The sequence below is a fragment of the Ostrinia nubilalis genome, chromosome 13 (assembly GCF_963855985.1).
Source record: "Ostrinia nubilalis chromosome 13, ilOstNubi1.1, whole genome shotgun sequence".
Taxonomy (NCBI): Eukaryota; Metazoa; Arthropoda; class Insecta; order Lepidoptera; family Crambidae; genus Ostrinia; species Ostrinia nubilalis.
In genome coordinates, this window is record NC_087100.1 from 2,491,558 (window position 1) to 3,068,273 (window position 576,716).

A 576,716-nucleotide genomic window follows, 5' to 3' on the forward strand; every position below is an offset into this window, starting at 1 on the left:
TCTATCGTGTAGGTTGTACTTAACAACTAACTAAGGGCAAAACCTTTAGGTAGGCTTCTAAAGAACGGCTGTACTGAATCATATTTATTTTTACATGATGAAGTTGTTTTATGCCTGCTTGTCCTTCATTAATTTAGCTAATAAAATTTTCACCAAAAGTTCTTTCAACTCATTGGAATCTAAATATAAAAATCTCAAAGGTGACTGAATGACTGACTGACTGACAGTGATCTATCAATGCCCAGCCCAAACCACTGGACGGATCGAGCTGAAATTTGGCATGCAGGTAGATGTTATGATGACGTAGGCATCCGCTAAGAAAGGATTTTACGAAACTCTACCCCTAAGGGGGTAAAACGGGATCCACGCGTACGAAGTCGTGGGCGGTCGCTAGTATTTCCTATAGGCTTATTTGGAGCAGCTGAATGTAGATACGGGATGGCGTATCAAGCTAAAACTGTGGCACCTTACACAGTCGTAATTAGTGCGGTTTTACAACAAAACTGTACCGTCTAACGCTGTTGTACATGAATGACACGCCCAGGATTCGCGGCTGATAACGCCGAATGTTTGGCAAGGTCAGTGGGCCAATGTTGCGAGCCAAGGGCCAAAGGCCGCCAGTACTGATAAATAGAATGTTGGCCAAACGTTTGGACGGTACGCGAATCTCAGTGAAGGGCCAAAGGCCGCCCCTGAGATAATTGAATGACCAAACGTTGGACGGTAGGAACGTGAATCTTAATGAAGCAAATATATTAAAATTTGTTACTTTTTGTGATAAACTAACAACGTCTTCGTGAGAATATGAAGCTTTATTTTACTGAGTGAGACTGCTATTTTCTGAGAGAGAGGCATTTCGTTTTCGCCCCAGTCAGTCCCCATCATGCCATTATCAGTCCACTGCTGAACATAGACTTTCCGTTCCCCAATACGCACCCTTTTACCCTGGTTTCATAATAAAGCTTCTACCAAGGGTTCGCTCGCGTGGATTTTGAGATGTCAAAGCGTTCCTTGGTATTTTTTCAAAGGGATTTTGATACTCTACTCAATATTTATATCTATGTTTTTTTTAATACATATTTACCTATGACGAGCGACCACGAGCTGGAAGACGTAGCGTGGGCAGGCCTCTCACTAGGTGGACCGACGATCTGGTGAAGGTCGCGGGAAGTACCTGGATGCAAGCGGCGCAGGACCGGTCTTTGTGGAAATCCTTGGGGGAGGCCTTTGTCCAGCAGTGGACGTCTTTCGGCTGAAACGACGACCTATGACGATAACAATAATTACCACGTTGTCAAGATACTTTTTACTTCATCTATCATTTTTTGTGACGTTTCAAATATTATACGGTCCTTACTCTATTTACATGACGCCTAAAGGCGACTTCTAAATAGTTCTAAAATCTACAAAAGTTTCGTTTAGCAAAGCTCGCAGGTGCGACCGAAATCCGACACAACGTGATCGACGTACAAAAGGACTCGCTTACATCTGTAATATTACTCGTAGATACTGCATTACAATGAATTGTTGCATTCGTGGGAAAATCTGCAAGGTGTACTCGTATATGGTTAATATAATTGGAAAGTAACAAGGATTTGGGATTATAGAGTAATAAGTAGCTTCCCACGCGCGGGGTGTTCTGTGTGGGCGATCGACGAGAGACTTGGTGCGAATCGGTTAGCGAATGCGGGTTCCAATCCCGGTGGAGTCAAAGTGACATATTATTATGATAATATATTATACATAATGTTAAAAGTAGATATACAATTGTTTAGTTGCCGTAGTATGTACCTAAAAGGTGAAAATACTTACCACTCTTGCTCGTTTGTTGTAAAAATAAATACCAGGTGACCTGTGGTTTTACCCAAACACAACATTTGTGAACCTTAAAAAAACATAGTGAACAATGAAGTAACTACAAGAAGGATTGTACATAATTACAATTATTTTACAACGCCTCAAAAAAATAAAAATAAATCCGAAGTAGGTACCTACAAGGCAAGGATAATCGTAAATGAGCAGCAAGATTCATTTAGGGAATATCTTTTGTCTTATTTTGTTCCAAATTCCAAGAATCAATATTTCGAATGCGACCAAAACACCAATAAGTATAAATGGAAACTCCACTGATGTCAAAGACAAAGCATCCTCTATTCTTTTCGTTTCTAGGATTCATTGTTGTAGGGTAGGGAAGAAATGTTCCGACATTGTCATCCTATTGTTTAATTTTTTGCGTCAACAAAAAAACAATGTACGACAGCACGACTGAGGATAGATTCTTAACAGCCAGTTTTCGGTTTGGATTTTTATTGTGTAGTAAAACCTCTTTATTTAAAATAACTAGGGTTTGAAGAGTTCGCAATTTGAAATTATATTTTTAATCAAAAGAAGAACGCCTAAAAAGTACCACATCGTATACCTAGCTAATGGAATAGAGAAATCATGATCACTGACAGACAGTCTGTCATGGTAACTTTTTTTAAGTAAGGACTCACGGATTTTTATGGAAAGCAATACAAATAGGTCTTTAAAATATTGAAGAAATTGTGACATCCATTCCCCACACGTCATATTCAACTTTTTTTAAATAGGTGACGTCAAGATCAACTCGCAGTCTTGAAGTGTATCGTGGAAAAGGTCAGTTAATAAAATTCCGTAACCTTCCTGATGAATAGGGCTCCGCCCTGCCTGTCGTCCCGTCTATTAGCCCGATCAAAATTTTGACAAAACGCCGTGCGGTTACGTCATTATGACGCGTTCGCGTTTTACAAACATTTTTAAAGCTTAAACAGAATAAAAGAGGGATTAACGACACTTTCTAACGCATAATGAAGATAATCTCTCTTCCTGTTGTGACAAATTGACAGTTGCCGCGGTGCCACCCTGTATTAATTATTATTTATTAGGGTCGAGTTACTGTTGACTTTCATTATTATTTTAGCCGCCATTTTAAGTGTTGCTGTGAAAATTTGCGTCTTGAATTTGGTTTTCTATTACCAATATTAACTTTAATTCGGTTAATGTTATGTTTGCTTAAAAGCATCCATTTATTGTTGTGGCAAAATATTTGAAAAGGTAGGTACCTACTCAAGTAATTATTATGTCATTTAAAAAGTACCTATATTTAAGTGGTACCTGCTTATTAATTTTAGTGATAAGACAATTCAAAATATGCGAATTCCTATTCCGTGGCGATTATCGCGATGACCGCAAATGCTCGAAAATAAATGACTTAATAAATTATCAAGCGTTGCATCATCGATGCACTTATAAAGTCATCATTCACGGAAGTGATTACTACTACATTCAAATGATTATAATATCGCCTATAAAAATATCAAGACGTGTGCGCTATTGTGTGCATAATTTACGACCGCGATATCTGTCAAACTTAATGGCGATGCAACTTGTCCGTCGCGATCGTCAAGCGTCTCACTTGTCAAAATAATAAAAGTGACATGTCGTAAAAAAGTGACGGCCGCCGGCCCTAGACAAATATGCCGGGATTGGATTATAAATAGGTAGTGTGTAGTCAGGCCTGGCTCACTCCGCGCGGTACATCCGATAATTACCTACAGCGAAGCGCCCCGCCGGCGGGTATTATATCAGTCGAGTGTCACGCGCGCGCCCGTCAGGACGCTGGCGTGCGTTGTAGTATGATTATAATAATAATTCTATGATCGAAGTATTATTTAAAATTTTTATGTGTGCAATAAAGATTTTAAATAAATAAATAAATAAAAATGGACATAAAGAGAAAGAAATATTGTGCGGCGTTCGGGTGTTTAAATTCGAAAAGAAATCTACCGGATTTATCTTTTTTTTTCGTTTCCCAAAGATGCTGAAAGGTATGTTGGCCATGTAGGTAATCAATAATTCTTAGGATAGTATAGGAACCTAACCTACTATGACTACTGCTCAGAAATCAGAATGCGTTCGTTCGTTTCAGCCAAATGACGTCCACTGCTGGACAAAGGCCTCTCCCAAGGTTTTCCATAATGAATGCATACTTACCTACATACGTACCTCATTACAAATAAGTAGATTAATTATTTTTTCACTAGACAGCAACCCTAACAGCGTAAGAAGAGTTCAGAGGCACGCGATAGAAAGAGACAAAACTTGTAGGTGAATAAAATTGTAGGTAGGTACGTAGTGCTGTGCGAGCTGAATTCCACTGTATCGCGTCGTAGCAAGACTCGCATTTATTTAAATCGTCTTGTGGAGTAATCCTTCTGTACCTGTACTATTACTTATTCTGTGGTGTAGTTACCCGATTTTAATTGTTCCCTATGCAAGCGGAATACAGGGTGACATGGTGAAAGATTGCAATTTATTAAAATAGGAATAGCTTTATTAACATTCATGGTTCAATTTTAGTTACGTGGTTTGACAATAAATGAGTGTGTTATGCGAGGAGGTTAATGAAATTGTGTTTTCTATCATTTCACAGCAAGGATTACTACAGAGTTTCAAGTAAGTAGGTATCCATATTTTTTTAACAAAAAAAGTTATTTAACTAACACTTAAATGACACGAGGTAGCTCATTTTTTATTTATTTATAACCTACATTTCACTTAGATACAAAGATTTATTAGCGTCAAAAAATTTAAATGTTTTCAACTTATTCAAACAGCTTTCTAAGTCACCCTATATTATGAATAGTTGAGATTATACATCGCAGTTGGGTTAACAACGAAATTGTAGGTTTCGCATGCATTGTCCCGGAGCTAGTCGCTTCTACTTCCTGCTATCATTGGAAGGGTTGGATGAATGTGAAATTAATTGAAGGGTTAGACGTAAGGGTAGTTACGTTGTTAGGGCGCGTGTGATCTAATTTTTTCACGGTTTTCATAACAATGCACGAGGGTGCAGGAAGCGGAGACTTACCGTTACAATAAATGTAACTGATTAAAATTAAATAAATAGAAAAATGAATGAGGGATTTGTCAGTTTGAATAACTTTCTTTTGCGTTATTCAGGGTTACTTTATGTAAAAGTGTCTCAGCTTGTCTGCTAAGATTTTTTTTAAGTTAGCGCCCGTTTATTGCGATTTGTTTTGACTTGACTTATGAATATCTAGTTCCTAGTGGCATATTATACTTACAGGTTTTAGTGGTTGCCAAAAATGTAAAGCTACTGATTTTCAGTGAATAGCAATAGATCAAGTATTTTTTTCTCCTTCTTAACCTTCGTTCCTAGTGGACCTACAAACAAATGAAGAGTATGGTTTTTTACTATCATTAATACCGCGAATGATTCTGTCAGTGTCAAGTGTTCTTCTTCTTCTTTGGCTTATGGCGATGAACTTGCGTTTTTTCGTCACTGAGGGCACACTGTTTCGCCAATGTTACGTGCGCAGCTTTTACACAGTGCTTGTTGTTGTTGTTAGTGTTCAAGAAGAGTAATGCTTTGTTGAAGGACTTTTTATATTACCTAGTGTTAGTCGGACAGTACTATTGAGTACCTGACAGCCTACCTACGCGATCGAAAAGTAAGTAATTTTAGTAAAAATAATTTGCAAGAAAATTTACAAAAGTAGGTATCATTGATGACTTTGGAATTTTGGATCTTGACAGTAATTTTGTGAACAGACAACAAAAAAACTAGGCTTAGTGGTGGTAGGTGTTAGACTTACTGAGGTAGGTCAGTTTTTGTGAGGCAAGCCTGTATTGTATTGACGTCAAGTAATAAAAAAAACTAGGCAATTTCAAAGTTTCAAAGTTAGTTAGGTGACATCTGGCTGCGATATTTTTGGAGAAAATGCTTATTTTCTGAAAATTATCATTGTCAAACGTTACGCGATTCAAGGGGATAAATAATTTTGCAATGATGACATGATTTAAAAGCGTCTTGTAGTCCTGAAAAAGTCTTAGGTATGACTCTCAAGAGGCAGCACGCATGACGCAAATGATTTGGCATTGGCAAAAAAATAACTTAAACATTGCCGACCGTGTCTATCTATCTACTATACAGCCTTTGGGGTTCGTCTTCGAACATAGGCCTCCTCTTCAACCTTCCACTGCCTTCTGTCCCTGGCCACTTGCATCCAGTGTGTCAACTTGTTCGCGTGGATTGTCATGGCATTGGTCGCGCGACCTGTCATTGGGCTGTGATCGCGCCGGCAATGCGATCTGCACGCGTTGGTGTTTGAAGCATTAGGCAGTCTTCCTCTGCCACGGGTGTTATTGCCGGGTCTTCACTCCAAGGTCTTTCTAGCCCAGCGATCGTGGTTCATTCGTGCAATGTGTCCTGCCCATCTCTTTACGACCGACAGCATATCAAATTCTAATTCAAAATAGGTATTATTGTGAACCACAAGTAGGTAAAATAGGTTATCCCAACTAATATTATAAATGCGAAAGTAACTCTGTCTGTCTGTCTGTCTGTCTGTCTGTCTGTCTGTCTGTCTGTTACGCTTTCCCGCTTAAACCTCGCAACCGATTTTGATGAAATTTGGCATAGAGATAGTTTGAGTCCCGGGAAAGAACATAGGATAGTTTTTATCCCGGTTTTTGAAACAGGGACGCGCGCGATAAAGTTTTTCTGTGACAGACAAAATTCCACGCGGGCGAAGCCGCGGGCGGAAAGCTAGTTAAATTATAAATGGGTGTAGATCGGCTGGGTTCCGCCTTGAACGCATACCAATAGTTAGTGCTTAATTCTAGGGTTAAAGTTTAGGCTGAAGGTTAATTTTATTATTAATTTATTCATAATTTTTTAAGTAATTAATAAAAATATCAGTTTATTTTGTGTTGCAAAATTGCACTTATTACGTAGGTAACAGCTATTTAATATGTGTGGACTTTACATTGGTGTGTGGTCGTCTTTCTTTACCCATTAGGTAGTTAAGTGGTGATCACTCATCAATAAGTTGATACACAACACTACTATCTTCTAAACAAATAAAAACAATAACAACGCGATAACAACCTTTTTCACTTTATAAATATTGCATAGTTTAGTGCGCAAGGGTCAATGCCCCCGCTCAGTGCAAGAGAAGTCCGCGCGATAAAAGGGCCATTCTTAAATTTGTGCCAATTTTTTTTTAAAAATTAAAGATTTTTTTTTTAAACTTTTTGCGATGTGTATCGAAAGTATAAACCAAAAGCATACTTTTGATGTATATGGACAACCTTAAAGCCCTCGGAAAGGAAACAAAATAGCCTACGTAACCACGGCTGTGACACTGCATGACACGGATGTGACAGTTTTACATTTTTACTGTAAATAATAATATTTATGTTGTTAAATTTATATCATAATAGTTTAAATTGATTAACAATAAAATACACTAAATTCGTTTCATCAACAAAGGTGTTATTTGGTAATATGTACTTTTTTCTGAACATCCAAAAATTTAATTAAAATTGAGATCAAAAATACCGTCAGGTAGTTAAAATATCTACTAGATAATAAAAAAATAGACTTTTTATTATTGGCACTATCTGATCATGCTTCCGATATGCTATCTACATGGTTTCGATATGATAATATGCTTAACAAATTAGTAAATCTTAAACACAGTAGGTACCTAATTGAGTATCAAATGAGATTTCTGTAGGATTCACATAACAGTTGGTTTTGACAACTTAAACATGTTTCATAGTCACCGTACCACTAAAAATATGGTTAATAGCAATTCCTTTTAAAACAACTCCGACCACCTCTGCAGGGCCTTTACCAGGAGCTGTCTCAGTAAAATTTGATATTACTGCAGAAATGAGAAAGTGCAATAATTTTTCCTTCGTAGCATCTAGAAAATCATACTAGCGAAAAATAAGTACACTTACTAAAAGGCTACTCCTAAAAATTGCACAATACACAAAATCATTTAGCAGAACAACAAAAACTATTAAAATAATAAAAATAGAATGTCACAACCACGCGTTGTAATGTCACGACCATGTACTTAAATAGTTTGCGGTAGTGACACATTTTTAATACCATGGCCGTGACAATTTGGAACGTGTCCGATATATCCAAAAAACTATCTGTGAATTAGCAGATCTTGTGCAATTATCTGAAACTATACTGCATGAGGTACATAATTATGTTTTATACAATAGCGTGACATTGATACCTACCTTTAAAAACCGTACACGGGATGGACGTGTTATGGTTGTCCCTTTTTTCAAATAAATAGGAAATAATTTTTTGCGGCTCACCCACTACGTTCAGCCATTTGCAAATCTAATAAGATGACAATGTTACTGTTCTAAAAAAACTTAGCAAGGGATGTCAATATCAAAGATAGTTTTTTACCGAGTTACGCATATTTAAAGTGGCGCACGTGGTTGTGACACAAAAACTGCTCACACAATGTTTGGTGTTCAAAAACAAAAATGGTAATTATTATTGATATAAATTTTTAACAGTCTTATATAACATGTATTAATCTTGCATAATTACTGTAATATTTATCAAAATAACATAAAATCTCTTCAGAAAAAAATATTGTATGTCCAAATCCGGGAATCTCACACTACACGGTCCGTGACATTTTGGACTTGTAACTTTTTTTTAATATTCTTCTAATAGTTTTATGATAAAAATGATATTGGGCCTAGTTAATAGAGGTATTTTACTAAGTAAATTAATATACAGTGCACTGATTTTCTTTAAAAACATATGCTATTCTTACATCTCACACAAAAATGCGTAAGAATAAGAATGGCCCAAAAACGGACCTCCCGCCAAAATCGAAAATGTCTCATTAAAAATAAAACGAACGCCCACGTGATGTGTTTATGTTTTTGTAAGTGCGATAATTAATTGGATAAGGTTTTGATTTGATTTTTGTCAATGAATAGATCTTTTAAGTCCAAGTGTAATCCATGTTTTTATATTTATTTACCTACTAAATAAACCTACTTCAGATTCCCCTTTGCAGGTTGACAATGGTCCAGAAAAATTGTTATTATATGGCCATTAAAGTTTTTAACTCATTGCCCGCGGAATTAAGAGGGCTTAGCGGATCTCAGTTTCAAACCAAACTGCATGCATGGCTTGTGGAGAGGTCGTTCTACTCATTAAATGAATATTTTAATTGTAATGTTAAGTGACATACAATAAGTACATTATTATCCTGAGGTGACATTTTCAATATGATATGACAATAATTATTAAATATGACATTCTGTATTAGTTTATAATTTAATTAATGATAATTTATTAGTTTTCTGTTTTTAATCAATTAATGTAATATGACATGTTAGTATTATTTTCGATATAAAGTCTACTACTCTTTTTAATATTTGCACGCTTCCTAGTTTGAGCAAATTTCAGTGAAACCTACCAAATCTATGTAAGACCACTTATGTACCTGGAATTACGCAAATAAAGAAATTTGATTTGATTTGATTTGATTTGATAATTAAATGGGAAAGTAGGTAAGTGTAACTATTAAATTCATTCATAATAGGTAGGTATGAGTAAACCGTTTACGTAAATCACGTTCTCGCCAAACCACAAAACCTTTTTTTATAAGTTTTGAAATGGAGTTGTTGTGCAGACACTAAAGCTGTATAGGTAGCCTAATGTCTTTGTAGATGATAGGGGTAGGATTTAGATCCGAGCTTCCGAGTCAAACAAAGTCCGTTGTAGTAAAATTCGTGGTAAAGTTACAATTTTGAACTTTTGATTGAGGTGATTCCTACCTAAATACCTACTACCGTATATTAAGATCTTCCGATGTTATATATTTATCCGTATACGTAATAGTAGTTCATTAGTTCTTTATAATTCGTTAGGTAAATAAAGCCAACAATATATTTTATAAGTTCCTAGGAATATAATGAAGACGATAATAAACGACCTTATTTATTATTGTCGATGTATGTTTATTAAAGAAAGAAAACCTGTCGGTAATCTATCTAAATCCAATTACCTATGTAGAACTTTTAAAAATATTGATTTAGGAAAAGAATACATCGTAAAAACGTCTGTGTAGTAAACGCCGTTCCTACGCTGCATCGGCTAATTGTTTGCAGCGTAGACGCTCAATAAATAAAACGGGTAATTCATCAGAATCGCTCAGGCATTCGTGCTTCGCGCCATAAGCTGCCACCGCAGGAATGTCGACCGGCCGGCTTCGCGGCCAAGCGGCCGAGGCAGCCACCGGCCGCGCGCGGGCTCCCCGCTCAAACGCCGGCCGGCGACTGTAAAATTATAAAGCTAGCTAGCTATGCCGCGCTGCGCCTCCTCGATTTTCCTCCCACAAAACCGCGCCTTTACCCACACAGCCATCCGCACCCACACCATCGACCATCGCAAGTACTCCACGAATGCCGCTGCGCTGATTTCCTTCCATGAAACCCCGCGCCGCCCGGCGAGACGCCGAACGCTTCCCGATTTCTACACAAAATTCGAACGATACAAACTTAAACTACTGGGCTGGATGATATTCTAGCATAATATAGCTTGTCAACGCGAATTATCATTACGACATGGCGTATTTTCAGAGAAATTCGTGAATGGCATCGAACGCCGCGCGGGGCGAGGAGCGAGGGGTACGCGTGGCTACGCGCTCGCGGCCTCCGCGCGCGGCCGCGACAGTCGGCGAGTCGCTCCAGTCGTGTCCACGGCGCCACAAGAGACGCACGCGCGGCAAAACTTCGAACCGGCCGGCTCCCGAATAATGTTTCAGTGTTTGACAAACTCAATCGGAGGTCTCGGAAGAAGCGTATTTAATAATTTACACTGTATAACCGACCGCATATTCTCAGTGAGTGTTACGCAGTGTGTACGGAAAAAACTTTGTCGAAGATTCTGAAGAATCTTGTGTAAAATTGTGTAATTCGTCGGCTTCGGTCGGATTGCGTTTTGCACAAACTTTTTTTGGTGAGTGATTTGTACTTTACTGGTTGATAGGGCTTGTTGTAGGAATGCTGTTACGATTGTAAATATTTTATAGTGTGGGTATTCGAATAATTGTACTATGGTACCGGCGCGGGGCGTTGCCGGCAATACGTAGTGTAATGGAGTTTTCTTCGAATTGGCGGCGCCCAAATTCCTTTTCGTAATGTTGAAACGCCGAGAATATTTAACGCAAATCCACCTTATCATTTACAATTCGCCATAAGTCCTAAGATTGTTTCATTCAAATGTCACTATTTGACGTACTCATAAAATGTCGCTAATGACGGTGACTTGATCTTCATTTTGTTTACACTAGTGTTGTAAGACTAACAATAATAATATGTATTTTGTGTATCGGTAATTTTTGAATTCTTTTTTAATAATTTTCTGTCAAATGTTGGCTTACACAATTTTTAAAATTCACTAAGGAGTAAATAATCATTTTATAAATTGCAACTTTAGTAACATAATCCACACAAAATTTATTTTAACTATCTACGTGAGGCTCATTTTGGCGCCACAGAGTTGGGACGAAAAAAGTTCTTTCGTATTTCAGTCTATCTAGCAAACTTTTAACTTTAAAAAAATATAAATATGAGAAGGTGTATTTTATTCTATTAAAAATAATATCTAAAAAAGTAATATAAAATTTCGATCAACTTTGTAATTCGTACTACACGAAATATATCATACCTACCTACTAATTGCTACAAGTTTAGTTTTCTAAAAAATAAAATAACGAATAATACAAATTGTAATAATCGGTTTGTGATTGTGACATAATTTTCGTAGTTTCTGTAAATATTGCACAATGTTACAATTAATGTTACAATGCATTCTTCCTTGGTAAAAATAATCGGAAAAATTTCATGTTATTTTTAAAGATTAATAATAAAAATAAGTCCGAATTTTAATATTTTTTATTTAGTGGGTACATATTATTTCTCGCCCTTTTTTCATATTTCGATAAAATGCTAACTTAAATTCAACTCAAAAAATAACAATGTAGCAAAGCATAAATTTATTAAGTCCATAATAACCATTAGTCGTCTTGTATAAGTGCGAGTAACAGGAAAATTACTCGTGCCATTAGATTTATTAGTAAACACTCATTTCGCGCCATTATGTGCATGTAAACAAAACAACACTTTTTGCGGAAATCTTACCTGTCTCGCAGGCCAGGGAAATTCGCCGAACCCGGCATATGGCCCCAGCCTCCGCCGCAGGTAGAGAAATCGGAAAAAAATCGACGAGGGTTGGCGGCAGGACAATAACTAATTGTTATTAGACAAAAGTGGGATAGGACCCAAGGCCAATGTACTCTTTAAAACTGTATGTGTTCGCATCCAGACTTCAGTCTACTTTCGGGCTTCGCAGTGGGCACTTCCTCTCCAGTGCCACAGGAGTCCGCGATCTCGATTTGTTTGTAAATACAAGGGGGTCAACACCCCTTGTGTTTGAAACTTTTCAGTTTAAATTTAAAATTATTTGACAGTTTTCTGTCACCGTCACTTGTGTTGTGCCACTCAATCGGGACAGTTCATTCATTGATGGTCATCGGACTTAGTGACTTGTGATTACTTTTTAAAAATATTGTGAAGGTACAATCAACTTTAACTTCAATTATTTCAATCATCGGCATTTAAATAAAAACGTTTAATTTTTTTTTTCAAATTTTAAAACTTTTCATAAAACTTGCGCGAGAAAATATTTTGGCTAATATTTAATTTTCTGTTGTTGCAGACGGTGTGCGTTGACACCTTCGCGCGCATCGTCCCTGTGATAAGGGGGCCTGTGATATCGACGAGTTCGTCTTAGCTTTAAAACTTAGTTAGATTAGATATAAATACAAAATGTCGCCCGAAATTGACGCTCAGATACTCAACTTCGACGTATGGGAGACCCTGGACGAGGAGTCCATGGAGTTGACGCAGACTTCAGAGTTCTGGGCCCAAGTGCAGTACGAGGCGGAGCGGTTGGACTTAGTTCCACCAGACAATTTCCAGGACTTGGTACCGGAGAATGAATCCGACTGGAGTATAATGGAGACACAAGAGGAACAGAGAGAAAACAAAGAAAACATCGTGCACCATGATTGTATGTGGGCTGGCTCCTGCGCTGATTCGGTGCACCCTGGAAATACTTTTGTGCCCACTGACTTCACACCGGCTACGCCTGGACAGAGCCTGCTCCGGCGGGACAACATGTCTCCACCCAGACCTGAGACGCCGCCATCCCTGGACGGGGACGAGCCGCCACAGTTCCGCCACACAGTGGACGTCGCGGGCACAGCTCTCCGTCTGCTCAGAGACTCAGCCGCAGTCGCTGCCGACCATTCGTACACTTTGGCCCGGCAACAGTTCGACAACCTCGGAGTGCAGACACCATCCGACTCTTGCGAATCAGGTTAGTTATCTATTTTTAATTAATCCTATTATGCAACCCTATAATTTTTATTATTGTTTTTCAATAAAATTATATACGACTCGCAATTTGAAATTCAAATCGCCGCTACGAGAGATGCCAGCTTATTGAAAATCTTCAGATAGAACAAAACGACTCCGATTGCCTCAATATCGATATCGTTTATTTTTATTAAGCCGTTTGCTCGTCCTTTTATACTTTTCTTATAAATTAAACTCCATGTTATTCGATGTCATCTCATCAATAAAAATTGTAGTTATTGATTTTGAGCATAATTGACTTAATTTCGCCGTAATCGAATTTCATTGTGAAATATTTTTGATGTTCATGTAATTAATGCAATCGATTCCCGAAGTGGTTGTTAGGGGTTTCTTAAAGTAGGCGGGTAAGTTTTAACCGGGAATTCGCGAGGACGCAGGCGTCGTGCCGCGAGCGCGGGAAACTGCGCGTATCGACCGCCATCCCGCGCCCCCTCCGCGTCTAGACGCACCCGCGGCACCGCTCTTCCGGAACCTTCGCCCAATGCGACCTTGAACGCCCCAACCTTCCTTAATGTCAGATTGCGCAACCTTCTCGCCCGGTTCATCCCGCGGGACTGACGCGCTTAATTACGATCAGGATTAATCCACACTTGCATGTACTTGAGGTCCCGAGCGGGGGGCGGCTAGGACGCTCAGGTCGGCCGTGCGTCGACCGAGACGTACGTCCCGACCTTGGCGCATCCTCTTTATGAGTTAACGCTTCCCGCTGACTGCAGGGTTAATATCCTTTGCATCAACGAACCATTCAACTGCTCAATCGCGCTAATCTGGTTTTTTGTGCCGCGTTGACTCGGATTTCACTTAAGATAATGTTGGATATACATTTTCGATAAGCCCCTTCGGAAATAACAATTCAGATATCATCTTACTCAAATTAAGGCAAATATTTATTTAAATGAGAATATTAACTACACGTCAATGCAGTTGTTGTTTATTATCTTAATGCGGAAACAAATGCAAACAATGTTATATTATTTGTAATCACAATTACCTACTCGTCTATTTATAGTGGAACATGTGTATTCATAAACTGTGGTAGTCTTATTTGTTTACATTCAACTACTTAGAGACTATCTATTCAAATAAACATGTCATTTCACATTAAACTAATTGATAATAATCGACAATGTAGCATTGCCGGCCAATTAAAAATAAAACAAACTTAGTTTACAGTTGCTCCGACAATCTTGGCCTGTCTTGTCCGTTATTCGTATAAGAATGCAACGGAATGAAATGGAATCTCATTGAAGTGAAGCTTGCTTGCTCGCCAGACCGGTTTAGAGCTCGGTACTCCCATGTCTAGAATCGCCGGACGACAATTTGATAGACAGCATCTCCATTAATCGTTAAGTTGTTCGGAATAAGTCGCAAGATAACTTGTACAGTTTACGGAATATTTTACTTACTAGCTTTCCGCCCGCGGCTTCGCCCGCGTGGAATTTTGTCTGTCACAGAAAAACTTTATCGCGCGCGTCCCTGTTTCAAAAACCGGGATAAAAACTATCCTATGTTCTTTCCCGGGACTCAAACTATCTCTATGCCAAATTTCATCAAAATCGGTTGCGAGGTTTAAGCGGGAAAGCGTAACAGACAGACAGACAGACAGACAGAGTTACTTTCGCATTTATAATATTAGTTGGGATGGAACGCTCAAAATTAGTTAAAAATATAATATTCACTTGCATACATGATGACATTAAATTGATTATTGAATATCGAATGCGATTAAAAGATTCGCAACGCCCGCACTACAACACTAGGCAAGCGCGGCAAGAATTTACTACGCATGCGCGGGCTTATCGTACGCGCCACAAATCCGCCAACCATACACGGGCAAAGCTGTCACCTTTTCGCGCCAATTTTCTTACAACTTCTACGCGACAATGACGACTATCAGCGATGAGTATGAGTTTTATTTTACAGTGTACTATTTCGTACCGCGCGCGTATGCCGCGTTCAACATAGTAAATCATGTTTATTATCATACGATGTTTTACGCGCATCTTATTCTTTCCAGACACATTTTATGTTTCTACTTTAATGTAGCAGTAAAAGGTTTCGCAAACGCCCTATTTATGTTTTACAATTTACGTACGATTATATGACTAGCAGGGTATTTCAGTTTAGCTCACATGCTATCGCAATGATTAAATATTAGCTTGTAACTATGTGCCTCAAAAGTAGGCCAATGGTTTGAATTGTAAGTTCCTATAAGGGCAATTTGGGGCAGTTAGATCCGGTTTGGCCGGTCGCCCTAAACACATTGGTATCAATCAGTAAGCCAAGGCTGCGGCGTTTCTAAACCGAGTGGTCGACAGGCGAAATTTTAGTACTTGCTAAGCATAGTATTAGAGCTCTAGAATGATAATTAGGCAGTCGACATTTTCCCGGTCTATCTCGGTCAATTACACTCATTATTTTAGGGATGTCAAAACTCGATACGTGGCAATTTAATGATATCGATAATTATTTGAATTTTGCTGTAAAAACGTTATGAAATCCGAACTGCCAGATGTTATAAAAACCAGAAGTTTTAGTTAAAAATTGATTGTGTTAGGCGTTTTATCGTTTGTGCGTGTTGAGTAATGACAACACTAAACATTTATTTATGGTTTAGAGTTTAAAAAGCTAGCTCAAAGTCTATGGTCACTCTCTGTGGAAAAATGGCCGACTGAAAAGTTTTGTTTTGATGTGCTCCGTTGTAATTTATATTTTGCATGTGTAAGATTGCAATAAACAAGCAAGTTGAAATAAATAATCATGGCGCTTTATTAATTAAACCCCATAACAACAATAGTTATGGGCCCAGAAGAATTTGTCACAAGAAATTAAGTTCAATCGCATCCACGAGTGGAGGACATTGTTGGAAAGGTTTATGGTACCGAAAATTACATCTACGAATATCATCGTCATCATGTCGTGTTCGAAAGACAACAGATATAACATTGCACAATTCAATGGGGAAGGATTTTCGAATTGGGCTTTTAGAATGAAAAGTATGCTAAATGAGGCAAATTGCCTGGGCGCTGTGATTGACGAAAATTTCTCCAAGAAAGCCGAAAATAAGAGCCTCGAAGCAAGGGCACAGGCTCTAATAATTAGCGCAGTGGCTGATAGTCATCTTCAATATGTACGCCAAGAAAGTGCATTTAAAATGTACAAAAACTTAGAGGAAAACTTCAAAGAAAAAAGTACAAGAGGAAAATTGTTTTTGAGAAGACAGCTGAACGAAATAAAGTATCTAGAGAGCAAACCACTGAAAGAACATTTTACCAAAATTCAAGAAATCTGCACTCAGTTGGAGGAGGCAGAATCAGTTTTGTCAGACGAGGAAAAAATTAACTACATACTTTTATCTATGCCAAAAAGCTACGAGGGCGTAGTCACCGCATTAGAGACAATGGGAGACCTGAAACTGAGCACAGTCATGGAAAGACTTCTCGCAGAGGAAGAAAAGAAGAAAAAGTTTAATGAAAACAACAAAGAGACGAGCTCGAGTGCCTTCAATTGTTACAACTGTGGGAAGCCAGGCCATAAGAAATACCAGTGCAGAGGTCGAGGACAAGGAAACAATTATTCTACAGGGCGAAATTATACTACTGGATCGGGACAAACATATAGAGGAGGAAATAACAATTCAGGAAGAGGATTCTACAATACAGGACGAGGATACTATACTGGACAAGGATACAATACAGGACGAGGACAAGGATACAACAATACAGGACGAGGACAAGGATGGAGCCATGGCCGAGGGAGAAACTACCAGAGTCAAGAACGGAGAGAGGAGAGTAATTATACGGAAAATAATCCTAGTGCATTTGTGAGTGAAAATAATCAGTGTGAAGAAAGTGTGCAAAAATATAAGTGTGCAGAAAAGTATTGCGAACTACAATTTTGTGTGGACTCAGGGTGTTCAGATCATTTAGTTAACACAAGAGAACATTTTGTGGACTATATACAATTAACAAAACCACGTCTCATTGCTGCTGCCAAAAATGGTATTAATTTACAAGCAATAGGAATTGGCAACATAGAGGTAATTAGTAAGGTAGGCAACAGGCAATATAAATGCATAATTAAAAATGTTTACTATGTCCCTGACTTAAGAAAAAATTTATTGTCTGTATCAAAAATGGAAAATGCTGGTTTGACTGTCAGTTTTTCTCAAGGTAAAGTAAGAGTTTTTGAAAAAGATTACATACTAATGATTGGTAATAATTCTGGAACTTTGTACACAGTGAATGTTTTAGTAACTTCAGTAAAATCTTGTTATTTAATTAATAAACCTGATGTAAATCTTTATGAATTGTGGCACCGACGTTTTGGTCATTTGGGTTCAAGTAATTTAAATTTATTGGCGAAAAATTGCATGGTAAAAGGTTTATCGGACTTAAAAAATAAAACGACACAGAGTGATTTATGTGAATCTTGTTTATTGGGTAAAAGTACTAGACAGCCATTCAATCATAAAGGCTATAGAGCCAAGAAACCTTTAGAGTTAGTTCATACTGATGTATGTGGTCCAATTTCACCAACCACTTGGGATGACAAAAATTATTTTGTCACTTTTATTGATGACTTTACACATTTCACTATGGTATTTTTGATAAAACATAAATCTGAAGTTTTCAAAAAGTTTTTATATTATTATAACATGGTAACTAAACATTTTAATAGTAACATTTTAAAATTGAGAATGGATAATGGGCGCGAATACTTGTCTAATGAGTTTAGGGATTTTTGTAACAGAAATGGAATAGTCATGCAGCATACAGTACCTTATAATCCGGAGATGAATGGTGTGGCGGAGAGAATGAACAGAACCCTCATGGATAAAGCGAGAACAATATTGATAGATGCAGGAATGAAAAAAGAATTTTGGGGAGAAGCAGTATTATATTCTACGTACGTTACAAACAGGAGTCCAGTTGCAGGAAGAGATACTACACCTAGTGAATTATGGGAAGGAAGAAAACCTGATGTTTCGAATTTGAGAGTATTTGGATCCATTGCTTACAATCACGTTCCTAAAGAATTGAGGAAGAAATTGGATGACAAAGGCAAGAAAATGATAATGATTGGATATAATGTAGGAGGATACAAATTATTTGATGAAGAAAATAACATGGCAGTGACGGCAAGAAATGTGATATTTGATGAAAACCTAAAGAAACCGGAAAAGACAATTTTTATCCCTGACTATACAGAGTGTGAAAATGAAGAACAGAAACCAGACAGAACAGGAGGAGAAACTAGTATAGAGAATGAAGAAGAAAAGAACCAAACTTCTGAAAACAATGAAAATGAGCAAGAAAGTGAAGAACTGGAAAAGGAAGAACAAGAAAGACAAAAAAGGAAAAGACAGAAACCATTATGGCAGAAGGACTATGTTGCGGATTTTGACGAAGAAAGTGATGAAGCTCTATTTGCATTATTAAGCAGTCAACATGAAGATACACCGGTAAGATATGAGGACATTGAAGAGAGAGAGGACAAAAATGATTGGTTAAAAGCTGTAAAAGAGGAACTTATAGTTTTAGAAGAAACGGAGACATTTGAAATCGTACCAGAACCGAAAGATAAGAAGATATTAGATGGAAAATGGGTATTTACAAAGAAAGAGACAGAAAGAGGTAAATTATGTAAAGCTAGATTAGTCATTAGAGGTTTCCAACAGGAAGAGAAATTTGAAGACATCTATTCACCGGTATTGAAACTACAAACGTTAAGGACATTGTTATCAGTAGCTGCTAAGAGGGATTATACTATACACCAAATGGACGTGAAAGGAGCCTTTTTGTATGGGAGGATTGACGAAGATGTATACCTAAAACCACCAAAAGGAATGAATGTTAAAGAAAATTGTGTACTCAAACTCAAGAGATCGTTATATGGACTGAAGAAATCACCTAAATATTGGTATGAAAAATTCAATGAGACTATTACATCTTATGGTTTTAAACGCTCGGATAATGACTATTGTTTATATATTAAAGGGGAAACATACTTACTTTTATACGTAGACGATCTATTAATTCTTGGACAAAATATTAAAGATATCAATTCAGTAAAAGACTTTTTGAAAGCTCAATTTAAAATGAAAGATTTAGGGGATAATAATTTAACTTACTTGGGTATTTCTATAAGAAAGAGTTCTGAAGGAATTTTTATTGATCAGTCAAAGTATCTTAAAAGAATTTTAAAACTGTTTAATATGTCAGATTGTAAAGGCTGTAACACACCTATGGATCATAACTTTAAATTTGATGAAAACTTGGAAATTGACTTGTCTTATGAAAAACAATGTAGATCTCTCATAGGTTCTCTCATGTATGCAACTGTAGGATCAAGACCAGATTTAGCTACATCTGTCTATTATTTAAGTAGATTTCAATCAAAACCTAATGCCGAACTTTGGCGTGCTTTAAAGAGATTATTGAGATATGTTAAAAAGACAATTAACTTTGTATTACTTTATACTAAAAATGACTTAAGTGAACCACTTGTTGGATATGCAGATGCTGATTTTGCTAGAGATAATGATCGAAAGTCAACATCTGGATATTTATTTAAAGTTTATAACAATACTGTTGTATGGAAATCTAAAAAGCAAAGTAGTGTTGCACTTAGTACAACTGAAGCTGAGTATGTTAGTTTGTGTGAATCTGTAATGGAAGCTTGTTTCATGATTAAATTACTAAATGACCTAAATGTAGATGTTCCAACTGTAACTATTTTTGAAGACAACCAGAGTACAATTAAATCGTTGAAAGGTTGTGATATAAAGCGATTAAAGCATATTGATGTAAAATTTAATTTTGTTAAACAAAAGGTTGAAGAAAATTTGATAAATATTGTTTATGTTAATTCTAAAAATCAGTTAGCTGATATCTTAACTAAGCCTTTAAGTAAAAATGTATTCTATAGTTTAATTGAAGGTTTGGGACTGTATGAATATGTAAATAAATGTTTATGTTGAGGAAGAGTGTTGAGTAATGACAACACTAAACATTTATTTATGGTTTAGAGTTTAAAAAGCTAGCTCAAAGTCTATGGTCACTCTCTGTGGAAAAATGGCCGACTGAAAAGTTTTGTTTTGATGTGCTCCGTTGTAATTTATATTTTGCATGTGTAAGATTGCAATAAACAAGCAAGTTGAAATAAATAATCATGGCGCTTTATTAATTAAACCCCATAACAACAATAGTGCGTAATAAAGGTTGGTGTGCGTAGTTAAAGCAATTTGCTCGGTTCTCACTCGCTTGTTACCTACCAAGTTGCGACCTAAATGTTACGGGCCCAACCTGGCCAGTCGCTAACTAACTACGCTGCCCTACTTTTGTATCTTAAAAGATACTTACTGGCTTACCTTATGACTTTGTATGTTGTATGATAACATTGGGCGTGCCTAAATTTCTGCGTAAAATTAAAAAAATATCTTTCAATTTCAAAATAATTATGTAAAACGTGGCGCCATATGAAACGTGTCTAATTTTTTTATCACGACCACTGATAATCCTAAATGTAGACACTGGCCCATGCGTATGAAGTAAGAACGGCCTTGGTGTTATCATCGCAGAAATATGCATTTAGATATTTAAACAATCAGTACTAACTCTATTCGCGATGTGTGTGTGACTTCTTAGCCCGCGGCCTTGGCAGTTATCACGCCGATAACAATAATACAATGTGACACCGTAACATAAATTTGTTTTGTCTTATCGTTTAAAAAACCAGCTACGCGCAGTGACACACGATAAAATGGCATCGCAACAAGATAAATTCGACATTAACTCCTTGATCTCCTAATCATATGGGTCGAATTTGCTTCTGTATAATAATTGAATGATAATTTCTAGTTATTTTCCGTTGCGTAACATAATTTTTAAAGTTCACGCGGAGACAAAACCGAAACTAGTTTTTTTTATTGCGTAGTAATGAGCGTAGTATAATATGCAATCTTACAACTTGATATCGATACAACCGATTTATTACTACGGAAATGTCAACGAAAATCGCAAAGATTTCAAGGAGATCGTCCTATTCTTTTAGTGCACAATTACTTAAAAGTCAAGGATGGGAAAATTATAAATGTAAAGTAGTTATCAATATTAATGTCCCAGTTCATGTGAAACAATCGACAATTATATTGATTATCAATTTATTGAGTTCTTTAAAGTCTCGTGCTTCTAATAACATTTGAATGGTTATCTCACATGAATTTTAACTGAACAATTATATCGCTTTGTACATAAATATCAAAATCACAAATTTTTGGGCCCAAGTTAAGTTGGCCGTGTAGGCATGTGACTGCTCCTTCCGCTTATTAATGGGCAATAAAAAAATGTTGCGTCACGTCTTTTCGCGTTTGCCGCGTCCGTGAACTTCCTAGCGAACTCATCCAAGGTCGCTCGATGGTGCGAACGCTCAATCGATCTATGAGACATACAAGTCGTAAATTACCAGCTTCTATTTTAACAGGCCAGCCAATCTCGAGAGCACGGCAGAGGCCAGATGACCGACTTTGCCCGGTTGCATAACGTAACTGAAATAACGCTCCCATATGGAGTGAGGTAGAAGTTTAATTAACGAATGCGAAGGCTCAGCGATTTCCGTTTAAAGTTCCGTGGGATAATGAGAAAGTTTACTATCAAAGTTATAAGCGACGAGTTAAGAACTGGCACGTTGCATCCGACTAAGTACTTAGCATCGCCCACATTCATTCGAGGCGTTCACCTATACAGGCTGATAAAAAACAATAACTTATTATATTATTTAACTAGCCTATTTGTTTCATCGATACATTTTGTAATCCTTGCATCACTATTGTTTGACAGATGTCAAAAGTATCAAAATATAGGTTATCTATGTGTTTCTAACACAGATGAAACGTAGTACTAGAATCGGTTAGATTAGATGGATTATCGTTATCAAATCGATTTATCGGATAAAGAAGTACTACAGTAGGTATTGTACGTGAGCTGTATGAAACACTAAAACCGATAACGTTATATAACCATGGTTTCCAAGAAAGTGAGGTTTTTGCCTCTCATCTGAGTTTAACGGCCCATAAAGTACGGGGAATATATTTTATTGTGGTCGTTTATTATGCCGCCATTAGAGCACACTGTAGAGGATGGCGTGCGGCTTGCTCGCGTCACGATAATTTTTAATTATCGCACTCAAATGCCAGTGAACTTGGCTCCTCTCGCAGCCAGCGGAGCGTGCTAGCCCTCGCCTTACCGGGTCACAGCGACACCGTTCTTGTACGGACGACGGCACAGCAAGCTAAACACTGGGACCTTCAGTACTTCTGAATAGGAGCGATTTTGAAGTAATCACTTTCTCTAGAAAAACACCTGTATCTTAACAAAAAACTAAAAATACCGATTTCTATATTCTATTAGAAAACACCCAGGTCGCAATTAAATCTAAGAAGTCGTAAGACATAATTATAGCTGGCCGCGGCGACTGCGATTGCAACGTCTCAATAAGTTTAGCTAACGTTTATGAGTCATTGTTTGAATACGTCAGGTTTGGAGAATTAGAAGCTGCATAATACAACCTTTGCATCTGCATCGAGGATTCGATGATTGGTAAAACCCATAGCATTTCCTTATACCCAAAATTCGCAAGCTCACCGCTAGTAGCTAACTACCTAAATGTTATGTGAACAAAATAAGGAACCAGTATTTTGCTATGGTTGGTTTTAAACACCAAATTCTTGGGAGGAAGATCCGCGTTATGGTACCGGCATAGGTATGCTCAGCCCGCAATAAGACGGTGAGAGCTGGCATTTTTTCATGATACCAGTCGCTTCAACAGACAATAAAAAGCGGATAATCTCTGGTATCGTTTAAAATTGGAACGGTGAGATGGCGATATAATAGATATGCACTAGACCGAACCGGCGGCGCACCGCGACAATACGGCCCGTATCGCTTACAGAGAGCTTGAAACAAATACTAGGCGAGTGTTAATCGCGTTGGCGCCAGGAGGAAATCGTCGCGTGTAAATTGACTCCAGCACACTCGCCCTGCCAGCCAGGGCTGTCACATCAACTTTCATGCATTCTAAGGTTTCCTTTCAAAGCTACTCTCTACTCTATGCGTCCAAGAAGATCAAGCAGTAGCTAGCGACAGACAGAAGTCGAGGTAGTCAGTTTAAAGTCAATGCAGAAAGCGACAACTCCGCCCATGCCTACATTTAGACTCATGAGACGCGTTTGACGACAGGCGCCGATCCTCAAATTAGATCGAGTCGAACCACGATAACCGACCGCGTAACTATGCGGAAACCGAGCAAAAAGATCGCGTTGGTGTATAAAATCGTTGCTAAGGTAGATAATGTGTCTGAATTCTGGTCTGTTGCGTAGTTTTTTCTCTTCGATCTGCGTAGTTGCAAAACCTATTTCCCGAGCGTCCCTGACTCGCATACCGTTTTGTATCGAACAGCTGCCCACGTAACAAGTTTCTATTTCAAGCGCGGCCCGTTGAGATGTTATAGGAAATTCTCGTCCTTGCGGGCTACGTAAATAGCGTGCATTCACTGCAGGCGAGACGGTAACCTATCACAATGAACCGCTGACATAATTATTTGTTGGTGTAACCGGATAGTGCGGTTCGAGCTGCTAATTCCGCGAAACATGCACTACGGCGTAAACACGAGCGGCCGTCCACATCCGCAGTCCGATACGTGCAATGCGATCTCCAACTCGACTCCTGCCCGCTGCCGAGTCATTCATAGAAACGACCCTATCACTCCTACTGCATTGCATCATCCCATACTTACCAGAATTGCAAAATCCCCCTAATTTTGCTATCCTTAAAACAACCTGTTCATTTGGGAGCCCTACGCCCTGTGGCTTTGGTTCTAGAAAAAACAGGAATATTATATCAGTGAAACGCCCGTGTTGAGGCAGTTACTCTTGACGCCATGCAACTCCGTACGTTTCTCACATTTATAAAAAAGCTTATCTCCCGAAAATATTGCAATCTGGTAAGTAGGTATTGCCCATCAATGTCATCCGTAAATGCGTGTGCATTGTATTAGTAGTAGGATTCTCCTATCGTGCAATCGTCGCGTGACAGTTAATTTCAAATCGAGCGCAGTTAAATGGCAGGAGCGAAGGCCGGAAAGCGTGTCCACCGGTTGATAATCCGAAGTCCATTGAGAGTGGACGCTGCCGCAGCGAACCGCGCACGCGCTGTCGTTTTGGCGCGAATGCCGCGCCGTGACGTCAGGCGTCTGGATCGATGACGGCAGACGCTGCGGTAGTACGATGGGGTCGACGCCCTCCCCCCTTCCGTGTTCCTCCCACCCCTTCCCGCGCACCTGACTACTGCAGTCGCATCTCGCCTCCCTGCCTAGATCTAATCCCGTAGTTGTGTATAGATGCGGCATGACAATCGACGCCCGCCTTTTATGGTGATGCGAGCGTAATGAATGAACGAACTGCGAGAAACGGAACGGTGCGGCTTTGAATCGCGTTTCGAATGCATTTTGGAGTCGGGAGCTCGAATTTTGAACGTGTTCTCGTTTGTTGCAGAGGAGGAGATCGATGTGGTGTCCGTGGGCACGTCGCAGCAGACGCTGGTCAGCCCGCACGTGCGCACCGACTCGCTGCCTCGCGCGCCGTCGGCGCAGGAGCGGCAGCACATCCAGCGCACCGTCGCCTCCGCTATGTCGCCCCGCTCGCCGCGCCCCGCGGCCAGGAAGCGCCTCATTCCTCCCACTGGTATCGCCACTTCCTCCACCACCACGCAGCGCCGCCGCACCCGTGGGCCCGGTCGTCGCGGCCGCCGCTCCAACACCGATACTGACTCCGAAGGCGAGTCCCCAGAGATTGAGCGTCGTTCGATACACAACGACATGGAGCGCCTTCGCCGTATCGGTCTCAAAAATCTCTTCGATGAGCTGAAGAAACAGATTCCGGCGACCAGAGACAAGGAGCGTGCGCCGAAAGTGGTCATTTTGCGCGAGGCCGCCGCCTTGTGTCGCAAGTTGCGCGAGGAGGACTTACAGCGAGAGATCCTCAAGAAGCAACAGAACAAGCTGATCACGAAGTTGAAAAAGCTTAGGACGACGCTTTCGGCGCGCTACCGAACATACTGAACGCCGTCTGATGAAGAGATGGTCATTATTCGTTCCAGAGTGGAACCGCTAGAGTACTCTACGTGACACTAAAGGACTGTTAATATTGATGTAAGTTGCTTCTGGACGTACTAACGGACGTTCGGTTTTCTATTGTTGATACGGTTGAAACCCCATATTGTTTTGTGCCCGGGGCCGTGTTGACGGCGAAATAGTACGTGTAGAGTGGAGTCCTATAATATTGTTGGAATTTGTTATTTCGAATGAAAAGTCAGCTTTTTACGGCTTACTCTGCTTCTGTGGGAACGTACCGTAATGGTGTGCAGTTGAAAAGCAATAACTGCGGTTAGTTTTGCTCAAACGATATTTTGCAGTGCCAAAGTGAGCCATAAAGCTGTTGTTAACATAAATCCTAGGTCTTCAGTAAAATATCTCGATAGTTACAGACTGCTTCAGAAACTTAGTAGACTGGTTTTACCTCTAAAACGTTTTTTGAATTATCATAAAAGTATACATAGTTGACATAGCGCATTACAGATTTACTCCGTGTTGACTAATCAAAAAGATATGACATTTTGTGATGAATTGTTTCGTATTGAAAGATTTTTACTGGACCTCCCTAGTTAGTGATGTGTCACGTTTAGTTTCGATTCGGGAGCACGTTGGCGATTTAGTCGTGCGGTTCTGCTGCCGATAAGTTGTCGATAACTGCTACGTAGAGACCGAATCAGAAGAGTTGGACCAAGCGACCAAATCGCTATAGTGTTGTGTGGGGCGGAGAGCCCGAGTCAGTCAGAGCGGGAGAAGTGTGAGAGGTCAGCACCGGCAGAGGTGGACGCCGGCGCGCGTGGTTGGCGATGTTTGGCCACTTATATGTTTCGGCCCGATTCGTAGGATTATTTTCGACCGAGAACGAGGTTGATATTAAAATGGAAAGCTATATTTTAGGTTTAGCACGCTTACGGTTTTTTTGTAGTGTTTTGTTACTCGTATCTAGTGAATTTTAACAATTTTAATGTTTTTACATTTTAGTCACGCGATTAACTCCGAAGCGATATTTAATTAATAACAACGTTGGAATTGTTGCAATTGGACCATTTTTTGAAGCTATTAATTAATAATATACATACAATGCACCAGCTGCTTTTGATGATGAAATAATGTCTCATTTAACTTAACGATTATTATGTGTAATTTATCTGTAAATGAGCCGTTCACACGGTGTGCGCGCGCGACTGTCGTCTGTCTATATACCTAAGTACCTACTTTATGAATTAGAAAGATTGGGCGAAAGATCTAGTATATAATAATAACATGTAATCGCGGTCGCACGCTAGATGTTTGCACTTTTATATTTGTATGGTGATGAATATTACATACGTCATAATTACGTCGCTTAGTGGTCATTCATAATTAGTTTTTTATTATTATTCGACGATTCGGTAAATGCACGCAATCATGAAAATTACCATTGACACAAAATTGTTAAATATAGTCCAGTTGACGTACATTCAGTGAAAATAAACATTAATATGTATAATCTCAGTGACAAATGCGTCTGATTAAGAATAGACTGTGTATTTTGATAACAACATCAAAATCTATAGATTCAGTTAAGAGTCCGAAAAGGATTATAATATTATAAAATATAACCAAGACATAGTTCCTCATAGTACCTACTAATAGTAAATTGTGCATTTTCTTTATGATATTTTTATTGCGGTAAGTTTAGTGATGTACTCGCGATAGTTATTGAGTATCGATAAAAATATTAAACCTGGCCAGATAGATAAAATTATCGACTTGCACTGTACAATTTTACAATGCATTTTTTATACATATTATGATGATACGATGACGGATTTTTTTATTTTACTGTTCAGGTTTGCAATAGAAGTTGATGTTTTATCAAGCACATGGTCAGCGATTTTGTACGTTCAAAGGCTTTAATTGTGTGCGGAATGTGCCTTGCTATGTATATATAAATATATATATTAGGTTTATACTCGAATTAGTTTCGAAAAATATTTTTCTGTGAGATATACTATAAAATATGTAGTAATATAGTGTTGTTCTAAGTAGTGGTTACACGAAGTCTAATAGTTATCGTGTTAAAGATTCGCAGTTTATTCTTCCACTAGGCGTAAAGTGTATATACTAGGGTAATAGGTCATAGATATTGTCATCATTTTTTGTAAACGAGTTTTTTTTCTCTAGTAATTGTTTAGTTTTCTTAACTAGAGAGTTACGAATTCTCGAATGTTGTACCTGCATTTAATTTTTTTTTGTTATTCTTAGCTTGACATAAATAATAAAGATAATAATGTTTTAGTTATCCGAAAAAGAATTATCTTACTTCGGTGATATGATGACATTGTAAGAATGTAGAATTACATTAGGAAAAAGTCAGTAGTTAAAGATTTAATTATGGTAAGCGAATCAGCTTTATAATCGGTAGACAGATCATGATATCGATATCGACGAAGAAAATACTGCACTATTATGACAAGGCACATTTCCACCACTGCCAAATAAGAAAAAAATAGGAGCGTGAAAATTTTTACTAAGCGTTTGATTTGTAAATTTTATAAATAAGGTTGGTAAATAAGTCATGTTATAGTTGTTAATTTTTACTTTTCTTTGGGTAGTATCGTTTACGTAAGTAACACCTAGCCACCGCGGGGAGGGACCACGGGCGCGGGGCGCGGTGGCTCGGGCGCCCCTACAGAGAGTGCACGGTGCAAAAGATCCGCCTATTATTAACGTTGCACGATGCCATCTCTGAAGCGGCGCTCGGTAGCTGTCGATATGTAATGTGTACCTATTGTACTTATACTTTAACTGTACGATAACTATAATTGATTTTTGTCTGATTTATAATGTATGGAGAGAAACTTTTTTTTTGGTTTTTTGTTCCTTAATTATCTGTACCGAAAGTTAAGATAATCATTAAATATGGAAATAAATACTAGGGCCGGGTTCTGGCAGAGCTACGAAACGTTTGGCTAATGATTGTAATTTTTATACTATGTCGATGTAATTCGGGTTTGATTTATAAAATGTTTATACTCTGTGATTATGTATGTACCTTTGTGGTATTTAAGGTGAAGTTTTACTAGCTCTGTCGGGTTCGGTCAATAAAAAAAGATTCTGATTTTTATTTTTTGCTATAACTTATCCTTTTCCTTTTCCTGAAACCCTTAATGAATTATTAGTTAAGATAGAAATAAATAATAATAGGACACACCACACATTAGTAAAAGTCACATCACACTTGAATACACTTTAATAGACTACACACGATTAAAATGTCAAATATCTAGGTAATATTAAAATACATAATCGCGTCATGATGAGATTCGACTCGTGACGCTCGTAGCCAGGTGTCCAAGCCAATTAATTAGATCCAGTTATAAATTAGTCAAACAACGCCAATTTGTTAAGTTAGTAGGTATGCAAACGACTAGATCCTTATTAAATTAGTAAAAAAGTTATTCATATTTGTCGCCATCCCATGGGAACTTTGTTAGAATGTGATATAGGTACCTACTATAGCAGCTGCAGAACTATGACATTTAGCGAAATTAGCATTACTACTTTATTACCATTAGCAGGTACCTACACCTAAATGTTTTTAGTATGAGACCTGATAACATAGAGGAATTGGTTAGATTCTCTAAGCCAGATATGTAATTATAAAAGTAAGGAGCCTCAAAAATAATTTGTATGTGACTGGGACTAAGGAGGGCATTCTCAGGAAAATACCTACCTTGCTTTCGAAAACCATAATAATTCAAATAAAAGCAAACCTGCAGACAGAGATCTCTTTCTTATAAACAAATATTCTCATCGAAATAATAATTACCTTTAAAAGCTTAGTACAAAAAGTTACTAATAACTTCTGTTAAAAAATGAGGAAAGCGTAGCAGAACATGACTCAATAACAGTTTAAAAAAATATTTTATCTTTTTCGAATCAATTTTTAATGTATGTTTCAAGAAACACGAAATTTCGTAGAACGGAACGCAACACATGAGTGAAGTACTAATGTCAAAATTCAAAACATCAGTGAAGTTCGCGCGTGTGTGGGAACGATGGCCCTCCGATCTGTGATATTATCGTCGCGAATCCCTATGGTTATAATATTAGGTGCAACAGGAACTGGAAAAACTAAGTTGAGTGTTGAATTAGCGAAAAAGTTTTGGACGGAGATCATCAGCGCTGATTCTATGCAGGTAAGTGACTTGTTTTCAAAACATAACCTCAAAATGTAACATTGTTATTTACCGTGTGATTCTTTCAAATTTTTCTTGTTTCTGCTATACCGTTTAAACTGTGTCAGATAATAGTATACATTTTAATCGCAATTTTTTATATCTACTCGGCAATCACCACTTATTTGTATCATAACAGCTGATACAATTCTAACCTACAATAATAATTAGACTTGTATTAATGGATAATGTTTATAATTTACAGCAAAGAAAAATCACGATACAAGTATTAATAACATTCGAAATGAAGAAAAAGTAGTATTTAATTTCGCTAGTTAAGTGTGCAATAAAATATAAATAATCAGGTTGATTGTCAAATTTTTTCTGAATTATTTGTCTGAATTATAAACATAATATTTACAAATCTGTTTAAATTTAATTCTGTAATATTTCCAATCAAACCATGTCCGTCTTATTGGATTTACCTTTCTTGTAGGAGAAGCAACGGATATTCATATAAAGGCTTACAAATATAATATTGTCCAAATAATTAATTATTAATCTGGTTTTGGAAAAGGTAAATAATGTTACTTTTTAAATATTTTGGTCAATGTATTTATAAAAGCCTATACAGATAAGATAACTTGTCAATTTATTTATCAATTAAATATTATCATAATTAAATAATCTGATAATCAATGATCAATTTAATTGATTTGCATCTACATAGTATTTATTTCCTGTTATTATTCTTCTTAAAAATCATAAATATTATAGGACGCTATTTAAAATGTTATTATTCTATTATGAAATTTAATGTTACCAACCAAATGAACTAATGAGGATCAGTACTGTTGTAGAAAATTCAATAAAACTAGTATCTACGTTAATCTTTAAGACATAAGAAAGATATATCTTTTTGAATTATCCAAATCGGACCATTACTTACGAAGATATTAAGTAATAAACATAGGCCGTTTTTGCCGCTAAAAGTCAACGTACGCAGGGCCGCGTGACGTCATTATATCCGAATCGAGCGCAGCCGGCGTACTATTGGGATGGAAAATATTTTTTTCCAGCTAAACCATCAGTTTTAGAAAAAAACTTTTAATAACATTTATTCATCAAAATATAGTAACCTATCGACCAGTAATTTAAGAAAATAAAAATTGAGAAAATTAAGTATCGCTATGTCCAAAAACCACATTTTCATAGGATTCGATGCAATGCGGAGACGCGGTTGGGGTGAGTGTAACTTAAAGATTGTTTGTATTGAACATAATAACACATAATATGATGCTAATACCCAGTTTCTGGCCTGGGGGGGGGGGATAAGTCATACCCACCTTATAGCCTGGGGGGAGGGGCAAGCCTTACCCAGCTTCTGGCCTTGGTGGGAGGGGGGGAGAGGCAAGTCATGCCCAGTTTCTGGCCTGAGGGGGGGTAAGTCATACCCAGCTTCTGGCCGAGGGGGAGTCATACCTAGCTTATGCTTATGGACTGGGGGAAGGGGCTAGCTTTACCCAGCTTCTGGCCTGGGGGAGGGGGGGGGGGTGTCAAGTCATAACCAGTTTCTATGGGCTGGGGGGAGGGGCTAGCCTTACCCAGTTTCTAGCCTGGGGGGAGGGGGGGGGGGGGGGGGGGGTCAAGTCATAACCAGTTTCTATGGGCTGGGGGGAGGGGCTAGCCTTACCCAGTTTCTGGCCTGGGGGGGCGGGTATGTAATACCCAGCTTCTGGCCTGGGGGAGGGGGGGGGGGGGGTCAAGTCATAACCAGTTTCTATGGGCTGGGGGGGGGGGGGGGGTATGTAATACCCAGCTTCTGGCCGAGGGGGAACCCAGCTTATGCTTATGGGCTGGGGGAGGGGCTAGCCTTACCCAGCTTCTGGCCTGGGGGGAGGGGGGGGGGGTGTCATACCCAGCTTCTGCTTATGGCCTGGGGGGAGGGGCAAGCCTTACCCAGCTTCTGGCCTGGGGGGAGAGGGAGGGGTCAAGTCATACCCAGTTTCGGGCCTGAGGGGGGGGGGGGGTAAATCATACCCAACTTCTGGCCGAGGGGGAAGTCATGCCCAGCTTATGACCTGGGGAGAGGAGGGGGGCGGGGAGTCATACCCAGCTTCTAGGCTAAGATTAAATAGGAGGGAGCAGCTGTCCTTTCCTGCAGCAGCTGGTCCGCCCATGGGAACGGCGAAAAGATAGGTAGGTACGTAGGTTTAACTCGGAAAAACTAAATAACAGGTAGGTATTGCGTGTACATCGAAATGATCTGCATAGAAATGTCTTGTAGCCTAGGCAGAGTGTATCTGCCTCAGCTATACCTTATTGTAAGAAGTAAATAAATTAACACTTATACATTTTTATATTTTACTTGGAAGAAGATATGACTCTAACAACACTTATGAACACTTTATTTGAATAAATCGCCAAATATACCACCGCGGAGACCCCAATCGCGTCTCTGCGTTCCATTGAATCGTATGAGCGTATGGATTTTTTGCGTTATTTTTCACAATTTCTATTTTTAAAATTACCTATCGATAGCTTACTTTATTCTGATGAATATATGTCATTACAAGTTTTTCTCTCAAACTGATAGTTTGGCTAGAAAAAAATATTTTCTATCCACGCAGTACGCCGGCAGCGTTCGGATCGGATACAATGACGTCAACGGTCCCGCGCCGGGCGGTCAGTGAACTTTTTTAGTAATTTGGCCATAACTTCGTCAATTTTTGTCGTAGAACAAAAATTTTTGGACTGTGTATTAAGGATTTCTTAGCCCTATAAATCTGCATTCACAGCTAAAAATCGAAATGATCCTCATTGGAACTAAGAGACGCTTAATGCAAGTAAGTTGAAGAAAATGTTTAACACACACATTTTTATAACACAACTCTCTTAAAAGATTGCTGTTGAAACAAATAAAGATTGTGAACAAATTGAATTTCTATATTATAAGTGTAGTATATCGGATCTAGTTCGTACCGTGTGTGATATTTTCAACCGACTTCAAAAAAGGAGGAGGTTCTCAATTCGACCCGTATGTTTTTTTTTTTTTTTTTTTTTTTTTTTTTTTTTTTTCTATGTTTGTTACGCGATAACTCCGCCAATTATGAACCGATTTGAACAAATCTTTTTTCGGCGTATAGGTAATACCTCAAGGGTGGTCCCATTTAAATTGAATAATAAAAAAACAACCCCCAAGGGTGGATAATTGGGGATGAACTTTTTTATACGCAATATCTCCGCCGATTATAAACCAATTTGAACGATTATTTTTTTGTTGAATAGGTATTATCAAAAGGGTGGTTTCATGCGAATGTGAAGAAAATATTTCATCCCCAAGGGTGGAAAATTGGGGATGAACTTTTTTATACGCAATATCTCCGCCGATTATGAACCAATTTTTTTTGGTCTCAGTGTACTGCCTACCTTCAGTGGTAACATCAAGGTAATAATTAGTTAACTAAAAAGCAAGAAATAAGTAAAATTTTATAAAAAAAAATAAAACCGACTCCAAAAAACCTACACTAAAACGTAGAAAAATAATTACTAATTACCTACTTATTTATTAGGACGAATTATTAATATTTATGTAGGTATACCATGATTGATACTTTTGGAGTCGGTGCAGGCAAACTTTACATGTTTCATAATCTTGGCACCGACTCCAGAAGTATCAATCATGGTATACCTACATAAATATTAATAATTCGTCCTAATAAATAAGTAGGTAATTAGTAATTATTTTTCTACGTTTTAGTGTAGGTTTTTTGGAGTCGGTTTTATTTTTTTAACAATATTATGATTAATTTGAAATATGAAACAGTTAGGGGTAATGTACATAATTAAATAATTAATTAAGCAATGCCTACATAGAGTTAAATTGCTGAAAATTAGCCACTGACATTTATTCATATACTTAAAATTAATTTTTAAAAATAAGTATTTCCCAATTGTATTTCATGTCTTAAAATAATAAGCTAACAAAATTACCTTTTTGGAATAACAATATTGTACCTAATTATTATATTATTACCAAATAAATAAATTTTGAATTTTAATAAGTTTTATGATATAAACGTAACTTACTGAAGTCACACAATATGTAACTTGATTGAGTCATAATATTATTATGTAAAATTATGCAAGTTTAGTTCAGTACTTTATTAAAGGGAAATTTTCTCCTTGAAAAATACAATTTACTTGTAATATCATTAAACCGTAGAATATTGTGATTTTCCATAAACCATAGAATCCAACTGCAGTGGAAGTGCATTAATGTTTTGGGTGCAAATGATAACGGACACAACTCGAGCATTTCCTATTGCGCTCAGCGTAAGTCGATCAAAACAATTTTTTACTCCAATAGGCTGGTAGTTGTTGTAGTAATAAATCTCTAAACCAAATTAATGATGAGCAACTTTTTGCTGCAAGATCAATGGACCATTAATAAAGATAAAAATAGAATCGCCCACTCAATTTATTGGTAGGTACATTCATATGTATTCTTTCAAGTTATTAATTTTATTATAGTACGGTCTCAATAAAAAAGTTTGTAATTGGATTTTTTCTTTTTTTTTTTTTTCAGTGACTATACTGAGACTAATAAATGTTATTCTGGTGTTAAAATGTTAACAGTTATTGAAGGTTTTTCGTATTAAATTAAAATAAATATCCTATTATTAAGGTTGAAAAAGTTAAGGAATATCATTTACTACTAGTATTAATTACTTAATATGACAGATTAAAGTCAATGTTTTTTAACTAATCCACATTTATTTAGTTATTTTAGGCTTTTTCCATGGTTCTGCCTGGATGGTTTCTGTTATCTATAGAAAGTCTTTTTAATGCTCTTGTACTTACTTATAGCTTTTATTTCTGTAAAAACAAAATAAATAATACCTACTAATTTTGCTTTGTCTTATTGGAAAATCAGATAAAGTCAAAATCAAAAGTTTTGGTTACCCCACCTAAAAATCGAAGCCTGGACCAGTCTAGAAAGATGCAGCATTAATAAACTGTCTGTATTAGATAGCGTATAGAAATAGCCATACATCTTAATCATAAATCAGCCAGAAATACTCATATTCGCGAAAAAATATCCGGTCACGTCATATCTAAGACTGTGGTACAGACGGCGGCCAGTCAAGGTGAACATTGTACCCCTTATGTAGTTGTGTTAAGAGTTATTTAGCAACCAATAATGTATGTCTGATGTGTACCTACATGCAACATTCGACATACGTCACGACTCACGAGTCGAATTTGATGCGAGTGCAACGACCCGGGACCTTGAGTACGAGACACCTGTACAGCCAAAATCCAAGGTCCTTCCATGCGCAATGATCATGAACATAGTTTCAGCTTTATTCGCACTTCAGTTGAATTTAAAACTATATTCAACTAAGTAGGTATTAAGAGCCATTTCACAAAAATATTCCGCGCGAATTTAGGTAAAAGCTGTCAACGCAACGTCAAAAGAGTAAAAAGAACGCTGAAATGGACAAAAAAATCTTGAGCCGTGACCGTATTAAGACTTGATTTAAGTTATTAATTTTAAGGTAGAATGAGGTATTCAAACTTGATAAATTAATTTAAATTTTTAATAGAGTTTAATAAGTCTTTTATATTTCGATTCATAATGAAACACGAATAGGTATAATATGTAAAATATATATTAAGTACAAAATAAAGACAGTCACATAGTGAAAAAAAAAATCTGCCCCCTTACAGCTCCATCATCGGGCCCTGGATACGAAATATTCGTCAAGGCGAATCACACAAGCCCAAACTCCATAGGGTTCTATTGTTTTGTTACGGAGGTGGCCATTGCATCTCCTCCAGATCCATTATCAGACAGAGCTAAGAAATAAATAAATAAATATTATTATAAGTAAACAAATAACTAAAATAATTCATCTTATTATCTTACTTCTTACTAGTCTTACTGATATTATAAATACGAAAGTTTGTGTGGATGTCTGGATGTTTGTAACACTTTCACGCAAAAACTACTGAACAGATTTTGATGAAACTTTACAGTACAGTACAGCAGTAGATACTAGGCAGTTTGTGTTCAACTATCACTCGGGTCGGAAGTTCCTATCGCAAGACCTTTGGTTCACTCAGTTCCGATACGACTCTAGTGCTGTGAGTAATTATTTTCATGAATACACTGAGTTTATTAATTTCTACGAGTGGATTTCATTTTGCCTGAGACCTACGCCATGAACCCTGAACCAAAAGACCCTGTCGCCAGCGACAGCGACGCTCATCTATCCCTGGCATCGACCAGAATAACAATGTATAGGCTACAATTTATGACGATCTGTGACAAACTAAATTTCAAGCGGGTGAAGCCGCGGGCAATACTACATATTTCATACTAGCTTTTTGCCCGCGACTTCTTCTGCGATGAAGTGGAAAATGGTTCTAACAGAATTAAAATATTTTAAGAAAATTAATTTTGTTAAAATAAATGATTATATTTTTTTATATAAAATCTACAAATTATTATGTTTAAATATTTGAATACTTACAAAATTATGAGATCTTTCTAAAACAAAACTAAAACACTACACCTGCCGCAGATTTCTTTGTAAACAATCTTCAGGTGCTAAAATCACCAGGTTATTGTGTGCGCATACTCTGGAGTATTCCACATACAACTGGTCGTCGGAGAAGCATAGATTTCCATTAAGTCTACTCCCGCTACCATATGGAACTCCGCTAAAACTCGTGAGGGCGCCAACACTTGCTTTTTATCGAAAATTAGTATGAGCAGCTGCCCGCGGTTGCCCGTTGCAGGCTCTATGCAACCACACTATTTTAAACCGTGGCCGCGTGGTCCCTAAGCATGAGATGGGAAACTGCACTCTCTTGAATTCTCTTGAATTTGATGGTGTTAGGGGAATCCTAGGAATGAATACAGACTTTCCAATGGAATCTCCTCATCAATATTGCGAAATTGCGAGTTGCAATGCAATGTTACGTTTTCACTTGTAATTTTTTTTTGTAATCTGACCTTGATTTTTCAAACACGTGACAAAATAAAAAAAAAATTAAATCAAAAGTACTAAGGAATATTTCATTGATATCAACTTAGAAACAAGCACAGCACACAGAAAATAAAGGGAAATGTGACAAGGGACAAATTGGAACATATTGCTTGTGAAAGCAATGATGACAGTAGCCGTCTGTCGGCCGTTTGGTGTAGTGGTTCAGAACGGACTACTATGCCGAGAGGTCCCGGGTTCGATTCCCGGCCGGGCAGAAATTGAAATGATGAATTTTAATTTCTGTGACGGGTCTGGGTGTTACTATGTATAATATGTATGTATTTAAAAAAAAAGTATATAAGTAGTATATCCGTTCAGCTAGCACCCATACCATAACACAAGCATATGAATTGCTTACTTTGGGGCTAGATGGCGCTGTGTGAGATTGTCCAAAGATATTTATTTATTTATTTAGTAGCGACGTCATAATGTAAACAGTTTATAATGCTTGCATAGTACCTACTAAAGATTATTCGAACGTTGAATACTGACACCGCAGTGGATAATGAGCACATAATTTGATTTCTTTGTGTGTGTGAATTTCTAATACGACACTGAGTTTCGAACTCAGCGCATTACTTAGCATCTCTCTATATTTCTATGGAACCAAGTTATCTCCAAAATAACATTCCACACCTTTTTAACATAGTCAGTCAGGTAATAATTTTAATAAAATACGAAGCACGTCATCTATCAATAGGATATATGTATATTTTAGAAGTTAATAAATTATGCATAAAATATAAACACTAGAAGTTTAGTTAAATCGTAGAATTTCTGAAAAACAAGTACTAAAATCGTACTGAAAAAAAATTATTAATATGTTATCTAATTTATTTATTAAACGTGGAATTTTATCAAAGATTTTGTACTAAAGTTTTTGAAAATATTTTATAGCCTACATAGAAAAAAATTAGGATTCTAAATCGTGAAAGAATTATTTTTCGGAGCCTATTGCCTCCAAACAAACAAACAAACAATTAAATCTTTCCTCTTTTATTAGTATAGATTTAACAACAAAACTTCCCCCTCGAAACAAAACGCTTCTTTTTCTTCTTCACGAAATAAAACTCAAAGCGGATAAATAAATAAACAAATCTTTGAACAATTTCACAGCGCCATCTAGTCCAAAAGTAGGCAACCAATATGCTTATGTTAAGGGTGCTAGCATAATGGATATACTTTTTTATAATTTATTTATTAAATTAAATACATGGTACCTACATATTATACATAGTTACACCCAGATCCGTCAAAGAAATTAAAATTCATCATTTCAATTTCTGCTCGGCCGGCCGACTCGAAACAGCCTCTCGGCATAGTATCAAATGTATTTGGTCGCCGTACAAATCACCGCTTTACGACACGAACGCACGTAAACGTCACGGCGGGAAAAATGACACAGGTCCTGCCTTGACGGGCGCTCGCGCCATACTAATCGATGTCGGCTTGCGCATTGTAATTTATACTGATATTCACATCAATATTTTGACAAAGTTGTTACTAATATTTAAACAATAACTGTAGAAATCAATTCTACAATGAATATTCTTTATTTTGGGATACTTTTGTTCCAGTTATTGCTGTGTTTTTAAACCAAAAACCACGATCAAAATGTGACGTTAATCTTCAAATTTGGCAAATTATTTTTAGATTTTACTCAATAATGGTAATGAAATTCAAGAATCTATTTCATTAATGGACTACAAGAATATATGTCCGATGATTACTATATATTTTTAAGCTTATTATATGAGCATAAATAATAGATACAGGACTTTGAAAATGAGTCTGCGGCAATTTTTCCGTAAAATGGTTGTGGGAGATGGGGCACTGTGAATTAAGCAAAAGAGTTTTAGTAAATCCGTTTCATTAATGGTCAACACTAAGGATTGACCTATCTTTCGCAGTTATTAAATAATCTCTGGGTGTTGCTTAAGATAGTAATTCATGCTTCCAAAATCTTAGAAATTCGCACGAAAATGTAAAATGGCTCTTAAGAAAGGACAATGGGCAAAATGGTACCCGGCTCCAATAGATATGTGTCTAGTATCGTTTGAAAGGTCTTACCAAGATGAACAACTTTTACTATGACCACCAGCCTCAGATCTGGTTGTGTACGAAGATATACATACTTTTTTGCAGAATGGTACCCGGCTCCAATAGTTATGTTTGTAGTGTCATTTGAAAGGTCTTACCAAGACGAACAACATTTACTATGGCCACCAGCCTCAGATCTGGTTGCGTTCGAAGATAAAGATACTTTTTGTGTAACCTAAGTATCATACAGTTAGGGTTGCCAACATTTCATCAGCGAAATATAGTATTTTCCAAAATAAGGTGTAAAAAAATATAGTACATTTAAAAAAAATATAGTATTTTATGGGAAAAACAAAAAAAAAATAGACAAATATACAGGGTGTTTGGCGGAAGGTTACACAAACTTCGTAGGTGTATAGGTAAGGTCATTTTAAGAACACAAGTTCGCCCATTTGACTCTAAGTGAGCTACTTTTTTTTTAATTGATATTTTGGTTTTTGTTAATTTTTTTCCGAAATTTGACCTGAAAACTGCTTAAATTTTTTTTCTCGCGTGTTTTCAGCCGCTTTTATTATTTGACATTAATATTGAATATGTCTTTAGTCAAATAATATAAATTTCAAAACCAGATAATTATTGGATAGCTAGTTACGAGCCGCCAAAGTTTGACAAAAGTACAAACCACGATAAAAAAATCAGCTTGGAATTCGATTTAAAAAAAAATTCATGGTGATAGTGGATTGCCAATGATCTTAAAAACATCTCTAGCTTCTCTTCTTTCTAATGATATATCACATGTAGTAATTAGATATTGAAATTCGTCAAATATTCAAAGTTTAGGGAAGAAAATGGAACAATAATACAAAAGTTATCCATACAAAGTAGATTTTGAATTTTTTTAAACTTTTTTTTTCATGATGTGATTATTATTTTTAAATTGATTTTGAAATAAAACATACAAAAAAAGTAATGAAAATCAGTATAGCAGAAAATATAACAATGTTGGAAGAAGCTTTGTATGGATAACTTTTGTATTATTGTTCCATCCCAACTAATATTATAAATGCGAAAGTAACTCTGTCTGTCTGTCTGTCTGTTACGCTTTCCCGCTTAAACCTCGCAACCGATTTTGATGAAATTTGGCATAGAGATAGTTTGAGTCCCGGGAAAGAACATAGGATAGTTTTTATCCCGGTTTTTGAAACAGGGACGCGCGCGATAAAGTTTTTCTGTGACAGACAAAATTCCACGCGGGCGAAGCCGCGGGCGGAAAGCTAGTTTTCTTCCATAAACTTCGAATTTTTGACGAATTTCAATATCTAATAACTACATGTGACATATCATTGGAAAGAAGAGAAGCTAGAGATGTTTTTGAGATCATTGGCAATCCACTATCACCATTAATTTTTTTTTTAATCTAATCCTAAGTTGAATTTTTTATCGTAGTTTCTACTTTTGTTAAACTTTAGCGGCTCGTAACTATCTATCCTATCATTATCTGGATCTGAAATTTATTTTATTTGACTAAAGACATATTCGATATTAATATTAAATAATAAAAGCGGTTTGAAACACGCGAGAAAAAAAAAATAAGCAGTTTTTAGGTTAAATTTCGGAAAAAATTAAATGAAAACAAAAATATCAATTAAAAAAAAAGTAGCCCACTTAGGGTCAAATGGGCGAACTTGTATTCTTAAAATGACCTTACCTATACACCCACGAAGTTTGTCTAACCTTCCGCCAAACACCCTGTATATTTGTTATCTATTTATTTTTATAAAAACTATATTTTTTTGCACTTCTTGCGCAGTGTAACAGTTTTTTGTTTAAAATAAAAGTGTCATAATTATGCTTTGTCACATTCAATTTTTAAATTAATATAAATCAAAAGCTCATTTTTTATTAATGACTACTTCTGTTTCTTTCTTTTCGCCACTTCGAATTCATAACCGAAAATATCCTTACTGTGAATGCCGAAGTGGCGGGAATAGAGAGCAGGAATGAAATTACTTTAAATAAATTTGGTAAGTCATTTTTAGTATTTTTAAAAATATGCTGACATTTTTGGCCTGTAGTTTTGTCAGTAAAGTCACTACAGTCTTACTTTAGCAAATATTTCATTCAATATCGTTATTTCAGAGTATAGGTCGTCCATTTTGATACTCAATTTTTCTTGTAAACTAATTGAAAACGATTCTGCCGATAACTAAAGCAGACCAAAATATCGTTTGACGACGTTAAAATTAACGTTGTCAATTTGACATTGACAAGTTCGTTACGCAAGCGTTCGGATACACGCTATCGCCTATCGGGTATGTTCACGGACCTCATCAAAGGAAATGGTACGTGCTCAATAGGTTATATGACTTAGCCATCTTAACAGTTAAAAGTTACTTTAAAGGCGCGTTCTTATTTTTTTTAATGAAGGATTTGTTTGTTAGATTTGTCGGTGTTGAAAATATAGTATTTTTGCGTACTATATATTTTTTCAACAGTATATAGTACGCAGACCCGAAATATAGTACAATACTATATATTATAGTACGGTTGGCAACCCTACATACAGTATGAAGGGGGACGCGCTCGGGGCAGGGCACCGACGAGATGGTCGGACGCGGTGAGGAAGACAGTGGGCGGGAGTTTGCACCGTGCGGTCCACACAGCTTATGACCGCAGTCTGTGGAGGAACACTATCTGTGGTCGCGATCCTCATCAGTGAGGGACCGAGGAAGAAGAAGAAGAAGTATCATACGTGTCCATCGTATGTTACTTAGGTTATGCGAGGCAGGAAGGGTTTACTGCTCCAGCATCCTTCCTTAACTCTATAATTAATTATTGATGGGGATAATTGTGAAATAAATATTTTTATTTAAAAAAGTACAACCCCCTTATTAATAAAAAGTTACACCTAGGAAGAACCATGGATTAAAATGACATTTCCATACCAAATGACAATTTAAGCCAGAGTTCAACTAGGGTGTAACTTTTATTAATAAAGGGGTTAAAGTTTTATTACTTCTTAAGGGTTTTATTATGGGTTGCTAAAGCGAATAAACCCACAAGACCCAATAAGTCCACCCACAAGATGGACCGACGACCTCATAAAGGTAGCGGGAAGGCGCTGGATGCAGGCCGCCATCAACCGGCCATTGTGGAAATCATTGGGGGAGGCCTATGTTCAACTGGACGTCCTATGGCTAAAATGATCATGATGATGATGATGAAAGCGAATAAAGGGCTAATAGCTTGGGTAGTACATCGTAGGTATAATCCTTTCCTTTTCAATGCTTCTTTTAGTTACATTAATAGATTGTAGTCATAATACATACTCGTATACATGGATGATTGTGTTATACTTTCATTATAATACTTAGTGGAATTACTGCTTTCAAAACGTGAATTAGAACTGGCCCCATAGCAGACATTTTCCTACATCTAAAGGCCTTTTAAAATATATATTGGTTATGGCTATTGGAGCGGGTACCACTTTCCATACATTTGTGCCCATCATCCTTTGTGTTAATAAAGAAATTAAAAGAATGGGTAGGTAAGGTACCTACTAAACCCATAGTTCTCAGACTCGATCGGACTTTGTCATCAATATCCATTTTTCCGTGAAAATCCGCCTAAGTTAAAAAATGGTGGCTGTGGATCTAGTTTGAAAGTAAAAATATTTACTATTCTTATTATTACTTTTCGTGTCTTAGGTATATGACATTCATGGTCCCTAATTCACTAAAACATTTTGTTGTTATCCATCTATCTAAACACCTCGTTCCCCACTGCTGGGTTTTGATCACCTCTCACTCGCCACCGCCACATCTAACGGTCGTCTGTCAATCTTTTCCAGACCAGCCATTCGCAACTAATCGTACTTTCATAGGTATCATGCTTATTCGATCTCTACTTTTATATCTTTAGCTTATCTAGCAGAAGGGAGAAATTCTCTAATTTTTAAGTGACCCTTATGAAAACAAAATTCCTGTTGTAGTAGGTACCATAGGTAACTTAAAAATTCACAAGTAGAAATCCACATTTCACTCCCTTTTCTCAGTTTTTTTTTACAACGATTCTGTAAGGGACTACTGTGTCTGTGTATTTCTATTTTAATTTTGGCGAAAAGACAGATAGTCAATTATTAATACGGATCTTGGAAATTATTAGCTAGGAACCATCACAAACTTTGAAGCCTACAATCAATCAAATAAACCTACCGTAACCAACCATACATGTAGAATGAAACCCACTAAAAATACCGGTATACCATGGTTGTCAGATCTTATCAATCGCCATAAAGGCCCGCCTCATATGGCTCACGTAACTACGAGATACCACCACAGGCACTTACCAGGATATTTGCATACACAGACAAAAAACTATAATCTGTAGCCCCTGGCGGTTCTGCGATTTCACATCAGCTATGAAATTAAGTCACCAAAAAAACTATGATGCCAATAAGAATGGCAGTTCAAATTTCAAATTTCTGATTCAAATAAGAATCATCTCACAAATGCTGGCAGAAAATCAAAAAGTTTTCGAAAAAGAGCTCCGGCAAAGTAAGCGATGTGAAACTTTTACATCAGTTATTTAAGTATGATAAGTCCCCAAAAGGACCAAAATGATTCCAATAAGAATTTTGGAGAATACCGTTCAAATATCAAAGTCCTGATTCGAATAAGAAACGCAGCTACATCAGAATCGCTAGTGCTGGTTGTAAATAAAAAAAAGTTTCACAAAAATAGTTCCGACAACGCAATTTGAAATTAGAAAGAAAGATAAACTGAAGGTCAATGTCAATACCCTGGCGGTGTGGCGAGAACAATCGCAAGCGTAAGAATTTCGCCACCCGCGTTATGATGTCCGAGTTTGTCTACGTTATATAACGCGGCCGCGAGATGCCGGCCAACCTTCGCACAGGTCGCTGCCGTCGCAGTATATGTGTGGTGAGCAGATCAAACGAATTGCTCTTAGCGTATAATGCGATAATGCGCCTAACGATAATGCTGGCTTCTTAATAGATCGTTTCATCCACGAAGAAGCGCCCCACCAATTTTTGGTCGAGGCAAGCGCGGGGTGCGGGGAGTTTGATCCGAGCAATCCGAGCGTCATTATTGTAGTGTGCGTGTGCACTCATGGATAATTTAGCGTGTACCGATAACACTCGAACATTAGCAGAAGAATGGTGAGCCGCGTCTTCGCGGATGAAACTATCTATGCTATAGACATGGTTTATGAAGAAAGTTATTGTTTGCAAAGTTTGTGATTGCTATCAGAATCTCTTTTAGATCTTTGCACAGGGATCTGCCATCACAATATTATGTGTATGGTGAGGAGATCAAACTTATTGCACTTAGTGGTAATGCAGACTTCTTAACTACTAGACGTGTTGCCCTGAACTATACTAGTGGTAAAGATTTTTAAACTTATGTATTCCATTTCAACTAAAATAGACTACCTTAACTAGAATAGTGGTATAGACTAGACTAGACTAACTATAGTACTATAGACTTATAAGTATCATTAGAAGCGATGTTTTGAACTGGAATTTTGCTCACAAAGTTTGTGATTGCTATCAGAATCTCATTCAGTCGATTGCGAACTACCAGGAGAAGCAGATGTGCTGTGCAGTCAATTTGACATTATTTTACGTGCACATTTTGAGCATCTACTGTGTATTCTACGATATTATTGCTTATTTCAAATAATTTATTCCAATAAGACTGCTAATTCTAATCAGAAACCTAGTTCTTTTCATAACCTAGCAAAACTAAAACAAAAATCAAGCAAGACCTTTTTTGAACGACTTCGTTTAGTTTTAAAGAGTTATTGTTGTGGTAATTTATTTATCCTCAGATTGGTTATTTTATAGAAATACCTATCCATATTCCTTAATTGTATTCCAAAAACTAAATCATTATTGGAAACGAAGACGTTTTGGTGTAGAGGTGCTACATCCGACTCCACGGTCGATGATCAATCATTGCTAGAATTTTTATACGTTATAAATTATTAATGTTTACATTCAGTGCAGATATCTAAAATTAACGTTCCTCTTAAAGAATTGTTTGTTCATGCAAGTTAATTTGGCGCCGTTTTTATAATTGTTTTGTTCTGCGATTCTAATTACATCATGGATTTCTGATGTTGAATCTGAACGCAGATCGGGGCTCACGTCTCTGATTAGTACATTTTGTTTGGAATTCTGAGGACATTACATTTAGTGCTATATCGTAAATGTATTGCGTGTCCAATAATTTGACTGCGTGTGATTTATCACATTAGCATAAACATGCTATTTTTCTGTATCTATGCGTGCTTGTATGGGCATAAATTTTGTGTTAGTGATAATGTTTATTAACGTACGGACTTGTGTGATTTGATATTTCTGAAATAACGCGAAGCTTATTTTTGTGATTGTGCTTTCTAATTAATTAAACCTATGTCTAGAATTCTTATTGAATCTTTTTGAGACGTTTTATCTACAAACGTTTTTGTGTATTCTGACTTTAAATGATGTTGACTGCATTCACTATTTTACTTACAAAGGACTTCATTTATAATTTCTTAATTTATTTAGTGAAATTATACTCTCTTGTTGGAATCATACTGATACTATGTCAAGTGTCATCATTAGAAATTCGAAAGATATTCATAAAATAAAAGATGCACAGAATAATGTACAGGAATATCAATTTATATAATCAAGCTAAACACAATGAAATCTTATTTATTGTTACTAAATGATATTTCCGGCCCGCATCCAAAGCCTTCCCGTTACCTTTATGAGGTCTTCGGTCCACCTTGTGGGTGGACGTCCTTCGCTGCGCTTTCCGGTGATTCCCGGCCATTGTAGAAATCATTGGGGGAGGCCTATGTTCAGCATTGGACGTCCTATGCCTATGGCTGAAAATAATGATGATAATGATGAAATGATATTTTGCGACAAATATTAGTTAGTCTGATGTGCGGTCGACTACTAATGATATCAATCAATCGAGTTTAACATGTTTTACCTTATCATCGGCTTTGTTACCTTCGCCGACACCTGATTATTGAACAGTTTCATAGTAGCCTTGGAATATGGTAAATTTGACCAATAATGTGTCGTTATGTTAATACATCTGGATTTCATAAAGACCTTTGGAACATCTTACAATTTGTTATATTTAACCAAATAGGTATTAGTTTGTGGTGACCCAGAATGTATCTATTATTATTCATATGTATCACCATATTTGCGAATGAAAGTGACAGTTTGAATATCTTCGTTAATTTATTGTTTTTACAGCTCGTTGTGTATTTAACTCCAACATTCTTTCATTTTGTAATAGTACGTGGTACTTGATAGGTGTAATTAATTAATGCAAAGTTTTTTTTTATAATAATGGGACACTCAAGGACTACTTTGATGGTCTACTTGCAAGGAAGCAAGAGCAGGAAAGCAAGATACATAGATCCTTATTACCGTATCGAATGATATGATATCGGTAATCAAATTTGTCGCACGGAGATGTCAAAAAATACCATAAGACAAGTCATAGTTAACTTTAACACAAAGCAGTCCGCCAAGGTTATTCCGGATTCGTCTAAGCCATTATTTCAATGTCGTCACGTTTCCTTAAAGTTTTGCGTAATGTGGAAATTTTTATACCAAATTTTAATGCGACAATAGTGTCTGTCAAATATTTAGTTGAACAGATGTTTATGAAATTGTTATTTTGGGTCTGTCTACATTGAAAACTGGTCAAATGCAGTTACTACAGAATTCGTTTAGGTAAATAAAACTCATTCCACCTTGAAATTATTTAACTTTGAACACTATTTAACTTAATCGCAGGTGGTGCCTTTGACGTCATAACTAAATATTTGCATATACTTTATGTATTTTTTTCCTCAATAGTAACAGTCAATACATAATTTTAATTTAAGGAAAGTGAAAACGTTAATTACTTGGCGCCTTTTTAAATGTAAATTTATTTTACCACACACACTAGTATCGGTTTAAGAGATTTCTTGTATTGTGGATTAGAAGTTTTCCAATATTTAAATAATACAGGTAATTGAGTGAATTTTTATTAGGCTAAACCTTTGGCGTTTTAGAAAATGAATGGATATCAATTTCTCTAATTTTGAGTGAGTTGAAAAAAAAAAAAAGAAATTAAATACATGACTTATACCAGGCCTGGCTCACTCCGCGCGGTACATCCGATAATTACCTACAGCGAAGCGCCCCGCCGGCGGGTATTATATCAGTCGAGTGTCACGCGCGCGCCCGTCAGGACGCTGGCGTGCGTTGTAGTATGATTATAATTTTATGATCGAAGTATTATTTAAAAATGGACATAAAGAGAAAGAAATATTGTGCGGCGTTGGGTTGTTTAAATTTGAAAAGAAATCTACCGGATTTATCTTTTTTTTTCGCTTCCCAAAGATGCTGAAAGGTATGTTGGCCATGTAGGTAATCAATATTAGAATAGTATAGGAACCTAACCTACTATGACTACTGCTCAGAATGCGTTCGTTCGTTTCAGCCAAATGACGTCCACTGCTGGACAAAGGCCTCTCCCAAGGTTTTCCATAATGAATGCATACTTACCTACATACGTACCTCATTACAAATAAGTAGATTAATTATTTTTTCACTAGACAGCAACCCTAATAGCGTAAGAAGAGTTCAGAGGCACGCGATAGAAAGAGACAAAACTTGTAGGTGAATAAAATTGTAGGTACGTAGTGCTGTGCGAGCTGAATTCCACTGTATCGCGTCGCAGCAAGACTCGCATTTATTTAAATCGTCTTGCGGAGTAATCCTTCTGTACCTGTACTATTATTACTTATTCTGTGCTTATACAGGATTCTTTATACCTACTATCAGTCAAAATCGACAGTACTATTAATAAATTCATAGACCATTATGCCCAAAAGTAATAAAACAATAAAAGTCCAAAACTTAAGCGCGCAATACGCAGCGTCTGCGCACCGCGCGTATACGTCGCAAATTCGGCAACCGGCAGGTTCTGTTTGCATTCCGGCGAGTTCGACGTCTCGCCCAAGGCTGCGCGCACCCGCCGGTGCCTCGCGCGGCGCAGGCGCCCTTGTACTTGACATGTGTGCCGTTTTGGTGATATTGCGAGAATTTTGAAACTATTAATGAGTAATGCCGTGTGGTGACGGCAGAGTAGAATACATTTGTCACCAACCCCTACTCTTCCCACGGGTGTGTCGTAAGAGGCGACTTAGGGACTACACATCAAACAGAGAACGGGCAGCAGCGCTCTCTGAAAAACATCAATCTTTTAAACTGCGATCTCCAACTCGCCTGCCAAACGTGGAGATTATGGCAAAACCCTCCACTATAGTGGAGGAGGCTCATAGTCCAGCAGTGGACTGTAAAGGGCTTTTGATGATAATGAGTAAGGAATAAGGAAATTAAAGAATAACGCCGTATATGGGCATTATACCTTACTTACCTAAGTCTGTCGCCATAACAAAAATGTTAACAGCATTGTTGTGTTCCTGCAGTTAGAGGTAAGATAGCCAGTTCCTCCGTGATTGAGGATTCCGGGTGAAGCTCGCTTCCACATTCGGCCTGATCGTCACTTACCATCAGGTGAGATACAGGCCAAGAGCTTCCTCGTTGTGGATAAAAAAAAATATATGTCCCATTAGGTGGACTGACGATCTGGTGAAGGTCGCGGGTGGTTCCTGGATGCGGGCGGCGCAGGACCGGTCTTTGTGGAAATCCTTGGGGAAGGCTTTTCTTCAGCAGTGGACGTCATTCGGCTGAAGCGAACGATGGGCATTATATTCTGAGTTTATAAGTTTCATTTCCATACGTATCATGTCTGCTTCATCAACCCTTCTGTAATTCGTAGACTCTAAATTTTAGTTTCAAAATCGCACTGTTATTAGAACCTACTTAAGATTCGCATCATGTTTAGATTGTGTGTCGTCTGTCTGTACCACAGAAACGATACTATTATCATCAGTGTACTGTGTACACACAATTTTGACCACTGGTAGGACAGCGACGGTCTTCAAATCACCAGCTATTTAAAGATGTCTGAAGGTCCATAAGAAAAATTTCCTGACAGTCTTGTTTTTCCAAAATATTTTCGCTTCGATTTTCAAAGAACAAATACATTTATTTTGGTTTCATGATGACGACAATAGACAAAAGTGACGCTAATGTAAATTTAGTCATATTTTTCGCGCAAAAGTTAAAAATGTTATTAATGAATATCTTAAATCTTGATAGCTTTATGATCCAGTCAGGCTTGACCCTTAAACGCATTTGTTTTCACTGTGCATAAGAAAATATACAAAACGGATTGTTTTCAGGCCAAATGAGACAATTTCCGAAGTCCGTAACCCTATCATCTTCCATTACAAAAAATGGCGGGGATTATCTCAAGATTCAAGAGCTTTTTTAAGAAATACCGAGACTACTATGACATAGCTATGTCCATAATTTGTAGAAATCGGCTGTTAGTGTCCAATAATTTGGAGAGCGAAATGTTTTTTTGTCGCTACAAGCTCCCTTTTGCTAATAGTCATTTAGAAAAATCTTTAGGTTTTGGGTTGAGTTAAGCCCAGTGTGATGAGTGTAGGCCAAACCCTCCCTTTTGCCTTTGGTAATTAAGTAGAGGGTGGTCCTGCTGTTCGTTCGTTCGTTTCAGCCAAAAGACGTCCACTGCTGGACAAAGGCCTCCCCCGAGGATTTCTAGAGGTCCTGCTGTAGTGGGGACAATTTACGTCGAACTCGGTAGTTCTCTTTACCACTACCAAGCATCCTCGGCAAGTCCAAGTTTTTTTGACATCGACACCATTGGGCTATTGTTGATGTTAAAGATGACGATTCTCACAATAAGCCTAGGCGCAGACCATCGATTTTTCGTCGGCCGATAGTTTAGTCGGGCAGTTGATCAGTATGGGCATGTATGGAAGTGCGCACATTACGCCGATTCGATTTGGCCGATTCTTCATACAATTTAAAATCGGGCACAACTATCGGCCAACTAAAAATCGATGGTCTGCGCCTAGTCTAACGCGTTACATCTACGCAGACTGATGTTTGAGGGTAAGCAAACGTGCGATCCGGGTGCACAACGTGGTATCTACCTCAGACAAATGATTAATTATCTTAACTATAATTAGCTTGTTAGTCTAGTATTTTGGTAAGTCTATAAACAAACACTGTATCTGTTTCATATCTGACTCATTATTCGTCTCATGTAGACACGCCCCTACAGCTGATTCATACGTACGAGATGAAACGTTCTATAGCAAAATGATGAATAGTTTTTTCCCCTAGTAGATGGATTGATTGATACACTTTATATCACAGTATTAATGACATGGTTTTTCAAAACATAAAAAAATTAGTTGTGCATCTTTGACTGACTCTACAAGTAGAGGATGGGATAGATGGCTCACTTTAATGTGAACGTAGTGTAGTGTTTTCTTGTGGCGATAATAGTCTAAAGGTGACGGCATCGGACTGCTGCTGCTTCGAGGTTGGTTAGTTTGATTTCTGCAGCGTTCCTGAGTTATTTACCTTAGCTGGATCGGGTTTATCAGGAATCGCCATATTTTCTATTCTTTAATTTTTTTTTATTCCAGCTAAATATTATCCGCAAGGCTAGTAATGTACAGTACAGTCGACAACAAATATATATTTTTATTGCAAAATGGCACTTAACCCATCTTCATACGATGCAATTGTTTCGCTTTATGTGCGGTTATACGCTAATGTGTCAGTCACACAACATTACGTGTGAATAGGCTCCTAACTGGAATCATATCCTTGAACCAACTGTTGGATGTTTGGTAACTTTGAACTCAATTTCATCATAAACTAACCATAAAACTTCTATGAGGCCCTTTTATGTGATTAGTGAAACACGTTTTAATTATGTAAACTACTCGTTTTGTTAACATAATCATGTTTATTTAGAGTATAGTCACGTGCAGATATAATAGGCCATTTTTATTAAAATTTAAGCCTGATTATAAGCGGAATAAATAACGGAGAGTATAAATTTTTATGCTCGTGACTGTACCTTTCCGTCAACTGGCAATTTTTGACTTGAAGACAAGTGTATTCTTAAGTTATTTTTATTGGACGTGTTACTTAATATGGTATCTATAATAATGTGATTTTAATTAATGATGAAAGATCAGGTATCGCTAACTACTCAGCTGTGAATAAATGTTACGCCCCTATTTTCAACGTTTGTTGACCGATTTTTTGTTAACCCACTACTAACTAACTAATACACGTTCTAATTGGACTTTTAGATATCTTATATTTAGGGCTTAGGGTTCCATACTCAAAGGTTCCATACTTAAGGAGGTTCATGAGGCTTGCTTTTCGGAAGGTACGGAACACCTCCTGTGCGAGCCAAACTAGCTTTTGACTGGTTTTTACATTCCTTTCTTATTGCTATAATTTTATTTAACAGTTAACAGTATTTTCCTGCAACTGTAATCTCTGAAAACGTTTCTGCTCGCCGTTTCTTTTTACACAAAATTGAGTCCGATACAAATTGTATTTAAATGTTTGTAATAAGGTTTTAGATTCGCAAAGCAACTAATTCTTCAGCATTCCAGTCCGTCGAGACGTAGACTGATAAAAAAGGTGCATTTAGAGCCAAAGAAATGAGGTAATATTAGAAATGTTAAATCTTAGGAGACATATTCGTTTCTTATTCTTATCAAAAGAGACTTTTAATTCAAGGAATATCGAATTTTATTGAATGAAGTGAACCTCGTTTGTACCATTTGAGAATCAAGACAAAAACCTAGTTGTCAAACCTATGATCTGCCATACATCCGCCGCCTGATGTGGCTCAAGCTTAACGTGCCTCTAAAGAAGGGAGTTTAATTCGTTTTCGAACTATCAGCGTGCAAAATAAATATGTAGTTGCAACATATTTATCAAAAATCCATTCTAATAATTAAGTGGTGTTTTTTTTCACCACTTCGTGTGTCTTCGCACCTTCAGTATCGGTGGATTAGAAAGAAAGAAAGAAAAAAAAGTTCAAAGTATTTTTACAAGTTTGAACCAAAATGGATGGATTAGCCAGCATGAGAAGCATCTTCGACCACTTATTTGAGCTTTGAGCTCTTAACTGATGTTGCTACATTATAAATAAATAATCGGTAAAGTCGGTATCTACTGGCCGAATCGAGATCCGAGGAACGCCGCCACAGAACTATTGTGGTGATTCCACTTGGAATACAAGCATATTATACAATTTAGCTTACCTACCACTAATAACGGACTTCGAACTCCTCCTATGTTCTTCTGATTAATTTCGTTGCGGGTCCAATGACAGTTTAACTTTCCCCCCCGGGACAAACTTGACCTTCATTGGTTGGGTTTTTGTGGCGGTCAAGCTGTATATCCTGGCTACACAGGAGTTGCAGTGGTGGGAACGAGAGGTGGGAATAGTTCCGTGTATTATTACCACTAATAACGCGACAAAAAAAAGTTACTCTGAAACTTACCTATAACTCACATAAATTAGATTTTAGCTTTTACTATCTAGATTAATTAGCATGGAAGAAAGTACTAACTGCAATGGCGTAATTGAGGATTCCTATCTAGTGACACATGGAGCTGGTGACATCACCTATTCCGCCCATCGCGCTTAACTGGCTCTGTCTACCGTGAATCATGGACAATTTAGGTATAGTTGGACGGGAACAGCTGGTATATTATTGTTGTAGAGTTGTAGTATCAAATTAGGAGTATGCCATTATTTTGTTGGTTTTCCGATTCCGTAGCGTCAATGAGTCCTGTAGCTTATTTTTGTACAGTGATGTTTTTGTGGTTTAGGAAAACTTTCCAATTGTGGCTGTGGTATGTATACTAGCTTTTGCCCGCGGCCTTCACCCGCGTGAAATTTCGTTTGTCACAGATCGTCATAAATTATAGCCTATATGTTATTCTGGGTTATAAACAATAATACTGCAAAGTTTCATCAAAATCCGTTCAGTAGTTTTTGCGTGAAAGAGTAACAAACATCCAGACATCCAAACTTTCGCATTTATAATATTAGTAGAATTAGTAGGAAGTAGGATAGTAGGATCTTCAATTTTGAAAAAGACATTCCCTTAAAATACCAGATATAACAAAATATCATTAAAGGTTGATCTGGATCTTGATGTCCTTTCAAAATGTGGTCGTATGTGTGAATTTTAAGGGTTGACCTGACGTTCATGTCCTAAAGTGAAATCTTGAGTTGAAATTCATTCCTACAATGTCAGTTTTTGGGATGTATGTCAGTTCAACTGATCCGTCTAACTGACCTTGAATGTTTGGATTTAGACAAAATACACAAATAATGACTTTTATTTTTAGTTCTGTTAGCTCTTTATGACTAAAGTTTCTTCTATCATTATCGTCATATAAGCTTCCCTAACGACAAGTGTAGCATAATGTTGTGATACAAGAGTTGAAAGTGCCTCGGCCTTTCCAAGGTGATCTGACCGATCTAAAATAAAGCATCTCACAGACGGTGTGAACAACCTGTCTCCTCGTGACGGTATAATTAGCGCCGGTGGTCTACCTTTCACAGATTACAAATTTAGCTGTTGACATGCCTTGTTTAGATGCCAGTATTGGGGCACGTTCATATGCGGAACTCGGTGCGGAGCTTGGAATAAATAGAAACGGAGAGTTAGCTTTTTGTGCTCGTACGCTGTGGTTCAGCCGTTGTTATACTCCTTATCAGTTTGTGGACAAGTTCACGCATGCGCGGAGCTTGCTTAGTTAAACTTCAAGTACCCGCGAAATTTAAGTCCTACGTGGGTCACGGAATCAGCGCATTCACTTTCATGAAGATCTACTCCATCAGGAATGTGATGTTAGGTAGATCCACTCCAGACACACATTTACTTGTACTATTGTCATTCGTTTGATTAGACCCATTTACGCCCAGCTTCATGGCCTGCTGAAAGCTCCGCATTTGAGGGTTGACTCAAACTCCATGGATCTGGATTAGCACTTGGCAACTAAAGGAAAAGTTAATTTAAATGAACCAAATCGCAATGTCTGATTGAGAGAAAGTGATTTATCCGAATCAATTTTACACTTTTTTTGATTCCGAACAATTATTCAGTGGATGAAGATATTGAAAGTAAATTAAATCGTTGAAGTCTAGTGCTTAGAAAGTTAAAGCTTGGTACTTAGGATGTCGAGTTCCATTCCCAATGGGGTCAGTTTTGAGTTGAGTTGAAGAGCCGCTACTGTGTTTACCTTCCATTTTCCATTGTCGTCATCCAGTAATAAACCACTACATTAGATAAAAGTTTGACGTACTCAGGTCATTGTATCAGTATGAATGCCAAGTGTCATAATGGAGAACTATGAATCATTACAGTCTTTAAATGGCTTGTCATCGCGAATTAGCAAACGGAACAGCTAATCCGCCTATACGCAGCACAATTTAAAATTTAGTACCTACTGTGTGAGTTTCTTCCGCCACTTCTTCTCAGGACGAGCAGATATGTTGTCCCGAAGTGGTGGTAGGGCAAGCTATATTTGGAGCGTGTATAAGTGCCCTGAAAAGGACCTACATACTAATAAAGAATTTGAATTTAATAGTACCTTGTAAAACTGTTATGTCCCACTGGGAAATTCAACAGTGACAAGTAATCCATTCTATCCATTCTGAATGGTTCAGGTTGACAATTTGTGGGACCTGACCGGTCATTACCACCATCTTCGGAAGGAAAAGTCATAATAATTAAATTATGCTCTTATTTTGGCGCTAACATTATTAAAAGACGCCAATTCCTGGAATAGGTAGAATAGCATGACTTTTCCTCATCCGTTAAATGTGGAGAGACTTTAAGCGACTCTAATAAAATGATGACTCCCAGCTTTTAGTCCCCACATCACAGTTCATCATACTAAATTCCTTGATCACGTGATTGTTAGTCACCCACACGTGACTTACACGTACACGTGTATATTCACTCTTTTAACCGAAACTCTCAAGTTATGCAGACGGTAAAACACTTTAATTGCCGTTAAATTGCGTTAAAAATACAAATTTCACTATTTCGATTTAAATGTTAACAATTGGTTCTCATCAAATACCTAGTTGCGTAATTAAATGATTTTATTGGTCTGCTCACCTTGAATTTGGTCACAGTGGAAGTGGTTATGGTATGTTTTAATTATTAGTGGTTTTATTAAACTAGTCTCTGCTTTTGACTTTGTTCGTATTAAGCTCAGTTGGTCATAACAATACTGCAGCTTATCTTAAAAACCCATCCACATTCCGTTCTGTTCTTAATGATCCTGATTTCGGAATTACAACTGTCACTTTTGTCTCTTTGTCTAGGGCGCAGCTGTATACAATTAGTCGTACTTACAACCCGATCGTAAACTGCGTACCTCGCTGGAATGCGCTTCTTCCTCACACTTCTCCGCGTTCGCCCCGTCCGTACCAGGGCGTCGATGTGACGTCACGGCTGCCAGGTGCGCAGTTAACTTGACCTGGTTGTAAGTATAGTAAAGTTTGAGCAGGGGTGGCCAACTTGATTAGACATAAGATCTACTGTTTACTAACGAAACCCTGGGTGATCTACCACTTACATACTTCTTGAAATCTTAAATGAAACAGCATAGTTAGTACACAATCATGTCGCGATCGACCGGTTGGCCACCCCTGTTATAGTAGAGTGAACATTCTGTATTAAATTCCATTATATCGCCGGCCTCGTTTTGGGCAAACAGTTGGATTCGTTTCAATAAACACATTACAGTCCTTTGTATAATGACTTCAGACTCATTAACATTGTAATCGATTCCTTATCCTTCAATTCGGCAATTGGGGGACAATGTTCTAGAAGTATTGAATATGTATAATGTCTAGTATAAGAATTTTAGGGGTCATCATTTGGAAAATTATAATGCGAACAGCTAGGGACTGGAATTCGTTGCCTGCTGCTGTCTTTCTTTCCCGAAAACTATAATTCGGGCCTTTTCAATGCGAGAGTGAATAGACACTTACAGGGCAGATATGTACCATCCTAGACCGCATCCCACTTAACATCAGGTGCGATTGTGGTCAAATACCTGCCTTGTTATGCATAAAAAAAAAAAAAAATCTTCGAAACGTGAAACGGTGTGTAGATTGACGCCCGTATTCACAAACGATTCTTGCTTAAGTGAAACAGCAAATCGAACGCATAGCGTTGAATAGAACTCTGTGATTGGTTCGTGTGTCACCCTGTGCGTCTACGCGCACTGTGAGACCTCATAGTAATGTTTGTGAATACGGCCGTAAGTAGCTAAGCACGCTCTTTTCACCTTTTGCACACAAATTGCGCCAACATTGGCGCCAACTCATTGAGCCACGTGTGTTGACTCTACTCAAAATGTATATATTATATTGGTACATTTTTTGAGCTACCTACGTTACTTTTAAGGCGATTAGAGTCCTCAATCCGCGTCAAATGGGCATTTTGTAAAGCCTACTCCTCTTTTACTGCTGGACAGAAGTAGATGAAAAAAATATATGTTATACAACAGTTCAAGGACTACATTTGTGACGTTTGAATTTTCGCTACGTCTCTTTGTTTTGGATTAAAAAAATAAATACGGGACATCGATTTTTTACTTAAATTCCCTACTCCTCCCAAACGGCTATGTTAATTTAAAAGATTTTTGCACGAATAGATTAGGAATTCTTTAATCTTTAAATGACACGTTGCGTTTTTCAATCGAACATTACTTTCATTCATAAATTTTACTTTTGATAAATTCCGAACGTTTTGCTGTTGAGGGGGCCTTCGCGGGGTGCGGGCGGCAGTCGGCCGCTGGCCTTCAGACGGGGAGGTTGTGTCACTCGCTGCAAACTGACATTAGCGATCAAAATGAATTTTTTCTTTGGCTGAGTTGCACCACCTGACGTGACCTAACTTTGACCGTAGCTTTGGCGATAACCGGTGATTTTTTGTATGGAGTTTGACAGATTTTTGACTTTTGTCAAATTTAAAATAAGATGGTGCAACCCAGCTTTTGTTCGACAATAGATTATATGTCAGAGTTGTTCATAGAGTACGTGCAGCCAGACGATACGATTGAATTATGACGAGCTTAAACGCTATTATCTACCTTAATAGAATCTATTAGTGTAATAAAACTAAAATCGACTCCAAAACTGCACTAGATAAGTAAAAGTAGAAAAATTTACTAGGCCTTTGCAATCAGTATCCAAATTAGGAGCGAGTCAGAATCAGTAACTTAATCGATTTACGTGAAGAAAACAATTAATATTTTTCATACTTGGGCTCGGCGCAAATGGGCCATTTAGAATTAGATTTTCAATATGTTCATTCGCGAAAATACCACAATTAAAAATAATTAATATAAAGTGTTATTGATATTTTTCTATAGAGCTTATTAAAAAATTTGGATACTGATTACAAAATTAGCCCCTATATCATGATTGATATTTTCGGAGTCGGTGGCAGCCTACGTTTTGGTGATTCGTTTTGGAGTTGGTTTTAATTTTTTGTGAAAATTAATCTATTTCATGCCTTTAGTAGACTATAGGTAGGTACTCACTAGACCTTGTTGTTGCCACTGAAGGTGCATAGGTACCAGTGTTGCCAGACGTCCCGATTTTAGCGGGACGTCCCGATTTTTAGATCAAATTTAAATGTCCCGCGCGGGACAGGCTCGGTCCCGCTTTTCGGAGAGAGACACTCACTTCACCAGACTATTGTTTGAAACGCCATATTATTATAAATATTATTATGAATAAAACTTTTTAATTTTTTTTCTTTTTTTATTCTAAAGACAAATTTAACGATACAGTAAATCTGATTTTAAATATTATTTTTTTGTTGAAATACCTACATTTTCTATGGCTACTTTTGCTATCTATTGTCACGTAAACGTAATTTTAAGTCAAATAAAAAGAGAAATATTTGAAAACCTTTGATTATATACGTTTTTTTACTATGTCCCGCTTCTGACGGAAGAATCCCGCTATTTTCACTCAAAAAGTACCAAAGTCCCAACTTGGCGAAAAAAAAAAACTGGCAACGCTGATAGGTACATAGTACATTGATACCATATTTTTCATGTTAAGTGCAAATAAACTTCCCTAAATTACCTAACCATGAAATGTACCTATACAGTGTGTTCGGGCATGTAGTGATCAAACTTTAAGGGCATGATCTATAGACAATTTTATCGATGAAAATACTTCAAATTTGGGGCTTGACCCATTTCTCGCAAAGGACAATGGGCAAAATGGTACCCGGCTCCAATAGATATGTGTCTAGTATCGTTTGAAAGGTCTTACCAAGATGAACAACTTTTACTATGACCACCAGCCTCAGATCTGGTTGTGTACGAAGATATACATACTTTTTTGCAGAATGGTACCCGGCTCCAATAGTTATGTTTGTAGTGTCATTTGAAAGGTCTTACCAAGAAGAACAACATTTACTATGGCCACCAGCCTCAGATCTGGTTGCGTTCGAAGATAAAGATACTTTTTGTGTAACCTAAGTATCATACAGTATGAAGGGGGACGCGCTAGGGGCAGGGCACCGACGAGATGGTCGGACGCGGTGAGGAAGGCGGTGGGCGGGAGTTTGCATCGTGCGGTCCACACAGCTTATGACCGCAGTCTGTGGAGGAACACTATCTGTGGTCGCGATCCTCATCAGTGAGGGACCGAGGAAGAAGAAGAAGAAGTATCATACGTGTCCATCGTATGGTACTTAGGTTATGCGAGGCAGGAAGGGTTTACTGCTCCAGCATCCTTCCTTAACTCTATAATTATTGATGGGGACAATTGTGAAATAAATATTTTTATTTAAAGAAGTTACCCCCTTGTTAATAAAAAGTTACACCTAGGAAGAACCTTGGATTAAAATGACATTTCCATACCAAATGACAATTTAAGCCAGAGTTCAACTAGGGTGTAACTTTTATTAATAAAGGGGTTAAAGTTTTATTTCTTCTTAAGGGTTTTATTATGGGTTGCTAAAGCGAATAAACCCACAAGACCCAATAAGTCCACCTACAAGATGGACCGACGACCTCATATAGGTAGCGGGAAGGCGCTGGATACAGGCCGCCACCAACCGGCCATTGTGGAAATCATTGGGGGAGGCCTATGTTCAACTGGACGTCCTATGGCTAAAATGATCATGATGATGATGATGAAAGCGAATAAAGGGCTAATAGCTAGGGTAGTTCATCGTAGGTATAATCCTTTCCTTTTCAATGCTTCTTTTAGTTATATTAATAGATTGTAGTCATAATACATACTCGTATACATGGATGATTGTGTTATACTTTCATTATAATACTTAGTGGAATTACTGCTTTCAAAACGTGAATTAGAACTGGCCCCATAGCAGACATTTTTCTACATCTAAAGGCCTTTTAAAATATATATTGGTTATGGCTATTGGAGCGGGTACCACTTTCCATACATTTTTGCCCATCATCCTTTACAAGGATTTAAGTTTTTAATTTTTAGTTTTCATATCTTCCTTCAAAAACAAGTGAAAGTGTGGGAAACTTAACACTAATAAGCAAATATTTTATATCATGCAATAGTCAATAAAATTATTTATTAGTAGAAGTAGAAAACAGACACAAGTTTTGAATACATTTTGAGGGAGTAAGAATAGATTTAATTAGAAAGAAACATGACTTTTTTCACTTCTTTTTCAGTTTTCTTCCAACACAAGTAAAACCAGGTCGTTAAAGTATGTTTTCTTTGCATTGTATTATGTATTAGTATTAGAGCTATTCTACAAAACAAATGTAAATTCATTATTCTACGTTCATTAGGGCAGCTAGTCATGTGTAGTCGGAATAGGTTGTGTGATTCTTTCAGGCAGTGCATTTTCGCATGTTAATAGCGCTATGGAACCGCTGGGAACACAACAACTGTAGGTTGTCGTCAGGAATGTAATTAATTCAGCTTGCAAGATTCCACCCGAACAAACATTTAAGTAGATACCTACATAAATCATTAATTGCAAGCTTAATAAGAGTTTATAATAAAGTCGGGTTTGTTCAAAATTCGAGAACGGCTGAACCGACAAAAATATTAGAAAATTTACAAAAAAAAATAAATATAATAAAAAAAATATCCCGTACAAAATGTTCATGGATTTTGTTAATTTTATTAAATACCTTCACGCCTGATTTAAATGAAACCGACATCAAGGTTCATCAATTCAAGTTTAAAATAATAGGCAGTAATGTATGAAGAAAGAGCTTCTATTCTGTATCTACTTATGCCCGTGTATTTTTTATCGGTGTCAAATCGGAGTTTTCGTGCGGGGTACGCGTGGTACGCGGGTGTTGCGCGTGGCGTGAAGGTCAAACGCCCAAGGTCATTGAGGACTCTAATCGCCTTAACTCATTTATACTGTTGCGGCGCGTCTTCTCAGCACTTGCCAAATGTTTGTCTCGAAGCGCTGGTAGGGCAAAAAAAGAATGAGACATGTATAGGCTCCTTAAGAGCATTTGACGATTTGTAAGTACTAATTTAATTAGTCTAAACAAATAAAGATAATTTTGATTTTGATTTTTGATTTTGTCACTAGAGCGGCTGAGCAGACGAGCAACATTGAGCTGCGGCTGCGCAAGAGTTGCTGGTTTGAGCAAAATTTTCAAAAAGTAAAAATATTTTTCTTTCTGACTTTGTCAGCAACCCTAAAATTACCTACTTTGTGGGAATTTTCATACTATTGTCACGTAGAGACCCTACACCTAATTGCATTAATAGTCTTGTTGTTACTAAATTAGGTTTCTATAAATAACTCGCAGCCGAAAATAAACGTTCAAATGCAGGCTAATTAGGTTTCAATTACTATGTAATTGTAACAAGTGCAGTCAGGAAAACTAATTTAATTTACATGCCAATTGCTTGAGGATGGGTCTGATTCTGTGACATTTCTTCACCACCGTTTTGTGAGAAGAAATCAAATGACAATCTTAGTAATGACAGAGATAATAAATCGACGAACGCTGTTAGACCGCTTTCTCTGCTAACAGAACAATAAGTAGATGAAAATAATAATAATTTGTTCTACGAGTAAGCTACATATTAATATAATAATAATTGTATAGACAAACTATGTAGAGCTAGTACATTTGACTGACTATCAATTTTTGTTGCGAAACCAAAAATTATCTGACTTGTTCCACTTGGTGACACTGTCACTATCACAGTCCATAGTTGTAATACAAAATACGTAGTCCTCCATCTATGAGAATCATTCAGATTGAAGACGAAAATAAAGAATGAGATAAGTAAAGGGACTATTCCCAGTTTCCCACTCTCTCCTGTGTAGCCAGGATCTACAGCTTGACCGCCAATAAAAACCCAACCAGTGAAGGTCGAGTTTGTCCCGGGGGAAAGCTAAACTGTCATTGGACCCATAACGAAATTAATCAGAAGAACAGGAGTAGATATAGGCAAAGTGAAGACGTTATTGAGTATTAACGAATTGGCGCCGAATGACAATGGAAGAACACTTGCATTTTTAATGTGAGTAAACACCTACCGTCTGGTTTGTGTTGTGAGCTAACAAATTAATTATGCGAGTCAGTATTACCACAGTATTACGAAGTGTCTCGAAGCTAAAGAATGGGGCCTTTACCCTTTTCGTTGCTATCGGGAATTTCAATTTGTACTTACCGATTTGTGTATAGTTAGCGACGTATTTTTATTGTTAAAGATTCACGTTATAGTAACATAATTGGCATTTTGATCACAGAGTGAAATTCCGTTACATATGTTATACAGGATTTGGCACCTTCAAATAAATAATGTAACCAGGACTATTAGGGACTTAGCTCGTATGCGGTTCTAATGGTTGCTATTTTGCTACAAAAATGTTTCTGATGTCCTGTCTATGTTTATTACACACACATTGTTCTTTCACCTCAGTCTACTTCGATAGTAATCTTCATAAATACAAACATTTGGAATTTGTATCTATTAAATTAAACAAAACGAAGTTATAAACTCTTTAGTAACTCTTACATAGATTTAAGTTTCTGATTTGTAAAATGTCATATTTGAGTCTCATCACAGACATGAGTCCCTATATTTTGAGTGAAGATTCAAACTTGAGCGACGTCTCAGGTCTATGTCCAAACTTGTCTTGCCTTTTACACGTCCGAGTGTACTCGACCGTGTAAATTCTCAAATATTCCACATACGAGCAAAAAGTTGACGTGTGCTCAACGATTGTGTGAGAAGAGACAATAACTTGGAATCGATTGGTGCGAGGTTAGCCGGTTGGTGTCAATCGTGATCCGCCATTTTGGGTCTATTAATTGGTTTTATTAGTCCCTTCGTTATGGTTTTGTTTTTGTTTTACGAATCGTGCTCGAAATTGATTGTGCCAGGATTTCTTCCGTACCACTTACGTTATAGGTATTAGGTACGAGTACCTTCAGGCTATCTTCTGGTCAAGGCAGCAGATCATAGATCGCATCAGTGTGATTGTGATCTTCTGGATCATTATTAATATTATCAAATACGTAATAGACAGGCACAACGGGTTGGGGAGGACTAGTGTTCATGAGAACGACATAAAAGGCGACTAAGGGAGAAGAATATAAATTTCTCCCTTAGTCGCCTTTAATGCCGTCCACGTGAAGAATGGAGAGGTCGTAATCATCATCATCATCATCATCATCATCATCATCTCAGCCACTGCTGAACATAGGCCTCCCCCAATGCTTTCCATGTTACCCGGTTGGTAGCGGCCTGCGTCCAGCGCTTTCCTGCTACCTTTATGATGTCGTCGGTCCACCTTGTGGGTGGACGTCCCACGCTGCGTTTTCCGGTACGAGGTCGTAATAGTATGTTTATTTATGCTATTGGTTGATTTTACTATACCATTGCTACGTATAATAAATTCAGCTACCCCTTTAGTATTCATAAGGCGCCAGTTATCAATGTAATTAACACTGTTATAAACAATGGGCCTAATTATGTACAGTGATCCAGTAATAATCGACGGCCTATTGGACGTTAGATTAACATAAGTAATCGTTGCCAAACGTGTTGCATGAAAATCATGTTATGAATTTTAATATAACTAATTAAAGAAATGCTTGAAGCTGGTTATTTAATTGTGAGAATTATTGTATTATTGATTCTTCATTGTTTGTTGGATTGCAGAAAATGAGAAACTTCGTAAATTAAGAATTAAGCTTCGTGATGATTTAAAAAAGTTAGCCCAAGTTTTATAGATATCTGAAGATAAAAGGGATATCCATTAGACAAAGACTGTTTACTGTACGTCAATCGGCTGAAATGATGAAGATGACGTTAATCGAAATTAAACATACTTTTAGGCTCCACAACGTATGAATATGAAGTAATAAATAATAATAAACATAATAATAAATAAGCAGCATTTCGTGAATCTTTGTTTCTCCAACCCATCTGGCCAGCGTGGGGGGAGTGTAGTTCAAATCCTCCATTTGCCTCCTGTAAATTAGAGGAGGTTTTTAGGGAACTTATCCTATGTCCCATTAGGGAACCTATTCATAGTCATAATGTTTTATTGTGTCATGTTGGTACATACAATTAGGTCTTAAATACAATACAGTCCCGAAAACATGAGCTCTAATAAGTAGTACTCATTTTCGGATGTCGGGTAACAGCAAAAGAATTTCACATAATAAATTAGATGCTCTGGGAAACAAGAAAAAGTCGTTTCTTTATATCACAAGTTTGCTTTCACAAAAAATATGAAATACCGAACTCTTTACTTTTGATTGAGGCCTTGAGTTGTAGCCAAATTATAAACGGTCTAGTCTGCTGATCTTTCATACAACAAAGACTGTTTTAAAATGTGCTCCGTCTGTGTCATTGTTGGAAAAGTGTTAAATACATCAGAAAGACCGATTCACACCGAATGTAAAATAGTAAAAGATAGAATAGAAATAGAAAAAGAAAAAAACTTTACAATAGTTAATACTTAATAAACAACAAAAACATAACTAAAATAAAAAAGAAAAACAAAAAACAATTACTGAGCCCCTGCGCCAATAGGCTCCCCCCGCTCAGCATTTTTCTTGACATCTCGTAAGGGCATGTCAAGCAAGAAGCTGGTCTTTCGCGGACGCACTAAGATAAAACATACTTCTATTTATATTTTGCAACCTTAAGAATCATGCTTATGTTTTCATTTTGCAAATATTAAAGAGTCCTTATGGTGGAAAGTATGTACCAAAAAGCTTTTCAAATCGGTCCATTTTTCACTCTGTTAAATTGTAGCTTATAGCTATACTTATTTCCCATAAATTTTTTTGGCATACAAAATATTTTTTGGTGTTCCCTGTTATTTCTTTTCATAATTTTTTTTTTAATGTGGTTTAAAATAAAAGGTTTATAAAAAGGCAATTCAACGAAATCCTGAAATGATGAAAATGACGGCTGCTTAAAATAAACAATCCTGTGTTTGATTTTTAAAACAGATAACATAAATACAGTCACATTTAATTGCTTGTATTACAACGGATTACGAATGTTTTGATTGTATATTTTTCACGAAAACATAGTTCATGAAATGAAAACTTGTGAAATGTTTGTGTATCAATAATTTTAGAAATTGTTTGGCAAATCATTAGTTTGAGGCCCGGTAATTGGTGTTATAATTGGAACTATTTATTTAAAAAATAATTTCAGCAATTATTTATTTTGAGTGTACTGTCCATTGTAAAAAGCCTTGTTAGTTTGTAATAAGAACTAAATAGAGAAAGGCTACTTAGCCTTAAATACTTATTTAAGGGATAAGTTCACTTCCTTGTAGTACGTTCTATGTAAACCGCGCTTAAAGTTACGCTTGTGTGCGTCTATGTAACACATTGCACAACAGAATATGGTGTCGCAGAAGTCCCATTTCGAACTGGTGTCTTAGATCTTTAGGATTTATTATTTTTCGTCTCGCAAAACTTTTGACGGAGAGCTATCGTCTGAAGCTCGCGACAAAATTAAAGCTTCCGTTCCGTATACTTAGGTCGTACTACTACTATGTAGGTCTTCAAAGACAAATACATTCTACTATTTATTTTTACCAAAGATTATTTAGTTAAACTGCCTTGCTCCAGGACATACCTAATCTTGTAAAATTAATAAAAAAGAGGCGGATAGTATTACAAAATGTTACGTTGGGACGTGTTAAAGACAAAACTCTTTAAAAGCCAGCTTACTTACTCGGAATGATTTTTTCATTCTTTTTGTGAAGGTCTCAAAGAAAATATTCCTTAATTACACAATTTTAGTACATTTGTTTGGCGGCCAATACGGGCCGGAAAACGTAGTGTGGACAGGCCCGCCACTAGATGAATGCGGGCAGCGCCGGCCTGGTCTTTATGAAAATCCTTGGCAGAGGCCTTTGTCCAGCAGTAGACGTCATTTGGCTGAAACGAACGAACCCAAACCTAGTGAACAATGGGCCATCTGAACGTTTATACACTGTGTCGCTTGTAACCGGGCGGAATTTTTCGTGCTAGTGTTAGTGACATCATGTGCCACTGACCCACCGAGGCCACGGAATCTATTAGATTAAACTTCTAAATACTGCGTCTGATTTTGAAGACATTGATCTTTGTACGTAGCGAGTACTTAGCGACAGATATGCGAGGTAGTGTTGCTTATCAATCGACTCTATCGATCAATAGTAAAGGCAAAAATAAGTATCGAGAGTATCGATATTGTCGACATTAGTTCGTTCGTTTCAGCCAAATGACGTCCACTGCTGGACAAAGGCCTCCCCTAAGGTTTTCCACAATGAACGGTCCAGCGCTGCCCGCATCCAGGCTCTTGCCGCGACCTTTACCAGATCGTCGGTTCACCTAGTATCGATCAGTAGCGATAGGGAATTTTTGTGATTTATAATAGCATTGACCAAAAACAAATGATATACCTTCGAAGAGATCCCCATATTAACATCGCGTAATTCCCGTTGACATCGGGAAAAAAGTTTGTCAAATGATACAACTTTTTCTCTATTTCCACTAGTGGAGGACAACAGGAATACATTCGTATCGATACTATTACACATGACGATACTGTCATCACCACTATCGATATCTTGAATATTTGTCGAAGTCTACTCTCGATAGTAAACCCTATCGATGGTTCCGCCGCCACACTAGACGGCGTTTCAAAAATATTGCGACGATTTTATGGGCGTGGTGGAATTCGCACGTTTACCTGAAGGTCAACGTTATGGCTTTATCAATGGGTATTGAATATTTGTATTTTGAATGGTGTATTCTTTATCGACTGATTGTATAAAGGTGACTGGCGCCCGTATTCACAAACATTACTATGAGGTCTCACAGTGCGCGTGGACACAAGGTGACACACGAACCCATCACAGAGCTTTATTCAAAGCTCGATTTGCTGCTTCATTTAAGAGCGTTTACGCCGTTTGGCGCAAAAACAGTACTTTTTCAACTCGTTACAATCATTAACCAGTAATACTACATATATGTTATAGGCATAAATAGTTAGGCAATTTCGTCGTCTAAATAGTTAATTGAGAAAATATTGCAATTAGTTTAGTATTATTCTATCAAGATAAGTCCACACAGGTTTTGTAAATTTCCACTTTAGCGTCAGTTTACAAGCTGAAATTTTTATAAAAATACTGTGAAAACGATTTAACAAACATTTATATCCTATAGCATAGATCCTTGGGCAAATAGTTATCTGAGAAAATTTTTAGATTTAAGCATTTTACAATAAGAAATCACAAATTAAAAGAACGTGAAATACCCAAAAATCAAAGTGATTTTTTTCACCAATATTCTTCCTTTGTTCAACATAAAAATAGCTTAATATAATAAAACAACATCTTCTTTATAATATTTACTTTGAAACGATATTTCATTCATTGTTATTGTTTTGCTATAAACATTTGAAAACTATTAAAAAACGCCGCGCGCGAATCATTTCCAATGATGCCCCTTGAAACGCCGCGCTTCGCGTAAACGCTCTTAAGCAAGCATCGTTTGTGAATACAGGCGTGAGTTTTCTTCCGCAACTTCTAACTAACATAATGTTGTCCCGAAGTGGTAGCAGGACAAGCTATATTTGGGACGTGTATAAGTGCCCACAAGGTATACCGACGACATCATATAGGACGCAGGCCGCTACTAACCGGGTAACATGGAAAGCATTGGGGGAGGCCTATGTTCAGCAGTGGACGTCCTATGGCTGAGATGATGATGATGATGATGATGATGATGATGATGATGATGATGATGATGATAAGTGCCCTGGAAAGGGCCTAAGTACTGAATAAAAGATTTGATTTGATTTGTATCCCCTAAGCCTGTTTACACTTTGTTTGGTTATCGTAATTTTTTGGGCGGGGGGATTTACCTGTTGATTAGTATTGTGGTAATGACAGGATGTTAAATTCGTTAAGACAATAAAATTCGTTTTATGCTGTAGATAAGTCATAATCTCTCTAGTAGAAAGAAGGTGTTCTTGAGTTAGTTTCTTACTAACAAATTAAAGTAAAATCGAATCTTAAAATGGACTTAAAATGTTGATTTAAGATCTATCCAAATAGTTATTCTTGAAAACACAATTTTAATTGCTTCCAAAATAAAAGAAAAGTATAAGTAAGTAAGCACTCGTAATTCACAAATGAAAATTAATGGTTGATGTATGAATCTGGGACGTCACCCGTGTAATACAAATACCACTTCCTGTGCTGAAATGTGAAAGTTATTGGTATAATTTCACTTTCAAAATGGAGGGAGAGTTGACAGAACGATTCTGTGCGCAATTTGAGTACCTATTTCCTATTTAACTTTTAGTTACAAAACCTTTAAAATCATGTAAAAAAATTACTTATTCTAACTATAGAATTAGCTATTGAACTAATGATTGAATTATGGCATTAAGACAGAATCTTGTACCCTGTCCTGTTTGCAAATAAAATCAATAAATAAATGTTACTCGTGAATATTTATAAAAATCGACAATATTTATAGATATTTCATTGATAAAGGTCTTATGAAGGTCTTTATACAGTCTTGCATTACATTATTCTGATAAAAAACCGGTGATTTTGCGTATTTCTCAAGGATCTACATTCGTTCTCGCATATTCTATTCTAATGTGTACTCAAGCTTAACCATTCAGCTAGTTTTCCTCAAGTCAACGAATCGCCTACTATAAATAAATAAGAAGGTCAAATGGTATAGGATTTTAATTATAATTTTTATTGGTTTACTAATTTGTTGAAATAGACTCAATGTCTATCATTTTGCGACTCGCGAAACAGGTTTGTTGTATGATGAATTAAATAATATGCCCATCTGGTCGCGGTCATAGTTGAACTATCATTTTCTGATAAATAATAGATTTGATATTTGAACGTAACGTAAAAATGCACACGGGAACTAGCTTGACGCTAATCTCTATAGTACCAAACTACTGTTAATTGTGAAAAATCAAAAACTTTAAAATAACGGTATCGTTATAGCCAATGAGCTGTTGTCATAGTGACATTGACGTCAGTGGCGTAGCGTGGGTGGGGCGGAGGGGGCGGCCCGCCCCGGGCGGCCAGCCCGCGGGGGCGGCAAAATATCTCAGCTTCGTATCTATCTCCAGAAACCCAGAATGAATTTATAAACTTACTGGGACAGCAAGTTCGATCCACCATCATCCATCGTATTCAAAAAGCTAAATATTATTGCGTAATCTTCGACAGTACACCAGACATCTCCCACAATGACCAAATGAGCCAAGTTCTGCGATACGTACATATCGAAGGAGAAAAAGTCGCCGTGGTAGAATCTTTCATTGACTTCTTCGAACCAAAAGGAAAAAATGCAAAAGATCTCAGCAATGATATAATCGCGAAGATAACATCAGACGGACTGGACATACAGAATCTGAGAGGACTGGCTTATGACAATGCTGCCACAATGTCAGGGATTCACAATGGAGTTCAAGCCAGGATTAAAACACTGAATCCGAAAGCTCTATTCGTTGCATGCACAAACCACTCGCTAAACTTGGCTGGGGTACACGCTGCTTCTGAATCAGTGGATTCCGTGACGTTTTTTGGAACTCTGGAGAAGCTATTTGCCTTCTTTTCTGCATCAACTGTTCGATGGAACGCTTTGATTGCCGTCACAGGCCAAGCAGTGAAACGAGTCACTGAAACGCGCTGGAGCGCTAGACATGTAGCTGTCAAGATGCTTAAAAATAAGTTTGAGGTAGTTCTTGAGGTACTGGAACAATTAACAGATTCATGTCAAACTTCCGAAACAAGATCGGGAGCCAGTCTTCTCCTGACAGCCATGCAGTCATTTAACTTTCTAACTTTTCTTGGCTTTTGGGCTGCAGTGCTACCTGAAGTAGATGACGCACAGATTTACCTGCAGCAACGAGGACTAAGTGTGGATAAGTGTGCTCAGAAACTCTACGCTTTGAAAACCCTCTTAGTGAAAAGTAGAGACCGTTTCGTGCAAGAAGCAATTGACTTTGCTAAGACTCTCTGCGAAAAACTCGGAATCGAACTCAAAACGAGAAGAATTCGCAGAAAAAAACGCATGCATGGCGATGAATCTTCTGAAGATGCAGCTTTGTCTCACGAGCAGGAAATCCGTCGGAGGTGTTCGCATCATTCGACAAGATCATTCAAGAAATGACGACTCGATTCCAGCAAATTCAAGAAATATCGGACAAGTTCGGATTTTTGATGCCAGCGAAACTTTTGGACAGCAAGTTCGAGTGTGATCTTTCCCATGTATTAGAAGACATCGACAAGGACAAGTTTCAGATGGAGCGGAAGCGTCTCCAGCAGTTTGTTGCCTGTTCTGAATCAGAGGAAGATATAAGTGGTAAAGGACCATTGGAGCTCCTCCAGTTCATTCAAAAACTAAATCTCGGAATTTCGGTTCCAAATATTTATAGTCATCTTGATTCGTATATAAGGTGTTATTTTTTATACTGATCATACTTTACCAACGCATCTAATAAAATCATACAAATACAACCCAAGTGTTTTTAAAAAAAAATTCAGGCTAGTTTTTGTTTTTACTTTTCCTAACAAAAAAAAGATATTATTTTTACAACCATCCTGTCTTCACTCACTGCCTCTCTCTCTTTCTTTAATCATTTCATTCATACGAGTACGAACAATGGCCGCGCGCGTTCATTCAACGTTCACACACATAAAGGTTAGATTACACTAAACCTACGTTACCAAAAATTATCACTCGTGAGTATGTACGATGTTACGTCATGTTAATAGGTAATACGCTCTGGGAGAAACAAAATCTAGCCACATAAGTAGGTAAATAAGTGTATTTTCATTAGTGTAATAGCGGGGGACTTTTCCAACGAACCGAGGCGAATCATCCGCGTTAAACTAGAAATTTAAAAAAGGATAGAAATTGGAATTCAATATCTACGGTTTCGTAATGCCTACGCAATTTATTTAGAGACGTAATAAAAAATTGATAGGTACATACCTATTACTACTTCGCTTCGCTTCAGTGGAAATGCACCCTAATATTGAATATGAATAGGTGTTGTAAATAAAACTTACTGATCAATTTTCCTGGTTTTAATTCCTAAATTATGATTTGCCATCACACTTTAGATTCATTGATTTTACTTATTCACACATTTACCTATTTTGAATGTTGTTATTTAAAGTTTCTAGGTTATTATTACACTAATCACAATACATTTTGAACGTCAAGCCTTTGTTGAATGTTCACGTAAACACTGTCTTGCACTGTCTAATCTAGCCACGATCGAATTGAGTTAATGCTTCCGGGCTGCACACTTGCTTGCTGTTCACTAGGTCGGATGTTGTATTCACAATTCGCGCACTAACTTTTCTACGGAAAAAGTCCCTTTCGCGTAAACAAGCACTCATCTGTCCAAATCACACTGTAGGTATGTACCTAGGTAGACTTCCGCAATATCCATCGATAGAACTCGGTCGCGGTCGTGGCCCTCTGGCAACAACTCCTTGATAAGGCATTCCGTATTTTTACGCAAAAGCCGCCGTCTGCTGCGCTCTCATCTTGGTACCGCCAGCACTGTGCCGGTGATTGAAATTGAAATCCAGAACTTCGTCCTCGAAGCGCACGGGATCTCGTCAAGTCAGGATACGGCTGCGCTCCCTGAAGCGCTGCGCGGCTCCAAACAAGCAAGGTGTGAAGGTTTTCGACTCGTCAATGTTTCTCGTCGGCCAGTTAGTGTGCCCGAAACATAATTTCACCTGCGTTTTATTATTTATCAAGCGCGGCATTGTAATAACTCGCACATACACTGCAATACGTTTGGGCCTCATTGGACGGACTGGGACGATTATTTATGTTGTGGCGCTCCCGCATGCCGATCGGCGGCTCGGCGCGGGCTGTGGGCGCGGAGCGACTGGCAGCGATATCAATATGGCCGACTCACGCGGCGCGGCACGTGGCAGCGGTCTTTGCCCTCGGCCGGCTACTACGATAGTGCGTAAACAAATAATCACCGCGCTCAAAGGATGATTTATTTTTTATTTTTTTCGAAACATTCTTTGTCGTTTTACTCGAAAACTAGCCTGAATTTTTTTGAAAAAACACGTGGGTCTTATTTGTATGATTTTATTAGATGTGTTGGTTAAGTTTGATCAGTATAAAAAATAACACCTTATATATTTGACTTTGGCGATTAGTGTTGCAAGTTGTGAGAGAAGTTTTTCGAAGTTGAAGCTAATAAAAAATTACCTCAGATCTACTATGAGCTCCGCTAGACTGTCAAACTTGGCTATATTGTAAACTTTTACCGGACTGAGGGTAGAATAAAACGTATAAATACGAAAAACATTAGAGATTTATTCGACAATTAATAATTATTTACAGGTAACAAAAGAATCACTTAAAATAAAACTAAAACCGTTATCTTGCTTATAATTCGAACTAGACACAAAAATAGGCACTACGCGATTCTGTTCCGTCCGTCCCGTTCGGTGGCTCGAGCAAAAAGAGTTCAGCGCCGCGCGCGCCGCTCTGAGCCCCGCCACAAAACGTGACGTCACTCAGTGTTGCCAACAATATTATCGATTGAACAAGAATTGGCTGCTAATATTGATTTTGACAAAGTTATTTCTGACATCGCTGCTCATAAGGCCCGTAGAATCCGCTTGTAAAACCGCTCATCCTATTTTACCTTCAATAAATAAAAGATACCTCATTGCCTGCGAAATTTAATTATGGGGGCGGCAAAGTGGGTCTCCCGCCCCAGGCGCCGAGATAGCACGCTACGCCACTGATTGACGTAATGTCATTGTCACACTAGAATCCAACGTGAGAATAGAGGGACGCGCCACGTTTTTGTGCTGTGTGATGAATTGTATTAAAAATAAGGCAATATTGTTCATGAGAATAGATCTACCGGCCTCTAATTCTAGCAAATAGCAAAAGGCACATCTGCAATGGACAATCCAGTTTTAGCTCCTATATCTTGGGTATCTCAACGGTCCATTTGATCTCTATTTTCCTCGTTGATGCCAGAGTCCGAAAGGATCAAGAACAAGTCGCTTTATGAGACTATCCATCATAGATGCAGGCTAAGAACATCCTTTTTGTGGGTAAAAGAAAAGAGACAGAAATAAGAAAAGTTAATAAAGAATGGTGATTTGCAGCTCATGTTGTTTTTGTAGCTCGCTCGCTCTACCGGATTGATCCTACTAATATGCTAGGATTTATGTCTTCGTTGAGCCCTCAGTTTAGTGTGATTTTCCTTGTGTGTTTTGTATTTGGTCACAGTTATCTCATAGTCTGGCATTGTTTGTGAATGTTTTATTTTGTAATTGTACGCCACTAGCTTTTACGTGTTTTAATCGTGTAAGTCCCCCCCTTTTTCGGGGAATTCTTATATCATAAATGCCGGAAGAAGATTAATACACTTTTTATTGAAGTGGTAAAGAAAAGACTGAAACACTGAATCCGAAAGCACGACTTATCAAGTAAACTTGCTCTGCGACCTGCGGATTATTTTCAAGAAATTCACGAAAAAGCAAAACAATGGGAACTGTTATAGAGTATAATTTTAATAATCAGGTTTTAATGTAATCTCTACATTTTTTTCTTTTTCCTCATGGCAATTTATGTTTCCAACTGGATCATCATGAAAAATCCGATTGTCACCGGTCCCATTGAACGCGTGCAAACAAATCAAATATTCGGTTACGGTGCCGTAGATATCCGTTGTCGAAAGCGAAATCGTCTGACCCGGTCGTAACGGTCGCGGGTCAGCCGAAACGTAAACAAACGTATGCGCACGTGACGTCACGGCGTAGGGTGAGCTGGGTCGTTTTGAATCAAGCAATACCATGCAATAGACGCACAATTGTGAAGCAAATTGGCGGTGCGAGTAGGGCTGGTTACTTGAAAAACAAAATCATATACCTACCTAAATGAAATGCACACCTAAATGATGAGCGCACGTGACGATGACGTCACAGCTTAGGGTGAGCTGGGTCATTTTGAATCAAACAATACAATAGGTAAATTAGACGAGCAGTTGTGAGCATAATTACGTCACGTCTTGCGTTGGTTGCCTAAAAACAAATAATGAATAATGAGTATCACTATCACACTTTTAGCAGCCTTCAATTGATATGGATTTAAGCGCTGATAGAAAAAATGACTTACAGAAATCAGATCTCAATTAAAGTTATTGATACCTTACAAAATATCATTCTTTTTGGTAATTACATGCGTGCATCAAACACATGCGTGCTAAAAATAATAAATGCTTAAAATAATGAACTGCCTTGCCTTAAAATAATATTATGTGGTCATTAACCAAATGAAATCACGTCAACCGCATAAGTTGTTATTATCTTAATCGCATTAAATTATATCTTTTACTGACATTTTAAAATTTCTCGAGACCAGTAAATATTTTAAATAAGTAATTCAATAGCCATTATCTTTTCGAAAATATTTTATGTAATGGTATTTAATTAAGGCATTAAAAATTTACAGTTTTTACAGTGAAAGTTCTAAGTTTTATGTCTTTTAAATTTTTGAGTCGGTAATGTAAAATTGACAATTACTGATTCCGATTAAAATTATCTTATTTTAATGCTAATAAGACATTCAGGACCATAGCAAATTCAAATACATATTTTATTCAGTACATAGGCCTTTTCCAGGGCACTAATACACGTCCCAAATATAGCTTGCCCTACCACCACTTCGGGACAACATATGGGCTGGTGCTGAGAAGAAGTGGCGGAAGAAGCGCTTGATTTTATGCGATATAATATTATTGTAGAGATCCTAGCTAAAGTCAAATTACCCTTACGCGAGTTGAAGAATAAGAATAAGAAAAACTTTGTTTGACACAAAAAGAAAATAAAAAACAGTACAAAGGGACTTAAAACTATACACGCATATTTTTGTGCCAAAAAGGCGCCCGCTCAGCATTAATCGAGCCACGCGTGCATGCATAGTTTTCGGGTGAATAAAATGTGAGCTTTAAGAACCTATAAATATATATTAGTTTAAAATTAAGTTGACAGTTTACTTTTGCAATAATTACATAAACCACCAATGGTGGGCCGCACCCCGCGCTCCCCTTTCCGTAAAGGTCGAAAACGATCGCGTAACGTAAACATTTACGGGCACAACATAACGTATCCGACCACGTATTACGTTATGGCTTTCCGTTCACCCTTCAGGAAAATGTATGCGATAGAAGCGACATATTTTTTACCTAGTCAATGACACTTTCCTCTGGAGATGGCATGACATCCATTTGACACTAGAGTTGTACTGTGTTCTTATTATTTCTTAGTTAATCTACTCTGCCTATCTGATAAAAGTATGTTACATAAAATAAGTTATTTTCAAATGATAAAATACATTCATTCACTCAGCGTGCAAAATTGAAATCGCATTGTTACTTTAATTTATACCTATTGCATAAAGAGTTGTTATGTTTGTCATAAGGAGTCTTGTGTTTGCGTAAAGGAGCATTCTAACTCGATATTTTTAAAAATTATGACCTCATCCAATGGAGTTTACATTACGAGGTTGTAACTGCTGTCAAAAATTGAAAATTTGAATACAAGCATTGCATTTTTTATGGCTTGCCTAGATTTAGTGGCCAGTGTCACGACAAACCGTGCCTTAATTTTAAATGAAGAATCGGCACCCTCAATTAAGCCCGGTTTCTACCAAAGCGGAGTAGAGCAGAGCAGAGTCTAGAAAAGTGTAGGGCGGACTAATCTACTATATAAAAATAAGTCGGGTTTTCCTCCCTGACGCTATAACTCCAGAACGCACGGACCGATTTCCACGGTTTTGCATTCGTTGGAAAGGTCTCGGGCTCCGTGAGGTTTATAGTAAAGAAAATTCAGGAAAAATTTAAAGGGGATAAAACGGGTACCACGCGTACGAAGTCGCGGGCGGCCGCTAGTTTTTATATAGAATTTGACAGTGGCGGCGGCGTAGTGCCAAGAAGAAATTTGCGGAGCGGAGAGAAGTGGAAACAATGAAATCTGATAGGTTATTCAAAACATTCCTCTCCGCTCCGCTCTGCTCCGCGTTGGTGGAAATCGGGCCTCGCTGGGTCTATGCGATCGCCTTGTCTACGCCGCGTTGACATTTCGAACCAGTCCGATTAGGAAGCGGCATTTTAATCGTTACGGTGATTGGCGTGAGGATTTCGTCTATGTTTAGCTAAGCTACTGCGAAGTAGATTATTGTTACTTGAAGGCTTTTGCGTTGTAAAAATGACCGGTTAGGGAAATCTATTATGAAAATGAGCGAATTTTTCCTGTCCCATTTTATTCATATCGCCTTTAGTCTCGTTTGTTTAATTAAGTGGTTATTGGGTGTCTAGACTAGATATATGCTTACGTAATTTTCTTCTATTTTGTGTGCAATAACAACTCTGCATCTGGTTTTTGAAATTTCAAACTCTTGTAATATGACTTTATGCATTCATTGACCTATATCTATCTAACCGTTTGAAAATCGGACCCTCGAATAAAGTGAAGTCGAGAGAGTATACAGAGTGTAATTTTTATACTTGTGCATTGATCATAGGATTCTATTAGTCAATTTGAACAGGAACATAGGTAGATTATGAAAAGAACAAGTAACAAAATCTTATACCATGAAGTCTTACCAAGAGTCTCTGACCTATGGATTTTTTCTCATATTTCAAACCCCGTGTGTAGGTGTCCTAACGTTGTTTTCCCCTACACTATCCCTGTGAAAGACACGTTTCAATTGTTTGTTAACAAAGTGCGTTGTTAACTGTTCGAGTTACGTGGTAATGACGTCTTTAGGAAGTACGTTGTGCTATTAGCCTGTACCTAAGCAACCTTAGTCTATTCATGGAGGTTTTAGTTTGTTAAATATTGTGTGGGAATTCTTTTACTTAAGAAGTACAATACTGGTTTGACATGGCTTAAGAGTTAATAAAATAGCCCAGTCTATTAGTGGCTTCGATCTGTATTTAGATTCAGACCCTAAGTAATTACTATTATTAGAAACTTCGACTTCGAAAAGAGTCGAAATTTTTTGGTTTCTAAGCAAACAGGTTTAAAGTCTTAGTTTCGCTTAATTACTCGGATTCGATCTATAAATACAACTTAAAACATTTTCAGGTTACTGGTAGGAAAAAATGTTTGTTACTTCTTTTTATTTGTATTCTAGCCTCCACAGATACCAAGTTGAAAACATTTATACAAAGACTATTGGCCGCCCGCGACTTCGTACGCGTGTATCCCGTTTTACCTCCTTAGGGGTGTAGTTTCGTAAAATCCTTTCTTAGCGGATGCCTACGTCATAACATCTACCTGCATGCCCAATTTCAGCCCGATCCGTAGAGTGGTTTGGAATTTGCGTTGATAGATCACTATGTCAGTCAGTCAGTTACCTTTGAATGAACATTTTGAAAATCCCCTTTGTAAATCCCATCTGGGAATCGAACCCAGGAACAACCAAAATTGTCCAACCTAAACCGCGAATCGTCTCTACAATACGCGTTGACATTTTACCATCAGGTGACTCGTGTACACTTGGACTATTAAAAAAAACGTGACTAAAAACTGGCGATACTTTATTCCGATCGGTTCTCACGTCTCGTTCGGAATGCTAAAGTGAAATCGCTTCCACAAATTCGTTTGTCTCATCTAATTATCGAGTATTCGAATGCCATTTAGCATTTCGGAGACGCACCTAGCGATCTGACGTCAAATCCTAGCCTGGGCAACGACCTAACAAGGCCAAAACCGCGGAACGCCGATGAGCGAGGTTTACACGTAACGATTCTAATCTTAGACCAGACGAAAAACCCCAGTTTGAAGTAGCTTAGATTTTTTTACTCGTAGTTAAAATGCTTTGGAGAGCGACAAGTTTTTAAGGAGAGAGTGAATAAGTGATTTATTTACTGGGCGGTATACCATCCTAGACTGCATCTACACTTAGTTCAGGTGTGAATGCAGTCAAAAACCCACATTTTGCTTATAATAAAATATGTATAAAAAAAGGATCAGTTATAGTAGCTGCCACTTGCCAAACCTAGGTAGGTAGATAAACGTGGTAGGTACCAACATCAATTTTAGTGACGTCGCAAAGAAAACAGTAGAACTACTTAGGTGGTAAAGTTTTATTCGGCATTGTAGAGTATATTTACACAGAAGTTGAAATGTTGGAAACGTGAGATGGGAATAATCCCTTTAATTATTGTAGCTTTTCTTCGCTGTACATAAAACATCTTTTTCTGACAACAATGACAACTAATAGTGTGGTAAACGATGTGAGCTGTTTAGTTGACATGATGTAACCAAACGCATAACAGCAATTAAAATGACGTAAAAAGCTTTATCGACTTATTTACTCTTCGACGCGGAGCTAATTGAGATTTTTTAGTTCTTTTGCGCCAATTTATATGCTCATGTTAAAATAAAAACTATTGTAAACTGTCATCATGTGACATCTATATCTCTTGTGAAAACTTTTGTGTTATTTCTCGCACGTTTTTCTAACGTAGTCTTATTCAGGTGTAGCCAGAATCGTAGCATGTAAATCGGCTTTTAACAAGTTCTATACAGTCGGTATGACTCGCCCCTTTTTTCGGATTTGAAGGTTAAGTAAGTTGCTCGCCGTAGACGTACTATAGACGTTTGCAGAAGGCACATTTCGTTCAAGTTTTCAAATTCATTGGCATAGAACTGTGGAACAGAATTTCATTTTTTTTCCAGATAGCGTAACTATTTATTCATGTATCAACTATCCATCATAAGCCTTGTATCATTATGACACGTTATGTTCATAAATAAGACTGTTGATTTTGAAATATTTTGACGGAGCTTAGTAGATTTTACCGTGTATCTTAGTCGTCATCGTCAAGATGGCGAATTAGACTCTTCATCATCATCATCATCTCAGCCATAGGACGTCCACTGCTGAACATAGGCCTCCCCCAATGCTTTCCATGTTGGTAGCGGCCTGCGTCCTGTAGTGCTTTCCTGCTACCTTTATGATGTCGTCTGTCCACCTTGTGAGTGGACGTCCCACGCTGCGTTTTCCGGTACGCGGCCTCCACTCCAGAACCTTGCTGCCCCATCGGCCGTCAGTTCTGCGTACTATGTGCCCTGTCCATTGCCACTTAGAATAAGAATAAGAATAAGAATAAGAAAAACTTTATTTGACACAAAAAAGGAAAAAAAAATAAAAAACAGAACAAAGGGACTTAAAACTATACACGCATATTTTTGTGCCAAAAAGGCGCCCGCTCAGCATTAATCGAGCCACGCGTGCATGCACGCGTGCCCCGACGCTGGTTTTCAGCGGGAGCCTCTCCAACCAACATTATAAATAAAAGTAAAAAAATAACATTAAACAAAACAAAACAAAAACAGAACATTGACAAAGACAAAACATTGACAAAGAGGGCGCCACTAGTACTATTTAGCACAATGGAATGACGATCATTACTTTGATAAAAGCACAATAAATATATTATTTGTAAATCAATAAGAAAATCAATAATATAGAATGACGTTTACCGCTACAAAATTATATCGATCCACATTCCGACTGGCTATAAATTTATCAAAATATCAGTTTTATCGGAATTAATTAATTATCGAATCGAGTCACACGACATCTCTCGATTACTTTGCGATTGCAGTACGATGATACGATTATTTTTACGTTGCGGCAATCACTAAAATTCGCTAAAATGACACTAATGACGTTTAAAAGTGGCACGCTCGTCTTCATACAAATCACATGCTGCATCTATCAATATCTGTGACAATAAGCTATTTTTAAAAGTAAAATAAAAAAAAAAAAAAGAACAAAAGGAAAAAGGTTGATGATTGACATCACAATTGACATTGAATGAAGGAATGAGGTTTCCGACTAATTAATATAGTTATCTGTGAATGACGACCACATGCATTGAAGACCGCGTGCTGCCACGCAATAAAAACGTGATTTCATCTTTGGAGTTGGATTTCACCATTTTGATTCCTGATTTTGATTGAAGAAAGTGATTTATAGCCACACACCACAAAGGTCAAGCCAGAGAACAATAAAGTAAAGTAAAGCAGGCCCAAGACGACGCTAAACGGAGTGCTTGGCGTTTTGATTCCCATCCATTGCCTTGGTTTTTCGGCATGAATTGCAAGTAACTTGGTGAGAAAGTTATCCATTTACTGTTTAGTTCGATACATTTCTTCCTTCAGCTTGCTAATCCGTCGGGCTATGTCAGCGACTTTAGTTCGTTTACGGATCTCCTCATTGCTGATTAGATTGCACTTTGCTAAATGTATAGCATACTCCGTGAAAAATCTTTTTGTAGTACAGGTACTACGTATTATTTTAAGTGGTAAAACATCTACAGACATAGTATAGGTAGGTACAGCGTCTTTCCGTTCTATACATGGCCAGAACGCACCCATAGGAAACTGCTCGTGTATATTTTGTAGTGCCTGTTTGTAAATCGGTCACTACAAACTATACACGAATTTTGCGTACTGATCGTGTATAGTTTGGAGGAGCTTAGTAAAAAAAGTCATTTCCAAACTATACTCGATTAGTTTCTACTACACCACTTACACTGGACTAGAGTGGGTTTAGTTGATATTGATTTAGTAAAATATGGAACTATATTTAAAATTACATTAATTTGATATTATTACATAAAATATTATTATTTAAATGAATCTATAATAAATCTAGATTTTTAACACTATTGTAAGTGGTTTTTTAAATTAAATTGATTAGGTAGATTTCAAATTAAATAACAATTTAATTAAAATGAGAGAGAGTGAGAGACGAAAGTTCAACGTGCATTAAATACAATATTATGCGAGACTTTAAATGCTAGGTTTGCATTGTCGGCGCAGCGCAGTGTAAAATGTCGAAGGATATTCATTTATTATTTATTTTATTTATTAACTTTTATCTCAAGAACAAAATCATTTTGACATATTTCCATCCATACCTACGAGAATTGGAGAAATATCAGCCCCAAAACAAATATCTTTTCTATGGCAGAATAAGAAATACCAAAAAATCTTTTATCAAAACAATGACACGTGTCGAAAGATGATTCAATGTTTAAAGTAGACACGCAGATATGAATTAATATGTAATAGAAAGAAAGGTCAATAAGTCAAAATGACTAGCATGTAACTACTCGCGTATAAATTGTAATCACGCACTTATTACAATACATACATGATTAGTCCGTATGCGTACTGGCGATGTATATTTTGGAGTAAGATAATTGACCTAAGTCACTACAAAGTATACGCGAGCAGTACGCAACATATGCGTACTGGTCGTGTATAGTTTGGAGGAGCTTAGTAAATAAAGTCATTTCCAAACTATACTCGATTAGTTTCACACCCTTGCGTTCTGGCTATGTATAGAACGGAAAGACGCGTAGGTACACACTTATGTAGAAGTCTACTGTGACCATTTCTCTTGTGGCAGACGACTGGTTTAGTGTGGCTAACGTTCTTTGTTTTGGCAAAGTGCTGTTGAACCTGCGGATTGTTGCTGTTTGTATATAAAAAGTTTGTTGTCTAGGAAGTGGGCAGGCACTACTTTGTGCGTAGTACTTACACCTAGTGACGTAGCTAAGTGTAGGTTTGTCTGTAAAAAAACGAAAGCTTGAAACTTGTGGCGGAATGGATTAGGGATATTTTTCTGCTTTCGTTCGTTCGTTTCAGCTGAATGACGTCCACTGCTGGACAAAGACTTCCCTTAAGGATATCCACAAAGACCGATTGTGCGCCGCCCTCATCCAGGTACCTCTCGCGACTTTCACCAGATCGTCGGTCCACCTAGTGAGGCCTATATTTTTTTTCTGCGTTGTCTGTATAGAATTATGTAATTCGAGCTGATTAAGTTCGACTGTGTTTCACCTGAGTTTGAGTTTCACTAAGAATCTAACGGCGCGCGCGCACTTTACTTTTGTCACCGTGACAGTATGTCTCTCTTTTTCTGTAAGGTGTAAAAGAAACACATACGTATACTATCACGGATAATACTGTACTTCGACAAAAAAGTCACCCGTGCGCGCACGCTCTTAGAAATTATCGCAAGACGGGGAACGATATTTTATACATTTTGTACTAAGGGCTGCTTTTTTAATCGTCGGATAACTTTTAACTGAAGAATAAGTTTGGCACATTGACAGTTTCAGTATGGCAAATATGTCAAAATGACAAGTTTATTCTGCAGTAAGATAATTGACTATTGAAAAATCAGCCCTAAGAGAAAAAAACTTGAAGTAGTTTTTTATAGCAGGTTAGATACTTTAGTTAGTTGATAGTTCGTGTATTTCACAAAGTTAGCTACAAATGCTGTTTCGAATCCCGCGGGGGACAAATAAATTAGTGTAATAAGTACGAATATTTTGCTGCAAGCGTCTTTCGCAAATATTCAAAGAACTTTTTCCAGTTTATTCTCAAAATAATAAGAAACTACAATTATTAATAATAGTCATCTAACAACATAAACTCGATGCTCCAGTGGTTTCAGTGCCGGTTATGAGATCCGAGGTCTCTGTTCAATTCCGGGGTTAAATAATGCATAAAATCTTAGGTTACGCTATTTAATTGTTCCTCACCTAGATTTGGCATTTATTTTAGTAGATTACGTGCGATTCAATAATGTAACTCTTTGTTTAGTTTTTATGTAAGTACCTATTAGTAAAGTTGTATGAATGTTATATTTTTGCTGTATTTGGACATGCAAAGTGGACATAAAAGTTTTTCTATACTTACATACTCAGATTACATTTATTTTTTTGGTGTAAAACGAGAAGAACCAAGTACCAGGTTAATACATACTTTACCATCATCATCGTCATCGTCGTCAGGTTCGTCTCTAATGCAGGAGTACAACCCTCTCTAATGTATCAGAGGTATACCTATGAAGGATGCCTACACTCTTAAGCTGACGGTCCTGACCCTGGCTCTACACAGGAGATGCAGCGGTGGGAACGAGAGGTGGGAATAGTCCCGTTGACGGGTTGGGGAGGCCTGGTATTCAGATAATTCGTTGCAAAGGGGCGAACATGATACAAACGGTCAAAAATTTAGTTGTATACAAAAATGCTCCATTCTTCAGGCACTATGTCGTTTTTTGCTCTTCTGTACAATTTTATGCGGTCCACGCTTTTATGACCGCAGTCTGTGGAGAAACACGATCCTCATCAGTGAGGAACCAAGGAGGAAGAAGAAGTATAATTTTATAAAAAAGTTCGCCCCTTTGCGACGTCGGCGACGAATTTGTCCCTTGATCGCCTTTCATTCACGCCGTGTGGTTCTGGCAGAATAGAATTGAACCTCTCTCACTCTCCACGTGGATGTCGTAATTACTGGTTCACACTTATTTCTATTGTCGGTTAAAGTATTCAGTTAATTCAACGCGTGTGAGTGTAACACATTTTAACTGGTGACCTACTTGTTACATTTCAAATCCTTTGACTACAGACAGAAATAATGCTGTAACGATTAGTACAGTAATGAATGGTGTTAATCGATGTTAGATTATCTCATGGGGTGTAATCCTGTTAATTTATGGCATAGTTATGTGCGTAAGTGCGTATTGGCACCACGTGCAGAGTTCTTTTAGCGGTTGCCAAGCGGGTTCATATAGTAAGAGATGGTGTTAGGTTTCTTTATGCTCAAGATATACAAATGATGATGATTTCTACTCATAAAATACTAACCAACTTAATTTAGTGTGCGGACAAAGTAAGATTGGGTATTTAGTGTTTTTGTATTGACCTAGCTAGAAGATGGATAGTTATTTATATTTGCTTTATGTTCTTAGGATTATGTTTCCTAGTATTATATGGCGTATTATAACATGGGAAACAAAGTATAATTTCACTAAGTATGTAACGACAAATGTTTATTGTGCTTTGATAAAAGTAGTGTGTTACTTAAAATTGTTTCATTATTTGACTTTTTTTACTGCATAAGAACATGGAGTATAGCTTATAAAGCTGTTTCTTAAAGAGTTTCATTTATTTCTGGGTATCAATAATTTATAACATAAAAAGCAAATATTTTAAAAATCTTAAGTGACCGCGAACCGGTTGTTACTTTCTTCGCTGCCATGTCTATTTTTAGGCAACCTTTTAGCATTTAGTGTGTAGATTATTAACAGTTTTTAGTAAAATGCTAATCTGGTTTTAGTAAGATTCTTTAAAAGAAATTGTTAGACTAAAGTGAGTTTGAAACTTTGAAGTGAGTTGTTCATAAAAAATAGTTGCTGGAGCATTGAGTTAGTGAATACAAGATCTGATGATCGCAATAAGCAATGGAAAATTTTACCTTTTTAGCTCTGGTTTAGTGAGTTTAATATGTTTTTCCGATTCGACCAAACTTTTATCCGAGAATAGCTCCTGGTATACTGGCACATTGACAGTTTCAGTATGGGGAATATGTCAAAACTGACGATTTATTCTGAGATTAATATTTACTCTTGTTTAGTCGAATCCACCCTAAGTTAAACATTTATTAAGACTGACACTGAACTGCCAAAGCCACGATGACCCAAACTTCATGATGCACCAACGTTCTTACCTATGCTCCCAAGCATGATATGGTCCACTTAGAGCACTCGCTCAAATAGCACCCGCACGAATAGCACCTGGCCTAGTCGATATAGAGCGCCTATCGATATGGCTACTTATTCGTCGATCCAAATTATTTTTTTCATTTTTTTCCATGAGAGAGAGAATAAAATATCGATAGGTGCTTTATGGTGACTAGGCAAGGTGCTATTCGTGCGGTTGCTATAAGTGGACTACGAACAGGAGCATGCACTGACAAACTTTGAACGTAGGTCTGGCGTTCATTGGCTCTTAGTCTATTTATCTATACCTATTACCTACTATAGTAAATGAAAATAATTTGTACCTACTGACGTGTCTTTTTACTGACTGACGACAATGTCCAAAGAATGTACATAGTGAACTACATTCATGACGCATTTTTAAGTTTATAACCATACATTTTTGTTTTAATTGTTATACTAAAGAATTTCTTTAAATATTTAGGTTTGTTCCGTATTATTCGCATATTTTTCTTTGAAACATAGAAAGGGTCAGGTGGGGATTCTTGGAAAAATCAAAAGTATCTAATAAAATATCACCTACTCTACTACACACTTATCGGCGCATACCAAAAGAAATCAATTACAACGTAGGACCGTGCGTGCCACGTGATTCTGCGCGTGCGCCGACGCGCCGGTAGCGTTGCGTCAAGTCGATTGCGACTATCGAGATGGCATCGATATCGAAACGATAAGGTCAAGTGCAAGTGCATATTGACCTTCACCTAGAATGAATCACGTCGAATTTTAAAGATTGTTTTAGAAGAAAAAAGTGTAGGAACAATATCGGATCTATTTCACATTGTTGGATTTATAAAATAGCTTCTATGTTTTAATTTACATATTTTTATTTTAGGAAATAATCAAATAATTCTCCGTCTTTTAATTTGATATTTACGTAACTTTATTGTATGCTCTACATATTATTATGATTATTTGTTGTTAAAACCATATCCTTATTTTTGATAACTTTACAACAGATTTTATGCTTTTTATAGGCCAACATCAAAATCTTAAGAATAATAATTCTTCTTTTAGTAGTAGCCGCCTGTAAGCAATTTAATGAAAAAGCTCTGGGCATATAATTTAATTTATCCGACCAAGGTTCACTTAAAATAGGATTACAAGCCATCTAGGGGGTTAAATTAAATAAAAATCTCAATAAAATTCAACAACAAAGTTTTTTTTATTAACTTTATGAACGCGCGGTAGTAACTCTATTTGCCTGTGATTAATGCGTTTTCTCTCTTAAACTGCTGAACCGATTTCATTATACTCGTTCGTTATTTGGTGAAACTTACAAGTACCATTATTCCACATGGCAGAGAGAGACATTCATATTTTGTAATTATGAAAACCGCATTAAAATCTGTTGCATATTTTATTAGATCTAAGCATACACGTACAGAGTGACTTTATTATAATACGTAAAGATAAATAATAAGTAGTGCTTCAATGTAGTTTAGATTTTACGACTGTATTTTTCATCACAAGACGCGAAAGCAATTCTATGAAAGAACAGAATTTACGCGAGCGAAACTGATGGCTGAAGCTAGTATTCACTATCAGCATTCACCATAATATCGATAGAAAAGTAAGTCACGTCTCGCGTACAAGCAATTTTTTATTATTGTGTAACCGTGCAAATGAGTTGGACTCGCTATGTCGGGCAATCGTGGCGAGTGCATCGCGTAGTACCTATATGTATGAAATCAGATCCGATGCAATATTTCACTTTAATTGCAATATTGTAATGGAAACAGTATTTGCATTATCAACTCAACATATACCCAGTCCCATACGTAGGTATAGGTTTATAGTACCTAGTACGTACCCACCTATTGTGTAAAGTTGCAAAATCTGTCATTTTTATGTCGGTTAAAAGTCGACAAAACAAAACATTTATTGTCTTGACATATCAAATATCTTTCTACTCAACTTCTGATGTTATGATCCAGTTTTTACTAGAGCAAAAATAGTTGATGAAAATGTTCTTAAGAGCCATTTTACATTTTCGTGCGAATTTCTAAGATTTCGGAAGCATGAATTACTATCTTAAGCAACACCCAAAGATTATTTATTAACTGCGAAATATAGGTCAATCCTTGTTGTTGACCAATAATGTAACGGATTTACTAAAACTCTTTTGCTTAATTCACAGTGCCCCATCTCCCACAACCATTTTACGGAAAAATTGCCGCAGACTCATTTTCAAAGTCCTGTATCTATTATTAATGCTCGTATAATAAACTTAAAAATATATAGTAATCATCGGACATATATTCTTGTAGTCCAATAATCAAACGGATTCTTGAATTTCATTACCATTATTGAGTAAAATCTAAAAATAATTTAGCAAATTTTTAAGATTTACGTCACATTTTGATCGTAATTTTTGGTTTAAATACACAGCAATATCAGCAATAAAAGTATCCCAGAATAAAGAATATTCATTGGAAAATTGATTTCTACAGTTATTGTTTAAATATTGGTAACCACTTTGTCATAATATTGATGTGAATAACAGTATAAATTACAATGCTCAAGCCGACATCGATTAGTATGGCGCGAGCGCCCGTCAAGGCAGGACCTGTGTCATTTTTCCCGCCATGACGTTTACGTGCGTTCGTGTCGTGAAGCGGTGATTTATACGGCGACCAAATATGTTTGATGCTATGTCGAGAGGTCCCTGTTTCGAGTCGGCCGTTTGGTGTAGTGGTTCGAAACGGACTAATATGCCGAGAGGTCCCGGGTTCGATTCCCGGCTGAGCAGAAATTGAAATGATGAATTATAATTTCTTTGACGGGTCTAGGTATTTAATAAATAAATTATAAAAAGTATGTAAGTAGTATATCCAATAAGCTGGCTAGCACCCTTAACACAAGCATATTAGTTGCTTACTTTGGGACTAGATGGCGCTGTAAAATTGTCCAAAGATTTGTTTATTTATTTATCCGCTTTGAGTTTTGTTTCGTGAAGAAGAAAAAGAAGCGTTGTATCGAGAGAGTTTTGTTGTTAAATCTATACTCATAAAAGAGGAAAGATTTGATTATTTGTTTGTTTGAAGGCAATAGGCTACGAAAAAAAAATCTTTCACGATTAGAATCCTAAATGTTTTCTATGTAGGTTATAAAATATTTAAATCTTTAGTCAAAATCTTCGATAATTTGACGTTTTAATAAATATTTTATTGTTTTCAATACGATTTCTTTACTAGTTTTTAGAAATTCTACGATTTAACTAGTGTTTATATTTTATGTATAATTTATTAACTTCTAAAATATATTCTCTATAGATAGATGACGCTTCGTATTTTATTAAAATTATTACCTGACGAGGTTAAAAAGGTGTAGAATGTTATTTTGGATTTAACTTGCTTCCATAGAGATATAGAGAGATGCTAAGTAATGCGCTGAGTTCGAAACTCAGTGTCGCATTATAAATTCACACACACAAAGATATCAAAATATCTACTCATTATCCACTGCGATATCAGTATTCAATGTTCGAATAACCTTTAGTAGTATGCTAGCAATGTAAACTGTTTACATTATGCCGACGCTCCTGTCATCATTGCTTTCACAAGCAATATGTTCTGTTTTTGGGCATATTGTTGCGACACCGGCTCCGCCCCTTTGTCACTACAACAATAACTCATTACCCAGAATTTTTTTTTGGGTGATAAAACTGTAGTGGTGTATATTGTTATTCTGGTCGACGCCAGGGATGGATGAGCGTCCGCTGTCGCTGGCGACAGGGTCTTCTGGTTTAGGTCTCAGGAAAAATGAAATCCACTCGTAGAAATTAATAAACTCAGTGTATTCCCGAGAATAATTACACACAGCACTAGTGCTCAGTTGAGAGAGACTCTAGAGACGTATTGGAACTGAGTGAACCAACAACGATCTTGCGATAGGAACATCCGACCCGAGTGATAGTTGAACACAGACTGACTGGCCTACCAGGCCTCTGTCACTCGCCTATGCCGGCCGAGATAATTACCTACAGCGCGCGACAACTCTAAGTTGCAAATCAGTCAGGGCCGCCACGCGCCTGTGTACACACGCGTACATAAACACGCTCGGTAGATCATCGTCGCAATCAAGGTTTATTGTTCCAACAGCACTGTTTTTCCTCTTTACAATGGAAAATCGTAATATTTAGAAATAATAATTAACTGTAGTAATTTAATTAATTAAAAATAACAGGAATTACAAACAAATGTGTTACAGAAAATAACTTATCTACTAGACATGTATTATTTATGTGGTAACACATCCCATGTGGATTACGTAGCACATATTGATATATGAAACCATGTAATATAGAGCGAGGCAATTATAATTTTAGCTAATAAAAACATTAACTTTACTTCACCGTGTCTTGTTTCCGTCATTACACCTTTTAAAACGTTTGTCCAATTTCGAATTATCGCAACACTGAAGTTTATTAATAGGTACTTTGGAGATGGTACGATATACAAACACCACTAGATTAACGTTTACCAATCGTAAATACAATAAATGCTTCTTAAAATTAAGTTTTTATTTATTTTACTTTGCTTATATACAACCCTGACGCTTGAGCTGCGAGGTAGATACATTCTGATCACAAAAAAATTGCGCTCTTATGAGCGTAGTATTACGGTGCGATTTCGAATGCACCAGGTTCGTTGGAAATTTTGCATTATTATTATTACCGTTAAAATGTCGGCATCTGATCAATTGCGATTTCTGTTGCTACTATTATGTATTCTGTGCTAATACTGCTGTACTGTACTGTAAAGTTTCATTAAAATCTGTTCAGTAGTGTTTGCGTGAAAGAGTAACATACATCCTGACATCCACACAAACTTTCGTATTTATAATATTAGTAAGACTAGTAAGAAGTAACATAGTAAGATGAATTATTTTAGTTATTTGTTTAATAATAATAATATTTATTTATTTATTTATTTCTTAGTTCTGTCTGATAATGGATCTTGAGGAGTTGCAATGGCCACCTCCATTGCAACTCCGTAACAAAACAATAGAACCCTGTGGAGTTTGGGCTTGTGTAATTCGCCTTGACGAATATTTCGTCCCTAAATGATATCCAGAGTCCGATGATGGAGCTGTAAGGGGGCAGATTTTTTTTCACTATGTTGACTGTCTTTATTTTGTACTTAATATAATATTTTACATATTATACCTATTCGTGTTTCATTATTAATCGAATTATAAAAATCTTTAAAAGACTAAATAAACTCTATTAAAATTTTAAATTCATTTATCAAGTTTATTAACCGTATTCTACCTTAAAATTAATTACTTATATCAAGTCTTAATACGGTCACGGTTCAAGATTTTTTTGTCCATTTCGGCGTTCTTTTTACTCTTTTGTTCGTTGCGTTGACAGTTTTCAGCTAAATTCGCGCGGAATATTTTTGTGAAATGGCTCTTAATTTTCTTCTACTTTGTCTTTACGTATATGAATTGTAGGTGATATCCATATAAACGATAATAACGTTAAAGTTAAACAAAATTAATATTCAAGCTTACGAGTATAATTACATTAATTATTTTATGTTCATTGATGAATACATTCATGTTTTCAATGAATTTTGTCGTATTGTACGAGTAATCTTGATAAGAAAATCAGAGGCGTAAGGCGTGCAATTCCGAATACATTTTGTTATGCTTTCACTAATTTCTATTTTTTATTGTTTTAGGTACGCATTTACATCTGATAAAGTCCTAAGACGACAGGACCGAGTGGCGAACAAACGAACATCATCATCATCATCATCATTTCAGCCACAGGACGTCCACTGCTGAACGTAGGCCTCCCCCAATGACTTCCACATCGCACGGTTGGTAGCAGCCTACATCCAGCGCCTTCCTGCTACCTTTATCAGGTCGTGTCGGAACGAACGAACGCTAATCGAAAACTCTTCTAAGGAGGATCAAGGTTAAGAAACAGGGTATACAGGGTGAAATTAAATCGTTGGCATCCGTTTAAACTAAGACTCTACTCATCATACATAGAACGTTCCCCAAATATGAGTCAAATCCATTGAATTCAAAAGAATAAATTGATTACAAATATTATACCTACGTTTACCATTTGGGAAATAAACTCTCTAATTCGTAAGTGCAACTACTCCTCTGTTCTTAGTAACCTCTGGGATCTTATGGATCAGTAAATTCAAATCTTGTGGCATGTCTTGATACTCTTGATCATCTATAAATAGAGTAACATACATAACTAGCTAAAAGTGCCCACAGTTTGTTATGAATCAGTAAAAAAAAACATTACTACACTATGACAGACAACGCAATAGATCACAAAAGGACAGCTGATCATGATCAATCCTTTCCAAATCGATTCTAAGAATCGGAATCGGCGATTAAGTAATCGTCACGCGTCGGTCCAGGCTGTTATAATCTGGCTAGATCCATCGAGATACGCAGGTGAACGATCTATTCGAGTTGAAGGCCATGATCAACTCGAAGTTTTTTACAATATAATATCAGTACTTACTTACATAGTGCACGTATGTTGTCGACTTGTCGGGTATCGACCCGCCAAATATTCTCAAAGATTCGCACTACGCGCTCGGAATCTTAACTGGTCAGGAAACTTATGTGAACGTAAAGTGTACTTTTTAGTGCCTAATTTGCAAATTCGATTTTTAAGGACAACATTCCTAAGTGGCGGCACTCGGGTTGATAATTAAGGTCCTTCGGGGTTTATCGTAAGATTAGTGCGTTAAAGATATCCGAATCGTTTTTAATGGATGATTTCGTTAGCGAATGTATAAATACACTTGAGTAATCAGGTCGCCTGGGGTTGTTATGTCAACATTTTGTTATTTTTAAATAATATGTATCCTAACTCTTACTTAATATCTACTTGGGGACTTTCTGTCCCAGTCGACCATTTTAAAAGGATAATAAATGGATCACTTGAGCAAACTAAATATTTAATGTCAATGTATAGCGATGCTGACTGAGAGCTAATAAAATAATATTATATACTTTGATATTGAATTAATTGGAGTCAATAAAATAAATAGATAAGACACATTAATGTTGTACAAAAACATCTACTCTAACTTGAAAAGGATTCAAAGCACTTTCTGTTGTAAGGATATTTTTTTCTCACCCATAGACGCTACCTGTTATTTTTCACGCACATTATGCCTTGAAAATGTCTAGTCATTGTGTTTGTATGGGAACCTCTTTCGGGACTTGTTTTTATTCTTCTATAGAGATTTCAAAACGAGCGCTCTTTTAGTATAAAAACTTTGTATAATTACCTGTGTAAAGAATAGGTAAGTATAATGAATATAATAGTAATAAAGATTTGACCAGCTAATGAGTTAAGGTACTAAAGGTATGTAAATAATGTTTACGCAAAATCTTTCTGACGTAATCATACTTATTTACTTATATTTGACACCTCTACTTTTAAAGGACAATGACCAAAAGTGGTCCAAATGTCCACCACTAATGAGACCTATATTGGCTTATAGTCCATTAAATAGAGATTAACTTTCAGTATGGGACGAAAAAAAAATATGCTGTCAGTAAAAAGTTATGACTGTATGGAAAATTGTAGTAGCTTACGCGCTAATCTCAGGAACTACTGGTCCGATTTGAAAAATTATTTTTGTTATGGATAGCCCATTTATCAAGGATGGTTTTAGGTTATATAACATCACCCTACAACCAATAGAGGCGGAGCAGTAAAGACAAATGTTGTAAAAATGGGAAATATTATTCATACTATTTTCACGCATACAAAGTCGTAGGCACAGCTACTTCTTTTAGCGAGAACCTAACACGGCACACTAAGCGACATGATATAACATGCATAGATGAGTCCAAAATGTGCAATGGATAGAATGATATCAAGAACATTTTTCGGATGAAAAGGTGAAAAACATGACTTTTCATTCAGTCATTACTTTTAACTGACAGCATAATTTTGATTGCGGTTTGGTGATAATGAATCAGTATTTAGTAGACTATTTTACTACATAGGTCTCGTTAGTGGTGGACATTTGGACCACACTCCATACATTTTTGGTCATTGTCCTTTAACGTTTTTGCCTAGTAGCTCGTACTTCAAAGAATTCGTTCGTTCGTTCGTTTCAGCCAAATGACGTCCACTGCTGGACAGATGCCTCCCCCAAGGATTCCCATAAAGAACGGTCCTGCGCTGCCCGCATCCAGCTACTTCCCGTGACCTCGAGAAATATGAACTAATAAAAAATCTATCAAAATATAAATTCCTAACTGATTTCCGTATCCGAACGTAACTTGATTAAGTGACAGACGGATTGTCCGATGAATCAACGTATTTAGCTGCGCCGGCGCATATGGGCAGATCCTTAACCAGAGAGTGTTTGATCACGATTGAAAAAAATACCTAGTATTATTATGGGATATGTCACGATTTAGGTTGCTACTCTGCAAACCTATGTATTTCGTTCCATCTCTCTCAGGCATGCTGTAGTGCGCGTATGTGTGACAGAGAATAGTGTGTAGAGTTGTATCGAAATCGCATTACTATGTAGACCCGCTAATTACGAGTATACGAGTATTTGATAACAGGTTTGTAACTTTGTAGATGTGATTTATAAAGATGACAGCTCGTTCTAATCTCTGCGACCAAAAGGGAAGAGGTATATTTTTTATCAATGAGTATGTACCAACATAGTTAAATTGGCTATATCATATTATGTAAAGCGGGTTCGGTATCGACGGCTGAAGAGGTAAATAAGAAGCCGATAGCTCTTGCATTTTTAAAGAAGTACCTCAATTTTATTCTAATGGTGCGTCCACACTGGGCGAATATGCTCGCGCGGAAAACTCGACATCCTGCTCACCCTGCTCTTGAGTGAGCAAGATGTCGAGTTTGCCGCGCGAGCATATTCGCCCAGTGTGGACGCACCATAAGAAAGTTTCCTTCCATTTACCAGTTAATCTCAATACCTTCTGTACCCTCAAGACAAGACGGTCTTGGTAAAGTCTTCTGTGCTCGAATGACAGACACCACACAGTCTTTACTGCTTCTACCTAGAGATCCTCGTGATACTTTGAATATGTCGTGTATTTTAATCAGGGATGTTATGGATATCCGTAAGCGTAACCGAAACTTTCGGATATCAGAAATAAAAAAATATCCGAAACCGTAACCGTAACCGATTCAAAAGTTTCGGATAGTTTCGGATGTAGCCAGTTTAAATTGTTTTTTGTATAGCATAGCATTATAATACGTAAATGCATAACAGCCTGATTTACCTTTATAATGTCATCTAGTTGGAAAACTATTGCAAATTGCATTCTACAGCACAGATATCCGTAACCGTAACCGAAACCGGTATAATATTATTCCTATATCCGTAACCGTATCCATAACCGAAACTAGGTACAGTCGCAGAATGAAAAGGTTCGTCACCTTAGTGTCGGTTTTCGCTTGCACTAGGTACTGTAAGAGTCAAATCTGCCAACATAACAGTGCAAGAAACAGTGCTGCTAACATTTAAATAAAAATGACGTTTGCTAACGAATAAGGTTTTGCTTGTTTATTTTTCTATCCCATCTGCATCAGTGCAATGTTACAAAATGTGGTTTTTTTTTAATAGAAATAATAATGGCAGGTTGAACCAACAAGAAGGTTTTAGTTTATCAATCATAATAATCTTTTTGACAAGATAAATCGTCAAACAACTTTGATCTGAATAATTTTGAACTTTACTGACGAACAGTTAAAGATTATTTTCTCTAACTCGAGATTATTCTGTAACATAGTTTCAAAAGGTAATATGTGCTCGCGATTCGTTGAAGGAATCAATTTGAAAACTGACGAACCTTTTCATTCCGTGACTGTACATATCCATAACATCCCTCATTTTAATACATGACCTTAGGTCTCTTAACTTATCAGGTCATAATGATAATTTACTGAACCACTAGGAGGACCGATGATCTGGTGAAGGTCTTGTGCTCCCAGCATTTGGGGGATATCTATGTCTAGCAGTGGATTTCATTCGGCTGAAATTAGACAATACAAGAATAAACCAATAAGAGGGATAACTCTACATAATGTGAACTACACCACAGTGGTGTCAGTGTTAACTCTATGTCGTCTGAAACTTAACACTTTTACTAGTCTCAAATCAAATTAAAAGGGTGGGTGAGGAATACGGTAGCGACGAGTGTGAACGGTGTAATATGAAACTATACTCTGACAGTGAGCAGATAAAAGTGTCTTATAATTTTAGGGGTGCTCTGGTGTGACTACAGTGCTGTTGGAATGCATAACGCTAATATTTATCATCTATACCTACTAGTCTATGCTATCTATACTAATATTATAAATGCGAAAGTAACTCTGTATGTCCGTCTGTCTGTCTTGCTTTCACGCCTAAACCACTGAACCGATTTTGATGAAATTTGGCATAGAGATAGTTTGAGTCCCGGGAAAGGACATTAGGTAGTTTTATCCCGGATTTTGAAACAGGGACGCGTGCGATAAAGTTTTTCTGTGACAGACAAAATTCCACGCGGGCGAAGCCGCGAGCGGAATGCTAGTATAGTTATATTTGAACAAATTTTCTATGACTTATAGTCATTTATTTTGTGCAAATAAGGCTTTAAAAGACCGCTTCTACACGTCCCAGTATTAATTTAACTCTTCTACTGCTTTGTGACAATAAATGGGCCAGTGCTGAGAAGAAGTACCGCTAGAAACTCAGTCGCCATTACAAAATTGGTAATTAATTTAGTGTTTTACCCGACTTCAAAAAAGGAGGAGGTTATTGTTACAATTTTACATTTACCGAATTACTGCCGAGCATTTATAGTAGATATATTTTAAAGTAGATATATTTTTCAATGTAGGCTTTAATTTTTATAATGCTATTTATTCTTATTAATATTACATAAAAAATAAATGAATTATTCTTACACGCATAAGTCTTGGTTATTACAAGCTATTAATTAATTACATTTCATCATGCATGTCTTAATTATTGCAAATAAAAACGATTACGAACTATTTAAGTATTTAACAGTGATTGATTAAATTAAATTGAATATATTGAAACTTATTAACTCTTAATAAGGCCTAAGTTAGTGCTATAGCAATTAGGTACCTAACTAATCATAAAACAGAAATCATGCCTTTAAATACAATTAAGTACATACTTAAATCGAGATCAACACACTCGTTTTCCTCGGCCCAGATTCGAACCCGCTACCACTACACTCATATCACCAAAATAATTTTCTCTCATTAGATCTGCAGAAAAAATATATCAAACTTAGGCTGGGTTGCACCATCTTACTTTGACTAACGTCAAAAATCTGTCAAACTCCATACAAAACACGTCGGTTATCGTTATAGTTACAGTGAAAGTTAGGTGGTGCAACTCAGCCTTAGACTTTATTTAAGTTTATTTCTTTCTTGCTTTGTCACGTCACGGTTAAGTTGATTTTGGCTATACAAGAGTTGTGGGGGTGGAAACGAAAGAAAATTCCAATACCAACTTCTACCTATAGCTGTTGTAATAATTACGGTTAGATTTTAATACGACTGACGGATTAGCTAGGTGAAGTGACAAAGGGCAGGCCACATAGTACGCAGAACTGACGGCCGATGGGGCAGCAAGGTTCTGGAGTGGAGGCCACGTACCGGAAAGCGCAGCGTAGGACGTCCACCAACAACTTATGGGGTGACGACCTCTTAAAGGTAGCAGGAAGGCGCTGGATGCAGGCCGATACCAACCGGTCAATATTTAAATCATTGAGGGAGGCCTATGTTCAGCAATGAACGTCCTATGGCTGAAATGATGATGGTGATGATAACGTGCTACAATATTAGGGTTTCCTACTAAATGCAACATTCGAGTTATGACAAAAAACGTACGATTCTTATAGAAAAGAAACGGCGTATCAGACTATTCTATAGTTGCGCATGCAAGTGTTGTAAACTCGAAATGTTGAATTGTGATGATCTTGAAACGTTCTCATGGATGTCAGATACATTTTTTTCTATCAAGTCATCATAAATTGAACCCTGCTTAGTTCGATTGTCTTGGTTATATTTTCATTTTCATTACTCCACCTTGACAAATGCGCGCGCCGGCCGGCGGCCGCTCGAGAGAATGGATTTTTTATTGATTCTTCTCACATGCATGTCGAATGGTCGAAATATCTAATCATTGTAAGATGACTAGACATAAAGCTTAGAAATAGGTTCTCTTCAGCAAATGGCTATTCATTCATAAGTTCAAAGAATTATGATTCATTCGAGTTCAGGACAGTCTAGAATCTAGATCTCGTGGATTACACGTGTTGTTCAGTTTTTTATAGAATAAATAAAGAATATGTGGAGCCCCTTCTTGATTTGGAAGAAAACCAAAGAAGGTAGTCTTTAGTGAGGTCCTTTGGAGCCTCAAGAACTTTGGATTGATACACTATCATAATTAACTTACACTGTCATGATTTAATTTTGAAGATTTAAAATTTTCTTATGCTGTCAGACTTTTTGCTGTTCATAAATTCATAATTAACCCCCGAGGGTAGATAACACTTTTTAGAACGTACTAACTTATCTCCGGATAATAATTATTTGACGCTTGTGAAAGACAGAATGGTTTTCAATGGACAATATTTTTACTGATACTCAACGACTTCCTTTATACGTAAAAAATCAATCGTTTATTTCCGCCGCAGAACAATTGCTACACTAAAATGCAGTTCACACGTCACAGCAAGACCTATTTCAACCAATTTCATGTTATAACTGCTATTTAGTATTGTGTATTTCGTTTAACAACAAAACTGTTTCGAAACGGAATATTTTCAGCAAAATGTCGCATATTTTAATCGCGTTCGTCCTTGGCTAGGTGTTGGTCAAACACGAATCAATCAATAGACTATTGAACAACACAATTAACATTTAGTGTTTGACAAGGAAACATTAGGTGCGATAATCGATGTTGGTTTTTGATGTCTTCTTGGAAATATAGTTTTTGGTCGCTTGGCCTGGCGATTCACGTCCTAGACAACGGTTGCGGGTTCAAGACCGTTTCACTTTGATTTGACTTAAGGTCCTATGTCCCCTACTTACTTGACATAAGGTCCTATGTCCCCCAGATGGGGCAGAGGGCGTCCACAACAGTCCTCCATCGCGTTCTGTCTTGAGCTTCGCGTTTGATCTCGCTCCAAGTCTTGCCAATCTTCTGCGCCTCGTCTGCCACAGTGCGCCGCCAAGTTTTCTTGGGGCGACCACGTTTCACTTTGATTTGACTTGACCAAATTATTGAAAAGTCAAATAATATTGATTTGTAAAAAATAAGCATAAACAATCTTTTCCCTAGTCCTTTTTCCCATTATTTGGGGTCAGATCTCCTTGTTCCGAAGAGTAAAAATAAGCATATACATAATAAGAGAAAAAAATTGTGCCCTTGAAGTCAAGATTTTACTTGTAAATTAATTTGCAGACGTAGTAATTTTTCAGTAATTTTCGCAGTAATTTCGTGCACACATAAGTAGGTACTTGTATAGTATCAACATCGCCACACCTACCAAACTGTTTGCACAACGAGGCGGATTTGAAGCTGTAATCGGTCAGACGTAAGCTCGGAATGACATTGAACTCGATATTCGCATCGATTCGCGAATTAATGAATCGAATAAATTCTGACTGACACCAATTTGTACGAGTATTCACGTTTGACAGTCGACACAGGGTTAGAAATAGATTCGGTACTATTTTTGTAAAGCTTAAAAGTTTTTTATCTGCCATTTTTTTATCCATTCTTCACTGATTGGGTTTTTATATTCGAGTTGTAGCAATAGACGTGATTATAATTTTTATGACTGTATATTGAAATGTAACTGAAAGTTTCTCCTAATAAGAAACCACAGTCGTGTATTTCCGTCAGAGCAGAATAAGAACAGGCCATTCTTGGGGTGGATGTCGTGGACGTAGAGACAACTAAAAAAAAACTCCTGGTTTCTTGACTAATTAAATCTGATTGATTATTCAAAATACTTCTCCGCTTTGCTCCGCCTTGGTACCGGGCCTAAATCAGGCATCCCCAAACTGTCTGGCCAACGTGGAGATTGTAGGACAAATCCTTCATTTGCGTCTTCTTTTGTCACCTGTCATCCGCTTTGCGATGGAGGGAAGTCGAACCTTAACTTCGAGCTCCTCCTATGTTCTTCTGATTAATTTCGTTGCGGGTCCAATGACAGTTTAACTTTCCCCGGGACAAACTTGACCTTCACTGGTTGCGTTTTTATTGGCGGTCAAGCTGTAGATCCTGGCTACACAGGAGTTGCAGCGGTGGGAATGTCCCTGAAAAAAAGTAGTAGACTAGAATATATTACATAACTAGCTTTTGCCCGCGGCTTCACCTGCGTGAAATTTAGTGTCACAGATGGACATAAATTATAGCCTATATGTTAATCTGGGTTACAAACTGTAAAGTTTCAACAAAATCCGTTCAGTAGTTTTTGCGTGAAAGAGTAACAAACATCCAGACATCCTGACATCCAAACTTTCGCATTTATAATATTATAGTAGGATCTTAGACAATTTAACTTTGAATGACCTATTCTTGGCCTGTGAAATACGCACAAGGCCAGTTATTCAATCATTTGACACCAAACTAATGTCAAGTTCAAGCATTGCATTATACATTCTTAATGAAGCAACGCTTATAAAGTATTTAATTAATTACTGTGACGACATTGGAGTCTATTTACGGAGTTGTGAATTGATTTGTAATAGTCACATTTGCATTAATTGGTTGTATAGAGATGACATAAAATTTCACTTAGTATTATGGCTTTCATCGTCATTATTTTTCTTTTCATTCGCTGTTACTTTGTCTCTTACCTTTTTTACGCTTAAGGCACTGATACAATAAGTAAAGGGTTTCTAAGGCTGAGTTGCACCATCTACTTTAACTTTGACAAACGTCAAAAATCTGTCAAACTCCATACAAAAACACCGGTTATCGTTATAGTTACGGTCAAAGATAGGTGGTGCAACTCAGCCTAAAGGGGGACGCGCTCACTGTATAGACTTTCTAGGATAACCTTAAATCCAAACGAGTAGAGTCGCAGGCAAATGCTAGTGTCATCAGAAATAGGTACCCTTGAAGAAAAGAAGATGTCGTGAGTGTATACGTTGCCGAGGCCATTTTGAACAAAATTTGTAATAATTAATAAACGATCAAAATAATTATTTTCGTCTTTAAATTCAAGAAATCCACATTGAAAAACGATTGGGAAAAAGTTTTTACATTGCATAAGATAAATAATTTTTACCTGTAGGTGTTAAACGTGCTATTCACACATAAAGGGGCTATAAACACAAATTTCGCAAATCAGTCCGAGTAGAGTCAATGCACTAATTTAAGTAATTTGTGAAGTTGTTGTTATTATTTAAACAAGATTAGTATACCGTTTGAATGAGGATAGACTAGAGAAGTTTTGATAAAATCCGAAGATCGCTATCTCTTTTAAAAAAGAAAATTATACCCATGTAAACTTAAATGTTCAGTCCATTTTTAACTTTTCTGAAAACTTCAAAGCTGAATTTTAAAAAAACTAGATGATATTTGCCAGTAAATTTAGATTTGATGCAACCCTACATTAATGCACGTCAAAACAAAATATTTACTTTAGGGCTGCGACTAGTAGTTATTTTTTTAATCGAAATTAAATGATGCGATTTGGGTATTTTGGTGAAATTACTAAAAAAATTAATTTAAAAGTAGCCGCCTGGCATGGAACGTGTTATGGGGGCTGAAAATATAGGAAATGACCCATTCTATCCGCCAAATCATTTTGGCACACGATGCGCCAAACACCCTGTATAACATGAATAATTGTTGTTTATCACAGCATCTTAAATAAAGAGGATAAAATACCAGAAATAAGGCACACTGATGGACTGTGAGATGATATACCACGACCAGTTTAAACCTGAAGGGAAACATGTCCCGTAATTCTTTATTTTCCATTAAAACCTTGAAAATAAATCCAATATTGGCGTTATTGGATTCCAACAGTTTCTCCCGTTTGGCCGTTTAACCGTGTAAAATAAACCTTGTTTTTGTGCCGGCATGCACCCAGACCGTCACGCGGCGGAAGCTGTTGTATTAACATAACGTTTTGGGCTCGAAAACAAGAGTGGTCTACACGACCTTCCCTGAAGATTCCTAAAGATATAAATACTTACAAAGTCGATTCGACAATAATAGTTGATTGCCAAAATACTAAGGCTGAGTTGCACCACTTTATTTTAACCGTAACAATAACAATAACCGGTGCTTTTTGTATGGAGTTTGACAGATTTTTGACGTTTGTCAAAGTTAAAGTAAGATGGTGCAACTCAGCCTAAGTACGGAGGGTAGGAGGTTCCTAAACCACCCACGGGTGGGCTATTCTCGAAGTTTCCCTGCGTGATCGAATCAGAAATGAGGTGATTCGCAGAAAAACCAAAGTGACCGTCAAAGTGCACAGAATTGCTAAAATTAAGTGGCAGTGGGCAGGGCACATAGCTCGTCGAAATAATGGCCGTTAGGGCAGAAAAGTTATCGAGTGGCGACCACGAGCCGGAAGACGTAGTGTGGGCAGGCCCCACTCTAGGTGGATCGACGATCTGGTGAAGGTCGCGGGAAGAGCCTGGATGCGGGCAGTGCAGGACCGGTCATTGTGGCAATCCTTGGGGAGGCCTTTGTCCAGCTGTGGACGTCTTTTGGCTGAAACGAACGAACGAACGAATTTCGTAAACATTCACAATCAATTGTGTCAGTCCGATTATGCCAGGCTAGACGCCTACCGTGGTGAACTGGTGATTAAGTCTTGACACCATTATAATAAGACGTAAGCCCAAGGAACGTCAAAGGAAATGTTCTTTTAATCCAGAAATTGTCAGCAATTGTCGATTTCTCTAGGAGTTCATTTATCTTACTTTTATTTACACAGTCTCCAACTTTCATCAATTCTGTGATGAATAAGACCGGTGCACTGCCACTTAGCACATTTTTGGACAGAATTCAACCATTATGTCCATCATTTTACGTTATTAGTTGATATTGAGTACACCTGAAAAAGATGATAGCATCTTTCTACCATTTGATATATTGTTCTGATTCCATCAATTAGGTGATAATTAGTTCGCATGTCTTTTAGTGTTATAGAAGAAACAATCATTAACTGCTTTCAACGCTTCTCAGTTTCGTAATTAAACCAATTTTCTTTTAACACGTTTTCGTCAAAACTAAGACAAATTGCTAACTGATTAGTTGATGATGTGGTACGAGAGAAGTTGTTTACTGAACGGAATATCGTGTAAATAATAGAAATTAATGATTTTTTGAAGCATTAAGAAGCCACTGGGCGATTTGAAGGAAGAATGGCCATACGCTTTAGACATTGCTTGCTGTCATAGTGTTGGGTAAAACAAATATTTTAGGCTAATTCCTATCAGGTTATCACAGGTTATTACAGGTTATTACAGTTTAATATTTTATCAACACAACCACACATAATCTTCCTAACTAAGCATAGCATCTTTAGGTATAAATGCTCGCTGGATTACTCTATTATTTGTTCTCAATGGGATTTGAACTTGCAGCCTCAGCTGGCGACATATTCCAGTACACTAAACACCAGACCAGGTAGCACCCTTGCCAAAAAGCTGATCTTGTCTGAATTCTAAACGCTTCAGAGTTCAAATACAATTCAAAATGCAGTTGTCCACAATCGGTGGCCACTAAAATTGTATTGCCTAATCTAAATATCACTTTTCATACTAAAATGGTCTGCACAGCAATAAAAAGGTTTAATTTCCGCTAAAAGAATTTTGGTTAGGAGCACCATAACCATTATGTTCCCATACTGCCCCCCTGTTTGCACTTTTGCCTTTCCTGGAACGTCGTTTTATTGGCAAAGGGTGGAACCCTTCCACAATCGTGCAAAATTCAATTCAAAGGCTCGAATCAAACGTACAAATATAGTTTTACTGTATTAATTATTTATGATTCGTGGTGTTAGTAGGTAACAGTCAGGACATGTGTTCGATTCCCAGTTCCAACTGTTCCTAATCCTAAGTTTCGAAAATTATAAACGAATCAATTGCAATCTAAAAAGTATGTGGGATATGATGCTCAACCACAATAAGGAAGCTAGATGTTAGTGCTTCCTTCCGAGTGGGTGTTGTGCTCGGGGACCAAGGTCCAATTTACACCATCTTGGTTTGCCTATATTTACTTGGCAGGATATAAAACTCCGTCACCGCGATGCAGGTTTGTATGAGCGGCGGAATGTGCCATAGTGAAGTAGTAACAGCGCCATCTGTTGGTCACTAGTTTGTAGTGGCGTCGCCACACCACTCCCCCCGGAAGAACCGGAGGTGGATGACGTCAGGATGAGCTCAGCAGTCTGTGCGTGATGAGCTTACAAGTGCCAGTGTGCTCAAGTCTGTGGTGAGTCGAGACGAGCAGGTTGCGGTGCTCTATCCACGGTGAGTCGGGATAGTGAGCGGAGGCGTCTTCGATGGTCGGGCGTGGAGCTGGGCCAGAGCTGTACCCGTGACCAGTGAGAAGTGACGGTTGCTTGCTGCCGAGGAACCAGGAAGGTCGGTTGCGATCTGCGATGGTCCCTGAAGGCTGGATGCTGGCTTGTTGAAGACTGGAGCTGATGACAGAGTGGCGGAGATGGTGAGGATGGCGGAGGCTGATGCCGAAGATGGTGGTGATGGAAGGTCACGTTCCAATCACGTCGGGGTCACCACTGTCGGCGCTCTATACTCGGGTAGCAGGGTTCGTAGGTTTTTATAAATAAAAGTTCATATAGACTGGTAAGACGGTAACTGTATTGTGTAAGCGCGAGGATGGGCCTTCAAGGCGTCCGACCGGTACCGAGGATGCGTACTGACTGACTAAACTAAACATTGGTTTTTCTCTCGACGGTCGGCGGCCTTTTCAGGTAACCATCGTAAAACAAAGTGAAAATACCACGAAGATACAAACAAAACAATTAGCATGAAACACATGGCAAAGGTTGGCTCAAACATAATACAAAGTAAACAACAAACAATAGAAATACATTACAAAGGTTGGTGTTGCTTGATACACAGACACCTGCAATAATTGCATAGATCAACAATGGACCACATGTTACATCGGCGAAACACTAAAAAGATTTGAGTTAAACATTCCGACAATAAAATCCTAAAATTGCAGGTGCGTGAGAAACTAAAATTACCATGCTCTAAAATTAACACGCTATAACTAACAAAGCATTTACATCTTAAGTTTGTACAAGAAGTATTACAATTAAGTATATTTTAATTAATTGGTATGAGGCGTAAGTGGGACGTAGTCGCCACAAGTATAAGAAGTGAAATAAGCTCTCTGTTATCATTTCGTAAAATGGCTTAAACATTTTCGTTTCCTCGCTCATTATTTTAAAGAAATACTCCTGTGAATTCAAAGTAAGATTGAAACAAATAATATCATTCTTGTTTAGACTCTTTTAGTTACTTCTAAACCATCTATCCTGAAAAGAAAAATGTTGCATACATGAATCATTTTGTTAAGCATTAGCACAATACGCTGCAAGTCCTACTGATAGAAGCTTTGCGACAAGCTTGACTAAGCTAATACATATTCGGCTATTCGAGCCACTTCACTTCAAGCACTATTCACTCTGAAACAGAATCGTTAATTCTACTTTCCGTTTATCGCTACTTCATCGTTTCGTTTGTCAGCGTAATCGAAAGTTGTCCCTAACGTCACAATAGTCTTGCTGACAAAACTGTCCCACGATGTTTTAGTTATTTTTAAAAAGGCAGACATGTTTTCTAGCGAGGGAAAGTCAACAAGGAAAGTAGCTAATACCGAAATATTTAAACTTATTTGTTCTTAACTGAAACCACTTTCGACTTCGACCCCATAGTGTATTATGGTAATGTTATTGCTATTTCCGTGTAGCGGACTAAGGGTTCCGATTCGAATCCAAAACATGTCACTGTTTGTGAGTTGTGCCGGGCAATCTTGCGGTTAAGTGGGACGCTTGAACTTGTTTGTTTTAACTTTAATCGAACTGTTTATCTGTAACCAAAAGTATTAGGCAGATTTCAGCAGTTTTGAATGCAGTTCTCTTTCTTTTTAAAAAATAAAGGAATGTTTTCGTTGAGCAAATTTTCTATTTACAGTATTAAGAGTACTTTCCCTCCAGGCGGTAATACAAAATTCCACCCTGTTTACTCCTGTAGCCTCAGTTATGTGGAAAATAAACTGAAAATAAGCAGTTGAAGCGAAAAAGACAGAATTGTATCGGTTTCGCAAAAAGATACTATCACATAAACCAAGCTGTAAAATTTGTAAAAGGGGTGTCCTTAGAGCGCCACATTATGGTCTCGGTATAAATAATTGATCCGAGTCGATGTCCCGATATCTGGGGGCACGGCAGTGCCCCCACCAAGTCGAGCAAAAAAGCGGCACGGCCGTACCATCCTTTTCTCGAAGCAATTCAGGCCATTTTCGACCGCCTGTAACTTCGTTGTGGATAAAACTAGAAGGCTGAATTTTCATTAGTTATGCAGGCATTGTAAAGACACGGTATATTTAAAATTTCATTCAATTTGAACCAGTAGTTTAAGAATTATAACGGGTCAAAGTTACTTAATTTTGTCACTCACTGACTGACTCACTGACTGACTCACCGATCATCAAAATTCTAAGGCACTTCTAGCAGACCTAGAAGCTTCAAATTTTTAATATAAGTAGTGTTTGGTGTATGAATCAAGGAAAAACTAAAATATTTGGAGGCACGGTAGTGCAACCGCCAAGTCAAGTAAATTTTTTCAATTTCGGTCCAGTTTTCTAGATACATAACTGCTGTCTACAAAATACAAAAAGAAATGAGATTTGGGGGCACGGTAGTGCAACCGCCAAGTCGAGTAAATTTTTTCAATTTCGGTCCAGTTTTCTAGATAGGTACATAACTGCTGTCTACAAAATACAAAAAGAAATGAGATCCCATCAAAAACAATACTTGTCAAAAAAACCAAGTCTCGCAACTCAGTTGTTCTACGGTAAAAAGTTGTGAGATCCATGTAATACCAAGTCCAGGCCAGGAAATCTTTAACGTTTTTCATAAATATATTGACTTGGCCATCGCATGAAAACACGTGTAAATTAAATTATTTAGTGCGATGGCCAAGTCAATAATTTATGTAAAACGTTAAAGATTTCCTGGCCTGGACTTGGTATTACATGGATCTCACAACTTTTTACCGTAGAACAACTGAGTTGCGAGACTTGGTTTTTTTGACAAGTATTGTTTTTGATGGGATAAATTTTACTGGCGACACTAGCGCCGCGGCTGTCTAATCGTAAAACTGTAATGTCAGGCGTGAACGAGATTAGGGCAATATTGAATATCAATGTTGGATGTAATTGATTTTATCGTGCGTTTTGTCGATGGAAACAAGGGCGGTTGTGCTTTACGGTTTTGGAATGGAGAAAAGTCCATCGATGTGGAATTGTAGAGTGTATTTGGAATAAGGCCAAGGTGCATTAGTGGACAGAATTGTGCAATGTGTTAATCAAATTAAGTACCACGTCAAATAAAGTGACCATCACCACTTTTTCAGACACTTGAGTGACCAAGGTGATAAAATTAATAATATTTGAACGTCTCTACTTTCTACGTCTTATTTTTATTACTAATTTTAAACCAAATAGCTTTTAGCTTTAAAATTATTTAATCACAATCAAACCTACCACTTTTCAACTTTGTAATCAGTATCGATAGGCTCGTGCATATTTTTCTTATTCAGTAAACCTTAAAAAGAAATGGCAATGACGACTACCTACATTTTTCTTGAAGTTGTGCAGTTTCTAATATTTAAATCAAAGATTTATTACTTTATTCAAATCATTGTTACTATTAGTCGTATAGAAGTGTCTCCGTAGGCCGCACCGCAGTCGCTATGCGCATCGCAGTGCGGCAGGACTCACTTGGCATGTTTCCACGCAACTTTCGCCTGCCCGTTAATATTGTATTGCACCTAGCCTGGATTTCTTCCTGTACATTTTTTGATATTCAAAATTACTTCTTTTGGCCTAATATTAAACGAAGGAAGGTTTCAAAAATAGGGTCAGAATACGTCCAAAATATACCTATAGCGGTGAATATAAATGCAATGTCTACTTGTAAAATAGGTTTTATTAATGAAAATCATCGGATTCAATGTTTGTCCTATTGATTACATAGAAATTAAACAAATAAGCCACTGACTTTACAAAGCCACTGCGTGGCGACTGTCTCTGCGTATGGTGACTGCGTTAAAACAATTCTATCCACAACTAAGAGAGCCGCAGCGCGCATTACAAACATGCACTCTTCACTCGTGAACGCGTCCCCTCATTTGTTGTGCGGGTAATGTGATCAGTCCATTGCCTTCGGTTTGCTTATCCTCAAGGATCTAATCTAGCGTTGCAGATTTTAAGGCTATATCGTTGAACGTATACCCATTGTTACGTGGCGTGCGAAATATCGATTAAAGTCTCGTAGCTTAGTGATGTGCACAATAAATTTATATGAAAACACTGAGAAGCTAGATATTATTATACACTATACATTGACGAGCCCGACAATAAATGTCACACATAGAATTTTCATCCGACGTACTTTACACTACTTACGACGTACTTGAATGTCTCTCGGTCATCGTCCTAGCGCATTAGGTCATACGTGTCATACTGGCTTTATTTGGATTTCGTCTCGTACTTATCTTAAAAGTTTATGAAGTATAAACCTCTTTTTATTTGGACTAGTTAAAAGAGGGTGGGTTCTTAAAGATACAAGAACAAGTCTATCCTCCACTTTTGCTACTCTGCGATTTAAGTCTGAGGCGTGCCAACGGGGCAATGTGCTTGTGATCTGAAAATATACATACATACATATAGACAAAGCAAAATTGTAACTCAAGAAAAAGTACCAATTAGTGTCCACACAAACACAAGCTAACGCTAATACTTCATTTGGTTGAATTGAGTTTTGAGTTGATTCATAATACGAGTCTCAGTGTTACAACGGACCGGCACATTCCCGCCATATGTGTATGTTAACGATCGGTGGTCGATAAGACATTGTACACAAAGTTTTTTCATTTTTGCAGGGCATATAAACAAACTTGGGTGCCACAATGAACGCGTAATAAAGGAACTTTTACACCGAGACTTTTTGCAACGATAGAGTTTCCATTTAACTTAGGCTATGATGTTTTGATATTTTCTCTCTTAGTGCCATCATTATGCTGCAAAGAGATATAAAACACACTAAAGTATAACTAAAGAGTAAAACTAAAAACATACTAGAGTATAAAACTACTTCTGGCACGTACTACTAACTACGTACACCACACTGATCCATCTTTCCAAATAACCACACAATCACATATTTACCGTCTTTGATAAAACATGTTTACACACAATTCGGCAATTTAAAAAGGCAAGTATGTCCATAAGCCGGGCCCGCGGTATGCGCACACGATTGCATAATAAACAGCGAGGCAGTGCTTGCGCAGCCATGATGACTGATTAAGACGGATTAACGGTAGGGGGTCCAGGGATTAAGTTTTTGGCAGACAGTCCTGATAAAAAAATTACGTTTGAATAAATTACAAAAAATTCAAAAAAGATTCTAGTCATTGAAAAGGCATTTGTTGTGAAATAACTTAGATGGGTTATTATGACAATTTGACATTATTATGAAAATATTTTGGTCAAATTCTATCCTATTAACTCTACATAGGGGCCGTCCATATATTACGTCATTCTAAATTAGGGGGGGGGGGGGTTGGTCTGCGGATGACGGTAAATGATAGATGGGGGGGGGGGTGTTTCGAAATTGACGTCATTCTTATTTATTTATTTATAGTTTATTGTTCACGTACAAAAAGATTATTTCTAAAAAGAAATTTCTTCCAGCACAACTAGTAAGTGAGACTGCAAATGTGAGAGGCGGCCAAGGCGCGTACAATACTAAAATAACTCATAATAAGCATACATAATGCAACATAGATGTACACAAATACAGTAATAACTACAGATAAAATACTCTAACAATAATATTACATATAATACTAGCTGCCCGCCCCGGCTTCGCCCGTGGTACTTACATGTATTATACATACAGTGTGAGTCACGTAAAAGTGGGTGAAACTAGACCTATTTTTATCGACAAAAAAGAGGTCAAATTTTTTTTGAGATTTTTTTTTAATTTTTTATAGAATTTTTTTTCTTCCAATTATTTATTGTAAAGAAATCGTAATAACTTTAAAACTAAGAGGTATATCCTGATCAAATAAAAACAGTAATAATGCTAAATAATAGGCGATACTAAAAAAATACATAAAATACTCAGAAAATGCCAATAAATAATAAAAAATTATACTTTTTGAAAAAAATCTGCTTTTAAATACGTGTTTTTTTGGTTATTTGATAAATTTCTCCAAAAAATGCCCCTATAACAGGTGGTTTTTGTTACTTTGTATTATTCTCTATCGCATTATCTTTGTAAAACCAAAAATCGCATGTCTCTATCGATATCATAACGTTTGCAATGATCGTTTGAACTAAGCCTCTCCGGGCGCGCCATTCAACGCTTCGTAAAAAACGAAACTGAAAATGGGTCTAGATTTGTAATTTTAATAAATACGAGTTAGATTTCAAATAAAAACAAAACATTTCGAAGTAAAATAAAAATAAAAAACAAAACATTTAGTTAAAATTAAAATTGTCCCTACCTGTAGCGGAGAATAATGTTGTTGCAGGCCTTTGTTCAAACGATCATAGCAAATGTTGTGATAGGGATAGAGACATGCGATTTTTGGCTTTACAAAGGTAATACGATAGAAAATAATACAAAGTAATAAAAACTACCTGTTATAGGGGCATTTTTTGGAGAAATTTATCAAATAACCAAAAAACCACAAATTTAAAAGCAGATTTTTTTCAAAAAGTTTCGTTTTTTATTATTTGTTGGCATTTTCAGGGTATTTTATGTATTTTTTTAGTATCGTTTGTTATTTAGCATTATTACTGTATTTTTTATCAGGATATACCTCTTAGTTTAAAAGTTATTACGTTTTCTTTACAATAAGTAATTGGAAGAAAAAAAAATCTATAAATTAAAAAAAAAAAAAAAAAAAATTTTGACCTCTTTTTTGTCGATAAAAATAGGTCTAGTTTCACCTAATTTCATATGTACACTTTAACGTGACTCACACTGTATAAACCTTCCTTAAGAATCACTCTATCTATTAAAATAAAATAGGTGATTCTATAACCGTTTTAATTTTATTTTGTAATGACGTCAATTTTGGGAGAAGGGGGGGGGGGGTCATTAAGAAATGACGATAGGATGATTGTAGGGGGGGGGGGGGTCTAAAATCTGAAAAAATCGATGACGTAATTTATGGACGGCCCCATATACAAAAAAAAGTGTGACGGTAGTGATAAAACTACTTTTTCAGAATACTAAAACTACAAATCGCAACTATTCCAATACTATCACAGGAGACAATTCAGCCAATAAACATTTACATACAAAAATAAACACTAACAGAACACGAATTGAACCCAATAAACGAAGTCACGAATGTACAATTGGGCTGCCAAAACGGGAATTTACATACCGTTAGCCATTCATGGCTTTCACGTGTTTATCCCCTTGCAATTGAAATTTGGTCACGTGATTTGCAAACCGCTTCATACTGGATTGTGTCCAGTTTGGTCTGGATTATCCGTTGTTAGCATTTATTAATAGCCTTGATAAAGTATAGGTACACTAGTTCGAATCTGCAGTGCAGATATTTACGAGTATGCCTCGTGTCGGGTATGAACAAAATTTTCATTGAACGGAGATTTATACGTAAATCGTTTTTCATTACCCTGTCGACAATCCTGTTAAGTTTTGAATTCATAACATTCATCAACTTTTTCAGTTAGCTCTTATCCTACAGCGCCAGTTTTTCAATCCTATAGGTTGACCATAATATCATCAAAAATTTGTCTACCAATTTGTCTAAAATGTGTTGTTACCCATTTCCGCACTATAACATTATATTGACGTTTATATTCTGACTTCTGAGTTATATTGAGTAAGTTCATCTACACTGATATAATAAAGAGGAAAGATTTGATTATTTGTATTGTAAGGCTCCGAAAGTACTGGATAAATTATTTCACCAATAAAATTCCCGAAAACTATAATCCGGGCCTTTTCAAGGCGAGAGTGAATAGGCACTTACAGGGCAGATATGTACCATCCTAGACCGCATCCCACTTAACATCAGGTGCGATTGTGGTCAAATACCTGCCTTGTTATGCATAAAAAAAAAAAAAAAAAAAAAAAAAAAATAGCATCTTACATTATTTTTCATGAACATAGGTAAGACGTTTGCCAGGTCAGTTTAGTACATCACAACTACATATTAAAAACTGTCCTTATGGATGCTTAGATCTTCAAAACTACGCAAAGGATTTTCATGCGGTTTTTTTATAGATAGAGTGATTCAAGAGGAAGGTTTTGTACCAGTGCTAAGCATGCAGTGCGATTCGCTAGTTATAAATAAGTCGTAAATCTCAGATATTCTTCTGGTTTTACCTGGAAGTGTGGTGAACCTACAGTCCGAGATTCCGGCCGCGGTCAACGGCTCGAGCCTTGGCATTGGCAGTCTGCTGACGTCACCACCTGTCGGCGAAATTAGCCGATTATAATTATTATATGGGAAATGTGTACAGACTGAGTCTCACGAATATTTGGTCACCTACTATTAGTTTGTTTGTTTGGGTTCGAGACAATAGATGTGGATGTAGTAGATTCACCCTGTGATTCTTATAGGTACCTGGGTTATTTATTTTCCCAGGGCTAATCAAAAGGGGGCATCCTCAAGTATGAGGTTAGCCAAGGCTACTGGTTTCAGTTTAATGCCGAGTGTCATAAAGCTGTGTCATAGCATCTAATTAGTTATTTTCTTCTTCTTCTGTATCTTCTTCGATAGTGTGGGCGATTGCTTCCAAAATCTTTAATTAGCCTGTTTATGAGGCGTACTCTGATTAAGCTATAAGGGAGCTATTTAAACTATTTATGAACTATTTATGATTACAAACGAAAATGATAAAATCGTTAAGCCACTAAAAAAAATAGACCAAGTGACAATTAAATATTTGTAGTAAAACTTAGGCTAATGAAAACCTTAAGGACAACCTCCTTGATATAAACGAGGTTTAAATACCTACTTGAGTGAGATTTAATAACATAGTCATGCACGCTTGTTAAGAATAACAAAACACCGAATCGTGAGATATTATTTAGATTTTCCAAGATTTTAAATGCTACGAGTGTGTGGTCGTTGCTCTATGAATATTAAAATCAAGTTTTTCAATCGCCTACTTTTGGTTGTGTCCAGTAAAAAAAGAACTAGATATGGCCACTGTGGAGATACATACAGTAAGTACACTGTAAAGTATGAGATAAAAGTTGTTATAAAAAGGAGGATATCGCAAGAGGCGACTAAGGGACAATAAGCGAACATCAGGCCTCCAACCCGTTTGGTGAGCGTGTGTAGTGTCGGCAAAATCCTCCATTTGCCTTATCAAAGGATTCATCATCATCATCTCATCATCATCATCTCAGTCATAGGACGTCCACTGCTGAACATAGGCCTCCCCCAATGCTTTCCATGTTGCCCGGTTGGTAGCGGCCTGCGTCCAGCGCCTTCCTACTACCTTTATGATGTCGTCGGTGGGTCCTTGTGGGTGGAGAGGATCAAAGGATTGGAGAGGGTCATATTCCTGCAGTAGAGATGATCAATGACCTTAATGTTATGATGATGATGATGGAAAAAAGTCTCGTTAATGTGCATTTACGAATTAAACGTTGAAACGAATTTCTAAATTGAGTCTAGTAACCCATGAGCCTACTGCACCCATCAATGTGTTTTATTTTGAATTCCAAAAAGTTTCTAGTCCATAATAATTAATCAATCGGTCGTTAAACTGTTTTTTCTAGTGTCCAAACTATATTTAAATATATCGGTATGTCCGTGCATATGTGATTGGTAACAGATGCTATCGAACTGTGGTGAAAAAATCGCAACATTCCGATGTGGTGGTAAAAACTCTTTTGTAATTGTCAATTGATACTTGACAAAAAACCTTTTGTAGTTGTCAATTGATCTGGTGAAGGGGCCAGTGGTAAAAAAGGTATTTTAGACTAGCTTTTTCTGCGACTTCTCCCCTGTGGTGGTCAAATAAAAACTGGGCTTATTTTTGATAACATTCTAATGTCTTTGTGCTATATTTAGGTTTTATTGACGATCAATCTGTAGATTTCCAGCGTGGGATGTCCACCTACAAGGTGGACCGACGATATCGTAAAGGTAGCAGGGAAGCGCTGGCCGCTACCAATCGATCAACATGGAAAGCATTGGGGGAGTCTTATGTTCAGCAGTGGACGTCCTATGGCTGAAATGATGATGATGAATCTGTAAATCCTGTGAAACCAAGATATTAAAGCTTGAACGATCAGCAGTGATGGGAACAAGAAGTGAATCCAGAGCCCAACGCACCCTCTGATTTGATTCTTGAAAAATTTCCTCGTAATAAAATTTAAAGAATGTTGATTTTATTCAACAATTTTTTTCGAAAAGGTGCCTATAAATATCATCCTCCTAGATCCAGTGTTTCAGACCTAAAAATACTCAGTACTTTATTGCTTTACCACAATAAGTTTATTCACATCAGGTCTTACAATTAAGCAGTTATACAATATGGACCCAGTTAGGGCACAGCCACTTTTAGAAGAAGGCAAAACGATCTTATCAGTATTTCAGTAACGTATTAGGTATTCGTTATTAGGTCTGACAAACGAATAGAGTGACTTACTTTTCCTCTCGACAATATTTGCTGTACCTAAAGCTTACTTTTAGAAATAGTTAGCTGATACACGCGTAAATTAATTTAATTTATACTTACAAAGTTTTAAGTTCCACTTCATGCGAAACTAATTTCGGCACAATAAGATGTACGACAGCGGTTATCAATCACAGTTAACTCTATGTTATACTTAGAAGTTATTCTGCTTTAACACATAATTGATAGTTCTAAATCCAAACATACATTTACTGATGTTGAAAGTCGATTAAAATTCACTTTGTAATTCAATCCGCATCCTGACCATATAATTTAAATCTACATTTATATAATTAATCGTAAGCTATAAAGCTCTGATTATACTGGTTTTCTATAAAGAAGCCGGCCGTCTCATTTTTCACAGATGTAACAGAAATATAAAATTAAAATTTATTTGTAAATTACATGTAAATTCTGGGTTACCTATTGCTGAATACGAACGAAATAGAGACGTTTTTTAATGAGAGGTTCCTTACGAAAATGGCATTTTTATTTAGTTGAAATCTGTGATTGATTGGCTGAATTCAATTTTGAACCTCGTTTCATAATACGTATAATTCAAATTCACCATTGTTTTAAATTAGGAACCAGACCCAGAAACCCTCCCACGATATAGAGTGATTTTAACAAACAATCCATTTAAATTGTGATCTTGAACTTTTTCAAAATTACAAAGCTCAATGTAAAATTACATAAGTATGGTTTTTTGAAATAATCGGTGGATTCCAAAAAATTACATTCGTTAGGGAAAAAATAGCGCACGAGCGGATTTTGGATTGTGGTAACATAATATGCCACGCACGTGCACGCAGAAATTGCCCTTTTGCAGGAAATTGACGATATTCGGACATTAAACAAACATAATAGAAATCTAATCTACGTAAGTTTGTATTAAACTCTCGATACATACGAAGACCCCGGGTTCGGTTACAAATTGGAACACGCAAATTAAAAAAAAATGGTTTCTTAGGAAATTTTAGATTAGAATCATAAAAATTGAGAGACGACAGATAGGTAGGTAGGTACTTATTCATGGATGCTGAAAAGAAATAAAATATCTTTTCATACATAGTACAAGCTTTGCTTAGTTTGGGACTAGAAGCGCAGTGTAAAATGTCCAAGGATATTTATTTATTTATTATTATTACATAATTTTCAGCCGTCAATTGAGCCATGTAAGACGTCTAATGAAGACTCATAAAATTTGATACCAGAGATGTAACTTAGTAAGAAAATGACTTACACCTACACACAGTATAGTAGTAGGTGGACCGACGATCTGGTCTAGGAAGAGCCTGGATGCGGGCAGCGGAGGACCGGTCGTTATGAAAATCCTTGGGGGAGGCCTTTGTCCAGCAGTGGACGTCATTTGGCTGAAACGAACGAACAGTATAGTAGTACAAATAGATAAGAAACAATACACTGCGTATAAAAGCTTTTCACTAAGAATAAAAGGAGATGACTATCTCCAGTCCGTTGATTGGTTGCAACAGATTTACCAGCGATATAAATTCAGTCTTATCTATACTATCTATACTAATATTATTATTAATGCGAAAGTAACTTTGTCTGTCTGTCTCGCTTTCACGCCTAAACCACTGAACCGATCTTGATAAAATTTGGCATAGAGATAGTTTGAGTCTCGGGAAAGGATATAGGATAGTTTTTATCCCGGTTTTTGAAACAGGGACGCGCGCGGTTCGTTTTTCTGTGATAGACAACATTCCACGCGGGCGAAGCCGCGGGCGGAAAGCTAGTAGGTAATTAATTATTTTGAAAGAAGACTTCCGTCAATTCCGTACATAATTAAAGCCTAATATTGTTACTGTCAGTAGTTAATATAAGGCTAGTTTTTTTACTAGCTTTTTATCTAAAATTAGTACACAGATTCCGTTGTGCCGTTTGATCATACGTAATTACTTTTTTGCTGGTAGTAAAAAGTCTCGAGTTAGGTTTTGTAATTTCCTAAGCTATTGTCATCTTAAATGCATAGTAAAGAGCTAGGAAGATGTCTAGAAGTATTAATATACAGGGCGTTTGTTTTCAATGTGCGTGGTTGGGCCTGGTGGGAGACATCCGAATAACTAGCGAGTAATTTTAAATGTCTTTTAACTCTGCAATAATTTGATTTCTTAAGCCAAATTCCGATAATTCAAAAAAACAGTCAATATTATCATATTTTTAATTTGGGTATCACGGTTTTTTCTTCGTCATTAATAAATCTATCATACTTATTTACAAGCTTTATATTGACTTCACTTGTTAGTATGTGTGGAGAGAAAAGAAGAAGTACCCAAAATGGAATAGAACCCATTGAATTGAAAGAGTACAACTGTCTGACCACTGGACTATGGAGGTGTTAACTAGACCACAAATGCGTTAATGATTTCTGAAAAGCGTTATTAAGTATTTGAGCCCCAGTGTAGTAATCATCGGTAAATTGATACGTTAATGGATATTGTAGCGGGTTTTCTAGTAATTCAATATACAAGTATTATTTATTATTAGTAATCGCTCAGAACACCGTCCATAAATATGGTTTTTAAAGTCTGATTCATCCGTGCGAACATAATATACTTAGTATTGCTAACTGCTAGTATATTGCGAATGTATCTATCTGAAATAGAAAAAAAACTATAATTAGAGTGAATCGCACTATTCGTAAGACACTCAACCCCTTATCAATAAAAGTTACTCCCTAGTTGAATTCTGGCTTAAATTGTCATTTAGTATGGAAATGTTCCTAGGTGTAACTTTTTATTAATAAGGGGGTCAGAATAATGTTGAATAATAATGAACAGTACCTACCTCTTAAAAGTCTAAGAGTGCAACAGGAGAATTATTTTAAGCTGTACAGAGCTTTTTACAGACTACGCTTCTATTTCAGTACACATTGATACTTCAAGTATTTCTTTCAGTCATAAAACGAACATTAAAAGGGATCAAAATTTTTTCAACAAATTCAAAAGGTTGTATGTCATGGACACTACTCAATGCTGCAAAAATAAGTGTTTATTAAGTGTCCATATCTTTACGTATTTCATGACGAATTTTAATTAATTTGTAGGTACATAAAGTTATCCGAATATACGCCTGATTTGACTCTACTAAGTCACGTTATAAGTGTATAGGCGTTTATTATAGTTTGTTCGAGTTGTGTTTTCTGACTGGGTTCTGTAGAATAATACTCACAATAGCACTTTCTTCTATTTTCATTCTGTCACTTTTGTATTTATTCATCATCATAATTATTTCAACCACAGGACGTCCACAGCTGAACATAGGCCTCCCCCAATGCTTTCCATGTTGCCCGGTTGGTAGCGACCTGCGTCTAACTTCCTGCTACCTTTACGATGTCGTCGATCCACCTTGTATTTATTTTTGATGTAATAACCCAAGTCTTAATAACCGTCTTCATTATTTGATTAACCATAACCTACTCCTCTACGCATAACCTTGTCTATGATGATAACATAATAACAAGTCGATTACATGACATAATGGCTTAATAGATATGTGTTTGTTATCATTGTTTTGGTAGGACTTTGGAATCAGCTTTTTTGACATTGATAAGGTGTATCAAGTTTTACGCAGTTTGATTTCATCAAATTGGTTTATGACTATCAGCCTAGACCTAGATGGTTTTTGAAACTTCATGAAGTAGCTCATATTCTCGTACATACAGTGTGAGTCACGTTAAAGTGTACATATGAAAATAGATGAAACTAGACCTATTTTTATCGACAAAAAAAGAGGTCAAAAAATTTTTGAGATTTTTTTAAAATTTTTTATAGACTTTTTTTTCTTCCAAGTACTTATTGTAAAGAAAACGTAATAACTTTTAAACTAAGCGGTAAATCCTGATAAAATAAAAACAGTAATAATGCTAAATAACAGGCGATACTAAAAAAATACATAAAATACACAAAAAAGCCAACAAATAATAAAAAATGATGCTTTTTGAAAAAAATCTGCTTTTAAATTCGTGTTTTTTTTGGTTATTTGATAAATTTCTCCAAAAAATGCCCCTATAACAGGTAGTTTTTATTACTTTGTATTACTCTCTATCGTATTATCTTTGTAAAACCAAAAATCGCATGTCTCTATCCCTATCACAACATTTTCTATGATCGTTTGAACAAAGGCCTGCCACAACATTATTCTCCGCTACAGGTAGAGAAAATTTAAATTTTAACTAAAATGCTTATTTTACTTCGAAATCTTTTGTTTTTATTTGAAATCTAACTTGTCTTTATCAAAATTACAAATCTAGAGCCATTTTCAGTCTGGTTGTTAACGAAGCGTTGAATGGCGCGCCCGGAGAGGCTTAGTTCAAACGATCATTGCAAACGTTGTGATAGAGATAGAGACATGCAATTTTTGGTTTTACGAAGGTAATACGATAGAGAATAATACAAAGTAATAAAAACCACCGGTTATAGGGGCATTTTTTGGAGAAATTTATCAAATAACCAAAAAACACGAATTTAAAAGCAGACTTTTTTCAAAAAGTATCATTTTTTATTATTTGTTGGCCTTTTTTGTGTATTTTATGTATTTTTTTAGTATCGCCTGTTATTTAGCATTATTACTGTTTTTATTTTATCAGGATATACCGCTTAGTTTAAAAGTTATTACATTTTCTTTACAATAAGTAATTGGAAGAAAAAAAAATCTATAAAAAATTTAAAAAAAAATCTCAAAAAATTTTTGACCTCTTTTTTATCGATAAAAATAGGTCTAGTTTCATCTATTTTCATATATACACTTTAACGTGACTCACACTGTATAATACGAGTATCTTTCCAACTGCTGTAGACCTATTCAGTGATGTGATATGCCTATAGTAATTTTACGGAATCACGAAATAGACAAAGCAATGGGAAGATTGAAAGGCCAGTATTATGAAATGACCAGGGGTTTAGTGTGAGTTTATAACTTATTCGATATCGAGTGCGTCAATAAATCTATGAAGATTTTAGTTCTTGAAAGTATCCACTAGAACAGCTGTACAATCCGTCATACATTTTTAATGTGATTTTTTACGCACTAGATATCGAATACGTTTCATGTAAACTCACACTAAGCCCCCAGATGACCACACACCGTCAAGTATATTTCTATACTAAATGGTGCTAGAATGTATTCTTAAGTATAGTTTCGGAATTTAATGGCTTTTGATAAGGGCCTAAGTTGGCATGTATGGAAAAATAAAAAACCGCAAGCTTCCTCAGTTACTCCGTGACTATGGCGCTTGCAGCAGTGCTGAAATGTCGGAAACTCAAAAATAAGGTACATGGTAGCAATCCCGTCAGTAATAATAATTAAAATAAAAAACAGTAATTTTTCGGTGAAGTCTATTTTAATTTATGTATCTCCATCGACAGTAGATCCATCTTGACCGATTTCTCCCGACATCCGGACCTGCAAATAAAAAGCAATCAGTGTTCGCATACCAGTCTAATTTTTTCTAGACCCCTACACGTGTAACTTACTTTAAGATCTTGGAATAAAGCGTAGAAGAATAAAATGTACCATTCTAGACTGCATCAGACCTAGATTGTGGTCAAATACCTGCCTTGTTATGCATAAAAAAGTAGATATCATTTATCTGCACATACACATATCCTTTTTTCTAGCATAGTAACTGTAGAGCTTTATTAGAATCTATAAGTTTTAACTAATAAGTTTTTGCTCGAAAATGTCCGAAATAACCCACTCACACAAATACCTATTACCTACTGCTTATTTCGCTCTTTGTATGAGCTGCCAATAAAATCAAGTACTTTTAACCCCTTTGTGTATTACAACAGAAAGTTATAAGGTCAATCGTTTGCTAATTCAACCGAGAGATAATTTATTAATTTCAAACGCACCAAAAAACTTGAAGAGGATTTCTTTAGAACTTGAGGTTTTTGGGCTAAATTGAAGTGCTTGTGGAAAGCTTTTGCTTTGAAATGATTTGTGTCATGTCTACTACCGAAGAACAGTTCTTTAGTGAGTCAACGACACAGTCGGAGAGGTTCTTCTACGTTTTATCCGTGGGCCAGTTCAGGTGTCTACAGTTCAAAAGATAACGAATTGACTTCCAAATAGTGTTTGACGGGTGGTCCGCCGATAGCCTAGAACACTAACGGCAGACAAGTGGGCCGAATTGGTGGGAGCTCGAGCGTACACGTGTAGGGTTGCCCCGTGGACAGAGCCAGTTTGGCCAGACTTTTGGGTGAAAAGGCCGGACACCCTACATTATTGAGGATTTTGTGTCATTTTCTGATATGAGTCGAGAAAGCCCTGATTTGGGCCACTTTTAACTTGGTCCTCGGGCCAAGTCGCTGGATTGAATTCCTAAAAATTTTTTTTTCTGGCAACTGGGCCCACTCAAAGATTTTTGTTGATTTGATGTTTAATTTATAAATAAAACATTGGAAGGTGGACCCATATGCCGGAAGAAATTCAAACCGGCGACTTCGCCTGGGGACCAAGCTAAAAGTGGGCACAGCCGCTGGAAGACTCAGCCGGACACCGTTTATTTTGGCCGGACACGCAATCAAAAAGCAACTATGTCCGGCATTATCCGGACGCCTGGCATCGCTATACACGCTTATGATGGGAGACGGTGTTATGACGAAGCATTTTCGTAATGAACAATTTGTTAATGGGATATCTCTAGCTATTCAGGGCATTCAGACAGGTTGTACGTATAAAAACCGACAAAAATTATATTGCCGAAAATGTTAACAAATGATTATGTATTAAGTAGCTGTTATGGGTAATGGAATAATTTACTCTTGTCGGGTGTAGATTAAGTCTAAAGCTAACTATGTAGTATTTGTAGACAGTTTATCCGTAATCATGGCAAGTGTAACTGTATCTGCTGAAATATCGGAGACAGACGAAAGAGTGACGAGAGCACTTCAGATCATTTAAGATTGCTGAATATTCGCACTCATTCCAACCAGATAAGATTTTTTATGGATAACAAGGCAGGTTTTTGACCGCAATCGCACCTGTTGTCAAGTGAGATGCAGTCTAGGATGGTACTCGTACTTATCTGCCCTGTAAGTGCCTATTCATCATCATCATCATCATCATCATTTCAGCCATAGGACGTCCACTGCTGAACATAGGCCTCCCCCAATGCTTTCCATGTTGATCGATTGGTAACCCACTAGCCTATTCACTCTCACCTTAAAAAGGCTCGGATCATAGTGTTCAGGAAAGACGGCAGCAGGCGGCGAATTCCAGTCCCTAGCTGTTCGCATTATAAAAGAGTTATCGAAACGTTTAGTGCGAGCTGGTGGAATGTCGACAATGTAGGGATGGTACGCTAACCTGCGTCTGGTTTCCCTGTGATGGAAAGGGGCTGGTGGAATTAGGTCATGTAATTCCTTCGCACATTCTCCGAAGAGTAGCCTGTACAAAATTATTTATTTGACACAGAAGATGACACAGTAGGTACCTTAGTTTGAGCACGTACGGTATAATTAATTCAGATGCTACAGCGACCATTAAAATTATAACAAAACTTAACCAAGTGGGTTTTTGAAATGTGGCTTTACAGTTTATAATTTCATCTTTTTTCTGGTGGCTGCTGAACGAATAATAATTGGAGTTATGGTACTTTCACCAGGAGTGCTTAAACGCTTTTTTCTGTAAATTTCGTAGAGTAATGGAAAGTTGATCATTTTTCAATTTTTGTTCTACATAAAATATTTTCTGACCAATATAGTAAAGTAAGATAGATAATATTATAAGCTGTACACACAATAGACTTTATTCCAGTTTTTTTTAATAATTCCCCAATACTGGACACAAGCCTCATCCGAGTATATGCCACTCCCTCGGTCTTTCAAATCCTCACGTCATCGTTTTCTAGGTCTTCCCATGCGTCCGCTGTCTGTACTGCCGTCTATAAGCTAAAAGGCCGCTAAATGACATTTGGTCATTTTTCACTTTTTTAATGTAACGGTAATAAAAAAAAATTCTCTATCGATCTGTCTAGGAACGGTTATTCTATCTTTTACCGTTCTCAAGATATTTTTTTTCAAAAGGCAGCTAAATACAAAAAACAAAAACCTTACATCGCTTAAAGGTCGTTAAACGGCACAACTAGATTAGAAGGCAGCTATACTACTTTAACGTTTGGATCGATTGAACATTTTTACTATCAATGCTTAGCTATAAAACAGTTATTATTCAACAGTTAACTAAAAGGTAGCAAAAGTATTTTTGCGGCTTTTTAGCTTGGTTACGTCGGAGTATAATACCTGGCATATACTTAACTAAAAGGCGGTTATACGCTCTTACCGAACTAAAAAGCAGTTAAAATAATTTTGCGGCCTTTAAGCGTTGTAGTGTTACTACTTTTACAATTAATATACTATTATAGAAAGCCTTATTAGACCGTACGTAAAGTAAAATAAATATTTTCCTCTGTGTCTTGCATAACAAAAAAGCCGTTAAATAACAAAACATCGCTAAAAAGCCGCAAACTACCCATCTCGCTTGTAAGTATAGTTCACTTTGTGATACCGGACTATTATGTAGAGATGAAACGGATAGTGGTTTGGCCGGATACCGGATACCGGATATCCGGCGAGCTGCTAGGCCGGATAGCCGGATATCCGGCGGCCGGATAGTTGGCCCATTGTCTCGTTGTATGTCATGACGAGTTTAGCGCCGCCAGGTGCTTCGAACGCGATCAGTGGGTCTAGTAGACAAGTCACACTTTTCGAAAATCGAATCCGTATCCGTCCGAATAGAATGTCAGATTTTGCCACTTGTCTAGGGGGCAGATCAATTTGAGCGATTTCGGTTGCCATCGTGAGTGTGTGGTTGAATAGGGAAAAATTAAATTAGTAGAACTGCATCATGTCATCAGACCATCAGTGAAAAAAAGATCGCCTAATTTAATTGACTATATTTCGACATTAACAGATATTTATTTATTAAGTACTAGCTTTCCGCCCGCGGTTTCGCCCGCGTAGAATTTTGTCTGTCACAGAAAAACTTTATCGCGCATGTCCCTGTTTCAAAAACCGGGAAAATTAACTATCCTATCTCCTTTCCCGGGACTCAAACTATCTCTATGACGAATTTCATCGAAGTCGGTTCAGTGGTTTAGGTGTGAAAGCAAGACAGACAGACAGACAGACAGAATTACTTTCGCATTTTTATAATATTAAGTATAGAAGTATAGATTCGTCATTAGAGTGAATAGCCCTGAAAAAGAAAAGTTTTTTGAAAGGCCTTAATATGGCTTTTCAACCGACTTCAAAAAAGGAGGAGGTTCTCAATTCGACCCGTATGTTTTTTTTTTTTTTTTTTTTTCTATGTTTGTTACGCGATAACTCCGCCAATTATGAACCGATTTGAACAAATCTTTTTTCTGCGTATAGGTAATACCTCAAGGGTGGTCCCATTTAAATTTAATAATAGAAAAAACAACCCCCAAGGGTGAAAAATTGGGGATGAACTTTTTTATACGCAATATCTCCGCCGATTATAAATCAATTTGAACGATTATTTTTTTGTTGAATAGGTATTATCAAAAGGGTGGTTTCATGCGAATTTGAAGAAAATATTTCACCCCCAAGGGTGGAAAATTGGGGATGAACTATTTTATACGCAATATTTTCAATTTTTAGTTTTTTTTTGTGTTCACGCATTTGAAGTCGGTTTTATTTTTTTAAAAAGTTAATTATCTTTTTTTGTATCTTTTTGGACTTTAATAAGAAGCCGTTATTATTATAAGCCTTTTTATTGATATTTACCTCAAAGATGAATGTATTTCATTTTCAACCGACTTCAAAAAAGGAGGAGGTTCTCAATTCGCTACGTATGTTTTTTTTTTTTTTTTCTATGTTTGTTACGCGATAACTCCGCCAATTATGAACCGATTTGAACAAATCTTTTTTCAGCGTATAGGTAATACCTCAAGGGTGGTCCCATTTAAATTTAATAATAAAAAAACAACCCCCAAGGGTGGAAAATTGGGGATGAACTTTTTTATACGCAATATCTCCGCCGATTATGAACCAATTTGAACGATTATTTTTTTTGTTGAATAGGTATTATCAAAAGGGTGGTTTCATGCGAATTTGAAGAAAAACTGGTCATGGTAGGTACAACTCCTTAATGCTTAGGAGTTGTAGGATAATTCTTTAAATATTATAAGTACAAATAGACCAACAGTTGTATTCTTTCATGTTTTTAAGGTGGGCTGACGGTTTAAGGTCTTTTTAGGTTTCCTATATGGTAACCTGTATTTTGTAGGGAATATTATTTTACACTAGACATTAAGAATATGGTCTCAATGTACTGCCTACCTTCAGTGGTAACATTAAGGTAATAAATAGTTAACTAAAAAGCAAGAAATAAGTAAAATTTTATAAAAAAAAATAAAACCGACTCCAAAAAACCTACACTAAAAGTAGAAAAATAATTACTAATTATAGCCTGACCAGGAACATAAAAACCCTCGCCATGTTGCGGAAAACTAATGGTACTAATTTCTTTTAATGGCAACAGTAACTAAAAACTTCATTGACATGTCACCTTGCATGTCAGTCTATTGTTGTCAAAGTGTAAACAAACTTTATTTTAAATGTGTGTAATTGATTTTGTGATTTAAATTGCTAAAATATTTTTATAGTCGTGAAAGAAAAGTGGTTCACAATGTGTTAACGTATTTGTCGAAGAGAAATACTAAGGGTTCGGACAATATTTTCATTGAATAATGTTTCCGACAAAGGTTGTCAAATTGACTGACATGTTTATCGTATAGTACAGTCCACTATGAAAATTAGCTGTAGTCTGTTTCAACTACCTATTTTAAAGTTTTTTGTCACTTTCTAAGTTTTGAATTTTATGGAATTGGGAAAGAAGTGCCGAGTTTGAAGCGTTAATGAGCAGACATTGCAGTTGAATATTCAAGTTCTGAATTTGATTATTGATGAATAATAAAATAAATTCTACTAGCTAGATTGATGGTTTCATTTAATTTATTTAAACCAGGTTACCTTTAATAATATTTTTTCGTTAATTTATGAAAACATCAGATTAGCCCGTAATCCTGAATCCTGATACATAAATTTAGCCTATTAATTTAACACATGTACGACTGTACTCAGTGTTGCACTATCAAATGCGATTGACGCGCCTCTATGCCAGGGTTTTTATGTTCCTGGTCAGGCTATACCTACTTATTTATTAGGACGAATTATTAATATTTATGTAGGTATACCATGATTGATACTTTTGGAGTCGGTGCAGGCAAACTTTACATGTTTCATAATCTTGGCACCGACTCCAGAAGTATCAATCATGGTATACCTACATAAATATTAATAATTCGTCCTAATAAATAAGTAGGTAATTAGTAATTATTTTTCTACTTTTAGTGTAGGTTTTTTGGAGTCGGTTTTTTTTTTTTTATAAAATTTTATTATAAGAAATTGTCGTAGTTTTTTAATATCCGGTATCCGGCCGGATAGTGAGTTACTATCCGGTATCCGGCCGGATAGTAAATTTAGGCCGGATATCCGGCCTACCGGATAGTTACCGGATATCCGTTTCATCTCTACTATTATGTATTCTGTGATACCGGACCAAATTTTAGTATGTTCTTAAGTATGTCTGTCGGAGCCCATCTGTAAAACGTCTGGTCCCGGAGAAAAGACATCGTCAAAACAGCAGCTGCAACATTTTGATAAATGCAAAGGATTCTGATTCTATGAATCTTACATGCATGTGGGGGGTGTCAAATGATACCTTAACTGTTTTATAAAGGTATGATACGCAATATCAACTAAATAGTACAATAATGAAAATATTTCAAATTAAATGAAAATTACAGCTATAAAAACCAAATATTTTTAAATATAGCATCGAAACTATACAAGATAGACAAAAAATACATGTGGCAGACATAACAAGCTACTCATTAGCTATCCAAAGAATAAAACTGTGACTCGATCAAATTGAAAATGTCTTAGTTACATCGTTGTTAGTAAGGCGCTCCCTCTACTTCATGCGCGTGTAGTTTGTTAGTTTTAACTACTTTCAGTGGGAAATAAGACGAGTGAATGACAATATTGTATGTTTATAAAACTTATAAGAAAGAAGAAATGCCACATTATTGAAATGGATATAATTAAAAAAAAAAACCTTAATAAAATCGATTGAAAATACAAAAATAAATCAGTTTTTCCTCGAAATCGACAATAAAATAAACTTGCTAGTAACCACCGTTTATATTTTGTAATAAATAATTTAAAACTTTGCTTTGGATTAATAAGTACATATTTGTATCTAAGCTAAGTACCTACCTAAGCTTATAGGAGTCTTTATTTAGTTACATAATAGGCCAGTCAATGTCGACATCAAAACATCGTAAACACGCTTTTTTACAGTATTTATGATGTTGTTAGGTCCCTTTAGAGTTTTTACCTTTATTTGCAACAATGCGCCAAAATGTAACTTTGGCGTTTTCTTCACTGTTTTGGGGAAACTACCACAAGAGAGCGTTTTGTCGATATCGTTGCTTCATATTTTACTAAATTTAATATAGTTTGCCACCGTTTGAAGTTCATTCCAATGCTCTTAGTCAATTTTTTTGGAGATACAGCAACTCAAAGGTAATAATTTATAATACTGAATAACTCAGGCGCTTATTTCAGTTATTTTAAATATAAAAAATGTTTCCAGGTGTCTTTGTTTAATAGTTTTGTAAAGTCAATTAAATTTTCTACAATTTGAGCTTAATCTAGCATTCTAGAACCTTAAAGATATTATGCCTTGTCAGAGATAAGAAATTTTTTCGAAAGTAAACATCTCAGCACGGTCATTTGCATAAATCATGAGAGAGAAGTTGAAATAAAATAAATGATTATTATTATTATTATGTTTGTACGCTTTGGAGCTCACGGGTCAAAAGTGGCCCGGTCCTTTATAAGGCTTGCGTGGGGATACAGATCCAACACGTAGAGGCCGTTTTAAGCGCAAAATAATCGACAAAAGTGAAAGTGGTGCACATGCTGGATCTAGTCTCTGACTATATCATATTATTATTATGTTTGTACGCTTTGGAGCTCACGGGTCAAAAGTGGCCCGGTCCTTTATAAGGCTTGCGTGGGGATACAGATCCAACACGTAGAGGCCGTTTTAAGCGCAAAATAATCGACAAAAGTGAAAGTGGTTATTATTATTATTATTGAAGAAAATATAATTACTTTTCATTTGATTTCAATAATATGGTATTTCTAGGTTTCATAGAAACATTAGTTTGCTCAAGAATGAAAACAGTAATAATGATAAAAACAGTGTACTGAATAATGTTGGTAATATATTTAAATTTAAATTTAAGAAACATAAAATACTATCATTCACTCGTCTCCTTTCCCACTGAAATTAGTTGAAACTAATAGAGTACAGCTGTCTGGAGTAGAGAGCGCCTCACTGACAACTATGTAACTAAGACATTTTGAATTTGATTGAGTTAAAAAAAAAACCTGAATAGATAATGAGTTGCTCGTTATGTGTGCTTTACATATTTTCTGTCTATTATTTATATTTTCGAGACTGTTAATTGAAAATATGGACTTGAGATTTTATTTTGATAAATATTTTCGTAATTGTAATTCAGCTGAGGTTATTACACATATTACAGCATTATACACCACTTAATTACATTTAATTTGATACCCCACACATGCAAATAAGGTTGTTAGAACTAGAATAAAGGCAATTTTTAAAATGTTACCCTAAGAGAATGGACTATTTTATTTTGTAATCACCATTCCCGATAGTTTTGTGGAAAAAAAGAACTTTTCTTTGCAAAAACTTAGTTTGATTTTATAAGTTAACGTTTAATTTTGCAGGATTCGAAAAATACAGATGTGGATAGTGCTAGACTAAAAAGCAGTTATATGAAAAGGTTTAGTAATTAACTGCCTTTAAGTTATGCATAACTGTATTAAAAGTTGTTAAAAAATTTTGGAAGAGAAGTTAATCGAGATCTACTTGGCTAAAAGGCGGCTATGTGTAATTAGCCGCTTTTTTGTTATGGATATGTTAATAACTTCCTGTCTTTTCTGGCAGTTATTAATAAATCCATAACTTAAAAGCAGTTATGATTCTTTAGCCGCCATTTAGTTCTGCACACTTGAAGCAAGCCTTAAAATTTTACAAGGTTAGAAAGGAAAATGTGTATTTATTGAATTAATTATTAATATTTTACAAAATCAACTTACTTCATGTGAAAGTTGAAAAAAATACCTTTTTTTTGGTATATGACAACATGACAAAATGTTTATAGATACTGAGCAGCATCGGTTTGAAAATTTTGCCGCTTTTTTCTGCTCTAGCTCAAAATTAGATTTTGTCATTTAGCGGCCTTTTAGCTTATAGACGGCAGTGTAGATGTCCAGATATCGAAACTTAATACTAACGGTTGTCCGAAATGACCTCAGGTGTATGTCTAGGCCTACGAGATAGCCAGAGGAACCCTGATATAAGAAGTTGCCAGCCGGATCTGATTTTGTTCATAAAGATATTGCACAGGTCAATGCGACGTACAGAGTGTTTTTAGAGGCGCAATCTTGGATGACTTTGTGTTGCTAGCTGCCGAAATAATTTAATTTGGATTTATTTTTTCGTTTATATTATTGACACACTTTTAGTAGGTATGTCACTGGAAAATAACAAGAACCGCAAATTTTTAAATTTCCTATATTGTATCTCACTACTAGGCTTAGGTCTTGCTCCTACTTCGAATAACCCCGCCCCAAGATGATCGCCATACAATTATTGGCATCTTGTAGAGTAATTCCGGCAGAGTAAAATATGGCTACCCCCACTCTTCCGGTGGGTATATAGTCGCAACTTTAAGAGGTAGCTAAGAGGAGTGTATGCCAAATCCTCCATTAGCCTCTGATTTTAGAGAAGGCCGTGTTCCTGCATTGGCGACTAAACAACCCGATAATGATGATTATTGACATTTGATAGAATTATTTGATATATTGCCTTAGCCCCTACCACGTGCATGTTCTGAACACTAAGGCTGAGTTGCAGCACCTTACTTTAACAGTAACTATGACGATAACCGATGAACCGGCGTTTGACAGATATTTGATGTTTGTCAAAGTAAGACGGTGCAACCCAGCCTAAGTTTAATTTTTAAAGAGGTTCATTTATTAAAATATTTTTTATCAATTGGTACCAGTTATCTGTTTTACGCACACGTCATTAAAGACGTAACGATAACGATTCGTGAAATAATCCAAAGGTGAGAAGTTTGATTGTTTTATCGTCTCGGTACTGACCTACTTATCGCCGTTCTCATTGTGCGTATCATTTTTGACATGTTACTTTGTTGCTTTGTTTAGTTTAGCAAATTTTTGATAAAATAAATGTAATTAATCTTTAGCTCATTAAACTTTGCACCTAGAATTATCAGTAATTTTAATATAATATATTACCATGGGAATTAATTTAAAACATTGAATTCTGAATGTGTGAATCATTTTACAATATTTAAGTAAGTGTGCTCGCGCGTCTCTATTCTAAAATTAAGAATTGACATCTGTCATTTTTCGGCCCAATGGTGGCAAGTCAAGACAGATAATAAAACATTTTTATATTTCGGGTTCAACTATTTCGGTAGGTCTAGTAGTAGTAGTAGTAGTCTGCTCGTGACCATGACTCGTGCAACCGAGTTGAAACGTCGGGAGGGTAAATATCTTATTTACCGTTATAAAAGTTTTGTTGTAAAATCCCGTGAAGTGATGAATTTTATTTCAGTAGGATTTTCCCCCATGCCATTTTACCTTCCAGTCCTTAAAATATAACGATACCCTTTTTATCTTTATGTCTCCACGTTAGTTTTAACTTTAATATAAATGGTCTTATTAGTTTTAATGAGAGTTGAGAGGTCTGACCTCTCGCAATGAAATTAAGTTTATAAGTTCAGTGTATTAACCTTTATAAGTCCAGAATTTTCGTGAAAGAAACATTAAAATAATTTTCGTTTTGGATTACAAAGATAAATAGTAAATACTTAGTTATTAAAGGGTTCTTGTTCAACTGAAATTATTTGCGCAGCAAAATGTCAATTGAATTAGTGATAAATGAGATTTTTCATTTAAATACTTGTAAATACTAGATTCTCCCCTACAGCTGATAAGACATTTCTTAAACAAAGGACTTCCAATGAAATTAAACTCAAAATTCCATTCAAACTCAAACAAATCTAGCTTCTTCGTTTTTACCAACGTATATCCACTGCTGGGATAGGTCTCCTCCAAGGATTTCCACAATTACTATTTCTGCGTTGCCCATATCCATATCCTACATTACGTTTTCCAGTCCGTGGTCGCCACTCGTAGTCGTGGTCGAATCAGACAAATCTTTGTACAACTCGGTCGAGTTAACTGCGCGACCTGGCGGCCGTGACGTCACATCGACGCTCTGGTACGAACAGGGCAAATGCGGGGAGATGTGCGGGTGAGTGCGAGGGAGAGTTGCATTCCAGCGAGGTGCGTTGTGAACTCGACCAGATTGTAAAGACTGGATACGGCATTGTTAGCGACGTCAAAGAGAGTCAGAATTAATGTTAGCAACATCATGTCAATTAGTTCAAATTAACTAATTAATCTGTTTCGTAATTAAGAAAATGAACATGAAATTTTCGCCAAAAAGGCAATACCGTAGCGAAAACCATCAGGCTCTCTCGCTTACTCACTCGGTAGGCCTCTTTCTTGCATTGTCTGATCTCTCACTTCCACAAAATAGATTCTCTTTCACACTTTTCTGGAAAATCTGGAATGTTCAGGAAAAAATAGAGAAGAAACGAGACGGAAATATCGGACCTCTCGCTTCGAACATTCTAGAGCGCGAGATAGCAATATGTTTTGTCCTTGTCTTGCACGGATGGTCCGTTGCGCGAGGCAATACCGTAAAGAGAGCCGTTTTAGGTTTTTTGTCAATAACTTCGCCAATTTTGGGAATTTTGAGATGAAGCTTTTTGTATAATGTAGATAATTTAATTACGCATCTGTAGAAAATAAGAAACCATTGTAAAACTACCTGCCAGTTGGAGAAAATTAGCAAAAACTGTGGATTTCCCGAAGACAGGGATAGCAATAGCGCGTGAAAGCGGGACGGAGATAGCCGCTCCCCATAAATACGGAATGAACCGCTCCAGCTGGCATGTTGAGTTCAGTTCAGAGAACAAGTGCTCCAAGCAACAAGTGATCTGAAGAAGCAAGAACTGAGAAAAGGAAGCGAATAATAAACGCGAGAAGTCTCAGCAAGTGAAATAGTGGTTTTTATTCCTGCAAGCAGCACCTACTACGCCTGACATAGTAAGGGCAAGCTCTCAACGGCAGTCATCATCGTCCGGTCAGCGCTCTCGAACACACACAAACGCATACAGTCCACTGCAGTCCACCACAGGCATAGAGCAATCCGTTGAACGGATCTATCCAACTCAGCAGGGCTACTACGAAACGCCGTTTACGTAGTTTCGGCTTTATCTGTCACCGTCGCTCATGCTGGCATCTCGCTTTGCGTGAGAGGGATGGCAACATTCGTAATTCGGATAACGTTTTTCGGAGTAACCCCGCAGATCCCAATTCTCTGTCGCAGCACTACTCTGTGCAATCAGAGCCGTCGTCTCATTGGTTTTTGTTCTAACTGATGCGTATCACCTCACCGTTACATGTTGCTCGGCGAAAAAATCACAATACTATAGCGTATAGATCTACAATGGCAGTGCCGACAGTACCTCTAGCACAAAAAACTTCCGTCTTCGATTCGTTTGCGTATTCGACAAAATATGCCCAACCTTCGAATTCAACGATAACGTGACGATCTCGATCGTCAAAATTAGTTTCGTGCTACCATTGTCTAACTTTACGTCACGTTCACAGAGGCGCTGTTTAAGTTTTCATTCTGAATCTTTTGACGGCGATTCGAATACGCAAACGATCCGAAGTCGAAAGTTTATCGTGCTAGAGGTACAGGTTAGCCGTGCCCAGATTAATTACTTTCCACTTGGACGTTAAGATGTGATTGTATGACATGTGGATTGCGTATGCTTTATTGATGGATAGTGATTGTTCTCAGCGAATTGATCTAGATATTGGTCAAGTTGTAACAGTAATTGGATGATTTAAGAGTCGTGTGAGAAGGATGTGAAATTATTGCCATCTAAAGGCTAAAATATTTAGTTTAATTCCTTCCTTTACCTGAGAATGAGGGTTATGTTTTTTAAGAAATTCCTTTAAAGGTGAGCGTAGACTAGACTACTAGAGCATTTACTTTTATCTATCTATCTTTTATATGCCAAAAAAAGCTTTCAAGAGGTGAAGTAGAATAGGGTTTCCCCGCTTTAGTCCTACTAATAAAACTGAACGGTAGAACTAGGTACGGAGTAATTATTTAAAATGTTTGTAGGACGAATTAATATCATCACCCGACTGCGCCAGAAAGAGGGTTATGTTTTTATTCGTATGTTTGAAATAAACGGTTTTCATCGTGAGATGCTTGATTGAATAGTTCTGTAACATGACGGTATCCAAATGAAGTCATTTGGTGTCCAACGGAAACTGAAATAGTATTCTTATATGATTTTTTATCGGTATTTGTCGATTGAGGAGGTGCACAAAAAATCTTTGTGCTACCAACGACCGGACGATGGGACAAGGAAGGTCTGTCCCGAGGGCCCTTGACTGATAACAGACAGTGATGTTCCTTTGTCGATATTCTAAGTATCGGTTCTAGGAATTCCGGTTTAACACTAACTAATTCTTTAAGTAAAGAAATGTATTGGCATGACGCGTTTTAAAAGAATAGTAAACTCTTTAATCTTTAAATTATTTTTAATCCAATTAAGAAATAAATTGGGTGTCTGAAAAGTATAAATGACAGAGCAATATTTATGGTACGACAGAGCAATAATATGGTAAAATTCTAAATCCATCGGAAAATACACAATTCGTTTACGAATTCTTAACACTGTTTGTGCAAATTGTAAATCCTATATTTAAAAAAAATATTAACTTTATAAAGCCCTTGTAAATACCTACAATTGCTATTAATATCTAAACTAACTAAATAAATCTTTATAAATTTCTTCACAAGTAAGTTTCCAATTACATGTACTAACAATAAAACGCATTTTTTAAACAATATTACTTATTGTGAAGACTGGTGCTTGATATGGGTTGAGACAACCTGTAATACAAGACACCAGGTCTCCACCTCTTAAACCGAAAATAACACAATAGAAAGAATGCTTCTAAACTAAACTAACATGGCAATACAAGAATTAATGCAATATAACGTTTATTTTCTTACTGATTATGTTAGAAAAGACATAATTTAAACGTGTGGAGTGTGGTGAGTGAGAGTTGTGTGGTGGGTGGTGTGAGGTGTAACGTGTGTGATAGTGTGGGAGTGTAGAAGTTTCTTACTTTGTTCGTATTCTTATAGAGTAACGTAAGTTACATGAAACCAAGAATAGATAAAGTCAAGAAGATCAAATAATTAAATTTTATTTTATTTAGGGGCGTAATTTAATTTTATTTTATTTTAGGGGCGTAAGTAGGGGACGAATATCATTTTCATTTAATGCTAATAGGTGTTTAAATAATGGCTCTTTAATTTGTCTGCTTGTAAACGTTCTGAGATTCAGTTTATTTTGTAACATATTGTACAATCTGGGAGCTAGAAATTTGTAGGATCTTTGTGCAAACTGGGTTTTGAAGAATGGTACATTACAGCGGTTTAGTCTAGTGCCGGGATCAGGGGTGATTAAAACAGAATTACTATGGAATCTACGTATGGTTTGATAAATGAAAAGTTTTCGTACATTTAGTTGATTTACTTTCTCATAGAGCAACGTTGTGGGGTGTCGAATTGGCAGGGACATGAGAACTTTTAATACTGCCCTTTGAGCTCTTTCAAGCTGGAGAAAGTGTACTTGAGCAGATCCTCCCCAAATGCAGATACAATAACACAAGACAGATTCACCTAGCGCTTTATAGATTTTAATCAGGAGAGGGAAATCAGCTACAGTTCTAAGGTTTTTAAAAACAAACATTAACTTTCTAATACGTCCGGTAATAAGTGACAGATGTGATTCCCAATTTAAGTGTTCATCGATCATGATGCCCAGATATTTGATGGTATTGGTACGAATTAGAATGGGGCAATTACATCGCAAAGGAGTGTTGGTCTCTATATTACAAGGGTAGGTGTGTATTGTCATCGAGAAAGTGTCATCAGGCCGGCCAGAATTAGTTATGCTAAAGCAGATATATTTGGTTTTGCTTGTGTTCAAAGAGAGTAAACTATTTTCGAGCCAGGTAGTAACCATTGAGAGGCCACTTTCAGCGCATTGCTTGACATTTTCCCATGAAGATCCATGAAATATGAGGGCTGTATCATCTGCAAACATCAATAACTCACCATTGTGTAATTGCATATTACATAGTTCATTAATGTACACAAGGAATAGCGTTGGACCTAAGATACTGCCCTGAGGAACTCCATAGGTACATGAGGCGGTATTGCTCATTTGCCCTTCGACTCGAACCATTTGATTTCGATCACTTAGGTAGCAAGAAAACCAATCAAGTGTGACTCCCCTGATGCCCAAATTCTCCATTCGTGAAATCAGTATTGGAATTGAGACTGTGTCGAAAGCCTTCTGCAAGTCAAGAAATATGCCTATACATTTTTGTTTTTCATCTAGTACGTTATATATTTTGGAAGTTAATTTAAGAACTGCGTCTTCAGTAGAGGTTTTTGTTCTGAATCCATATTGGTTAGGCGCCAGTAACTCTTTTGATTCTAAATATCTGATTAATCGTTTGGCAGCCAGTTTTTCAATTATTTTTGATAAAGATGAGAGAAGGGAAATCGGTCTATAATTTGAGGGATTAGAGGTATCACCTGTTTTATGAATAGGGGAAACAATAGCTTTTTTGCAGATGTCAGGGAAGACACCAGTTGTGAAACTAATGTTACATAAATGTGCTATGGGCTTACTGAGGGTGGTTTTGCAAGTTTTATAAAATTCGTTTGAGATATTGTCCCAGCCTGGGGCACAACTAGATTTAAGATTATTTATTATTGCTGTGACTTCGTAATGATCTGTTAGATAGAGAGACATGGATTCGGATGGACCATTTTTCTTTCTGGATTTGCTTGCTAGTACTGTTTCATTTACACAAAGTTTATTGAGGGTAATATTTGCCAGATCGTTTCCTACAGATGTAAAGTAATTGTTAACATGATCAAGTGAATCGGTCGGATTGTCTCTGATCCCAAGTAGGTTGCTAGTAGATTGGTTTTTGGGTTTAAGATTACCAACTTCTTTTATAATTTTCCAGGTAGCTTTAGCATTGTTTAAGTTTTTGGCCAATTGGATCTTATAATATTTTTGTTTAAGAGTTTTGACAATTTTGGTGCACCAATTGCGATACGTATTATAAAACATTTTCAAGCTATCATTGTATTGTTTTTTTAAGGATTTGTGAATTCTGTTTCTTTTTGCTAATGATCTGATAACACCTGCAGTTATCCACGGCTTGAGAGGATTTCGTTTTTTTGATAATTCTATGGAGACAGAAAAATTACTGATAGCGTGTTGAACTCTATTAATCAAGTATTCCGCACACCAGTTGGCATCAGTGCTCTCATAATACTCCTTCCAAGAAGATTCTTCCAAATAGGCTTCTATAGCGTTGTAATTTAACTTAGATTTTATTTTTGGTACATTAGTTTTATGTGAATAGTAGACATTGTTTGAATAAAACAAAATGGGCGAATGATCTGTAATATTTGTTCCCTCAAAGACAGCCGTTTCCCAAGGAAATTGACATTTGCCCATGAAGTGATCAAGACAGGTGTTCGATGGAGTTCTTGTTGCCATCGTAATACCTTGGACTAACCCATTTGCAGCTAGAACATCGAGATATTCTGCTGTATCACTGCAGCCGGCGTTGAGCGTATCAATATTTAAATCTCCTGTGAGGATTATCGATTTTGTTTTAATTGTATTTAGTAATTTATTAAGGGAGTCAATAAAATTGGTTGGATTTTTAAAGCTTGGGGAACGATATAGGCATATGATTGATAGCTTCTGATCTAAGTCCACAACAAGACAGTTGCAATCAGACATGTATTCCGGTTCATAAATATTAGTTTTTAGGTAATCGGCGACATAGACAACTACTCCATCATTTTGATTGTAGCTTTTTTTTGTATGGTATGCGTTGTAGTTACTAATCGAATCGGGAAGAATAGAGTCCGCTGCGGTCCAACACTCACTAAATGCAAAAACATCAACGTGAACATCTATGTAGGATGAGAATAATAGGAAGTTATCTAAGTTTTTATTGATACTGCGAATATTATGACTTAAAATGCATAGTGTTTTTGCATTACGACAATCGAGTATCGACCTGTCAGCACTTGTAGCGAATTAAGTGGAGTGCTTAACCCTAAACCTGTGCTGGTAATATTTGAACTGCGCTGGTAACCAAGAGGTTGTTCAAGGTCTCATACAGGTTTTTGATTGATAAGAGTTTCCTCTTAAATTTTTTGTTTAGTCCCACATAGGGGGTGATTCTCGTGCAATAAAGATCTTATCTTAATATGGAGTAAAGTAATGACATCTGGTCAGTCATTTCCAGGCCGTATCCTCAAGCATGTTTGAAGCTTAGTAAAGTAATAACTTTTAGTTCAGTAGAACTAAATGTAATATTAACTTTTTGTTTCCGCAACGAGAGAGCTCTTGATCTCTTGACTTGACTTGGGAAGAGTAGTTTAAGCTGAAGGGGGAAGCTACGCCCGCAATAGGAACTAGCTTACTTCCAACTGCCGAAACACAACAACGCTCTTATTGTTAGATCATGGCTTAGTTTTATTGACAGTCATTTTGTAGATCCTAACTGCACATGATTTGCAGCGTGGTTAACGAGACTTATGCCCGTTTTCACCATCAATCCCTAATTTTTAAGTGACCCCTATGGTAACAAATAACAGAAATTTTATTTAATAAGGGGTCACTTAAAAATTAGGGATTGATGGTGAAAACGGGCAGTAGTCTCTTATTAGGTACTACCTAGTTAAAATTATTTTACTAGGTAAGAAATTGAAACGCGATATCCTCACGTCGAGATGAATTGACGAGCGTTTTCCCGTTCAGCCGCCATCAGTCACTCGGCGGGGAATCCGGAAGCGCCTGCGCATCTCGGTAAAAATAAGTCGCCTGCGTTGTTCTGCTCGTTTGGAAACAATAATATTATGAGTTTAAAATTGTATTTTGTATTTTCGAACGTTACAAAGAGTTATTTTGTAAAACTGAGTTTGCAAGTTTTTAAAATACCTCTTTGAAACTACCCTTTTGCGATTGCTACGAAGCCCTTTTCCACTTGGTTAGGAATAGTGATTCCGTTTGTTTTTTGCGTGATTTGCTTTCAAATTGTAGCCACAAGCCTGGGTTCCGATTTTGTGAGTTGCCCTGACATATCTCAATCGATTAAATAAAACTTTTGGATGGTCAAGTCGATCAAACATGGAATGTCCCCATTAAAATTAGTCACAATAATCGAATCGAACCCAGTATCATTAAGCCGAAAACCCCAATACGATTTTTGATATCAGACACCAGGGTTGTGACCTTAGTTGTTACCCAGGCGACAGATTAAGATTATAATGTATAACTTACTAATTTTAATAGGTATTCGTATGGATGAGGTAATTTCGTTGCGATTCGAGTAATACATTTATACATTCAATAGTGATTATATTCAGTGTTACAGACTATCTTATCTTAAGTTTGGACGTCCTTGATGTGGCTCATACAAAGTAACGTATCATACTATTCGATGATAAAAACGCGTAAGTATGTACTCCACGTTGCAATTGAATAATTTGTACTACAGACTCACGTAGTAAGTAATCTGTATTCTTACTACAGTTTGTATCGATAAAGTACTTGAATACTATCAATTTAACGTCGTGATTCAGTAGGGAGAGAGTTTAACTCTCTGGACTCAGTGGCCCAGGGTTTGAAGACCTAGTGGGCTATGGTAAAATGGACCTCGAACCAAAGGCAAAGGGCAGTTCAACCATTTCTCTTTTTGTTGAATAGAAGAAGATAATCTACGCATGTTGGATGCTAATATGCCTAAGCTGTGTTCTGAAAGAAAAGGCGCCAATATGCATAATATGTAGTTTTATTTGGATACTAGCTTTTGCCCGCGGCTTAACCCGCGTGAAATATTGTGTCATAGATCGGCATAAATTATAACCTATATGTTAATCTGAGTAAATAACAATAATACTGTAAAGTTTCAACAAAATACGTTCAGTAGTTTTTGCGTGAAAGAGTAACATACATCCAGACATCCAAACTTTCGCATTTATAATATTAGTAGGAAGTAGGATATGAATAAAATATCATCTTTCCACGATCATTGTTAGTTTCAGCCAAATGACGTCCACTGCTGGACAAAAGTCTCCTCTAAGGACTTCCACAACCACAGCTCTACGAGCTATGTGTCCACTGCCACTTTTTAGGGATATATCGGCCAGGATCATTGGAAAATATGTAAATAATATGCGATCCGGTATGTTATATTATAATAGTAGTATTTTCGTATAGTATTTTCGAAAGCAATAAGTTTGTAATTTAATATTACTGACTAAAATCAAATTGCAATTTCAAGTTTCCCGATCAAACGCCTCGATCAAAGTCCGCATTACCAAAATTCAATATCTTGTGACTATGGTATATAGCCCATAAAACTCCCACTGTGTTCCGACATACTGGGAATCTTGTTTATGGCGGCTAAAAAACTGTAGAGTGTAATTCATGCGAACCGATTTATAGGAAAAGCGTTTTGAAAATTATTCAGATTTTACTTTCAAAAATCTATTTTTTTGCAGCTATTGCTCCAATATGCATTAACTGTCTTAATCATCTAGACTTAACAGTGTAGAGTTTTGTAAAATAGAAAATGTGAGGTAATGTATAGTAAAAAGTGACAAATTAAAACATCCTAGACACCATCTCACTTAACATCAGGTGTGATTGCGGTCAAATACCTGCCTTGTGTTGCATAAAAAAATCCTGAGATTACGAAAACTGTATCTTCATGAGAAACACTAAGCACAACTTCTTTAAAAGTAGCTACAATCGTGAATGGGTTTTACGTCAGATTTATGTATTAATTGAATTATATTTCTTTCACCAAAGTGTGTGTGTTGCCAGTGATGGTGTACGGATCTGAGACGTGGTCGCTTACTATGGGTCTCATAAGAAGGCTCAAGGTCACCCAAAGAGCGATGGAGCGGGCTATGCTCGGAGTTTCCCTGCGTGATCGAATCAGAAATGAGGAGATCCGTAGGAGAACCAGAGTGACTTACATAGCCCGCTAAAATCAAGTGGCAGTGGGCGGGGCACATAGCTCGGCGAGCTGATGGCCGCTGGGGCAGAAAAGTTCTTGAGTGGCGACCACTAGTCGGAAGACGTGGCGTGGGCAGGCCTCCCACTAGGTGGACCGACGATCTGGTGAAGGTCGCGGGAGGTGCCTGGATGCGAGCGGTGCAGGACCGGACTTTGTGGAAATCCTTGGGGGAGGCCTTTGTCTCAAAGCAGTGGACGTCTTTCGGCTGAAACGAACGAACGAAAGCCGACAGAGGCATGTTGCAATCGATTTACACCGCGCGTTTAACTCCGCACTTGTTTATTGTAAGACAAGTTTAGCCAAACTATGCGATCTATTAACGACCGAACGGAAAACAAACGCAGGTTTTATTGTCAATCGGTCGAGTAAAGATAGATCGTAAACCGTAACCTATTTGTGTACATCATACGTGCATGACGCAGGATCATCGGCAGAGTAGTAACGTAGTCATGGGTCATCAGTAGAAGGTACGAGACTTCAAGCCATTGATCATCCGTAGGAGATAGGTATCGTTCGAGTTATTCATTATTCAGTTTCGTTCAGTTATTAGGAAATCGTCACTTCCTATACGCAAACGTGGTCACCCCAAGCAAACTTGGCGGCGCACTGTAGTAGACAAGGCGAAGAAAATCGGCAAGACCTGGAGCGAGATCAAACGCGAAGCTCGAGACCGAACGATCTTTGCATATACCTATGACAGACGACATCACCTCAGATTATGCATTTTCATTGCAAAATAGCACATCTACATTCAAAAGATGCCGCAGTTTTTATATTGACGTGTTGGCGTCTCTCTTACTGAAATTACTATCCCATCAAAAACAATACTTGTCAAAAAAACCAAGTCTCGCAACTCAGTTGTTCTACGGTAAAAAGTTGTGAGATCCATGTAATACCAAGTCCAGGCCAGGAAATCTTTAACGTTTTACATAAATTATTGACTTGGCCATCGCACTAAATAATTTAATTTACACGTGTTTTCATGCGATGGCCAAGTCAATATATTTATGCAAAACGTTAAAGATTTCCTGGCCTGGACTTGGTATTACATGGATCTCACAACTTTTTACCGTAGAACAACTGAGTTGCGAGACTTGGTTTTTTTGACAAGTATTGTTTTTGATGGGATCTCATTTCTTTTTGTATTTTGTAGACAGCAGTTATGTATCTAGAAAACTGGACCGAAATTGAAAAATTTTACTCGACTTGGCGGTTGCACTACCGTGCCCCCAAATATTTTAGTTTTTCCTTGATTCATACACCAAACACTACTTATATTCCAAATTTGAAGCTTCTAGGTCTGCTAGAAGTGCCTTAGAATTTTGATGATCGGTGAGTCAGTGAGTCAGTCAGTGAGTGACAAAATTAAGTAACTTTGACCCGTTATAATTCTTAAACTACTGGTTCAAATTGAATGAAATTTGAAATATACCGTGTCTTCACAATGCCTGCATGGATACTGAAAATTCAGCCTTCTAGTTTTATCCACAACGAAGTTACAGGCAGTCGAAAATGGCCTGAATTGCTTCGAGAAAAGGATGGTACGGCCGTGCCGCTTTTTTGCTCGACTTGGTGGGGGCACTGCCGTGCCCCCAGATTCCAGAACCAAGAGCAAGATCGTGTTCTTTTGGGTAATTACACTTTAACGCTGGCCTAGATTTTAGCACCAATCCAGCTAAGCTAAAAATGTGTGTATTAGGGCTTACCACTACAGTCCAGCGGACGATGGACGGTTTCGAATTACTGACCTTCGAATTAGCAGTCCGACACTGTCAATGTTGGGCTTTTCTGGTCCTGAAACAGTGGTAGGGTCAAGGCTGACAGTATATTGGGGCGTGTAAAAGTGATTTTTTAAAGCCGACTGTGGCAAACCGAACTTCATTGTTTTTGATATATTTTATTTTTCTTTAAGAATTCTGTTTTTGACTGCTGACTTGTTCGTAGTGTCTTAGCAACGGTACGAAATAAACGCGAAGTAAATTTACTTGGATATTTTTCACTCTTTTGCACGGCCTAACCTCTGATCTCTCACTGTCCTCAACACCGACCTACGATCTGGAAAAGGTCGCGGGAAACCTGGATGCGGGCAACGTAGGACCGGACGTCGTGGAAATCCTTGGGGAAGGCTAGCAGTGGCCGTCATTTGTCTGAAACGAACGAACTGAAAATTTATGAATATCCAGACTTCAAACAAAGGGATATGTTAATCTATTCTCATTGAACATTAAAGGAAATGTACTCATGATGAGCAGTTACGAGCTGAAATATTCGCGTAGGACGGGTTTAGTGTCAATAAACTGCTGGTACAGTCGGCCTTAGTTGTCATAACTTCGCTTAAATGGGGCTATGAAAGACGTTTAGTTTATCGTTATTAAATAGTGTGAGAGAATTTTCTCTCACACTATTTAATTTTTATTTCGAAAAAAAAATATGTGAGAATCAGTCTAATTATGATGATTTCCAGGTATAAATAACTGAAAGTAAAGTCGCTTTTATCTTATGGGAAATAAGGACGAAATCAAGGTGAACTTCTGTCATTGATTGTACATAATACAATAATCCCAAATTCAATTATTTCTTACGTTTTAAAATGACCCTATAATGTGCCTTCTTGGTTAAAATTTGCTCAACTTTCGCACCATTTAATTGCGTTTATAAGGCGGCATGCTTTTTGTATTTAATTAATATTGTAACTTTCAAATTAAAACACAATCCAATGTTTTTAAAATTTGTAAGTAATTCCTAGCCTATATATTGAGAAACTTTAGCGAAAGTTTAGCAGAGCTTTTGATAAAGCTTTCGTGGAGCACCACGATATCAATACAAAATTCTGAGAAATAATGTTATCTTTACTCACACTGGTTTTTCCATAGAAAAATTGTAACACTTCAGTGATAAGCAACTAAAATACTTTTGTAAGTAAAAGTACTCTAGTAATTTAAAGTAGGTACGTTAGTTTCATCCTGGCGTTAACAAGCAGCGCCCAAGTGTTTTAGAACAGTTAATAGCAAATTTCATTTTTAGGGTTCTTTAACCTAACGATCAAAGGTGCCAAGGGATCCTTGGACAGGATTCGCACTCTGTAGAATACGCCCGTATTCACAAACGATGCTTGCTTAAGTGAAGCAGCAAATCGAACGCACAGCGTTGAATAGAGCTCTGTGATTGATTCATATGTGACCCTGTGCGTCCACACGAACTGTGAGACCTCATAGTAATGTTAATGATTTTTTTTTTATGTGATAGGAGGCAAACGAGCAGACGGATCACCTGATGGTAAGTGATTACCGTCGCCCATAGACACCCGCAGACCCAGGGGATACGGGCATAATAGTACAATCAGCGTAAAATAGTTTCTGACACCCAAAGTAGCCGTTTGCAACACATCTTTATTGCAATTGGAATAAGGTTGTGTTGTCATTTGGCCACTTTGGGTGTCACGAACTACACTGGTCATCACAAAAATCGACCCTCCCGCGACAAGCACTTTCAAACGTATGCATCCCCACTGGGAAGTGGGGATAGTAATATTGGTGGGACTTGAAAAACTTGATAAAAGACCTGTCTTTTATCAAGTTTTTCTAGTCACATTTATTGTATATGTTAATCGTTTATTAGGAAATAAATGTGTTTTTCTTTAAGGATATTTATTGGGCTTTCAAATAACACCAATATTGTTGGGGCACCATGATTGTGTCAGTAGAAACGAGTTTTCCTGTAAAACGTAGGTGGGCCGATTTTTGTGATGACCAGTGTATTTGACGCTGTCTGTACATAAACACATTTTTTGGTGCCAAAACCTTCGTGCCCGACTCGCACTTGGCCAGTTTTTAATCCCCGGACAAACCCGTTAAACAAAGCTAGTATGTAGTTCAATCGCTCGAGCTTAACCCATAACAGATTGAAGTGATAGCAGCCGTGGGCAGGTGAGTGTTGCGCGTCATATCCGCTGCATCGACGCCCACAAGCAGGCTGGCTGCACGCGCGAGCTAGCTACTGGCTGTCCATTGTAGCGGAGCGGAGAGGAGCGGAGCGGAGAGTAGCGGAGCGGAGCTGTGGACATATAAAGCAATAGGAATGCTGACTGCGGCGTAAGTGGAAATTTCCAGCACCGATTTTGTATAAAGTTGGAACAGATTAGCTGCGCTTCGCTCTTTTCCTCATCACTCCAATACACAGGCTATTATTGATCTAACTTTATCAGCATTATCATTCTAGGATGGTAGCAGAAGCGATTTAAATTGTCATCAGCGTGAACTCTACATAGTAATCAACAAATTTTAACGCGAGTTTTCATGTTAAAAGCAATATTATGTGCCGTAGTGATACACTACTACTAACTACTAACGATAAAGATAAGTAACAATAATGTTACTTTAAAAACAGTCTTTGTTCTGTTATGGAGCACTTCATTCTTAGATTACACAGTGAATTTAAAATATAACGCGATTTACTTAAAAAAAACCTTGAAAGATTGCACTAAAATTTGCAATCTGTCCACCGTGTAAAATATTCGTTTGTGAGTGCCCTAAATATCCCACTCATATGGTCAACGTCGACATCATTTTGAACTCTATTTCAAGCGCCATAAAGATACGGGGTCCTTATCACTAATATTTACTTTTACGAATAGGTTGTCGGCTTGCTACTGCAAATACTAGTTATCAGTTATCTTTTTACGTTGACTGAAAGGTCAGAATTGAAATGCTTTTGTTGAAATAAGGATTAACCGAGAAGTATGCGGAATGTAGATTGTAGATATCTAAGCAATTAACTTCTGCTTATACGAAAGAATAAGTGCTACTCGTAGTACTTCGTAATACAAAGACAACATAAAATATTAGCTTTAGCTTATAACATAACTAGCTTTCCGCCCGCGGCTTCGCCCGCGTGGAATTTTGTCTGACAGAAAAACTTTATCGCGCGCGTCCCTGTTTCAAAAACCGGGATAAAAACTATCCCATGTCCTTTACCGGGACTCAAACTATCTCTATACCAAATTTTATCAAAATTGGTTCAGTGGTTTAAGCGTGAAAGCAAGACAGACAGTTACTTTCGCATTTATAATACACTAGTCATCACAAAAATCGGCCCACCTACGTTTTACAGGAAAACTCGTTTCTACTGACACAATCATGGTGCCCCAACAATATTGGTGTTACATATTTGAAAGAAAAAATAAATATCCTTGAAGAAAAACACATTTAATTTCCTAATAAACGATTAACATATACAATAAATGTGACTTGAAAAACTTGAAAAAAAACCTCACTTTGGGCTCACCTCTGGGATCAATTAGACCAATTTTTATGGTTATAAAACCAAATAATGATCTCACGTGTCCTCTTTAATAGATGGATAGCAATTAATCCCAACTTAACAGTTTTATAGCCATAAAAGTTGGCTCAAGCGTAACTACCTATTTTTTGAAGAAGTGACTCTGGATTTACAGACATATTTTTGGGGTAAAAACCTTTCCTTTAATGAAATGAAATTCAGAACTAGGCTTTTAAATGGTAATATAGTATAGTAATATTGGTGGGAAGTGGGGATGCATACGTTTGAAAGTGCTTGTCGCGGGTGGGTCGATTTTTATGATGACCAGTGTATTAGTATAGATATAGGTAGATTAGTTCCAATACTTTCCTCATTAAACTTAAGTTATTTCAGATTTACAATGGCGAACGTAAGTTTCATTTTGATTCCTCGATTAGGTCTGTAACAGATTCAAAAAACTTACTTTCTTTCGCTTTCTATAGTACTAGATATCATCATCATCTTCATCATTTCAGCCATAGGACGTCCACTGCTGAACATAGGCCTCCCCCAATGATTTCCACAATGGCCGGTTGGTGGCGTACCAGATAAGCTCTGACTTATTACTTTGCCTTCTCTTTAATGACTATCATGTCTTCTTTAATCTAAGGCCCAGAACAGACGGTGAAATGCAACTGCAACGAAACTGCAACTGCTAGTTACTTTTGAGTTGCATCTAAGTTTCTCTTTCTGCCATAACGTCCGTTGAGAGATCACACATGACGCGACCAGTTTGAAACTTTCAGTTTCATTCATCAGAATCATCAGAAAGTTGCAGTTTCGTTGCAGTTGCGTTTCACCGTCTGTTCTGGGCCTAAGGGTACTCAGGAAACAAATTTAAAGAACTTGATCTATCAGCCTAAGGTTTAGTCGATTATCAACACGCGCTGATCTACTCTTTTGCACCCTTTCAGTGCCACGTCCAAAACGGCATATCTTTTTGTTAATTAATTAAACTACTTATACTTACTTATACTCATAATAAGGACTCGTTAGCGCCCTCTCACGCTACATTGCACAATGGACGGCTCCTTTTATCATAATTAATATTAAAAGCCTGTATTTAAATGAATATTAAGTTATCTCCGTGAACTGGATCGAAATCGATGGCCATAGGCGTAAGATAAATTATCCGGTTGACTCGGACCATCTGGTCTTGTTAAGTTTTAATTAATTTTCGTAATAAATTATGTACTTAGTAAAGTGAAAAAATCGGGTTCTTGTCGTAAAAACTTACAAATAAAAATTTTATTTTGTCCAGCATCTCAGTGTTTATGGTTTTATCACTAAACATTATACTAGAGCGTCAGATATGTGTTGAGATCTCTGCTATCAGCAAGGTCTTAATTCTAAGGCTGACTTGCACTACCTTATTTTAACCGTGACTATAAGCGTAACCTGTGTTTTTTGTATGGAGTTTGACAGACTTTTGACGTTTGTTAAAATTAAAGTAAGATGGTGAAACCCACCCAAAGTTTTCCATAGTTACCTAAATATTTTCCAAAACCTTTGTTACTTCACTATATCAATTATCCATATCTATACCCATTACATAATATGTATATTGCACGTGTGTATCATATCATACAATTATTTTCCCGAACAGATTCGTTTTTCCTTCAAACATTTCCTTATTTTCCATGTGCGGATAAATGAAAAAGAATATTTATGAAACCCTCTATGGTAACTTACACATAATAAAAAATAGTACAACGTATGCTTATTTCTGATCTCCAACTTTGGCAACAAGTTTTAAGTATCAATAAATTAACACTATCGATGGTCACCAGGAAATAAATGAGAAAAAAAATGACAACCAGGTGGTAATGCAACAATGTAGTCAATATTGAAGAAACTTGAGCTTGCTTTCTTATGCATTCAAAATGGAGGCTTTAAATAACTTGGCAATACATTAATTTAGTCTTATTAAATTGGTATTTTAACAATTTATACAGCCTAAATTGCGTAAAATATTGATACGGTATTTATAAAATGTTGCATAAACTTACTCAAAAACCAAGTCATTGACAATAATGAAAGAAAAAGATACAAATACTTTCACATTTCTCCTTCTCGCTTCCACCTTCGGCCTTATCATAACTTTCCATCATGTAAGATGAAGCTCAAGAGCTAACGCGTTGTGGATAAAAAACTACACTTATCCGTCCGTAGTAAATAAGGACATTAAAGAGGCCAAAGTAAACAGCGAGACGACCCAGGACCGAGCCGCCTGGAGAATGGAGACGCATGATACGAAGAGCCGACCTCAAATTAAATAGGAATGGGCCAGGCAAAGAAGAAGATCACTCAACTATGTATGTATCTTTGCATTTGTTTCTAGAGGATCAAACTTACAACTAGGTACTTAACCATTGGACCGTTGGAAAGCTACATTCATAAGCAGTTTTTCATTCCAAATCCATATAGCATCCACTTAAAGAGAACCATCTAAAGGTTACCAGAATCCATTACTGCAGCGACAATACAACACAACCTAATAACCAGTGAACATGCAAGCAATTAAATTGTGCCCCCTGGGGGCGCTGTGTGAGGTCGCATTAGAAATGGCAGGACGGAAGGAACCGCGCATATGGTGCGCGCGAGTTTACAAACTAAGCAAGTGGGATAGGAGGTAGATGTATGGAATTTCATACACGGAATAGACATAAGACATCCAAATCGTGACTGAGAATCGTACTGCAGAACAAAGATCAAAACTCGATTCACTCAAGCGAAGATTGAGGTTTTTGATTGGTTGAACTTCAATATTTTGGTCACACATAACCCCATGACAGAATCTAGTTCTAAAACTGTATTGAGATTCGTTATTTGGTTAATTCGGACCTGAAAGAGGTGACGTCAGAAGGCATATAAGTAGTTCTTGAAGTTCACTTTAGGAAAGTGATAGTCTTCAAAAAGTGGTAGTCTTTAGCCTGAATTTATGCTTAATTTAGCTTTCAAAAGCTCTTCATGCTTTGGTGTGTTTAAAAGTATTCGTAAACCGCCACACAATGCCAGTGAAAGTAATTATAGAAGAGATAGTTTTATTTTGTGTTACTATTAAAAGCTATACTTAACTTTTCTGAAAGATAATCCTAATTAAAGCCATTACGTGAAAATCGCACAGCAGATGTTCTCTGTTCTCTTCACAAGTCTTAAACTCTACAGTCATTATTTAATGAGTGAACACCATTTTTTTTTTTTTTTTTTTTTACCCAGGAAAATGGCCTGTCCATACCTACCGCCGGGGGACGGCAGGTTATGTGGGGCTCGAACCCACTAAAAACCTGGGGTGTTCCCTCTGCCGCATAGTGGTCGGCGCCTTGGGTACTAGAAACGACCAAGGCGCCTTCCGCGGACGTCCCGCCCTACACGGCGGGACTCAACACGCCCCCACATTAAGTGGGGGGCCGACAGGATCTCATACTGTCTCCCATGTTAACCTCCTTATGGTGGACAATGGACATAGCAACATCATGTTAATAACATAATGTCCGGTAAGTGCACGGTGGCACACCTCTATTACTAAAGAACGTTGTAGAAATTATTAACGAACAATTTGGCACCACAAAAAAGTTTCATTCGCTCTCACATTCCGCCCGTTCTATCACCAACTGGTTTTTTCCGTTGCTCAGCATCTAGAATATTTACAACATATACCTATCTAATAATATATCAAGCATTCAATCGGCTCGCATTAAGAAATCGCAGTAGTCCCATTATAAGTAACTTCAGTAGGAGCATTTTATACAGAGTTGTATGTTGACTGTGTTTTATTTGTAAGACAAAAACCGTAGTACCGTTCACCGATTTAAGTGTGGGCACTGGCTCCTGTAACACAGGTACATACACCTAGCATAGGAGTCAGGGGTTTCGTAATTTTATACTGTACTTCCACAATGAACGGTCCTGCGCTGCCCGCATCCAGGCTCTTCCCGCGACCTTTACCAGATCGTCGGTCCACCTAGTAGGAGGCCTGCCCACTTTGTCCAGCAGTGGACGTCATTTGGCTGAAAAGAAAGAAAGAAAGAAAGAATACTGTACTTGTTTTTATGTCAATAAAGTTATTATTTATTTATTATTTACTTAAAGGTATACTGCATATCAACTGGCCTTCTGCATGCAACTATACTGTGGCAACAGCCGAAACCAGTTCCCTAATAGAAAAGAGTGCAACTTTTTGTGCGCACGCGTTCATTCACCCACCAAAGGTTATGGGAAGAATGTCCGGAGACTCAGTCTCCGAGAGCAAAAAGGTCAAAACAATTATACCTTTTACATATTGCTGGCTGGCTAAACTGTTACGAGAAAAAAAGTTTTTCTAAACGTCAGCGTGATGCATAAAAAGTCGGCTGCTAATGAGAACTCCGATCTCACATGGAGAAGTTTTACATGCTACATCTAAGCTTTTAGCGTTTTTTTCATTCGACTCAAAAACTTGGCTGAGTTGCACCACCTAACTTTGACCATAACTATAGGTAACGATAGTGGTGTTTTTTGTATGGAGTTTAACAGATTTTTGACGTTTGTCGAAGTTAAAGTAAGATGGTGCAACCCAGCCTTAGGTCAAAACTATAAATTACACTTTTTAGACTTTTTGCATGGTTATGATCTGTTGGGGACTTGGGGCTATGTTGATTTATTTACATTCATAAAAAATTTTTATAAAAAAAAATAAAACCGACTCCAAAAAACCTACACTAAAACGTAGAAAAATAATTACCAATTAGTTACCTACTTATTTATTAGGACGAATTATTAATATTTATGTAGGTATACCATGATTGATACTTCTGGAGTCGGTGCCAAGATTATGAAACATGTAAAGTTTGCCTGCACCGACTCCAAAAGTATCAATCATGGTATACCTACATAAATATTAATAATTCGTCCTAATAAATAAGTAGGTAACTAATTGGTAATTATTTTTCTACGTTTTAGTGTAGGTTTTTTGGAGTCGGTTTTATTTTTTTTTATAAAATTTTACTTATTTCTTGCTTTTTAGTTAACTAATTATTACCTTGATGTTACCACTGAAGGTAGGCAGTACACTGAGACCAAAAAAAATTGGTTCATAATCGGCGGAGATATTGCGTATAAAAAAGTTCATCCCCAATTTTCCACCCTTGGGGGTGAAATATTTTCTTCAAATTCGCATGAAACCACCCTTTTGATAATACCTATTCAACAAAAAAATAATCGTTCAAATTGGTTTATAATCGGCGGAGATATTGCGTATAAAAAAGTTCATCCCCAATTTTCCACCCTTGGGGGTTGTTTTTTTATTATTAAATTTAAATGGGACCACCCTTGAGGTATTACCTATACGCCGAAAAAAGATTTGTTCAAATCGGTTCATAATTGGCGGAGTTATCGCGTAACAAACATAGAAAAAAAAAAAAAAAAAAAAAAAAAAAAAAAAAAAAAAACATACGGGTCGAATTGAGAACCTCCTCCTTTTTTGAAGTCGGTTGAATACGGGTCGAATTGAGAACCTCCTCCTTTTTTGAAGTCGGTTGAAAATATGATAGCATGATCTCTTTAATAACTCTTATTTTGTGAGGTCTAATAAATTAACATCTTGGTTTGCAAACAGACGTAAAATCACGCTAAGTAAAGATGTTAGTATCAGACATAGGTATAAGGTTTCACTTGATACTTAACTCCAGGCCGGAAGACGTAGTGTGGGCAGGCCTACCACTAGGTGGACCGACGATCTGGTGAAGGTCGCGGGAGGTGCCTGAATCCAGGCGGCGCAGGACCGGTCTTTGTGGTAAACCTTGGGGGAGGCCTTTGTCCAGCAGTGGACGTCTTTCGGCTGCAGCCGGCTGAAACGAACGAGTAAACGATACTTAACTCATAAAATTAAGAAGAAGAAATTAATGACTATTTATTTCAACCGTCCTTTCTTTCACAATATCTGATGAAAATACCAAGAAAAATACGTAATGAATGCCTCTACGGAATGTGTAAACAAACCGAAACTGGATTTCTTTCAAAACATTTTAATTAATTCCACCAAAACAGATTGTAATTGGGTGTCCATTTAACGATAAATCTCGCCCAGTTCTTGATGTGCAAAAAAAGTGATATTAATAAGATCCGAATATGGGTCCTAAGCTAACTGAGGCGACCATCGCCGCCTACGGCTGCTGACATGACCATTATTCTGAAGCATAGTTTCTCAAATTGTTGTTTAGGGACCTCAATTAAAAGTTTTTTTTTCTTTTCATAATAAACTAGCTTTCCGCCCGCGGCTTCGCCCGCGTGGAATTTTGTCTGTCACAGAAAAACTTTATCGCGCGCGTCCCTGTTTCAAAAACCGGGATAAAAACTATCCTATGTTCTTTCCCGGGACTCAAACTATCTCTATGCCAAATTTCATCAAAATCGGTTGCGAGGTTTAAGCGGGAAAGCGTAACAGACAGACAGACAGACAGACAGACAGACAGACAGAGTTACTTTCGCATTTATAATATTAGTTGGGATTGGTTATACAAATATTAGAAATGTTTTAAAGATTCCTGCTGATATATTTTTTTTGTCAGGAAATGCTTTCCGCATACCCCTGCTGAATGTGCCCAAAAATCTATTGCTGCTCGATATCATCATCATTTCAGCCACAGGACGTCTAAAGCCTGGTTCGTGAGCACGTAGAATTTTGTCCAATGACCCCAAGCTACCCATCCTTATCGCTCGCGCGTAATTATATTGCTGTCGCGACTGTGCGACGCGGCGCCCGCAGTGAGTGTGCGAGCGCGACAGCAACATAGTTAAGCGCGAGCGATAAGGATGGGTAGCTTGGGGTCATTGGACAAAATTCTACGTGCTCACGGACCAGGCTTTAGTACTGAACATAGGCGCATAACATCCCCAATTATTTCCACATCCCTCGGTTGATCTGCCTGCCTGCATCCAGCGCCGGTCCACCTTGTTTGTGGGTGCTGCTATTGCTACTGATTTGGTCTAACTGTACAGTCACCAGCATGCCCAAACTTATTCTTATGTAGACTCTCATGCCGAGTGCCAATAAGCAGTTTAATCAAAATGACGAAACATCACATTTTATATTGAAGAGTATTTCACATGAAGTTTATAAAAATGTGCTATCACAGCTCACTTTACATCAAGACTACATGAAAAAACTGAAGAAAGCTGTTTCGAGCTGCTATGAAAAAATTGAGAACCACTGACCTATGGGATTCGTATGGAAAATACGCCATGAACATTACTTTAATGGGGTCCCTAAATTGGGCGGTTTGTGCAGAGGTGTCGGTGCCGATTATGGCACAGAGTATAATGGGCTTGAATGGGTTTAATCTATTTAGCGGAACCCTTGTGGAGTAGAGCTACCATAATCCCTACTAATATTATGAATGCGGTCTGTCTGTCTATCACGCTTAAAATAATGATCCGATTTTCATGAAATTTGGTATAGAGATAGTTGAGTCCTGGGAAAGGACATAGTATAGTTTTTATCCTGGTTTTTGGAACAGGGACGCGCGCGATAAAGTTTTTCTGTGACAGACAAAATTTCACGCGGGTGATGCCGATGGCAAAAGCTAGTGTAATATCTTATGGATATAAAATCGACTTTATTAGTGGAAATGATGATGACTAATTTTTTTTATTGTATAAACTTATTTTAACTCATATTTTATTGGCTAATATAAATAAATGGGTGTTAGACCAAATTAGCACCTGTCAAACATTTTTTAAAACAGCCAAAGTGTTAAATTACTGTGTGAACTATATACTAATAAAAACTAGTCTGTTCAAATATACAGTGTGTTTAGGATAGGGCTAGCGATAATTTAAGGTTTTAAGGCGATGTTATTATGTCAATTTTATCGACAAAAATGCCCTCATTTGTGGGCCTACCTCATGGAATGGGGGGTAGGGTTGCCAGGTCCAAAACCACAAAAGCCGGACTCTGTGCTTCATTTGGCCGGACATTTTAATAACTAATTGCACCCCCCCCCCCCCATGCATGCGCTTCATATTATTCTGTGGCTCGACTTCCGCCTGGCACGGCAGACAAAAAAAAAGCCGGACAGGCCGGACAAGCCAATATTTGGCCGGACAAGACCGTAAAAAGCCAAACATGTCCGGCTAACAACCCTAGGGAGGGGGGGAAGCATATGCCTGTCAAAACTGATTTTTTTGACATACTAATTTAAAATTCATTATGTATTTTTTTTTTAAGATTCATGGTCATTATTTTTCAGTTTTGCAGCCTTAAATTATCGCTAGCCCTATCCCTATCCCAAACACACTGTATGAAGTGCTCACAATACCAGTGTAAATGCATAAATAGGTACGTTATCTCACCTGGTATGCATTTGTTCTGGTTTTGATGCAGACGGCGTCACGGAATCAATACTAAAGTACAGTTGCCCTCAAAAACTTCTTATTTTGAAGGTTTTACCTTAATGATGGACATGTGGACCTCATGATGGTCAGCGATTACTCATTGACTGATTGATCTGCTGGATCAGAAGTTGTCTGCCCGTTCAGTAATAGAGAGTTAATCTTTTTTCTTGAATACGCTAATGTCATATTCGATAGGGAAAAGCTAGCTAAACCTAACTAAACTTTTTATTTTAAAGAAAATTTTATCTTAATTATGGACAAGTGAACCTCATGAAGGTGAGAAGCAATATAAGAAGTTGTCGATGCGTTGCCTGTTGTTTTCAGAGAGGCTTTTTTAAGATCCTAATGTCATATCGGTATTCACACTTCAACCTACCTTAAATTAGAATTCTAAATAACGGTATTATCGTACTTTTGTATTTTAGTGTCGCTATCATGCTTTGTTTGAACTTAAAGGGCTTATCTTAAGTTTTGAGGAAAAATAACCCGTTTTTGCAGCCGACTGTACAATTGATGATACGGGTTTCCCCTTAGCAGATTGTCGTGAATATGCAAACCTTATGGTAATCAGGGCAAAGTATAACAGCAACTTAGCATTAGCATAATAATATTTAATGTAGTGCTCAATGAAGCGCGTTAGTACTTGTGAACTATGCGATCATCGACGCTTAATATCATTTATCATCATGTTTTGATTCCTTTTTAAACGAATTCAAAGAGGAGGCTCTAAATTAGGTTTTTTAGGTTCGTATTTTTTTATAGCTCTATTCCATTTTGATAGCCTAAAAATGTTAATTTAGTAGATTTATAATGTGTACAAAAATGTTTCTATATTTTAAACGTCCAAGTCATTCAACTTAATGTCTAGTTTAATGAAAACACCGAATCGCAAATTTGCACGGTTCGGTTTTTCGCGGGACACCACAAACTGGATGTTCATGTGAATGTTTAATACTTGTTCCTTAAGGACCTCTACTACTCGTACTAAACGGGGTACTGCAAAATACAGTACCTGCAAAAAAGGAGTAGAAATGAGCCCTGATTCTACGTTGAAGTTGAACTACGCCAATCTAAATTCTAAACCTAAATGCCTAATTTTCCCCCGAAAATCTCGCTAGAACAACCCCAAACACGACTTCCTATTACAGATTCTGTTTGTTGTACTACCCCACATTTGGAACCCGGCCAATACATTGCAGTATTTAGGCGCTTATCCTGAAAACTGCGGTAAAACGATTTGGAGGTGCTCGAAAAAATTGCGGGCGAAATAACCCAATAATAGGACTTAACTTTTTTTGTCATTTAAACTAATGTTCAACGTGTGTTTAACTTTTTTGTAATAAGACAATGAAAGGATAAATTGTAGGCACTATTCAATATTCATCATCATCATCATCATCATCATTTCAGCCACAGGACGTCCACTGCTGAACATAGGCCTCCTCCAATGACTTCCACATCGCACGGTTGGTAGCGGCCTGCATCCAGCGCCTTCCCGTTCAATATTCATGCTTTCTTTATTTAGTGATTGATTAATAAAACTAAGACAAAGTTATTTTCTCTGAATTAGATACTGTATAACGGGCATAAAAAGTGGTAGAGTTCTACGTTCATTCATCTTATTCTGAGATATGCAGTAGGTTGATTTAGATCATTAATAAAAACACCGTATGTCAATGAGTCATTTTGTACGAGTAGAATCACTTAAGACTTAAGATATTCTCGGATGTCCCCAGGATGGGTTGTGTAACTTCATAATTGAGAATGTTACTAGGTATGCAAAATCACTTGAAACCTATGTTACAGTTAGGCTTTTACATTTACAAATACATTAGTTTTTATTTCATTCAAAAATACCCAGTAGTTATGATTTTATAGGCATTTAAAGTTCGCTTAAATATTGAGTCCCGCCGACGGTCACGTGACCCCGAGTGACGTACATTCACAGTGTCCGCTCACTAGAAAACGGATATAAACATACTTAAATACTTTTTTTTTGTAAATACAAACTTATTATACATATTAACACCCAGACCCATCACAGAAATTAAAATTGAACCAAACCCAAACTTGATGCGATTGTGTCGTTTTATTGCGAATTACCTTCCAGTAAAAGTACTCATCAATACAAAACGAACGAGCCCAAAGTCGATGGATTTAAGTCGTTTTATTATAGAGTTCCTATGCCCACCTTCCAGCTCCATCATCAGATCAGCTCCATGTCATCATAATATTGCATGGTCATCCAAATCACAAATGTGTTTGCGAAATTTCAGCTAAATCGGTTGCCTAGAAGTGGGTCTTAATTCAGCTTGCAAGATTCCACCCATACAAATATGAGCCAGTCACTGTAATATGACGTCACGCGCATAAAATGGCGGGCCGGCCGCCGCCCGCACTTTTAAAATTCAATATCTTGGAAACTAATTGACGTATCGAAATAATTATTTCACGTGTATTTTTTATTTTTAACAGAGAATACAGAAAGCTAAAAAACAAAATTAGTGAACATTCTTCATTATAATTATTACGGCTATTCTATAACGAGCGTTCCAAAAATAGCCGCCCTGACTAAGAATCCGTTTGCAAATTCAAAACGCAGTCACGAATGCATTCGAACTGAGAATTCGTTAGTTGAGTCACTGCTAGTACGTTTTCCCGCGTAAAATCGGCCAGCTTAAAATGGCCGGCTAAAAACAATGCGGACTTTGAACTTCGCGCTTAATGCAGCGGTTTAGGATTGAGTTTAGTGTGGCAGGTGTAGGTAGGTAGTGTGTATAAATGTGGGATTGTGGGCCCTATATAAATAGAGTGGGTTCTGAGAAGCGTTCGTTTTCCTCGACGCAGGAATGTTATGACGTCATTGTTAAGCGCACCTTTATCAGTATAAGGGTGCGCTCGCGCAGGTCTAGATTAGCGGGTCAATTGCAACCTTTTTTTCAGTAGGGACTCAGGGAGGCGCCATTTTCGCGCAACTTGTTTTTTTCTTAGTTGCCAGCACTCTATCCACTTGATATTTACCTTTTCATAAAGAAACCTAGTAAGTAGGCAGCATGCATGGTTTGTCACCGCACCAAGTATGGCGCCCCATGATCCTTGTTGAAGGAATTAATTGATAGTGATGTACTTATCAAATAATAACTTATTTCACTTTGTTGTCATTCTATTTATTCATGACGTAATGTTTTGGTTGTTTCAAATACATGTTTATCTTTTGTTACAGGTAAATGTCATTAATTTATCTCCAGCAGCGGTCAAACCAATCTAAGGTCTAGTCGATTTGCATATTTCAAATAGGTATTTGATAAGCAGGTTTTGTGCTGCCTAATAAAACTATTCCAAGCTGTAAGTTTCGTAAAAGTGTAGGTACAATAAAATAAACTAGAAAATTCTATTGCTCTATATTGCCTATCATTATGTTAGCAAAAAATCTATTGGTGACATTTAAATAATTTATCTGTATTCTGAACCCATCTAAGGCCGCTTTCACAAAGGCGTAAGAAGCGCGACAGCAGCGCGGCAGCGATTATTAATGTGAAGGCAAGATTCACTGTCATATAGTATACGCGTCTGTAACGCGTTTGTCGCGCTGCTAAATCGCCTAAATGTGAAAGCGCTCTAAAAGTCATAGTACCTACATAAAAAAAAACATTCCATTCGCCTTATTTATTGCAAATCGAGTAAAATCGCTAACCGCTCAGTCCATAAACCAACACCGCTGGATAACGGTCACGGGCCTGACGACCGATAGCAAGTATTCTGCTATTTGCATTCTCGAAAATAAGTCTTATTGTCGCACTAGAGCATTGGTTCTTAACCTTTAAGTCACGAGGGACCATTTTACCAAATTTCTGTCCTGTCAGTCAGGGACCACTTTTTTTCTCAAATTCCTATGAAAGGGGAGGTCGATTTCTCGCCCACTGTGCGCCGTTTGCGTTGTGTTGACTCGACTCATCACTTCATGTCACTTATTTATCACGATGTATTCGTGGACCACTTGGAATGCCTCCAGGGACCACCATCCAGTGGTCCGCGGACTACCGGTTAAAAACCACTGCACTAGAGCATTGGTTCCCAAAGTGGGCCATCTGTGTACTTAAGTATAAAAAACCTGCGACCGCTTAGAGAATGCATTCAAGACTGCTCGATACAACCAATAAATAATCTTGACTGGAGGAGGGCCGCGGAATTTTTTGTATGGTCGAAAGGGGGCGCGTCTCAGATAAGTTTGGGAACCAATGCACTAGAGCCACTTCCACTTAGCGCGAATATTCTTTGAATGCACACGATTCTGAGCAGCGACTTACATAAGGTTATGTCAATTTTATATCCTGGTATCTTACGGATTAGCATACCGAGAATTGTGTTGATAAGTTCCTTTGAAAGGATATGTGCTTTAAATTGATATGCTGATTATTAAATGGGAGAAGTATACAAATGTTAAAGCCTCTGAGCCTTAGGCCTGATTTTCTACCAAAGTGGACAGGAGAGATGTTATTGCATAATGTGTATTCAAAGTTATACCTATAGGGTCTGTGTCACTTTTTTTTGTCATTTAGGTATTTAACAAATAAAGGCAATTACATAGTTAACATTTACATATTGTTTTAAACTTTCACACAAGCGGAGTTATGTTAGTGACCGTGCGGAAATATCGGAAACTCAAAATTCACATTAAATACCTACATGGTAGCAATCCCGTCAGTAATAATAATTATTTACAAAGTTTTAAAAACTACTACGGTTTCAATTAAAGCTCACAGCCGTACTTCTACTGTACGTGTTACATACGAACTTATATGCCAGATCAAATATAACTTTTAGCAAAAACTCGGGCAAAGATATCTAGCCCATAAAGCCACTGGTCCTGATAGCCTAAGTATTAGGAAGTTATCTGACCGATGGAATAAATCTTCTAGTTTCACAGGTAGGTAATCTCTTATCAAACAGTTAGCGATATCTGTCCGTTAGCTATCTAAAACTATATCAAGGACTGGTGAAAATGATCATTTTGTGGTTAAAATCTCTCCTATCTTTCTCTGATCTTGTAGGTTATTAAATTTTGATTAATTCGTCTTTTATTTTAAAAGAATTGCTGACTGAATGACCTTAAAAATACAATTAAGGTTCTCATTATGATATTCCTTTTTAGATCAGTCATTAAAAAGGGGCTGACAAAAGTGACTGAGTTTCTTCTGCCACTTCTTCTCAGCACCATCCCATATGTTGCCCCGAAGTGGTGATAGGGCAAGCTATATTTTGGACGAGCAACAGCGCCCTTGAAAGGGTCTAAGTACTGTTTTTTTTATCTAATTTGATTTGAGTCTAATTTGTACAAAACAATCGCATGCGCTCAGAAATAAGTAAAAATAAAGCCCATTAATATTATGCCTCACTGAATATCCAATCACGAAAACAAAGCAGTATTAATATAAAGAGATTTCTACAAACATTACTTGTATTAAAACTATTTTATTGTTACTTAAATCCTCCTTTCAACGCCTTTCATCGAAACACGATCTCTAAATTACGACTATTTCTTATTCTGCTACCGAACTACTAGTTAGACTAATTACAGACTCGATCAGTAGTCAAACATTTAAGATTTATAATTACCAATATTGTGTTTATTGATAAATAGAAATAGTTAGTTCACCCGAAAGAGTCGAGTTTAAAATAATATTATTTTTCATCGGCAATAGAGGTTACATATTTTAGTTAAATACTGGTTGTTAGAATTGAATGGAATAACTTTATTGTTGTAAATGTGGTAAACTGAGGCTGAGCACCACCTAACTTTGACGTTAACTATAAACGGTGTATTTTGTATGTCTTTTCAGTAAAGTTTGACAGATTTTTGACGTTTGTCAAAGTAAGTAAAATGGTGCAACCCAGCCTAAGTAAAATCTTGTAAAACAAAGTCTTTCGCGGCGTCTGTCTGTCCACATAAACCCAAAATGTAAGTACCTACTGAAAGTATTTTCTTACGATTTTCACCAATAGAAGTCATTCATGAGGAAGGTTAGATACGTCATTTACCTAGGAGTAACACATAGAATACTTTTTAAACCGTTTTTTTTAAAGGAAGATACTCTCGTGGGCGATGCCGGGTCCAAAGTTAATAATTAAATCACCGTTTATTGTCATCATAAAGGTTGTATCACCCGAAAAGGGATCGTAACCGTATCAACTCGAGGCTGTCAGTATTCTTTGTATGAAACTCCATCCTGCAATGCACACTTATTATCCTCACCGTAACGTAAACGCCTCGCCTCGCCTCGCGGTTGACAGCGCGCGGAAGGCGATGACAGCTCGCGAAAGGCGATACGATGTTGATCCCTTTCCGAATTGATGACCTTCAAAACATATACTAATCAACTAACAAGAACGCAAAAAAATGAAGAGCGACCGATGCAAGAAACTTTTTAAGAAACCTTATTATCCAAAGAAAACTTAACGAAACTCAAACATCGATCAACAAAAGAAAGTGCCCAAATGACGGACAAATCATCCGAACAATGGTCGCGTGAAACCGAGTAACGAAAGAATATTTGAACCGTTTGTCCGTTAACTGCTATTCTAAAATGACAACCGGTGATTAGTTTTCATTTTGGAATGCTACGCTTGTTAATGTCACTTTCGTCTTCAGTTTTCTAGGGCGTGGAAATTCTAGTTCACAATACACCATTGCGCTGTTCAATAACTCGGAATTGACAACTGTTTGAGTGTTATCACTTTCAAAAGGCGCGAAAGTATTCATCATCATCATCATCATCATTTCAGCCATAGAACGTCCACTGCTGAACATAGGCCTCCCGCAATACTTTCCATGTTGATCGATTGGTAGCGGCCTGCGTCCAGCGCTTCCCTGCTACCTTTACGATGTCGTCGGTCCACCTTGTAGGTGGACGTCCCACGCGAACGTATTAAATGAAAGCAATTGAGTTTAGCAATTCAAATGACTATATGACTTTATCATTCCTGTATAAACCCAGTTTTAGTTTTAAAAACTGTTATGTATGTAATGCACTGTTGAAAAAAACGATCGAATATTTTTAGGTTTTACAAGGTATAATTTAATTTAAATCTCTTAAACACTTTAATAGTAGGCACTTCCAAATTGCTGATGTGCAACGTACATCTCTACCATACCCGAAAATAAATAACTTATGTATGACACTCCTAAATTGATAGAGTTACACTAGCGAGTGAGCAATACCAATTTCCAACCAAAATTAGCATCATAGAAGATGCCTATCCCTTTCAGCCAAATGACGTCCACTGCTGGACAAAAGCCTCCTCCATAGATTTCCATAACGACCGATCGTGCGTTGCCCGCATCCAGGTACTTTCGCTGACCTTCCAGGTCAGATCGTCAGTCCACCTAGTGGGAGGTCTGCCCACTCAACGTCTTCCGGCTCATGGTCGCCACTCGAGATCTTTTCTGCCCCAGCGGCCATCAGCACTACGAGCTATGTGCCTCGCCCACACATCTTCGTTCTCTTTGAATAAGGTATAATTTCGAACAAAATATCTGTTACAAAATGGCTCTAATATTGTCCTTGACAGCCCCAATTGACCCAGATGTCACAACGTGTCATACGACAATTGCATTGAGCGATGTGAAAAACGCCAGCCATTATTTAGCGTTTTGCCAGACAATGTCAGACCTTTGGCCATAATCATAGCCCTCAAATTGTCCTTCTCATCACAAAGCTTCGTGTTTGGTAACTGCATGCGATTTTTTGGGTTCCAAAGTCAGTAAGTGGACCTTTTGTACCTTGTTCTGTAACCGGCCCTTAGTGGAGTCGAATAGGTGTATAATTTATTTGTAAATTGCGGAAACCACTTAACAATAATGCAACGCATACTTATAAACGTTGTACGAGTATTCTAGCTCTAAGTGCTTATTTCCTGTGATACGAATTTCGGAACACGTGAGGATCTGGTCCCTTCATTGAGGTCTGGTCTGGTTCATTCATTTCATAGATGTTTTTCCTATTCCTGAAATCCGCATCACAGAAAAAAGGTACTATATGATCCTTTATTTACCTGTATAATTTAATTTTGCTTTGACATTAACAAACAGTTAAGATTCATATTGCTACACAAAATCAAAATAGTTTAAATAACCAAATACACTTCACGATAAGAATTGAAGGCTTATGCAGCCTAATCCCTGTCGTACTTTTTAGTTTTTAAATCGAAATTTCGCAAATCTCGGTAAAATAAAAATACACACAAAAATGTGAAATCAAAAAGAATTTCAAATCAAAAAGGGAATGCAAAATATTCGGACAAATAACCAGCACGAACACAAACTGCTTACCAAACTATTATGAGTCTTACATTTAGTGATGCCAAAAGTAATCATCAGTATCGATAGTAAGACCACCTTAAATGAAGGCGTAAAGGTATTGGACTGCCGATCGAGAGATCACCGGTTGGATCCCAGTTGACCGTTGGACTATTGTAGTAAACCCGCTTCTCACTCAAGTAAATGTAATGCCTACATGGAGAAATTGATAAGAATATATTAGTGATTTGAATTTGAACTAGTAAAACCAAATAAATAAAATCAAAAAATATCAGTAGGTACTCTAGTTTGATTGAACTGAAGTTTATAAACAAATTGGAAATCGCGTTGTTGATCTTGATAGCTACAATGTAACGATAACTTGATATCAACCGGTAGTTTAGGTACATACAAATCAAACACAAACAAACATCGATAGCTTATCGATACCTCGGCCGCACTAATACAAATTCGCGCCCAAAGTTCGTCGACCCACCTGCATCGCGTTGTTTTATTTACAAATGCGCGCGAGCCTCATATCGTAAGTTTGCGTAATTCGTGCGTAAATAACGTTCAATGGAAATGCAGCAGGAATTCGCTTTTGATAAAGTTTAATGAACTAACCAGTATCGAAAGTGCGGTGTGGAATTTTGGAAACTCGCCTATTTATTTTCAGCCTGGGTGTTAATGGGACTGGTGTGAAATCAACACGTTGTACAGTTGCTGTGTATGGACTAGTTTAGAGCTTCAACTGCTTTAATTTAAAATGAACACAGAGCTTAGTGGGGTTACTCCGAAAAACGTTTTCCGAAGTTGCCATCCCTCTCACGCAAATCGAGATGCCAGCATGAGCGACGGTGACACATAAACCCTAAACTACGTAAACAGCTAGTCTATGATCTATGATCTCTTAATTGATTTTAAAAGCACGATACTTTGTTGTATCTGTACTATTTCTTTTCTTTTTAGCGTATGGAGTTACTACAGTGTGTAACTTAGGCTTTTCCCCTTATTAATAAAAGTTACACCCTAGTTGAACGTTGTTTTAAAGTGACATTTCCATACTAAACGTTACGGGAGTTAAGATACCTAATTTTGTTAGACTGTCAACTCAAAATTTTTGGTTTTGTCTTACTACAAGCAACTGCTACTTCGGATCGGTGGTTTCCCAGGTTCGGATTTATCAGCTAAAGTTAAAAAGTTATGCATCCTTACGTTTTTTTTTATTTCCGATTATTCTGGATGCTTCCTTAAAAAATCTAATTATTATAAAAACATGCAAACTACATTAAGGAACTAATTTCCTGTCAAGCATAAAGTTAAATGTAAAAGTAGGTACCTACTTAGAGTGTTTTTAATTAAAAAGGGATTGATGTAAAAAATGGAATTCCCGATCCAGTTTTGGTATTTCCTATGATAAGGTGGAGTAGGGAACTAATTTTCCGCGTATTTAATAGTTTGACCTTCAATTAAAAATAAATAAAATTTAATTGGGACGTCTGTCTGTTTATTTAATTTTTTACCTCTTTTTCCTTCAATATTACCTATTTTTGCAAACATCCAAGTTGCAAGTATAATGCACTATGACGCCACTGTTGATCGTTGATTTTTGTACAATTTGTCCAAAAATTGGTCTTTCTGTGTCCAACTTCTATACAAGACACAAAATGAACAGGCTTCAATGAAAACGTCGTAGCTACGTCACGTATAGCCTCTAATAGGAGAGCGCAGCCTAAAAGAGCTCTCAGGCAAACCATGCGTATGGTAGTTTTTGACTTCTAATAATTTGTTTTAAGGAATTCCCAAAGAACCAATCTGACCGACATAGCTCGAAGAATTGCTAAAATCAAGTGCAGGGCGGGGCAAATAGCTCGTAGAGACGATGGCCGTTGGGGCAGAAAAGCTCTCGAGTGGCGACCACGGGCTGGAAGACGTAGCGTGGGCAGGCCCTCTACTAGGTGGACCGACGATCTGGTAAAGGTCGCGGGAAGAGCCTGGATGCGGGCAGCGCAGGACCGTTCATTGTGAAAAAAACCTTGGGAGAGGCCAGCAGTGAATGTCATTTGGCTGAAACGAACGAACGAAGGAATTCCCAGGCAAACCAGACGCACATAGCTAGTGTCGCCATTCGACTTATCACTTCTAACGTTTCCCAAAGGATTGGCGATACGAGCAGGAAGGTTGCGGTCGGATATATCAGCTTCCTGGACCGGTGATATGACGTAATTAACCTAATTGGCCGGCAAAAATACTCATTTCCCTGTATGGTAATTAATTGACTAGGACTTTGTTTTTGAGTTTGTACTTTGTAACCTAAAATGATAACATTTTATACATACGATTGCCATAAACAAAAGCTAGTAAAGGAAAAAAAATAGGATTAATTAATAAATCAATCAAGTTTATTGAAATTAAAGGGATTTTCCACAGTCATTATCCGAAGGGATTAGTTTTGAATAATATACTGAAAATCAGGGCCGGATCTACCTATGGGCTGATTGGGCTGCAGCCCAGGGCCCCGGGGTTACAAGGGGCCCCCAGATCCCGCTAAAAAGTAGGCCATAATTTGAAAAAAAAAAAAAATTATTGTCTGTAAAATCGGTTTACGGACGATATTTTTACGTGACAACGTCATAAGAAGTTTCAGCCCAGGGCCCCACAAATTCACGATCCGGCCCTGCTGAAAATTATTATTTATTTGAAAAAGGTCAGTTCAGTTTATGAAAAAAAAATTATTAAGCGTCTGTTAGTAAATTGTTAATTATTATTATTTCATTTTTTTTCAAAATTTAGTTCTATTTATAACTAAGAAATTATTTTAAAACATAGAATTTCATGCACTCTACCAATATGCATGTATCTGAGTCAAATAATTGAGCTTTAATCGAGGTTTGAGTATCTACAATTTTTTCTAACCTCCTGTAGCCTTATTCACGTAACAAAACTTTAACGACAACAAATCGCTGAGTTGCGATCCTATCGAGTAATAGTTCTATCGAAATGAACCTTGTGAATACGGATTTAGAACTGTTTTTCAATAGGACTTCTAAACGTCAACGAGATTTTGACTGTGTCAAAATACGTGAATTAGGCCACTGGCCTGCATCTCAAAGTGATGATATCAACCTTTAGAATCACTGTGTACTCTTTTAAAGTACGAGTAAGTTGTCAATTTGTGGACAAACCCGCGTGTCATACACGCATTTGGATATGAGGTAATCGCGGACAAATCAAATCATTGTCGCCTCGCCGATCTCAATAGATTTACGAGAGGTTTCATCAACACGGTCTATAATAACCACTTTTATTAACGGGTGTGTGTCAGCATTGTTTAAATTTTATGACGTAGTTATTGAGTACTTTTATGGTTTGGTTTATACGATGGTCCGGTCATGTCTTGAGACGCCCCGAAGACCATGTCGTAAAACAGGCCTTAGAACTACCAAATAATATGAAAGGTAGAGGACGCCCACTGGCCACCTGGCGGTCCACGGTGGCCAAGGACTGAGGAGCTTGCCCAGATAAATATATCGACAACCCAAGACAGACTGTCCTGTCGCCTTTAGAACAAGGAGAACCGACCCTAAATAATGAGAAAAAGGGCTAGGAAAAGAAGAAGAAGTTATTGAGTAATTTTTATCAAATGGATAAATTATTCGGCTGAAAGATCGTTATGGAATGAACCAGGATTTGGGGTTGCTCTTTGTCCAGCTGTGAACGACTTTCGACTGAAAATAAGAAGAGACATTTTTAAAGTTATGTAGAACTTTTTCGGTTTAAAAATTACTTGAAATCAGCAGCTAGCTAATATCTGAGCTCGGTGATCATCTGGCAAGCGAAAGGTCAATTCCCAACAGTCCATTTATTCGTGTAAAAATTACGTAAGTACTTATACCTAACATAAAATGGATAAAACTGTTTTTCTAGTAATTAATGGTCTCTTATTTACAGTAATATACACCCACACAATATTTACACTGATGTTCTATTTATCCTACTAATAATACCTGTTATTTGTAACCCAGCGGGGATTCGCAAATAACAATATTACCGTTTGTATTTAAATCTACGTAAAATCTGTTGATACTTCTATACGTACGTATTTTATTTATCTAGGGAACGATGGCCCTCTGGTGGAGTAGGATAGGACCAAGCCCACTCCACCCCACAACATAAATATGCGAACATCAGATATACTGAACCAGTATGGCCTACACGACCGAGTCTACCATTTTCCTGTCGTTTATAGAGTCTAGCGGCCGCCCGCTACTTTGTATGCGTAAAAACATACGACGTTCATATTTCACAAAACATCTTTCATCCATTGCATTGGGTTGGGTGCAATCATACGTGCCAAAGTGGCATAAACCGGCGCTGAATTTACTGCGGTGATCAACTAGTACACTATACATACAATAAACAGATACACAGGGCTTACCTACAGGATGTTCTGAAAACTGTACTTTCCCTTCAGGTGGCATTACAAAATTCCACCCTGTATAGTAGTTCTTTTTTATATACTTGATGAGTGCAATCTTGTTCAGTAGATACCCTTTCAATAGTACTTGAAGGGCATCGGGTTGTCAGAATCCTGGAATACTGTCAGGGAATTCCACTCCTTTGCTGTACATGTAAACAATCTATAACGCCAGCTGCGGTTGCGGGTTCAAATTCCGATCGGAACAAAGGTTTGTGTAATTAATGTACATATGGTATAGTTATGGATGAGAACGGGACTATTCCCACCTCTCGTTCCCACCACCACTCCTATGTAGCCAGGATCTACAGCTTGACCGCCATAAAAACATAACCAATGAAGGTCAAGTTTGTTCCGGGGGAAAGTTAAACTGTCATTGGACCCGCAACGAAATTAATCAGAAGAACATATATATAGGAGGAGTAGTTATATCTAAAATATTACTGTTAAATTGTTGCCTGTCCAGTCGCTATTACTAGCTCTTATTCGGTAGGTAATGTGTAATGAACTGTGATGCTAGATTATTGTGATAGATGGATCGAAATCTTTTCCATCGTTAGGTAAATAGGTACCTCATTCCTTCACTATATGCTTATTCTAATGTAAACGTAGCATTCTTAGAATAACGTCAAATGAAATGTGAGTATTTATCGGATACTCTTACATACATTCCAAAGATTGGCGGTTTTACGTAAATGAAATAAGCCATTTTAATAAGATAACCCTTTAAAGAAATACAAACCTTAGTACTTATACAATTAGATAAAAGTTGCAGTGTCAAGAAAGTTGCAATTTGAGTGAAATCCATTTTGCTTTTACTTTTATTTGCAAAGTTGCGTGACATGCAACGTGTTTGTAACTAAAAAAATAATTGGGTCTATTTATTTATTATACAGACGACAGCACATCAGAGTACCCAATTTTGTTGCAAATTAGTTTCTATTATAACTGCTTAAGGCCCTACAATGATTAGCTTGACGTGCCGCTGTCTGTACTATTAGATGGATAATCCAACTATTTACTGACTTCCGACTCGGAAATTAGCTCATTCAATTATTTGAATGGTTCCTGGTCAATTGCACTAGTATTAGTTCAGGGTTGAATGTATTTTACCTACTATTTTACTATAAAACCTACCTACATAAAAATGTCACTGGTCAATGTGGTGTAAACTTAAAAAAAAAACTAAATTATCAAAAAAAACGATTTTTAGTTGGTCGATAGTTGGGTCGGGCTGTTAATCAGTATGGAGATGTATGAAAGTGCGCACATTACACCGATTTACTATCAGCCGATTCTTCATACAAATTAAAATCGGGCCCAACCATTGGCCAACTAAAAGTCGGTGGTCCGCACCTAGGTAAAGATTCTTCTTTTCATGTACCACTAAAAAATTCAATTCTTCAAACGTAACATAACGAAGGCTGATATGAGACACAACTCGACACTTGTGACGTAGCTGCGTAGAGACTAAATCTTTTGTAGTGGAACGGTCTAGAAAAACCCAGATTCGAATGTTTATTGGATTAGTCTGCCCTTAGAGGGAAACTCATTAAAGAAATGTTGACATGTTAGCGAATGTTTCGGTGTTGATTTGATAGGTATTCGAGTCCTCTTCTAATGTTTGTGACATATTCGCTAAGTACCTCGTTTTAAAAACTTTAGAAAATAAATGATTTAGTAATCAACTTTATCGAATCGAAATCAAAAAGTAATAAAATAAACTTGCCTAGATTCTGTATTTTTTGCAGACTCTATGCTAAGTTTAGCTTAAACCCGATCATCTAAAAATATTATAGTCTTCGAAGGACATCGTCAGATTGTTGTTGGACATTGTCAGAAGCTTCTAGACGGCCAGTTCAAATTCTGACACCCCCCAGTTATACAAACAATCCACACGTTAGGATAAAAAGTAAAAGTTTTGTCTCTATAATCGCGTGTGAAATAAGTTGCTTCGATCTCGATATTGCCACGAGCCCACGACTCATGACTCCGTGGCAGAACTTCTTTCATTATTTTATGCCTGACTAAGCCAGAGCTACATCCCAGTAAATCTGCCGAGATACCTAAATGGCGCCAATATCACAAATCACTGCGATTTGTCAAAGAACCTTGTGTGGTTCCTTCTACATCTATTTCGGATTACTTTTGTCACCTTTAAGTACCGAGCGTATGTTTGGCTCTATATTTTTCTTACGGCTAACGTATTTAGTGATGTGCTGTGGTGCAACGTATTTTATTTACTAATCGATAAATATAAAGTGCATCATAGCTCATATATCATATTCAATCCGTAACCATCGTAAATGATCGAATCAACACCAATTATTTTCTTACAACTTTTGTATAATGTATTTGCGTTAAGGCAACTATTCAAAACTTCTAAAACTTCATTTAAGCTAAAAGAAGGAGTTATTTATTTTTTCATTGATTAATACTTTTTAACTTTCTGTTCCTTATATGAAACAAGCGAATTGTAATTTTTCAAACAATCGTATTCATAAATATCTATTAGATCACTGAAACAGAGTACAATCGATCCTCTCGTTTCAAAATGTAAAAAAATCGATTTCAAAATACTTATTTTCGATTGCAAAACTCACTTCCCATCACTGGGCCTCGTCGAAATGGTTGCTTGTCTGGAGGTCACCATAACTGGTTCCCGTTCCTTTGTCCGTTTTTACGGACCCTGACCTACCATGGTGATTTACTCGTATGCTGCGGTGACGATCGGTGGAGTTTTTAATTTTCAATCTGCGATCGTAAATTGTTTTATTTTGAGGTTATGTGGGGCAGTGAACTTTGTGTGTTAATGGGGTATTTATTTTGATCAATGAAAGCATATGATTCTAAGATAAAGATCCTTTCGTTACATTATGAGCAGGAAAGTCACTTCTCTTTGTTTATAGTTCACAAGCTGAATCGTTATTAAAATTATTGTCATTAAAGCTTTTTTAGAAATGAAGATGAATTGATAATTTTCATTAAAATTACTGCGATTACAAGGCACGATTGCATTGCCTAGATTACATAGAAAAACATAGGTTCAAAAATCTTAATCTACATGACCGAATACTTTCCACAGCGAAAATAAAATCAAACTAAAAAAGTTGTGTTCGAATGGAACATAATCGTTCTTGTTTTATCAGATAAATTACAGTCCAAAACATATTTAGGAATTTCGCAGACACCATTATAAGTTCTAACATCTAAACACAAACCAAACAATACATAAGAAGGAACCTTAAGAACCTCAAACGACCCAATAAAAGAATTTCAATTGTGAAGTCTATGATTGCCACTTCATTCTTCACTATAACGAGTGTCACCGACAATGGTTATACCCAGGAAGTATATTTAGAAGATTTTATATACCCCGAAGAATGGGACAAAAGAAGGCACGTTAAACCCTGCTAATAAAATCTTGAGATAAGAAAATCCAGAAATTATTACAACTTAAGAGCCGCAATGGACACTAGACAAAGTAGCATCAGCTTTAGTGAAAACTTTGAACTCACACTGCTAGTTTTCACCACCCACAAGGTGGACCGACGACATGGTAAAGGTAGCAGGAAGGCGCTGAATGCAGGCTGCTACCAAACAGGCAACATGGAAAACATTTGGGGAGGTCTATGTTCAGCAGTGGACGTCCTGGCTGAGATGATGATGATGATGATTCTAGTTTTCTCTCACGTGCACTCTTCAGCTTCCAGAAATTATATGATTTTCTAGCAAATGTTTTTAGTTAGTAATATTGTAGCCTTGATGGTGATGTAAATAAATAAAATATGATGAGGATAAACTAAGCTCCGGCTTCTGCGTTCTATCGAGTAAAACGGATAATACAAAATCAATGTGTATTGTTTTCAGTTTTATTAGGACATAGCAAGGTTTCCATAAATGAACGGTCCTGGGCCGTCCGCATCCAGGTTCTACCCGCGACCTTTACCAGATCGTCGGTCCACCTAGTAGGAGGCTTGCCCACGCTTCTATGGAAATCCTTGAAGGAGGCCTTTATTTAGCAGTGGACGTCATTTGGCTGAAACGAACGAACGATAGCAAGGTTGTATATTATAAATTGTCCAAAAATAAATCCTATGTTACGGAGGACATCATAATAAGTCATCAAGCAATGATATTGATGAAGTAATCTTCAACCTAATGATTTCTTACTAACAGGCAAGATGCAAGCCAAGTACCTGAATCGTATCAATGACTTATGTTTTCCTTCGAAACATAGGATAAATTTTTGGACAATGCCCTGCCCATTGCCACTTCAGCTTGCTAATCCGTCGGGCTATGTCAGCGACTTTAGTTAGTTTACGGGTCTCCTCATTAGGTTATTATCGAAGGTAACTTATTACTTTTGACTTACTGAATCTTTCTGTACTGTTCAACTCATGAGCCATCATGAACAAGAATGGCTGCTGCCATTCGTTTTGTTGGCTCTTTATTTCTTTGTTAGGATTTTTGCAAATATGGGACTCTCATTTTAATGTCATATTTGGCCAATATTTTTTATAGTGGCTATTTATTTTTTATATTTCCTAGGAAATTTATGCGGTCCTTGTTATTTTCCGGTGACTTTAACCTACATTATTATCTGCAAGCCTTTTTTGACTTTACAACTTTGCGACTGCAATATGACCTTAGTGTGAAATTCAGTCGCATATCTTTATAATTTAGCCTATTTTTTATTTTGATATATGAACAAAAATACTGAACTAAAAATATACCACTTTTATCAAATTTCGCTCAGTATTTTTTGCGTGAAAGAGTAACAAACATCCTTACAAACTTTCTTTAATACTTAATAGTAGATAGTTGTCTATAGCCGACTACCCGCAGTTCCTCGGATCCAATCCCATGCCCTGCGGCGGTGGGCGGCTGCGTCGGCGCATCCGAACAACATAATAGACACATTACAACTAAACTGGTGTTTTCACTTAAACGCCGTTTATTACGAGTATTCGTTTGGATTATACGCCCTTCGGAATTACTTTTGCTTTCATTGAAAGTGAAGCTTTTATTGAGGTATTGTAAGGTTATTTAGCTTTCTAATTTGCTTTTGTTTTAATTGCCTGTTTTGATTTGAATTTTCGTGTACTCTTGGACTTCGTGTATACTACATTTTCAAATGTGTAAGCTTTTTATTAGGGTAGATCGACATCTTTTTCGGCAGGCGTATTCAAAAAATGTCCTATTAATACATATACAAAATTGCAAAAATCGTTTTAGAATTCAAATACAATATGTTTGCATACATTTGTGCGAATTAGAACTCTAACATAAAATTTTTTTAGAAGACTGTTAATATTAAAGAGCTTTTCAGAGTTTTCCATTTCAAACATGAAGAAATATCACAATCGCTCCCAATTTCTTCTCTATCTCGCACTCTACAATGCCCTTCACCTGGATTATAATTTCACGCATATCCGCGTCACTCGTCTAGTATAGTAGCATCACACCCGCAAATGCAGCGTATCAGACAGCGCAGTGACGTCACGGACGTATCATGAATGGGGTGCGCCCACGCTTCTGCAGCCGACGCACTTTCGATACATTCGCGCCACAGTTAAAGGGTGGTAGTAAACCATCTTGATATTTGATGGTCACCCACACGGTGGATGATAACCTTTAAAAGGTTGCAGGAAGACGCTGGATGCTTAACTTTCCCACGGGATAAACTTGACCTTCACTGGTTGTTTTTTTATTGGCGGTCAAACTGTAGATCCTGACTACACAGTACACAGGAGTTGCAGCGGTGGGAATAGTCCCATAAGACGTTGGATGCAGGCCGTTACTAACCGACCTATCTGGAAATCATTGGTCGAGGCCTATGTTCAGCAGTAGCTTTCTGAAATGATGATGATGATACTTAACGGGCAAATGAAATATGACTTAGTGTACGGTGGATTTACTTCAGTCTGTTGCAGCTTTTCTTTTTGGCAAGTTGATAGTGGTAACGGTAGATGTGATGGGAGTCTTCCCTAGTAATTTGTAAATACTTACGTACATTTAATGGAGGACCTTGCTCTGGAAAAAAATAGATACGTTGTCGTACTGATGCACATTGTTTATTTAAATATACTTCATTTAATAATTACACGAGACTCACATGGCAAACAAATGACAAGCGAAAATTTACAATTCCTTAGACATTGCAAAATCAAAGAGGTAGAATGAGTGGTTTTACTATTTCCACAATTGATTGTGCCAACATTCCAGCCTCGTCGAGACCAGATAAAACTGGATGGAAATGCCTATCTTGGAATCGATAAATGGGTTTGCATTTGTACTCGATTGATACATGTTGTGTGCGAAGAGATAGGGAAGGATGTGTTTACGATATGCATGCGTTCTTTGAAAGTATTTGTTGCTCGGCTCAGGATTTATTGAGTCATAGGGGTGTGAATAGTGTGATATACATACTAAGTTGATCAAACAGGGTTAAATTGGAGCCCTTATTCATCATAATTAAATTGATGACGTCATGTTATCTCTCGTTCGATCGAGCACGCAGTTGCGATATTGCAATGACGTCATGACCTTTATAGCATGGAAACCAACTGAGATACTGAAGAGGCGTTCTTGCAGCTTTATCCTTTTTGGAACGTACCATTACTCTATTGGAACTTTCAAATAAAATCACCAGATGTCGTTATCTTTGCTCATGATGATTGTTTTTTCGTTTCGCAAGTTGACGGTCTTGCTCATTAAACATGCAGCGAAGTCTTCTGCTTAAAATTGCTTTTCGAATAGGTACATGTTAACCCTTTACATGGCTCTATCCCATATCGTCGCTTGCCTCTCTAACTGACGTATCTGACATTTTTTTCGAAACTGAGTTATCTACACCATCTTAATCAATTTCGCAAGACGAATCGATCTGTCTAATCGCCTGAAAATTTTGCAAAATGTCAGTTACGTCAGTTAGAGAGGCAAGCGACGATATGTCTATAGTCATAATTTGAATCTTATATGCTTAGTACAAGGTCGAAAACTAATGAAAATTTTCCTCAGCATGAGCATTTAACATTAAAATCTTTTAAAGAAAACTTTCCCGCGCCCACAGTGGCGCCGCTCTGTTGGCAAAAAGCTGTAGTTTCTCCCATTGATAATTTCGAAGTGTAGCACATTAGACTATACAATTTCATTGCAAAATCGCACCTGCTCCATCGACATAAGACACTACAAACTTTAGCTTGATGTGCAGTACTAACTCGCTCCTCGCTGGTAAGCAGCCGCGGCCTAAAACCATGAAACGAATGAAGGGCTGCGTGGGCGGGCGGGCCAGCGCGATGACGTCATCCGCCTGTACCTACAGACCTAATTCGCGATGTGACGCTATTTATAGATAAGTTTATCTAGCTGTGCCCGCGACGACGCGTGAAGAGTTCGAAATATATGTCCCGCTTTTGCAACATTTTTCTATACTTAAGGTCCTAAGTCCCCTAGATGGGGCAGAGGGTGTCCACAACAGTCTTCCTTCACGTTTGATCTCGCTTCAAGTCTGGAAGAAAATCCATTTAAAATTCAAACCAGCGACTTGGCCCGTGGACCTTGTAACACACTTTCAGTTCTTTTCATTTGTTAGTTTATTAGCAGTTTCAAAATACGCGCCTCTAGACCAGGCGTGGAGAGATGAGAAAATACCTACTAAGATTTTTTTTTCCTCCTGAGAACATTTTAATGTCACCTTGTCATACCGAATGACAAGTTTTTTGTACTTATGTAATTCTAGTTAGAATTATTCCAGTAACAATACTATAAGAAATACCTACAAGCAATGTCAGTTGTCATTTGAAGGTGGTTTTAATTATCTATTTAGGTTATGGGAAGGTGCCCGAGGAATGACAATAAGAAATAGCTCCTGAATAGTTCATGAATTTTTCGCAGGTTGCTCAGTTTGTAGCCCTGAGCAGTACTTTGGTAAAACCCAGTGTCGCTGGTCAATTATCTAATATTAAAGCTTTTTGTATTTTTCATTAAAAATGAATATCTTGGACATTTCAGACATCCCTATCTAGCAAACACAGCTACACAGTGACACCCGTATTCACAAACGATGCTTGCTTAAGTGAAGCAGCAACGCTATGCGAAGTCGAACGTAGAGCGTAGAATAGAACTCTGTGATTGGTTCGTGTGTGTCACTCAAGTAATGTCAATAAATAGGATTTTGGGACCCTGTGCGTCCACGGGCACTGTGAGACCTCATTGAAATGTTTGTGAATACGGGTGTGAGTATCGTACATTTTCCAAATTTTTAATTTCACTTTCTTCAACCACCTCTGCGATATTGGTTTAATCTATACCTGGCTCTACCGCCTCATACGCGATATACTCAACTTTACTACTCGAACGGATTACCATACTTTAATAAATCATTAATCCAAACATCACAGTAAATTACATTTATTCATAAATGCTCCTTTGAAGCGCCGTTAAATCGAAATAAATGCATTGAAGTCATCAGCAAGACTGCGCTAGAGTCGATTCGACTTTAATATAACATTGGATAAAAATACACACGCGTCTATCGTAAAATGCACGATAAGCAACTCTATTCCGTCACAGATAAAGTCCTTTCTGTAGCCAACACCTTTAAGTATGCATAAAAATTTATTATTCTGAAATAATAAAAATGATGGAAGTCACCGACGTTTATTTTTAAATAATTTAATAAACAGCCAACATGTCATACAAGCCCATCAAAAGCGAATTGTAAAAACCCTTTAGTCGGTTTGTAGTTACATAAAATTGTATAAAGGGATTATTATTGAGCGTAAAACTAAATTATTTTATTCCTATTATGGGGCCATGGCAATTCTTTACGACCATTCATAGTTTTTATTAATAATATTATGTATTTGAACGGTTTGATTTGATTGTTGTCTTCCATAGTTTACCAAAGCGGAAACCTCCAGAAAAAAGTTATTTTTGATTATGATGATGTCAAATCGGCAGTGGGAGACGGCGTATGTGACTGCACCAGACAGTTTGCCAACAGAGAGAGATGGCGGAAGATCGTGCGGAGAGTTGTATCCGCCTCTACAACCGATGTGAACAACGCTTCAACATAACTACGACTGCTCTGCCAAGAGTGAAACAAATAAGAAGAAGAAGTCAAGTGTCTTCTGGATTAGGACGTTGTGTAGTGAGAAAAATCTCATAAAACTTCTAATGGGTTGCAGCAGTCCACGAGTTAGTCACTAAAACGACCCCGGTGCTCCATCATTCGCCTTAACTGGGAAGGAACTGAGGGATTCCGGCCAAAGCCTTCACTACCACTAATGTATACTATGAGTATCTAATGTGTATTGCTGTTGGTGTAACTTTATCAATAAAATAAAATACCAGCCCCTCTGCTGGAAGACAAAACATGTAAAAATTCAATCCACCGACTTGGCCCGTAAACCAAGCTAAAAGTGGGCCAAGTCATTGAAAGACTCATTATTTCTATGTGTATGATAATGACTGAAACATTGTAGGTAGACTGTTACAAAGTAGTGCGAATAGTTGCGATAACTTGCGGCCTTGGTTAATTTATTTATCTGTCAATTTTATGCGTTTCACATTTTTGTGGGGCGCTATGACCAGCGAGTCGAAGTTGGAAGCGAAAAATGTTCTTATCCTACTAATATTATAAATGCGAAAGTAACTTTGTCTGTCTGTCTGTCCGTCTGTCTGTCTGTCGGTCTGTCCGTCTGTATGTCTGTCTGTCTGTCTGTCTCGTTTTCACGCCTAAACCATTGAACCGATTTTAATGAAAGGGTGATGGTTTGACATAGAGATAGTTTGAGGCCCGGAAAGAATCGTGACCAATCTTCTCGATCAACACCTCAAGAGAAGTGGGGATGGCTGAAAACCAGCGCCGTCTAGGGCAAGTAGTCCTTGGCAGCACAAGCTGAACCACCTCCAGTTGCTTCCACCTTTTTAACCCATTTAGACCGATAATTATTTTTGTAAATAAAAATTGATTTTTCAGCAAAAACTTATAAAGGGAAGCCTAAAAATCATGAAAAAAATATTTTAAAAAATAATCCATAAATAGGGGGCCGTGGGGAGCCCGTACCATATAGGGTACAGTAGGTCTATAAGCAAGCAAAACATAGTCGTTGTTCAAAGAAAATTTTTATTTATTTTTGTATGATATAAAATTAAAATAATATCACATAATCACTAGTATCACACTTGGCATATCTTGTAAGACAATTTCTGTGATACTAACCACATTTGGTTCTTTTTTCTTACCTTCTCCGAAGTTAGTGAGGATAGCTGAAAAAGACCTAGCTTCTTCTGATTTGTTACATTTAGTGCTATCCATAATGGCATTTAGCAACACGACGATGGAAATATAGCAAATCCATCGAAGAAAACTCTGAGAGTTATTATTTACATTGACACTATCTTTATCGTCTAAATCTTCGTCAGTCTGATCATCAATAGCGGTCATCTGACAAGACAGCAGTAGAAAAATACCAAGATTACTTTATGTTTGCTGAAATTATCAAATTTTTCATGAGTTGAGGCATTATAGTGAAGCATCAATAGCCTAAAACAAAAAAAAATAAAAATTAAATTATATTTTTTCGCATGATTTGCTCATGCATAGACCTACTGTACCTTATACGGTACACCTATTTTAGACTGGAATAAACCGTATAAAAATAATCTAAATAATATTTTTTTTGTAGTCATGATAATCTATTGTACTCTATTTTTTAAATAAAATTGATAAATAACATAATTTACCATGAATAATAAGAAATTATACCTTCTTAAATACATTGTAAATACTTTTTTGGTTTTCTGTCGAGGAATTTCATAAATATTTCCGAAACCACTTGTTAAAACATATTTTTAAATATTTTTATGTAAAATAATCACTTTTAGCTTACTGTCACAATTATTTTTGCAAATTAACAACAGTTTGGTACTTCGAAATATTTTCAAAAAGATTCCGTACCACATAGGGTACGGTAGGGTTAATATAAGTTTTTTTTTGTAATTTCTTTTTTGTAAAGCAAGCAATAAACGATTTTTTATTTATTTATTTAAAGGGCATAGGATAGTTTTTATCCCGGTTTTTGAAACAGGGACGCACGCCATAAAGTTTTTCTGTGACAGACAAAATTCCACGCGGGTGAAGCCGCGGGCGGAAAGCTAGTACATTATAATATTATGCTTTTATGATAGAGCGATTTCCCATCCTGGTACTCGGACTTCGGACTGAGGAGTTCGGACTCTATTTACAAATAATTTATTGAAGTAACTCAAAGAAATTACGATTTTAAATTAAACGTTGCTGCCTTCACTACGTTTTCCGGTCCGTGGTCGCCACTCTAGAACTTTTCCGGTCTACGAGCAAAGATGTACAGGACAGACAGACGCCAGCACATCTAGGACAGTTTGGGGTCCTATATACGTACCTAATTGTAATAGGATTGAGTTTGCAATAGACTAAGAGCTAGTGAACGCCAGACCAGAATCTGATATATTTTATGTATAATATTTGGACAATAATTAGAAGTATTTTCCCCATCAGCCAGACGGTTTTGACAGTTCCAACTCCTTGCCAGACAGTTTTTTTAGGGTAGCTCCCAAAGCCACGATGACCCAAACTTCATAATTCACCGACATTATATCCTATATTGGGAGCATACGCTGACAAACTTTCAGCTTTTATTAAATGACGTAGGTCTGGCGTTCACTAGCTCTTAGTCTACAACAAAATGTATGATGATGGGGTTCACTACTCCAGATGTGCTGTCGTCTCTACATTTAGAAAAAAATCTATTTTAATATTAATTTAATCAATACGAGTAGGCACTCGCTTCAGCGTATGACTTGGCCCCGCAGATGGTCCGTAGCAACTGATTTTTATGCGAGTTGTAAAATATTTTAAAACATCAGCCGATAACAATATCTGTTCGTAATTCGCATTCGTATTCAAGGTGACTAGTTCCGCGTTAGTGTGACCCGATTTATCGATTCTTAATCGATATTTTGTGGATCGATTCGGTGGTTTCAACTATGACCAAATTAATAAGGTCAGCGGTTGACACGTGCAAGCCACGATAATGTAAGTGATATCGTAACAGGGTGAATTTTGCAAGGTCAATCAGTGACCAAATTTTAAGGAGCGAGAATCAGTAACTTAATCAATTTACGTGAAGAAAACATTTTTTTTTTCATATTAATTTAATTTTTATCCGCTGTGCACAGTTTTCAAAATTGGCACAGTGGATAATTTACTTTGTTTGTAGAAAAATACGTACACACAGTTAACTGCAAAGCTTGATAGAGATAATGGTGCACAAACATAAGCCTTAACCTTTAAAACTTAAGATTTTATGGGCACCCACGAATTAGATTTAATGTATTTTTTGCGAAAAATATAAATAGATAAAGTGGTACTGTTAAATTGTTCTAAAGATCTAATTAAAAAAATGGATACTGATTGCAGTCACCCTGTATTCATACATTGTCACAGATTTATTGTACGAAAAATCACGTGATCATCACGCGACGGGTATATCGTCCCGTATCGTATCGTTTTCCATCTGGCGATACTTTATTACGTATATGTATGTCACCGTCCGTTTATTTCTGTATGCTTAAATTGGTATTGAAAATGAAACTTCTTCGGTTCATGTCCTAAAGGTGAATATTCACTTGTCAGTTCAAAACGTGCGCTGTATTCTGTCAAACGCCTTGTTAAACAGAGTTTATCGTACGTTTTGAACCGTCAAAAGAATATGATTGCTTTCCACAATTCCACATTTATTGTAACAGGACAACAAGCCGCTCTATTATTATGTTCAAGTATATCGCCCTTTCACGAACCAAATCCTTTGGAAACTGAGCTTTTACCTGTATTACGCCCTTCATAAGAACATTACATAGAAATACTCGAGAAAATTCTGTAGTGTACATTTTATTGTCACACATTGTGTCCCACTAATTTCACTCTTCATTTATGGTAACGTGAATGTAACGTCCACCTACAAGGTGGACTGACGACATCGTAAAGGTCGCAGGGAAGCGCTGGACGCATGCTGCTACCAATCGATCAACATGGAAAGCATTGGGAGAGGCCTATGATCTGTATGGCTGAAATGATGATGATGAATGTAACGTAATCAATCGGACCGATACCTTTGTGTGTAAATACCTACTTTAGGTTAAGGTAATAAAGTTATCTAAATATCTATCGAAACTCTTTTGTATTCTCACAATCGATGGCTCAGCTGATTACCTGTAATTCTATTTCGCCAGTTCGATAAATTGGTCCTTCTTCAAATTTAAGGTCGTCGCACATTTATCAACCCGGAAAGGGATCGTAGCCGTATCAAGTATCAACTCGGGGTGGTGAGTATTCTTTGTATGAAAGTCCATACTGCAACGCACACCTTATCATCTTATCCGTACCGTAAGGCTCAGAACAGACGGTGAAACGCAACTGCAACTGCTAGTTACTTTTGAGTTGCATCTAAGTTTCTGCCATAGCGTCCGTTGAGAGACCACACATGACGCGACCTTTGAAACTTTCAGTTTCAGTTTCATTCATCAGAATCATCAGAAAGTTGCAGTTTCGTTGCAGTTGCGTTTCACCGTCTGTTCTGGGCCTAACATAAACGCCTCACCACGCGATTGACAGCTCGCGAAAGACGATGACAGCTCGCGAGAGGCGATAGTGTTGATTCCTTTCCGAGTTGATAAGTCTGCTATGAGCTTTAAAAATACTCTTCGTTCTTAGAACTCATCAGTTCAACCGCTTTTGTTTCTGCAGCATTTTAGAGACGTATTTTTGAAACGTTTGGATTCCAAGCCCGTATTAGATTTCGTTTACCTTCAAATTCCCAAAATTTAAAAAAAGTTCCGATTGATTTTTATGGTAAATTGGGGTTTGATTACAAAGCTACTCGTATAATGCTTTCGAGCGATAATGCAAAATAAGTAGGTACCATCGTAGACGATTCAGCAAAATCGTTTTGCCGTATTCTTTAAAAATAATCACGTGTGGTAGTTAATACGTATGCTGCGGTTAATTATTTATTTTTAATATGAGGTAAGGTTATTTAGAGTTTATTGCGAACTTTTTTTACTAGCTGCGTCACATTTTCTTTCATAAGTTCGCAGTAGATACTTATCGTTCCAAAGATAGTACTGTAATTACGACGCCATCCATACGTGCCTGCACTATATTTATTTATTTTATTTTTATCCACAACGAGACAGCTCTTGGCCTGTATCTCACCTGATGGTAAGTGATGATCAGGCCGAAGGTGGAAGCGAGCCTCACCCGGAATCCTCAACCACGGAGGAACAGGCTATCTTACCTCTAATTGCCGGAACACAACAATGCTGTTAAAATTGTTGTTATGGCGACAGACTTAGGTAAGATGGTGAGCTAGCCAGGCGGACTTAGAACAAGCTACCACCAACCAAACCGAACAGAAAAATCTGCCCCCACTGGGAATCGAACCCGGGACCTCTGTGTCTGAAGCAGGTGGTCTTACCACTAGACCACAGAAGCGATTACAACGTAACCAAATCCTGTTTACCCCTCTTGAAGAACAAATTTTCAGAAAAAATAGTTCCCTTTAAACTAGTCAACTCGTCTATCCAGTTCATCTAGACCTGGGCAGTCTCGTAAAGTGTTGGAGTAAAGTTGAGCGAATAGGGTTCAAGATATATTGGCTATCCAATAGTTTATATGTAAAATTGGTTGGTCCTACCGCAACTGGCATCGGTGTGCCCGCCAAGGTGACTTTAGCAATACGTTAGGTATGCTTAATGACGTCTTTTATAAATATTTTATGTATTCAAATGCCATCTGCATTCGCTAGGCAAATGCGTTGAGTAAATGTATATTTTTGTGACTATTATAAGTCATTAATTCAGTCTGCAAATGCAAATGTAACCTAGCTCTTGACTTTTACGTCTATTCGTAGACTTCAAAATTTTGAACTCGCACGAAATATGTTCTTGTGTGTTCGTATAATGTGTTCTTATAATATGTTTAAACGTGTATTTCTCTGAATAAATGAATTTGAATTTACAAAAGTCAATTACAAATGCACTAGTATCTATTACATAACTATTCTCAAATCGAGCAACACAATATGAAGTAAAAAAACGTTTTTTTTTATCTTTACTATTCAGTGCATGTGCACTTAGTAGCAATTATATCTTTTTTCATACCTGGTCCTGAACCACTGAAACTATTTTGGTAATAGAGATAAAGTAAAAGTTGGACCTAAGTGAAATAAATCTTATAGAGGGTGAAATAAGAAAGAGACAATTTGAATGACGACATAAAAAAGAGTTAAAAAAATTGCAGATAGTACAAAAAGTCTTAGTTACCGTAATTCAATTTATACTGGACTTAATCTATTGCCAATGACCTCTAGTATAACCCCTTTCAAGGAATAGGTCGAATATCCCTGTCACCTTCTTTACTTTTAATCTTTTTTTATTTTTGACGTTCATAAGTGCCAAAATACTGGTTTAAAATGTATGAAATATTTTTGATTTGATTTAACTTTAACCCTCCTTCAATCACTCCTCGCGCAGTTGGGTAAAAAGAGTTAAACTTTGCTCTCGCGCGCAAATTCGGCGGCAACTGTAACCGTGACCTTGCCCCGACAGATAAGGGCATCCGGTGCATAGCGGTAACATTGTCGTCAGTTAATCAATGGACTGACGACCGATAACCGACGGTTGACCGAATTGTAGATTCTTTATCGGAACGTGAGTGAACGTGAACGTCTCGGTGCGTTACTAACTCAACGTCTTTCTCGGGACTTTTTTTCCTTAGAAATTGTACTGAAAGTCAATCTGACCATCGTAAGATGCATTTTGCTGATATTTGACCACTACTCATTATTATTTTTTTCTTTTTTTAAAAAAAATATTAGCAATTTGTACGAGTATTGCCCAAATTACTAATAGTCCCGTTAGCCCCTCGTGTTAAGCTAAATAAGCTTGTGTTACGAGTGGGTTCACCACAATAGTCGAGCGACGGTGGGATTCGAACCCGCGTTCCTCGGATCTCGAGTCGGCCACTCCGACCCCTAGGGTCTTTACTAGGGATCAAAATTTAAGTGCTCCAAAATAATAAGAGTAATTTTTACTTAGGCTGAGTTGCACCATTTTATTTTAACCGTAATAATAACCGGTGCTTTTTGCATGAAGTTTGACAGATTTTTGACGTTTGTCAAAGTTAAAGTGAGATGGTGCAACTCAGACTTAGTATCATATTACCCAAGCTACTGTAGGAACTCTAGATTTTTTAGGTGTACTTACCAAAAATCTCTCAATAAATAATAAATACCTACTAATCAAAATTATCTTTTCCGGAACTGCTTTGATAAGATTTATCTTGATTTTCAAGTGATACTTACTCAGATACTTCTACATAATGAAAATTATCTTACGATTGCAAAAACCATTTTATTTTGTTCTACCAAACATACTTACATGGATTGCATAACCTAAGAAGTTTATGGTTTTGTCACTTTCGTTTCCCATTAGTAACATAATTTTATTTTTTCTTAATAGTAACAAATATTACAGCAAGGAAGTGAAACCCAGTCCAATGGAGCGAGTAACGATGGAAACTGTCGATTTCGAGCAAAACCTAACGCGGTCTGGTCTGGTGAACGAGAAAAGCGTAGAATACAACTAAAAACTTTCCCAGGAATCCCCCCTGGGATTGTTTGTAAATTTTGTAATTTTCACCTCAACTACTCAGGTTAGCGAAAGTACCTGGAAAGCTGCAGTCCGCGAGGAATGGCGCCGTATTACGAGAAACATCACTCTGAATCGTGATTCACAATGATGACCACGACCACTCTGACAAGAGTGTACCGACTGAGAAGGACTCAGAATTTCTCCTTACATAACCATCTTACAAATTAGGTGTAAGTTGTTTCTACAAATTACTTATAAGTTTGTTTCTTAATCAGTTGATGATTGTGGTAATGTCTCTATTAAAGATTTACGCGCGAAAACGGTTAGTCAAATATTTTTTACCAGTTTTAGTTTAGTTTGATGAAAAAGAAAACTAACTACGTATTATATCATCAGTATCTAGACAATTATTAGTCTATCACAAAATAAACTTAATAATACAAGTCTCAGTTTCGATCGACTGATTGAGTACATAGGTAATTCTGCCTTGTCCAAGCATAAAAATTTTTGACTCTCAAACGGATGTAGAGCAGTTTCAAATTCAGTTTTAAAGTCTTCAGTATAAATTTTACTTACCCATAGAAGTATTTTGTATACCAGCTTCTTCTATGTTTCTGGTAGGCTCGGCTTTACTTAATGTCAAGGCCCCCGTGGCCTAACGCCCCGTAGCGATACTAAGAGAGCTGGCAAATTATCTCCTGATAAAAGTGAAAAGAACTTCTTGGGACATGTCTGAATGACTCAGTGATCTACATTAGACATGTCTTCAAAAATGTATTACACCCGTATTCACAAACATTCCTATGAGGTCTCACAGTGTGTCCAACAGGGTCACATACGAACCAATCACAGAGCTCTATTCAACGCTGTGCGTTTGATTTGCTCCTTCGCTTAAGCAAACATCGTTTGTGAATACGGGTGATAGTTGCTTACTAGTATTCTGAGTATTTTCAAGATCAAAGACAGTCGTAGAATCAATTTCACTTGAAACACTCATTCGTTCGTTTCAGCCAAATGACGTCCACTGCTGGACAAAGACCTCCCCCAAGGATTTCCATATCAACCGGTCCTGCGCTGCCCGCATCCAGGTTCTTCCAGCGACCTTCACCAGATCGTCGGTCCACCTAGCACTAACACTCGTTTTTGCTTAGAAAAAGAAATAATTATTTCGCTAAACAAACTTTCATCCCTTGTTTCACCCCCTTTTCTGTGGCAAATCTACCTAACCTGAAGGTATTCCTTCACTAAAGTTAAATTTATCTGTGTATCGAAATTCATAAAAATACTTTACTCGTTTGGGTGTGATAATTCCAACGAAAAATCAGACAGACAAAATTACTTTACAATTTTAAAACAGTCAGCATAGATTACAATAACTCTACGATATGCAGTTCTAAAACCCAAAAATCTATCTAATGGTAAATCTTTACCCGAACCTCCGTTTCAAGAACCTCTCTCTAAGTTGTATAAAACGAATCTGCCTACTGAAATAAATCCTCTTAAAACCTCACTATCTCACACGTTACACAACATACCACGCGATCGTCTCGTACGACGATCCAATTTTAAAATAGGCGATAACACAAAGGTGACATTGGTCCCGTCAATGGTGACGGAAGGGATGGGGCACCACGATAACCCAGCCGAATCTTGAATGTTTTGGTTCGCTCGTTTACGCAAACTGATAACGTGACATTCGTTTCGGACGATTTGATCACGACAAGATCATTAATTAATAAGCTGGTAGGTATTTTAATAATATCTCGTTAGGGTTGCCACTTTCCATTTAGCGGAATTCTCCCGTTTTATCCGACTTCCGCAAAAGTAAAAAAAAATCTCCTCGAAAACAATTTCGTTTTAGTTAATTCATTGTTTCTCCGATTCATTCGATTATTCGATCAGGCATCCCTATGTATCTACGAGTGGCTGCATGAAAAGGCGGGAGATCGTGCTCTTTGGCTTGCTCGACTATATTTGGCGATAATGATAATTGCAACAGGAAAAGACATTGTAAGTGCGCTTTTGGTGCATTTAACTGTAACCTGTAAAATCTTTTACTGAGAATCTTCTCTTCTTTCTTCTAATTAATTTTCCCAATATTGTAAGGCCACAATAGGTCTCAGACATTTTCTTTTCACATAAATTGTATTAAACTTACTATTTGCAATGAATTAGATCAGTTTACTAGGAGTACCTACTTTAAGTTTTTAGAGGCATCGAAAGCTCGGTATCAATCGTCATATTTGTTTGCAAAAATGCTAAAGTATCGTATATTGTGGCAGACTATTGGTATTTACTTACTTGCAGTTTTAAGCAACGAAACTGACAATGTAATGTCGAAACCAATATTTGCCTCATTTTTAGCAATTTGTATAACAAGCTCTCATCTTTATACTCCAATCCTTTACGTTCGTTATTAGTGCCCGCCGCGTCTGTTGCAATAATGTGCTGATAAAAATCAGAGGTTAAAGCACCAAGATTTTTAAATTTCCTTTCTTATCGTGTGCGTCACTGTAATAAAGTGTACATTATCTGTCATTTTTTCTCTACTAATGCCAGAATACGACACGATACAGTCCCAAGTTCAATATTCGTCGATTTTTAACGCTTTCGTTTAACGCTGAAGCGAATTGAAAATATCTTACAATTTTGTATTTGACGTGTGATTTTCGCCAAGTATCATTTTTTATTTTTTTCGAGTGGCAATTTTGAAATTGTTTCTTAACCCCTTGACCGCTGGCCTTTTTTGGTGGTGTCGAAGTATGCCTGACGTTAATATTCATAAGATTTTGAAAGCACTTACCCTATTTTTACTTAAATGGTAAATGAAAAGCTTTTTAAGATGATTTTAAACTTCCAGTCAGTTTCTTACTAATGTTATGTAAATACGAGTAATTTTATTTTAGTTACTAAAGATTTATGTGACATACTAAAATCTACGCAAAGCGGTTTAGAAGTTGGTAGGTATACGGATTAAAATATATTAGAATTATCGAAACATCTTTAAAAAATACAAGTGAGTTAACCAGACAAGGCTTGTCTACACTCATCTCATCGGGCCTTTGACAATGAATATTCAATGCGTGGCTATTATTCAGTTAATTAACCCTTCAGTACCGGGGGTTTTAGGTGTATACGTTTTACAATCGGATATAGACAAACGAGAACGGTAATTAATCTTATTTTAGTTTAGCTAAAATTGCTAATAATATAATTAGTAATCATAATATTTTGGCCAAATTAAATATTAGATGTATTCTACGAATACGAAACGAAGGCGTGGTAGGGCAAGCTACGTAGGACGTGTATAATTGCTCTGAAAAGAGCCGATGTACATACTAATGAATATTTTAATTTCCTGTAATTTGATTACTGTGAGAAAAACCTTTTTTTGAAACTTTTGTAAGTAAGAAACTGTTACGTGTAGGTACTAAATTGTTTTTAGTACGTAATACATATTCATGCCTAATAGTACCTATTGCAGTTTAATGAAATGTCACAGTGGCATAGTTGTCACTGGGTTCACTACATCGATCTCGAGGAAGTACTGCACACTTTACGCTTCTTCCATTCTACGCATTTTTTTTATCCTGTGTTCTTAAAAAGCCTACCCGAGCACTTACAGGTTAATCTCCACGTCCCACTTCCATACATTTCATACGTTTTACTTGCATTTACATAATTGTAACATTGACTTATATAGTGAATGATCAGACAAAAGGTATCCTCGTGATATATTAGGATCTTAATTAATATTAATGAACGCTATATTGTTTTAGATTTTACGCACAACTAAGATGAGTATTCACATATTTGTAGAGTAGCGTGGGAAGTGTAGGTGACCTGGAAATAATCGGTCACGTAGAGCAGCCATAATAATATTATTTAGTATGACTTAAGTTTCAAAATAGGTCTTCGAACTAGTATTAACTGAAACACGGGTCAATAAAATTTTACACGGCTTGGCGTTTTAGTTGAAATGAAACGCGAAAGTTTAAAATCTTATTGAATTAAGAAGGATTTATATGGGAAGTTTTTATGAGCAAAGTAACTTAATTTAGATTATCATTGGACGTGAATACCCAAAAATTGTTTTTTTTTTTTATATTTAATAATCTTTCCTGAAAACTATGATACGAAGTCGCGAACTTAAGTATGCCAACCTGTATTACAGCTTTAGATGTAGTTTATGAACATGCCCATGTAAATAAAAGGTCAAATCACCATATTTAATTTGACATAAATCTCAGTTATGAGTTAAACCTAATCTCTAGGACGATAGAGTACAATATTGCCTATCTGTTTCAGATCTACAAAGGCTTGGATGTGGTGACAGCTAAAGCCAGCGTGGAAGAAAGAGAGGCGGCACCGCATCATCTTCTGGACATCCTCGAACCACACCAGAACTTCACCGTAGTGGACTTCAGGAATCGGGCACTCAAGATCGTATCCTTTTATTTATATCTATAGCTGGACCTCTGAATAAGTACATACCTACCTATACAATTTTTATTAATAACAATGTAAACTTATAGCAACGATATCCCAACGGTGAAGTGGTCGGACTGGCCGACTCGAAATCCGAGGAACGCGGGTTCGAATCCCAACGCCGCTTGACTATTGTGGTGAGCCCACTCGTAACACAAGCTTATTTAGCTTAACAAGAGGGGCTAATGGGACTATAAGTAATTTGGACAATACAAATTCTTCTTCTTCTTTTCGTGTCGACAACAAACCTACACAGTGTCAGCCCATAACTCCGCCACAAGGGTGGCGTTGTCAGTAGCACTCATCAAATCCTCCTGAGTGCAGTTGCTTGGGCACTCAGGGCATGACATCAGGTGCTTCATCGACTGGGGAACAAAACCGCACCTGCACTCCATGTTTAAGCCATCCAAGAATCCCCACCTGACCAGATTGTCCTTACTACGGCCAACCTGCGTCCGAAGTCTATTTAAAGACTTCCAGGTAAGCCAGGGGAGCTCATGTCCAGGTGGAGGACTCTCAGACATAGGGACAAAAGGGCAGGGGAGATCACCTCTCTCGCGCCATAGCCTGCATCTCTCTTTTGACCGATCGTAATACAAATTGCTAATAATCTTTAAAAAAAAGTCATTTTTGTGTTACCAAAATATTGGGAAAAGAGGATGTCCTACTAGAATGTAATTGAGATTGCATTATAGTATTTATTTCAATAGCTTCACTCATGAATTTTGAATAAAAGGGTTTGGTCGATAGTGATTTTCCGTTGTGGTTAAAGGCAAACCGCGAAAGCCAGAAAAAAAAACAACCCAGTGATTAACTCCCGAGTTTTATTTATTCAAATAATTAATCACTGGTTTCGCAATATAATGGTTTTCCTTCAGAAACTTTCCATTCCTGAAAGGATTTTCAGCAATGAACTGCTTTGCCTAACTTCTATCATGCTTCAATAGCTGCAATTAATTTCCTAGACATCCTTACTCTTTAGTCAAGTTTACATAAGTACTTGAGCCCTCACTCGAGTAGTTCGTTAATCAAATAAGTTGGTATCGAGTGCGGTCACCTTAAGAAGACTTGCGTGGACGATTTTTTGCGTTACGGTCAACGACATTTTAATCCTCTTAGATGAGACCTGTGTAGAACTATACCAAACACCGATTGAGGAACTCCCCCACACACGATTTCCAACTCTAACTGTGTGTGGTAGAGTTCGTTTTGCAGTGTGATTCGGTCGTATTAACTTTAATAATATTACGATCAGTGCGGTTTTTGTATAGGACCGTTAATTGGTGTATTGAGTGCGGAGATAGTCGGATAGATTTGAAGTTACCTGTCAGTTGTGGTTTTCTGGTCGGATGATGCAACGGTATCGCCCCAAAATGGAAGTGTCTGGACTGGTCTTGCACCTTGATGAGTCTAAATACTATTCGGTTCTACGAAATTAATTTGAAATCTTTCGTCATTGATGAATTTGTTGAACACCACAAAAAAGTATATCATAGCTGCTCAATCTCATAAATATAATTTATAACAAAATTATCTTTGTAAAATTAACATTTACCTTTCAGGTTCTCTACAAATATTTAGGTGTTAGAAAGATTTTGCTTTTATTATGTTCCACATCTGTCTCCTTTTCAACTTTGACTGTACAACCTAGCCTTTGAAACTTTAAAGGCCAATGTATAACCCACTTAATTTTAAGCTGCATGTGTCAAACAAGGCTGTATGTTTCTTTAATAAAGATAAATAAATAACTTAGGTCCGAGAGTTACGTTCTATTCAATTCGAGTTCAGACACTGGTATGTGTCTTGTAATCAAATCAAATTATCTTGTAATCAAATCTACTTTTGTGCTTTGTTTAATACGCACTTGAACCTTTGAGGGTTAACCTTTCCAAATAATTGGTCAAATTAAAATCACAACTTTACTGAAACTGTTTCCAAAAATGTTAAACACAAGTTTGGGAATCAATGGCTTACAGTAAAACACGTTGTTACACGAATAAACCCGGTGTTTGTTTGTGAAAACAGTTAAAGACCGCACAAGTAGCCGTCGGATATAAATTAGCCTCCTTCAACTGTGACAGTTGGTGAAAACATTCGTCAGTTTCAATTGGTGGCTTGAGGCGTATTTTTGAAGCAATCGAATTTAAATTCGCATACGAATTTCTTAGTCTGATTCCATGCATTGGCTCCAATATTGGTCCTAATGCCACTCGGCCAACGGATTAAGTTAATAGTACACCAACGTTGGGACAAGCTTTTTTCTAGATCGACACATTAAGCTATTGGCGTTGGGAACAGCGTTGTAGCCGACGTGTGGAGCAGACCTTAAGCTAATAGAGTGAACGAAAACACTCACATTTCGAACTCTATTATTGGCCCTGACATGACGCAAATCAAACGAAAACACATAATACCTGTTCAATTCAAAACCAAACCTTTGAAAACTATAAATATCTTATCTCCGGTTTTTAGTCTACGTGATCCAAAAATAGTTTAGACCTTGTAATTTATGTAAACGTGGTAATAAAGTGGTTCAAAATACGCATAGTCGCTTATACTCGTAGTTAAAATCTAATTTGCATACGATTTGTTTTGCGAATTCAAGTTTCTATTACTATACGTCTAAAGCCAACATAAAAATATTTATTCAATCCTGAGATTAACGCGTTCAAGCAAACAAACTCTTCGGCTTTATAATATTAGTATAGAAGTATAGATATCGTTCAAAAGCATTAAGCATTAAAACAGGCTGTATACTTATCTTCTCCGCTTCACACCCGCTCGACATCGCCCACTCGTCTCCGTTCCATCCTGGTTGGCTTCGCGTGCATCACACATTTTATGCATAAAACTTGTCTCAGCCCCTTTCCGCTCCGCTTACACCGTGTCCATTCAAGCGGAGCGGAGATTTAGAGCATTCCGATTGGTTATTCAAGGCGCCACCCAGCTCCGCCTCAGAAGAAACCGAGCCTAAATCATTGTGAAAATTATTAAATATCGCATGTTACCATTACGCATCGTAACATCTATCAATCCAATTTGTACCTATCTCAATGAAAACGACGTTAATCATCAACCCAATTAACTGTTTTTTATCATTTGCTCGATAATAATGTTATAAAGGCAATTTTAGTGTTTCAACTCAACACAATTCCTTAACTACGCAGCCAGATCGATCATCTAACAGAACAAGGCAAAATACCAATTATAGTCGGTGGTACAAATTACTACATTGAGTCTATAGTGTATAAAATACTCGTTGAAGATACTGACGACTCTGAATCATTGTTATGGGATAGAAGTAGACGAAAGAGAGATTTAGATGACCACGATGCTGAGAATGAAGCTTCTTCTTCTTCTAAGAAAAGTAATACGGAAGCTAGCAGTTCTGAAAGTGAACTTATAGAAGATGAAACAGCTAAAAAAGTACCAGAAACTGAAAACGATTCTAGTGTTAATGAAGAATCTATGGATCCAGAGAAAGAGAAAATTAAAATACAGCTTCAAGCTGATGTTGACAATGAGAAAAACTTCACGAACGAGGAAATTCATGAAAAATTGAAGGCGATAGATCCTGTTATGGCAGCTCGACTTCATCCCAACAATAGAAGAAAAGTTTTGAGGTAAGTGAACTTTAAATTATACAATTTAGGGACTCAGAACATGACAGTAAAGCTGTGCCAATTACTTCACTCCTTTAAGATTTCATTAAGATATGAATTGCGTAATTAGTCTAAAAGTATAATGTGTACGGAATTAAAGAATCCTAATTTTCTTTTACGCAGTTACAACTTTAGTTGATTCATTCACAATAACAGTTCCATTCATTGTAGAACAACAAAAACATTTTAGTAAACTTTCATGAATGAAACTACCCGATTGTTTCGTGATATCTAAAGGTCTATTCCAATTCCACATAATAATTCTTATGGCATTGCAATAAGTGTTATAATTATACTTTTTGATACCGTTATCATATCGTAAAGTCAAAGTTCACACACGAGCACGTTACGATCGCGATTAGTATACGTTGATAGAAATATTGTAACATGTGGTCTATTATGTAAACAAGCGCCTTCCTGTTATGCAATACGGAAGTGTTTGGTTCAATTGAAGTTTACGCAGTGTCATTATGGACGGAAAAGTTTTTGGGAGCAAATTGTCACTCTCTAGCTGGATAAGCGCTTTCGCAGTATTTTAGGTCCAATTTTATGATTTGAAAATGATGCGACTAAGGATTTTTTAGTCCAGAAGAATTCGGAATTCGGATCGGAAAAGTACGAAACAGCTCTTACGGTCGATTGAAGATAAAGTCACATTTACCTACAGTAAATGATCATTTTGAGTGGTACATCCCATACTTGACAATGTCATTTGGTCTATAGACTTGTTCAATTTTTTCAATTGAAAGCTCTGGTCTATTAATTTATTAATCATTACATTTTTAACATAGCAACTAATTTATTTAGTTATTTACCGTAGGTATGTATCGATAATCGAATGGGTGACCATTTTACCAACAAATAGGGAAACTGTACTGTGATAAGAACGATTTAATTAAAATCAACGGTAAATCATAATTTCAGAGGAAAATAATACTTCGGCTAATTAAATACAAAACACTAATTTAATTCAAACAATCAACATTGTAATATGAATGTACCTATGCAGGAAAAATCACAATCAGTTATGGTACCTACGGGATTGTTCCTGTATGTTGTAGTAGGTGCCTACGATCGATAAAATATCGCCCGATGTTCTGCGTACTATACTCGTTTACCGAGTCGAATCTCGCTAATAGCAAATTTTAGTTTGTTCGTTCGTTTTAGCCAAATGACGTCCACTGTTGGACAAAGGCCTCCCCCAAGAATTTCCATAACGACAGGTCCTACGTTACCCGGACCCAGGTTCTTCCCGCAACCTTCACCAGATCGTTCGGTCCACCTAGTGGGAAGCCTGCCCACGCTACGTCTTCCAGCCCGTGGTCGCCACTCGAGAACTTTTCTGCCCCAACGGACATCATCTCTACGAGCTATGTGCCCCGCCCATTGCCACTTGATTTTAGCAATTCTGCGGGCTATACTTTGGTTTTCCTGCGGATCTCCTCATTTCTGAAATCAAATTTTAGTATGGTGTGTAGAACAATTAATACTGGGGTATTAGTTTGAGAAGTAATGTAATTGTGTCCGAGGATGTTTATTCCTTTAAAGTAGACTAATTCAATTTTAAATGGTTAGTCCGTATAGTAGGCACACGGACGCTATGCCTAGTTTGGAGTAGGTATAATTATACTGTATACATAAAAATATAGTGTGACATTAATATTATCAAAACCAAAATTACGCATCAAATGCGCACCATTTTATTCATTCACGCCAACAATCCGACGGAAAAGAACGCCGTATTGCGTCATTTCGCAAACCTGCCCTATAGACATACATAATTTAATGGGCAAATGGCTAGGTCAACTGGCCCGTGGCCGAATCCATCGCATTTTGCGTGGCAACAGAAATAGATATAAAATTCACGTTCTTAGCATAAACGAAGGCCGAGGCGCAGACATAGAAGCGGCCAGTCTGGCAGACCCCTCTTGTTGTTAGAACGTCTAAGTACTTAGGAGAACGCTTGGGATATTTTCGGCGTTCCTCGTCTCCATTGGCGTATAGGGTTCTTTTTCAGGGGGGGCCTGGCCGCTGATATGCCATGTCACGGGGGGTGCGATTAGTATCATAACTCATGCGTTAGTACTAGCACATAATAATAATAAGTACTCTATCATCTTCAAATCAGTAGCATTACATATCCTGAGGGGCGGGCACCAGATCCGCGTGCTCGTCTCTCTAACTTGTCCTAGAATCTGTTTGCCTGAAAATATGGTACTCGGTTGGTTGTAGATTCGAATCTCAAATGGGTGACAATAAAGCTTGTTTGATTAGTTCGATTAGCTTCAGTAATTGTGAATTTTCTCCCAATTTTCGTTGGTCTAATGGTTTAATTCATATCTTATACGGGACATACCTACCTTTGTTTGTCCACCATAATATTAAGCACGATTTAAAATCAATTTAACAAACTATTTAGCTTTGAAATGTATTATTAAGTCAAGGAAAATAACACTTTAAAAAGCTACGACAAAGTCCGTAGGCCGTAGCAAAGTCGTAGTTAGTGTTCATAACGATAGCAGTTTATTTTGGACTAGCGGCCGCCCGCGACTTCGTATGCTTAGATCCCGTTGTACCCTCTTAATAGGGATGGAGTTTCGTAAAATCCTTTCTTAGCGGATGCCTACGTCATAACATCTACCTGCATGCCAAATTTCAGCCCGATCCGTCCAGTGGTTTGGGCTGGGCGTTGATAGATCACTATGTCAGTCAGTCAGTCAGTCGGTCACCTTTGAGTTATATATATTTAGATAAATGTTAATTGATTTGTTATTTGCGTATTTAAAAACTTAAAATAAGTAATGCGCACTAAATTTTGTTAAAAAAATCAAGACAAAACATAACAATAACTTAACAAAACAATTAAACAATGTCACTGACGTCAATCTAAGTCCGTTTCTGATTATTTCGATAGTTATCTCTTATAAACATAATAAGACAATTAACCTAAGACAAAATGAACCGTAAAGCCGTAAAATCATAATATGTTATTGATTTTCTGATCATATAATAGTGACAAACCGGAAATGAAGATTATCTAATAATGACACTTCGCACGTACATTTTATTACATTATATCTATTCTGACCTTATAACGTTATCAACCTAGACAATGTATGTTTCAAAACATACACATATTCAGTCTATGTAATCTTACAAGTAATTAATATTGCTACTAAGTGTAATGTTTATGTCGTTTTCTAATAATAGGCAGGTACGTAAAACGAATCTTCTGACTGGGCCCACCTTCAATGTTTTATTAATAAATGAAACACCAAATCCACAAAAATGTATTAAAAAGCCCAGTCAATTAAAGAAAAACTATTTAAAAATTCAAACCAACGACTTGACTCCGTAAAACACGCTGTGTGTGAAACATTAACTTAACCAAACTTATACTGAAAATACTAACAAAGAGGTGTCTTGAACTGTGTTCCTGACCTCATACAACCAAGGTCTTCGAGCCCCAAACAAATAGGTACCTAGATGGCATGCTCACGTATCGTTTGTCCCCTCTACCCCTCAATGGTAATGAAGGTAAACCCTAATACTTGAATATACTCATCGAATAGTAAACTATATTGTCGTTGATTGTCGCCATATTGTTTATTTCAGCAATCTAGAAAATTTATTTTTTGGAACATTACAGGCCCTTTTCATGGCACTAATTGTCAGTTATACAAGTTCCTAACATAGTTTGATTAATTGTCATGTCAGACAAGATCCTATAGTAGAGAAGTAATACCTACATTCATTTTTATTACTGGTAAAAATGTGATTCCAATCTAGGCTCCAATAAGTACTCGTCTACTTAACCTAATCTTTGATTTAGGTATTTAATTGAACATTTTAAGCCTTTTATTACATTTTTAGGTAAAAATACCATCTAGGAAAGTAGAATTCCTACACTTTTGTCAAATACTCATCTATTCATCGAATCTTTTTTCACAATGATTCTCTTGTATTGAAAACAGCTTACTCATTTCAAACGATCATGAACTTCACCGAATGTTTCCTAAAGATCTTTAGGTATACTAGAAAACATACTCCTCAACCCTGCAGTCGGTTAATTCCGGGTAAGTCTAGACGCAGACCATCGATTTTTCGTCGGCCGATAGTTTAGTCGGGCAGTGGGCAGTTGATCAGTATGGGCATGTATGGAAGTGCGCACATTACACCGATTTGATTTGGATTGACAATTTAAAATCGGGCACAACTATCGGCCAACTAAAAATCGGTGGTCTGCGCCTAGTCTAAGGGTTACAGCACAAAATATAATATTATATTTTGTGGTTACAGGGTGTTGTTGGGCGGAGGTCAGACTACGCTGGGCGCGCCACTTCCGCGGGTCTCTGACCGCCGCCAAGGATTTCCTAGTTCGCGCGTGTGCGTAGCGCGCGACCTTGACTCTACTACCCGCGTAGGGTGTCCAAATTGACGGAATTTATCTTACTATTCTGCTTAGGTATCGTTGAGTTTTCGCCTACAAAGTATCAAGTCAAAGTCAAAGTCAAAATTTCTTTATTTGTATAGACTATTAAATAGTGCTTACAAATCGTCAAATATTTTGCTCTTAAGGAGCCTTTACATGTCTCATAATCTTTTTACCCTACCAGCGCATAATAATTATAATAGAAAGACACAGTTATGTTTTTTTTTTTTTTTTTTTAGAGATTATTAGTAATTTGTTATTACACAAATTACTAATACTCCCGTTAGCCCCTCGTACTAAGCTAAATATGCTTGTGTCACGAGTGAGCTCACCACAATAGTCGAGCGGCGGCGGGGACCGAACCCGCGTTCCCCGGATCACGAGTCTGGCTTAGAATTTTGATTGAGTTACATTATGAGATTTCGGCTGCTGTACTGCAGCCGTGGTCACAAGCAGACTGGCGTCTTTCTATTTTAGTTGAAATAAAGCGCGAAAGTTTTAAATCTTATATTTCATAACAGACTTATGTTTAAAAAGAGCGTAGAAACAGAATATTAAGGTGTTTTAATTTGGATACACGTTGTTTTCGAGGCAGGTAAAGTTATGTAGAGCCAACGTACTGATGTGTAACCTAGACTAGTAGAGTAGTTTAATCTCTAAATAGTTTGACTGTCAGATAAAAAGACGATTTTCGTGCTAAGAAAGATAAAATGCTTGTGACTACTTTCAGAATCAATCTCTCAATACAAGTAGATTTGAAAACATGTAATTGTTTATAGTTCACAATATGACTTTTATAGAATGAACCCAACTTGTATTCGAATTTCGAATGTCAATTCAATTCACTCTCGCTTTTATATCCGATTTTCCAAGCCATGGTCACCCTGGCCGTATCGCTGGCGGCCCCTTCGATAACCCCGAATTATTTATTATTCGATTACAACTCGCTGCGAATCCGAATTTGCGGCGACGAATTAACATAACACTAACTAGCTTTGATCTTCGAGTTTGCTTGGATAATTCAATGACAATTATGTGGGTACTTTATTCTACGCACATAAAGTAAGTTTTTTTAAATAATTTGAAAATATCTGATTCCCTAATATGGGAATCGAACCGACGACCTTTCGCTTGCTGGGCGACTGCTCTCAATTTAACTGCACAGGTCACTTATAGTAAGTACTAGCGGCTGCCCGCAACTTCGTACGCGTGGATCCCGTTTTACCCCCTTAGGGTGGAATTTCGTAAAATTCGTTCTTAGTGAGCACCTGCGTTCTAAAAGGAACCCCCATGCAAAATTTGAGACTCCTAGCACTTGTAGTTTCTGAGATTTCGTGATGAGTGAGTCAGTCAATCAGTGACCTTTCGCTTTTATACTCGTAGATATAGATTACATTGCTAAGTATACATAAGTCTATTATTATGACATGGACCTATTTCTGCCCCGGCGAGATTCGAACCTGTACACGCAGCTGATTGTATTCCGTTACGCTAACCACCAAGTCAAGTGTGTCAAGCCGCGAACTTGTTTTTATAATGATAGTTGAATAGTTAAAAATAGTTTTAAATGTGTTAACAACATTTTAATGGTAATGGTCAATTAACGCCCAAGGGCCATGTTTAGCAACCTCTTCGGCATAGGTAAATATTTTGATAATCTAATCATTAAGTTTGGCTAGTTAAGGCCGGGTAGCAGAGAAAATGGCGAAAATGAGGTTTTCATTTTTCATTTTTGAGGTACTAAACAGTAAAATTAAAGGCTAAGATTTTTATTGGGCATAGTTGAGGATATTTTCTAGGGCTATTAACGGATGGAAACACGATTTGATGAAGTTGACTCGATAGAATAAATTCCCAAAGTTACCTCTATTCGTTTTCTATTTATGGTTTTATTTTTAAAATAAGCGATTTAAGATTCTAAATCTTTTACTAAACTAAAGTTCAGAAATAACTTGAGGGCTTTTAACGGATGAAATTTTTATATTGCGTCTTATTTAGTTACTATGTTAAAAAATGTGGAAAAAATCGTCCATGACGGCTTGGACAATCTCAATCAGTCGCGCGGTGGCGCTTACGGAGGACGGACGCGTGTCAGTTTTTTGGCCGTGACAGTTCGCGATTTGTCAATATTTTTGACAATGATGACTTTGATGAGTCACAGTATAATAATATCAGTGTTACTGGAGAAAGCTTAAATTTTTGATAATGAAGAATTATCAATTTTGTCTACCTATTGAAATTTAAATCGTTCGCATCCTTTTAAACGAAGACTCTACTCATGATACATAGTACATTCCTCAAATATGAGACAAAACCAATGAGTTAAATTACATTTTAATAGTACCTACATACAATCGTCTTACACTCTTTAGAAGAGCACACTGACACAAATAAATAATAAAAAATACTGTCTAAGGTCTGTAGCTAAAGGTCTAAGCTGTAAGATAGAAGAATCTTCTAGCCAAAAAGATGGCAGATGCAGCAGATGTCAACGGATTTAAAACTGGAGTTCATATGACTCCTTGTAGACTTGAGTCTCTAGAGCGTCCCTTCCTCCACCATGCGTAAGAATGTTTCAAAAATACTGTCTAAGGTCTGTAGCTAAAGGTCTAAGCTGCAAGATAGAAGAATCTTCTAGCCAAAAAGATGGCAGATGCAGCAGATGTCAATGGATTTAAAACTGGAGTTGATGTGACTCCTTGTAGACTTGAGTGTCTAGAGCGTCCCTTCCTCCACCATGCGTAAGAATGTTTCAAAAATACTGTCTAAGGTCTGTAGCTAAAGGTCTAAGCTGCAAGATAGAAGAATCTTCTAGCCAAAAAGATGGCAGATGCAGCAGATGTCAACGAATTTAAAACTGGAGTTGATGTGACTCCTTGTAGACTTGAGTGTCTAGAGCGTCCCTTCCTCCACCATGCGTAAGAATTTTCACAAAAATACTGTCTAAGGTCTGTAGCTAAAGGTCTACATCATTTATATTTACTGTGGTTATAAAGGTGTACCAAGGGTACATGCTACACCTTTTTATTCGATTGTAAGAGTACTGGTTTACTCACAAATCCGTTTTATCTGATTTTCTGAAATCTTTTAATTACACTGGCGTTTATCATTCAAATCAATGACTAATGTTTCAACTAATTTGGACATATCAAGGTCTATCATTGGTATTTTTTTCAAACTTCTGCGTTGAGCCATTTACGAGATCTGGGACATCACAAAACATTACCCCAGCAAAATTCTAAATAACTTGAGAACCGGAACACGAACAAATTTTGCTATTCGTGGACAAATTACTACGCAACAAGAGCTATCTATACCATGTACTTGGTTCCGGGATAGAACGACTTTCAAAAAAAAAAAATTGCCAGGGTAATGTTTGAAACGTTACCCCAGCAAAATCTGTTTTTTCCTAATAACTTTAAAACGATAATTTGAACGAATTTTGCTATTAGTGGACAGATTTCTGCTCACGATGGACTAATTATCTGCTATACTCTCGACTCTCTAAAGCACAACATTTATAAAAATTTTGCTGCGGTAATGCACTCCAGGTAACCGTGTGTGATGCTCATTGCTCATAGTGATTTTCGATACAGAGCCCCGTACATACGTTATACATAAATTATGGAAAGAAAACACCCAGACCAATACAAACAAATATGTATGCAATTTTAGTATGATATTTTTATTTATTAATAAACAAAAAGACTGAACAAAATTGATGCGTGTACTGATTAATGCAATTAACTACATGCAAAGCTTTGTGAATTGCAACAAGTATAATTTATTATCCAAGCTCTAAATAATCGCTACTACGAGTAACTGATCATAAAATGCTTTTCCAATCGCTCAAGCTCCCGAGGATCTACCGATAGGTCGGGTGACGTAATCTTGAAATTCTTTTAGCCGGCGCGGAACTTCCGGAAGGTCGGGTGACGCCACGCCTCTTTGAACCGTGTTTACTTTGGCAGTTATATTCTATATTAATTTTATTCGATTCTAAAATATATTTCCAAAAATTTTGAAAGTTGTGTTAATTTGTATCACTTGGATATGATTTGTATTAGAAAGTGCTGTGAGTGTGACGCTTGAACGGAAGGAAGTCAACCTAACCAACTGCGTATTTCTAAACTGCGTATTTCTATACTGTGTAGCCGCGAGAGCTCTTTGGCGCGCTGTCTTCGGCGAAGTATTGCGCGCGCAGATTTTGACAGCGCGAAATACCTACTTTAGCAGAAATACCAAGCCTTAACTGGCTAAGTTTAGCTTTTAATTTTATTACTTGGTACTATTTTTTTTTCCATATTTCTTTCATTGCTATTATACTTATGAGTAGTTATAGTAGAAGCTTCTATTAATATATTTCACATAAGGTATAATGTAAATGTTTGACATAATTTTCATCTTTTTACAAAAATAGGGAGCTTAAAAATATTTTTGCCTCTTCCTTGACTTTACTAATTAATAAGCAATTAATCAAGAAATTCAGAATTCTCTCTCTTTTGCCTCAATTTTGATTTTCCTTAAATTCATTTTCACAAAAAAGGATTTTCTCTTTAGATAAAAATATCAATCGGCCTATGGAATAATAATTCAAAGTACATGGCAACAGGCCTATCGTTATAAAAGAACGATCGAATTACTTCTCATCACGAATATTTAGCAAATTACATTAAAAATAACCAAATATTCAATTGTCACGCGATTCCGTCGAGGTAGTTATACCTCCGTTTGTCATGGTTAAAGTACATAATTATAACAATTAAATCATTACCATTCTTATGTACAGCCGACGGCACATAAAACTCTACATTTTTGTGGCAAAAGCGCACCTATTTCAGTTGAATAAGATGCTACATTTACCTTGATATGCTATCGACTGTACTTATTTTTGTGCCCTCCAACTTAGGCCAAGTTGCACCACATTATTTTAACCGTAACAATAACACTAAACGCTGCTTTTTGAAAGGAATTTGACAGATTTTTAACGTTAGTCAAAGTTGAAACAAGATTGTGTAACTCAGCCTTAGAAAATATATTATTAAACCAAACGTTAGGTAAGGTCACGGATGCAATGGGTTACGACCATATAAGTGCTGGTACTAAACTCATGGTTATAGCTAGTTATATTGTCTTGACATTTAACAACGTCAGCGTAGGTTAATGTTTAAAATGTTTGTCTAAAAATAAACTTACTGCAACTTTTAAATAAGAATGGACCATCCGTAGTTAATTTTATATTTATGTTCATCTTATTTACCTATTAACCCTATCATGACTCATAATTGACATATGTGACAAAAATGACACATGACCATTGACCACCAATCAATCAATGCCCTTTTTAATGACCCATCAGAACGCGATTTCTCTATTAATGAAAGAGCAATATGACATCTCTTGACATTGACGAAAAATATTTTGATTTCATAACTACTAAAAACCTTACAAGAAGTTTTTTGAGAATTTATCATTAATATGCTTTTGTAATTTTAATGGATGCAAATCAACTACTCAATAACATTTAATTAATCCTTCCACCAGGAAGTAATGATCGCGCATTCTGGAAGTGGTCATAGACAAACCCTCTCGTATCCAGATGTATCCAGTTCGTGTATTTGAAGGTCGGTGTCTATGACACGACTTGGGGCCACTTGTGCGTTGAGTGACGCAAGCCCTACAATAAGGAAATAGTATTCAATTGTCCGTCCGTAGGATGATTCTGCGAATGGTTCGTATTTGGACATTTATACATTTTATACAAAAAATATAAATAAATAAAATAAATAGAATTCAAAAAATATAAAAAAGCATAGAGGTTGCTTAAAAGAAGATTCAATGTGCAGGTTGCACAGCATTATTTCGCTGCAAGGTTTTAATAATTAATTATCATAAATAATCAACGTTTAAATTGCAAGATTTAGGAAAAAATGCGACCTCATTGGATTTTTACAAAAAATAAGTAATCAACTATTAGGGAAAAACAATTATGGATTTTAAACCTACATTATACACCACACTAATTAACTTGATATGTCGTCGTCCGTACCAATACCGTATTTCATTTTTTACCACGAATAGGCAGTTATACTAACGGCCTATTTAATAATTTAAAAATATATTATTGCCGACATCAAAACCTATCCAATCATTGCAGAAATATGTTATAGTTAAGTATAGACGTTTTCAGTGATTTAAAAATATAAAAGTACCTAATTGATGTTGTTTCATATTTATATAAACCTGATTATAAGTCGGTCAATTAAAAAAATAATCGTTTTATTTATTTATTACCCAATTACGTTTTATATGTCTATAATTTTATGGTGCTCACTTATAATATCTTCACAGCTTCACGCTCTACAATATTCATTCAATGTTTTTGATATTGCTAGATCATAATTATTTTGATATCATTAAGTGTTGTGAAACGGAATGCTCGTAAAATAATTAACACTGCTTATATAGCCATTATTATCATTATAACTTCAATTACTGGAGCCAAAAGATGTACAATTTACAAAAATGTACAATTAATTTGATTATACACTTAGTTAATTAAGGCTCATCCTTACTTGAGTGAAACAATTCGTGTTTTTCAGATTCTCTTGAGGCCGATAACAAAAAACTTTGAATTCATGGCATGCCTCGAGCCTATTTGTTTAAGTAACTGAAGTTATTTTTCTTAATTAAACAACTCATCTTTTTAAAGGTTTTGACCCATATCGGATAAGGACTTGACCTGCATCTCACCTGATAGAAAGTGATGATCAGGCCGAAAGTGGATGCGAGCATTAACCGGCACCCTCAACCACAGAGGAACTGGGTGCCTTACATCCTTTCCTTATTATGTTTGTTTTTATATTTTTTTATGGCGAAAAAAAACTAAATTAAACGAAATAGTTTCAGAATGACCCGCCACAGGAATGCGGTGCGTATTGACTGATTTATGATAATGTAATAAGCAGACTCCAGCGTCGTTCTGTGGCGGAGTGTATGCGCAAAATTGATGTAACGCTCGTCCAGAATACAGGGTGGTCGTTGAACAGTGATACAGACGACACTACGTCATGCTAAACACTGTCACGACTGTGCTGTGACATCTTATTTAATTGCAATAGATGATATTTTGCAACAATAATACGATAGTCTGATACTGCATAAATATAATGTATTTTTACGTTTAAACTCCTACTGTAGTATGAGGAATGGAATTACAAAGTTATATGGAACTAGGTACATATGGTATACTATTATGGTGTTGACAGGACCTGCTTTCTAATAATCTTCCTCGTTCTTATTCAGCTTTTCAATAATGTTTATAACATTTTATTAATTGGTAGAAAACGCTATTGCAAACGTTCATACAATTTATTTAATCAACAGCTCAAAATCGTGAACCTATTTAATTATATTTGTCATTGTTTGATACAAATACACCCTGTATAACAATTGTGTCGTCCGACTGATCATCGCCGACAATATTCCGCTGGTGCCAAGGTCGCTGTTGTCTCGTGTCTACGTCTATATTTACTAAATAAAGAGGTAAAACTATCTCGAAATACAGCTGCGATTCTAATGCTGATTCGAGTGGATATACAGGGCGGAATTTTGTAATGCCACCTGGAGGGAAAGTACTCTTAAAACTGTAGATAGAAAATTTTACTCAAACGAATATAATATGATGAACGCAGTTCTATTTCTTTTCCCTCCAGGTGGCATTTCTAAATTCCACCCTGTATACACCGAACTCTACATAGATTCTTTGGGACATATTTTAGTGAGAAACTAAAATACTTGCATACTTTTATTACAAGGAAAACGCAGACCGTTTGTACTGAAAAGAGAATGTGAGGTATAAGATAACTAAGTTACAGAAACTCACTTATCACTTGTGAATAAACACACCCAGGTTATTATTATAAAGGGAGATCCACGTCCCACCACTTTACAGGTTCCATGAAAATAGAAAATCATAACAGATTTTCATCATCATCATCTCAGCCATAGGACGTCCACTGCTGAAAATAGGCCTTCTCCATTGCTTTCCATTTTGCCCGATTGGTATTGGCCTGAGTCCAGCGCCTTCCTGCTACCTTTATGATGTCGTCGGTCCACGTCCCACGCTGCGTTTTCTGGTACGCGGCCTCTACTTCAGAACCTTGCTGCCCAATCGGCTGTCAGTTGTAACAGATTGTAATATGAACTTAAGTTGAGACAGCATTGCTTAATAATTAGATCCCATACAATTCTATAAAAAATATCCTCACTTATTAAATAATTATGGCACATAATACAAGGTTCTATAAAAATAAACCGTAACTTTCGAGGGCACTCTTAGGCTGGGTTGCACCATCTTAATTTAACTTTAACAAACGTCAAAAGTCTGTCAAACCATACAAAAAACACTGGCTAAGATTATAGTCACGGTTAAAATTAAGTGGTGCAACTCAGCCTTAATGATCATCATCAATTGAATACAACAAGATCTGCAATGGACCAATCATATCTGAATGGGAGTCCAGTCGTGACACCGATTGCAGTAATTTGCACAAAAAGTGCAGCTACACACTATTGTGAGTAAGTAGGTAAACGGCAATGCGTAGGGCTGTCACTCAACCCTCGGGTAAGTAGGTCAACTTAAATAATACTAATTATGGCAAATTAATGTTATTATGGTCATTATCCGACTACGTCAGTACACTACTGGACACAGCATGCCTTCGACCCCAATTTGAGCTTAGTAGCAAGCTTTGTTTCTTCAACATAAACTTTTTGGATATTTTTTTAATTGTAAAATAATGTGTAGAATCAATATTAAATCTCCTCGGGTCTGTTAAATAGCGTGCTATCTACGAGTATATTCAGCCCTTTTTATATGTAGGATCCTTAAATATGTACATATTTTAACCATAGTAGGTACCCCAGGTCATAATAATATATGTATTATAAAAAAATACTAGGATTCCAGTAAATAAATAGGTAAACATATTAAGTAAAAATAAATATAAGTTTGTAACATCTTACATACTTTTTATATATTTTTCTTCTTCTTTCATATATTTCATGTATTTTCATTTTTTCATATATTATTCAACAAGATTCCTATGTGTTAGAAGAAATGATGGATAGATAGACAGCCCTAATAGAGACGCCAAGGGTGCGTACGCGCAGGCGCCTGTGGCCATCGCGGTGACGTCACATCCGCCCGCCATTCATGCCGCGCTCATTCATTCATTAAATTCTCACTACATTCCCACGCTAAGAATTTACAAACTCCACTGTATATCTATTACTTTAAAGCTCATATTTGTTCAAAAAGCAATACAAGATTGTTTTCTTGAACACATGTTTGGCGTTTCTGCGAATGTCGCGAACTAATTGATCGTTGTGGGGGTCTACTACATAGATAGATGTAAGTATATTCGGCTCTACCTATCTCTCTCTTGTCCTTTAAGATATTCGTGGCAGTGAAAAAGACAGGTAGATTCGATATATGGAAATCGTTTATCGGAATTGATCCATTAAGTTAGGTATTTGCACGGGATTGATTAAGAAACACTTATTTTTCCTTAACAACTGCTAAAAAATATTTTGCTGGTGCTTTGCGATTATGTTTAAATGTAAAGTTGTTTTTTTGTTTTTTCCTCAAACTGTTAAAATCGTACCTAATGCTGATTTATAAAGCGCTTAACACAATCATAGGTTTAATAAAGTAGGTAGGTATTCTAATAATTAAATTGCTGGCAATTTTAAAATAATACGTTGGCATAATTTTACACACATTTATGACTTTATTTATTAACAAGTCAGTTAGTAGGTATACTTAGTATGGACTATTGGACCACTTAGGTCCAAAATTGCTTAAAAAATATAAATAGCAGCTTTTTAAAAATTCCAGTACAAAATATTTCAGAAGTTATGGCCCAGACTTCGGCCGGTGACTGATTTTTTTACTCTTTTACAAGATTTTCAATACATGACTAAATATTTAGGAATAAATTAAAACTCTACATGACTAAATGATATCGTAGAAGGTCACTACAATTTCGTTTTAATATCAATCTCTTCTAATACACCATTCTTAAGATACTCGTAGCTCCATATTATGCTACTCATTCGACGACATTATCCTATCATTTTGAAAAATCGACGCCACTATGTTAAATTTGAGCTATCTATGAATCAAGCGTCTTAAGCAGTCGCAATAGGTCGGCCGTTTGGTGTAGTGGTTCAGAACGGACTACTATGCCGAGAGGTCCCGGGTTCGATTCCCGGCCGGGCAGAAATTGAAATGATGAATTTTAATTTCTGTGACGGGTCTGGGTGTGACTATGTATAATATTTATGTATTTAAAAAAAAAGTATATAAGTAGTGTACATCCGTTAAGCTAGCACCCATAACACAAGCATTAAGTTGCTTACTTTGGGGCTAGCTGGCGCTGTGTGAAATTGTCCAAAGATTTATTTATTTGTCCAAAGATTTATTTATTTATTTGTCCAAAGATTTAATAGGTCCGATTTTGCAATAAAAAAATATAGTCCAGTATGCTGAAAACTGTACGTCTTTTATCACCTATGCATAGTCATATACCTAGTCATAGTAGGTACTTACTTACTCATACATACGGAAGCAAGTTTTAATTTACATATAAAAATGATAAGCCCTAATGTCAAAGAACCTTCGAAAAGGGTATTTAGTTTAGTTTATTTGTTTATTGATAAACGTTTGCTGGCTTGGCCTTCGGCGGCCATATTTGACGTTTTCGCGCCAACCGCCAGCCCGACCGGTGATGTGAGTCACGCTCATTCATACAAAATTTACTACACGAAGTTGTTTCCAACTCGGCCGGGTTACGTAGCCTTGAAAAAACTTTTTGACAATGAACGCAGTTTTTTTTTTTGCGTTTCCGCCGTGCGTTCGTGAGGATTTTATTACGTTGTCAAGGAGTTTTATGACCCTTTGTACCGATCGAGGACTTGACGGCAATAACTGATAGCCAAATATACCTACTATGTGTAACCGGGTTGCGCAATATGCATATATAATTTATATAAAGTATGTAAGAAGAAACTCTAGACATATTATGGAGTTGGTTGAGGAAGAAAACAAAACACGTACAGCTGCCTAATTAGGGGGATGATTGTGGAAAAAGACCAGCCAAACTAACTAACATATTATTATATTAGGCTTCCCGTAGACTAGCCTAAGTTAGATCATAATCGTGAATTATTAGTGAAGATATAATTCTAAAATAAGAAAATACTTTAGAAATATGGCATGGAATTTATCGCATTTACAGTAAGATGTAAGATGCACAACTTTTATATACTTATTCATCCCTAACTCAACCTTTTAATTGTTTTCCAATCTATAAATAGCCAGTAGTATTCTATGGGTTTGTAGGTAACAGGAAAACCGAAGTACCTAATTAAGCAACCTTAGTTATATGCTACATGTACTGCTAAATACCCATAGTGCATTCTTATCGACTTGCTACAAACTTGGGAAACCATTAGATTTTACATTTTCCCTGTTTTTGTGGGTTTTATCAGAATTCCCTAGTGTTGCAAGTTTGAACTTTAATAAAAATAACTAAGTATATTTTTAACCAGGGGAAATACAACTAAACGAGTGATATTTAAGTAAGGATATAAGCGCAAATATAACTTATCGGGCTCTGGGAAGTGTATAGTGAAGGGGCTTATATGCAATGGTCAAATACATATTTATTTATTTAGACCCTTGTCGGTTTAAATAGTTACTTAGAAATAGAGGTTGTCAGGTGCATATAATCAAGTGCCTATCTTATTATTTTATTGATGGAAGTGATTTGCAAGTTTGTATGTGTTCCTGCTTTCATCTTTGAAATTAGACGCCTATGGTTGTGTTTCAACTTTTTGGTCACTTTGGGTGTCACGAACTATTTGACGTTAACTGTACGACAGGCTAATATACAAAAAATTGCCATTTGCAACGGGAATCCCCTTGAAAAAGACAATGCCGGAAATTGGCGTCTTTTTTTTTCGCGCGGCCATCGACCAAACTAAATAATCTAATACTAATCGAACAAACCAATCTCACTATTTTGTTGCAATTTCTTACAAAACTTGCGCACAAAAAACAAATCTAGTATGAAAATCATCAAACTTCTAATGCTCGTAACTCAGTTCAGACTGAGTTTAGAGGTATACATGCCATAGTAAGTTTGGTTTATTACACTATTTTGTAATCAAAAAACAAAGTTTGGTCGATGGCCGCGCGAAAAAAAAAAGACGCCACTTTCCATACAAAATCTGGCATTGCCATTTTATCTTACTTAAAATCACGTGTATAAATTCGTTATTATAATCAGCTCAAATAAAGTCTCATGATAAAATTTGATAAATTTCAAATATTACATAAGCCTGGCCCTGAAATGAAGTGCGAAGACTTATTCTTCCGGATGATAAGGAGTGCGTAAAATGTAATTATCAGTTATCACATATGTTGCTACGCCTCGCGTTATCTGACAGATAGGCAGAAATGTTCGCTGTAACGCCGCAAGGATTAGACTCTACGGTAATATTGGTAGAGTTAGGAAAAAAAATGTTATCTCCTACCGAATTCAACATTGGGGCTTAAGGCTTGGTATTTCTTCTAAAGTAGGTATTTCGCGCTGTCAAAATCTGCGCGCGCAATTCTTCGCCGAAAACAGCGCGTCAAAGAGCTCCCGCCACAATTTCCAGCTACACAGTATAGAAATACGCAGTTGGTTAGGTTAGGTTGACTTCCTTCCCTTCAAGCGTCACACTCACAACACTTTCTAATACAAATCATATCTAAGTGATACAAATTAAAACACCTTTCAGACTTTTTGGGAATATATTCTAGAATCGAATAAATATAAAATATAACTGCAGAAGTAAACACGGTTCAAAGTGGCCGTGGCGTCGCCCGACCTTCTGGAAGTGCTGCGCCGGCTTAAAGAATTTCAAGATTACGTCACCCGACCTATCGGTAGGCCCTTGGGAGCTTGAGCGATTGGAATTTTTTTTTATGATAAGTTACTCTTAGTAGCGATTATTTAGAGCTTGGATAATAAATTTAATTATAGTTGTTGCAATTCACGAAGCTTTGCATGTGGTTAATAACATTAATCAGTATAGGTACGCATCAATTTTGTTCAGTCTCATTGTTTATTAATAAATAAAAATATCATACTAAAATTGCAGAAACATATATTTGTTTGTATTGGTCTGGGTGTTTTCTTTCTATAATATGTATGACGTATGTACGGGGTTCTGTACCTATCGAAAATTGCTATGAGCATCACACGCGGTTACCTGCGTACCTCTGTGCACTCATGGGAGTTTAAGCAGAGGTCCCTAGAGTTTGACTTTGAGCTTTGTTTATAGTCATTACGAAGCAGACTGATGGGAAACTGCACTGTCTTGAATTCGAAAGGGTAATTTGACGGTGTTTGGGGAATTCTAGGAATAAATACAGAGTCTCCTCATTGAGATTGAGATATTTCAATTTGAGATTTCACTTGACATTGAACACAATCTGAAATGGAGTTTTCAAACACTTGTAAAAATAAAAAGTAATTAAATCAAAGGCACTAAGTAGTATTGATATCAACTTCGAAGAAAATGACTGCCAAAATTACTTTCTACCCGTTCCACACGTCTTTCATGAATTATATTAAGGTATTGTTAAACTAAATTTCAAGTAGATTGAACCAAGGAATCACTTTGTCCCATACAAACTTTGCCCCCTTTTTTCACCCCCTTCATTTCATGACCCCATTTCGGAAAATCTTTTCTTATGAGATGTCTACGTCATAAAAAGAACACACCTTCCAACTTTCAGGTCTCTACGATATCCGTCAGTCATTTAGGACAAAGCATTTTTATTAGTTGTTCAAAACTCTATCGTTCCAGGTATGTCATTGACAGGAGGGCGCTACTATCTTAATGGGTTATTCATTAGTCCACTTGACATTTCAGAATCGTTTGACTTTAGATACCTAAGCGATTTGATATTCGGAGTCTTTTAATGAAATCAAGTTCTGAAATAACTTGAGGTGTTGTACCCGATCAAGCTTTTCATTGCAGGACAGTTAAATAGTTTTATTATTAGTTTCTTCTCTAAGTCTTAATTTGTCAGAGTAGGTAAAGGCTCCATGAGAGCAAAATTTAGCTTTATAATAGTTTTTAATTTTTTTCTTGAAATATTTGACGCCTTGTAATCTCTCGTTAATATAGGTCCACACAAATAAAGAATGTTTGACTTCGACTTTAATAATTATGCTCTTACATAATTATAAATAAACTAGCTTTCCGCCCGCCGCTTCGCCCGCGTGGAATTTTTTGGTTTTTATATAACCTATTATTACACTCATATATAATGTGGCTTTCTATTGGTGAAAGATTTTTTAAAATCAGTTCAGTAGATCCCGAGATTACCCCTTACAATTTAACAAATATACAAACACACAAACTTTACCTCTTTATAATATTAGATTATAGATAGGTAATTTGAAACCCTATTTTGTTTTATTCTTTTTTTTATTTTAAATATTTCACGATCCAAACTAATATAATTTTACTCTAAGTAAATGCTAAATAGTAAATATTAGTTTGGATTGTGAAATATCCTACTAATATTATAAAGGCGAAAGTTTGGATGTCATGATGTCTGGATGTCTGGATGTTTGTTACTCTTTCACGCAAAAACTACTGAACGGATTTTGTTGAAACTTTACAGTATTATTGTTTATAACCCAGATTAACATTATGACGATATGTGGCAAATAAATTTCAATAAATAAATAAGACGTGTCTAAAAGCGCCATCTATCGTCATTGGTTAAAATCTACAGCACTGGACAAACTACAGTATGACGTTCGTAAATATTCATTCGGGGGAAACCGTGAAACGCCATCTATCAACATGGGTAAAATGAGGTAAAACATCATATCTAACGGGGGTAAAACGAGGTCCACGCGAACGAAGTCGCGGGCGGCCGCTAGTTTATAATAGGTAGCTTTCCCTCCGCAACCTTATTGGTATTCCATGTATAAGTCTTTTAACTGAGTTCTGTTAAACATTTCATGTAAAATTTGTTCAATAATAACTCTATTTACATCTGCATCTGTAAGCAAGGATTCATGTTCTCCAGCCCAGATGCCGAGTAAACAGAATCATCTTTCAGTGACGTGCAGCTGCCCCTATATTTGACCCACTGACCTAATTTTTTATTATTTATTTGTGTCAGTGTGCTCTTCTAAAGAGTGAAGACGATTGTATGTAGGTACTATTAAAATGTAATTTTAACTCATTGGTTTTGTCTCATATTTGAGGAATGTATCATGAGTAGAGTCTTAGTTTAAAAGGATGCCAACGATTTAAATTTCAATAGGTAGACAAAATTCAGAATTCTTAATTATCAAAAATTTTAGCTTTCTCCAGTAACACTGGTATTATTATACTGTGACTCATCAAAGTCATCCTTGTCAAAAATATTGACAAATCGAGAACTGTCACGTCCAAAAAACTGGCACGCGTCCGTCCTCCGTAAGCGCCACCGCGCGACTGATTGAGATTGTCCAAGCCGTCATGGGCGATTTTTTCCACATTTTTTAACATAGTAACTAAATAAGACGCAATATAAAAATTTCATCCGTTAAAGGCCCTCAAGTTATTTCTGAACTTTAGTTTAGTAAAAGATTCAGAATCTCAAATCGCTTATTATAAAAATAAAACCATAATTAGAAAACGAATAGAGGTAACTTTGGGAATTTATTCTATCGAGTCAACTTCATCAAATCGTGTTTCCATCCGTTAATAGCCCTAGAAAATATCCTCAACTATGCCCAAAAAAAATCTTAGCCTTTTATTTTACTGTTTAGTACCTCAAAAATGAAAAATGAAAACCTCATTTTCGCCATTTTCTCTGTTACCCGGCCTTAAGAAAAAAGCTAAAGATTTTCTTGAAAGCGTTAATTTGTGTAATTCAAGTTTGTTTGCTCCTTCTGTTATATTATGTAGGTAGGTACATAATTAAACTTGATCCCCCTTATTAATAAAAGTAACACCCTAGTTAGTTCGGGCTTAAATAGTCATTTAGTATGGAAATGTCATTTTAATCCAGTGTTCATTCTAGGTGTAACTTTTTATTAATAAGGGGGGTATCAGTTTATTATTGTATTCAAGTTTAGGGAGAGCTTTTAACTCGTTGGTAATATGTAAGGTTACTAGTCCCACCGTCGACCAACGAAAAACTCACTGTACAAACGTAATTCATCAAAATCAACATGAATTCCGTAGTCGAGGGCAAGTTAAGCTTTCGCTTGTGTATCCGATTGAGCCAGACTTTTCTTTCATTATCGTTGTTTCAATTTTATAATTTTCATAATAAAATAACTTAACAAAGTCGCCAATCGACTCTCTGTGGCGCCAACGACATTGACCCCTGGAAAAATGCTATGCGCTAGATTAAACGATTATCCCAATTAAAGCATGTGTTCTGAGTCGCATATGAGTACGTATTACTCAATTAGTTAGCTAAGGAAATAAGCATAGAAGTAGCTTAATATCTATACTTCAGCTAACCTAATGATGCCGAATCAACTTTTTAAATTCCGTAATATCATAGGAATCTTTTTCAGGAAAAACTTGAACAGCCTTTTTAGAGTACAATTTAGTATTATTTATTTAGTAGAGCACTTTTTATAGTTACCCAAGTACGTAACATTTACATAAAATTCAGCTTTTATGCTATAACGAAAGTATTGTGCTACTTTATGCACCTTTGCTATCTGCTATCTCTTAAATCCAAAGTAACCGCGACCCAAACTTACCATCCGGTAATCACTTACCATCAGGTGATCCGTCTGCTCGTTTGCCTCCTGTCACATAAAAAAAAAAACTTCATACTCGCTGATCGTTCTTACCAGTGTTGGGGATAAGCCCAGAGAAACTTTCAGCTATTATAAGATGACGTAATACTTATATCTGTCCCTCGCCGGCTCTTGGTCGATACTTCTATAGCAACGCTTAAAAAATATGATTTCTCCTATCCTACGATTATCCTTCTACAGTTCTTTCGTTCTCCACCTTTATCTAAGTTATGCCAACCTTGGCGTTCAGGCGATGAGTTAATTATGAAATATTTTTTCAATGTGTGTCGCGATGAGCGCTATGTGTGATGCTAATTTACGTTTGATTAATGGTTTTTATTTAATTCTCGGATATCCTAAGCCTTATTAGGTAGTGATAAGGATGTCACCATTTTAATTACTTGTTTTATAGAGTTAGAGCAGATCAATTATTATGTATAAGTATAATAAATTCGAAGTGTTTAATGGAATAAAATTAAATTGGTTTGCCAAAGTTTTGTTTTTAAATTACCTCTTAGCTACCATGATTTGGTTAAACCAACACATTGCTTATCACAAACTGGGAACACTCTTTTTAAAACGTGAACATTTTGTAATTTGCTATATTTTTGTGGTTAACATTAATGTTAGGTTAGACAAACTAATCGCAATTATGTTTGTGCGATTTAATTTACGACATAGCAAAATGAATTATGTACATGCATATTTTGACTTTGACTTTCACGTGTATGCAGTATGTTTTTTTACTATGTCCATATTGCAATAGTACTGTTTTTAGTGAAGTGCCAAAGATTTGGTTTCGGCCAATTTTTCTGTAGTAATTTTTCGTCAGTTTCAGCTAAAAATCAACTGAAATTTCGGCCGCACCGAAACTTAGGATTCGGGACTAGTCTTTCGTGCTAGCCAATGCCAATCTATGGCCTAATTGCAAATAAATAAATAAATCTATGGGCGACGGTAATCACTTACCATCAGGTGATCCGTCTGCTCGTTTGCCTCCTGTCACATAAAAAAAACGATTTTTGATTTTGTTTTTGTTTGTCTGAAAATGAGACTGTGACCAAAGTTTCAATTTCAATTGCAAATCCTGTTTACGTCAAGCATTAACATACTATTACAACATGCTTATACTTAGTTACTTTATAGTATAAGTTACATTTTTTCAACGCTGCAAGGCATTGGCCGATCAGTACTACCTATTAATATTCAGTGGCATAAATTGATTCTAGGTATTCTATGGAGGTGCCACGTTAATTATAATCGTAGCCGTGTGGCTACACTGTCAGCGTAATGCCGACACGTGACATAAAGCCCTAATACCGTTGTTTATATTATGTATACAGGGTGTTAACATTTACTAGTTAAATGAAAAGAGTGCATGGACTTTACCTACCTAGCTCGCACTTGTTACATATCTTGTAAATGATCTATAATTTTCCTTAAGTGGCAGTAGGACAAGCTATAATTGGCATAATAATAACTTGATCTGTCATAAGTTAAAATAATTTATACATTAAAACTTCTTGAGGTCTGAAACTCAAATTACATGGTTAAAAATACATACTCTGTAGATATTCATGCTGAAGAAAAGCGCAGAAAAAATATATAAAATCAATCATAGTCACCGGGCATTTAACGTTATCACTACATACATATCTCATATAATTTAGGATATAAAATGGTCAACTACGCGCATCCAAAAATCCACCCTGTATAGTTATTGTATAACAATTATACGACGACGTTCCCACGCCGCCGGTTTAGGTACAGCTAGCAAAACAAATTACTTATTTCGATCAGTTTCACGATTTTTGATTATTTTAGTCGTTTCGAGGCACAGATGTTTCGTTCGTTCGTTTCGGCCAAATGACGTCCACTGCTGGACAAATCCTTCCCCTAAGGATTTCAAAAACGACCGGTACTGCACCGCCCGCATCCAGACACCTCCCAGGCACATCAACAGAAATTGCTACTTATAAAATCACACAGACTCTATTTATTTCTGATAGCCTAACTAAAGTGATAAGTGAACAAAAAACTTTGTACTTACTATTTAAATAGGAAAGTTTCCAGAAGTTTACAGCGAAATACTTAAGATTTCAATCCGTAATATCAATATTGCCATCAAACTTGTGCCCGCCTGCACTTCAAGCAATCCAACTTTGGAATTTAGTTTACAACTTTTCACCACAAGACATACCAAGTTAACGGTGTAGTCCAGCCATGCGTGCGAGGACTTAGGTAACGTAAGTGCGCCTATTAACGACCCCCCAAAATTTGTAGTCTATTACCGCCCTATTTTTCTTTCTTTCATGAAAGACATAATAACAGGTTCCAGAAAACACGTTACCTAAAAAATATCTAGATATGTTTATTGACTATCACAACGATTAAAGTTTGTGTTCGTAAATAACCAGTGAACGGAGTTATTTGACATTAAATGGGACGCGCCCGCAACGGGCGCATTTTTCATACTGACGCGCTCCCAGCTACTTAAGGTGCACCTTGTTATTAATTAGCGATTTTAACACATTTAAAATGAGTATACCAACACGTTTTTGCATAACAATATTAATTCGTACTTTAGTTTCCTTAATAAAACTTCAATATAGCCCTCTCGCTGTATTTTTGTCGCTTAAATACAATTTTAAATAAGGGCGGTAATAGAAACACTTTTAATAATTTGGTTCCTAATAACGACCCATGGCGTTGTTAGAATTTTGATAACGTTTTTTATTTTAGTATTTATATCTTTAATTACGCATTTAACCTCAATTTTGTTATCTTTATCGATTCATAAGAATATTTCACATAATTAAATCAATTAACGCCATATGTTAACTGTCATAGGTTTGGCATAAAACTGGAATGAACATTAAAGAATATCTCTAATAATGTATGACAATAGATTTTATAAAAACCTGTTAAATTCTAATTAGTACCTATTTGATATAAAATAAAACCTAATAAAAATGTCACTTCACTGATCACGTCTTCATTAAAGTAGATATTTTAGCTGGTTACTGTTTTTTTTTACGGTCGCTAATAGAATAAAGTAATATTCATACTTAATTCTATTACCGCCTCATAACTATAACGCCACCTGCGAAGACTTATAAGCCTTTATTTTGTATATAACTAACATTTATGACATGACACCAAACCAATCATGCGTTATCACAACTACTATGTAACTTTTTAGGATCTTTTGAATAATAAAAAAATAATTTAAAATAATTATACAGACAGTGTCCAATTGTTCATAGTTTAAATTAAAATACACAATTACACACAATTAAAATCAATCAAAAACTAATTAAAAATTATAGTCAAATTAAAAATAGAAATAAAATATTAAATATTAAATGAAAATTAAATTTTATTAAAACTCAAATACAGTTTAAATTATTTTACTATTTCTGCTTGATTATTTATTTATTTTCGAGAGCCTGTGCCTTTTCTCTTTTAATAATAAAAAAAAAAAACTTGAAAAAAAAAAACAAATTTAACTAAACTAAAAGCAAAACAAATTTAACTTGAAAAAATCAAGTAGTTCCCGAGCCTCTGAGTGGGAATCGAACCCGTGCCTCTTGGAATATACCCAATTGAAGAGCAATATTCTTAGCGGTCGGTAATAGAAACAGAAAAAACGTTAATAGAAACACACCTCGTCTATAGGTCGGTAATAGAAACAACTGCTTTTTCAGATTAAATTGCTATTTATTAATTATTGTGTGATTGTATACTCATTGTTACTACTTGAATTCAAAGATTACTTCATCATTGTTAAAAATAAATTAAAGTGTCTTTTCTATCACCACGTCTTATATCTAATTTTCTAACGTTTATCCGAAGACAGCTTAAACTGGCGGTAATAGGCGCATTTACGTTACAATCTTTATTTATTTATTTAAAACATACAGCCGTGTTAGATACATGCAGCTTAAAATTAAATAGGTGTACTTACAAATACACCTTCTAGCTTTAAACTTTAAACTTTAAAGTTTCTAAACCTAGGTTGTACAGTCAATGTTGATAAAGAGAATATACCAGTCTATGTTAGGTATTTGAATGCCTTTTGGCGAAGGAGGATTGACGCCCGTATTCACAAACATGACTATGAGGTCTCACAGTCTGCGTGGACGCACAGGGTCACACATTAACCAATCACAGAGCTCTATTCAACGCTGTTCATTCGAATTGGTGCTTCACTTAAGCAAGCATCGCTTGTGAATACGGGTGTGAATGTATTTTGTTATTTAACTATTTGATTCTCTTCTGCAAATGTTTCTGGGAAATTAAATGCCCTAATTTTCGACTTTATGACTTGACTTTTACTTATAAACCTTCCTCTTAAATAACTCTTAATCTATTGCTGAAACCGTATTAAAATCTGCCGTTGTGTAGTTTAACAACTTTACCGATAGTGGTTGAATTGTTGCCACCATATTTTGAACTTTATTGAGATGACATAAGGTTTACATAGCACACAATATAGGACAGTTAAGGGGTTAAAACGTCGCTTGCCTCTGTACGAGCAAGTACATAGCATATAAGTTGTTCAGTAAATCTGCTGACATAGCGCCTGCGCGCGCGACCTACTTTCTGTTCATTTTTATAACTTACTTACAATTCAGTGCAATAAACGCTCTCTACGGAATCGGACACAGTTTTAATTACCACATCCCGTGACGTAGATAAAACTACAACTACATCCAACATCAACACTGTAGAGGCACACAAGACACACAGCCCCTACATTTTGGTCCTTCGACATTTGAACTACGACCTACAACAATTTACAACGTCAACTGGTCGCCAACGGAGTGTTTCAGTGAGTGTGATTCGTGGCTCTATCTGTGGTAGCAAATCGGTCTCGCCGGTCTCCCAGAAGCGGGTCGCCCCGGCTTGATTGAGAAGGTGCATATACCGCAGTAAGGGTTACATTCATACGAACCTGAAACTAGTTGTTCTACTAAAACCATGGAGCAACTCTATCAACAACAGAAATCGATCATTGAAGCCATCATCAAGATCGAAACCAACTTCAAAAAGGATTCTGATTCGCGCAAAACTTCAGCATACATCCAGAAAAGGTTAGACGCCCTCAACTCACAATGGGAGGTGTTTAACATGAATCATGGAATACTAGCTAAATCAAGAAGTGGGTCCGATGACGAATACTTTACAACTAACACCTACGCCTCAACAAAGGCTCGGTACGAGTCTATACTGAACATGTTGAAAAACTACGAGTACGTGAGAACGGAGGAAACTGGAGTACCATCGAAATCAGACGAGCTCATTAGTCAACAACACACTAATTTCCGAGCGCTATCCAGAGTGATCAAGAAGATTGACCTCAAGGAGCTAACAGAAAAATGGGAAATAGTGGACAAACTAAACTCGCTGCAGTCCCGATGGAAACTGATCGATGAGCTACACTGGCAAATCGACAACATTATCTCTGGTAGTGATGTAAACTACGAACAAAGTTTTTCTGCATACGAAACCTTGTACGAGACCACAAAAAGGGATTTGAATCGAAAACTCAACTCGACTTCACAACAATACCAACAGGTACCTACAATTGAAATCCCTACTTTCTCGGGCAACTACACACAGTGGCCGACCTTCATGGATCTCTACTGTGAAGCTATCCACAATAACATCATGCTGACAAAAACACAGAAGATGCAGCACCTCAAGGGGAAACTGAGGGGTGAAGCGGAACGTATTGTACAGCATTTGACAGTATCATCTGAAAACTACGACACCTGTTGGGAGATATTGACCCACAGGTACAACAATCTACAACTTTTGTTTACCAAACAAATACAAGCCCTTATGGGACAACCAGCTCTACAAACACAGAATGCATACGAGTTAAAGAAGTTACATGATACTAGTGTTGAGACCATACATGCTATCCACAACCTGGGCATCGACACAACTACTTGGGACCCAATTCTGGTGCATATTCTTACTGGAAAATTGGACCCCGACACGTATGCATCATACATGGAGGCCAGAAAGGCCCCTAGAGCACTACCTAGCTTAGATGAGCTCATAAACTTCTTGGAAAACAAGTTTACGGCCCTTGAACCAGTTCAGAAAAAGGGGCAAACATCAAACAAGTCATCCAACAAGGAAGTAACAGCACAATCTAAGAAGGATTTTCACACCAATAGGCGTTTTTCTCCACGAACATATCATACAAATACCGAGAAAAATTGTCCTTTGTGTAAAACCAATCATATTTTACTCCAATGCAAGTCTTTTCATGACATGTCGCCGGAAGACAAAATGAGGTCGATTGCACAACTGCATATTTGTCGCAATTGCCTGTACTCACACAACGAAAATAAATGCAATTCCATCAAAAGGTGCCGAGTATGCAAAGATGCACACCACACAATATTGCATGATATTATTCGGAACGCTGAAAAACCAACTACATCGAAAAACGTGATGCCTAACAAGTCAACTACGTCACAACAAAAGGCAAATCACGTGTCCGGCAACTTTAACGAGGTACTACTTGCAACGGTACAACTGAAAATAATGGCAGCTGACGGAACATTCATCAACCTGAGATGTCTTCTCGATCAAGGGTCTCAAATTAACCTAATAACCGAAGATGCTGCTCAACGACTGGGATTACAACGACGAAACCTGAACGCAACTGTATCGGGTATCGGGACGTCGGCACATCATAGCAACGGAACCGTACGTTTGAACTGCGAGTCATTGTACGGAGGTCATTCATTTACAATCGAAGCAATGGTAATGGCAAACATGCTCAGCAACCTGCCTAACTATACTTTTGAAAAACAAGAGTGGCCTCACATCCAAAACATACAACTAGCCGATCCCGACTACAACATTTCAAGACCAGTCGACATTCTACTTGATGCGGGAGTGTATGCCGACATCGTCATGAGTGGCATCCTACGAGGCCCGTCACGTGCACCTATGGCCCAACAGATTAAGGTTGGCTGGGTGTTACTTGGCAATATTAACACCTTCAACTGTCATGTACTCATTAACATCGACGACGTCTCTCGATTTTGGGAAATGGAAGAGATATCAGATGACAACCACAACTTAACCTCACAGGAAGAATATTGCGAATCTATCTACACAACTACAACTACAAGACAAGAAGATGGACGCTATATAGTCAGACTTCCTATGAAACCACAATACACAGAAAGCTTAGGCCCATCTAAGCCACAGGCAGTCGCACAATTTCGACAATTAGAAAAACGACTAGCCAAACATACACAGCTATCTACTGAGTACAAAAAATTCATTGATGAATATTTACAACTCGGTCATATGAAACCATGCACCGAAAGACGAGAGCCTAGCTATTTCTTACCTCATCACGGCGTTGAAAAACTGGACTCAACAACAACAAAACTACGTGTAGTTTTCAACGCCTCGGCTAAGACAAGGTCGGGAAATAGCTTAAACGATCTAATGGAGTGCGGTCCAAATCTTCAACAAGACCTACAATCTATGATACTGCGATGGAGAACATTTCAATACGTCTACACTGCCGATATTGAGAAATTCTACCGCCAAATACTGATACATGATGAGGACCAACACCTGCAACAAATCGTATGGCGTAACACAACCACAGATCTCATCAATGAATACCAACTTTGCACGGTAACATATGGCACAAAAGCTGCGCCATACTTAGCTATGCGCACTATAATACAGCTAGTCATCGACGATGGACACCGCTATCCTCTAGCGGCTGAGATCCTTAGTCATCAGCTGTACGTGGATGACCTACTTGGTGGCAGCAACGACCTCATAGAAGCGCAAGAGGCACAACAACAGCTGATTGACCTGTTAAAAGGTGGTGGATTCAATCTACGCAAGTGGGCCAGCAATCATCCTACCATACTCAAAGCCTTACCTGAAGATCTTATAAGCCAAAACATGTTTGACTTCAAGGACGCAGAGAGTAACAAAACATTAGGCTTGTCGTGGAATCCGCACAACGATCAGTTTACATTCAAGGCGCCACTTAGTAACAACATACGTGACGTCATTACGAAGCGAACATTACTGTCTGACTTATCTAAATTATATGACCCACTTGGCTGGCTGTCGCCAGTAACAATGAAATCAAAACTCATCTTTCAACAAGCTTGGACTGCTTCAACTGACTGGGATGAACCCCTCCCGGACAACATACAACAGGAATGGAGAAACTTTCAACAAGAACTGCCATCCATTCAAGATATCAGTTTACAACGCTGGATTGGTAACACTCAACAACCAATCGAGCTACATGGGTTTAGTGACGCATCTGAGAAAGCTTACGGATACGTCATCTACTGTCTATCCACGGATCAAGATGGTCAACAGATCGTCAAGCTGGTCGCCGGGAAGACTAAACTCGCCCCACTAAGAAAACCACCATCGTTACCTCGACTGGAACTTTGTGGTGCCCTACTGCTGTGTCGACTAATGACAAAGGTCATAGAGTCAATAAATTCACAGACAGTAACAATTCACGGTTGGACAGACTCTATGGTCGTGTTAGGCTGGTTACAAGGAGAGCCTTCCCGGTGGTCTAAATTTGTGTCAAATCGAGTGGTTAAGATCATTGACATGATGCCATCCGGATGCTGGAGACACGTGAAGTCAGAGAACAACCCTGCAGACTGCGCCAGCAGAGGCCTAAGTCCACTACAACTAGCTGGTCATAATTTGTGGTGGGGACCTAACTGGTTGAAAAACGATGATCTACCATGTGTTGAGACTTATACTACCAATGAAGAGGAGAAGAAATCGAAACGAGCCTGTGCAACACAAATAACAGCGCCACTCGTCGAGACACTTCTGTACAGTTACAGTTCTATGTCACGTGTAACACGGGTACTTGCTTGGATATTAAGATTTGTAAACAATGTACGAAACACAAATGATGCCAAGCGAGTATCGCACTTAACAACGTGTGATATAGAAAATGCTGAAAACGTAATTATTCGAACTGTACAACACAATTACTTTGCTGAGGACTTGACCCACTTACGTAAACAAAACAAGGTGTCGTCTTCAAGTAAACTTCTAACATTATGTCCTATTCTGGATAAACAAGGAATACTGAGAGTACAAGGAAGATTGGAACACGCAAACTTAGATCAATCACAGAAACACCCTGCAATTTTACCAAACAACACCAAATTGACAGAACTGCTGATTGACCAAGCTCACCAGACCACTCTTCACGGCGGCGCCAGGCTGACACTCTCACATCTTCGAAACAAATACTGGATCTTGGGTGGACTACGTACTGTCAAGAAACAACTTTTGAAATGTGTGAGATGCCACCGTTTCAAAACACAAAACAATGCACAACAAATGGCAGATTTACCCAGACCTCGAGTAACACCATCACGGCCATTCCCACACACAGGCGTTGACTTCACTGGACAAGTCGAAGTTAAGGCAAACAAGGGCAGAGGCATAAAAACCAAAGGCATAAAAAATCTTATATCTACCGAACAATATGAATTGACACGTGCCATACCAATTCATAACATAAAGGGCAACACAATGATCAACATAGTGCCTACCTCTGAATATTTCGCCGTGAGTCTCAGAAAAGATATCTTAATGTCACTCGAATCAAGAGATTTATCTTCGTGCATACATTTACAAGAACATAAACTCATGTGTGCAATCAACCTACCGATTTACGACATCAAAACTACCGACTCGATTTGTGAAGCGCAAATTATAAACAATAGACCGATAAGCGCGTGCCACACGGTAGTATCAAGTTGCCGAGACGAGTGGATCAGGTTGCACACTCGAGGCACCTGGCTGTTTACATGTTGCGAAGAACGCGCAATGCGCATTTTTTGTCCAGCTGGTGTGACGACACAGACATTACATGACTCAGGGATCATCACACTCTCTGAAGGTTGTTTGCTTCGCGGGGATCACCATTTCATCCACTCGCATTACAAATTACAAAGCGAGGTCAAAATCCATAACGATGAGTTGTACGTTCCTGACTCGGGCATCAACAGACTATTGACTATCAATAGTAACATCACCTTCCATCCTGAGAGTCATGACGACCAACTAAAAACACTAAAGGAAAGAATTGAAGGAGTAAAAAAGGAACAAGAAACGCTGAACTTCAAAGCAGATTCCCATGAATATCATCAATACGCAATGTATGGAATCTCAATCCTGGGAGTTGTATTGATTGGAGTTATTAGCGCGCTCAAGATTAAGAAACACCTACAACGTGGACGAGCCACGGCAGCGCAACCTGACAACAGAGAAACCAACCGCAGTCACTCGGTCGTGGACAGCTGCATCGAGCTCAACGCCATCAGTACCAGGGTCGACGCGGCAACCTCTCCGTTCCCGGCTCGTGTTAACGATATTAAATAGTTTTTTTTGTTTAATTACTTAAGTCTAATGTTTGTATTATTTTTTTCTTGAGATGGCAGGATGTACGAGCAAGTACATAGCATATAAGTTGTTCAGTAAATCTGCTGACATAGCGCCTGCGCGCGCGACCTACTTTCTGTTCATTTTTATAACTTACTTACAATTCAGTGCAATAAACGCTCTCTACGGAATCGGACACAGTTTTAATTACCACATCCCGTGACGTAGATAAAACTACAACTACATCCAACATCAACACTGTAGAGGCACACAAGACACACAGCCCCTACATTAAAGTAAAGCTTGATATGCTGTTGTCTGTACTGCGGTGTCTTTCGGTTAGGTGTCATCAATTAATGTATGGTTATAAACAATTGAAGTATGCGTGCGAAGCACTTTCTTAATGATCGTTGTTTACACTGAATATTTGATGTTCGTTTGAAATTGTTTTATTTTTTAATACAGTGTATACAAGTTTTTTATAGGTTTATTTAAATTTACTTTTTGTAGCAATTCAATGCCCTGCCTTAAAAAATTTCATAAGTGACTTAACGTCACAATTATTTGATCGAATATAAATATTGAATTAAAATATACATTTAATAATTTTTCAGCGATTTTATTGGCCCCATCATAATAAAAAAAATAAAAACAACTTTTAAACACAATTAAGCAATTATGGAATTTCTGGAACTCCCATTGTGGCAGTCATTAAAGGCGCGAAAACTATCATTAAACACGAAACTGACATTTTGGAATTCAGCTAGGTATTTTCATCCAAAAAAATACCGTAAATGTGGTGTCAATGTGTGATAAATGTCAGAGCGAAGTGACATTGAAATTAACTTATTCGTTAAAATTCCACACGATCACGAAGGTTACCAATATCGGCAGGTAATTTATTAATTTGATCATTAAACACTGCTCATCTGTCTACACTTGAGTAAACATTTTTTTTTATAAACGAAAGAAAAAAGAAACATTCTTATCCAGCAAGGACGGATTATCAAAGTGGGTAATGTAGCGGAATTTCGCCGCGTCTTCCAACGGCGCCGTGGCTTAGTTGGTTAAAGCGCCTGTCTAGTAAACAGGAGATCACGAGTTCGAATCTCGTCGGGGCCTACGACAGTTGTCGGAGTTTCTTTTTGGCTAATTACTTTTTATTTTTCTTTTAGTTTGAATTTTTTTTTATTAAATTGTCTCTGGGAGTCGAAATACTTAGAGAAACATCTTCGTACCTTTTAAAGAATAATATTATTCCTCTTTTCATTTGTTTTTGTATATTTTTAGGTTAAGAGTAATTAATCTCTTTTGAACTCCCTGATGGATATAAAACTAAGCTTTTCTGCTAAGTTTACGCCTGAATATTTTGGAAAATGTATTTAATTTTATTATACCATACGTTTTGTATCTGGGTTATTGAGAGAGTTTTGCACGTATCATAAATTAATTCCATGTTTCATGTTTAAAACTATGAATGTTTGAAAACCAATCGTTCTAATACAAATTAAAAAGATATGAAAACATTTTTTATGGTTTATTAATAACTAGCTTCCGCCCGCGGCTTCGCCCGCGTGAAATTAGTTTTTGAAAAAAAGTAGCCTATGTTCTGTCTCAGGGTCTAAAGATTGTCTGTACCAAATTTCATCGAAATCGGTTGCGAGGTTTAAGCGGGAAAGCGTAACAGACAGACAGACAGACAGAGTTACTTTCGCATTTATAATATTAGTTGGGATTAAAAAATATTTAAACCTTTTTAAACATGTTATAGCTATTCTTCATTATCTAATACACAGTACCTACGTAACGTACTATTAGACTTTTCTTCAATTTTCTCGCTTTGTGATATTCTGGCGCCATGTTGTTTGTCGAGCCCAAGCTTTCGCGCCAATATTTATTGACTGCTCTGCCCTTTCGTGCCCTTGAACACCAATAGCTCAGCTATATTTCCTGGCTTTTGAAGTGCCGGGATCGATATCCAGCGGGGCTAATTTATAAACATCTAAATTGACTACAGTTGGGGTATACAAATGGTTGTCTGCTGAAGTTCTTAAGATAGTTACTGCATACTTGAAAACTATAGTCAAGCTTTTATTGACTAGCTTTCGCCCGCGGCTCCTCTCGCATGATTTTCGCTCTTCGGACATGTACGCGATAAGATTTTCGTCACAGAAAATCTTTATCGCGTACATGCCCTCCTTCCGAAAACCGGGATAAAAAGTATCCTGTGTTTTTTCCTGCATTATATTCTACGATTTTTTGTAGATATTAAATTTTTTTGTTACAGATTTCATACGACTTAAGGTTTTTTTTATTTAATATCTGATTCGCGCTTGACCGTATTTTTTCCTCCAACTACATCCGCTTTGTCAATGAACTGGACAAATGTTATGAATGGACACTGACCGTAAATGCCATCACATACCGTTGAGCACATTGTAAATCCAACCTTATCTTTCCAGTGTAGAGTTTAAAATAATTAAGCCTGCCATTATGGTTATTGAACAAAAAATTATTGGATATTCGACGTTATTGTTGGAGGGATACAGTGTTTAATGTTGACGTCGTTGAGTAGAAAGTAGTACAACTCGAGATAAAAGATAATCCACATTGATATGTGGTTGGAAGTGACGTACAGTCAGCCTCAATTTTTTGAATTCAGTATTTCATCCCAGTGGGACGAACCTGTTGTAGGACGAATCATTGAACTAGCCCCAAAGTGGCCAAAAAGTTGAGAACACAACCTTATTCCGAGTTTTTTCCCTGTTTGTTCACATCGTAAAATACGTTTTATACTATGAATGAATATTTCAATCGAAAATGACATTTATTACTTATTTTTAATTATTCTTTTAATGGCATTATTTTATTGTTTGATTTAATTTATTTTGATTGTTTTGACATTGTTTTATTTTTTATATTTCTGACATATTTAATTATTTTCATGTAGTAAATGACATAATATTTGTAATTTATTCTTGTAGAAATTATTTAAATATTTGTACGCTGACTAATTATACAGCAAATTTTGGCGATCTACTTATACTAGTTTTAAGACCACTATGTTTACCCAAAATTGTGCAAATAAATATTTGAATTTGAATTTGAATTTGAATCGTTCGTTCGTTTTAGCCGAAACACGTCCACTGCTGGACAAAGGCCTCCCCCAAGTATTTCCACAAAGACCGGTCCTGCGCCGCTCGCATCCAGGCACCTCCCGCGACCTTCACCAGATCACCGGTCCACCTAGTGGGAGGCCTGCCGACGCCACGTCTTCCGGTTCGTGGTCGTCGCTGAGGGAGGAAAGAATGAGAGAGAGAAGTAGTTTCCCTTAGCGCTAGTATTTACAGAATGCCTTGTAACAAAGACGTGTTGCGAACTTTTGGTTAAGTACTTTAAATGACTTTTGACGAATTAATTAATAGTGCGAACTATTTGACGCTGACTGTACTATTGACTTACGGGTCGGTTGCCCCAAATCGCTTGTTTGATTGAGTCTGATTTAACTGACGAGCGATTATGCCAATTTAAGAACTGTCTCGGATGATGACGCATCTATAGGCATTTGTGATTCGCGAATCATTAAGCGGTTAGCCTGTATAATTTTTTTGATGGTCGACCTAAATGACAAAGATCCGATTAAAAGTCTGCCGATTAAAATATGAAAGAAGAAAAGGATTTTTAGTTTGATTAGTTTTTTTAGTGGTTTAACAAATAATTAATTATATCAGAAAGTGTCCAATAACTATGCAAAAAGACGAGGTTTTAGTTTAAAATTATAAACTCTCTACTCAATAAGAAAAGTTGACAAATAACAAACAATGAAGTACGCACGGACAAACATATCTCTTTTAGCATCTTATGAGATATTGTAATAGGTGCTATTTCGCTACAAAAATAAATAAATAAATATCCTTGGACATTTTGCACTACGCTTCTAGTCCCAAACTAAGCAAGGCTTGCACAATGGGTACTAGACAACGTAAAATGTAATCTCCAAAGCACTAGATTAAAAGAACCAAAAACAAGCTTTAAAACCTTTATTTCTTGAAGTCTTCAAACGATAGCAAGCAATAACTATTCTCATTACAATGTCGGTAATTCCTTAGACGATTTCGTAATTCAGGTAAGAGGCTATAAGCCCGCCCCGCCCCACGCGGCGTAAATCATTGTTACTTTACCACCCGGTAGGGCTGCCACGTCAGGGCGGGCTTTATTTAGCTTCGCAATTTAGCTTTTTTTTATAAATAAAATAAAAATAAAAATCATTTATTATCAGACAAAAGCAGTCCTTAGTTTGGTTAGTAACAATTTGATCTTAGAGACTATGTTAGTAGAGTTAGATTTAAGAAACTAACGGATACATGAAATAATTTAACTATAGTATGGCTAATTAATCAATCAATCAATATCAATCAATATTACTTATTGTGAAGACTGGTGCTTGATATGGGTTGAGACAACCTGTAGTACAAGACACCAGGTCTCCACCTCTTAAACCGAAAATAACACAATAGAAAGAATGCTTCTAAACTAAACTAACATGGCAATACAAGAATTAATATAAGGTAAATTATAACTAGGTTTCTCTGGATAGTTAAACACAAAGCGCATTTTGAGTCCTTTGGAAAAAATGAGGACCATAAGTAAAAAAAACAACCATCTGCGAGTCGCACATACATAAGGGGCTCTGTACGATCGTGCAAAATCGAAATAGATAAATAAATATTTTATTCAATTTTGACCACTGTCCACTGGTGGCACATATGACTGTGATTTTGTATTTAATTCTGTTAGTATTCTATCTAATAGATACCATCGTGAATTTTTCAGCAAACGCCAACCAATTTTCGATGTAAAATCTTTTATATTTATTTATTAAATTGAAGGACGATATAACGTGACCTTAGTAAATATGTTTAAGGACGTTTAATGCGTATATTAGTAACTTTAATTAATGACATCGTGTACTTAATTAAAGTATCAGTTACAATGTATCCTTTAGCAAAATATTCCACAAATTGTTTGTTTATAACACGGTCCACTTACGCAATTTAATCATGTTATATTAATATGAATAATTTGTTGTTGTAAATAATAGAGAGCTAACTCTCGGCATATAACGATTAATACCTTTTATAAGTGAAAGTTGCGTAATCGTAGATAATCATTATATCCCAAAAGTCTATTAGGGAATAGGGGTAAATTTGTAATATTGCCCACCATCTTACATGTTGATGTGTCTATGTTCGTAATATTTATTAATATTTTAAAAGCTGTAGGGTTCCTGTTTTTTTTTTTGCTTATACTTAGTTGATAAAAAACATGTTCGTAAAAAAAGGTTTTATTTAAAAAATAAGTGTTAGTGGCAACCCTAAGCGGGATCCGTCAGCTCTATGCAGAATATTTATTCTGCATAGAGCAGCAATAAACATTCTAACAGCAAGGGTTATCTATTGTTAACACAAAAACAATGCCTCTGCCGGCCGCGGGGTAGAAAGCATCTATCAGGGAGCTTTTAACTTAATCAAGTAACGGGCGCTCAGAATGCAGTGTACTGTAACTGAAGCACATCACGCTTAACCCTGCGACTTCTTATGTACTTGTAATAGGACAGATTTTCCAACAAAATTGATAAGTTTTATGTGGTGGTATACGGTAAGTTATGTTGATTCGAATGCAGTTCGCGTTGTGTATGCAAAGTGCATCTGTACCCTCTTTTTATGTATTACTTTCGTGCGCTGCAGTATCCGCCATAAACTTGTCCTTCTGTCAGGACGAGAGAGGGAAACGCGATGTACACTAAACAATTGAATTTATTTTGTACTTATTTGATATTGCTAAAGGTAATGCGTAAGTGGTTTGTGGGAGTAGTTATTTGGAGAGCTCTTTCCAAAAGAACATTTGCGAAATTAGTATTTTTGTATTTTAAAGCAATATCCCACGAAAAATATTGTCATGTAAAATTTTGCCGAGACGAAACCATATATGGCTCGCATTGCAAAAATATCAGATCTTCTGTAGAGCCAAGCTTCTTCTACAAAAATTTACATCAGTCAAAATATGGGGCATATCTGTTTCAACATCGTCACATAAGCGTAAGGTGATTAACTACCTTAACTTTGAGGCGAGAAAGTAAAAATTCAAATTCAGATTTTTTATTGCTCCATGTTCTTTCGTACACAAAGGTAGACATAGACCCATAACATGAACCCTTAAATCGAAATACTAGGTACGCTGATGACAAAATAATTCTCGTTGCTTATTCTAAACACCCAGATTAGATAACAGCAGACATTATTTACGAGACCACCTTGAATCGACTCGGATGTCCACCCCCAATAGATGCGGCTCCCGCGCCGCGGGCTGCGCGATATTTATTGTGGACTCCTGCGCAACTCCATAAGGTACGATCACACTGGTTCGCGCAAACGTGCGTGTTCTAAGAATAGAATAGAAATTCTATTCTATTTATTTAGAATAAAAAACAATTATACAATTCAGATTGTAATTGATTGCGCGGTTGGTAGCGGCCTGCACCCAGCGCGTCCCTGCTACCTTTATGGGGTTGTCGGTCCACCTTGTGGGTGGACGTCCTACGCTGCATTTTCCGGTACGTGTCCTCCACTCCAAAATCTTCCTCCTCCAACCTCTAGATCTAATAATGTCAAACAAATGGGGTCTAGACAGCACATTAATGTCGTAGCATTTAATATTTTTCTTTTATTTTTATAACATAACATTAAAATGGGGTGAGCATTTTCAGAAACAAGCCTATTGAAAAATTATCACCTAAATTGACGAACCTGGGACAGTCTTTAAGACCCGTGCCACCACTATGCCATCGGGTCGTCCTTATTATGGCTTCCTTTACTAGGTAGCCTTCCCCAAATAATTTTCCTAGAATTCGAGGCAGAATCTTTACAACGTACCAAAGACTGCGTGAAGCCTCTGAAAGTTAACTGTTCATGAAAACTTAGAGCTTTTTGTCGGAGTTGGGATAACTGTGTTATACAATAATAGAACTTCAACGAACCCAGTGAGTTTCATTTCGAGGTCTTTCGACAAGGTAGCCATTGTTGACTGTGAATGTATTTTTACCAGCGCCATTGCTATTGTGCACAACCGCCGTTTCTTCAAATTAATTTATGAATTTGAATAATCTTTTCTTATCGGATGCCTACGTTTTATTTAAATATGATAAGTATAAAATAATATTTAGGTTTATCTACGCAACTTCCGGTGCAATCCGTTCAGTGGCTTGAAATTTGATAACTCAAGCTGTTTAACCGCCTTGGGTTAAAGTCGAATCGAAGGTGTACTAGCTTAGAAATAAAAGCCAAACTCAGTACACAACTGGTTTAATAAGTCACCACAATTGGCTAGTAACAAGTAGGATGGTTAATGTGAACGGTAGTCTAAAACCTTTTATATGGGTCGCCTAAAACTTCGACACCGCGGTGTAAGTCAGCACAGCGCCATCTATTGACAGTCTTGCGAACTAAAATGTCTTAGGATCTACGGAACGTAACTAATTGACTGGACATTGACTTATAGGCTACTAGCTTTCTGCCCGCGGCTTCGCCCGCGTGGAATTTTGTCTGTCACAGAAAAACGTTATCTTACGCGTCCCTGTTTCAAAAACCGGGATAAAAACTATCCTATGTCCTTTCCCGGGACTCAAACTATCTCTATGCCAAATTTCATTAAAATCGGTTCAGTGGTTTAGGCGTGAAAGAGAGACAGACAGACAGAGTTACTTTCCGCAGTTATTACAGTGAGCGTACACCTTTACAAGTGGATCGCGAAATTATATTGTAGCCGCAATAGGGAACGCCCACTGAGGACAATGAGTTATGCCGATTAGCGGTTTAGATTTTTACTAGTAAACTTAATGATATTTAGAAGAAAATCGATAATCAAGTAATCATTGTTTAGTTTAATCTGGCAGTAGAGTTGTGTTTTAAAACAGTATGATTATTGAGATATGGATTAATATTTCGCAAAATACACAAATTCACACGAAGTGGACGCCTATCGAATCTGGCAATCTGACAAATACGAGATTTTGGCACTGAATTATTTTTTTAGAGGACACTTTAAGCCTTTGATCGAATTGACCCATGTCAGAAGCTCTTAACATCTTTTAAAATCCTAATGGTTGTAACTTTCCCCCGGGGTAAACTTGACCTTCACTGGTTGGGTTTTTATTGGCGGTCAAGCTGTAGATCCTGGCTACACAGGACTTGCAGCGATGGGAACGAGAAGTGGGAATAGTTCCGTAATCCTAGTGGTTGTGTCGTCGCTGATTTATAATGGCAAACACATTCTTTTTCCTTTTTAATTAGGTTGAACATTTTAGTTTATTTGCAATGGAATGTAATTTCACTAACTTAAATGAAAATTTATAGCTAATAGTATGACATTTACTAATTACCTACATGTTCTAGAAGGGTTGACAATGGGAGAATTACATGCCAACTGTACATTTAATATCATTGCTAGTTCCTACATATTTCGTAATAAAATAATATCATCATTGGTCATTATTTCATGGGAATTATACAAAAATATGACGCTTTAATTATGTAATGATGATAATATAGAATATCCATCCAAACCGTCTAGCCCAGTGGTTCTTAACCGGTGGTCCGCGGACCACTGGTGGTCCCTGGAGGCATTCCAAGTGGTCCACGAAGTGCACTTGCACACCTTGGTCAAAACCACTTTTAACTGATTTTTGCAGTCAAACTGGTTTTGACCGATTATGAGGTGGTCCCTGACAAGACAGAAATTTGGTAAAATGGTCCCTCATGACTTAAAGGTTAAGAACCACTGGTCTAGCCAGTGTAAGCCAAATCCTCCCTTTGCCTCTGGTAAATTAGAGAGGGTCCTGCCTGTGGGGACCAAATGACCTGAGGATGGTGATGATAATTACTTTTTAAAGGAGACATCCATTCTGTCTTCATTTATAGGCCGGCCGCTATGGATGTCTAACAAAACTGGACTTGACATGCTTTAAAAATAATTTGAATTAGAGAATCGAACCCAGAACCTCTCAGATGACCAGTCTCTCTTTCTTACTACGAGTACCAAGGGCTTAGTGTGAGTTTACGTCAAACGCATTCGATATCGACTGCGTTAAAAAAACATATGAAGATTTTAGTTTTTAAAAGTTTCCGCTGTAAAATCCATATACATTTAATGTCACTTTTTTACACAGTCGATATCGAATGCGTTTGACGTAAACTCACACTACGCTCCTGGACCATGGAGGTGTTATCAGTGCTCCAAACATATCCACCATAGTGAGTGACCTCACAGGCCTGAGATCCTGCATAAAAACCCATTATCTATTTCACATCCTCATAATATGTAGATATTATTATCGTCCCATATTGTTGACATATCACTCGCGTTATCCGTGGGAAAAATATTTTAGAGCGTCCCGATTCCCTCACTGGGTTACGAAGTCCGAGGGTCGTGGGATCCATCCCTGCAAGTGTAAGATGGTCAGGATAAGGATATGATATACTCCCCTAATTTACAATTTAACTGGTCATTAGGTTTTTAATTGAAGGAAGCGGACGGTAATATGCTTAGACAAAGATCGTCTAAAGTTTACGACTGTTTTGGAATGTTCGTCAATATTATTCATGAACGATTGCTATGGATAGGTAATAGAAAGTACTTTTACCGTAATTTATTATTTAATTGCTATTATATTGCCATAGCAACCATGACGTTACATTCGCACACATGATACGAGTAACATCTATACTAATATTATAAAGCTGAAGAGTTTGTTAGCTTGAACGCGCTTATCTCAGGAACTACTGTATAGATTTGAAAAACTTAGATTTTCACGCGTACGAAGTTGCGGGCACAGCTAGCAGCAGCTATTTACTTAGTAATATGATAAAAATACAAACTAAAAGTTATATCTAGCTAATTTCCGTGGCCTACAGGTCCCGATTATATTTTTATTGGTATAAGTACTTAGGGCTGAGTTGCACCACCTAACTTTGACCGTAACTATAACGATAACCAATGCTTTTTGTGTAGAGTTTGACAGATTTTTGACGTTTGTCAAAGTTAAAGTAAGATGGTGCAACCCAGCATTAGACATAGCCCCTGTGTATTACATCAGCACTAAAGTATTAATTACTCGTTGTGAGCTTGACCTAGATGCAAAAAGGTTGGCCTATGTTAAAAAAGCCGCTACAGGCTTCCTTTTAACACAAGTTTCTTTTGCAATGTTTTATTAAGCAACTTCAACTTTTTCATGGAGAATGTAAACAAAAATAAAGTTATTTATTCAATGTAGAAGCACGTAGAAGGCTATTCATAATATTATGTGGCTTATGAAAAGACCACATGGCCACAAAAGAAAATTTTTAATTTATTCTTAAAATAATGTAGAAGCTTTTTTATCACGTGGCTGATAATACGAACACACGTCAAGAGTTATTCACCAAATTAGCAGACCCGGCGAACCATTACCACCTATGTTCATCTGAAATAATGTAATACGTACTAATGGTGAAAGAATTTTTCAAATCGGTCAAGTAATATCGGAGCCTATTCATTATAACGAATTCGAATGCACCTCTCAATAAGGTGAGTGAAGTGCCGAGAGCTGTATCCGCCTCTACAACCGACGTGCACGCCTCAACGTGACCACGACCGCTCTGCCAAGAGCGAAACTAATAAGAGGAAGAAGAATAATCTCCACAGTAATTCGATAAAACACCTGGAAATTGCAACAACTACGAATTCGCATTCACGTCTCAAATGACTAGAGTCGAGCCTTCCAACAATTAGACCCACTTTTAGCTTGGTCCACGGGTCAAGTCGCCCGATTAAATTTTCAAATATTTTTTCTACTGGCAACTGGGCCCACTCTAAGATTCTAGAGTAGATTTTTGTTGATTTGATGTTCAATTTATTAATAAAACGTTGAAGGTGGGCTAGATGCTTAAAAACATATTTAAAAATTCAAACTATCGACTTTTTCTGTCGACCAAGCTAAAAGTAGGCCAAGTCGCTGGAAGACTCCTAGAGTCGTGGCTTCATTCATTTCTAGTATTTTCTACGCATACTTAACTGTTCACTGTTTTTATCGTATGAGAAAATGCATTCTATTTTGAACCGTTACACTGTTTATCTGCACCTTGCACCCAACAGATTCTTATCAGGCGTTCGTCCTTTACACCGTTAATAAAAAATGATATTCGTTACAAAGTACTCGAGTATAAAATTGTATAATTTAGGCAATTATTTTTAATTAATAAACACGAAAGCAAAGGCTTCTCTAACTTAATGAGCATGTTCTACGTTAAGGCGAAGCCCTTTCGTCCAATGTAGTTTTTATCATAGAGATAACGAGCATATTATTTAAAAGTGTGAGATCCAATCAATGTTTGAGAAAATATTATTTTTTATAAATTATTACAGCAATAAAGACGTGTCGTTTTTACCTTCAGGATTTTCTTCGTTCAGTGTGCTTACCATGAGTTTACGATAGGTGTGCTCGCTAGCGACTGCGTAAAAAAAATGACATTAATTGCATGACATATTGTGCAGCGCCCCTAGCGGCTACTTTCAAGAAACAAAATCTTCATAGAGATTTTTGACGTACTCGCTAGCGAGCACACCTAACGTAAACTCATGGTAGGTACACAGGTCGTGAAGGAAATGAAATTAATGTATTATTGTAAATTCATTTGGACTTGGTAAGAGCTATCACCAGGCAAGTGAAAGTACGTAGAATTATTGATTCTCTATGGTTAAAAATACGCAGAAAATTGACGACTAATTCCATCCATTGTATATTACATATTTGAAAAGTTCGTGTATGAAAAAATGGTATTTCTTCATTATCCTACTGTATTTTGACAGTGTTTTACCGGCGAAAGATTTATTGCCCCAACCGATGAAGACATTTTGGTCGCACGACAAGTGGCAATTATAGTAATAGGGTTATTAGCCCCTATTAAGTCAAGGTCGGGGGTAGAGTGTTACTAGAACAGGTAGGAATGGATAGGGACTACCGAGACTTTACGTGCTTTAAACTAATTATGTTACATATAAATCATTTTTGTTTTACTAGGTTTTGAGAAAAAAAATTAAACATTCAACGCCGTGGAGCTCGCCCTAAAGAATACCTAGAGTTTGTATTTTGTTGGTATTTAAAGATTAAGTCTAGGATAACTAGAAATCAGTGATGATGATAGCATTCGCGTTAACCCGAAGAAAGCTCAATATGTGCTTTGCCATAGGAGTCAGTTCACCACAAATTAGCGGTCGATAAGGATTGAACTAGTGACCTCGAATCGACAGTCTAATGCCAACACTTGTTTTGTTATGTCGCCTTTTTGTTGTTAACAGAACAAAATTTTCACAACTTTAGGATACATTTTGTTGAGTAAATAAACTTTTCACTTACACCCGTATTCACAAACGATGCTTGCTCAAGTGAAGCAGCAAATCGAACGCACAGCGTTGAATAGAGCTCTGTGATTGGTTCGTGTTTTCTGTGCGTCCACGCGCACTATGAGACCTCATAGTAATGTTTGTGAATACGGGCGTTAGACTCTTTCCAATAAAGCACTAAGCCCAATATTCGCTTCTTCTTGCGAGCTTAACGTCACGCTAGCACATCAAGCTTGAAGCTAAATACTGAAGTATCTTACACAGTGATATTTTGCAACAAAAATGCGTATTATCTATATCTATAAAAGCGAAAGGTCACTGACTTATTGACTGACTGACTCTCACTCATCACAAAATCTCAAAAACTGCAAGTGCTAGGAGTTCCAATTTTTGCATGGGGGTTCCTTATAGAACGTAGGTGCTCACTAAGACGGGATTTTGCAAAATTCAACCCCTAAGGGGATCCACGGAAAACGGAATCCACGCGTACGAAGTCGCGGGCGACCGCTAGTATTCTGATAAATTTCTAAATGTTTGAATTCACCCTATGTAAAGTTTGCGAAAACTTTACCAACATATCATAAGTAAACAACGCAGTGTTCGAACGCTGCCAAGATGGCGGCCACGTGCTTATTACGACTGGTAATTAGCGGTGCAGGAATGTGAGCTTTCACTGCCTCATTAATGAGAGGTGACATGATTTCGGGTGTGGTGCAAGTCACAAACGTTCTTACGTCAGTATTTTCACGATTTTCAGCATGAAAACTTTCTACTTCTCTGTAGTTATAATTAATATTAATTTTAAACAATGGTAGAGATCGATGGTTCAGTCAAGATGTGCTTAAGAAATTAATGAAAAATGCCTACGTCAATCCCATATTTTCCTATTATGACCTAAAACTCAAACGAAACCTAAAACTTCAATTTCAATGTTCAGTGTGTTTTGTTGAATTTGGATATTTACGTACACCAATGACAAAGGTGACTGAGTTTCTTCTGCCACTTCTTCTCAGCACTAGCCCATAAGTTGTCCCGAAGTGGTGGTAGGGCAAGCTATATTTGGGACGTGTATAAGTGCCCTGGAAAGGGCCTATGTACTGAATAAACTATTTCATTTCAATTCAAACATACTTGTACAATGTACATAGACTTTTCAAGCGTCTTTTTGGAACACGGGCTCAAGCCTGTCGTATTACATTTTTTTTCTGAGAGCTTTACAATATGAGTCAACACTGTACACCAGCTTACCCAATTTAATATTTTTCAATACTACCTTTTATAAGCTTTTCTTCACATTCGCTCTCAACTTCCAACCCCCGTACCACAAAAGCTCGTGTGTACGTACATTACCGCTAAAATGCGTGCGCTCAGTCGTCCGCGAGCTTAAGTCGCTGACAGCCTGCTTGAAGGCACAGGTGGGTAGGGTGACCATGATTAAACCAATAACACCTATTTTATCAGACTAAAGTACTAAAAGAACAGTATAACGTTTTCTATCTCCAAAATTCTTTACTTCACGTTTTTTTAAGTTGTGGATAGATAATTTGTATTTTTATGTATGTTTCGCAGTAAAATGAACATTATTATGAATTCAAGAATCGAACTGAGGTTGGGAAGTAGGCGCATACTATTTACCTTTTGAATTTCGCCAACTTATTGTAAACAATCTTGAGTTGAAACAAGATTCAAAACCAATGAACATTATTTTTCTCTGCTCTGATCAAAGAAGTTTCCAGTAAAAGCTTATCTATTTATGCCATGAAAAGGCATTTTCATTGAAAAAAGGTGGCTTATTTTCTACAACTTAAAATGTCTCATTTCCCATTCTTACTTGGGCACCCCACAAAAGCTTACCGTTCCGTTGTTTTCTATTAAGCAAGTCAACTCCAAATCGGAAGTCACATTTCATATCGAGCCAGCACACCGTGACCTCCCCCCCCCCCTTTGAACCCTCTCACGCGATCACTCAAAGCCCACAGACCAGAATAAACTGGTCGATTTTTTACTACTTTCCTTAAAAAAAGTACGCATCAAAAAGCGTTAATCTGAAATATCTAAATGAAGGCACGGTGCGTAGTTTTGTTTTAGTTTTTGGCTAATTAACGTGAGAATACACCAATTATAATGTATTATTTATGATGTTCCGCTGCTGATATGCCCATGAATGTCCACTTGACACTGTCATATTAAATTCAAAGTCATTTATGTTGTAACGTTTTTATTGTTTTGTTCCCTGAGTCATAAGGAACTTACATAGTAACATCAAGGTACATACTCAATTGTAATCTAAAGACTATGAAAGAAAATACCACAAATTTTGGCCACTAATCAATAAAACGACGACGTTATCAGAACAGCTGTAGTTCTTGCAACTCACGAAGACGAGTGAGCTTTACTTGTATGTGTACGTGTACATGCACAACGATAGTGTAATGTCTATCAAAACGTTTGAAAACAACCTAACTCAACAAAAATAATTGACAACAAAAATATAGAGAGTTTGAAGATTCCACTCTCCTAGATCAGGTAGAGTTGTAGGCATATCTTTCCGATAGTTACACATACATTTACGTTTTTGTAACTAACTTAGGTATGTAAAACCTTCATGAAATAAAAATCGAATAATGTTACAATGTCGCGACTGGCCTGCGTCATTCGCTGCATCAGTCGAACAGTTTTTTCTTGATGAAGATGATGAAATACCTGATATCGAATGACGAAATACCTAACATTTGTTTAAAATATACTTCAACCGTGGCCTATAAAGGCGTGAATCTGAGTCAAGAAAAAAGACGCACGATCCGGTCGTAACCATTCAAGTACTACGAATACATACTCGTACTTCTAACAGGGATGGCAAAATGATAAAAAATAATTATCGATAAATTCAATCTATCGATACTTCTATTCTCCATCGAATATATGCGTAAAAAAATGAAAAACAATTATTTAACTAAGTATTTGAAATACGCGTGGAAAGATCTAAAAGCTCAAACTACGTTGGTCTAAAAATTAAGTTCCTTGAGAGCTTTTATTTCTCTATCTCTCTATGTTTAAGAAAATGTAACCTTGACATAGAAAAGGGTCTATTTTCTCCACTAATGACAGTATTTTAACCTAGTTTAGTATCAAAATGCTAAAATCATAAGGAAGTAAGTTCGTAAACCATTTTATAAACCACTCAGACATTTAATTCATTTCATTTACAATTTCGACGCGTAAAATTCGGGAATATTTAAAACATATTGTATACTTTGTGTAAATTTTCCTCCACAGCGATTAATCAACTGCGTAACAGCCAAGTATCGTGCGTGGGGTCGTTCAACGTAAGGTAACATTCACACCGAACAGTTTTCAGCAGATATCAGGCCGTGGATTCAATCCTGAGGCAATTTGATAAGTTTTTTTTTTTTTTAAATTAGGCTCATTAAGAGCGAATTTGGACGAGAAAACTCATACGTAGACACTTGTAATTCGATTGGACACGGAGGCGCCTAGTGTTGTACATGTCACCGTAAAATTGTGAATTCCGTCAGATTATAATCTGACGTAGTTAAATTAAAATCTAACCTAACCTAACCCACTGTTAGTTTACAATCTAACGCGTTATATTATAAACTGACAGAGTTCACAATTTCACGTTGACATACACATCAACATAAATACAATTTTGCAACATACATTATGTAGTCTGAATGCCGCAACAATCAATTCCTCTTCGGGACCATAATTGTAACGCCAGATTCTGGAGATGACAGAAGAAAGGGTCTTCCGGTGACTTGGCCCACTTTACACGAGTTACTCACAGAAAGTTTGAATGAGGAAAACCTGAAACTCAAAAACGCAAATTACAGTCGGTGATTTAGTTTGAACGCAGCTTTATCGCTACAGTTTTATCGACTCGTGACGTCCCTACTTCAAGGGCAGACGTGCACAAAATTTTCATGGCCACCCTATCCACGGTACAGCTGATAACACTTTGTATTCATCGCTTCAGAAGTATAATAATTAATGTTGGTACAATTGCGCGTGAAATATGCCGGCACTCACTTAGTAACACGTGAAATACTTACGTAAATTTTGGGAGTATAAAAGGAGAGTTATGGAGATTTTATTCAATATTCTGTAAACTAAATCTAAAAGCTTTTTGCATAGATGTATTAGATAGCATGTGTGTTTAAAGCTGTCTCGATAAAATAAATAAGCTTTCGCCCGTATTCACAAACGATGCTTGCTAAAGTGAATCAGAAAATCGGACGCACAGCATTTATTTCGTTTCATTGATAATCGATTAAGAATTTTATTCAGAGTCATTAATTTGTGTAATAGGTAATCGAAAGACCTTGCCCTTCTGCAAAGCTCGGAATAATATTGCTTTTCGGCCAATCAGATTGATTTCAGCTTGCAATGACCTTATCAAAGCACAAAGTGACTTTAGAATTCGTGTGGGCTTTTACTGATTGATTAATTGTTGTAAGGGGATTATACAGTACACAAGATTTACTAAACTGCCACACGAAATACTCGTCGTTCGTTCGTTTCAGCCTAATGACGTCCACTGCTGGACAAAGGCCTCCCCAAGTATTTCCACAACAACCAGTCCTGCGCCGCCCGCATCCAGGCACCTCCCGCGACCTTCACCAGATCGTCGGTCCACCTCGTGGGGGCCAGCCCACGCTACGTCTTTCAGCCCGTACTATAGATTATTGCTGAATAAAAAGGTCTTTCTCTTCACACCTTACCACCATTACTTCCCATGATCCAAAAAGATTCAACAAGACGTAAAAATATTTCATGGAGTAAATTCAGTTTCAGATAATGATTTCATATTAACTAAAGCTGGTTATACATAAATTAAAACTGAAATACGGACCTTCAAGAAAACTCACAATGTTTAAATCAATTCACGTTTCAATAAAATTCAGTGACACCTGAATTAATACAAAAGACGTTATTTTAAGAACTTACTCATAACTCCAACAATTAAATGAAAATTAAATTAAATTATAAATCGTTATTATAGATGTTGTGGAAACCTCCCTCTGAAATTTTATTGAATGATTAATGAGAATTTCCCATGTTCATAATTTAATGACTATTTTATTAAAATTATGTACCTAATTATTGTATCTTTTAGAAAAAATCCTACCATGAATAAAGCTTGTTGCAAAATAACTTTTAATTTAGGTGGGTTTTTTTTATCCACAACGAGGAAGCTCTTGGCCTGTATCTCACCCGTCTCAAACCCGTTTTCATAATGGAAGTGTTTTATGGAAGTTTTGCCTCAAAGTTATTTACTTATACATATTATCCACTTCCCCATTGAAATATGTTGGCCTAGCAACCACTTTCGCCATTCAGTGCCAAAATTGTCATTCGGCTCGCATGTGGCACGTGGCCCCCGGCTGGAACGATGAAGGGACGCTTTAGGAATATGTCACTGTCGTTACCGTGTGACATGTTGCGACATAGCGAAAGCTTACGGTTTCATTACTTGTAATGGTAGAATATATCAACAATAATAGCTACTAGAATGTATTAGGGCCCTCGCCCACTGCGACTTTTTGACGACAGCATCGCTAATAACGCGCATTAGTCGCATTTGCAACGCACTACAGAAGTGATGCCAACGCGCTACTAACGCGCTACAGCAGCGCGACTGCATCGCTACAAAAAGTCGCCGTGGGCCCTTAATTCTGGGCTACTTAAATTTCGGTTTGTCACGGAATCACATCTCACTTAATTATAATTAGTGCTAAAACTTGTCACTCCAGCTTACTTTCAATGATCTACACTAATGTTATAAAGAGGAAAGATTTAATTGTTTGTTTGTATTAGGCTCCGAAACAACGGAACTGGATCAATTCGGAAACTTGTTTCACTATTGGAATCCTACACTATTCCTGATGAACATAAGCTTTAGAACTTAAACTGACTGTACAAAATTCGCCAATTCAACTACCTAATAGTAAAATTTAAATCACTCATCATGTCACATGACTTCAACTTTCAACATACAGTTTTTGAAAAAAAAAAACGCTTTCTGAATTGGAAAATTGCTACATACCTGAAACATATAGGTAGCTTCAGTTCCACGAAAACAACCTTTTTGATTTAATACTTACTTAAAAAGTAAAAACATAATCCTCCTTCTGGCGCAGTCAGGTAAAAATGTTTACTACCTATTTAAATTCACTTGCTCAGAACGGCATTAACTTAAAATCTGTATTTGCATTAGTGGCATAGCAACAGCGTTTTCGCCATGTGCGGCGTGCGCTGCGAACTTGTTCGGCCATATTTTTTCGGCACGTGGCGTACCGATAAGCCCTGCGACCCTACGAGTACATTGGCATTTAAAAAGGGATTAACTCATTGAATTCTAGATAGTAATGTACGCTGCAAAAATAATCAGACAAATGGAAATGAACCGCAAAGCAATTGCAACACAACATTTTAGTCCGTTATGTAGGTACTTACTACGAAGTGAAACATACGGCGTATTTTTTATTTTAGGTTCTTTTCATCTCAATAAAGTTTTAAAAATCCGTTCAAAACTTTTTGCATGAAAGAATAATAAACATCCACCCTCACCAACTTTCACATTTATATTATTCGTGGGATAGGTAAGGGTCAATTATAAAAACTATGATGGTAAAGAACAAACAAAAGAATATTTTGACACGTCCCCAATTTACATAACTTGTAGTGTAATTCGCATGGCAACACATCTTAGGCTTTTTTACCATTTGTACTAAAAGTAGTCATTCAGAGCACATGGCGCAACTGGGGTAGCCATCTCTTAAAACCAAAAAGTAGGACTATTCGTCCAGACAGAATGATGAGGGAGGATCCCAAAATATGTGTGTTTTTAATAATATTTAGCTAACGACAGGTCACATAGTCTAGCCAGACGTTTTCTAATTTAGCTGCACAAGCTTTTAATAACTTGGTACTGTCCGGACTTATCCTAACACCTGGTCACCCTACAGACGGCCTCCCCGCGTACATTGGCTCGACCTTTGTCTAGGGTACGCCTGTAGAATGGTTACTTTTTGCTATTATTACAAATTTGCCTATCAATGGAACGTATAGCAAAGAATATTGGTATGTCCGCGTTGTTAGAATGGAGAGCTATTTTAAGAAGTGTAAGTGGACTTTTGTATGTTTACATTTGCTTTGTCTTGAGATTTATTTATAATTAGAGCATTTTTTCAAGATTAGTGTATATGGCTCAGATCATAGAAGGGATCATTCCCTTATAAGGTACTTATATGGTTTTATAAAATTAAGAATCATTTTATGATGATTAAGTAGTGTTTGATTCCAATTTATAAGTGTACAGACAGGCGAACGGTACCTCAAGCCACGATCAAGCTTAATGATTAAGCTCATGTTACTTGTAGTTTTAATAGAAGCAATTTGCAACAAAAAATATAGTATGATGCGATGGCACATTACTGCTAAAGAAATGGATTTAAAGAATGCAATTGATCTGAGCAAAAAATCGAATCCCAAGCAAACCCGCGGTATCCCCAAGTCCCAAAAATAGTCATACAGAAAAAAGACTGTTGTATGCAAATGATATTAACAAACAACTACCTATACGCGTTCCGAATATACATAATAATCCGGCACATGTCTATGTATACAAAATTAAATGTGAAGGACAGAAGGGCCCGCAAGGTCACTGGGCCTATGAATATGCAGGGTACACGAATATTATAGAAATACACACAATATAGGGATAAAGGGCAATAGAAATACACTAATACAGAGGGTTGTATTGTGATGCTCCCTAAGGACCATTAGCTGGCTGTTTGGCAAGCCTCAACAGGATTGTGATGTCATCTAAGTATATTATCTTTACAGATAATTATAATAAAGTCTGTGAGGATATATGAAACATTATTTCTTCATGCAAGAAACAAATGGACGGACTTGACTAAAAATGGTGAAGATAGTTTAATTTTTCAACTGTCAAAGTTATTAAAAATTGGTTTAATTTTTTTATAACCAACCAATACTATAACCAATTTGAACTATAAAAAAATTTAAACCAAAATACCATACTTAGATTACTTATGATATCTTTCGCCATCTCCAAATAAAGTTCTAAGACTCTAAGTGGTTACTTCCTGAATAACACTATTTACATACAACCTATTATTTAGTTGTTTAGTTATACCTATTTAGTTGTCATTTCAAACTGGCTCTATCTTTTTATTATATTCCAAAATGTCCTCACTTTCGTTATCTAAAGCAAGAACTTTGAGTGACTCGGTTAATATTGTTAACGAGAATTGGGACACTTAATTTCCTTAATTTTAATTTATATACAATAGCGTGTGTAAATGACTGAGGAAATAATTAATGCAGGCCTACTTTAATCGAGTGGTGACAGACATTCGCAAAAAACAAGCCTTACAATATTATCCATTCATTTCAATTAAAACAAACGAAAATGCGAAACTTTTTTCAAAACCCAAAAACTTAATGAACTTAACACGCTGCTTAATTGATCGTTAATTAACCGATTTAGGACATTGAACTTGGCCGATAAAGTTCATTTGCATATCATGTGTAACTGTCCCTGAATAATACTGATCAAATGTAACACTAATAAAGGAGATTATGCAATGGCCAACCGCGTGGTGTTACAACGTCGATCAGGAGAATAGAAGTTAAACAATTACAATTCCTAAAATGCTGAAAGAAATACTGCTGAATGATTCTGAATCTACTCGTAGTAGGTACCTATGATTATTCAAATATTGTGTCCACATTTGACATTATTTTTGACATTTAGGTAATTTTTCCCGTCACTTGCTATCAAAGAACGTAATGCCTAAGTTATGTGCCTATTTTGACAGACTTCAATGGTCATAATATTATGAAAATATTTTTGTTCGATCACGCTCTGTGCCAAAATGACTGCGTTGACGTAAAATGCAATATTGATAAAGAATTTTAATTCGATCATAATACATATTACATTGTAATGTTCGATTTAATTGTTTCCGTGTAATCTACGTAATATAATTGGTTATTCATTAAATTAAGTAGTTTTATGTCCTAAATACATATTTACATATTTTATACTAAATACATATAGTGAAATAGTGAAAACAGAGCACACATTCTAGTAAATATCGCACCTTCGGTAGAACAAGGGCACAATTGCACTTTTTGCAATTTTACAGGAGAGCTATTAATTATTAGCTACACATTTTTAAAGTATTTCTGCATACTTAACTCATTTTTGCAATTTTTGACAATTGTGCCCTTGTTCTACCGAAGGTGCGATATGTTTATTTAAGTATCTTTTGAGCCTTGTAAAGTATGTAACCTGTTTTATTTTCGAGATAAATAATAATATAAAAAATAAGTACTTTGTAAAAATATTTATAAAGGTTTTTTCTTAAAAACAAACACTAAAATAAACTAGTATTAAGTCCTTGAATCCATTGAAAATATGTATCCCATTATTTTAATAAATACAAATTATTTCTCCCTTTAATAAAAGTATAATATTCTATAAGAGTTGTGACTTTAGTTTATATCACTAAATCTTTCTATATATTTTTATTAACGTTAATTATATGATGCGCTTATTTTCATAATAAATTGGATCTGTCATTTTGCCAACCCGTAGCACGGAAAATAAAACTGAATGATGTGTTAATAAAAATTAACATGTGATAAATCGAAAGTTACGTGTAAAAACATTTATAAATGTTGGCTATAAGGAAGTTTTAAAACACATTACATAGGGAATGCTGGAATGCTGAGCGATAGTATATTTTCGTCCTCCAATTTGTCTGGTAGAAATGTTTAACTAAGAGACACAGCACACACACTTTTAGCATCGGCGATCGGCGATTTAGTCGCTTTTTAGAAGCTGAATGCAGCGACCACACATTCCACAGCAGACAATTTAAAAATACCCAATGTAGCGATTTAGTCGCTTTTCGGAAGTTCGAAGTAACGACAACAGTTGCTAAAACTTCCGATACCGCGTCGGAACGCATCATCATCATCATTTCAGCCATAAGACGTCCACTGCTGAACGTAGATGTCGGACATTCCGAACGCATAAAGTCGCGAAATCGCGTGCAATACCGCGTCCGAACGCATGAAGTTTTTTTTTATCCACAACGAGGAAGCTCTTGGCCTGTATCTCACCGGATGGTAATTGATGATCAAACCGAAGGTGGAAGCGAGCTTCACCCGGAATCCTCAACCACGGAGGAACTGGCTATTTTACCTCTAACTGCCGGAACACAACAATGCTGTTAACATTGTTGTTATGGCGACAGATTTAGGTAAGAAGAAGTTACAAAATCGCGATGCTGCATCGATAGTCCCAAAATCGCCAATCGTCGATGCTAAAAGTAGCAAGTATGCTGTGGCTTTTAGTAGATAAAAATAACAGATATTCTTGAGGTTGGACTACAATTTAATTTGACGTTAATTGATTATATTGTAGTTGGCGATATTTCGGCCATTTGAATTGACGTCACGGTAGAGTAGGTAGCATGCTAATACTAATACATTGTAGGTACCTACTGAGACAGGTGTTACAAGATTTTCCATTATACCTAAACCTAGTAAAGTCCCGTAATTTTCAAATCAACAAAATGACTGGTGGAAGTTTTAGTATAATTGTGAAATAAGAATATTTTATTAATATGCTGACTCCACAAATCGGTAAAATACAGGTTGCAAGTGAACTTAATACATATTTTATGTGTGACTCTACACAAGAAGAAAATGTATCGTAAAATTGTCACCATCACACGCGCTGTTCTAGCGAAAATATTTATGCCTTTAGTAAAATTTTATAATTACCGAATTACTACACAATTTCCAATTTTTTGCTCGTTTGCCTCCTATCACATAAAAAAAAAAAAAAAAAAAATTGCTACGACGAAAACTTCAGAAAGAAATAAAATACGTAATGTTATTTTAATATCCATGTTCTAGTTGTCATGTTCTAGCTGCGGACAATATTTTACAAGCCAGTAGTAGACAGTTTTTATAAGTAAGCGGAAATAAATTTAACTGTAGCTGAGGTCAGTATCAGCCATAAAACCATATTTTAGATAAGCACAATCAATGGAACGATTGTAACCAAATATGAACATCTATGTGTGTTGAGCCCATAAAACCAAAATTCCGCGTAGCAACAGCGAAACGATAGCGAATTCGCAGTGAATCACGCGTCCGCGAATAACGAAGTAAGAATGTGCGGCAATTGACCCAAATATAACTATCACACGACCATAATAGAGCTGGATGAAGTAGGTTCATCTTGTAGAGAACATAGACCTGAAAGAACTGAAGTATTTTGGGCACAGACCGCTTTTTATTAGGCTGTAAAATGGTACGAGCATAATTAAAAGGCTTGTCCCTATTCACCATCAATCCCTAATTTATAAGTGATTCCTTTAAAAACAAAATTCCTGTTGTATTACCATAGGGGTCAGTTAAAAATTAGAGATTAATGGTGAAAACTGGCATTAGGCTTTCTGACAATAATGCTATCAACGGTTGTTAGTTAACTTTAAACTAACATTTTTAGTTTATCCGATAAATAAGTTCCTAGAAGGTTATCAATGACTCTATCAGCAATAGAAACGAGCTCTTATACATAATATTTTCTGAGTTTTTTAAGCTCTAAGCAGGCTTCAAGTCATTCAGACAGTCATTTTGACAAATTTTAAGCGTGTCAATTGCATAATTTTTGCATAAAATAACCAACCACTCCATAGCTTGGTTATTCTCGTCCAATCGATGGTTCAACTTAGTGATTTACTACCTAAGTGTGAAGTCAGCCACATTAGAAGCTACTGTACTCAAATATCCACTGTGGAAGGACAGAGCGGATTGAGGAAGATCAGACGAAGATCAGACTATCTTATCTTATCTTATCTTACAGGGTGTATAATAATTGTGAGCTTATTCCCGTATTCACAAACGATGCTTGCTTAAGTGAAGCAGCAAATCGAACGCACAGCGCTGAATAGAGCTCTGTGATTGGTTCGTGTGACACCCTGTGCGTCCACGCGCACTGTGAGACCTCATAGTAATGTTTGTGAATACGGGCGTTAGATCACTATCCCGAATTCTTTGTTTTAAATCCTTTGCCACAGAAACTAAGAATGTCATAATTTTGTAAAAAGTCGTGTACGTAACTTACCTGTGAATCCGATGTGACTAGGTCAAGTCGATTAGAGAACAAATTCACTACAGTGCCTCTCTGTTGCTATGCTAATTGTTTAAACAAATACACACAGCTGTTAATGTTTGGATATTCAGTTGCTCGAAGGTTAATACGGTTTATAATGTCGTGATAAAGTAAAATAAATTCAATAGAAACGATGACAATTTACGATTATAAAATACGACTTCAAATGTGAGATACTTGAAATCGGATTTATGTGAAATATAATTGGCATCAATGTATTTTCTGTTTAACATCGCCGCTGCCAATTAGAAAAAATGTTTAATTATACACATTATTATTGTCAGGTAAAAACAACTTTTCATACTTAATTTCAGTGTTGTATTCTTTTGCTTTCAGGTAATACGGGTTAATGTCTCAGTAAGTACTCTTGTATTTTTGTAGAAAAAGTAAATTTATCAGGCGCGAAAATTTTTGAGGAAATAACAAAACTGCTTGCTGGTTTGTGGTGACCTGAAAGAGCATCGATCCAATGTATAAAAGTATAAATAATCAAATAAGACCAACGCCACTCTTGTGGCGGAGTTTTGGGCTGACGCTGTGTAGGTTTGTTGTCGACACGACAAGAAGAAAAAGAAGATCAAATAAGACCCAAATAAGGAATCGTTTCAGCCTAATGACGTCCACTACTGGATGAAAGCCTCCCCCAGGGATATCCACAATGACCAGTCCTGCGCTGCCCCCATCCAGGTACTTCCCGCGACCTTCACCAGATCGTCGGTTCACCTAGTGGGCGGCCTGCTCACAGTTCGTCTTCCAACCCGTGGTCACCACTCGAGAACTTTTCTGCCCTAAGTTTTTCAAGTTAGTAACTTAGATAATCGCTGTCATAGCCCTACAGATTGGCAAGCTGAAGTGGCAATGGGCAGGGCGCATAGTAACTGACGGCCGATGGCTCAGTAAGGTTCTGGAGTGGAGGCCGCGTACCGAAAAACGCAGCGTGGGACGTGGTCCACCCACAAGGTGGACCGACGACATCATAAACGTTGCAGGAAAGCGCTGGACGAATGTCGCTACCAATCGATCAACATTGGGGGAGGCCTATGTTCAGCAGTGGACGTCCTATGGCTGAAATGATGATGATGATGATGATGATGAACTTAGATAAAAGACAGATGGACTAAAGATAAGACTAGACAAGATCCACAGGAATCTGACCCAATGTCACCTTGATTTTATTAATAAAAAAAACTAGATAAAACCAGATTCAGACATGTGGGAAGTGAGAAGCGACTCACGCGCACGTATAGCATTAATTTCTATCGCATGATCACTTTTATTCACTATATTATTGTCACGTGGTGACATGCCATGGCAAAAATCCAATCGTACGCAATTCCACTGGTCATTTTGCTAGTTTTCGCGTACGTTTGCGAAAATTTATGAGATGCAAAAATACTCTTAAAAGCCGTTTCTATGTTTCCAGGGTAAGGTCATCTGCTCGACCCAATTTTAATTCGATGTATTACATAAAGACGCTGCGTATTTCGCGAGATATAAAATAGTGATACTAGATGATTTAATGTTTCTTTTCTTTTATAAAAATAAAGGGTTTTACGTGAATACAAAAGGTTTCATAGCATTACTTTATTGCTCGCCTTCTCCATCGGGTAACAAATCGAGGACAGAATCTCCACACCTTCATAAAGTAAGTAAATAAATACTTACAGCATGAACTCTACTTTCTCGATCTCCTATATCCTGGGTTCCTTTTAAGACTGCATTTAGATTTTTCGGTGCAAGATAAATAAATGAGGACTTATAAGGTAATCGTACTGGATATCGTCAGCCACTTATCACATGAAAAAAAATCCTCTCTCTTCTTTATTATCGTCTAATACAAAATAGGTAAAACCATCCTAAGCTAAACTAAATGCTGCATGTCTCTACATGGCATAAAACAGGCGCTTCTGACGCTGCGATTATACGTGTGTCTTTTAAACTTATTTTAATGCGATTTTCATTCAAGAAAAACTTTAAGTATGATGTATCGCAGCCGAACGAAGTCCTAGGATGTGCGCCGCGATAAGCTTTTATCGATTTTACGCGACAAGCCCTTACATTTGTCACCTAAAATCATCGAAAAAATTTTGTCACGGTGCGCCCGGCAAGTCCCTAGTTTCTATAAAAATCCAAACTTTTTAATCGTGACGCGCACTCGTATTATAATAGTGCCGCCCACCCCTGTTTGATCTCGCTCGTTTACATCTCGCTCGCGATCTTCCGGCACATCGCGCGATATCTCGCGTTTTATTGTCGCTTACGCGGTCGAAACGACAACGGATGACGTCCGCGCCGCATTGATGAAAGTTGAAAGAACTATTACTATGATCGTGTGTAAGGTTTATAAATAGGGCGGCCGTGGTTTTTATTGCATCGTGTAGTTTTCCGACAGTTTAGCGATATTTTGGTGAGGCCCACACGAGGCACTTGACAGCATTAGGTCAGTCTACAGACGTCATAATTAGATTATTTATATACAGATATACACTCGGCATCAAATAAATCGCACCTCCCGCGACAAGCACTTATCAAACGTATGCATCCCCACTTCCCACCAACATTGGTACCGTTTGAAAGTCTAGTTCTAAACTTCATTTCATTAAAGGAAAGGTTTTTACCCCAAAAATGTGTCTTTACAAGGATCCAGAGTCACTTCTTCAAAAAATAGATAGTTACACTATAGCCATTTTTTATGACTATAAAACTGTTAAGTTGGGATTAATCGCTATCCATCTGTTAAAGAGGACACGTGAGATCTTTATTTGGTTTTATAACCATAAAAATTGGTCTAATTGATCCCAGAGGTGAGCCCAAAGTGAGGTCTATTTTCAAGTCACATTTATGGTATATGTTAATCATTTATTTAGAAATGAAATGTATTTTTCTTTAAGGATATTTATTGGGCTTTCAAATAACACCAATATTGTTGGGGTACCATGATTGTGTCAGAAGAAAATCTTTAAAGTTCGCGTCGCGGAAGGTGCGGTTTATTTGATGTTGAGTGTATTTTCATGCACATAAACGTTTTATTATACATGAACCGAACTCGCAGCCTATGGCGTAGTAGCCGAAAATCGAAGTCAAATGAATTAGTAAAAATTTTTCGCTCACTGGTTTAATGTGTGGAATTAATTCACTGACCTTTTCTAATGCCCAATAAACGTTTCAAAAGCGAAACTGTCTACGAAAGCGAAACCAGTATTATTGCGTACCTATTTACTTTGATTGTTCGCATCGCGCTGCGCCCGCGTCGTTTTTAGCGAATTCTCGCCTTCGTCGCTATTTCGACTCTGACGCACTTCGGTGGGCGTGTACGGCGGATTCTAACTTCGCCTTAAATAGTAAAAACGAATTTATTTACATTATTAAAATATTTAAATTAATTGGACTGGTAATGTATTCGCCACACCGCATTTGGAAATTAGGAGCAAACACGTGAGAAGATAACATAGTGGACTCGAATAAAGTAGGTCCACTTCAACCGATAACACTCCACAATACATTCCCTGAAAAATAAAAATAATAATTGAATAAAATTTATAATCTGGGTTTTGATTTTATGTAGAGAAAAAATATTTTGCTCAATTTTCGATACAATAATCAAAGGATCGTACAAGGTCTATTTTTTTAGATGTGACAGTTGATTTATTGAAATAAAAAAAAAAATTTTAGCTCGTCGCTAAGGTAAAGTACGCGAAATTGTCAACAAATAATAAAACTACCTATTGTATCTAATTTCCCCACTCGTTCCTTAAGTCAGAATTATGGTATGAAAAATTTAATCAACTCAGTGCTGCAGCTGGACAAATTCTCTCCTTTTAGAATGCCTAAACACTGATGTATTTGCGTGGTAGTTCAAGCCTTCTCAACCCATCTACATTGTTCTAGAACTGTATTCCATTACTCCAATAAAATATGTTTGACGTAAAACCGTGACATTTCATCATATCGGGACATTTTTGGGACCTGTTTGACGAGACATAAATTTGCTTGGGAATCGATAAAATAAGCAAATTCGTATACGGAAATATGGTGTAGTATTACGAAATATTTAACGAATTCATTCAGAAGTCTGCTACTCACGTGACGAATATGTAACTAAAATAGGTAGTCATCACAGCACATCAGACTATATATTTTTGTTGCAAAATAACACCTATTACAACAGTTTTAAGTGCCACAGTGTAAAGCTTGAGTTGATGCATGTGCATGAGAAATCTAGTGACAAGATTGAATCATCGCTATGCAGCTGTGATTCACGAAAACTGGTAACGCATAGTCTGAATCTATAATCCTAAAACCGCCGATTTAGATTCTAGAATAAGCTTCGATGATTAGCATATAGAAGTGCTTATTCTTACTTATTGATCATTTGAAATAAATCTGCTGCTGTATTTAGGCCTTCCTGAATGCCTGATATTTTCTTTCAGCAAGAAATTCCATTTTTTTTTTTTACCAAAGAAGAGACAGCGATATGCCCTTTGCTATTTACTCCTCAAATAACAAGGACTGACGGCCGATGGGCAGTAAGGTTCTGGATTGGAGACCGCGTACCGGAAAATGCAGCGTAGGACATCCCCCCACAAGGTGGACCGACGACATCATAAAGGTAGCAGGAAAGCGCTGGACGCAGGCCGCTACCAACCGGGCAACATGGAAAGCATTGGGGGAGGCCTATGTTCAGCAGTGGACGTCCTATGGCTGAGATGATGATGATGATGATGATTGCACCTTTAAGAAGACATCTGTGGCCTTGTAGCCTTGCCACTTGTGTAGTAAATAGAAAAATTGCATTACTTTACCAGCCCTTTGAAGACATTACTTGTTTTAGTCTACAATACCTTGTTTTTTGTAGTTGTAGGATTTCGGTACAAAACAGCAACCCTGGCAGGTCATTTCACGGCCTAGTTGTGTAAGGTAGGGAATTTCCCGTGAACCGTACTTGATCGCCAGCCATCAAGCTGATGAGGGTAAAGTCGTTAATGTTTGGCGCTCAATGTAACTGTAATATTGTAAAGTTCAGGGCGGTTGTTAGGTTTAGTTTGAAGTGGGCTGGTTTGCAAGTTTTAACGGATGATATTTATCAATGAATCATCGTTTGCTAGATATAAGCACTATCGAATGGCTAATACCCAATCAGTTACTGTACGCCTCTGAAAATGTTTTTGTAAACGAATATTAGTAGTATGTCGAACCAGCATTCCTCGAATCTCGAGTCGGCCTAACTGACAATTTCACTGTTCGGCTATTGTGTGGCAACTATAGCCGAGAGAGATCCATGTAAACACCTGAAACTTCTGTCTCGCTTCTAAGAATGATAAGAAACTTCTAAACTTTACAATGATAAAAATCATATTGTGGATAAAACACATATCTGTTTTGCCGTCGGGACGTTACAGGCCCGAAATAATGCCTCCCAGTAAATAGGCTGTCAGAAACAAACAAAACTCACCCCTGCGACATTCCCCGAAGAGCTGGAGCTATCTGCGATTAATTCGGCTCTTTTAAATTCCGCTCACACTTTGCGCAATATCTCCATTCGATAGTACGGGCCCCACGGTTTTTTCCACGCCACGTCGCGTCTCTAATCCACGCGCCGTGGAGATATTCGCGGGTGTACTGTCGGGCCAAGAAAACGCTGCTGAATACAAGATGTAGCGGTAGCGATAGCAAGCGAGGTAGCGGTTTAGGAAAAATCTTAAACCAGTTTGCCAGTTGACAGCATGGCGTAGGACAATATTGTTTTGTATCGCAATAAGAACCACCACGACCCATGATCCACGGTTTTTTCCACGCCACGTCGCGTCTCTAATCCACGCGCCGTGGAGATATTCGCGGGTGTATTGTCGGGCCAAGAAAACGCTGCTGAATACAAGATGTAGCGGTAGCGTCAGCGGTGGCGGTAGCGTTAGAGGTAGCGGTAGCGGGTGAGGTAACGGTTGACGACAGAATATTCAAACATTACAAAAACCAGCTGAGCCTCCCACATACTTGCCGTGCTTTTTACGTAAAAATATAATTATCAACCGTAGATTTGATTCTCACTCACAAGCAAGAGGCTGCCATATTGCTTGTATGTTTTTGTAACACCAGATTCTCCTCAGTTCGGCAGGCTGCCAGAGATGTCACTAAATGGCTACTTTCCCTCTCGTACCTGGAAACGGAAAACATACTCAAAATACCATAATAATGACTACATATAGTGCAGGTACTCACATACGCTCACACACACTCATACTATATATCTCCACTCTAGTATAATTTGCTTGTTGTTGTAAATTTGTATTATGTAAGTAAATTACCCAAAGGCTCAATTCAGTCCACAGTCTCAGTCCAAAATCGCTTGGCAAAATGTTACCTGGTTTCTCGCGATACAGGTGCATACCTAGTGCAAGAACCGCTACCAACACTTCTTCACAATCCACCATAGCATGTAATTAGCTTAAGACTGTCACTTCGTTTTTTGTAAATCTGTCTTGCTTAAATAAAGATTTTATTTATTATTTATTTATTTATTTATTTGATACTTAACTGTTACGTAGCACTATCATGTTTGCCATAGACAAAATTTATTTATTTTATTTGGTGCACAAAACAGGGATACAACCATAACATACAAAGCGTTTAAAGCAGGTTAAATTCGTACGTTAGTCCAAGCTGTAACCGCCGTGGTGGCCCTAAGACAGCAAGACCTCTGTCTTAGCGGCCCTACCCAAACGAGGAATCGATTCGACTATAAATCGGTGGACCATGGCGACACGCCATGAATACTATTATAGGCCGTATTTATTGCGGATTAGGGCGACATACCAGCACCGGCAGGGCTCGCGGTTTAATTTATGACAGATGCCCGCGAATCTTACAGCGTTTAAACGACGCGATCGTCTAGGCGACGACGTGAAAGTCGTCGACGATCGATAGCTTTATAAAGGTTCACTCACCGAAAGCATTGGCGAGTAAGTTTAATTTGTGATAGATGCCCGCGAATCTTACCGCGTTTACATGACGCGATTGTCTAGGCGGCGACGTGAGTCATCGACGATCGAAAGCTTTATAAAGGTCGTCAGTTCACTTTGCGTTAAGCTCAAGAAATTATAATCGCTACTTACTTCTATTGTTTCATTGCTCGTGTATACTGCTGGTATGGTGTCTTCACCACAACCAGCACCACCCTATAGTACCAAAGTATGATTGCGTTATTCAGTTATCCCAGTTACGTATACGTATGAGACACGGAGATGTTTGTCAGATACTCAGATTGTAGCAGCAGTACCCCTGTACTGCTTATAAGTGTTTCGGTTAACAAAATTGAAATTGTGTGTGCTTAAAATTGTAGCAAAATTTTCCGTTGCATGATCAAGCTTTTTTTCTGGCATATTACGACTATTTTTACAAAAGTTCGCGCGATATCGTAATATTTTTTATACCTGTCGCTAAAAATGTCGTCACATGTAAATCCTCTCAAAGACAAAAAGCGGGGTGTCAGAAGAATCGCGCATATCTCCTGGGAAGTTGAGATATGATAATCCGTTTTAGCACTTTTCCGCCTTCCGAATGTTATAACTCAAAGTTGAGTTAACTTTATGAAGACGTCTCACATTACCTTCGCATTTTTTAGCATTTTAACTCCGCTGTTTTTAATGAAATTCGAGAAAAAAGTATTCAAGAAGAACCAGTTACCCTACAGTCCTTCACTGACTTTGAGCTGCGTATTATTATGTAAATGATAGAATAATACTCGCACAATATACAAAGGGCTCCGTAGACTAGTGAGCACCACCCACCATGAGATCTGTGTTCGGTCCCTGTCTATGCCACTGTTACAAAAATTAAAAATGTGCTTTTAAAGAGCTATTTAGAGTTATAAATACTGTTTACTGAAACACAATTGCTTAGCATTAACATAAGCATAAGTATCTATAAATATAAATTTTGATGATTAATGACCTATCTCCATAAGGCCAATTAATGTTCTAATCCTTTAGTTTTAGCCTTAGGTCTAATCTATCTCTATACTAGCCATCAAAATTGATGCAGGCGAAAAATCAAAACAAACAATCAGAAAAAGTTACTGTCACATTCATTAAAAGTATCGTACATGTCTGTACATATCGTCTAAGTACTAGATAGTAAATAAAACCTATAGTTTACAAACTACAGTCTAGTCCTATGTTCAATCCCAAAAGCACCCTCATCTTAGCCGCTCAAATGGACCAGAAATAAAACAAAAAACTACCAAGTCTGAAATCGAGATGTGCCAGTGTAACCGAGACAGTGGCGAACTTTTTCGGCGACTCAATGGTGTCCGATCGCTCTTAGACAAGATACATTCTGCTTTCGCTAACTTAGGAGGTAGAAACGCTGAGCTTGCAAGCGTAGTCGTCAAACAGAATGTTTTAAAATGTTTCAACGCAAACGCGAAAGACGATTAACGCCTTTGACGCGACGAAATCAAACAGCAGTAATTTGCCTGGGACTTTTCGGATAATATGCCAAGTTTCTCCCTCTCTCTCCGCCCTCCCCCTCTCTCTCCGCCCTCCGCTCTTTCATTGTTCAGAGGTTGTGGCCACCTATACTTAAGGCAACTGGAGAAAGAGGTTGGTACATTGCCATCGTTAACCTTCTGTTCGCTCCTCTGTGTCAATTTCATAGTGCCATGCCATATTAACTGATGATGATCTCCAAGATGCCATCATGTTTCATCACGCCCTAAATCATAGAAACGAAACGTCTTTTCTACTCAGCGCCTAAAACTTCTATTTGTAATCTAAAGAGCGCACTTTAGAGTTCGGTGTCTTCAATCGACCCTGTTGAATTTACTTTGCTTTACTTGATTTATACGTCTGATTTGCAGACAATTTGGTTTGTTCGACTGCAAAAAATAAATGGTTCTGAAACATCAAAAATAAAATTATTGTTCTCTTAGTGCATATTTTTAGGGTTCCGTACATAAAATGTATGTTTGTCTATGTATCACCAGTTCACCAGGCTGTATCTCAAGGACCATCACGGTTCATGTTAAAATTTTCGCAGATGATGTATTTCTGCCCTTATACCAAAGTCTTCATAGTTCGGCGGACAGAGCAGTCCCCGAAAGCGAAAGTAAAAAAACTCGTATTGTAGATTATTATGTAGATAACAAATAAATCAATTGTCCATAAATATTAACCAATAGTTAGTCGTCCAATACAATAAAATTGTAAGAGCAATCTTTGTATTGTGTACGCGAAGCCCGAAGTTATCCTGTCCAATTCATATAAATAAGCGAATCTACCAAAAGTCAACCGCAGCATATCAAGTATGGGCCATGGGCATACAGTAAATAAAGGTAGCAGGGCTACTTGTTATTGGTGACTAGGCGAACTTTGTACCGCACACAGATTGCTAATAAGTTACTACGTAACACATACATAATTTCCTAACAAAACTACAAATACTACGATTCATTTTCAAGCGACGCCGCGAGGGAAAATGAACTCGACGGATTTGATTTAAACAAAAATTATTTTATTTTATAGAATGATCAATTTGTCGAAGGTAAAACCTTCCTAAACTTTGTAGTTAAGTTCTTCTTCATCCCCTTCATTTATTTTATGGCAATCCTGAAAGTCCAATCGCTCTCTGTATCATATGGTTCATTCCAATTTGAATGGAAAACATCCTCGTAACTACAATAAACATATAAAAACTTGAGGGGTGAGAACTTAAGTTTCAGAAAGGAGATGCAACTTATATGGGTTCTCCAATATTTTAGTAACTAAATACTGAGACTTCTTTACAAATATTTGTTGTAACATAGGTCTCAGACGGTCGCTGGGCTAGATCACCTGCTCAGACCTTTTCTACACTATAATATTATGTATTACGAACATTACCAGACGGGCACGCTCTTTGTTGTCTGGCAACGTTGGAATTACTTTGATTTCTAAATCTTGTAGACTCCTAATCAGTTTAGATAATAGACAATAAAGAAAACTTTTTGGACAGTTAGAACTGAAAGAAAGAAACATTTATTACGATGAACATCACTTAGCTAAGGACAGAGAAGGTATACGGAAAAAAAAAACAGAAAAAGCACATAAATATTACAAGGAAATAAAAGTGAAGTGAGCAGTGCTAACCTGTCGCAACAGCGATGCCCATCGCAATGGGAGTCCACTCAGCATATGCCGTGGCCCACGACGCTGGTTTTCAGTGCGCCCCATGCCTAGTGGAAGTCACGGACACTAACCTAAACAAGACCGTTTAAATATAAATATATAACAATAATAACTGCTGTTCTTTATCAGATTTGCTAAAATAAATTGGCAAGGGCGGAGCAGATAGCTCGTAGAGCTGATGGCCATTGGGGCAGAAAAATTATCGAGTGGCGATCACGGTCTGAGACGTGGTCGCTTACTATGGGCCTCATAAGAAGGCTCAAGGTCACCCAAAGGGCGATGGAGCGGGCTATGCTCGGAGTTTCCCTGCGTGATCGAATCAGAAATGAGGAGATCCGCAGGAGAACCAAAGTAACCGACATAGCTCGCAGAATTGCTAAAATCAAGTGGCAGTGGGCGGGGCACATAGCTCGTAGAGACGATGGCCGTTGGGGCAGGAAAGTTCTCGAGTGGCGACCACGGGCTGGAAGACGTAGCGTGGGCAGGCCTCCTACTAGGTGGACCGACGATCTGGTAAAGGTCGCGGAAAGAGCCTGGATGCGGGCAGCGCAGGACCGTTCATTGTGGAAAACCTTGGGGGAGGCCTTTGTCCAGCAGTGGACGTCATTTGGCTGAAACGAACGATCACGGTCGGAAGACTTATCGTGGGCATGCTCCCCACTAGGTGGACCGACGAGTGAAGGTCGCGGGAGATGCCTGGATGCGGGCAGCGGGACCGGTCGTTTTGGAAATCCTTGAGGGAGGCCTTTGTCCAGCAGTGGACGTCTTTAGCTGAAGCGAACGAACGATTCATTAGATTTGAACAGTTAATCTACTTACTGGTCGATCCTTAACTTCGAACTCCTTCTCCTCCTATGTTCTTCTGATTAATGTCGTTGCGAGCCAAATGACAATTTAACTTTCGTCAGTAACAAACTTGGATTGGTGGATTTTTAGAGGTTTGTGTTTAGAGTTTTTTTAAACTGTAGAAACTGTAGTGGGAAACTTAAGACCTAAAGGGCATCTACTCTAGTCAAAGGGTAGGGCTAGTGCTGTTAAGGTCTAAAATTTACCGGAGGACTAAAATTTTAAATTGACAAGCTAGACAATTAGCTAACATTGTAATGTTGCAGGCCATAAAAGATCTGGAGAAATTCCCACAGTACTACTGCTAATTTCGAAGTCGATCTTAATCGTTTAACAATAGCGCATAAAGTTAAACTAATTAAATTTATTGTTTTTCTGTGCTACGTAACAATGCAATACCGATAATATTTTCAAAAGATTTTGAACCTTATGTAGTTCTAATAAGAGCTTTTCAGTATACTGAACTTAGTGTCTATTGTGTTGGCTTGATTTGATCGTTTACTTTCGATAATTTTGCTTTGTACTATAACTTTATGTTTGTGAAACTTTGTTATTATCAATAATAGTAATGAATACTTCTGTCTATCGGCTAGAGAACTCTTTCTTGACCCGGCAGTCCAGGTTGTTGATTTTCAGATGTTCACAATTAAAGTCACGTTTGTGTTGTCAGTTATGTTTGGACATTGCTGAAAAAAATACATCATTGTTGCCACCTACTACATTTATAGGTGTCACGTCACAGTATTTATGGTATTTATTTGGCTGAATATGCCGTGGTTGAATATTAAAAACCTGTGACATGATACAAAAAGGTATGATATGAATCATAACTAGAATCCCTCTTGCACATACAAAAAGAATATTTTTCGCAAAAATTATACGTTTTCCTTCCATACAATTAAGTTTGAAATAGGACTGATATTTTAAAAGTTTGTGGCTACAAAAAGGTTAAGAAACTTTAACCTAAAAGTTCTGGAGGACATCGGGTCAATGTCAATAGACCTAAACTTATTTCTATTCATTTTAACCTGAGAGATAATTTAAAGTTCCTAAAATGTTCTCAATTAGCGAAGTAATTTCATTAGACCTTTCAAAATTAAATAATTAGAACTATAGATAATTTAGTTTTAAGCTAAAGTCTGGCCAAAGTCACAGAAGCAGGTTCGCTCCCGTTAATCTGCTGAAAAGTTTCAGTTAAATATTTCCTCTACGACAAATTCAACCGACGGTAAAATAGTAAATGATTTACCAGGGGACACAAGTCGCCGCCCCCGTCTGCGCCCTTTGCCCTTTGGCAAAGAATACAAGAGGTACTTTTATGCCTAAATAAAGGCAGGATGGAGACAGGGTATTTGTGTATTTGTTCATAGTGGCCCTACTCATGCAAATTTATACCAATTATTGAAAAATTACCTTAGAATCTCTGGAAGATTTTGAGGTAATTTTTCAATAATTCCTTCTTTGCGTTGTCTTTTATTCTTTTTCTCATACATGCCCAGTCTGCTATTTGATTGTTGTCTCCATTCAACTCAAGAAATGAGAATCTCATTGACCTGTAATTATACTACGTACTATTGTCTGTTAAATTCCATCAACTACACCCCCATCACTGTACACTCGTTCACAGTTCCTTGTCACTAAAGTCTCGTAAAGTCGGCACGCAAGGGCAACACATGCTGGATTTAGCTACTCTCGCTAGACTCGTCTCTACGAGTAAACCTTCTCGTAGGCATTACATGAGTGTTACACTTCCCAGTTACTCTTTGCCCGCTCGTCGCGCCGGGCGGGTGCGTGCGTACCGAGCGATCCCGCGCGTCCTTTACTCTGCCCCTAACCCTGGCTGCTGCCAGGAACCGTCTGGCGATTTCATGGTTCAAACAGCATCGCCTGGACCTATGAAAACCTAGAAAGTTTAGACTTTATAATATGATTCATCCTTAAAAAAAACAATAGAACAATTAGAATTTCTTTGACATCATATTTCATAGTCATCGTCCCGCTAAAAGCGTGGTGTCAAAGAACAACTCTTGCTAGTGTCGTTGTCTCACGAGTAAATGACAAAGCACACTATTCAACCCGGAAACAGATCGTAACCGTATCAACTCGAGATGGTCAGTATTCTTTGAAGTGAGGCAACATTTTTAACAACGTTTTGACAGTAATGACATAAGATTTTTGCCTCAATTTTGACGAAACTTTTGTATGTAGACTATCCATCTACTTAAGCTTTATTGATCTAAGTTTGTATAAAACTAAAACGAAGGTAATATTATATCTGACGGTAAATGACTTACCATAGACTATAGCAACATAAAAGTCTTCAAAGCACTTGACAAGGTCATACATAACACATTTAAGGGCCGGGCTGTATCGGTACCGGATGCGGAAGTCACAGGACCGGGGTTGTGGTCGACGTTTGGGAAAGGTTGATATCCCATAGTGTTAGATATGTGTTAGATTTCTATGAAAAATCTTTTATTGAAGAGTTATGAAACATTGAAGTATTTAGGCAAAAGCTTTTTCTTGTGGTCCACGTTTGATTCCCCTATACAGTATTAAAACATTTGAAAAAAACTTTATTTTTTACTTTTGAGGCCACAAATCAGTCAGTCGTCATGTCTAACATCCATAAAAGCTTATAAAGCTTCACATAAGTCCCTTGGCTAAATATCGAAATTACGTTCAAACCATTTGTTTTCTCTAATCTATTTTATCATCATCATCATCATCATCATCTCAGCCGTAGGACGTCCACTGCTGGACATAGAGTTCCCCCAATGCTTTCCATGTTGCCCGATTGGTAGCGGCCTGCGTCCAGCGCCTTCCTACTACTTTTATGATGTCGTCGGTCCACCTTGTCCCACGCTACGTTTTCCGGTACGCGGCCTCCACTCCTCTAATCTATTGTGAATGTCTTATTGTCTCCAGATATAGAATGTCGCTGTCAATACCATAAAGTAAAATATCAGAAACAAACATGGGATAAACTATTATACTAACTACCTTTTCTAAGTAATTCTATACAAGCGACCGTTTTACAAAACATCTATATTACAATACCTCATCGCACCTACCGGAGCAAGAAGCCTCGTGACGTCACTTCATGGGTATCGAATTCTGTTTACAAAAAACAAACGCTGTACAGGGTGTCACATAATTAATACGGACATAGAGACAGTCGCCGAAACTCTTTCAAGTGTGCCGCTGGAGAAAGAACAAAGGGATAGCTAAGATAGTACAGCAGGTTAAAATATATTAATTAATTTAATTTAATTTAGAAACACATTTTATACATCTCATTTCGTAAACATCCCATGACTAGCCTAGTACTTCAAGGAGACAGGAATACAAAATTAAAATAACTTTTTATTTAGATGTGATAATTTCATTCAAAGTAAAATAAAATGACTCAAACCCACACGGTGCATACAGAATAAGAGTCTTCTATTTATTAAATCTCATACCTAGTTTATAATATGTTAGTAGAATTGAATTTTTAAGCCTCTATCAAACTTTTGACCGGATACTGAAATGATTTTCAGTAATTATTTTACTTTGTTAAATAAGCAGAACTATAGACCAAGTTTAGATTAGCGATGAGAAAGAATTTTAAGCTTTAGTTGAAAGAATTAATAGCCTTAACTTCATCATGGCAGTGTTTCATTAGAGTACAAAAACAAAAACGTGGCCGAAAGATAGTATGTCATTATTACCTTAAGTGGCTGATCTATTCAAGCTACCAAAAAGGTATTGTGTTTCGGGAATACGCGGCCAACGGTAAAGGTGTGAAGCGATATCCGAAGCCGACTGTACATTCGATACTTTTGCAGTCTGAATTGGTTGAAAATAAATTACCTTTGATGTAAGTTGGCGGAATCATCGAGTATGAAGATGTTTCAAACGTTACCTATGGGCTAACTATGCTAACAGCGGGTTTGATTCTGTAGCTTAAAAATAAATTGATCCAATCATTATACTTTTTATAAAATTAAACCACACTGAAAAACTTGGGCCTTCATCCTACCTTTAATGAAAAGTGATGACATTTTGATGCGAGCTTCAGAATTAGCAATTTATTGCTAGCTTAAAACTAAGCAGAACTAGCTAATACCTCCTTAATAACGAATGGATAAATACTTTATTCTTCTTCTTCTCAGTCGGTACACTCTTGTCAGAGTGGTCGTGGTCATCATTGTGAATCACGATGGGTGATGTTCCTCGTAATACGGCGCCATACTTAAATACTTTCATACTTATGAATATACTTTTCTGTAAGTTTCCATGACTCCGGGTATATTTCTCGTACTTATCACTTACCCTCGTTGGATTCAAACCCGCAATCGTAGGTAGATATTCGGTACGCGATCTGACAGGCAGGCAGTTACTATACTATGTATAGATAACATCTAAAATTCACGAAGAAATGGACGGAACTACATTTAACACTTTTTAAAGTGTTAAAGCAACATCGTTAATATTAATTGGCTTTCAGCGGTATGTAAATAAGTGTCAAATTAATATTCATTTGAATTATTGATTACTTCACACTTAATTTTTTGCAATCATTGTGTTTTAGGCTGGAGAAAAGCTGACTTCCTTTGAAATAAAATGTTTTTTTTTTCATAGTTATCAACAGGTATTGACATTATTATTGCTGCAACCCCTTTGCAGCTAGGATCTACAACTCTACCGTTTATAAAACCCAACCAATGCAATGAAAGAAACTTGAAGAAACCTGAAGAAACTTAAATTATCACTGGATCTGCAAGGAATAGTCCAATTTCTTCTGATAGAGATAAAAAATCCATTTCAGAACTAATATTACCACTTCTTAGTAAACTTACATCTGTACCTAAAAGTTCTAGTTCATTTAACACATAACTTCCTGTTAGGCCATTAGGGTCTTTATTTATTTAGGTACTTTAAATTTTGCAAGTGAGCTTACAGATCGATCCAAAGCAACATTTTGCTGCAACGATGGCTCAAATCAGTATTTTTACACCACAATGGCGCCGGCTGCAATAAAATCCTGGATGCCTCCGATGCCGTGCATTGTTTTCGTTTGTAACCCACCTATGTCGATATCAAACGTCAACAGCCGTAAACTCAAATGCGCAAAAAATGCGCCGGCGCACGCGTGATCGCGCAACACTATTTAGCATGCGAAATGCAACAATCGAGCCCATCAGTTAATACATTTTGTTGCAAAATAACTCGTATTACAACAGCATAAGAGGCTCTTGTGTGAAGCTTGATGTGCTTATTAAGCTAATTAGCGTACATATGGGGGCTCGTCAGGGATGGATTGAGGGCAGGAAAATCGTTCACACTTTTACTTTCACGGGGAAACCTGGCGTGTGAAATAGAAGGAAAATGCAAGCAGATAAGAGTAATTGATTTCTAGTTTCTACCTGCTTAGTTCATTTTAGCTAATGTCTTCCACTGCTGGACAAAGGCCTCCCTCAAGGATTTCCTTAACGGCCGGTCCTGTGTTGCCCGCTTCTTTAAGACTTTTGTTAAATTCGTTTGTATAATTGTTTGTTATCCTTAATAAAAATAAAAAAATACCTGTTTAGTACGCGGCGAAAAGCTATACTCACACTTGCTGCAATCAGAAGAATGCAGAAAAACAAAAGTATGGCCACTAGACCCATTTAAGAGACATGCTTTAATTTGTCCCTGAGCTGGTTATTTTTCCTGAATGAAAATTATCTTCGAGGCGGTAAAATAAACGTTCTTTATCTCGTAAAAAATCATACAACATTTAACATGTGCTATAATGTTAAGTGTCAACTCAGCACATCTGTTTTCGTAGCATAATGCTTTCACGGCTTTCCTTGCCTAAGGCAAACATTTGAGTGCCAAACTGATGAAATATTTATTACCAGTAATTTTACTTTGTAGTAGGCATTACATATTAATTTCGAACGACTCTTTTCATCAATAACTTCCTTTGCAAGATAGACTGTTATATTCCATTAGACTAGGTATATTCCATCACAGAGATGGCAGTAGGCACTAAACATATAACACACACTAGACAATAAAACATTTCATACCATCAAGAAACCATACCCGCACCATAACATCTTTCAACATGAAATTATTTTCCTGGTAAATTACCGAAACCCAACGTTAACGCGAAAAAATATTGAAAGGGAAAACTCCAAAGTGACATGACATTTCGACATGCTATATTATGGGGGTTTTGACAATATTGCGAACAGGAAAATAGTCCTAATTTCTTGTGGATTGAAAGGAAAACCTTTTCTACTGAGAAAAACCCATACATAGCAAGTGTGTAGACAAGATATGAATAAATTACCCTACAGATGTGCTTTTGTAAAAGATACCTAAAATTAATTTAATTGACATTTATTAAGATCAGATAGAAGAAAACGTTTTAAAAGTTAAAGTCATCAAACACCGTTAAGCACTTGTCATTAATTAATAACCCCCTATTATACACGTTCTAGTATCAAGTTTGAAGGAAAAACTGCATCTATTTCGAAACTAAACGTACCGTTTTATTTTTTTACTAACAAACGGCCTAGCAGTAAATCAAAAACATTTATAGTGACATACGAACTGTATTTTTGGTCCAAAGATTTCATTCTCGCGCCGTTGTAATTTGCACTTTAAAGCAAAGCAATAAAGGTCATTTGTTTGTAACTGATAATAGAATTTGTTTAGTGAAAAGACCAAAATAAGCCCTCCTTGTGCCCCAGTATAGTAAATGATAAATTTCTCAGCTCGCCGACATTTTGGCGCTTGCACTTGTCTATTTTTAAACGCTCTACATACTATAGTAGAATTAACTTTGTATGGAGTATTGCATTTGATGCACTTACAGGAATTATGAGGGAAAACAACAAAAAAGGGAGGTATAGAGAGAGGTATTTATTGTAATACTGTTTCGTGTTACAAGTTTCGGTAACTATTCCTATTAGTTTAAACTCCATAAATTCTATAAGTTGTTCTTGTTGGTTTGAAGTTTTAATTTTTACACTTTTATTTATGAGTAGCATCAATTTGGAAACAAATCTTACAATGTCTACAAGCACTGCAGTTCGTTCAAAATCTGTGGTTGGTTGTGGTTCTAATCCCTCAGAGCCAATACGACAATACTATTACTTGGAGTTGTAGACATTAATATAATAAGACAATTTATTTGTTTTTTATAGTATACTCGTAGTTTGTCTATTTGTTATGCCATCGTTAAATACCTCTACGTAGTTAAGAGCCATTTCACAAAAAAGTTCCGCGCGAATTTAGGTACAAACTGTCAACGCAACGTAAAAAGAGTAAAAAGAACGCCGAAATGGACAAAAAAATCTTGAGCCGTGACCGTATTAAGACTTGATATAAGTTATTAATATTAAGGTAGAATAAGGTAATAAAACTTGATAAATTAATTTAAAATTTTAATAGAGTTTATGTAATCTTTCAAAAATTTTTATATTTCGATTAATAATAATGAAACACGAATAGGTATAATATGTAAAATATATATTAAGTACAAAATAAAGACAGTCACATAGTGAAAAAAAAATGCCCTCTTACAGCTCTATCATCGGACCCTGGATATCATTTAGGGACGAAGTATTCGTCAAGGCGAATCACACAAGCCCAAACTCCATGGGGTTCTATTGTTTTGTTACGGAGTTGCAATGGAGGTGGCCATTGCAACTCCTCCAGATCCATTATCAGACAGAGCTAAGAAATAAATAAATAAATAATAATTATTATTATTAAACAAAAACTAAAATATTTCATCTAACTATCTTACTTCTTACTAGTCTTACTAATATTATAAATACGAAAGTTTGAATGGATGTCTGGATGTTTGTTACTCTTTCACGCAAAAACTACTGAACAGATTTTGATGAAACTTTACAGTACAGCACAGCAGTACTAGGCAGTCTGTGTTCAACTATCACTCGGGTCGGACGTTCCTATCGCAAAACCGTTGGTTCACTCAGTTCCGATACGACTCTAGTGCTGTGTGTAATTATTCTCGTGAATATACTGAGTTTATTAATTTCTACGAGTGCATTTCATTTTGCCTGAGACCTACGCCATGAACCCTGAACAAGAAGACCCTGTCGCCAGCGACAGCGACACTTATCCATCCCTAGCGTTGACTAGAATTGTACGCATACTCTGGAGCATGCTACATACAACTGGCCGTCGGAGAAGCATAGATTTCCCTTAAGTCTACTCCCGCTACCATATGGCACTCCGCTAAAACTCGTGAGGGGCGCCAACACTTGCTTTTGTATCGAAAATTAGTATGATCAGCGCACGTGGTTGCCCGTTGTAGGCTCTATGCAACCACGCTATTTTAAACCGTGGCCCCTAAGCATGAGATGGGAAACTGCACTCTCTTGAATTCTCTTTAATTTGATGGTATTAGGGGAATCCTAGGAACGAATACAGACTTTACAATCGAGTTGCAATGTTACGTTTTCTTGCAATCTGACCTTGATTTTTCAAACACGTGTCAAAATAAAAAAATAATTTAAATCAAAAGCTCTAAGGAATATTTAATTGACATCAATTTCGAAGCAAGCACAGATCACAGAAACTAATGGGAGATGTGACAAGAGCCGCCCCCTTGAGCCTTGAGCCGGTGTCGCAACAATATGCCCAAAAACAGAACATATTGCTTGTGAAAGCAATGATGACAGCAGCGACGTCATAATGTAAACAGTTTAAATTGCTTGCATAGTACTAAAGATTATTCGAACGTTAAATACTAATACCAGAGTGGATAATGAGCACATATTTTGATTTCTTTGTGTGTGTGAATTTCTAATGCGACACTGAGTTTCGAACTCAGCGCATTACTTAACATCTCTCTCTATGGAAGCAAGTTATCTCCAAAATAACATTCTACACCTTTTTAACCTAGTCAGGTAATAATTTTATTAAAATACGAAGCACTTCATCTACACTGGTCATCACAAAAATCGGCCCACCTACGTTTTACAGGAAAACTCGTTTCTACTGACACAATCATGGTTCCCCAACAATATTGGTGTTATTTGAAAGCCCAATAAATATCCTTAAAGAAAAACACATTTAATTTCCTAATAAACGATTAACATATACAATAAATGTGACTTGAAAATCTTGAAAAAAGACCTCACTTTGGGCTCACCTCTGGGATCAATTAGACCAATTTTTATGGTTATAAAACCAAATAATAATCTCACGTGTCCTCTTTAGCAGATGGATAGCGATTAATCCTAACTTAACAGTTTTATAGCCATAAAAGTTAGCTCAAGCGTAACTACCTATTTTTTGAAGAAGTGACTCTGGATTCTTCTACAGACACATTTTTGGGGTTAAATCCTTTCCTTTAATGAAATGAAGTTTAGAACTAGGCTTTTAAATAGTAATATAGTATAGTAATATTGGTGGGAAGTGGGGATGCATACGTTTGAAAGTGCTTGTCGCGGGTGGGTCGATTTTTATGATGACTAGTGTATTAATAGGATATAAAATATGTTTTAGAAGTTAATAAATTAATTATGCATAAAATATAAATGTTACGGTAAATATGATAAATGTGAAAATTATGAATAATCGCCGGTTATTATGAATAATTACCTCATGATTTGGTAAATGTGATTAATATGAGATCATTTATGTGTGTATAAATCTAAATAGGCAGGTTAGGGGTGGCCCAAGGGCCACCCCCGCCGCTCCTTAACTTATTTTTCACTTTAAATCAAAACAATGTTTTATAGGCATTATGGGAAAGTAACGTTACGCAAAAAACAGTCCAAACTCACTATGCCAAATTATATTAATAAATGATATCAAAATGTTCAAAATGTGAGGCTGTACATGAGCGCTGTACACGATCGAGTGTTCTCTTTTATGATATTTGTTAGTATTAAGATTACATGATAAAATAATCACTGATAAATGTGATGATTTTTATCACTTTTACCTCGCCTGTCGATAATTATTCATACTAACCAGCAATTATTCATAATTTTCAATTTATCACATTAACCGTAACAGAGAAGTATACCACTTACATACTTTTTTTTATAATTTATTTATTAAAATAAATACATACATAATACACATAGTTACACCCAGACCCGTCAAAAAAATTCATCCTTTCAGTTTCTGCTCGGCCGGGAATCGAACCCGGGACCTCTCGGCATATTAGTCCGTTTCGAACCACTACACCAAACGGCCGACTTGAAACAGGGACCTCTCGGCATAGTATCAAATGTATTTGGTCGCCGTATAAATCACCATTTCACGACACGAACGCACGTAAACGTCATGGCGGGAAAAGTGACACAGGTCCTGCCTTGACGGGCGCTCGCGCCATACTAATCGATGTCGGCTTGCGTATTGTAATTTATACTGATATTCACATCAATATTTTGACAAAGTGGTTACTAATATTTAAACAATAACTGTAGAAATCTATTCTACAATGCATATTCTTTATTTTGGGATACTTTTATTGCAGTTATTGCTGTGTTTTTAAACCAAAAACCACGATCAAAATGTGACGTTAATCTTCAAATTTGCCAAATTATTTTTAAATTTTACTCAATAATGGTAGTGAAATTCAAGAATCCATTTCATTAATGGACAACAAGAATATATGTCCGATGATTATTATATATTTTTAAGCTTATTATATGAGCATAAATAATAGATACATGACTTTGAAATTGAGTCTGCGGCAATTTTTCCGTAAAATGGTTGTGGGAGATGGGGCACTGAGAATTAAGCAAAATAGTTTTAGTAAATCCGTTTCATTAATGGTCAACACTAAGGATTGACCTATCTTTCGCAGTTATTCAATAATATCTGGGTGTTGCTTAAGATAGTAATTCATGCTTCCAAAATCTTAGAAATTCGCACGAAAATGTAAAATGGCTCTTAAGAATTGGGTACATTAGTTAAGATTAGGAATAAAGGTCTATTTACATAATTTAGGAGCTTTTACATTCCCAGTGTCAGTCTAAGGATAGGTATATTAGAAGGCTCAAAAATTGAGGAAGTTTGTCTTTTTTATTGTAGGTTGATGTGCTAATAATCGTACATTGTTTTTATTGTTAAATCTATTTTAAGCACATAACTATTCATTATTCTGTCTCGTTATTGTAATTTCATATTAGTTTTTATGATGCCTTTTTTGCCAAACTTTAGGTACTGGTGGGTCATCGCCCATCCTTTGGACTGTACTTTTGATGCGCGAGTAAGTAATAAAATCACAGTAAAGTTGAAGCAGTATGTCGCTTTCAGACCACAGATCAAATAATGCCCAAAAATACTGTCCACCCTAAAATAGAAAGACACGGGTCTTGACGCGACATTTATTAGTCGAAATGGAACGCGAAAGCTTAAAATCTTATACTATCCAAACTCGTACTAAAAACATTTTCGTTCGCTTCAGCTGAATGACGTCGCGTCGTCCAGTGCTGGACAAATGCCCCCACGGATTTCCACAATGACCGGTCTTGAAAACATTTTACTATACGAGTTTAAATTTACGAAAGACTCTTATCTACAGCTAGCATCAAGGACTAGAGTCAGCGCTGTAGACTTGGAAAGCAGCTCTTTATATTATGCTCTTCTCTAATCAATGTGTGTTACGATTGCTAAAAATGCGGTAATTCCCACACACGCTGAATTATGAAGTAAGTGTGCTCTCGCTTCGAAACAATAAGGACATCATTCTGTCCCCCCTTGCACTGTGGCAAAGATTTATATCAAACATCTTCTAAGTTCTCAATTAGCGGGTGGCGGTTGTTTATGGTTATTTTTAGATTATGTAATTGAAAAGGGCAAGGTGCGTGACGGCCGTAATTTTGTTTTTGGTTAGAGTGGGCTAAACAAATGAACAAATGGGAATATAAAAGAAAGTGATGAGTTTGTAATTAAATATAATGTTATTGGTCCATCTTAATAAGTAATTAATTTGCGTAGTGAAAAATAGAGACATTATTTTAGCCTTTAGACATTCAGCGCTTAGGATCGAGCTATTTGTCTATGGGTGGCAGTAATCACCCACTGTCAGGTGATCCGCGTACATAAGTAAATACATTTTTCTCTCTATGAGCCATTTCTTAATTTTTTTATAATAATTTTCACCCTACCATTCCCATAATATTATGTACTAAATCATTTCGATACAAATCAAAGAAAAACCACCATAATAAAGTTTGTATGATTTAGAGTTACACTAATTAAATTACAGTGGACCGCATATCAGATTATACATTTTTGTTGAAAATTAACCCCTATTACAACTACTTAAAACACCACGGTGTTGATCTTTATGCTGTCGTTTGTACAATTTCTAAGACTTTGAAAAAAATTATTATCATTGCTCGTAATTAATATTAATTGCCACATTAATTATTTAAATGCCCGATTTAATTGTGAAAAAGGCCTTAAATGGCAGGTTTAAATTACTATTAATATGGAGTTACTTAAGTACAATAACGTTTAAAGTTTCTTGCTTCTTGTAATGACGTACAAACCTGACTCGTGCACTCCTCTATGGTTCTATTCTACTCGTAATACTCAATGGTTTTCAATCTAAAATGAACACTCAGTTAAATACATATAGTTAGCGGTACATCAAGCTCAACAATGTGGTATCCTTATACATTACAACTACGTATAATAGGTGGGATTTTGAAAAAAAAAGTAACATTTTAAATTAAAATCTTCTTGACTAAAAATTCATAACAGGTGAGAACATTTTGACTAAAATCAATGTGATAGAGCTTTTAAGGGAAGAGAAGATTGCTTTTAAGGGGAAAACAACGAAAGGAAGAAAAGTAACAAATTGCTTGACGATTGAGATAACGAAAACGCAGATCGACAGTCATAGCACTTGATATGTCAAGCAGTATAGTGATAACTGACGTAGTCAGTAACTTCGAACTCCTCCTATGTTCTTCTGATTAATTTCGTTGCGGGTCCAATGACAGTTAACTTTCCCCCGGGATAAACTTGACCTTCCTGGTTGGGTTTTTATTGGCGGTCAAGCTGTAGATCCTGGCTACACAGGAGTTGCAGCGGTGGGAACGAGAGGTGGGAATAGTCCCGTTGACGTAGTCAGACGATAAACTAAAGTTACAAACTAAATACGAGTATGTATAAATTAGACTATGGATTGTCTTATGATAGACATAGAATGGCCTCTGTGTTTACAAACTCTTCTACACGTGCTCAAAGACTAAAAAAATATTACGTTTCCAAATCATAATATTTATTATTTACACATTCCTGGATACTCGTGCGTGTGAAACCCTTCATTATGTAATAGAAGTGTTATTCATATTTTTCTGCGAATTTTCCAATATGTTAGAAATGAGAGAACTTTATTAAAACACTAAAGTTTACCGGTGACTCTACTCGCGTGGAAATTGGCTCGCTACAAATAATATTTTAACTAAGTTGATTTCCAAATACTTCTTTTTTTACACTAAGGAATACTTATATAAATAGGATTTAGGTACTCTAAAAAATAAATTGTATACTTACATATTTACTATTACCGTACGAACATGTATCCGTAAAACCATTAATAAAATCGATATTATTATGGTAGGTCATCTTTGATCTTCTCTAGTTCTAACAAAAATATAGAGTCAAATCTATCGAAGTTAATAAAACTATTTGCAAAGATGTCATGTTTCGTATTAAAACTATTGATACAGACATATTTTTAACGTATATTATGAATTCTTGGAAGGTAAAATTGTTTGTAAACAACAAAAGGACGTTCCGAGAACGAAATATAGGAAAGTAAATAAACTCTTGAACCTGCGTAGCCATTTTGCGGTCGCGGCCATCTGTCAAACTACGACAGATGGCACTTTTACGAACGTACGATTTGTTTGTATACTCCTCTCTTTCACTCCTGGGGGATGTGCCTTGTCTGTCTCCCTTCCTCGCGGTTTTCCTTCAAGGTGTAGGGTAATTGAAACTGAACACTGCATGCGGGTTAAGTGAAAGGACTCACTTGTCAAAGATTATGAACTCGGGTGAAAACAGATGGGACAATCTTTATAAGCTGTTGCAAGTTCAAATAATAAAGTTAACAAAATGTAAGAAGGTACCAAAACAATAACATGGATTAAAATTACAGAAAAAATCTTTTGTAATAAAATTTTAATTCATAACTGTCAATATGTCATTAATGAAGTAATTCTCTCATGATAATTTCATACAAACTATTTCTTTGTCTCTTTATTCTTGTGAGATGTCGGCACACTGACTTACTAATCATAAATGTTTTCCCACATATTTTAATTCTAATGTACTGAATTAATCAAGTCTGAGCATACAAGTCAGTGTATTATATTAACTTATACGGAAGCTAAAAGGTAGTTATTTTCTTGTCCTCTTTTATTGAGGTTGACAGACAAAACGACACGCAATTAGTCTTAGCAATTTAACAGTTCCATTCTAGACTCACTTGGAACCTGTGCATTTATTATCGCGATAAAAACCGGTGCTATTAATGTTATAATGTTAACTGCTGTCTAACTGATTATTTTAACATAATATAGAGCAATATTACCTTTGCTAATAAGATTGGCTAACACATAAAGTATTTTTGTAAATTATGTATTTATACTGACTAGCTTTTACCCGCGATTTCGATATGTCACAGAAATTCTTTCAACCTCTTCCAACCCCTTTTTGATATGTTAATGTTTATATTTAATTAGGTTGTTATTAGATAACCTGTGTTGCTAAAAAAGCATATTACAAAAAGTGTCTCTGAGAGGTAACTCTATAATAGGCATAAAAGTTCATATTTTTTGCCAATTGTTCTTCCTCTCTCATGGGGAGACGTTGACCCTTAGCTAGGAACCACTGTGCACAGCAACTTGCTCGTGTCTCTACGATTCAATTAAGAAGAACAATATCTTAATTAATATGCTGAACTTTATTGAATTACTTACTATTTTTTTATTTCAAAAGTTAAAATTTAAAATTGCTTTTGAAAAAAGAAACTTGAATAATTATGGAACAAGAAGTTTTTTTCACGATTACGATGTAAAAAGCAAAAGTTCATTGTCTGTCGTTCATTCACAGTTGTGCCTTCAAGGATATGAACAGAACCATTCATGAACAGAGTCATGGCCGTAATATAATTATGTCAAATAAACGGCAAATTAATAAAGATTGCCTTCATCCTGTTTAACATCAAAAAAAGTTACCGTACTGGATTGAAACAACTAATAAGCGAAACAAAAATTTTATTACGATTTCTTTTTTTATGACCTGCACTAACCTACCTCTTTGAATGTTTAGCCAGCCAGTATGCAATAATTTTCAACAAGTTGTTGATGTTCATTTTATTTTATTTTTCGTTTCTAGGACTTTAAATATTCATTTTATTACTGGCAGCTTAGAACAACGTTGGTCAAAGTACAATTTAGAAACAAAAATCACGTGTGAACTGGCCGTTCCGCGACTCGAATTGATTTAAATCGACGGATCGATCCGTCAATCAAGGTTGTCAATCAACCAGTATTTAGAATTCCCCCTAAAGTGGGGGAAAGAGCACAATGAGGATACTGGGGCTAAAAACGAAAGTCATGCATTAAATTTTTAAATAGCTCACATCAACTGCAACAATAGAAGCTTTTTCTTAATTTGCTATCCAAGGGAGTAAACCTTTTAATGGCGTTAACAAAATTGAATAATTTACGAAGCGGATTTTAAAAATTATACTTAGGGTAAATTTTGGCGAGTTGGCATCCCTACCAACAATCGATTGAAACTGGCGTCAGATTTGTTACATAACAATTTTTATGTTTATGCAATAAAGGTACAGTGGGTGTTTCCGATTTTCCGGTTTGTACTCATGTCATCGGTAATGGCCGTGGAGCATTTTAATGGTCTATGGTTTTATCTTTTGTGAGCATCGTACGGCTGATACCCGTGTTAATGTAAAGTGTGTTGGTATAGTAAGCTCGCTGTACTAGTCACGTGCCCGCAGGATCGCTAAAATAAAGTGGCAGTGTGCGGGGCACATAGCTCGTAGAGCTGATGGCCGCTGGGGCAGGAAAGTTCTTGAGTGGCGACCACGAGCCGGAAGACGTAGCGTGGGCAGGCCTCCCAATAGGTGGACCGACGATCTGGTGAAGGTCGCGGGAGGTGCCTGGATGCGAGCGGCGCAGAATCGGTCTTCGTGGAAATCCTTGGGGGAGGCCTTTGTCTAGCAGTAGACGTCTTTCGGCTGAAACGAACAAGTCACGTGACACATTTCACACATTATACTATTCATTCGTTTTAGCTTTTGATTAAATGAAGGTTTAGGAGTTTTACCTAACTTGGCAACACGATCTTGAATCGAATTGGAATGTCACTGCAAAGATATTTGATCCGTTTGTATACGAAGAGAATGGCCATTTCTGACGAAAGCCAGAGGAGGATCACAATGAAGAATGTTCACTAATTTTGTTTATTAGCTTTCTGTATTCTCTGTTAAAAATAAAAAATACACGTGAAAGAATTATTTCGATACGTCAATTAGTTTCCAAGATATTGAATTTTAAAAGTGCGGGCGGCGGCCGGCCCGCCATTTTATGCGCGTGACGTCATATTACAGTGACTGGCTCATATTTGTATGGGTGGAATCTTGCAAGCTGAATTAAGACCCACTTCCAGGCAACCGATTAAGCTGAAATTTCGCAAACACATGTGATTTGGATGACCATGCAATATTATGATGACATGGAGCTGATCTGATGATGGAGCTGGAAGGTGGCCATTGGAACTCTATAATAAAACGACTTAAATGCATCGAGTTTGGGCTCGTTCGTTTTGTATTGATGAGTATTTTAATTCTATATAATAATCAGGGTCTAATGATGAAGCTGGAAGGTAATTCGCAATAAAACGACACAATCGCATCAAGTTTGGGTTTGGTTCAATTTTAATTTCTGTGATGGGTCTGGGTGTTAATATGTTATAATAAGTTTGTATTTACAAAAAAAAAATATTTAAGTATGCTTATATCCGTTTTCTAGTGAGCGCACACTGTGAATGTACGTCACGCGGGGTCACGTGACCGTCGGCGGGACTCAATATTTAAGCGAACTTTGAATGCCTATAAAATCATAACTACTGGGTATTTTTGAATGAAATAAAAACTAATGTATTTGTAAATGTAAAAGCTTAACTGTAACATAGGTTTCAAGTGATTTTGCATACCTAGTAACATTCTCAATTAAAAACTTAAGGCTGAGTTGCACCATCTTACTTTAACTTTGACAAACGTCAAAAATCTGTCAAACTCCGTACAAAAACCACTGGTTATTGTTATTGTTACGGTTAAAATAAGGTGGTGCAACTCACCCTAAGTAAAATAAAATATCATGTCACACTAGGTTACTACAAAATTGATTATAACAGTTTAAAGAAAAAATGTAGTGACTGTTAGAAATGCAAAAACGTTAGTAGACCTTAAATTTGTTACCATACTAATGCCAAAGAACTGGTGCACAAAGTTATAATAGTTCCTATCAAAATTGCTATTGGAACTACTGCCAGTAAATTATTTATAACGATCGTGTGACCGGAACGTTAACAATGGTCATTTGAACTTCGGGATACATTTTTGAACGTGTTTGTGGCGTTTATCTACAGTTATTTGATTGATTGATAAAGGGAGATAAGATCACATTGATAAAATAGTTGAATGGGAGCAACGTAAACAGAAATTACTACGTTAATTACTAAATTAGTTGAAGATAAAGAAGTGGAGTTGAAATTACTGCTAACATAAAAGTAAAACAATTATTTTTGCATTCCGATAAGACCTTGGTTTATGTAGATAGAGATATACCAGTAGATAATTATATCAATAAGCTTTTTTGAATGAAATTAAATTGATTAAAGTCGTACTACGAAAGCTCACGTCTCGTTACCGATGTCATGGCTGTGAGCCATTCAGATACTTTTAAAAGCTTGCGCCTTCAATCCACGGAATCAAGGTATTTTAAGCATGACAGACTGAATTTCACGATCGCTTAACGCACTTAAGGAACAACGAAATCAAGTCACAAATGTTTTTGTCTAGACTCTAGCTAGGGATAGGCTTTAAGGGATTCACAGTGGGTGGAAGGAATTGTATTTTTATCAGATTTTTCAATTATTTTTTAATGAATTGTAAAAAGAAGACTGCTCAATATGCCTTTTTATATTAAGTACCTATTGATATTTTTTTTATGCATGACAAGGCAGGTGTTTGACCGCAATCGCACCTGGTGTTAAGTGAGATGCAGTCTAGGATGGTACATATCTGCCCTGTAAGTGCCTATTCATTCAAATTTTAGTAAATAAATTCAAGGCTCAAGGTCACCCAAAGAGCGATGGAGCGTGCTATGCTCGGAGTTTCCCTGTGTGATCGAATCAGAAATGAAGAGATCCGTAGGAGAACCAGAGTGACTGACATAGCCCGCAGAATCGCTAAAATCAAGTGGCAGTGGGCGGGGCACATAGCTCGAAGAGCTGATGGCCGCTGGGGCAGGAAAGTTCTCGAGTGGCGACCACTAGCCGGAAGACGAAGCGTGGGCAGGCCTCCCACTAGGTGGACCGACAATCTGGTGAAGGTCGCGGGAGGTGCCTGGATGCGAGCGGCGCAGGACCGGTCTTTGTGGAAATCCTTGGGGGAGGCCTTTGTCCAGCAGTGGACGTCTTTCGGCTGAAACGAACGAACGAAGTAAATAAATTAACATTTTCAATCACATTCGTTCAGTCAGTCACAAAAGTGAAATCGGGTCACGCGCCTTCGGTTCCCGAAAGCGGCGTCCCAGGACCCACGGTATGATCTTAGATGATAGGTAATTATAGAAAATAAGTATGGCGGCCACCTGCTGCACTGTCACATGCGGGGGCGCACATGTGTTTGGGGCTTCCGCTAATTTTGTACGTTTCCACACGACACGACACGGCACGACACTATAGAAATCTCTTTTCGAGGTCTCGACCAGAAGGGCGCGCAACCCTCATCACGCATTGGTTCCCTACGTCATGTCGCGATTTTTGCTTAGCGGGCGCCTATTCAGCATATTATGTTTTTATTTATTGTTTGTTATGTTTTTATGTTTTTTATGTACTTACTCTTGCTTTGTATACCCTAAATGATAATTATGCTGAATAAAGACATTCTTATTCTTATTCTTTTTGGGTTTTTTTATAACACTGGCAGCTTTTTTATCCACAACGAGGTAGGTCTTGACCTGCATAACCATAGAGAGCGTATCTTCACCTTAAAGGCCGGCAACGCACCTGTGACGCCCCTGGGTTTGCGTCTATAGGCGACGGTAATCACTTACCATCAGGTGATCCGTCTGCTCGTGTGCCTCCTGTCACATAAAAAAATAGCCTGAAGGAAAGTGATGATCAGTGGGCGTTTACATCAAACGCATTCGATAACGCGTTAAAAATATGCATGAAACTTTTAGTTCTTGAAAGTTCCCGCTAGGGGCGCTGTACAATCCGTCATACATTTAATGTCACTTTTTACGCAGTCACTAGCGAAGGCGTTTGATGTAAACTCACACCAACACCCGTATTCACAAACATTACTATGATGTCTCACAGTGCGCGTGGACGCACAGGGTGACACATGAACCAATTACAGAGCTCTATTCAACGCTGTGCGTTCAATTTGCTGTTTCACATAAGCAAGCATCGTTTGTGAATACGGGCGTAAGCCCTCAGTCCGAAAGTGTAATCTAGCACCCAAAATCCTCAACCACAGAAATGGTCTCTCTCAATTTTATATCCCAGTGCCATCCGAATTGTGTTCCGCACTTAATCTAATTGATTATTAAGTTTATTTTACCTAATGAAGCAAGTATGTAGGACAGCACCATTTCTAATACACGCTTTAACTTAATCGAACTCAAAATTCCGACTTTGATTTAAGATCTGACGTATTTACCAAGTCAAAAACGATAACTCATCTAATACCCCAATTGGTCACAAACGTTTACATTAAAAAACTACATTATTACGATCCATACCGTTACCACAGTCTAGCAAAGGTCAAATGGAATGACTTAAGTAGGGTCACACCACCTGTTTGCGTCCACGACTACCTATTCGTGTCCAAACGACGCATGTTCACTCTTTAAAAACGAAAGGAAATAACCATATTGAGTCTAGCAAAACCGAATGCCTAATATGAATAACAGATAATGTATGACAGTACCTACTCTTAAGAATTCCACTATTTTAAAATAATCTCATGGGTGGTGACAAAAGACCGAAAAGGGCGGTTATGGACAGACTTTCCACTCGGTAGACAGACTAGTGAAGGTCACGGGAAGCACCTAGATGTAGACAACACAGGACCAGTCGCTGTGGTAATCCTTGGGGAAGGCAATGAACGTCCTTTAGTTGGAACGAAAATGAGTGATCCGTCGTTTGCGTTTTACAGCGGTGGACGCAACTTTGACTGTAACTATGAAGTGATCCGTCATTTGTGCTATAGAGCGTGTTGGGAACCGATTGGTGGACCAACCTCTTTTTTATATTGTCTATGTTTTTTATACTTTTTTTATTACTTTTGATACCTTTTGTTTAGTTCTGAAGTTTTTTTTTTTTGATAGCCGTTGTGGGCATTTATTGCTGAAATATATCTTCATTTTAACCGAAGGTTTTTCTTATTTCTGCACGCCCGAGCGGCTGTCCGCAACATAGTTCGAGCCGGATCTACATTTAGCCCCGAACCGAAGGATTTTGGTAACTATGATAACGCGGAGCCGAGGTAAGTCCGCTGCGACAGCTTCCGCACATCAACCTGTAGAGGCGACTTCCACTGACCCTCATTCTGCCCACCATGCCATTGGGGAGGCGTCAGATCGCCATTCACAATCATCCCATCCTTCATCCCAATCTCGGCATTCTTTGAGAAGCACACACTCAGTCGTGGCGCAGCGCCTGTCGGCAGAGGCCCGACACGCTGCTGCAATCCTCAAGATCGAGGAAGAAAAAGAGGCGCGACAGGCTCGGTTAAGTCAGCTAAAGATAGACGCCCAAAATAGAGCTCTTGCTGCCGAGTTAGCAACATTGGAAGCAGCATCTTCCAAGGTGGCTTCGAATTCTTCGCATGCTAATTCTGTCCAATCTATGCTTCACAGCTTGCCGGCCGAGTTCCCACCTTCCACTCAACCTCCAATCCCGGAAGCCGTGGGTCCTGTCATCCCGCAACCAGCTTCTCTTCCTCGCCCGCACGACCCTCAAGCTCCACATCGTGCGGAGGAGAACCGCAACAGCGCCGTTGAAGATTTGGCACGAGCTATAATGTCACTTGGTAATAAGCCCAGGATTTGTGACTTACCAATCTTCACGGGTAAGGCTACGGATTGGTTACCATTTAGGCACACGTATAAGCAGACCTCTACAGCATTTACGTCATCGGAAAACCTAGCTCGAATCAGATCAGCCTTAAGAGGAGAGGCTGCTCTTTCTGTGTCAGCATTGGCCTTAACAGCTACTGATCCTCAGGAACTTTTACGGGCACTAGAGGACCGTTTTGCTCGCCCCGAGTTCATTCTCGCTGAGGAACTTTCAGTAGTTAGAGCGCTACCTAGGTTGCACGGCGACTATAAAGATTTGAACCTCATTGCCTGTAAAGTGCAAAATTTAGTAGCTACAGTGAAACATTTAGACCGTACAGAATATCTTTATTCACCCGATTTGTACAATTCACTTTTAGTTAAATTAACACCGCTTCTTCGCAGCCTGTGGATTCACTACGCAGCTAAACATTCCTCAAGCTGCACGAAGCTGGAGATGCTAGCAGACTTCTTGAGCGAGGAAGCGCGTTGTCACGCCCAGTTTGGCCTTCACTTCCAAATTCCCAGTGAACGTGTTGAACACACGAAACACAAACGTGTTGATTTTTGTCACAACACTTTTGTGCACGATTCTGGAGTATGCGGTTTTTGTAACGGTAAACATGTTTTGGCTGATTGTCCTAAATTTAAAAACGTTTCCGCAGACGAAAGAATGATTTTTATTTGCAAATCTCGCCGATGTTTTTATTGTTTAGGTGAGAAACGTCATCTTTGGCGTAAATGTAAGTCTGGTCGATGTGACATTGACGGCTGTCAGTATTTTCATCATAAATTACTGCATGATGCTAGCATGCCAGTTCGACAGACGTCAACGTCACACCAAAAAGTAACGTCTACGCCACGACAAAAAGTTTTCTCAACCGAAATTAATACTCCTTCGGAAAAATCCACAACGACATCGACTCAACCATCGAGTACAGTCGATAACAACTCTACCTATGCGAGTTCCCATGAACCGTTCCAGTCTCAGAAAGTTTTACTAAAGGTGTTACCGGTCATAGTTAGCGGTCCTTTAGGTGAGGTAGAGACGTTAGCTCTTTTGGATGACGGTTCCACAGCTACGTTAATTGACTCAGTCATTGCTGATCGTTTGGGTTTGAGTGGACCAGAAGGTCGTGTACGGGTTCAAGGAGTAGGAGGAATGTCTAGGGAGGATAAAACTCGTTTTGTCAGTTTCAAAATTAAAGGAAAGTATACTTCTACTTCATACACAATTAATAATGCAAGAACTATAAAGAACTTGAACTTGTCTAAACAATCTGTTAATTATTCTGATATTTCAGCATGTGCACATCTGTCAGAGATTGCAAAAGAGATTTCATTTACTGAAGGTACCCCTACTATTTTAATAGGAGCAGGGGACTGGCATCTTTCTATTGCTCGTGAAGTCAAGTCAGGTTCGCGTGACCAACCAGTCGCGACTTTAACGCATTTGGGCTGGGTGGTACATGGCACTAGCGCTAGCAATAGTAAGACCAAGCCAATTGAGTTCGTCAATCATTTAGACGTTGTTGAGGAATCTTCATTAGAAACCTTAGATTATTTAGTTAGGGAGAATTTTAAATCGGAGGCACTCGGTGTGTCTAAACTCCCGCGATCATTTGGGTCTCAACAACAACAACGAGCTATTCGCCTTCTTGACGACCGTCTCTCGAGCGGTCAATTTGGTGATGTTTTAAGCTTTCATCCTGAGTTCCCTGAGGAGTTTCCGTCCAGGTTAACCAAACGCGACGCACTTTCCTATGACATGCGTTCTTTTGATCTGCTGGGCATTTTATCGCCATTTACTATTCACGGACGAATCCTCCTCCAGGCTACCTGGATAGCCAAGGTTGGCTGGGATGAGGCCTTACCCAGCGGTCAGTTGAAGCTTTGGCGAAATACTGAACCTTCGTCAGCTCTAACTAAAGAATGCTTTCGAGAATTTAAGAACGTTGATAGCATTCATGTAACGGTAGATACGTCTAGCCCGGTCGTAGCAGATTCGACGCGTTTTTCTGTTTGGCTGAGATTTGTGCGCGCGAATACTCGCGCGCACCAATTTATCCAAATTCTTAGGAATCGAATAAATTCAAAATTAATTTCGACTCGTTTGGATAATCTTTTAAATCATCATTCACGACGTTCATCCTCATCTTGTCATTTCGTGAAACTGTTGAAGCTTCTTGAAGCCGAGGACTTGCTGAGGGCTGAGCAACATATATTCAGGAGTTGCCAGAAGGAATCCCGGAGGAATATGAGGCGCTGCAAAGGTCTGCCCCAGTTGCAAAGCAGAGCCGAATTTGGAAGCTCGCACCGTATATGGACGATGAAGGCATTATACGACTCCGCTCTCGCATCGATACAGCGATAGCTCCAGTTTCGACAAATCGTCCCATGCCCCAGGATGGCCGGCGTAGAACAGTACAGCTTATGTTAAGATATTACCACCAGAAATCTGCGCACGCCCAACCAAGACTCGTGATGATTGAAGTCCGTCAACGTTTTTGGGTGCTTCATCTGCGGGCCTCCATTCGATCCATCGTCCTGCAGTGTGCCTTAATAAAGCGAAAGCCATGTCTCCCCCCATTGGAGATCTACTTCCGGAGAGACTAGCGCATCACCGACGCCTTTTACTTGCATGGGGCTAGATTGCGTGGGTCCAGTTTTCATCACAGCGGGGCGAAGGCATGAGAAACGTTGGATCACACTCTTCACCTGCTTGACTGCGAGAGCGATCCATTTGGAGCTGGTGGCCAGTTTATCGACAGACAGCGCGCTCATGGCGTTGGAGGCGTTTTATTGCACGACGCGGCACTCCATTGAAGATTTTTCCCGACAATGGGACGGCTTTCGTCGGCGCTTCCAACATATTGAAGTCCATGGCAGAAGCTGGAGCCAACCCTGGCATTTCTTGGTTCTTTCACCCGCCAATGGCTCCGCACATTGACGCCCCGTAGAGACTGCCTTGTATGCCATGCTCCGAGAAACGCAGAAGCTCTTGTTAATAGCCGCCCACAGCCCACTGCAGAGATACCAGCCGACCCCGATTCATGCCATCTTAGGTGCTTCATCCCCATTCCATCCAGGCTGATCCACCTGTCGGTGCTCCCCTAGAGTAATGTGGCTTCGCCACAGGAGGGGAGGATGTTGGGAACCGATTGGTGGACCAACCTCTTTTTTATATTGTCTATGTTTTTTATACTTTTTTTATTACTTTTGATACCTTTTGTTTAGTTCTGAAGTTTTTTTTTTTTTGATAGCCGTTGTGGGCATTTATTGCTGAAATATATCTTCATTTTAACCGAAGGTTTTTCTTATTTCTGCACGCCCGAGCGGCTGTCCGCAACAGAGCGGTGGATGCAAACAGGCGTCTTGACCCTACTCAGGTCCAGGTAATGGCATTGTGAGAAATAGTTAATTAGATTACATGACGCAGCCTGCCGGTGACCGCAGCCGGATGGGTAATCATTACCGCGCCGTCTGCGGTTTGCGGAAATTATTGCTGATCGTCTGGTGTCTGCCATCAGTCTCGATGCCTTGTACGTCAGATAGTACCATCATCCCATCAGACAACACAAATTTGTTGCAAAATAACAGCTATTACCACTGCATAAGATACATGGTTAAGCTTGATGTGCTGTCGTCTGTACAAGTACTTTTTGCGTGTGCAATACAGTGCAATGGACACAAAGTGCAGCGGTTGCCTCTACTACTGTGTCAGTTGTCCAATGTTCTTTCGCTCATTTCCTACATCACTCGGTAATTTTATTTTATAGAAAGATAATGCTCGTATTCTCTTTTTTTTTTTCATTTTAATAATGCAGCTGCCCTGAAAAGGGTATACCTATTTAATATAAAAGATTTGAATTTGACTTACTCAGAAGGCGTAGTATGTTAGACTGAAATATTCAGGATCATAAAACCACGTTGTATTCGTCTTTTGTTTTGTCACCGGCCAGCACCACAGCAATTTTCAGCTTCATCTTTTGAATCTACAAAAAAGAATTAAAAATGTTGAGCATCTCCTCCTATTTTGAAGTCGGTCAAACAGTCCGTTCTCGTGCAACAGTGCGCACGCGCCGCCGATTCGTTGACAAATCTTTTAATATTACACGCAGCCCCACGGCCGGGTAATGCTTAATTAATTACCATGTATTACTGTAATACGCGGGATTGCTCGCTCGACGTGTCATTACCGAAGTTTCGGTCTCATGTGTCTTCTAGGAAGCAACATTGTTGCTAGTATTTGATGTCTTTCGATGTATTGTTTCCATTAAATAAATTCTAACCCAAATACTTATGGCACGTTTGTTTTAAATGTTATTTGTTTTTATTTAATGATTGGAGTACGTTCTAAATGAAGTTTTTTTTTGTTTTTATTTATAAGACAGGTAGGTATTTGAAGTAGGTATATTCTTCTAGGACTGATTTTGACCACCATCGTGATTTATTTCACGATCAAAAGGTTTCACGATTAGGTTCGATTTCCAAATAAGACATGCATTCTGAAACGTTACTTGTATTATTTCTTTCCTTTGGTTTAATTATACTAGCAGGCTTGAACACTGTACTGTGAACAATGTATTCCGTGCTTTATAGGCTGAGTTGCACCACGTAACTTTAGCCGTAACTATAACGATAACCGGTGGTTTTTATATGGAGTTTGACAGATTTTTGACGTTTGTCAAAGTTAAAGTATGATGGTGCAACCCAGCCTTAGAAGGGTCCTCTAACCAGTCAGCTAAGTCGCCGTAGCCGTGTGGCGACTTACACCCGTATTCACAAACGATGCTTTCTTAAGTAAAGTAGAAAATCGAACGCACAGCGTTGAATAGAGTGACCTCATAGTAATGTTTGTGAATACGGCGTTAAAGTCTGAGAGAATTATGACCTCTCACTTGTTACGTCCCATTTATAGATGAAGAAGTAAAAATGCTTCCTACTTACTTTAGGCTTTACATCATTGACATAAGAAGAAACCTGCCTGTGGGAGTATATAAAGTATAAACCATTAAATAAATCAAAGTGGGGCGTGATAGTCATGTAAATGAGGACTTTGAAGACACCGCACCCACAGTTCAGCGGTCGTTAGGCATTTATTATTCTAGTTAGTTACTTTTTGATAAAAAATAGATTTCGTTAAACTTGTTCTCAATATCATTTTTCACACAATCAGAAAAGTGTATAATGTAGATGTATAGAATTTAGATATCTATAAGAAACATCTAGGCTATGTATCGTAGAAATCGTAGTAGCACAAACTGGCTCATTATGGCAACACTCGTAAATATTGCCACTTTTGCCACATTAGTCATCTGCTGGTTGTGTTCTGTAATTCATCACCCACTAGCGTTGTTAATGAACACTAAGATATATTCAGAGAAGGTGGCCACACATTTGTACCACAGAGGACAATTTAAGGATCTGCTCAGGTGATTTGTGTTAGACTCCCTGCAGATTTTAATTTGTATGAGGAATTTGCCGATACCATTTATCATAACTACGTTCATACTCATTAACTGCCCGACTAAATTATCGTTCGATAAAATAATTCGTAGTCTGGGGGAAACCATCGACATAACTTCGTTTTCGAGTTCGAGATCGTCATTTGAGACACGTCTTACAATCAGTAGTAGACTGTCATGCTGATTATGATAAACATTTTAGTCAAACTACATTTATCATACTTCCATTTGCCTCTGGTAAATTAGAGAGTCGTGCACCTGCAGTGCAGTGGAGTCTATAAATGACCAAATGATGAAGATGAAAACTGGACTAGCTTATTTTTGCGTATCGCTATTCTATCTTTCCAAGTCTAGAATAGACCGAATCTGAGTAGGTATCGCTGTTTATTGTCCCTTTATTAGACTAGTATCTAGACCAGCGGTTCCCGAATGGTGGTCCGCGGAACCCTGGGGTTCCGTGGAAAGGCCGCAAGGGTTCCGTAAAAAATATTATCCCACGTTTCGTGACCGACGTTGTTCGCTCGCACCGACTTGTTTACGCACAAGGGAGGGACAGGGCGTGCGGGCGGAGTAGTACGGGGGTTCCGCTAGAAAAAGTATAATCATTTAGGGTTCCTTGGCAAAAAAAATATTGGGAAACCCTGATCTACACATCTATATTTGATGGTCACCCTACAACACTACCCGAACGTAGAACTGTTCCTATTCGGTGTCCCTAGGCGATGTGAGTTGGAACTTGGTCTGAGTCATACACTAGTTTAAATAATATACGGCCCCTTGGAAAGTTTCCTTAATTATGTAACAGTGAAACCCTTTCACGAGCTTTCAAGTTTAGATTGGATTGAAATAATAATCTACATACATGTACTAAAAACATTCCTATTAATGAATTAATTTTACTGCTGTTTTCTGCCACTGACTTTTCCTGCTGAATTTAGATCTATCTAGCATCAGAAAATTTCACCAAGCAAGAAAATTTCTTCGCTATAATTATTATATGCTTTGCAACTGTACTGATTGCAAGGTGGACCGACGACCTGATAAAGGTAGCAGGAAGGCGCTGGATGCAGGCCGCTACCAACCGTGCGATGTGGAAGTCATTGGGGGAGGCCTATGTTCAGCAGTGGACGTCCTGTGGCTGAAATGATGATGATGATGATGAACTGTATTGATGCGACAAAGTATATCCCATGTTCTTAACTTACATTCATTATATTTTTTTTTGTCTAAATTCATCAGAATTACTACAGTGATTTAGGCGTGTAAACATATAAAACAAGGTAGAGCCACTTTCGCATGATTAATATTTTTAAATTTTAATAATTAATGACTTGGCTTTAATTCCTTAATTTCGCGAACATCAAGGAGTTTATCAATCATATTTTAGTATTTCCGTTGAGGATTCTTAAATGATTGTGGACAGTCGAAGCACTTAAGGCTATACATTTTTATTGCAAAATCACACTTATTACAACGACATAATATGCCATAGTGTTTACCTTGATGTGATCTGGTGTATTCTTAGCGAAACCGACAAAGGAACTTGTATCGTTCCGGCTCGTTTAGCCGAAAGTGTATAACTCGCTTAACATACTTTGTTTGGGGAGATCCATTCATGAAATCTGCCTTAGGAATGAATTAAGTAGGTACCAATTACGTCAGTTCATTCTTGAAATTAAGTTGTGTTTTGTTTTTCGGTTACAAGTAGGTAGGTACGGGGGGTTTAACGTGTTGGACGAAAAAAGGGTTACTTACCTCATAACAATTTTTTTTTCTATTAATATCTTGGTTGTTAAATTGTTAAGAATGCCTATGTAAAATTAAGAATTGCTTTTAGCTTAGGATACGTTTTAATCCATTCTGACCCCTATGGTATTCGAATCCATGCCAACAGATCGTCATAATAAATTAAATAACTAAATTAGGCTTAAACCCCCAAGTGACTTCAACCAATCGTATAACTTTTCCTTAATTAATTTGACGATAGATTGACAATTAAACGGTCGCTTGACGACAACATGGTATAGAGGCACGTTACATCGTGAGCACATGCCGTACATCAACTTTTTTGGTAACCCTTTTTTTTGTAATGGCCCGTGTTAAAAGAAAAAAAAGCGGTCATACATAAATACATTTCAATCGGCACGCGTTCTATGAAGTGAGACAGTGACGGTGACGGATCGTTAATTATCTCTCTTACTATGACACTCCCCGTGTGACATCCTAAAACAAAAACTAATATTGTGAACCTTAATCCAATACAATAAGTAATAGCTTCAGACTGATACGAAAATAAATCTTCTATGTAGAGATCCGCGGTTAAACAACAACCCCTAAGGCCTCAGCCTCGAACTTAGCGGGCAGCGGGGCGGGAGCGGCGGCGGCGCTGGAGCGGGGTGGGCAACGCAGACCCGTTCTCGAAACAAGCGGGCAGCTCGCGCGGCGCTTTAGCGGCGAAGTGTTGTGTTCGGGGTTGTGTTGTCGAGATATTTGTTTTTATTCGCAAACGAAATGTCTGAACAACGGCGACAATTTTATTTAGATTCAAATTTATGCCTAACGCTCGATTTATTGTGGGCAAAAGAAGGAGTGCGCTGCCCGCTCGTTGCCCGCTCCCTCGCCGCTGCCCGCTCATTGCCCGCTGCCGCCCCGCTGCCGCCCCGCTGCCGCGCCGCTGTTTTCGAGAACCGGTCTATTTGATTTTACGCATAAGATCCTGCCGCTCCCACGCCGCCGCCGCCGCCGCCCCGCCTCCCGCTAAGTTCGAGGCTGAGGCCTAAGGCCCAGAACAGACGGTGAAACGCAATTGCAACGAAACTGTAACTTTCTGATGATTCTGATGAATGAAACTGAAACTTAAAATTTCAAACTGGTCGCGTCATGTGTGGTCTCTCAACGGACGCTATGGCAGAAACTTAGATGCAACTCAAAAATAACTAGCAGTTGCAGTTTCGTTGCAGTTGCGTTTCACCGTCTGTTCTGGGCCTAAATCTCTACGCTGTTGAAATGAATAATGTGTAACTAGCAAAATTACTATGTACCTAACTAGTAAACAAAAAAATATTATCATAACCAACCCGCCAGTCCATATGATTTATTTTCATAATACATATTCATGGCACCTGAAAAGCTTATTATTCTCTCTCTCCTCAGTGAAACTGTGTTGAAAGAAAAATTAAATGGATATTTTTAAAACAAACAAAACAAATATAATTTTACCAATACACAATAACGTTTTAAGTGCTGATAGATCAGCTCTATTTCTATGCTGAATGAATAAGTTGGTATGAAAACCAATAAATGCATTAGGCTTAATATAAAAATAAAATAAAAATCAGTTTCAAAATATACATATTTGTGGTAGGTGTTCTCTACATTAAAAGAGATCGAGTTTAGTTCTTTCTCAGTCCAAAAAAATTATCTACGGAACACTTCTTGACGTAGGTTTAAATGCGCACTTGACCAGTGTGTATGATAGAATTATTTTTTTTACCTTACGTAGGTCTTAGAGGTGAACGTCCGCCGTTTTTGTGCGCTATCAGTTTTTGTTGTTTTTTCTGGAACAATATGTAACATTTGTAGTGTTTGACATACACTAATTACAATTTATGAATAACTACGAGTCCTCAAGTTTCAAAAAAGTTACGTGTAAGATAAAAATTAATGCGCAGCAGTTTTTGGCTTTATATCAATGTTTGTACATCTTTGCAAACATTGTGTAGAAGGTTTTATTGTGTCAATATAAATTAGAATAAGTACGTTAATTTTCCTTTGTCATGTACAAAGAATAGTTGCTTAATGTATTTTAATGTACAGATGGTGGACTATTATTTGTAATAATTATAGATGTCTTCCCCTCTGAATAAAGCATAAAACCTTGGATCGAATACGGCTGTACAACAAACAAACCTATTTATAGAATAGCCAAACAATTGAGTACACTCATATTGTATGATATTAATGTAGGTCTCTTAATCTTTCCCCCTTAGTAAATTTTAATCCGACAGGTAACTGCTCAACTGAACTGATAGGTACTAATTCATGCTAATATGTATGTAAATGTGAAAGTAAGTCTGTTACTTTGCATGTCTAAAGTAAATAATCTATTATAAAGTTATAGCTAAGACCTACAAGAAGAACATTATTCGTTCATTATCATCGGGTAATGTTACTTTGTGTCGAAAATAAGAGTGATATTTCGTCATTTGATGTAGATTTTTTTAACCCACAATGAATAGAATAGAATATATTTATTTAGCACACAATAGAAGAAGAAAACACATAAATGAACAAAAAAAAAGAAACCAAAATAATTTGAGTGTCCTGTGCCTAAAAGGTCCTTGACTCAGAATTAGTCGTGACAATATAGGTACCACGACCCTGGTTTTCAGCAAGGACCTTTGGGTTAATGGGGAAGCTCTCTTACCCTTCTTCTTCTTGTCGTGTCGACAACAAACCTACACAGTGTCAGCCCAAACTCCACCACAAGAGTGACCTTCATTAAACCTTCCTGCGTGCAGTTGTTTGGGCACGCAGGGCACGATATCATGTGCTTCGTCGACTGGGGAACAAAACCACACTTGCACTCCAAGTTTGAAGTTTGTGTGAAGCCGATGAGTTATGTGGGGCTCTCCTCGCCTGAAGGGCAAAGCCTCCCCACTAAAAATTAATTGGGTCCCTCTGGTCGCGTTTAGAACCTCTGGGTCTAAGTCAGATGGCCTAGATTAAAGCTTCATGATGATACTTTTTACCCTATCGTGCTCGGTAACACAAATTACACAAAGCACTTCGGAAACCCATCAGCCACCAGATATCGCCTTTCACCTTAATGTGCTTAATTACTACTGTTAATTCGCGGGGACTTTTTGCAATAATGTTAATTGCAAAGGTCAAGACAGGATCCGGTGCATTCTTGAAGTTGAAGTTGGTACATTCGGCGGCAAAAGTAGTTATTAACAAAAAAATAAGAAATAAAGCTTTTGATGGATTCTAGTATCTATTTAAGTCAACAATCGGGTACGCGACATCACGAATTTCAAGTTCAATCAAACTCGTATCGTTATGGCTGTCTGAATATCAAGAGACCAAAAATTTTAAAGAAAACGGGACTTATTCCACACACACAGCTTGGCCTCCAATGAAACAATTAAATACCTACATATTCATAGAGAAAAGTTATCCTCTGAAAGTCCCTAACAACGGGACGATCATACACAGCCCACAACAAGTACTCGTATCTATTACACGCGGCCATTAAAAATGTACTTAAACCTGGAATTCGGTCTACAAAAGTACAATCTACAACACATCGGTCTCTACATTTTTGTTGCAAAACGACTTTTAATACAACCACATAAGATGCCGCGGTGCTAGCTTGATGTGCCGCCTGTACATTAACAGCGGCTGCGCGTACGCATTCCTCTGCGTACAGCGCGTTATGGGAATCGACGCGACTGTACCCAGCTCGGGAAAGAACAGCCAGCTCGCTTAGAAATTGCCTCGTCATCACATTTTCACTTCACTGCTGAACATAGGCCTCCCCCAATGATTTCCACAATTGGAGGCCACGTACCGGAATGCGCAGCGTAGGACGTCCTCCCGACCCACAAGGTGGACCGACGACCTTATAAGGGACCGACCGCAGGAAGGCGCTAGATGCAGGCCGCCACGAAGCGGCCATTGTGGAAATCATCACATTTTAAAACAATATATCACATTTTACTGTCCAGCATTTAATTAAGAAAAGTTGTCCTATGTTCGCAAGGTCCTCAGTTTTATTCCGTATACAGGGTGTTAGGTAAATGGGTATATGAGCCAACACTAGCCCATGTTAACATGGGCGTATAAATGGTATGGTGAAGTCAGAAAATTGATATCTTCATTTTAATTATTTTAATTTTCATATAAATCGGATTTTATAAAATTTATTTTGTATGTAAATTAAAAAAAATTAAATGACGATATCAAATTTCTGACTTCACCATACCATTTATATGCCCATGTTAACATGGGCTAGTGTCGGCTCATATACCCATTTACCTAACACCCTGTAGTGATGATTTATTCTACATACGCTGTACAACTTTAATAATTAATTACAAACAAGTAGGGATTACTTAACCCTCACTTAATGATTTTTTTTTTTTTTTTTTTTTTTTATGTGATAGGAGGCAAACGAGCAAACGGTAATGATTGATGAAAAAAGAAATGATATTAAGATCGCTGAACATTGAGACGGTTGAATATGTTTTAATGGGCGGTCATGATCGCTTACTGCAAGTATGTCAGATGACCCACATATTCACTCTTCTTTTAAAAAATGGGCCTGGATACGACTGCCCCGGCATAATCAAATCGTGTTTCTGGTTTGTTTCTTCTCTTTGGGCTGTGGCCTGTTTGCCTACAACATTGTATAGATTGACGCTTTTTAAGTTCACAAACAACGTTTCAACATGCACAAGACTTCCTCAAAAGAATGTAAGTCTGGCAATGCTTTCGGAGAACCGGCTGCCCTGTGTGAAAGCCCTTATAATATTTAAATCGCGAAATTGTAGTGTCTGTTTAAAGGTTAAATCATTCAGTTTTAATCAATGGCATTGAATTTTCAATGCTGGACGTAGTATTTATTTTATTTGTAAACATATAGGGTCTCTTCGATTCCATAGTTAAGAGGCACTTACAGGTCAGGTATGTACCATCCTAGACTGCATCTCACTAAACATCACGTGTCATTGCAGTCAAATCAGATAATACTATAAACCTTAGATTTCTTGATTAAAAAGAATATTACAATCAAATAAAATGAGACAAAAATTCTTTTGACCCAAAACACATCTCTTGTATTTTTACAAAAAAGATATCTTGAACTTTCGCAAAGTCAATTAGTGGCTAATTTGTTAATTAGCTGAGTGCATTTCGGAGTTTATAATCGTAAACAGATTAAACGAAGATAAAGTAATGCATCTCGAGTTTTTGGCGAGAAAGAGAAGCATTTTATTGTATACAATTTGTTTTAGCCGACTATTAATGTGTAAAAAAATGGTTATTAACTACTATCTACTGTCATTCATTAAACGAGTATCACTAGAATAGTCAAAACTGAAGACACGGCTGTATGGCATAATGCCTTTGCCTTTTCTTACAAAGGAAAAAAGTGCATCTCAAGTTGCACAAAGCAATTATCAAAATTGCAATAACTCGTATCAACTCGGTCTAATCAGCTGTTTCCTGCCCCACTTAATGGGGGCAAGGAGTTGGGAATTGGGACTTAATTTATGAGTCAGCCTCATTGTACCTACTCTTGTACAGACAGCATAACAGACCATTGTATACTTGTTGCAAAATAGCTCTTAATGCAACCACATAAGATGCCAGTGTTAAGGTTGCGTGCGCCGTTCATCGTAATTTTAGCCGACTACTGTAAAAGTGAGTGACATGTCATTGAAACTATCGTTCGTTCGTTCGTTTCAGCCGAAAGCCGTCCACTGCTGGACAAAGGCCTCCCCCAAGGACATCCACAAAGACCAGTCCTACGCCGCTCGCATCCATGCACCTCCCGCGACCTTCACCACATCGTCGGTCCACCTAGTGGAAGGTCTGCCTACGCTACGTCTTCCGGATACGGCTTCCGGTGAAAGTATAGTAACTAGAAATATTTACTTCTTCTTCCTCCTCGGTCCACATACATATAGTGTTCCTCCACAGACTCTATAGACCTAGAAGAAATACGGATTATTTAAAAAATAATAATCTCTACCCAAAGTTTATTAGACGATTTCACGAAGCAAAGCTTTATGCTACATTATGATGGAGCTTCTCAGAAAATAACAATGAAATTTGAAACAACAAACCTAATTAAAACATAGAAAACACAATCAAACCTACTCGTATTTATGTTAATGAACGGAAAACCCCCAAACCTGATTTTCATAAATAAATAAAACATAATAACGTCTACCTGTTTCTTCCTCTGATTAGGTGGTTTTACTATTTATAAACCTATTTACTTTGCCTACGCTTTTCCACGTAGTTTTCAGATTAAATATTTTCACAGGCGATTGTGCCTTTTGATGCTTTTGGAGAGCCTTACAATAAAGTATCATTTATTGGTTCAATTTTGACTTGCATCTTCATGGGTCATTTGTTAATTAGTGACATCATCTACCTTCCCTTAAAAGGATCCGAACATGTCATTTTCCAGTAACCCTGTATGTTAAACAGTTCCTTCCCTTTAGAAATGTAGATAAATTGTATGAACGATAGCAAATTATAAATCACCGATAACAGATTTATGTAAAACAAATCTTGAAACCATTTGTAATTCTAGAATACCGGAATTTATCACCGTTTAGTTTAATCCACGATCTGACAGGCATTTGCCTAATCTAAATCCGTTTAGTCGTTACTCGTGATTGTTTAACAAACGGCTTTACTTTACTTCCACTTTTAATGTGTCATAATCATTGCTTAGTTCCACTTATAACGTAAGTAATATCCGACTAGCTTTCCGCCCGCGGCTTCGCCCGCGTGGACTACATTATATAGCCTATAGTGGACCCGCCTATTTTTTCCAAACAAAGACAACCAAACAAAGTTTTCCTCTTTATAATATTAGTGTAGATTTAAATATCTCCGTAAAGCGAGTAGACATAAAACTTTATAACCAAAATCGGTCATTACTACCAACGTTTCGAGTCGTCTCTACATTCAGCCTAAGATTAATAAATAAATCAATAACCACTAAGAGGTTGCAACAAAAAGTGCTTAATAGACAAGAGTCCAATGCCGCGGCGTGATTAAAAAAAACATAAGCAACAGGTGTCGGGTCGATGACCCCGCTTACATCATGGCGGGGAAAAAAGGCCGAATAAAAATGTGTAGATTCGGTCGATGAGTTTCGTTCAGACCATTTTTTGAGCTCCCATTGAGTGTCTGGTCCACAATATAAGAAGATATTAAAATAGGCTTACTGCAAACTGAATAACCAATGAAAAAAGTGACTATTCCCACCTCTCGATCCCACCGCTGCAACTTCTGTCTAGCAAATGTCGGCGAATGCGAATGACGTACACTACTGGACAAAGGCCTCCCCCAAGGATTTCCACAAAGACCGGTCCTGCGCCGTTCGCATCCATACACCTCTCGCGACCTTCACCAGATCGTCGGTATGAGGCCCATAGAAAGCAAACACGTCTGAGATCCATAAACCATCACTGGCTTCTTCATGCCATGACATTATCATCATCTGCCATCACCAGAACCCAACCAGTTAAGGTCAAGTTTGTCCCGGGGGAAAGTTATACAGACATTGGACTTGCAACGAATTTAATCAAAAGAACATAGGAGGAGTTCGAAGTTAAGATTCAAAGTGAATAACCAATCAGATCACAGCCTGGGACGTCTATCCACAAGGTGGACAGACCTCTTAAAGGTGGCACGAAGGCGCTGGATGCAGGCCGCTACCAACCGGTCAATCTGGAAATCATTAGAAGAGGCCTGTTCAGCAGTAAACGAGCGTCCTATGGTTGAAATAATGATAATGATGATGAACCAATCAGATTTCGTTACTTCCACAACACCTCTCCGCTTAGCTTCTGTTCAGAAATCACACATCTCTTCTTTTCTTAGCTTTGGTGGAAACCGGGCCTTAGTCAGAACTGCATCATTCTTAGGAATAATCACCTGGTTATGAATAAAGAAATTTGAAATTGAATTTGAATAATCCAACAACCTTTTAGTATCTCTACAACAATCGCTCATTGGGCTTTGTCTAACTAAAAAGTATGCAAATTGGATAGGTAGGGTAAACAGAGCTAGAAATGTGTCAACTCAGTCACCTGGAAACGTTTTGCTTTGCAATCAAAGATAAATTACATTCCTGTCTCTGTATACATAAACAATTAGAATCTTTTAAGCTTATAGCTGGATACAAAAAGCTATAAAATCCTGTTTAGTGGTCCATGAATGCTGGGTAGTCTCAGTTTCAGAGCTCATTATTTTTATTACTTAATCATTTCACATTTGTCTCTGAATTGTATGTACGTACTCTCTATCTATACCTATTACTAGAGATGATAGGCATCCTTAGTTATTGTCATCATCATCACTTCAACCTATGGGAGCCCCCTGCTAGATTTCAGGATTCCCCAAAGATCCAGCCACTACATTCTTATCTCATCAGGCCGATGAATCAGCTCCAAAAATGACCCGGAAGTTTCGATGATGAGAAGAATACGTATCGTGCCTACTCGTGTCTTCTGGTGGTCGTCGGTCTATCTTAAAATAACTTAGCCAAAAATAAAGACCCAGTACGTTCAGTTAAAATGAGCTTTCTATGTGAACTTGCATTATGTGTAAATACTTAACGATGCGTGAACACAGCCAATACAAGCTCGCATTCACGTGGTCTCACCACCTTGTTTCTGTTTAGACAAATTGCATATATTTTTCATGAAATATATGTAACACAAATGGTCATGTTGAGTGCTCTAATGAGTTTTAATTATTAGGTGATGTCTCTACTAATTGGTACTTTTTAATATATGAGAATCGTATGTTATTTTTTCGCTACATTAATTTTCAGTTTGTTCGATGTTCTCACCCGATTTCGGTACTGAATGAGCTATAATATTTGATAGGAGTACCTCCTATAGGATATTTTTAAAAAAACATTTCAAAATATGCATTTGCTTAGTACCTGTAGTTGATGTGCGTGCGGGGTATAGTTGCGTTTTTTTTTATTTCCACAATGTCAAGTTAACAAACCTTTCAGAGATTCGAACCTAGACCTCAACATAGAACTTATACTCAAACAGTTACCCAACCAATCAATAAATCAGAACCCCTTTATCATTGTCTAATCGATTCACAAACATACACATGTTGTATATCATGGGAAGGCGTGCCCATAGCTCGCTAGTCAATAACTTAAGAATGGCGGACGGCTCGATCAATCACTGTGTGTTTATGTGCCGCGGCGACTGATTGCCGACAGTTCGACGGCGTAGTTACAAACACCATCTTAAAATATATTTCTTGTCACCATCATCATCATTTCAGCCAATGGCAGTCCACTGCTGAAGGTAAACCTACCCCATGGTATAAGTACGTCACAAAGCGCGATTTCTCGCGATAGCCAAATAACACTACTGAGCGTAAGCAAAGTACGCTACAAGGCACCATCTCTCGCGATGTCAAAATATACACGCCACATAAATTATATTGAATTGTTCTGATGCACAGTATACATACTGGGATAGGATACATCCTACATCGATAATAGACATAAATTCCATCCATCAGGTGCGATGCAGACCAAAAGCTCATAATTTACCATGTATTTTAAGGTCTCTCTATCTGTAAAATGTGGTTTACATGGGATGAAGTTGCCGATTTTTCTCGAACCTTCTGAAAATCACATTTTTAATCATGCGTGGTAAGCAGAGAGCTAAGTCTGCTCTGAGACAGAACACTGGAACAGTAGCATTCACAGAAGTGACCAGAACTCTTTACCTCAACGTAATAGACATAGTAAATACGCGTCCTCACCTGCCTTTGCGCGGCAAGCCTAATGATAACTCTATTTGAAATATTGAAAGCCCCGAAATTCTGAGTAAGATATCATTATGTTGTTATGAAGTAAGAAATTTTGAATCAAATTGTCGGAACGATGAGAACGCGTCGTGAATACAATTGCTCGAAGCCAGTTTGTTAAGGAAGTGATTGGCGCCGTCAAATATGTCATTAGTTTAGTAATATTTAAAGTGATTGTTTGGTTTTATTTGACAACCTGTACATCTATAACTTTATCTTTAATAGTAGGTAAGTATTCTTGTTATAAATATTAATAGATGAGTTTAAACTTTTAAAGTATGAGTGAACGGTAAGATTCGGATACAAAAACAAATCAAACTACATATGTAGATGAACTGCAGTTCTTCTACAAATAAAGTGTCAATTAAAACTCTTTACCTTATTAAGGGCTGATTTCTCAATCGTCGGATAATTTTTGACTGAATAATAGGTTTGGCACATTCACAGTTTCAGTATGGGAAATATGTCATGATGACATGTTTATTCGTAAGATAAAAGTCTGACGATTGAAAAACCAGCCCTAAGAATTGTTTTGGCATTAAATTTGAGCGGAGCTTAAAATAAAAGCCGAATAATGCTTTAAAAGTTCACAAGTAGAAGTCACGGCTAGCTAAAACTCTTACAGTGACACTAAAGATGTTCCTTGGGAGAGCACGCTATGGCCAAGTATACTCATAAGCCTTGCAGCAGAAGTGGCGCAATCGGCGGTGTCTTTACTCTGTTGGCTTAGAGTTCACTTTTATGAGTTTTTAAGTGGCCATTATCACGGGGGACGGACTTAATGTCTTTATGTGGGGACTTGAGATGGCCGTGCTGCGTTTACTGTATTGTGTTTGAGATATTAAATTCGAATGGCAGTTGAAATTGGATTACTATTGCCAGACTTACTTTTTTCTGTTATTTGTTTTAACAAAAATATGCTTTTTAGGCGTCTGATATACAGGGTGTCCCAAAAAATAGTGTCAAGCCGAAGCCCAGAGGTAGATCATCACTGTATTATGTAGCTGCATTGAACTGGAAAATCTCTCTGTTAGTTAAGACCTAGGAACTACTTAGGTACCTACCTCATAAAGTGCCTTTGTCACCGCTTGTCAAGTGATCAGAGTGTTGAACAATCTCAATCCGGCAGAACCTGGATTAAATTCAAAATTGGAAAGTATAACTTACTTGTGCATTTTTGTTCCCTTTGGTTAGAAAATGGAATAAACTTGAATAAATTAGAAATTTAGTTCAGTGCTTCAAAGGGAAATCTCATTCAGATGCATTTGTAAACTTTGACCTCAGCTGATGATACGACGTTGACACGAGGTAATTCATATGTCCTGGGATTTGGTAAGTGAATTCAGAATCTCAAGCAGAAAGTAGATTACAATTTCCTAATCTGCTCACCGCATAGCTATGAAGGTATGAATATTATCTATCATCCACTATTGGCTTTAAGTTTTATGTTGATTGCAGACCGTACGATGAATATTACACTTGTAATTGCCGTTGTTTTATAATTTATAATCAATTCTGTTAGTTTTAAATATTGTAAAATGAAAATAAAATAGATATTTATACAGTAATCATAACGATTTTTCTAACAATATTTCATTGTGAGTTAAAGATACTCTGACGCGCCTTGTTAGGGCATTTATACCGTTTAATGAGTAATAAACATACTCAATTAGGTGCAAGTGTAAATACCAATGGCGGTAAAGCACGATTAATGTTTGCTTATTACTTGATATTGTTATTGATTTCAAGGGACACCGCATTCAACCTTAAAATACGGTGAATACTCAATACTCAATCATATGTTGATATCCATAATGTATAATGACGGCGAAACTTAATATTGGGTTCTTTATGGAACCTGTTAAACTGTTAACAATTGACACACAAACCTACTTCAATATATTTCATTAATTACGATCGTTACATCAATATTCATTCCATTTTATATGTTTTTGCGCTACGTGGTCTACCTGATGTAATTTCAAGTCGATCTTACCTTTGTTTTTCAAGTCGGTCTTAATCGGTTGGCGAAATAGTTGCATTCTTCAAACTGAGGTTTCTATTCCCAATTTTTTTCAGAATTCAATTAACCGGTATACAGGTACCTACATACGAGTATATTTGCTTAGGAAGCCACTTTGAGTCGTCAGTCTGAGTAACCTATATCTGACACTCTTCTAGTTTGACGACACACGATCAGCAGAAGATTCAATCCTTCTTCTATGTTTCCTCTTTCATCATCATATCGGCCACAGGACGTCCACCGCTGAAGATACGTGGTGGGCCACAGTTCCAACTACCCATTTCTGTATTTTCTCTCGCTCTCATCAAATGGCGATTCTTTGTGATAGAACGAGACGACATGACTGGAAATGGGTAGCTGGTGGCCCATAGAACATATCTGTTTACTATGCCACTTTGAGTCGGATACACCCATATCAGACAGCCTTGATCTCTCGATCAGCAGAAGAATCCGTCCTTATTTCCTATCCTTATATCCAATCAAATTGCTTCTCAAAACTTTCTCTGTCATTCAAGTGACTCGCCCATTCTAAACGAGCTTAAACAAGCACAAGAAGTACTCTTACGTACGACGCGGGTAGTAGGATGTGGTGTAATTTTTTGCCCCGGCCAGGCGCGGCTCCAAATTGGTAGGTAACCCGATAGGCAGTTTGTGGACACCGTGAGAATGGGACAAATCTATTACTTAACTCTGCCGCACACTAGGCCACTGCAGAGCCACTAGTGCCGGTCACAAATTGCTGATATAATCATAAGCATTATTTCACCCAATTCCATCGATCACCTCCTATTGAAAACTAAAAATGAAAAACCTTTATTTAATTTAGGCCAATATTTGGCATTTGTGAACTACCTACTTAATATAAAATCGCTAGCTCATCAGCGCCTATCTTAAATATGTCTGATTGACTGTGTTTAGTTATGTCATTACCTACCTACTCATTGTTTGGATAAGATGTATGTACAAGACTGCTTGCATGCATTTTGAAGCACCTTCAAAATTGAGACTGTATTTAATGAAACTCATATGACTCTTTGTGTTATGTATGGTGTCGCCAAACACTATGAGTGGCCGCTACCGAGTAATCTATGAGATCCAACTTGTGGTGGCCATGAGTGGCTGCTAGTTATCGGTGGCCCAGTGTGCGGCGGAGGCCCAAGCCGTTGACCGGCACGGATTGTATTGCAAGTGGGTGACAAGAGCTTTTTTATATGTCTAGACTGAAGACAATAACCTAATGAGAGATTCTACTTCTTATTTGTTTTCTTTGATTGAGTTACCTACTTGGTCTTCTATGGCCCAGAACACATGGTGAAACGCAATTGCAACGAAACTGCAACTTCTAGGTACTTTCCTTTGTGTGGCATTTTTAAACCGGTTTCAAACTGGTCGCGTCATGTGTGGTCTCTCAGGCCCAGAACAGACGGTGAAACGCAACTGCAACGAAACTGCAACTGCTAGTTACTTTTGAGTTGCATCTAAGTTTCTGCCATAGCGTCCGTTGAGAGACCACACATGACGCGACCAGTTTGAAACTTTCAGTTTCAGTTTCATTCATAAGAATCATCAGAAAGTTGCAGTTTCGTTGCAGTTGCGTTTCACAGTCTGTTCTGGGCCTCAACGGAATCTATGGCAGAAACTTAGATGCAACTCAAAAGTAACTAGAAGTTGCAGTTTCGTTACAATTGCGTTTCACCGTGTGTTTTGGGCCTAAATCATCGATAGCATTTTATCACGGCGCGCATCCTAGCCCGATGTGCGTTCGACCGTACTTACCATGTGTACGACGTACGTCTAACATCTTCTTAATAAGTAATTCCTCTTCTTCGCAGGTCAATAGAAGTGTGGCTGAAGACTAGACGGCTTCACAGCGAGATCCTGGCTGAACAGAAGTTGAGCGAGGGCCAGCTCCGGAGACCAGGCAGCACTGTCATATTCTGGCTCAAGTGCGAACAGGTAAGAACATCTTACTAACATCATCATTTCAGCCACGACGTTTTCCTCTAATGATTTCCACATCAAGGCATTGCCCAGTTGGTAGCAGCCTGCAAACAGGGCCTTCGTTATCCGATACGTGGCCCCCACTCCAGAGCCTTGCTCTCCGGCTCCATCAGCCGTCAGTTCTGCGTACTGTGTGCTCTGCCCAAGTGCCCATTACTAACATCATTTCAAAAACACAATAGCTATAGAGGAGGAGAAGAAGAAGAAGAACATTATTTCAATAGTAAATTTCAATAATAGTCAGTGGGGGTCTAACGCAGTGCACTTCGCAAATGAGCACTTCGAATAATGTGCACGGTTCAACACTAATCCTCAGCTTTATATTGAGACTCGCCGTGGTATCCACTGCTGGACGTAATCCTCCATCGTTTTACTGCTGTTCACTATTCGAAGAACGTATGTGGCCCTCAAGGAATGCTACAAAGGACGAACTCCTGCTTTTTTATCTTACTGCCTATACTTTTGTGGTCGTCGGTCCATCGAGTAGCTGGACGTCCCACATATCATAAATTAACAAGTATCCTGACCAAAAGGAATAGATTTTCTAACAATAGGTTATGGTGGTAAACTCTCCAGAACATTAATTTCCATTCATTAGTTTTACAACTACATAAGATGCCACATTGTTTAGCTTGATTGCGTATATTTCGCGATAATACATACACAGTATTACAAGGTGCGCTGAACATAAGCACTTTATTTACGCTTATGTATAAGGACGTTTTTGTAATCCGCCGACGAGTGTCAATCTTATTAAAATTATGTGTTTATTTATCACTTTTATATCCTTCGGAAATTTTAATTATACCTTTATGGTAATATTCCATGTCACGAATTTTAAACGCGGTGTGTGTCGCAAATTATCCCAACTTACCAATTGTCCCTATTTATTCAGGCATTTTAATAAGGGAAATGTCAGAATTTTCAAATGTCACACTCAGCGTGCTCATTTGAAATTATAATGTGACTATTTAAAAAAAACTCAACCCTGGTGTATTTTAATTTTTGCATTTCAAACTCAATAACAAACTGTTATTTATTTATAAACTCATCGCGCGCATTTACAAGGAGCATGTGCAGGGGTGAAATAAGAAGACACTGCGCAGGTGGTAAACACAGAGGATCTTTCTCACACTTCCACAACTATTGCCGCTTCATTGCAATCTACGAGAATGGAACCTGCTTGTGACGCATCTATGTAACGAGAAGTTGGAATTATATAGCGGAGATTATCAAGTTTAATGCTCATGATAAGAGAAAAAAGTTGAACCTGATAAAGTATAAAAATGTCAAAGGAAATGAGCACTTATTGAGGACGCGGTAAAGTGGCGCCGCTCTAGCGGGTGGACGATGAACGCGAGTTCTTGGGGTGGGTACGTTTTCTGTAAAACGCGTACATAATAGGTATACTCGGCATCAAATAAATCGCACCTCTCGCGACAAGCACTTATCAAACGTATGCATCCCCACTTCCCACCAACATTGGTACCATTTGAAAGCCTAGTTATAAACTACATTTCATTAAAGGAAAGGTTTTTACCCCAAAAATGTGTCTTTACAAGGATCCAGAGTCACTTCTTAAAAAATAGGTAGGTACGCTATAGCCATTTTTTATGACTATAAAACTGTTAAGTTGGGATTAATCGCTATCCATCTGTTAAAGAGGACACGTGAGATCTTTAATTGGTTTTATTACCATAAAAATTGGTCTAATTGATCCCAGAGGTGAGCCCAAAGTGAGGTCTATTTTCAAGTCACATTTATGGTATATGTAAATCATTTATTTAGAAATGAAATGTATTTTTCTTTAAGGATATTTATTGGGCTTTTAAATAACACCAATATTGTTGGGGTACCATGATTGTGTCAGAAGAAAATCTTTAAATTCGCGTCGCGGAAGGTGCGGTTTATTTGATGTTGAGTGTAGTTAGTAGTTTTAACCATAAAGGAAGCTCTGATTACGTAATCGTTGAAGGTTTATAAATAGACACTGAATATAATGTAATGTTATGTACTTATTAAAAAAAAGTAAATTAATATAAACGCCCTTTGTTTGTTGTTGTTTTCACACACAAGTGGATCAAAATTACTAGGTTCACAAAATCGGAAAGCAAACCTCGTGTCAATATCTTAGAGACACTTATCAATAAATCAATCAATCAATTTCTTTCTTTCTTTCAAATCACCGACCAATATCTTTGTTACCAGAAGCTAATCTACAATCGCCGCTGCCTGCGCCTAAATACAAAATAATTGCTGAAATTCATCAACCCAAGTTACTTCGTCTTTACTTTTTCCTGATCAATAAGTCTAGAAATGGGGCAGCAAGGTTCTGGAATGGAGGCCGCGTACCGGAAAACGCAGCGTGGGACGTCCACCTACAAGGTGGACCGACGACATCGTAAAAGTAGCAGGGAAGCGCTGGACGCAGGCCGCTACCAATCGATCAACGTGGAAAGCATTAGGGGAGGCCTATGGTCAGCAGTGGACGTCCTATGGCTGAAATGATGATGATGATGATGAAGTCTAGAAAATCGGGCTGAAATAAAGAATACGGTCTTGACTTTTCCCGGATTTTCTTCCAAAATCCCACACCATGGTCACCCTTCACACACGGCGCAGATGCGCGTGCGCACCACCTGCCAATCTCGGCGCGCGCAGGTGACCGTGTTTACCTTTTTTAACCCACCCACTAGTGCGGGCAAAAAAGGGCTGCCTTAATTAGATTTTTTACTTCAATAGATATAACGCAGGACAGGTAGAGAACATTTCTCATTTTTCTATATAATAATGGTTTGAGATACCCCTTTTCAGATGCCTTTCACCCCTTTAATAAAGTCATGATTCGATATGATAGCTTTTGATTGATTCAAATATCACAATTATGTTTGTAACAATTACAGTAAAAGTCGTCTGTCCTCTTTTCCTTGTGATTGAAGCTCTTTCTTTTAGTTGTTCGTCGACTTTAAATGTCTTTATATTTTGTTGGTGCATAATATGATCATAACTAAGTTGAATCAAGGGAGGAAATAAAGGTACAGGAAGCCGCTGGATGCAGGCCGCTGCCAACCGTGCGATGTGGAAGTCATTGGGGGAGGCCTATGTTCAGCAGTGGACGTCCTGTGGCTGAAATGATGATGATGATGATGAACAAAGTTAACAAAACATTTTATACCCTTAAAATATTTCTATTAATATCCAAAGGAAGAAGTTGCATGAAGAAAATGTTATTCCGTTTTAAATGACGATTAAATATTAAATGTTATTGATAACAATAATAGCTTCATGCTAAATTAAATAACACCCTGTAACATTCCGTTATGGACTTGTTAAATTAAAAAAAACACCCTGTAACATTCCATTAAGGACTTGTTTAATTTACCACCGTGTGCATAGCTTAAATAGAATACTTCGGTTGAGTCGTTACATTTTAGCACCATGTATAGGATAATTTGCATTCGTTAGTTGTTCAACAGTGTAGGCTTTTATTTTGTGTTTCCTAACCTCTCACGCATACACGGCCTTTCAAAGTTTAACTAAGCGACTCATGTTTATTACTTCATTTCGTTCGGTAATTGGAAATTAGACCACCTTATTTTTTTACTTTTAATATTGTCTATTAGAGCTTTTGAATAGATAAGATAATATAGATAATACCTATTATAGATAGTTGTTAAAGTATAGGAAAATATTAATAAAGGAGGAAATTATTAGCGGCGTATTTATTCAATAAAATACAACACACTGTTGTAGCTATTCCAATTGGAATTTTGAAGCTGGCTAACTCACATACTAAACTCTTCTTCTAAAGCTGGGTTGCACCACCTTACTTTAACTTTGACAAACGTCAAAAATCTGTCAAACTCCACACAGAAAACACCTGTTATCGTTAAAGTTAGGTGGTGTAACTCAGCCTAAGTTTTGCCTGGCTTACTCACTTTTCGGAACTTCTCGTAGCATTAGTAGCATTTAAGACCAAATTGCAAAAATCAAATGACTTATTATTTCTAATCATCGCTTTCCTTTCTAACTAAAATGCAGCATTAATGGCCGCCTCATTTCCACAAGAACAAAGGTGGCGTGTGCCGTCCCGATATGGCGCGCTTTTTGTACAGCAGATGTTCACGGGATTGCTAGCGTTTTGTACCTGCCACCACACTCCACAGTGGATGAGAATACAGTGGGCGCTGCTCTCATTGACTTATAGTACCGACATAAGATTTGTAACCGCCAATTCAGAAGTGGTCTATTATCATGCAAAGGAGTATTCAGAGCCGACCCGCCTGCAAAATGAAATGCTATGCAAATTATATTAAAAATGTCAATTACTTATTCATAATCGCATCCCATGGTAAACTGGAGAGGTAGAGAGTCTAACGTAGGTAATTTAAACCAAGCCTCTGCTTAGAGATTCTCTTGATAACTGTGTCATGACAACGTCAGAATACGTTCAGGTCTAAGGTTCTTCCAAAACCACGCAAAGGCTAGTGTGATTTCGGAATACTACGTGAAATGAAAAAGGAAACTTTATCGAAAAAAGCGCGCATTCCCCGTGTGCATTAGTAAAAGGTGCCTTAAATATCCGGGAGTTTGGTTTATCTATACTTATAATAAATCTGTAGAGAGGTCAATTCTGTACATGAAATATATTTTCAAAATAACTATCAGGGGGTGATTACTCATCGATACTGATGCCAAAAATACAATCAGTAAAATTTTTGTCTGTCTGTCTGTCTGTCTGTCTGTCTGTATGTTCCTTATAGAAACAAAAACTACTCGACGGATTTTAACGAAACTTGGTACAATTATTCTTCATACTCCTGGGCAGGTTATAGGATACTTAGGAATTCCCACGGGAACGGGAATTAGCGGAAAAATCCTTTTGTATGAAAAATCTAAACCGCTTAAGTTAGACGCTTGAAATTTGGCATGCAGGTACCTTAGTAAACTTAAAGCTTAGTTACAACAGGATATTGAAAAATTCTCACGGGAACGGGAGTTAGCGGGAAAAAAACATTTGTATGAAAAATCCAAACCGCTTAAGTTAGACGCTTGAAATTTGGCATGCAGGTACCTTAGTAAGCTTAAAGCTTAGTTACAACAGGATATTGCAAAATTCCCACGGGAACGGGAGTTAGCGGGAAAAAACATTTGTATGAAAAAATCTAAACCGCGTAAGATAGATGAAGGGGGTAAAACGGGATCCACGCGTACGAAGTCGCGGGCGGCCGCTAGTATTACATATATTAGTCAGTAGAAAGTGTAACTTCTGTACCTAGCTGCACTGTTTTGATAACATGAGCACACAGGTGAATCCTCTAATAGTAAGGCAGGGTCATAGAATGCAATAGACGATACAGACAACACAAACTGGTTAGGAATGTGATCATTGGAAAATTGTTCCAAGTAATCAACCTTTTTTGTTGGGGTGATGACACATTTTTTAGTTATTTATACACTGCAAGTTGTTTGTATACTTACTACAGCTTGCTAAACCTTGAGCTACCATCTTCAGGCCATTCATTTAGTCTACGCTGCAAGAGCACATTCGTTCGTTCGTTCGTTTCAGCCGAAAGACATCCACTACTGGACAAAGGCCTCCCCCAAGGATTTTCACAAAGGTCGATCCTGTGCCGCTCGCATATAGGCAAGAGCACGACTCTCTCTAATTTGCCAGAGGCAAATGGAGAATGGCATCATAAAGGTAGCAGGAAGGCGCTATCAACTGATCAATCCATTGGGGGAGGCCTATGTTCAGCAGTGGACGTCCTATGGCTGAAATGATGAAATGAAGGATTTGGCCACTCCCCAATGTGTTTGGGGATGTCAAAGTGCAGTCAAAAGTGTCTTTAATGTATAGTTGACAGTAGACCATATAGAAGTGCTTACAAATTGTTAAATATTTGATGCTAAATCACTTTTGTCTCTATCGAATTTCTTCATTGCTGTAACCTTAAACTTTTCTATAAAGCTCTGGTTTTCTTTAACAATAAAATTAAATAATTTGACTCACCCCATCGCGCACCTGTTCCTTCATTTCACTATTCCAAGCACCAGGTTCTCTACAAACACCTTGAGGCTATAATAGGATCCACGATTACCATAATATGTTTAATTTCCAACACCATTTAATAACTACTCTAACAATATATTTAGCTTCTATTCTAAAATGCTTTGATGCTAGTCCATTGAGCATAGAGTTGGGTTAAATGTCGGTATTGTTTGTCAGAAATATCGATACAAGTTTCATTGTGTCTTAAAAAAAAATATTTACACTAATATTCAGTTCAGTATTTATGTTACGGTTAATGTGATAAATTGAAAATTATTAATAATAACCGGTTATTATGAATAATTACCGTCAGTAGCGGTATAAAAAGTAAAAAAACTAAAACCCAACTACGACAAAAAACGACACTGAAAAAGTATAAAACAAGATTTTCAGAATACTGAACTGAACAAAGTTGCCAATGTAGTTGCATAGTAATTTTCATGTTTGGAAAACCGCAGTCACACGTTGTCAAAGTGCTACGGTAGGAAGGTATATGTAACGTGTGACTACGCCTTTCCAAACATGAAAATTACTATGCAACTACATTGGCAACTTTGTTCAGTTCAGTATTCTGAAAATCTTGTTTTATACTTTTTCAGTGTCGTTTTTTGTCGTAGTTGGGTTTTAGTTTTTTTACTTTTTATTATTTGTACTATTTTGGTGTTAAAGTGTATTTGTAGTGCATAATATTAACAAAAGTTAAATTGATGAACTAATAAGTAGTAAAGAAGCTATGAACGAAAAGATGTGAATTATATGTAATCAGCCCATGAATACAGGTAAAGTCACAAGCAAATGCTAGTAATATATATATATTCGAAATGTACAAGTAAAGCGCTTTCAAATGATACCAAACACGGCATATTTATCTTAACTTTATTTTTTTAATATGTATGTTTTGTCCGCTAGAGGGCGCCACATTCGATTTTGTGAAACCCCATATAGCCTATAACCAGCGAACAATTAAGACACTTCTAATGATATGTCATTTGTCGAATTCTGATAAGTAGTTTAGAAGTTACGAGGGAACACATGAACATACATACATACATACATACATACATAGCCTGTCAAAATCATAACCCTCCTTTTGCTTTGCCGTAGTCGGGTAAAAAGTGATAAATTAATCATATTTAACAGTGATTATTTAATAATGCAACCTTAGTACTAACAAATTTCATAAAAGAGAACAACATCTTGTGTACGTGCTCGTGTACAGCCAAACTTTTGAACGTTTTGACATCATATATTAATATAATTTGGCATAAAGAGTTTGGAATGTTTCTTGCATAATATTACTTTTCCATGATGCCTATAACATAATGTTTTGATTTAAAGTGAAAAATAGGTTAAGGTGCGGCGGGGGTGGCCCTTGGGCCACCCCTAAGCCGCCTATTTAGTTTTATACACATAAATGACCTCATATTAATCACATTTACCAAATCATGCGGTAATTATTCATAATAACCGGCGATTATTCATAATTTTCACATTTATCACTTTGACCGTAACATTTACACAAATATTTACATTAACATGTTATGTAGGTTATTTCTCCATGACTGACTTATTGACATTTTCTTTCAACAGTTTATAATTTTACAATTATAGAGATAACTCATGTTCGTTATTTTTTAACCTAATGCGGGTTGCAGACTAAGAGCTAATTTAGTTTAGCTTAACTCCCTTAGCTGACGCAGTTTTCCGTTTTATTAAGGCTGAGTTGCACCAACTTTCTTTATTGGTAAGTGTAACAATAACGTTTTTTTATGGAGTTTGACAGATTTTTGACGTTTCTCAGTGTTAAAATAAGATGGTGCAACTCAGCCTAAATGTCTGCTTAGTTTTCTGGCTGGTCTGCACACAACTGTCTGACTTGCCCATAATTTCATCTTTTAAAATCTAGTGTATCGATCTTATCTAAAATAGTCATATAATTTTATCGATATATTTTCCACGTCCCTAGGCTTTGTAGTAAAGCATAATACCACGTTATGTTGTACAAAATACAAATGTATTAAGATATCAGTTTGGAATGTTGGCAATCCAGTGGTAATGATCGGATTAGGCTCGCCGGGTCAGGAGTTCAGGTGGAACCGTGATTAAGGCTTATTATGTTGCCTTGAAGTGGACTTTAAGAAGGTATCAATTGAAAGGGCTTGGATAAAGGCAAGGTATGCATTTTTACAAAGGTGTAGAAGACTCCGGAGATTTTGCATTATTGTATTACCTGCTCTGTCACTCAAGAAGATGCTGGTTCAGGCAGAGAGTGGATGAAAAATCCTGAAAAATAAATTAAAAGACATTTACCTAAAACTGGTAAATACCAGTTCTGGGTACTTATTCAGTAAATCTGAAAATATATTTGTTAAACAGAATTGACCCTTCAAACAAATCAAAGCTTATGTTAAAAGAACCAACAGTTATTTTATTGTAACAAAAGCTTTTTAGGGAGACTGGTGTTTAATTAAAAAAAAATGCTAACAGAAGGCGACGATAGGATGACTGAAATATTTTGATATGCAAATTGATACCTTCAACCCAATACGGATTTTAAAAGAAGGATATTATCAATATAATGCACCTTAAAATCATTGATCCACGTACCTCTTCAATTACGTTCAACAAAAAACACCTTTTAGAACCAAAATGCACCATCAACAAAATTACGATTTCCTGTAACAAATATAGTTTTTATCGGCAATAATAAATATCGGGCATTGATATTAATACTGATAAATACGGCACTTTAAGCGCCTTGAACACAGGTAGGTGTAATAAAAACAAAACCCTTTTACTTAAAGAATAACGTCGTAACTCAAAATAGAGTTGTTAGTAGCAAATTCGACCGTATGTAAAACTTATTACAGTGTCAAATCAAATGTGCTAGTAAAGGTCCCATATCGATACACCGGGCGAGCAGCTGCGCTGCGCGTGCGCCTAATAAGACGATATATCATTCCGGGTTCTTTGGATCTATTTTTTAACATTGTTAGTATGTCCAGTTAGTCGGAGACACCTTTGGATGAATACCGCAATATAAAGAAATATTTCACAGGAGATCAAGTTAGAATACACGTGAATACAGTTGCAAAACAAAATGTCGAATGTTGCTCGAGCAGGTAAAATATGTGACAAAGCTGGAATGCATGTGAAATGTACAACGTACCGACGTACATTTTAACTGGACTCTCCAGGGTTATCAATAGAGAGAGATATGTACTTTATGTATGTTACGACGCCTGCTTGCTGTACAACAAAGGATTGCTTGGTTCTAAATAACATAACAATGCCGGGGCAACCTATAATTAAGGCAGCACTTAGATTAAGTTTAAATACGTTGTAAATATTGATTGTCCACGAGTGTATGTCTCGTTGGTTGTCCTAGTCAATAAATAAAAAAAATAAGATTAAGTTTAAATTACCCGTTAAAGTTTCAAGCGTAAAAAAGTTGTTTTGAACTACGAATTTTACATGGCTGAAAGTAAGCATTCTTCTAATTGATAATGGTCAATTTTAGTCAGACCAAGAAAAGAAAAATATAAATGAAAAATAGGATAGAATTAGTACCCACAACTTAGCATCAACTTCAAAATTCTTGCAATACATTTGTAAATTCATTTTCATTCATTCATCTCTTTTTCTTGTCAATAAGCATCCCTCAATCTATTTCCCTCTATTTTGCGCATCGTCGTTTGTCGTCGTCGTTTCAGCCGAATGCCGTCCACTGCTGGACAAAGGCCTCCTCCAAGGTTTTCCACAATGAACGGCCCTGCGCTGCCCGCATCCAGGCTCTTCCCGCGACCTTCACCAGATCGTCGGTCCACTTAGTAGGAGGCCTGCCCACGCTACGTCTTCCAGCCGTAATTAAATCGCTCATTACCATCATTATATTCATAGGTCTTCATTACCAGCCTGAGGCTACTACTGGTAGCCTAAGGTCTACGATTCAATTAGCTGTTAAACCGTCCCCACTATTATAGTAAATCGGCTTGTACAGACCGGCGCACGCGACCCTTGAGATGTGTAGGGCTGGCACTCAGAAGAAAATAAGTCAGTTTTTTGTTATTCAGTCTGCTGGGTCAGGGCTGAAATGGAAAAATATTTTTTTTGTTACTTAATGAACTAAATATTAATTGAATCGGAACATAATAACAACATTATACTTATTTGGATAATGGCTTCTGCCGTTTGCATCTTGCCAGTGTCAAGTAAGTAATTTATGAGAAAATCAGAAACTTTCAATTATTTTAATGACAATGAATGATGATTGATAAAATATCCCCCATTACCTTGAGTTTCTGACGCGAACTTCTAAAGAGAACTTGAAAAGTGATGTTACACTGCTTTGTTTCATTCATGCAGGCTTACGAACACTAAGGCTGAGTTGCACCAACTTACTTTGACCGTAACTTTATCAATAACCGGTGATTGTAAAAGTCAAAATAAGATGTGCACCATCTTATTTTGACTTTACTCAGTTTTGACTCAGTCTAAATTATTAATAATAATCCACCGTTATTTAATTGTAGAAAACAAAACATAACTTCACTTTCCCGCCAAAAACTCAAACACATTCCTAAAATGACGACCACACTAAAATAAAAACAAAAGAATCGTGACTATTTTGTTTTCAAACTCGAAGTGACAGCCCTGTCTGTTCGCGCTCGCCACCTGTTGCCTACCGTTGCACATGGTGTCCCGAGCGGGTTAAACCGTAAATATTATGGTAACCTATAATATTACTAAGATAAATATTAAATTTATCAAAAACAATAAACGCCACACGTCCTTTTATTAATGGGAGTGCATTTAAGTGCTTTAATTTCTTACGAATCGTTAAACGCGATTTTTTATGTTCTTAGGTTAATAAATTGGAGCGAGATAAATTTTAAATTATTAGTTACTGCATATTATTTATGAATAATACCTAATAAATGATCATCCAATTTGGTCAGTTAAGAGTATTTTAAATGCATTGTGGCACTAGCAGTCAATGCAACACAATAGTTACTATTACAATAATTTAAAAAATACCAAAATTTTTGCATAAGTATCGTAGTAAGTAAGTAGTATCTGCACCGGTCACATCTAACGCTCGTATTCACAAACATTACCATGAGGTCTCACAGTGCGTGTGGACGCATAGGGTTACACACGAACCAATCACTGAGCTCTATTCAACGCTGTGCGTTCGATTTGCTTCTTCACTTAAGTAAGCATCATTTGTGAATACGGGCGTAAGCAACCTAAACAATATGAATAAGACAACATTTTATGTACTGCAAGAACCTGGCAAAATAGACCCTCTATTTTAATACGCACAAAAGTGGCATCTTGATTTTTTCCCGCCACTGCTATATATAGCTCTACCTACTGATTTATGCGTATGATTCGCCATCAAGCAATCTGATACGGTGAATTTTTTTATTTAACCCTTTGCAAGCTCCGTTACAGCAGCTCTTAAAAAATATTTAATACTTTCAAAAAACCCAAAACAGAATGTGCCTCTTTTTACTCGCTCCACACATTGCGCTCCCATGCGTAGACGTCACGCCAATAAATTACCAGCAAAAAATCAAATTTAATTGCCGCAGTAATTAAATAAATCATCGTGAAAATTTGAGCAGCCTGTGGATGGTGCACCTGCCATTCCTTTCACCCCACCTTTGACTTTAATGGTGGTACAGTCAGCAATAATAATGTCTGTATGATAGAGTTAATTCCATTTACCTCCCCGACCCGTCTGGCCAGCGTGAGGAGTGTAGATCCAATCCTAGCCTAGCTAGCCTTGCCTCGAGCAAATTGGAGAGGATCGTGTAGCTGCAGTGGAGACCAAATGACCAGTAGGCCTAAGATGTGCGCCGCGATAAGCGGTTATCACGCCATTTTATCGATTTTGCCCATACATTTTTACGTCGATAAAAGTTATCACGGCGCGCATCTTAGGCCTACTGATGATGATATGATAATGATAATCTGGTCAATTTTATGGACCTTTCAAATGGAGTTTCTCTATAGAGTTTGTATGGAGTATCTAATTACTTATGTCTTACTTTTGAAGGCATTTGTAGGTTCTGTTTTTCAAAATAAACTACTCGAATGATTCATTAAACCACTTGACCGTTATTAGAAGCTTAAATTATAATGAGATAGGCATATTCGTTTCCGTTGTATTTGCGTCTCTTTCTACCCTATATCGCTATCCCTTTCGCACCTCCCTACCTTTTCACCAGCCGAGGTGGGGCAGCGCAGGCAACGGACCGCGCGCCCCTGCTCGCCATTGGCGTGACTTTTTCCGTTGAGTTAACTTGTGCTCCAAAAGTGCTGTTACTTTCCTAGGTAATACCTACCTAGCCTACCTTAGTGCTATTTTCAACACACGTAAGTTGCACAAATATTTTATATTTCTATGTAACGGTGTTACCGTTATTTAATTTTATAGTGTTTAAATGTCTTTCTACCCTCATTAAAATATTTTATTTTTATAAATATTTCTTGAAGTGATTTTACGCTATCAAATGTTTTACGTGTAATATTGACCTTTAGCAAACGTAATCGTTCGTTCTTTTTAGGACAGTGAAGTGATATTGTGAAACTGTAGCTCAGGTCATAATGGATAAGGATAGCGGTGTTCCTACGGAACCCACTGCGGGTACCTCTGGTATAAAATCGCAACGCAATAAATCGAGTGGACGTGATCAACGTGCTATGTCGACGGGTAGCAGTAGCAATTCTAATTCGAGCTCCTCGTCCAGTTCTTCCGAATCTTCGCGAGATTCGAGGAAAAAGAAACGTAAATCGCATCGTTATCGGTCCAAAAAGCAAAAGCGTGAGCGTCGCCTATTAGAGAAATTGTCGAAAGAAGTTAGTGAATTGCGGAAAAATATAGTTTTTAATGACAATACTTGTCGTGCTAATGATAATGAATCAATTATTTCCGACGTTAGTCGAGAACTTTACGATGATTGCTGTGCCTCGCAGGCATTTTCAGTCGCGACGGATCCAAATCCTGACCATGTACCTAGCCTAACGTTCGATTTTGAAACTAAAACGAAAGATCCCGCGGTACCCTCAACTCCTGAAGAATTTTTAAAAGTTCTCAATGAGGTTCAACGTTTTGGAAGCAAAACGTGGTCCGATGTACGTTATTTTGAAACTCAAAAATTGTATAATCATTCGCCAGGATTTACTGACCTTGAATCAAACGAAGAGGTAAAAGCGTATGACAAAATACGCCACTTAGCATACTCAGATAAATCCTATGCCGCGATTACTTTTTGTATTCTAAAGCAAAAAGAAGTTTTCTTGAATAGTTGTCGTAAATTACTAGCTTGGTCGAAATCTACAGATGCCTCACTAAGTAGTCTCGATCAAAAAATTGAGGAACTTTTTCTAAAAGGAGATTTCCATAAGGTTTCCTCGGATCTATTGCAAATGGCTTGCGGTCACCGGGCTGAAACAATAGAAATGAGAAGGGATGGCATTCTTAAGTGCGTTCGCGACCCACTAGTTAAATGCAAATTGGGAAAAATCCCTCCATCTAATACCCACCTTTTTGACAATGACGCCCTCTCGGCTGCTATTGAGAGTGCTGGCGGAATAAGAAAAACTTTTTGGCCGGCAAACCAGTCTAGTGGAAATGCTTCGCGAGCAAAGTCCACTAACTCTGCACGGCTCCCCTCGCAGGGGCAAGCCCGCTCTATTGCACCATCGCATGGTATCTCAGAGCACTTCTGTAATGTAGTGCACAGCGCACCTAACAGCTGTCATTATAGTCAGCCCTCGCAGGGCGTTTGGCAATCTCAGTGCCCCTCGAAGGGACATAATAATACAAACCGTGAGCAGCGTTACCACAATCCAAATAATACGACCTTTCGATCTCGCAGATCAGGTCAGAGACAGCCGGCACAAAGAGGTCAGAAACGTTCCTATTCGCCCTCTGGCAATAGGGGCGGAAAAAGACAGAGACAATGACTCGAACCTTTTTCAAGCCGGACGGTTAGCACAGGTTGTCGATCACTGGGAGAAAATGAGAGCTCCAGATTTCATTTTGAGAATCATAACAGGGTATCGCATACCCTTTCAAAGGAGACCACCTCTAAGGACACCAGATATAAAAAGTCATCGTCGTTGCACTTTAGTCTCGAACGAAATGACATTGGCTGTTCAACAAATGAAACGGCAAGGTGTTCTGGAACGGGTCATTCTCTCTCCGAGCTTCATTTCACCTCTGTTTTTGGTTCCAAAGAGCGACGGCTCGAATCGACCAGTTTTCAACCTGAAACTGCTAAACCGATACGTTCTTGCAGACCGTTTTCGGCTAATAAACATGCATCGTGTCCCGGACTTTCTTCAAAAGCAAGACTGGATGTGCAAGGTGGATTTGTCCCAGGCTTATTTCAACCTTCCAATAGCACAGTCCCACAGACGGTATCTACGTCTTATTTACAAGGAAGAATTACTCGAAATGACCTGCCTTCCGTTCGGTCTGAGTACCGAAGGTTTTCGCCTGTCTAACCAACTGGATTGCGCAAACACTTCGGGAAAAAGGTGTCAGGGTTATTGTCTACCTCGACGATTACCTCCTTGCACACCAAGATCAAAACATTTTGTCCAGCCATGTAAGCATGCTGTTGAAAACTCTGGAATACCTCGGATTCCAGGTAAACTACGAAAAATCTGTCCTTGTTCCACAAAGAAGCATCACCTATCTCGGAATAGTCTGGAACCCTTGGATAAATCACAAGTACCTACCACCAGTAAAATCTGCCAACCTTGTCAAAAAAACTGACACAGGTTCTAAAAAGCGGCATGATAACGGTAAAGGAACTTCAAAGTCTGGTGGGCTTATTGAATTTTGCCAGCTTTGCGGTTCCTCGGGGAAGACTAAACCATCGAGCTTCCCTCAAGTTTCTAAATTCATTGCCCGAGCAGGCTACTCGGACAAAATACAACCTGCCGAGTCAGGTGATAGACGAAATACATTGGTGGCTTCAAAACTGCTATCTCGCTTCACGGATACACATGCCTCCAGTAACACATTTTCTGGCCACCGATGCTTCAGATATAGCTTGGGGGGCTCAGATCGACAATATCAGATTAACAGGCGAGTGGACCCAAGAGGAAAGACACCTGCATTGCAATCAGAAAGAATTGCTGGCGATATACAAAGTTCTCGAGTTTCATGCGCCGAAAATGGCTCAGAGTTCAGTGTTAATCCAGTCCGACAATCGCACTGCAGTGGCGTATCTGCGCAACGAAGGCGGAACAAAATCCCAAATGCTTATGGACTTGACACACAAAATTTTTCGGATCCTGGACATTTTTCAGATTTATCTGAAAATTCATTACATTCCCGGCAAGTTCAACAATCACGCGGATTGTCTATCTCGACACCGACGACCTCCGGAATGGCATTTACTGCCGATTTGTACCGAAATGATATTTACAAAGATGGGCATACCGGTGATCGACTTGTTTGCGTCCAAGACGGCTCGAGTAGTAGCCAATTATGCAACCCTGGATCTCAACGATCACGAAGCGATGTTTCACGATGCATTCAGCGTGACGTGGAACTTCCCACTCGCATGGGTCTTTCCGCCACCTTTTCTCATCCCCAAAGTATTGATGCATCTCAACCAGGCCACAGGAATGTATCTGATTGTAGTCCCTCGGTGGGAGAAGGTGTTTTGGAGAGCAGATCTCAAGTCACGGGCGATAGCAGCCCCGTTCATCTTGAGGAATCTGAGCCGGTTTCTGGTCGACATGACAACAGGATTACCACCTCCCCAAGTTCAAGACATAACTCTCGAAATCTGGAAATGTGGGGGTGGGAAGAGAAAATAAAGTCGTGGAATTCAAATCAAATAGATTTACTTAAATCTTCCTGGCGACCTTCTACGTGGCGGACATATAAAGTTGCCTGGAATCGTTGGAAAGTATGGGCTAATCAACATAATATAAGTCCAACACACCCTGAAGGGTCAGACTTGGCCCAGTTTCTATCAGATCTATTTTTAAAAGATAACTTTTCATATAACACTATTCTTCTACATAAGTCAGTGGTTTCCACGCTCTGTAATGCAGAGTTGTCTGGTAAATTAAGTGACGATATTTTGGTCAAACACATTCTAAAATCTATATCTTTAAAGAAGCCAAAAGTTTCAAAACCACCCATTTGGGACATAAACGTTCTGGCAGCATACCTGAACGATTACCCCGTAAATGATACAAATATTTTCCAAACTGTTCGACATACAGCGGCACTGTTAGCTCTGTGCTCAGGTCGCAGAATTCATGACCTTACACTTCTGAGTGTAGACGCAGAACATTGTATTTTACAAGATGATTTTATTATATCTTGGCCTCAGTTTGGTTCAAAAACAGACTGTAGTGAATTTAGGCAATCAGGGTGGAGACTGGTGAACAACCCACAAAATCAAAAGTTAAATCCTGTGTATTGGATCAATAAATGTATAGCGGTCTTAAATGAAAGGCGCTGTAAATCTGGTACATCCAATTTGTTCATAACCCTACGTGGGTCACCTTCTCCGGCTTCCCGTACGGTGATAGCGGGGTGGATTAAATCGCTTATGACTCAGGCTGGCATTACTGCCACCCCAGGAAGTGTACGCTCGGCCGTAGCTTCCAGTAACTGGATTAATAACTTTCCTCTCGATGATATTTTGGCTAGAGGAAATTGGAGATCGGTTAAAACCTTCCAAAATTACTATCGCCGAGAGGTGTTGGTAACCGCGGCTGATCGTTCTACCGTCACTGATCTTTTCAATCCTGTGAATTAAATCAACTTGTAGTAATTGATTCATTATTTATTTTGGCAAAATGTAAAACAAATAAGTGCAAATACCTATCCAAATGTTATTTTTATTTATCATAAAATAACGGGAGTGTGAATTTATTATTGTATTTATTTTGTTTTGATGTACATGCATAATGTGTTGTTATAATAAAGTATAACTCAATCAGATGCATATTTTATTTATTTTTCGCACACCTATTAATTTGTTAATCAACTTTTCACCAGGCGATAACAAACAGGTCTCATTATAATTTAAGCTTCTAATAACGGTCAAGTGGTTTAATAGACGCGTTTTACCTGAAATAAAACGCATATTAAACTACTTACCTTATTAGAAGCTTAGTTTTTACCTCTGCCTGGTGATATTGTCGACCCAATGGCGAGCAGGGGCGCGCGGTCCGTTGCCTGCGCTGCCCCACCTCGGCTGGTGAAAAGGTAGGGAGGTGCGAAAGGGATAGCGATATAGGGTAGAAAGAGACGCAAATACAACGGAAACGAATATGCCTATCTCATTATAATTTAAGCTTCTAATAAGGTAAGTAGTTTAATATGCGTTTTATTTCAGGTAAAACGCGTCTATTCATTAGATTTCGATATAAAGTACTATATATCTACTCATATAACCAATGTGCTATTCTGAAGTATGAGCCTTTGTAAGCTTATCAAATTACATAACGTCAATAACCGCTCGATTTTCGCGTTATAAAAATTCATTGCCCCTCACAAACTTTCACATACGGGACTATTCCCACCTTTCGTTCCCACCGCTGCAACTCCTGTGTAGCCAGGATCAGTTTGACGGCCAATAAAAACCCAACCAGTGAAAGTATTATTAATGTTGACTGTACAACCCAATGGATGTTACGGTAGGTCCTTGGACGAACTTGATATCAAACTTTTTTATCACCTTGCAAAGTCAAAGCTGTAAAATTCCTAAAAACTATAAAATAATTACTTAATTAATTGTTTAATTCGTTGTTTAACAGCCGTAACCGAAATAATTGGTCTTAAAAAAGCACTGAACTAGATAAGTTGTCATTAATATTTTTATGGCACGAATTAGTGCTTAAAAAAGTACCTATCATTTAACAATTATTGACTGACACTGAGCCAATAAACGTGCTAATAATGACAATAAAGAAAACTTTTAACAAACGCTTAGGAGCGATATATGTAGGTTAATGTTTTTATAAAAACAAACTTGTATTTTATAGATTCTTATCTTTTTTCAACCATTAGCATTGTAGAGATAAATATTTTTTCATACAGTTTACAATCAGCACAACCAGATAAAGAATTAATTAAAGGGTTAAATACTATTATATCCGCCACCCTGTATGTATAATATCTTCTTCGACCCAAGACGTTAAAAGTAACAAAGACTGAATGTCTTATAATAAAAACCTAGACATTAGTATTTTATAAATTCTACACCATGCCAAATTAATTCAAATTTATTTTCAAAACAGCCTGCCGGTAATTTAAATTGGAATCCATTCAATGTCGGTGCGCAAAAAAACCCGCTTTCGTACAACTTTATGTGGTCCCGTGACAATGTACAATCCCCCTTAATTACCATGACAAACTGGACACGGGGACTTGCTAATTGCAAACGATTCAAATCCCTAATTAAAGCTTATTCATGCGGCATGCCTGAAGAGAAGGAATTGGAAAAATTAAGTTACATTTAAAAATCTATCTTCAGCTAATCTGGAATTAAAAGGAAAATAATTACAAGGTGTCATTCAAGACCAACGGAGTCCAAAAATATGATGGTTCAAATTAATTTCTATATGGAAAAGTAGTTTTCTAGACAAAGAGTTTTCTGTACTAAAAGCTAGAGATTTTTTCACTTAATGGTTACAGCATTTTACACAAAGTCGATAGCAACTCTGATTGACGATCTGGGGTCCTTGTACTGTCGTCACCATCAAATCATCATCATCATTTCAGCCACAAGGCGTCCACTGCTGAACATAGGCCTCCCCCAATGACTTCCATATCGCCGCGCCCGTTTGGTGGCGGCCTGTATCTATCTTTTTTACTGTAACTAATATTAATGTTGTTAGTATTTTTTATTGGTCAGTAAGGCCCAGAACAGACGGTGAAACGTAACTGCAATGAAAATGCAACTTTCTGATGATTCTTATGAATGAAACTGAAAGTTTCAAACTGGTCGCGTCATGTGTGGTCTCTCAACGGACGCTATGGCAGAAACTTAGATGCAACTCAAAAGTAACTAGCACTTGCAGTTTCGTTGCAGTTGCGTTTCACCGTCTGATCTGGGCTCTGGTACTCTTACCAATATTCCAATAAAATGTGTACTCATTATGATTACACCGGATTGCCTACTCCAGTGGCTCTAAACAGGGAAATGTAGTAATGTAGTGTGACAAATCACATTGTTCCGAGCGTAAGTCACGTTTTCAATAAGCCTGTTAATTGAAAAAAGGGTTTCTTATCGAAACACCAAAAAACTCGTAGTAACAAGCAAAAAATCAGATTAACTGGGATTCCATACAGTTTTTCTATTTTGTTTTATGATTGGAGATGCTACTCACTTATTTTAACCAGCGACCAGGTTAGGGTTGAACTGCTTTGGCCCTGAGCTTCTGAGGTTCAATTTTCTTTCGATGTCAGATCCTGGGTTCGAAGTCCATGTTGGACATACTAATTGATCAACCAATTTGTTATTGTTTTTGATTTGGTTGGGATGTTACTTGAAGCTACTTGATGGTGTCGGTTTTCAGAGGTGACATTAGTTAATATCAGATCAACAGCCATGATGACACCTTTAAAAGACACCATAAGTCAGACACCTTAAAAATCTGACACATATGTGTTTGTAAAATATGTGAAACTATGAAAAACTTACTCCAAAACAAAACTAATGCACACCACTTGATGTGGACCGATAATACTGATGTTGCTGCTTCTATCCTTCTCCCTCATGTCTCCATCACGACTTAAGTGACAAAGTCAGATAGATATATCGATATAGCAATGTCGGGCCTTTGAAATCGCCTTGGAACACGTTTGAAGCAGTTCAAACCTGCCGCGGGAACCGAATTCTTTGGCGTTGCTCCCTAATCACAAAAACGCTATTTGTTTTTCAAACGCTTTTTTTTAGTTAACGTCAGTGTTTTTAGTCGGATTGGCACTTGTCAAGAGAGGTAGCGTATACAGTGTGTGTGGCATGTATGTAGTGATGATACTAAGGTTTTACATAAAAAATGTAGATCCTAATATGCAAGTCTCAAGTCGTCCGTGCGTGGACAAACCGGTCGCGTCCCCACCGCCGTGCGCTGATCGTAGCGCGTCACTGTATCGGTGTTGTTAGTGCACAGAGTAATAACGCAAATAGAAGCTACATCGAAATGGCCCTAAACAGCACGTTCAATCAAGGCGACCTTTCAATACAAGAATGTAAGACTGGCGAAATGAGCGTCGACGGCTCGCTATTTGACAAGGAGTCACCGCCAAACTTTGTCACACACAGAAAAGGGACAAGTACTGAAATACAGGAATTTAGATCAGAATTGAAAGCATTTCAAACAAGCATCGTTTCTACTCTCGAAAGTTGGTTCACTCGGCAAGATGAAAATTTCTCAAAACTTATAGACGACATGAATGAAATGAAGACCTCTATTCAGTTCATCAGTGATAAATATGAAGATTTGAATACTAAAACTGAGGACATTGCGAGGCGAGTTACTATCCTGGAGAAAGAATCCACGACTGCTCAGGCTAACTCCTCGAGTATCGCACACCTGGAAGCCAAGATAGACATCATGGAGCAACAGGCACGTCAATGTAACCTTGAAATAACCAACATACCGGAGAAACGCGGGGAAAATCTTGCGTCCATGCTTGAAGACATAGCTACTCTTGTGAAGGAAACCATACACAAGCACGACATAGTAGCGATTCGTCGCGTTCCACACGCCTCCCCTGCCTCACAGCGTCCGAAAAATATTATAGTGAAGTTCACAAGCCGTCTAACACGTGACAGTTTGATATCAGCTGTTCGCCTGCACAAGGGAATAACTACGGAGCAGCTGAACATCTCTGGCCCACCGCACAAAGTCTTCATCAATGAACATCTTACCCTGAGAAACAAAAACTTGTTCCGGCAAGCGCGAGAAGCGGCGAAACAACACGGTTTTCGATTCGTGTGGGTGAAGCATGGGAGCATACTTGTGAGACGTAGTGAAACCTCCCCGATATTCTCCATCCGCTGCGAAAGTGACTTAGTGAAAATCACTTCTACGGCCAAATGAGTGCTTTCTTTATACGTGATCAGTGGTGTAGTGCTTTTTCAGTTATCTAAATTACTTAGTTATGCTTATATTTCTCATTATTTAAATGCTATTGTAAATTATCATACTCTTAACGTTATCGTGTGTTGCGGTCTCTGGTGCTATCATTACTCTATGTGTTTGCGTGTTGAACGGTTAGGACAACTTGTCGCGCTTACCCGACAAATTAAAAATTATTCTATTTTTGCATTAAGCCCAATTAAGTGTGCTCCCGGGTATTTATTTCTGTATTATTTACCAAATAATTCAAAAAATTTGAAAACAGGCCTTTCCTACGTATGGTATTACGGTGTTAATCAAGTGAGCAATATTTCTCGTACGTTACAAAAATCATTATTTTTATTAACAATAATATACTGTTTAGTGAAACTGTTTAAAAATGGATGAAAACATTTTAATTTACTATCAAAACTGTAGAGGACTTCGTACAAAATTAAATACATTATTTAGTAATATTTTAGTGGAGTGTTACGACGTAATAATACTTTCTGAAACATGGCTCATACCTAACATAGCTGATAGTGAAATCATGGACTCTCGATATATAGTGTATCGATGTGATCGGGACCGGGAGAGGACCGGCAAGCGGGACGGAGGCGGCGTGCTGGTTGCGGTACGACGCGGCCTGTGCGCTGAGCGGGCGCAGCTGCCCCCCGACCTTATTGTTGACTCTGGAGGTAATTACCTATTGGCATCGATTGACTATGTTCTTTTAAAGTTCAACGCACTTGGTAAGTACCATTTGATATGTGGTTTATACATCCCGCCAAATCAAAATCATTCTACCTACTCATACTTTCTAAATGCACTACGTTGTGAGTTGGAGGTTGACAGTAACTCATTCTATATAGCTGGTGATTTCAATATTCCTTCCATAGATTGGGAACAGCAAAACCTTTCTGATTCATTATCAACCTTAAATATTGATAGCAACTTTCTAATTGCCAAAAATATGTTGGATTTTTTGCAATCAACAAACAGTAAACAACAAAACTTTATAAGAAATAGTATGGGTCGGGTATTGGACTTGTTTATTACAAATTTGGAGTCGTGTGTTTGTGAACCTCCGTCTAGTCCCTTGGTGCCTATTGATTGTTTACATCCACCTTTTTGTGTTTTAACTTCTCTTAAACTTAATCAGGGAGTTATGAATACTTGTTCTAAACCTAGATATAGTTATTTGGAGGGAAATTACACTGCTATTAATCAACATCTCAGTACTATAAACTGGAGTGAGATTCTTGAAAATGTCTCTTTGGAAAGTTCGGTGAGTGTTTTTTATGAGAAAATATACGAGGCAATTCGGCAATATATACCCCTACGTCCTGTTAAATCAAACCACTATCCGGTTTGGTTCTCGCGGCCACTAATTCATGTATTTAAAAATAAAGAAAGGGCTTGGATTAGGTGGAAAAAACATAATACTACTGCCTGTTATGAAGAATTTTCACTGTATCGACACAGATTTAAATTACTTGCTAGGGAATGCTTTGATAATTATATAAACACCATTGAAGAAAAGCTTAAGTCTGATGTAAAAGTATTCTGGAAGTTTGTAAAAAGTAGTAGTAAAAAATCAGGTATCCCATCGCGTATGAGGTACAGTGACACTGAATCTGACAAGCCTGACGAAATATGTAATTTATTCGGCAAGTTTTTCGGGTCCGTATATGAATTGGACTGCGATGATGGTATTGACCCTGAAACATTGCCCTTCAATGAAAGATGCAACTTTGTTTTAACTGACATACATATCTCCAGAGAGGATATCTTAAGGGAACTGAAGTCATTGGACGTTACAAAGGGCCCCGGGCCTGATAGCTTGCCGCCATTTTTTGTTAAGCACACAGCTGAGTCACTTGTTACTCCTTTACATATTTTATTTAATAGAAGTTTACAAGAAGGAACAGTCCCTAATATATGGAAAACCGCCAACATAACTCCTGTCTATAAAAATAGTGACAAGCATGACGTCACCAATTATCGTCCAATATCCTTGCTGTCCACCTTGTCGAAAGTCTTGGAAAGACTGATTCATTCAAACATTTACCCCTGCTTACATACAATTATAATCGAAGAACAGCATGGCTTTGTAAAAAAACGGTCCACCGTGAGTAATCTTATTATTTATACTAATTTTCTATTTCAATGTATGGACAAACGTATACAAGTTGATTCAGTTTACACTGATTTTTGTAAGGCTTTCGACAAGGTGGACCACAGCCTTCTTTTACAAAAGCTTGCGTTTAATGGCATTAGAGGAAACTTGCTTAGGTGGTTCTCCTCCTACATCAGAAATAGGACACAGCGAGTCGCTATCAATGGTTTCAATTCCGACATTATTGGAGTCACCTCAGGCGTGGCTCAAGGCTCAATACTTGGGCCTTTACTTTTCGTTATCTTCATTAATGACATCAATGCGTGCTTTAGACATACTCACTTCTTGCTATATGCTGACGATCTTAAGATCTATCGTGAAATCACTACCCTAGATGACTGTCACAGGTTACAAGCGGATCTCAATCGACTCTCTGATTACTGTACAACAAATAAACTACACCTAAGTCTAACTAAATGTAAATCTATTACTTTTACAAAAAAACTTAACTATTTAAAATATACTTACTCACTGTGTGGTTCCTCGCTGGAAAAAGTTTCTATGATTAGGGACCTTGGGATATTAATGGATTGTAAACTACACTTCGACGTACACATTGATCATATAATTAATAAAGCCTTCCAAATGTATGGCTTCGTAATGAGGGTCAGCCTCGCTTTTAAAAGACCTCAGTCTTATATTCTTTTATATAACGCGTTGATAAGATCTCAGATAGAATACGCTTCATCTGTTTGGAATCCATTATATACCAAATATCACGATCAGCTGGAATCTGTGCAACGTAAATTCCTACGATCTATGAACTATCGTTGTTACCACTCCAAGCGCTCGTACGAAGTACTCCTTAATAAGTTTTCTATGCTAACACTTAGAACGAGAAGATTGCTCCTTGATCAACTATTATTGTATAACATTTGTAGTGGGAAATTTGATTGTAATAAACTTATGAACCAAATATACATTAGAATACCATACCGTTCATATCCTACACGGGAGACCCGTAAACCGCAAATATTCGCACACGCTCCATGTAAAACGAATGCAGGTGAGCGCGCGCCGCTGTATAGAATTACTAAAATGTTCAACTGTCATTTCACCGAACTTGAACTCTTCGCAAGCTCACCTGCCTCGTTCAGAAAAGCATTGCACCAATCTATCAAGGATGTGAGTTTGTGATGGTTGATGTTTGTTTTTCTAGATCTAGACTTAATTTAAAAAAAAAAATCTAATGTTTTGTTAAGTACCAAACGGAATGGAAAGCTGCCGAACGGATTTTGATGAAACTATTTATATTACACCAGAGTGCCATTTAGGCTATTATAATTTGTGCACTAAGCACACAAATTTTAGTTTATACTGATATCTTTTCCACATATTTTGTTACTGTATCTGTGGACAACGGGGCTGATTACGCTTTTACCTAATATGTGTTCTATGTCCATGTTTTATACTTAATTTATAAGTGTAATTGTTTGTTGTTCCAAAAAAAAAAAAAAAAAAAATACACCCGTACAGTGATATCTTTTTGGTCTCTACGCTTAACTAGACGATTTGTTCAACTGAAGTCTTCGTATTTTCGGATTACTATTCATCTCTCTCACTTCTTGCGATAAGCTGTCATGAGGGACAAAGGTAGAAAGATTTGAAAAATTTTCACAATGTCACTCGGCACGAGGCCACACTGAAAATCAGTGTCATTGCTGTCGCACCTTATTAAGCTCAGTGAGGTCATATTGCAATGGAATGTTCCACTGCATTCACATTTGGGTGACACTGCTCAACTCACAAATTCTCCTTTCTTCTTGTTGTCTTGCAGCATGTGATATGGTTTCTTTTGATGGCGTATAATGTTGATGGTTATTTTTTGTTCTCCGATTCTAAAAACCTCTTCCGCCTGTCACTTGCGCCAATCCTCGACAGAGGCGGCATGGGTGAAGCGTACCCGCGGCCAAATTGAATGACAGTTCATTTACATAGGCATTACAAGTGGATTTGTTCAGACCGCTCGCGAGCCGGGAGTCCAGCGGTGTCGCCTGTGACATTCATGCCCGTGTTACGAAACGACACTTAGTATGAATCTACTCTCATTATAGATTCAACTCTGTAAAGCCTGTGATACATAACTTAAAATTAATACTGTAGTGCAGAAACAATTCTGTCTGATTGTCACGTTTTCTTGCCTCTACCACTGATCTATTTTTAATAAATTTTGGCATCTACACTCGCGAGCAAAAGTATGGAATCACTTACATGAAGTTGTTTCCACGCGAACTTGTGTACTAACGAATTTGTTAGGAATAAAAAAGTGGCACCATTTTAAAGATTAAACTTTTATCTTTAAATTGATACCAAATTCATTTAAATCACACCAGTATTTAAAAAGATATCCCGGCTGATGTGAAGAAGTAACGAAAAAGACATGTATGAACTGTTTGATACGTCGCGAGTTGCGGCCTATTTACCCCCTATAAAAGCACGCGTTTTCGGATTTTTGCTTTCACTCGTTGATTCATACACATCTCCGCTTCTTTTGACACTTTACCTGGGATTCTACACCTTCAGAAGCAGCACAAATCGTTGCACTATTGCAAGAAGGGCTCAGCCAGCGGGCTGTCGCACGTCAGCGCCACATAAGCCAGTCCTGGGTTTCGAAAGTTTTAAGACGCTTTCGGGAGACTGGTGGCTTTATCCCGAGACCAAGTTCTGAACAGCGCCGGCGCACATCGCAGAGGGAAGACCGTTTTTTCATGTCAACCTCTCTATGAAATCGTCATTTGACTGGAATCGACGTCCAGTAAGAGCTCAGAAATGTTCGTAGGATAGCTGTTAGCGAGTAGACAGTTTGTCTAAGACATAAGCAATAGAATTTAACTCCAAAAAGGCCTGCCACAGGCTCAAAACTGACGGCAGGTCACCGATAAGCACGCTTTCAATTTGCTCGTACACATCTCGATGTTAAGTCGAGCAAGCCACCCCCATAAGCCACTGTTCCAGCGAACCAGCACTGCACAAATCGCTCCTCAGGCCGCCTATAAACCCGACCTCTTCGACTGCTGCCCTGCAAACACAGTTTGCATTCATCGAAGAACAGAACTCGCCTCCATTACTCGCCTTCCCATCGAGATGTGTACGAGCAAATTGAAAGGGTGCTTATCGGTGACCTGCCGTCAGTTTCGAGCCTGTGGCAGGCCTTTTTGGAGTCAAATTCTATTGCTTATATCTTAGACGAACTGTCCACTCGCTAACAGCTATCTTACGAACATTTCTGAGCTCTTGATGGACATCGATTACAGTCAAATGACGATTTCATAGAGAGGTTGACATGAAAAAACCGGCCAAGTGCGAGTCGGACTCGCGCACCGAGGGTTCCGTACAAACCTGCAAGGTTTACAAAGTTCGTTCATTACGACAATCGAGTCATAACTATGTTTTTTTTTTTCAAGGGTTAAAGGCAATTAGATCTAAGTATTTGATATGAATTTCAACTTGATAGTTCTACGCGTTCATGAGGAAAAAAGTAATAAGTTTATATTTATTAAAAAATATATATTTTGTAATGTAACTAAAAATTTAAGGTTTTCGGAATTTTGCCTTTATGTGTGCTATAAAACGTTGCTTCATGCCAAATTTCAAGATTCTAGGTCGACTGGAAGTACCCTTTAGGTTTTGATTCCCTTGCGAGTACTTGCGAGTTTCAAAATATGCAGCTTAAATTGCTGTTTCTTTTGATTGCGTTGACAAAGAAGTTTGATTTTGTTACAGCTTAAAGGTATTATAGACCTGAGTATTTGGTATGAATTTCAATTTAATACCTCTACGCGTTTATGAGGAAATGGGTAGTAAGTTTAAAATTATTAAAAAAAAAATATTATGTGATGTAACTAAAAATTTATGGTTTTCGTAATTTTTCCTTTATCTATGCTATAAGACGTTGCTTCGTACCAAATTTCAAGATTCTGAGTTCACGGGAAGCACCCTGTAGGTTTTGATTCCCTTGCAAGTGTCGAAAATTTGCGGCATAAACATCTGTATCTTTTGATTGCGTTGGCTTAGAAGTTTGATTTTTTCACAGCTTCAAGGGACAGTAGACCTGAGTAATTGATATAAATTTCAGCTTCATACCTCCACGCGTTCCTGAGAAAAAGGGTCTTGACAGACGGACGGACAGACGGACAACAAAGTGATCCTATTAAGGGTTCCGTTTTTTCCTTTTGAGGTACGGAACCCTAAAAACGGTCTTCCCTCTGCGATGTGCACCGGCGCTGTTCAGAACTTGGTCTCGGGATAAAGCCACTAGTCTCCCGAAAGCGTCTTGAAACTTTCGAAACCCAGGACTGGCTTATGTGGCGCTAACGTGCGACAGCCCGCTGGCTGAGCCTTTCTTGCAATAGTGCAACGATTTGTGCTGCTTCTGAAGGTGTAGAATCCCAGGTAAAGTGTCAAAAGAAGCGGAGATGTGTATTAATCAACGTGTGAAAGCAAAAATCTAAAAACGCGTCCTTTTATAGGGGCTAAATAGGCCGCAACTCGCGACGTATCAAACAGTTCATACATGTCTTTTTCGTTACTTCTTCACATCAGCCGGGATATCTTTTTAAATACTTGTGTGATTTAAATGAATTTGGTATCAATTTAAAGATAAAAGTTTAATCTTTAAAATGGTGCCACTTTTTTTGTTACTAACAAATTCGTTAGTACACAAGTTCGCGTGGAAACAACTTCATGTAAGTGATTCCATAGTTTTGCTCGCGAGTGTAGATTGATTGGATTCCCGGACACAGGCTCTTAAACAGGGTTAAAGGATCAAACATTGCATGGGAAAGTCATTTTATGACTTTATACCATAGTTTTTTCTAAGCGTTTTGCCTAGATCTTACAAACTAAACTCTACCCGTTTTCAAAGTTTTATTTATGGGACGGGAGGCTAACATGCAAACTGAATCCATAATATTCTTCTTCTGGTTCAGTTTCGTATCATCTTGTTTTGTCTAACTAGAATAATCTCTGTCCAAATAATCCAAGTCTCCCTTCGCTAGACCAGCGTAAAAATATTTTAAAGATTTATCTCAATTAATCTTTTGCTGAACAGTAATTTGTGACGTCAACTTCAAAAAACAATAGACATACGATACCTAAGAATTATCATTCGTCTGAAAGTCGATAAGAAATTAATTGGCTCAATTATGATAATTTAGAGCTGCAACAGAATGAGGGGTTGTTCAGTACGAACAAAGGACAATATTTTTTAATTAAGTGTACTAGAGTGGACACTTTATACTGTAGTTCCCAAATGTGAAAAGATTTATTTATGAAAAATACTGCAGTGTAAAAAATAAAACACCTTATAAAATTATGACACCTATGAAGATAGAAAGTGTAAAAGTTATTTTTAAAGCCCAAATGTTGAAAATACATTACTTCTATCCTATGCGCTTGTCTAGCCGTATCCGCATAATCATTATGCAATAGGTATGCTTTATTTAATAGAGGTAGGTCACATCATTCGCAACTTAATTTCATTTAATAATCATGATTAAGTATGATTTTAGTTATGCTGTTGAGAAATAAGAACAATACGGGACTATTCCCACCTCTCGTTCCCACCACTGCAACTCCTGTGTAGCCAGGATCTACAGCTTGACCGCCATAAAAACCCAACCAATAAAGGTCAAGTTTGTCCCGGGGGAAAGTTAAACTGTCATTGGACCCGCAACGAAATTAATCAGAAAAACATAGGAGGAGTTCGAAATTAAGGTTCGACTTTCCTTTGCAAAGCGGATGACAGGTGACAAACAAAGGTTTAAAACCTTAAATAAGAACAATAGAAATACATTAGGATGAAAACCCATATCGATGGCTCCTACGTATAAGGGCGAAACTGCCGCTTACGCCTTTTTCCAATTATTTAAGCAATGATTTCACTTTGCTCTAATCTATAACATCAGTAAGAAAAAAAATTTTTTTTTCCATTAGATACAAAATAAAATTTTAGGCAAATAGGCGTATGTGCAAAACTACGCCACGTATAAAGCCCAATCATACGATTCGTCAATCTATACGAGTAGTTGCTTACATAAACATATATTTTTTATAATCCAAATCTTAAATAAAGCCATGAAAATATTTAGCAAATTGTTTTATTTATAAATTATGACACATTATATAGTTATTTAATTTTTAGCGTTAAGAGTCGCATCTCAAACTAATTTGAAAATTATAAATAACTTGAAAAAATCGAACTGCCTAAGGCATCGTGGGTTCAATTCCCGCCTTAGGCAATTCGATTTTTTCAAGTTATTTATATTTTTTAAAAATATGACACATTATGTTAAAAGACCTAACTAAATCTCGAGCACAGTATATGGGCGTATTTGCGTTAAAACGTAAAACGGTACATTAAACGACTTTTTCTAACTGATTTATTATTGATATAGCACATGATAACAATTAAAATAATTACATGCATAAATAAAGAGAGTAATCGCTTAAAATATTATATTTACGTTGTCATTTAAGTCTCTTTACGTTGAACAATATACATGAAATTATAGAAATATGCCGACGTAAAAGGGCAATGCGTAAAATAAATAAATAAATAAATAAATATCCTTGGACATTTTACACTGCGCCTCTAGTCCCAAACTAAGCAAAGCTTGTACTATGGGTACTAGACGACGGATAAACATACTTAAAAAAATCTAAAATCTCAAGATATAAGAAAAATATAAAAATTGATAACAGCAGTAGCAAAAGCATTACATGTTAAAGCTAAATGTGAAATTTCATTAAATTTGTTTTAGTAGGTCAGAAGATATGACCCAAAAATATGGTTCTGGCCACAAAAATGGCTCTCCTGTAAAATTTACTTTTTTCACTTACGCCAGTATACGTAGGAGCCATCGATATACAGTTCCACTCACGAAAAAAAATGCTGTTAAAATACTCCAAAGTATTTCTAAGTCCAAAAAAAAACAAAAGTCAAACAAGACGGAGTAATGGAACTAACCGTAGCAAGCGATTGAGTCTTTTTGTAATGATTACAGGCGCGCGGACGTCAGCGGCCGATACATCATGCTAATACATGCGCGCACGCCTCCTCTGTCACAAGTACGGACAGCATAAAAAGTGATCCGGTTTTTGTTGAAATAAAAAATAGTTTTCGGGTGAAAAAATCCCCGTCAATGGTGTGAAAGTAAAGAAAAGAAAGAAAAATAAAGAAAAAAAATAAGAAAAGATTATGTATAAGGCTCGTTATCTGAAACTATGCTTAGGTATTAATGTGCGTTTGAGTCTTTTTGTAATGATCACAAGCGCGCGGACGTCAGCGGCCGATACGTCATGCTAATACATGCGCGCACGCCTCCGCTGTCACAAGTACGGACAGCATAGAAAGTAATCCGGTTTTAATAAAATAAAATATTCTTCTTCTTTCTCCTTTATCCACCCATTATTGAATAAAATAAAATAATATTGAAAAAAAAATTACAAAAAAATATTAAAAAAATGGGTAAACGTAAAAATCAGATTCGGAAGCTAGAGAACATTGGGCACTAATGTTCTGTTTCTGTATTGAGAATTTTAGCTTGCTTGAGCGTGTTCATTCTCTAATTCAAATGAATGTTTAAAGGTTCAGAATGAGCAGGCTCAAGCCAAAAATCTTCATACAAAAACCGGATATAAGACAATAAATACATATGTATTGGTAAATAAATTAAAAAATATCGTTACAATCGACTAATTCCGTGTTTCCGTATTACCGTCTCTACCATTTTGCATGTCATTTGTTCTCTAGCTGTCAAATTTGGTCGAAAAGATGATTTCGCAGGTAATGTCGGTTTCTGTTTTAGTCACCTATTAACATCAATGAACAAAATATTATTCGTCAAAAAATATGTCACATGCTGACCGTACAATCGATACCGTGTCGACAGACAGCAATTGCTTAGTGATACCGCTTTGATCGCGTCGACTTTAGGGCCCGGCCGCCGCTGCTGATTTTAATTTCAATGTTTCTATTAACGGCATTTCTCGTAACATTTCACAGTAAGAATAAATTATTATAACAAGCAGATTAGCTTACTTGAGATTTTAACGTAAATATAACCCATATTTTGCCCATGGTTCTTTGCCGAGCCCTCCGTCAAACTGAATGGACATTTTAATAAGTAAAATAATGAGTTTGTATTTTCTAATCATTTTTTGAGATATAAAAGACGCTGAATCACGATTACTCAAGTCACCTCAAGTCTCCGCCTTGTTTTTACAAAAGAGTTTTTGTTATACGAGTAACGACTATTGAATCGAGTGAGTATCGCCTACGCCAATTATTGGCAATTTTCTAATCGATATGTCAATAAAACAAAAAAAAATGCTAGTTGCCATATTCATTAACCGCTCGACTGAAAGTAACAAATATTAATAGCTCGTGCAGTGTCAATATGAGTTACGAGGCAGCCATCATCTGTCGGCAGACTCCCACGAATCTAACTGTTGGATCAACGGCCGCGCCCGCGACAAAAACTATCGCTAGCAAAAACGGAATCGAATAAGAATCGAGATAAAACAACGCTCTCGATTCAGTGCTGGCCTCTAAGACGAGACTGTGTGGTGCCGACATTAAAAAAGAAGTTTTTAAATGTCATGATTCATGCTTAGATGGTCTTTTTTTTTCGAATACAATGTCATTGAGGTCTGGCCACTTGTAACTATGTGTAAAAATAATCTATGCTCGCTGTTTAAAAAATAATAATTTTAAAAGAAAAACGTGTCAATTTTATTTCAGCAGTCAATACTTTTGAAACAAATTGCGTTGCGGTTCATAAAATTTGATAGAAATAGCGATTGTTCTTAATAATCCACATTAGTAAATGGAAAATTCCAGAATTTGTACATTTTATTAATATAAATTACTGTTACGAAACATATTTACTTTGGAACACATATTTATTTTACATTAATTTTAAATCGTCATTATTTAACTTTTAGTGCTTCCTGCCTACTGATTGGAAGATTAATTATATTTTTTTCACGATAATGCTATTGTACTTTTGGCAATAAATTATTATTAGACAATTTTATGGCCATAAAACCGATAATATGACACTTTTATTTCACATCCAATCATTTTAACTGCTATAAATTCGTTCTTTAAAGGACAGACCGTTTCATTGCACTATGATATTTAAAGAGTTATTAATTGTCTTGAAAATTACAATTGGGTATTACCACCAATTTGTAACTCATTTCAACTTTCTTTTTTTGTTCTGGCCAATAAACAACATGACTTATTTATTGGGACATTTTTTCTTAATAACTCAATGCTAGTCAAAACATCTGTAAGTTATAGAAACTCCATGAGGTAGATCTAAAAAAAACTAGAGTTTAGTTTTATAGGCCGCACATTTTCTTTTTATTTTATTGTCTTGCACGGTTTGTGCATTTGTCTGCGCCAATACAAGAACAAGTAGCTGAATAAAATTTAATGCACTATAAACCCATTTTAAGACTTCTTTTTACCTATTTTAAAAATCCACCCTGTATTCCCATATTGTCCATGTAAGTATGCATTTTATAATAAGATATTTTAATAAAGTTAATTGAATTCCCACTTTTAATTACACAGATATAATTACCAACAGGCAAATGAGTAAATGGAATCGATGAACTCTTTATTTTCTCATTTTTTGCGACTCTTTTTGCCGCGCCATGCCAACGCCTCCGAAATTTTGGCGCGAACGCGTGTTGTCAGTTGTCTATGTGTACCAACTTTTTTGTGGAACGAACGAGCAAAAAAATGCGAACTCTTTCGATCAATGATAGCTATTTAATGGCATCACGACGTTGAACTTCGAGTGCTGTTTAAAGAGACGAATCACTGGAAAAGTTTGGGAATTTGTGACCATGACCATGGTAAACTATGAAACTGGAGCCTTCCTGTACTAATTCTTTACATTTTCAGTGGAAAATACGTAATATTCATTCATAAATTCAAAGTACAAGTAAAAGATATATTTATAAAGAAAATGGGCTATAAATGTATAGTTGAAGATTAATTAAAAATCAAAATAATAAGGGGTTAATATTAACCCTCTCTATGAACAAGAAAAGAGTTTCCATCACTTACTAAACAGGTCAGAAGAGTTCGTTACTGTATTACGGGGCGCAGTATAATTCGTGTATAAAAAGTACGTATTAGCCAAATAAGCCTTGTAGTAGAATGGTGTAAAGACACAAAATAGGTACATTTTAATAGATACTCGCGTAAAAGGCAATATAATTTCATTACTGTTAAAACCTTAATGTTTGTTCAATTTCTAGCAAAAGCCTTTTCTTCTTACATTGTATTTACAATGGCAGGTGCAGTTAAGTTACTTGAACTGTTCTGTTTATTGAAATAAATTGCTGATTAAAGTGAGTTTCACAGAATTTTCTTATCTTGATGTTTTCATCTTCAATTTTGACTATTTGACTTAGGCTCTACAGTCTACATACATAATATGATATTTATTCAAAAGTAAGTAGTCAGTGTAAATAGATGATTAGATTAAAAATCAAAATAATAAGGGGTTAATATTAACCCTCTCTATGAACAAGTAAAGAGTTTCCATCACTTACTAAACAGGTCAGAAGAGTTCGTTACTTGTATTACGGGGCGCAGTATAATTCGTGTATGTGTAAAAAGTACGCATTAGTACACCTGCGATAACATTAGATCGATAAGAGTGTGGAATTCCCTAAGTAAGGACTACGGGTATCGTACATTTAACAGCACATCAGACTATGTGCTGTAAAATAGCACCTATTACCACAAAATAAGATGCCAAAGCGCTTAAACTTATTATGCCGATGTATGTACAATCTGGCGAATGCCAATAGCCATAGGAGTGACCGGTTAAACGAACCCTCTGAAGATTGAAATCATATTGGTATAATCACCTATGCCTATAAGCCTGCAATGGCCTAAGCAAATTGAAAAAAATACCTCTAGTATTTGATTTATAAGTGTGTCTCATCGGGACATCGGTAACGAGTCATTCCAATGTCATCTAAACTGTCATCTATGATATACCTACATTATGTAGGTAAAGACCACAAGTTACGAGTATTAAAATTATAGCTTTTACAAACATTCGCATTTATATAATTTGTAGAATAGGATTCATTCACACATAGTTATTTACCTATGGTACTTTTAGACTTTCAGCAAAGTAGCCGATTTTCATCATACAGATAGGTACGCCTACATCCAAACATTACAGCAAACAATTGTTGCACCACCTAACTTTAACCTTATTTATAACATTGACCAGTGCTTTTGTATGGATTTTGACAGATTTTTGACGTTTGTCAAAGTTAAAGTATGATTAAAGTAAGTAAGGTGCAACTCGGCCTAAGATGGTGCAACTCAGCCATAGAGTCAAACTGGTTTAAAAATTAGATTGAATGAAAATGCTAATGAAAGGTCGGCTTACACGGCGCGGGTTTATGATGGGCAACTTTTAACAAGCAGCTGACAAACGCTTTTACTTTCGCGCGGAAAATATCGTGATTACATAAAAAAATCGTCGCCAACGTCCGGTAGTAGACACACAGGCGAAATAAATCAGCCAGGCTGTATTTAGCCTTTTTGACGTCACAACCAAATCATTTTCCCTTCATGAGAACCGACCTTTTTTGTTTTGGTTTGGTTATTTTGTAAATTAAGGACCAAAGTTTAAAATTAATAAAAAGTGACTTATTACTTTTAATACTTTAGGATTTATTAAAGTGTCCGCAATAGGGACTCTCCTACTGATCAAACTTTTACGAAGCTTTTAACTAATTCAGATTTTTATTCCTTAGAACTTACAAGCTACTTTAACTACGAACGTTCCACCATTCAATAGTTCTCCTAGCCACTCGTATAAGGTATCTAAATAAATACTATTCCGTTCTCTTTACTTTCCCAATCAATAACTAATATTGTTCACTGCTATAGTAACTTTTTACCTAGACTTTACTTTTTAGCTACTTACATCTTATAAACAACTTTACTCACAAACATTCTACCATTCAAAATTCTTCTTCTCCGGTATCACTACTAACACTACTACTCCGTTCTCTTTTCCAATAAATACGACATCGTTTGACAATGCGATTTGTACAGGCTTTTCTGTCTGCCCTACGCAGGAGGCTCATCTAGGTCGGCCCGGCAATTAGAGGCGAGTCAAGGGCGGTCGACAGCTGACTTCCTGAATCGTAATGCCTTCGCCATCGCGCCACTACAAACTACGACGCGTGAATACTATGGGCATTTGCGCGCCGTTTCGCGACTGTCAATTGTCTAACGTTCGCATTTTAAACTGACCATTCGACAGTTGTCTTTTATCATTTTGGATTATCCTTGTAGTAGAATGGTGTAAAGACACAAAATAGGTACATTTAATAGGTACTCGCGTTAAAGGTAGCCTAATTTCATTAGTAGAAACCTTAATGTTTGTTAAATTTCTAGTAAAAGCCTTTTCTTCTTTTATTGTATTTACAGGCAGGCGCAGTTAAGTTACTTGAACTGTTTATTGTAATAAATTGCGGATTAAAGTGAGTTTCACAGAATTTTACTCAGGCTCTACATACATAATATGATTTTTATTCAAAAGTAAGTAGTCAGCATAAATAGATGATTAGATAGTTCGTATTAGGTTACATTTAAATAACTGGTTTTATTGAATTCCTTTCTCAAAAGAAAACTAATCTCTACGTCTTGGTTTCATTTACGTGATTCTAAGAGGTTGACGCCCTTCTTATCTAATTGTGACAGCCGTCAGTTTGGCAGTGCGCTTGTCGCATAAATCTCTCCATTCACAAAAATAGTTTAGTTTCGTTTTTATTTCTTGTATGAGTTATAGTGAATTCCGTGTAATTCGCGCGGAGTCAAGGGCGGTCGACTGTAGCTTCCTACTCGGTTGATGCTCGCTATGTGGGCGCACGGCAGAGGAAAACTTGCAGAGCCAAGAAGATGACAAGAAATTGAGTCGCTATTTTAGACATTCATTCACATCACATCATTTTTTATAGATTTTTTTTATCCTCAACGAGGAAACTCTTGGCCTGTATCTCACCTTTTTAGACATTCATTCACATCACATCATTTCTTCGACTTTTTTATACTCAACGAGAAAGCTCTTGGCCTGCATCTCACCTGATGGAAAGTGATAATCTGACCGAATGTGGAAGCGAGCTTCGCCCGCAATTCTCAACCGCAGAGGAACTGGATAACTTGCCTGCATCTGCCGAAACACAACAATGCTGTTAACATTATTGTTATGGCGACAGACTTAGGTATAGCTATAGTCAGACGAACTTAGAACAACCTAGAACAGAAAAATCTTCCCCCACTGGAAATCGAGCCTAGGTCTGAAGCAGATGATCGTACCACTGGACCACAGAGGCGGTTTTATTAGAATAGACTTTCTGGTAATATTAGATTAAGTCAAAAACTTAGATAATTTGGCAAGAACTTGGCGGGTTTGAGAATCTTTTGGAAAGTTCCAGTTTAGAGGTCACGAGACGAGACGTAACGCGGAATAAAGCGCGTATTTTTGGACTCCGGCACATTTACGACCTATTTTGTTACTCATCATGTGATCCGTTTTTGCAAGTGCCAAACTTTATGTTGTTTAGATTCTGACAACCGACTCGAGGTATATAGAATCGAGTTCAGGCTGCACCGATTATAACAATAAATGCTGTTTTTCTTGCAAAACTTTTCCAGTAATTATATTTTTCAGCTTAAATAAATAAGTAAAGCAATAAAAATATTGCTAAGACAAAAATCCTATCCACTATAACTAGGCTAACACTAAAATCACTCAAAAACAAATGAATGGTTAGCGGTTTAAATTCTTTTGTTTATCATGTCACGCTATACTGGATTCTGGAATCCGTTTGAAGCGTTGTTTCATAACGCCTGTAGTCTCCATTCTTGGCGGCTTGCGTGTGGCACTCCAGCTAAGAAAAACACAAGTGACAGATAAATATCCAACAGGCGGAACTATCCCGTTTTCTAAATTCGGCGGGGATCACTAAAAAAAACCCAAAGAGATGGATGGAGGCAACGTATCGTCCCCGACTATGTTTTGACATCTCTGAAATAGAAAGTCCGTGTCATTAAGATGGGGACGATTCATAACCACAGAATGAAAAGTCCATAAACTTTTATTATTTGTCATTTTAATTTGCTTGTTTTTCTGTTATTCTCATTTTCATAAGTCAGCGATAGTAATTTAGGTCAATTGAAATATACATTATTTATTTTACAATTTTTTTAAAGCATCAAGATTGCTTATTAAGATTTCAGTTGAAATCGGAAGATGTAAATCGTCCTTTAGTTTGGGCGGTTTTCTGTTGCATTTGTCGCCGGAGCTCGGCGGCGTCTTTCCCGCCATATTTAAAAGTTCTATTTTCAAATCTGACAGGTGACTTTTTCTTTTTATAGGGATGTCCAGTGAATGGATGTTTACAAGTCATTTTTAGAACAGAAGACAGAGAGAGCTCTTAATTTTCTGGAAAATATGGAGTCGGTCGTTTATCATGCTGCAGTCCATAATAACTCCTTAGCGTTATGATGTCATAATTATGAATTATTAACTCTTGAAACAAAGCTTTGATCTGAATTCTTTAGAAGTTTTTAATGTTACTAATTGGGTAGCAACATTTTACATCATTATGATTACGAAATCATTGTATCTTTAATCTTCTTTCTTATTTAAAAATATGACAATTTGACGACACAGTCGAAAAATATATTTCCATCGTCGAATACTCATAGTTGTAGGTTTGTTGTCGACACGAAAAGAAGAAGATCGTCGAATACTACTTTACGATTTGATTATGTCCAAGACGTCTTTCTATCAAACAACAAACAATTGAATAGGAAAAGGAAACAATACGATTTTTCGGAAAAAAAACCAATTTATTTTATTCTCGTTGTAAGAACCTTCCTTGAACCTCGGAAAATTTACAGAATTGGTCCCGCCCTTCTCGAGTTTTTCAGTTAGAAACACGAATTACAATTATTTTTTACAATAGATAATACAATAAAAATGACGCATGTCGTCATAATAGAGAAAAACCCAAGTAAGTTCCTCGAACTCTATAACAATTTCACAATACATAGCTAAATACCAAATCCATCATACTTAGTTTGTCCACGCGGTACATAGCAACAAAACATTGTCTTTTAATTAGCTGGTTATATTTCCATTCATCGAAATAAAGGAAGCCACTTTGAATTTTTAGCATAAATTAACTAATTCTAGCGTAGTACCAGACAGACGATGTTATGGAGATAATGAATGGTCTTGTTCGATTAAATGATACCACAGTGGTTTGAGGAGCAGTGGGCTCGCTCACTAGGTACTGAAGTTGTGCAATATGAATTGTAGGTACTTAGTTTAATTTATTATCTAATTAAGCGAAACTTATCCCATATAAATAAACTATGTAAGTTTTTCATAAGTATTAAACATTCGTCCCACCGTACTCCTATTGAAATAAATCGATATTGATTGATTGAAAATCAATATTGACTACATTGCAGATTGTCGTGGTCTGCTTTGTGATGTACTACTACACAAATAAAGAGTGTGCGCTATGGCAACACTGACTAGTACGGTAGTACACTGGTACCTAGTAGTCGTAGTCGGGCCGCCCACACAGGACGGACGTCAGTGCTTGCACTAGACTAGCTCACACAGTGAACGTATACCAGTGTTTTATTTGAGACATCACATGCTCTATCTCTAATATCGAATTTAAGTTTCAAAATGTAAGCCAGCATCATGAAGCATACTATGATAGCATCACTTCATCAACTACAGATAGTACAGTAGCTTACAATCAAATAAACTTTCCTTACTGGCTTAGTTGCAGCGGTGCCGCGGTGGAAAGAAGTAGCATCCGTCCCGTAAATCATTTAAGTCGTTTTTTTGGAAAATAATGCATGAAATTGCATACCAGGGTAGGTATGCAATTTCATGCATTATTTCCCAACCGGGACAGGGTAGGTTATGTGGGGCTCCCCTAATCATGAGGCATACCCACCAAAATAACCTCGGTACTCCGTCGATCGCCCTAGTGGGAAGAACTATGGGAATCTGGACAAAACCTTCAACTACCACAGTTCAAATCATAAACCTTCTGCAACCCCCTGTGCTGTGGCCACACGAATTGTAGCGTCCAAGGCCAGCGCGGGCGCAGGCGGTTGAATTTATTTTAATATTTAAAGCGCTTTATAATCCGTGACAGTCGAAACTTAACGTCTAGCCTGCACAGGGTCGGCAATGCCTAAGTTTCCCTTTAGTCAACAATGAATATTCCCCCTTTTTATGGGTTTTACCTTCAAGTAGGCCTCGTCGACGCCTTAATAATGACGTCAGGAAATTCTTGAATTTAGGAAAATATATTATAGACGTAATTTGATATGATCAGTCTTTAAAAGATTCTGACGTAATCGGTATGGTAATGTGGTTTCCATGGAATATTGTCGTATCAAATGAAATGAAAATTGGTTTGTGGAAATTCCCTCCAAAATGTTACTTTCTGCCAACGAAAGCCTATGATGATGACATAATGATTTTTCGGATACTTCTCTTGACGGCTACCTAGCTAGGCGCTTCACATACAGTGAGCTAACTACGAGAGTTCGAATCCTACTGGGAAATGTTGACCCGGATTCAGTACATCACTTTAAAAGTGGCTGGTATTCTATGACAATAATATTTTTAAGAAAACACAGTTTTCCACCTCTGGCAACCCTAACGCAGACCAAAACGATTCAATTAGTAGGCGGCAGCGCGATGCACTCATTCGCGCTAGTGATGTGTGTGTATAAGTATTATCAATCGAATCGGCGACTAGGCATTCGGGCATAATTTTTTCATTAATTTGTTTATACACATAATTCCACTTTTCAGTGAGATAAAATCATTGATCAAGATTTGAGTCACCAGCCAAGCAACCTTCTTTCTTTTAAACACAGTAGACGCACTCTTTCTGTGACGGCAGTCCTATCACCTCTCTTTTTGCCTGTAATTCAGGTTTAGATCGCACCATGATTTTTAATGTATTTTAGATAGCCTCGTCCTATTTCCGATTCTTATATTGATTGACTCAAACATTAAAGTCTGGTTACATTTAATTTTACCGATGACGAGCGTGCGCATCACTGGACTCAAGTAGTGGTGTACCACTTACGCATTATTGATAAACGATTACTCGGTTTTATACTTAACTTAATCGACTATTGACAATTAGTGTTTGTAACAACTGAAACTGATTAATTAATCAAAGATTGCAGAGTTATTTTAAGAATCGACCGGTTATTTTAAATTACACTGCCAATAAACTAACAGTTGATATAAATCGCAATTATATCAACAGTAATTAGGCTACTTTTTATTTTGTTTAAAAACTTTGTTGTTAAATACCAAATTAGTGATCGTGAGTTATGTTTCGTTCGACGCAATTTTTTTGCCTTCGTAAAATTACAAGAACAAAATACGCCTCGAAAAAGTTTTTTATATTTTTTTCTCGCGTTTTGGTGTTAAATTAAGAGTACGTCGATATCTTTTTTGTTTTTATTTACCAGGCTTTTCCTGAGGATTCGCACACATCTTCTTAATGAGATTTCATGTAGTAAATAAGTAACTGGCTGACAAAAAGGTGACTGAATTTCTTTCGTTACTTCTTTGCAACAGACGAAATGTTCTCCCAAAGTGATGATAGAGTATAGACCATAGAGAATAGAGAGATGCCAACGAATGCGCTGAGTTCGAAACTAAGTGTTGCATTAGAAATTCACACACACAAAGAAATCAAAATATGTGCTCATTATCCACTGCGGTATCAGTACTCAACGTTCGAATAATCTTTAGTACTACGCAAGCAATGTAAACTGTTTACATTATCACGTCGCTGCTGTCATCATTGCTTACACGAGTAATGAGTTCTGTTTTTGGGCATATTGCTGCGACACCGGCCCCGCCCCTTGTCACATTTCCCTTTAGTTTCTGTGATCTGTGGTATAGACATTTCGGCTGTGCACAAGTGCCCTGAAAAGAGCTTAATACTAAAAAATAACTAAAAAGAAAAAAATCTAGTTTTGAGTCGCATCTCTAACTCATTTTTAAATAACTTGAAAAAATCGAACTTCCCAAGGCATTTCTTTTCAAGGAAGGTACCTTGAAACTCTGACCATTACCTAGTAGAACAAAACATACCTAGGTAATCTTTCAGACATATTTATAGGCTCAGACAGCGTGAGTACCTCCTAATTTCTGTCGTAACTGAACCGCGTTTTTGCCTAATCTGCTTACGGGAATCCTGTTAGGTACTTATAAGGTATTGGCCTGTCCCTAATATCGCCTAGGCAACAGTAATTCACATTTGACATAATGCTTTTATTGTTATTCGCAAATATCAAGGTGAATCCTTGATATTTGCGAATTTAGAGAAATTCATACTGATTATTAAAATACGAGTATACGAATATTATGCTGCTTTTCAGTGGAAAATCTGTTTTATGTACTAGTGTTCTCGAGTGGCGACCACGGGCTGGAAGACGTAGCGTGGGCAGGCCTCCTACTAGGTGGACCGACGATCTGGTAAAGGTCGCGGGAAGAGCCTGGATGCGGGCAGCGCAGGACCGTGCATTGTGAAAAACCTTGGAGGAAGGCTTTGTCCAGCTGTGGACGCCATTTGACTGAAAATTATGTATAATATTATATTATTTAAGCGTTCATCCGATAAGTAATAGTCGCCGCTTTATAAACTTTGCTGAGGGGTTTGATGCATAGTTGGAATAAGTAATTTGTTTATTTAAGTTAAATTAGTTACCTATCAGCCATAGGACGACCACTGCTGAACATAGGCCTCCCCCATGCTTTCCATGTTGATCGATTGGTAGCGGCCTGCGTCCTATGGCTGAAATGATGATCATGATGATGATGATAATATTAGTTTATACTTACCTACCCACTAATTACAAAATGCATTAATTTTCCCTCACCTTCAAACAACAATTTTCCGAATGTCAAAGTCGGACGAATCTCAGACAGTAAAAAAAATAATTACAATATTCTTGCATAATTATGCGCGTATGGATTATGTAATAAGCATATCGGAGGCTAGACGTGAGGGAGGTGGGATTTACACGATACGATATCGGTCGTAGATTAGAACTCAGTACTTTTTTTTTAAAAGATTATTAGCAATTTGTTTTGCCCAAATTACAAGGAGGTCTTACAATTCAAGCAGATCAATGTGGACCCAGTTAGGTTCGTTAGTTGTGGTTAGGTAGGTTAGTTAGTTCTTAGTGAGCACCTACGTTCTAAAAGGAACCCCCATGAAAAATTTGAGACCCCTAGCACTTGTAATTTCTGGGGATTCGTGATGAGTGAGTGAGTCAGTCAGTCAGACAATCAGTCACCTTTCGCTTTTAAAGATATAGATAGATTCAACTGCTAAAAAATACAGCCGTATATTTAGTAGCTGGTGCGAAGTGAAGCTTGTCTTTGTTATTATTTGCTGATTGACAAGACAGTTGTATTTCTGTTTAAATGGAAAAAAGGCAAAATAACGGCGTTGGTCCTCAAAACCCGCTACATAGCTAACATAAACATAACTACAATCAATTTAAAAGTGATATAGAGTCATTTCTACACGACACTATCGTTCGATTCTCTAAACTTAAGGATACCAGTAGGCCTAAGATGCGCGCCGTGATAACTTTTATCGACGGCAATTTGTATGGGCAAAATCGATAAAATGGCGTGATAACCGCCTATCACGGCGCGCATCTTAGACCTACAGAAGCTATACTCGTAGTATTTATCTAAAAAAAATACTTAACCGATAAGAAAGTACCGTTTGATTGTTAAAAAACAAAAGAAAAAATGCTACATTTTAGGTATTAGAATAAGCTGCTGCACACCACTGACTCGAATAAACTACGTAACTCCCGATCTGTACATATTCAGTCGCTGGGAATAGTTCCTGTACGGAAATAGCGCGGCCTCCCGTAGTCCAGTGGTGACAATGTCCACCGCGTATGTTGGGTTTTCCGCTTTAACCTAGTTTACGAACGTACGGACTAGCTGCTGTGAGTAGAAAATTGGTTCGAAGTATATATTCGTGCGAGACGAGAGGTGTGTGTGGACGGGTTTATAACGAAAAAAGCCTTAGCACTCGTTTTATTCGTCGTAACTAATGACAGCTTTATAAAACTGCCAATTTTGTCTCATTACGAGTGTTGTACATGAAATATTTTTTGCTATGAAAGTTAGCGATTAAAAGAAACCTAAATGTTGTCCCAGTGCATGTTAGTCATTCAAATATTAATAGGTAACATTGGGTGACAAGTAAATACAGGTGTTAAATAAAATAATACAATAGGTACCCTGCACACATGACACCCCGTAGGGTCACCGCAAAAATCGACAAAGAGTGCAACACTAGCTAAGTTTATTTATTTAAAACTGCACACAATATGCGATTACAAATGGCGAAAAATGCATAACATATCGTATCATGTAAACCGCACTGCAAGTTTTTCATACCGCAGATGTTCGGCCGATAGCGCACGTAAGTTGAACGGCGCCATAAAATAGTTTTTTCGCTAATTGCTCTATTCGTATGCGCAGGAGTGGACTGCAGTTCATTGCACCACCGTAAACTCGTTTCGGCATTCCGACCCGCCCACCTCCTGGGTCCAATGCCAATGTACTGATAAAAATGATGAAGATAAACAAGTATGGTGGACAGCACATCAACCTACCATGAAATGTATACAGTATACATACACTCCCACAATCGATTATATCGATGTAGAGATAAATACAGTTCAAAAAGAGACTAGACTGGGTTGCACTATCTTACTTTAACTTTAACAAACGTCAAAAATCTGTTAAACTCCATACAAAAAGCTTCGGTTGTCGTTAAAGTTACGGTCAAAGTTAGGTGGTGCAACTCAGCCTTAATGTTAATGTTAATATCAAATATCATCACAAAAAAAAACTTTAGCAAGACATAGTATGTGATCTAAAATCTATGATTTTTCCATGACAGATTTTTGCCTCTTTACACAGTTGACGTATCCCTACATAAATACCAATACTACAACAGTAATGCTATTGGTTCATAGACTATTTCCCATAGAAATGTGCCCAGTCTGTTTTATTGGGGAAAGTCGTCTCTACATGGTGAATTGACGTTGTAGCTGTCGGCTGTTTAATTTTCAAATTTAGTGTAGGACCCTTTCTAAAAATCAATAACTTCATGAACGAAAGGAACCTAGGGAATGACAAGACAACACTGATCCCAAACTAATTGAATTTTCCTAATTGAAAACTTACTCGGTTTTCAGGGCTAAGGTGGAGTGTTTTTTCAAAGTGAAATGCCTTGGCATTAATCCTTCTAACAGAAAAGGTGAAACCAGCACTATGCTTCAATCTAAGCCTACATGTTATTCTAATTTGAATAATATTTGCAAGTGCTAAAGGCGATAGGTGAACTGCATTCGCCGGCTAGTCGTTGCACCATATACTGAGTCATGGTTCACAGGCCGTTATGTCATCCATTGATGTGGGTGCAGTGTCTGTGCCACAATGCAGAGATTCTCAGTAATTCCAATAAAGATATTCCATCTTACTATAGAATGGAATGGAAGACGTAGTTGTAGGCGGGTTTCTCACTTGGTGAAACCCACGATCTGATGAAGGTCGCGAGAAGCACCTGAATGCGGTCAGCGCAGGACCGGTCGTTGTAAAAATCCTTAGGGCAAGCCTTTGTCTAGTAGTAGAGTCTATAAGCAGAGGTTCCCTAACTTATTTGATACGCGCCCCCTTTCGAACATACAAACAAAATCCGCGCCCCCGTTCCTCCAGTCCAGATTATTTATTGGTCGTATCGAGCAGTCTGGAATGTATTAGAAGGTTAAACCCTGCGACCGCTGAGAGAATACATTCCTGACATATTATAAATAATACTATACAGATAACCTGCGCCCCCTTTAAAGGTCTTTGGAACTCTTCTGGGGGGCGCGCCCCCCACTTTGAGAACCCCTGATAGGTTAAAAAGAACGATAGAATGACTGAAAAAAATTATAGTCTAATTTGCCTAGCTGGTAATACTAGCTTCTAATTTTGTCCTTTTCGAATTCAACCGACATTGATTAAGTTGATTCGTGATTTCAACAGACCTGTGGATTGATTACTAAATGCATTGCCTTTCAACCTGCACGTTACCCACTCCTTATAAAGGCATATGCGATACATCGGCGACATCTAACGATTTTAGGGGTGCTGCACCTTTAAAAAACACAGGCTAAGTGAGAATTTTACATGAGAAAATCCGAAAAAAAAAGAAAAGTCTGAAAAACGTTTGTGAAAATGATTTCTTTTTATTACTGAAATGTGGTTCACAATAATGTAAGTAAATCATAACTAGGCTAGTTTTCAGTGTTTAGAGAGGCATTAGAACTACGTATCCCTGTCACACAGTGTTCTATTAATCACAGGTTCGTGATTTCAGAGTACCTACTCTTCCTGACTACTGCCTAGCACTGGTCATAGCATATTGACTTAACATTATGTGAAGTGAAATAATAAATGGCAGTCGAATGATGGTTAGAAATATTAGAGCTATCAAAATGTTGCACACCACTGGCTCAAAGCCAATCCGTCAGCAAGTGAAGGGCCAGAATTAGTGTTAAGTCCATAGTTTTATGTAGAACGTACACCTATCAGCTTATTTACAGCCTACACCGTTTCATAGACTGAGTCACTGCTCTAAACCCTGGCATTTAGTTTTACGACTTCTGATTATTCAAATCCATCGTTAAACTGCCAACACTTCAGCCATATCTTATACGAACATTCTAATTTAATACGCCATTTCTAAAATTAGACGGTTAATTATTAAATTATAATAATCTCTGTCTTCTCAGAGCATATCCTTGGTCATTTGTGTACAATGCACAGTTAGCAGAAGTATTTGTTTCAAGGATGGCCGATCAGATCATACGTGGTCACGACGCCGGCGCCCGCGCAGCAAGTCATATCACTCTATAGGGCTGCCAATACGTCGCCGTTCTTTATTATTAACTCAGATTCAGATTTTTTTTGTTTTTTAATTATTCCTTGTCAAAAAAGTGTTGACAAAAAGAAGTTAACTAACTCGGCCCATCAGTTTTCGTGGAAAATCGTGTGCGCATAGTCCGTGATGATAGTCAGTAAATTTTCTGTGAAAAATATACTAATTGCTAATTTCTATTGATACGGACGATAGTTAGCCATTTATTAAGGACGACCATCTGAAAGTTGGTAAACTTTCAGTAGACATTTTTTTATGTTTATTAGGTTTGCATGTCCAACAAAGTAACGAGACCAGAGAAAATCCAGAAAGACTTTCCAGTTAGGTAATAGGTAAAAAAAATTAAATATATTATAACTAACTTCCAAGATATATGCATACCTGGAATTGACAGCCCTCAAGTCAGCTCCCAGTTTGCGCGTACGCAGTGACCCCAAAGGCATTATCTAATTGATAATGAATTATTGTAATTGTGAATACCGCCGTGTTTTCACGTATTGCCGGACCTTGGGCCCTTTGCTCAGGAGAACGGTTTTCAATTCAAGAGAGAGGCGATGCTACCGGGCTGCGGTCTTGACCCAAATAACTGCGGGAATCTGTTGTTTCAAGTATAACAATTACTAATTCATAAAAATAATAAAACGTTTCTTCCAAATCCTCAAAAAGCAGAGATTGTTTTCAAACAGTTACCTGTGTTTTCGACGAGCCGGAAGACGTAGCGTGGGCAGGCCTCCCACTAGGTGGACCGACGATCCGATGAAGGTCTCGGGAGGTGCCTGGATGCAAGCGGCGCAGGACCGGTCTTTGTGGAAATCCTTGGGGGAGGCCTTTGTCCAGCAGTAGACGTCTTTCGGCTGAAACGAACGAACGAACTTGTGTTTTCGCAAAAATAAGGACATGTTTCACAACCCATTAGCTCTATCAAGCTCTATACATCATTATCATAAGCTTCTAGAATACGATTGGTGGACATAGACCTCAAAAACTACTCTGGGCTTTATTAGGGTTGCAGGAAGTTGCTGTATGGAATTGTAATCGATTTTTAAATATTTTCTTGTCTAAAAGCTGTCCTATACTTACAGCATTTTCCCAAAAAATTTATGCGATTTTGTTTCTTCGATTAAAATGTCTGACTACTGACTACATGTGCTCAGCATAAGAATCAAAACGGATGATACTTTAAATAGAACCCTATAGGTATACAAATTAGTCAACACTTAGTTTTAATTATGCCTTAGGTGCCTATACACAGAACTCACATGCACGTAAATGATTCACGATTTTTGCTAATGACTAAACTATGCACATTTTTGTGTTCCAAGCTGATTCACTATACTGTTCATGCGTTTTGTGGCGTCTATGTATGACAAGTAAATAACATCATATCGATGTTTGAATTTAAAGTAGCTGGGCAAATTTGTACCTGTTAAAATCTCTTTGCCAAACAATCGTCCTGTCAAACAAACTTTTTATTTATATGGGAAGTGGGAGTTCTTTAATAATAACACTGGGTGAAATTACCAATATTATATTGTTCATTACACGTCTTTTACTATAATAATTACACAACTCGTTCGTATTTCGTCTTACGTCTTTCGTCTTCCGTCGTCCACAACACACTCACCTTTTAGAGTAGGCGCACACCGTTGATTTTTAGTTGGTCGATAGTTGTGCCCGATTTTAAATTGTATGAAGAATCGGCCAAATCGAATCGGCGTAGTGTGCGCACTCCCATACATGCCCATACTGATCAACTGCCCGACTAACTAAACTATCGGCCGACGAAAAATCAACGGTGTGCGCGTACTCTTAAACTTCTCTTCTTACTCTCAATCCTCATCCTCATTCATTCAGCCGTTCAAATCTTAAGCTATCTTTCATCCGTTCATTGTTCCGTTACACACAAAACTCATTGATCCTACATTTATATGGGACAGCCTGAAGAAAACAGGTCAATAAGCCATTTATCTTTTACCTGGGTTCTAGTATTAATAAGTATTTTTGAATTAATTTAACTTTAATTTTAAAATTTTCACTTATAAAATTTTCATTTGTAAAATATTATAAAGTGTACTTATTTATTTATTTTGTTCTATCCACACTAAACGCATTAAAAATTAAATTTGCCTACCTACTGTAATATTGTTATGGAAGAGCGGTGCTTCCTAGCACAAGTAACATCTGTTGCTTAACAGGAAGCTCCAACAACTTGTAACTGAACTAGGCTAAGTTAAAGAAATAAACGAATTTGAATTTGAATTTAATTAAAGTTCCTATTTACATATAGCCTTAGATTAATAAAGCCCATTTTTCAAATGAAGCCATGCGCTATCAAAACTGTAGGAGTAAACAAAAGTCCGCCAAGTGTTTTCGAGTGAGAAAATTAATGTGCTTGTAGGCGTTGTAACTAAGTAAAGAAACATTTACATGCTAGAGCTTATTTACATAAACAATAAACATTGTACTTTATTAAATTATTACTCACCTATTATGTCATTTGGCACAAACGTGTGTTAACCTCGCTGCGTTGACCTAAGTTTAGACCACGACTTCTACTAAACTATCATTGTCTTAAAATCAGTACAATAATTCTTAAACTAATGGCAAGCAGGATAGACAACGCCACTCTTGTGGCGGAGTTTTGGGCTGACACTGTGTAGGTTTGTTGTCGACACGAAAAGAAAAAAAAAAAAGAAGAAGAAGCAGGATAGAATAGCCCCACCTCTTCCTATCACAAGCATTTTAGCTTAACGGGAATATTAGAATTTGTGCGTACACTACAAATACCTACTATTTTTCTTATAAAAAAAAAGTAGTTGGCACTTTGAACAGGATTAAAGCAATAAAAGTGCTCGTTAAAAGCCAATTTACAGATTTTTTTTATTAAAATGATGACTTGACTAAAATGCAGGTGTTAGAGTGATCACATGTCAATAAAATTGTGACATTTCGAATCCCAAAATCTTCCGTGGGGTGCGAATTATCGTTCAAATTGATAGATGATTTGGCAAAAGATTTTGCTCAAACTAGGTAACTCATATCCACAACTGAGATATCTAAATTCTAAAATCCATACGCACAGCAATACACATTTCTGTTGTCTGTCTTGTTTCTGTTAAAAATATAAATCATTACAGAATGATCAATAAATACTTTAAATGTCCATGTCATATTAAGTTTTTCCAACCTGTCTCTCTAGCGTGGGGAGTCCTCCCTGCCTTTGGTAAATTAGAGAGGGTCGTCCTCCTCATGATGTAGGTATTGAAAATTGAGTGACCTGGTGATGATGATGTTTCAGAGCGTCCACGACGAGAGGCTGAACGCGCGAGTGGACGCCATGCTGCAGGAGGGCCTCATCCAGGAGCTGCTGGACTTCCACGACAGGCACAACAAGCAGAGGATCAAGGATGGAAGGTAAGGAATCACTTCTTCAAAAACGAATCCAGTAATAAAAAGATTACATATACACACAATTACATTTATTTATTCCAAAAACAAAATAAATTGTATAGGAAAATTAGTTCGACATTAAAATTCACACAATCTGCAATTCAATTAAAATGAAATTAATCTAATTTAACCCTAAAATTTAATTTCACATACTAGAATTAATATTAGTGTCAGATTAAATAAATAAATAAAATTATTACACAATACATAATGTCAAAAATTAATTAAAATACAATTTTATTAAAATAGAATAAAATAAATCCAATCTAACCCTAAAATTGCATTTCATATACTAAAGTCAATAGACCGTATTTAACTATTTATGTCAAATGAAATAAATAATAAAATTAATATTACAATACATTATGACAAATTCGACTGTATTATTATTTTATGTCAATTTTGATAATTCAATTTAAATTGCGTTTTAATTGCGTTCGAATCGGTTGGATATTTAATCTGGTTTTGAGTGCAGTTTAGATTCAAACAAAATTAAATTAAATTGGCTGGTCTAAGTTGCCTAAAAAATACATTAACTGTTATATCTTTAGAACTGTACCGAATTGAATTCTCGGATTTTACACTGTATTGAAACTCAGGCTAGATGGAGTGCTTTGTAGGTGGCCCATAGTGGACTAAAGTGAGGCGGTGATGATGACATCTAGATAACAATTAACTGATATCTTTTTGCGTAACCGTTATCACTGGGGTAGTAGCTGTTTCTGGGTGCGAAAACCTTACCTATACATGAAAATCAATTTACGGTTCAATTACTAACTACACAACGTAAAGATATTATTTCAAGCCTCGCCGTTGTCGAATAAAATATTATCGTTAAAGGGAAACAAACAATTTACTGACATTGAATCGATTAATAAGACAATCGTCGCCGACCAGACATTGGTCTCTGGTGCCATTCGATACACAAGTTATCCGTGAAATTACACTGTTTGTTCTCGATTATCGATCCATCGACAATAGTAGAAACGATTGAATCACTAGCCTGGGAGTCCAGTCACGGTGCTAAGCATTTGGACTCGGGGATCGGGGATTCTTGAGACAAATCTAGTCAGTCAAGACAAAATTAGTCTTGAGTCGATCTTTTTAGGACTTGACCAACAATTGATCGAAGTTTTTCAAATAAAGATTTTGACTTTTAGGAACAACCATTCCCAACGGAGCTACGTTTTCGACTGGTTTGATTGGGTTTTTATTGGCGGTCAAGAATAGTCCCGTTTGGTTTGGTTGGTGGTAAGGTAAGGCTTGTTCCAGTCCTGGATCTGTCAATAGGCCGTATAGGCCGCGGCCTAGGGGCGGCAGCGTCCTAGGGGCGGCAGATTTCAGATGACGCTTACTCGATTTCAGAAGATAAAAGTTAAATAAAGATCCAACCCCACCCTAGGCTACGGGCGGCAAAACTGTAAATCCGCCACTGGCTTGTTCTAACTCCACCTGGCTAGCTGCTAGCTACCACCATCTTACCTAAGTCTGTCATAACAACAATGTTAACGGTATTGTTGTTTCACCAGTTAGAAGTAAAATAGCCTCCTCCTTCTAGTTCCTCTGTGGTTGAGGATTAAAGGCGAAGCTCGCTTCCACCTTCGGCCTGATCATCACTTTCCATCAAGTGAGACGCAACCCAAGAGTTTCCCCTTATTGTTGGTAAAAAACGAGAAATCATTTTTATTCCAAAAAAAACAATATACGAAGTCATCCATAATATCGTCTAAAGGGGTAACAAGACCAAAGTAACAAGGCCAAGAAGCTGATCAAAGCCACAGATAAAGGTATCAAAAAGTCGCTAATGGTAGAGTTGTCAAATTGATGGGAAGTTTTAGAAGTTGGCCATTAAACATCCATTTAATCCACGAATTAACAAAATGTGCCTTTGTTTGAGCTGGTGACGCTTTAGACAAGTATCTAATGCGATAAATACTGTACTTAAAATCTGCTTAGGAACCCATTATTACTGATGCCATTGAGATTTCAAATTACGCAAAGGGTATATTACTCAATAAATGGACGAGGCAAAGATGGAAACTACATAGAACGTTATTTTGAATCTATGCTGCTATTATTTTTGTTGTGATACCAGCTAGCTGCATCCTTACGCATCCTCCTTCCTGGCACAAAAAACAATAACAAAACCCTAAAAACTGAAAAAAGCGGACAAAAAAAATAAAAGAAAGCACAAGATGGCGGCCGGGCGTTGCCCGCTGTCATCTGGTGTCTGTCGCCGCGGCGTGTCGGGTTACGTGCGTGCGCGCGTATACACCTCCGCGATTGTCTTTGGTACTTAGTTAATTAATTTTGCTATTTAGTATAATTAAGAGAGACTAATTTGGTATAACGAATCGAAGGACTTTTTGTTATAAGCATTTAGGCTAAGGTTTTCCGGCTCCACGATAAAAATAGCTACATGCCAAAACACACGGTTTAGAAATTGAAATACCATGATCCTATTTTATCAATTTATTAATCATAGCACTTCACCAAAGCTGTATCAAAGTTTCAACTTAAGTTTAAACTGTATTTTGTAAATAAAGGTATTTCATAGATGGCTTGAAAAGGCTGAATTTGATAAAACAAAACCAACTAAAAATACCCCTTTTCAAAGAGAAATATTATGTAAATCATCAATCTAAGCCAAGACCACTCGAAATGAGTAATAATAATAGCTTTTGTCTTATTAAAATTATATTTCTTTAAATTACATAAATCCATTGATATTGGCTTTACCCATTTTCAATAATAATTACCACCTTTTCTCATGTAAATAATTTAATTAATAAATTGTGAACTCCCATCCTAGCACCAAGACCGGTGGCGCCGCGCACTCAACCCGGTAGCGAGACCACAAATAAAATAAGAGTACTCTAGTGTCACTACGCATGTCATAGCGTTATCTTCTAGAAGAGACATAGAACATTAGAAGACTGATTTAATTTGAAACAGCTGTTTGAGCCAATATCATTGTGGTTAAAAACTACTTAAATGAGACTGTCCCTGTGTATTTCTTTATTTCTTGTTTTGTGCGTGATGTACAATTATGTTTGCTTATTTAGGTAGGTAGGTACTATCGGGGACTCTTCCGCCTGACCACTTTGTAGAAATTTTAGCGTAAGCGCATCGCTCCGGTCACGTGCTCACCCCGTCTCTAATTGGTTACGCATTTTACTATATTTTTACTACGACCAATAAGAGACAATCAGGGCTTAGGTTGCAATACGAAATACCATTGTGCACTTTATTGTCATACGGTTAAGATTTAAAACGAAATGTTTCTTTTTCTTCAATCTTTCTTAGTTTTAGGCTGAGTTGCACCACCTAACTTTGACCGTAGCTATAACGGTAACTGGTGCTTTTTGTATGGAGTTTAACAGATTTTTGACGTTTGTCAAAGTTAAAGTAAGATGGTGCAACTCAGCTTTAGAATTTTAATAATAGAATTTGGTTACAAACAAATAGATAATATGTATTTTTTTAATATTGTATTTTTATACGAGGTCTGTCTGCTTTTTGCTTTGGCGAACTGTCGACATATTCTCTCCTTTGTTTTTTGTGAAGTTTTGTGATCCCTAACCGATTGATTTTGTTTTGTGTTGACCCGTGCTAGTAATTGGACTGTTTGATTGCCTTTTTATTGACCTCCGCGCGATTACTGAATCATGGCCTCTCAAAATAATTCTTAATTCTTATATTTAATTACAAACTTATCTATCTATACATTGTTTACTGTTTAAGTATTATTTAGTTTGAAGTTTAATTTTTATTGATTTAAAACCTTGTGTAAAGACACTTAATGTGCAATAAAAAAATTAATTTGAAATAAAACTAACTTAATATTATAATATTTATAATAACCAATTACCTGGATCATTGCTACCTAGTTACAATATTTGTATTAAATTGTAATAACGTAGATAAGTGTTTCTTTTAAACGGAAAACAAAAGTTGCTAATGTATTAAAAATAAATAGAAACCTATTTATAGGTTTTTATTTACATTCAAGGATTTAAGAAAGTTATTATGTAGCCAGATCTTACAATAATTGTTTTTAAGCCACAAATATTCCTTAATTAGGAAATAGTAATTCAATAACATATAGTTTATAAATTATAAGTTCCCAATAAATTAAATACCTATTAAACAAGTAAAATTCGAAAGTGCCTGTATGATTTTGCATTTCTCGCCTTAACTAGACTAATATCATGAGATTTACAATCTTAATATCAACAATAATTATAGAAAGGGCTACTTTTTTCTCAGGAAATTGCACAGTTACCTCGGAATGTGCGATGGAAATTTTGTGACCCGAGCGGGCAATCGCTAGTTCAATTTCTACACGAAGCCCCATATAATATTTTGTAGCGATTCTTTATTGGGTTTCAAATTTACTAAAATGCGACGTTGCCAAACGAGCGCTACGGATGCGGGTAAGCTAAGCAATACTCAATCCTAAACGCTTTACATAGAGCTTGGTTTGCTAGGGCAAACATCTACAGTGGTGCGCCGACGCTGCTTAGACCCGAAACATGAATGAATGGGGGCGTAGCTTAATCGAGCGTGTGTGTGCAAACAATTTAGGCCCTTAAGGTGTCAAGGCGTCCGAGTCCCCGATAGTACATATAGAAAATACCTTGAAACCCTGAAACTAAAATAGGCTCTCTTCAACTAGACTTTATAACGAAATTAATTACAAAAGCAATTAACTACGAATAGCTGAGAGGAATGTGCATCGGTCCTAAAATAACAATTTGCCGTAACAAAATGCTTTTGCAAAGGTCTTTTTTCTCGTAGACTCATTCTGCTTATTTTTGTACAACGTTTTTATAGACAATGTTATTTTATAAATAAATGAGATTTTTTCGCCGAGGTGCCATTATACTAAATTTTGTAATGTATTTTCTAAATTGCAATATTATATATTTAGCCTGAATTACGAGTAGTTCATTGAACCTTATGAACCGAAGACGAAAGTTGTTCATGCTAGAGGTACTTTTAACATGAACTATGAACAACTTTCGTCTCGAATCGTTTGCGTATTCGACAAAATTCGATACTCAACCTTCGAATTAAACGATAACGTGACAATTTTGATTATCAAAATAAGTTTCATGCAACCATTTCTCATACTAACTTAACTTTACGACACGTTCACAGGGGCACTGTTTTGGGTTTCGAACTGAATCTTTTGATGGCGATTCGAGTACGCAAACGATTCGAACTCAAAGGTTTTCGTGCTAGCCGTACTGGTGCTAGATAGGCCGACCCCAGGAGACCCATCCATCCTAGTTCTCACTAGCGCGTCGCGTTCGCACAGTAGGTGCTTCATGGTAAAATTATTTGTACTATTTTCCACACCAAGTCTCTTCCAGTACCTCTATTAGTAGTTGCAGGCTTTCGTCTCATTGGGGCGCGCTTTGTTCCCGCGCGCACTTCATTAAACCAACATTCATTACGCTCCGTGGAGCCACTTGCCTACTTTTAGGGATCCCTATTCCGTACACAAATATTTATTGACCTTACATTACATGTAGAAGATTAAACAAAAATTACGATTTACTATTCTGGAAAACAAATGTTCCAAATGAGTTCAAATCAAATAAAATTTTATTCAATTTTATACAATATTTTGGTACCTTATCTTTGGTAGGTACCTAGTTAAACAGACGGCATAGAGCATAGACGGCAGAGATAAACTTCGAAACACTATGATTCTGACTTTTGGAATATGTGAATATCGTTCGCAATAAAAATCAACTAAATACAATCTCTTCTGATGTAGCTGTACTACTTACAATATACCTACATTACAGTAGTAGGTACTACTGTTACCTACCTTTGTCAGTCTTTTGTATACTCGTATTCAGGATCAGGGAAATCTTACGTGAATTAATTAAGTATTATAATGCTACAGTCAAAACCACTTTTAACTGATTGTGAGTTTTGACTGTAACAGATATACGAGTAGGTTAACGAGACGAAGTAATAAAAATGTACAGAACTTTCCGAATACCTGTTGGCACAGTCTTATATTTTTTATATAGTTACTTAGTAGTTAGTGCCGCAGTGATGACAGGTTTGCAGCGCCCTCGAACCGTCCAATTTTATAATGACATAATTTGTTACAATATTATTTTCCTCTACACCACTTCCATGTACTTGTGTAATAAGCTCTAAGGAAGTTAGTGGTTTCTTAAAATTGTTATACAATATGTAGGGTATAAAATAATGAGTTTATAATTTGAATGTTGACGTCACTAGTATCAACAGGACAGCCTTTTTTCATCTAGTCTTTAATGTGATGATGAAAACGATACCTGTCTTTCTCTTATTATGTACTAACGGCCGCCCGCGACTTCGTACGCGTAGATCCCGTTTTACCCCCTTCATCTATCTTACGCGGTTTAGATTTTTTCATACAAATGTCTTTTCCCGGTAACTCCCGTTCCCGTGGGAATTTTGCAATATCCTGTTGTAACTAAGCTTTAAGATTCCTAAGGTACCTGCATGCCAAATTTCAAGCGTCTAACTTAAGCGGGTTAGATTTTTCATACAAAAGGATTTTCCCGCTAATTCCTGTTCCCGTGGGAATCCCTAAGTATACTATAACCTGCCCAGGAGTATGAAGAATAACTGTACCAAGTTTCGTTAAAATCCGTCGAGTAGTTTTTGTTTCTTTAAGGAACATACAGACAGACAGAGAGACAGACAGAAAGACAGACAGACAAAAATTTTACTGATTGCATTTTTGGCATCAGTATCGATCACTAATCACCCCCTGATAGTTATTTTGAAAATATATTGCATGTACAGAATTGACATCTCTACAGATTTATTATAAGTATAGATAAATCAAGTGGCCGTAAATTGGTGAACAATTTTAAAACGTTTGCGAAAAATAACAAGAAAATAAATAACGCGAGAATATCCAACGTCAGAAGACTTACAAATCCACTTCCGAGATCCTCTATAAACATTTACGTGTTTTATTCTCAGAAAAATTCCAGAAACGTAGGTACGTAGAGCAAGTCAATATTAATTATTTTATTATTTTCCTTAAAATTGGCCCTAAACAGCCGGTGAAATGAGGAAAATCCTTATACAATCGCTTGGCAGTTTCATCTGTGTAACGCCCAGTGGCCATTGATGGAAGCGCGGAACTAAATAATTCAATAGTAGAAAGTAGATGCCTCGCATGCCTGATATTGACACAATAGAAGGGGTTACCTACGCCATATCGAATGACAAATGATCGAAAATCAAAATATCGAATACGTTTCATCGAACGATCAAAATATCGAACGATCAAAATATCGAATGCTCAAAATATCGAACGTTCAGAATATCGAACGATCAAAATATCGAAAGTCGATATAGACGTCTTTATTAAATTTCATCACGCATCATTTCTGAACTTTCCTTTTTGGGACAGGCTAGGCTTATAATAGGTCCCCACGGACATTATTCTCAAAATTTATAAACTTGAAGAAATGATGCGTGATGAAATTTAATAAAAACGTCTATATCGACTTTCGATATTTTGATCGTTCGATATTCTGAACGTTCGATATTTTGAGCATTCGATATTTTGATCGTTCGATATTTTGATCGTTCGATGAAACGTATTCGATATTTTGATTTTCGATCATTTGTCATTCGATATGGCGTAGGTAACCCCAATAGAGGGTTAGTGCTAAGAATATTAACAGTCGTTTATATCACAAAAAGTTTTAAACCTTTTCAAAGTATTGCATAATAACTATTAGTTTCATGAAAAATCCTAAATGTAAACCAGGAAAAAATAACATAATTATAACGAAATAATTAATTATAGATGGAAACCAAGCAAATGGCTAACCTATGTAGCAAAAAAGTTTAACATTTTTCTATGTGCGTGTAAGGACGTCTTTACTCATAAAATATGGTGCAAGTGTCTAAACCTAACTTTTTGTAATAAGGTAGTCAATGTCATAATTTATTTATTTATCTAAGGATAGTACACAGCACAATATCAATCTGTGATAACAATATTTTTAGTAGTTTATAATAGTTCGTAACATCCAAATTGACCAAAAAGCTGACGACAACACAACCTTATTCAATTGTTGCGCAATTTTTGGCTACTTTGGGTGTCACGAGCTATTTGACGCTCGCTGTACTTACATAATTTTTTATTTATCATATTATTTTTAATTTTTCCAGCCCACCAGACTACACGAAGGGCGTCTTCCAAACGCTCGGCTTCAAAGAGTTCCACAACTACCTGATGCTGACAGAAGAAGAACGGAACAGCGAAGAAGGAAATAAACTTCTAGCAGAGAGCATTGAAAATATGAAAATTGGAACCCGGCGGTATGCTCGAAGGCAGAATAAAATGGTCCGTGGGAGGTTCTTAGATCATCCCACTAGAGAGGTGAGGGGGTTTCTCTGAATTACTTTAACTTCATAAATGTTAATTAATTATAGAATACTGTGCAATTAATTTTAATCTTATACATATAAAGGTATTACATGGATCGATAAAAAAATTATATCACGAAAACAAACAATCCACGTGAAATATTGCACAATATGTCTTTCTTGCACAATATTATGCACCTACAAAGTAATTTATTTCGGAGTGAGATACCTACTTACCTAGTGTAAAATCTAGATTTTTTCGGTCCGGGTGATATCCCATATTTTATTAGCTTTTTATTTGGTAACATAGTCGCCAAATGCATAAAAGCTAACTATAAAAACCTGCGTAACGTCGTAAAAAGTTCAACTATTGCCATAATAATCTATAGCATAGTCGACAAATCAAATAAGCGATATCTATTACTGAGATTGCGTGCTATTACTTTATGGCGCATATAAATTCAAGACTCGTTCCCCTTTTTTCACTAATAAAAATGTACGCTTAACGGCAACTCCATCTTTATTGCAACCTATTAATTCTCATCATGTTCTAGTATTGATTTTAGATTTACTTAATTTCGCATTCTTGAATAACTATTACATTTTTGTCCACATTTAAACAAAAAAAATACACATACAGATCCATAATAGCGCCATCTAGCATCGAGTAGGAAAACTAGAGTTATCACTTTGAATAGTAGCGACATCTAGCGTTTGGTAGTGGTACTATATTTCGATTCAACAGCTGAAAAGCATCGAATAATGCTTTATTATGTCAACAGATGGCGTAACTACTTTTGTTTTTCTCGCAGGTTCCACCGATTTATGAATTGAACACAACAAACTTGTCCCAGTGGGATACAGAAGTTAGATATAAAGCTATACAGATAATTCAGAGCTACATTAACGATTCACCATGCAATTATGAACCACTAAAATCAGAAATAAATGAAGAAAAAAAGAAAATTGATGGCAATTCACGCAACTATTGCTCGGTCTGCGAGAGAATAATTTTGGGAGATAAAACTTATGAAATACATTTGCAATCATACAGGCACATGAAAGTATTGAAAAAGAAGAGAAGATTAGAACAAGCAAATCAAACATTTGTTGAGAAAATGTCTAATACCTAAATTGCTGTAAATTATAATAATAAAATTGTTGTTGTTAGACTATCAGACAGTTCATCTGAATAAAAGAGTGTTTTAAACTAAACAATTAATTTATTTAACATATCCTCTACAAAATTATTTACATTCTAAAATCTTGTCAGTTAATTCCTCTTCCATTGCCTCCTGTTGCACTATTTCCTTATTTTTGTTTTTAGGTGCTCGGTAATCATAGCTTTCTAATTCAGGATGTTTTTTAATAATTTCATTGTAGGCCTCACAAAGCCTACCAAATTCCATGTTAGCAATTTGATAAGGCCTTGTAACAGGATCAATGTCAGCCATTTGGTACATTTTCAAAGCCATTTCTTCACGCACTTCCTCCGGAAACAAGGTCTGGGCTCCTCTAATTGAATATTTTCTCCTCATTGAGAATATTTGACGCACCACTTTCTCTACCATCTTGAAAGGCAACTTTATCAACGGTTGCTTGAGAGGGGTAAGAGTCACTACACCCACATCAACATCTGGTTTTGGTAGAAATGCTGAACCATTTATGTCAAATTTGTAGTTTACATTACACCAGGTCTGGCACATAACTGACAAACGACATCTTTGGCTATCTAAAATGCGTGCAGCCATTCTCTGGGCAACCTCCTTTTGGAAGGTCAAAGTCATCCTAGCACGGCCAAAAGCCCAAGGTCCTTCTTGTTTGGAAATCATTTCTAGCCAACGAATGATTAGTATTGTTGACACACTAAAAGGCAGGTTACCAATAAGGTTTATAGGTGGTGGGGGATCCAACCAATCTGTCTTCACATCTGCAGGCAAAAAACTAGCTATATCTGTTTTCAAGATGTCACCATTGATGATATCCACATCCACCTTGTCTCTGCATGCGTCTGCTAGGAGTTCTAGTGATGGCGTAAATCGACGATCCTTTTCAATGAGAATTACTTTGCGCGGAGCCTGCTGTATTATGGATCTTGTTATACCTCCGGGGCCTGGTCCAACTTCACACACTACATGGTTCTCTATATTTCCAGCGGCGCGCACTATTTTATCGATCAACCGGGGCTCCAACAGAAAGTTTTGAGACAGTTCCTTGAGTGCGCGCAACTTATACAACCTGATGACATCTTTGATACTCGGAAGAGGAGGCAATCTAATCTGCGCAGCTTTCCTTACCGCAGCCATTACTGTTGAACCTTCGCAGGTTCGTTAAAATCGTCGAGGAATGTCTCTTGCTTCACTGCGAAGATAGAATACAGGTAAATACTGAACACTCCAGCTCCGATTGCAAAACCAGTGAACCTATTGCGTCTGTTTATTTGTTGCAACTTCGCTACGCGTTCCAGGTTTTTCTGTTCTATTAGTTTCATATAATCGAGCTCGGCTTTTTTGAGCACGGGATCTTGATTGCCTGTGCTGATTTTCGGCTTGAAACTTGAGTCTCCCATTACGATTTTAACAATAGAGACTGGATAACCTCAAAACTTGTGAATGAACTGACAAATGTCAAACGCAAAATGAATGAATGATCAAGAGCCAGAGACAACCAAAGATGAACGAATGAAACTACAGTGTACGATGACATAGCATTTAACCCATTTCCGTCCCATTCTAATAAATATTTTTTCTTTTATTTTTCATTAAATTTTATTAAATTAATGTAAAAAATATTGAATAACTGTCATCGAATAAATTGTTTTCTCATAATGCTAAGAGAATGGAAAATGTGGTGTACAGTGGTGTTTCAAAACCATTTCACTTTACTGGTCACACCAGTCTCTACGAAATGTTTTGATACTTGAAAAATCATTAATAAAAATTTATAAAAAAATATGTACCGCCTCTTCTGGCATAAAATAAAAGCAATCACGCTACTTAATTTACGAACACTATTAAATTATGTTTAGCCTTTATGAAGGAGAAATGAAACCAATTTAAAATATTCATCAAAAGTTAAACCACAAAAGAGTTGATAGTACTGCATCTCAATAAAATACATAATGACGAAATAGATTAAAGTAAACTGAACAAAGTATTTTGTAATTTTAACAACCAGCTGTCATAACCAAATGAAAACACAACAAAAACAGCTGTTCATGACGTTTGCCCGTCGATCAACAAACAAAGAGCAGTGCGCGCATCGTTCTCTTTCTAAACAAGTCCTCCCGCTTTCGCACATTTATTTGCATCGGAGTCCGAGTGGCGTCGTCGCGTCAAAATCGTCAAACCCCGTTTCGCGTCGTAGGCGTTCGCTAGTGCGTGCACTGTGCGGTGCGTCCACCGCTTGTTGTGAACTTTGTTATTTGTGTTGTAAAAATGCCATTTATCTCAAAGGACTGGCGATCCCCAGGCGAAGAGTGGGTGAAAACTCAGGAGGGCTGGGAAAAAAAGAAGGTGTTAGAGTGCACCGCACAGAGGTGAGCAGCAATGAGCGTGTTGCAAAACAAACTGTTTCTTTGTTCACATTTGGTTCAACGCAACCAAATAGCTCATTAGCGTTTAATAACTAACCAATGCAACGTTTTAGATTCACGCTTCCCTGTAACAGTTTGTGATTGTTGTAAAAGCTTGGTTTTGTATTTTGTATTGCAGATATCCCGCAATAACTAACTATAATAACACAGACGATAATCAGCAAAAGTCTTGGTGAGTTGTACAATCTGTATTCTGTTTTTATTTGATTGTGTTTGTTTTCTGGGGATCAGCTGTTTCTGTTGTGGACGCGGATATTGATTTTGTTGCGCGCGTGTGAGTGAGTCCTTCGCCTCATTTTGAGACTTCTATGTTTCTAGTTAGATTGTAGATCTACAGCTGTTGTACCAGCTTGGATCAAGATTGTGTAGTTACATATTTAATTTGTATTCCACTTATCCCTGCCATAATATAAAATTTTAAAAAGTACCTACCTACCCAATAACTTAACCCTTTTGCTACCTAACGTCTCGTTTATGAATTAAAATTGGAATCTAATTAGAAGGGACCTGCCACTTATTTTACCTATTTAAGATGTGCATTTTCTTCTGGCTGATATGCTGATGTTTAATTTATACATACCTAAATAGACATTATAAAATGTGTTTAAAAAAAGTAGGTACCTACCCAATAACTTATCCCTTTGCTACCTTACGTCTTGTTTCGAATCTAACAGAAGAAAGTGGACATCTTAAAGTAAAATAAGTGGTAGGTCACTTATTTTACTTAAAGATGTCCACCAGGGTGTGGAAACTTCCATACAACGGTCATCGAAGTGAAACTTGCTTCCAAACAGCGACATCGGTGAATAAATTCAAATACTTTTTAACTACCCTAAAACGCTCTAGATGTCGCTGCTCCTGTATCCTTCATATTTTCATTTTTTTTCTTAATTAAAATATATTTGAGAATATTGTTAATTACAATGTGAAAACTTTTTTTAAATGAAATTAATTTGTTTTAATTTAAAACTGAACATTGACATTTTTGTTATAATTTACATAATAGAGTAGTAGAAATTACTATTTAACATATGGCAACTTTGTTTTTCCTCCAAAATGGCCGGTGTTGTTTTTGTTATGTTAAATGCATTCTTGTTTTCTTAGCCATCATTTAAGTTTTCTGTGGCCCTATTAAAGTATTGAAGAGTCGTCGATTCAAATTCAAGTTCATTCCTTCGTACCTGCTGCTGTTCTGGTTCATCGGAGTTTTGTTCGTTCCTTCGTGAATCGCGAAGAAACTTTCTGTTATGTTCACAAGTGATCTGAGTTTTCTCAATGTGCAAATGCTTTTTAGTGTTGTTGAAAACTTTGCGAAAAGACGCTTTTGGTGTATAATATTATGTGTGTTCATAAATAAAGTAAAATTATTAAATTCAAAAGTTTTTGTTTACTTATTTGCATTTCCATGTGCAATGTAGAATTTTTCCAAATCCATTGTTTTGAAAATAATACAATACGTACACCATAAAGATAAATATTTTCAAAATAATGGATTTGAAAAAATTCTACATTGTACATCATAAAAACAATAATTCTTTGAAGGTTAAGAGGGCCTATGTGTGCGTGAACTGTGTGTATGTGTGCGTGGACTTTATGTATGTATGTGTGCGTGTACTATGTATGTATGTGAGCGTTACGTACGTAGGTTAAGTACAGGGAATTTAACACCAGGCTGTCAATTAGTAGGCTCAAAAATTTGACAGAGAGGGTTCTCTATTTCCTATATTACTTTTCTCTATGATGTCCACGTTCTTCTGGTTGAACTAAGCGCATTTTATTTTAACGAAAAAATAGCATTAGACCAATGATATTTAACCATTTCACTGCCAATTTGTAATTTAGTCGTTTTAGCAGGAGCTATGCCAAATGCTACGAACTTTAGCGGAAGTTATAAAATGACAAAGTAAGCTTGCTGTAAAAAGTATTTTACATTGGTGCTTCAACTTCATGCATATTAATGCCACCGATTATTTTTTCAGTAAGGTCAAAGGGTATATTCTTTAACGGTTTGTCTGACCTTTGATCTCTATATTTTGAGCTGTTTGCAATACCTATTCGCAAACGAGACCAAGCCACAAACAAGCGTTGTCCTTTCGCCCTCTGACTAAAATATTCCTAAAATATCTTAAAGGATGGTTTCGTTCGCGACTAATACGACATTATGGATTATTATAACCAACATTTTCTGAGGACTATTTTTAATAAATCAATTTTGTTAAAAGCATGCCTCAGAATTTCACCACCACATCTCAATAATGCCTCTGTTTTTAACCCTACGAATTAATAAAGCAGTTACTGATCTAAGTAATTACTAGGTATTTCGTTTATTTGAAGATACAACTGCTGCAACAAGAATGCCAGTAAGCACTGAAGGTCACCCGACTATAGAAGTTCATTCCGATGAAAGTTCCATGGCCTCCGCTTGAATAGCCTTTGTATTCGTGCACTGATATCTGGCTGGTAACTTTTTTATTCAGCTCGTATTTTACACCTACCTAGTTGCGCCGATTAAATAAAGCCGATCTTCATTTAAGTTTACTGCTGTTGTTACACTTAATAAAATAACTAAACTTCTCAGCTGTATACTTTTGAAAGTGATCCATCTGGCAAAATATAGGGGAGAGGGGGGCAGCTTTGAACAATTTTCATACTTTATTAAATATCTTCTAAATTTGACTGGTTTCATTAATTTTTTCTTCCTAGATAGAGGTCATGGTTATCACACAACAAAATAATGATGTTCTTCTTAATTATTCATGAACGCTCATTAAGATATTTAGATTTTTGCACAGACCTGTAAATGTTCAAAACTGCCCCGTAGTCGGGGCAGCCTTGAACACGCCTGGGGCAGTTTTGAATTAGTATTTTTTTCAATGAAATAAAACTAAATATTTATAAATGTGTATTTTTTAAATAATTAATAAACAAAATTGTAAATGATCAGTGTCATTTGGGATCAATTTAACATGTTTATTTTATTTTAAATCACTTTGTACAAAGTAACACAAAACTTAGGGATATTATTTAAAAAAAAGTAAATATAAGATATATCAATTAACTAAATACTAATAAACTTTCTTTTTAATGACACATCAAAGACAAAACTTCATAATTTAAAAAATATCAATCAACTACTAAAACTAGCTTTTGCCCGGACTTCACCCAGCTTGAAATTTTATCTGTCACAGTAAAGCAATCTGCTTATTTTTGATGTAAGAACCTTCTACGAAGTATTGGAAAACTTAAAGTTTCATAATGCCACTTAAAAAAGAAAATTAATAAAGTTCAAAGGTGCCCCAACCATTTCGTTCAAAGCTGCCCCATGGGTATATTTCCAGAAAAAAACATAAATTTAATAACGAAACATACTTTTATGTTGCAATTTCTTATCAAATCTTCATTGAAACTATTTAAACTTCCATATAATAAACAAACCACTCACTATTTTATAAAACTACGTCCACAAAAACCTTAGAACCAAAATAAAAAAGTGCGAAACTGGCAGTCAAAAACAAAAAATCACTTTTACCGGTTAACCTACAGTTAAATATTAAAAATGAGATGTGACAGCTATGCGCATCAGTGCTGGCAATATAAATTATGATTTATACCATTGTAGCCTAAACCAGTGATTTTTAAATTCATTTGTTCTAAGCTGCCCCTGTCCAAAGCTGCCCCCCTCTCCTAATATTAAAAAAAATATTATAATGCTTTTATTAACACCTAAACAAATAAATAACGTTGTTATTACACGTGTATTGAGACACAAACGCCTTGGAAGATCCTATTATTGAATAATAAATTTTAATGGTCGAGAATCGTTGGTGCATATTCTTGCCAAGATCGAAAATATTGCCAACTAGGTATTCAAACTTTACCAGAAGTCTAAAACTGACTGTAAACATCAAAACTATGAATCAAAGCACCTAAAGCATCTGCGAAAACCGAACTGCGAATGATAAAAGCAATTACAAAATTCTAATATCTTCACCTTTACACTGATGAAGACCGGTGATAAGCAAGTTTCGTAAACTGAACTAAAATGGACTGTAAAGGGACTGTAGTATATGGAGTAGATTAATCATACATACAACTGAATCTATCGACAAAATATTCTCTAGCACGATATTGGCAAAACTGCAGCCCGGTCTACAGCAAATAGAAATTTGTTTTCCCAAAAACTAGGTCAGGCTGAAACGTGGTCTTAGCCAGGTCAAATCACTCATCTGTACGAGTATTTCCTAGATTCTTCAAAGAACACTAATTTATTGCAGAGGATACTTTAAGCCACCTAGTGACCTATAAAATGTTACACTGTTATGTAAGTAGTTTTCTGAAACTTTGTTGGCTTCGCTTTTCTTACTGTATTTTATTACATAGAGGAGTTGGAAAGATAACAATATTTTCCCATTTTGGTAAAGGATTGATTTGTTAACTCTACCCTTTATGTACGGAAAATCTTCCGAAGATACTGTAATGGTTTATAATATTGAAAAGCACTTGTTGTAAAAGGGAGTTAACTGTTTCGTCAACTTAATTATTGACTAACAATAACTGATTGTTCATATCAAAGCAACCAAAAATCTAACTGAACAGTGAAAACTAATGAGTCAGTATTCTTAGAACCATTTTTACTAGTAACAAACCCAGCTCTCAATACCCAAACTCAATACTGAGGATTTTCTTTCTACGGATCTCTAAACATTCAAAAGCCAATCTGACTCAAGATCCGTTGAAACACGTCGCTACAGGAAAAAGGATACGGCTATTTTTATATCTCCTGTAATACTCAGCAGCTTTGGTTATTTTTATAATCCTCTTGTCGACTTTAATATTTTTAATTAGTGCTTCCGTGTGATGTGTATGTTCAAAACAATCTTAAAGTGCAGCTAAAAAATGATTGCTTGGAATCATGGTTGTTGGTTGGAATCATCTGAAGCAATATCATTTTCGCCAATGTTTTATTTTTTATCATGATTCTTTTGCTTTTCCGAATGCCTAAATTGTTCATCAGGTTTTGTCATTTGTAAAGAAGCTTCCCTAGCTTTGTCTTCGTATTTGCCATAATTCCATTAAAAGTGGCTTTAACTGGCTTTCTTTCTTTAATTCAAATAAGTGCTGTCGATATGCTTTCCTCATTTCTTCAGCGATTTGTTCAACTCCATTAACATATTGGGCTACATTCTGTTAAACGGTTTGCTAGAAAGTGATAATGCTTCTCTATGTCATTGGGACTATTATGTGCACACTTAAAACTCAAATTATGTCATTATGCTGCTACTTTGAGATATTATCCTGGATTTGTTGCAGCACTCTGATGCAATCCAGTTTTATTTCGCATTAGCAATTAGCATTGTCAATGCAATGGCAGGCAATGTCCAAGTCCTAAAATGGTAAATCAAGTAGTTCTCCGGATAGATTGCTCCAAGTCCTTACAAGTTTACAACCCAACAAAACAATTAAAAATCATTATTCAAATAAAATTATGTAAAAATTTAACACAAAGGCTTTCTAACAATGATATTAAAGAACTATAGATATGTTACGTTCATAGAAATTACGATTTTAATCCGTGCCGAGCTATTCCAAATTGCACACATTGACAAATGTAACTGATAAGTGAAACAAAAGATACGAAATAGCACGCAAATGAAAGAGATAGCTATAGTTTTAACGATTCTGCACTAACTAATCTATGTCCGCAGCGCACGCATCCTTATCGCTCTAACGTCAAAACAAGATCGCTTTCTCTTTCTTAACTTGAACATGGCGCATGGCGTCTTGATTGTTTGCATAAATAATTGAAAATATAAATACTAAATAATTTTGCATAATCACATGTGGTAAGAGATCCCTTGTATTTTGTTTACTTTAGAGTCATAATTGGTACACTTTCGAAACACACACGATGGCATTTTTTATTTATTTTGGTAAGAACACAGGAACTTACGGTATGGTACGCACGCGATTGCGCACGACGTAAGCCACACGAAGACTAAACACAAGACGTCCCAATTGGGACGTATTTGAGTATTCACAACGCGAACGCTTATAACATATCTGCTTTTGTTTTTATATAATATCATTGCTTTCTAAATGTTTATCAGACAATGAGCCACATTAAGAATAAATCCTGATATTTGTTTGCCGTTTCTTGATTAAATGACTCAGTCGACTCTTTTAGCCGACCGTTTTGCAGTTCATTTACCTTTTCCAAAATAGGCATTGGTGTAACGAGCTGCCCTGAACTTTATTCGATATCTCGGATTCTCGTCCTCTCCGTAAAAGATGTAGCACTTTATTTGCTCAATATCTCGGATTCTCAGTCCCTCGGTGAGGCTGTAGCTCAAATACAATATCAGGTTCCCGTTGGCCTTGAGCCTTGACCTATTTTTCGAGGCGGAGATTGGGCCTTGGCCGTTTGAACAGCCTTCGCACCCTCTATATTAGAATTTATATAGATAAGGTCCCTTTTCACTATAAAATTTATAGTTTGTTTTCTATACAGTACCAGAACAGAGATTATTAGTGAGTGATAATAATATATATTGCTTCCTTACTAATAATATTTATGCATTATACTCGTACATTCGTATGTTATAAGTTACTAGGATCATTAAGCGCCACTAAATAGCTGCTACATCGATGAATTTTATTATAAATACTAGCTTTCCGCCCGCGGCTTCGCCCGCGTGGAATTTTGTCTGTCACAGAAAAACTTTATCGCGCGCGTCCCTGTTTCAAAAACCGGGATAAAAACTATCCTATGTTCTTTCCCGGGACTCAAACTATCTCTATGCCAAATTTCATCAAAATCGGTTGCGAGGTTTAAGCGGGAAAGCGTAACAGACAGACAGACAGACAGACAGACAGAGTTACTTTCGCATTTATAATATTAGTTGGGATTAAAAACAAATAATGATAATACCTAGAACGAAACAAAATGAATGATTATACTTTTTTTTACATTTTAAGTTATTATTTACACAAAATTTCCAATGTTTGTATTATTTTTTCTGCGATTGTGTTGTAATTTGTATTGTTGTCTTCCGCCTTTATGTAATGTGATACATGATTCACGATGACACTGTTGTCAAACAAATGAGTATCAGATTGGGTGACGGTAATTACTGCCTGGAACGGTAGCTGTTTGGCTCGTAGCCAGAGCCACATTTTGCTGAACGGTAGGTACTTGTTGCAAAATCACTCTTGTTACCACTAAACAAGATGCCACAGTGGTAAGCTTGATGTGCCTTTGTCTGTTGTACATGCGCTGTGCTTGTGCGTACCTACAACTAGCAGCTCGAAGCAGGAGCCTATAGTTACTTATTCTGTGCCTATAGCTAGAGACATGTTTATCAAAATCTGTTCAGTACCTAATGTATTACTGGTTTCTATCAAAAAGTGATATTTTGAAATAATATTGTTTACTATTTTATTGCCGATCACATCAAATTGCGTTGTGATCTGAATCCGTCTGTCTGAATTGACTTATCAACAGATATCGAAGAATCCGGGCCATGGTCGAAATTTAACAGGACGTACAATTCCAATTATCAAATTAGAATTTTATTAGAATTTAATTTCAATTATTATAAGGCTAAGTAAAAAATAATAGTTGGTATGATTTAATAATAACTCTACAATAATTTAGTAGTTCGACTTTTTTGAAGATTCAGAAGAGCTTAGTCCTATACTGTGTGAATTAAACTTTTGTTATTCTTTTAACTCTTGTCTCAAGAGGTTTTGGATGCAATTATTCTCCTTCTCAAAGCCTAAGAAAAAAATAATACATTGTGGTTCCCAGATTGGTGCAGTGATTGTAGTATAGCACCCTCATTGCAGGTGCATGGAAGTACGACAAAACCATCACCTGATCAGTGACTAAGCGGTCTGTTTAATGGACCAATTAATACGAGTAACATCTAGATTTTAGATATCAGTATGTTCTTATCATTAATATCAACCGTATCTACTTTTACTGTATCTAAGTCTTTTATTATTAGTCATTCAACAGTTACTGAATCTTTGTTTTCATTTCAAGGGGACATCACCTCGATTACGATTGCGTTTTCTTCTCCCTTTTTCTTATAATTACCTACAATTTTGTAGTGGTTTTTCTTAAACATAAAAAGTTGTCTCATAAAAGATACAGACGAACAAAGAGCTTCCTCTATCCTTGGAGTTGATTGCTAAAGCTTATCACGCCAAAGCATACCATACGGAGTGATGTTAGAGGTCATATTATATTTCATAAATAGGTCGGTGGGACTGCCAAACAGATGTGTGTCGCGTTAGAGTCAACCCCAAATATTACAGAGGTAACCAGTTATTTACGTTGGGTCTCTCTTTAGAAACTTATTGAAGAGCTTTTGATAAATAGATCATAGCTAGGCTTTCGTTTTGTACCTTTGAGTCTCCTAAATCTATGATGCTTCAGGGTCGAACTTGTCAGCTCTCCTTGAATTTTCGCTATTTTTTATTGTATAATAATGCGTATTCTTAAAAAATTGCATTAAAATATCATCATGGTAACTTTTCATCAATCCATAACGATGATAAATCTTTTATTAAGCTTTTTAAATTTGTTTCCTCTAACGTTAAATGGCGTCTACAATTTGGATACGAATCTGCACCCAATCTTAATTCGTATACGATTGGTACGACCTCGTATGCGAAATGGAATTCTAATTCTTCAATTATACCTACGTCTGCTTAAATTAAATCTCTTTAGTTATCTTGAATCACTCCAACTGCGTTCTTGTGATGAGCTTTTACTTTTTGGCAAAATCTAATTTCATTTCAGTATGCTGTTAACTGGAGCCGAAAATAGTTTGACCTTTATGTTGAAGTAACGGTCAGAGGTGACTTTAGGTTGTGAAAGGTCATACTTGAGTAAGAAAAATGCAGATAAAACTAATATAAAACTATCAAAAGTAAGAACTGAAAAAACAGGCGATAATATTAATTTATAAAATAGTTACTACCTGGGCTATTGTAGTGAACCTAATCCTAAAAACACAAGAATACTTAACGTATATTTAGCGTACTTGGAAAAGTTATTTTGTTAATAGTTTAGTCATACAAAAATATTTTGCTGTTTGGAAAGTCATGCACGTTGGCAATCCACGACAAATACGTAATATGTACTTATTATAATTACGTCGCATACATGCAAATAAGCGGAAGTTTTGCTTTTTTGTAGGAAATTGTAAATAAGTTACTTTTCAATAACGTTAGTTTAAAATAAACTACTTAATAACAGTTAGTTTGACAGAGTTTTATTATAATTACTTATTTTAAAACTTGTTAGTGTTTGCGAAATGGTTTACGTTAAAGTTCTTCACTTTATATTCAATTCATATAAGTAGGTATGCAACATAATATTATTACTGAATCCACATAGGTACTTCCTCCTTCCAAGTTTGAAAACTTTCAAACACGATCTCAAAGTCTATGGCACCTACGCCGCGAAAGGGTTAACAAGTCCGTCCTACCCAAGCCCAACAAGCGGGTGATTGCCCCTTTTAAATTTCCCTGAATCAGCGATCGATTTATTTGCCCTATGCCTATTGTTATTGCCAAATTACGGCAGCACATCAGGCTATCAGTTTTGTTGCAAAATTCATAAGTACCTAGCTCCTATTAGGATTAATATAAGATTCCGCAGTGTTTAGCTTATGTTATGAAGTCAGCACCCGTTCTTCTACGAGATCTCCAGAATGATCAATTTGACTCAAAAAAATACAATAATTGTACTGTGTAGGACTTACTTATTTGTTCCACTAACTGTCCGTGACATGTCCATATAACTTAACCCGTTAGACTCTCGCGACGCTTTCACTGGAATAATTGCGATTTTTCCGTAATTAATTTTCCACTATTGTCTGTGGGGCCCGTGCCGCCTTTGTGACCGCCATGACGTGCGTGACAGATTGCAAGCACCGATGCTTTATTACCTCACATTTAGGGCTACCATCTGTCCGGATTTGTCTGAAGATGTCCGGACTTTGTCCAACTTTGCGTTCAGCAGTTCACTAATCTATACAATGCTGCAAAGCTAGCGTAAGGGACCTACCTACCTAAATGGAATAACATTATGCATGCATGCATGGTTCTAGGATCTGGCCCAGAACCAGTACCTTAGCATGGCAGCACTGGTCATGTGGTTATGACAGACAGCGGCGCCAATACCATTATGGGTGGTGATGATGATTCACGGTGCTTACACCAGCACCAGCTACGTCCATTCATGCCTACTGTTTGTCACGACTTTAATTTATTCCTTTCGAGAAAATTCATTCTAATTTTGTGTGTTAACGATCAGTTATATCGTAAATAATACACAATACTTTCTACAGCTTGTGCAATATAAAATTCTCTTTATTTTAAATTCATATTAACAAGAGAATAATCTCTCAGTTCTCTAATCTAGACTGGATAGTAATTGATTTATTAATTAAAAAATATAGCCAACGGTTTTCAGTTCACGTTTACTTGAAGCCAATCAAAATATTTCATCACGATTATTTCAGCAGTAAATATCTACTCGTTATTGCATTAAAACCTGATATTTGTCGAAATTTCATTGTTTTGTAATGATACGCTTTAATTCTAAGTTGACGTAACGGAGCGAAGTAACAAGCAAGCAATGGCGATTTTCGAAACGACCGCGGGAAACATTACAATGGAAATAATGTTGGTTAATGTCCTCTAATTGCAGATATTTTTGACAGCCCGAAGTGAGAGTCACTTATTGAAGATGATAGCTAATAATTTTGTGTGTTGTTTCGTTCAATAATAAATGATTCTGTGATAGGCAGTAATAATAGTGCTTCAAAGGGTACTTCTTGTCATGTTGTCTCCAAGTCCGTGGTTCAATTAAAAAAACTAAATTTTGATTAAAAAATTAAAGGACAAAATGCTTCAAAATTAATACCAAATGGGTTAAAATTTTTAGTGAATTGTAATATTTCTAAAAGTATTCACCAATACCCAAGTAAATTATTTAAATAGATATAAAAATAATGTCATAGCAACTATGACAATGATTAACTGCGTTACATCGAATGATTAATTAAAAGATATTATAAATCGCTAAAAGTTTAAATATAATAATTAACAAAACAATAATATCAGTCATACCTAAATTGTAAATTGTAATGATTAACAGACTTTTTATTGTTTTTTTTTTCTTTCCTTTAAATAATTAGCAAACATTAAATATTATGTAAGCGGTGTTTTTTACCTTAATATAGCTATACATTTACATTATTGAATTGTCAAAGTGTCTGTGCAAATATTGATGTAATAGTTGATGGTGAACCTAAATAAATAAATAAATAAATAAATACGGTCATACCTACACGACTTGTGTGAAATAAGTCATCAGCCTAATAAATCTTTATTAAGTTGTGATAAATCATAATTTAAAATAATTGCATTTATTCATCAATTTCATCAAAAATCGTACTGGTCACATTAAATATTTAAATTCCTGGCCTTAAAAGTCGCCTCAATTTTTCCGCTAGTTAATTTAGTAGCATTAATTTAGAGGCAGCATTATAAGTACTATTAGGGTTGAATTTTCTTTTTGTTTAGTTTTGTACATCCTTTACATTCCTCATACCCTTAACTTTAAAAGAGGACGGGCCTGAAACGATATCGACTATAAATAACATGGAATTTACTGCTGTCCAGATTTAGCAGTTGACATTTAATTGCTACAGGAACGAAACAAAACTATTTGAACTCTCAAAACGGGAATGGAAATGCTTAAGAACGTTTACAGATGCGGCTAGAAGTGATTAAAGGTTGGTCGTTGGCCGATCATCCTTGGCAGAAAGCCAGGGTGCCGAGTCAGGGGCTTGCCTCACGAACGTTGGCTGGCAAAACTATTCTGTCTATGGACTGTTCTATTTTCAAATTAATGTCCCAGGCACGTCCTTTTCCACGTTTCTTTTTTTTATGCTTTTTATTGCAACCTGCCAGAGTGTAGCATTTTTTGTTTGTTGGGTAAAAAATCCCCTAAAGAAATGAATAACCCTCCTGGCGCAGCCGGGTAAATAGGTTTAGGGTCTAAAATTACAGATAAGAAAATTCACCACGCTTGATCAATTTGGTATGTTTCATGAAAGTCCTAAGAATTCTTGCAAAAGAAATAAAATTCCAGATAAGAAAGAGCATTGGGCGTTGAAAATTGCGAAACGTCCATTACTTCAGAAAAGGCATTTACCTCTCGTAACAAAATAGAATGGTCTTTCGGGAATAACTGTTTATTAGGAGACGATATTATGTTCTTTTCAGAGGTATTCTTCAAGACACATTCGCCTCAGATGACCTTGGTAGATTATGGCTCTATTCAGCCGAAATATTTGTGAAGGAGAGAATTTTTACGGAGCGATTTCGTTCATGAAAGTTTTAGCTTTTCTTATGGTTTAATTTTTTCCTCGCACTCTCTCTACTCTTAGTTCGACAGATGCATAAGTAAGAAAGTGATTTATTTTCTTAACGGATATTGTAAAGAGGTTAACTGTATTTTATAATTGCCGTAAGATATTGATTTCGATGCAATTAAGAACGAATTTTACAAATATTTTATTGATAATGAGGTGATTTTGCAAATGTATGAGGATAATAAATAAGTGGGCCATAGCATGCCCCAGCGGAATTTTTCTAAGACAAAAATATGATAGGATTATGATTATGGTGAATTCAACCATCTTACTTAACTGTCTGTCGTCATATTTACCATGAATGCATTAATGTGTTCAGAACCGTTGTTAAGATAGCCAATTCCTCTGTGGGTGAGGATTCCGGTTGAAATTCGCTTCCACCTTCGGCCTGATCATCATTTTCCATCAGGTGAAATGCAGGCCAAGAGCTTCCTCGTTGGGGATAAAAAAGCGTGCTATTTATAGCATATCCCAACGAAGTTTCTCCAGGAAATATATGCACATGCGTTAGGGGGCGTCCATAAATTACGTGAGGCTTTTAGGGGGGGGAGGGGGTCAACGAAAACCTCACTAAATCTCACGTGGGGGAGAGGGGGGGTCTCGGAAAATATCACGTAATTTTTCCCGCAAGAAATAGAGTAAAATTGCCAGAAAACTGGGTTATTGAAGTAAAAAAAAATGATTTTTTTTATGATGATAATGACAATTTATTCTAAACCGTCTAATCAAATTAAACTAAAAATGCCTCCATCTGCATTTGTGAACACTAAAGATGCAGAATAAATGTCGAAATTAAGAAAATTCGAATTTAAAAAAAAAACGTCATCGGCATCGCTATTGCGTAAAAAATTGGCCAAGTGCGTGTCGTGCCACGCGCAGTGTAGGGTTTCGTAGTTGTCTGTCGTTACCACAATATACAGGGTGGAAACGATAAGTGATCTCACTCGATTATTTCTAAACTATACAAGATATCCAAAAACTGATTACTGATCCTAAAAGTGCTTCACTAGCTCTATCCAACAGTGCCAATAATAGGTTTCACAATAAATTTGACCTATCTGAAAATTCAATGTTTCCAGCCTCCATACATTTAGTAAAACCACATAATATTAAAAACTGTACAAGATATCCAAAAACTGGTAACTGATCCTGAAAGTGCTTCACGAGCTCTATCCAACGGTACCAATAATAATTTATAAAATAAACTGGATCTATTCGAAAATTCAATGTTTACAGCTTCCATACATTTAATACTGCCACAATCATGGCACTCATGGTTTGATAATATTATAGCAAGTAAAGCCTAAAACCAATGTTTTCCATGAATAATTTTCAATTAGAATGCAATTTTCGAATTAATTTTAAGTGTTTATTATTTAAAATAAAAAAAATTAACACTTCTAATATTGTGTGGCTGGCATAGTGGCATACATTTAGTATGGAGGCTGAAAACATTGAATTTTCGGATAGATCCAGTTAATTCTGTAACCTATTACTAATATCGTTTGAAAGAGCTCGGGAAGCACTTTCAGAATCAGTAATCAGTTTTTCGATATCTTGTATAGTTTAGAAATAATCGAGTGAGATCACTTAACGTTTCCACCCTGTATTTCAGAAGCAAGCAATTACTTCATATAAAGTCACTTTTCATATTTTCTTCTAAGGAATTTTTACTGCTTAAGAAATTGTATAATACATGAGTCAAATGACTATTACTCTTAAACTAAGTAATGTATCTTAACCGTTATAGTTTTCCTTGAAAAAATTCATCCCCACTTTACATGCAGGGGAGCTACCCTAGATTTTTTTTTATGAACATTTTATTTTACCGTTTTGTCGGCGTGATTAATATAAATACCTTCACAAAATTACAGCTCCCCAGTACCAATAGTTTCCAAGCGAAACCTCGGACAGACAGACAGACATGTCGAAACTCTAAGGGTTCAGGACTACGGAACCCTAAAAATGACATTACATACGTATGAAAATATTATGTATTTGTAGTTAAAGTAACCAATAGTCAAATTTGACAGATGTCAAATGACAAGTGGTTAAATAACAGAAAAAAAAATTATAACAATGTTTAACTTGACTTTTAGTACATTTTTTAACTATTAGTTTACATTTTATTAATATTTAACCATTAGTAGCAAAATTTAACAATTAGTTATTTTAACTATGAATCAAAAAACTGGTCCTAGGTTGAAGCAATTGCTTGTCTTACTAAACGACGGGAAGCTACGGAACCCTGCACTGCGCGTGGCACGACATTGGGTTACTGATTTTTTCATATAAATCTAATAGACTCGAAGCATAGACATTGCAAAATAGGCATTTTATTAAATATCACGTGAGATTAGGGGGGTGGGGGAGGGGGTCAGGCAAAATCTCACCAAATCTCACCAAGGGGGGCGGGGGGGTTGAAAAATGGCCAAAATTGTCTCACGTAATTTATGGACGCCCCCTTAGGGTCTTTTATATCAACAGCACGTGAGTGCAAGGCCGTATCAATAATAATAAAAGTTGAACCCGCTGTCCGTTTGTCGCAGCAATACAAGGTCAGGGATTGTGTGTTATGCAACGCATATGACTGTGTTCGTATAACACGTGCGTGCGTTATTTTCCTCCGGATTACCGATACAAGTCATACAAGTCTTTGCCTACTTTGTACGAGTCTTATAGGATCTTCTTCTTATATTCTACGTAACCAAAGTTGCATTCTTCAGTTTTTCGTTTCTTTAACGGATATCCCAATCCCAACTAATATTATAAATGCGAAAGTAACTCTGTCTGTCTGTCTGTCTGTCTGTCTGTCTGTCTGTCTGTTACGCTTTCCCGCTTAAACCTCGCAACCGATTTTGATGAAATTTGGCATAGAGATAGTTTGAGTCCCGGGAAAGAACATAGGATAGTTTTTATCCCGGTTTTTGAAACAGGGACGCGCGCGATAAAGTTTTTCTGTGACAGACAAAATTCCACGCGGGCGAAGCCGCGGGCGGAAAGCTAGTTATAAATAAAATAAAGTCCTTTATTGCTTCTACAACTTACTTAGCTAGTTACATTATTATTGTTATTATATCTTCAGTTTTACTAACTTATTGTTCGCTCAAGAACTAAGTATGCAATCTTTCAACCTTTTCATTAAAAATGTTATATGATTATGATTTAATATATTGCGGAATCACTCGCAGTGTTATAATACCTTCTAGACTAATACTTAGGTATTCAAATTGCCTTGTGTGAGTTATTGAGGACTTTACTATTATTCTGGGTTTACTTACTTACTCTTCAAGATAATATTCCAGGATAAATAAGGTTTCTTAATGGTCTTGCTTGACTCTTGAGCAACCCCTTTAGACTCTACAGTATTATACACAACTTCTTGCATTATTATTACTGGGTGTGAGTTAATACCTAATGACAATATTACGTTCATAGAGTTCTCGTTACTTTTATAATTGTCCCCCTGATATATTATCTGAGATGCGTGATGATCACAATCATCTATCACTTTTGCTAGCGTCTCTTGGTAGAAAACTTGTCAAGCTAAACACAGTGGCATCTTATCACGTTGCAATAGGGGCGATATTACAACAATATAATGTATAGTGTGATGTGCTGTCGACTGTTCAACAAAGATGCGTTCCATTGGTTTACAACATGCGACCGGCAGAATTAGCTGCGCACGCGCCGACCCGGAATTAATTCACTACAGGAACTTTCTGGATCGTTTCACCAACGTTTAATCTTAATCCTATCGAATAATTTACAAGCGGCTCCTCTGATCTGACTTTATGATGCACAATTTAGCTGTTCGTTTTTTAATTGCTTTTTTTTATTCGAAACTAAATGTTGTCGACTGTTGAACAAAGCTGCTGCCTTTCAAAGATTTTCACAAAGACGGAACAACCAAATGCTGTTGCAAAGATTGCAAAGATTTCCACAAAGAAAAGTTAATAACCTTCGTTACTTACTTTACATAAGCTTACGCTCACGTAAGCCATGGGGAAGGAAAAAAACACTGGCAAGAGCAAGAAACTGGTTTCTAATAAACAAGCCCAAGCTACAAAGTCGATGCTAATTTTCACCTTCAGTTGTCTCAGCTCGTGCGTTGACAGCTCACTTTCCTTTTCATTTCCCCCCAATATGGCGGCTCTACCGGGCTACAGGCAGGGGCGTAGCTACTAAGGGGCTAGGCGGGGCAGTCCCACGGGGCCCACAAACTCAGGGGGCCCCCGAATCTTTACCAGAAAATCTCAATTGAACTGAACTTTGAAAATTTCTCTCATTTTCAACCGACTTCAAAAAAGGAGGAGGTTCTCAATTCGACCCGTATGTTTTTTTTTTTTTTCTATGTTTGTTACGCGATAACTCCGCCAATTATGAACCGATTTGAACAAATCTTTTTTCGGCGTATAGGTAATACCTCAAGGGTGGTCCCATTTAAATTTAATAATAGAAAAAACGGGGGTTGTTTTTTCTGGAGTGAGAGTGAAGAGTGGAAAATTGGAGATGAACTTTTTTATACGCAATATCTCCGCCGATTGTAAATAAATTTGAACGATTATTTTTTTGTTGAATAGGTATTATCAAAAGGGTGGTTTCATGCGAATTTGAAGAAAATATTTCACCCCCAAGGGTGGAAAATTGGGGATGAACTTTTTTATACGCAATATTTTTAATTTTTAGTTTTTTTTTGTGTTCACGCATTTGAAGTCGGTTTTATTTTTTTAAAAAGTTAATTATATTCTTATCAAAATAAATAGGTAGTAGAGAAATTCGAAAGTTATAACTAGGGAAATTTGACGGATGCGTTTTATTCTATCGATGTGGGTTTTATTGTGAAGAGAAGAGAACGGTTAAAAAAATTAATGCTGTATCAGGAATTCAGGAGTAAGTAAGTTTAGTGTCAATAAATTTGATAAAACCTAACCAGTTTAAATTGCAGTGGGGCCCCATTTTTTTTTGCCCCAGGGCCCTTGGACCTAGCTACGTTACTGGCTACAGGCAAAGGCATAGTTAAATATCGTCGTGCTGCCATTTGCCACTTTCTCGCGTGCAACAGCTCAAGCTGCAATTAAAAATGCATTAGACGTGCTAGAAAGACAAATTGAGTCGCAGATTTATTGCAGAAGGCAGTTTAATGCATTAAGCAAGTACACGTAACCGTGTGTGCAATTTAATTAATGAAATTACGTTAGCTATAAACTACTTATAATGTACAATATGTATTGATTAATTCCCTTATTATTACTGTACCAACTGTGCTGTAATAAAAGCGAACGGTATATGTAATTTTTAAAATACTCAGTTCCTATTTTTATTTATGTATAACAGAAAATAAATTTACGAAACAAATACAATTACAAAATTTTCATAATGATACAATGCAATTAAAAATGGCCGTCTGAAAAGGCAACGGCGAACTGAATGAAGTGAATCACAACTGCGTTATAAAATGTAAACAGGAAAAACGCATTCCAACATTTTCAATAAACGCAGCTGTTTCAAATTACAACTTTCCTATTACGAAACACGTATTTGTTTCATACTGTTTATTTGCTGTGTGTCATTCCTTGTTAGAATATTCAGCTCATTTCATGCAGCTACGAGGAGAATCCCAAGTCAACGACCTTCTCAAAGACAAACTATTGCACTATATTACGCGACCAACCTATCTTGGTCCGCGTTCCCTTCCCCCGTTCGCAGAATAAGCGGATGCGCTCTACGGATGAATGCGTCTTGAGAGTTCTAAATGACTGGACATGTACTATCTAGGTAGGTTGAGAAATAACAAGATGGCCGTTTTGTAAATTGTTGGTGAATTATAAAATATGTAGTTTTGATAAAAGTTACGTATCTCTATAATAATACGACTGTAGCCGAGGATCTATCAATCAAGACATAAATAAAAATTTATTAGTTTGATTGAATGTTATTAATTCATGAATTCACTTTTTAAGTGAATTACTTAATTAATAAAGCGTTGCCTATTTTTAATTAACGCATTCTTCTAAGTATGTATTAGGTTGAAAGAGAAATACCAGAGCAGGTAATATTTTATTTAAACCTAATTCAGAATTATAGTGATATTATCTAATTTACATTAATGAGGAAATTGATTATAGTCAGTATGTTCAAAATAATAAAGGGCGAGGTATAGCGAAACACATTTTCAGTTCAACCTAAATCATCTTGCACTATCATCGTGTGTCCGACAGTTTCGATCGTAACTAAGTATTTCAGTATCATAACGATTGCATACGAATAAATTGATCTCAATTGCAAGTCATGGGTAAGTATTATTCAATCCCGATGAAGATGATTCAGCAGAATGTGTTCTGTATTGAGTAAAAGTTCTTATGTCACTTTTATTTTTAACTTGTTTTTGTTTTGTTTGTTTGACTGAAACTCACGCGACTTTCTAACTTTCGCAACTTTTAGATCACCTAAATAAAACCCTTTCAAAAGATTTACTTACTCTAATTGGCAACTGCTATCAAGTAACCTATAACGAGCACTTTATTTTATGCTTAAATTAACCTAATTGGTGAATAGCGGTTTATAAAGTTTGACGCTAAGACCTCTGTGAGAGTTTATAAAACCCACAAGTTCCAAACAAAGAACTTTTTTCCGTTTTTTACCACAAATTTTCTACTTAACGTCCCGTTTCCCTCGAAAAAACATTCTACTGTTAAATTCCCCAAATGTTTGTCAATTTGCATCCAACGAAGCGAATAGGCTTGTTGCGATTGCCCAAAGCGAATTGTATTTTTCGCGTTAACTTCGCGTTCGCGTTACAGATGATCGAAATTTCGCTTATATCATTAATCTACATACATACGCTCTTACATAATGTCTGGCAAGTCTTCGACTCAGGTAATAGAATTAGGTTCGTACGAGGAAAATGCCAGAGAAAATGTATGATTTTAATTTTCAGATAGGTTCAGTTACGTTTACAAACTCTACTTCTACCACTTCTTGAGTTTCGGTCTAAACTGTGAGCGCAGTGACGTAGTAAGTCTAAGCTATTTATAATGCTTTCTTAAGAAAATTAATTTCCCTATTATGAAATAGGAGTCCATTTTACATAAAACAGTGTTACATGATTTACCTATTCAGTTTTATTAGTTAAGGAAACTCTAGAGTAGAGAGTCTAGTAACTCTCTTAGGTAAAGTTAGGCAGGCAGGCTGTGCAGTTTATTATTGGTCGGTACAGTCCGCACAATAAACTTAGAAAATTTTGCAAATAAACTAAAATGAGAAATAAATAATTAGTATTTCTCCCCAAATAAATAGCTGTAAGTATTTAATTGGGAACTGAAATAATGATGAGTTGATTTTAAAGAAAATTGTTGCAGAAATGTTGTTACTTACAGTTTATACTGATTGATGTACAGTCTCACTGTAACACTGTAAAGTCTCATCAAAATCCGTTAAGTTTTTGCACGAAAGAGCAACAAACATCCATCATCCTCACAGACTATCACATTAATAATATTTGTAGGAAGCAGGACAAAATGCATTATGATTATGTAACATATTAATATCGGCAAATCTCATCAACTGTATACATACAGTATACTCCATTAGCATTACCCCCATGACTGGCGTTTAGTCAAAGAAATAGTAAGGTATTCGTGCACACGATCCGATCTCGATACACGAAATTGAATCCGAGGTTATAAAGTTGAGTAACGCGTTACGTAAATAGAATATGGATTTTATGAAATAGGAAAGGCGTCACGTATCTGACAGATATTGCTGTCAGGTTCCCGGCAATTCCGGGGACAGTTATTTATTGGGTTAAGTGTACCTAACTCTAGTTGCAACGTAAGAAAGTTTTGGAATATGCTTATTTTTTATGCACGATCTACACATTAATTTTAGGTTTGAAATTGCAAAACACGTAAGTAAGTGGCTGAAACTAATAAGTATCAGCTTTCAAACAAAAGCAATTAAAATCTACACAGATTAATTAATGTGGACTGATTTATGCATTAGGTGCATAAATCTCCAGTTTCGTTTAATTAAACAAAACAAAATCACTTGATCCAATTTAAAATTTGTTACCGCTTACTAAATGAAGATTACGAACACGAATATATTGAAGATTGGTTTCAAATGTTACCAATCTCAAGCTTGACTCTACGCTTGATTTTGATATCGAGTCATAAATTGGTTTCATAAATCGACCCCAAAAGATACTGGTTTGAAATAAAAAAAAATTAAAAAACAAAACCAACTGCGTAAAAATAAACTAAAAAAACAAAAAACGATCCTGATAAACAAAAACCTGCCTGAACCATCAACAACATCAGTCATTGTGTCATAAACAATGCATAAACTAGAGTGCAGTGACCTTTCCAGTGCTTAGCTTTGCTAACGGTGTCTAAATGACCTAGCATTGCTAACAAACAATAGAATCGGTGAAGAAGACGTGCACAATGTAGGTTTAGTTAGGTTCAAAGAGGCATTATTTTTGTTGTGGCCTTCCATTAATCCTAAACTAATCTTTAGAACGTGAAGGTTGAAGGTTTTCAATTGTTCTATTCTAACCTAAATTAATTGCTAATAAATTATATCCTATGATTTGTGAAACAGCTCCTCTTTACAGCTAGTAGAAGTTTCTGCTCGAGAGGATTTCGGTTTTTACTGAAAACTTTTCCAATTTTTCTCAATCTAGTTCAGCTGTTTGAATTTAGCAGCAATATTTTTAAACTACTATCGGAAATTCGTGGCCTGCATTTCTCCTGATGATTAAGCTGAAGGTGGCAGCGGAACCCGGAATCCTCAACGGCCTCAACCACAGAAGTTTCATGGTGTTATGATAACATAGATAGATACCTACTTACCTAAAGCTACGGCCTACGTTTGCATATTATCTCTAAATCCCAGTCCCAGGGTAGGTACCTATATTCCTGCCAAATGACGCGATGTAGTCTGTAGAAACCTTTTAGGAAAGTTAGCATGAAATAAATCCTCAATGTTTTGGTTGCGAAATCCACTCAGACAAAGTGGCGGGCAAAGGTAATCTGATCGAAACGTTGGTGAGTGATCACTCCACTGCATGCTTTGACTATCGACTATTCTAATCTAAACCGATATAATCGATCCCAACGTGACTATTCTACGGGAACATACCTGATAACAACATCCAGTTTGAAGGGACCTCAGATATCCTATATTACTGTACCACAGAACAGGCCAAACAAGCCCGGACTTCGAATGGGGTCACGCTTACCAAATGCCTAGCGACCTATTTTCACTGTACAGTATTTCGGACATTTCCCCGTTTTATTTTTGAATTCTTAACAAAGGGGGGGGGGGATACATGGAACTGTAATGATGTAATATTGCATAACATACTACTACTACACATTTAAGCCGTTAATTAATTTAATTAACGTTAAAAATAAGACAGACTCCGGTGATGCGCAGCGTCCACATACTCTATCATTTATTGTTAATCAGTGAAAGAGAGATAGTTTTTTTTAAATACAGTTGTGTAAATAATAATTTAAATCTATGGTAAAGTAGCTAAAACAGTCATATCGCACTATTCGCATCGTGACCACAACCTTTTTTACCCGACTGCGCCAGAAGAAGAGTTATTGAAAGCTGGATCCGCGTCTGAGTTTGAGTGACCTATCTTATAGTTCGACGCATCAATGCTCATCGATTGGTCATAGAAAGAGACCGTCGTGAAGGCTTAATTGCTAATGACACATTACCTTTTCACAATAAGGGCTATCGTTTTTATACTTAACAGTTGGCACCCCTGGCGATTGACAGGACCTTACTCTACAGTGGCGCCATCTTGTGCAAATGCGATAGTCCTCCTACCACTTTAGCGCTCACCAGTTGGTGCCACTGTCTTCGCTACTAGCAAGTGACAGGACCTTACTCTACAGTGGCGCTAACTGGTGAGCGCTAAAACGATAGCCCTCATTAAGTACACCTTTCGAACAAAGCCCCAACTCAACACACTTATTATCGTACCATACGATTCCTGCGTATAATCGCAGTGAAACCGCAATTATGTGAAATCTTGTTTAAGGGCAGACGAGGCCGGGGGCTGAGCCGAGCTCAATGCTAAGCCGAACGGAAAGGCTTTCACTGGACGTATTGGATATGACGGGTTGGACAATAGACGGCTTATTGCTTGCGTCTCACTGAGGCTAGAAATCTTACTAATATCTACGAGAAAGTAGGGAGAAATAAAACTATGACAAAACGGATTATGCAACATAATACAATAGGATAGGCATTTAATTAAATAGATGAACTAATTTATTATCTAATCAGTGATGTGGTCAAAGGAAAATTGATAACTATGAGGAACTAATTAAGACGCAAGGACTCACTACACAGACGCATAATAATATACCAGGGTTAGTTTTATGATCACGATCATTTATAACGTTAATACTTAGTACCTACTTACGAATGCATATTGAATGTAGAGTTAAAGTGGTAATAGGAACCTTTATTTTTTTCCAGGTCACAAGAAGGCGAAGATAGTGAGAAAACAAACGAATCCGGTTCCAGAGTCCCTCCACACTGCCACATCACAATCAAATGTACCCGAGAAGTAAGTTATTCCCTAAAATACTTAAACTAAAGCTCACAGCCTCCAAATTCCAAAACTCTCTTTATCTTCTAAGTTTCAAGACTGTATCTTCCGAATTCAACGATTCTCTGCTTCCATATTTTCGAGGCTATCCTGTTCATGCCAGTATCTCGGAGTATTAAGTGAGAGGGGTGAAATTATCCAAAAATAAAAAAACAAAACGAATCTCAACTCTTCTTCACTGTTGCAACTTCTGTGTAGCCATGATCTACATCTTGGCCACCAATGCATCCAGTGACCATTAAGTAGCTCTTGGAAAAACATGATGCTGTACATGAAGAAGCCTACCTAAACGCGGTTAGCGCAAGACCGGTCGTCGGAACTCATTGGGTGAGGCCTTGGTCCAACAGTGGACGTCATTTGGCTGAAACGAATGATGTATGAAGATACAAACTGCGTTAGGGATGCAAACTCCTAAGGTCATCGATCAAATAGTTCCCATCTCATAAAGAGCCGAGCAGAGAAGCTTCTGCCTTTTACCATAAATAATCGTCATCCGTTCATTGTGGAATTGGTTCAGTGTGTGCGCAGGACCGTTCATTGTAGAAAACCTTGGGGGAGACCTTTGTCCAGCAGTGGACGTCATTTGGCTGAAACAAACGAATCATCACCCAACAATGTTCTTTTAAAGATTGCAGGTTTCAACGGCCTATCAGAAGCGGTCCGGCGCCTGGACTTCTCGTCAGCCGTCCGCGACGTGCGAAGGTTCAACTACATCTGCGCGCTACTTGAGCTGCTGCTGGGCGGACAGCGGCTCACGCACCTGCCTGGTGCTGCGCAGAAACTGCTGCTGAGCATGCTGGAGCAGCTGGCTGATCAGGGTAAGGTTGCTTTCAGCGTAACTATGCCATCCGTAAACGAACTAAAGTCGCTGACATAGCCCGACGGATTAGCAAGCTGAAGTGGCAATGGGCAGGGCACATAGTACGCAGAACTGACGGCCGATGGGGCAGCAAGGTTCTGGAATGGAGGCCGCGTACCGGAAAACGCAGCGTGGGACGTCCACCCACAAGGTGGACCGAAGACATCATAAAGGTAGCAGGAAAGCGCTGGACGCAGGCCGCTACCAACCGGGTAACATGGAAAGCATTGGCGGAGGCCTTTGTTCAGCAGTGGACGTCCTATGGCTGAGATGATGATGATGATACCATCCGAGGCAAATTCTGTGCATGGGACGTTTGGCGTATCTCGGGTTATTTTTCAGGGGGGCCCGGGGACCATTTCCTTAGTGCGATTAGAGTCTTGGGCCGGGGCCCTCTCGGGTCGGGAGCCCGTGGCATTTTGCCAGCTCTGCCACCTTATAGTAGTTACGCTACTGGTTGCTTTGCTGCTTGGTTAGAACTTCGGACTGAACAAAAGACTGCCTGGACTGCATTCAATCTCTGTGAAAAACAATGCATAGATTGAAGATATTTGTATCTTGAATATACTTGACAAGACTTTATAGGTGGGTGAAATGCGGATAAAAATACTTTAGGAACCATCGTGATATCAGTCAGTAAAGTACTTGATCAAAATCAATGACTTATGTGTGACTCACCTCACAACACTAGAAAAAACTAGTCGGGTCTCTGGTCGCACTTAGTGGAGTTACTGAATCGTTCACATGCGTGACCCCATGCAAGCTCGCTCTACGTGCCCTCTTGTTGTACGAGTATACTTAGATTATCCTTAAGTCAAGCATTAATTGATAAGTACCAAGATCTCAATATTCCGCAGTGGCCACATCAAAGCAGAACCTGAACGCTTTACGCGCACTGGTGGTGGCTCTGTCTGCGCTGCGCGAGGCAGAGCGCCGGGCCTGCTGGGGCCGGCCGCTGGGCTCGCGCGCGCTGTGGGGCCACCACGACACCGCCATCGCCCGCATCAACCACATCGCTAACAGCATCCGTATACAGGAGGTGAGTCACAAAAGAACAGAACGCTCGTGGTGGCTCTTTCCGCGCTACGCGAGGCGGAGCGCCGGTCCTGCTGGGGCCGGCCGCTGGGCTCGCGCGCGCTGTGGGGCCACCACGACACCGCCATCGCCCGCATCAACCACATCGCCAACAGCATCCGTATACAGGAGGTGAGTCACAAAAGAACAGAACGCTCGTGGTGGCTCTTTCCGCGCTGCGCGAGGCGGAGCGCCGGGCCTGCTGGGGCCGGCCGCTGGGCTCGCGCGCGCTGTGGGGCCACCACGACACCGCCATCGCCCGCATCAACCACATCGCCAACAGCATCCGCATACTGGAGGTGAGTCACAAAAGAACAGAACGCTCGTCGCCGCTGGTCGTGGCTCTGTCCGCGCTGCGCGAGGCAAAGTTTACACTAGAGTTGCAGTGATGGGAATCACCGTACAGAAACTCTTCAAAAAAGTTTATCTATTTTACCCACTTCCATTTATTGCTTCCATTTGTCACTGTGCTAGCTGGCTATACTTACCTAACGTAATGTTTTTGTTTCAGCCTGGTCCAGAAGTAATGCCTAAGCTTCACGATTTGCCTGAGGAGTGCATTAGAGAAATTCTACTTAGGATATCGGATCACAGGGATTTGGACGTAAGTTTCAGTTATTGTGTTGTAGTATTATTATAAGTTTAATACCATATGAGTAGGCTGTGTGTTTCTACTTTTGTGGAGCTTTAAGTTCGTTTTCTTCTAGAACTGTACATTTTATTTACCTACATAACCTAGATGTCCCGATTTTAGTCTTTTGTCGAATCCGGATTTTATCTCTCAATCAACGAGATGAGATCGCAAGCGTCGACCTTTCCATCAAATTGCTCGCCTAAGGAATCTGAAGTTGAAAGTATTTTTTTTTATCCACAACGAGGAAGCTCTTAGCCTGTATCTTTCCTGATGGTAAGTGACGATCAGGCCGAAGGTGGAAGCGAGCTTCACCCGGAATCCTCAACCACGGAGGAACTGGCTATCTTACCTCTAACTACCGGAACACAACAATGCTGTTAACATTGTTGTTATGGCGACAGACTTATGTAAGATGGTGGTAGCTAGCCAGGCGGACTTAGAACAAGCCCTACCACCAACCAAACCGAACAGAAAAATCTGCTCCCACTGGGAATCGAACCCGGGACCTCTGCGTCTGAAGCAGGTGGTCTTACCACTAGACCACAGAGGCGGTTAAATGTAACAGAGGCGGTATGTTTCTCTTCAGTCCGCGTCATCAGCGTGGAACGTGATGGCGTCGGTGTGCACCGAGCAACGGATCTGGCGCGAGCTGGTCACGTTCCACTTCACGCGGCAGCAGATTGACGGCGTGCTCGGGAAGGACAAGGACGATAAGGACGTCGATTGGAAGAAAACCTTCCATCAGCTTAGGAAGTAAGATACTTTGTTTTTTGTTTATTGTTCGTTAAGAGGAACAATGAAGAGTAAGAGTAGGCGCACACCGTTGATTTTTAGTTGGCCGATAGTTGTGCCCGATTTTAAATTGTATGAAGAATCGGCCAAATTGAATCGGCGTAGTGTGCGCACTCCCATACATGCCCATACTGATCAACTGCCCAAATAAACTATCGGCCGACGAAAAATCAACGGTGTGCGCCTACTTTACATCAGACTTAACCCACGTTTGTTCCATATGGGCACCTAATTTGTATTTAGTAGCATTTTTTTCCTTTCCCTTTATCCATTCTAGAAAACTGTCTATACAACCAGCAGTCTGGCTACCTGCTGTCTAGCTCTAGCTAGACAGTGTAGGCCAAATTCATCATATTTTGCTAAAGGTAAATGATAACAGGAGCGTGTCCTTACTGGAAACCGAATGACCTGAATATGATGATGAATCTGGAATTTCTGGAAAGGTGTCTACTTACTCAAAACGTGGTTGAAACTGATCATGTACTGATGACTACCTCTTTCGCTTTTTTGATTCAAAAAATCAAAATTATCTTTATTTGTGTAGACTAATTAAATTAGTATTTGCAAATCGTCAAATGCTCTTAAGGAGCCTATACATGTCTCATTCTTTTTTTACCCTACCAGCTCTTCGAGACAAACATTTGGCAAGTGCTGAGAAGAAGCGCCGCAACAAACTCAGTCACCACTGTCTGCCGGTTTAGAAATATATTCCAATATAATATGCTCTTTCTCTGAGAGAGAGCGAAATCCACGTTAGCAGCTAGTAGCTGGATATAAGTCCATAAAATAAACAATATGATTAGTTACATCATAATCGCTTCCCAGGTTGTACGGACTGAGAGAAGACGCCCAGTACGCGGAGACTTTGTCCCTGTGCCGCCATTGCAAGTGCCTTTTCTGGCGGTCGCTCGGGCACCCGTGTATAGCTGATCAGGTGAATATTTTTATTATAAATTCTATGGTGAAAATTATGCGTTTGTTCACACCGATAGGAGTATTAGGTACCTACTCGTTGGGATAAAAATCCCATCAAGTCACACTGACATTAAAAATAGGTAACTTAAAGCACCTTAAAGTCTGAACCGTTAGGAAGACTGGTAACAAGTGGAATTTTGTATCCCAGGAGGCTTTTATTTGAAGTGATAGAATTTGCGTAGGAGTTTGCAATATGTCTACTTATGTGGCGATTCAAATAAGATTTGATGGTGATTCTAAGTTCGACTGTTTCAATTAGATCCTTTAGCTGAAAACATACGAAGAGGAAGTGTGTGCGTGATAAACATGAGTATTTATTTGTGTATGAGCTATTGATTGCCCTGTTATCTTTAATCGGCAATTGCATTGATATGATAGGTAACTGCTAACTACTGAATCATAGATTAAAATTGTGTGGGTGATCTCAATTCAACTTCAAAGAGATAAGCAAGAAGCGCAACACTTCATTCCAGCCTTGAAAATCGTGTTAGATTTCAATTGGCTGTAAAAATTAGATTTTTGATTGCAGCTTTGATGATGACGTCATAGTCCCCATGGCCATACAAGAGTAAAGGATCAGCCAAACCAACGCGTGCAGGGATAGCGATCAATGCGTTTCTGATAGCCATCGCTGCCCACCGGCTGATCGCGTTGGTTTGGCTGAACCTTGAGGCGGGAGAATCGCATATTGACAGCATAAAAGTATGTCACCTACCGATATGGTTTTGATGTTGTTGTGATTGTGGTACTATACTACAGGGTGGAATTTTGTAATGCCACCTGGAGGGAAAGTACTCTTACTTAATACTGTAGATAGAAAATTTTACTGAAAGAAAACATTCCTTTATTTTTGAAAAGAAAGAGAACTGCATTCAAAGATTTACGATTTTTTTTCGATAATTCTCTACCATACCATACAATTTCCTGTACATATTTAAAATAATTGAAGATTTCATGGTTTTCCTTTCATTTGATTTATCAAGTTTGTTAGATAGATTTCATCCTTATACTTAACCCTAACGATCGATGTAATAAAAATACAGGGTGTAATTTTTAGCAGATTTTAGTTGGTTCGATTCCCGGGTGTGGCAAGCAAATTATTGGAAATCTTTGATTGCAATTCTATTTCTTTTCAAAAATAAAGGAATGTTTTCATTGAGAAAAATTTTCTATCTACAATATTAAGAGTACTTTCCTTTTTAAGGTGGCATTAAAAAATTCCACCCTGTATATCTTTAGTTGAATTAGGTGCTGTATCTCAACAAAAGTAGACAGCATAATATGCTTACTTTTGTTGCAAAATAGCACCTATTGTTAACTACATAAGACTTACATTTCCTTTTATCAGTGCCCGGAGTACCGCGAGCGGCTGCGCGAGGCGGGCGGGCCGCTGCCCCCGCACCCCGTGCCCCCCGCCGCTTTCCTGAAGTTCTTCTCGCTGTAAACTAAACAACTACCTACCCTCGCTTCGGTCGGCGAGCCTTGCCATTTTGGCGACGAGGATTCGCATGTGCGTTGTCGCGCTTTTGCTTCGTGTAGACCAGTGGTTCTTAACCGGTGGTCCGCGGACCACTGGTGGTCCCTGGAGGCATTCCAAGTGGTCCGCGAAGTGCACTTGCACACCTTGGTCAAAACCATTTTTAACTGATTTTTGCAGTCAAACTGGTTTACTTTTGACCGACTTCATAGTCGAACAGACAGAAATTTGGTAAAATGGTCCCTCAAAACTTAAAGGTTAAGAACCACTGGTGTAGACTAAACATTTCATGGATACTCGTTTCGTCTGATACTAAGATTATTACATAGGTAGTTCCATTTCAACCTTGGAAGGAATAACTGTGTATTAAATCACTAAAATTGAAAGAACTTAGAGCGACGAAAAATCAGTAGTTCCTTCGAAGGTACGGACTAAGGAACTACTTAGAAAAAAGAAGCGACTTGATTTAACGCCTCTATGGACCTAGGTTAGTTACGATCGTTGGAAGAGCTACCGGATTTTATTCAAATATGATGATGACGTTATGCGAATTGGGCTATATTATCGATACCTAAATTATCTGAAAACTTCATTGTCTATCGCGATTCGCCCCAAAAGTACATTTAAAAACTTAGTGCTAATAGTAGAACATGATTTAGATCTCCTAAACTTATAAATTAACCTACTTACCTAGGTAGTTAGTTTCACAGTTAAAATTCTAATTTTGTATTAAACTATATTAACCTATAGTTTTGTAGAAAAGAATCTAGAGTGCTTCCGTACATATTTGATGGAAGTCGAAATATTGTTCACATAAAATATTGGATGAAATGAAAACGTACGAATTTGTGCAATAAATTAATACCGTGATTAGCTAAATAGATAATACATTAGCTACCTACATTATAGAGACCGACTAAATCGTTTAGACTTTGTCTTAAAGTTTTCTTGAAACCAGCAATAACAAAATCTGCCATATATCCCTCCATAGGAAAAATATGCAACAAAATACAACAATAATAAATTACAGGAGACGTTATATAGAAAACATATACAACCAAGCGTTGGTTATTATTATATTAATTAAATATGTTCTTATGTACACCTTGTGCAATTACCTAAGTCGGGCAGCTAAACTAAAAGGAAAATAACGCCCGTATTCACAAACGATGCTTGCCTAAGTGAAGCAGCAAATCGAACGCACAGAGTTGAATAGATCTCTGTGATTGATCTGTGCGTTCACGCGCACTGTGAGACCTCATAGTAATGTTTGTGAATACGGGCATAAAACATTGATGATCATCGAACCGACCGAAGCCGAAGCGACTGACTACGATCTCAGGCGGTGGCCTATATTGTAACTACTAACCATCACAACAGTAAGCGAGCTAGTTCATTATCTTATAAGAATAATTAGTAAACAATACTGTCAACCTAGGCAAGAGTTTAAAAAAAATTCACAGTAGTTTTACAACCAGTGACTAGTCTTAAGAAACAATTACGATTTTTATCATAAAACTGTTAAAGGTACTAGAGCATTCTTAGTTTCTTACTATTACCGAAGTACTAGTACTACGTACCTACTACCATCATTGGAACTAAAAAATATTTATTCCACATATTTTGCTAAAATAATTTGTTTAAAGATTGATTCCAAACTTGTATAATCGTGAGAATAAAGTTGGTTTCATGGGCTTGTGAAATAATGTGTATGATATTATGAACACGTAAGTGATTATGGTGTAATTGTGTGCAGAAGTGTTTGTTTACATATAAGGAAATTTCTAAAGAATTTAGGTATAGGTACTGTACAAAGGTCTGAAACTACTGTGAAGCCTTTTTTACGCTGTGGCGCTGCTAGTGCATGGGGCCTTTACCCGCGTCACTGGTTGTGCTAAAATGAACCTTGTGGAACTAGACTTAGGAGTTCCAAATCCTATCAAAAACCCTAAACTGCTCGCATACTGAAAACACTGTCAAAGTGTTTATTTATTACACTATGCAAGTGCTTGTTATTGTCTGAGAGTTAATTCTGATGATGGAATAAAAAATAGTCTATTAGAATTTCTCTCAGGACTTATTAGTAATAATTTGTGACTAATGATACATGTATGATACACAGTAGGTAGGACCTAACTTAAGTGGTTTACCAGTGTAATCAATTTAATGAAGAGAATCTATTCTGCTACCAAATAATCTGTTAACGGCTTCTCTAATTTTAATTTAGTTTAAGAATTTCCTTAAGTTATGTAATCTTGTTTGTTTTATTCACTCATTTTTGTTTTCACTCACTAATGCTTAAAAACATAAAAATATGCTTTAAAAAAACCTAGATTGTGATATTTCCAAAATGTATGGAGTAAGGGAGTAAGCAAGTTGTGTTTGTACCTATGGCGTGATATTTGTTGTTATTTTATGGATTGCGAAGTAGAAACAAATAATATTGTTGGCTATTTATTTATTCTTTAATATTTATTCTACCTATACTTAAATGGGCTTTACACTCTCTACTAAAACACTAAAAATTATACTTTGTAAACAATGCTTAGAAACAATCAAAAGTACAGAGATGAATTGTTTTTTTATTGTATAAAATTTGTTTTATTATTATTTTGGCATGTAATTTGGTTCCTTTAGATTAGCTTAACCTACGAATTTTAGCAACTGCACTGCAAACTGCATCAATTTTAATTGTTTTGTCTGCATTTAAAACTGTTTAAACAACAATGTTGTTAAAATATTCATTTGTTTTGTGTCTGAATTAATATAAAACATAGTTTAAGACTTAAGATGGTAAGCTAAAAGAAGCATTATTTTAATACAAAACTTAAAATAAAATGCATTGTAATGATCAATAGATAGAGAAGCTTATTTCTTGAAATATTTCAGTTTGTGAAAGTTCTATCATGCGTTTTTGATCTGCTATTGAAGAGTTATTGAATGTATAAAAGACTAGTAAGTAGTTGTGTACTTTAAAATGAATTTCCCAGTACTAGACTTCTATTAGAAGTACCTATTGGTTCAATACCATACTTTGGGCCTAAAGACTAAAGTATTATAAACGAGTTTTCTGACTATCCGTCACAGTAGTTTGGTGGTCTATATGATGACCACTATAGTGATAATAATATTATCATTAATGTGAATATGATTTTGCTTAGGCTAAGCAGACGCACACACAATTGGATTATTAGAGTGGGAATTTAATCTAAATCAGGATGTAGATTGTTCGTTCATATTTGTGTTTGTTTTCCTGTAACCTGTAGACAGGTTGTCTAATTTTTAACTACAATATTCAACAATTTATTTTTATGAGTGGCCTTTATAAACTGGTAACATATACCATGTAATCTTAGATTACACTTTAAACTAGGAGATTAACTGGTTGAAGACATAAAACTGAAACACAATGTAATTTTTCTGTGGCTGAGCTAAAGTTCAAGTAATCAGAACTAAAAGGAGAAGTTCTGAGTAACAGTATTTGTATGAGTCTTCTGCAGTATACATTTTAATAGGGTTTGTTCTTTCCTTCGAAATAAGCTGAAAATATAGATGATTGATATTTGGTTACTTGCAATGTTGTCTATGCTATAAGTCTGATAAATAAATTCATAATTATTGGTCAAGCAAATGTTAGCAAGACTGAATTAAAAAAATATAATGATTATAAAAACCATTTTAATGTGATTCATATCATATAACTGCAATATTCTAAAATACCATTCATAAGACTTCATAGAATAATCTTCAACCTTGCTAACATTTGAATTTAGACTCAAATCAAAACTTTCACTGTATCATGTAGTGTAGTTGTTGATATTGTGATATTTTAAGATAAATTTATTATTATAAGCGTTTGATAGACCAGAATACTAACCAAGATGTCCCAGGGGCCATTACTAGAGGCAAGACCTAAAAGATTTGTTTGTGTGATCTCGCTTTTTAAAATGGGTTACTTTGTTAGAATCCCGAAATTACTGGATAAAAAGAACAGACATTTTGGTGATAGTGAATGAAGTTAGGTACTTACAACTTGACCTCTTATGACCCTGGGCAAAAATGTCAAATGCAGCTTAACTCTTTCGAGTCATATTTAGTTATCTGTGATGAGTTTGTTTGTGGAAAGGAATTGTTTCCAACTTGTGTTCTCACTGTATTATCGACTTTATGATGGTATATTGAATAAAGTTATTTTGAATATGGAGCATTCGGTTTCATTCCCCTAATCCGACTTCTTATAAGAATTATACAAGGGTAGCAGGTATATTGACAAAATTTACTGAATACATTAAAATAAATTTATTATATCATATACCTAAACAGGTTTACAACAAACTTATGACTTTAAATTACAAAATATATAAAAATACACAGACCATTATAAGAGTTCACTTTTCATTTTCTCACAATGCCGTACCAAGTCTTTCAGTTTATAGACCAAGTCCTGCAGCTGCTGGCTGCCACAAGTGAACCTCACATCGTCTCCAGAGTTCGTTTTTAGTATCACTGTGTACAATAAATTATCGGAACCAACACCAGGCGTGTTCGTCACCACTTCCAGTTTCCATTCGACATCCACGATACTCGGTAATACGCCTACGTCAGGAACCTTGCTAGATTCCATTTTCTTATTTACTAAGCTCTTAGAACCATTTACTTATTATAAATTATACAAATCTGCATCGATTTATTTATTGTGTATTTTTTTGGCAGGAGACAGTGACCAGTGTTGCCAGTCGGGTCTAGTCAGAAATTACCAGAAATATAAAAAAAAGTAACCTTTTTGAATAAAAAGTAACCTTCATACGGGGGGGGAGGGGGGGGGGGGGCGGAGCGATGATGGACGATGGTGTAAGGTTGTTCATGGATGGAAAATGAATACAATTGATCATCTAAATTCGAAAAGTGACCAGTCGTATAAAAACGTTTCATGGATTTGCGTTTTATTATCGAAAAACATTCGCTAAAACTCATTTTTTTTAACAAATAATAAATCAAATTCAAGTTTAAATGCACTTTATGACATAATTTTTAAATAGTCACTATTAATATTTTTTACTGAATAACCTGTAAAGTTAATTCTACAATTTCTGAAAAATCACCTAAAAGTAACCTTTTCATTAGTGTAACCTAAAAGTAACCACAGCAGTTCAAAAGTAACCTAAAAGGTTACAAAAGTAACCTTCTGGCAACACTGACAGTGACAAACGCAGCTGACATTGAAAGAAAATGTCAAACGGTGAGAATGTGTGAGTGAATGAATGATGATACGCAATAAAAAAAGAATAAAGCTTGGCTATGGATTTTGATTTTGTTACCACATTTTAAAAAATACCTAATAATTAGGGTAAATTATAATTCGAACTTATTCTAATCATAGTATACATTATGCATCTGTGTATTGATCGCGCAACGAGAGTTGCAACCACACAAGCAAAGATTACTTACAATATATTCACTTCAACTTTCACTGCGCTACCAATCCAATAATAATGCGATTGGGGACTAAGATTTTTTTTTCTTTTACCCAACCAAGCATTTCCTAAAAAATGGGATTCATATTTATTATTTATGGCAACTCTTGTATAATACCACCAAATTACGTAGTGCAACAAAAACTTGACGAGTGAAACACCATCATATGTGATTCAACGTGAAAGACTGAAACAGCAACAAGGCAGTGATAAGCTGTGTTATTTTAGGGTTAATATTTATTTTTGGGTGATTGCGAAACTGTCAAAATTGGTGCATTGATGGATGAATCAACTTTACACTATTTATTTGTTTTCTATTTTAATAAGTGAAATTTAACAATTTTAATAGAATAAAAGCGTGGTGCGTTTGTGCTTGCTTATCACCATATTATAAGGTTGTCCTCAATATTAGGGTTTACGTGTAATTTCGAAGAAAACCATGGAAGATATATTTCAGTGGTGCAGAGAAGGAAATGCCTTGCAAGTGCGAGTTTGGCTGGATGATACCGAACATGACATGAATCAGGGGTAAGAGGAGGATGTATTCTACTTTTGTAGTATATTTTGTTTCCAGATGTTAACCTGGTTATTCTGTAAAGTTGTCCGTAGTTCACGCCCACGATGATTTCATGGCCTTTTTAATAGGTATGTGTCAGAAGAAGTAGTCGCTATCAAGGCCTTCCCATAATGAGATCAGTGTTCTCATTAATTCGCCTATGTAAATAACAGAATACTTGTTTGATTGGTAATCATTACATCCCAAATAATATTGGAAAATGTTTCATGGAAACAGATTTAACACATCTGGTTTTTAGGTAACCATGAGTAGTTTTTCCTCATACTGTGATTACATTATCCTTAATTTATCTTACTCACCTTGTTTATTATTACCTCTTTATGAAGTAGAGCAAAATAATTTGAAATCGAATTTAAGTTTAAATGTTGAAAATTATTGTAAAAAAATTTAAATTTAACTTTCATTCATCACAATTTCATCAATAAAATAATGGATATCAATAAATTTCAATTTGCAGAGACGACCATGGCTTCAGTCCCTTACACTGGGCGTGCAAGGAGGGCCACATCAAGATTGTGGAGATGCTTATGCGCAGAGGAGCTCGGATCAACGTCACCAATATGGGGGATGACACCCCGCTGCATCTGGCTGCGGCTCATGGACACAGACCTATTGTCCAAATGGTAGTGTGCATATTATTTTTTTTTCTAACTAGCTTTTGCCCGCGGCTTCACCCGCGTGAAATTTAGTTTGTCACAGATCGTCATAATTTATAGCCTATATGTTATTCTGGGTTATAAACAATAATACTGTACAGTTTCATCAAAATCCGTTCCGTAGTTTTTGCGTGAAAGAGTAACAAACATCCAGACATTTAGACATCCACACAAACTTTCGTATTTATAATATTAGTAGGATAGTAGGATAAGAATATATTATTTAACAAGTCAAGAACTTTTTTTTGTAAAGTTACAGATTACACATGCAAGCTCATTAGTAGCATCATAGCATGCATGAGAGCATGCCACTATTAAGCGAATGCTACTCAGCAGCATGATTTAAATTGTTTGAGCATGCTTGTTTTAACCTTTCAAATAAATATGTCATTTTATGAGCATGTGTTATTTTATGTGCATCTCTACTTATATTTTTCTGTACTGATGGATGATTCACACTGTTTGACAGTATCTATTTTTTTTATTATTCTTTATTTGGACCTCCCTAGATAATTTTGCGTCATCGGTAATACTTGTTACAGCTCCTACAAAACAGAGTTGACGTAAACTTCACGAATGAGCACGGCAACTCTCCGCTCCACTACGCTTGCTTCTGGGGTTACACTGCGATCGCTGAGGACTTGGTTATGGCCGGGGCGCTGGTGTCTATGGCCAACCAGTATGGGGACACTCCCCTTGACAAGACTAGAGGGCAACTTGTTCAGAGGTAGGTTAAATAGATAAAGGGCCCTATTACATTGCTTATTTTTGCAGCAGTACGATTCAGTCGATACATTCGCTAAAGATCTACCTTTACAAACACGCGAAACTAAAAACAGCGATAAAATCGCAAAACAGTCACACCACTGAAGAAAGGGCGTTTGTATTGCTGCGAAAAGTTGCAATATGTAAGCTTCCATCCTGCTGAAAACACTTGGATATGAATTAATGGTAGATTTCATCCAACAAAATTGAGGGAAAAACTTAATCATTATGTGTAAACTGAGCAACAAAACATTATGGTGTCTTCTGATTTATTGCTTGATATACACAGAGAAAAAATGTGTACATCAAATAAGACTTGTTTTAACCATTGAATCAGTTTATCCCTAAAAGCATAGCATAAATGCAGCTTCAAAAAGAAAAAAATCTGTCCAATCGATAAAAAACTCTATGTACCATTTATACAGTATCTTTTTCTCTGCAGATTGCACGATTTAGCCATCCAGCAAGGGCAGGACATGAAGAAGATCCAATTCAAGGACCAGTCATGGCTCGGGCTGAAGACTCGAAGCCGCGACGCGACTCTGTCCCGCCACAAGGGCATCAATATCAACGAGCTGGCCCTGCACACACGGATCGCCTCCACTCCTTCGGGTAATTATATTTTCAACTAGCGCCCCAAGGGGATCTGCCAGTAATTCCAACCTTGAAATTCTCCAAAGGTTTCAGAATAAAACACTGAGGGCAATCTCAAATTCACCATGGTTCGCTAGAAATGTAGAGATACACGAGTACTTGGAGATGCCGACAGTCAGGGAGGAGGTAAGCAAATACTGTTCCAAATATAAGGAAAGGCTGAAACATCACACAAACCAACTCGCTAGAGAAATAGTGGAACAAACCCACAAGACCACCACAAGACTGAAAAGATGGCAAATATTACAGTTGGACCAAAGATGCTAGTGGCTTGGACTGAATATTGGAAGGCTGGACTAGATTGCTACGTGAATTAGTAAAAACCGAGGGAGAGAATTTACTGGAATACCCCTCCTCATGAACACAAACAAAAAAGCAAGACAAAACATCTGATTATGACCTAAGTCGATTGCAGATATAAAAAGGGGAAAAAAAAAAACTAGCGGCCGCCCGCGGCTTCGCGCGCGTGGACTACATTATCTACATATTTTACGGAACCCTATTTTTTTCCAAAATAAAATTTAGCCTATGATACTCGTGGATAATGTAGCTTTCGAATGGTGAAAGAATTTTTAAAAACGGTCCAGTAGTTTATAAGCGTATTCATTACAACCAAACAAACAAAGTTTTCCTCTTCATAGTATTAGGGTAGACTAGCGGCCGCCCGCGACTTCGTAAGCGTGAATCCCGTTTTACCCCTTTAGGGGTTCAATTTTACAAGATCCCGTCTTAGTGAGCACCTACGTTCTAAAAGGAACCCCCATGCAAAATATGAGACTTCTAGCACTTGTAGTTTCTGAGATTTCGTGATGAGTGAGTATGTCAATTAGTGATCTTTCGCTTTTATAGATATTAGAATGTCCATGACTAGATCCTCAGTTCTTACTAATGTAAGGCTAAGCTAGGTCTCCTAACATCACCTATGGTTATGTTCCTAGACTCTTCAATTTTAGGTATACAGTGTGTCCGGGCTTGTAGTGATCAAACTTTAAGGGCGTAATCTATGGACAATTTTATCGATGAAAATACTTCAAATTTGGGGCCTGACCCATTTCTCGAAAAATTACATCGATTTAAGTTTTTAATTTTTAGTTTACACCTCTTCTTTAAAAAACAAGTGAAAGCGTGGGTAGCTTAACATTAATAGGCAAATATTTTATATCATGCGATAGCCAATAAAATTATCTATTAGTAGAAGAAGAAAGCAGACACAAGTTTCATACATTTTATGGGAGTAAGAATGGATTTAATTAGAAAAATACATTACTTTTTTCACTTCTTTTTCAGTTATTTTCCAACACAAGAAAAACCAGGTCGTTAAGGTATGTTTTATTTGTATTGTATTATTAGTATTTGAGCTATTCTACAAAACGAATGTAAATTTATTGGTCTACGTCTATTAGTTTCGACGTAATTGTTGAACAAAGATACCCCTTCCCAGCGGTTTCCATAGCGCACGCGACATGCGAAAATACACTGCCTGAAAGAATCACACAACCTATTCCGATTACTATGGAAACCGCTGGGAAGGGGTATCTTTGTTCAACAATTACGTCGAAACTAATAGACGTAGACTAATAAATTTACATTCGTTTTGTAGAATAGCTCAAATACTAATAATACAATGCAAATAAAACATACCTTAACGACCTGGTTTTTCTTGTGTTGGAAAATAACTGAAAAAGAAGTGAAAAAAGTAATGTATTTTTCTAATTAAATCCATTCTTACTCCCATAAAATGTATGAAACTTGTGTCTGCTTTCTTCTTCTACTAATAGATAATTTTATTGGCTATCGCATGATATAAAATATTTGCCTATTAATGTTAAGCTACCCACGCTTTCACTTGTTTTTTAAAGAAGAGGTGTAAACTAAAAATTAAAAACTTAAATCGATGTTATTTTTCGAGAAATGGGTCAGGCCCCAAATTTAAAGTATTTTCATCGATAAAATTGTCCATAGATTACGCCTTTAAAGTTTGATCACTACATGCCCGGACACACTGTATATTTATTTATCTATGAATTTTTGTAATATGGTATGGTATTATGTATTTATTTAAATATTTTTATTTTTCCGCAGGCGAAACATGGCGCGGACGGTGGCAGAAGAACGACATCGTGGCTAAGTTCATAGCAGTGCGTGAATGCACGCCGAGGATACAGCGCGACTTCAATGAAGAGTTTCCGAAGCTCAGGATCTTCTCGCATCCAAACATCTTGCCTGTGGTATGATAATATTTTTTAATCTGAAGTCAACTAAGAGTGTGTACTTTTTGAAGACATACGCCATACTTGGCTGTATGGTATGCCTTTGCCTGCAACAGAAGAATCAAATAAAAAAAAATGTTGCTGCAACTTGGTACAGTGGGTCTAGACAAAGTGCAAATTATAATCGCAAACCAGTCGAAAAGTGGTCGAAAAGCCCCTTTTTTGTATTTGACAGATTCGATTTTCGATTCGATCAAAAAGTGCGTTTTGTCTAGGGGGGCAGGTGGGTTGCTGCGTAACAAACCTGTCACTTTCTTGTTAAAAATTGAAGACTTGGCTGTATGACGAAAAATAGAAGAATAGAACCAAAAAAAAGTTGCTATCACTTGGTACACAGGTGGGTAAAATGCTGGTTAGTGACCTTCCCTCATCCTGCAAGCAAGACTTGCCTGTATGCTGTATGCCCTTTGCCTACATAAGGAAAGAAACGAACCAAAAAAAGTCTGGATAATGTTGTTCAAACAGGTGAGCCACCGTTCCTCATCCTGATGGTTAAAAATTTGGCTAGTATACTTGGCTGTATGGCGTATACCTTTGCCTATTTCTGCTAGAAGAAACAAAAAAAATTGTCTATGACTAATCTTCCTCTACCTTGGTATACAGGTGGGTTGTTGCGTAACATACCTACCTATAAATATCTTCTTAAAAATTGAAGACTTGGCTGTATAACGTATGCCTTTGCCTTTTCCTGCAAGAGGAAAAAAAAAAAAGTGTCTCTGACTACTGACTAATCTTCCTCCTTTGGTCAACAGGTGGGCTGCTGCGTATCGCCGCCATCTCTCATCGTAATCTCACAATACATGTCTTGAATCCGAATGTAGATTGAGGATGAATGAATGAAGACTTGGCTGTTCATACAGCCATACAGTTTTCATTCATTCGATAAGAATGCCAATGTATGCCTTTGCCTACAAAAGGAAATAATAATCGAAACAAAAAAGTGAGTGACTAACGTCGCTCTACCTTGGTCAACAGCCCCCTTAGACAAAACGCACTTTTTGATCGAATCGAAAATCGAATCCGTCAAAACTCCATACAAAAAAGGGGCTTTTCGACCACTTTTCGACTGGTTTGCGATTATAATTTGCACTTTGTCTAGACCCACAGTACATGTAAATCTGTCTACTTGGCTGTATGGCGTATGCCTTTGCCTATTTCTGCAATAAGAAACAAAAAAAAATGTTTATGGTTGGCTAATGTTGTTCTAACTTTGTACACAGGTAGGCTGCTGCGTATCGCCGCCATCCCTAATAGTCATCTCGCAATACATGTCGTGGGGCTCCCTCCATTCATTACTGCACGGCGGCGCGGGCGGGCGCGTGGTGGTGGACGCGGGCGCGGCGCTGCGGCTGGCGGCCGACGTGGCGGCGGGCATGGCGTACCTGCACAGCCTGCCGCGCGACCCCGCCGCCGCCGTCTACCAGCTCAACAGCAAGCATGTTATTGTGAGTGGCGGAGGCAGTGAGAAGAGGGAGATATTGAGTGTTTTGAGTCTTGTCTTTTGAAGCGAGACGAGAGTTTTGGAGTGAGATACAAGTGTTTTCAGTGTCTTGAGTCTTTTGAAGCGAGACGAGACTTTTGGAGTGAGACGAGTCTTTAGGGGTGAGACGCGTCTTTAGAGTGAGACGGGTGTTTCAGTGTAATTTGAGTCCTTTGGAGTGAGACGCGTCTTTAGAGAGACGAGTCATTAGAGTGAGTCTCATTGAGTGTTTTGGGTTGAGACGAGTCTTTTGGAGTCTTATTGTAATTAGTGCGTCGCTTTCATGAGTCTAGTGTCTAAGGTTAATCAACCGCCGCTATAATGGGTCTAGTGTCTCATGCTGAGTCGATTGAGGTCAATAGGGTGTCGCTGCGCTGATTCTAGTGTCTCTAGTTCTTCGACTGCCTTCTCTCAGTGTAGTGTCTGTGAGGTAGTCGCCCGCCAGCGGTGCGTCTAGTCCGCCTCGTGGGCCGGGCCCAGCAGTGCGCCCTAGTGTCCGCAGCCGGCTCGTGCCCGCGTCCCTCGTGTCTCCCAGCACATGTCGCGGGGCTCGCTGCACTCGCTGCTGCACGGCGGCGCGGGCGGGCGCGTGGTGGTGGACGCGGGCGCGGCGCTGCGGCTGGCGGCCGACGTGGCGGCGGGCATGGCGTACCTGCACAGCCTGCCGCGCGACCCCGCCGCCGCCGTCTACCAGCTCAACAGCAAGCATGTTATGGTGAGTGGCGGAGGGCAGGGAGAAGAGGGAGATGTTTTAGTGTTTTGAGTCTTGAGTCTTTTGAGGAGAGACGAGTGGAGTGAGTTGTGTCTTCTGGGAGTGAGACGGGTCTTTAGGGGTGAGACGCGTCTTGAGGGGTGAGACGCGTCTTTAGGGGTGAGACGCGTCTTGAGGGGTAAGACGCGTCTTTAGAGCGAGACGGGTGTTTTAGTGTAATTTGAGTCCTTTGGTGTGAGACGCGTCTTTAAGAGTGAGTCTCGTTGAGTGTTTTGGGTTGAGACGAATCTTTTGGAGTGAGTTGAGTCTTTTGGGGTCTTATTGTAACTAGACGCGTCGCTGTCCTGAGTCTAGTGTCTAAGGTTGCTCGACCGCCGCTATGATGGGTCTAGTGTCTCATGCTGAGTCATTTGTGATCAGTAAGGTGTCGCTGTGCTGATACAGTGCGTGTAGTTCTTCGACTGCCTTTTGTCTGAGTCTAGTATTTTTAAGGTCGGTCGACTGCCGCTATAATAGGTCTAGTGTCTCCCGCTAAGTCGATTGGGATCAGTAGGTTGTCGCTGCGTTGATTCGAGTGCCTCTAGTTCTTCGATTGCCTTAAGTCTATTGACTTATCCCACAACTTATTTGGTTTCTATTTAAAAAAAGAACTAAGTATATGCAAGTCCCTCCATCACATAAAGGGGGAGCCTGATTTAACCATCATGTTTTAACCCCACAGATCGACGAGGACCTGACCGCCCGCATCAACATGGCGGACGCGAAGTTCTCGTTCCAAGAACGCGGGCGCGTGCACTCGCCGGCTTGGATGGCGCCCGAGGCCTTGCAGAAGCCGCCGCATAAGCGCAATACTGAGGCGGCCGATATGTGGAGCTTCGCTGTGCTTCTGTGGGAGCTGGCCACTAGGGAGGTAGGCTATACAGCTGTCATCATCATCAGATCTTTTAGTGCTTGGCCAAGCTGCACAGTGCACACAGGCGCGGTGCTTTGCGTCAAACATATGAAACGTGTGTGAGCGGCCATTGCCGCTCGAAAAAGATTTCATATGATCGAGTACAACGCGCCGCGCCCACATTTGTAGCTACGATGCGAGCCATGATAAACGTTTATCGAGAAATTTTATACATTTTACGCGATAATCTGACATCTAATAGATAAGATTTTTACGACGCGCATCGCGTTAGACCGGCTGGCCATTTGACCAAGCACTTAGTCTTCAAATTCAATACAGAAAAACACCCTTCTCATTTTACCAGAGGCAAATGTATAACTGCTGATTGTTCGTCCAGGAATAAGAATAGGTGAGATGCAAGCCAAAAGCTTCCTTTTTGTGGATGGAAAAATAGTCTAGTTTCCAAAGACTAAGAGTAGGCGCACACCGTTGATTTTTCGTCGGCCGATAGTTTAGTCGGGCAGTTGATCAGTATGGGCATGTATGGGAGTGCGCACACTACGCCGATTTGATTTGGCCGATTCTTCATACAATTTGAAATCGGGCACAACTATCGACCAACTAAAAATCAACGGTGTGCGCCTACTCTAAAGGGGCCGTTCAAGTATTACGTAAGCACCAAGGGGGGGTGGGGGGGTCTCTGTTTTGCTTATTTTGGATGACATGGGGGGTAGGGGGGTCTAGATGATGATTACGTCATCGTTAGTTATTTACGTTTTTTCGGGGATTCCCGCAAATAATACATATGCGTAGGCACTCGCTTTGAGAACTGATTAGGGGAATTACCGCACATTAGGGAAATTACCGTGCGCTATTCACTTGTCTAATAATTAACTCTCGTGCCGACACTGCCCATTGAAATTTGAGAGTCGTAGTCCGCATATTACACTGGCCTACAGCCATTTTGGTGCCGGGGATTTAAGACCTGATTTTAAGTAGCTATGTCTTACATGGCGATATCGAAAATGTAATCAGTTTTTCTCTATCAGCTCTAGTTCCCGAGATAAGTGAAAAACAATTTTTACAATTAATATTTATTTTTATTAGCATTAAACATCAAGAGATTGTCTTTCGAGTGATTTTTTCGAATGAAACTTACTTGGGCAATCTCGCATGATTCCCAACAGTAGTCGGCCATCATGTGAGTGTCCCATCTTCCTTGGTATCTACTCTCCATTGTTTTTATATCTTGGTGAAAACGTTTTCCTAGTTCTTCGCTTAGTTCTCCTAAATATTGTTGGATTGGGTCTGGGTTACTGTTGAGATAGTTTAATTTTATACCCATATAACAGCCTAAATCTTTGAATTGAACCAGCACATCCTATACTACTCTACATAGTTGTCAGCCTTATGCTTTCCGAGGAAATTTTGTAGAACTGGTACAAAAGATATCCACGCAAGTCGTTCCACATAATTCATAGAAATCTCAAATTTAGTGGTGCCTTTTATTAATAGACTTAGAAGTCCATCAAAACTACCTTCTTTTTAGTTTTTCAGTACTTAAACCACGAAAATTCTGTGAAATTAACTGCAAAAATTGACTATTTTTGCCATATCATAGGCACTCCAAGCTTCAAAAACTTCCGTGTGCGTTTCTCCCATGGTCGCAGATGTTCAACGCATATTTTACATACAATATGAAGCAGCTACACTTAATTTTTGTGCCGAATTTCAATACCAAAGTAAGCAAAATACAAACGATTTACCGTGTTTTTAATGGTTTGACGCTGATCTTTCAGTAGTATTCACCACAAACTTATCAAAATGAATCAGGATCGTTAACACAACATCTGGACGTACTAGCCATATTAAAATAGTAACATAAAGTTTATCGATATTAATGTAATAATGACTATTTGCTAACAAGGCGGGAAAAAAATTAAAATGAGGGTAGTCGACAAACTAGAGCTGATGAGTTAAAATGAAGTATGTGAATATATTGTCCATTACCCATTTTATCGACCGTATAAACAAAAAGAGCTGCACCAAAAAAAAAATTATTTTTGCAGGCCTGTGTTAATACGCGAGGCCGGCATCCCGCGCGCGTGTTTTGTTTGGATACTAAACGTATTGTAAGCATTGAAAGTTATCATTTGTGTTTATGTTGATGTGCATAATTGATGCAATTATGTTTGTTATGTTCTTTATTTCTGATTATATTTTTTTGTTCCTTACTCTAGTGTATCAGTTAAAAATAATATTTTCATGAATTTTCCTATTTTAAAAATGACAAATTAAAAAACATTTATAACTAAAAATGTTTACGTAAGCATAGGGGGAGGGGGTATGTGCTTTGCTTACTTTTGATGACAAGGGGGGCGGGGGGGTAAAAAATGGTAAGAAATCTGCTTACGTAATACTTGAACGGCCCCAAGGCAGGTTATAAACAATTTTAATTTAAGTAATATTTAATTTATTTTAAAATAAATTGTTTATCTCCTCTTTTTTTTTCTAGATCCCCTTCGCCGACCTATCTCCCATGGAGTGCGGCATGAAGATAGCCCTGGAAGGGCTCCGCGTGTCGATCCCAGCCGGCGTCAGCGCCCACGTGGCCAAGCTGATCCGCATCTGTATGCACGAGGACCCCGGCAAGCGGCCGTCCTTCGAGATGCTGCTGCCTATACTGGAGAAGATGAAGCGCTGATCGCACGGTATGGTAAAAACTTTTAGAAAGAATTTATTCGGTACCAACAAAAAAACAATAAAAAAATGGTAATATTGAAGAAACGGGAGGTATCCTAAATCACTTCGCTCTGAGGGTCTAGTGTGTTTACATCAAACGCGCTCACTAGTGAGCGCGTCAAAAAATGACATTAAATGTATGACGAATTGTACAGCGCCCCTAGCGGGAAATGTTCAAAAACTAAAAGTTTCATACAATTTTTAAACGCGCGTTTGATGTAAACTCACACTCAGCACACTGTCACAGAATAAGTAATAGTACAGGTACAGAAGGATTACTCCGCAAGACGATTTAAATAAATGCGAGTCTTGCTACGACGCGATACAGTGGAATTCAGCTCGCACAGCACTAAGTACCTACAATTTTATTCACCTACAAGTTTTGTCTCTTTCTATCGCGTGCCTCTGAACTCTTCTTACGCTGTTAGGGTTGCTGTCTAGTAGTGTCTAGTAAAAAAATTATTAATCTACTTATTTGTAATGAGGTACGTATGTAGGTAAGTACGCATTGATTGTGGAAAACCTTGGGAGAGGCCTTTGTCCAGCAGTGGACGTCATTTTTGGCTGAAACGAACGAATGCATTCTGAGCAGTAGTCATGGTAGGTTAGGTTCCTATACTATCCTAAGAATTATTGATTACCTACATGGCCAACATACCTTTCAGCATCTTTGGGAAGCGAAAAAAAAGATAAATCCGGTAGATTTCTTTTCGAATTTAAACACCCGAACGCCGCACAATAATATTTCTTTCTCTTTATGTCAATTTTTAAATAATACTTCGATCATAGAATTAGGTACTACAACGCACGCCAGCGTCCTGACGGGCGCGCGCGTGACACTCGACTGATATAATACCCGCCGGCGGGGCGCTTCGCTGTAGGTAATTATCGGATGTACCGCGCGGAGTGAGCCAGGCCTGACACTGTAAAGTAATTCCGAAATTAAAACTATACCGAATGTTTGTCTAACCTAGGCCTAGCTAAAGTGAAATGAAAAACTAAAAAACTAATTTGTTTTAGATTTGGAGTCTGAAATATGATGAAGATACAAGAAGCTATTTAAAATTATGAAGCCTAGCCTGAGATAAATGTATTGTGTTAAGAGCCAAAACATCTTTTAACAATACTGCATCATGAAAATTATGTAAAATTATGTTTTTGGCACTTAGCTCATTCAATTATTTTGTTCATAAATCCTTATTTAGAGAATCGTTTCTTTTTATACAGTGTTGTGTGAAACCTATTTGCCAATTTTATTTTATTCAGGAATTCCTCAATGTGTATGTAACAATCTGTTTAGTAATAATTTTGTAGATATATTTTTTTACATTTCACAATTAAATTATGTATCTGTGAAATGATATCAATAACCAACTAAAACTGTGTAATAATGATGTGCCACGATACCAGAGAGTTTAAATATTATAGATAACACTGCACAACAGCATTTCTGATGATTGGGTTATGTTACATGATATTAGTCCAATTTTTAATGACGATTTCAAATCTGTGATTGAAATATCTGTATCAGCTCTGGTTAAAAAATATGACACTTGGGTCTTTTTGTAAAAAAACACTCTTTTTTTAGAGATGATCCTATTTTATGAAGTTGTTAAGTTGAAAAAACTTTCTTTTATTTGACTTCCTTGCTGATGCTGAAGGCAGACAGCTCTTCTGAATGCTTCAACAGCAGTCAGCCATCATGTGTGCATTCCAGTGGCCCTGATAGCGTCCCTCTATCGTACGAAGGCCCTGGTGGATTTGCTCGCCATGTTCTTCACTTAGATCCTTAAGAGTTGTGATAAAATTGTTCAGGTGATTGCGAAGAGAGTGTAATTCGATGTTTATATTACATCCAACCAAAAAAACATGTTTGTAAGTGACTCATACGTTGTTCGATGTGTAAGAATAGTAGGATTTTTTCGGATTTTCTAAAAAAAAAATTAAAATGCCAAAATAACTCATTCCATGTCTTTTCGGAAGACTTGAAGATCCTAAATCTCTAAAACGATCGTTTAAACCATCTTGGCTACATGGTTTTGAAAAATTCGGGTCACATTCAAAGTCTCTACCACACTGACAGTTTTCGCCTCAAAATCCTCATGTGAAGTATCAACATGAGGTTCAGGTGACTTCTTAGGGTTGAAAAGACGTCTACATGCCAAACGTATGCAAGGAATTACTATTTAGTTCAATATTTTTTGGTTAATACCATTTTTGTTCAAAAATAAAAATAACAGTCGTCGCGATGGTTCAAGGGTTCCTTTCAGATCATAGCGGTTTCGTACCTTAATCTACACATATTATTATTTGTTTATAAACGTAAAAACTCAACGCATCTTTTCCACGCCTTTTGCGGAATTCAAGGCTTATCTTTCATTTCCACTGGGTCCCCAAACAAATTTTTTTAAGCCAATTTTACGAACTTTGTCACATTTAAACGGATTATTTAAACATATCCTCTCCGCAAATGAAACAAAATTGATTTAGATAATTCACATAAACACTTCTTAATGCTACCATATTAAATTATACAAAGAAAACATAGTATTTTTTGAACTATCGGCGAATTAAGACTGAAATTTAGCAATTTTTGAGTGAAAGCTATAACACGTAAACAAGAGCTGCTATAGTTCCAAAATAGTGAACTGTCCTATCGATGACATTGACAGTGGGGCGCCACCGTCAATACCGGATCGCTGGTTCCGATTTTTGCCATGTTGGAAACCATATAGTTGAACGATGGTAGCGCCCCCCTGTCATTGAGTTTGGTGGGACAGTTCAGCGTGGGTCATCTATACGAAAAAATGGACGGCAGATTCAGAATCACCGACGTCAAATTAGTAAACATCATGTAATGAAAGCAATGATATTAATATCATTGAATGAAAGTCAATCATCAGCCAAAAGTTGCAATTTTGTTGTGCAGTGTAATTATTGCATTTGTATTAGAAATGTGCTAAAAATAGATTGATGAACACATTTTTTTTTGTTTTTTGACACAAGTACAAGAAAAATAAGTATGTGATTTTCAGTGCCATTGCGCAAATTATTTATTTATTGCATTCAATGAAGTAATAAAGATTGTGGCGAAAATGTATAATTTATGTACTTATCCGCTTTTCCAGATAAGTAATTTTTATAAATATTGTATGGTAGTGTAAATGGTGACAAAATTGACAGTATTTTATTTGTTGTTTAATATTTTGGTTACGTTTTTTCTATGAGTAGGCAAAAATGCAGACCTATTGACTAATGAAATATTGTATTGGTGCTTTTATTAATAGTTTACGATAAGTGATAAAACAAGTGACATTTTAACTTTTGAAAATATACTTGCCCACCTAAACATGTACCTACACTTTTTTGGATTTACACCATTTTACGGTACTATTTTGTACGAAAGTTTGTTCCACCAAAGAAGAAATACTCAGATTTTAATAATAACTTCATTCCAACCAAACAGTTGAATCTCTATACTTCTGGTAAAATCATATACCAGCTGGCCAACGCAAGTGTTTTGCAAGAAATATTTATTTATTATTTATATTGGATGAAATGTGCTTGAAAATAGATGTGCCTTATGATGTTTGAATAACAAGATTAACAATATGTATGCCTTATAATATAATAAACAAATGTAGCAGATTTATAAATATATTTTTGAAGTTACAAACTTACAACTTTAATAAAGTTGTGTAATGTACTAACATTTTTTATAATAAATGACCATTATAACATTATAGTTGTTTAATTTCTTAGTAACCTCAGATACAACGGTAATCCTCGTGGCGAACCTTTACATACCTTGAGGGGTTAATCCTACTATTATAAATGCGAAAGTTTGTATGGATGTTTAGATGTCCAGATGATAACATGTTTGTTACTCTTTCACGCATAAACTACTGAACGGATTTTGATGAAACTACAGTATTCTTTATTATCCAGAATTAGGCTATAATTTTATGACGATCTGTAACAAACTAAATTTTACGCGGGTGAAGCCGCCAGCAAAAGCCCGTCGCGACAGCAATATAATTACGCGCGAGCGATAAGGATGGGTAGCTTGGAGTCATTGGACAAAATTCTACGTGTTCACAGACCAGGCTTTAGTAGTTCCATAAATCACCAAGATTGACTAGATCCATTTACGTAAACTAGTAAATACATAGATGTAAAGTCTACTACCTCTACTATATTAATACTTTATCTTTTTAAAAATTGAGGATTAACCTAACTACACAGCTAAGTAAAATTAAATGATAATGTGATTAGGGAGTGAAACCCAAAGAATAATGCCCTCTAGTAGGGGTTGCAATTTTACTGCCTCAAAAATTATATTCCTACAGCATAAAGAAACATTGCTTATATACCTAGCATTTTTACTGCTGATTTCCTGTTTTTGGAATGGGAAAATATAGGGAAAACAAACATCTCTCGTGCTTAAATGACTAATATCACAGCCAGAGAGCTGTTCAAGCCCAGTGCAATGCTCAAACCAGTTCTCAATAAATCAGACTTTATTGGTAATCAACTTAAAAATAACATTACAGCTCTGTAAAACTAAATTAAACTATTTCTTTGCAAAAGTAATCTTCATTGCGTGTGTTGGAGTTATCTTGAAGCCTTGTAGGGCTTCTTTTGCGGCTGCTGACTGCATTTCATTTGCGAACTCCACAAAGGCAATGTCGTGCCTGTTTGGTACAAGTCTGACCTCTTTGAAGCCGGGGAATCTGTAAAAGAAGAGGTAAAGATTTAAATAAAGAAGGAAATAAGTTAAATAATAAATAAAATTAAGTCCTACTAATATTATAAATGCGAAAGTTTGGATGTCTGGATGTTTGTTACTCTTTCACGCAAAAACTACTGAACGAATTTTGTTGAAACTTTACAGTATTATTGTTTGTAACCCAGATTAACATATAGGCTATTATTAATGCTAATCTGTGACACTAAATTTCACGCGAGTGAAGCTGCGGGCAAAAGCTAGTTGATAATATTACAACATCCTTATTATGCTGTTTTAGACAGAATATGGGTTCTAGATGACTAGATTTGTAGATTTTTACGCATTTTTACATATCGCACCCTTAATAATATAGGGGCACAACTCAAAATTTTTGGTTTTTTACTTTTTGTACTAGAGAGGCATATTTTCGTCAGTTCTACAAGATGGCTTTCACAGAAATCGAAAACAATGATCAGATTAAAGAGTTCTACATTTTGTGCCCCTTCCATACTTTCATCTATCTTCCCGCTAGAAGGGCTGAATCAGAGACATGCCGATATTTGTCGAATCCGGCCCCCGCGACTGTGGTCCAATTTGGAGTTGTGCCTTTGTGTGACAAACTTATAAGTAAGTGTTAGTGAGCTAAGTCTAATTAATTCCATATATTTCTAATAATATGTTACATTTTCATTTTTATTACATTGATAAAGTCCCGTTAATCATAGAAAATTATAAAATATAACTTTAACTTTAGTTAGGCGGACCATGGATGGGTGTTTGTAGTTAAATTTATAACTCTCCTATAAAAGTAATTTGCTTCTTGGTATTAATTTTCATACCTATTGGTTGATTAGGAGCCTATAGAATGTTTTATCGCGATGCTAAGAAATAAAGCGGTGGTTATGAAATACTTCCCGACAAATAAACTAATGATTTATAAAATAAGAGACATACCTACGTGTTAAGGCTATTAACGTTCGCTCGGGGCTCGGGTTGGATTTTTACTTTGTTTATTTCATGAATAAACGCACTAGTCAGCCAAAAGGTGAATTACTTTAATATGTTAGTGTTATAATTTATAATTATATTCTTTAATTTATTACGGTCACATAAATTGATGCTAATTAATCACTCAGATTCTGAGGACTGAGGATACATCGAATTTATTTTAGAATTATCTTTTCACGTATTAAGTTACTACAATTTTACTGATCAGCTATTAGACCTTGAAATTTTCAGTTTGTCTAAATTTAAGTTCTAAAGTGCTTTTTGTCTTAAAAATGTGAGTTCGTAATGTAATCTTGTGTTAACACCAGTTTTTATTAATATGTGGCAAATATTGTACACAAAAGCAAAGAAAAAAGATCACGGAGTTTGTGATAACAAACCAAGCATACTCTGGGATAAAAATTGTACAAAATAATAAATATTGGGTAAATTTGTACAAAATAATACTCTTTGCAATACTGAAGTCAAGCAGGACGTAAAGGGCTTCTATTTGGAGGGCCAAAGATATGTATTGAGCTTTCTAATCACTAAAATGATCAAAAGCAAAATGATGATGAGTACGGAAAAATTAAAAGCAGCTATCTTCGATGGACTGCAAATCTGTGCTCTTATAAAAGACTGTATTTGTAAACCATATAACACAAATTGAATCTGAAGCATGGCTAAGGTGCTTTAGTAGTAAAATATTTTTTGGGGAATGTTAGAACACCAGAATAGATATTCTTGTGTTCAAAATTGGTTGCTAAAATCCTTCAAAAATTACACACGCCAATTTGAGTATTAAATTGTATTTTTTACAATAGCCATTTGAACTGATTCCCACATAATGTGGGTGATTATAGTAAGGGACAAGGAGAACGGTTCCTTCCACCAGGACAGCAGGATAGTGGAAAAAAGATACCAAGGTACTGGCTGTTGGACTTTAATAAGTGATTATCCTGAACAAATCCATAACAGAAAACCTTACAGAAAAAGTTTTTGTAGGTTTTTTCTTTATTTGATAAAAAGCATATTTTTTATAGGGTAAGAGTCCCTATCTATCTAAGTAAAAATATTTTGAATGCATAAAATTAGTATTTTCATGTCGGTTTTCTCAGAGAAATAGCTAATAGTCTTTATTTTAATCTAATTCGACATATCTAATAATTTTCTAGTATTCAGCACCCTACTCTTATACTGAATTGGCTATAAGCTACTATACCGCACAATAACTGTCCCCAATGTTATTGGGCGTAAATCAATATAAAAATCGAATAATACACTTATTTTTAAATATTAGAGAGCAATATTAGGGAATATGCCATATAAAACAATTCAGCCTAAGGATTAGATGGGCACAAGTACAAGTAATACCCAAAATCACAACAACAGAAATAGTAAAATAAAGGCCTAACTTTGAAATATTTTTTTAAACAATTTTTTTACATACTCGTAATCAATATTTTCAAAAATGTCTCATGTCAAATTATATAACAGATACCAGTGATGAAGTATGCTTAATTTGAAAGTTGTAGCTGATAAAATAAAGATTTTAGAGCCAATTATGTAAAAAACCGCGATCCGCCGATTGGTTTTTTGGCTTTTCCCAAAAAACTGAATTTTGGAGTTGTGCCCATTCATTATTAAGGGTGCGATATTATACTTACTGGTTGAATAACATAGACAACATCATCTCAGATGTTTCATCAGGCAGGTTGGTAAGGAACAGAATCTGGTTCGGAGGTTGTTCCACATTGACATTGTTGAGTAAGCTGGGTTGTCCAGGCCCAAGCATAGCATGTCTGCCAGCATCTTTGTTCTTCTTCTTCTTGTTGTCATCGGCGCCTTTGGGCATCTTTGGTCGCTTGGGCCTCTCTTGGAAGGTGCCCTTAATTTTTGCAATAACATCACTGTCCGTTTTGCAGTACTGTATTCTCTGTAAATATAAATTTATTTGATGCATTTATCACGGTGAAAGAGAAATAAGAGGTCAGTCAGTTATAATGTACACACGCCCACACTGTTAACTATCCATTTCTGTTTTTGCTCTCGCTCTCATCAAATGGTGATTCTTTGCGATAGAACGAGACGACATGACAGGCAAAGGATAGTTAACAGTATTGCCGATGGTACATATTAATATGAAATTTCTATAAAATAATTCTTACCATTGGTTTGTCGTAGAAAGGGAATCCTTGCATACTTCTGAGGGCGACAGTAGCACTGGATATTTCCTTGAAGATCACGAAAGCCTGCCCACGCATTTTTAATGTCTTCATTGCGACAATATCCAATATTTGGCCAAATTGCGAGAATATGGCATAGAGGGATTTCTTTAACTCCTCTTTTTTAATTTTTTCGTTGAGATTATTTATGTAAATAGTGTGGTTTGGCCTAATATCCATCGCTGAAAGAAAGTAATTTGAGGTTAGAATTTCAAAATACAGATGTTTTAAATTAATGCAATTTATATGAGGATTACATTTGTGTTTAATCTGCGTTTTATAGGAAGCATTATGAGACACAATAAGGAGTTAAGTTTTTGTAAAATGATGGAAAAACAATGTAACTTACTCATTTTAGTACGCGGTCTTCAGATATGGCAAATGTAACAATTATCAAGTACCTAGTTATTTTTATAATCAATCTAAACACGGATAAAGAATTAAACTGTGAGACTATACTGTCAATTCCTTGTTATTGAAATTATCGGAAATAATTTAAAAAATACTTAAAAAGCGCGACAACACAACGATAGCGTCATTCATAGACTCAACCATAGATTAAAGAGTATGACAACCACAGACTAGAAATTTTGTGTACAAAGACAAAAATCTTATCAAAGACAATAAAATTAGATATCCAAGAGCAAAAAAAAGTGGAGTCTGGAGACGACAAACGAAAACTGTCTTTCATGCGTGGACGCGTGGTGGAAGTTACAATAAAAGCTTTTGGGTGTCCATTTTCTTTATTCATTAACTAACAAAAATGTTGAAAAAATTTTCTACAACTTCTCCTTTCTTGCTTTGCTAGTGGCTTAAAAGAGCTTGAACCCAGAGCTGTCAACAACATCTTGACAAAAAAAGCTATCTGCTTGTCTCTGAAAATTCGCGCGCTGTCAGTCAAAGTGACAAAACACTTGAATTTTTATTACTGCATTTTTCAAAATAAATTAAATTTAGGGTTACAAACAAAAAAAGGGTATTAATAAACAATTTGCATTACTAAGAATATTCAATTAAAAAAACAGCAAAAGATGCATGATCTCGTAAATGATTTTGAAACTGTGACTCCGGATTTGTGGATTTCAAATGAACAGGCATGGAAGGAGAGACTATTAAAACTCCCTACTTGGTACCAGGTACGTTATAAATAAAATTTGCACAGTAAAATCCTCTTGGATGCCACACTCTATACACGCTTTGACTGTAAACAATGTTGACCTCTACATAACCTTTTCAGATACCTCTAATAAATTCGAATGCATCGCACAATCTTCCCGATGGGACGCTGGTTCGAATCCGCGGAATGGTACAAGATATGCACAACCCAGAATTTTACTTCGAGCAGTTCGAAATTTTTAACACAGCTACAAATGAAATAAAGAATAAAAGTGGAAAGTATCGCGACACTTCGAATGTTTTGGTATGATTTTATATATTTTTTTATGTGTTTATTTGTAGAATTCTATCTTAAAAATCTATTATTTTCTGCACAATTTTTCTTACTTGTAAACTAACATTTTATATCATCATTAATTAATTTTATAGGAAAATGAAAAAATCAACTACACAGAAAATTTAAAAAGTTCCCAACGACAAACAATGGTTGTCGTTTCAATGCCGGGTCTCAACGACTGGGCGCAGAAAATAGAAGACAATAGAAACCACTTAAAACACTTAGAACAGCAGCCGAACACATCGAAGCGACTAAGCCAGAACGCTAGCACTAAGTTAAAAAGGAGTTACGATGAAACCGATGAGGATCCGGATGCGATGGAAGTTGTGGACTCTGAGGTAGCTGTCGGCAAAGAGAGGAAGACTAGTGAGAGCACAAACGATACTGCCAATGTGGTTTCCAGAGAGCATTTACTTAATTTCCCTTTACCTGATGTTCCCAGCCAATCTTGCATTATTAAAGTGAGTAACAAAACTTTTATACTTAAACTATCTACTTGATTTCATACTTCCATAAGTTTTAGAATTCTAGATGTAGGACCTGTGCTCCTTTGCTTATTATAGTTACATATCTACATTCTACTAGCTATTAAATTTTAATGCAATAATGTGACTTTTTATTGGTAAAAAAATTTCAAAATTGGATCAGTACATTTATATTTGCATATATTACTGTTACTACTATTTTGATTTCATTTTGTGAGGAGTAAACGTTAAAACAACTACCTATTATTCCAGATATACGATGAAAGTGATAACCTCAAGCTGAACGATATGATAGAAGTGGTTGGCTTCCTCTCGGTAGACCCAGCGTTGTCCGGAGAGTTCCAGGAAGAGAAAGACCCATTACTGGAGCCCCAGATTGAGTCCCCGGTAGAGACAATCACCCACAACCCACCGCCAAGCCTTGTTCCACGTCTACACGCTGTGTATGTGAAGAAACTGAATCATTGCAATCCGTTAGTTGCAGATACTTTTGATCAAGGTAGGATAGTCGAAACAGTTTTATTTTTCCAAGTAGATTACTTCTATTCTGTGGCACTCACTATGAATATTGCGTTTTTAAGTGTCAAAACTAGTCCTTTAAGAAATTTAGCTTCATGAATGACATATTCTTAGGTAAATAAGATGTTTTAAAAATGTTTCAGGTGCCATTCTAAAGGAGGCCAATGCAGCCCGAGAGCACCTTCTAAAGGCCCTTACGGAATTGCTCCTTGGAGACCAGTTGGCAGCTGAATATCTTATTTGCCATCTTATTGCTTGTGTGTAAGTATTTGTTTTGATAAGACTTAAGAGTTGCATCGTCTTACTTTAAATTTAACAAACATCAAAAATCTCACAAAATCCATACCAAATACCATAATGGTTATTTTTAAAGTTATGGTTAAAGTACTCGTTATTGTTAAAGTTACGGTTAAAGTAAGTTTCTTGGTAGCTCTGTTGAAGGTAGTTGTATTGGTAGCTCTCTTGTAAAGCAAATCAAAGATTGTGGGACAATATTCTTATTTCTAGAGAAAAATCAAATTTCAATACTGTAACCATTTCAGGTACCTCCGTCAAGAAACCCTCAGCCTGGGTCAGTTCTGCCTAAACTTATCCAACCTGCCCACGCAGAAATACCCGAACTACGCCAAACAGCTGTACGATATCATCAAGCAGTTTGTCACCAAGAGTTACTACCTCCCTCTGACCATAGACAATATGAATACTCTGTCCTTGTTACCAAAGTAAGTATGATTGTCTTTTTTTTCTCTAAACTAAGCAATTTTTTATTATAAGGCTGGCTGTGGTCTCCTATAAACGCCGCGCCATAGGCATTGTACAGCGTCACGCCTTAGGCCGCATCACGATGCTTCTAAGCGTTTAAAGATTCAATCAGGAACGCTCCATTGAAATATAGGCGCTTGGTGAGCTTTTGGTACCGCGTATGCCAAGCGTGCTTTTGTGTCGCTGCCCGCGCCGATATCAGAAAACTGCGTAAGGATGAAAAAATTTTTTTTCTTACACAATTTTAACAATTTACAGAAAAGATTACGATTGCAATCGTCTCACAAGCGGAGTCTTACAACTCAGTAAAGACACGCACCTCGTTCTAGACGAAACTAAAATGGAACAAGGAACGCTTGATTCCACTGGAGTGCACAACATCACTGCACTCGGCAACATGATCAAGACACAGAAAGTGGAGTATGATTTCAAGTATTACAAGATGGAGTTTGACTCGGATGTATCAGTCTTGATACTTTCTGAAGGGAAATCTCTGCTGCCAGTAAGTAACTAAAGTCTCAAACTTATAAAGTTGGTTTTTAAGGTGTATACAGGGTGTAAAAGAGTTGACAAAAGTCTATATTGTCAGTTTGGCTTCATAAAAAAAATGCTCCTATCCTAATAAAATTTTTTGCCAGCTTTTTTTTCTATCTCTCATCATTATTCATGACCAACATACAGGGTTTTATGTGTGGAAATTAATAATAATTTTAATATTTTCAGAGTGATTATCATGTGCCCTTGCGTCCTGAAGAGTCGTCGCTGGAAATATTCGACGCCATCGTGGAGGCAGCTACGTATTACCTGAAGGAGGAGATCATGAATGTCATCAGGACATACCTCACTAGTCTTAAGCTTGTCAAGTATACCATCAGTGAAGATTTACAGGTAATTTGAAATGTAATCTTTTGTTTATTTTTAATATTAAAAAGCACTAAATAGTAAAATAATTCGTAAGATTAAAAAGCATCATAAAATCATATTATGCACATAAAATACCCACTTAGAACTATAATCATGCTAATGCAAGCACCACACCCTATCAAGTTAAGTTTTAATTTTCAGATTAACTAGCATAAAGGCTATAGAATAGTTTTTGAATTTAGATTTTTAGCTTGAACATGCTCTACTCAAGTGTGAACTTTTCATATTGAATTCATATTGAGCACGCTCAAGCTCAATCTTTATTGTACTGTTAACAAGTGAAATTAACATAATTCATATTCATAGTCATATTTGCTCAAATACTCCATTTTTTTTCAGTTTGTTGAAGATGACTTCATAGAAATGCGCAGTAAATCGGACAGCCAGAACCCCGTGACAGCTGACGATCTCCACCGACTTTTGGTGCTGGCGCGCCTGGTCAGCCTGTCTCGCGGCTGCGACTCCTTATCCAAGGAGTGCTGGGACATCACCAAGAAAATGGAGGAGGAGAGGCTGTATCGCGTCAAGAACCGAGTCTCTGCTATGTTATAAGCGAAATAAATCACTTTTTAGTAAATTATGTTTTATTTACTAAATGATAGTAAATGCAATTTTTGTCCTGGACCAATGTCATGAATAGCCTGAAGCACAGAAAATCTTATTTAATTCGGCGAGCTTGAATCACAATAGCCTTTCCTCCAGAACCGAGGGGTGATCTGAATAATTCATCATTACATCATACCGTAGCCTTTACAGCATATTATGTTTAACCTCAGATCATAGAATCATGGGTATTTCGCCGAAACAGTAAATTTTCTGTGTCCAGGCAGGCGAACACATGTTTTTTTATATCTATACGTATGTTATCGTTGGCAGAAAATAAAAGACTGTGTTGATGAACAGAGGTTTCCTTCCTGTATTTCCAATAATTAAAGTAAGTTGAAAATTCACACATCGTACATGGTAGTGATAGCAATGAGCATCGCAATGGCGGGTCCTGTCATAGACCAAAGACCCAATTAGATTTGTAATCTATGACAGGACGCTGTTGTACTCTATAACTCACTTGATAATGCTACGGATATAACAGTCTTCCCCCAACAACATTTATTTCTGTTACAAAAATGTTAAGCTTTTATTTCAAGAACTAATAACTGTATCTAATCTAACATTATGCATTATCTAACATAACAAAACTAAGTATAGTACTTTCTTACTCTATTATAGGTTTAATTTAACAACTTTTCTTTTTATTCTAGTACTTCTTCGTAAAGGGACCGCTTCACTCTCTGTGTTATTTCTACCCTCATCATTAAGTAACGGTATCTGAGATTCATCTCTTCCTCCCAGAACAGAAGGTTGAGCAATACAATTATCACTGTGATCATCGCTAGTATTATCAAAATTTTGATTGTTTGCTTCAACATTAGCAGAATTATTATTAGTACTCTCAACTTTATCATTGGTTGCTTCAACCCTCTCTTCTGAGTTACAATCGGTTGGCTTATATATAAAACTACTGCTAGGGCAATTATCATTAGAAATATTATAGTCATAGTCATTTATTAGTCTAAATTGCTGTTTTGGTATCTGACTGCCGACTCCCCTTATCTGATTTATGTGTCTACGCCATCTCTCCCCAGAATCTAGTTCAACTGTATAGTGTAATGAGCCTAATTTATTCAAAATAGTACCAAATTTCCATTTTTCCCGATCACTGTAATTTCTAGCTATAACTCTGTCCCCTACCTGTAATTTTCTTAACACATTGTAATTATTTTGTCCATTATTGACGTTAGGTTTGGGTAACAATAATGACAACCGTGACCGGACTTTGTAGGAAAAAAGTAAATCAGCTGGAGATTTTTTTGTAGTAGTATGAGGGGTAATTCTGTACTGATGTAAAAAATGATTTAGTTTTTCGTGAATATTATTGTCGTTAGCTTTTAACGATCTTAACTTGTTTTTTAATATTTGAACATGTCGCTCTGCTTGCCCGTTTGTGGCTGGGTTATAAGGGGCCGATCTCTTATGAAATATTCCTCGCTGTTTTAAAAACGCAGCAAATTTTGGGTTTACGAATTGAGTTCCATTATCACTAACTAGAACTTTAGGATAGCCAAATCTAGAAAATATTTCATCTAAAGTTTTTATCGTGCTATCTGTATCGATTTTGTTAATTATGTAAATTTCTGGCCATTTCGAATAGGCATCAATTAATAAAAGGAAATATTTACCTAAAAATTTACCTGCAAAGTCAATATGAACTCGCTCAAATGGTTCTGAGGGATATTCCCAGTGGTGTTTCTCTACTTGTTTTGGGTTATTTTTTTGTTTGCAACAAGCTATACAGTTATCTACCATTAATTTAATATCATTATCTATCTCTGGCCACCAGCAAAAACTTCGAGCGAGGAGTATCATTTTGTTAATACCGAAATGGCCACTGTGTAAATCATGTAAAACTCTCTTCCTTAAATTCACCGGTATTACTACTCTTTGGCCCCTCATAATACATCCGCTTTGAACAGAAAATTCACTTTGGTCAATGTTGAATCTGTCTTTAGGAGATAGTTTTTTACCTAATAATAAATTTTCCAATAGTATTTTTAATTGCACATCATTACAAGTTTCAGCAGCTAATTCTTGTACTGTTATTGGTAGGGTTGTGATCTGATTTATTTCAATAATATCAGATTCTTCACATAAGTTTGTTTCTTTCATTTGAATTGGTAAACGTGACAACCCATCAGCATTACTATTTTCTTTAGAAGATTTATATTTTATCTCATAGTTAAAAGTTTGTAAAAATATGGCATAATGTTGCATTCGAATAGCCGACATGTGTGGTAATGGTTTGTTTGGAGCAAAAATTTGAACTAAAGGCTTATTGTCTGACAGCAAAGTGAATTTTCTGCCATATAAATATTGAAAAAATTTCTTGACTCCAAATATTATAGCATATGCTTCCTTATCAATTTGAGACCATTTTCTTTGTGTTTTACTTAATGTTTGTGATGCCATTTGTATTGGTCTTTCAGTGCCATCTGGCATGACATGTGATATAACTGCACCTACTCCTATTGGCGAAGCATCAGTTGCCAAAATAATTGGTAATTTTGTAGAATAGTGTACAAGAAAAGTGTCAGATTGCATTTCCTTTTTTATTTTTTTAAAAGCTATGTCACAGTCAATCGTCCACTCCCATTTTGTTTCAAGTCTGAGTAGTTTATGTAGTGGTTCAAGTGTTGTGGCTAGGTTCCCTAAAAATCGCCCATAATAATTTACTAACCCTAAAAACGATTTTAGTTCTGTAATGTTTTTGGGTGGTGGGGCTTTTTGTATCGCATCTATCTTAGAGGGTAACTTATGTATCCCTAGTTTACTTATTTTGTAACCGCAATATTCTATTTCTTTTTGTAAAAAGCTTGATTTAGTTAAATTAATCTTTAATCCATATTCTGCAAGTCTAGAAAACACTAATTCTAATCTCTCTAAATGAACTTTGTCATTTTCCGCAGTAATTTGAATGTCATCGATGAATACAGCTATCCCTGGTATACCTTTTAATATGTTTTCTATTTTCCTTTGCCATTTTGCAGGTGCACAGTTTAAACCATACATTAAGCGTGTACATTTATAAAGTCCTTTATGTGTGTTAAGAGTGAGATATTTTTGATCCTGTTCCCGGACTTTCCATTGTAGGTACGCACATTTTAAGTCAATTTTGGAGAATTTTTCCCCACCAGCAAGTCCCGAAAACAATTCCTCTGTAGTAGGCAGAGGGTGTTCATCAACTATTATTTGAGAATTTAAACTGACCTTAAAATCACCACAAATGCGAACCTCGCCATTTGGTTTTGGTACTGCAACAATAGGTGTGGCAAACTCACTATAATCAACCTTTAATAAAATACCTTGTCTTTCTAATCTATCTAGCTCTCTCCCTACTTTGTCTCGCAAGGCAAAAGGTACAGGCCTTGCTCTTAAAAATGTTGGCTTTGCTCCTTCTTTTAATTGAATTGACACAGGTTCTCCTTTTATTTCACCTAAACAAGAGTCATCAAATAATATGCTATATTTCTTTAATAAGCTGCCTAGTGCATGGTTGTTAGAGTCATTACTAAAATTTACTGAGTTTACCTTTAAGATATCAGTTATTCTACCTTGGAAAAAATGACGTAGCCACTGACGACCAAACAAAGGGGTGTTGTTGTCCACATCAGATACCACGAACAGCTTCAGGTTTCTCTGCTTTTCATTTTGTATCTCCACCTCTACGGTAGCAACTCCTACAACATGTAATAAATTATTAGAATAAGAACGCAACCTTATTTTTGTTTTTTCCAATTTAAGAAAAGGGAATTTTCTAAGAAACTCATTGTGTTCTATAATTGATACTGCAGCTCCACTGTCTAATTCCATATTAGTAGGTATTCCATTTATTTTTGTTTTAATAATGATTTTGTCAGAATCCACTTTATTAATACACTGTACCTGGTATTCTTCTTGTTCCTGTACTGCATTGCACTCTTTTGTCTCTCTTCTCAGTTTTAAACACGATCTCTTCAAATGTCCTTTCTTCTTGCAATAACTGCATTCCGCATCTAAATGTCGGCATTTATTTGCAAAGTGTGGCCCTCCACACCGATAGCAGACTAATGACTTACTTGTAGTAATCCTTGTGACTTTGTTTATTGTGTTAGAGGTTTCAGAGATTTTACGTGTTTCAGCCCCCACTGCAATTTGAAGTGCTGTCTCAAGGGTTAATTCCTTCACTTCAAGCAATTTTCCCTGCACACGTTTGTCTGCAATTCCGCAGGTAAACTGATTTCGTAATGCTGTTGTGAGGAATGGTCCGAATCCACATGTGGCCGCCATTTTACGTAAAGCTGCCAGGTATTCACGAGCCGATTCGCCTTCCTGTTGCTGTCTGTGATGGAATGTATAATATTCTGCAATTTCCAGGGGTTGAGGGTCAAAGTGATCTAGCAGTATCTTCTTAAGATTACTATACGTTTGTGTCCTTGGCTCCGCCGGCGACAACAAGTCGCACAACGTGTCATGTACCTCAGTACCAATATAGTGCAGAAAATAGGCCACTTTGATGTCTTCATCCTGAATTCCAAATATTGTATATGCTCCCTCTAACCTGTCCAACCACCTGCTGAATCTGGTTTGTTTCCCTTCATAAAATTCTATGAAATTAGGTGGTACGTGCGGACGATCTTGTGGGTTAACATTTTGGTTACCTTTTGATTTACTTTCTGCCATCCTCGTCGCCAGTTGTTATCGTTGGCAGAAAATAAAAGACTGTGTTGATGAACAGAGGTTTCCTTCCTGTATTTCCAATAATTAAAGTAAGTTGAAAATTCACACATCGTACATGGTAGTGATAGCAATGAGCATCGCAATGGCGGGTCCTGTCATAGACCAAAGACCCAATTAGATTTGTAATCTATGACAGGACGCTGTTGTACTCTATAACTCACTTGATAATGCTACGGATATAACAACGTATAAAACTATTTTTCTGGGAAAGTTCATCAAAAGTTTTATTTGTTTTTGCTATTACAATAGCAGAATATACTACAAATAATAGCGTAGAAAAACTTAATCAAAAGTCGTTTTTCTAATTTCCTTGTTATGTCCATTACTGTTGTTTGCCAAAATGAAGGCACACTATAACAAATTGAAGCGTAATTTCATTCTAATAGCACTCTCTTTATATCTGAGAAACGTTTGGCTATCGGAAAATAAAAACATTAAATGTCAAATACTTAAAGGAAGGAAATAAAGTGAAGTTAAGTTCTTGTCCGAGTCAAAAGTATAATTTCCCTGGGTCTTCATTTCGACCCTTGTAACTAGTAACGAAACGAAAGAACTTAGAATGTAATGCACTGCACCGTTACACTCGGCCATTTCGTCCCAAAAGGCCATCAAGGCAGGACAGTACTTCGTTGACCAGTTTCGCGACAAATTGCATAAGTAGGTCCCTCCTTGGGTTTTTGTTTACTAAAAAGTCAATTTCTTTGGACGGCTTTTTGCAGCTAAACAATGGATTAATTTTATTGTTTATTTACACAGATGTAGTGTCTGTAGGGGTAAACCCATGATTTAAATAGTAAATGCATAGGGTAAATAGGTTTTTGTCTGTGGTGTCTTTTAGGCATAAATCTAATTTCTGTGGCCCTAATTTCCTTGTTTTCCGTGGCATAAAATGGCCTAGGAAATTATGAAAGACCATTTTTAATTCGGCATTAAGTAAAATTTTTAGTATTTCTTTATTGGAATAAGTTTAAAATTGTAATTTTAAGAAATGGGTATCAGAATAGATATAGAACAACTTGTTTTTAACTCTAAACTCAATCTACTGCATTTATCTTCCTTAGTTGTGTAAAAAGGTCATAATGATACAATATTAATTGGTATGTTGGCTTGCGAAGGTACACAAAAATGGGTCGAACAAAAAAAAGCAAATTACAGAAGAAAACTCAGAGAAAAAAATATTTATAATAATTTCCTTGGCTACCAAAAATTCATGACCTTATAACTTTGTTTCTAAAACGAATTATGACACCCCTTTTAGATAATATTAGCTTAGTTTTGGCTACTTAATGCAATGGGAACCTAAAAATAGTTAAAAACAAAAAAATATTTCGTACCAAGGAAATTAGGCAAAATCTCAGATCATAGAAAGAGAATAGATATGAAGTCGCGCGTAACTACAACGAGAACCAGTGTCCCCACATTTCCCCCACCACAGCTCCCACACACACATTCAACTGTGTAAAAACAAAGCGACTGAGAGTCTACGACAACATGTGCAACCGGCTTAAAAGTGCTGTGATTGGCCAGAAGGCGTGCCTTATGGCCAATCAATGGCCGCGTGACGTGACGCACACTTTGAAAAAAGCAATTAGAGAGAAGAAAGATAAAATGGAGTCGATAAGATATCGATACTTTAAATATAATAACCTGGGGGCAAGTCTCGAAATTGGTTTAAAAAATGCTTGTATGAAAACCTTTTTATTATTATACGTTATTATTATGTTCTTTAACGATTTTTGCATAAAGGAGTCAGTTCCATTTTGTATGGACGAAAAACTCAGAATCAATTATTGGGACTAAATGAAGTTACCTTATATTAATTTACCCCAACCAAAGCTCAATGTCGTTATCGATGGAGTATAGAAGTTATAGACTGACAAAGTTTGTATGAAAAGTCATGGGTTAAGTAGGTACTTGCGATTTTTACCAGTATTTACAATATTGGTAATGTATTATTATTTACTTTAATAATAATAACAGGATCACTGTAATTATTATTAACTACTATCGCGCATTAACTTTTTAATTATGGCGAAATTCGTACCGCCTATTTTTATCAAAAATAATGCCTATATTAGGCTTTCAACTAGCTCTTATAGTAATTACATAGTTGACAGTTACTAATCCCTTCTACTATTGTTATTGTTTTTGTAAAAACTTAAAAATCGCAAGCAACTCATGATTTTTTCATTCAAAATTAGAAAATAGAAAATAATAATTTACTTCTATTTATCGATAATAGGAAACCGTATTAGAACACGAGCCCTGCACTATGTTACGACCGGCACATGCGGCCGTACTGTGTATTTTCACGCGTCAGTGGATATCGCAAGAAATAAAATACATTGCGCAGTAGTTACGCATGACATAAAGTGGTTGCTAACTAAATCGTCAATGTACAACGTGTTTGAATTTTTATCACCACTAATTTCGATATCGCAGTAAATGTCACGGCACTGAATTCGTTCGTAAAAATGTTTAGTTTTTTTTTATTTATAAGCAAAATACCAATGGATTTGCAATACTTACATGTGGTAAATGACTTCATTGTTCCTGTAGTTCTTCGTTTCACTTATGTTATTGCACGTTACGACGCATTATCCAACAATATCGGAGAACATTTCCTTAGTACGACTGAATCGCGACTAACCTGGCGTCGCGGGCGATGTTCGTTTCTGGGCATATCGCGGAGACACGCGCCACGCCCCCGTTTCACATCTATTCCCTTCTATGATCTGAGGGCAAAATTGACCATTTTTGGCGAAATACCCTCATCCTTCTATGATCTGAGCTCATAATCACTTTCTGGCCAGTAAGCAGTGATGATGTTATGTGAATGAAGACTCCAGACTTTTACTCGAAGACTCGCCAAATGAATGGCTTAAATATTTAAGCTCAAAGCCGTATTTAAATATTAAAAAAAAAGTTAAAATGAAACCAGCGACCTGCCAATGTCACAGTGACGTGTCGTAATTTGGAAGATTTCGTTTGGCAATTTATTGATTCGATTAATTATCACTTTACGCATGATTCTCTCTGAAAATAACAGGGCTGTATTAAATATTTAACATGTCGAGCAAGAATAAGTCCAATGATGGCTTGAATAAAGGTAAAGGCGGTGATTCAGTGTGGAAAAAAGCCTTTACGTCTCAAACGGAATGGCCAGACAAGGTTAGTTTTCATATCACGAGACTAGTAAGAAGTCCTAAAAAACTTGATGGATATAATAAATAATACACTTCTCGCTTACAGGAAGAATTTCTAGACGTTATTTATTGGATGCGGCAAGCTATAGGCATAATATTAGGCTTAGTTTGGGGTGTACTGCCTTTGAAAGGATTCCTGGGTCTTGTACTGTAAGTTGCTCAAATTCCTTAGATATTGTTTGCCTTTTTATCCAGTCCTTAAAATCTGTATTCTCATATTCCAGATTTTTGCTTGTGAATGCGGCGGTAATATACATTTACGTGAATAACTTCCAAAGTGTTGATGAAGATGAGTTTGGAGGGACATGGGAGATCACTAAAGAAGGATTTATGACTTCATTCGCTGGGTTTTTGGTAAATACAAAACTGTCTACATTCCTACTGTAAATTTTGTAGTAGGCTAAGTAAAACAAACTTGATAAAAGATTATTCTTATTTGCTTTACCCAGTTTAGAACTGATAAGAGATTTTACTTTAGACATAGTTTTGTAATAGTCTGCTATTAAAGTTAAGTACTACATAAACCATTTGTGGAATTCTAGTTACAAACACTCAAGTTATCTTTACTGTAACCCTAAATTGAAAATTAAGATGTTAATTGTGTCACTTTTTTTCAGGTCACCTGGATTATAATGTACACAGGTCTCCACGGCAGCTTTAGTTTATGAGGCTTAAGGAAACATTAATGAGTGCACCAAATGTATTACGCCAAGATGAACTGCCAAGAGATTTGTAGTACAAACAAGTGGGAATGTGTTTTATCATTGTGTACATGCTGTAAGGGACATTATCATGCTAACTTGTAACTGAAGGATGGTTGACATGTCTTCAATTGTCTAGTTATAGTTCTAAATGTATTGTGTATCGGAATGAACTACTTTTAAATCCAGTCAAGCAATAATTTTAAAAATATATTTATTTTATTGCATTTATTATCTCTCTGGAGAAATCAATAATCATTTAAGTTTTAGCGGAATTATTTAGGATCACATGTAATTTAAAGAACAGTTGATATATGAAGGAATATTTCTATTATAATCTGGATATGGATGGTGTGAGGTGACAGTATTTTGCATTTCTGTAGCATGTATCAAATAAGACAGCAGAGCAGAATATTAGTGAATAATTGTTAAGTTTTATCAGATGTTTTACAGGGTTAAGTCAACATTTTGTTTTGTGCAGAAACTGATGCAAAGGCAATAATATTATGTAGTCTTGTTTGTAATGTTATTTGTTGTGTGAAGCCCTCAGTTTGCAATTAAGTCCTTGTTTTGAACAAATATCAAGTTTATTTGAGTAATTAAATTTTATAATACAAGAGTTGTTGTTTTTTATAAATCTGCTACTTATGAGCCTATTGAGTATTATTTCGTATGATAGTGTAAAGAAAATAAAAGATTTCCACTGCATTCCAAATGCTGTATTTCAAATACAATAAAAATAGCTTAAATTCTAAACATTTACACAATAACATGAAAAGTACACTTAATACTAGACATCAATACAGTTAAATAAATATATGGCCCCTAGAATCTAATCGTCCCTCCACGTAACAAGAACGTCGTCGGTACGGAATCGCTGCGTGATCGTGGCTTCACTCATTGGCATACGCGTTCCCGACGCATGCGCCAGCGCTCCGGCGTACGCAATCATCACTCCGTTGTCTATGCAGAAGCGTTCGTCTGTCGCGAACAGAGTGCTGCCTCGTTCAGCGCACATAATGCCCATCATCTCTTGTAAGCGCTCGTTGCAGCCGACTCCGCCGACTATGAGAACCTGGAGATAAAAATACTTGGGTCATAGCTCAAGAACACTGAGGTCTTCTGTTTTTTGGTGGCACAGACAAGGTTACCACTGTGCCATCTTGTACAGTGCCAAACTTATAATCTGTGCTGTTGATTGTCCTACTTGTGACCTACTTCAGAGGTAAATCAAAATGAGGGCTATCGTTTTTATACTTAACAGTTGGCACCCCTGGCGATTGACAGGACCTTACTCTACAGTGGCGCCATCTTGATGAGTGCAAATGCGATAGTCCTCCTACCACTTTAGCGCTCACCAGTTGGTGCCACTGTCTTCGCGACTAGCAAGTGACAGGACCTTACTCTACAGTGGCGCTAACTGGTGAGCGCTAAAACGATAGCCCTCATTATGTAGACTAACAAAAAGGTTTGAAGTTCTCAACTAAAAAACTGATCTATCTCATCATCATTTCAGCCATATGACGTCCACTGCTGAATATAGGTTATCTATTGCAACATAATTAGTCCAAGTTCCAGAAATACCAATTTAAAATGGAAAGCCATTAAATATACTTTTGATTATAACACTCTTCTTAAAAAAGTAAGTGCCCACCTCATTAGATCCACAGTGGGCCATGGCTCTCTCCGTGATCTCCACCAACATAGCAAACACTGTCTCCTGAAGTGAATAGCAGAGGTCTTCAGGAGTGTACTCCTTTAGGAGTTCATCTATTTTGTCCTCCATGTATGACAGAATACCTGAGAAGCTTACATCCATACCTGTAATTTTAAAATACATTTAATTCTGTAATTTGAAATACAAAAAGTACAAACAACTAAGAGATTGTAAGAGTTTGAACTTTGAACAATGGGGCACATGAGTGGAAAACATTTTACCTTAAATTATTTTGTAATTTTAAATACATTTTTATTACCTTTTACACTATAGGGAAGGTGTAAATATTTTTTTCCTAATTTAGCTGCCTGTTCAATATTATACCCTGGGCTTGGTTCATTTGATAATTTTAATACTCTTGCAAATCTGAAAGAAACAAACATTAAGACCTAAATCTTACTTCTTACTAATATTATAAATGCTAAAGTTTGTGTGGATGTCTGGATGTTTGTTACTCTTTCACGCAAAAACTACTGAACGGATTTTGATGAAACTTTACAGTATTATTGTTTATAACCCAGAATAACATATAGGCTATAATTTATGATGATCTGTGACAAACGAAATTACACGCGGGTGAAGCCGTGGGCAAAAGCTAGTAATAATATATTTTTAATTGTAGGAGATGCTAAATTGTCTCTTACCTATCCAAGCAGTTCCCTACAGCTATGTCGATAGTCTCTCCAAATATTCGGTATCTTTTCCTGGAGTACGCTATAACTTGAGTGTTTCCTCCACTCACATACAATACTGTTGGGTTGTTTGCTTTGGTTATGAGCCGCCCCATTTCTATGTCTGGATTAAAACAATGTAAGGAATGACATTTGTAAAAATTAAAAGTTGTAGGATACATTTTTATTAGCTACAAAAAGATAACAACTTTGTGTTTTTAGGAAATCTTGAGTGTTTACTATTATTGGATTTTAGCAGTCTTATCCTTGTTTTAACTCTTAACAGATACAACTTCTTTTGTAATCTAAGATCTGCGTAAAATTAAACATTGTCTTATTGGCACTTTTTATTACTATGAAAACTAAGTTTTTTAGAGCTTTATAATAAAGGATACGTCCAATGCAGTGGTTGACTCCCATGATAGGTTTGTTCCACAATTTGGCGCATGTTCTCGCGACTATAGCACCGACCATCAGCGGTGCGCCCATTCCCGGTCCCTTAGTGTAACAGACCACGTCAATGTCCGCGGGACTGACGCCCGACTGGTCCAGAGCCACCTGCAGGACCTCATGGATGTTTGCCTGGTGATGTTCAGCTGTTTCACGCGGTAGGAAACCTGCATTGTCAGATTTGTAACAAATATTTTTAAACTATACAACAATGACAAAGATCATGTTTTTAACGCAATTCTGGTAAAAATGAAGAGCTTTAATAGTAATAATACATAGAAAAGGTTATGGAGATCAAACAGTCGAATGGAAATGTATTAAAAGTGTGTATTTAATTGAAAAAAATAGATAAACACAAACATAACCTTCTCCGGGCGGTGTGATGTATGTTCTCCGGCAGTTAGCCAAAATTTCGCCGTCTTTGACGATTCCGACGCCAAGCTTGTTAGCGCTTCCTTCGAAGCCTATAGCCACAACCATCTTCAATAAATAATTATAGCAGAAAAGAAAGATTAATGAAAAATAACAATGCAGGTTTTTTTCTTCATAACTCGCACAAACTGTCAAAGTCAATGTCAAGTCAAATTGTCTTTTTTTTTTAAAGCTACGGGTTACAGCCTTGGATCTCATCCATACAGCCATGTTTTTTTTTAAATTGTAACTTGACGCATTGGAATTTTAGCCATAAAAATTACTCAACTGCAAGCAAAAAGGGCTAAAGACCAATGGTGGATGCTGCGGGTTGGTTAGCAGCAAACAGTTAAGATTTTTGTAGAAGACCTATCTGTAAACGTAATAAAACTCGCTAGCATTACCATATCCATGTCTTTATTTACTGAATCATATTATAATTGAATTATACATATTGTATTTGTATAGGAAAATCATAAACTTATTATTTACAATAGCATAGCAATCACAACTTTAAGCATTGGCACAATTAAATGTTCTTACAAACTAAGCTTCTGTTTTTTCGTCATTGATTTCATCAACAAAATCCGCCAACATATCCTCGACGGTCACATCCTTTCCTGTCGTTTTATCTGTGACAGCAGCAGTTTTCTCTGGAGATTTATCTCCATTCATTTTAGGCACTTCATTTTCTTTATTATCAGCTTCTTGTGAATTCTTCACCACTTGCCCGCAAGTTATGGGAATATCGTCGGTTTCGTCAGTGCACGGTAGATTGTCGTCTTCCGGTCCATCAAGTCTGGTGACTTCTTTCCCTGTACAAGATAAGTCATAAGCCACTTCCATCGAATGTTGACTGTTCTGCTCTTCATAGAAGTTGGCAGTCTTTGAAGGCAGCTGAGTGTTAAGTGTGTAGATATTGGAATAAGGAGCATCGGTGGTGTCTCCTTCTGTACTAATAGTACTTTCTCCAGTTCGCTGGGCTGATTCACTTCCATTAGCTGTGGTATCCCTACTTTCGTCGCCGTTTCTGGTTCCTTCGCTGGTTAGCGTCGTCGTTTCATCATGGCCTCCCTCTATTTGGCGGGGTTTTATTGTTTCCTGAATTTTTTCTACCGTTTGTATTGCTGCTTCAGCTGGTAAAGGGATATCATGTGTATAATAAGATAAGTCAGTTGGGTTTCCATTAGTGTCAGCTGTATTTTCATTGGTGACAGCAATATTCTCATTGGTGTCCACTGTGTTCTCGTTTGTAGCAGCAACAGTAGTATCAGCGGTGTTTTCCGACGATTCAGTTAGTTCCACGCATTTCTCCGCGGGTGTTTTATGTTCTACATCGTCTTCGACTTCTTGCACGTCGCTGTCGTCATCGCTGATTTCTACTGAGCTTGCCGAATCACTGCTGACGCATATTTGATCAGCAATTTCGATACCATCGTCGACAAGGCGCGGCTTCTTCTTTGACGGCTCGTCGGAGATTGTTATTACTTCTTGACTAGCTTCACTCGCCACAGATTTTTCTGACGGTACTCTGAAATAAGAATTTAAGTTAATTTTATTATTCAGTGTTGTCCTTAGTATGTTAAATTATGTCTTCATGAGCTGGAATATGCAGACCCTTTTCCAGACTAGGAGATAAATAATTTAGAAACTTATAAAATATCTGGAATTCTGGATCTACTACGGTCGTTTCTATACAATGTCGCCGGTCGCAAGTGACCGCCCAAAAATATCGAGTACATAACATCATATAAATAAACATTTCGGGTGGTCACTTGCGCCTGGCGACATTGTATTTATTTATTTATTTATTATTCATTATTGAGCAATTACATATTTGATCCAAATAGCGTCCTAAATCCTCTTTAGGTTTGTCTAGACACTATTGTTCTCTATACAAATAAAAACAAACGTTAAAACGTATAAAACAGCAACTGAAAGATTGTTCAGAATTTTTTTCATAAGACATGTTACCAAAAGCTGAACGTCTAGTATTGTCTATGGTTTCAAAAGTCCACAGAAGGTTCTCCCCACTCACTTGTCAGCTCCCAGCAGAGCCTCCAACGCCTCCCTGTTCCTGGAAGACAGCTTCTTGTTGCAGGGCGGCGGCTGGGCGGGCGGCGCTCGGGCCGCGTAGTTTAGCGAGGGCGGCGCACAGTGCAAGTGGAGACGGATGTCTAGCAGCGCTTGAGAGCAGAACTTCGATATCTGGAGGGATAATATTTGTTACACACCACGAAAAAACAGATATAAAATTTTAAACGGTACATGGTTAGACCTTGCAAAATCAAAAATCAAAATCAAAAATATTTATTCAGTTTAGACCACAAGTGGCTCTTATGAACGTCAATAGAAAATAATAAAAAAAGAAAAGGTAGCCCTTATGGGGCACTTTACATGTCTCCTTATCTTTTGGGCCCTACCAGCGCTTCGAGACAAACATATGGCAAGTGCTGAGAAGAAACGCCGGAACAAACTCAAGGAGGATCTTGGAATAGAGTAGAAGGTATTTGGAATATCTAGAATCAGGCAATGGACGAGAAGTTACATTGATCGAATTTTATTAATCAGAATTCAAAGGATAGTGCCAGGGTCTGGACCAAGTGCTGCCCAGAATCAACCTATAGTGCATTTTGTTCCTCAGGCCTGTACTAATGTGTAAACCGAAGCGCACTGAAAACTATCCCTGGAGTTAAGAGAAAAAAAGAGTTATGTTTTGAATTATTTACACACAAAATATCATCGATGTATACGTACTACGCATAAGATTTCGCGATTGTGGCATTAAATAACACTCGATATGTTGAACTTAACCATACTGCATCCGTACACGTTACTTTAGTGCGATTTAGACATTCTTTATAAAAAATCTAGTGCTGTTTTAATTGTTTGGTAAGTTGACAGAAATTCTTTATTTCCAAAATGAAGCAAGAAGTTTTACCTCGCCCGCTCTGTTGACGAGCCCACTGTACAGCTGCAGGCAATATTGTGTGGGTGGTGGAACATCAGGGGGCGTGGTCTTCCTTAGAGCCTCCAGTACTCTGATTAGACCCAAGGCCCGCTCGCTGGAATAGCTGTCTAGATTGTAGCATTCGCGGACTAAGCGCTCTTGGAATTGCTGGAAAAGAAATGGGCAAAAGATAGTAAATAAAACTGTCCAAAATACTTGTGATTTAGCCCTAACGCTATTATGTAATAAGAAATGTTTCGTCACTTTCTGTCGAATGTTGATTACACAAGAAGAAAAGATACAAAACAGTAGGTAATAACTGCTGTTACCTGATGTGTGGTAGGTTTCAAGAAGACGCCACATACAACAAAGAAAGCCTCTGCGCAATCTAGAGCTGATAGTGCGATTTCATCGTTGGTTTTTTCTGACCTAAACATACAAAAAATATTTTGGTCAGTTATCATAAAATAGTGCTTCTTCGACATATTTTCTACTAACCATTAGTTACCCTTGTGGTTTCCAATTTCTTTAAACTTTTAATTAAAATAATTAACTTACACAGAAACTTTGTTTTTCTCGCCCGGAGAGTGAGAGGCAATACTGCTCTCTTGGAGCATGGAGTTGGCAAGCTTCCTTTTCGCTTTCTTGCTCAGGTTTTTAGTGGACTGGTTGCTCATCTGAAGGAGATAATAAATAGATTAATTATTATTGATAACTCTAACGTTTATAAGGCTCAAGACATGAGTACATATTCGCCTCAACTTTCGTTGAGCGACCTATAACCACACGTGTCGAGGAATCGGCTAATCGATGCGTCGTATAGATCACGTAACAAGAGTCGAGGCCATCAACACAAACAAAGATTTGTATCTGTTTATGTTGTCTGCACTAACGTCTTGCTAGCCAAACTGACAAGTGCTTTCTGTCTCGCTTGTACATTTAAAAAGAGCGAGGTTTATAATGTATTGAATATTTTGACTTAAAAGTATTGTGTTCTGTATTCAAATATTACATCAGTGTATGTGTGAGTACGTATATGCCTCAACTTTTGTTGAGCGACCTATATGCGCCGCGTCGGACTTGGCTAAGGTAGGTCATAGGTGAATACTGTCGTCATTGAACTCACAGTGAGCTGCACAATATGCTTGACCGGCGTGATGTCATCAATAAAATGCTGAGTAAGCTCATCCTCCCAGCTTCGTCCTCGGGAGGAGTCGGCTAGACGATGCGTTGAGAGGGTCCGCAGCCAGCGGCGCAGTGTGTCGTATAGGTCACGCAACGAGAATTGAGGCCATCAACACGAGCAAAGCACAGCAAACTGACAAGTGATTCCTGTCTCGCGTGCAGACATATAATAAGAGCGAGGTAGCTAGTGTACTTATTCGATATTTTTAACTTGAATGTGTAATGTATTGTTTATCTTCTGTAGTCAATTTCAAATATTACATCTGTGTTCGCCTCAACTTTCTTTGAGCGATCTATACGCGTTGTAACATTCTTGACTAAAGTTAGTCATGGGTGAATAGTGTGAATACTGTCGTCATTAAACTCACAGTGAGCTGCACAATATGCTTGGCCGGCGTGATGTCATCAATAACATGCTGCGTAAGCTCGTCCTCCCAGCTTCGTCCTCGGGAGGAGTCGGCTAACCGATGCGTGGAGAGGGACCTCAGCCAGCGGCGCAATGTGTCGTAGGCGCCGCGACGGACTTGGCTATAAAGTAGTGTTGCTTAATAAGGCAGTTGAAGCGACTCCAAACGCGGGTGTACAAAACTCGACCAATGAGGTCGTCAAAGAAAAAAAGAAACAATTTTGTTTTATGAAACAACAATTTACTTGTTTTTTTTTTAACTGACTCTGGCTCCCATCTCATAAAACTCATTTATTTTTGCAAATAGGCTTATTAAAAAGCACTTTTACACGTCCCAATGTTAACCCTACCACTGCTTCGGGACAATAAATGGGCAAAAAGGTGCAATGGAATAAATGAATTGTAAGTACATAGTTATGAATCTTGACTTACCTAGATTCTTCATTTACGTTTTCAGAGCTCCATTTCAATGTTAGCATCACAAACTTGAAGACCAAGGCCGAGAAAGGAATAAGATTTGATCCTAAGCTGAAAAACAAATCAGATTTAGTCTGAGAACAATCTTTATACAGTGTTGTAGCAATTATCTTCCCTACTGTGCAATGTGTGACAATTTAAACCTTACTCACCATGCAATAAGGGCGTCTAACGTCCGTAGAGCTTGAATTTTAACTGAAGCAACTTTTGCCATGTCTTGAGTCTGCTTGGCTCCACTTGAAATGCTCAAGGCACGGACTATGACTTCCAGGATTGCTTGGGGTGGAATTGGCTTGGCCACTGGGTAGATTTCTCTGTTGAAAAAAGATTTTACAAAATCAAATTTAATAGTCATTTGGTTAGTTACTATTAAACCAATAAATTGGCAACTTTATGGGAGAGCAACCAACTAGAAAACTTTAGTATTTTTATGCTTTGTTGTGGACATTTCTCCTTATTGACCAAATTGATGTTTCTTTAGGTTCTCTATTCTATAGATAATCTTTTCATATTCAACACATTATCATCCTATTCAAATCCCATGTGACATGCAATAAATATTAGAATCGGAATTCATTTAAAATCTGCCCAAATATTATACACTGTGTTAGACCTTAGAAAAAGGAAATTTTGTAGAATAACTCACACTAATGTAGCTTGGAGGAACACAAAGACATTCCTAAGTCGTGTGTTCAACAGTTGCTGCTTGCTGACACCATTGTCGTGTGTAGTGGGCACCGAGTGGATTTGTTCTAATGCCACGAATAGTGGCAGTGAAGCTGATGTCTGCAACTTTAGTTTCTGTAATGATAATGGTATGGTAAACTATTTGTTTAGTTTTATGTCTATATCTACTGGCTGAAATAACTATTAGCTGTTTTCTTCCTTTTTTTTATGATATAGTAGCAATGTTTAGAAAGAATTATTTTTTTTGGGCATATTAATCACCACATTATAAGATTTAAATAAATATGTTAATTAAGTTGTGAGAGAAATACAGAGTAATAATAACAGTCTTACTTGAATATTTCCAGTGTTCTGGTACATATCCACAGTATTTGGGAACATAGCACTCAGAAGGTTGTGTACTGCATTGTTCAGAACAATCAGGTGTTCCCTCCAGCATGCTTTCGGTGTGGCATTCTTCTCTTGAGATGGCCGCACCTACAAAAAAGAATTATTGTAGACAATAAAATTAAAACAATGGCCTGGCTGTATAAACAAGGCCTCTGCCCTTTCCTTCAAAAGGAAAGAATGAAAAAAAAAAAAACAGACAACATCATTATTGGTAAATCTTAAAAATCACAAAATAGGAAAGTATTCTTACTTGTTGTAAAGCATGAGCACATTTTGCTGCTTCAATAACATTAAAATAGTTGGTAGAGTCTAAAAAGTTTGTCAAATATGTCTCAATGGTGTTTCTGTGAGTACCACAGAACTTTGGAAACCTGAAATTAGAATTCTTAATAGATTGTATGCTTTGAATAATCATTTCAAACACATTTATATCTTACGTTTTCTACGACATATTTAGGCTATTTATTACATTACTACATCCTGATTTTTTGAATGATAACATGGAGATTTTCAGTATGGTTATAATATTGTTATAGGTTACGATACCGGTTGATGATATTTTCTAGCGCCTGCAACCACCTATTACTGTCTGTAGCTGCATGTTTTGTTAAATTCTGGAAAAATGTTGATAGCACTTCTTTTACTGCATCACTATTGTTAGGATCTACGTCCCGGACTTTGTTCAAAATTTGACCTAAAACATTCGAATAAAAATCAATGTTCCGTGCGTATCAAAAATTAAATAGCTGTAGCAGAAGAATGGTTGCTTACTCATTGTAAGATTGATACGTAGTTAGAAGATTTTTAATATGACTAATTAAATTAAATATTAACTTTCACACTGTAAACAATCCAAAACACGTGAATATTTTTTTCACATTTTGACAGTTTACAGCAGTGGGTAGACACTTCTCATACAAAAACTAGTCTCTATATGTAGCAATTGATATACAACCTTATCCCTTAAGCAATAAAGTGCATTTTGGATTGATTTCAATATAGCAGGGGAACCCGCGGATCAATACCACCATACTAAAAATAATTGTTAGTGTTCTTAATGTTGGTAGTATTGTTAGTTTGACAAATGAAAAAAAATGTCTGTCAATTGAGTTTGAGTTTTTAACCGGCGAATTGATTCGTGTGAAGTTATTTTCTCAGATTTGGTGCAATATTACTGTAAATAAACTTTTCTGTCGTTTACGTTGAGTTGATTAAGTTCTTCCGTATCGGGCGTGATAAAGTTTGCTGTTCAGTGTTTTGTTTTTTGTGAGATAGAGACTCTTTTAAATAAGCTGTGTTTCAACTTCTACAGAAGTTTAAACTCTTATTTACTTTTCTGTTTAATGGGTATGTTATCTACTTACTTGAAATATTAGATCTATTACAAATCTATTTTTCATTAAAAACAACCCTATGTGATGAAAATGTAAATGTACTTTCAAAACTGGTAAATGCATGAACCAGGGCATTGACACTGGTTGGAGAGAAATTATAGGCTTTGTTTAATTAATACCTATTTCATTTTAGGCTTCTACTGATAATGGAGAGTAGAAACAACAAGAAGTGCGTTATTTGTAATAAGAGGCGAAGTCGTGGTGGATCACCCTTACTTTTGAGTAGGTTTCCTCTGGATTCTGACCGGTAAGTTTCTAATAACACTCATTTATTACAAGATAATTTTAATGATTGTGTAAACTTAAAGGCTGGGATTAATATTTTTAATCATACAGTAAATAACCATAACCAATTTTTAATTTCAGTATTTTGTTTCGTACTCTGTAAATGCATTGCATAACAATACTAAAAGAAATTAGTTGATGAATAAATTTCAGTTTGTTATTCTTTTTCTTTTCTAATAGGTATTTCTTATTTCAGTTGTCGAATGTGGGTTAAAAATGCTGGCATAGAAGACTTAGCATATGTACCTATTGAAAAGTTACACCAACTTAAGTTTGTTTGTGGTGGGCACTTCACTCCTGAATCCTTCAATGCCAAAGGAACTCGGCTGAAGAACTCAGCTATTCCAACACTGGAATTGAGCAATCCCATCTTGCCAGATGAAGTTTTGACAGAGTTTCCTCTTCATGTAAAAGACTCCAATAAAGAAAACCTCAAGACAGGTATGATGATGACTTCAATTATTTTTTTTAAATGTAATTTACTATCTATCAATTTTTCTGAATTATTTAGATGTCTTAATTAATTTTCTTTGGTTTCCAAAACAAACCAACCGAATGCAATTTAACAAGGTTCTTTCTTTGTAAACACAAACATGTGTTGTATGCTTATCAATAAATAATATATAATTTCAATTATTAATTATATCTATACTTTGTTACAGTTCTTTCGTTCGTTTCAGCCAAATGACGTCCACTGCTGGACAAAGGCCTCCCCAAAGGTTTTCCACAATGAACGGTCCTGCGCTGCCCGCATCCAGGCTCTTACCGCGACCTTTACCAGATCGTACCTCTACAGTCGTCAGACCTTTACAGTTCTTTATGATCATTCATATTGCATTCCAAAGAAGTCAAATCCAGTTGAACGAGGTATGTTTATCTAAAATTATACTAATAATATAAAAAGGAAATATTTAATTGTTTGTTTGTATTTGATCGGCTCCGTAACTCGAAGCCAAGATAGCCTAAAGTGCGGGTTAGAACCCCACAGCTTGAATATTGTAGTAAACCCACTCGTAACACAATTTAGCTTAGAATGAGGTGTTGAGTTAGAGGGACTTTAGTAATTTGTGTAATACAAATTCTTCAAAAAAACTACCGGACCAATTTGAAAAATTTTAGGCATTCTACATTAATTAGCCAGGTCAGCTAGTTTAATAATATTTTTAAGCTAGTAATTTTTAATGTGAGCAAGACATGTACTAGACTGATTGTACCCTAAAGTTGGGTAAGAACATGACATTTTATTACCCAATTCACATTTCATTTTCTGCTTTCAGTTCCCCTTACAACTACAACCAAACAACTAAATTCAACATGTTTGGGAGCTGTGGATATACCAGATTCTGGTATTTCTGCGAAAACAACTTTTGAACCTCTTCCTTCTACTTCCAATGCACCAGAACATATGACCTATAAACCAATTACTCATGGTAAGTGTACAAACTAATTATTTACCTTCTAAAATATGCCTTCCCTCAAACTAAAGAATGCCACCCTGGATGCGTTCTGCAGTCTGCAGTCAGGTCAAAATGAACTTATATGTACAACATTCTAGGTCTCTGTACATTTTATATTAATGCGATTTGACCGTGCGGATACGAACAAAGAACGCAAAGCACACGTGACTGATTGCCTTATCACGACCACTTACAGATTGTCTTGACATACCCGCAGACCGCATCCAGAATGCAGAACATTAAAACCTCTAAATGCCTTTAATTTAATATTATGTCATTGTTATTGAAGGTGGGCCCACGCTTCATATTTTATGAGAAGAGCTATCATTATCCTGTCTTTGCATTTTTTTAAAACTTGATAATGATTGATTGATTTGGAAATAATATGTTTCATAAAACAACTAAATAAATTTTAAACTAATTAGCATATTTATAATATTTCAGATGATAAAAACATTTGCCATCAAGATGCACAGGCAGAAATATTAGTCCACAGTTATAAAAGACCTAAGAAAAACATTGAAATGAAAGGTAAGATAAAACATACCTAATTTAAAAAACTAAGTAAAATTGCTGATTAATTAACCAATCTTCAATTCAATTTGCTTTAATGTTGTTTTTTTACTAATGGATATGTTTTTATTACAGACACTTCATCAACATTTACAATTAAAGAGAAGAGGCTTTGGCGACAGTTACAAAATGCAAAAAAAACAATAAGGAATATAGCGAAGTCAAGAGTGAATTTAGACAAGTTAGATTCGGAAGTGCTGACATCGTTAGTAAAGGATGTAGTGCAGAATAACAAAAAAAAGTCACAAGGAAAAAGGTGGACTTTAGCCAACAAAATATATGCTTTGGCTATATTTAAACGGTCCCCTAAAGCATACCGCTATATGCAAAAGCTGTTTACGCTACCAAGCACTAAAACGCTCCAAAGGATTTTAAAAAATATACCAATGGAGCCTGGTATAAATAAAAATATAATTGATATGTTAGAGGCAAAAGCATCAAGTATGCCAAAGGAAAATAAATATTGCTCGTTAATATTTGACGAGATGGCGTTAAAGAAACGGATAATTTATAACGAAATTGCTGATAAAGTGGATGGCTACGTGGATTATGGAGAGGGCGAGAACATGGGACGAGAAAAGAAAATTGCAGACCATGCGTTAGTGTTTATGATACAGGGTGCTAAACATAAATACAAACAATATATTGCGCACTATTTTGTGGAAGGCACAATATCAACAGCAAAACTGGCAAAAATTATATCGGACATCATCAAAAAATTAAAAGAAATCGGATTTGTGGTTCTAACAACAGTTTGTGATCAGGGATCTACAAATATAGGAGCTCTTAACATGTTAAAAAGAAACTGTGGACAAGGCATAGATAGCAACTTTTTCTCTGTAAATAATGACAAAATTTTTATAATCTATGACATCCCTCACTTGTTCAAATCATTACGAAACAATTTCTTTAAAAGTGGAAATATGTCTTTCGATGGAAAAATTGCACAATGGAGGCATTTGGTAGTTGCAGAAAAACACAACAGAAATTTTTTAAATTTTAAAAAACTGAATAGTACCATTGTAAATTCAACATTCAAAACTAAGATGAGGGTGAAGTATGCTGCGCATGCTCTGAGTAATACCGTGGCAGCTATTTTAAAAATGATGGCATGGAAAGAAGTTTCTGATTGCAATGATACAGCATTTGTGATTGAACAGTTAGATAAACTATTTGATTGTACAAATGGTCCATCATCTTTAAATGACGTAAAGAAAGGGATCCGGGAAAATGTTTCCACATCAAGTAATCACATTGAGTCTTGGACCTTTTATACTGATAAGTTAAAAACCATAAAATTTATAACAGCAGAAAACACGATACTAAAAAATGTTAAATGCGTAAAGGGATATCAAATATCTATCAAATCCTTAAACGATATTTGGGATAAGTTAAAGAATGAAGGGTTTAAATATATGAACCTTAGACAGTTTAACCAAGACTCTCTGGAAAACTTATTTGGAATCATTAGGCAACACAGTGTAACCAATAGAAATCCCACTATCACGCACTTTACTGCAGCGCTTAAAACAAGCATGGTTACTGGGCTGAAAGTGCCTCATAGCAGAAGTGCTAATTGTGAAGCAGACAACAATAAACATATGCTGGAATATAAAGACATTTTAAAAACTAATTTAAAAGCAACAGAAATAAAAATTAATGTTCAAAATTCCACAGACACTGAATTTTATCCTGTGTTGTCTATCCCGGACCCTGAAAACTTAGAACAGCCCATTGAAAATTTGTGTAGCCTTGAAAACCAACCAGTAGTATATGTAAGCGGGTATTTAGCTGCCAAACTATTACAGAACAGTTCTTGTTTAATTTGTGAAGAGTGTTTGAGCGTGAAAACTCCTGTTGACAATGATTTGTATGCATATATATCTCTTCGCGAATGGTGGCATGATAAAAAAAGTCTCGTTTATCCAACAATTCAATTATGTACCACCGTAAATGAAGCTAAACAATTTTATCATGACCATATTGCCGACCAGATATATATGGAAAATGTTGGAAAATTCATTTTCTTAATGTTGAGTACAAATTGTAATTTTAGTTGGTTTAAATGTCAACAACATAATAAAGAAATTTATGATAAGATGTTTAAAATATTAAGTTACCTTTTTCTAAGAAAAAGTTGTAAAATCATTAATGACAGCTTCATAAAAAGTGAAAACAATTTTGCTGACAAAAGTAAAAAAGCACAGCAACAAAGCATTGAAAAGTAATCTTGAGGCTGAGGTTCGATCAGCTGATAAGAAAATTAAAGATGTTTATAAATAAAAATCCTATTTTTTCTTAGAAAAAGTTGTGAAAATAAAAGTTTACAAAATTATCATTTCTGTACTTTGTTATAATATTCAATAATTCCTCATGCCTACAACTGCTATGTCATGTTCAATACTTATTGTAATATACCTATTTTATATCGAAATAAATAATTTACGTTACAAAAGTTCGTTTTACTTACACATAGTATAAAATAAAAATAGCATTAAAATATTGAAAGTTCCTATACTAGATATCGATATGCAATTACAACCCTAGCAAAGTATCGATAATCGATAAGTTATTACGAACGTCACTAATACTGTCAGAAAATAATGCATTATGTTGGTAGCTCCGCCTGTAGTTTGTGCGGTTGGTAAAGATTTGCGGGTCGTTCTCTAAAATGCATATGTGTGCGTGAGCTCAAAAAATATCTATGGAGTGCCGTCTCTTACTCTTTTATGCTCTTTGGTTTACAGTACATGTCATAAGTTTTTTTTTCTCAACATAAAAAAGTTCTTCTTCTTTTTTGTTCTTGGCAATACTCGTCGAGGCCGACTTGATTTGTGCCATTTTCATGTGAGTGTGGGACGAGTTAAGAAGAGGGACCAAGTGGGATGGGACTTGGGCTTGGGCTTGGGATATTAGGTGCGGTTGAGGTCGTATAAAATACATAAATTTAATATATAAAATATAAGTTTAAAGTTTTATAGAGTGGTGCTTAATGAATTTAACAAGGGAATGTACATATTTTTTATTAGTAATACTTAAAATAGATGAAAGATTGTAAGGAAGGGGGGCTTTGTTTTTAATTAATATACTATGTAGGGGCAGAGAATTATATAGAGTACAGTTAAATAGAATATGTTCTATACTACCTTCCTCCAGGCCACAATCACAAATTGAGGAATCTAAAATGTGAAGTTTCGCCAAATGCGCTGGAATAGAGCAATGACCAAACCGTAAACGGGATAGAGTGGAAGTGATATCCTTGCTTAAACGGAATTTTGAGAACCAAGGCTTCAGAGAGACACTTGGTTGAAATTGGTGAAAAAATTTACCTTTGTGTTGGGAAGAACTTTCCCAATCCTGACTCCAGTCTTGTAGCATAATATAGCGCGGAATCGAAGCCAGATCCTGACAGTAAACACTCTTATTATTATAGCCTTGTCTTGAAGCAAGCTTTGCCAGTTTATCAACTGATTCATTACCTTTAATACCCGAATGACCAGGAATCCAGGCCAACTTCACACTTAACATCTGGTCACGGCATTCTCTTAATTTACATTTCACCAATAATGATAAAGGGTTATACAAATTTTTATTGAAAGGGTTCGCCAGAAGAGATTGTAGAAAACTCAGAGAGTCTGATAATATCAGAGAATTACTTATTTTCTGCTCTAAAATGTACTTAATACATTCCAAGATGGCCAAACCTTCGCCGCTATAATTGGAAGCCAAACTTGGATACTTAAAAAGTTTAAAATAACCTGTAGACTGTCTTAAAAAGGCAGATCCGACAAAGTTATCAGAGTTCAAGTCAAAATCTTGATCTGGTAATACGGTTTTAGATGCATCAGTAAAAAATATTTCATAATCTGGGGCATTCTGCTGAATGTAGCGTTGTATTTCTTGATTTGGGTTAATAGTGTCTTTACCAATGCCTATAGAGAGAGATACATCTGGTTCAAATAGAATATCAATGAGTTGATAATGAAATAACGGATGACACGGGAACTTAAGTATATCACCATCAAGTTGAATAAGTTTACGGTAGCTAGAAACTAAATGTGGCACACGCTTGTTACGCCAGAAACTATTGTTACCGTTGATGAATTCGTTTAGAGTTTGAAGTTTGCCGAAGAGAGGATGGTCTGTGAATTGGGCAGTTTTAAAGATGAACCTGTCTGAAAGGTATTGTCGACGCATGTTCAATGGAGGATCTGCACCCTCTACCTGCAAGGCGTTGACTGGTGTACTTCTCATAGCACCAAGTATAATTCTGAGGCTACGGGATTGTACCAAGTCAAATTTCCTAAGGGCAGTGTTACAGGCCAAGCTGTTCGTGAAGGAGCCGTAATCTAAAAGACTTCGTACTAATGCGTTGTAAACAAGCTTAAGAGTCGTAGGATGAGCACCCCACCACACCCCTGAGAGAGCTCTCATGACATTTAAACCTTTCTCACATTTGTCCACAGTGTAGTTGATATGAGATTGGCCATTACATTTACTATCAAACTTCCTTCCCAAGAAAAAAATTTCATTAGCGATGGGAAGCTGATTGCCATTGACTTTAATAATTATATCCGGAATCAACCTTTTCCTAGAGAATACCACTATAGTACTTTTTGAGACGGATAGGGATAAATCATGCTTTGATAACCACAGGGATAGGTTGTTTAGAGATTCTTCTAGTGTCGAGGAAGCCGTAGCAATACAATTATCAACTGAGTATACTAAGACATCATCAGCATATTGTAGAATTGAACAGGAAGGGGCAATAACGCGTTCGAGTTCACTAGTATACACATCGTACAATAGAGGGCTTAGGACGGATCCTTGAGGGACACCTTTCCACAAAAATCGCTTGATGTTATCAGTACCAGGAACTCTCACAGTAACCATTCGTTCAGTAAAAAGATTGAAAATGAAATTTGTAAAATTAAAAGGGATTTGTAGCGATTCTAATTTTTGTTTTAAGATTAATAAATTAACATTGTCATAAGCGGACTCTATATCTAAAAATGCTGCTGTTACTGATTTATTTTCTGAGAACGCTAGAAGAAGGTCTGTAGAAAATATACTCAAACTATCCGCTGTACTTTTACCTTTTCTAAAACCAAACTGAGTTTTACCCAACAAATTATTTCGCTCTAAGAACCATTCTAATCTATTTTTAATTAAGTGTTCGGCAATTTTAGAAAATACGGATGCTAATGCTATTGGCCTATAAGAGGATGGTTCTGCAGGATTTTTGAAAGGTTTAAGAATAGGAATAATAATATGAATTTTCCAAGCAGAGGGAATTAAGCCGGATTCAATTACAATATTAATAATATCTAACAAATAACAAAGAGAAGGCGCAGTAAGATGTGATAAAAACGAGTATGGAATGCTGTCTTGGCCAGGGCAGGAATCTGATACATGCTCTAAAACTAATTTTAGTTCTCTCATAGAAAATGGCGAGCTAAAATAGTCGTTAGAACAGTTATTATTAGAAAGTGAATATGTGTAAGGCATTTGAGTAGCGTTAGGAACGTAGTTAGGAGCTAATTTGTTTGTAAAAGCATTTACCCAGTCTAAACTAAAAGAGTTACGATTTGCGATTGATAAAGAAGATCGAAAACGTTTAATATTGTTCCAAACAATAGTGAGTGGAGTGTCTGGCGACAAAGAAGAACAGAACTTTTGCCAGCCAGCTTTCTTTTTTTTCCTCAACAACCGCTTGGTTGCAGCAGTAACATTTTTTAACTTTAAATAGTTTTCCATACTTAGTGAATCGCGACATGCTTTTTCGGCATCTTTTCTTTTTTTAATAGCCGCCGTGCATTCTGGATCCCACCAAGGCGGTGAGGGTAATTTATTGTTGGCAACATTTTTACGTTTAAAAACTGCATCAGCTGATGATTGAATGGCTGACACTAAGCTGCAAAGAGCATAAAAGAGCTAAGCTGTCAAATGAGTTATTGAGGTTATCTTTACAAACTTTCGGCAATAACTTGACTTTCTGCTCAACAGATATGCTAAATGAATACCAATCACAATTGTTTAGAATATATTTACGCAAGGGAGGAAGTGGATCTACAGAACGGTTGTTCTTTGGTAACGTAATGACAATCGGAACATGGTCACTACCATAAGTGGATGATAAACATCTCCAACTCAGACTCAAAGATAGCGTAGGTGAACAAAGTGAGATATCGACAAAACTTAAAGATTGGCCGGGACAGGGTCTCCTTGTTGCTGAACCATCGTTTAAAACGTACAGATTTAACTCGTCTATAAGCTCCACAAGATCACTACCAAATGAATCATTGACTGGTGCACCCCAAAGAGAATGGTGTGCATTAAAATCACCTAAAATTAACACAGGCGCAGGAAGAGATAGGATTAAATTTCTTAAAATCGGAATAACAGATGAATCTTTGCAAGAAATGTATACAGACAGTACTGAAATATCCCCAATTTTTGCAGCTACTGCATTCAAGTGATTATTATTGTAGGAAGGAAGTGCTAGTGATGTAAATAAGTAATGTTTTTTAATCAGTAGAGCGGCACCACCCCACCCATCATCTCTGTCATCTCTCAAGACTGAATAGCCACGAACTCTAAAGTTATAGCCTGGCTTCAGCCAGGTTTCAGAGACAGCTATGGCAAATGGCTGGTGTTGGTTAATTAATGTAATGAGTTCAATTGTTTTAGACGAAATGCTTCTACAATTCCACTGGAGGATTTGATCCATTTTTGATAATGTTATAAATAGAGACTGACAAGTTGTTAATTAAAGAAATGGCAACGGAGTACGGTAATGCAGAGTTAACTATAATATTAATCAATGAAGACAGCAGATTATTTAGATCCTGAGAGGAGACAGAGTGAGAGTCCCCTGCAGATGAGGGCTCAGACAAGAAACCACAACCATTTTGTGGAGATGGAATATGATCAATTAAAGACTCGTGTGCTTTCTTGTCATAGCCTGGTGGGAGCTGAGTAATTCTTTTCCTATTTATAAAAACTGTCTTTTTGTATGAATTTTGTTCTGTTACAGGTTTTGAAGGTGAAGGTGATTTGGGAGAACTAGCTGTGACATCTGAGTAGGACTTAGTGAATGGAAACTGTTTAGAGGCTTCTAGATATGATACTGTGTTAACTGACATATAATGCTTTATGTTTTTTTGTCGTATAAATTCGGGACAGGTTTGTTCATTTGCTTGATGTTTCCCTGCACAATTAATGCAGGAAACATCTGTCTCGTCGCAATTAGAGCCTGAGTGGTCCCCGGTGCATTTAAAGCACCTGGGTTTGCTTCTGCATTGAACCCTGGTATGACCAAAACGACAACAGTTAAAACACTGAATTGTTGGGAATATGTACTGGTCAACAGGCAGTGAGGAAAAAAAGGAATAAATTCGGGGAGGAAGAGCTTGACCATCGAATGTAAGGACTACCGTCTGAGTGGGCAACCATTTAGGGCCTTCAAGTGATGTAACTTTGCGGCTAAGCCGGCGAGACCGAATGATTGGACCAAAGCCTTCAGGAACTCTTAAATTTCCTACAATCTCTTCATGCGACCATTCGCAGGGAATGCCTTTGACAATGCCCATTTTGGTGATATTGTATGTTGGGATAGATAAAACATAATCATGTAATATAATTGGATTACACAAAAATGAGTTTGCCGCACCAGGTGTTTTGAATGTCACTGCCAATCGATTTCGCCCTATTCGTTTAATGCCATCATCCAAAATATTTTTTAAATTATTTCTGAATAGAAAATTCCCAAATTTGATGGGGTGAAGAGTGGAGCCAGAGTTGGGAGTTTCTTTTTGTTGGACATGTACCAGAAAAGGACCTGCATCCTGATCCTGGTAATTGTTTCTGCCTATTATATGGTTATTCTGTTGAGAATGTTGGATCACCGGAACTGGAGGAGCTTGCGTTAAAATTTCTTGAAAAGCAGTGGTAATGTGCATTTTAGGAGAGGATTTGGTCTTTAATAAATGTTTGTTAATTTTTTTCTGAGTTTTTCTATTTGTTACTAGTTTAAATGACTCAAATTCTTTTACATGTTGGTTAGATATGAAATTATCAGCCTCTATTAAGGTCAATAAAGGATTGGACTGAGATTGTGGAGTGGCTGGGGGAGGATCAGGGTCAGGAGCTGGTTCCGTCTCCATAGTTTATGAATATGCAAATGGACTTACCCCTATATAATATATACACTAATCACACTAAATTACTAATTTACAACAATTTTTTTACAAAATATACACAAACTAACAATAAAATACGAATTAAATAAAAACAGATAGACCGCCCTTTTCAACTTCCCGCCAAAAAGTCCATAAAAAAGTTCAAAGGTTCTCAAAAGTTTTTGGGTATGGTAAGTTAAGATTTCGCCAAACTTTAATGCAATGGTTATAATACTACACATCTTGTTTATGGTTTATTCAGGTATTGTGATGGATCATCGGTAAAATATAACTGTCAGTGGAGAAAAGGCGAGGCGTTGTTTTTTGGATTATTTTTGTATTAAATTTTTAATTAATCTCATTAGACTGTGTAAAATTGCTATTTATTAATTATTCTGAAGTACACTGTATCAGAATGGCTACTTTGGATGACAAAATCTTAGGTGAAAAGCTACACAATTACTGTAGTAGCAGTGAAGACGAAGGTGATTCTGAGTACGAAGATAGCAGAAGTGGAGACGAAGAAGGTAACCCGCCTGCTCCGCAGCAGAGTGCCGCACCAGCGCCCGTCAACAGTTGGAATGGCACAGCCAGCAACACTGGCCCCAAAGGAGTTTTGGAAGACTGGCGAAGATACAAACAATTGGAAGCTGAGAACCGTGCAGAATTGGAAAAAGAACGCATCGCATTAGCTAAAAAGCTCACATTATCTGTAAAACCTGAACGAGAAGAGGCTGAAGAAAAGAAAATAGAAGAACTGGAAGATGAATTGAATGAGTTGGCTGATGAAGACTTTTTGCTAAAGTATCAACAACAGAGGATGCAAGAGTTGATGAATCAGTTACAGAAAGCACCCAAATTCGGTAAAGTGGTGACTTTGAATACTCAGGATGAGTTTTTGAATGCAATCGATAAAGAGGACCAGAAAGTCACAGTTGTCATTCATATTTACAGCAGTAAGTCCATAGCATGTGAGACTATGGATGGTTGTCTGAATGTGTTGGCAACAGAGTACCCTATGACGAAGTTTTGTCGTATATCAGTGGATGTGACGGGTCTGAGTCGTCATTTCCGTGTTGATGGGGTCCCTGCGCTGCTTGTGTACAAAGGTGGTCAGATAATTGGAAACTTTGTGCAGCTCGCCACAGAGTTGGGAAATGATTTCTTTGCCACAGACGTAGAACGGTTTCTTATAGAGTACGGAATGTTACCTGAGAAGTAGTGTAATTTATTGTTATCTGCTTTAAATGCAGTATTATCACTTACTATGGCCTTGAACGCATGATGTCAGTGTCTGTATGATAGACAGTAGACTGTACCTAATTTTTGTTCTTAAAAACACTAACATAATGTTTATTATTAGTTGGTATATTGTGGTGTACAAACTTTATCTTGTTTGTGACTTGTCACCCAATTAAAATAGAATATGAATTAATTTAATGTCTCTTTGTAATTACAGTTCTGTTTATCCTTGAATTGATTTTGAACATGTTTTATTGGTAGGTGATACACTACAGAAACATACACTTAACTATTTAAGGTTTTAATGTAATTAGAATGTTAGAATGTAAGATTAGTTCTGGTATTTTTTTAGATAATCCATATTTTTTTAAGTTCCTGGCAATTTTTTACGTCCACCATACTTTCGGCTGCACTCCTGCATTGTCAAATACTGTAGACATTTTGAAAAAATGTACCTGTTAAGATTTTTGTCAAGTGTGTAGTTGTTACAATGCATTTTACACATTATTTATAAGTGTGCTGTAATATTAGATGTAATACAAGATGTGTTGCTTTTGCAAATGTCTAGTAATATTAACTTATTCCACCGTCAACTCTGTGTCGTCATTATGTAATGTCTTCATAAGCTTTATCTACTTAGGGAAATGAAAAAAACTTTTTAGCCATTTATACTTTTTTCTAAATATGTATATGAGGGTAGAAGCTTAACTTTTTTGGAAAGACTGTATGAATATAATCTTGATAGATCATAATGAATTTACATGGTAGTAGCCTTTTTATAAGTATCATCAATCTTCTACCTACTATGGGTGCAAATTATAACTATGGTGATCTCATGGTGGAATTTTCCATTCAATCCAGTTAATTGTATGTTAAACTAAGCATTTATTTGTGGCTAATATTGATTAACCCAGATGTCCGAAAATAAAAAAATCTTTGTCATACCTATTTGTTTCATTATGAAGAATGAAAAACCACATGTATTTAACTAAGAATTTATTCAAAAGACAATAAAATTATGTCCTTAACATAGTAGTTATACACTTAGCATTGTTCTTTATAAACTTATTCACTTATTGCTATCAAAGACAATCATTCTTAAAATTCACGTCATATCCATCAACCCACCTTATAGATTCAAAAATAAATTAGCTATTAATTTACAAAATATTCACGAAGAACTAGTACGAAGATACACATTATTATAATACTGTATTAGCAACTAGTCTTGTCTAAATTGATATATTTTCAAATATTTTCTACTAATAACACTAACTACAAAACATTTAAAATAGATATAATCATAGAAACAAGTGGATTAAACGGGTACAGCATTGCTATTACCAAAACTGAGTTAGATAAGATAATATTTGATATAACTGTATGTGCTGCATGAACCTATAAAATGGATTGCCAAACTAAAGTGCCCCAAACGCAACGTACGACGTTGTACATAAACCGTTAGCACAACTCCACGACTTCGTCTGTCATCTCTGTGCGCCTGCGCTTAGGCGGCTTGACGGTGTTCTCATCTTCATCCTCCTCGATGATTTCCATGTCGCTGTCGCTGTCAGCGCGAGTCCTGGTTCTGGAAGGACCAGGTTTCGGCTCGGAACCGTTGGATCCGTTCGCTGGTTTTTCCTCCTCTTTAGGCGCCGGCATGGGGGCGTCAGTGTCAGTGACCAGACGCCAGGATTTCTCTTCATCTTCTTGCTGAAGTCTGACTCTGACTTCGTAGTTTTGCAGGAAGTCATCCACGAGCAACGCGCAGCCGTCGTTCAAGCCGATCTCTTCTAAGGTCTTGTCGTTGTTGTGATCGGTTTCTCCGGGCTCTGAGGATAGGACTACCAGTCCTTTGCCCTCGACGGTGGCGTCGGGAGCCTGCATGTTGAGGCCTTCTTTGAACGCGGCGGTCAGATCTTTGAGTGTCAGCTGTTTGAGATTGCAAGCGAGACCCACTTCGGGTTTGGGGGCGCAGACGTAGCATTTTGGGTTCGGTGGGGTGAGAGCTGAAAAGAAAGCAGTTATATTATAGGGGCGTCTGTCGCATGCTTATCATATGAAAGTATATTGAAATGATACTTCTGATAACATACAGGGTAAAGATTGTTAGCCAAAGAACTCGTTAGGGAGGGAGGAAGGGATAACAGAAGTTAATTTATTACCAAGGATTGAAACTTAATTACAGTTATGAATTGATTTTTGGCCTCTGCTAAAACTGCGCGCCGTTCTGTATCGAAAAATATCAAAAGCAGCGCATGTGACGTGATTCCACACGCGTGCGGGAGGCATGCATTTCCTTGCATTAATGTGTCAATTTTGTGCACTTGCGCCAGTTTTAGCCGAGGCCCTGAGAGGCAGTGTTAACACATCCATTGGTACATTGGTTTCCAAAGAGGGGGGCATCGGAAACCTGAGACCGCTGAGAGAATGCATTCCAGACTGCTCGATACGACCTGTACGATCTTTGAATGTACAATTAATTTAGGTTGTTTATGTCAGCAATACGCGCCGACCGCGGCGCGGTGGTATCAACTTACAGCAAACTTTATTTCGATATTTCATTGATTTTACATTTAGTGTTTATTCGGTCAGCAAACCAACCACGCGTAATCACTCATACCTTTTCACCATTTCGCACCATTTTAACCTAAGTAGTTTAGACTTTGTAATAGTGTTAGTTATTGCAATAAACTCCTTGTCATAGCAACCAGTGACTTTCCATCCACCATTCCTTTCTTTGAATGTGCGTACCGTACACGACCAATAAATAATCTTGACTGGAGGAGGGGGGGCGCGGAATTTTTTGTACGGTCGAAAGGGGGCGCGTCTCAAATAAGTTTGGGAACCAATGCATTAGTATATCGAGGACCTAGTTATCATTGAGCCATCAATATACTCACTGATCTCCGGCACGAACAGCTGCCCGCGGTGGTTGACCTTGGGCCGGAGGTACACGCTGCCGCAGCGCGCCAGCTCGCCGCGAAGGACCGCTTGCGCTCGCAGCACCGCCAGACCAGCCACGATCGCGTTGGCCGTCGCAATGGCTGGGATTATGTTGCCGGCCATCGCTTGAGAGATTTGTAGATAGACTTATTACATGCCACGCAATAGCAATGAGGGCTATCGTTTTAGCGCTCACCAGTTAGCGCCACTGTAGAGTAAGGTCCTGTCACTTGCTAGTAGCGAAGACAGTGGCACCAACTGGTGAGTGCTAAAGTGGTAGGAGGACTATCGCATTTGCACTCATCAAGATGGCCACTGTAGAGTAAGGTCCTGTCAATCACTAGGGGTGCCAAGCCAACTGTTAAGTAGAAAAACGATAGCCCTCATTACTATACTTTTTTTTTTAAATTGAAAAATAGCTCGACCTAGCCCAGGACAGGAAGAAAAGGAGCAGGATGGAGGAGGCTTTTGCCCATACAGAGTGCCAACAACAGTGAATGGACAGATGCTTCTAACTAACTCAATTTATAAACTGTAATTTGTAAAGTTTTGGAAATAAAAGCTTTTTACATAATTTTTTGACATAATTTTCCTGATTGTGTCTTCTCCTATTGTCCTAATTCCAATGTTACTTTCTCAGTCAAATACTTTTTCGAGTAGTCTTAACTCTTATGATGAATTTTGTAGTATAAATTCTAGATTGGTTGGACTTTGAAGAAGGATAGACACTTTTTATGTGAAACAGGTAATCAATAGTAAATTTCTCAAGTTAGAAATAAAATATTGTTTTTGTATTTCTCCATTAGCTTCTGCATGATACTACCCACAGGTTCCCTTTATCTCCAGTCTTCTAAATATCTCACCGACCAAATTTCGTACCGCCTATAATAATAATAAATACTCTTTATTGCACACCAAAGAACAGAACAGAAAGAAAAGGAACACATAAAGTACGTATAAGTATAACTAGGCGGTCTTATCGCTATGAAGCGATCTCTTCCAGACAACCTATATTCATCAGAAACAATGTAGGAGTAGGATTTTAATGATGAAAGAAATTTTCAAATTATTCCAGTAGTTTCAGAGCCTGTTTAATACAAAGAAACAGATAAATCTCTCCTCTTCATAATTTTAATTAGTGTAAATAAAACTCACATTTGATTTCGAAGCGCGACTTCTGCGGGATGTTGAAGATGTGCGCGCGAATGTTCGCGCACGCCGTCACGAAGTCCATGGCGCTTTTCTCATCCTTGTCCCACACCAGGTGGTCGCCGTCCGGCCTTCCTTTCAGGTCCGCCTGGAGAGCCTTGCAGCTGGCTGCGAAAACCTGCAAGTAAAGTAAAGACACTATAATCCGGGCCTTTTCAAGGCGAGAGTGAATAGGCACCTACAGGGCAGATGTACCATCCTAGACTGCATCTCGCTTAACACCACGTGCGATTGCGGTCAAATACCTGCCTTGTTATGCATAAAAAACCGGCCAAGTGCGAGTCGGACTCGCGCACCGAGGGTTCCGTACAAACCTGCAAGGTTTACAAAGTTCGTTCATTACGACAATCGAGTCATAACTATGGTATTTTTATTGCAAAATGAAATTCATAACATTCCAATGGGGAAAGATGGAGGAGCATAAATTTAAGACAAAGATCTCTTTATCGTTTAAGTAATCCTTTATTTTATATTAACACATATCATTTATCTATAATATAACTGAAACACTTATACTAGCCTTGCAGCAGACTTGCGAAAGTTCTTTTATTAAAGTTATTTATTTACTAAGTTTTTTAGTCACTATTTAGAAATCTGGTTCAAGGTTTGGTTTGGTTTGGTTTTCACGGGTTAAAGGCAATTAGATCTAAGTATTTGATATGAATTTCAACTTGATAGCTCTACGCGTTCATGAGGAAAAAAGTAATAAGTTTATATTTATTAAAAAATATATATTTTGTAATGTAACTAAAAATTTAAGGTTTTCGGAATTTTTCCTTTATGTGTGCTATAAAACGTTGCTTCATGCCAAATTTCAAGATTCTAGGTCGACTGGAAGTACCCTTTAGGTTTTGATTCCCTTGCGAGTACTTGCGAGTTTTAAAATATGCAGCTTAAATTGCTGTTTCTTTTGATTGCGTTGACATAGAAGTTTGATTTTGTTACAGCTTAAAGGTATTATAGACCTGAGTATTTGGTATGAATTTCAATTTAATACCTCTACGCGTTTATGAGGAAATGGGTAGTAAGTTTAAAATTATTAAAAAAAAATATATTATGTGATGTAACTAAAAATTTATGGTTTTCGTAATTTTTCCTTTATCTATGCTATAAGACGTTGCTTCGTACCAAATTTCAAGATTCTGAGTTCACGGGAAGCACCCTGTAGGTTTTGATTCCCTTGCAAGTGTCGAAAATTTGCGGCATAAACGGCTGTATCTTTTGATTGCGTTGGCTTAGAAGTTTGATTTTTTCACAGCTTCAAGGGACAGTAGACCTGAGTAATTGATATAAATTTCAGCTTCATACCTCCACGCGTTCCTGAGAAAAAGGGTCTTGACAGACGGACGGACGGACAACAAAGTGATCCTATAAGGGTTCCGTTTTTTCCTTTTGAGGTACGGAACCCTAAAAATGATGCTGTTTTAGCAGTTCTGCAGTTGTTCTCTTAAGTTATTGTCATTGTGTATATTGTTATACGGTTTTGCCAGAGAAATAGGATAGGACCACCCCCTCTTTCCGTGGATGTCATAAGAGGCGACTAATGGAGAAACATACGAAAATCAGGCCTCCTCAACTGTGTGTGTGGGAGTGTATACCAAATCCTTATATACCTCTAAATTAGAGAGGGTCTTCCTCCTACAGCAAAGATTATATGACATGATGATATTTTTACAAGCTAGACCTCATCGGCCGTTATTTTTGAGAAAATCAGCGAACATCTTTAAGAATTTAAATGAATAATAAAATTTAAGCCGAAAGTAGAATTATTTGTAACTAGTTGTTTTACCTGTGCACACTCATGTACAGTCCACACCCTCTGATCAGGTAGCCCAGAATGCTGTGCTTGCGGCGCATCCTTTCCCGGCAAATTGTCCCATGTCAAAGGCGTAGGAGGCCGCCGTTTTTTCCACAGATTCTCCATTGACAGCAAATAACGGATATCATCTCCAAACAGCTTTGAAAACAGCTTCTCAGGATCGTAGTTTGTGTCTGCCGCCCACTGTCTTGTGCTTTTTCGTTCAACGTTTCCGGCTGATGTGCCTTCCGATGATAAAGCTGAAGCTCCTGCTTCTCCAGCCGCTTCAGGGTCTGCGGTGTCAGGGCTCACGTCTTGGTCAGGGTCTTCCTCACCAAAGAGCTGGTTGAAGAGATGCTTGGCCCATACGATGCAGTGGATGGGCTCAGACGGAGTGTTACGGATGGTGCAGCCAGGGAAAGTCTTTTGTGGTGCTTTTGGCTGGCATTCGTAGCATTGGGTGAGGCCTTTTTTGATGAGCTCCACCTGTAAGAATCAGGCAAATTATACATTTAACTGTGGGTGTACTAACTGTGGCATCTTATCCAGTCTTAATAGGGCTAGTTGTGCAACAAAAAACTAAAATCTGATGTGATCTGTACAATAAATTGAAACTCTAAGGCTACTTGCTTTTGGGACATTTAGGCTCAATCAAAGTACTCTTAAAAGTAGGTACCTAATTATTGAATTGATGGAATATTTCTTGGACTCATCGTACTTAATATTACAAGGCGAACGTTTGTGATTGTGTATGTTTTTTACTTCTTCACGTCTATGTGGCTGGAGCGATTTTAAGAAAATTTGGTATGGAGCTAGCTGACACCCTGGACTAACACATAGGGTACGTTTTAGCGCGGGTAACATCGCGGGGCACAACTAGTATACAATAAATGACTAAGACCCAGAACAGACGGTGAAACGTAACTGCAACGAAACTGCAACTGTTAGTTACTTTTGAGTTGCATCTAAGTTTCTGCCATAGCGACTAGTTTAAAAACTTTCAGTTTCAGTTTCATTCATCAGAATGATCAGAAAGTTGCAGTTTCGTTGCAGTTGCGTTTCACCGTCTGTTCTGGGCCTAAGTGATGAAGTTATAAAAATCTCACCTGCCCAGCGTATCCAGCTGTGCCAGTCTCGATGAGCGGCACATTAGCAGCGAGACACATTCTGTTCACGTGGTTGCGCGCCACACGGTTGTCCAGAGCGTTCATTACAAGGTTGAACTGTTTGAAGTAGCTCACACCATAATCATTGCTGCAAGAAAAACAATAAAACTAAAAATAACTCAAACAGTAAATAGAATAAATATAAATATAATGAATATAGACAGGTTCTTGACACTTAAAACATTTAAGCACTCCTGCACACGACGCCGCCGCCGCGCCGCCCCCGCGCCTTTGCACTGCTTATACGCGCCGCGTGAAGCCCGCTGCCGCGCCGCCGCCGCGCCGCTGGTGAAATTATGCTTTGATGGCGCGGCGGCGGCGCGGTGGCGGCGTCGTGTGCAGGAGCGTTTACTCATCCTATAATCCCATGTAATGTAATAAACAACTGAAAATTTATTTATGTTTACATATTGATTATTCACATAACTGTTATGGTTTAATTTGATTAAAATGGCAGATAAGTGATTTTTAAATTCCAAATTTTTTATAATATAGTCTGGTCCGTGAGCACGTAGAATTTTGTCCAATGACCTCAAGCTACCCATCATTATTGCTCGCGCGTAATTATGTTGCTATTGCGCTCGCACACTCACTGCGGGTGCCAGTTGCACAGTCGCGACAGCAATATAATTACGCGCGAGCGATAAGGATGGGTAGCTAGGGCTCATTGGACAAAATTCTAAGTGCTCACGGACCGGGCTTTAATAAAATTAATATTTTAAACGAAAGCTTGTTACAAACCTTATTACACTGTCATGGTGTGCCACAATGTTAACATTAGGGTTGAAGGTGAGGGCACTGTCTTTGGCCACCTGTGCCTTGGATTTGCCCACATGCTCTTTGTGGAATAGGAATTGACGGTTCAAGTTGCTCACATCAATTGTGTCGAGATCAATCTGGAAATTTTGAAGTTGGATTAACTGTATCTACTACATAACTAGCGTAGGATAACTTAGAGTTATGGCCAATCAATTGATATACATACTAGATAGATGCTAAAAAATTATCTCTCTAAGATGTTTAAGTTTTTAGAGGATTGATGTTTACAAGAGTCAATCAATATTCATGAAAACCTTCATCCAATGGTTGGGCATGAGTTAACCCACTTGTTACTAGCGTTCTTTTAAAAGAACGCTAGTTTTTACATAAATATTTTTACTAATGTGGGTAGTTTAAACAATTTTAATATGCAACATTTGAAAGATGAGGTGTGTCGCAGTACTGTCCAAGTCTTATAAGTACACTGACGTAAATAACTATAAAGTTTTGGAGCGATTGTTTTGAGATAAATTTATCGTGACTGATTTTAAGGTAAGTGATAGAAAAAGTGAATTCCGTAACAAGTGGGTTAATAACACTAATGCCATGAAAAAGAGGGTTAAAAACAAAAACTGAAAATGCTCAACCTCTTCCGTTTCTACTTTTTCAACCAAATATTACGCTTTCCTACGTGCGTCTACGTCACGAATCGTCACAAAAACAGTTAACGTGGTGTATTGCCAGTTAGAACAGGAGTTAAGAAAGCAGACTTTGACGGTATTCTTGATAAGGTCACAGAAGAATACTCACAATTTCTATTTGTGGAAAGCCGGTAAGCACGAGATTCTTCAGAATTTCACAACCTATACCGCCGGCGCCAACTACCAGGATTTTGGAGTTGGCGATTGCCTCTGTCAATTTCTCATCAAACACGCCGGCTACTCGGGCAACCATTATAATAAATTAATACTTTCTTACAACAAAACAGTGAATCAAGCAATTTTGCAAAATTCTACAATGAAAACGCAAACGAATGGATCTGTGAAATCACCACAACTGTCAAATCTAGCGTCAGTTCCTTGGATCGTTCAGAAATTTTTATAAAATTTAAAATTAATATCTAAAAATTATTAAATTTTAAGTAGTTTTATATTTATTAAATACAAATAGAAAGAGAAATGCAATAACATTACATTATTACATACTTTTTTATTATTATAACTTTCTTACTCGCTCGAGAAATGTATTTACAGTAAGTTACAATAGATGGCGCTGCGCCTGCGATATTTTAAAGTTTCGCGCCAAATAAAAAAGTTCCAAAAAAGAAAAATGGACTGCCAACAAATTAATTTCGAGGTGGAGCTACTATATAAACAGCAGTTAAAATACATTGTGCACTGTACCAGAGTTAGTGCACTAATTAATTTGAGTGATGTAAGTAAACCCAATTACTTTTAGATTAGATTGCAATGTCTTCTCTCAAAAGTCGTTTGATTTCCATTGTAAGTATTGTTTCTTTTGTAGTATGAAAATGAAAATGAAAAAATATTTATTCAGTATCTTTAAAGTTTACATTTTGTTTCAAATTTCATCTCAAACAAAATTACTGTGCACAATACACATAAAATAATTAGGTAAGGTACCTACTGTTGATTGTATTCCAGATTGGCCGGTTGACAGCAGCCTGCATCCAGCGCATCCATCCATTATTTACCTATTATAGCAGGTAGGTAATGTTCATAGGCTCGACCATGCTTTTAGTTGGATTTACACTATGTAAGATTAAACCGAGTAAGTTCCTTCTATTGTTATCTCGTATAAATTTTCCGAGTAGGAAGTATTTTATGTTGTTAATTTTATTGGTCATATTCATTCGTCGCTTTTCTTAACGCATTAGTACAAGAGAAAAAGCGTAAGTTTCATTTTACTTGAGTCGTTAAGTACATACTTGCTACATAAATAGAGAGATGCGGTTACTAATAATAGTTTCTGACGACATGAATAACTTTTAACATAAAAGGAAAATGAAAGCATCACGACTGCGGTAAAGCTCACCTGCATTAAAATTGCTTTTAACTTTATGGGATGGCACTTATCTCGCAACGTATTTTTGATACCCAGAGGTTTCAGTGACGTTTTTATTGAACCAACGGGCCGTTAAAATTAAAAGGGCGTTCGAATGTCGTCATCTGAGGAGGTTCGGGCAATTTGCAGGGCGCGAGGTAATAATTCCGTCATTACCTCTGTCGAAATTAAAGGTTATAGCATCGTGATCGGATTAGTAAGGAAACGGGGCGAAACAGGGGTCTACTTCCAATGATATCAGCTTTATTAATTTGTCTCTTTCTCATTCATGCTTAAAATGGAGAGGGACTGAGCAAGATAGGCAAACAGGATTGAAGCGGAACCGTATTTCCGAGTGGTATGTCTAACAGTGTTTGCCGTTTGCAGGGCGTCCGTATCGCTCCAGTGCAAACAAGTGGGGGTCAAATTAAAATGGCGGGCGTTCGTTCCTGACTCGCAAAATGGCCGGTCGCTTCGGACACTATTTTCCGGATCGCTTGTTTAGCCACCCAGTGGACTGTTTGCGTTCGCGGTTTGATTTTCGCCTCGTAATGTAATTGTAATTGCGGCGATTTCGGGCTTAAATTGTTGTTCCGAATTCTGGGGAAAATGTATTTTATGGAGCGCAGCTTTACGGTTCACATATTGGGACGAGCGGAGTTTAGAATGGTGGTCTCATGCCCGTTTTCACCATCAATCCCTTATGCGTTGCCTAACTCAGACTGGTTTATTGGTTTGTTTGTTGTTTTAGGCTTTTGAGAGTATCGTATCTTACACCGTATAATTATAATATTCATGAATTATGGATAGTTGGAATACAGTTTTGATTTTGAGAAAGGCGTATAATAAGGACAACATAATGTATCATAATAATATCATTTCCAGAATGATTTTGAACCTAGACCAAACTAAACCACAGCTATACATTTGTAATGCATTCTCTTTGACGATAGCGAACCATAATGTCGATCAAACACATTTATATAGATGACCCACGCTGAACTGTCCCACCAAACTCAATGACAGGGGGGCGCTACCATCGTTCAACTATATGGTTTCCAACATGGCAAAAATCTGAACCAGCGATCCGGTATTGACGGTGGCGCCCCACTGTCAATGTCATGCATAGGACAGTTTAGTATTTTGGAACTATATTTGCGTCATTCTTGTCACTCTTGGTCACTCTACTACATTGTCAAAAGATGTCATGATTCCGAGATAGCAAATAATTTATTTTTGGACACAAAATTAACAGGTTCAGCTTTAGGCTTAACATCTCCAAAAGTAAATCAGTAATAAGTCTGTACAATGCCTCCGAAGAAAGGAAAAGGGAAAGATGCAAAGGCCCCACCACCCCCTGCAAAAGGCGCGATAGGACCACCTCCGAAGCCCAAAAGGCCTCCACCACCACCAGCATGTTTCAATAATGAGGATCTGGCTCGGTTCAAAGAAATGTTCAAAGCACATGATGAAGAAAACATCGATAAGGTATTCGAATTAGATACTTATTGAAGGAGGAGGACCATGTTCATTAGGGTGTCCCTTATTTTTCAAAGTTTTAAATTTGTAACGCATAGGTCTTAGTTTTGTTTGTTTGCCTCTAAAACACTCGGAAATAAATTTTTACCTTATTTGGAGTACGATAACCCGTGCCGACTTGCATCGGAACATGTTGCGCGGCAGTAGCGGTGCGTATTCGCGGTATTTGTCATTTGTTCTCAATTAATCTCGTGATTAACACCTATTGTTTGACATTTAGAAGATGGCTGTGGAATTAAGAAGCAATAAAAAAAGTATTTTCATAATCCTACCAGAGCCTAACTGTGTAAAAAAACTTATGTATCTTCACCATGCTTGGAGGGAGTTGTAAGAAAAATTATTTTAAAAAACCAAGATTTATAAGCGCCGCGGTGAGGAGGATTTAAAAACAAATAAAATATTTTAACAAAAACAAATAAAACCAAGGCGTCCAGAGTGTTAAGGTGTAGACAAAAAGTTAGTTAACAAAGTAGAAAGTAGAAAGTGCAAGACAAAGAAAATTAAATAAATAAAAAATAGAGCAAATATGTTTCGGAGGTTTATCGTCATTTTTTACTACGCAAGATTCTATACAAATGCAAGGACATCACGACCAGCTTACCAGCTCTGAGGAAAGCCTTAAGGAACTCTTGAAATCCACTTTCCAAAAGGTATATGAGAGTGTTGACAAATTGATTTTCAAGGCAGCCCTGAGTAAGTTTAGTCAACATCTTTGGTACTTCATATCAGAAGAAATTGCCGTTTTATAACTCTTTGATGATGAAAGTAATGAACAAACACCGTCAATATTGTAGTAAAAGGGTCATTCTACCGGCCAAGAAAATCACGTGTCCGAGGCCAAAAAGTACCCGAATATCATAATATTTTAGTAACAAATATTTTTATCTAATAGTATAACTTTGGTTCTTGTTGTTAAACCACAGAGATAGTTAATAATAGTTAATTAAGTAATTTAAAAAAAATCGTAAGTCGTCAAAAATTGATTACCACGACGTGTCCGCGCTCCCGATTTCAGAACAAATTTGCTCGTATAAATTAATCCGATATTATTACCGCTTTCAATGCTTATGTAATCGATTACTGATTAAATAAACATTGATAAATTAAATACGATATAACTATATCACTAAAAGGTTTTGTAAAATAACTATTTGAAGTTGTGTCCGGGCGTTAACCGTGATTACCCCGACACGTCGCTAATGTGCGCCTACGTCCCTAGCTACGCAATTTAGAAACGAGCTCTATCCTCCCCCGTGAACCTTTAGTGGTGGCCTGCGTGCCGAGGTGATCGGTAATGCAACTCGTCGCAGGATTTCGGAGTTATCGAGATAAGAATATGATTACCCCGACCTTAGTTCAGTGCACGATTGATTTACTCTATCCTGTTTTTTTAGGTTTCTTTACATGGAAAGTTCTTGAGAATGTACAGGAATAATGGTCCATGTAACCGCATTTTTGTGTATTAAAACATATGGGATTCAACTTACAGATTGGGCAGGGCTCAGGATAAACCTCAATTTTTTGACTACCCCGACCTTGATTACCCCGACTTTTGTCACCGAGTAATCAATAATACTGTAATTTTACTAATGAATGATTAACTAAATAACGTTTAATAAGCAAAATTACCCTTTACTAAAATGAAATCCTATCTTCTATTAATACATAATATTATCCCTCAAAATTGGGAAGACCCCTGGACTCGACCTTATCACCTCTGAAATGCTGTAAGCCGATGTAAACTCCGTCGTTCACGTCCTGATACCTGTCTTCGAAAACATCTGGATGGAAGAGGAAGTCCCAGACGACTGGCGTAAGGGGCTTCTAATTATTGTGCCGAAAAAAGGGTAAAGCAAGGGTATCAGTACCGGAAAACCCAAGAGATGCGATCTGGAGTGAGGAATTGCACACCGTTGGTGCAGAGGATGTCCAACGAGTCCACAATTTCACTTACCTCGGGAGCATCGTTTCAGAACCTGGAGGTACCGAAGAGGACATCACTTCGCGCATTGCCAAGGCCAGAGCTACCTTCGCACAACTTCGAGCCATATGGCAGTCACGGAAATTGACCCAAGCAAGGTCGGGTCCAACGTCAAACCAGTTCTGCTCTATGGGCGGGCGTGATACGTGGAAGGTCACTAAGGTTATCTCGCACCAGCTGCAGATCTTCTTCAGCCGCTGTCTTCGCCGAATTCTCCAAAATCTTCAAACGATGAACTTTTGGAACGCTGCCACGAAATACCGATCGTTCAGCAGAATAAACGCCGCAAGTGGAACTGGATCGGCCACACACTCCGAAGGGACCCCGATCACATCCCCAAGCAGGCTCTAGATTGGAACCCCCAAGGAAAATGCAAACGTGGTCGCGCCAAAAAAACATAGCGGCGCACTGTTAAGACTTGGAGCGAGATCAAACGCGAAGCTCAAGACCGAATGCGATGGAGGACTGTTGTGGACGCCTTCTGTCCCATATAGGAGACATAGGACATTGAGTCACTAATATTATATGTATAATGTATATGTATGTTTTTTACTCTTTTACGCAACAACTACTTAACAGATTTTGTTGAAACTTTACAATATTGTCGTTTATACATCAAAATAACAAATGGCTAGTTATAATAACATTTATTTTACCATAACTTAAAAAAACCGTAGAAAATAAAATATTTTGTTTTATTTTTGATTACTCTGACTCCCAACTTTGATTACCCCGACCATGAAAATTTTGATGTCGCATAACTTTTTATTCCTGCTTGCTACAGATGGGCCAATATAAAAAATATGCTCGTAATAATGTCTATTTTGAAATGTTTTACCTAAACTTACTCTAAATTAAAAAATAAAAAAGGTCGGGGTAATCAACAAAATAATCCAGATCCGGAGAATGACCGAAAAGTACAAAGAGAGAGTATGTATGATTCTGGGAAGAGATACATTCCATCTGAAGAAGGTAAGATTATTTCTATGGTAAATAGGACTTTGTACTAATTTTTTATCTTGTTTTTAATGAATTGATAATAATACTGCCTTATTTATTGTTGCTGGGAAACCATTGAGTGGTTTTGTGTCTGTCAAGAGTATACATTTATTTTCTGGATTGAAAATTGATAATAATTTCCCCCTGCGACACATTTCTATATGAGATAATGATGTTGCCTATTTAAAGGCAAAAAAGTGCTTTCTTTAAGAGTAGTTAATGATACAGCTGAAAAAGCTATAAAGCTTATGCAAGATTTTCATGGTTTGATCACTGCAAAGGAAGAGCAAAAGCTTTTTTTGCTTCGCACAGTGTAGCAAAAATCAGGCCAATATTCAGGAGCATGGAAATCTGTATCCAGAATGTAAAATAGGGTCCCTCAAAAGTAAAATATATTGTCTGATCTGTAATGTTATCTTCTTTTTATAAATATTTTATAAAAAATAAATATTTTAATTGATTTAGCTACTTAATAAAAGGGGTAAAACCAGCATTTTCCAAAATCTTCAGAGCTCGGTCGGCACGGGTTAATGTTGACGTAGGAAGATGAAATTTTGTATTTAAGTATGTCTAAGTAGTACGAAAAGAAATGGGGGGTATGCATTTCAATATCTAAAAAAAATTTTTTTTCGGCCATATAAGGGACACCCTAATGTTCATAAATGAATAAATTCACCTTTTTATAAGTTACTTTAAATCCTTTTTATGATTCTTCTACATAGGTGCCATTAGAAGCGATTCCATTGATGCTAAGAAAGCTAGGCTTTAATCCGAAGACAGCAGAGATTCGGCAACTATTCGAAACGTTTTTAGAAGATGAATATGTTGACACAGTCGAATATCACGAATGGCTGTTCATGATCGAAGCCAAAATGGGGTGGGGAGACGACTTCGAGCTGGCCGTCACAAAAGCATTCGCAGCTCTAGGGCATGATGACGACGAAACGGGTATTTGTGACTTTGAGCTTCTCAGGGAAGAACTTATGACTTGGGGTGAGCCGTTCACAGAAATAGAATTCGTTGACTGGATCCGATTGGCCATCAAAGACAAAACTTTCAACATGGAAGACGGATCGTTTGCTTACGTCAAGTTTATAGAGAATATGAACAATAAGGACGTGAGGTACGCTAAGGAACCGATAAACTTCTTCAAACTTGACCAGAAGACGTTGGCTGAGATGGCGATGAAGAAGGCTCAAGAAGAAAGAGAGGAGCAGGAGAGGAAGGATGCCGAGAAGAGAGCTAGAGAAGAAGCTAAGAGACAGAAGATGATAGCTGATGGGCTTTTACCACCAGATTAAACATAGAGTGATTCAGTGTCGTTTATTTTGGGTGCAAATATTTCCAGTCAATAAACAACTGAGCAGCTGGATGAAATAAATATATTTTAGTGGTCCAGGAGTTAACCATAAATATTTTTATAGTGTACAATAAACATTTTATATCTATTTTAAGTGTTTCATTGCCAAACGAATAATAATGGCTATTCTAAATCGAGTAGAAGAATGTACACGTTAACCTACATTCTTAGAATTTTTTTCTCATGAATCCCTTATTCCGGTGCCTACTGCGTTTGTTAGTCGTATACCTCGAAATCAAAAAATCCTTGTAGCTTTTCACCTATTCGCATTTCGCCGCGATATCAAAATTTCTGAATAGATTTTTACTCTTCACTGTAAATAGGCTATTGATAATACATGCTACATCAAAATTTGCTACTGTTGTAAAAATCTGTTAAAAATATATGCTAGTAACAAAATATACTACCGATATTACACGCTACAATACAACAAAAAACGCTATCACGGTGAAATGCGAATAGGTGAAAAGCTACAAGGATTTTTTGATTTCGAGGTATACGACTAACAAACGGCCTACTGTGGCTCGCTTTTGATGGATACGTAGATGGTATCTTGGCACAAATTTATTCATAGACCATGAGGATGTAAGAAGTTTTATCAAGACTCTACTTTTTACCAACGACGAAATTAAAGAGTTATCTTTTAGATATTTGCTAATGGCTTTCACACAAGCGAGAGGTCTGGTGGCCTTTTGTTTGGTGGATCAATTAACATGATTGTTTGGGCACTTACATACACCCTGTGCGTAAGTGTTGGGAGCATGGGTCGGGAAAAAAGTCGCTCACCACATTCATTTCATCAGGGATTTTGGTACATTTCTAAAATGCTGTCTGCCCACCTATTAAGAATAGTTCTTTTACGATCCTGCTGACCCTCCCCTTCATTTAAGTTAGTTTTTGTCGACTTCTCTAATGGCTATATAAGCGGATTACCATGGAAAAATATTCCGTAACTTTTCCCAGAACTTTTCCTTGTACAATCACTTGCATCGTTGCACATCTATGTCATCATGGACTGTTTGTCGAGATGACGTTATTTGCAACTATTACTAGATGATTTTACACGCATCTCTGAGCGGAAATAAAAAGCTATGTTTATTCATGGACGTTTATAGGTCGTAGGTAAGTAGGCCTGCATAATTTGTGCTTTACAAAGAAATGGCACGAGCATAATGGAAATGTTTTTTGCATGAAATCTAATTTATGTTAAGTGTATGGGCGGATTGACGACGCGTAGGTAGGTACATTATAACGATCGATCTAACATGGTAATCCGATTCACAATTTATGGGAATGCCTAAAAAGGTTTACATTTGAAGTAAATCAAATCGGTACCTCTTAATAAATGGCAACAAACTGGTAAATATTGTTGCTATTTACAGAGGTACCGATTCGATTAAATGTAATTACGTAATTGAGCAGGAAAAATGAAATAACTAATTCCTTTTAATTTGGTAGGGAGTCTTAGAATAAAATGAGCAGTATAAGTAATCCAAATTAAATTACTTTTATTTTATTTTATTATCCTGATTTTTCTTATAATGAGTTCAGATTCATGTCACGATGATACTCGTAGTTTCATTCATAGTATTTAATGCCTTTTATTATACTTTGAACACGTTCCAGAAGTGCTAATTTATCGCACGGAGCCTTGGTATTTTAGTTACGAGGCTCGCGGCATTTGTTTATAGGCTGAGTGCTACCAAGCAAAAGGGCTGAGAGTTCGTATTTTTCTTTGAGTCTTCCATTCCGATAACCTAATAAAACAATAATTAGACCAACTTTCGGGGACCCAAAAGTTTTCAATCGATTTATGCGCGCAGTATGTCGGAAAAACGGTCTGGGCCGAAGCGGAGTTCATTAATAAGTTTACTCCATTCCTGAAGTCCAGTCTATTCCAGACGGAGATTGTTAAGAAAAAAGCTTTTTGCAAGTTTTTATTAAATTATCATAGAAATCGGGGCGGAGACCGAAAAATTATTGTTAATGATATTCCTGGAAACTTTGGAACGCTTTGTCGGGATCTTAATAATTTCGTGTTGAATTTTGAGTATGGTAATTTCATTTCAGGCAATTACAGTCGGAAGAGATGTATAAAAGTCGGGTACATGTCGCCTTAGGAGGAGGAACATGGCAACTTTTGTGGCAGTTACAAGATAAAAGTAAATGAAAATGTCCTTTTTATTAAAGAGTACTTTGTTAACAACAGATTTCGCCATGTCTTTTTGGGAAAACTTCCTACCTTGTATTGTAATAAGTAGTTAGAATTATTTGGGTAGATGTACTTATTTTAAGCTTCCAAAACTAATTTCTATGTAGGTAAGTTACTGTAGATACCTAAATGTCGATTGGGAAAGCATAATTGCCGGCGGTGTGCTACAAATTAAGTAAAGATTTTCAGGAAAAAGGTTTTTGCCCTCTTTCACTTGTAGAGGGTGATAAAAGCCTAACCAGGTCGAGCTAGTTCTATTTTTTATTACAGAGCAATAAGGTTCATAATAGTATGACTATATTGTCGCTGTCTACGAAAGTCTAATTGAAAGAGCCCTAAGGGTAAGTTCTGAGCTTAAACTATTCCATACTCTCATTCATTAAAATACATAAAATGCCTTTAAAACTTGATAGTTATATTAGGGCGAAATAATTAACACCTCTACTTAACTAGCATTTGAATTTTACATTAACCCACGAGATGGCAGCAAAGATAATGAACGTGAACGAAATGAGTAGTTTTTACTATCCAAGTTTAATTAGAAAACAGGAGCATTTTGCATTTCAAAGTTATCTCTTTTGTTGCAACTGATGACATCGTAGTGAATACAGTTTTGGGTAAAAGTGCTGTCTGAAATAAAACTCGTTTCCCGAAGGTTTAGACCAGGAGGCAGAAGCTAGCGAAATAAAAGTAATAAATAAAATAAAAATAAATAAAAGTACACGTAGCGAATAAAAACCAAATTAAGTACTAAGTACTACGATAAAGTTCCGCGAGCTTAATACCAAGTAATTCCACAGTAGAAACACGTAGAAATGTGTATACAATGTATATTATATTATGCTTATGTCAGGAGAGGGTTCCAAACAATAGTCAGCGGTTAATGGGTAATGAACTAGCGACCTTCCGTTTTCCGTAGTCTTATGCCGAAACCGATGTTAATTAATGTGTTTTGAATATAGATATGCACTCGTATTTGCCATTAAAAATGTAATGTAACATTCTAGTAATGTTTTAGTTACTCCGAAGTAAAAATGCACTTCCTATATCCCTGCCTACAAACAACGGTGTCGCCCTGGTGTCGTATAGTAAATGGATTTTCACTTTGTAGAGGATGCATTTTGGCCGTACGTTTCGTTTTACTTAAACCAGTTCGCTGTTGAGATGATGGGATGTTTTAAAAATATAGAGTTTGTAGTTTGTATTCTAACAGGTTTTGTAAATTGAAACCAAGGGTGGTTCAAGTCTTTTTAGCAAGTTTTTTGTAAGATAGTCGATAGAAGTACACTGCCTGCTTGGTTGCTATGTAGATTTTTAATGGACATGATAGATAGCAAGATAGATAGATTACACACGTACTAGACCATAAAGAAAAGAAGACGTACCTATCTACAAACAACCTTGTAGATCTTTCATCATCATCATTATCATCTCAGCCATAGGACGTCCACTGCTGAATATAGGCCTCCCCCAATGCTTTCCATGTTACCCGGTTGGTAGCGGTTCGGTTGTTGATCTTTCAGATAGACTTAATTCTAATTCAGTGTAATAAAGTTTTATTTTAAGCTATTTATACTTCAAGTATTTATACTTCGTTTGCCTCCTATCACATAAAAAAAAAAAGTACCTAAATCAAATATACAAGTAAGTTCTACACAACAAACAGAGACAAGTGCCACGTATAAACAAACAATAAAATAGGTAGACAAGTCTACTCGTGCGGGAGTTTACGCCGCGGTAGGAATGGCTCCGTAAAGGCGTACGTAAACGGTAAAAGTTTTATTAACAGTTCAGATAAATGCGATGCTACTATCGCTTGGTTCGAGACTACTTCAAGATATCAAATCAGTTCATGGTGTTTTTGCTAAATAACCTTCGTCTAAGAATTAAATCAACGTTACTACCAAATTACGTCTATTGACCTAAAGATCGCAACTGTTAATAATACATTTTGGATGCACGAGCGAAAGAAAGAGCAAAGATTATTTAATAGCGTTCCATTTTCCTTCTTGTTCGACACTAGACATAGACTGTAGGTACTTAGGTATCAATTTCAAACTTTTCAATAAAACAATATTTTTTAACCGCATGCCCCCTGATGAGTTATAAAGAAAAATAAGTTATGTTCTCAACGAGCTCTTGGCCTGCCTGCATCTCACCTGATAGAATTTAAACTGACAGTTTGGAGAAGGCTGTTCTCGTTAAAGTATGTTGACTTGTTTAAGGCATTTGTATTGACTAAAGTCAGAATAAGATATGAACAGCAATTTTATTCCAGAACTGAGATGTCTACAAAAGTACTTCAAACCCTCATAAATATCACCCCAAGAATATTCAAGCGTAGTAAAACAAAATGAACAACAAACACGTGAGCAAACAAACAATAAAACACAGTGACAAGTGCCTTTGTAACCGTTCAGCCACCAGTTCCCGGTAAACGGAAAACTTTTATTGTTACCTGAAACAAATGAGCTCGAAATACAACTGGTTTTATCAAGATTTATCTTTCTGTAAATCTCTATCTAGTTGTTACGGAAAGCTTTTCAGGGGAAAACCGTATTTACACGTTATTGAGAGGAACTATTTTACTGTAGAGCATTTTGAAACTTGAAAATTTAGCGCGGAACATTTTATTTTTTATAGGGTACAACTTTAATGGATTTTTACTTTAAGATAGTGGAAACCTTTTGTTTTTGTACATTGGTAGGATACTGAATAGAATGTCTGAATTAAATTTTATAAATTCCTTTCTTTTTACAGACTTTTTGATTTCAATTCGATTTTACCTACTTTATTTATGACGTGGATTCTCTAACAATCTCTAACTCTAATCGCCTTAAGTCAAATTATTATAGTAATGTTATTTATTGCCTGGTAGGTATTGCTAAAGGTAGGTATTGTTAACATTTATTATAAATCATTTAAGAAATAAGTGTTTTTGCTATATTCTACAGCTTTGTAGAGTCGACACAACAATACTTTTTTCACAAGAATTCAGTTTGACTTCTTTGTTAGACGACTTTTATTGTTGGCACTAAATAAAATTCATTTTTAATATAAAAAGGCTTTTAAAATGTAGCAAACAAAGCTTTTATATGCATGTGTTCACAGCATTGCTTGAATATTGGAAATATTCAATTGTGACCTGTGGTATTCGTCGAATATTGTTATATTCTCGGAACAATAAAAATGACTGACATATAAAGGCATATTAAAAATGAAATAAATAAATAATATGCAAGCGTTTAAGCTTTGTGTTGAATGTGCACGTGACGTCACCTAACAAAGTGTTTTAGTAAGTAACTAATAAAGTTTGGGATGATGATGCGATCTTGTTTCAACAAGAAAATGCCATAAAGGAAACGTGAGAAGAAGAGAATGTATTTCCTATTTTAAAAAAAATACTACTTTTACACTGCGGGAAAAACACCGCTACGTCTAAGCCTGGTGCCAAGGCCTGGTGTCGAAAAAGCTTAGCACAGGCGCCATTCCCAATTACCGTTATCAGGGCTATCACTAAATAGATATTTGCCAGTCATCGCCAAACGACCTCTGGCGACACATCAGCTAACCTATTTATCTCGTTTAGTTCAATTTGCGCCGGCCCTGCTACATGATTTGCGGGGTCCGAAATGTTTGAAAGATTAACGTACAGTCGATAGCACATCAAACTGGACATTTATGTTGCAAAATAGGTACTATTTACAACTGTATAAAATGCAACAGTGTTTAGCTGACTTTTGTCTTTGTCACTGTTTAAAAAAACACAATAATAGTTGTTACTGTTCTAGAAATTATGAACTTTTTAAATTAAGTGTAAAATAAAATGGAATGAAGATGAAAGCACACACGATAAGATAAATTAAATTAAGACTGGGCGCAGACCACCAATTATTTGTCGGCCGATAGTTTAGTCGGGCTGTTAATCAGTCGGGGCATGTATCTGCGCACATTACACCGATTTGATTTGGCCGATTCTTCATACAAATTAAAATCGGGCCCAACTATCGGCCAACTAAAAACCGGTGGTCTGCGCCTAGGCTTACACATCGATTTCTATAGAACAGCAAATATTTTACTGATTTTAATGATTTCTACGAGTAAATGAATTTATTTATGTGATTCAAAATAGTAGAAAACAATCTCGAAATTATTTTTTATTATTTAATCAACGAGGGACTGTCAAAGTTAACAAAACAAATGTATTCATAACCGTATACGATATTTGCGAGCGAATCAAATGACTGTTATCGAGTTAAAAGTCGATTTCGGTTCACGTCGTGTGTATAAGCGTTATGAAATTTGATTATTCCGCGTTTATGTTTTCGGAATTGAATATTTTAAATGCTTTAATTGGTTTTAAAGCAAAAAAAGTACGTATAGTGAATACCTGAAAATAGGTGAAGAACACTTGTGAATGGTCTGAACTGAATATTGAATAACAACCGCAACAGTTATTTTAAAATAAATCTACTTAAAATAATGAATGACTCTTTAAAATAATGTTAAAATTGAATCATTGGATTTTGTTTATACGAGTAGGTACTAATAGCTTTTGTTTATAGGCACGAATTTTTGTCTATCTAGTTTAAGATATATTATTATGTAGGTACATTTTAGAAGCAAGTGTACTACGGCGGAATATGATATGATAACTTGATAATACTCGCAAATAATTTCTATCATAACGTCATCGATCCTAACCTAAGGCTGGGTTACACCATCTTACTTTAACTTTGACGAACGTTAAAAATCTGTTTAACTCCAGACAAAAACACCGGTTATCGATAAAGTTACGGTCAAAGTGCAACTCAGCCTACATTTTTGCTTGAGTCGCTTGTCACAATAACTGGCAAAGTCACTGCGCCGATTATTGGATGTCCAAACAATGACATAAATAATTGATCTTGCGCTAATAACTGGAAGAATGGGGATAACAAACCGCCTCGTTACACACGATTCAGTCGCGCATTTGATTGGAGGGCATTAATTTACTTTCACTCGGTGTTTGGTCTCGCTGCAAGCGAGTAAAGAAAAATAAATAAGAGTAAAATTACCTTTTTGTATTTTTTTCCGTTGATAAATGGGCTTAATGTATTTTAGTTGTCAAAACATATTTTTTCTTTTCTTTTTTAAAATTAAAAAGCTCTTTACTCTTCAAAGGTATACGAGTATTTAAGTCCCTGTTGTAGCCTTTAATTAGGTTTATTTTTGAAAGTCTAATGCCTGTTTTCACCATCAATCCCTAATTTTTAAGTGACCCCTATGTAAACAAAATTCCTGTTGTGTCATAGGGGTCACTTAAAAAATAGGGATTTATGATGAAAACGGGCATAAGACTGAGTTGCACCATCTAACTTTAACGGTAACTATGACAGATGTTGTGTTTGACAGATATTTGACTTTAGTCAAAGTTAAAGTAAGATGGTGCAACCCAGCCTAAGCAGAGTCCAGTATTTATTTTAACGGTTAACATTAGCAATGCTCGTAGCACGTTAGACCGCTACATCATCTGGTTTGTCGTAGCACGTTAAGCCGCTACATCATCTGTTTTGTCGTAGCACGAATGCTACAGAGTCACATTTCGTAGCATTAGCGCCCTGCTACGAAATTTTAATTCGTAGCAAGTTGCGCGGTTTGAATAATTTAAGTTCTACGACTGCAGTCGCATGAAATATTGCACCTTTTTTAAAGTCATAGATATTTATAACTAATTCAAATTGTTTATTTGCATACTAAGCTTAGGTTGCATCATCTTACTTTAACTTTGACAAACATCAAAATCTGTCAAACTCCATACAAAAAAGCACCGGTTATCGTTATAGTTACGGTTAAAGTCAGGTGGTGCAACTCAGCCTAAGTGTACATAAAGGTTCTATCACTAATACATGTATGTAGTATAACTTGTGATATCCGCTCGTAATAAGACCGCTACCCAAAGAAGGCTGGTCTTCGTCAAGGGTCCTTGTTCGACACAAGCGCCAGAATGAGCTATCGGGGATGACGCCATCAACGGCGACACGACGGAAATAAGAAGTAGATAACTTCACAGATTGAGTCAAGAGTCGATTTGTGCTCTGTGGCTACGTTTAAATAGAATATCGTCACTTTATAAGGAACCATAGTGCTCTAAATATCGTTTTATCAGATGTAACTATTTTAAAGATAACATGAGCTTCGCTTAAGGTAATTTTAGAAACTTGGCGTTTAATTTTTATTATGTACGACCGTATTTCATGGAAAACTCTTGTGAATGATTCCTTAATTAAGGATTTGATTAAAGAAAACTGCTGCACTAACTGCAACTTACATTGTCTGTCTGACTACTACTTACACACTGTTACAGTCTACATCACATCAGATTTGCTGCAAAATAGCATCTACTACGACGACATAAAACACCATTGCTTAGTTTGGCGTGCTGTCGTCTGTACTTTACCTATAAGTTGTAGCGTTCTGTCCCCGACTGTATCGCAAGTATTATTGGCAGTCAAGTCGGTTTTATTGGCTCTCAACGTTTCCCACATCTGCGGCTATGAAGCCTTCCCGGAATACAGTGCTGGTCCAATCAATCACAGGAACAATCTTTTGCACCTGCGCCATCGTATTGGCCGCAAGAGATGGATGGACGTAACTTGGTTACGATGGCTGAAAGTATTGTCAATCATCCCACTTTTTTCTAATATGTCTAAGGTTATGTTCCTTCTGTAGGTACGAGTATAATAATCTTAACTCTATAGTGAAACTTTGCCCAAAGTTAACTAAATGTCTAATGTTCCATACCTACTTACGGCTGCCGGCTAATGCCGGCTTTCTATAATCAATTTTTCGTCAAATCCAACCAATCCAACGGTCATATTTCAATATCTTTTTGGTAGAAATATCTACGGATTTAGATGACTATTTTAACATTTTTTTTAAAGATTATTAGCAATTTGTTTCAATGCCCAAATTACTAATAGTCCCATTAGCCCCTCGTGTTAAGCTAAATAAGCTTTTGTTACGAGTGGGCTCACCGCAATAGTCGAGCGGCGGTGGGATTCAAACCCGCGTTCCTCAGATATCGAGTCGGCCACTTCGACCCCTTCACCGTTCGGCTATCGTGGCTATAAATATTAAAGTACTCTTTAACCGCATCAAAAATTATGGATATTTAATCGAAAACAGATTCAAATTTGACAGTTGAAATCCGTATTTGGACAAGGATTGAATATGGGAAAGGGGCGTAAAACATCGAAATGAACTTAACTTTTCCCAGCGTGGGTAGGTACGCCTATTTGCATGCCACTTTGACCTCTTTGCTTAATGAAGCGTTTTGAAGGCTTTGACGTGAGAGGTGTCGTTAGAAACAGCTTTGCTTTCAAATTGTTTTATAAGTATTCGTCGTTAAGATTTTGTTTCTTTTTTATTTTGCTTATTTCTTTTTTTTTGGTTTGATTTCAGCCAGAAAACTGCTCAGAAAAGGAGGAATTAAAAAAGAGAGAATATCTTTTCTTAAAAAATGGCTCAAAATAAACATTATCGACCATTTTTTCGATGATTACACGATTTACGCTGGAGCTTGCGTGTCGTATCAACAGAGGAATATGCACGCCTTTGAAGCAGTGAAGTGAAAGAGATCTATCGATGGACAGGATGTCTATAAAATGATTTAATTACAATTGAAATATCACTCATAACGGTTGACAGCAACTCATACAGTTTGGTATCTCTGTCATTCTTGATACAGTCTTTACAGCTTTCACGGAAACTTTTTGTTAAAGTTTATCGTGTGGGTTATACTCGTAATCTAAGCTGTTCAGGTAATACAGCTATGCCAACTTTGGAACAAGGTAGTTAACTTTCTTGTCGCATTTATTTTCTAAAGCTTATTTTATAACTCTCTCGAAAGTTGTCAGGAAATGAACTTCGAAGAGCAAAGTCAACGATCTTGTTGAGCTATTTCAAATAGTCTTAATCTAAAAGTATGTTACCCGCAAGAGTTGTTGGCTTATACTTTAAAAGATTGAGCAATAAAATTTGATCGAAATTCGCTTTAAATTTTCTCGATAGTCGTATATCAAGTTCAGAAGCATCACTATGAAAGCACCCACTTTGCATTTATATTTTCACCTCGCCCGGCTTCGGCTGCCAAACGCCTCTTTTATAGCCACTAAATCACTATCATTTTAGTGCTAACGTTTCCTCTCAGCATATAGCAGGGACAAATTGGCAGGGAATTTCGTTTTAACCCATACATAGATTTGGCAGACGATAAGACTGCAGTTAAGATTGATGGATGTGATTCCAGGATGTGTGGAACTGTGGAGTTACTCGAGTTTCTGGGTTGTAAGGTCATCACGTTTGCTTTATCGCTACATGAATTTGCATGCTTTTGTTCCTTGCCAAAACCGGTTTTCTGCGGTTTGCTTTTATGTTGGAAAATTTTGATGGGCGAAGGAGTTTATTTTCACGCTATGTTTTGCTTCAAAATACTCGTACTTAAGTATGTGATCATGTGATGATGTTTATTGTTACTAATTTAGATTTATTAGAGTATTTTTTTTAAATTATCTTGTACTTGTGGTTGAAAAAGAAAAAACCTTTCTTTAGCTAAGTACAATTTTAGACTCATAGACTTTTTTTAGCCAACACATAAATCTAAACCCTATTAAAACCCTTCCGATCATTTAGGTCGCTTTACTGACAAGGGTCTCGTAACATTTTATTTAATGTATTTCAAGTTATCTTACCTTTGTCACGAACGAACGTGAGTCAACTGAACAATTATTTTAGGACGGACGGAATTAAACTAAATCTGACCCGGTGGTTGAAAGGCTTAGGCTTATAAAAGGTCTACAAATACTTATAATAATGCGGATGATGATATTCTGGAAGTCGTTAAAGAGAATCGTGTGGGTTTAAATTATATTGTGACACGAATAAGCCAAGACCCGCAATTGTTTTAGGCAGACCTCGCTTGAGGCATTGTGGTCATTGTAATTTAAGACCTACATTGTGTTTCAGTATCTGTAGACTGTTGTTGAAGTTTTTTCATTGTAATATTGTAAGTATTTTGCTGTGTTAAACCCTCAATAGTAGAGTCATAATTTCCATGGCACATAGCACTGGCAAATGTGAAGGTACAGATACACTTGCTCATTATATCACATTGAGTGATTGCTACTTACTAGAAGCATGTGTGTCGAAACATTGCTAATAATAAGTATTCTCATTTCGAGTAAGTACGCTTGATTTAGCATGATAATAGGTAAGCAAGACATGTATTTTATGAGCCTGTGTAACTTAAGCGAAGAAACAAAACACCTATTGTAACTTTAATTTATATTTGAATAACGCGTCTTTTTGTATCGCTTCCAATATTTTGGTTATGTTTAGGAGAGACAAGACACAAACAGATAATCCGGCTGATGTAAAGTGGCTTATACACCTGAGGGTAGATGCGCCGAACTTTGGGCGGCGCCCAACTTTCGAAGAATGTTGTAGTAGACGGAAAATAAGTTTATTCCACGTGGATGGAATCTCATTTTGTTTTACAAGAGCAGACAATGTAAGCTTATACTTACAGCAAAATTTTATTGTTGCAGTCTTGGATAAGGTTGGTTTATTATTTTTACTAACGAACTCATTAGTGACATAACCTTGCTTTAGTTTTCCTGTAGATATTACAAAAGTTACGTTCGGCGGTCGGTAAAACATTGTATACTTAAACCACGGTCTTAAACCGTTGTCTTGTCACTTCGGTGTTAAGACAACGGTTGACAGAGCTAGAATCATAGAGACGCACGGGGTAAACTGGTGGATGAAGCAATGTTCGTCTTGCGAGACAATCTTAAAGGTAGAACAACCTTCAATTTCACCCAATCCGCTATTTTATACCTCTATCTCTACTAAGTACTCTAGAAATTTACAACTGGCACTGTCCACTCCTAACCCAGCTAAAATTCCAGTGCTTTACTACCAGTAAATAACTTCCGAGCTATTAATCTTCTAAACACAAATATACGGGCGTACCTACGACTTATGTCCCAAACCATACCGGTATAAAGCTGGCAATTTTGCAGTCTCTTGGTCAAGTGCCAAGTGTCATGTTGTTGTACTATAGGTGCATAAGAACGACACTTAATTTTGCATTTCCCTAAATAAGGAGTAACAGAAGTGGAAGCGTTGGCAAGAAAATGCAAAAAACGAGTGTTATTTGTAATGTAACTGTACTGTTTTCATCGTAGTAAGAAAGTATATTTCTTTCTTTTCATTTTTCGACTTCGTTCGTTATTTCTCCGCTACGTGAAGCGAATATCTTTTGCCAATATCTTGTGTTATTTTAAAAGTAACTCAGTTTTACCTATTTCAGTACCTAAGATTTACATTTTAGGCAGAAATCTGGCAGCCTGATTGATTTCCAAGAATTCATTAATCATACTCAGGACGAGAGCTAGTCAGATTTTAGCGTTCCTGGAATAAGTATCGAAATACAATTTTAGCAAGTTTCGTAGTCATACTTTTCTAGATATAACTTCTAAATTATGATTGGAGAATGAACAAAAATAATGTACTCGTAGGTACCTACTTGAACTTTTTATTTCTCTGGTTAAACCAGCGATTTAAAAAAATAAATTGTTGGTCAAGAGTAGACTTTTGGTTAAGATATCCCTATGTACCGTTAATTCGCATGAATTCGCATTCCCTATGACCGACTTCGGAATTTCTGATATTCTAACTCCGCAGAACCAACACAATATATTTTCCATTTCCATGAAAGCTCGAAGGCAAAACAAGCGCGCGTGTTCGGTCCCGCCGAAGCTCGCGCGAAACCAATCTGCACCGCACCGAATTAGTTGCTGTCCGAGCGAAAAACAGCCAAGACCAGGCTGGACGAGATTAAATTTGAGTTCTGTTTGCATGTAGTATTTGCTCAGGCTAGGATGAGCCTAGCTTTGGATTTATTATGTTTGCAGAGGCTAGGACGGTAACTTGTGGCGTGCGATTGATGTAGGTACACAGAAGGAAGACATGTTTCATTGTTAGTAATACAGTACTTAAATGGAAAAGGTATAAATAACGACCTAACTTTCAGAGTAAGGTCCTAATATTACAACGTGTGATAAATAAGTAAACTTTAAACACCCGTTACAGGTCTTGTACCGTCCGTGAGTCGCTTCAACATTTTTAAATAAACAAGCATGATTAGATCTCTATTTAAAGAACGTATTACATTACAAAACAATACTCACAACACAATTCAAGGTTGAAGTACTTCTATTTAGGGAGGACTAAAATCAAGTTTTATTTACGGTAATCCTTTTACTCAATCAATTGTAAGAAGGTCAAGTGGCCCTTCAGAGACAGGAATATTAAATAAGCCGAACTAATATTGCCTCTGAAAAGGTTTCAACAGCGACTGACAATGGCCCCTAAATATTATACAAACCTCTCTCTGAGAGAGTTTTCTAAACTCTCGCAATTAGTTCTCGTTGATCGAGTTCGTTGTTATCTACCCCCGTTCTGATTCACAACAATAACATGGTAATTCAGAACAGATTTACGGATCTGGATTGGAAATCAGATTATTTTTATTATAGATTATAATTTTTACGAACAATACTCGCGATTTGCATTTAGAACGTAGATGTATTGAATGAGAAAATTAGGCTTTACTTTTTGTTGGATATGATAAGACTCTTTATTTATCTAACGACCGTTTACAAAACTACAATTTGTTCAATGATGCTCTAGCTGTGGCTCTAACTAGACGGTGTGATTACACACACTATCGCTTGAAAACATCCTTATTATAATACATAGTTGTGTTTTTCTGGCAGTCTAATAATACAATAAAAGTTTTTACAATAAAAGTCCTTTGCAGTATCCATTCTAACAACAATATAATATTATTTGAAATAGTACCTACATAATGTCAGCTGCACAGCCGCATAATAAAATAAGTATGTGGCTTTATTACGAAGCAATTTTTGAGCGAGCAAATTGAGTGGTTGCGACTGTTGTGAGTACAGGCCACATTCAGTTTTATTATAATTGGTTTGCTGAGTGATACCGAATATTATGGCTGCGAAATATTAATAACATTGTGTCGTATAATTAATTCATACATATCGTATAGTCGCGACATAGTCAATAGCAGCATTGAGAGACGCTTACGCTTAGTCACTTAACTTTGGTAGAATTACAGCGAATTTAAATCAAAGGGTCTTGAAAAATATTCCATTCGCAAAGGTCTGATTCAAAGGAAAATGTAAGACCGTACTTCGCAGTGAAAGATGTTTAAATAAAAATCGAAAGCAACGTCCGAACTCATTAATAACGTGTAAGTGCCATCTCAAATATTAAATAAGCCATTTATTTATTCATAAGGGTAAGCTATTTATTAGATAGTCAATTTCTACGAAGTAAGAACTTGGACCGCTGTCCATGTTTTTTTATTACGTTTCCTGTTATTCGCGATTTACTGGTCCAATATAAAGTACAACTAAGAATCAATATCCTTATTTCACAGAAATAAATGCGATTTTTGCAGTTCAACTGTTACATTGCTGTCTATAGATGCCCTACTACAACTACACTCGCGAAAGTATGGAATCGCCCTATTTGTTCTGAGCAATCGTAAGAATTAAATCGTAAGTTGTTGTCGGTACATTCGTAAGTTGCTGACAGCGAATTTACTGTGCCCATTTACACTGTAGTAGAGACTGTTTTTCTCAGCTTTGTCGCATATTTTCCACGTTTCCTGGTGTATTGTGGAAGAAACGGTAATCCCAAAAGGATTGTGTACATTTCTTTGACCGGTGACCAATATTTGCGTACAATAGTTACTCAAATAAACCAGAAAAAATATTTACACCATGTATGCATATCGTCCTTTTGTGATGACAGTGTGACATTTCGAGCTATGTATTAGATACATTTGAGATGTCGCACTGTCAGTCATCGCAAATGGACAATTTAACAATCGAGAAGTCGTTTTAAACATTCTGCCCGCAGAATATAATATAACTAATAGTAAATTCAGTTTTGAAACTTCTTAACAATATATTGCAGTATTGAAGTTAGTACGTCTGCGAAACTGACTCCAGTTTGTAAACTAACAGCGAGACGTCAACTCGTACTTTCTTTTGTGCTGCAAGAGATATAATTTAACTTTGTTTGGGTGCACAAGCTCCATATCAATGACTTCTGTATAACTGTATATTTTTCTGATATTATACATTTTTGAACGCACTAAAGTCTCGTATGCACTGATCACTGAGATCATGTATGCTGATGATTTGTGCTTTCTAACAGAATCCTCAGAAGGCCTGCAACAGCTGATGTCCGTCTTTCACCAGGCATGCTGCAAGTTCGGCCTGAAGATAAGTGTCAAGAAGACAGAAGTGATGTCTTTGGACACAAATGACCACGAGTCTCTAAGCATTATGCTTGGTGAGGATGTACTGAAACAGGTGGATAAGTTCCGATATCTGGGGAGTACTATAACATCCAAATGTGACCTTGATGCCGAGATCAGCAGCAGGATCAGTGCTGCAGCTGCAGCATTTGGAAAGCTGCGTTCCAAGGTTTTCTGCTCGCATGACCTAAAGTTGGCTACTAAAATTTCAATATACATGGCGGTTGTGCTGCCAAACCTACTGTACTCCTCCGAGGCGTGGTGCGTGTATCGCCACCATATACGCACACTGGATCGTTTCCACCTCAAATGCCTTCGTACCATCATGAAGATCAGATGGTCTGATCGAGTGCGCAATACCGAGGTGCTACGACGAGCCCATGTGGGTGGCATTGAGGCCGCGTTTTATTTCATCAATCCCATTTAGGCAGTTAAATCTTTCGAATTACATTAACACTCTTTAAGTTGAAGGTAAGTAGTTGTGCTTCTTTTTCCATGAAATACAGAATCCAAGGGTAATGGCAAGTTTAAATGATTACAAGTTGATTACTAGAGAAAATGTCAGATACAGATGACCTTCCCTTCCACTAGTGCTGACTGTTGCCACAAACTGGACATTGCAACCAAGACCGTAACGTCTCTTGGGACTCCAAATGATCTCGAAACCCGCAACGAATTTAATCAAACTGAGCACAAAATAAAACAAGCTTAAAAGCTTTAAATTGTTAGAATACACATTTATAATTGGGTGTTGTGAGAAGCCTTAAGCCTGCAAAGAATGCCTGCAATCTTTTCGATTATTATTCCACAAAATAACTTTATAACAGAGCTAAGTTAGATGGAAGGGTTACCTTGAAATTTTAATTAAAGTAATAATTAATTTGTAGGAGGGAATTTGCCATTTTCTAATTAAGTAAATAGTTTCACTAGCTTGGTAGGTAGCTACGTAAAATTCAATTTGAATTCTTATAAGTTTCATTGTTTCGTCTATCCCGCTTTGTTCCTTGCTATAAAGCCTCCGTGATCCAGTGGCAGATAATTACATCTACTCGGTGGTTCAGGGTTCAGTCCTAGGTGGGATATACTTTACTTAATGTATTCTTAACACATTGGAGACTTGAATCAATTTAATTGTCTAAAAAAAAACCATTGCATTTCGGAGTGCACGTTTGAAACCGTCAGAATTTTGAGTTAAAGTTCAAAACTCAGACAAGGCAGATGCTTATGGTGGCTCAATACATAAGTCTGACACAAGATTTGTAAGAATCAAATTGTATATTTCTGAAAAGTCAAGTAAGTCCTCATGAAAATTAAAATACCTCATATTTCTTCTAATTGTTTTAATCTCTGTGATTGTTTAAATTAGGGCATTAACTAAATAATGTTAAAGTAAATCTGTAACTAGAGACAAGACGATCAAGTTCATACTTTTATTTAGTTGCGGTTAGCACTAACTACGCAGTTGGAACTTTGGTCTAGACCAACTTTGTCGTAGGATTAAGTGTTTCGCAAACCAGTTAATTGAGTTGCTTGTTTAAGTGATTAGCTAATTTTACTTTAGTCTAATTAGAATGGGAATAAATGTTACCTGTAGGTATAGTATAACGATACACAATGCTCACAAGTGTTTAGCTCTACGATCTCGTCATATCCTGTGAATTCCATTGCCTGTGAAACATAACAGTATAAGTACTTAACTGATTGTTTATACATCAGAATCACATAAATTATAACGATATTGAGTTATTAGACAAACACAAAGATATGTGCCAAGTAATTAGGTCTCTCCTAAACAAACTGAATTCCCGTAAAAACGCGAGCAAAAGCTAGTTTATAAAATGAAATGAAAAAAATATGGTCAAAACATTATTTAAACAATTTCTGCCGCCCAGCTCCACGTAATAAATGGCTCGAATCCTTCCGCTTGCGACTCCATACCCGACGCGATACAATAAACCGTTCCGTATTTTCCGGGCAAGTTCGTGCTGTAAATATGCCAACTGCCGTGTCCTGGTGTATGTGACAGGACTGATGGCTGTTACGTCCAATGTCGTACGCTTCATTTATTTTAATTGTTGTACTCGTATAGGGAATGGTGAATTATTTTATGTATTAATTCGAACGACAGCTATTATGCGCTTAGTCTATTAAGTTTTACGAGATTTTATGTATTTGTCACAGCTTTGCCTGCAACCTGCAACATATAAGTGGATTGATTTGTATCATCATTGCAGTTAGATTGACAATGTGTCATTGAGCCAGAAAGCATTTACATTAAAAATACATTTTTCAAATTGAAATTCAAAGCGTTTAAAATGAGCCTCTGGATTTCTTGAAAATAGAGGCTTCAAAATCTAGTTACATAAATCAATGTTTCAAAAACCTGATTTAATTATATCCTCGTCTGTAATTAAAATGTTTCCAAAGGAATATAACGATTTTGGATATTTCATACAGCCAATTTGGGAACGTGATTACATTAATGACATCGATGCTCTCACAGGACGAGGGTCGCGTAATTTTACGCAATACATCATGCAATATCCGGGCCATTTTATTTACACCGTAATATTATTAATTATGGTATTAAACGGTTTATTTTATCCATGTAATTTCCGTAGTACCTACTTAATTAACTGCAAGTCGAGCACAAGAATAATTGAGCACAGAATTTTGTTGTATCCTTGTAATGCAGAAGATATTTATTTTATTTTATTGAAGAGTATACTTTGAACAATAAAAGTTACTGCATCATTCAATTCAAAGTAGATTTAGTTACCAGCAAGTAAGCAAGCAAGGCAGCAAAGTTCTGGAGTGGAGGCCGCGTACCGGAAAACACAAACACAAGGTGGACCGACGACATCATAAAGATAGCAGGAAAGCGCTGGACGCAAGCCGCTACCAACCGGGCAAAATGGAAAGCATAGGGGGAGGCCTATGTTCAGCAGTGGACGTCCTATGGCTGAGATGATGATGATGATGATGAGATTTAGTTACCTAGTTCGGAAAAACATACTTCACCGAACTTTTTCTTGCTAGACCAAACATAATTTGATTACATCCTTGATTGCAATCATCCTTTGATGTCCACATTGTTCCGAGTATCCACCAAACGGTAATTGGTTGTAATAGCGACAACTGCACGGCATTTGTGTTGAGTGGCAGCTGCCAATATAGCTGCATAATTGGTTGATAATTAAACGGATTCTGATTGACGTTTACAGTGCGTTAATTAAGCCATGCCGACCCGTGGCGCTTCATAGGGCAGGGTAGGGTTGCCAGGGACCAAATTGATGTCGCAGGGATTATGTACTTTAGCAGTAAAAGTAATCAATATACGTCCTGCTGTTGAGCATGGCGTTACGTGAGGGATAATAAAGACACGATAGCCACGATAGCCGAACGGTGAAGGGGTCGGAGTGGCCGACTCGAGATCCGGGGAACGCGGGTTCGAATCCCACCGCGCCGCTCGACTATTGTGGTGAGCCCACTCGAGGGGCTAATAATGGGACTATTAGTAATTTGGGCAATACAAATTGCTAATAATCTTTTTTTTTTTTAAAAAAGAAAAAGAAAAAAAAAGACACATTTTCTGCATCTGTTATTGAAAAGGCTTATAAGTTATGACCAGTAGTGGAAAGTTTCTAAAACCTTGGATTGTTTCCAAATTGGCTTTCACACGTCCCGATTTAATATCAACCCTGTTTGGAATTTAAGGGTTACAAAAAGATGGTTAGATAGAGCCAAATAATTCAAATCTGCTTCTGAATTGCAGCTCGATGCAGTGTTTGTCCCGGAAAATACTGTTCCGGGACAAACACTGCATCGCCAAACAGAAAAACACCAACGTTATTGACTACAAAACACTTTGTTTCCAAAGAAAACAAAACACTTCGCAGTCAATGCAGAAGAACGTTTGGTTTCTTAGAAATGTAAATGTAGGAGAAAGCTTTTAACAATGTATAGAAAAGCTTTTAAGAGTACGATTTCGATACTGGATGAAAGTAGCAGCAACACTGTTTGCCTGTTGTCTTATTGTCGTGAATATTCTATCGTCTTTAATTCTTTCCATGAGCTCAAGTTTCCTTCAAAAATTTGATTTATTTAGACAAATGTATATGGAGTTTTATGTGACGCTGAAATCCGCTGAATTAAATTAAAACTCAAGTAGGTATTTATTCAAGTAGGTATTTTATTGCAAAGTTAGTAAACAAACTAAGTAATTCCATTTATACTAGTAAAGTATAAATGGAATTACTTAGTTAATCCCCCAAAATTCACTTAGATTCTAGAGGCTGTAATTACTGTTGTTTCAGAAATACTCACAACACGACTATTTCGGTGTTTAAACATGCCTCCATTTATCATAAACATACGATCCCTTCTATGATCTGAGCATACGATGCTTTTCACATAAACTTATTGTAGTGCCAACATGGAATACATTAGCGCACATTAGTGCCAATTCGCTCCCCAGCGGTGTCGCTTTCACAAATTAAAACGTCTCTATGTGACGTCAAGTGATACGGCAATTAACTTAATTGGCGATATGATAATTGGGCGTGACCTTGCGTGTGCACAAAAGTACAGTCAGACTCTGTTATATCTATATTGTAGATAAGTAAGACGAGTGCGGAACAAAATAAAGTTGGCAAAAAAAGTGCCTTGGTCTGCTGTTTTTGTGCTGATTTGTGGTAAATTCGATATGTCTCATTTTTGAAAGTTAAAATAGCTGGTATCCTGGCTGAATGAAGGGTGTGAAGGATCATTTAGTGAACTGTTCACCCTATCCACTAAATCCATTTACCGTGTACCAAATACGCTGATGAGTCATTGTTGTATGGGATCTGAGACAATAAATTGGGTGACATAGTAGACATATTCACGGGACTATTCCCACCTCTCGTTCCCACTACTGCAACTCCTGTGTAGCCAGGATCTACAGCTTGACCGCCACAAAAACCCAATCAATGAAGGTCAAGTTTGTCCCGGGGGAAAGTTAAACTGTCATTGGACCCGCAACGAAATAAATCAGAAGAACATAGGAGGAGTTCGAAATAATTAAGGTTCGACTTCCCTCCATTGTAAAGCGGATGACAGGTGACAAACAAAGGTAGGACATAGTAGACATATATTATCGCTCCCAGTCAGATGGGGCTGTGCAGTCTCAGTTACATTGTTTAATTTATATGTCTCATCTCTGATGAAATGAAAGCGGTTCCGCGATAATCTAACTCTTTAACAATGTATTAGATTAAGCGATATACTTTACGTAAGCCGACTGTACGAGATGGTTGCTGGTGATATGATGTAATATCTTTATTCTAAAGTAATTAGTGCGTGCGCAGCCACTTTAGCGTCGCTATTCAAAGTAATGCTGAAACAATAACAGTATAATGTCACCATTAAAATTGAACATTAGGCAAATGTTCTAACTGAAAACTAACTAGCTTCATTGAACAAATATACACATTTTAGCCCAATGACTAGCTTCGTCTTAATGTGAATTAGAACTTCACTGATGAGTAGATACTATTTCAATCTCTTGGTAGAAAATAAAATATCAAAAAATCCTTTTGTGCAAAATAAAATTGATTTACTTCACGTCATTTTTAATTTACACAAGCCTAACCAAGTTCAGTGAACATTGAAAAAAGTCTAAAAATCATGCCATTCGGCTATTGGTCACTGGAAACACAAAGCAACGCGGATTGACAAAAAGACAAAGTCGATAGGTAGTGTACCTATTAGACACACTAGGGCTGTTCAAACAAACCTTCCATTTCGTCGCAAAATTTTACGTATTTATCAATGATTTGGTGTGTATTCCGTGAACATGGTGAATGACTCCTTCATGAGCGTATTCCAAAAATAAATCTAATAAATTAAAAACAATACAAACAATCGAATTCAAAAATATGTATTTATTGTCATTTTCTTTATTTCCTTTGTGAATGTAATAAATAATGTCTTATAAGTATAAAAATGTCTTATTTGATCTCAGAACAAATAATAATAACTTTTAGAACGTGCGTCAGATATTGTTCATACATTACATATCTTTCATGAGCGCTGAAAAAAATAGGTTAATTTTAGCGACCAGCAGCTCTCTAGGCACCCCTCTAAGCACCTAACGATTAATAGAACAGATTTACAGGACAATGCATAACTAAAATGCCTACATATTGTTCAAAGGTAAAAAGCCCTAAAATAGATTATATAGCAGCCCTAGTCCCCACAATCGAATAACCCAAAAATGTAGAGACGGTCAAAAAGGCTGAATGAAAATAGAGCCCGTTGTTTCGATACGGGAATGACAGATAACGAAGTTCGGAATATGCGCAGCCTTTCGCTGGAAGAAAAAGTTCAGCAATAAAGAAAGTGGCGAAAGATGTCCTGGAAATATACTCGTATTTACGTCTATTTCGGAAAATTTACAGACAAACAAAGTGAAGCCACCAGATTATTACTTAATGGTTCCTACTTACGGGTGGCATTACATCACAAGTTCAAAGTAAATATCAGCGTATTTCATTGAAAGGAATGGTCGTGAAACACTGCAGAATAATAGAGAATAACGACTACCTATAACGTTCAACGATTACTATGAAATCTCCGAAATTATTACAATCATTTCAATTCTGCCTAAAGCAGGGCCCTACTTTACCTGTGGTCGGCGTGGTATGTTTTTGTCTAGTGTTTTGAGTAAACAAAGAGAGATCAGAAATAAACAACGAAGTCCTAGAAAGTTCGATATTGGGATCCGTAACTATTTTAATAGCGTTGTTACTGTCGGTCATAATTTAAAGTCCTCGCTGTAGATCAAGGGGCGATTGATGGCTCAAGTTTGCTAATTTCGACTATAAATTGCCATGAAGAAATTTAGGGTCATTTGAACGATATTAGAGGGCTTAGGAAATGTAGGTTATTGATTTCATTGATGCGACGATTGGCTTGGTTTTCTTACTGGATGCAATAACATTTGCGGGTTCGAACTTCAGTAGGGCAAATACTTATTATTTAGCATTTATTGTATGTATGTACATCTATCTATGTATTTAATTATGTATGTCGTCATAGTAAAGGTTTAATTAGTTAAGTGATAAGTATATTTGGCTCGACTTACTTTGTCCTGCAGGACATAATTTGGCTGATCATACAGGCTGAGAAGACTTCATTTGTTTATGTGGTACTAGCTTGCCCGCGGCATATAAATTACAGCCAATATGTTATTCTTGGTTATAAACAATAATACTGTAAAGTTTCATCAGAATCCTTTCAGTAGTTTTTGCGTGAAAGAGTAACAAACATGCTAACATCCAGACATCCATACAAACTTTTGCATTTATAATTGTATTAGTAAGAAGTAAGATAAGATTATACTTAAGACGTTCATATGAATTCATTTCTCACAAGAAAATAGGCCAATACCATGCCAACGAAAATGAATGCCGTCCAAACATTGCAAACATAATAACCGGTCTATGAAATTTAATACTATCCTCTTTGTCCGAGATCAGGAAAACATGGAGGTCGTAGATAAAAAACGCATTATCGCAGTTATGACTTTCATAACGCATTTCGCCGTAAAGGAGCCTCTGGACGTTTATACGACATAATAAAAGCGTGGGACATGTCGCGAATTGGAAAATAATCTATAACTTTATTCAGAAGTTATTAGGAGTCGATTGTCGATTCAATTTTGCGGTCGTGATGGAGAGAAGAGGGTGTTTATTACCTGTAAAAGGGTTCGTACTTTTATTTTAAGAATATTCTCACCGCTTCTGTGGCCTAGTAGCAAGACTACCTGCTTCAGACCCAGCTTAGAGGTCCCGAGCGCGATTACCAGTGGGGGCAGATTTGTTGCTTGTTTTAGTCCGCTTGGCTAGCTAACACCATCTTGCCTAACAAAACAGCATTGTTGTGTTCCGCTTCCGGTAGTTGGAGGTAAGATAGTCAATTTCTCGGTGGTTAAGGATTCCTACTTTCAGCCTGATCATCATTTTCATCATCATCGGTGTGATGCAGGTCAAGAGTTTCCTCGTTGTGGAAAAAAATTGAAGTTACTATAATATTTTGTAAAACGTTGGATTCAGTGTAATCAGGAGATTATTAATATAAATAATATTTCAGGCCCAGAAGAGTTTAATTTCATTTCAGCTACAATCCTGTACATTTGACCTCGTCCTTGCCGAAACCTCAGCCTGTGGCATTATTATCGGCTTAATTACCATAATCAACCCTAATTAGTCGTGTAATTATTGCCACCCCCGCATCTAAATAAGAACATCGTTTAGCGATACCTTTATAGCTCTCAAGGGAAACGAACTAATGTTTTGAAGAAAACAGGACTGGAAGAATTGGATTTGTATGTCATGAAAATATTAACTGGATACATCGAAAATGTATGTTAATGATAGAGTTCAAAAGGTCGCATTTGGCCTCTTACTACTTATAAAATGTTATGCGAATACTATCTTCTTATTTAATGGATGAAGGGGTCAATGGTTAACACACCGTAAACCGTAACACCTTACAAACTAATTACAATTATTACTAATTATTAGTTTAGATTTAACTAAATTGTCACTATGAATTTTTTTACTATGCTTATTCCATTCTTCATTTACCTACATTCAATAAAATTAACCTTTTCATAATATTTTTTCTTTTTTGGGAAATATGGCTACAGTCAATGTCACATTTTACTTAGTCCCAAAATAAAGGTCTCAAGAAGGTTAAGTTTTTGTCTACATATACACCTACCTGTGCCTTTATCTATTAGTTCCATTTGAATGGAACTGAGTAATGGAATAGAACTATTTGGGACACGTTAATAGACGCAAAAAGGGATGGGATCTTAGTGTTTGCGTTGTATATTAATAGCTTCTTACAGTCAGATAATCATACTTCATTTAGGCTATTACAAAACAAACTAATTTAGAACTTTACTTAGTGCTTTATCACATTTGCGAGCGAGTCGAAGGCTGAAGCGAGAGCGCGACGGGCTCTACTATACCTAAAAATCTTTAATTCACTAAGATGTACGTATTCATCATCATCATCAACAGCCCTTTACAGTCCACTGCTAGACTATGAGCCTCCTCCACTATAGTGGAGGGTTTTGCCATAATCCCCACGCTTGGCAGGCGGGTTGGAGATCGCATTTTCATAGATTGATGTTTTTCAGAGAGCGCTGCTGCCTGGGGGACTACACACCAAACAGAGAATGTATGTATTACTACACATTTATTTTTTCAAAATTCAAATCAATATCAAACATTTTTTTATTAAATTTGGCCACTAATGGCACTTTTGAACGTCAAAATACAGTAAAAAAAATTGGAGAGAGCATGTGATGTAGGCGACTAATCTGGAAACATTCTATTCTTTGGTTGATTTGCGCATCTTTAAATACACCTAGTGAACACTCAGGAGCAACTCCAATGGAAAACATGATTGACGATTGTAGACCCTATTTGTATCCTATAGTACTTAGACCTTAATGAGTGTTATGTATTTATTTACCGTGAAACTTATACAAACAGAAAGTTATTCCATCACTGTTGTTTTTATTGTTTCATCAGAGGAGTGGGCACAGATCCTTGGCGCGCCGGATAAGGCACGGACTGGGAATCTTCATAATTTACACAGTAAATTAAACTAAAACCGTGTCCAGGGCATGAATGTAAAAATAGTTTTACAATTGTTTGTAGTTACTAATTTAATGTACCTATGTTTTTTTATTTTGTTAATGAAATACATAGTGTTTTATCTGACTAAAAGATATAGAATTTGTTTGTTTGATTGAACGCACTAATCTCAAGAACCACTTGTTCGATTTGAAAAAATTACAGGCTGTTACCGAAGTAACTTAATTATTAGTAATATATTATTATCACGTTACAAACAATAGAAGCAGAGCATCGAAATATTTAAACAATTTTATTTTCACGCGTGCGAAGTCGCGGGCACAGCTAGTTTTAAAAAGTCCGAAATTTACCAAAATATTAAATAATAAGTGTCGTTTAAAATTCCGTGGGTATTGTGTGAGAGTAGGTTAGTGATGTTTTTGTAATGTAAACTGACTAAACCCAGGGGATCTTATAACGTGATGTTAAAATAAATATGCAAAGTTTTATCTCTAGGTATTTTTTAGGTCATAAATTAAAACAGGCATTGTACCTACGTAGTTAGTGTGGATGCAAATATTTAGTAATTTGTATTTACAAATTGCTAATATGCTTTAAAAAATATTTATATCATTAATGAGTAAGAATGAAGAGTAAGTAAGCAATCAGTGAGAAACAGAGTTCATAGAATGTACTCGTATGCCTTGTATAAAATTATTATAATTTTATTTAAACCTTATGGAAGCTTCAGAAGCTTGTTTGGAAGCGGCTTGCATCTATGTTAGCTATTGTGTCAGTCATATCGGTGTTAAACAGGTGTTTAACACGGCAGCGAATACGCTTTAGGTAAAGCGTAATTAGGGATGTTTCCTGGGTAAAAAAGCAAGAGTTTTAATTAGTCCGTCAGTTAGCTTATCAAAAAATACTCAACAAGTATTTTTAACTTTTTAAAACTAATGAAAATGTAAAGAGATAAAGCGTGCCAAAGTTCTAAAGAAAAGGCCCGTGACGTCAGTGAGTGCGTAAAAGTGCAGCACTTTGTGACGTCGCGCGGAACTTCAACGCACTATAACTTTGTAATTATTTGTTTGATTGACAATTGAAAATATACGTGTCCAATATTATTTTATACTAAAATTGAAGGACTAAAAAAATTTTTTTAGGAAACTAGCCTATTCTGCCAAGTCCTACACTAGAAAGAAATACGGAAGAACAGTATATTAAGCTACACAACGTAAAATTTTAGAGAGTTGTATTACATGCTGTTTTTCAATAAGCTTTCGCTGTTCATATACGATTATTGTACCAAAACAGAACCTTCAATAACTAGTTTAAAAAGGAAAATGTATGCAAGCGAGACTGGCTGGAAGGGTTCAATTAAAAGTTCGTCGTGCAAAGCACTAGCACCGTGAATGTACTAGCCTTCGAAAAATTTTGTAGCTACGATACAAGTTCAGTTAGCTTCGATCAGAAATAGATTCAATTAAAACTTGTACAGCGCTGTGACTGTAGAAAAGTCTAAAAGAAAGATTGGTATACTGGATACTATACAAAATATTTTAGGTAGCCTATTTTAATATAGAAGTAAAATAGGGACTGAAATCTGTGTTCATTTATTTGTAAGGCTGGTTTTAGTGTCACGCGGACCGTCCGGTGCGGACCCGCTCCGCACGGCCAATCTGTAACTTCTAGGGAGCGTTTTAGAGTAATTCGGTCTGGAGGAACCGCTCCGCTCCCTAGCAGTTCGTACAAATCGGCTGTGCTGTGACACTAAAACCAGCCTAATTTAACAGTTAGTTCGATCAAAAATATCTTTATTTCAAAAGCTCTCAAGGAGCCTTTAAATGTCTCCTGATTTTTTGTCCTACCAGTGCTTCAAGACAAACATTAATTTGACAAGTGCTAAGTTAGTTGTTCATTAAGTAACTAGCTACGACTGTCGCAAATCTGTGAAATGAATCCGTATTTATTTAGGTCCTCCTTCTTTTACGATGAGTTATAAATAAAATACATCTCTATTCACGGAAATAAAAATACATCTTTTAGAATACGATACGCTTTTCCTATATTTTGTTGCTTGTTTTCATACAATTACAGTGGGCGCGGTAATACGGACATTTCCCTCGCTTATAAAGAATTTATTTTCAGTGTACTTTTGCACACGTCCTACGCAGATTTGAACGGGAAAGGATCTAAAAATATAACTTTTGCCCGCGGCTTCACCCGCGTTAATTTCGGTCTGACATAGAAAGGAAATACTTTATTTAGAGCGTGTCCCCCTTTTAAAAAACCGGGTTAAAAAACTGTACCAACCAAATCAGTTTAGTGGTTTATGTGCTGTACACAAATAGAGTTCTTAATATTATTAATGTTAAATTATTATTGGCACCGGAGCGGGAATAGGTAAATTCATTAGGTATATTTTTTCATAAGTCTGTAAAACATTTATTGATTTGTGTGAAAAACTAAGATTATACCTTCCTTCCTTATAAGATAAGCACAAGCTATTACTCGTATACCTTCCTTGACCTGCAGCTTCAACCCCCTTACCGAACACAAAAAAATTGCCCGAGGTAAGAAAGCACCAGGGGCTTAAAAGTTCTTTGCTATTAAACCTCAGAAGACAACTGAAGATTTTTTGTTATCAAACCGTTCGGTGTCTCAGCCGAGAACTATTTTTGTTTTCTGGTCGCATCTGTAACAAAAGCGGACAAAACCGGTTTTATGGCCAGATTAAGCCCGCCTGGTTTCCAGCTTACTGGCATTTGCGAATATCCTCCTTAAGCTATAACAACATCGTAAATAAACTGGGCTAGCGATACTGGTTTAGTGCCAGAATTTTCGAAACCCCAAATTGCTTCTCATTTAATAAAATTAACGTTAGCCAAAATATTTATCCTTTGGTATTTCAGAAATTAAGCAGAAAATGTTCCTCGTACGTAAACTCTATCGTAAACGATATGTTGCATGCACTAGCGAATAGAAAGCACGCGAAAAAATCTCAGGAACTACCAACTGTGAAAAAATATTTATTGTGTTTGATAGCTCATTTATCAAGGAAGGCTATGTACCACGCTGCGACTGCTCGTAATAGGAGCAGAGTACATACCTATAAATGAAAAATGTTGCGAAAACGGGAAAAAATGTTCAAACGGTTTTCCGTGAAAAGCCTAGTGTAATTCTAAATACCTTTGTAAAATGTTCAAAAAGTTATAGCAAAGTTGGACGAGAACTAGGTTATACCTAAGGCTGAGTTGCACCACCTAACTTTGACCGTAACTAAAACGATAACCGGTGCTTTTCGTATGGAGTTTGACAGATTTTTGACGTTTGTCAAAGTTAAAGTAAGATGGTGCAACCCAGCCTTAGTGTTTCCACATCCCCATGACCCAGTTAAAGATTATCTCTCACCTCGTAATCTTGGGATTTGTTGTTAAGTTGAGTAGATACGCGAAGTTGTGAAGCGCAGTAGCATTACTCGTATTTATTTGGTTAGGCCCAGCTTAGCGGTGTTGCTTCCTTAATCTGAGGCAATAACAACGTACTCGTAGACAAACCGTTGGTATTACAGGATATTTATTACGAGTATTACCCGTGAATTACGGATACTTTAAAACACACTTTCGGCAATGCTTAGCGTGGAAATGTGCAATATTACTAATCTAAGTCCCATTGACCTCATTTTCGTATTAACGCTACATTAAAGTGTAATGGGGCTGGTCAAAGTCAAAGTCAAAGTCAAAATTTCTTTATTTGTTTAGACTAATAAATAGTTCTTACAAATCGTCATTTTGCTCTTAAGGAGCCTCTACATGTCTCATAATCTTTTTACCCTACCAGCGCTTCGAGACCAACATTTGGCAAGTGCTGAGAAGAAGCGCCGCAACAAACTCAGTCACCACTGTCTGCCGGTTAATATAAAAAAATAGAAATAGCAGGTACATTCGATTCAGGAGCAGTTCACTGAATTTACCATGCATTCTTGTATAGTGTATCTTATAAGAATGGGTATACAAAATTGCGTGGCATATTAAACAAGGTAGTGACGTGCTAATATCTAGACTTACAGATTACATACCCAAATACTAGTAGAAATGACTCGCATACATAAGTTGGAATAACTTGGATTGACCAGTCCCCGAAAGCAGCGCCTGTTCACAGACATGACGAGTGAACCAGCCATCGCTTCACTCGACCATATTAGAGGGAATGTAACGACCCGCCTCACTACGCCACCACCCCAGAGACATTTTAGTGAGAATGACAATACCAAGTTATCTCTTAGAGAAAAAAAAAAACCAATAATAAAGTTAAGTAACAGTCCAGATTGAGAAGCATGACACTATAACATTTTAGAAAATTAGATTAGTTTATACATTACTTTTCATAGCACGATTTTAATTCTTTTTAGTGCGAGCATGAGAGGACCATAATCCTACTCCCAGGATGACTTATCATTAAGAAAATCTCGAGTTGTATAATAGGCTTTTTTAAGCATGTGATCTTTAACTATACCTTTAAATTTATTGTACTGTAGCTCTTTATATTTATCAGGGACTTTGTTATAAAAATGGATACCTTGTCCCATAAAGGTGGCAAACACTTTATTAAGTCTAAAAGCGGGTATAGCCAATTTATTTTTATTTCTAGTATTGATTTGGTGAATATCACTTTTCTTTTTGAATTCATTAATATTTTGTTGAATAAATAGAATACAGTTTAAGATGTATTGTGAAGCGGCCGTGAGAATGCCAATTTCTTTAAACAATTCTCTAAGGGACGCTCTTGCTTTCATTTTATACAAGTATCTTATGGCACGTTTTTGCAGAATAAATATTGTTTCAAAATCTGCAGCTTTGCCCCATAGCATGATTCCATATGACATTAGGCTATGAAAGTAGCTAAAGTAGACTAAGCGAGCTGTTGAAACATCGGTTAATGACCGTATCCTTTTTATTGCAAAAGCCGCTGAGCTGAGCTTTCCCGCCAGAGTTTCTATATGGGAGCCCCACTGGAGTTTTGAATCCAGGGTAATTCCCAGAAATACAGTAGATTCTACCAGATCGATTGCATTATTATTAAGTTCTATTTGGGTACTAACTGTTTTTACGTTAGGCAAAGAGAATTTTATACATTTTGTTTTCTTTGCATTCAGTTGTAGATTATTTGTAGTGAACCAACTTAAAACTCTAGTTAGTGCATTATTTACATCGTCAAAGTTATTTTTACTTCTATCAATATTAAAAATCAAAGATGTGTCATCAGCAAATAACACGATTTCGCAAGAGTCTTTAACAAAATATGGTAGATCATTAATGTATATAAGAAACAAGAATGGACCCAGAATGGACCCCTGCGGAACTCCCATTTTCACAGGTGACCCAGAAGACAAAACACCATTTATGTCGACTTTTTGAACTCTAAAGTTTAAATAGGATTGTATTAAATCCAAAGCCGAGTCCTTTACCCCATAATAGTGCAGTTTGCGAATTAGCGTTTGATGTTCTACGCAGTCAAAAGCTTTTGAGAGATCACAGAAGACCCCTAGTGCATTTTGAGAATTTTCCCAAGCCTCGAAGATATGTTTAAGTAGTGCAACCCCGGCATCGGTGGTGGAACGACCCTTGGTAAAACCATATTGTTCACTATGAAATAGTTTATTAGAGCCAAAGTGAATCATAAGTTGCTCCTGTATGATTTTTTCAAAAATCTTGCTCAAAGCGGGCAAGATAGAAATGGGTCTATAATTGCCAGGGTCGGTTTTGCTACCAGACTTAAATAATGGCATTAGTCTACTGTGTTTCATGAGGTCGGGAAAGATTCCCTTCTCTATGCAATTATTGAATATTATCGCTAACTGTGGGGAAATTATATCAATAATGTGTTTGACTATCTTGACAGAGATGCCCCAGATATCAGTTGTACTCTTTACATTTAAAAGATTAAAAGTTTTAGTGATATCTAATGGAGTAATATGTTTAAAAGAGAAGTGAGAGTCACAGGGTGTCACGTGGGTTTTCAATATTTCTTCAGCCTCGGAGGGAGATGACTTTAAGTTGGCAGTTGTTGCTGAAGCTATATTAACAAAAAAATTGTTAAAAACTTCCGCTACATCTTTATCTGCAGATATCAAATTATCGTGAACTTTGAGAGAAAAGTCATTATCTCTTGGTTTTAGTTTACCAGTCTCTCGGTTGATAACATTCCAAGTTTCTTTTATTTTATTACTGGCGTTTCCTATCTTGTCCCGAATATAAAAAGACTTAGCCATGAAGCAAACTTTCTTAAAAATTTTTGAATACTTTTTCACATGCTCAAGAAAAGATATACTATTATTATACTTTTTCATGCCATAAAGTTCATATAACGTATTTCGACTTTTGTATATTCCCTTAGTAGCCCAGTCACTAAACTTAGATTTGGTATTTGGTTTTAATGGCTTTACAGTAAAAACTTTGTCATGTTCGGTTTTAATACATTCGAAAAGGTTATTGTAAAGAGCATCTGGGTCTCCCTGCACGTACGGCACTAAATGCAATTTATTTCCAAGATTATTCTTAAAACGTTCTAGACGACTAATGGTTACAGGTCTACATACGGCATTTTTGTTACTTGTATTATTAGAATTATTAAAAATAAATTCTACTTTAATACCACAGTGATCTGACGTAAGATTGTGTATGACAGCTTTTTTGTCAGGGACACAGCTAGAGAAAATATTATCTAGACAAGTAGCTGTGGTTTCCGTAATTCTAGTTGGCTCCTTAAATTGACTAAACAAATTAAATGACTTAAAAAGGGAAAGTAGTCTTACAGAATATGATGATGAGCTATCTAGTAAATTGACGTTAAAATCTCCACAAACTAAGACCTTTTTGTTGCTGTTACAAGTTTTATTAAGAGCATCCTCAATAGCCGCTTCAAAAATACCAAAGTCCCCAGAAGGGGGTCTATACACACATACAATGATGTAACTCTCAAGCTCGACACAGGAAATTTCGATAACACGCTCAACTGATAGCCCTACTACATCTTTGCGTTCTTTACATTTAATATTATTATTGACAAATATTAAGGAGTTTGTAAGTGGTAATGGTAGTTTGTAAGTATTAACTGTAGATTCTGATTAACTACCTACCTTTACTTACCAGTATTATTAACACTACTTGTTAACAAGCTCGATGCAATTGTGAAAAAAGTAGATCAAAGGTTAGAATGTAATTCTGAAAAATAATTTGTAAAATTAGGCACTATCTGTGTATTAAGCATCATTTTCGCTACTTCCGCTTATTTCAATATATGTAGGTAGTACCTAACTTCCATTTGCTTATATCCTGCATCAGCCTCTCACATCTTTATTTATAAACACACATCTTAAAAATTCACCCAATCGCTAATCGCAAAATCGCCGATGCACTCCAAAACATTGACAAAGGAATGAAATTCGGCAATAATGGAAGAGGGTATTGTTGTGGAAGTGTCGAGTCGTAATCACTGAAGAGGAGGTATTCCTTGATAATTTATTGTGACTATTTATCACGCTCCAGCCCAGGGGGATACGTCAGCATATTTTAGGACTTTAACGGAAATATTACTAGTACATTGAACTTTAGCGAGAAGTTGTTACCTAGGTTTAATGATGGCGCTATAGGTAGCTCCGTCTAGCACAGTGTTTTTCAACCCGTTTTCATGACACGACCCCCCTAGTATGAAAAAAATTTTTTCCACCATTCACGTTTTTTTCATGTATTTTATAATGTTACAAAGATGTTGTAGGGAGGGATCAAATACTTCAGTCCATAAAATACTTAAATACATTTGCATGAATATAGAATTCGGATAAATCTTTATAACTTTATTGTTTTTTTTACTGAGGTAGTTTTTACGACCTCTCGCGACCCGAATAGAGGTTGAAAAATACTGGTCTAGCCAATAGGGGAGGTATTGGAGCCCAGACATCCAGCTCTACATTTTACATAAGCGAGAAGCTAATTTTTGCTTAAACGAGCTGCATGATGCATTCTATGAAGTTCTGGGTTTAGGAGAGGCTAATGATTATGATGATTAGGTCTAACTCCAATTACTAGCTCGCGGAGACAGATAATGTTGAAATAGTTCTATTCAGTTAATAATCTTTATAAGGAAGTTGACTTTGTAACTCTGTGAGTAAGTAGGAAGAACTTTTAATCTCTGGAACTAATTTCTTTCACCAGTAGGAAGCTACGTTTCATTTCTACAAAGCTATTACATTCCTTAGTGGCACAGTAAACTTCCTGTGACAGACGAATTCCGGGTGAAGTCGCAGGCTTTTGCTAGTGCAAATAAGCTAAAACAGAGCCGCTCTCTCCCGACTACGAGTTCGGTTTCTCGATTTAATTATAAATGCCCAACCCGTTGTGTGCTGAGAGCATTGCGTAAATGAGTTGGAAGACTCGGGGTCTATTGTCAAGCAATTTTAATGGCAAATTGAGTATTTCATTGTTTGTGTTACTCTTCATTACGGAAATGTAGCGAGATACACACAAGACTGAGTTTTCTGGTTAGGGTGAGTCGGATTTCGGTTGACAATTACAATGTTTTTTGGTAGATCAAGATCAGCCATTACTGAAATGAAGAATTTCAATTTGATTTAAGTACTATGTGTAATATACAAAAACAATCTGATGCAATATCAGTCAGTTAATTTATCTTTCTGTCAAGCTTTACGAGAAAACATTGTGTTATAGTTGTAAGGTGTTGAAATTTTTCAGTATTTTCGTAAAAGACCTTATTTTGTGACTTAGGCTGGGTTGTACTATCTTACTTTAACTTTAACAAATGTCAAGAGTCTGTCAAACTCCATACAAAAACGCCGGTTAAGTTAAGTTACCGTCTAAGTTAAGGTGGTGCAACCGTGCAACTGGGGCTTTATTATCTATTACGACTATGAAAGGTTATAATATGGTTTTATACTTACCTTTAGGAGTAGTGATTTAACGTAATTTTGCCATCAGAAATGTCCATTTCAGCGATTCCTACTTATTACAGTTCCATAAAGAGGGTCGTATTATAATGATCCGATTGACAGATACCCGATATTTCCCTTATGAATAAGAAATCCAACTGAATTTGCCTTTGTCTTCATACATACCTAATACGTTATTACAAAGCAAATTACTGTTCGGGTCGTAAGACTGAAAAAGCATATTTATCATGTTTGGTAAAATATTTTTTTTTATGATTGTCTTTACTAATATTATAAAGCTGAAGAGTTTGTTTGTTTAAATGCGCTAATCTCAGGAACTACTGGTCCGGTTTTAATAATTATTTTTGTGTTGCATAGCTCATTTATCGAGGAAGGTTAGGAAGATATATCATCACTCTACAGCCAATAGGGGCGGAGCAGTAAAGAAAAATGTTGCAAAAACGGGATATAATACAAAACTATAATCACGCGGACGAAGTCGCGGGCAGAGTTAGTCCTACAATAAAGACAATTTTGTTCTATATGTTATCTATATGTTATCTATAGAAGATAATAATGGATGGAAGAATAACAATAACATTCATGATGCCCTTATATTAAATGAAAAAGGATATTCCTGATTTGGTAACTGTTTGAAGTAATCCTGTATAGTCACATAGTTTTGGTCAGTCTATTTACTAAGTTACCTTCACATAATAGGTAAATAATTAACCGGTTTGTAATCAATTAGGGTTGCGGTCCTTTGATCAAGGCTTTGTGGTAAGATGTGTGCTATGATTTTACACCCTGAAGGGTGATGATGTATAATAATAATAGTTATGGGGAAACTAATAACATAGGTTAAGAATTTTGAATCTGAAAATACTACACTCTTTTAAAGAGTATTATCGAACTGAATTAAAAGTTAAAATACATTTTCTTCAAAGTTTGAATTGAATTTTAGATTTCACCCCCCATTGGTGCTAAAGGTAAGTAAGAAGGTTAATAAACTTAAACTTAATAGATTTTACGTTCAACACCTGAAACTTCATTGGTTGGCGCTGCAGTCGCCGGCAATTGAATCCGGTTCGAACTCGTTTAAAGCGATGGTAACTGGTTCAGACTGGCTAGTACCTACATTACAGGGAAATGTCGAAAAACTTATAGTAAAGGGGTTAGAGACGCTTTGGAAAATACTATTTGAAAGGAAAAAATAAAACTTTTTGAAATATCCTGCTTTCATTGTAAGATTTTATATTATGAAAATCAGTATTAGTTAAATTATAATCTGTGACATAGAAACGATTGCGTGCGACCGGAACGTTCAAGAAGCGTTGGACTACACTTCCGTATCCTTCGTCCTGTCATTTGTCACCTCCCCCGCACATCTACAACCCGATCGAAGGCGCGCGGACGCTGCTTTTGCGTCAACAAACTCAAAAGTCCAAAAATTCGTCTGTGAAAGTGCCTGAAACCAACAGCTAGCTCCCTGAGACCTCTCCTCCTCAATTCCCGTTAAGTCCATCGCTTTACCAAACAGTAGGTACACTGTATATTCAAGGGACTTCGTTTGTGCAAAGATATCCAATCCTCCAAAAAATGTATTAAAAATGTATTTCCCTCGGGTAAAATTCTCGTTTGATCCTTTCTTAGAGGATGCCGGCGGCCTTTATGTTACTAGTTTCTGAATTGCAACTATTTAATGAACCGTTTATCTACATAACGGAACCCTCCTTTGCTGCTAAAGAATCTTATCGGATTTTTTATAGCTTGATTTAAAAAACCAAATATTTATTTCTAAAAATCACAATTTTAACTAAAATGTGGTTTTCTCTCTTACTTTCACAAAATTACTAATGAGTATTAACTAAGAATAACTTTATTGATGTAAATACACTGTAACATTTTATATTGGAACCCTGACTCCTTACCAAGTGTACACTGTATTTCAGGAGCCAGTGTCTTCCGAATAGAATACACACCTTAAAGAATAATTTCTCGATTTTTTTTCTAAATGGTAAACTTAGTATTTAATAATGTTGACTACGGCTTATTCATTGCTAATGTTAGGAACGGGTTCACCATGATTGAAGCGATTCAGTCAGCGGTTGAGGCTGTCCCATACCAATAAAAGGACTATTGTCACATAGAAAACAAGAATTACAATACTTGTAATAAAATTGAAATGTCCTTAATATCAATCTTAATATGGATTTTTTAGAATTTTTATCATCCTAAGTCTGAGTTGCACCATCTTTCTTTAACTTTGACAAACGTCAAAGATCTGTCAAACTCCATACAAAGAGCACTGATTAATGGTAAAATTGTTACGGTTAAAATAAGGTGATGCAACTAAGCCTAACTTATTTCATTATATTCTTGTTTTGACGGTAAGAACTCTTGTGTAGTTTTGTAATTACATTAAAGTTTCCAGTTTAGTTCTGTCTGAGGCCTTGTCGGGAGGAAGTTCCGGCTTTCAGCAAACATTAGGAGGAAGAACGTACTTCCAGAACAGTCACGCCTCGGCACATCTGTTTTCGAAGTACAATCAGCATCAAATAAATGGGAATACTGGTTTATCTGCAATTTCGGATTTGACAGCTAAGTAACAAAGGATAGCCATATAAATGTACATTTTAAGGAGAATGTAGGTCCGGTATTCACCATTCACAATCGGACGGTGTGTTGTTATTATTGAGTTACTTTTACCAGGACATGATGTATGAATATTAATGAAATCTTGCTGAGTAATGTTTAAAACTTATAATGCCTTCATTTTTATTTATTTCCTCACCTTTTACTTTTAAAGCATACATCACAAGCGTCTGCGGTAACATAAACTAACTACACACGTATTGAGAACCTCCTCCTTTTTTTGAAGTCGGTTAAAAAGACGAATTGCTGGTATGCTTCCTAGCTCTCACTGTACATAGAGTTACACTTTTAAAAATGCAGTTTTCGAGAAAAATCTCGAAAACCACTGCATTTTTTAGTTTTGTACTTTTGTAGATATACAGGTGTGTTATGCCGACTGTACCGCCTATTTCGGCTATTGTAGAACCTCGTACGAATCACCGAGATTGAGTTGCCAGATTGAATGCCTGTTACATACCCGGCTACAACAGAAATGGATGTAGTAAACATCTCCATACTTTCGTTCAGTAGTCTTCATAAGATTTATTGTGCACTCCACTAGCAAGCAAGCCAAGTGCAAGCCACTAAACGAGAGAAACTTAAGTATTTGGTGTCTTTTGCTCATGTCACGAACATCATAGTACTTATGTCATATCTAAATTAAGAAAAATAAATTAACATATTTTTATGGACGACCTACCCTAGGGCCTCCGGCGCCATACAAAATTAGTGTTCGTGAAAAAAACCCCAACACGTGAGTGAAAACGTAACAGACAACGCCCATGTTAATGTCAAGTTTTTTCTTCCTGTTTTCTTATTTTTAACAACATATTGTCCAAAGTTCAAACTTTTGTTTGCCAAGAAAAAACTAATGATTGACACGAACGACAGCAAACGTCGACGCTTCACTAGTGGTTGTGGCGCTAAAAATTTCTAGACTTTAGAAAAGTGTTTTTCTGAGATTCACTACTTACTTATACACTTCTGGTTGCGGCTTTTGCAGCGTAAATATGATTTCAAAATGTCTTTTATCATAACAAGAACATATAAAATAATATGATTTTTAGAACCGTATTATTCTGAACAGTTTTTTTAATGCAGAACAAGACCGCTTTCGTATCTGATGTTTAGTGAGATGCAGTTTAGGGCGGGTGAATTTTGTCTAGGAGTAAAATACTAAAAAGTATTTGTAAGTGCTATGAGGACTCTGAAAATTTTCAGTCACAAAATTACCGAATATTTATTAGTCAGACATTATCCTATAGCTGTCATAGCAATGGTGCAGTGCGGTCTCTAGCCTTTTGCTAAATGATGCGCTACCTACATTGTACGTGGTTGCAAACAAAAACTTTGAGGATTTCATATTACCAGGGTTACATTAAAAGCAAAATAAGTAAGATGATTTGTCTAACATATTTTCAGGAGTAAGACTCGTAAGGTGTAAAGTTGAAGTGTGTATGATTTATTTTCTATTCCAAAAACTAACAAACAAGGATTATCCAAATCAGAGCATCATCTTCTTTTCTACAACAGCTCTACCCCATGATTTTTCTAAATATTTTAAGCCCCACTTGCACCTACTGATAAGTTCCTAAGTACAAAGTATCACTTACGTCTTTCGCTCCGGCTCCAGCTTTGACAAATGGAAGCGAGTGACGAATGTGTGAGGTGAAACTTTCTTTAAGGGTAGTTTTTTGCGACTACTACGGCTTAGTACGTGTGAATTCGGGTCTTCAAACTTAGTACTTAAGACGATGTTGAACCACCCGGTATAAAGGCTCGTTCCCACGGCAATACAGTTTTGCTATATCCTGCAAAACTGGACTGAAACAACAAATTCGGACGGATCGCCTTTTTGCGGGACATTTCAAACGAAATGTTCGTAATGTTAAAACACGTATACTACTAAACGTAATCCTGCAAAAAACGGGATGTTACCATGGGAACAAGCTCTAAGGGCATCTTTGGTAGAACAGATGTTCTGTGTAGTTTTTACCAATATGCTATAGCCGTTCGTAAAGAAAGGCTGCAGTGAGGTTTGGCGGACCGGGTTTGACGACCACGACCACTCTGGCAAGAGTGTAGCGACGAAGATTAATTTTATTTTAATTGAATTGTAGATTATGTGAAATTTAATGTCGAAATAATTTTCCTAAACAATGTATTTTGTTTTTGGAATAAATAAACGAAATGAAATGAAATTAAGCAGAAGAAGAAAAGCCGTTCAATAGTCATGCTAAGTGAAATAATAGAATACGAGTAGTTATTTTCAGCCGTGCTCTACTTTAATTTTAATTAGTTTTCTACCTAGTTGTATAACCGTTACCCACCTCAACACAATATAAACAATAGCACTAAACTTTGCTTTGCTTAACAAGTGCTCAACTAACTCTTTAAGTATTAAGCCTTAGTTTGCCAGTTTGTAGGCAGGTAGCAGGTAGGTAGGTTTTTTGTATAGTTTGACAGATTTTTGACGTTTGTTAAAAACAACCCAGCAACCCTTAGTATAATGATACTTAAAATACTAAAAAGCCTTCTATTATAAACACGAGCCTACGATATTACAGAGCTCTGGCAACCAAGTTTGCTGTCGCCATCTCAAAAATCCAATTTAGGCGAACAAATACCGCTTCAACTTATTTACGGTCGGCAACTGCGAAAATATGTTAATTTAATTAAGAAAGTACAGGATTTTATTGCAAAATAGGATCTATTACAACTGCATAAGGCACAACAGGCTTTAGCTTGAGTTATTTACTGGAGTTTTATTTCAGTAGGAAATTGACGGTTTGAAAATACCCACTTAATAACTGAATTATTATAACGAGAATTGTCATCCCTTGTCACTTGCATGAGCAGTTAGGTAAATGAGAAGATTAATGGATTTTCATATTTAGCATGGTAAAAAAAGGTTAATTTGGATAAAATGTTCAAATTATGATTAATTTTAACAAGGTTTTCAATGATGAACTCAAAATTATTCTATGGCGTTCGTCTGCACACACTGAATTTGTAAGGGTCGAAAATTGCAATATAAGTAATTAAAAGTACTCGTTTTTTTGATAAATGTACCTGTACTATAACCACAGAATTAATCCACAATTTATGTATAAACAGGTATCAGAAAAAGGATGAAAAACAAAACGTCCCAGGCACACTACTAGAGATTTGTGATCTCCAAGCAAAACCTCGTCTATTGACGAAAATCCTAATCCCTAATATCTATCCACGCTCTCTAATTCCACAAAAAGGGATGCGAATTGAGGTTATAAAAAATTCACGCAAACCGCGAGTTTTTAAGCCACCATATGTTGTTGGAATAGGGTTGCCACGTTGCCACATATTATTATCTCAAAGGACCGTACATAATAAAGCAGGAGTGATACCGGGATTGACCTTGTTTTGGAGTTAATGAGGGGACAGTAGTTTGTTGAAATACATTTGGCTTTATTACCTTACTAAAAGTTAAAGTTTAATATCAGGAGGTATTTTGTACGGTACACGTGTCCTTTTAAACGTTTTTATAAAACAAACACAGGTTTCGATTCCAATAACCCGTGTTTAAGTAAACAGACCGCTGAAAGCTATGAAAACTGTGACTACATAAAGCCGAAAAACGTACGTTACGTAAAGCCGAAAAAAGAAATATAATAAGTACTAATTAATCTACTCTATCGCATTGGGGTAACCTGTAATGTTAGAGATAATATGATTGTTATTAATAAAATAAATAAATATAATTGGTCCATCTCCATAGCTATATTTCAACAGCATTAACTATTTATGTAGGTAAGTTATTTATTTACTTTAAAATTTGCAGTTAATTATGACGTAAAGAATAAATTATTTGCTGAAGCAGGTATTTACGATCTTACATGTCTGATAAATTATGCAAATTTTAGCTATTTTTTGGCGATTGATCTCTTATGACCTATGGAAACCTGGCCTCTACTATAACTAGTAGTTTACTCGTAGTACGACCAATAATAATAGCTTGTATTGTTCTAAGTACGGCCAATAATAAAGTTTTTGTTCCTCGCCAACCCCGTTCCCGTAAGCGAGGCACTGATCGACACTAATTTGCGTGGGGAGACAAATTGCGCGTCGACGCCGCCGTCACTGCAAATTGAAAAAACCCTTTTGTTGCATTTGTTTGTGTTTTCCCAGGCTTTTTCTTGCAGTAAATATACCGTATATAATGCGTTTTTCACTCTACCATGCTTTTTCAAAGCTTGCGTATGCAGACGAAAGCCAAATGGCAGTCTATAACGCTAAAATAGAGAGAAACTCGTTCGTTCGTTTCAGCCGAAAGACGTCCACTGCTGGACCAAGGCCTCCCCCAAGGATTTCCACAAAGACCGGTCCTGCGCCGCTTGCATCCAGGTACCTCCCGCGACCTTCACCAGATCGTCGGTCCAACTAGTGGGAGGCCTGCCCACGCTTCGTCTTCCGGCTAGTGGTCGCCACTCAAGAACTTTCCTGCCCCAGCGGCCATCAGCTCGTCGAGCTATGTGCCCCGCCCACTGCCACTTGATTTTAGCGATTCTGCGGGCTATGTCAGTCACTCTGGTTCTCCTACGGATCTCCTCATTTCTGATTCGATCACGAGAGATCAAGAGAGAAACTCAACTCTTTTCTAAACACGATGGGAAATTTTACAGCCGTTTTTTTGGTTGAAAGGAAAGTAAAAAATGCAGTCAATAGAAATCAGAGTAAGATTAAGTGGCAGAAATATTATTTTATTTTTTAGGTACTATTAATTTACTTTATAATACATATACATTCACTTATTATGCTTGAACTGATAAAAAATATAACATCAACTACTAAATCAAAATATGCGAGAGCGGAAAAACCTTGATGTAGTTATGGATAAAATGAACAACGGCATCAATCATATTATATTTTATCATGCAAAAACTTACAAGACAGGCGTTTGATTAATTCAAGAAGTAAATTATAAAGTCAATTTCTAAAAAGGCAGTTTTCAAAGCGGGGCTTGTCATAGAAAATTCATGAACTATGCACGAATGGATTAGGGTCGCCATCTTAGCGGGTTTTTACAGGACTTTAAAAAAAATACACCAATAATGACATCAGTATGTATAATAGGTGTAGGCCGTGCTTGATTCCAGACTTATTTTATGCTAGCCTATTAATATTGTAAACGTGAAAGTTTGTGATGATTTTAATGGATGGATCCAGTTTGTTACTCTTTCACTTTCTTTTACTCTTTTTGGATTGGAACACGCGCTAAAAATACAATGTGTGATAGACCGAAACTCACAATTACTACTTTTTTTTTTTAAATTGGAACTTAAACAAAATGAGTTTCTTATAAGAAAGCCAGCTCTGAAATCTAAGTACCTATTATGAAATTAGGAATATCCAAAATCACATGGTCACTCTACAAGCCCGAAGCGACTCCAAATCGACTTTGTTATAAAACTCATCTTACATTGCCCACCTTGTTTATTTACTTAACTTTGACTGCAAAGAAAAAGTAAGTCAATAATGAATACCTTTGTGGTTTTTGCATTATTTCTCTAACAATACGATCGCAAGAAGTAGAGTTGTTAATTCTTTTTTTGTCTCACAAACAATATTTTTTTCCTCTAAATGTTGAGGCTGGTTATGTATTTAAGTGAAATTTGTATTATACAATTTAAATGGACCCTTTTTCTTTGGATCCTGTTTTCCAGAAAAAAAAAACACACTGCTACACGAAATAACAGGAAATCATTATTATTATTTTATTTTATATGAAATATTATTTTACCTTTATCAATCTACTTACTTCGAAGAAACTCAAAAGGTAGCAGTCTCGTAGTTTTAGTAAGTGGCTTAAGTGGCATGGAACGAGATAGGAAACAAAGCTTTTTATGTTCCAATAATAATATTTCGTGAACTCCGACACCAGTGACAGGCGCCATTATTTATAGTGAACCATCCATATGGGTAGTGTTTAATAAATCAGAAGAAATCTTTGTAGTGTGCCAGATAATACGACAAAATCCGGACAATTGTTTTTTAATCAAAGCAAAAACAGAGTTCTTCGTAGAGGCCCCTTTGATTCTCACTGTTAAGAACCACTTTAGGATTTTCCAAAGTCACGGTACGAGTATTTGCACGGTCATATTTTCATCATAACAAAATAAAACCGACTCCAAAAAACCTACACTAAAACGTAGAAAAATAATTACCAATTACCTACTTATTTATTAGGACGAATTATTAATATTTATGTAGGTATACCATGATTGATACTTCTGGAGTCGGTGCCAAGATTATGAAACATGTAAAGTTTGCCTGCACCGACTCCAAAAGTATCAATCATGGTATACCTACATAAATATTAATAATTCGTCCTAATAAATAAGTAGGTAATTGGTAATTATTTTTCTACGTTTTAGTGTAGGTTTTTTGGAGTCGGTTTTATTTTTTTTTATAAAATTTTACTTATTTCTTGCTTTTTAGTTAACTAATTATTACCTTGATGTTACCACTGAAGGTAGGCAGTACACTGAGACCAAAAAAATTGGTTCATAATCGGCGGAGATATTGCGTATAAAAAAGTTCATCCCCAATTTTCCACCCTTGGGGGTGAAATATTTTCTTCAAATTCGCATGAAACCACCCTTTTGATAATACCTATTCAACAAAAAAATAATCGTTCAAATTGGTTTATAATCGGCGGAGATATTGCGTATAAAAAAGTTCATCCCCAATTTTCCACCTTTGGGGGTTGTTTTTTTTATTATTAAATTTAAATGGGACCACCCTTGAGGTATTACCTATACGCCGAAAAAAGATTTGTTCAAATCGGTTCATAATTGGCGGAGTTATCGCGTAACAAACATAGAAAAAAAAAAATAAAAAAAAACATACGGGTCGAATTGAGAACCTCCTCCTTTTTTGAAGTCGGTTGAAAATGGTAGCCGTGAATGGTGGAAGCGACCAAAAACAAATTGATGTTTTTGTTAATCTTTTTTAAAGTTGTTGAACCATTAAGTTGAAAAGGGGATAAATCAAGCGATCTTTCAAGAAAATCTTATAATCGTCGTTTTAAAAAAATATAGTGTAAGCTGTAGAGCACATTAATAATAATTAATATTTAAAAAATGTTTGGAGTAGACACCCCAATCAAGATATCGTACAATATCCTGATAGAATACAAATGGAGGTCACTCTACAGGGTACGATGTGTCCATTTGTCACGTGCTGACGCCTCACTCATGGCTGTCAGCGAAAGCCGATTGCCTCTGGATCTTATCAACTAAATATGTACCGACGACGGCACATTACGGTAAACACCGTGCCATCTTAAGTAGTTGTGATAAGTGCGAATTTGCGACAAAAGTGTACAGGCTGATGTGCTGTTGACTGTTCTTATTTCTTGGCAGGACACACCGACGACAGTGCGTTGGTTGAGTACTAACGCCCGTATTCCCAAACGATGCTTGTTTAAGTGAAGCAGCAAATCGAACGCACAGTGTTGAATAGAGCTCTGTGATTGGTTCATGTGTCACCCTCTGCGTCCACGAGCACTGTGAGACTTCATAGTAAATGTTTGTGAATATGGGCGTAGGTCTCATTTTGTAGCACAATACTAATCAACAGTACAATTTGTAATACCTAATTTTAGAAAGTTACAGCAGCGTTCTATAATGAAACTACCGATTTGACTTGTTTCATGTTTGTGACATGTAGTGTGGGACGTCCACCCACAAGGTGGACCGACGACATCATAAAGGTAGCAGGAAGACGCTAGACGCAGGCCGCTACCAATCGATCAACATACAAATCATTGGGGGAGACCTATGTTCAGCAGTGGACGTCCTATGGCTGAAATGATGATGATGATGATGTTTGTCACCAAACCACTCTTGTATTATTATTTTTATTTACTGCATTATTAGTTGCGTTATGTAGTGAGGTGCAGAACATTTTGAAGAAAGTTATCTTTTACTTCTACAAAACGATCATGTAATGCCTTTGATGTAGAATTGTTAAACCTACAGTTTACATCAGAATCACGCTATGTAACTATTATTTTATTTTAATTATAATATTATTTTGTCATTGGAATAGGTAATTTAACTTATTCTCTAAATAAAGATAGCGTTGTATAAATAATAATAATGTTTTTTATTCAACTCTAGCTCTACGTAAATATTTCCAACGTTTCTAAAATACCTAACTCAGACAAGAGCAAGTCAATTGCCTTAAAAACAACCCGAGTTAATTTCTGTACCTTAATTGAGACTTACTGTGAAATTGAGGCTCAAACTCCGAATTCTTGTTCAAGAAATAGTTCGTCAACAACAATATTGTTTGAAGAAATTAATTTATTCTGAAATTTTGTAAATAAGCCTTGAGATCTATTTATGCTTCAAGCTATATTGGGTATTATGTCGGTAAGTATTTACGTGTATAATGTACGAGTATCTTTCCAGGGTATTTTGTTATAAAACCTAATACAATATCATCGTTATAATATTAGCCTCCACAACAACAGCAGTAAGAGGTAAGATAGCCAGTTCCTCCGTGGTTGAGGATTCCGGGTGAAGCTCGCTTCCACCTTCGGCCTGATCATCACTTACCATCAGGTGAGATACAGGCCAAGAGCTTCCTCGTTGTGGATAAAAAAATACCTATCTGGCTAGCGTGGGGAGTGCAGGCCAAATCCTACATTTGTCAGGTAAATTAGAGAGAGTCACGCTCTATAGTAGTGTAGAATTGTAGACTATACTTATGTGACATGATGACGATGATATTTTGGTATTTTTTTTTCAGATTTTAGTGTTGCTATAACTACTTATGCAAATACAAAATTTCTTTATTTTATACAAGTTACAGCATTACAGTCGTGGGTGTTCTCCTTTTAAGTAATAAATGTATTAGGAGGAAATATTGAACTAAAGTGATAAATATATTTGTGAGTAATTGATCAGGTTAATTCTTATGTAAACATTGGTACAATAATGCTATTTATGTGGACTGTGCGATACGTGCGGAGAGTTGTATCCACCGCTACAACCGATGTGAACAACGCCTCAACGTGACCACGACCGCTCTGCCAAGAGCGAAGAAAAAGAAGAATATGTAGACTGACTCAGTAAAAACCCCTAAACTCCATTATCCTCTGAATCCCAAAGTGTTAAAGTGGTTAATTACCCAAGATCTGGGAAGTGGCGACATCAGGAACTCGCAAGCCGACGTTCGCGAGACAAAGCCGCGGATTCTGTACAGTATGCCGCTCATTGGGCTATACATTTTTGTTTGAAATAGAACCCAATTACAACTACATAAGATGCTACGGTAAGCCGATGTGCCGTTGTCTGTATAAGACTTCCTAAAATAGCCAGAATCAGACAGTAAATATTTAGTTAGATTTCAGGGAAATTGGTGAGGAAAAATGCTCCTCAAGTTATTGGGTTCGTTACATTGTTTATTGGTCAGTACGTGCAGATGGCATTTTAAGCTATACATATACGTTTGTCGGAATAGTACATTTATTCTTCTCAGTCGGTACACTCTTGTCAGAGTGGTCGTGGTCATCATTTTTAATCACGATTCAGAGTGATGTTCCTCGTAATACGGCGCCATTCCTCGCGGACTGCAGCTTTCCGGGTATTTTCTCTAACCGAGCACTTAGTTGCGGCCTTGATCTGGTCCGTCCATCTCATTGGTGATCTACCACGTGGTCTGGTGCCCTCAACTTTTCCCTGCACTACGAGACGCTCTATGGAGTCATTACTGCGCCGAGATACATGGCCGAAGAAGGTTAAAATGCGTGACTGAACCGTGGTTGATAGGCGCTGTCTGATGCCGAGTTCTTTTATTTATTATTATGTGGTAATAGGGTTACTTCGTTAAACGTAGAGTTCGATGTGCTGTCGACTTATTTATTTATTTAGGACTACCGGTATAATAAGAAAATACGTGAAATCAATTATATTGGTACTCAAAGCTATATGTATATTCCAGGACCTTGAATCAATAAAGTTTGACAGAATCATATCAATGTACACTCGTTTATGATGTAGGTTTTGAACGAATGCTCTCGGTGCCACTGCCGTAACTTCTGTATATCCAGGATTTGTATTTTAACCAATAACGAAGTTTGAGTAGTCCCGGGGGATAACTATCTTGGCAATCACAACACAACAAAGATCATATAATAAGAAATTTAATCAGAAGAATTTCGGACGTTTTCGATACACAAGAATCGTTGCTTTAACAACTATAAGCACGAAACTTTTACCTATTTTGAATAAAATCCGTCGATGATACGGAACTCCAAAGGATTAATATTTGCGCACCAATATCTTGGCAATCGGCCGACCAATGCACGTGTACAAACTTGGCAACTACTACGAATTTCTCCTCACAGCTATGGAAACTTATATTTCCATGTTAAAAAAGTAGGTTAATCGCTGCAGGGGTCCCGATTTTTACTTCCACCTGAGAAAATCTTTTTTCCTACACTTCTTGGGTAGTTCAGATAATTTATTAATACTTATCGCTAATTGAATAAGTAAATGTCTGCAAAAACTCCAGATTTTATAACTAAATTTTTTAGCGATAGGGCTACTTACACATCCCGATAAGTTAACACTTCGATCATAATATACGAGTTAAATATGTTCTAGTACTTTCTTGAAATTTTCTTAACATTAATTTAAGAACTCTAATATTGCGTCATCAATAATAATATATTTAAAAATACATCTCGTAAAGGTACGCATTTTTCCACCATTACCCATCGCGCAACGATCTTATAATCGAGTACACGCTCAAGAATGTGAAAAACATCTTTAGAAATCGAATCCTGATTTATTGCTATACTTATTTTCCTCATGACCCACTTCCGGAATGGTGCGGTTTCATTTTTTGCTTAACGATATTTAATATAACCCAATAAATCTTATAGTTATATACCAAATGCTTATAAGTTATTAGTTTTCGGTAAAATATTTTATATCAAAGAGCAATTCCATAGGTAACCAACCATATGTGTAAAGTACATTTATAAATTGACACTTATAAGTTGGTATAACTGCATTTTACACTGCAAACTGATTACATGCTGATTGTAACATGACTACATGCCGACTGCAAGAGGACTGCAAGTGACCTTTCAGCGAACTATAATTGGACAATACATATAGTCACATTTCTGTGGGCTGCAGGTGGACTACAGTCTACAATCGTACAATATTATATTGTATTGTCAATATAGTAAAATTGTAGTTTTGAAGCTGTCAACTAAAGTGATATTAAAGTGAATGCCAAAAGGTAAGTACCTACAGAAAGCTAATATCATATCATGCATTCGAAAGCTAAACAATTTCCGAATGTCAAAAGATGCTTTTGATCTCATGAACACCTAGTCCTGGGCAGGTTTAATACAAAGGAAACTCCATAAAGAAAACAGCTGTCAGAAAAAAGTTATTGCGATTCTATGAACAACTTTATTCTGTGACACGTGATATTAAATTCTACATTTTCATATCTGAATATTGAATTTGTGTCTTATTTGAGAAAAATAAACGAACTGTTTCATGTGCCTAGTATTAAAAGAAAATTGGGCACACAGTTTTTCTGTTCTGTATTTCATATCTTCAGTAATACCAAATCTCTTTGCAAAAATTCAATCTCATCTCGTATAACTTGACAGTGTTAAGATTGAGGTGTTGTGGACGAGAGAAATAAATCATACCATGCCTAAACTATTCCTAGAAATAACAATTTAGAGGCAAAATATAAATTATTTCGCTCGCCAGTGCAGTAATTTTTTTCGCAATGTTGAAAATAATATATCGTTTGAATGGCCAAACAATTGCTTTTTAATACGATAGTACGGAATAAAGCTATATAATTTAGGTATTTTCAATATGGCCACAGCGGAGAATGTAGCAGTAGGTATTTCGTATTGTGGAGCCTCACCTGATGGATGTATTTGCAGAACGTTGGACTTCTTTGCCTTGATTTTAGTCCCATACTCATACTTATTATTATTCTGTGCCCTTACACCCAAAAATCAATGATTGATTATTTTGACCATAGTTAGCAAAAGCTGTGAGAGAACCACGTTTTTTCAACTATATAATAGCGACAGTCATACCTACCTGTTTTCATGCTATGCGTTTTCAGACTGAAAAGATTTTAAAGAAATCGTTCGTATGGACGTCCATGGACAATCGTAGGTATCTCCTTAAATGAACAGACAAAATAGTCATAAATCGTTAAAAATAAACAAAAAAAGAAAGAATTCAGAAGCTGCCTACTGGCTTTTACTTCAGCTGTATCCGGATGGTATTGGATTTTAATAGCATAGCTTCAAGGGTTGGTAAAGTGAGAACCAATAAAGAGCCCTCGCGAAATCTTGAAACTCGACTCTCCGCAACGTTATACGACCATCTTACAACATGTTCGAGTGTTTGTTACTTTTGTGCGAGATTTTTTTATTGCGTTGGTAATATACTTTTCTGTGTTACTATTTTTACCTTTCTGGCTTTTTTTAGAAAACTACAGTGGCTTAATGAATGTTATTAGTTATGAATATAATAGTATATTCATAACAAATAGTAGGTACATGTGTTTTTAATCGTCCATTGCTATGGACTATTAAAGAAACATACAATATACAAGTCTTGCTAGACGACGGCACGTTTTAAACTGTGACTTCTTGTATAGTTGTAATAGATACGAGTTTCAACCAAAAATTTACAGCACATACAAATAAGTATTATGTAAATGCTGTGTAGACGTAACTTGCTACTCGATGTAATTATATTGATGACATTTGAATTAATAACGAAACTCATTTTGGTTTGTTGCGTAAAATACAATAACGGTTACATGATTAACTAAACGGAATTAATAAATTAATGGTTATACAATCTACTGGCGGATAAAGCAAACAATTTCATTGTTAGGTAATTTGTCCCCCTTTATTTTATGGAAACCCTATCCTTCTTCGGCAGTCATGTAATTTAAAAACCACTTTAGATCAAAAAACGTAACGTTTTCTTGGAATTAATCAAAGCGGAAGCAAAAGTCACTCTCAACAATTTGAATTCAGGCCTCAAAAATAATTTGGTAACTACCACAAAGTTGAAATGTTATTACGAGATTGGTAACTTCAGTTTCAGAGTTGTTGTCTAATAGAATTATGAGCAGTAGATTCTGAATCAGTATGGGATCGATTTGACTATGTTGTATTATTGTACCCGAGACTTTACTACATTATGAATTTCTTAGGTCTTTGTGGAAATCCTTGGGGAGGCCTTTGTCCAGGAGTGGACGTCTTTCGGCTGAAACGAACGAACATTCTGAATGAATTACTCTGTATTCTTACTTTGGGAGGAATTAATTAATCAAGAAGTTGGTGGTGGATAACATTTCGTACAGAGAAGAGTTACATTCAATTTTGCAACAAAACGTGGTGTAAGTCCTACTGGGTCAAAACTGTCAAACAGTGTTCTGGTTACGGCACTAAAATAGGTAGTTTCATAATGACCAAAAGGGTTCGTAGAAAAACAGATTTGATCCTTCCTGAGCGATAAGCCCTAAGATGTCCGGTGCAGAATAAAGCTAATATAATCTGGCTGGAGTGAACCTGCTGTATGTCCCTCTAACTCGATTCAACTGTATTCCTAATGTCGTGTTTTCAAATGCCCCTTTGAGGTTGATAATGCTAAATGAAAAGCTTTTGCGGCTCGTGAACGGGCTTTGATCAGAAACATGCCCAAAGCTTGGATACGACTGCGGAATATTTATCGGTAATGCTGGTTTGGATACGATCAAACAATGTCTCTCTGCCGTTCAAGAACTGCCACCGTTTTATCTTTATGATTTAACTGTGATTAACAGAAGGAAAATTACATTGTTGAAGTTAAACTTTTCATAAGTTTTGTAAATGAAGCACATACCTAGTAGGATTTTGATTTTGTTTATGATTTTCTTCTTCTCTTCACTCTTGGCAGAGTAATCGTGGTCGTCACACCTAGTTTGGCTATGATACGTAAACCAAAAACAATGCTTCTGAATCGACTGTGTATTTACTTATTGATCCTTTCTTTTTTTTTAAATTACTATATTTTATTTAATAGTTTTGAAAACATTACAGTTTTCTGTTGCTACTCGTAGTTGTTTAGTGTTGCTATGTAGAAAATACTTTAATACCGATTTCCAGGGAACCATTAAAACATCTAAAACAGTTGAAGGGAGCTGGAACGTAAAATCAACAGACTGTGTTTTGATAGCCAAATCTGTGCTAGAAAGGGTTTTCTGTTTCGAAATCTTTCCAAACACTTGCCTGGGTATACCGCAAATTTGCTTTGGCTTTTACCTGGGTTCGCTTAAGTATAATTTATGTATAACAGTGTAGAGACCCGATTACGAAGCTGAAAACCACGTATATGTAATGTGTCTACCAGACCAGTCATTTGTCACTGTCATCCTCTTTGCACTAAGAAAGTCGATCTTCAAACATTTTGTAACGAAGCTTGTTGGGACGTTTTAGAGCGCTGTTCAAAAGAGCTTAACATTAACACACAAATTATTTATGGGGATTTTTAATTTGATGAAATCATCATTGTCGCCTCGTGGCATAAATGATGTGGGTCTTCTAAACCAAATAAGTTGGATATCTCTATTATCATCGCGTATTCTTTGAAAGTATAATTGTGGTATAACTTACAATACACATTGTAATATGTATTTTTCGGTGGTAATAGAATTTGGTTCTCGTATTTGAGGATAACAAATACTGAAGGAAAAAATTTTTGTACCGAAAAATATATACCATTAAAGTAATTGTAATCATCTTATTATAACGAAAGTATTTTATTGAAGCAAAGTAGGATAAGAAACCTCAATAATACAATTATAATAATCTTAGTAAGAAGAGAAAACCATCACAAAAATGGGGAAGGAAATGTTTGGATTAGTTGCTATCTAAGAAGCCATATTTGGTTATTTATTCAAATGTACATTTATTTTACAAAATAACTCTAAACTACAACTTCGACTAATTAAAAACAGTAAAATGGGGAGGTATAGGTCGGTCATTTCATTTTCTCTTCTTTTAAAAGGCCTGTACCTAATTTCACTCAGTGGCTTTCCATTTAGACCCCGATTGCCGAGTTTCTTTTGTTCGGTAAAGTTTTTGAATAGCTTCGGAATGACCGATGTTAATTATTCGGTAAAACTCCTGGCATTTCAATCGTATAATGGGTTGTTTGTAATGGGCCAAAACCGACGTCTGTTCTATTTAAAGGTTATATTTAGAAACTAAAAGCCCTCAGCCTGATGAGAAGAAGCGCGTGCACGTCTTGCTCTTCTGATGAATTCTTAATATAAAGTTGAAATTCGAAACTCACTAAACTATGCTTATTTTGCTACTTGAAGTTGAGTGCGCATATGTTGTTAAACCATAGGAGAACCAATGTGACCAACATAGCTCACAGATTGCTAAAACCAAGTGGCAGTGGGCGGGACACATAGCTCGTAGAGGCAACGGCCGTTGAGGCAGAAAAGTTCTCGAGTGGCAACCAGAAGACGTAGTGTGGGCAGACCCCACAATAGGTGAACCAACGATCTGGTGAAGGTCGCGGTAAGAACCTGGAGGCGGCCAGCGCATTACCTGGAAATCCTTGGAGGAGGCTGGACAAAGCAGTGGATGTCGGTTGGCAGAAAAGAACGAATGAACGAACGAGTAAATAGCTTCCGCTCCCGCGTCTTCTTGTCAACGTGAACACATCTACTACCGTTGAGATTTTGCAGCTGCACCATTCACAATGGCCGACCTAATTAATAACTGCATTTTGTACGGGATTTAACTGAAAGGGCTTTGTACGCGCAGTTTTACTTTACGGCGGCTGTGCGTTCAAAGGATATAAAAGGTTGTACTATGACGCGTTGTGGGTACGCTTTGCCGAGTGATATGTCAAATTATAGCCATAATTATCAAAACCAAGGCTCCGATTGCGCTAAAAATTTTCAACTGCAACGCAACTGGATGACGAACGAATATCAGCTGTTTGCTCAAATCCGTATCGCGGTGTCGTTTTGACAGCTAGTTCAAACGAAGTTGAAACGTAATCGGAGCGCAACTGCGCCTTTACGTAAAAGCTACTTTTTCTCAAAAGCAAGTCAAACGCTTCACGAACATTAACCTAATACCATTTGATTCTGGAAGTCCGTTAACAATATCAAAATTGGTTTCTCAAGTTATTGCCCTAATCCGAGGCTTGTTCGATTAATTAAAGCTTCATGGAATGTGGCACAAACAGTTCCAGTTTAACTTTTTAATAGGTAAGTTGATTCTAGCTATACTCCATAGAGAACGGCTAGGTCGCCCCGGGGAACAAAATAATAGGGAAAACATTATAAATAAGGGTATAAATAACTAGCCCCCGCTGTTCTAGTTAAATAGAGGTTGCTGAACTGAATTTCGTTTAGCAAAATACGCGAAATGAAAAGATTTTCTGGGTATTACAAGGATAATGACCTAATATTATAAATAAATTGTACTACCTGCCTATGTCGAAATTATTGCGACACGGTCGAATACTTATACTCGTAGGATAGTAAGGAGTTTGATTTTACATAATTGTGCTTAATTAAGAGATGCGATCAGATTTAATTTTATTTTCTTGAGGCGACAACAGCCCAACGGTTTCAGTGTAGGACTACCAAATCGAGGGTCGGTTATTCGAACCCTGTCGTCTTTCATTTTGGACTTTCGCGGTAAACCCAATCCAAGCATAAGCATTATTTAACTTAGCTGGCGAGTTTACGGTTACGGGACTTTACAAAAATATTAACACTGCCATCAAAGGAGTTTATAAGGACCGGAATGGCATTAAACCAAAACAACACAGACTGAATCGATCTATCTGTCTGTTCTTACCCGGCTGCATCATAGCTAAGTATTGAAACGGAGCCGGTCCACTGATCGTTATTCCAGCGTAGCCGCTGAAACTTTACGCTTCACTTCATATTTCAAAATAGCTTTCAAGCTTACATTTGAGTTTATTTGTTATGTTATTGCTTATGCTCGCTGGACCTTAAAATTTGTACTCCTAAAACGTTTCCTGAAAAATTCAGAGTACCACCAATCACCATGTGTGTTATGTATATCACGTTTTGCTTTCAAAATGAATACGAAGGAGCAATAGGAACTTTGTTTTTTCGTGTGTCACAAACCTAATCGAGCTTTAATGGTTCATAATAGATGTTTATTATTTTCAATTCCTTTCCAACGGTGGCAGAAAGATAATGGATAAACATACTTAAATACGCATAAGAATAATATTTTGATACATAATATAAACGCCGAAGACTGCGACTAATGCTCATGCTCATCACTCTACCATTAGACCCCTTCGAGACGCCAACCCATTGCTGAGTTCGTTCAACCCAACTTTTGTCACTACTGTAAATAAATTCTATTCTACTCGTATATTCAGTTCTGTTCGAAATATTTCAAAGGACGTGATTTGGGTAGGATATTCGCATTTCGTTGTGCTGGCCATCGAATTTGGTGATTGGTTTCTGCATTCGCTTGCGGACCAACGTGCTTTGGTCGAGAGGGAAAATTCGTTGTAGTCTACTGAAATATTACATTGCCATTGAATTTTGAACCTTAAACTCTAGCAACAAAGTTCGACGTCTGCTAAAAGTGTGCTCCGGTCCAGTGTTACGCGTACTGCAAACACGTTCCGCAAAACATCCGAAATTCATCTAACGAGAATTCTGTAAACAACGACTTTTGCCTCTAAAATATGTGACATCCGTTGTAGTTGTGTGTTCGATTTCGTGATCGTTTCGTTGCGTCTTATGGTTATGTATAAAACAGACCCTATTTCATACATCACATAATATTTTTTGTATTAATAGAAGGATAAACAGATTGATGACTTAGCCGAATCGTGTAAAAGACAATTTCAACAACTCGTCTATTCATTGGCCTAATAAAATAACTTCGGAGCGGCTATTGTGAGAAAACATCCGAGTATAAACTTTTACTACAACCGTGATTATACCCCGGTTTCAAAATTGAGATTTTTAGTTTGAGCAGATGGTTGGTACTTTTCTGTTCATATTTTGACAGTTTGAGGTATGTTTTAGGTAGTAGAAAGTTCTGACGAGTATTAATATAATTCTTCGTATTTTTTGTGAAAGTTACGGGTCTAACCGAGTTCGTTAACCCTGGTTTCGATTTTAACAAGACGTCTCTCACTGTCATAGGCAAGATAATGAGCATCTGATACTGACTTTGAGGACTGACGCCTACGTATGATTATGTCAAATATTACGTATAAAATACATATTTTCCAGCTCATCGACAGGGTATTAATTACGTAAAGGCATCTTGTTTTCATCGAATCATGCTTCCTAAAAAGACTTTGACGTCAGCAGCTGGTGATTATAATGTAACTTTATACTGCGGTGCGCGGCTTGCAAACATGCCCGGAGTTTGTTGTCTAACCTGTTGATTTGAACTTGGCCGGTAGCGGGGGCGATTTCAATATAATTATACATATTTAGTATAAAAGCATACCTCTTAGTCGTGCCGTAAAAAATGTACCTGGAGATCATGGCTTTAATATAAGCCTGCTATGCTGGAGAACTGGTACAATAACTAGGCTGAAATCCGGCTCAAAGGACCAATAACTTTTTTTGGCTTTGTGTAAATTATTCCTCGTCAGTTCCTTACGAGTAATAAACTAAAATAATCTGTTTTGTTCCTGTTTACTATATTTGAGCTGCTGATTGAGGCGAAGACGTACAGTACATCACAATATTAACCTGTACATCAATAACCTTGAAGATCACACTATCAGTCCGTAACTTCTGTTGAGCATAATGCTGCATTCATCCATCAGTATGATATCTCTATTATGATAATTAATTAATTAATCCGCCATTTCTCTACACAGTAGTCTCCCCCCAACGTGAAGGAGCGGCGGCCATATTTGAGTCGCTAATTGAGGCGCGCAGTCAGCAAACATCCGAGTGTACGGCCCTCGATACTAATGGCCTATTAACTGCACATTTTATGCGGGACTCGACAACGGATGTATTGGATTTGTCGCTAAGGGAAGTACACTTCATGGTATCGGGCTCGGCACTGAATTTTAGAATTAAGTGGTTCTGGGAAATTGAATAAGGATTTTGGGATTGAATGTACCCTGTTGAAGAACGCAATATTTAGGCTGGGTTGCACCATCTGACTTTAACTTTGACAAACGTCAAAAATCTGTTAAACTCCACCGGTTATCGTTATAGTTACGGTCAATGTTAGGTGGTGCAACTCAGCCTTAGTCAACAATTCCTTAATTTATATGACTACTTGTGTATACTTTGTGCAGACATACTTGTGACTCTATTGGGTTTTTTTCCAATTTCAATCAAAGCAACATTTTGCCGCTACTTAAACAAAAAAGTTTGGTAGCTACTTTTTACGAGATTTCACTAAGCTTTCCCCCAGCCGTATACATTTTTGATAGAAGTATAAAGCAAAAATATATTTTTCTGATTTAGTTATTTTATTTTCAGGGCAAAGATGAAGTTCTATAGACAACGAATGAACGCCTCTTAAGAACGTAGATTATATTTCAGATACAACTCATTTAATTGGATACAACTATTCATAGTAAATCTCTACATTACTTATTTAATACAAAGCATCTGTCGCTAATCGGTTAACTACGTAAAGCATAACTATACGTTTGAAGATAAGCCGTCCTGGATCGCGATAGTATAATCTGCTATTCACGCTATTATCCTGCTATTGGAGTGAGCGTTTGGCCAATTACGCCCTTTCAGCGCACCCGGCGTACAATATTGTGATTGCACAGCTTCACATACGAGTAGCTCTAATAAACGATAACTAATTAGATCGGTATTGAAAAGCTCTAGGTAGACACTGGAGATCAAGTTTTTTTTTTAATAAAGATTATTAGCAATTTGTATTGCCCAAATTACTAATAGTTTCATTAGCCCCTCGTGGTAAGCTAAATAAGCTTGTGTTACGAGTGGGCTCACCACAAGCTCGAGCGGCGGTGGGATTCGAACCCGCGTTCCTCGGATCTCGAGTCGGCCACTCCGACCCCTTCACCGTTCGGCTATCGTGGCTATAAATGAATTTAAAAATAAAACACTGAATAACACCGCGTTTATAACTACTAGCTATTAGTGATGCATTTTATCTGCTTTATTATATGTCCTGCTTTGTTGACTGTCGTCCTCAAGAAGATAGCAGTGGCAAGATGACTCTCTCTCTAGATGGCTCTAGGGTACTCTTTGGAAGATTACGCTCAGCGTACCTACTTAGGAAATTACGGATGTTTTAATTCGAGATACTGTCTTTAGACACTTAAGCACTAGCTATTAGTGGTTTTATCTGCTTTATAAACTGATTTCCTCAAGAAGATAGCAGTGGCAAGATGGCGCTCTCTCAAATCAAATCAAATTAGTTTATTGCAATTGTAGGTACATATCATACATTGATGGATCTTAAATTTAAACGTAAAATTGTTCAGCTACAATTTGCCAAGCAGATGGCGTGCAATATACATATAAATGGTTACTTAATACTAATACCTGTTCATTTTATCTCTCTCTCTAGGTAGCTCTATGGTGCTCTATAGTACGCCCAGTGTCAAAATTATGGATTTTAATTCTAAGAATAATATAGATACAGCATTTACGTAGTTTGAATATTTTCCTTCATGAATACAATATCTAAAAATCCTTGTCTAATGTGAAGGGTAAATTCCTAAACCTCAAGAATCAATACAGCCTAGGGCTAGTGAATTATTTCTTTTTTACTTCCTATCATCACGCCTCCGTGGGCGTATTTCGATTAAGATTTATTACTCCAGATAAAAATAAACAGATTTTATTCTTAGTTTAGTTTAGATATTGCACAGCAATTTTATTCAGCTCGTAAAAAGGCACTTGTTGGCAAACTACTGCGATTTTCATTATCGTACGAAAAAATTCTTCTGACATAATAATATTATAACTGTAGTCCTAGAATAGGGGAGACCGAAAAGAGTTGTAACAGAGGAGAGTTGTGACATTGTCGATTTTTAAAAACCTATTAACTATCGCAACAGCGCGTATTTATTAGCTCGAGATTTGAACTAAAACGCGCACTGTTACGAGTTCGCTAGTTACAAAAAATCGACAATGTCACAACGGTCGTCTGTTACAACTCACCTCTGTCTCCCCTACAAGTCATTATATATTTAAAAACCCCAACATAGCCTAAAGCTAAACGCTTTGATAACATGCCTTAATATTTTTCTTAATAATGTGAAAATAAAACCAAAAATTTCTTATCATTTCTAGCCGAAATGGTATTAATATTTCGTAACTTTAAAATAATATAACAGTATCTTCTCTAATGATAAAGATCAACTTTCAACCCTTAAACAATGTCGGTCTAAAAACTCCAAGTTAATTCTCAATCCCCGCAAGTCCCCGCTAAAGAACCGCTAATCGTTTTAATATGACACTAAATTGAGTTGGCCTGGAGGAGCCCAGTCAATCTTTAGGGTATGCTTGACCAATATCAACCACCGCTAGAAGATTTTTCAAAAAACTGAAATACGGCTTCTGTCTCGACAGCAGTTTTTACATTCTCGTGATATATTATGTAAGTATGTATGTCCTTTAAAATTAATCGTACATACTCCGATCAATCAGCGGCGCATTTGTGTCTATACTAGGCCTTTCATAAGAGATGTCATATTTGTATTATCCTAAAATAAAATAAAATATTGTGCAATATTTTCCCTAAAACAATATTTTGTTAACGTACACAATGCATCTAAATGTGCTAGAGTCTTCATGGATTTTTTAATATTCAAAAAGGTGTCAAATTCAATTTGAAAATACTAAAAAGTCATTTTTATTTTTGTGTCTATGCAGCAATAGCGAAAGTTTTGTGATGGTCGGCATTTGACCACTTCACCCTTCAGGTGATCATAGTATGTAAATTTTTACCCGGCCAATGTAAAAGGGACCCGAGATATCTATGATAATGTGGTTCTTCAGTTCAATTTGTTATTGAGAATGGGGAAAGTCATCTAATAAAAATATTTTAAGGAATTGAATTTTCAAAAGTCAATAACGTCTTTTCGAGGTTTCAGTTTCTATCACTGACTATCCGATCATCATCATTCATGTGATAAAATAAAAACCACATTAAGTCATAAAAACTGAAACCTCAAAAAGACGCATTATTGGCTTTTGAAAATTGTACTTATTCCTCAAAATCCTGCAAACTTTTTTAAATATTATTGTTATAAAATAAAAACCAATTAAAGTCACCATTTCTTCCGGAAAACGTCCGTTTTTCCAGAAGAAATTAAGATCAATAAAATAATCAACAGAGTATATAGGGTCAAAGAACCAACACTCTACGTTTCAGGAATAGCAAATAAAATCGTTGAACTCCAATAAAATTGCAAAATAAATATAAAACAGCAATAAAGTGTTTCCTCTAAAACCTTATTCGTGTTTCTGAATCATTATTCCATCGTTTACGTCGCCCATCGTAAATCTGCAGAATTGATGACACTTTGGAACAACGTTGACAAATTACATCAGCGAGCTACGCCAATTACTTCATTTATTATTACGGAGGATCGTTTGAGGAATCGATTTTATAAGTACCCGGCTTGATTTTAAGGTCGTGCTGTCATGCAACGCGCCTAAGAAAGGTTAATGTATGAAAATAGGAGACAGACTGTAAATACTGCAAAAAAATTGTTGTTATACGTTTTTTTTTCCAATGATTTTATGATACTTCGAAGTTAGTTTATGAAACCGTAGTATAGTAAGAATAAAATTATCAAAAAAACCTTAAAAATATTAAGCCCGTAGGTACACATACGAGTATTTTAATTTTGTAAAACAATGTTTTTGTGTTCGTAAATTGGATTTCACGATATGAGGGTCGATAAAAATTTCACCCAACATTCTAAAATACGTTGATTACTTTATCCTGTTTCAAATTCCATCAGAATTTTGAAGTTATGTACAAAATTTTGAAATAGGCAACTTTCCTATTCAAAAAATATTGCCCAAAAGTTTTAAACTTTTTTGCTAAAATTTCCCCTATAATATTTGAACGTCGAGTTATTTGAAATTTTGCCTCGCCTGCAATATCGTCTATGAGATCAGGTAGCTTCGTAAAACCTCATTTTCACGAGTTTTTAATATTTGAAATTATGTTGAATGTTGAAAGTTACACCAATGTAGATCTTATTTGGAGCTAATAAGATCCATGTCAGTTGTAGGTATGCAGCTCACATACAGATCAAGACCAATTCAGAATTTTTTATATTTTGTGACGGCTGTATGTCATACCATTTACCTCGCTCAGCAGCAGGGTTGAATGTGGAATTTCGTATTTTTCGGTGCTTTCTAAATGTGCTCATTTTTCATGGGCCTGTAGGAGGACCAATTGCCTAAAATAGTGAAAGAAGCGGTATCACTCCATTCTTTCAAATTTCAATTAAAAAAGTGGTTGATCGAGCAGGCGTTCTATAAAATTGACGAACTGTTTGGAATTTAATTATTATTGACACTGTTACCCACTATTTTTTATTTTGACATTTAATTGACATTAATTCTATTTGTATTATTAATTTATTTGGACATGATGTGTATTTCTTTCTTATTAATACTGCAATTGTTTATTATTAATAAGAAAATATATTGAAAATTTGACATGTAATGAACATTATGAATAAATTTCTTATTCTTATTCTTATTCTTATTCTTATTCTTATTCTTATTCTCATTCTCATTCTCATTCTCATTCTCATTCTCATTCTCATTCTCATTCTCATTCTCATTCTCATTCTCATTCTCATTCTCATTCTCATTCTCATTCTCATTCTCATTCTCATTCTCATTCTCATTCTCATTCTCATTCTCATTCTCATTCTCATTCTCATTCTCATTCTCATTCTCATTCTCATTCTCATTCTCATTCTCATTCTCATTCTCATTCTCATTCTCATTCTCATTCTCATTCTCATTCTCATTCTCATTCTCATTCTCATTCTCATTCTCATTCTCATTCTCATTCTCATTCTCATTCTCATTCTCATTCTCATTCTCATTCTCATTCTCATTCTCATTCTCATTCTCATTCTCATTCTCATTCTCATTCTCATTCTCATTCTCATTCTCATTCTCATTCTCATTCTCATTCTCATTCTCATTCTCATTCTCATTCTCATTCTCATTCTCATTCTCATTCTCATTCTCATTCTCATTCTCATTCTCATTCTCATTCTCATTCTCATTCTCATTCTCATTCTCATTCTCATTCTCATTCTCATTCTCATTCTCATTCTCATTCTCATTCTCATTCTTATTCTTATTCTTAGGTGTTTAAAATAACAGATTTTTAATCCTAACGTAATGAACACTCGCGAAACAAATGTTCCGAATTCATAAACAAATGACTGCTCGGCCTTTTCAAGGCGAGAGAGTAGGCATTACAGGGCAGATATGCACCATACTAGACTACGGGCACATTTACTTAACATCAGGTGCGATTGCGGTCAAATACCTGCCTTGCACTGCGTGAAAAAATCTGTATATTTTCTACTACGTTTAAAAAAACTGAAGTCTAATCAGACTATAATATTGTTTGTTGGAGGATTGCTCTTGTTTACAACTACATACGAGTATATAAGATATCATGGTGTTTGCCATCATCCACAATAATTAATTCAAAGAGTATCACCGAATTTACGTCTTTGTGTCATAATATTGACGAAGATTCCTGGAACACACTTGTGATTTATTGAGTTTAGTTTCCTCGAATACCCGTGTCATTTTTAAGCCTATTTGTTCGCCGTAAGCATGATTTATTCATGGCAAAAAATACATCCAAGTATCAATTTGATTTTGTTTTGACATGATGTAGGTCAATTGGCATCAATAAATTCTGTTTCAGCGATTCTCTAAGGTTGTAAATGTTTATTTATTTGATTGTAATAATTTGACTGTGAGAATTAATTAGTTAACACCTTACATAAAGTAGATTACTTTATAAACAGCAGTGAACAATCTATTACCACTATTGATGTCAAAAGAGTTCGCAAATAAATTAAAAATGTTCTAGTACAAACTGAAAAATGATAAACTGTCTGATTTATATTCAAAATAATGGTTTACTTGACAGTTTTACAACAATTTTGGGTAATCTGTTGTAAAAACATAAGTAAACCGTAACTATAATAATAATAATAATAATAATTTTTATTTCAATATAAACCTTTTACAAAATCTTTGACAATGGAATCACCCTTTAGGCATAATGTGTACGCCTGTGTTAGGTGATACCGCTCTTCCCTAGACAAATATAATGTAGGTAGGTAAGTATTTTGTGGTAGAAGTGTGTAAATGTATGTATGTGTATGTTTATGTGTGTGTGTGTATGTGTGTATGTGTATATGTGTATATGTGTGTGTGTGAAGGATGTAAGTATGAATGTGAGTGTGTAATAGGTATATGTGTGTTTGTATGATGTGTAATGTGTATGACGATTTATAATTTATTTGCAATGACGAATTCCGTCTCTTCATAACTTAAGTTTTCAAGTCATTTCAAAATTATTTTTTTGCACTGATAGAACTGTTTGTCATATATATGTAGAATTTTATTTACTTTGTTATATAAAATAGCGGATCTGACTGTGTATTGTGTTTTATAGAATTGCGTTTTTGTTATTGGAACCTGAAAAACTAGATACTTTCTCCTTTTAGTGATGATGGAGGGATTATAGGGTACTTCTTTGTGTTTCTTTAAAATTACATGAAGCAGATAAAGTTTCCTGACAGACAGGAGTCCAGTAATACGATAGAGATCAGCCGTCGGGAATCTTCTTTTTTTAAAATACATGACCTTTATAATGGCACGTTGCGCGCGTTCGACATCCAAAAACCTTGTTTTTGCTGCACCTCCCCATACCGGGATACAGTATGCCAGGACAGACTGAACCAAAGAGACATATATTTCGTTTAATAAGTTTTTCGAGTCTTCTTCTTTTTTTACCGGCACGACGTGTCTCAGTACTCTAAAAATCCACATCAACTTCCTAACTCTAGCCATGACCTGTTCTAAATGGGGGTACCAGGACAAGTGTTGGTCAATCATTACACCCAGATATTTAGTTTGTTCCACTTTGCTGATGGACGCGCAGCCACAGTTGCTCCAATTTGTGGATTCATTGCATGCATGAGTTTTCAGAACAAATTCATCCTTCGGTTGCGTAGATTTGTTTAAACTGAAGCAAATGTAATTGGTTTTACTCGTGTTGAGGGTTAAGAGGTTATTCCTTAACCAGGCTGCCACAACAGCCAGTCCATTTTCTGCATCAGCCCTAACACTATCCCAAGTTTTGCCAGTAAATACAATAGACGTGTCATCAGCATATGAAAAGATTGTAGCATTTGGAGTTCTCATATTGCACAGATCGTTTATATAGATCAGGAATAATGTAGGGCCTAACACACTCCCCTGGGGAACACCGTATGTCACGCACGCATCAGCACTAACAAAGTTTGCCAGCCTAACTCTTTGCTTCCTATCTGACAGATAACTCTTAAACAATTCAAGTGGGGTTCCCCTAATTCCCATCATTTCCAGCTTATGTACAAGAATGGGTACAGACACCGTATCAAAGGCTTTTTTTAGGTCTAAGAATACAGCCAGGCACTTATTTCCTCGGTCCAGATTTTGTGTTATGAGTGACGTCAGACTTCCAACCGCATCCTCCGTAGACATACCCTGTCTAAATCCAAATTGGTACGGAGATAAGATATTAAATTTGTTCAGATATGAAATCAGTCTTTTGTTAAGCAATTTCTCTAAAATTTTAGACAAGGCTGGCAAAACGGAGATGGGTCTATAGTTGTTGACGTCATCTCTATTCCCATTCTTGTACACCGGTGTAATTATAGCTTGCTTGAAGGTATCTGGAAAGATGCCTTTAGCGAAGCACAAGTTTGCGAGGTGAGTAATTATAGGAACAAGTTCATTCCTAGCCAACTTCAGAAAGCCAACGGGAATACCATCCCAGCCAGGTGCGCTGTTAGATTTTAAATTCATGAGTATGCCGTTCACCTCTGTCTCATCTGTGTCCATTAGAACGAAAGAGTTACACAACAACGAGGTGTTATCCAAGGTACCATGTCTAGCCTGAGGCTGGATTTGGTCGGCAAGTTGTTTCCCTATGCTTGCAAAATAATTGTTTACAAAGTTCGCCGAATTCATTGGAGTTGATTTAGCATTTAGTAAGTCAGTACTCTGTTCTAGTGATTTAGCAGAATTTGTGATCATTTTTATATTCCTCCAGAGCATTTTGTTGTTTTTTGCCGATTTAGCAAGCAAGTCCCTTTCATATTTTCTTTTTAAACTTTTGAGTAATTTACTGCAATAATTCCGATATCGTTGGTATGTAGTTTTAAGAATGATGTTTTGACTGTCTTCACGTAGTTTTTTTTGTAAAGAATTTCTGTTTCGAATGCAACGTAGCATCCCCTGCGTAATCCAGGGTTTAATAACGCGTTTGCTATTTGGTATTGATTTTGTAGAGCTATTTTCCTTCAGCGTATCTTTCAGTATATTTAGTAGAGAATCTGTTATTTCATTTGGGTCTGCATAATGAAGTAGTGTCGAGAGGTTTTTATTTTGTAAATATTTAAGGGCACTATCGTAATCTACAACAATTTTAGTCTTGACTGGAGTATGTATCGGTTTCTGTTTTTTTAGGGACAGAAAAGCAGCAAAGTGATCAGTAGTCGTGGTTTCCAGGATAGCTATAAAAGCCGATAGTTTACATTTATCAATTTTTAACATATAATGATCCAAACAGGATTCTCCTCTAGTAGGTAGAACATGCCCAGGAAGGATACCGTGTACTGAAAGATTATTTAAATAATTTGTTCTATTTTTGCGTTCATAGAATTGTTCCTCCTGTCTTTGCCTTATATTTATGTTTATATCCCCCGCGATAATAATATTTTTTTGTAAAGGAAGAGTTTCCAGGTGTATACCCAAAAAATCAATAAAGCTATCCGCGTCATTGTTTGAGGGTGAACGATATATACATAGTAAGATGTTGTTAGATACCTCTACTTGAAGACAGGATGCATGCACAAGCGCTATCTCTTTGACTTTATGTTTTAGTGTTTTTTTAATATACACAACCACTCCATCATTTTGGTTCATCTGTCGCGTGGTATAATAGGCAGAGTAGTTACCAAGTTGCGGAATTGGTTTGTTTTGGTCGAGTCTGCATTCAGTTAAAACTAAAAGATCTGTTTCAAACGTGAAATTACCCTAATTAAGCAAGAAATCGTCTAAGTTGCAGTAAATGCTTCTTATATTCTGTGAAACAACAGTAAAATTACTTTCCTGAATTCTAATATGTCTCTCAAGCTCAGCACAGTCACAGGTTACCGTCCTTGCCAACTCAAAACTGTCAATCTCACCAATGGTTTGCAACGAGTCAGCCATTTCTATAACAAGTTTTATCCTTGTCATGGGAGCTATTCAAGTATATTATAATAATTATGAAAAATTGATCTAATTTAAGTATACAATTTGACAAACAGATAGATAAGGAAACGTCATTGTGTGGAATGTTTGTGGTGTGTGCCGTGTGTGTATTTTGTGGAAGTTTATGTGTGTGTATTATTTGCAATATGATTTGAAAGTAAGTAACTAGATACATATAAAAAATGATTTTATGAAACAATAGCGAGTTACAGTAGACTAATAATAGTCATGCAGTATTTTTAATAAGCGCAAGATCTTGTTCAGTCTTGATCTGCATACGTCTATCTTCGTCAACGCGGAGGTAGATACCTCCACGGAAAGTCCAGCATACTGAGTTGTTCGCTTTAGCATATTCACGAACTTGCCGATAAAGCTTTGCAGTTTTTTTCGTTAGACTTTCAGATACATATATAGGTTTGATTGCACCACCAAATTTCATATGTCCTGTATGTAGTTTTTCTTCTATTTTCTTCCCCTTGTTAAAGTTTTTAATACCAGATAGGACTCTTTCTTTTATTAGATCCGTTTGAAATTCAGCAATAATAGTACTTTTTGTGTTTTCTTGATTCCTTACTCTGAAAACATTTTTGAGGTCTGTGTCCTTTAATTCTACATTTACAACTTTGCCTAGGTCGTTTATGAATTTACTCAGATCCTCTTTCTTTTCAATTTTACTCTGTCCAGTTAAGATAGATGGCACATTTCTAATTTCAATTGTAGCTGAGCAAGTTTTTTTCTCTAACAGCTCTACTTTTTCTTCGAGTGCAGCAATAGTTAGTTTATCTTCCTTCCTTTCGTTCTCCATAGTCTTCATTTGAACCAAGATAGCATCATATTTTTCAGATAGAAAGTTTAAGCTGTCCTTAATTTCTTCATTCTGTTTTTGCATAGATGCCTGTAACTCCCTGAAACGTGCATCTTGTTGTGTAGACAGGGAGCTAAAAAGTGCACGCATTTCTTTCATAATCTCGGAGTCGTAACTGGAGTATAAATTACGGTTATTTTGGCTACATTGCGTTGCCCACAATGGCAATAAAATAAATCCTGCGCTTTTGTCGGCACATGAGCGTTGCTTTAAGAATAAAATGTAGCAGGTCTTTAATGTCCATAGAGACGGATATAATCGCGCTGGAAACAAAATGGTTCCTTTTGCTGGCTTGCAGACCACCTTTGGTTGTTTTTCAAGTAGAAGAATATTCTTAGAGAGAGTGCAATGGTTCGAACGACCAACTTGATTTGCAAATAGCGTGTAGTATAGGCTCTAGTAATTTCAGAATTAATAGAAAGCTATCAAAGAGACCTTGGACTATTTCAATGATCTATAATAATATTTATTAATAGTGTGTGTGCTTTTCTTGCGAGATTGCTAAATTAATATTGGACAATGCATTCTTTTGTAAACAATATTATGACTGTACCTACTACTAGTTGTTTAAACTGAGGCACTCGACAAAGGCCAAGCCCGGAACATTCAAGATTGTTCATCAAAATATTCAAGGCTTGGCCAGCAAAGTCTTAGAAATAGAGCTATTCTTAAAAAGTTTTGATATTAATGTAATGTGTATTACTGAACACTGGCTAGAGAAATATGAAAGCTCTTTTCATGTAGATAATTATCAGTTAAGTAGCGCGTTTTTCAGGAAGTCTGCCATTCACGGAGGCTCCTTAATATTTGTGAATAATAACACTGGTCAACACTGGTTTTGCCACACGAACTTTGATAGCTAATTTTGTTTTATCAATCTACCCTCATTATTAAAACACAGTTGTCATATTATGTCAATTAGCCTCATCTTTGTTGTGATACGGTAATACTCATAACTAGCACTACGGCAGTAAATTAACAGAAACGCTTACAAGTAAATCGTTATAAAAAAAATTGTCGTTGAATTTGAACACTTTTTTGGATTTATTAACCCTGTGAACATGTCGAGGAAGTGTAATAATGATCCTAACTCTTTTTGTTATGTTTGCGGAGAACTTACATTCAAAAAACAAAGACGAAATTTTACAAATCTTGTGTTGGAGTGTTATCACCAATGTTTTGGTTTTTCTGTAGTTATCAAGACAAATCCTGGGCCCCTCATGTCTGTTGCATAATATCCCCTCATGTCTTGAACAAAGGTGCACGATCTATGTCGTTTGCTGACTTATGATATGGACTGAACAGCGAGATCACGTTTCTGATTGCTATTTTTGTCTCACTGTCATAAAAGGTATAAATTACAAGAAAAAAAAACACAGTTATTTACCCTAACTTATCTTAGGCTTTAAGACCAGTCTCTCATTGTAAAAAATTGCCAGAACTAATACCAGTTGCAACTACGTCTCTGTTGAGAACGACAATTCACAACCGTCCACTTCAGGTCAATCTGTTGTCCCTAAAAATTGATGCAAAGATAAAAGAGGGTAATTTTGTTGGCCCTCAAATTAGGGAGTTAATGAATGATTCAAGATTTGAAGAAAAATTAAGCGATTTAGAAAAATCTGCATAGGGAAGGCTTTTAAAAATGTTGTAAATTTTTTGGGTAACTACAAGAGTGACAGCTACAGAGAGTTGGTTAGCGAGCTAGTATTGTCATATCAAGCGTTGGATTACAATATGTCACTTCAGATCCATTTTTTAGACTCGCACCTGGATATTTTTCTGACAATTTAGGGGCTGTCAGCGACGAGCACGGTGAGAGGTTCATCAGGTCATTTCTAATATGGAAAAGCGGTACCAGGGCATATGGAGCCCAATTATGTTCGCAGATTACTGCTGGACAATTAAAAGGGACCAACCAGAAACTAAATATATCAAGAAAATCTTAGATTATTAAGTCATTTATAAAAAAATAAGCTTTTGATATACGAGATCTGTGTTTTTTTTTTATATTTTAAATTATTCAATATAATAAAATCCTTGTCTAGCAAATTTTTTTTAACTGTTTATTTTTTCTTACAATCACCAATTAAAGTAAAAAATATCACAAAAGTCCGTGTGGCACGATAAAGTTAAAATTTTGTTGTCCAGTGTAATATTAGATACAAAGAACGCAAAGATGTAGTAGGGCTATCAGTTGAGCGTGTTGTCGAAATTTCCTGTGTCGAGCTTGAGAGTTACATCATTGTATGTGTGTATAGACCCCCTTCTGGGGACTTTGGTATTTTAGAAGCGGCTATTGAGGATGCTCTTAATAAAACTTGTAACAGCAACAAAAAGGTCTTAGTTTGTGGAGATTTTAACGTCAATTTACTAGATAGCTCATCATCATATTCTGTAAGACTACTTTCCCTTTTTAAGTCATTTAATTTGTTTAGTCAATTTAAGGAACCAACTAGAATTACGGAAACCACAGCTACTTGTCTAGATAATAAACCACAGCTACTTGTCTTTTTGCGCTGGCATCCCTAGCTGTCAGACGCGTAATTTTAACGGGACAAATTTTTAATGTTATTTTACTATAATTTCGTGTAATATTGTGATAAATTATACTGAAATCAAGTGTATATCGTATAAATAACGTATACGAATGTTATACGACGAAACTACATAATATTTAAGACAAAAAAGTGAAGACAAAATTTCGTCAGCTGTCAACGAAAAATCATCATAAATTCAAATTTACGGAACAAAATAACAGGGGAGTATTGTTTTTATTCATTAATTAAGTAATATCTATGGGTAAATTACATGTATTTTTCATTATACACTGAAATTATAACAGTACATTCCCAACGTTGAGGTTATATTTTCATGTGAATAGTCTTATTTTTGCCTTAGAATTCCTCAATTTTAAACTTTATTCTGTAAAATAATACAATACGTGTAAAAGATCCTTTATTATAAGTGAAAATAAGTAGACAAATTATTTACCAGTTATTTTAACAAAAAATTCCTACCCACACAACTTAGCTTTACTTTATAAATTGGTTATTTTCTGTACTAAGACTCTTAAATGCTAATAAGATAGTATTAAAATACAGATCCCTAATAATCTATCACCTACTGTTATTGCCAAGATCACTAAAACCCTTTTTTTAATTTTTTTTCTCGGTTCTTCGATCGGGATCGCTACACAAAATCCTATTTCCATTGGTAAACTTCACTGCAACAAGCTTCAGGGATGTTGACCCGTAAGGCCACCATGAAGGACATGGAAGTTAAGTTGAGGCAGGCTCTCCTGGACCTCAAAGCTTCACGAGAGGTCAGCGACCAGCTGCTCCGGGAACGTGAAGACAGTGAACAGGAGATCCAAAAAGTTGTAAACAGGAACTCACAACTGAAGAATGAGCTTGCCGAGCTTCATGGCAAATATCTAGACTTAGCGGAGCAATGTTTGAAGTTGCAACAAACAGTGAATTCGTTCAGTGAATGCAACAACACTCATGAGCAGGCTTTGGATCGCATCCATGACCTTGAAAAGAGCCTATGTGAGTCACATAAAACCATAAAATCTATGGAGGAGGAAAAACAGGTTCAAGAATTGAACTCAACCGTGAGCCTGTATAATGAATTGATTAACAGTGATCACGAATTGAAGAATCCAACTATACCTATAATAGACTTGACATGTGATGTGTCTTGTTCCGGTCCAGCAGTAAAGTATCAATTTAATAGTAATAATAAACTTAAAAAATATATTAAAATCAAGAAATTTATCAAGAAAACCAAAAAAATAATTAAATTTCAACGTAGTATACCTAAACAGTCAATTCTAATGAAAGAGAAAAATCTTTTAAAAGAAAAGCTTAAATCATACAACTTAATAATAGAACAAAACAAAAAGTTGTATGATGACAATACTTTAATCTTACATGAGAAAATTGATGACTTGGAAGTTTATCTTAAACAGATCCAATCTCGGTATGAAATGGCACAGAAACAAATCAATGAACATGTACTGGCCACTTCCGAACTTGTTGACCTATGTAATTATAAAACTGAGCGTTTTGAGTCCTTATCAAATAAACATTCTTGTAACTGTATTAATGGCCTTCAGCCCACTATAATACCAAAGTCTACTCAATCTGAGTCGGGGCAGGACACATTCACTAAATCCCAAACTAATGTAACTGATTTGCCTAAAAAAATTAGTGCTACCTGTAATGAAAGGAAAACTTTTATTTATTCTGATCAACTTGGTCAAGGGTTAGGTTCTATGCTCAGGGAGCACTTGAATACACAAGTATTGAACTATTGCTACCCGGGTAGGTTTCTTACAGAGATAATTTACGAAATTAGTAAAAACCAAAAATTGGATGAGAACTCCAATGTTATCATAATGTATGGTAATAGTTACTTAGTAGATAAAAAGAGTATAATTCAGAATATTGACCAACTCTTGGATTTGCAAAATAGATTAAAATTTAAGATAATTTTGTGTGCTTTACCCTATGTAAATTCAGGGTATAATTTCAATAAGATCAACAAGAAAATATTTGATTTAAATATACTAATGTATAACCTGACTTATCGTCATAGCGACGCACTTTTATTTTTTGACATAAATAAATTTATTTCTAGCTTTAAGTTGACTGTAGATACAATGTATCTCTCTAAAAAATTAAAGAATAAATTAGCCTCTTTGATTGCATTCAATATTAAATGTAATCATATTCATAAAAATAATCATAATCAGGGTACTAATAATTTGATTTCTCACTATGTAAATAGTAATAATATTAAGACTGTACCTACTACTAGTTGTTTAAACTGAGGCACTCGACAAAGGCCAAGTCTGGAACATTCAAGATTGTTCATCAAAATATTCAAGGCTTGACCAGCAAAGTTTTAGAATTAGAGCTTTTCTTAAAAAGTTTTGACATTAATGTAATGTGTATTACTGAACACTGGCTTAAGAAATATGAAAGCTCTCTTTACATAGATAATTATCAGTTATGTAGCGCGTTTTACAGGAAGTCTGCCATTCACGGAGGCTCCTTAATATTTGTCAATAATAATATTAAATGTAAAGAACGCAAAGATGTAGTAGGGCTATCAGTTGAGCGTGTTATCGAAATTTCCTGTGTCGAGCTTGAGAGTTACATCATTGTATGTGTGTATAGACCCCCTTCTGGGGACTTTGGTATTTTTGAAGCGGCTATTGAGGATGCTCTTAATAAAACTTGTAACAGCAACAAAAAGGTCTTAGTTTGTGGAGATTTTAACGTCAATTTACTAGATAGCTCATCATCATATTCTGTAAGACTACTTTCCCTTTTTAAGTCATTTAATTTGTTTAGTCAATTTAAGGAGCCAACTAGAATTACGGAAACCACAGCTACTTGTCTAGATAATATTTTCTCTAGCTGTGTCCCTGACAAAAAAGCTGTCATACACAATCTTACGTCAGATCACTGTGGTATTAAAGTAGAATTTATTTTTAATAATTCTAATAATACAAGTAACAAAAATGCCGTATGTAGACCTGTAACCATTAGTCGTCTAGAACGTTTTAAGAATAATCTTGGAAATAAATTGCATTTAGTGCCGTACGTGCAGGGAGACCCAGATGCTCTTTACAATAACCTTTTCGAATGTATTAAAACCGAACATGACAAAGTTTTTACTGTAAAGCCATTAAAACCAAATACCAAATCTAAGTTTAGTGACTGGGCTACTAAGGGAATATACAAAAGTCGAAATACGTTATATGAGCTTTATGGCATGAAAAAGTATAATAATAGTATATCTTTTCTTGAGCATGTGAAAAAGTATTCAAAAATTTTTAAGAAAGTTTGCTTCATGGCTAAGTCTTTTTATATTCGGGACAAGATAGGAAACGCCAGTAATAAAATAAAAGAAACTTGGAATGTTATCAACCGAGAGACTGGTAAACTAAAACCAAGAGATAATGACTTTTCTCTCAAAGTTCACGATAATTTGATATCTGCAGATAAAGATGTAGCAGAAGCTTTTAACAATTTTTTTGTTAATATAGCTTCAGCAACAACTGCCAACTTAAAGTCATCTCCCTCCGAGGCTGAAGAAATATTGAAAACCCACGTGACACCCTGTGACTCGCACTTCTCTTTTAAACATATTACTCCATTAGATATCACTAAAACTTTTAATCTTTTAAATGTAAAGAGTACAACTGATATCTGGGGCATCTCTGTCAAGATAGTCAAACACATTATTGATATAATTTCCCCACAGTTAGCGATAATATTCAATAATTGCATAGAGAAGGGAATCTTCCCCGACCTCATGAAACACAGTAGACTAATGCCATTATTTAAGTCTGGTAGCAAAACCGACCCTGGCAATTATAGACCCATTTCTATCTTGCCCGCTTTGAGCAAGATTTTTGAAAAAATCATACAGGAGCAACTTATGATTCACTTTGGCTCTAATAAACTATTTCATAGTGAACAATATGGTTTTACCAAGGGTCGTTCCACCACCGATGCCGGGGTTGCACTACTTAAACATATCTTCGAGGCTTGGGAAAATTCTCAAAATGCACTAGGGGTCTTCTGTGATCTCTCAAAAGCTTTTGACTGCGTAGAACATCAAACGCTAATTCGCAAACTGCACTATTATGGGGTAAAGGACTCGGCTTTGGATTTAATACAATCCTATTTAAACTTTAGAGTTCAAAAAGTCGACATAAATGGTGTTTTGTCTTCTGGGTCACCTGTGAAAATGGGAGTTCCGCAGGGGTCCATTCTGGGTCCATTCTTGTTTCTTATATACATTAATGATCTACCATATTTTGTTAAAGACTCTTGCGAAATCGTGTTATTTGCTGATGACACATCTTTGATTTTTAATATTGATAGAAGTAAAAATAACTTTGACGATGTAAATAATGCACTAACAAGAGTTTTAAGTTGGTTCACTACAAATAATCTACAACTGAATGCAAAGAAAACAAAATGTATAAAATTCTCTTTGCCTAACGTAAAAACAGTTAGTACCCAAATAGAACTTAATAATAATGCAATCGATCTGGTAGAATCTACTGTATTTCTGGGAATTACCCTGGATTCAAAACTCCAGTGGGGCTCCCATATAGAAACTCTGGCGGGAAAGCTCAGCTCAGCGGCTTTTGCAATAAAAAGGATACGGTCATTAACCGATGTTTCAACAGCTCGCTTAGTCTACTTTAGCTACTTTCATAGCCTAATGTCATATGGAATCATGCTATGGGGCAAAGCTGCAGATTTTGAAACAATATTTATTCTGCAAAAACGTGCCATAAGATACTTGTATAAAATGAAAGCAAGAGCGTCCCTTAGAGAATTGTTTAAAGAAATTGGCATTCTCACGGCCGCTTCACAATACATCTTAAACTGTATTCTATTTATTCAACAAAATATTAATGAATTCAAAAAGAAAAGTGATATTCACCAAATCAATACTAGAAATAAAAATAAATTGGCTATACCCGCTTTTAGACTTAATAAAGTGTTTGCCACCTTTATGGGACAAGGTATCCATTTTTATAACAAAGTCCCTGATAAATATAAAGAGCTACCGTACAATAAATTTAAAGGTATAGTTAAAGATCACATGCTTAAAAAAGCCTATTATACAACTCGAGATTTTCTTAATGATAAGTCATCCTGGGAGTAGGATTATGGTCCTCTCATGCTCGCACTAAAAAGAATTAAAATCGTGCTATGAAAAGTAATGTATAAACTAATCTAATTTTCTAAAATGTTATAGTGTCATGCTTCTCAATCTGGACTGTTACTTAGCTTTATTATTGGTTTTTTTTTTCTCTTAGAGATAACTTGGTATTGTCATTCTCACTAAAATGTCTCTGGGGTGGTGGCGTAGTGAGGCGGGTCGTTACATTCCCTCTAATATGGTCGAGTGAAGCGATGGCTGGTTCACTCGTCATGTCTGTGAACAGGCGCTGCTTTCGGGGACTGGTCAATCCAAGTTATTCCAACTTATGTATGCGAGTCATTTCTACTAGTATTTGAGTGTGTAATCTGTAAGTCTAGATATTAGCACGTCACTACCTTGTTTAATATGCCACGCAATTTTGTATACCCATTCTTATAAGATACACTATACAAGAATGCATGGTAAATTCAGTGAACTGCTCCTGAATCGAATGTACCTGCTATTTCTATTTATTTATATTAACCGGCAGACAGTGGTGACTGAGTTTGTTGCGGCGCTTCTTCTCAGCACTTGCCAAATGTTGGTCTCGAAGCGCTGGTAGGGTAAAAAGATTATGAGACATGTAGAGGCTCCTTAAGAGCAAAATGACGATTTGTAAGAACTATTTATTAGTCTAAACAAATAAAGAAATTTTGACTTTGACTTTGACTTTGAATATTTTCTCTAGCTGTGTCCCTGACAATAAAGCTGTCATACACAATCTTACGTCAGATCACTGTGGTATTAAAGTAGAATTTATTTGTAATAATCTAATTAACCTGTAACCATTAGTCGTTTAGAATGTTTTAAAAATAATCTTGAAAATAAATTGCATTTAGTCCCGTATGTGCAGGGAGACCCAGATGCTCTTTACAATAACCTTTTCGAATGTATTAAAACCGAACATGACAAAGTTTTTACGGTAAAGCCATTAAAACCAAATACCAAATGTAAGTTTAGTGACTAGGCTACTAAGGGAATATACAAAAGTCGAAATACGTTATATGAACTTTATGGCATGAAAAAGTATAATAATAGTATATCTTTTCTTGAGCATGTAAAAAAGTATTCAAAATTTTTTAAGAAAGTTTGCTTCATGGCTAAGTCTTTTTATATTCGGGACAAGATAGGGAACGCCAGTAATAAAATAAAAGAAACTTGGAATGTTATCAACCGAGAGACTGGTAAACTAAAACCAAGAGATAATGACTTTTCTCTCAAAGTTCACGATAATTTGATATCTGCAGATAAAGATGTAGCGGAAGCTTTTGACAAATTTTTTGGTAATATAGCTTCAGCAACAACTGCCAACTTAAAGTCATCTCCCTCCGAGGCTGAAGAAATATTGAAAACCCACGTGACACCCTGTGACTCGCACTTCTCTTTTAAACATATTACTCCATTAGATATCACTAAAACTTTTAATCTTTTAAATGTAAAGAGTACAACTGATATCTGGGGCATCTCTGTCAAGATAGTCAAACACATTATTGATATAATTTCTCCACAGTTAGCGATAATATTCAATAATTGCATAGAGAAGGTCATCTTCCTCGACCTCATGAAACATAGTAGACTAATGCCATTATTTAAGTCTGGTAGCAAAACCGACCCTGGCAATTATAGACCCATTTCTATCTTGCCCGCTCTAAGCAAGATTTTTGAAAAAATTTTACAGGAGCAACTTATGATTCACTTTGGCTCTAATAAACTATTTCATAGTGAACAATATGGTTTTACCAAGGGTCGTTCCACCACCGATGCCGGGGTTGCACTACTTAAACATATCTTCGAGGCTTGGGAGAATTCTCAAAATGCACTAGGGGTCTTCTGTGATCTCTCAAAAGCTTTTGACTGCGTAGAACATCAAACGCTAATTCGCAAACTGCACTATTATGGGGTGAAGGACTCGGCTTTGGATTTAATACAATCCTATTTAAACTTTAGAGTCCAAAAAGTTGACATAAATGGTGTTTTGTCTTCTGGGTCACCTGTGAAAATGGGAGTTCCGCAGGGGTCCATTCTGGGTCCATTCTTGTTTCTTATATACATTAATGATCTACCATATTTTGTTAAGGACTCTTGCGAAATCGTGTTATTTGCTGATGACACATCTTTGATTTTTAATATTGATAGAAGTAAAAATAACTTTGACGATGTAAATAATGCACTAACAAGAGTTTTAAGTTGGTTCACTACAAATAATTTACAATTCAATGCAAAGAAAACAAAATGTATAAAATTCTCTTTGCCTAACGTAAAAACAGTTAGTACCCAAATAGAACTTAATAATAATGCAATCGATCTGGTAGACTCTACTGTATTTCTGGGAATTACCCTGGATTCAAAACTCCAGTGGGGCCCCCATATAGAAACTCTGGCGGGAAAGCTCAGCTCAGCAGCTTTTGCAATAAAAAGGATACGGTCATTAACCGATGTTTCAACAGCTCGCTTAGTCTACTTTAGCTACTTTCATACCCTAATGTCATATGGAATCATGCTATGCGGCAAAGCTGCAGATTTTGAAACAATATTTATTTTTCAAAAACGTGCGATAAGATACTTGTATAAAATGAAAGCAAGAGCGTCCCTTAGAGAATTGTTTAAAGAAATTGGCATTCTCACGGCCGCTTCACAATACATCTTAAACTGTATTCTATTTATTCAACAAAATATTAACGAATTAAAAAAGAAAAGTGATATTCACCAAATTAACACTAGAAATAAAAATAAATTGGCTATACCCGCTTTTAGACTTAATAAAGTGTTTGCCACTTTTATGGGACAAGGTATCCATTTTTATAACAAAGTCCCTGATAAATATAAAGAGCTACCGTATAATAAATTTAAAGGTATAATTAAAGATCACATGCTTAAAAAAGCCTATTATACAACTCGAGATTTTCTTAATGATAAGTCATCCTGGGAGTAGGATTATGGTCCTCTCATGCTCGCACTAAAAAGAATTAAAATGAAAAGTAATATTGTATAAACTAATAATAATTTCTCAAATGTTATAGTGTCATGCTTCTCAATCTGGACTGTTACTTAGCTTTATTATTAGTTTTTTTTTAAAGAGATAACTTGGCATTGTCATTCTCACTAAAATGTCTCTGGGGTGGTGGCGTAGTGAGGCGGGTCGTTACATTCCCTCTAATATGGTCGAGTGAAGCGATGGCTGGTTCACTCGTCATGTCTGTGAACAGGCGCTGCTTTCGGGGACTGGTCAATCCAAGTTATTCAAATTTATGTATGCGAGTCATTTCTACTAGTACCTTAATATGTAAGTCTAGATATTAGCACGCCACTACCTTGTTTAATATACCACGCAATCTTGTATACCCATTCTTATGATACACCATACAAGAATGCATGGTAAATTCAGTGAACTGCTCCTGAATCGAATGTACCTACTACTACTATTTCTATTTATTTATATTAACCGGCAGACAGTGGTGACTGAGTTTGTTGCGGCGCTTCTTCTCAGCACTTGCCAAATGTTGGTCTCGAAGCGCTGGTAGGGTAAAAAGATTATGAGACATGTAGAGGCTCCTTAAGGCTTGGTATTTCTGCTAAAGTAGGTATTTCGCGCTGTCAAAATCTGCGCGCGCAATACTTCGCCGAAGACAGCGCGCCAAAGAGCTCTCGCGGCTACACAGTATAGAAATACGCAGTTGGTTAGATTAGGTTGACTTCCTTCCGTTCAAGCGTCACACTCACAGCACTTTCTAATACAAATCATATCCAAGTGATACAAATTAAAACAACTTTCAAAATTTTTGGGAATATATTTTAGAATCGAATAAATATAGAATATAACTGCCAAAGTAAACACGGTTCAAAGAGGCGTGGCGTCACCCGACCTTCCGGAAGTTCCGCGCCGGCTAAAAGAATTTCAAGATTACGTCACCCGACCTATCGGTAGATCCTCGGGAGCTTGAGCGATTGGAAAAACATTTTATGATCAGTTATGTTACTCGTAGTAGCGATTATTTAGAGCTTGGATAATAAATTATAGTTGTTGCAATTCACAAAGCTTTGCATGTGGTTAATTACATTAATCAGTACACGCATCAATTTTGTTCAGTCTTTTTGTTTATTAATAAATAAAAATATCATACTAAAATTGCATACATATTTGTTTGTATTGGTCTGGGTGTTTTCTTTCCATAATTTATGTATAACGTATGTACGGGGCTCTGTATCGAAAATCACTATGAGCAATAAGCATCACACACGGTTACCTGGAGTGCATTACCGCAGCAAAAAGCTTGCCATCTTAAATGAACGGTATAATATCGAGGTTTCGTCAGTACAGTTGCGAACAAAGGTGTTTGTGTAGTGTAGTTGAGTTGAGAGGTCAGATTATTGAAATAATAAAACGAACATTTTATTTTTTAAATACATTTTAAAAATAATTTACATTACAGATAACAATGAGGATGACATTGCAAGGTGGTGCCAGTCCAGTCTTAAATCCGTTGATATATGCTGCATCTGCCATGTTTTTGGCTAAAAGATTCTTCTATCTTGCAGTTTAGACTTTTATTACAGACCTCAGACAGTATTTTTGGAAAACTTTTACGCATGGTGAGGAAGGGACGCTCTAGAGACTCAAGTCTAGAAGGAGTCACATGAACTCCAAGTTTTAAATCCGTTGACATCTGCTGCATCTGCCATCTTTTTGGCTAGAAGATTCTTCTATCTTGCAGCTTAGACCTTTAGCTACAGACCTTAGACAGTATTTTTGAAACATTCTTACGCATGGTGTAGGAAGGGACGCTCTAGAGCAGTGGTTCTTAACCGGTGGTCCGCGGACCACTGGTGGTCCCTGGAGGCATTCCAAGTGGTCCACGATGTGCACTTGCACACCTTGGTCAAAACCACTTTTAACTGATTTTTGCAGTCAAACTGGTTTTGACCGATTATGAGGTGGTCCCTGACAAGACAGAAATTTGGTAAAATGGTCCCTCATGACTTAAAGGTTAAGAACCACTGCTCTAGAGACTCAATACTACAAGAATACACATGAACTCCAGTTTTAAATCCGTTGATATCTGCTGCATCTGCCATGTTTTTGGCTATAAGATTCTTCTATCTTACGGCTTAGACCTTTAACTACAGACCTTAGACAGTATTTTTGTGAAAATTCTTACGCATGGTGGAGAAAGGGACGCTCTAGACACTCAAGTCTACAAGGAGTCACATCAACTCCAGTTTTAAATCCGTTGACATCTGCTGCATCTGCCATCTTTTTGGCTAGAAGATTCTTCTATCTTACAGCTTAGACCTTTAGCTACAGACCTTAGACAGTATTTTTCTGAAAATTCTTACGCATGGTGGAGGAAGGGACGCTCTAGACACTCAAGTCTACAAGGAGTCACATGAACTCCAGTTTTAAATCCGTTGACATCTGCTGCATCTGCCATCTTTTTGGCTAGAAGATTCTTCTATCTTGCAGCTTAGACCTTTAGCTACAGACCTTAGACAGTATTTTTGTGAAAATTCTTACGCATGGTAGAGGAAGGGACGCTCTAGAGACTCAAGTCTACAAGGAGTCATATGAACTCCAGTTTTAAATCCGTTGACATCTGCTGCATCTGCCATCTTTTTGGCTAGAAGATTCTTCTATCTTACAGCTTAGACCTTTAGCTACAGACCTTAGACAGTATTTTTAATTATTTATTTGTGTCAGTGTGCTCTTCTAAAGAATGTAAGACGATTGTATGTAGGTACTATTAAAATGTAATTTTAACTCATTGGTTTTGTCTCATATTTGAGGAATGTACTATGTATCATGAGTAGAGTCTTCGTTAAAAAGGATGCGAACGATTTAAATTTCAATAGGTAGACAAAATTGATAATTTTTAATTATCAAAAATTTAAGCTTTCTCCAGTAACACTGATATTATTATACTGTGACACATCAAAGTCATCATTGTCAAAAATATTGACAAATCGCGAACTGTCACGGCCAAAAAACTGACACGCGTCCGTCCTCCGTAAGCGCCACTGCGCGACTGATTGAGATTGTCCAAGCCGTCATGGACGATTTTTTCCACATTTTTTAACATAGTAACTAAATAAGACGCAATATAAAAATTTCATCCGTTAAAAGCCCTCAAGTTATTTCTGAACTTTAGTTTAGTAAAAGATTTAGAATCTCAAATCGCTTATTTTAAAAATAAAACCATAAATAGAAAACGAATAGAGGTAACTTTGGGAATTTATTCTATCGAGTCAACTTCATCAAATCGTGTTTCCATCCGTTAATAGCCCTCGAAAATATCCTCAACTATGCCCAATAAAAATCTTAGCCTTTAATTTTACTGTTTAGTACCTCAAAAATGAAAAATGAAAACCTCATTTTCGCCATTTTCTCTGCTACCCGGCCTTAAGAGCATATGACGATTTGTAAGAACTATTTATTAGTCTAAACAAATAAAGAAATTTTGACTTTGACTTTGACTTTGAATAGAGTCCAGGATGCTAATTTGATCATACGAATATTGTAAAATGTTCCTTCACAGAAAAACTGATATCAAACAGAATGTGGTACAGTCGAGTTCATAAATATATTGGCAGTGCCAAAAGTTTCAAAATATTGTAGCGCAGTAGCGGAGTCAATACAGCGCTAACGCAACATGTTAATGACCAGTTTATATGATTAAATTTTATTGATATTTGAGTTTGTATTGATGAAATACATGATCGTTGAAACGCTAACAATATTTTGAAACATTGGAACTGATAATATATTTATGAACTCGACTGTACCTACACAGAGATCGTCTACACTAATATTATAAAGAGGAAAACTTTGTTTGTTTGTTTAGTTGTAATGGATAGGCTCAAAAACTACAGGACCGATTTTAAAAATTCTTTCACCATTCGAAAGCTACATAACTCACGAGTAACATAGGCTAAATTTTATTTTGGAAAAAAATAGGGTCCCGTAAAATATTTGGGATTTTCATAAGACGTGGAAAAGCGCCATCTATCGTCATTGGTTAAAATCTTCTTGCGCCTGACAAAAATTTTTGAGGTACGTAAATATTCATGAAGGCAAAGCTGTCAAACGCCATCTATCGACATCATTAGTAAATTAGTAACTAAATATTACATGTACTATGAATAGCGCTGTTCGTAAATAATATTGAAAATTTAATAAATAAAGATATTTTATGTAATTGAACCATTCACTGTATGTACCTATTTGAATCATTCACTGTGTTTAAGGCCGGGTAGCAGAGAAAATGGCGAAAATGAGGTTTTCATTTTTCATTTTTGAGGTACTAAACAGTAAAATTAAAGGCTAAGATTTTTATTGGGCATAGTTGAGGATATTTTCTAGGGCTATTAACGGATGGAAACACGATTTGATGAAGTTGACTCGATATAATATCGATGGTGGAAATATCAATTACTGTAAGGGACAAAACACGACTTTTCAGGAGAGCCAAAAAACGATTTTTTTTTTCTTTATACCTCAATATCTTTTTATGTGATGTTACGATTTAAATAGTTTCTATGGCAAAGTTTCTTAGAATATTCTGTTCTTTCATAATATAAACGCCAAATTTTCGAAAAATGGGTAGTTTAAAAGATAGCATGTCCCTTACATTAAAAAAACGAGCTTGACTGTACCTTACAATGTTGAAATTTCACAGTATGGAATGTCATGTATGTTGTAAGGTACATTTAAGAATAAATAATACAGTTATATTATTGTAACTTGACAATTTTAACATTGAAACCTGATGTAAGTAGAGGTTGCATTCGAGTTTTCATTAACAAAACGAAGAGAAGAGATAGAAACAAGACAACTTAGTGTTCACAAATGCAGTTGAAGGCATCAAATACACATCACCAACAAAACATTTAGTCACTGATGATGCCTACGTCTGCATTTGTGAACAAGTTGTCTTGTTTCTATCTTTTTCTGTTCATTTTTACGCAGTTAGGTTTTTTTCAATCATCGTTTGTTCGTTTTAGCCGAATGACGTCCATTGCTGGACAAAGGTCTTCCGCCAAGGATTTCCACAACAACCGGTCCTGCGCCGCCCGCATCCAGGCACCTCCTACAACCTTCACCAGATCGTCGGTCGACCTAGTGGAGGTCTGCAGCACATTACGTCTTCCAGCTCGTGGTCGCCACTCAAGAATTTTTCTGCCCCTGCGGCCATCAGCTTTGCAAGCTACGAGCTCCATTCACTGCCACTTGATTTTAGCGATTCTGCGGACTATGTCAGTCACTTTGGTTCTCCTGCGGATCACGTCATTTCTGGTTCAATCACTACGAGTCAAAGGAGGTACTGGTTCAAGCACTACGATCGCTCCGCACAGCCAATCTGTATGAACTGCTAGGGAGCGAGCGATTCCTGCGGACCGCATTACTCTAAAACGTTTCCTCGAAGTTTACAGATCGGCTGTGTGGAGCGGATCCGCACTGGACGGTCCGCGTGACACTATAACCAGCCTAACTGGACTGTTTGTACTAGGTATATATAATTGTCAACAACTGCCGAGTGTAGAGTATCCAACCTTTAGAGTGCGAATCGAAGGTGGGTTATTTACTCACCGTTGATATTTATGCCGAATCCGTTCCAGTCCAGAAGCAGTTCTCCAGGTGGTGAACAGTTTCGGAGTTTTCAGTTCCCCCTGTCTGCTGCTGCAACTGGTTTCGAGTCTTGATCCTGAAGACGGAACGACATTGTGGCGTTTTCGTACAAGCCTTTCAACACTTCGATGTATCGATATAGTCAATTTGACACCGTTGGAGAAACTGTAGTAGGTACTGCCCAGGTCTCGATCGAAGCTTTCTCATAGTCCACAAACGCCAGGCAAAGTGACTGACTATACTCCTCGGTCTTCTGTATAATCTGCCGTGGCATATGTATGTGGTGTACTAAAGCCTTTTCGGAAACCGGCTTGTTTGAGAGGCTGGAAGTTATCGAGCTTACGAGCGAGATGATTCGTAATGACTCTCGAAAACAGCTTGTAGACATGGCTCAGAAGTGAGATGGGTCTATAATTCTTCAACAAGGTTTTGTCGCCTTTTTTGAAGAAGAGTATCCACCACACTTCTTCTGTGCCATACCGTAGGCGTTTTTCCTTCGTGGATGACGGAATTGAACAGCTTCTGAAGAGCCTTCAGCCCCTCGGTCAAAAACCCAACTGCGTAAAAATGAACAGAAAAAAGATAGAGACAAGACAACTTAGTGTTCATAAGTGTAGTAGGAGTAGGAGGCATTAAATGCATATCACCACCAAAAAAAGTAATTGATATCCTATATGCATATTAATGTAAGGGCCTAATTATGATAAATCAAAAAGTTTAAAATGAAGTAAGGTTCAATGAGTTCAAAAGTTAAAACCAACAGTTTAGGGTAAGGGCTGAATTGTATTATTAAAAGGAATTTAGGTCCTTTAAATCATTTATTTCCCCAAAAGTCGTATTCAGACGACCAAAAATGTTTAAGGTAAGGGACATTTTTTTAAAGATATCAACATTTCAAGTATACCAATCGATAGAGCCGAAAATTCTGAATGCGTTGGTATATATAACTCATTTTGGCCAAAATGTCCCTTACATTAATTGATACTTCCACCATCGATATATTCCCAAAGTTACCTCTATTCGTTTTCTATTTATGGTTTTATTTTTAAAATAAGCGATTTGAGATTCTAAATCTTTTACTAAACTAAAGTTCAGAAATAACTTGAGGGCTTTTAACGGATGAATTTTTTATATTGCGTCTTATTTAGTTACTATGTTAAAAAATGTGGAAAAAATCGTCCATGACGGCTTGGACAATCTCAATCAGTCGCGCGGTGGCGCTTACGGAGGACGGACGCGTGTCAGTTTTTTGGCCGTGACAGTTCGCGATTTGTCAATATTTTTGACAATGATGACTTTGATGAGTCACAGTATAATAATATCAGTGTTACTGGAGAAAGCTTAAATTTTTGATAATTAAGAATTATCAATTTTGTCTACCTATTGAAATTTAAATCGTTCGCATCCTTTTAAACGAAGACTCTACTCATGATACATAGTAAATTCCTCAAATATGAGACAAAGCCAATGAGTTAAAATTACATTTTAATAGTACCTACATACAATCGTCTTACACTCTTTAGAAGAGCACACTGACACAAATAAATAATAAAAAATACTGTCTAAGGTCTGTAGCTAAAGGTCTAAGCTGTAAGATAGAAGAATCTTCTAGCCAAAAAGATGGCAGATGCAGTAGATGTCAACGGATTTAAAACTGGAGTTCATATGACTCCTTGTAGACTTGAGTCTCTAGAGCGTCCCTTCCTCCACCATGCGTAAGAATGTTTCAAAAATACTGTCTAAGGTCTGTAGCTAAAGGTCTAAGCTGCAAGATGGAAGAATCTTCTACCCAAAAAGAAAGCAGATGCAGCAGATGTCAACGGATTTAAAACTGGAGTTCATATGACTCCTTGTAGACTTGAGTGTCTAGAGCGTCCCTTCCTCCACCATGCGTAAGAATGTTTCAAAAATACTGTCTAAGGTCTGTAGCTAAAGGTCTAAGCTGCAAGATAAAAGAATCTTCTAGCCAATAACTTTAAAACTACAATTTGAACGAATTTTGCTATTAGTGGACAAATTTCTGCTCACGATGGACTAATTATCTGCTATACTCTCGACTCTCTAAAGCACAACATTTATACAAATTTTGCTGCGGTAATGCACTCCAGGTAACAGTGTGTGATGCTCATTGCTCATAGTGATTTTCGATACAGAGCCCCGTACAGAAAGTTTATAATTAGTCTAAAAGTTCTGCCAATCACAGATGCTTGAAATTGAATCAAATTTTGATTATCGCTTAGTAATTAATTCTACTCGTAATATTGTTACAGTTGCGTCAAATCGTACAAAATTCTTCGAAAATAACTTTAACTTGTTAAAAAATTAACTTGTACCATAGAATAAGATATTCCAGCATGTTTTATGTGATGCTATCTAATTACTTCAATGATTTATCGGAACCAAATTAAGTGCAACTAGAAAAGATGTCCTCACTTAACTAATAGATTGTTAAAGCTTATAGTTATGTTCCAACCTTATTTAACCCTGATCAAACTCTTCCGGTAGAAAGACTCGCTCTACTTTCTTCGAGTTCGCGACTGAAGCGAAGATGCACAGTCAAGAGCAAATCAGACTTTACATTTTTGTTGCAATTTCTATCTTATTACATTCACATAAGGTGCAACTAAGTGTATCCAGATGTGCCGTCGTCTGTAACTTCCTGACCTCCAGCACTTTGTCTGAGTTTAATCAACAGTTCTTATTCAGGTCTAAAGGCGTTTGCTTTCGAGTTGGCATTGTTGGTTTTTAAAGTTACATTCGTAATTCAGAAGTTCCATGTCTGAACTTACATGCAAACTCATCAAAGTTCATTAATCTCCACCTGAAAACTGCAATATCCTCAAAGTAGGCACAAAAGTATATTAGAAGCGATCCACAAGACTATACCTGAGAAAATTTGCTAAAATTAGCAGCCTCGTTGCTCGCACTTTAATGCAAGCTCTGTACAACAAGACTTTCATAAAAATATACCAAAAATTTTAATACACCGATTAAATGTGAACTAATTTATTTTTCTCTCTACCGGTTACTTTTTACGTATAAACGGCTGAATTAATATTGGTAATAACACATGTAGAGACAGTGGGACTCGAAACTCAGCTACTTTTATGCACGTACATAATTATGCTTTTAGTAAATGTCCAGAGTGTTTTAGAGTTTGTACTTCATATTATACAATACACAAGCATCACTGCGGGCAGGAGCTTGCCTACTATATCAACTTAAATATACGCAAACGAGGCTAGGGTTGCAGTCCAGTCATTCATCTCCCACATCTAATATATCCATGTCTAGGCGCACGCGTGGTTACCTTAATAATATTCAGCTTATACCTCAAGTGTGCCTCAAGTTTATAAATGACGACCGGGGATAATGTGTGACGTCGACAAAATGACCGAGTGAATTAAATGACGTCAGCGTTTCACTTTGTCTGCTGAGATCGTGCTGAAAGGAGGTGAGTGCTGACGAGAGCAGCCAGCTTACTTTGGACAGTAGGGTTATCGTACTTTCTACGAATTAGTTTGTCTTTCCATTATAATGATTTTACATAGTTTAAGAGTGGTCTCTATGAATTCACGAGTATCATCATTATAGCTATAGGACGTCACTGCTGATAGACCTTCCCTAATGATTTCCAGATTGGCCGGTTGGCAGCGACCTGTATCCAACCGTAGCGTGAGAGGTGAAAAGTATGAAGCATCGGCGCTGAGCGATCAGCGTCACTCAGATACATATTACGGGACTATTCCCACCTCTCTTACCTACCGCTGCAACTCCTGTGTAGCCAAGATCTACAGCTTGACCGCCAATAAAAACCCAACCGGTGAAGGTTACATATTGTGTGCCTTCACAGGCTGTTCTCTTCACGCTATGTACTTACTGGTTTGGATTACAGTTCTTGCTGAGAGCTGATTGCGGGAAAATTTGTTCCGGATGGAACAGTTAGAGGATCTGTTTGTTTCGAACAATAACCACGTAAGTTTCTGAACTAGTGGGAAATGATAACTGTTGTGTATTGCAGACAGAACAACTTTCGAGATCTAGCAATGAAGTAAGTAAAATGAAATGTATTTAGAAGATACCTACTTTGTGAAAGGTTGCGCAGGATTGCTTGTTGTTTATTGAGTTTTTTTTGCAATGAATACAAAACACTTCAAATTTTTGATAGGTTAACCAGTGACTTCTTGAGGCAGCCAATATTTTTGAATCCATCTTAATATGGTAATTTAAATGTTAAAAATACCATCAATATTGCACTTTATAAAACTACGAGTACACAAGATGCAATATAATGAGTGCGAAAAAGAAATGTAAGTACAAACAAAAACCTTCGGGTTCTCTTGCAAAAAAAAAGGCTAATGATTTCGAGCTCCGTACATTAATCTGACACTAGAAAGTTTTTACCAACTTGTTCTTCACACTCTGTGTATAGTGAGTTTAACAAAACGTGTATACCGTTTTTAAATTTTGTCTACGGTAATTTAAATTGTGCTCATACATTTTTCATTGCCAGTAAAAAACTGTTACTATCCAACAACAACGTGTTTTTGTAGTTGAATGGTAATTTGATCTATTCCCCGTTACAGAGCAGGACATGAATGTTGTTTGAGTCCCCTGAGATAAAGCAAAAGGCGTAGAATGAACTTTCAGCGAACAAATGAAAAAAATGACTGACGAATGATGATATGACAGGAAAATTCTTGAGTGGCGACCACGAGTCGGAAGACGTAGCGTGGGCCCAATAGGCCCACCACTAACTGAGACATTAGAGCCAGCTCTGTTGAACTGTGTAGTACAAGGCCTCTTCCCGAGGCAGCCCGCTTCCTTCACCCCACCGCGAATGATTGACAGACTAGTCAGCCCATCTGCAGTAGAGGCTCCAGCCATCACCAACGGAGAGTTTGGCGCGGCAATATTGAGGATCCGCGCCAAGAAAACGGCCCCCGGTCCGGATGGTATTCCGGCAAAATTAGTGGCTTTGGCGTCCTCTGCATTGGAGGACAGATTTCGGGAGCTTTTTGACCGATGTCTAGCGGTTGGGAAGTTCCCAAAATCCTGGAAGGATGGACAATTATGCCTAATTCGAAAAGAGGGGCGACCTGCCGACTCTCCTTCGGTATACAGGCCAATTGTCTTGCTTGACGAGACAGGAAAACTGTTTGAACGCATCTTAGCGTCCCGCCTCGTCAAGCACTTGACGAATGTTGGGCCTGACCTCTCAGAGGCCCAATACGGCTTTCGGGCAGGACGATCGACGATTGATGCCCTGTCCCACTTAAAGGGCCTTGTTCGGCAAGCGGTAGATGCAGGGGGCGGGGTAATGGCTATATCCTTCGATATAGCCAATGCCTTCAACACCATTCCCCACGCCACCATTATGGAGGCACTCCGATATCACGAGGTGCCTCAGTATTTGAAGGATTTGCTGGCTGACTACCTGTCAAACCGCGAAGTTTTGTTTGTAGACAAAGTCGGTCAACTCCGGCGGCATTGTGTCACATCCGGTGTTCCACAGGGATCAGTTCTAGGTCCAATACTGTGGAACATCGGCTATGATTGGATCCTGCGTGGCGCCCTGCCCCCAGGCGTGAATGTCATTTGCTATGCAGACGACACTCTTGTCACAGCCCGGGGTAAGGACTATGAAGAGGCCGCTAACTTGGCAGCCGCTGGAGGCACACTAGTCGCCAAGCGGATCCGCAGACTGGGGCTCGGAGTAGCCCTTCATAAGACGGAGGCTGTCTATTTCCGGGGGCCCCGCAAACGTGTCCCTCCTGACGCCCGTATTGTTGTAGATGGCGTCACGATAGAAGTGAAGGCCCAGATCAAATATCTGGGTCTAATAGTGGATAGCCGGTGGCAGTTTGGCGCTCATTTTGCTAAGCTGTCACCGCGCTTGCTAAAGGCTGCAGACGCCTTTTCGTGGCTCCTCCCAAATCTGGGAGGTCCGAGGGCGAAATGCCGGCAGCTTTATGCCGGCATTCTGAAAAGTATGGCGCTATACGGGGCTCCCATTTGGGCTGACACCCTCGACAGGAGAGAAAACGCGGCCCAACTCCGGAGACCTCAACGGGCTATAGCCCAAAGAGTTGCTAGGGCATATCGTACCGTCAGTTTTGACGCGGCATGCGCCTTAGCAGGAACCCCACCGTGGGAATTTGAGGCGTATGTACAAGCTGCCGTATATGAGTGGACGGCAGCCCAGAAAGAGCAGGGCGAACGCCCTGCCTATGAAGAGAGGGAGGCGGTCCGGCGTGAGGCTCGAGAGACAGTGGTTGCACAGTGGGCAGACCACCTCGCCGTGGCCGAGTCGGGCCGCAGAACCTTAGACGCGCTCGCGCCGACCATACAGAGGTGGCTTGAGCGCCCGCACGGGTACCTCTCCTTCCGTTTGGTGCAGGTGTTGACCGGGCACGGATGCTTCAGCTCATACTTGCACCGCATCGGAAGGGAGGACACGCCGTCCTGCCACGAATGTCGCAGCGGTGCGGAAGACACGGCGCACCATACCCTTGCGGTGTGTCCGAAGTGGGCATCGCAGCGTAGTACGCTAATCGCGGCGGTGGGTCAGGACCTCGTGTTGCCCAGCTTAGTTAAAGCTATGTTGGACAGCAACGAGGCTTGGGCGGCAATGGCCTCCTTTTGCGAAGATGTAATATCACAGAAGGAGGCCGCGGAGCGAGAGCGCGAAGATGATCCAAACGCGCCCTCACTCCGGCGACGGCGGAGGGGTCAGAGGAGGCGACAGTATGATCGCCTCCAGTTTCCTCTCCTCGGTGAAGGCCAGCGGGCCGGGGGAGTGGGAGCGCCCCCGCCTGCATTGCACAGGCCACCACCACCGTCGGACGGGAACAGCTGTGTGCTCCTAGCTGCTCCCGTCGCCCCCCGTCCTGGGGGGCCTGTAGGGCCCGCCGTGTAGGCGGGCAATCGCCGGGAGGGACTGTGGTAGTGAAGGCTTTGTCCGGAATCCCACAGTTCCTTCCCACTTAAGGCGAATGACGGAGCACCGGGGTCTTTTTAGTGGGTATGCCTTTGTCCTTCTGACTTGGTGAGCCCCACATAACCTACCCTGTCCCCGCAGGATAGGTATGCAATTCAATGCATTTTTTCCCCGAAAAAAAAAAAAAAAAAAAAGGTGCCTGGATGCGAGCGGCGCAGGAGCGGTCTTTGTGGAAATCCTTGGGGGAGACCTTTGTCCAGCAGTGGAAAAACATTGTAGGTTACAAGATATGAAATGAAAGGATTTTAATAACAAATTAATTAGTTATAATACTTAGGTGCCTTATATGAAACAAATGTTTCAACAAGCCAAGAAAGATTGTTCTGGCGCCACAGAACGAGGAGAGCCGACCCCAAATAATGAAACATGGCTGGATGGCATGGAGGACATAGAAGATGAAAATGTATCTTATGAAACAAAACATCCATTTAAGAAACGTTTTGTCCACATCTTTCATAATACATAACACACATACAAAACATGTCGGCCGTTTGGTGTAGTGGTTTAGAACGGACTACTATGCCGAGAGGTCCCGGGTTCGATTCCCGGCCGGGCAGAAATTGAAATGATGAATTTTTATTTCTGTAACGGGTCAGGGTGTCACTATGTATAATATGTATGTATTTACAAAAAAAAAGTATTAAGTATGTTTATATCCGTTTTTTAGTACCCATAGTACAAGCTTTGCTTAGTTTGGGACTAGAGGCGCAGTGTAAAATGTCCAAGGATATTCATATTATATTTATTTATATTATAATCGTCTTTCATTTCATAGTTATTCATTCATCTATGCTTGTTACGTTGACTCTCCATGAATTATGCAGTGTATCGGGAATGTCGTTAACTTATTCTAATTCGGGGCTTACTTTGTAATTCAGACATTTACAATTTTATCGTGTTGTTTTCGACCAGACGTTGGGAGTCTCTGCTTCCCCCTTCAGTATGTCGTAATATGGCTGTCTTATTTAATTAATATTATGCTGTAATCAATTAATGGATGAGTGTTTTTTTGGCACAAAATTGGCAACAAGAATGTCGTAGTATAACACTTATACAGTAGTACGTAAATTATTGTAGGTAAGTGTAGAGGTCGATGTGGACTTAGTCACTTTATTAATTTACTCATTAATTCTATTCCTTGGTGGACAGTGAATCGAACACAAGATAGAGTCTAGGTATTTATTTATTAAAGCTTTAATGCCATATAATTGGCACATAAGGTGAACTCTCATAAAGAGGTATAAGTAACTCTATTCTAAAATAATTAATTATGTATCCAAATATGCTAAGTATGGTCCTAGATGATATCGTGACCTTATCTAATTAGTTGAACACTGTCGCATTTACATAGTAGTGTTAGATGCTATTTTTAACCGACATAAAAAAAGGAAGAGGTTATAATAATAATTTGTTCGTCTGAAAAATATAGTCTAGGTACTCACGTGCTCTCCTATTCCAAAATTAGAAGTCAAGTCGGATAAGGCAGCGTTGACGAAAATTTCAAACACAATCTACATATGAATCTAAATTAATTGTTTTACAAACAAACACACACCTCGATCAAAACCACGCACCAGTCACAACTCATTATAATTTTGACGAGATTTCTTTGCTGGTACAGTCATATAAATATTCAGGATGTTATATGACTTTTCTTGGGAAATACGAACCCGAAATTACATGGGGGTATTATGTGATTTGCATAATTTCTATTAACATCTCTTAAGAGGTTACCTAACGCCCGTATTCACAAACATTACTATGAGGTCTCACAGTGCGCGTGGACGCACAGGGTGACATACGAAGCAATCACAGAGCTCTATTCAACGCTGTGCGTTCGATTTGCTGCTTCAATTAAGCAAGCATCGTTTGTGAATACGGGAGTTAGTGTGCCTTAGTAAAGGAAATTAAATGGGTGGTGGTATTTTACTTTTCCATGATTGTTCTGTGGAGGTACTGTTTTCTTTCATCATCTCCATGTTCTGATTCTTACCAGTACCTCATCATCATAATCATCATCATCATCATTTCAGCCATAGGACGTCCACTGCTGAACATAGACCTCCCCCAATGCTTTCCATGTTGATCGATTGGTAGCGGCCTGCGTCCAGCGCTTCCCTGCTACCTTTACGATGTCGACGGTCCACCTTGTAGGTGGACGTCCCACGCTACCAGTACCTACTTACTGATAATACCTAGCTGGCTGTTTCTAAAGCTCAACCTGGCAATGAGTGAGCATAGGGACAGAAGAATACAAACTAAACATAAGAAACATTATTAATAATAACAAAAATGCTATTAAAATATATCTGATTTGTCTTTTAGACATATTAAATGAGCTTACTATTTTGTAATCTGACTGTACTTTAGTAATTTAATGTATGGAACAAACTTTGTAATTACGTACGCTGTAATTAAAATTTTGGAACTCGCGAGTCGCTTTACAAATTACAATCTACGTAAATTTAGCAGTCAAAGTCACATTTTTTTACGTTACCATATTAAAACTATAATAAAACATAAATGACAGTTTAGGAATTAACTATTTGATGATGCGCGTAAGCAAACTGAAGATAAAAATAAAAAGATGGCGGTCCATACGAACATGAAGATTTCGTTGTTTGTAATTTTTGTTCCAATCATACTAATATTATAAATGCGAAAGTTTGGTTGTCTGGATAGATGTTTGTTACTCTTTCACGCAAAAACTACTAAACGGATTTTGATGAAACTTTACAGTATTATTGTTTATAACCCAGAATAAAACATAAAGGCTATAATTAATGACGATATGTGACAAACTAAATTTCACGCGGGTGAAACCGCGGGCAAAAGCTTAATAAATATGTGGTTACATTTGGATGTTAAATTAAAAACGGATAAAAATAAACATATTTAGGGAAATACACTTTAGCACCAATACATAATACAAACCTACCTAGTACATAAGTACTAGCTAACGTAGTACGTAGTAGTAGTAACGTAGTAGTAAGTAGTAACTAACATAAGTTAGTGCGCAAAATTGACTATAATACAGCAGGGTTTCCCATTTTTTTTTGCCAAGGAACCCTATTTGATTATACTTTTCCTAGCGGAACCCCCGTACTACTCCGCCCGCACGCCCTGCCCCTCCCTTGTGCGTAAACAAGTCGGTGCGAGCGAACAACGTCGGTCACGAAATGTGGGATAATATTTTTTACGGAACCCTTGCGGCCTTCCCACGGAACCCCAGGGCTCCGCGGACCACCATTCGGGAACCGCTGAAGAACAGGAATCGATCCAGTGACCTTTGATAGTACTTATTTATGCTAGACCCTAGGTTAGGCCATGAAATAATAATTAAGAGAGCATTACTTCAATTTTCCGCTAAACTGGACCGCTCCGTCCATTTACTTAGCTTCTTTTAAGTGCTTGTTAGGTAGGTAATCGCCTTTTCTCAGTCATGATTTTTAGTCTTAGGTTATGTTCTTCAAGTCAAAATATAAGGTAAAAGTCAAAGTCAAAAACTTTTTTAGTCGCATGAACGATATTAAATAGTGCTTACAAATCGTCAAATATTTCAAGAAAAAAGAAAAACTTATTTTTGCTCTTATGGAGCCTTTACATGTCTACTCTTTTTGCCCTACCAAAGAAATATCTTTATGTCTTACAATTTGGAAATGTCTCTAAGCTGGTAAAGTAAATTGATATAACTATATCCTTTACTCCAAACAATAAGCCTTTAATGTAAATGTAATGTAAAGGCGCTGTCGTGGTTTCTTCACATTGTACCAACCTAATTTAATTAGATGGTTTAATTACTTAAAGGAGCGACTTGTGCCGTATCACTCGCTAGAATGTATCGCGTATTTACTAAGAAAATACAAAATTATAAATACACTAAGCGAAGAAATGCCTAATGGAAGAATTATAATAAGCTCTTCTTTATGTAAAACTAGCTGACCCGGTGAACTTTGTTCCGCCTTAATGGAAATAAATAAGCAGACTTTTTTTTTAATTTCGAACGGGATAAAAAGTATCCTATGTCCTTCTCCTGGCTCTAAACTACCTCCCTGACAATTTTCAGCTAAATCGGTTCAGCCGTTCTTGAGTTATAAGTGGAGTAACTAACACGACTTTCTTTTATACAGGGTGTTTCTTGTAAGGTGTCAAGCCGAAGGCAGGTGATAGGTAAGGACTAGACCTATCGATTTCACCCCCATGTATGTTCTACGATTTTTCGTAGTTTAGAAGTTATCGTTAATTTTGTGATTTTTTCAAATTTTATGACCTAGTGGCTTAATTTTTTTTTATCTTTTTTTTGGGTTGACTTTTCTCAGATTTCTTTTTTTTGACAGATTCCCTATTAGTTGCAGATATTTGAAAAAAATAATCACCTTCCCATCTTTGATGCAAGATACAAAATTTTTGCTAGAAACATAAAAAATATGCTTTTAGCAGAACATTCTAAAATTTTCAACTGAAATGTATGAGAAATAAAAAGAATTTCCATAGGTCCAAAATAATTTTAAAAACTGCGCAGTTTTCTAAACTTTCATAATAACACAAAAAAACATGTACTTAATAGGCCATTATTTTCTGTAATCGCTCCACTAAAGTGGTAAGTCCGAGATTCCGTTACATGTTTTTGACTTTTTTAGGACTAAGTAATATTTGCAATCCCTTAAGTTTACGTTATGTAGAACACATTTAGAGACAATAACTGAAAAGATTTTTTTTATCCACAACGTGGAAGCTCTTGCTCTTCATCTGGTATACAAAAGGGAATATGAAATTATTGATGAACTGCGGACAAAGCTGACTGAAGCACAAAACCATATTAGAATGCAAGAAGCTTTTGTAAATTTACGAATAATTGTTTTGCGTCGTTGTAGAATTAAATCATTACACCCTTTTTTGCTCTCTCTCTCTCTCTCTCTCTCACACACACACACACACACACACACACACACACACGCACACACACACACACACACACACACACACACACACACACACACACACACACACACACAAACTCTTTCCCTTTCTCTCACACTCTAATAGGTAGGTATATCAAATTTAATCGTAAAGTAACAATCACCACTGTGGTCTAGTGGTAAGACTACCTATTTAGGACAGCCAATTCCTCTGTGGTTTAGGATTCCGGGTGAAGCTCGCTGATCATCCATCAGTTTCCAACTTTCCATCAGGTCAGATGAAGGGCAAGAGCTTCCTCGTTGTGGATAAAAAATGTTCTGTTCAGTTATTGTCTCTAAACGTGTTCTACGTAACGTAAACTTAGTGGATTGCATACATTAGTTAGTCCTAAGAAAGTCAAAAACATGTAACGGAATCTCCGACTTACTACTTTAGTAGAGCGATTACAGAAAATAATGGCCTATTAAGTACATGTTTTTTTGTGTTATTATGAAAGTTCAGAAAACTGCGCAGTTTTTAAAATTATTTTGGACCTATGAAAGTTCTTTTTTTTTTTCAAACTTTCAAGTTGAAAATTTTAGAATGTTCTGCTAAAAGCATATTTTTTATTTTTCTAGCAAAAATTTTGTATCTTGCATCAAAGATAGGAAGGTGATTATTTTTTTCAAACATCTGCAATTACTAGGGAATCTGTCAAAAAAAAAGAAATCTGAGAAAAGTTAACCCAAAAAAAAGATAAAAAACTTTAAAGCCTACTAGGTCATAAAATTTAAAAAAATCACAAAATTAACGATAACTTCTAAACTACGAAAAATCGTAGAACATACATGGGGGTAAAATCGATAGGTCTAGTCCTCACCTATAACCTGCCTTCGGCTTGACACCTTACAAGAAACACCCTGTATATATAGATTAGGGACATAATAAGCAGTCTAATTTTAACAGTCTTGCCGACTGTTGACTTGCTAAAATGTTAGTTTTTTTATATCGAATTAATTTCGAATGAAGTGCTAAGTCTATTTCTCCAAGATTAAAGAATATCGAATTTCTGGTACCACTTTTAACATAAATTGTTCTTAATTACAGCATCGTTATGATGCGGCGTGTAATCAACACGACCTCTTTAATTGGGGTTCAAAGGCGCTTTCGTTATGAAACCTACAATTTTAGACCTTGTAGAAATGTAGAGAAATAATAAAGCCTTTTTATTAAAATATTAGTTAAAAGTATGGTAGATTTCGCCTCGTGTCTGACGCGCGTCTCTAATAATACACGTAGAAAAGTCCATAATTATATCTAACATACCACCCTTTGTAACATTATGGATGCAATAAATTTTTGAGTACTAGATTTCCGCCCGCGGCTTCACCCGCGTGAAATTTAGTTTGTCACAGATCGTCATAAATTATAGCTTATATGTTATTCTGGGTTTTAAACAATTGTTGGGAACCGATTGGTGGACCAACCTCTTTTTTATATTGTCTATGTTTTTTATACTTTTTTTATTACTTTTGATACCTTTTGTTTTTAGTATTGAAGTGTTGTTTTTTTGATAGCCGTTGTGGGCATTTGTTGCTGGAATACATCTTCATTTTAACCGAAGGTTTTTCTTATTTCCGCACGCCCGAGCGCACAGTGTGTTATGGGACTGTATAAACGGACATTCTCATTGATTTGATGAAACGTATAGAGCTCAGTTATACAAACATGATAGTAAAACTCCCGTTTGAAAATTCCACGTAGTTTTCGCGGTATCAAAATTCAAAGTTACCTATTTTTTTACTTCAAAATTATGCAAAAATATTCTCACTCGTTAACTAATAACATTGAATTCAGAATTGTTATAATACTTCATAGAGCTCTTAAAACTACACGTAATAAGCGTATTAAGTGCTTCGTAAACGCATTCAGTTAATTAGGAAAAATGATTTTAGTGATTTTTGTTTTTATTTTTTTTCTCAAATATACCTTAATATATGCAAACATTTTTAATTGCAAGATATAGTCTGATATTTAATCTAATTGTATAAAAAAAATCAGCTTTAAATTCCGTGATATATTTGAGGAAAATCAAATTGAAAATATGCGCCATATAGAATTGTAAATTTCCCATCACTTTTTAATAGCAATATTTCTTTTGGATGTTTAAATATCATCAGCTCGATTGTACCAAATTATTGTATTGACATTCGATTTACATAGGTTTCAAATCGATGAGAAAATTATTAAAGATAGGATAAATTCGACTTCCTAGATTTGTTTACATACTTTTTTAGTTAGTTACTTACATACAACTTAAGTTAATATAAGAGTGTTAAAAAAGAAAAAAGACTCGACTTGAGAACCTCCTCCTTTTTTTGAAGTCGGTTAAAAACAATGTGAATGTGACTTTTTAGAACCTTCAACACTATGCACATAACAGGCGGGATTTGAAACTTTTTAGACATGAATTATTCCTTCCAAAATTGTCGACCCTAGACTCGTAAAAATTTTATTAAGACGTTTTGTGTTTTTTCTCAAATATATCACGGAGTTTAAAGCTGATTTTATTAATACAATTAGATTAAATATCAGACTATATCTTGCAATTAAAAATGTTTGCATATATTAAGGTATAATTGAGAAAAAAAATAAAAACAAAAATCACTAAAATCATTTTTCCTTATTAACTGAATGCGTTTACGAAGCACTTAATACGCTTATTACGTGTAGTTTTAAGAGCTCTATGAAGTATTATAACAATTCTGAATTCAATGTTATTAGTTAACGAGTGAGAATATTTTTGCATAATTTTGAAGTAAAAAAATAGGTAACTTTGAATTTTGATACCGCGAAAACTACGTGGAATTTTCAAACGGGAGTTTTACTATCATGTTTGTATAACTGAGCTCTATACGTTTCATTAAATCAATGAGAATGTCCGTTTATACAGTCCCATAACACACTGTGGAGCGGCTGTCCGCAACATAGTTCGAGCCGGATCTACATTTAGCCCCGAACCGAAGGATTTTGGTAACTATGATAACGCGGAGCCGAGGTAAGTCCGCTGCGACAGCTTCCGCACATCAACCTGTAGAGGCGACTTCCACTGACCCTCATTCTGCCCACCATGCCATTGGGGAGGCGTCAGATCGCCATTCACAATCATCCCATCCTTCATCCCAATCTCGGCATTCTTTGAGAAGCACACACTCAGTCGTGGCGCAGCGCCTGTCGGCAGAGGCCCGACACGCTGCTGCAATCCTCGAGATCGAGGAAGAAAAAGAGGCGCGACAGGCTCGGTTAAGTCAGCTAAAGATAGACGCCCAAAATAGAGCTCTTGCTGCCGAGTTAGCAACATTGGAAGCAGCATCTTCCAAGGTGGCTTCGAATTCTTCGCATGCTAATTCTGTCCAATCTTGGCTTCACAGTTTGCCGGCCGAGTTCCCACCTTCCACTCAACCTCCAATCCCGGAAGCCGTGGGTCCTGTCATCCCGCAACCAGCTCCTCTTCCTCGCCCGCACGACCCTCAAGCTCCACATCGTGCGGAGAAGAACCGCAACAGCGCCGTTGAAGATTTGGCACGAGCTATAATGTCACTTGGTAATAAGCCCAGGATTTGTGACTTACCAATCTTCACGGGTAAGGCTACGGATTGGTTACCATTTAGGCACACCTACACGCAGACTTTTAGAGCATTTACGTCGTCGGAAAACCTAGCTCGGATCAGATCAGCCTTAAGAGGAGAGGCTGCACTTTCCGTCTCGGCATTGGCCTTAACAGCTACTGATCCTCAGGAACTTTTACGGGCACTAGAGGACCGTTTTGCTCGCCCTGAGTTCATTCTCTCTGAGGAACTTTCAGTGGTTAGGGCGCTACCTAGGTTGCACAGCGATTACAAGGATTTGAACCTCATTGCCTGTAGAGTGCAAGATTTAGTAGCTACAGTGAAACATTTAGACCGTAAAGAATATCTTTATTCACCCGATTTGTACAATTCACTTTTAGTTAAATTAACACCGCTTCTTCGCAGCCTGTGGATTCACTACGCAGCTAAACATTCCTCAAGCTGCACGAAGCTGGAGATGCTAGCAGACTTCTTGAGCGAGGAAGCGCGTTGTCACGCCCAGTTTGGCCTTCACTTCCAAATTCCCAGTGAACGTGTTGAACACACGAAACACAAACGTGTTGATTTTTGTCACAACACTTTTGTACACGATTCTGGAGTATGCGGTTTTTGTAACGGTAGACATGTTTTGGCTGATTGTCCTAAATTTAAAAACGTTTCCGCAGACGAAAGAATGATTTTTATTTGCAAATCTCGCCGATGTTTTTATTGTTTAGGTGAGAAACGTCATCTTTGGCGTAAATGTAAGCACGGTAATAATATCATACAGTATTATAACTTCATATAAACCGACGAAACGCGAGCTTTCCTTCGAATTTCAAATCTCGGAACGCGGTCGAAATCCAAAAGTTAGGGTTAGGGGTGTCGCGAATGTGCCGAACGGACGTCGATGGCCTAGCTAGTGTTGAAAATGACTAAGGTGATTGAATTTGACTACCGTCATTTACGGTCAAATTTGTCAAAAACAAGTTATTAACAGTCAAAAATGGTCATTTTCAGTCAGTTTGTTTTGAAATAAAAATTATATTGTGTTTTTATCCTATTCCATTCACAAAGTATTTTGTTTGTCTAAATAAAAAAAAATTACAATCACAAAACTAGATAGAAATTCTAAGTAGACAGATGTAATTAGAATGGGTACTGTATGGGCAGCCCTATCGCATGTTGTCATACCGTGACGTACCGCGGGGCTCTTGACATTTATTTCAAAAATATGGCCGAGTTGGAATACTGTATAGATAGTATTACCGTGATGTAAGTCTGGTCGATGTGACATTGACGGCTGTCAGTATTTTCATCATAAATTACTGCATGGTGCTATAGTCTATCCAATATAGCTTGATTAGAATGACAGCTGCCATCAAAAGTAACGACATAACTTTGTAGTAGCGATCAATGAGAGCTAAATATTGGCGGACAAGAAATAATTCACGTCTGACCTACAAACAATATTTTCGACGACAGTGCTTCCAATAAAAATATGAATTTCGTGTAAATGCAGCGTTAAATTACACCAATAAGTAGTAATTCGAAATTATAAAAATCAAGCTAGAGTATTAACGACGTCTCTACAAGGTTATCTCGAGTTACAAAAATGTTAGTGTTGGGACATATCGACAAATGTTATATTAAATTAAAACTATTTTTTTAACATATTTAACAAATTTTTTTTCTAACTAATTTTTTAACATATTTAAGTCAAGTTATACGTTTTTCTAAATGTTCACTATTAAAAACCAAAAAACATTTCATTCTTAAATAATCAAACGTCGGAAATCAATCACCGGTAATTTTTTGGGGATTCATAGCACCGTTGCTCTAGAAGAGATGCCCACCGCCCTCTAGCGAGAGGAAAAAACCACTGAAGAACACTGATGATAATGACTACGACTTAGGTTGTACACCCTTGACATGAATTTTAAATTTTACTGTCTTTCAATTTAAATCATAATTGTCATTTTTATGAATAAAGATTATGAAGAAAAATTGATTGCATTTTTTTATATCATTTTTTCGAAAACTTATCGATACATCTATGTGAACCGTACGAAACATACCCAGCACTAGTCACATTCGTTTGACAGCCGTCATTCTAATCAAGCTATGTTGGATAGACTATAACATGCCAGTTCGACAGACGTCAACGTCACACCAAAAAGTAACGTCTACGCCACAACAAAAAGTTCTCTCAACCGAAACTTATACTCCTTTGGAAAAATCCACATCGACTCAACCATCGAGTACAGTCGATAACAACTCTACTTATGCGAGTTCCCATGAACCGTTCGAGTCTCAGAAAGTTTTACTGAAGGTGTTACCGGTCATAGTTAGCGGTCCTTTAGGTGAGGTAGAGACGTTAGCTCTTTTGGATGACGGTTCCACAGCTACGTTAATTGACTCAGACATTGCTGATCGTTTGGGTTTGAGTGGACCAGAAGGTCGGGTACGTGTTCAAGGAGTAGGAGGAATGTCTAGGGAGGATAAAACTCGTTTTGTCAGTTTCAAAATTAAAGGAAAGCATACTTCCACTTCATACACAATTAATAATGCAAGAACTATAAAGAACTTGAACTTGTCTAAACAATCTGTTAATTATTCTGATATTTCAGAATGTGCACATCTGTCGGAGATTGCAAAAAAGATTTCATTTACTGAAGGTACCCCTACTATTTTAATAGGAGCAGGGGACTGGAATCTTTCTATTGCTCGTGAAGTCAAGTCAGGTTCGCGTGACCAACCAGTCGCGACTTTAACGCATTTGGGCTGGGTGGTACATGGCGCTAGCGCTAGCAATAGTAAGACCAAGCCAGTTGAGTTCATCAATCATCTAGACGTTGTTGAGGAATCTTCATTAGAGACTTTAGATTTTTTAGTTTGGGGGAATTTGAAATCAGAGGCACTCGGTGTGTCTAAACTCCCGCGATCATTTGGGTCTCAACACCAACGAGCTATTCGCCTTCTTGACGACCGTCTCTCGAGCGGTCAATTTGGAGATGTTTTAAGCTTTCGTCCTGAGTTCCCTGAGGAGGTTCCGTCCAGGTTGATCAAACGCGATACACCTTCCTATTTTATGCATTTGTTTGATCCGCTTGGCATTTTATCGCTACTTACTATTCACGGACGAATCCTCCTCCAGGCTACCTGGATAGCCAAGGTTGGCTGGGATGAGGCCTTACCCAGCGACCAGTTGAAGCTTTGGCGAAAAACTGAACCTTCGTCAGCTCTAAGTAAAGAATGCTTTCGAGAGTTTAATAACGTTGATAGCATTCATGTAACTGTAGATACGTCTATCCCGGTCGTAGCAGATTCGACGCGTTTTTCTGTTTGGCTGAGATTTGTGCGTGCTACTGCCCGTGTGCACCAATTTATCCAAATTCTAAGAAATCGAATAAATTCAAAATTAATTTCGACTCGTTTGGATATTCTTTTAAATCATCATTCACGACGTCCATCCTCACCTTGTCATTTCGTGAAACTTTTGAAGCCTCTTGAAGCTGAGGACTTGCTGAGGGCTGAGCAACATATATTCAGGAGTTACCAGAAGGAATCTTTCTCGGAGGAATATGAGGCGCTGCAGAGGTCTGCCCCAGTTGAAAAACAGAGCCGAATTTGGAAGTTCGCGCCGTATACGGACGACGAAGGCATTGTTCAACTCCGCGGTCGCATCGATACAGTGGAAGCTCCAGTTTCGACAAAGCGTCCCATGCTCCTGGATGGCCGAAATAGAACAGTACAGCTTATGTTAAGACATGATCACCAGAAAGCTGAGCATGACCAACCAAGACTCGTGATGAATGAAGTCCGTCAACGTTTTTGGGTGCTTCATCTGCGGGCCTCCATTCGATCCATCGTCCTACAGTGTGCCTGGTGCATTCTTAATAAAGCGAAAGCCATGTCTCCGCCCATTGAAGACCTACCTCCGGAGGGACAAGAGCATCACCGACGCCTTTTACGTACGAGGGGCTAGATTGCATGGGTCCAGTTCTCATCACAGCGGGCCAAAGGCATGAGAAACGTTGCACGATCGCACTCTTCACCTGCTTGACTGCGAGAGAGGTTAATTTGGAGCTGGTGGCCAGTTTATCGACAGACAGCGCGCTTATGGCGTTGGAGGCGTTTTATTGCACGACGCGGCGCTCCATTGAAGATTTTTCCCGACAATGGGACGGCTTTCGTCGGCGTTTCCAACATATTGAAGTCCATGGCAGAAACTGGAGCCAACCCTGGCATTTCTTGGTCCTTTCAACCGCCAGTGGCTCCGCACATGACGCCACGTAGAGACTGCCTTGTATGCCATGCTCTGAGAAAAGCAGAAGCTCTTATTAATAGCCGCCCACAGCCCACTGCAGAGATACCAGCCGACCCCGATTCATGCCATCTTAGGTGCTTCATTCATTCCCATTCCATCCAGGCTGATCCACCTGTCGGTGCACCCCTAGAGTAGTGTGGCTTCGTCACAGGAGGGGAGGATGTTGGGAACCGATTGGTGGACCAACCTCTTTTTTATATTGTCTATGTTTTTTATACTTTTTTTATTACTTTTGATACCTTTTGTTTTTAGTATTGAAGTGTTGTTTTTTTGATAGCCGTTGTGGGCATTTATTGCTGGAATACATCTTCATTTTAACCGAAGGTTTTTCTTATTTCCGCACGCCCGAGCGGCTGTTCGCAACAACAATAATACTGTAAAGTTTCATCAGATTCCGTTCAGTAGTTTTTGCGTGAAAGAGTAATAAACATCACTTCTCGCAAAGAATTATTGACCCTTTTAAGAGCGTTTACGCGAAGCGCGGCGTTTCAAGGGGCATCATTGGAAATGATTCGCGCGCGGCGTTTTTTTAATAGTTTTCAAATGTTTATAGCAAAACAATAACAATGAATTATATATCGTTTCAAAGTAAATATTTTAAAGAAGATGTTATTTTATTATATTAAGCTATTTTTATGTTGAATTAAAGAAGAATATTGGTGTAAAAATCACATTGATTTTTGGGTATTTCACGTTCTTTGAATTTGTGATTTCTTATTGTAAAACGCTTAAGTCTAAGAATTTTCTCAACTAACTATTTGCCTAAGGACTTATGCTATAGGATATAAATGTTTGTTATATCGTTTTCACAGTATTTTTATAAAAAATTCAGCTTGTAAACTGACGCTAAAGTGGAAATTTGAAAACCTGTGTGGACTTATCTTGATAGAATTCTTAAATACTATACTAATCGAAATATTTTCTCAACTAACTATTTAGACGACGAAATCGCCTAAATATTTATGCCTATAACATATTTGTAATGTAACTGGTTAATGATTGTAACGGGTTGAAAAAGTACTGTTTTTGCGCCAAACGGCGTAAACGCTCTTAATAAGAAAATCATATTATACATTAACTGAATATTTGACTGATACTTTGTAATATAATTTTGACATGATAGTTTTGTAAGCATTAAATTTATATTCTTAAAATTGACATTGAATTATTATGTTATGTAACTATTAATTTTTGTTTGTATCTTTATATGGGACTAATAATTTGTATGCCACTCATAGGCCAAACATAGAGCTCTACCCATTATATGTACCACCTGAATTCCACATTTACCTATGTTTTACAAATAAATGATTTGATTTGATTTGATCCAGACATCTAGACATCTAGACATCCAGACATCCAAACTTTCGCATTTATAATATTAGTAGGATTGAAGCACACACACAGTTCTTCTCAATATACGAGTAATAATATGTTTGTTGCAAAATAACATCTATTACGAGTACTATCAAATATTTTACCTTTGTCTGTATATTTTTGCTACAAAACATCACATTGTAACTGTATAACTTGCTACAATATTTACCTTGAACTACCGTTATGTATAAAATGCTGCTAGAGTATTGTTTTCAGAAATAATTCACGTACTTTCATCTCCATGAGAATGGTTAGTGGTTACAAACCTTCGCACTTTTGACAGTTTAAACGGAGAGTGTAAAATACTGTTCAATTTGGTCGAATTTACGGTTCCAATATCGGAACTATGGTTTAGTATTCAGGCAGACGAATCGCAGGAGCGCCACCTGTTCGCAGTATGAATAATTTATTTGTGCTAGCAATCTCTTTGTGGAATTAAGCTTCAACCACACCAACGCTTGCAGATCGCCATCGCCGGCGCGATCATAGGCCAATGACGGGTCGCGGGGACTGTCATGATCACGTCAAGTCTGATCGCCATCGCTGCACGCCGGCTGATCGCGTGTAATCGCGTTGGTTTGGCTGAACCTTTAGTTCGGTTCTCTAAAACGGTAAATATAGTATTGGATGCAGTTGGATAATTTTCGCTATCTGCAGGATAATCAAGGTATGACGTTTAAAATCTTTGTCTTAAGTGAGTATAGACTAGCTAGAGCATTTTTACTTGTAACAGAACAACGAGCCGCTCTATGATATTATGTTCTAATGTATCTACTTTTCACAAACCAAACGTCGTATAATTTACCTGTACCTATTGTACAGTCGACAGCACGTCAAAACGTAAACACTGTGGTATCTTACGTAGTTGCGATAGGGGCGACTTTGCAACGAAAATGTATAGTCTGGTGTGCTGTCGACTGTACCATTTGTAAAAACGTTACATTACAGAAATGCTCAAGTTTATACTCACCTTTACTATCACAGAGATGACAGACCGAAGGTATCGGTGGAGAGTCGACTGGTTATTTAATTGTTATTATACAGGGTGTTTGGCGGAAGGTTAGACAAACTTCGTGGGTGTATAGATAAGGACGTCGCGGGCACAACTAGTTCGTTTATAAACATTTTTGTGCCTGACTGTACATTTAATTAAAAATTACTTCAAATCAAATTTCACTGACCGGGGGCGTCGACCACGGGTGCGTCGAACACTGGGGGACTCGGCCACGGACCCGTATTTCTTCGGATTTAAAATTTTTAAGTAAACATAGATTGTTTTATAATTAGTGTTAAATTCACATTTGAATTTGATTTCATGATTTTACGTTTACATTAGGTTACGTCCAATAGACGTGTTGACACCACCAATCAATTGACGTACTTTTTAAAACTTTCAAAGCGAGATCCCATACATTTTGTATGACAATGCAAGCAAGTGACGTCACTGTAAATCAAATTAATTAAGTTTTCAATCTTAATTTACAGGTTATTTAAATTTAATTAAGTTGACCAGAATGAAGTGTCTTTTTTTTTTAATTTGAGATTTAGAATTATTGGGGAAGGATGTCAAAATAGTCTTGCGTTCATATACCTTCCTGTTCCCAACTTTATCTTACTTAATCGTACCTTTTCCTTGAATGGCGATTCAGAATCGCGATAAATAAGTATATTTACCCTCAGGGTGTAAAGCGTAAGCGGTCCTAAATACATAGCGGGTACATAAAAATGAATGGAGCACTTTCAGCGACATTTTTTCGGTATCTCCTTTTATAAGTCTGCGAAAAGAATATTGTAGGTCAACGCTCAGTAAAAAGCAATGGTTTACTTGTAGAGTGATAGCCCTGATACTCATGATGGTCATATTGGGCGTTAAACCAACAGAAACAAAAAGTACACTAAATTAAAGCTTAATACTAGTACTTCATTTCATAGTATGACAACAATCCTGAAATACGCGGGGATACGCAGATAGAGGTCATGGAATATGCAAAGTTTCCATAGTATTTCACATCACATTAGGGTAATAAAGATAGTATTAGGTCAATTAGATAGCTTGTGTCGATAATATTGGTAGTATTGTATCATATCTTACTATCGATTCTATCGATTAAGTAAGTATGTATACCAAATAAATCATAATCGATTATTCGATTGCAATAATCGATTATATTGCTAAAAATAAGGAATGAAACTCAAATGATAATGATGATGGTAGGTAATTAATAAAATCGATTAATCGAATTGTTAATCGATAAATTGTTATTTAGCAATATCGATTAAAAATCGATCCGTGATCGATTATGCGACAACACTACAGCTTAACTGGTGGAAATTCCATTGTAACATGACTGTGTTCATGTCATTTCTATAAATTGTACCTAGGTGTGGTCCTACGCACATAATGTAGAACATGTTATATTAAGTATACCATTTTTTGGCCCCACTGCTTAACTGTTGGACATAATAATTGATAAATAACTTATTGTATCAATGTAGGTTTATTATTTCATAATCTTTTTTGTATGCGCAATAATGCACCTATAACTATTAGGTATACATTATGTCAATTTCCAAGCAAACCCGGGAGTTATTGGTAGTTATTTATATGAAAATATATTTCTAATACCAAGTCCTAACAAATAATAGTAGTTACATTTCTGTTGGTTTTACGCCCAGATTTCATAGAAAAGTGCCCATCATCCTTTGGTTCAGAATTGAGGATGATTTTAAACAATACAATGCCATCTAGTATGGCTTTCTTCTGTAAAAATATTTAAATTCTTTACAATTTCAATGGAAATTTTATTGTTATTTCGGCTCTATTGCCAGCGGCGTTTGTACACCAAATTAAACTTATTATATTTTCCAATTGCTTTTTATGGTCCATCTGTTAATTTTATTTTTGCCTTTAATAAATTCATTCATAATTTAAGAGTTTTGCTCCTGCCACTGGACTTGACATTTCATTTTAGACTCTGCCAGTACCTTTAAGTCCCTATAAGTCCTTAGAAGATCTGGTGAAGGTCGCGGGAAGTACCCTGGATGCGGGCGATGCAGGACCGGTCGTTGTGGAATACTTAGGGGAGGCATTTGTCCAGCAGTGGACGTCATTTGGCTGAAACGAACGAACAAACGAAAAACAATGCTGTTTTGTTTTAGTCAATTGGTTGAGTGTATTGACCGAAATGGCTCATTTGTTTCATAACGTAAAAATAAACGCTGCTAATAAAATAATGCTAAACTCTTTCCACTCCATTCATATCCAGCTGAGCTCCCAGTTTGTACTTTGTATAGACGACAGCACGTCAAACAAAACACTGTGGGATCTTACATACTTGTGATAAGACCGATTTTGCAACAACAAAAGTACAGTGTAATGTGCTGTCGTCTATACTTACTTTTTTCTCAACAATCACTTTGATAAGGGTCAGAGTAATTATTATGATTTGCCAAAACATGTGGTAATTCTCACGTTATCCTCTTTTTCCTTGGCGTGTTACTCTTACTGAATTATTCGAGGAAGTTAATTTGGGCTGTATTAATATTGTTTTCCTCAATCTTTATTTCTTCCGACTTTGTTTTGGGAAAACATTTCAAGAATATATGCAATCTGTTTAATAATAAAGTGGTAATCGAAAATATAAGTGACCACATTTTATACAAAAACATTAGTATTTTTAATTGTGCATAGAATTAAGATTTACTCATATGCCGATTTTCCTCAAAATTGGAATACTCTTATCTATCGTGTGTTGTTATATCCCTTCCTGTAAACATAAACAAGTTTGTTTTACTTGCAGAGCTTCCAATAATATTGTTCCTACAAATTATTCAGTAGGGGAGTTCACATGAACATAACTTTCCGGATCCATAGCAGGAATCATGTTTGAAAACAATCTTAAGATCGGGTTCGGTAAACACTAGATGGTTCTATTGATATTTTCCCAAAAATGGTGCAACTCAACCTTATGAGTTGCACCATCTTACTTTAACTTTGACAAACGTTAAAATATGGTGGTGCAATTCAGCCTCAATATTTTACTGTACTTAGTGCGCGGCCAATGGGCCGAGTGCCAAGGCCATGGCTGTCAACTGAAAAATGACAGATGTCAGTCATGGCCACTCCATTATTGTTGTTGTGATTTTCTTGTGATTTATTTATTGGAATTTCTATCAAAGCGACGGGTAAGTTTATATTTTAATTTTAATATAGGTAAATGTGATAACAGTAAGCATTAAATTATAACATAATAGGTAAATTTCCCAATGTTAAAAATTATGGCTCACAAGCAGCGTTGCCAGTTTTTTTTTTCGCCAAGTCGGGACTTTGGTACTTTTTGAGTGAAAATAGCGGGATTCATCCGTCAGAAGCGGGACATAGTAAAAAAACGTATACAGGGTGGCCAAAACAGTGAGGTCTAAAAGAAAAATTTAGATTCCTTACATCAAGGTGTACCTAAATCACCCCCATGTATGTAATACGATTGTGCTTAGTTTAGGAGATAGAGTTAATTTTGTGATATTTTAAAATTTTGTGACCTAGTAGGCTTTAAACATTTTTATCTTTTTTTCGGGGTGACTTTTCTCAGATTTCTTTTTTTCGACAGATTTGTTATTAATTGCAGATGTTTGAAAAAAATAATCACCTTCCTATCTTTGATTCAAGATACAAAAGTTTTGCTCGAAACATTTAAATTATGCTTTTATCAGAACACTATCAAATTTTCAACTTAAAAGTTTAAGTAAAAAATAGAACTTCCATAGGTCCAAAACCATTTTAAAAACTGCGCCGTTTCCTGAACATTCATAATAATACAAAAAAACATGTACTTAATGGGCCACTATTTCCTGTAATCGGTCCACTAAAGTGGTAAGTCGGAGATTCCGTTACATGTTTTTGACTTTCTTAGAGTGAATTAATATTGGAAATCCTCTAAGTTTACATTACGTAGAACAGATTTAGAGCAGTAACTGGACAGAACATGTTTTTATTCTCAACGAGGAAGCTCTTGCCCTTCATGACATGACAGTAATAGTAAAATGTATAATCAAAGGTTTTCAAATATTTATCTTATTATTTGACTTAAAATTACGTTTACGTGACAATAGATAGCAAAAGTAGCCATAGAAAATGTATTTTAACAAAAAAATAATATTTTAAATCAGATTTACTCTATCGTTAAATTCGTCTTTTGAATAAAAAAAGAAAAAAAAATCGAAATTAAAAAAAGTTTTATTCTTTAGAATAATATTATGGCGTTTCAAACAATAGTCTGGTGAAGTGAGTGTCTCTCTCCGAAAAGCGGGACCGAGCCTGTCCCGCGCGGGACATTTAAATTTGATTTAAAAATCGGGACGTCCCGCCAAAATCGGGACGTCTGGCAACGCTGCTCACAAGGCACATAGAGGCCAGTACCAGTACGTAGATACTCATAATGGCGGTTTGATCTACTTTCAAACTGGTCCGAGCGCACGCCTGGATGAGAGTTAAAAAGTTAAACACGCCTCGGAAAATGTAATAAAGTAACGTAAATCCTTTCGCTTATACAAATAGTTGATTATGCACAATAAAAGAAAAAAAAGGTTTTCAAACCTAAAAATGTACCTACTTGAAAAAACAAGAGTACATTTATGTTTCTTTTATAAGTAAATAAAAGCTGAGAAACTTATTAGTAACCTGTGGCTGAAACTTAATAAAGAAAAACGTAATAATAATATTGTAGTTGCATTTTCTAAGAGGGCGTTTGCGAGAAGGATATCATATTAAAAGCCAAGCCAGGTGGAATTTTAAACCTCCGTAGGCTACTGCCGAGCGAAAATAGAAAATAATATGAGGGGAATGAATTTATACACCACATTTTCTTTTCCAAGACTACCTATTTCATATTATTCTAATTTAACAGAAAATGACTTCAGCGTACGCAAATACGATGTCTTTGATTTTGACATGTAAGTTAACCTAGTAGTGACTAGTACAATTTCCATAAAAATGTTAATGTAAAGTTACCTAGACAATTGGAAAATACATAGTTTTTGCGCGTACGAAATTACACGGCTAGTACCTATGAAAACAAAAAAGTTAAATGTAAATACCTATTTCTTATTAGTTCACTAATCTTATACTTGGCGTTTCCTAACATTTCCTTAATGCCCTGGACAATTGTGTGACAGAAAAGTTAGTCGCCGATTCCAACTATTGGACAACTAGTAACGTATTTAGGAAGTTTTGGGATCTCACGTAATTTGATCAAAACTCCTAATTCGCATGTTTAGACCTATAACAAATAAGAGACGTTTTCTCACGGGACGTGTCAGACCATTAGTCTATTTTTGTGAAAAAACAGACTTACGCCCGTATTCACAAACATTACTATTAGGTCTCACAGTGTGCGTGGACGCACAGGGTCACACACGAACCAATCACAGAGCTCTATTCAACGCTGTGCTTTCGATTTGCTGCTGGACTTAAGCAAGCATCGTTTGTAAATATGGGAGTTACCCTTCTAACGCCAAAAATTAAAAAAAAATATCACCCTGAAGCAGTTATACTTACATAAATATTTATCAATATGACTTTTAACTATCTCTTTTAAAAGCTATCCA

The 576,716-nt window shown here is 37.0% G+C and overlaps 15 protein-coding genes, 1 long non-coding RNA gene and 1 other non-coding gene across 20 annotated transcripts; 10 read left to right on the top strand and 7 right to left on the bottom strand.

The window, feature by feature from the left end:
- Positions 1 to 10,558: 10,558 nt before the first annotated feature.
- On the top strand, positions 10,559 to 28,570 carry LOC135077406 (myc proto-oncogene protein). Of its 2 annotated transcripts, none has more exons than XM_063971941.1 (3): positions 10,559 to 10,843; positions 12,605 to 13,267; positions 24,878 to 28,570. In XM_063971941.1, the coding sequence occupies exons 2-3, from the start codon at positions 12,715 to 12,717 to the stop codon at positions 25,441 to 25,443; spliced, it is 1,119 nt and encodes a 372-aa protein (XP_063828011.1). In that variant the 5' UTR covers positions 10,559 to 10,843; positions 12,605 to 12,714; the 3' UTR covers positions 25,444 to 28,570. The 2 variants fall into 2 exon arrangements, with proteins under 2 accessions (XP_063828011.1, XP_063828012.1); XM_063971942.1 differs by lacking the exon at positions 10,559 to 10,843 and adding an exon at positions 12,216 to 12,462.
- A 920-nt stretch (positions 28,571 to 29,490) lies between these two features.
- LOC135077405 (tRNA dimethylallyltransferase) lies at positions 29,491 to 359,114 on the top strand. The gene is made up of 7 exons (XM_063971940.1): positions 29,491 to 29,657; positions 185,871 to 186,008; positions 189,222 to 189,673; positions 299,436 to 299,559; positions 349,342 to 349,457; positions 357,702 to 357,912; positions 358,712 to 359,114. Exons 1-7 carry the CDS (start codon positions 29,517 to 29,519, stop codon positions 359,030 to 359,032), a joined length of 1,503 nt encoding a protein of 500 aa, XP_063828010.1. The 5' UTR covers positions 29,491 to 29,516; the 3' UTR covers positions 359,033 to 359,114.
- On the top strand, positions 222,516 to 222,589 carry Trnat-agu (transfer RNA threonine (anticodon AGU)). Its single transcript has one exon. It is a non-coding gene; the product is annotated as a tRNA-Thr (tRNA).
- LOC135077409 (dimethyladenosine transferase 1, mitochondrial) lies at positions 359,103 to 360,205 on the bottom strand. The gene has a single exon (XM_063971945.1). The coding sequence runs from the start codon at positions 360,203 to 360,205 to the stop codon at positions 359,147 to 359,149; it is 1,059 nt and encodes a 352-aa protein (XP_063828015.1). The 3' UTR covers positions 359,103 to 359,146.
- On the bottom strand, positions 360,205 to 360,554 carry LOC135077414 (cytochrome c oxidase assembly factor 3, mitochondrial). The gene has a single exon (XM_063971949.1). The coding sequence runs from the start codon at positions 360,466 to 360,468 to the stop codon at positions 360,205 to 360,207; it is 264 nt and encodes an 87-aa protein (XP_063828019.1). The 5' UTR covers positions 360,469 to 360,554.
- Positions 360,555 to 361,205: 651 nt separating this feature from the next.
- Positions 361,206 to 391,991, top strand: LOC135077408 (F-box only protein 32). Of its 2 annotated transcripts, XM_063971943.1 has the most exons (9): positions 361,207 to 361,437; positions 361,613 to 361,666; positions 384,453 to 384,543; positions 385,214 to 385,403; positions 386,302 to 386,483; positions 387,030 to 387,122; positions 387,739 to 387,905; positions 388,770 to 388,878; positions 390,268 to 391,991. In XM_063971943.1, the coding sequence occupies exons 1-9, from the start codon at positions 361,337 to 361,339 to the stop codon at positions 390,361 to 390,363; spliced, it is 1,083 nt and encodes a 360-aa protein (XP_063828013.1). In that variant the 5' UTR covers positions 361,207 to 361,336; the 3' UTR covers positions 390,364 to 391,991. The 2 variants fall into 2 exon arrangements, with proteins under 2 accessions (XP_063828014.1, XP_063828013.1); XM_063971944.1 differs by lacking the exon at positions 361,613 to 361,666 and having other exon boundaries at positions 361,206 to 361,437.
- A 4,122-nt stretch (positions 391,992 to 396,113) lies between these two features.
- LOC135077396 (integrin-linked protein kinase) lies at positions 396,114 to 408,044 on the top strand. Its single transcript, XM_063971932.1, has 9 exons — positions 396,114 to 396,398; positions 396,905 to 397,070; positions 397,646 to 397,830; positions 398,311 to 398,480; positions 400,605 to 400,750; positions 402,013 to 402,237; positions 403,706 to 403,894; positions 406,392 to 406,587; positions 407,639 to 408,044. The coding sequence occupies exons 1-8, from the start codon at positions 396,310 to 396,312 to the stop codon at positions 406,578 to 406,580; spliced, it is 1,359 nt and encodes a 452-aa protein (XP_063828002.1). The 5' UTR covers positions 396,114 to 396,309; the 3' UTR covers positions 406,581 to 406,587; positions 407,639 to 408,044.
- A 3,076-nt stretch (positions 408,045 to 411,120) lies between these two features.
- LOC135077397 (U1 small nuclear ribonucleoprotein A) lies at positions 411,121 to 415,091 on the bottom strand. Of its 2 annotated transcripts, none has more exons than XM_063971934.1 (4): positions 414,961 to 415,091; positions 414,503 to 414,741; positions 414,002 to 414,270; positions 411,121 to 411,351 (listed from the first exon to the last, which is right to left on the bottom strand). In XM_063971934.1, the coding sequence occupies exons 2-4, from the start codon at positions 414,737 to 414,739 to the stop codon at positions 411,192 to 411,194; spliced, it is 666 nt and encodes a 221-aa protein (XP_063828004.1). In that variant the 5' UTR covers positions 414,740 to 414,741; positions 414,961 to 415,091; the 3' UTR covers positions 411,121 to 411,191. The 2 variants fall into 2 exon arrangements, with proteins under 2 accessions (XP_063828004.1, XP_063828003.1); XM_063971933.1 differs by having other exon boundaries at positions 414,909 to 415,090.
- Positions 415,092 to 415,477: 386 nt separating this feature from the next.
- On the top strand, positions 415,478 to 419,279 carry LOC135077110 (mini-chromosome maintenance complex-binding protein). The gene is made up of 9 exons (XM_063971677.1): positions 415,478 to 415,695; positions 415,797 to 415,979; positions 416,105 to 416,473; positions 416,750 to 416,996; positions 417,160 to 417,277; positions 417,559 to 417,738; positions 418,037 to 418,280; positions 418,502 to 418,666; positions 419,042 to 419,279. Exons 1-9 carry the CDS (start codon positions 415,591 to 415,593, stop codon positions 419,252 to 419,254), a joined length of 1,824 nt encoding a protein of 607 aa, XP_063827747.1. The 5' UTR covers positions 415,478 to 415,590; the 3' UTR covers positions 419,255 to 419,279.
- A 315-nt stretch (positions 419,280 to 419,594) lies between these two features.
- On the bottom strand, positions 419,595 to 424,210 carry LOC135077398 (uncharacterized protein K02A2.6-like). The gene is made up of 2 exons (XM_063971935.1): positions 423,200 to 424,210; positions 419,595 to 422,994 (listed from the first exon to the last, which is right to left on the bottom strand). Exons 1-2 carry the CDS (start codon positions 423,321 to 423,323, stop codon positions 419,924 to 419,926), a joined length of 3,195 nt encoding a protein of 1,064 aa, XP_063828005.1. The 5' UTR covers positions 423,324 to 424,210; the 3' UTR covers positions 419,595 to 419,923.
- A 2,776-nt stretch (positions 424,211 to 426,986) lies between these two features.
- On the top strand, positions 426,987 to 428,559 carry LOC135077111 (GEL complex subunit OPTI). The gene is made up of 4 exons (XM_063971678.1): positions 426,987 to 427,204; positions 427,286 to 427,389; positions 427,464 to 427,593; positions 427,857 to 428,559. Exons 1-4 carry the CDS (start codon positions 427,103 to 427,105, stop codon positions 427,905 to 427,907), a joined length of 387 nt encoding a protein of 128 aa, XP_063827748.1. The 5' UTR covers positions 426,987 to 427,102; the 3' UTR covers positions 427,908 to 428,559.
- Positions 428,560 to 428,644: 85 nt separating this feature from the next.
- On the bottom strand, positions 428,645 to 431,338 carry LOC135077112 (probable tRNA N6-adenosine threonylcarbamoyltransferase). The gene is made up of 6 exons (XM_063971679.1): positions 431,144 to 431,338; positions 430,724 to 430,945; positions 430,302 to 430,452; positions 429,917 to 430,023; positions 429,595 to 429,761; positions 428,645 to 429,015 (listed from the first exon to the last, which is right to left on the bottom strand). Exons 1-6 carry the CDS (start codon positions 431,256 to 431,258, stop codon positions 428,773 to 428,775), a joined length of 1,005 nt encoding a protein of 334 aa, XP_063827749.1. The 5' UTR covers positions 431,259 to 431,338; the 3' UTR covers positions 428,645 to 428,772.
- Positions 431,339 to 431,589: 251 nt separating this feature from the next.
- Positions 431,590 to 438,173, bottom strand: LOC135077399 (uncharacterized). Its single transcript, XM_063971936.1, has 13 exons — positions 438,056 to 438,173; positions 437,831 to 437,978; positions 437,535 to 437,655; positions 437,228 to 437,371; positions 436,854 to 437,008; positions 436,360 to 436,521; positions 436,163 to 436,258; positions 435,693 to 435,852; positions 434,698 to 434,816; positions 434,469 to 434,568; positions 434,131 to 434,307; positions 433,228 to 433,397; positions 431,590 to 432,720 (listed from the first exon to the last, which is right to left on the bottom strand). The coding sequence occupies exons 1-13, from the start codon at positions 438,057 to 438,059 to the stop codon at positions 431,736 to 431,738; spliced, it is 2,541 nt and encodes an 846-aa protein (XP_063828006.1). The 5' UTR covers positions 438,060 to 438,173; the 3' UTR covers positions 431,590 to 431,735.
- An 8,760-nt stretch (positions 438,174 to 446,933) lies between these two features.
- LOC135077401 (uncharacterized) lies at positions 446,934 to 448,996 on the top strand. Its single transcript, XR_010258454.1, has 2 exons — positions 446,934 to 447,856; positions 448,030 to 448,996. It is a non-coding gene; the product is annotated as an uncharacterized LOC135077401 (long non-coding RNA).
- Positions 448,997 to 449,473: 477 nt separating this feature from the next.
- LOC135077403 (phosducin-like protein) lies at positions 449,474 to 450,732 on the top strand. Its single transcript, XM_063971938.1, has one exon. The coding sequence runs from the start codon at positions 449,589 to 449,591 to the stop codon at positions 450,393 to 450,395; it is 807 nt and encodes a 268-aa protein (XP_063828008.1). The 5' UTR covers positions 449,474 to 449,588; the 3' UTR covers positions 450,396 to 450,732.
- Positions 450,733 to 451,394: 662 nt separating this feature from the next.
- On the bottom strand, positions 451,395 to 459,357 carry LOC135077402 (SUMO-activating enzyme subunit 2). Its single transcript, XM_063971937.1, has 7 exons — positions 459,104 to 459,357; positions 458,276 to 458,430; positions 457,475 to 457,622; positions 456,360 to 456,854; positions 454,517 to 454,688; positions 453,319 to 453,486; positions 451,395 to 452,424 (listed from the first exon to the last, which is right to left on the bottom strand). Exons 1-7 carry the CDS (start codon positions 459,245 to 459,247, stop codon positions 451,877 to 451,879), a joined length of 1,830 nt encoding a protein of 609 aa, XP_063828007.1. The 5' UTR covers positions 459,248 to 459,357; the 3' UTR covers positions 451,395 to 451,876.
- Positions 459,358 to 461,545: 2,188 nt separating this feature from the next.
- LOC135077113 (uncharacterized) lies at positions 461,546 to 466,324 on the top strand. Its single transcript, XM_063971680.1, has 2 exons — positions 461,546 to 461,845; positions 465,599 to 466,324. Exons 1-2 carry the CDS (start codon positions 461,666 to 461,668, stop codon positions 466,175 to 466,177), a joined length of 759 nt encoding a protein of 252 aa, XP_063827750.1. The 5' UTR covers positions 461,546 to 461,665; the 3' UTR covers positions 466,178 to 466,324.
- The last annotated feature ends 110,392 nt before the right edge of the window (positions 466,325 to 576,716 follow it).

Coding starts and splice junctions, on each gene's coding strand:
- LOC135077111 (XM_063971678.1), top strand. CDS start 427,103: ATGTCGAGCAAGAATAAGTCCAATGATGGCTTGAATAAAGGTAAAGGC. Junction 427,390..427,463: donor GGATTCCTGGGTCTTGTACT/GTAAGTTGCTCA, acceptor CTCATATTCCAG/ATTTTTGCTTGTGAATGCGG. Junction 427,594..427,856: donor CTTCATTCGCTGGGTTTTTG/GTAAATACAAAA, acceptor ACTTTTTTTCAG/GTCACCTGGATTATAATGTA.
- LOC135077112 (XM_063971679.1), bottom strand. CDS start 431,258: ATGGTTGTGGCTATAGGCTTCGAAGGAAGCGCTAACAAGCTTGGCGTC. Junction 430,453..430,723: donor AGTCAACCACTGCATTGGAC/GTATCCTTTATT, acceptor GTTTTAATCCAG/ACATAGAAATGGGGCGGCTC. Junction 429,016..429,594: donor CCCACTGTGGATCTAATGAG/GTGGGCACTTAC, acceptor TTTTATCTCCAG/GTTCTCATAGTCGGCGGAGT.
- LOC135077405 (XM_063971940.1), top strand. CDS start 29,517: ATGGCCCTCCGATCTGTGATATTATCGTCGCGAATCCCTATGGTTATA. Junction 186,009..189,221: donor GGAATCGGGCACTCAAGATC/GTATCCTTTTAT, acceptor CTACGCAGCCAG/ATCGATCATCTAACAGAACA. Junction 357,913..358,711: donor TAGATCATCCCACTAGAGAG/GTGAGGGGGTTT, acceptor TTTTTCTCGCAG/GTTCCACCGATTTATGAATT.
- LOC135077408 (XM_063971943.1), top strand. CDS start 361,337: ATGCCATTTATCTCAAAGGACTGGCGATCCCCAGGCGAAGAGTGGGTG. Junction 361,667..384,452: donor GATAATCAGCAAAAGTCTTG/GTGAGTTGTACA, acceptor ATTTTTTTCCAG/GTCACAAGAAGGCGAAGATA. Junction 387,123..387,738: donor CGGATCACAGGGATTTGGAC/GTAAGTTTCAGT, acceptor GTTTCTCTTCAG/TCCGCGTCATCAGCGTGGAA.
- LOC135077110 (XM_063971677.1), top strand. CDS start 415,591: ATGCATGATCTCGTAAATGATTTTGAAACTGTGACTCCGGATTTGTGG. Junction 415,696..415,796: donor AACTCCCTACTTGGTACCAG/GTACGTTATAAA, acceptor TAACCTTTTCAG/ATACCTCTAATAAATTCGAA. Junction 416,997..417,159: donor TGCAGATACTTTTGATCAAG/GTAGGATAGTCG, acceptor AAAATGTTTCAG/GTGCCATTCTAAAGGAGGCC.
- LOC135077397 (XM_063971933.1), bottom strand. Junction 414,271..414,502: donor CTTTCTACGACAAACCAATG/GTAAGAATTATT, acceptor TTATATTTACAG/AGAATACAGTACTGCAAAAC. Junction 411,352..414,001: donor TTGTCTATGTTATTCAACCA/GTAAGTATAATA, acceptor CTTCTTTTACAG/ATTCCCCGGCTTCAAAGAGG.
- LOC135077414 (XM_063971949.1), bottom strand. CDS start 360,468: ATGGGAGACTCAAGTTTCAAGCCGAAAATCAGCACAGGCAATCAAGAT.
- LOC135077113 (XM_063971680.1), top strand. CDS start 461,666: ATGCCTCCGAAGAAAGGAAAAGGGAAAGATGCAAAGGCCCCACCACCC. Junction 461,846..465,598: donor ATGAAGAAAACATCGATAAG/GTATTCGAATTA, acceptor TCTTCTACATAG/GTGCCATTAGAAGCGATTCC.
- LOC135077402 (XM_063971937.1), bottom strand. CDS start 459,247: ATGGTTGCCCGAGTAGCCGGCGTGTTTGATGAGAAATTGACAGAGGCA. Junction 457,623..458,275: donor CACCATGACAGTGTAATAAG/GTTTGTAACAAG, acceptor TTTTTCTTGCAG/CAATGATTATGGTGTGAGCT. Junction 454,689..456,359: donor CTGTACATGAGTGTGCACAG/GTAAAACAACTA, acceptor CTTTACTTGCAG/GTTTTCGCAGCCAGCTGCAA.
- LOC135077406 (XM_063971941.1), top strand. CDS start 12,715: ATGTCGCCCGAAATTGACGCTCAGATACTCAACTTCGACGTATGGGAG. Junction 13,268..24,877: donor ATCCGACTCTTGCGAATCAG/GTTAGTTATCTA, acceptor CGTTTGTTGCAG/AGGAGGAGATCGATGTGGTG.
- LOC135077396 (XM_063971932.1), top strand. CDS start 396,310: ATGGAAGATATATTTCAGTGGTGCAGAGAAGGAAATGCCTTGCAAGTG. Junction 397,831..398,310: donor AGAGGGCAACTTGTTCAGAG/GTAGGTTAAATA, acceptor TTTTCTCTGCAG/ATTGCACGATTTAGCCATCC. Junction 398,481..400,604: donor GATCGCCTCCACTCCTTCGG/GTAATTATATTT, acceptor ATTTTTCCGCAG/GCGAAACATGGCGCGGACGG.
- LOC135077403 (XM_063971938.1), top strand. CDS start 449,589: ATGGCTACTTTGGATGACAAAATCTTAGGTGAAAAGCTACACAATTAC.
- LOC135077399 (XM_063971936.1), bottom strand. Junction 437,656..437,830: donor CTAGAAAATATCATCAACCG/GTATCGTAACCT, acceptor TTCTAATTTCAG/GTTTCCAAAGTTCTGTGGTA. Junction 434,817..435,692: donor AGCATATTGTGCAGCTCACT/GTGAGTTTAATG, acceptor TATCTCCTTCAG/ATGAGCAACCAGTCCACTAA.
- LOC135077409 (XM_063971945.1), bottom strand. CDS start 360,205: ATGGCTGCGGTAAGGAAAGCTGCGCAGATTAGATTGCCTCCTCTTCCG.
- LOC135077398 (XM_063971935.1), bottom strand. CDS start 423,323: ATGCCGACATTTAGATGCGGAATGCAGTTATTGCAAGAAGAAAGGACA. Junction 422,995..423,199: donor AGGAACAAGAAGAATACCAG/GTACAGTGTATT, acceptor TACATGTTGTAG/GAGTTGCTACCGTAGAGGTG.